At 36.3% G+C, this 576,716-nt stretch overlaps 10 protein-coding genes across 26 annotated transcripts; 6 read left to right on the plus strand and 4 right to left on the minus strand.

The window, feature by feature from the left end:
• The first annotated feature begins 338 nt into the window (after window positions 1-338).
• LOC141911138 (carnosine N-methyltransferase-like) lies at window positions 339-65,013 on the plus strand. 6 transcript variants are annotated; one of them, XR_012619981.1, is made up of 8 exons: window positions 339-497; window positions 6,317-6,515; window positions 14,338-14,501; window positions 22,989-23,129; window positions 35,062-35,240; window positions 46,646-46,759; window positions 62,350-62,480; window positions 64,497-64,535. XR_012619981.1 is itself a non-coding variant. In XM_074802105.1 (8 exons), the coding sequence occupies exons 1-8, from the start codon at window positions 367-369 to the stop codon at window positions 64,599-64,601; spliced, it is 1,137 nt and encodes a 378-aa protein (XP_074658206.1). In that variant the 5' UTR covers window positions 339-366; the 3' UTR covers window positions 64,602-65,013. The 6 variants fall into 6 exon arrangements, 5 of the variants coding, with proteins under 5 accessions (XP_074658206.1, XP_074658207.1, XP_074658208.1 ...); XM_074802105.1 differs by having other exon boundaries at window positions 62,377-62,480; window positions 64,497-65,013; XM_074802106.1 differs by having other exon boundaries at window positions 46,682-46,759; window positions 62,377-62,480; window positions 64,497-65,013.
• A 42,272-nt stretch (window positions 65,014-107,285) lies between these two features.
• Window positions 107,286-155,152, plus strand: LOC141910523 (sodium/potassium/calcium exchanger 2-like). The gene is made up of 11 exons (XM_074801216.1): window positions 107,286-107,439; window positions 110,060-110,243; window positions 111,201-111,258; window positions 112,293-112,492; window positions 117,198-117,303; window positions 129,757-129,882; window positions 150,675-150,782; window positions 152,230-152,477; window positions 152,646-152,799; window positions 153,505-153,675; window positions 155,105-155,152. The coding sequence occupies exons 1-11, from the start codon at window positions 107,286-107,288 to the stop codon at window positions 155,150-155,152; spliced, it is 1,557 nt and encodes a 518-aa protein (XP_074657317.1).
• Window positions 155,153-166,989: 11,837 nt separating this feature from the next.
• LOC141910734 (uncharacterized) lies at window positions 166,990-218,476 on the minus strand. 3 transcript variants are annotated; one of them, XM_074801481.1, is made up of 8 exons: window positions 218,226-218,476; window positions 216,534-216,626; window positions 197,947-198,062; window positions 187,823-187,968; window positions 187,439-187,550; window positions 177,328-177,402; window positions 175,160-175,234; window positions 174,685-174,885 (listed from the first exon to the last, which is right to left on the minus strand). In XM_074801481.1, exons 1-8 carry the CDS (start codon window positions 218,280-218,282, stop codon window positions 174,879-174,881), a joined length of 681 nt encoding a protein of 226 aa, XP_074657582.1. In that variant the 5' UTR covers window positions 218,283-218,476; the 3' UTR covers window positions 174,685-174,878. The 3 variants fall into 3 exon arrangements, with proteins under 3 accessions (XP_074657581.1, XP_074657583.1, XP_074657582.1); XM_074801480.1 differs by lacking the exons at window positions 174,685-174,885; window positions 175,160-175,234 and adding an exon at window positions 166,990-169,852; XM_074801482.1 differs by lacking the exons at window positions 174,685-174,885; window positions 175,160-175,234; window positions 216,534-216,626; window positions 218,226-218,476 and adding exons at window positions 166,990-169,852; window positions 206,009-206,149.
• LOC141910735 (uncharacterized) lies at window positions 201,308-485,694 on the plus strand. 3 transcript variants are annotated; one of them, XM_074801484.1, is made up of 6 exons: window positions 201,308-201,311; window positions 482,371-482,433; window positions 482,517-482,559; window positions 483,304-483,427; window positions 484,709-484,878; window positions 484,955-485,694. In XM_074801484.1, the coding sequence occupies exons 2-6, from the start codon at window positions 482,389-482,391 to the stop codon at window positions 485,002-485,004; spliced, it is 432 nt and encodes a 143-aa protein (XP_074657585.1). In that variant the 5' UTR covers window positions 201,308-201,311; window positions 482,371-482,388; the 3' UTR covers window positions 485,005-485,694. The 3 variants fall into 3 exon arrangements, with proteins under 3 accessions (XP_074657585.1, XP_074657584.1, XP_074657586.1); XM_074801483.1 differs by lacking the exon at window positions 201,308-201,311 and adding an exon at window positions 479,518-479,595; XM_074801485.1 differs by lacking the exon at window positions 201,308-201,311 and adding an exon at window positions 481,528-481,551.
• Window positions 209,691-273,091, plus strand: LOC141910731 (MYCBP-associated protein-like). Of its 8 annotated transcripts, XM_074801471.1 has the most exons (22): window positions 209,691-209,718; window positions 214,919-214,970; window positions 237,856-238,016; window positions 239,597-239,706; window positions 239,910-240,075; window positions 240,546-240,726; window positions 243,405-243,524; window positions 244,825-244,888; window positions 245,066-245,148; window positions 246,537-246,789; window positions 249,520-249,742; window positions 250,450-250,522; window positions 251,000-251,187; window positions 252,104-252,250; window positions 258,714-258,827; window positions 259,152-259,276; window positions 259,867-259,973; window positions 261,072-261,149; window positions 262,715-262,744; window positions 266,546-266,631; window positions 267,491-267,676; window positions 271,111-273,091. In XM_074801471.1, the coding sequence occupies exons 2-22, from the start codon at window positions 214,919-214,921 to the stop codon at window positions 271,192-271,194; spliced, it is 2,631 nt and encodes an 876-aa protein (XP_074657572.1). In that variant the 5' UTR covers window positions 209,691-209,718; the 3' UTR covers window positions 271,195-273,091. The 8 variants fall into 8 exon arrangements, with proteins under 8 accessions (XP_074657572.1, XP_074657576.1, XP_074657571.1 ...); XM_074801475.1 differs by lacking the exons at window positions 209,691-209,718; window positions 214,919-214,970 and adding an exon at window positions 218,490-218,508; XM_074801470.1 differs by lacking the exons at window positions 209,691-209,718; window positions 214,919-214,970 and adding an exon at window positions 218,703-218,934.
• Window positions 276,598-318,287, minus strand: LOC141910733 (kidney mitochondrial carrier protein 1-like). The gene is made up of 12 exons (XM_074801478.1): window positions 318,141-318,287; window positions 312,975-313,108; window positions 311,404-311,548; window positions 308,846-308,940; window positions 304,614-304,646; window positions 302,778-302,863; window positions 289,496-289,594; window positions 287,502-287,626; window positions 286,260-286,320; window positions 283,085-283,192; window positions 282,885-282,965; window positions 276,598-278,857 (listed from the first exon to the last, which is right to left on the minus strand). Exons 2-12 carry the CDS (start codon window positions 313,054-313,056, stop codon window positions 278,819-278,821), a joined length of 954 nt encoding a protein of 317 aa, XP_074657579.1. The 5' UTR covers window positions 313,057-313,108; window positions 318,141-318,287; the 3' UTR covers window positions 276,598-278,818.
• LOC141910524 (uncharacterized) lies at window positions 358,503-359,306 on the minus strand. The gene has a single exon (XM_074801217.1). It carries the CDS (start codon window positions 359,304-359,306, stop codon window positions 358,503-358,505), a length of 804 nt encoding a protein of 267 aa, XP_074657318.1.
• On the plus strand, window positions 370,587-388,647 carry LOC141911261 (translationally-controlled tumor protein homolog). Its single transcript, XM_074802250.1, has 6 exons — window positions 370,587-370,718; window positions 376,320-376,390; window positions 376,956-377,135; window positions 379,681-379,822; window positions 382,131-382,240; window positions 388,215-388,647. The coding sequence occupies exons 1-6, from the start codon at window positions 370,691-370,693 to the stop codon at window positions 388,215-388,217; spliced, it is 534 nt and encodes a 177-aa protein (XP_074658351.1). The 5' UTR covers window positions 370,587-370,690; the 3' UTR covers window positions 388,218-388,647.
• LOC141910525 (uncharacterized) lies at window positions 473,295-474,537 on the plus strand. The gene is made up of 2 exons (XM_074801219.1): window positions 473,295-474,118; window positions 474,420-474,537. Exons 1-2 carry the CDS (start codon window positions 473,295-473,297, stop codon window positions 474,535-474,537), a joined length of 942 nt encoding a protein of 313 aa, XP_074657320.1.
• A 53,521-nt stretch (window positions 485,695-539,215) lies between the features above and the next one.
• Window positions 539,216-549,686, minus strand: LOC141910526 (ionotropic receptor 25a-like). Its single transcript, XM_074801220.1, has 10 exons — window positions 549,659-549,686; window positions 546,293-546,471; window positions 546,024-546,197; window positions 545,406-545,576; window positions 545,192-545,311; window positions 544,113-544,250; window positions 541,096-541,429; window positions 540,007-540,580; window positions 539,487-539,706; window positions 539,216-539,407 (listed from the first exon to the last, which is right to left on the minus strand). The coding sequence occupies exons 1-10, from the start codon at window positions 549,684-549,686 to the stop codon at window positions 539,216-539,218; spliced, it is 2,130 nt and encodes a 709-aa protein (XP_074657321.1).
• Between the last annotated feature and the right edge of the window lie 27,030 nt (window positions 549,687-576,716).

Below are 576,716 nucleotides of genomic sequence, written 5' to 3' on the forward strand. Positions count from 1 at the left end.
GCGCCCTCATTTACATACCAGGAATTTTACGCAATGGCCCTAATCAGCCACCATAGTGTAGGGCTAGTCTCTAAGTATCATAAATAGATACCGGTATTTTCTTATGTTGCAAATAGATAAACTTTGCTATCAATTAAAACAAAAAATTATTAAAAAGTATAGAAGTGCGAAAGCAGTAACACTAATGTAATCTCAGATTTTTAATCATATGTAAGATTACATTTGATCTTACACACCCGAATGTTCGTCGGACAATTCTTTACGTGGCGGCCTGAAGTCTAGAGCCACTACGGTTTTTGGCGGTAATTAAGACAGCCGGTAGGCGGTGAAGTGGTCGATTCTTGGAGGATTAGAAAAAAGGGGAACATGGAATCGAAATCGGACGAATGTCTAGGTAGCAACTGTGAGACGACGTTACCCAAAGAGATGGATGAAGATGTAGAAAAGTTAGAAAGAGAACATTTCCAGAGAATCGTTAATGCGTTCAGATGTTACAGGTTTCGATCTTAAATCCTATCTTTATCACAGGGGCTCATCAGAGTTGTAGGTAATGTAAAAACGATAATCTGTTAATCCAATGTATATAGTATAGGCCACAGGGGCTCGTATCAGAGTTGTAGGTAATCAATGTAAAAACGATAATCTGTTAATCTAATGAATAAAATAACAAGGGCTTCAAATGCGCAGAACACTATATTTTCTAAATGTTGCGGTTGTTTCGTTAATCCATACGATCTTCCAGCTTTGAAAACGCGAATTTTCCGATTTTACGTCAATTCACGAACTCCATGCGCGATCTAAACATGGCGATTGTCATCTCCCACAATGCTTAGCGCAATGCAGAACCGAAATGAATTTTATTTCCAATTTATTTTCTGTGTATATTTACGTGAAATTCAGAATCTATTATAACCTGATCGTGTTTATTCTAGCTTAAATAAGATAAAACATTATTTGATTGAATTGTTACGAAATAAAATTCACTGCGGACCTGTTGCTAGTTCAAGTTCAAGGTCGCCATCTTGAGATCGCGTGTCGAGTGCGTGAATTGACGTAAAATCGGAAAATTCGCGTTTGCAAAGCTGGAAGATCGTATGGATTAACGAAACAACCGCAATATCCAGAAAGTATAGAATGTTTTGCGCATTTGAAGCTATCGACCATCAAAATCGGTGAAGGATTTCGTGTCGAACTCAACGTTTTAAATTTCGAAATCAGCAAAAACCGGCGTCATAGCATTTTCGGTCCAGGCGATTTCGGCCCTAATTTCGCGTTCAAAGACATATAATTCACGAACTATTCATCGGAAATTAACGGGAATAGTTTCGTTAGAAGCAGGAAGGTATTAGCTTTCATATCATGCCTGGATTATCAAAATCGGATGAAAAATAACGAAAAAGTAAGCGACTGAAGTTGAGTAGTTTGTGAGCGTCGTTAGCCCCCTTGTTATTTTATATATACTATATACATTGGATTAACAGATTATCGTTTTTACATTACCTACAATTCTGATACGAGCCCCTGTGGTATAGGCCTATATAAAATAAAAAGGGGGCTAACGACGCTCACAAACTACTCAACTTCAGTCGCTTACTATTTCGTTAGGCCTATCTCTCATCCGATTTTGATAATCCAGGCATGCTATGAGAAAAGCTAAAAAAGCTTCCGGCGCTATTGCACTTTTGTACCCCCCTCCCAAAACTTTTATTTCAGCATATTTATTATCAGGGATGTCTAGGGATTCAAAATCAGTGACTTTAGACCCAAAAAACCTACTTTTTCTAGGTTAAAATTTTGTTATTTTGGGCCCTAAATCACGTGTAAATTCGCCGATTCGCGACGTCAACAACGCCATATTGGATGTCAATCAAAGTTTCTAACCCTCCACTGAAATGTCATGACATAGGCCTAAAAACTTTGCAAAAACCATGTTTTCAAACATAACCATCTCTGAAAATGACGCGTATGTTTGCATTATTTTCATACTGAGCTATTGATTTAAAGATGTTCTGATGAAGAAAAGTTATATGCCCAAAAACGAAACTTTGTCAATTCAATTAAATTTATTGGCATATGTTTATTCGGATGATTTTAGGTGGTAATTAGTGCGGAAACTTGGCCGACCCGTCAGTTTGAATCGAGGAAATCGGCCCCAAATTATCAGAAAATATAGAATGTTTTGCGCATTTGAAGCCCTGGATCATCAAAATCGGTGAAGGATTTCGTGTCAAACTCAACGTTTTCAATTTTGAAATCGGCAAAAACCGGCGTCATAGCATTTTCGGTCCTAATTTCACGTTCAAAGACATATAATTCACAAACTACTCGTTGGAAGTTAGGCCTAATGGGATAATTTTCGTTAGAAGCAGGAAGCTATTAGCTTTCATAGCATGCCTGGATTATCAAAATCGGATGAGAAATAACGAAATAGTAAGCGATTGAAGTTGAGTAGTTTGTGAGCGTCATTAGCCCCCTTGTTTTTTTAATATATACTATAAACATTGGATTAACAGATTATCGTTTTTAGCCCACTTGGGACTTTAGTCACAGCGGGCTATTGCATTCACTTTTCGTCCGTCCGTCCCTAGACGGAATCCAGTTATTTTGGGAAGTTTTGAAGACGTTTCAAGGTAATGTCTTGATATTTGGTTTATACATGTATCTACCCTAGACACGCCTTCAGCCCAAAAACTGGCATTGTCAGATTCAAGATGGCCGACTGGCAGCCATTGTTGTTCATCAAAATCAGCACTTTTTAGGACGTTCGTTAGACGAACGTCCTTATGTGACAGGTTTGCCGGTTGATGACGCACTTCCGATTGGGTTGACAGACGTTTAAGGTTGTTTTAAAGCCAGTTAGTTAGAGATTTCCTCAAATTCCGCATCAGAAATGGTGTCTTCAAGTTGGGATTGAATTTGGTTAAAAATAGTTGGTTAGTTTTTGCTGTGCCCTCTTGAAAAAATGCTCTTCACGCCGTTTATGTGACATCACACATCACGTGTTGCTTATGACGTAGAGGGTATAGTGATCGACAGAAGTGCCATTTTTAAAATCGTTGTATCGTGGATGTTAACTTTACAGGACCGTACGAAGTCTCTTTAAAGGTGAGTAGGCATATAGGCCCTATGGTGACTTAACTTAATTCCTTGTGAGCGCACAGAGGCCCTGTGAGAATCTAGAGACGTTCGCAGCATTGAAAATTACGCAATGGTCCGCTCGACACGCACACACATGCTGTCAGTTTGACCCACGTGACTAAATACAGCCGCCATGAATCAGAAGCAATCCACTTCAAATTTTATGAAGTGAAAATCATAATTATTATTTATCCGATATACACCAAAAACCTTCAAGAGAAAGGTATTTGGCGTCGGATTCTGTACCGAAAATCCCGGATTGTTACACTGCATAGTTTTTTTAGTAGGGTTCTTTTAACATTTTGCCTATAAGCCATTTGATTGACACGTGGGGCGGGGCTTGCGATCTGCCGATGACGTCAGATGTAAACAATAATATAACCACGTGCATCGCGCACATGTGTAAACAAACCTGGCAACAAATTAGATTTTTTGGCGCCAAAACTTTTTTGATTTTTTCTTTTGTCCAATGATTTTTCAACTGGAGCCAACTGCTATGCCATTAGATTGTACAATCAAGTATTCACGTTTATAGACTCTCTCTGAAATAATTCTTGTCCAGGGGACATGTATTGAAATATCTATTGTCGTTCTTTTTGTTTTTTTTTATTTTTAGGATATAAAAAGCCTAGAAGAAACATCATCTGGCAGACGCACATTTGACTACAGATTATATCCTGTTATAAAATGTGTTTTTCTTGTCATTAATACTTCCTGACTACTTTTATTTTATGGTTATCTAAGTGCAAGGCAAACATTGGTGGGGTTCCTTTCGCCCTCCGAATATATAGGACCAAAAGGGGTATTTTATGCCATTTGGATTTATTTTTGCTTAGAAAATTTATTCAAATACTTTTTGGCGGGCGCATTCAAATTCTGAAGGGTACGACTAGTCCAACCCCTAAATCCACTTGCATTAAGTCTCAACGTTAAAACCTTCACCGGCCTCCTACTCAATTTTTTGAATAAATGTAAAACTTATGGCAGAATTTATGGTTGATTCCTCAATTTTTGAATCCCAAAGAATAATTTTTGAATTACGCAGTAGGTTGACACTTGAATAGCCGGTATTCAAATTTTCCAATCAATGTGGGAGGTGTCTGGGTCTATATGCGTTTCACAAACGAACGTCCTCTTTTAAAGTTTCTTTCTAGTTACACTTTTTGAGGGAAATTTTGCAGACGCTTTGATCAATTACCTTGATCTTTCGTGTATATTTGAATCCCCCAAGGGCCCACCACCATAAGAAAATTGGGTCGATCAGACTCAAGATGGCCGTCCTATGACCTTTTTAGTGCCCAAAAATGTCAATTTTGGCCCAAATTCTGAGTCCTGTAGTTTCCTACTGGTTTGCCATTTCTCATTGCAATTTGTGATGGGTATTCTTTGGAAAGGATTGTTTTATACCTGAGACAGGTATTTTTGATCAGCCAATTATGACGCAATTGGCGGCCATCTTGGTGTCATCAGTACTCATCCGTAAGTGGGAAAAAGTTTTTCCACATTAGGCTATATTGATACCTAAGCGTATTTTGTTACCACAATCAATTGGAAACTTGTAGCTCATAACGTGTTCTATGATTGTGGTGAGTTTCAAGGTCATTGATTTTTGTATATGGCCACCAGGGGGCATTGAATAATACAATATCTTAGTATTTTTATATTATATTCGTAACCACAATCAATTGCAAAGTTGTAGCTCATGACATCATCTATGATTGTGGCAAGTTTTAAGGCCATTAGTTATTCTATATGGTCACCAGGGGGCAAATTACAAAGTTATAGTTCGTGACATGTTCTATGATAGTGGTGAGTTTCAAGGTCATTGGGTTTTGAATATGGTCACTAGGGGGCGTTGAATAATAGAATAACTTAGTATTTCCATATTAAATTGGTGACGAGGCATATTTTGTTATCGCAATCAATTACGATCAATTACAAAATCGTAGCTGCTGACATGTTCTATGATTGTGGTGGGTTGCAACGTCATTGGTTTTTGTATATGGTCACCAGGGGGTGTTGAATATTGAAATTGTTAGATTGTTGAGCATTTGAAACCACTTCCCAAGTGGGCATGGTGTCCCTGGACCTCTAGTTTCTTTCAGCTGTAAATTTTTCTATGCAAAATCATTTCCACACAATCTGATAAGTAATCTAGCAATTATCAACATGATGATAGATTCCATTAAGACACTATAATATTCAAATAACAACTATCCAAAAGCTTGCACTAACTTGGTCCACGTCTACAATAAAACCATTCCGATTCCCAGTCCCCGTGTGTAACATTTCATGTAACGATGCACGACAACACCGATCTCTTAGCTCTTTAACAAGTAATCAGTTCAAAGTTCAATTAATTCTACTACAGAAATACAAAACCACCAAGCAAGCTTTCAGTACAACCATGTCAGCAAGCCCATTTTTAGAATTTCTTCCTTGTTTTATATTGTGAAAAAATATTTTTTGAAAATATAAAATAGTTTCTGCGCCTACCTGTACCCTGCGAAATTTTGGATGTAGACCATAAACAAATGTTTATCTTTGGTCTTATTTGACTACAAACTAAGGCTTTAAGAAAGACAAAATACAATATAAACTTCTAGAACTTTGAAGTCACGAATTAGTAAGATTTTTCAAGCAAAACCCTTACTCCAAACAACCTCTAGCTTTCAAGGTGAACCACACTTTGCCCATGGGCTATTTATTTTCTTGTTTAATTTTCAATGAAATGAATTTTTGCACACCGGCAGCCTTAGTGACAGATTTTTTACTTTTCACCAGTGTGGTGAGCCACTGGATCATTGGTCCTTTATTTAGCGATGTTAGCATAGCCGGTAATAGTCAGTAACCTGTCTGTGGTTTAGTTCCATGATTCAGAATTTTCACAAACTACAGTTAGGAATGGTACGGTATTTCTGAATAGTGCTGGTATGTTTCCGGTATAAAGACACTTTGCCAAGTGTCAAACACTATATCCTGCCGATTTAAAACTACAGCAAATGCAACCAATTTACAATGTCGCAGTGCTTAGATAATTTCTGGTGGTTCTTGGACCAAATCTGGTAGATCTATGTGGTGAATGTAGGCCTACAGCTTGTAAGCTAGTTTGATCAGAACCACTAGCGGACAGCCACTCCTCTTTGTGCATGCACACTACTTTTATTTTCTTTTTCAGGGCACATTCACTGAAACGGATTGCGATTTCGGAAAGAAATTACCATGAGCTGTCGGACATGCACAAAAAACTGATACCAAATTTTCAGGAGCAAATGAACAATTTACGCCATTGTGTTGATCATAATTACGAAATCGTTAAACAGATTATTCACAATACCGATCAGATGTTTGAAAATTCTGATCATGGACCAATTAATGTAAGTACAGCCAACAAGCGGTAGTCTATGGTGACAATAAACTTTATCGGATGATCGCAGTTGATCGTCATTTGAAGGAAATGCAACTTATTGCTAAATGTCTTTATTATTTTAAAAAGAAAAATTGTGGCTCCTATCTATTTTCTTGTTCGCTTCCCATCACCTGAAGTCACTGGAGTTACTCATGTTTTTTCTTTCAGCTATAAATGTTTCTATACACAGACCTGCCAACTGTTATGATTTTCCCGTAATCGTTACGGATTGACAGCACAAATTACGGTGTTACGAGTGGGTGTTCAAAAGTACAATTTTAGTCTTTTTTCATTATGTTTTACGAAAAACTAGAGCAATGTTACATTTCTTTAAAAATATGTCGCAAAAGAAGTTTAAACATGTTGATTTTATTATCGAAAACTAAAATAGGAGTCCTTAAGCGCATAGGCCTATATGTGCCAAGCATCCAATCAACATCACACAGACCGCTTGCATACACGTGTCTTCCTGCACGCACTCAATACAGTACATCTATCAGCTGGCTGTCACCGGGGCAGCCTACCTATTGATCTATTGTATATACTCTCTTGCATGCCTTATAAAGATACAGCACACACTGCTGTGAAAATAACAGCGACTGCTTGCAGGCGTTGAATCATTTTTGGTTTACCTTTGTCAGCGATATGAGGTTGGCATTGAGCCAATTCATGTAAAATCGCGGTACGTTTTTTATGTGAGCATTTGTTTCATTGGTTCTCGGCTTAAACGACGTATAATCGATGCGATTGAAGACATGGCGAACCTCCGTCGAGGTACATGGTCAACTGAGTTAAAATTCTACGAAAACTGTTTTTGGCGGGAAAATTCTTAGCTCTCGCGTATAAAATTGCAATGACCTCGATTGAGGGGGGCGTCGTCTCTACGAGCGAATGGGATTGGCTGTTTTTGGGATATACGGGGAATTCCGGCGCTTCTAAAATAATTATGGGAAAGCCATTGAATGGCGTACGTTTTATTGGACTAGGTGCCGTATACGTGCGAATTTTAAATGCTCATTGTTGGTGAGGATGTAATTATTTCACACATCCGCCATAGGTATTTTTTCATTTTAATACCCTGTGATTGTTTTGATTGACATTGAAGTGTAAGCAAACATTCACTTACACGAGGCCGCCACCTGTGCGCGCAGAGTGCTACACGACACACACACAAGCTCGTACAGTACACAACTCAAGAGGCGTTTTTATTTAAGCAACTCGTCAAACTCGTGTTTAGCAGCCGCGTAACGTCATGTGGTACAAATCGAATCGCCTTAAATAAACGGGTCGGTGTTCGTCAAAATAGCGTCGATGGATGCGGAAGTTCTGAAAAAAATTGTGTCATGTTTCGTTATAGGAGAATGCATGACTCCATTTAACTCGGATTCTGTGCCGATACAAAACTTCCTCGGCCATTTAAGTGGTAGTGATGTTTTTGACGAATGTAAGATTATAGAAGAACTTAAATACTTAAAGGATAAGAAAATTCCCCGGTTTCAAAATGTTATGTCCACTGTTTCATTGTACACGCCGGATGATTTCAAGGCCAGGTTTAGAATAAGCAGAGAAACTTTCGATGTCATCAGGGAACACATTATGCCCTTACTTGCTGCTGATAGAGCAAGGAACTCGAAGATTTCATATGATAAGCAGATATTGACTTACATTCACTACTGTAGTACACAGGATCCTCTACTGAGAATAGCTGATGTGTTTGGAATTTGTGATACATCAGTTTTCAAATATCAGTTTTCAACATAATGGGTAAGCTTAATCATGTTGTTTAAACTCCCTTTGTTTTGGAACACTTTGATAGGCTATCACACTGACATGATCAATGCAGGGGCGTTATATATTGTGATAAATTGGATTATATAAAATAAAACAATTATGAATACTCCTGCAGAAAACATATACCACATTCTTCTTTTTCTATTTCAGCTACAATGAGTGAATTGATCAATCGACATCTTCTAAAAAAGTTCATTAAGTGGCCGAAGGGTGATAATATACAGACAGTATTCCGTGGATTTGAAGAAATCAACCATTTCCCCAAAGTGATCGGTGCGCTTGACGGAACTCACATTCCTATTAATTCCCCAGTGAAAGATCCAGAGGTTTACATTAACAGAAAAAAATTCCACTCCATAAACGTAGCCGCTGTTTGTGATCATCAAATGATGTTCACTTATATATACGTAGGTTGGCCTGGTTCAACACATGATTCTAGAGTCTTTAAGAACTGTAAACTTTTCATTGCTTGTGAAAATCCGGATAAACGGAAAGAACTATTTCCCAACAATTGTCACTTGATCGGGGATTCAGCCTATGAGCTGAGTGAAATCCTGCTTACCCCATTTAGAGACAACGGTGCAGTCGAACAAATTGAGAAAGACTACAATTTCCTCCACAGTTCAACAAGGATGAAAATAGAAAACACATTTGGCCTTCTGAAAGGCCGATTTCATCGTTTGAAGTATGGGACCGTGCATAAAGTACGTACGCTTGACTTCCGGGTATTTTTAACCCCCCCTCCCCCTTGTACGCTCATTGTACGTTTTTTTATAACCCCCTTTGCGTGCATACTTTTAGGGGTAACCCCCCAGTAAAACAGAATTTTCAGGAATAATGGTTTAAAGAAGGCAAAATCCACCCTGATTCAACAGAGTTCCTGCTGACATTGATCAACGATCTTCCATGGCGACGAAATGAAAGACTGAAAGTGGGGAATTCCCGAGATCCAAATATAATATATTGAATGCAACAAACCCAGGGAGACCAGTTTCGCAATTAAGGCAGTGTTTGCTCTCCCCTTGGAAAGTATGTATGTTTTTAGCTGACCCCTCCCCTCCCCTATACGCTTTTGTACGGATTTTAAGAACCCCCCACCCCCCCCCCCCCCCTACGGACGTAGGTACATTATGCACGGCCCCTATGTTGATATGCATGATATGCCCAGGTTAAATGATTTCATTACTAGTTGTTTTGTTTTGCATAACATTTGCGTACTATCCAGTGATTCTGTTGACGAGTATTTGCATGAATTAGATGATGAAGCTGTGAACAATGAAATTTTGCCTGGTAGAGAAAATAATCTATCTGCTGTAGCTAAACGTAGAGCGATATCTGTTATTTTGTCAGCAATGGTGTAACAAATTCACAATACATGTACTTAGGCTAAAAAAATGATACCTTGTTTCCCTGCTATGCTTAAAAGTTGCCGGCTGCCTAACTTTCCTGTACATAACTTTTTAAATCACGATCAGGCTAACCATAACAGACCCGGCAGCAATAGAAATGAAGTGATAAAATTACCCGGCCGCTGTGGAGAAACAAGGTATCATTTTTTCCCTTATGAAGAATTCATTATACATATATTGCCTGTATACTACAGGGGCCAAAAATAAAACTTGGTCAAATGTTACATTGGAGACCTCAAATTATTTTATCATAATAAAATGCTCCGAATATCTAACCAAGTTGTTGAAACTGTCTTACAGGAACAGTCACTTCATTTGGAGCTTTAGTCCCGGCGGGCTATCGTGTTCAGTTTTTCCATCCGTTTGTTCAAACCCCAGACCCCTCTTGGTGCTTTACTATAAAGCACATTCTTCAAGGAAATTCACCAAGACAAATGAAAAAGACAAAAGAATGCATAAAGGAGAATAAAGATTTATTCGAAAAATAAAATCAACTAACTCATATTAAATGCTAAGCTTCAGCAATGGCAGAACTGAATAAGCACCAAAGGTAATCCATCAACATTGTACACGGTACGGTGTTCACAGAAAACTTATGCATCACAAGAATCTCCCCATTACTTTTTTTCTGTTAAAAAATTGAACAGCTGTTGGACTTCAACAGATAAACATCATTATAAAATGTAACAAAAAAACTTTTATACAACAAAACTTTCGGCCAGAATACTTAAGTCACAATGGAGCTATTTAGAATTAGAATTTGTCGATCAATCTTTTAAGTAAATAAATTTTTTTAGTCTCCATTTCTTGCAAAACATCAATTTTTTTTGTTCCATGCCCATTATTTCCTGGTGGTGCTTTTTTATCTCTTCTTGATATTTGTCATTTTCTGCAGACCTAACTTTATGGAAATCTTCCAATGATCTAAGTAATTTCGACTTCTTAGGTGACTGAAGTTTTCTCTTCTTGGCAATATTATGCGCGGGAATAAACTGATCGGCTTCATCAGCAGTACTATCAGTTTGGTCATCACTATACGAGTCTGAGGTATACACTGGCTGGGTATTTGGTTTTGTTCCTAGGAACTCATCGAGTTGATCATAATATGGGCAGGTTTTGGGGTTACGCCCTGTTTTATTGTTATGATCTCTTATCTGTCTATAGTTTCTCAATAGATTGAAAAATTTATTCTTAAGCTGGGTCCAATCATAGTCAAATCCGTTTTTCTTCATTTCACTTGAAATTTGTATCCATATCTTCTTTTTCACAGTTTTTTTATCCGCCATTCTTTCGGCATTCTGTCTGTATTGATCAATCAACATCACAGCTTCATGTGACATATCACCAGCTAAAAATATAAAAGAAATTGTAGTATAAAACTAAATGGAATACACGTGGGAGATATTTTCTTTGTCCAGCTGGAAAAATTGACATCAGTAATTGAAAAAGATAGGATGTCGTAGAGAAATATGTATACCGTAAGAATGATGCCCTATTTCCTAATCTAACCCGGTACAAACACAGGATGATGATTAAATGTCTGCAGCACAAGTGGTCTTAAGTGGAGAGTGTTTTCATAAAGTGATGGGACCAAATAAACCTTACTTTTACTACTTTTACTGTTGATGTTGCGACTGCTGGTTCCATTGTCTGCGTTTTCAGCTGTAGTTGGATTTGCTATAGGCCTACCTCCATTGTCTGCGTTATCAGCTGTTGTTATACCTGAGATACCTAGAAACCAATAAATGTACATATAGAATTCTTCAAAATTTCAAGGAGTTTTAAGTTAACTTTGTTGTTCGAGCCTACTTGAAGTATTATCAGCAACGCGTTTATTAATCTCCTTGTACGCATTCCGGAGTTTGGTGATTACTCCTTCATCTGAAACCCAATTGAAATACATACTGTGAATTGGTACCGGTACATTGTTAAATAGGTTCTTCATATTTAAAGAACATAATAGGCCTAATGAATGTTTGAACTTACACCTATGCCTACCTTTATGTAGTACTACAGCATAATATGTCTGACTATCAACAGTGAATGTTGCCATATACCCGTCGTCCATATCACGCGTTAGCTGTTTTACATAACTACTGGTACTTGCACTAGCAGAAAAACAAAACAAAAACCTGCACTGATAAGTCTGTAACTTTCAATAAACCTTTCCCAGCACTCGACAGTAAGTTGTAGTGTGAAGCCCCATACTCTTCTGCAAGTTCTGGCACTGCTGAGTTCTGTTATATGAATAAAGTTAAATCACTTTTGGTTTAATGGCTTTTTCAATGAGGACGAAAGCCTTACGCCGTTAGCACCGGGCGCTGGACTGGTTTTAAACACACACAGTGAGTGACAGAAATACACGCGATTGAATTTGAAATTCCACTCAGTCTGTCCTGTCATTACTCAAAACGTCCATTTCGCCGACAGTGCGTAGCATATAACATATAAGGCATCTGGAATATCACTTGTTCATACCAAACTTCTTGAATTCTTTCCCTCAGTGAAGATATTTTGCGATAAGTTGATGATATTTCAAAAATACTTACCGCGAACATGACGATGCCGCTATTTTGAAACGCGAACCAACTCGCCTGAAGGACGAGTTGGCTGTGTATGGTACTCGCGTTGGATACTCGTCTAAATAAATGCGCCGAGTATGGTACTCGTGTATGACGAGTTGGTTAAATAAATGGAAGATTTGACGGTGACGTACGCGAGTTGCTTAAATAAAAACGCCTAAGGTGATGCTGTAACGCATGCGCGTTTGACATGAAAATAGGCTGAATAATCGTAGCAGAAGATGAGCGCTGTCTTTTCTGTTTGATAGAATTTGTAATAAATTGTAATTTCTTGTGACCTGAAGATATTAAGCAGCAAACTAAAAGTATAGGTCGAGGTCTGAAAATTGTAGTCGTAAATTCCAGGATTTAAAACGATCTAATAACCAATTTCTTCTGTACTGGTATTTTAACTTCCGCGGCCAACATTGGAAGAGGTTTCCAAGACCCAATATTCAGCCACCCTCTGATATGTGACATCATATGAATTTTAGGCCATCCCATATTAATGGTCTGTTTGCCATGACCCGACTTCAAAGGTTCCGAGTGAAAACTTTTTTCTGGGATTCATTGAAATAAATTTTAATTTTGATAAAAACGGCCTACCGACCCACTGCCTACGTATGAGCTACGTATTATATATGTTTGAATTCAAGTGTGCTTCGTTTGAAAACATGCCTTGTCAATGTGGCCTAATTTAAGTTTTCCAGGAAACTGGCAGTGTTCCAATAAGCTGCCATTAATTCTCATAGTGACTATATCAAAGCTGGTAACGTAAAACCGCGCACATATTCAATGTACTGTTTCATTTTTAACACAGAGATGACGCTCTGGACGAAGTTATAATTTTAGAATAATTCTCGAAATCTACGCTATTAGACAAATTTCCCGTGCACAACGTAGATGATTTTTGCGATATTGTTTCCATGTAAAAAGGTGAAAAATTTTTTTTTTGCCCAAAAATTTAGCAAAAAAAATTTTTTCTTTTCTACCGACTCATCCTGAAAAGTTGAGTCGGTGTTACGGCAAACAGACAATTATTTTGGGATGGCCTTATTTGAATATTTTTTCATATTGTGAAACATATTTTTTTTGAAAATATAAAATGATTTCCCTGCCACGCCTACCTGTACCCTACAAACTTTTGGACGTGGACCGTAACCAAATGTATATCTTTGGTCTTATTTGACTACAAAATAATTCTTTAAGAAAGATAAAATACAATATAAACTTGTGGAACTTTGAAGTCACGAATTAAAAAGATATTTCAGGCAATGCTCTTACTCCAAACAACCTCTAGCTTTCAAGGTAAACCACACTTTGCCCATGGGCAATTTATTAAGAAGTAACCTGACTAAGTTAATCTATTTGCATATCAATCGATGATTCTGCGTTATTTATTTGGTCAAAATGAAAAATAAATTAGAAAAAAAATATTTGTTAACGACGACTTCTCACCCCCAACCAGTGGCATCGGTTCTCTACTGTAATCAGTGTGTCTGTACATGGCGGCTACCGGGACCAGGATTGCAATGATAAATAGATTTCGACATCATTTTATCTGATATAAGTGATGAACCTAATCAAAAACGAACAAAGAGGGGGAAGCCCACCATTTTTAAGATGTTACCCTGTTGAGTTTCCATATTTTTGTACTGACTTTTGACAAGTTAAGTATTAGTAGTGTTAGGAGTTGACAATGGTATAATCTGCACGTCTCATGCCAGTATTACAAACATACAATATCATATTGACAAATGAAATAAAAAACACACAAGTGTAATGCAAAATCAAGTAAAATTTACCGTTTTTTTTTTCAATCCAGTGTCATATTATACATTACACGCTTGTTACTGAAAAACTTCCAATCAATATAAACTGATAGAACTTTGAAGTCACGAATTAAAAAGATTTTTCATAAGCAATGCCCTTGCCCCAAACAACCTCAGGCTGTCAAGGTAAACCACACTATGCCAATGGGCAATTAATTTTTTATTCACAATGTATTTGATATCTAATTGATTTTTAGGGTTTTCATGGATTACAGATGGCATCGGAGTTTGACATGGACAAAGTGCGAACAACAATTAAACAATTTGTAAGAGATTGGAGTGAAGAGGGTGCCACTGAGAGAGAGCTTTGTTATAAACCTGTTGTAGAGGACGTGCTTGAAAATTTTCCCCCAGAAAAGTGGTACGTATGTGGCAGAGCTTTCTGTTTTCTATAAGTGCATTGTCTCCATTTTGAAGCATAAACCTGGTGCAATGTATTTAATTTGGTGCGAGGCTTAAAATGCAGCATTGGTCAAGTTTCTTAATGTGAAAACAAGGGTGCGGTACATAAATCGGTGATGGATTTTGCTATTACACGGCACTGCGGTGTATTGATGTACAGTCAAAGCTCATTATTACACCTGCCCCAGGAGTTTGAAAACTTTGCCGGTATAACGAATATAACAAAATGACCAGGGCTGCCAACCCTCCCGAATTATTCGGAATCCTCCCGATTTGCGTGAAGAAATTCCGACGATACGATCGGGTATACAAAATTCCGATTTTTATTTTCCTTTTTCGGCGATGTCCGATTTTCCACCCGCCAGCGCGTTGTAACACAATATGATGACTTGGTAGAACAGAATTGAATAGGTGGGGAATTTATATGCACGCGCGCGGTGGATGAGTGCGTCGCTATATATACTGTGTACGTGGGTCAGGCGATAAACAGCGCTTACTAGCGTGCGCGTGCGTGCGTGCGTGCGTGTGTGCGTGTGTGTGCATATGAGAGTAGCTGTGTTATTGATTTTATCTACGCATGGCGCACGATTATTTCGTAGTAGGAGAGCAGCTTCTTAATTTGTTACAAGGATCAAAATAAAGTTCATTCGTTTTAAAATACGTTGTTTTAAATCATTCTTGTGAAAATATGACATGTGGCAAAATGTGATTGTTATTGTCAAATTGCTCCGCATCGTTTCGGAGAAGAATCGGTTTACTGCGGTAATTAGCTCGTTTTCGCAGCGCGATGAGCATTCGAAGATCCGGGTTAGATTTCAACGTGTGGACTCGTTATTTGTGGTTGAAATGTTTCGGTAAGCAATTGCTTTGTTAGTTTGAACCTTAATGTTGTCACTCTTGTATTAGTTTGATTTAAAAAGATAATTTAAGATGCTTTTGAGCAGTGCATCTCAAAGTAAACTTTTAGTTCGCATATTTGGCAAATGGCAGCACCATCGAGTTGCATGTAGATTTAGAGACTTTTTACTGTTTGTATCTTTCAGTTCTGTACATGGAGTCTCTCTGGGTCAGTATCGTGGAATTGATGCTGGAAATTGATATATTCGCATGACAGCTGTATAGTGTTATGTAATTCGTTTGACAATTTATGCCAGTTTTATGTTCTTATTTTTTAGTCTATTGTATATTTTTGATAAACACTGTTGATTTTTATCTTTCATAAAATAATAAAGAAAAAATACATTCTGTAGAATTTGCTGATTTTTTATTTTGCTAATAGATAATTCCATATTTTCATATCCAGCTTTCATATATTGCATGTGAAAGGTATTCCTAATTGAAAGCAAAATATTCCTACTTGGAAAAGTCACAATTTCTTCGGTTTCGGTATATTCCTATTGAAACCTTCAATATTCCTAATTAATCTGCCATTCATCCCTAAATGGAATTTTGAAAGGTTGGCAGCCCTGAATGACAATCGCTAGAGTTGACATGCATAACCTGACTATTAACCTAATCCAGAAATAGATATCAGTTGATTTTAGTTTCAGAAGGGCAAAGGTCTTAGCTCATCTCATTTAGATAATAGAAAAAAAAACTAGGGGTCCAGGGACACCATGCCCACTTGGGAAGTGGTTTCAAATGGTCAACAATCTAACAATTTCAATATTCAACACCCTCTGGTGACCATATACAAAAACCAATGACCTTGAAATTTTGAACAATCATAGAACATGTCGGCTACGATTTTCTAATTGATTGTGATAACAAAATATGCCTAGGTACCAATATAATTTGGAAATACGAAGTAAGCAAAACTCGCATGGTAGTTCACCCCGACTTGAAACTCTCCGGTGTCTGGAGACTTGAAAATATGGGGAAATTTCAAAATAACGGCGTTACGTTTTTCCAAAAATGTTACGTATTTCATATAGATTCAAAATCCAGGAAATTTTTTTCCATAATATTCAATGGATATCATTTATTACACGTTTATGGCGTCATATTGTTCATTTACTTGCTTTTGCGGTAAATCACGCCAGAATAAATTTTCAACGATCAGCGAAACACTGACTGCTTTGTGACCCGCTATTATGAAGTTCTGTCAGCTACTGTCATCTATGTTGAATCAAAAATGGCGTCTGGTGAGGATAATTCTGTCATGTCTGATGCCGAGGTTTTCTTCAAATCCATCACCTCAATCTGAGCCTAGTGACGCACACGATTCTAAACTTGAGACAGAACGTACAGAAGAAGGTCCCACCAAAAAAAACAGTTGATTTTGATAGATGAAATTTTGATTTTTGTGTTGAGTAAGGGAAACTACTTATTTTTCATGAAAATTACTGAAATCCTATATATATATATATGTGTTAAGTCCTGTAATAAAGGTTCACTTCATATTGGAAAACCAGTCGAGTTATCTCTGCTTTCGAGTCGTTTTTGGGTCGTCAATGTCGACATTTTAGGATTCTGTCTTTCGTCTGGACAGAAGTTGGTCCCTCGAGCCGAGGGAATCATGGAACAAACGGAAAAATCGAAGTAGTTAAGGAGAGCCCAAAGAGGGCAGGTTACAAAATTATGTGGAAATTGCGAGAAACATTTGGACCAAAAAAAATGTGCCAAAAGGTATGTCAACCTTAAAGACTCTTAATTCTAAAATTGAATTGTTGGAATCACGCGACAATCGAATTCTAGAATACTCAGAATTATCAGGAGACAAATACGCTGATTTGGTCGTGGAATCTCGATGATTATATATGCGAAAAGGAAACAAGAGATCGATTTGCTTGAAATGGACTTCCAGGAATTAGCTTTTCAAGAGAAAAATCGGAGCGATTCGAACCGTGCTCAGAAATCCGCAAGAACTGCAAATCTACCAAAAATTAATATACCGATATTCGATGGTAATTTACTCAATTGGCAAACGTTCATAGATTTGTTTAATACCTCCATCCATAATCAGCCATATCTATCAGATGTTGAGAAATTCACGCATTTAAAATGTTATTTGTCGGGAGAGGCTAAGTCAGCTAACGAAGGGTTATCTCTAACCACAGCAAACTACGGTATCGCTAGACAGCTCATAGAGGAACGTTTTGGGCAGCCTCATAAGATTGCAGACGGGCATTTGCAAGTTTTAGCGAATTTGGAAAATCCGACTCCTGAGTTGAAATCGCTTCGTAAATTTCACGATAATATCGAAATAAATATTAGAGCTCTGAGTTCTTTAGGCCGTCAGCCTGAAACTTATGGCGCCTTACTCGTACCGGTCATCATTTCGAAATTACCACAGATCGTCAAATTGAATATTTCGCGCAACCATGGCAATTGTGAGTGGGTTTTGAATGAATTGCGTGCTGCTATACTTAGTGAAATTCATATTTTAGAATCTTGTGGAAGTTCGTTTTCTTCGTCGCATGTCGGTAGCGGTAATGAGTTCGTGAAAATAACCGAAGATTTTGTTACGCTTCACACTCGACAGTTCGTGTCCGGTGGTCATTCGCGCCCTGCAAGAAAGTGCTTGTTTTGCCAATCCGATAGGCATTACGCAACGGATTGTGATACTATCACATCCAGAGATGCTCGTCTTAGCATTATCGGAAACTTGCGTTTGTGTTTCAATTGTCTTGGAAAACACAAGGCAAGCGACTGCACTTCGAAGTCGCGGTGTAGAGCCTGCAAAAAGAAGCACCATTCTAGTCTTTGTGGTACGACCTTCACACGTCGAAAAGTCAACGTTGTAGTCAACACCGGTCAACATAATGCATGAATTGGGCTCAATTCGGCATGTTTGAGTTCCGTCAGCGACGCCGTCGTCGCTGAATCGACCGAGAATTCAACCGAGAATTCATATTCTACAACAAATGAGATCTGCACTCGTACGCCTGCTGTCAAAAGCCTCTATTCGAGAGTCACAACAGAAAACACTACAGTTCTTCTGAAAACTGCTATGTCTTCTATAGATCATAACAGTAATAGATTGTCGCTATTTTTATTGTTAGACGATGGTTCACCGCGTACTTTTGTAACGAAAAGTTTGATTGACGAATTAGGTATCAAACCTCGTAGAAAGGAGACCATAAACTTAGCCTGTTTTGGTGCCACAACTCCTAGCAGTTGCGAGTTAGACTGTGTTTCTTTAGATATTAATTGTAATAACGGTCAACTTTCCATTGAGGCATTGGTAGTTCCAACCATTACGCAACCATTATCTATTCCATGCAGGACTATAGCCAATATTCCTGAATTCAAAACGTTACAACAAGCTTGTCCGTTGTATGAAGATAACGTTCAGATTGTTAGTGTATCTCTCTTAATTGGATCAGACTACTATTACAATTTTGTTAATTCCAATCTACCAAAGATCAAGTCTAAAAGTGGTCCTATAGCGGTACCTACGTCATTAGGTTACATAATTACAGGTCCCATGTATCAAAGAAATTGTATCAGTAATCAAACAACACCAATCTTGCATGTTCTTGCTGAAGCTGATACCTTGGACTTAAAATACTATTGGTCGTTGGAAAACATTGGTATTGAGTCTCCTATCGCTGATTCAAAATCATCTTTTTTGGAAAAATATTTTGCGAATTCTATTTCCAAGATAGAAGGGATTTATTATGCCAGACTTCCGTAGACTAGAGCACACACCAAATTTACTAGAGAAATATCACGGAATTATGAAATACCAATTGGAAAGCGAATTCATAGAAAAAGTACCCGAACCATACATGATCAGTGGAAAAGAGCATTATATTCCACATCACGTCGTCTTTAGACAGTCGGCTACGACCCCAATTCGTATCGTATTTGACTGTAGCTGCCCGCAGTCTAAAGATTTGCTTAGTTTGAACGATTGTCTGGAGTCGGGTCCAGCACTGTTGAACGATGTAAGTTCTATTCGATGTCTATAGGTTTAAAAGAGTATTATTTGGTGCATCATGCTCCCCTTTTATGCTAAATCATCGTCTATGATTGTGGTGAGCTTCAAGGACATTAGTTATTCTATATGGTTCCTAGGGGGCATTGAATAGTAGAATAACTTAGTATTTCCTTATTATATTGGTACATAGTCATATTTTGTTACCATGACCAATTGCAAAGTTGTAGCTCATAACATGTTCAATGATTGTGGTGAGTTTCAATGTCATTGGGTTTTGCATATGGTCACCAGGGGACGTTGAATAGTAGAATAACTTTGTATTTCCATATTGAATTGGTAACGAGGCATATTTTGTTATCACAATCAATTAGAAAATCGTAGCTGCTGACATGTTCTATGATTGTGGTTAGTTTCAAGGTCATTGGTTTTTGTATATGGTCACCAGGGGGCGTTGAATATTGAAATTGTTAGATTGTTGAGCATTTGAAACCACTTCCCAAGTGGGCATGGTGTCCCTGGACCCCTAGTTTTCTATGTATCGATTCTTAAGCAGAATATTGGAAACGTCATCACTTGACGAAGGATCGTTGGCAGTGTAAGAAATGTTTTCTCTATTGTATAGTTTGAATAGGACTGTTCTAAGATTTAATTGGTGTAAATATGGCGGAGGGTGAGAGGTGGTATAATGAGAGTTATTTACATCCGTATAGATACCAAATGAACTGTCACATGGAAATTCTTGGCAAAAGGTGGATTTAGCGGTATAACAAGCTATGACTGTAATATTAGTAACTAACGATTCACAACGCTGCGGTGTAGACACATTACAGTGGTATTCCCGTTAATCAACACACTAGGATTGAATTTTTCAAAACTTTTCAAAATAAATTCATCACTATAGGGTATTAATTTGTCAGCACTGTAAGGGTTATTTAACCATTGCTCTATCTGTGCTAACTTCACTTGGAAATAGTACTTGTGTAGGCCCTATAAGCTACAGATTATTAGAATCTCAAGAGATTCCATTCATGGGTGTAACTGTCACAAAGAATCTCTAGAAATTCTAGAACTGTTATTAGATCACTTAGGGGGACAAACCTTAATAATTTTAAAGGGTTCCACCTTTCAATATGGCATGGTTATCTTAGTTACTTTCAAAAGCTATTTTAAGTCTAGTCTTTGTCCATTGTGTCTTTTCCAAAAACAGTTAGATGATTTAATAGATTTAGGCGTCATTTTATCTGATATAGGCTAAGTGATGAACCTAATCAATTACGAACCGGCAACAAAGAGAAGGAATCCCACCATTTTGAAGATGTTACACTGTTAAGCTTTCTTGCATGAATGTTTCGTAGAGCCTCACACTAATTTTTTGTACTGACAAGAGACGAGTTAAGTATTAGTAGTGTTAGGAGTTGACAATTATAACCTGCACGTCTCATGCCTGTATTACACACGTACAATATCGTATTGACAATTGAAATGTGTATATTGACAATTGACAAGTGTAACGCAAATTCAAGTAAAAATAGTTTTTCTGCACAGCCTTTTTCGTATTCTTGATCTTGTCTGGATAATATGTCGACCACGAAAGCATGTATGCTGACGCAGCCCCATGATGCTATGAAAATGAAGGGAATTTAGAATCCTATTCAACGGTCAATACTGTTTAATAAAAGGAAGGTCCACAAACAGTCAACTGGGTTCACTTGAAACCATGGATGATTGGACCAGATGGTTTTTTGAGTTTGGAAAATTGATTGTTTGGCCTTAAGTCTTTATAGATTTCGAGAAAGCATTTGATAAGGTACTACATCAGCGATTACTAAACAAGCAATTAGAAGATGGTAATGGTATCAATGAAATGCTTAAATGGCTTAGCAGTTTTCTACAAAAAAATGTTGGAAATAAGATCTAACCAGTGGAGTGACGCAAGGTAGAATCCTAAGTCGCCTCTCTTTACTGTCAAATGATATACTGAATAATCCAAAATGTACAGGACCAAATGTGCAGACAACCTAAACAAGCTGTGTTCTGTACATGGTCAGAATAATGGAAGATGAGCTTCAACCTGAAAAAGGCATGATATGGATATTCGAAGAAAACTCATTATATGCATTCGAGTGACAAAGGTGTTGGTTCGAATGAAGATTACTCCTTACTACAAAAAGACTATTTAGTTCCACGAAAAGATTTTTTCTTTGGAATGAAAACATTTCGATCAACAATATACTTGTTCAAACAAAAATCTTATGTTCCGAAATGAAAGTATTGTTCGAATTAAAACAATTCTGTTCGATAGAGCAATATACTTCATACGAAATCAATTCCGTTCGATGAAACAAAATATTTTTGGTTCGAACGAAAAACGTTTTGATCTGACAAAAACATTTGTTTAATCGAAAAGAAACAAAGAAAGGATCTTTTGCATCTTGGGCTCTGTAAAGTCATCAGGAATTAATGAAATACAAGTTTTATTAATGATGAAAAACTCAAATGAAAACACTTATAAAGCTGCCTGCTCAGACGAATGCTAACAGCTTTAAAAAGAAAATCTTCATATTGGCCTTTTTCATCTTGGGCTCTGTAAAGTCATCAGGAATTAATGAAATACAAGTTTCATTAATGATGAAAAAACTCAAATGAAAACACTTATAAAGCTGCCTGCTCAGACGAATGCTAACAGCTTTAAAAAGAAAATCTTCATATAGGCCTTTTTCATCTTGGGCTCTGTAAAGTCATCAGGAATTAATGAAATACAAGTTTCATTAATGATAAAAAAACTCAAATGAAAACACTTATAAAGCTGACTGCTCAGACGATTAACATCATATTCCTACACTTTATTTAACAGGGGTAGGTCTCTGGTGTATTCGATTCGTAAAATAAATTTGATTTTTCGGATTATGAAGAAACAAATCTTTTGTACTACGTGACGCATGTACTATGTTGCCAAAATGTTTATTGCAAATTTTGTTTGAAGTTCAATCCATGTGTCCGTAAATAATCACAGCTGTTAGACTGTGTTTGTTTGAAACATTAAAGCGCATAGTCTCTAGAAGCGAATCAATTGGCTGTATTTTGGGATATACGGGAAGTTCTTGGAATTCCGGCGCTACTGACGTAATTATGGGAAAGCCACAAAATGGAGGGTGTGAATTCCAAATGCTCAGCTTGTGAGAATATATTTTACATCCGCCTATTATACCCATAGTTTGTTTGATTGACCATAGTGTAAGCGAACGTAACACTTCACGCGTACGAGAGTTCTATAACCAATAGAGACTGTTTCACACACCGCGCGCACTGTAGCCCATACACTATGACATAGTGATACTGTAATTATAAATGCAAGCGCACGTATGAATGTAGTGTTTCAAGTGGCGTTCAAATAAAAAACTTTTTTTAGATAAGGTAATGGTCGGCTAAACGGTCAGTTGCTTGATTGCTCAACAAAAATCATGTGTTAGTCTCTTAACGTAGCATGAGAGACTATTTCCTTTCATAGAATTGGTTTGTTTTGGATAGATATGATGTCCATGTATTTAATTATATTTTCAGTAATACTGCTGCAGTGAAGGTTCTTGTACCTGGCGCTGGTCTCGGGCGACTTGCATATGAGATTGCTAGACGAGGTTATTATTGTCAGGGCAATGAATGGAGTTTGTTCATGCTGTTTGCCTCAAATTACGTGCTAAATAGGTGAGATATGGTTACACAATTTCTAAGATTTAAAATACTGGTCATTGGAAGTGTCCTTTAATCTTAAAGGGGTCATGAAGAGGTTTTTGAGATATGGCTAAAAGTATTTTTTTCATCAATTACACCCTATTTATTGATTTAGTGGTCAAGAAATTAATTTCTTATACTTCAATTAGTGTTAAAATGAGACTTGATCGGCCGCGCTGATTCCTTCCCAACCCGGAAGTGTGACGTCATTCTGAGAACCCAAACCAAAACAACATGGTGTAGTGTATAGAAACGGGTGATACTAACAGCGATTAAAGTGCAAAATAGTGACTCAAGTACATCAGATTCCAATCGAACGTCTGATGTTTACGAAGCCAACAGTTGTTATTAATAGACAGTAAAAATTATTCCATTTTATTTGGACCTGATGCTTCAGAACGAAGGAATTTGTGACTATAGTACAGCATATTTCTACGTCATGGAGCAGCGAGCATTCATCGTCATTAAGTCATCCCTCTGTAATAACAACGCGGAGGGGATGACTGATATAGACATCGCAGATATTTCTGTGGGTAGCGATATTTTTATCCAGTACTGGACCATAAAAGCGTCCTGAAACCGTAAACTTGTTCGTGAGTCCCAGCCGAGCCTGTGCCATCCCTGCCGTGTAATAGTAATGTGTGCTGCATACAGTCAGTATGTTGTACATACTACAGCGATGTGGGTCACTAGGGAAAGCCAGTACTATATGCTGTGGAAAGTGCGCATCTCTTACTACGCATTTAATTCGCTAAAATAGCGTCACTTGGCAGAATAAAAGGCTCTAAGATAATAAAAACATAAGTTTTGTGTATCCAAGTTTATGTGTGCCGTAATATTTGCGAGAATCCTTCTCTGAAGTGTGAAGCTAGTTTACACCATAGGCCGGGTGTTTTCGCTCTTATGGTCCATCATCTTAGGGCCAAATCTTTTGTTTTTGGCCACTAAAATTTGTCGGTGCCTTTGTGGGAACAGTTCATAGCTACACACAGCCAAGGCATTTCGAAAGACTGTAAAATTAGCGCGATATTCAATGAAAATGAGCATTGTATAATAACGCTTCTGAGTGTGCTGCAGGCGATGTGTTCTCAGAATGACGTCATCAACATCACCTCGCAAACGCGAGCGTCCTGTTGCTAGGGCCGTTTGAAATTTTTTTCAAAACCTCTTCATGACCCCTTTAAGACCATGGGCCTGGTGTAAGATTTTTACTCTTAACAAGAAAGACTCAGCACTTTAAACACTCAGCATTGTGTTCTACCCCAGACTTAAATTTAGAAATGCTGCTTCTAATCCCCGTGAAATCAATTAAAAGCAAACTTCAGGAAGGGCATTTACCAGCAATTTTGGTGGAGACAGGGAGACCTATAGAAACAGCCTCCTGAAAAATGTGGCAATTAATTTGGACCCCTTTTTAGCTGCGCCATGACCTAAGGTCCAGTGAAGCTGATGGTCGAGGGGGTCCCTACAAGAGAGTCAGTCTCTTGGCCATCTGGTATCAACTTTTACTTCTAATCACAACTAGTCCTACAGGCTTTATCGAATTAAGAAACTAAGCATTAATGATTTTCAGGCAAACTAAAAAAAAAAATAGGGATTGATATTTTGGGTTTGACCCCAGGGGCACCCTAGGGTGGGAATCATATTTATATGGATCACTTATAGTCCTACAGTTTTTATCCGAACAAAATGAAACTCTCCTACAGTTTTTATCTGTTTATGATAAAACCTTCTAAAATGCTGGCTCTTCGTCACATTACTTTGTAGTGCTTTGGCAGGGAGTGGTGCGGAACATGATTAATGACATAAATTAGTGCTGCACAGACATATGACTATTTCGATGTGCCAATGTCCAATTTAGTTTTTACACAACGCGTTGTGGGGGCATACCGTATTCACTTTGTCGTCCGTTCCTCTGTCCGCAGTGGTTCCGTGGCCTAGCACCTAAACCCTTTGACAGATTTTCTTCAAATCCAAGAGTTGTGCTGTATGAGGTTAGAAACTGATTAGATTTTGGGTCCTGTAGGTCCAAGGTCAAGGTCACAGGAAGCCATTTTGTAAATATCATTTACGGGCTCTAACTCATAAATGGTATAAGATAACTTACTAAAATTCTATGAATTGGTTATCCTTGGGACCGTGGGGACCTGATTACGTACATTTCCTGTAGGTATAATGTCAAGGTCGCAGGAAGCCATTTTGAGAATTTCATTTCCAGGCTCTAACTCATAAACGGTTTAAGATAACTTTATGAAATTCTATGGATGGGTTATCCTAGAGACTGTGGGTAACTGATTAGTTTTTGGGTCCTGTTGGTCAAAGTTCAAGGTTACTAGAAGCTGTTATGTATTTTTCATTTCCCGGCTCTATCTCATAGATGGTTTAAGATAATTTAGTGACATTTTTTGGATGGGTTATCCTAAAGACCGTGAGTAACTGATAACATTTAGGTCCTATAGGTCAAAGGTCAAGGTCACCAGGAGCTGTTTTGTATTTTAATTTCCGGGCTCTTAATTCATAAACAGTATGAGATGAATTTGTGAAATTTAATGGATGGGTTACCCTAGAGACTGAGTGAGTGATTCGATTTTGGGCCCTGTAAGTCAAAGGTCAAGGTCAACAGGAGCTATTTTGTTTTTTAGTGACATTTTTGGATGGGTTATCCTAGGGACCGTGAGTAACTGATTACATTTTTGGTCTTGTAAGTCAAAGGTCAAGGTCACCAGGAGCTGTTTTGTATTTCAATTTCCGGGCTTTTTATTCATAAACAGTACGAGATAAATTTGTAAAAATTTAATGGATGGGTTACCTTAGAGACTGTGAGTGAGTGATTAGATTTCGATGTAGGCCAAAGGTCAAGGTCGTGGGTAGCTGTTTTGTATCAGTTACTCACGGTCTTCAGCGACATTCTAGCTTTAATATGATCATCTTAACTTTCAAAATTCAAAGTAGTTGTGTGGGACCTTTATTTTTCTGACATATTTGGAATTAATGTAAAAGGAAGATAATTGTACTTGATGGTTTTCTATGAATCATGGGGTAGTGGTTTGGAACCCCCATATTGGGTACCATCATATATATCAAACCATTAGGATGTTTTGATCGGATATTGAAGCTGATAAACATGGATACGAGCCGGCTAAAAGTATAAAATTCCGAGATATTGAAAACTTAAGTTTAGAAGTAGGCCGCCGTTACAATTTTGAGGAGAGTCCAAATTCATTGTAATCGTGGAGAGTCAGATTTCTATGGAAGACCTGGAAAACTATGGAAGTGCTGTAGAGACATGCCAGTAGAATTAGCAACTGACTAGCATTTGGCAATGAACAACTGCAATGATCTTCCAGTTCTTCCATAGCTGTCCTAGTAAAAATAATTGAGCAAGTTCATTGTATAGACTTTGTAATCAATATTGCACACTTTCTACTACAATACATGTGTATAGTCATCAAATTAAGCAATTTCATTGTTTAATCTAAAATTAACGGAAATAGTATCAAATTGATACAAATTTTCACCAAAATTCGAAGTGAGCATTAGACTCGCTTATATGCTTTATTCGTTATTATATATTTTTTGACTTTATTTTGTATTTGTGTTTGAGAGCTCATTATAATAACATGTATGTAACAGCAAATTCTGTGAGAAGAGTGGGGCATAGATTAAATGCCTGTTGATTATCTACAGCATCGGGCATTTGCTGGACTCTTTTATTATAAGGAATCAATTAAACCTTCGGAAACTGGAATACCACCTGATACACCCTACCATGACAAGTGTAAAATATTGAAGTATTTTCTTGCTATTGTAACTTTTTATATTTCTATCAAGTTACTTTGGCTATCTATATTCATCCGCATTTTATTTTGCTATTTTTGTAATTTGCTTATTTTATTACTTTATCTAATTACTTGGTGGCGTTGTATAACTGCAATTAGTAAACACACAGCAAATTTCAGAACCATAAAATGACCGTGTATAGGATTTGTGCTATGGCTAATGGTCCCTGGTTCTATGTACATTTTATTTGTGCTAGTCTGTAAAAATGTTATAATCCTCTTGAGCAATGATGTTGAAATAAATCCAGGACCTGACTTAACTCTGAACGTTCTTTATAGGATATAAGAATATATAAGAAGTATAGGCGCTGACCACGGCGCTAGATTTGAATATTTAACTGATTTTCTAAGTACCCAAAATATAAAAATTGCTGCCATATCTAAAGTGGGAGACGTACCTATCAATGAATATATGATGAAGGATTTTGATATTATACACTATTGTAAGTTAAATCGTGGTTTGATTGTTTATGTTCATAATTCAGTATCTTGTATGTCAGGACTTTATGAATGGCAATAGTAATGCCATTTGGGTGACAACAGACATAAACCATAGTAAATTTCACCTTGGTTTCTATTATAGATCTCCCTCACAGAATTTTGAGGACCGCCTACTTTAAATTGTTACAGGATTCTATTCAAATGGCTAAAAACTCAAATGATCTTTCTGAATATTCGGTAATTGTAATGGGTGATTTTAACTAAACATAATTTATGGTGTAAAACTGATGTCACCGATTCATCTGGTAGGGAACTTAAATCTATTATGGATGATTCAAATATGCTTCAACTTGTTTCTGTACCTACTAGGGTTGTTAAAAATAGTTCTTCTTGTATAGATTTAATCTTTTGTGATTCACCAGGACTTGTAAATAGTCACTCTGTGTATGCACTTATTGGTGGAACAGACCACAGTTCGTTGGTACTTAAGCTAAACGATAGTTGTAAAAAAAACTGTATACAAAATATGCGTATGGCACTACGATGCCTGTGATGAGCCAATACTTGGTGCTTATTTTATAAACACAGACTGGAATTAAATTTTTAATGAAGATGATACTGACACACAATGGTCAGTAAGTTTACCAGAGCACTGTCTGAAGTTTTTTCTCAGTCTATACCTAACAAATCTGTTAATATCAAAAGTAATTCTAAGCCATGGTTTAGGGCCAATATCAAGCATGAGATTAAAAGAAGAAATAAATTATACCTTTTTTTTAAATCGGGTAATCCACAAATATCTATTCAATTTAAATGGCAAATGAACGGTTTAATCAATGAAGTATTTTAGCAAACCTCAATAAAACCTCAAGGTCAAGCAAGGACTATTGGACTATCATTTAGAAGCTGATAGGCAATAAATTTGTTTCTAAAATCCCTCCTCTACTGGATGAACGCACTAGTAATCATTGCATTTCAAATATTGATGAAGCAAATCTGTTTCAAAACCTATTCTCAGATAAATGCCATAATGATCATGTAAATGGTATCGTATTTTCCGGCCAATAAGCCGACTTGGCCAATAAGCCGAGGGCAGTTTTTTAGCCTAAAATACATGGATTTCATAAAGCTTCGCCCAATAAGCCGAGGCCCTTCATCAGAGATTATAATTCACTGATTTGTCTATTAGTTCGTCTTAATTGACGATTTAAGAGGCTGACAGTAGCGCCCGCCGATGTGTGAGAGTGCTGTGTATACTATCATCGCCGAGTGACTGTGCTATATATAGACTCACTGAGCTGATTACTATACACACAGCCATACACGCAGTATGCGGCTCACTGCTGATTTGCATATATACTAATGTATGAACTGACACGTGGTAGTACGATGAACTCGCGCGTTATATAAATGTATACCATTGCCGCTGTGCGGTGATAGAACAATCAAAGTAAAAATAAAATAGTTCAAAATAGATTATAATTGGTAGTAAATAATGACCTCAAATAAATATCGACCACTTTTCTTGATTTTGACGATCATTGAGAGCATTAGAGTGGCATAGATCAGGAAGTGATTTTTTATGTCAGATCGTATCCGCCCAATAAGCCGATCACGATATTTTGGGTAAAAATCTGAGGCTATAAAATCGGCTTATTGGCCGGAAAATACGGTAATTTACCATATTTTCCCAATAGATGTCATACTAGTGTACAACTCCAGGAAATAAGTACTGCTTATATTATAAAACGTATGAAGGATTTACCTATTAACAAAGCGTGTGGGTCTGATGTTATCACAAACAAAATGTTAAATTTATCTTTACATAATATTTCACCTCTTATTTCAAGGTTATTTAATATTTTAATTAAGAATGAATTCTTTCCTTCCATTTGGAAAAAGGGGATGATAATCGTCATATACAAAAAAGGGGACACATCAAACCCAAACAACTATCGACCCATTACTTAGTTAAACACGTTATCCAAAATGTTTGAAAGAGTTATATATGAACCTATTATTCAACATTTACACCTAAATGATTTACTATATGATTAGCAATCTGGCTTTATTCAAGGTCACAGCTCTTCAGATCAACTACTTGCAATTACTTCTTGTATATTTGAAAACTTCAGAAGCAATAAGCATGTGCTATCCATATATCTTGATATTTCTGCTGCTTTTGATTCGGTACCACATGATCTTCTCTTACGTAAAACATTATAGCTTCATATTTGAACAATAGAAAGATCCAAGCACGAGTTGATGGAATGACATCAGAATTATCCCCTGATAATTATATAAATTGCTCAGTACCGCAAGGTTCGATTTTGGGCCCACTTTTTTTTTGTTATATATCAATGACCTTCCAGACAAACTTGCTGGTACAGCATTTTTATACGCTGATGATACATCTCTATATACCCATTGATCCAAATAACCCTGATATTGCAAATATGACCCTTCAAAAAATATCAACATGGGCTTTTTTTGGAAATTAGAATTTAAAGCAAGATAAAGCTCTGACCGTCTGTTTACAAAAAGAGGCCAAATTATGTTTAATCAGATGTATTTAGGAAATAATCCAATACCAACTGTAAAAAGTCATAAGCATTTGGGATTTGTACTTGACTCAAACCTGTCTTTTGATTGTCACGTCAACTCCATTTATGAGTAAGTACTTTAATGTATACATCCTCTTAAATCTTGGTCATTAAAACTTAAATCTTTGCATTTAAACTTAATCTACAAATCCTTTATCTATCCACATTATGAGTACTGTGATATATTGTACAATAGTGCTCCAAAAATGTCTTTTGAAAAATTAGAACGTCTACATTATAAAGCAGCACTATTGGTATCGGGTTGTTTACAAGGTTCTAACACCTCAAAGGTTTTAAATATACTTAATTGGCAAATGCTTGCCTCAAGACGTAAGGAACGACTTCAGCTATTTATGTATAAAGTAGAAATAGGACATTGTCTATCCTATGTTCAATCAATTTTTAGGAATTTTAGAGATAACCTTAGAGAAGAAACAAGACAAACGTAACGTCCATTTCGAATTCCCGCCACTATCTCTTCAGAGATTGCTAATTCTCCTTATTTTCGGGTAATGAAATCCTGGAATAATACACACTTTAATATTGGAGCTGCCCTAATTTTTCGCAATTCAAATTCATATCAAAAGATACTACACTGCAAGACCAGTTTATCTGTAATTTCTACTCTGCTGCTTCCAAATTTAAACCGATCAGAAGACATTTACCTGAATAGGATTCGGTTCTTACTTTAAGGTCAGCTCTGCCAGCATAAACACTACGCTCAAAGCTATTTTTAGCACTCTCAAAAGGCAATTTCAGTAGCCTGTAATTTCACTACTAATGGGCGAATTGAACGGATTAAGCAAAAATGTATTTCGTAATTGGTTTTTCTTTATGGTGGGCAAAGTTGAAAGCCATGGGTTTCATATTTTTTGAGAAATTTACCAAAAAGTTTCAAATATTCGATGTATTTGAGCATGTTTTTTTTATGCAACATCTTTAACCGGCCAAAATTACACACGTGAAAATTCAACGCTTATTTGTGTCGGAAGAACTTTATGTCGCCAACATCCGATGCTTTGTTCAGTAGTTAAGGGCGTTCAAAGACGAAACCCCTTGAAATCTTAGTAATATAAAATTTGTGTTGACCCGGTTTTGACTTCTATCATGACGTCATAACATTGAATGAAGTGGAACAATAGGTGCACGTGATTTCATAAACAAAATGGTGGCATGATTGAATACGTTGATATTCATCATTTCTAGCGCGAATACTGATACTGTGTGATACTGATAAGGTGTATGATATAACGATTTAATGTGTGCGATGTGTTTAATGATTCATCTAGGTTGATATCCCGTGCGTAAGGTAACGTTGCATCATGATATCTGACGAAAATGTGGTTTCAAAATGCGGAAATCTACTTCCGTGTTCGCCACACGGCTGATTTACTGATAGCATCGGATTTTTAGGGATGAGTCTGATATATACACGACTGGAATACTTGTTTTATCATCATTAATTGAAGCATTAGTGAACCGTTTTGGAGCCTGATTATTAGTATTAGTTTGTTAACTGCGGCACAGTGGAGCGTTCGCGTTGAAAACAGTCGTGTGCAGTCGCGTAGGCAATATTGTCTGAGCGAAGATGTAAGTTAGCAATCCTATCGTAAAATTATCAAAATTCATGTCAGTGGATAAACTTTGTTTTGTCAGTAACCGGCACTGGCCTCAACTTTGAAGAACTTGGGAGTTTCTGTCCTGATTGGTGCATATATGAGAATAAAAAACCTACGATGAAACCCAGGCTCTCACCAAGTTTGTACCGTTTCTTAACGGGTCACTCATAGTTTTAGTTATACCTCATTCAAGGGATGTATTAAAATCATGAACATTTGTTCGGACAAAAGGCCCATAATCAATTTTTCGAATATATTCTCGTAAAGTCAGTTATCATCTGAAGTTCACACTGACAAGAATTGTGTCCTTTGCATATATTTTTTTCTTGTTTCAATGAAATGAATTTTTGCATACCAGTATGCTACGTGACAGATTTTTTACTTCCCCACACCAGTTTGGCGCGTGCCACTGGACCATTGGTCCTTTATTAGCATTGGGTGAGGTCTATGACGTCATGCCAATGCTAGTAAAATTGATCGAAAATAGTAGTACGAAAAAATAGCGCCGACTCTTCTCATTTTCATAACTTCAAATTGTCACTCCGTTCACGTCATGTTCATTAGAAACAGCTGAAAATGACCAAAAAAAATGTTTCAATTATTCCCCACAACATAGCGTCGCCAGATTTCTGATTTAATGGTCCAAAAAATTATTCGATCGCATTTTCTCGTTCATTATCTGGTAGATGAGAGTGGGTTAAACAATCGCGTAGCGATATGTCCGCGTTGACATTGGCAGTAAAGAATGGGGAACAGCCTCTTCTGAATAGAAAAACATAAAATTATGTAACTCCGGTTTATAAATATCACAGTGTTTGGATATCACTGTTATTCCAACTATTAGTATCCAATGTATTATTTGGGATTCATTCTCAGCGTCAGAATACGTATTTCTAGAGCAGTGGAACGGCAGCCTACTCGTGACTGAAACCCATATGTGATCGTGGGGGAAAGCCTTTTCTAAAGTTAAAACCATTTCTACGGTAAACGGTAGGCTACCAGCATGATACGATATCACCAATTAAGATAGATCATTTATTCAATTTTACCAGAGTAGTTTATTGGAGGAAAATATCATTGATAAGTACGCCGAGAACAACCGTGTTGTATCATCAATCAGTTGACTGACATTGTAAAATTCGATTAAGCTATATTCTAATATAAGTTTTCACTTTAGGACGCCTTACCCGCCTGCTGCGCACTCATAAGGCGGTAGCACCCTCTTACCCACTCGGTAGAGATTCGCTTTGTAATGCACGCCGGGAAAAAATACCTTTTTTTATCTTTTCCATGCATTAAACAACAGTGATTGAATTTACGCGTTGTTTGTCGTAAATTGCAATATTGCGATGGTTATTTGCCGCTGCTGTAGTTTTTTGGAATTGAATCGAGCGGTTTCGGTAGCTCAGTGAGATAAGGCGTGATGCTGTTGCATCCACTATCAATGCTGAGTGACAAGTGGGTTTGAGTCCTGCTGGCTGCGAACAGTGTGCGGGCAACACTTCAAAGGCCGTCCCGTCGTGAGGTTAAATGAACAATCCAATAGGAATAGTCTTGGGAAACCAAGATCCAAACGACGTACGTAAAGCCAAACAAACAAAAAGACAAACAAACAATCATCAGCCGGCCTCAGTGACACCAACGCCGGCATCGCTCTCTGCGACGTTTTGCATGCATACATGCATCAGAGCTTGGAGCTCTAAGATCAGAGGGTCTTGCAATTGCAATTGCATTCAGAAAAATCGTTCTGTTTTTGTTTTCATTATTCAGTGGGGCCTTACAGTTCATGCGTAAAAATGGGTTTTTGTATCCAAATCGTTATTGATATAAATATCTTGGCTGGGACATGATGGAAAACATCAGAATAAACTAGTTTCGTCTTTTTAACAGAATCACATTAATGAGGTTTAACAGTACAATTAGCCTAGGCTAAATCGTTCGGCAGAAAATAAATTCATTTTCAGGAATAAAATCGTACTAGACAAATAGACCTTTAAGTCTGTGGTCCTCCCAATCAACATCGTCATAGAAGAATTGCCGGCAGATGTAATACATTATAACCACTTAATACCACAGTATAATCAACCAATGCTTCAAGGCCCATGGGCCTCTTGTTTTATAGATATATTTCCCGAACTGTAACTATTAAGATTTCTAAATACAAAGCACTTCTTAATTCAATGTCAGCAACCTGCCCAATTAACCAATATAACATCTCTTTTTGCAGAATTGAATCTCATTCAAACAAATCTTGTGGACTACTTTGAGACCCTTTCGCTCTCACAGAAATGCAAATTTTTTTCTTTGGTGACAATCAAACCTTCAACTTTTATAATAATCAGCAAATTATTAAAAATTCAGCTGCATTCATTGTTAAAGCCCATAGAAACTTCTGAGGACTCTACTTTTTGTTACCACTTTTTTGAATTTTTCTTTTCTCTTTCTGTTTTGTGTTTTCTCTTATGTAAGTTGTATACAAAGTTTAATTTAATAGGCCTGTTGATAATATATGTTGCTTTTTTCTTTAATACTAATAATGTCCTTATGGACTTCAGTATTGTGTATAAATGTATTTATGTAAAAAACAAGGCGAAAAAACTTCTTATATAAAAAAAATTTTAAGCAAGGGTGATTTGTAAAGGTTTAATTTGATGTAAATGTTTTGTCGTAATAAATTGCCGATTCACTGTTTTCGGTTCTCCGTTTGACTGGTTCCCGGTGACCCGGCGGCCCACTTCGAAACTTTAGTCATCAATGTTTCGGAATTTAAAGCGATTTTTAAGCGGGCTCTTCTAAAATAGTTGATTAAAAAAGTCCATGCTTTTTGGCGTCAACACCTGATATTGAAAAAACCTCGATTTATGTACCCTATATATGATGTAACGCGAGAATAGGGCCCCGTTTGGGGGCTCGAATCTGCTGCCCCATGTTTCACATAAGCCCTTCTTTGACCCATGTCTGCCACTAGGGCCTCTGTTCATTTTCCAAATTATATTGAACTTTTAATTTTCTCAACGAAGTCTCAAGGTCCATGAACCTTTCTTGAATGTTGGATCTTCTCTTTATATCTAGTGATGTACTACAAAAGTATTGACCCTTTTTTGGGGATTTGATCACCAGGAATTGTCTCACTTTGTGGGTCCCATATATCTATTAATTAAAAATCCTTCTTCGGGTACGTTTAATAATCCCTCGAGAGTACCTTAAGCAGTGGGGCCACTAGATATGTGAAGAATGATGAAGTTGAGTTGGAGGCAATCATCGCTCTGGAAGGGATGAGAAATTTAATATTTTAATGGAGAGACTTATGAGCAAGCCAAATCTTGAACAGGTGTACTTTTCACTAAGCATATCATTTATGGATACACATGTAATTTTATATTTTTTGAAATATACATCTTAGATGTCACAGTGTGAACAGCTTGACATTTTATCCGTGGATACATCAATGGTGCAACAATCGACGTCATGATGACCAAATTAAGGCCATGCGTTTTCCAGATGCGGATCCCTCTGCAATACCACCAGATGCTAATTTCTCAATGGCTGCTGGTGACTTTCTGGAAGTTTATACTGAACCAGGTATGAATTGATTTGACTTTGAATGAATTGATTTTGAGTTCGTTAGGGATTAGTAACTTACAAGACTTGGCCCAAAACTAAACTTAGGCCTAAAGAATAGAAGAAACAGAAACCTAGTTCAACTCAGGCTTTATATTTCCTATGATACAAAAGAAAGCCCTACACTTGAGGATCATCTTCCAATACCCAAGAATCAGTTTTCATCCATTTGGGACTTGGGACCTCAAGGGAGATTGCATTCATATTTCCTTCATTGATCCATTCATGAATGGCATACAGTTATTTTGGGATTATTAGTTATTTTTAGCCCACTTGGGACTTAAGTCCCAGCAGGCTATTGTGTTCACTTTTTGTCAGTCATCGGTCCATCCGTCCGTAGATGGAATCCAGTTATTTTGGAAAGTTTTTAAGATGCTTCAATGTAATGTCTTGATATTTGGGCTACACATGTATCTACCCTAGACACATCTTCAGCCCAAAAACTGGCTCTGTCAGAATCAAGATCGCCGACTGGCAGCCATTGTTGTTCGCCAAAATCAGCACTTTTTACACATTTTTGAACTTTTTGAGGGAAATTTTGAAGACGCATAGATCAATTACCTTGATCTTTCGTTTATATTTGAATCCCCCAAGGGTTCATCAGCGTAAAAATATTGGCCCGATCGGATTCAAGATGGCTGTCCTATGACCTTTTTTGTGAACAAAAATGTCAATTTTGGCTGAATTCTGAGTCCTCTAGCTTCCGACTGGTTTGCCATTTCTCACTGCAATTTGAGATGGGTATTCTTTGGAAAGGGATCTATTATACCTGTGACAGGTATTTTTGATCATCCAATTATGATGCAATTGGTGGCCATCTTGGTGTCATCAGTACTCACTGGTAGGCAGAACAAAGTTTTTCCACATTATATTGATGCCTAAGCATATTTTGTTAGCACAATCAATTGGAAAGTTGTAGCGCATAATGTGTCCTATGATACTGGTGAGTTTCAAGGTCATTGCCTTTTGTATATGGCCACCAGGAGGCGTTGAATGATACAATAACTTAGTATTTCTATATTATATTAGTACCTATGCATATTTTGTAACCACAATCAATTGCAAAGTTGTAGCTCTTGACATGTTCTATGATTGTGGTAGGTTTTAAGGACATTAGTTCTATATGGTAACCAGGGGGCGTTGAGTTGTAGAATAACTTAGTATTTCCATATTAAATTGGTAATGAGGCATATTTTGTTGTCACAATCAATAACAAAATCGTAGCTGCTGACATGTTCTATGATTGTGGTGAGTTTCAAGGTCATCGGCTTTTGTATATTAGCCACCAGGGCGAGTTGAACAATACAATAAGTTAGTATTTTTAGGGTTTCTGCTGCTTTGCAGAAACCCTCTTGTAATACTCTTGATTATTACCTTTTCCACTTTCCAGACAATTTTTTTTTTCATAATATTTATCTCCTCTCAGATTTGACTACTAACAGCTTATAAACATAATTTTCATTTCTGACAGAAATATAACTAAACGTCTGACCATTTTGAATTTGCGTATAGTAATTTATTAGGCCTATGAGTTAATCCCGTGTAATTACCGGTTCTAAACAGCGACAAGAATAACGCAAAGCATTGTCATCTATTGATAAAAGTACATCCCGAAAAGCCTACAAATTACCGGACAACCACTAGTGTCAAACTCAATTATAAATCACGGATTCGGACTAATTATTAGTCCGGATCCGTGATTTACCTTGAACAATAACTACAGCCGGTGTGCAATAAGTGTTTTATTAATAAAATAACATGATGGATGGTTGAAATCATTTTCGGCTTAAATTTATCGCGAGCTTCAGAACTTCAATGAATTTCACGAAACCATGTTCCCTAAAATGAGTCAATTGAATTATTCTATCGTAAATCAATTTACGTTGGCTACATTTCCTGGAGATTTCTGGCTCAAATCAACGTAATATGGGCAGAAATGGTAGGAATTTTGATACAGAATTTTACTTCCGCGTTCACTTGATCACTCAGATCGATGTCAACGAGAGCAGAGTTTATGTAATCTAAGGTGAGAATCCGTTAACCAGCGAATGTTTTACATGATATATATAATATGAGTACTCGGTGAAGGAATGGTCATTGTTGGCTAGCTACTTTCATTAGCACTTTTGGGGGATACGCCTAGATTAGATTTAGGCCCTAAATGTAGTGAGAAGAGCCAGTGGAAAGCCTAATTAGTTAGTAAGGGGCTGGCTTACACTCTATTTATTTTGATTACTTTCTTTCAAGCTATTATTTGTGGAATGATCTGGTCACTACGGTCATCAATTCCTTTGCGGATTCTTGTAGCTGGTGGAAATTGATTTAAACCAGAGTGTGCAAGTGTACGTTTCAAATCAAGTTTTTTGTCATTGTCGTAACTAAGCTCAACTGTCTTAGATGCTGTAAGTACTTGACATTTTGTGTAATTGTTTTTTAGGATCATCTGTGTTGATGGTTATAGAATGGTCCTGAGAGTAGCTTTCTGTTAGCTCTTGGTGGCACAAATTGTAACCTCTGGATATACAAAGCTGATATTTTGTCAATAGGTGGAAAATGGATGGTGGAATTGATATGGCCGGTTTCGTCCATCAGCTCTAAGCCATTTGGAAGTACTGGAAGAAAATGTGCATTTCTATAAATTTTTTGCCATTCTACTAATTGATGCTTGACCCAGTTTTATGACATCACAGGGAAAGCCCTTCAGAAGGGCGAAGGGCTTTCCCAGTGACATCATTATAGAGAACTGTTCTACTACGTACTTGTGACTCAGTTGATATCCATGGTAATGGGTTTTACACGGTGTACCAGGATGATTTCATCTTTATCAGCTGTTGATACGTAATTGCAAATCCTAGAACAAATCAATTTTTCTGCTCAAAATTAAAATGTTCTCAGTTGATCCTACTGGACCCATGGTCTTTTATCTCAATTGCCATGTTTACAATATTTGGATTAGCAATCAGTTGTGATATTAACGTACATGCATAATTGTATTCATTGTTATTATGAGATGATAATTCATGGGCGTCAAGAGTCCTGCGACATACCCTTGATATGAAGCTTTTTAAAGTTTATCAGAGACTTTTTTGGAGTTAACTAAATAGCCCTTGAAATACCAATTCCAGATGGCTTAACAGTGTCTATGCTCTGCGAGACAGTAGTTATAAATTTTTCACGACAAACGCACGATTTAAATTGGCCTCCTACAATTTCTATTATACTTTCTTTCATTCCTGTATGATATTATATAACTGAGTAATTATTTCATTTGATTGCTTAATTACAGGTAGAAAGAGGTCAGATGGCATGAAAATCGACGGTGGCTGACTAATTGGCGCGGGTTGATAAAGCGTTGAGGTTTTAAAAGGTGTTGCCAAAATACTTGTATCATCAGGGGTAGACAAATTATCCGAACTTGTTGATTGTCAGTTGATTTTGCTGTAATCATTTCGTCTGGATAAATCGACACATACTTTATTTCAAAATCTGTGTTCAGTGGATATTTCCGTCGAGTACTGTACCCTTTCCTATGGTTTTTGCCAATATTTTCTGAATTTGGATTTCTTTCAATGAAATAAAAATCTATTTGACTAATTTTTATGTATTCAAGCTTGTATTTGAATCTGAAATTTAGAAAATTATTGACTCATAATCAAACATCCTATTCATTATGAAAATCACAAAACTTGGTATAAGTATAGACATGTGTGTAATATGCCAATCTGCATGATTAGTTCATACAACTGCCACTAGGGGACTGAAAACAACGATTTTTGCTCGTAGCTCCTTAACCATTGGCGATAGAATCGTGGTTGAAATGTGTGGTTAGTAGGCCTTTGTAAAATACTTGTATTGATGTATGGTTTAAGTAGGTAATTTATATGGTTCTCCAGTAGCGCCACCTACAAGTTGCTGGAAAGGTAATAAGCGGATAAAGGGATGTCTATGAAAATTGATACACATGTACCTGGATGTAAAATACAACGAACCCCTCACACAATTAGTTCCTATTCTCACCACTATGCGGCATAATTTTAAAAATTCATTTTAGCATCCGTTCTTCGATTGTAATTCAACCATTTTATTATAGATATCACAAAACCTGGTATGAGTACATTTTGTATAGTATGCTAACCAGCCAAATTAGTTCATACAACTGCCACTAAGGAATGGTAAAAACACTGTATCATCGTTATATTCAAAGTTAATTTCCCTAAGCTTGGTACATTAGTACTTTGCACTTAGTAGTCATGTGAGTCGACAATATGATCAGTGCTGACCCCTAGGTGGGGCTCTCCTTCAAAAAAATGGTACGCAATGAACTGATTTCAGTGAAATGTTTTGCAAGCTTCCTAGTACGACACTTATACGACAGTTATAGATAGGGACTCCTCTAGCGACCCTTTTTTATTGACAAGTTCATTTAAGTATGAACATGTTCTAGTGATTTGGATATCGTCAGAGCCATCCTTTTCGTTTACTAAAGACATAAACAACGAATGATCAACCGCGTGGCAGCAGTCTTATTTTGTCATTGGAAAATTGGTCTCAGATGCGCCAAAAACTCCTTGAAATTTCAAAATTTCCTCGGGGAGGGGGCTCCCAAACCCCCTTTAGGGGCTTCGCACCTTCGGTGCTCGCGGCTGCTAGTTAGCCTCTAATACTTTATTTCAAATTTTTCCGTGTTTTTTAAATGCCTCTGTTTTCATCCCTGATCACTGCTTTGCAGCTATATTTCTATATTATATTCTTACCTATGCATATTTTGTTACCAAAATCAAATGGAACGCTGGTCTATTATTGTGGTGAGATTCAAGGTCATTGGTTTTTGTATATGGCCACCAGGGGGCATCGAACAATACAATACATAGTATTTCCTTAAAATATTGGCACCTAGGCATATTTTGTTACCATGATAAATTGAAATGTTGTAGTTCATAACATGTTCTATGATAATGGTTATTTTCAGTCATTGGGCTTTGCATATGGTCGCTAGGGGGCGTTGTATAGTAGAATAACTTAGTATTTCCATATTATAGTGGTAAATTAGCAAATTATGTTACCACAATCAATTTCAAAATCGAAAAGTCTTTTCACCACGAGTTGACGGGCGGCCTTTCTCCACCTCAAAGAGCAGCTACTGCTGTGAGCTGTAAGATAAATGCTACACAAATGATCCATCACAGCTGACCCACTGCAGCCTAGAATCCACCAAGAGTGAATAAAACTACACACACAATAAACTTGCATCTGAGCCACTCAGTTCTTAAATATTACACAAGTCAGTTTAAAATGCAAATGATTTGGTTGAAAAATTCATTATAATATCAGCAATCATTCTTCCTCTGAATCAGATTCAAACTCGGTATATAACATGGATGCATCAGCAAAAGATAGTGACTGGGTAGAAGATTGGAGCTATCTGTGCCATCTTATGATCTAGATATAATAGTGCCACTTCAATGGGTGAAAACCACGAAAATAACCATATTTCAGTTATGTAAATACATAGCTGTGAAAACACATTACAAAGATATGTGACTTGACATGTGTTAAACTCAGAAATATCTTCCTTCATTCATTTAATGCTTTGTAAAATAAGCAAAATCCTCGAAAATTCTCTGCTTTTAACAACTGCAACTGTTTTATAGGGATCACTGCCAGGCTTTGCCATCCATCAACTCTATGCATCATTCAAGAAGAGTGTATAAAACAACAAGATAAACTTATATTCTATATTCCTAAGACTGCATGTCTTGCGATATCTTGCTAGTTATGCACTCTTGCTGAATCTGAGTACAAAATCATAGCAACAAGCCACTTAACTGGCATGCACTCTGACACAGAGTTCAGTACCGTAAAGTGATACCTCTGTGGTCAAAAAGCCGCCCGTCAACTCGTTGTGAATAGACTTTAGCTGCTGACATGTTCTATGATTGTGGTGAGTTTCAAGGTCATTGAATTTTTTCAAGGTCATTGGATGGGGGCATCGATTATTGAAATTGTTATATTGTTAAGCATTTGAAACCACTTTCTAGTGGGCATGTTGTCCCTGGACCCCTAGTGTTATTTTGTAATCTCTGATGGATTTTTGTGGTTGAGTTGCCTAGCAACGCTGACCTCTATGTTTGAGTGGTTTGACTTGCACTTCATTTTCCCAGTTTTCTCTGTTATTTGACACAAGATAGCTTTGTTACTTGCTCAGTCAGTCGCAAATTTGTTGCGCTTTCTTGAGTTTGTTGAAAGAATGAATTTATTTCTGAAAGAAGAAATTGAAGGAAATCTGTAAAATGATAATTAATTTCCCACCTGATGTCATATCTGGATATCCCTTGACTTTTGCGCACCGATATGGCTTGGTGGTTGGCCTTTCTAAAAAACGGAATTCATACTCGTTGAGGTGTGCCGCTACTTGTTGTATTGTATATCGTAGGCCGAGAAAAATTTTTTGATGTAATTTCAATTAACAACATATGTTTGGTTATGATATGGAGCCCGGGCAAGCACATAAAACCAGCACTTCTCATGCATGTAAGAAGCGAAGATTTGTGTTCAGAAATCTGGTTCATCATGTATCACGTGACTAATACAGTTTTCAAATCCTCACAGAACTAAATGAAATTAATTATTTTCATTCGATTTACTCTAACTAAAATTCAGAGAAAGATGAGAAAGATTAAAAAGCATCTTACACCCTGCTGAAAATTCCATGTTGAGGCGCGACGTAGTTTGCAATATTTACTGCAGAGCTGTGATGATAGCGCCCTCGTTTTAGTGACACGTGTAGCTCACCAAAATCAACGAAGCCATTAATCTTAAGATAAAGAATTATCTATTAATAGAAAAAGATTTGTTTGAAAATATTTGAACTAAGATTATTATGCATATACCCGGGGTTATCTTGACGAGAAAAACGTTAGTATCAATATGCAGATTAATTTCTAACAATACTAAATTGCGTTAAAAAACACCATACAGGCGGAACAATACTTTACTTCCTGGTTTTATTTTTAGATCTAAAATTGTATTTCAAGAGCGATTTCTGTTTTTTTAGTTGATTTGGTTTTGGGGAGGAATATTTTTATTAGCACTACAGAAAATATCATTGACCATTATGCAAAGTCCAGAAAAATAGCTTTTTCTTAAATCGGATGGATGACCTTGATATGCTAATTAGCCATGTGCTCAAACTACAAATTCAATCAAATTTTGTTCTGCAAAAAATATCAAATCCAATTCAATTTTGTTTTATACAATTCAATTCTATTCCGCATTAAAATCAATAAGACCAAGGGAAAAGATTTATCTGAGGTATTTGTTCCTGCTAGATCCAGTCGCTGTCTGTGCTACTTTTGTATTCTACGATTGTATTGTGTAAATTATTGGGTATTGACTCTCAGTGTATTTTGACAAATTTAACCCACAGAATTTGCCATTTTATGAAAAGCTGACAGGCTGGCCATAGTGCCCCTTGGGGCTCTTGTTATCATCCCTTGAAAATGAGAGGATAGTGGTTATAGCCTTCAGGAAAAGTTGAGATTGCTAAATGGTAAAAGCGTCTTACAAAACCTGTGCTATAATCTCTGGCATCGAGAAGAACACAAAGCACTGTATTGGTTTAATATAATGATAATTATGTTATCTGTGTTAGGTGAATATATGAGAGAAATCCCACAATATATTTAGCCAAAGATGAAAAGTTCTTGAATATTTTGAGCAGCGCTTTGGCAGACTATTAGCCATCATCATCTATATTAGCCGACTTGGTCACTTCATTTGACTAACACCATCCAGCCCAGCTTGAATTGCTAGACATTCAACACAAGCAATGCACCCTTACACATCAAATTGATACGCCCTTGCCATTCTGACAAAAGCTTAATGTCGAGAGAACGATGAAGTCAGCGTTGATACAGGCGTGGATACAGACAGCAGATCGATTGTTGCATGAGGAGTATGTTGTGGTTCACTTTTTCGGTAATAATGGGTGTCTTCTTAACCTGGCTAACTAAATAACTTGTAATAATTTGTGGTTATTATGGATACCTGAGATGTCCTTGATGAAAACGAAATCATCAATAGCATTTTCTTGCTAATTAATTGAAAGCTATTTTTTCTTATCTTGAAAAGGATTTTTAGGGTTTTCTGTTTCTTCACAAAAAAAACCCTTATTGAAATTCTGGTAATTATTGTTTTTGTCCCCTTTTTCACACAGTTTTTGTTAAAAGGGCATAGGCTTTCTTAGTTTACCGCTGTTGCCGATACAATCCATATGATATCCTTCAGCTCACTTCAGTTTCCAGACACTTCATCTGGATTTTTATGAATCAACTTAATAAAACTACTGCCGAGCCTTAAATATCGTCAATTTGGTCCCGTTCAATTAGTTGCCATGTTGTTGCCATTTGTTGCCATGTGTTGTCTTGCGACATTTCTTTCTTCTTTTTGAAGAAGAGCTATTCCTTTTCTCCTGCACAATCAATTCAAAGTCAATTTCATGAATTTATTGCTCACCGACGCTAATGGGTCCGAGTCCAAGAGTTTAAGAGTCCGGCATTCGCGAGTCCGACAGGTTTACTTCTTATACCGCTTAATTTTAGTATATTGCTGATCTGTTCATGTAACTAAAGGCGTCAAAAAATAGTAGCTGTTGGCTACTAGAAATACGTTCGACTACATTCTGACAATTCAGCTTCAGAAAGAAAAGAAACGACAGAGAAGTATCGATAGCCTACTATGGACCACACAGAGGCCTGTGCCGGTTAGTGCGCTCTGGAACTAAAATATACTGGTTGGTAAATTGGTTTGGTTGTGAAGTGTAGAAACTAAGAAAGCCTACTGGTATTTAAACGTCTATAGGCCTATTATAGTAGCCAATACCATTTTGAGTACGAAGTTGTTACCTGTACCAGACTTTACGGTGATCTCCACGGGTTAGCCGGACGTGAGTTCCCTACAAACGCTGTTCGTGAGTTCCTATAATCTACGTACGCACATGTGTGAAAGAATGGGGTTTGGGCTTAGGTGAGGCTATATATGTAAATTAACTTTCATCAACCCTGCAGTTACGTTCTGTTGCTCGGTGAGAAAATCACTGGACTACTGCTGGCGTCTGTCCGTCCGTCCGCCCGCATCAGCTTGTGAACGCGATTCTAGACAAACTGTTGATTGCAGGACTATGATATTACACAGTATGATTACCCCTAGGGAGAGGATGTGCCCTATTGGTTTTGGGGTCCAAGAATCAAAGGTCAAGGTCACTACAGGTCATTCATGTGAAACCTTGTGAAAGCGATTCAAGAAGAACCGTTGATCGCATGACTATGATATTACGTATTATGATTACCCCTAAGGAGAGGATGTGCCCTATCGATTTTGGGGGCCAAGGATCAAAGTTCAAGGTCACTTCAGGTCCTTCATTTGAAGCCGTGTAAACACAATTCAAGAAGAACCATTGATAACAGAACAATGCTATATCATAGTATGATTACCCCTGGGGAGAGGATGTGCCTTAGTGATTTTGGAGTTCTAGGGCCAAAGGTCCAGGTTAGTAGGTCTTATCCGTAAAACCCTGTAAACTCAAATCTTCAATAACCATTGATAGCCGGACAATGATATTTCATAGTATGGTTATCCTGGATACACTATCATTTTTCAAAATTAAAGATCAGTGTCTTCAGGGGTCATTCCCTACTGGCTATTTCGGGGGACGTAGATACATAGTATCAAATTGCCTTGTTTTCGTTTGGTTTCGAATCCCAATATTGCAAGTCCGACCGTCAACCTACATACAGCTCACCTGTGGAAATCACCGTACAGTCACGTACGGGTAACAACAGCGTTTTAAGTATTAAGTCCGTACGACACGCATATGTAATACAAACATAACTTTTTCCCGCTCATCGGCCCTACAATGACGTTACTATACTGGTGCCATTATCACATTGATAGGATTTGGGCAGGACTAGCCTAAAGTCCAATTCAGTCTATGCACTATTCACTCAATATTATTAAGACAAAACAGTGAAGTATTCACACGCAGAAAGGCTAATTGATTTGAGCCATGCAATTCAATTTTACTCAGGCCTTTTCAGAGCTGCTGACATTAATAGTTAAACCTAGATCCAAAACATTCATGTGGTCACGGCTTGTATACCAAAAATCATTATAGGCCTGTACAATTTGCTGTACATAGTTTGGTATACTGATTTCTCCAATCTTGACTCATAAGTGTACGGTACAGCTGTACGTATTATACCAATGGGAATAGGGCCTATTGATTATTCCTGCTTTAGAATATTGAAATGAGCCTAACGTTCATTCGCATATCCAACATCGGATCCAACACTTGAATGTACTGTATACAATATAGGTTTTCATGTTCTATGAATATTTTGCAGTTCAAATGGGCATATGCTGATTCCAATGTGAAACACATGAAGTTAAATGGTCAAGGGCAGTCAACACCAAGGTAACTCTCTTCAACCGATGTTCGGATGTTACATCATACCATAAAAGACCTGATTCTTTCAACTCGAGCAAAGTGATTCAACATGATCGACATAACACTGGAATAGGTTTGCGGTGACTAAGAGTTATTTTCAATTAGGCCTATGTACTTATAAGTCAATTTGGATTTGATTGTAATTGAAACTCTGTAACTGTTATCGAGAAACAAGTAAGACAAGTGGAAAGAACTACTTTTATGAATTCAGTATCTGAATCCATACAAGCTATCGGCCCGAAACCCACACAAAATTGATTCATAATGTTATTGATTGAATCTACACTACAATAAATGTATTTATTCAAATATTTCAATAAAAAGATTAATTCCTTAAATCTATTCCAAATCCTAATATGTTGTTATCTGTTAATTTACTCAACCTATCGACTCAGCAGATTAAGATGAGTTAGCACAGATCCATTTTTTAAGTGTGGTGATAATACAGTATCATAATGTTTGAATGCCAAAATAAATGCCTGGTTGAATCAATTCATATTTGTTGATTGTACGTCCGTGTAATTTCGATTTCCAAGCTGAATCACATGGGACGTTTACACAGTGGCTGCATATTAGTTTCGAATCTGTTAATACATTTTATTCTATGTATCGATTTGTAAATTTTCTACAATTCCCATCATCCTGAATGGCTCTGCAGAAAACCCGTTGTGGCTGCTTTGCAGCTATATTTTTCATTGAAATCAAAAATATTCTGATAAATAAAAAACCCTTGCTCCACTATGTATGTATAAGTAAAAGGCCAGTTTTGAATTTGTTGATTGAATTTTGACTAAGTTTTTGTTACTGAACTAACCTAGAAAGAGCATCTCTTTAAGTGTTTTTGAATTTTATTTTTACGCAGAAACCTGGGACTGCATCGCAACTGTATTTTTTATAGACACAGCTCACAATATCATCGAATACATCGAAACGATTATGAGAATACTTAAGCCTGGAGGAATCTGGATCAATCTCGGTAAAAAACAATTATTCAAATCTTGTATGTGTAATCCTATGTTATTTCATATCTATAATTCCCATAAGTATTGTTCATTCTTTGAATATTCTAGACCTTCAAAAACATATTTACTCCAAATTGAATTTTTCAACCCTGGTTGGTCTGAGTGACACTATTATATACACAGCGTGTGTTGTGTACCATGCCTCATTAGCGTTCTTTGTAGTTTAAAATTTAAAATATGTGCAATTTGGTAGGTCAAATGGGAAAACGTTTAGATATGATTTTTGTAGCATGGAACCTAATTGTTGTTGATTTGGCCACTGAATTAAAATGTCTGTCGCGCATGCTCTTTGTGCCGATAATAATCCCTTTTTAGTCCATTTGGAACTTTAGTCCCAGCACGCTATTGCGTCCGTCCGTCCGTCCGTCATAGCGTCCGTCTGTAGACGGAATCCAATTATTTTTGGAAGTTTTGAAGACGCTTCAAGGTAATGTCTTGATATTTGGTTTATACATGTATCTACCGTAGACACATCTTCCGTCCAAAAACTGGCCCTGCCAGATTCAAGATGGCTGACTGGCAGCCATTTTTGTTCGTCAAAATCAGCACGTTTTATACATTTTTTGTCAATGGTCTGGCTAATCATAATCATTCTTATGCTTTATACACTACGCTCAAAGCTATTTTTAGCACACTCAATTTCAGTTGCCTGTAATTTCACTACTAATGGGTGAATTGAACAGATTAAGCAAAAATATATTTTGTAATTTGTTTTTCTTATGATGCGCAAAGTTGAAAGCTGTGGCTTTCATATTTTTTGAGAAATTAACCAAAAAGTGTCAAAAATTCGATTTATTTGAGCACGTTTTTTATGCAGCATCTTTATCTGTCCAAAATTACACATGAGAAAATGCAATGCTATTTACGTTGGAAGAACTTTATCTCGTCAAGATTCGATGCTTTGTTCGGTAGTTTCGGCGAAGCCCGAGATGTTGTAATGGGTCCAAAAATCGAATTTTTGCTAACAAATGAGGTTATAACTATGACACGAATTCATGCAATCTACTATGTTTATGTGCAAAATGTAGCTTCATCATGCGGCTAAAATCTGTTGGAAATTGAATTTTTGACGATATCGATTTGAGATATCGACGAATTTGTGGCGATTTTTAAAGAAATTTCAAGGAGCATTTTGTTTCATCAAACGGCTAGTAGGCCGATGTACAACGTTACATTGAAGTAAAATAACTGCTCCCTGCGGTTGGCTGAGCTCCTGCTGTCAATCAATGTAAGGGCATATTCGATTGACGCAGAAAAACTGGTCTTTTAATCTTCTCATCTATTAATCTGCTCGGTTCTAGTTTCTCATTTCCCAGTCATGGGAGAGTCTTATATGTTCATTTTTAATTTGATAGCCGTAGTATCGATTCCGTCTCCCCATATCTATTTCATTATGCAAATAACCAAAGATTCAATCGATATGCTACTTCACGGAAGATTATGCGCGCGCACAGTCGAATAGGCCCAAACCTCGTGTATACGGGATATCGACAAATTCAAGTTCTTGAATTACTCGTTTGATGGCGCTAGTCAGAACTGGAAATTGGAACCTAAATCCGCCATGCTCTAGTTCATTTGCAATGAAAATCTCTCGCTTCAAGTTTTCAATGAGCGATATTTTACTTATCATTTATCGTCACGCATAATCCTTGAAATATGTTATCCTACCGCTACGTTGGATATGATAAACCCTCACTGCAAAGGCTAGAAATCACTATAAATGTCCTAAAATTATCAAAAAACATTTTGCAATGGCTGACGATGTAAAGACTGGTTGCCTGGTGGCAGCACTTGACGGCCCAATTAAGATTGTTGGTTCGAGTCCTGGTATTTTTCATATTTTTATTATGAATCTACAAGTTTAGTCCTTCTAAAATCAATTTTATTTCATAAGATTATTTCATATTTATCAGTGTTGCCTGCAATATATTTACCTTAGAGTCTTGAACTCAACAACAAAGTGATGACACCTTGCACCAGTCATTACTTCCATTATCTGCTTCGAGCGTCATCGCTAAATTAGTTATTTTTGGTAGTTTTTTGACATTTCTAGTAATCTTTAGCGTTTGAAGTGAGGTTTTATCGAATTCAACACATTGTCAGGATATCATACTCAATGGATTATGCGTGCCGGTGTATAGTAAGTAAAATATCGCTACCTAAAAACTTGAAGCAAGAGATTTTTATTGCAAATGAACTAGAACATGGCGGATTTAGGTTCCAATTTCCGGTTCTGACTAGCGCCATCAAACGAGTAATTCAAGAACTTGAATTTGTCGATATCCCGTATTGCCGCGATGATTGCTGATTAGATGCCATGATGTTGTTCACCGAAATCAGCCGATTTTACACATCCATGAAGTGTTCAAGGAAAACCTTACAGATGCATCAATCAGGTGGCGCCTAGACATTTCAAAGATAACATTCTGTGCCCGAGATATTAAGATCCGTGGATCACTTGTATACAATTTGTGTTGACCCGGTTTGACTTCCATCATGACGTCATAGCATTAGTTGAATATGCAAATGAGGTGGATCAGCAGTTGCACGTTATTTCGCAAAAAAAATGGTGGCACAATTGAAGAGGTTGATATTCATCATTTCTAGCGCGAATACTGATACTCAAGGCGTATGATATAATGATTTATTGTGCGATGTGTTAAATGATTCATCCAGTTCTGAAATCCCGTGCACAAGGTAACGTTGCATCAAGATATCTGACGAAATTCTGGTTTCAAATTGCAGAAATTTACTTCCGTGTTCGCCCCACGCACGGCTGATTCACTGATGATACTGATCAGCTAATAGCATCGAATATTTTAAGATGAGTCATATATTTATGCGACTGGAATAATTGTTTTACCATCATTAATTGTAGTCATTGTAGTCATTTTATTGACGTTCGCATTAACGATCCTTTTTGGAGCCTGATTATTTGTATTAGTTTGTAAATCACGGCACAGTGATGAGCGTTTGCGTTGAAAACAGTCGCGTAACGACGATTTGTCTGAGTGAAGATGTAAGCTACTTAAAGCAATCCTATCGTGAAATCATTAAAAATCATGTCAGTCGATAAACTTTATTTCATCAGTAACTGGCACGGGCCTCAAATTTGCATACACTTGGGAGCTTCTGTCCTAATTGGGCCGTATGATCATGAAAAACCGCCCAGGCTCTCCCTTTGTACCGTTTTTTAATAAAACGTCGCTCATAGTTTTAATTGGTTTATATGTCATTCCCTGGATGTATTAAAATTATGAAAATTTATTTGTTGAGACAAAAATTCCCATGATCAATTTTTCGAAGGTTCCATTCTCGTTTAAAAGTCAGTCATCACTGACAAAAGTCCTTTTTGATATATTTTTTCTTATTAATTTTCAATGAAATGAATTTTTTCGGACTACATTTTTACTTCACACCAGTTTAGCGAGCCACTAAACCATTGGTCCTTTATTCAAGTTTCACGGGAAATTTAGAAGACGCTTTGATCGATTTTCTTGATCTTTCAGATGTATTTGTACCGAGGGCCGATCAGCATGAGAAAAATTGGGTCGGTTGGACTCAAGATGGCAGTCCTGTGACCTTTTTTGTGCCCAAAAATGTCAGTTTTGGCCTGAATTCTGAGTCCTGTAGCTTCCTAATGTCTTGCCATATTCACTGAAATATGTGATGAGTATTCTATGGAAGGGGATTTTTAAGACCTGAGACAGGAAATTGTGATCAGGCAATTGGCGGTCATCTAATGGTTTGCCTTTTTTCATTGCAATTGCTGATGGGTATTCTTTGGTCAGGCAATTATGACGCAATTTGCGGCCATCTTGGTGTCATCACTACTCATTCGTAGGTGGAAAAAAGTTTTTCCACATTGTAATGATACTTTAGCATATTTTGTCACAACAATCTATTGGAAAGTTGTAGCTCATGACGTGTTCTGTTATTGTGGTGAGTTTCAAGGTCATTGGTTTTTGTATATGGGCACCAATGGTGTTGAATAATACAATATTTTAGTATTTCTATATCATATTTGTACCTATGCATTTACCACATTCAATTGAAAAGTTGTAGCTCATAACATGGTCTATAATTGTGGTGAGTTTCAAGGTCATTAGTTATTCTATATGGTCACCAGGGGGTGTTGAATAATAGAATAACTTAGTATTTCCTTACTATATTGTTACCTAGTCATATTTTGTTGCCATAATCGAAAGTAAAATTGTGGCTCATGACATGTTCTATGATAATGGTGACTTTCAAGGTCATTGAGTTTTGCATATGGTCACCTGGGGGCATTGAATACTAGAATAACTTAGTGTTTCCATATTATATTGGTACCGAGGCATATTTTGTTATCATGATCAATTGCAAAACTGTAGCTGCTGATATTTTCTATGATTGTGCCGAGGTTCAAGATCATTGGTTCTTGTATATGGTCACCAGGGGGCATTGAATATTGAATATTATTGAATATTGTTAGATTGTTTAGAATTTAAAACCACTTCCCAAGTGGGCATGGTGTCCCTGCATCCCTAGTTGTGCCCAAATTCGGGGTCCTGTAGCTTCCTACTGGTTTGCCGTTTTAGCATTGGTTGATGTCTATGACATCATGCCAATGCTAGTAAATGAATCGAAAAATCGTTGTAAAAAAAAGCATAGCGACTTCATAGTAACTTCAAATTTTAACTCCGTTCTCGTAAAACAGTAGACACAGCTGAAAATGACTGAAAATAGTGTTTCAATTATTCCCTACAAGATAGCGTCGCCAGATTTCTGATTTAATGGCCCAAAAAGTACACTTTACCAAACAGTACACTTTTAGTGCTGGAGATAATTTGAAGATTTTGAATAATACCGCGCTAGTGTATTTACGGGAATACCACTACAGTGCGTCTACAGCGTTGAGCAGTGTATCGATAGTTACTAATATTTCATAATGTTTGGCAGGTGCTGCCATCTTTCAATAGAGATAAAAACAAATTACTAATTACACCAATACACCGCAGTGCGGTGTACTAGCAAACTCCATATCCGAATTATACACTGCACTGCGGTGTAGACGCACTGAAAGGGTTAACCACTTGATACATTACCACAGTATAATCTACCAATGCTTCAAGGCCCATGGGACTCTCGTTCATTGAAATTTGTAGCGGCTATTTTATGGATTGGGATCTTTAATACCTGAGACAGGTATTTTCGGACAGCCAATTATCGGACAGCCAATTATCATGCAATTGGCGGCCATCTTGGTGTCATCAATAATCGTTCGTTGGTGGAAAAAAGTTTCTCGACATTATATTGATACCTACACACGTTTTGTTACTACAATCAATTGGAATGTTCTAGCTCATAACGTGTTCTATTTATTGCTTTTGGCTAGGCAGATAACGCCCGAATCGACTTATGGTAGCGGCGCCGTAACATACCACCATCTTTGCTAAGCTCTCCAGAAAACGTAATTCGGCAGCGCTCGTAAATTATTGAAATATATCGTGGTTAATCGGGCATACGATCCAGTTGATATCAGAAACAGACGCAAGACGTTTGGGCCAGTGCTCTGATAAAAAACAACGTTGTTCATCGTCCGACCCCAGCTCTTGGTCAAGGTCTTGTTGTAGGTCATGATCTAGATTAAGATGAACCTATTCTCTGTCGCCTACCAGGCGTAGGTGCAAGGGTTCTCAGAAGAAACAGTGTCGATTAGTTCTAGATTACCAGTTGATAAACCGCCTGACTCAAGTGACATCAAAAATATGTAAGAATTCCCTTAAAGAACGGCTAAAAGGTATGGAACCCCCGGCTCCTAAACCTTCACCCGTACCGCCGGGGCTGTTGGGCAACCCACTAGATGGGGTAGTGTTTGATGATGTCAACAAATTTTCTGATGAGGAAAAATCTCGTGATCCAGAATATCCTTATCTTACAAGGGACAGGGATCGTGCTCCCCATCACCATCAACACTGGAAGAGACAGGGAACATTCCATTCATGGATGGTCAAAGAAGTTCTTTCTAGATACGGAGGAACCAAGGCCAAACCAAAACAAACCCAGCCTAGAGGCTCGGCTGCCAAAATCTTCAGTCAACCCGATGACACCGAAGAGTTAGTTCTGGCACCACATTCTGCATACAAAGAAGAATGGCGTGCTACTTAGGACACGACACTGTGGGGTTGAAAGCCTGGCAGTACAAGACTTATTAACGCCACTCCAGGTGCTGAGGACCCCGGATTCAAACCACAATGAGTTAGACTGATCGGTCAACTACAATAGGACTACCCAAAAAACCACAGCCCACCTTCACTATACCATAACGAGCAATGGGGGCGCTGCACCAATTAGCTCGAAGTATCTGTCAAATCGCTTCTTTTCCAAGATATTTCACTGGTTTCCATGGCCCAGGATAATCCAAATCCGGAGACAATGTCCGAAACTGTGGCAACTATAGAAAGAATTCTACAGTCTATGGCCAAGCCGTTGTGTCACCAAGTCCCTTTGGTTCTAAGAATCCAGGCAAAACCTAGCCTTGATCACAGATATAGCTTGTTAACGGACTCCTAACTTCCGGAACCGGTGAAAGTGGCGCTATACAGAGCACCGTTGGGCAATTCTTCAGAGGTTTTCTCCGGATGCTGCGCATTGGCTGAAGCGGAGGATGAGCAAATCAAACAAAAAAGCTCCAAGGGGGCTCAATACAACATTAACAATTATAACAGTTATTCTGAAAGCTTAATTGAATCTACACGCCTGGCCATTGCCAAGCGACAGCTTTCAAACCAAGGAATTTTTGGGGGCAGCCAGATATATCGTGATATACCACCAACTCCAGTACAACCCTGAAACCATCGACCAACAAATCACTCGCGCTGCTCACATACCCACAGAAAGAACACTCCAATACAACCCGCCCACGTCTGAAGAAACCGAAAGAATCCCCATCGCAGTCACCTACAGTGCGCGCCTACGCATCCAACGAATCATATCAGATCTCCAACCCATAATCGAAGAGGATGATCATCTACGCGACATACTACCACTAAGATCAGTCATCGCGTACCGCCAACCAGCAAACCTAAGAAAACTCCTCATCAGCAGCAAACTATCCACCAAAGAAGACTCAGATAGCAAATACACGCGCCCCTGCAACAAATCTAGATGTCAACTCTGGCCTCTCATCAACTCATCACCGACCGTCATCGCAGCCAACAACTCAAAGTCACTGGACCCTACACATGCGACTCCACCAACGTTGTTTATGCCATCACATGTGATATCTGCCCTGGAACCATCTACATCGGAGAAACTGGACAAACATTACGTCAAACGCTTGAACGGTCACAAATTTGATATCATACACAAGAAAATGGATAAACCTATCGGCGAACATTTCAATCTTCCGAACCACACCATCAGAAACTTGTACATAAATATACTCAATTTGTATTTGTATATTTCTCCATTGTACTTTTCAATTTTTACATTCCTCCAGAAGGTTCACCTTGGAGTAGAAACATTACCGATGCTTTAAGTCATATAGTTTCACACATATATATATGTTAAGCGAATATGATCTTACAATTTTATGTGGAGATCTAGGTAGGTAACCTCCAGGATATATTGATTGATGATGGATTACCAAAAAGAGTAGTTATTGATGAGATTTAAAATTTATAGGGAAAAACGTTTTGTGAGTTTCTGAACGATGTCGATTTCTTTGTATTAAATGGGCGTTTGAACAGCGAAAATGATAATTTTACTTGTATGTCATCGAGGGGAAAATCCGTAGTAGTATATATAGCCGTTCCAAGGACAACTATATATATTGTAAAGACTTCGGTTCTTCCAAGCATTGAATTGGCGAATAGAGCTTATTCTGGAAAAAACATAGGTATAAGAAGTAAGCTCCCTGACCATTATATGCTTATGGTAAGTGTTGATATATCACGGTTTATTGAGTTTCTAGACTATTCAAATGACAACAATAACACAGATCCAGCAGTGTGTAGACGTTACTATTTTGACAAAATCATAGAAAACTTTATGCAAAATGAAATTTTCACTGCGACAATAAACCAAATTAGTGAGCATCTGGAAACTTTAGAGGTTCGACAAAATGAACTGAATACAGTTTATAAACAATTGATTAAAGTATTAACTGCGGAAATGGAAAACTCTCTTAACTTCAAAAGCGTTTCTTACAAATCATTGGGCAAATAACTGAAGCTCAGTAAACTGTATTGGTGTCATGAACTAACCGACACATGGCAGAATGCGACTAGTAAACTGAAAATATGTAAATCCTACAGAGGTGATAGAAGGGCAAAAGATAATCTTTATTTTGAATTTGTCAACGCAAGAAAGTACTTTGATAAATTGCCACGACAATAAAAGGCAATACTATAACAAACAAGTCCGTGATTTAGATTTTATTACAGCAAAAGATCCTAAGGAATTCTAGAATAAGATAAACTCACTGGGCCCTAGAAACAAAAGGTCCATTCCTGCGAGTGTAAGAATAGGGCAATGGTGTAACTAACAATAGAGAGATTGTTGCTGACGAGTGGAAAACACAGTTTTCACGGCTCTACAAAAAACAACTGAATCAAAACAAAATTAATTAATTACGCCCCATGTTGAATGAGAAAATTACTAGAGAAAATTGCATGCTTCAAGATGAAAATACCTATTTTTCTGAATTGAACCAAAGATTTACATTAAATGAACTCTGAAAATTTACCAGATATTTAAAAAAGAAAAAATCTCCAGGAGTTGATAATATTCCAAATGAAATCCTTATACAACCTTCACTCTGGCCATGTCTCGTAAAATTGTTCAATTACTGTTTTTCAAATCATGTGATTCCTGAAGAATGGTCAAACTGTATTATAGCTCCAATACCAAAAAGCACATTAAAAGATCCATACATTCCTATCAACTATAGAGGTATTGCCCTTTCGTCTTGAGTTGGCAAACTTTACACTAGTGCATTAATTTGCCGGCTTTCAGCATCTTTAGAAGTGCACGATATTTTGTCTGATTGTCAAAACGGTTTTCGTAAGAATAGATCATGTCAGGACCATGTATTCACGCTGACAAGTAAGCTTATTATAAATCAAAATACAATTGAAGGGAAAGATACCTACTGCTGTTTTGTGGATTTTGAAAAATACTTCGATTTTGTAGATAGAAATTTACAACTTTTTAAGATGTTGAAGATTGGTATAGGAGGGAAAATGTTTTGGGCTATCCATGGTTTATACCAAAACACAAGATGTAATATAAAAATATCGCCAGATTTTGATAGCGGTAAGTTCAATATTGAAAGTGGAGTCAGACAAGGTGACCCAATTTCTCCAACCTTAGCGAGTTTATGTTTAAACGATCTTCTTCTTAACTTATATGCTCAGAATCAAAACTTAACTACTAATGTTTTAGCCTACGCTGAGGACATTGTGCTGATTGTCAACTTGGAAGAGGAGTAACAAAATTTGAATGATAAAACTTCCCAGTGGTGAAGGAAATGGCTTCTCTCAATTAACACAGGAAAAACTAACACTGTTCATTTTAGGCAAAATCGGAAGAAACTAACAAACTTTGTTTTTTACTGGAATAACCAAGAAATAAACAAGGTTGAATCTTAAAAATATTTAGTTGTATATTTAGATTCACATTTAAATTTCAAATTGCACTGTGAACGACTAGCGTCTGCTGGTGGAAAAGCTCTTGGCAGAATTATATGTAAATTTAAACTGATCAAAAACATTGGTTATAAAACTTTTACTAAATTATTTGAAACAAGTGTTGATTTAGTCATTAGTTATGGAGCTGAGATTTGGCGATCGAAGGAGTCCGATATGGTTGAGCGCGTTCAGTATAGAGCCTGTAGATTTTTGGTTTACCTTTGTCAGCGATATGATGTTAGCATTGAGCCAATTCATGTAAAATCGTAGTTCATTTTTTTTGCGAGCATTTTCATTGGTTCTCGGGTTAAACAACGTATAATCGATGCGATTGAAGACATTGCAAACCTCCGTCGATGACATTGTCTCAACTGAGTTAAAATTCTATGAAAAACTGTTTTTGGCGGGAAAATTCTTAGCTCTCGTGTATAAAATTGCAATGACCTCGATTGGGGGCGTCGTCTCTACGAGCGAATGGGATTGGCTGTTTTTGGGATATACAGGGAATTCCGGCGCTACCATACTAAAATAATTATGGGAAAGCCATAGAATGGTGAACGTTTCATTGGACTAGGTGCCATATACGTGCGAATTTCAAATGCTCATTGCTGGTGAGAATGTAATTATTATCCGCCATAGGTATTGTTTCTTTTTAATACCCAGTGATTGTTTTGATTGAGGTGTAAGCGAATATTCACTTACACGTGGCCTCCACGTGCGCGCGGAGTGCTACATGACATACACACAAGCTCGTACAGTACACTACTAAGGGTGATGCTGTAACGCGTGCACGTTTGACACGAAAATAGGCTGAATAATCATAGCAGAAGATGAGCGCTGTGTTTTCTGTTCGATAGAATTTGTAATAAATTGTAATTTCTTGTGACCTGAAAATACTAAGCAGCAAACTAAAAGGTCTGTCGAGGTCTGAATATTGTAGTGGTAAATTCCAGGATTTAAACGATCTAATAGCTGATTTCTTCTGTAACGGTATTTTAGCTTCCGCGGCCAACATTGGAAGAGGTATCCAAGACCCAATATTCAGCCACCCTCTGATATGTGACATGAATTTTAGGCCATCCCAAAATAATGGTCTGTTTGCCGAACCCGACCGACCCGACTTCAAAGGTACCGAGTGAAAACTTTTTTCTGGGATTCATTGAAATAAATTTCATTTTTGATAAAAAGGGCCGACCGACCGACCCACTGCCGACGTATGAGCTACATATGTTTGAATTCAAGTGTGCATTGTCGGAAAACATGCCTTGACATGTGGCCTGGTTTAGGTTTTCCAGGAAACTGGCAGTGTTCCAATAAGCTGCCATTCATTCTAATAGTGACTATATTAAAGCTGGTAACGTAAAAGCGCGCACATATTCAATGTACTGTTTATTTTTTAACACAGAGATGACGCTCTGGACGAAGTTATAATTGTAGAATAATTCTTGAAATCTACGCTATTAGACAAATTTTTCCCGTGCACAACGTAGATGATTTGTTGCGATATTGTTTCCATGTAAAAAAGCCCAATGGTGAAAAATTTGTTTTTGTTGCCCAAAAGTTTTGCCAAAAAAATTGCTACCTACCTACCTACCAAATCATGCTGAAAAGTTGAGTCCGTTTTACGGCAAACAGACAATTATTTTGGGATGGCCTTATTTGAATATTTTTTCATATTGTGAAACATATTTTTTTGAAAATGTAAGTTTCCCTGCCGCGCCTACCTCTACCCTACAAAATATTGGGCGTGGACCGTAAACAAATGTATATGTTTGGTCTTATTTGACTACAAAATAATTCTTTAAGACAGATAAAAAACAATATTAACTTGTGGAACTTTGAAGTCACGAATTAAAAAGATTTTTCAAGCAATGCCCTTATTCCAAACAACCTCTAGCTTTCAAGGTAAACCACACTTTGCCCATGGGCAATTTATTTTTAGGAGTTAATCCGTTAACGCCGTTACCTTTTCTCTATGGGGATATGGGGTGGTTACCATGTAAATATAAACGTATCAAACATCAGATACGATTTTGGAAGCGAATGATATCTATGCCAAATACGAGAATAACTAAGCAAATGTTCTTCTAACCTATGAAAATAGCAATGTTGATACATGGTGTAGAAGATTTTTCAATAGAATATGTACCCCTCTTAATTGTGTAATTAACTTCACAGATCAGTTGCATATAACAATAGATGACATTTTTACCGTATATAAGGATGCTTGGAAAATATCACTAAACACCAAACCACCAAAGTTCAGAACTTATAGGACAGTTAAGGAGAATCTTTCCCCCAAAGTTCAGAAACCACCAAAGTTCAGAACTTATAGGACAGTTAAGGAGAATCTTTCCCCCGAACCTTATATTACATCAAACCTATCTAGATATAAGAGATCGCTATTGGCTCAAATCAGAAGCTGCACCCTGGGTCTACAGATCGAAATTGGACGATACCGTAATATAAGGCTCGAGGATAAGATCTGGCCTTTTTGTGAAAACAAGGTAGAAAGCGAATTTCATTTTGTCATGGAATGCCCTAAATTTTAAACCCAGAGATCTGTTTTATTGAATGAAGTTAAAGATATTGACCCTCATGATGGTTTCATTCGTAACTATGGTTAATTGTATACTGATTGAACTTGTTGCTAACCCGACCACATAGATAGATTTTTTCTAGTTAAGGCTCTTTTGATAAAGGCAAATGTTTCTCCGATCACTCACAAAATGACTTGCCCGTGACTAGGCTTTTTGATGAAAATATCCACAGCGCTGTACCTATAACCCAACTTGAGAATTACCGAGTGAAATCTTTTTTCTGAGATTCTTTGAAATGAATTTTCATTTTTTACAGAAAAAAAAGCAGCTGACCAACCCACTGCCCATTTATGTGGCACAAATGTTTCTATAGGATTTACTTAAATCAGTACGCATCATATGAAAACCTGCCTTGAGGCATGGCCTAGTTTAAGTTATCCAGGGAACTAGCAGTGGTACAACTCAACTACCATTCATTCTAGATCTTACAGAGCACATATGTGCCGTCTTTCATTTTGAAAGCATAGATGACGTTCTGGATGATGAACTAACATTATTCTTGAAATCTAGGCAGGTAAATTCATCAGCATGACTTCAAAGTTTCTTTTCTCTTTGAATTTCTCATAAAAGTCCATATGAAATTATACGTAAAACTCAGAAAAATAGTCCTCGAAACTAACTAAGATGAGACTTCAATTATAAAACTGCTTCAAATCTGTAGATTTTCCAGCTTTTCCAGTTTTCTCTCTTAATTGACACAAGATAGCTTTGTCACTTGCTCAGTCTGTCTGAAATCTGTTGCGCTTTCCTTAGTTTGTTAAAAGAACAAATGAATTTATTTCTGCAAGAAGAAATTGAAAGAATTCTGTCAAATGATAATTGTTTTCCCACTTGATGTCGTATCGGGATATCCCTTGACTTCTCGCACCGATATGGCTGTTGTGATCGATCCTTCAAAAAAAGTAATTCATACTCGCCGAGGGGTGTTCATTACGGTTTTATCGTAGGCCCAGAAACATTTTTTCATTAAAGATACAGCAACGTATATTTGGTTGTGATATGAGGCCTTGGTAAGGGACATAAAACCAGTTCTTCTCATGTGTATAAGCAGCTAGGATTTTTGTTCAGGAAGCCGGTTCATCCCGTATCACGTGACTAATACAGTGTTACGATCCTCATTTCAAAAGTTATCAACTTGTTCAGATTAATCGTTGTCATCAGATTTACTCTTACAAAAGTTTCAAAGATAAAAAGATGATGCAAAAGTATAGGGGGTGATGATGATCTCGCTCTGCTGGTCTGGCGCGATTGGTAACCGGGTGAACGGTAAAAGCGTTCAGCGCCTGTTTTACTTATCGTTGCATATTGCATTTCAATGCGTATTTAGGTGACACTGATTTTGTATCTACTACGATGTGTATGTATTTTATCGATCGGTTGCATACACCAGACACGCCCGCGCGCGTGGCAACAATAGTAATGTATATAGGCCTACTGTTGCCATGCGTGTACGTGGCGAACACTTTCAGATATCATACACTGTGATGAATTTTAGTGAACATTCATCAGTGCATTTTGACTGCAATAATTCAGGGCTCGACATGTAATGCATGAGATGCTGTAATTGTCATTGAATGAGGACGTGCCATATTGGAAATAGCCATTACCTTCCAAAATATAATAGTCATTTGTGGGTTCAAGATTGCCCCAAGTGCTAGGAAAACGCCTTTAATTTCAAAAATTTTCTGCTATTCATTCTCCAATTGATACAAAGCTGAATTTGGAATGGGGCCTCCTCACCAAAACTTACTGGAGACAGGAGGTTTTTCGTGAAAATCTGAATGCAAACATCAGTTTTAAAAGGCTAATCAGGAAGCAAAGTCTCCTCTATGATTGGTTTAGCCGCAAAAGTCAGCAGGTGTTCACATGAACCTGGGGTATCTTGTCTTACTTCTAGATTTTATTTTAAGATTTAGAATTGTATTTTAAAGGGGTCATGAAGAGGTTTTTGAGATATGGCTGAAAATATCTTTTACCATCAATTATAACCTATTTATTGATTAAGTGGTCAAGAAATTAATTTTGCATTCTTCAATTTCTGTTAAAACAAGATTTTTGGTCTGCCGTGCTGATTTATTCTCAACCCTGAAGTGTGATGTCATTCTGAGTACCCAGACCAAAACAACATGGTGTAGTGTATAGAAACGGGTGATACTAACAGAGATTTAAGTGCAAAATAGTGCCTTTTGCATGAGGGAATTTTCATACATTTTGCGAAAGGTTCGGGGGAAAATGGCTTTTTCAGATGGTTGACCTCAACATGTTAATTAGTGCTTGAATTGCAAATTCAATCAAATTTCATTCAGCAAAATATCAAATCCAATTGAATTTTATTTCATTGAACAAGAACGACACAAAAATTTATCAAATGAAAATGAGAATCATGATATATGTTTATTGCTATATGCAATTGCAATTGTTATTTTGAAACATCAACATTGTTGACTTACTGCACATCAACTCAGCCTCTTTTATAATTCATAGTAGTTATCAATGTATATAAATGTTACAGATTTTAGAGCATAAAAATCAGCTTGATTTTGTCTCTCTCATTGAATCTTAATATCCAGTAAATGGGTTGGCACAATCACGTAAAAATACACTATTTTTGAAGTTAAGTGATTCAGGAAAACAAGGACACATTGCATTTGTCAACAATTGGTTCATTATTGTTCAAATCATTTAACAGACTTGACTACCTCCACTATGTAAGAGTAGCTACTACTCTTTTTAAGAGCTCAATTACTACCAAAATTATCATGATACTCTCGAGAGCAAAATAAAAAGCAATTTGATTTCACTTTGAAAAAAAATAACTATTTTAGACATCAAATTATGGTGAAAACTACTACAAATGTAGATACCAAGGTAGTCAGGTCTGCTTTAGATTAATTTATTAATATCTCTGTTACAGCCACTGTGTTTTGTTCTCATCATCCCTTAAGTATTTTGATTTTCCTATCTCTTGTTGTACTTTTCCAAAGTTAGCTAGCCCGTCATATGAATTGACAATATTACTAAACATTAAGGTTCATGTCATCACTATCGATAACGTTTTGTGGCTGTATTGTCAGTTTCACTAATGACACAAATTGATTAAGCTAAGATGACTGTTATTAAGGTTATTAGCTGTAAGATTATCACATGTACGTACAAATTACAATCAGAATTGGTAAACAGTCACCATTGTAGTCTTGATCCAGATGTACACGAGTTGGACTATTTGATTAGTAATGTTTTGGTTTAAGCCTCTGTGATTTTATTTTATAGATTCATCTATTGATTGATTTTAAACAGGGCCTCTGCTGTACCATTTCGCCGACATGCCGAAAGAAAAGAGCCTTGAGCTGTCATACGAAGATGTAAGATCCATCATCCTGAAAACCGGATTCATTTTCAAGGTACATGAAGCTTACCAACCTTTAGAGAGCCCTCTTGCTTTTCTGGCATCGTGTGATTAAATCGTTACCAGTCCTAAATTACTTATTGGATCATTTCCAAAAATAGTATGAATATTCTATGGAGTTAGATCTATCACAATTAAGGGCCATTTTTTGGCTTTGAGGTCCATATTTTTATGAATAGCTACTCGTCCTACAGTTTTGATCGGATCGATCTATGACTTTGTACCAATGATCTGATGGGCTCAGGCTTAAAACAATATAGAGCTGTTTTTTTGGATTTGACCCCCAGGGGGTGCCCTAGGGCCTCCGACCCATATTTTTGGCTCGCATTAGCGAGCCTATGTCAACGGTCTGGCTGATCGATAATCATTCGTTTGCTTAATACGCTATACTCAAAGCTATTTTCAGCACACTCAAACACAATTTTAGTAGCCTGTAATTTCACTACTAATGGGGGAATTGAACGGATTAAGCAAAAATATATTTCATAATTGGTTTTTCTTTATGGTGCGCAAAGTTGAAAGCCGTGGCTTTCATATTTATTTAGAAATTTACCAAAAAGTGTCAAAAATTTGATTTATTTGAGCATGTCTTTTTATGCAGCATCTTTGACTGTCCAAAATTACACATGTGAAAATTCAATGCTATTTGCATCGGAAGAACTTTATCTTGCCAAGATCTGATGCTTTGTTCGGTAGTTATGGGCTTTCAAAGACAAAACCCCTCGAAATCTTGGTTGTATAAAATTTGTGTTGACCTGGTTTTGATTTCCATCATGACGTCATAACATTGAACGAGGTAGGTCAGCTGGGCCGCGTTATTTCACAACAAAATGGCACGATTGAATAGGTTGATATTAATCATTTCTAGCGTGAATACTGATACTCAAGGTGTATGATATAACGATTTAATGTGTGCGATGTGTTTAATGATTCATCTAGTTTGATATCCCGTGCGTAAGGTAACTTTGCGTCATGATATCTGACGAAAATCTGGTTTCAAAATGCAGAATTCATTAATTGAAGCATTAGCGAACCGTTTTGGAGCCTGATTATTTGTATTAGTTTGTTAATTGCGGCACAGTAATGAGCGTTCGCGTTGAAAACAGTTGTGTTCAGTCGCGTAGGCAATATTGCATTATACTCTCGTGTTCACTGTGTGTATGTATCAGGTATAGAGTACGCGTGCCACGGTGTAGATGGCGCGTAACAACAATTTATCCGATTGAAGATGTAAGCTACTTAAAGCGATCCTATCGTGTAATTGTTAAAAACCATTTCAGTTGATAAACTTTGTTTCGTCAGTAATCTGGCCTCAAATTTGAAGAACTTGGGAGCTTCTGTTTTTGACCCTTTTTGCGTACCAGTAGGCTACGTGACATGTTTTTTGTTTTTGACATGTTTTTGTTACGTGTCCCACAGTTTTAGTTGGATCAAGATAAAACTTAATACCAATGATCTATGGGCCAAGGCCTAAAACAATTTAGAGCTGTTTTTTGATTCGATTCTCAGGGGGTGCCCAAGGGCCTGGGGCCCATATTTCTATGAATCGCTATTAGTTTTAGTTAGATCAAGATGAAACTTAATACCAAAATATATATATATATATATATATATATATATATATATATATATATATATATATATATATATATATATATATATATATATATATGATAATGATGATAATAATCATAATGATAATTAACACATAGTTAACAGATAAAGATTAATAGGAATAATGATAATGATAACAATATTAATACTGATGATAATAGTAGTAATGATAGAAATAATAATAATAGTAAATATACTATTATATTAGTATTAGTCAAGGAGATTCACAGTACAATATTTATGGATTGGCTCATTAACAACTATTCAGCTTCTTGACTTTTTTTCACCGTTAACTAAATCAGAAAAATTATCCGGTTCTATATATGGACACCTAAAATTATAGATTCCAGATCCTTCATCATCTGCATGTTGAATTTTGTAAGTTATTTTCTTTCAGAAAGAAAATCTACACGTAAAATCAGGATATACGCAAAATATAAACTCAATGTTATCATATGAGTATGACAGTGTTTTTTTTGTTGTTGAGAAGACACTCTCTTAACGCCCTCACATGGATAGAGAAAGTGTATCTGACAAAGAAATGAGCTTGGACTGTGAATCCACTGCTCCGGAAAAGATGGCTGCTTCCATGCCATTATGTGTGATATCATGAAAAATCTATAATTGTTGATAGTGGTGAATGAAAGGTGTATGCTATTTGGAGAATTTTGAGATCGGGTAAATAAATGTAAATGCTATTAGTGGTATTTGACCATGGGTGTGAGCTGGGGATGCATACATCTTTTCTGGAATTTTTCATTCTTTGTAAGTTCTGTAATCCTATGCATTAGAGGAAATATGGCATACATGTTACGTTCATGGAAACCCTTGATATAAGATTGTCTGGTATTCAGACAAATTCTTCACTTATGTACAAGAAAATGTATGTTGTAATGACATGATAATGATTAAAGAAGCATTGTTTGAATTTTCAACATAATAAAAGATTTATACTTATACTACAGTTGTTTATTATGTCCTTCTGGTGCTAGTTAAAATTGTCCTGTTAATATAGTAAGACAACAATTAACTATAGACATTTTAGCATTCTCACAAGGAGGATAGACATGAAGGATTGAATTATACAAATTAATCTTAGGTAACAATTGTCAAGACAACAATAAACAGACACTTTAGCATCCTGATGAGGAAGATAGACATGAAGGATTGAATTCTGCACCTGACGAGGAGGATAGACATTAAGGATTGAATTAAGCATCCTGACGTGGAGGATAGACATGTAGGATTGAATTATACTAGTTAATCTTATGTAACAAAATCGTCACCTGGAAGTATTACCACTGTAAAATCAGAGTGAATTGCCGCTACTGTAAGGGAAAATAAAGGTCTTGAACCGGGACAAGAGGATACACAACAGCTCACTAGAATAAAGGATTCCTTCCAAGAGAGCGATAGATACGCCACCTATCTTTAACATTAATTAACAAGTTTCAAGGTCATTGGTTTTTAGCCCGCTTGGGAGGCGTTGAATAGTAGAATAACTTAGTATTTCCTTATTATATTGGTACCTAGGGATATTTTGTTACCAAGATCGATTGCAAAGTTGTAGCTCTTGACATGTTCTATGATTGTGGTGAGTTTAAAGGTCATTGGTTTTTGTGAATGGTCACCAGGGAGTGTCCCGACCGTGAAAAATAAGATAGATTTTAAATTCAATTTTACTTCTATTCTGAGCAGCCATGTGCTTACTATTGTTACATCAATTTCCTGTATTTAGTACATAATTCTGATACTGGCGGCACCACTGCATAGTCTATAGTTATTTTCACCTAGGTTTGGTGACACTCCCGGCGGAGAAGACGATACACGCATGAAGTAATAAAGAACCTCCAAACGCTGGGTTCTTAATAATATATAATTAGAACCTCTGAACACTGGGTTCTTAATATAGAAATAGAACCTGTGAACACTGGGTTCTTAATAATAAACTCAAAAATCATTCAATCACTTCGATTTTAAAGTACAGCACAGTTGATGTGCGCGAAACGCAAAATCGACACTGGGTTCTTAATAATTAACTCAAAAATCATTCAATCACTTCGATTTTAAAGTACAGCACAGTTGATGTGCGCGAAACGCAAAATCGTTTTAACATAAATTATATCCTATTTAATGTCAGTTCAATTCGATACTTCATAGACGATTGTCACTGATGAAGTCCTGTAAAAGTTCTCTGGCTTTCACGGCAGCTTTCCTAACCGGTCGTTTTAGGATAATGTTTTCGGTGGGTGGTTCGATTTCTCCATCCGATTGTGATGACTCGCTACTTTCCACTTTTCCGGGACACTCTAATGGATATAGTGTATTGATTGCGTCTGTTAGTATTTCCTGATGGAAGTTTTACCACTACAGAACGACATTCTCCATCTGAGCTTGACAATTTTTCTTCAATTTTCCCAAATTTCCAGGAACCTCAGGGCAAATTGTCTTTTATCAAAACAATATCCCCAACCTCAGGCACAAATGGTGACTGAATGAGGCGCTTTTAATGCAAACTTTTTTCTTTCTCGCAGACTGAGAAGATAGTCTTTATAGAATTTATTCATAGATAGAATTTATTCAGGTGTATTTGACCCTTTTCCACAGACTAGCCATTTTTTCTCCAGAACTCATTCCAGGCTGCTCATAATCTGGGTCATCAATTTCATCATCGATATAAACATTATCAGCTGGAATTCCTGTCTTAGTCTTAATAGACAAGAAATCCCCAGGTGTTAAGGCAACACCAGAGTTTATATCTTCACCAACATACACGATAGGTCTCGAATTGTATTGCCTTAACTGTAAGGCAGGTAAACAGACAAACCCAGATTTTCATTACTTCATTTGCTTCTCGAATGTACAGAGGACCAAAATAGTCCAAGCCAGTATAAGTAAATGGAAGAGATCTACAGACTCTTTCTTTCGGCAGTGGTGGCATGTCAGGTGCTTTAAACGGTCCACCTTCATAAAACCGGCAAGTTCTGCAGCTTTTTATGACTGTTGACTTCAACTCTACCGCTTGGACCCAGTACTCACTGCGAACATCAGCTAATGTCTGGGATGATTGTAGATTCTCACTGTGTAGATTCTTTTGATGATAATGGGTTATTATCAGATTAGTATATTCATTTTTCTTTGGTAGTAATTTTGGCTGTCTACTACCTTCTGACATGTCGCTATTCACCAGCCTACCAGCACATCTGATGACAGAATTTTCATCTAGGAACAAACCTAACTTCTGTTTCAGTGTGTTTTTCTGGTTATGTTTTACAGCATAAAGTACATCAGCATATGTCGATTTCTGAGTGGCTTTATCCCACATCAGTTAAGCTGTCTCCAATAATTCAGCTGACAGTTCAGAATCAACTTTTTTCTTCAACAAAATGTCGAGGAATTTTATGATCCATGCCGTCACTCTCAAGAGTTTTAACCAAGTTGAATAATTTTTTGCTTCAAGACCAAAGGGACCTAGGTTTCTTCCTGTTAGGCCCTCCCCAGCCACGAGTTTTAACTCGCTTGAAACGACTTCCTTGAAACTGACAATGATCTCTGAACCTACTGTTTTCTGGATATCTTCTGAGTTTAAGTACATCAGTATTCCAGGATGGCCATTTATCATGAGATACCAGTAACCACTCTGGGCCACGCAACCAACTCATGTTGTTTTTAATTTCTTCACAGGTTTTCGGTTTTGTGGCGAGATCAGCTGGGTTTATTTCTGATGCTATATATCGGAATTGTATATCTTCAGACTTCAAAATTTCAGTTATCCTGTTTTTGACAAATACAGATAACCTTTTCTTTGTTTTCAGCCATTTGAGGACACGTTGTGAGTCGGTCCACAAAACTCTACTTTCAATTGGCAAAGAAAGCCCATTTTCAATTAATTTCAAACTCCTAACTCCTATCAAGACAGCTAAGAGTTCCATACGAGGAATACACATGTAGTTATCTTATTCCCTTTAGGAGCTAAACGAGCTTTAGCAAATACCAGGTTAACACGACAGACGTCACCGATAGTTACTCTTAAGTATACAACAGCAGAGTATACACGATTTGAAGCATCACAGAAGCACAACAGGTGATAAATTTCTTTATCACCACTACCAATATAGCGTGGTATTTCTATGTACTGTAAGTTCTTCACCTCTCGAGAAATTTTCTGCCATTCTTTCATTTTGGCTGAATCCAGTTCATCATCCCATTTCATCTCTTCACTCCATAATTTGTGGAGAAATAGTTTGCCATCAATAACAATAGGCGCCATATACCCCATAGGGTCATACACCGATGCAATTTCACTAAGTACTGTCCGCTTAGTTACGGTCTCATATGTAGAATCGTGAGGCGAAGGAATTTTTAAGGTATAATCAACAGTAGACCACCAATTACCCATCACCTTCAATAATTTTCTTTCATCAGGATCACTCTCTGGTATACTGTTTAAAAATTTGCTTGAGTTCGAGGCGAATTCTCTTAAATTCATACCTGCACTGTGAAACAATTGTTTTGCTTCATGGTAGAAATTAAGGGATTTTTCATCATTCTGACAACCAGTGACTACGTTGTCCACATAGATGTTTTTTCTTATTTTCTTAGCCACTTCAGTGTCAGCTTCTCGCATGATATTCATCATTTAGTTTGTGAATATATCTACGATTTTTCAAGCTATTTTTCAATTTTTATACTTTTTATTGCATATTTCACAACATTTAATATTATCAATTCTGTCTGAAATATAATTGGTATTATCTTTTAATTCAGCCTATCTAATTTTGCAATTATCATAAAATTCTAATAATTTTCGTAATGAGTAAATTGAAACTGAAAACATTCCCGAAATCATAATAATTAAATTGATAATCTCTTGATTGCTATAAATAACATGTTATAAATTTAATATATTTTCACTCATTTAATTAGGAAAAAATATATATTTAATTAATTCATCAGTTAATCTGATTCATTAACTTTTTTATTATTATTATTTCTATTATTATTTCCATTCAACTTCTTTAATATTTTAGTTAACTTCATATTTTCATTAAACAATTCTTTAGGGGTCGTCCATTTATTACGTATGCATTTTTTTCGGTAAAATCAGACCCCCTCCCCTTGTACACACTTGTACGCAAATCATTTACCCCCTCCCCTTTGCGCACGTGCTGACCTTCGAAGTTACCCCCCCCCCCCCATAGTGTGTCTAACAGAAAAAGAAAGACTCGAGAAAAGACTATTGTTTTTATTGATTAGACCAGGGAAGTGTGATTAGACCTACTTTCATTACGTTTGTACTAAGAGTCGCGAGTTCTTGAACTGGGATGAGTCCACTGTGTACAATAGACAATGTATGAGGTATACAGGGAATGCTCACGATTTGTTTATGGTGCGTACCGAACTCATCAGAATTATACCCCCTCTGTACGCACATGCAAGCAATTTAATAAGACCCCCCCCCCTACGATGCATACGTAATAAATGGACGACCCCTTACTAAAATTCTCATAGTGATAATATAATGCCGCTAATATTAAACCTCCTGCTACTAAATAATGTTTCAAGTCACTACTTTCGGTAGATATGAAATCATTTATTTTTTTAAAGAGAAAAATTAAAAGATTTGAAAATATTTGAAATATATAATTAGATATTCACTAGATTTGATATTAAATATTTCATTGATTAATTTAAAAACATTGAACTATCAAATATTTGAGATGGAATATATTTAACGGTATTTCAAGAATATTCATTATTTTTTCATCTAAATTACCTTAATAATTTAAAACTATTAAATATTTTAGGCTTTTTAACACCATTATCTAAAGTATCTTTTAGTTCAGTAATAAAATATGCATCATTTGATAATATTTGATTAATCATTTTAATGATGTCTTCCACTAAGTTTGTTGCTGAGATAAAATTTTTAACATTAAATAGTGAAAATAATTTATTAATTTCCTTGATTTCAATTATATATTCGGGTTCTTTCATTTTTAAAACAAAACTTTTATTAAGATGAATTTTCTAGATTATTTATATTTAAAAATCTAACATGTATAAATATATAATTGATGTTATAGATATGAATTATTTTACTAACACTTTACTCACACTTTTATAATTGAATATATATAATTATTTCTCTATTTATAATATCATAATCTAAATTATTTTCATAACACTTTACTCACACTTTTATAATTAATATATATATATATTTAATTATTTCTCTATATTTGATAATATTTGATGTTATAAATCTAAATCAAACACTTTTGCTAACACTTTACTCACACTTTTTAGCGAACCTATGGTTCGCTACTTATGCCAACGGTCTAGTTGGCCTTGTGCCAATATTGCTAGAAAGTGATGTTAACAAGCCACATTTTGAAACGGTGATAGACCCGGTCGTATTTCTTGTTGCAGATGATTCAAATAGCCTAACACTCGCTATTGTGCGAATTTCGTTGCGATGTGATTGATCTAAGCTGTAAAATTTTAGATAATTAGAAAATTTCCTTTGCTTTAATATAGTTTGACATGACCTGGAATGACCTAAGTCATGAATAATAATTAACATATGCACATGCGCTTAACACTGCGTAGAATGACAGGTGGATCCTCGCTAGAATAGATCCATTTTGTAAAATATCGAGCTGTGTATTGACGATTACTGTTAAGAAAACAAATGGCGGAAAAGCACGTTACATTTTTATACTTTGGTCACTGATCGACTCTTGAAATAAGAGTACCGTCGACGTCAAGATACTCGAAGAAACCGTAGCGTATTAACTTCCACCAGTCGTCGGGTATGGTACATGTACGAGGGAGGGAGGTAAGTCTTCAGTTTCTCCTGATGAATTAACGAATCACAATGTATATCCAATAAAAAGACCTTCATTTTTTCATGACTGGACCTCGTTTGTAAAAAAAATGCCTGCTGAATCGGAATACAAACTTCTTTCAGCTATATCGTTTGCGACTATAGGTTATTAGGAGAAAAAAAAATGATCTTCCACCCCTCCACTTTTTACTCAATGGATTTGCTGGCCTTGCGATTGCGCAATACCGATTAATGATGGCAGCACCAGCTTGCCAATTGAGAGCTCTCCACATTTTCGGCTGTCCCTGAAGCTATTTTAATAGCGAATGTGCGATTACTGAATTATTTCCGAAAAAAGTTATAGCAACATAATTAAAGACCTGATTTAGCGATATGAACGGAGGGTTTGAATTGCTTTGTCTTCTTATCTGTCGCTACAATGCGTGTTTGTGCATGAAAACAGTTTCTTCAATGATTTTGATAGAACATTGCACAGGCGTTTAAAACATTTCTTGAGGGTGGTCAGGCTGAAATTTCGAGATGATACGAACGAACTTAATATTAAGCGTAATTTAGCAATTCGCGATATTTGTTCATTAATTAGTTTGCTAGGGCAATGGAATACAGAAGCATCAGTAAAACATATATTTTCTCTTTTTTACCTTCAGGGCCTCTTGTTTAGGTAATGATCTGGCGAGTAGCAGTCAGTAAACTTATAAACAAAAATTACGACGTTCACGGGAAACCATAACCTAGGTACATGTACGACGGAACATCTGAACTATTCAAGATTCAAGTTATTGTAAAAAAATTAGCTTGTTATTTTGCAAAGAAATAAAACATTTTATTTTATATGAAGTGTTACCTCTCCATCTCACAGTTCTTTGTCAACTAAGCTTTGATTATTACCCCCCCCCCCCTTCACCCCAATTTCAAATGCAAAGTTCAATGTTACCCAGGATTGACTGGTAAGATTAACAATGCCAGACTTAATCTCTCGATGAGATCTTCCTGACCAATTACTTATTGGGACCAGGTCAGCAGCCACTTCTTTGAAAGCATATTTCGCTTTCTTCCTTTTACTTCTCAAATTATCATGTCGGTGAGCTTCTGGGCCATTGGTCCTTCATATCATTTAAAATTGATTTTATTTCATTCGAAATCTATATATATATCATGGTATCCTTTTCATTCTTACCATTATATATGAAATATAAATCACCAGAATATAATTCTTCAATATCTTCACTAGATAATCTATGAAATCTTTCTGGTAAATACGTTCTGAATTTATTTACATATTTCCTTTTAATCCTTCATATTCTAAATGAATTACTAATTTATCTCCATATCTATTAGTAATTGTTTCAATATTTGTAATTAAATATTTCTTATGAATTGTTAATTCCGTTAACTTCTTGAATTAATAATCTATAGATTGTAGTATCTTTAATTCTAGCTAGGAATGATTTGTAATTCTTGTATGGTGCTTGTTTGCTCTCCATTTATTTTATAGATTTTTTATCAAAATTGATTTTAGAAATATCAAATTTCATAAATATGAATTTCATAAATATGATATTCATATATATGAAATTCATATATATATGTATAAGATTATTAGAGTAAATGTGTATATGTTGTTTGATATCAAAGGTTGAAGGGTTGAGCGAATAAAATGAAAATAAATTCGAACGTGCGAGAATTTACTTTTATTTCATGAACTCGACCCTTCGACTCTTGTAAATCTTACTTACATATACGCACCCCTTTTGACCTTTTAAAAAGACCTTTCGTGTTGAGATGACACAGATTCAGTTCAGTTTGATTTAATCCTGGATTTATGCGAGTCAGGGCGTCATCCTATTCCAAATTCTGAGAAGGATCCATCGTTATGCGAGTCTGACGCAATCCGCTTGGTTGGATCATTGCGATACTGCCCGCGCTTGACAGGGGTCGTCACGTCCTGTTTTGCTTTTGATGCGGTCATATCCGTGCTCTTGCTTCGCTGATATATTGTTTACGAATAGGTGCCCCTGCACAAAGTGAAATTTAACTTCTTTTTCGATAAGCTCCTTAACATTGTCGTCGTAACTTCGCCTTTGATCCCTGATCTGCTTGGGAATTTGCTGCGCTATTCGGATACCGTGCTAATTCATCACGTCTAGCTCTTACTTCTTCGCGATCCAGATATAATTGGAACTTTACGACCTTATTGTGCCATTTTTCGGTTTTCTAAGACGATGCACTCTCGCAAATTTTATTCTTTTCTGTGCATCAGGTATTTAAGCTTCATTTTTAGAATATCAAACATCTTGGCGCTCATGTCCTCGCTAGCTTCCAAAAAAAGTAAATTGTCTCTCATCAACCTCATCTGAAGGTCATATGGATTTCGTCGGTGTCTTTTTCTGGTCAGCTCTTTTCCCGAGGATATATCAGGAACTTCTGTTTCCGAGCCGTTACGATTTCTTTTACCATCCATTATGTAGCTGCTCTTGGTGAGTAGGTTTTCTTAAGTATAGCTTAGTATCAGCATATCTTCTAAAAAATGTACTTAGTACGGACAACAAATTTTACGTGTCATGACATTCCGCCGTCTTGAATATATGCATATATAGTTAAAGGAAACTACTTCACCCAAAATTCCGTCCATAAGTGGACCAAACTATTAGGCAAACTTTCACCTGTATAAACACCACTTTAGCTTTGTTTCTTTCCACCATTCAATCGGTTTGCCTGGTCCAAGAAGGTGGAGCCAAAACCAAGAAGGTCCAGCAGCGACCGTTTCGGATCATTCTGGTTTTGGACTCACAATAATAAAGAACAACCATTATATATCATCGTGTTTTTTGGTCTTCTTGGACATTACAGATAAGCAAACCGTATAATTTGAGTTAAATAATATTTGCATGAAACTAGTAATACAGTGCATATCTTTTAGGCAGATAAGTATTTGTATTGAAACCTAGATCATATATATGTAGGGTTTATCTTATTAAGAATATTTGTAATCAACGTAATAAGACTATAATATTCATTCTGGTTTTGGACTCACAATAATAAAGAACAACTATTATATATCATCGTGTTTTTGGTCTTCTTGGATATTACAGGACGTTGCAGGGCAATATAGGACAAAACCAGGGTCCCAGGCTACCTTCTGACTAGATTCCCCGTCTTAGTCAAACAACGCAAGAATATAACGCAACAAATAAAAGAAACGCTTTAACACGATGCAATATTTGAAACAATTATGATTACATCCTGCTAGAAACATATATCAGTATTGAAAAAATATTTACACCCAGTGCAATTTATCAAAATCAAACATGTTTTGTATAGATTTAGATAAAACGAATAGAGTTTAACTTGGACCTGAAGCTGAAAACATTGCAAGATCTATTTTTTTATATGAAAAACAATACTTTAATTTGTCTGTTTTCAGCAAGAGTGAAAATGAAGTTCCATTTTTGAGCTCCAGGTTACAGGAAATAGCACACATATGGCCAGGAAATTCTAAAGATTTTAATTATTTCTCAGGGACCAGTACCGCAGTTCGAGATTACGTTTAATAATGATGTCATTTTGGTTATTGAAACTGAATTTTCACGACGTCATAAAAAATATTGACGTCATTATTTTTATTTCGTTGTAGAAATTATATTCTTCAAAATATACGTACGACGCCATTCGTTCACTTTTTTCATTCACCGACCCAAATGGAAAAAATAGAAGATAGAATATGACCTTTGTAGCGCTAAAAAGAATCGTTACAAAAGAAAGTAGCTCACTTTCAATTACACGATCATTCGAAACTTTCCCACAATCAATCAAGTTGTCCGTGATTTCGATGACGTCACAGTACACTATATGACAATTAGGGCTATTTAGTCAGCGATTCAAAAATGTTACCACTTCCAATACCACATTTTTCTTGTAGCCTGATTTTTTCTACAATAACCACCGAGTTATCAGTGCTCAATACGACTTTTTCTTTAGGCCCCTATAAACGATTTTTCAAGTTGGAAACATTGAACTGAATGATTGGATATTTTAGGACGGTGCCTACCAGAATGTGGCATAATTCTTCTAAGATAGGCCTACGTACCCGTGCCAGTCGTTTAAACATTGATAAAATGAAGATGTTCGTGAGGTCTAATACAATCTGCTGGATTAACATACAGAATTTTTTGTGAATCAGATAAAGAAATTAGGTAAATTTTGCATGATGTCAACCGGGAATAATCATATTTTATTGGCTTCCTTTGCCACAATAAAGTACCCGAGTCCTCATTGTTCTATAGCTATATCGCGTTATTTCATTTCGGAAATTTGAAGTGGGTAAATCTAAGTATATATAGAGCCTATAGTTTAATAACGCGTGACTACATTCTTAGAGGATTAACAGAACTTAACTGGGATCTCCGTCTGTATATGTGTGTGACGGGGTATATATCGGGTTCTATAACTAATTCATTCAATTTCATTGAAGTTGGTCTCGAAGGAGCGTTGCTTCGTATTTCCCACGTATTCCACAGGCTTCCCACGAATCTAACGGCTTTTAACATTATTGTGAATCAGTGAAAAGTGAATCTTGTCGGTGAATAATCCAACTAGACTATGCGTCCTCTATATAATTGTAGATCATATTTACTCTAGGATTAGCAACAGTGTGGATTAACGTGCCATATTGAGTGGTCGCATATTGAAAAATCGGTTTTAAGTCAGAGAATGATCAGATTCGGCATAAAAGTTAATGGTTGATGAAGTTCTGAAGACTCATCTGTGACATTTAATGAATCGGATGCCATAGGACATTAACCTGATTGTATATTAAAATACAAATAATGATCGCCAGGTACATGTCACAAAGCTACTGAGAGACGCTTCAAGAATATAACAAGAGGTAAGTAACTACATGATCACTTCAAGCCAGTAGGCCACTGTCTCTAAATTGATTCAAAGTTTCCTCAGTTGTTCTGCAAACCGCGCAACTGAAAATTAAAATCCGCCCGCCGCACATCACACGAATCCTGTTCATAATACCTCCACCCAAATGTCCCAAATGTCCCGCACCAAGAAAACCCTAATATGTGTCCAAAATATTTCCAAGCCCTAAAACAAGTGGGTTAATGCCTCTAGGATAAAAATCAGGAATGTATGAGCAAAAGATATAATTTTTCTATTCTAGAAAGAATATTATGTCTCCCGAAGTTAAAATTTGCAGGCCAGACTCATTGTTGAGACAAACCAAAGTTCTATAGTGAATTAATTAAAAGCAGTTAATTGAGCAAAACGAAGTAAACTGTTCATTTCAGTGTATATTGTGAGAAGACCATCGTTGCAGTTAAATGGAAATGAACTGAATTCGATGTGAAAACCGCAATTTAGTACATTGTTTTCTTAGATTAGGACTCATAAATATCCTATAATAAACAGATAATGAGCAAATGATGAACGCATATGGACGCACCTAAACTTACAAATACATATACAAAATGACTTTGGAAGCGGCTTTGAAAAATTGTTTAAGCTGTTTAAGCTTTTCCCATAGTTTTCATTATGCCCCGGCTCAACTTCTGAATACGCGCCGTCACGGCCGTAAGTGATGTTTTAATCTGACTTATAAAATAGGGATTGATCCTGTTATTTATTTGATTGGTAGATTTCGTTTGATTTTAGGCAAGTCGTAAGCTGAGCCTATTACTATACAAATTGAGCGAATTCAAATGACACGGTTTCCAGAGTAAAGGCTCTTTGACTGCGCAACTAAGCACATATTCATACAAATAATTCATTTTAGCATTATCCATTCTCCAAACCCTATGAAGCTGAATTTTGAAAAAGGGCTTCGTTAAAATTCATACGAGCTTTTTCGCGAAAATCTGAAAGCAAAGATATCTCTTTTAAAAAGCCAATCAGAAAGCAAAGACTCCTCTATGATTGGCTTAGCCGCAGAGAACAGCAGTGTTCACGTGAACCCGTGGTATCGTCTACTGTTTTACTTCCGGGTTTTATTCTAGGATCTAAAATTGTATTTCAAGATCGATTTCTGTGAAATCTTTACATTTGATTTGATTCGTTTATTTGGTTTTTGGGAGGAATATTTTTATTTGCATTATGGAAAATATCATTGATAATTTTGCTAAGTCCGAGATTTATTTTTCTGAGAAAAATAGCTATTTCTCAAATCGGATGGATGACCTGATATGCCATTTTGGCATGTGTTCAAACTGGGAATTGAATCAAATTTCATTCTGCAAAATAATATCAAATCCAATTCAATTTTACATTATTGAACAAATAAAACATCAAATCCATTTCAATTTTTTATTATTAAGCAAATTTCAGAAAATGTGTTTGTATTCCGCATTCAAACAGTAAGACCAAGGGAAAAGATTTATCTGAGGTATTTTTTCTTGCCAGCTCCATTCGCTGTCTGTGCTGCTTATAAAAACACAATATTGTATAGCGTAAATTATAGAGTATTATCTCAGCTGGGAGTGTATGTTGATAAATATAACCCACATAGTGCGTCATTTGCGATTTTATGAAACGCTGACAGGCTGGCCATCGCGCCCCTTGGGCTCTTGTTTGATTTGGTATCTTACAAACCCACCACACCTTGCTGCGAGCGAAACAGGGGGTTTGATTTTGAATTCGGTAATCGAAGTACAGATATAGTTGTGTGGTCGGCGGTCGAGTTAACAGAAATATTTGTTTAAATCGAAGTACGTGATCGGTTCTGGTTCATTAAAAAACAGCCTAGAGGCAGCAATTGTCGACCGATTTTTTTCAAAATTGTGACACAAGTAGGGCATCACTTGAGGCAGAAACCCATCTAAAATTCGGTTGAAGCAATTCCAATCATGGCAGCCAGGGGGCGACATGAAATGCAAACACGTGACAGTCTAGAGGCTGTAATTATAGGCCGATTTTTCATTCAAACTGGGTACACAAGTATGACATTACTTAGGGCAGAACCCTATTTGAAATTGAGTCGACGCAATTCAAATAATGGCTTCCAGGGGAAAACAGGCTGCTACTGTTGACCAATTCTTTAAACTTCAGTAAGAATATTATTGTTATTGAAATGATTGCGATATTTCCAATGCATTCACCAAAAACCCTGTAACTTCTTATTTGGCGGGGTATTCGAGGCTTTGCCTCATTCTTGTTAGTTAGGTTAACTTGTGCACGCTTGGCCTAGTTCGGTTAAATGGTTAAATTCAGTACGGATGTCTCGGAAAAAAACTTTCCGTGGAATTTCTCCCCAACATCTTCAGTATCACCGAGACTTAAAATAATTTCCTCCCGGGATTCGATTTTATATCTTCCGGTTGTATATTGAGCTACTGATGCGGCAAAAATGATTCTTAGGTCCGATAGCAATGTGGTTAGATATTCTTCGTAGCCCCTTTCCCTTTTGACATGTTTATAATACGTATGTAGCTGTGTTAGAATTGTTTAGGGATTCAAAAGTTTTAGTGCCAAAAACTGATCTGTTAAGCGTTGCTGCACGGTGGAAGCAAAACTATTTGAGTCTGAGATTTTCTGAGTATACCAGACTCCGTCTAATCTATTGGGTTCCAGGCCATTTTTTGGTGAAGTCAAGCCATTTACTAGCTTTTCTGTCAATCAAAAGATGACAATGCAGAGTTTTATACATGGACGATGATAACTTGTTAGTATTTAACAGGTTTCTCCAAATATTTAGCATTGTAGAGCAGTCGAAAAAGGGAATTTTCTTAGTTCACTGTGAAAAAAAAAACTCTTGTGCGATCTATTTCATTATATTTTAGCAGGTACCTAAAGAGTAAGTTGGACTCTCTCACAAAAACAGAATTTTAATCGTATGCTTTCATCGATAATTTGTATGCGGTTTATCGTTTTAAAAAAAACTAGTGTTAAATCTCCATGAATTGTTCATTTTATTGTTGATTTAATTTCAAAGATTGCAACAAACTTACTCGTCACAATCTTCTGATGAACTTTTCATTTGATTGTTGATGTTATACTATAAATAGCAACATGAAATACATTGATTTAGAAAATGTGTTATATCTTAACTGTGCATTCATCTTCTAATTTCCAATAATCTAGAAATATGTTGCATTTAAATGTCATCTATACTATAAATGTCTATTGTTTATTAGCCCACTTGGGACTTAACTCCCAGCTGGCTATTGCGTTCACTTTTCGTCCGTCCGTGCGTTCGTCCGTCCGTCCGTAGACCGAATCCATTTATTTTGGGAAAATTTCTTCAATGTCATGTCTTGATATTTGGGTTACACATGTATCTACCCCTTGGCACATCTTTAGCTCAAAAACTGGCCCTTTCAGAATCAAGATGGCCGACTAGCGGCCATTGTTGTTCGCCAAAATCAGCAGTTTTTACACATTTTTGATGTTATTGAGGGAAATCTTGAAGACGCTTTAATCGATAAATAACCTTGATCTTTCGTATGTATTTGAAGCGCCCATCAGCATAGAAAAAATTAAGTCGATCGGACTTAATATGGCCGTCATATTATTTTTTGGGCCCAAAAATGTCAATTTTGGCCCGAATTCTGAGCCCTGTAGCTTCCTTTTTTCATTGCAATTTCTGATGCTTTTGAAAGTAATCTCTAATACCTGAGACATGTTTTTTTTATCAGCAGTTATCACGCAATTGGCGGCCATCTTGGTGTCATCAGTACTCATTCGTAGGTGGAAAAAAGTTTTTCCACATTATATTGATACCTAAGCATGTTTGTTACCATAATCGATTTGAAAGTTGTAGCTCATAAGATGTTCTATGATGTGGTGGTTTCAAGGCAAATGGTTTTTGTAAGTGAAAGTGGCCACCAGGGGGCGTTGAATAATACAATAACTTAGTATTTCTATGTATACGTACCTGTGCATATGTTGTTACCACAATCAATTGCAAAGTTGTAGCTGCTGACGTGGTCTCTGGTTGTGGTGAGTTTCAAGGTCATTGGGTTTTGCATATGGTCACCGGGGGTCACGATCAATTGCAAAATCGTAGCTGCTGACATGTTCTATGATTTTGGTTAGTTTTAAGATCATTTGTTTGTGTAGATGGTCACCTGCATTTGAAACCACTTCCCGAGTAGGCATGGTGTCCCAGGACCTCTAGTTTATTTTCATATTCTAATTGCTTGACTACTGTATAAATAATAACAAGAATGATGCCCGTATAGGGTTTATGGATTTGTCCAAAGCCTTCGATATATCAAACCATGATATTCCATGGGAAAAATTACTAGAAGCTGGCATTACTCGTAAAGTGTGTAATATCATCAAGTCTATCTAGGCTAACAACGAGTCATATGTGAAAACTGATGGGTTTATAGCTAGCTTTTCAGCGAGCCTATGTCAACGGTCTGGCCGATCCGTAATCATTCGTATGCTTAATACACTACGCTCAAAGCTATTTTTAGCGCACTCAAACGCAATTTCAGTAGCCTGTAATTTCAGTACTAATAAGTGAATTCAACGCATTAAAGCAAAAATATATTTCGTAATTGGTTTTGCTTTATGGTGCGCTAAGTTGAAAGCCGAGGGTTTCATATTTTTTGAGAAATTTACCAAAAAGGTTCAAAAATTCGATTTATTTGAGCACGTCTTTTATGCAGCTTCTTTAACTGTCCAAAATTACACAGTGAAAATTCAATGCTATTTGCGTCGGAAGAACTTTATATCATCAAGACCCGATGCTTTGTTCGCTAGTTATGGGCTTTCAAAGACGAAACCCCTCAAAATCTTGGTTATATAAAATTTGTGTTGACCCGGTTTTGACTTCCATCATGACGTCATAACATTGAATGAGGTGGGTCAGCTGGTGCGCGTTACTTCACAAACAAAATGGCGGCACAATTGAATAGGTTGATATCATCATTTCTAGCGTGAATACTGATACTCAAGGCGTATGACATAACGATTTATTGTGTGCGATGTGTTCAACGATTCATCTAGTTTTGGTATTGCGTGCAAAAGGTCACGTTGCACCAAGATGTGTGACGAAAATGTGGTTTCAAAATGCGGAAATTTACTTCCGTGTTCGCCATACACGGCTGATTTACTGATGATACAATCGAATTTTCAGAGAATGACGAGTCTGTTATTTACACGACTGTAATACTTTTTTATCATCATCAACTGAAGTCATTTTATTGACGTTCGCATTAGCGATACGTTTTTGGAGCCTGATTTTTGTGTGCATGTATTAGTTTGTAAATCGCGGCATATTGATGAGCGTTCGCGTTGAAAACAGTCGTGTACCGTCGCGTATACAATATCGCCTTATACTATCGTGTTCACTGCGTCTATGTATCAGTTAAAGATTACGCGCGCTACGGTGTGTATCGCACGTAATGACGATTTGTCTGAGTTAAGATGTAAGCTAGTTAAAGCAATCCTATCGTGAAATTATTAAAACCATGCCAGTCGCTAAACTTTGTTTCGTTAGTAACCGGCACTGGCCTCAAATTTGTTGAAGAACTTGGGAGATTGTGTCCTGATGAGTCCGTATGAAAATGAAAAACCTCCGATGAAACCCAGGCTCTCACCGTTTGTACCGTATCTTAACGGGTCACTCAGTTTTAGTTGTTTTACGTCATTCAATGGATGTATCAAATTATGAACATTTGTTCGGACAAAAGTCCCATAATCAATTTTTCGAAGATTTCATTCTCGTTAAAAGTCAGTCATCATTTAAAGTTCACACTGACCAAATTTGAGTCATTTTTAGCCCACTTGGGACTTTAGTACCAGCGGGCTATTGCGTTCACTTTTCGTCCGTCGTCCGTCCGTTCGTCCGTCCGTCCGTAGACGGAATCCAGTTATTTTGGGAAGTTTTGAAGACGCTTCAAGGTAATGTCTTGATATTTGGGTTACACATGTATCTACCCTAGACACATCTTCAGCCCAAAAACTGGCCCTGTCAGAATCAAGATGGCCGACTAGCAGCCATTGTTGTTCGCCAAAATCAGCACTTTTTACACATTTTTGAACTTTTTGAGGGAAATTTTGAAGACGCTTTGATCAATTACCTTGGTCTTTCGTATATATGTGAATCCCCCCAGGGCCCATCAACATAACAAAAATTGGGTCGGTCGAACTCAAGATGGCCGTCCTATGACCTTTTTAGTGCCCAAAAATGTTAATTTTGGCCCGAATTCTGAGTCCTGTAGCTTCCTACTGGTTTGCCATTTCTCATTGCAATTTGTGATGGGTATTCTATGGAAAGGGATGTTTTATACCTGAGACAGGTATTTTTCATCAGCCAATTATGACGCAATTGGCGGCCATCTTTGTATCACCAGTACTCATTCGTAAGTGGGAAAAAGTTTTTCCACATTATATTGATACCTAAGCGTATTTTGGTACCACAATCAATAAGAAAGTTGTAGCTCATAACGTGTTCTATGATTGTGGTCATTTTCAAGGTAATTGGATTTCGTATATGGCCACCAGGGGGCGTTGAATAATACAATATCTTTTTTTTATTTTTTATTATACTTTATTCACGAATTAAATTACACTAGAAAATTACAACAAGATAATATAATAAAATAATGTAATTCAAGTCGATGGACACCAGGAGAAGTTACAAACTTATATCCATAAAACATGGCCCTGGCGCCCATAGAAATCAAACACACGCACGCACACACACACATGTACACAACCCTGCACCACAACACTCACGCATACGCGCACGCACGCACGCACGCACGCACGCACACACATCCATAATGACAAGTTAAGTTCAGATCGACCTATAAACGCATATTAAACAAATGTTAAATTACTATTGACCCGTTAACAGATACTGCTTGAAATTCTTTTTAAATACATAAACATTCTTCGACTGCTTTAAAGTTGAATCGAGTGAATTCCAAAGTTTTGGACCAGAAACCTTTACCGAAAATTTATTTCTTCGAGTTTGAAATCGAGGGATTTCCATATTGTTTTGGCTACGAGTTTGATAATTGTGGATTTCATGTCGAAATTGAAAATAGTTATTAAAAGAATCAGGTAGCATGGATTTGTTATAATTAAACATGAAGCATCCTAACTGTAATTTGTTCATTTCTTTAATTCTCAGTATTTTCAGTCTTTTAAAGAGTGGATCAGTATGTTCTAAATAATATGAATTTGTTATTATTCGAACCGCACGTTTTTGAAGTAGTAATAATGAATCTAAATAGACATTAAAATTTTGAGCCCAAACTATGTTACAATAACTTAAATACGGTTCCACTAAACTAAAATACAATTGAATAAGAGTTTTCTCAGGTAAAAATCGTTTTAATCTATTTAACATACTGATACTCTTCGATACCTTGCGTTGAACATTATTGATATGATCAATCCATGAAAGTTTATCGTCAATATTTATACCCAAAAAATTTGTGCTATGAACTTGATCAATATTAATTCCGCTGATTTGAATCGAAATGTTAAGTGGTAGTTGTGAGCCAAATACCATGCAATGAGTTTTTGGCAAGTTTAAAGATAATTTATTAGCGTAAAACCACGTGGCTAGTTTATCAAGTTCACTAGACACGGTCAATGCAAGGTGATGAATATCGGAACCGCTCGCAAAGACATTAGTGTCATCTGCAAAAAGCGTAAATTTCAAAATGTTGCTGACATTAACGCAGTCATTTATGTATATTAAAAAAAGTAACGGTCCCAAAATGGAACCTTGAGGCACACCAGTAGATATATTCAAAAGTTGAGACTTACAATTTTCAATTTGAACAGTTTGTTGTCGGTTTTCCAAATAATTTCTAAACCAGCAAAGTGCGCGACCTTTAATTCCATAAAAATCTAATTTTGACAATAATATTTCATGGTTGACTGTATCAAAGGCTTTAGATAAGTCCAAATAAACACCGATAGTGGGATTTTTATTTTCAAGATTATATGAAATTTCATCAATAATTTTGATGACTGCCATGGCAGAGGAGTGATTCTTTCTAAAACCGAATTGATTTGAATTTATGATAGAAAATTTATCACAATAAGACATTAGTCTGTTGTACACGACTTTTTCAAGAATCTTTGAAAAGCAAGGCAAAATTGAGATAGGCCGGTAATTATTAAAGTTATCTTTGTCACCACTTTTGTATAAAGGTCGAATTCTAGCGATTTTTAATTTGTCCGGAACAATTCCAGTCTGTAGACTCATGTTAAAAACATGGCAGAGAGGATCTTTAATTAAGTCAAAAATTTTTTTAGTTACTTTCATGCTAATCTCATCGGTACCCAAACCTTTATTGGAGTCAAAATTTTTTATTATATTCATCAGTTCGACTGGTGTTGTTGGGAATAAAAAGAAGTTTTCATTTGGGCTGTTATGCAGGAAATCCTTAAAATTTATATTTGTGCTAGGGATCTTTTCGGCAAGCTTATTACCGATGTTTACAAAGTACTCATTAAATTTATTAGCAATGTTAGCTTTTCCATTTATAGGTGTCCCATTAAGTTTGAATACGTCAGGTAATTCTTCCGAGTTTGATGACTTACCAAGAATATTGTTAATAATTTTCCATGTTTGTTTCATATCATTAGAAGCCGAAAATAATTGCACACCGTAATAGGATTTTTCTGCACATTTTAACAAATTACCAAGAATATTTTTATATCTTGAATATTTATGCTTACGCGCTTCCGTAGGATTTCTTATGAATTTTTTGTATAAACAATTTTTACGTCTAATTGATTTTAAAAGACCAAGTGACACCCAGGGTTTATTACTATTTACTTTATTAGTTTTAGAATTTATTAATGGGAAAGATTCGTCATAAAGTGATTTAAACATAGCAAGAAAAAGATCATAGGACTCATTGGCATCTAAACTATTTGATACTGTCGACCAGTCTACTGACTGCAGTTTCCGAATGAAAAAATCGATATTGCGCTCACAAAAATTCCTTGTCTTGATATTGTTCACTGGAGTAGTGGGTTCTTTATCACCACATACAACAAAAATTGGGAAATGATCCGAGATATCGGTACATAAAATACCGGACTTAAAACTCCCGTCAAGGTTATTACAAAAAATATTATCTATTAATGTGGCTGACTCAGTAGTTACTCTAGTCGGTTTATCAATCAAAGGACAAAAGGAATTTGCAATCAAAGTATTTATATCAGTTGGATGATGCACATCAGACATGAGTAAGTTGATATTGAAATCTCCAAAAAGATAGCAATTTTTGTTTTCACGATTTAATTTGTCCAGAAGTGTATTAAATTCATCTTGAAAACCTTGAATTTTTAATCCAGGTGGTCTGTATATAATTCCAACTATAGTGTTTTTATGCTTCTTAGAGTTAATTTCTACAAATAAAGACTCAAACGTCGACTCATCTTTACTTAAATCAGAACGTAGATTAAAAACTAAATTATGTTTGAGATACAAAGACACCCCACCCCCTCTTATCCCATTTTCCCTACATCTAAAAATACTTTTGTAACCGTTCAGGTGGTACATGTTGTTGTTGTTGTTAATTTGGCTAGCCCAAGTTTCAGAAAGACCAATGACCGAAAATTCAAGTTTTAAAATATCCAGATAATGAGCTAGAGCGTCAAAATTTTTGTTGATACTTCGTATGTTAACGGATAAGATAGAAAACTTCTCCTTACGAAAAGGAAAATCGTTATCACTATAATATTTACAATCTAAACAGTTTTGCGAAATATTATCAAAGTTTGTAGAAAAATCCATTATATATTGTAAGATAAACAGAGAAATTATACAACAGTTACCGGTGAGTCACCCGTAACAAGAATTTTACACGCCTGTACACTGTTCGGACTACCCGAGGACGACGACTGACTGCGTAGTCTCTTTTTACTCGCTTCAGCGTTGACGCCTAAGACGTCCAAAAACGTGCGCGTCAGTTCCTTTGCTCCATCAATACCGATATGTACACCCTTGGTGTCAGTAGAATCAAATAGCATTCGTACCACTGATCCATCTGGGCGGAATTTTTTATCATTATCAATATAATGGAGTCTGCTCTCGTTATCACAAAGTTTCTTTATGAATCTGTTTACGAGGGATGTGACGTCATTCAATGTCATTATGTTTTTACTTTTTCCCTTCCGAGGCAGGATGCTAGATATGTTTATATTAGCAGATGGGAAATGGCCGAGAAGGATATTCACAGCTTTTGTCATATCAAGTATAACTTGATCATGATCCTCTTTCTGGAGAGATATGTCATTTGTCCCCAAATGACAAATTACTGATTTTATTTCCTCACGAACTAATGACTTGTCAAGGTTCAACAGTTGTTGACTAATTTCGCGAGCAGTCGCACCCGATAACCCATTCACACGGACTTTATTTGGGATATCAGTGAATATAAGGCGGTGGCAGTTCGAATCGCCGATTATCAGGCATTCAGACGATTTGACAGCTGAGCACACCTCAGCTACGGGTGGTTGAGTTTGGTCAGGCGCTGGATGGACGTTAGTTGGCGTGGATTCAACTATATCGGAGTTGAGATCACTAGTTGAGTTCGAATCCGGCTCAGTAAATAATTTCGTCTGTACTTCCCGCAGTTTAGGGCAATCAGTTTTTTTATGTCCTTCAGTCCGGCAATAAAAACATACAATGCCTAATGTGCAATCCGCTGCCATATGATCTGCAGCTTTGCACTTGAAGCACAATTTCCGCGATCGCAAAAGACAACGGAAATATGGGTGATCGGTACCTCCGCAATATCGGCACTGTGTCTTGTTATTGTCGCAATAAATTCTAACATCAAATTTACCAAATTTCGTCTCAACTGGAACTATATCTTTTACATCAATCATTTTTGCATATATCGTCCCATTCAAAATCTCAGTATTTTTTTATCTTTCCACGACGAATGCTGCCATTAACTACTTTACCAAATCTGGACAGTTGAGCGGCGATGAACGCATCAGATAATTCAACCGGTGCGTCTTTTATGGTTACATTTGTAGTATTAGGCAATTCATCAACCATAAAAGTTTTAATTTGCCGATTATTTATCTTCGGATTACTCCTAACAAATGCTGTCATGGACTCTACATTGGTGAATGTTATTCTACATTCACCCATTTTCATTATTTGGATAGCTCGAACATTAGAAATGCTATTTCCGAGCGAAATAATCACATCATCTTCAGAAAATTTACCTCCCATACACATGACAGTTAACGGTCGCTTTAAATCCATCATGAAGTTGGTAGACTACGTTGTTATCGAAGATGAACGTATAAATTATCCAAGAATTATGAGACCGATAACAAATCACAACATAACACTGCCGCCATTTTGGATTATCTTAGCATTTCTTTATTGTATTCGTACCTATGCATATTTTGTAACCACAATCAATTGGAAAGTTGTAGCTCATGACCTCATCTATGATTGTTGCGAGTTTTAAGGACATTAGTTTTTCTATATGGTCACCACGAGGCATATTTTGTTATCACAATCAATTACAAAATCGTAGCTGCCGACATGTTTTTATGATTGTGGTGAGTTTCAAGGTCGTTGGTTTTTGTAAATGGTCACCAGGGGGCGTTGAATATTGAAATTGTTAGATTGTTGAGCATTTGAAACCTCTTCCCAAGTGGGCATGGTGTCCCTGGACCCCTAGTTATATATTTTTTCTTGTTTAATTTTCAATGATAGTTAGATTTAACACTGGGATAGTCTTATCGTAGGGATAACTTAACACCGCTTTGAAAAACGCAGGCCAGGTGATTGTTATCACAGGGATAAATTCTCGATGTTAAGTTATCCCTATGATAAGAAATTTGGGTCAATTTTCATGTTTTTTTTTTGGAAAATGAAAAGCATTTCTTTCTCAAATGATCTAATCAGGTACCCAGGTACTTAATATTCAAGATCTGTCCTTTATTCTATAGGGAATGTGCCCCTTTTCTTTGTTGCAATAGAACTGTTCATCACAACAGCTTGACCCTGGACACTAGGCAATTTACCAATGATTTCGTTTAATCGCCTAGAACAATTTCCCTTGACACACGAGCACCAGTCTCAATTCTAAGGGCTTAAAAAAACCATATGGTTCATGGGTTTTTTTGCTAGTATCAAGTACCCTTTCTTCAATTATGTAAATATTGGTATTCGAGGGGTTATTCGGTCGGTTGCCAGATGGACGATTATCAGTTTTATAATTATATTGCCATTGAGCTGATATTCGCACTTGGTGTTTCCAATTGGTTATTTCATCGGAATGGTGACTGCTGTCACCTGTCTAATACAATACTTGACGGTTTACGTAGACATTGACTTACTTCGTGAATCAATCAATCACTTTCGATTTAACGCTCGTGCTGTATTGCTGCGTTGCTGGCAAGAACGCACGGACTGACGTAATTTTGCCAACGTAGCGAGATGTTACGCTTACAACTGTTGTTACCAGTAGCAACGACAGGGATACTACGTTTGCGTTTGACGGGGTCACGTTTATCAATGCAATGTCGTTACATGTGTGTGGATACATAATGTGATTTAAGTTAATCCGATCATAGGTAAGATCATTTATGTTAATCCGATCAAAGGTAGGATCATTTCCCCATGGAGTGTTTAGTTCATTTAATTCATGTTTTCATTATATCTAAAATCAAAATGTAATTTTTCTAAACTGGGCTGTGGATCACAGAGTGAAAAAGTAAAAGTCTGAAAACATCTTGTAGCCATGTTTCCCTTAGTCGCTTAGTTATCGCAGTCTCGAGCTCGGATTCGGCGATAAGGGTATCGCACATGGAGTAGATCGGGATGTATATCCAGTCTGCATTCCAATTCAAGTGAATTTCATTGGAGCGTTGGCATTTCGGCTATAATTGTGACCTACATCAGTGTGGACGTGAACGCGCGCAAAAAGAGGACAGCCTTTCGAGGCAACTGCAGACTCGAAATGCAATCAGAAAAAAAAGAATCCATATTTTACGCTATTTGCGACCACGAAACTTATCTTTTAGTGCTACAAAACTTCCGTTTCGATTGTCCTACCTGGACCGAATTAGTGTGTTCTTAGAATGCCTGAGAACCGGGGTGCAATAAAGGGTCAATGTATATAGAATTCAATTAGCGACAAGTACTGCCGACGGCCGCACGATTTTCATCACAGATCCTAGCAGACCTAGCGTGAGAAATATGCGGGTGGCAGTGTTTTTAATTTTGTGCTCAGATACATGGCGTCTGAGCAATTTCTGCAGGTATAACGAAGGTCTAAGAACTAGTATGACGTAGTTACTTTAGTAAATGTTACGGCTCTGTTCAATATCAACTAACATACAACTATATTTTGAATCTGCCTATTCGATGAAGTCTTACTACGAATTTTGTGCGACTCAGTCGCCAGAATTGAACACGTTCTCCTTCTATACTCCGCGGTGAAACCCGTCGACGATCCGTCGTTAGTCGATTATTGCGTTTTTCAACGACAGAGTCGCCGACTGCCTCGTTTATGTCAGCCAATTCCAGCAGCGAATTAAAAGTTAGCATGGCTTCCATGTGGACAAGCGATGAAGTGATTCGAAATTGTAATTTTCTTGAAATGATAGCCTTAATCGGATACGTATTTCCTCATTAACAATTTGAAACGATTCCGATCGATGTAAACAAATTCTTATCGTTTTCTGTTAAATTGAATTTATTTGAATTTATTTAATGTTTTCGGGAAATATATGAAAGTGGAAATGGCATGTTGTATATTTGGGGCAAAAATTGAACGCGTAACCTGCATTTCTCCGTGGCTCCGTGTAGGTGTATCGGTAAAGATGTGAGTGTATCTCAGTCGTACGACGGATGGTCTTCCGTTATCGTTGAATTTGGTCCGAGTTCAGTGCTACGTTATCGATCTGAGCCCGGTTTAAAATTACGTTAATTCAGGCGCATTGGGAAGGCACTTAGACCCCGAGTCGGTGTGGATTGCGTGGCATGTAAAATCATTAAGAGAAACGAAATATTTGCTTTCAAGAAAGGTTTTCCACGCATGTAAAATCTGCGTAAATGTTGCATGCAACCTGCGGCTCAAGTGCATTTTTCAGCATTTAAGTAGTTCCAGCCGAAACCAATTTATACATGGAACTATTCGAAATAAATCCTCCAATATTAGGTGGATTAGATATTACCTACAATATTAGGCCATATGGAAAAACAGACACACAGACATACCGGCTAAAGATTGAATTATAGTTTGATCATGGACTTCGTTTTAGAGTCCATGGTTTGATGCTGCATAAGATCCAATTTGGTTTGTAACTACCTACATGTTATGTATTATTAAAGGTGTTTTGGGCTCGAGGGACTGAGCTTGCAGGGATAACCCTTACATAGAATGGCTGGAATAAAAACACCCATACGGAAACATAGACTACGGATGCAACCTTGAACAGAATGTGAAAAGAGGTAGATTTCATTTGGTATGTTGCCAGTTGGTAGTCTTTGAGTTCGTTACCTACTAAATCGCCAGTCTTCTGTAAAAAGAACCAGTGCTGTTTCGTAACAAAATCGTTGTGTTAATAGTCAGTTTGCGTGTGATGGACAACCGTTTAAAGTTCGAAAAAACATTCCCAGAATGTAGACTGCTTTCTGAGCTAGAGATACAATATATAAATCGTAGCGTTTATTCTCTCCATATTATACTCCCTGTACAATAAAAACCATTAAAGTCGTAACTTCCGTAAAATTTCCGCAGAAACTTACAATTCACGTTTCTTGAAATCCATTTTCTGCGCTGGCGAACGGCAAATTAACCTGGAATGGATCGGGTTTATTCGTTAACATTATTTCGTTAATAGACTTCGTAGTTTCTATAATTAGGGTACACGTGCGACATCTTGGTGTGCTGCATCTCGCGGTGCCTCAAGGTTGAGTTCTATGAGTGGAAATAGAATAGTCTGAAACCACGGAAGTATTATAGTGTGCAGGGAGACGGCTTTACTGAGATAGAGGGTTTGAGCTGCGACGTCGATAGGAGATCTTTGAGACCCGTGACGTGCGTTCTGTAGGCGGTGACCGTCATCCGCGAGTCTACTTGCAGTCTCCGTAAATTTAGTTCGTGTCTCATCTGGTTGGCTCCGGAGTTCTGCAAGATGAGCGGCGGACGTTTTTTTTCCGACGGGTCACCGGCACAGGTTCGAGTCCAATGAGATATTCCTTTTTACCGCTCCTTTTTTGCTTTGACCTGATGATAAAACGAACAAGTTCGTTTAATCGCGCTAAAAACGAAAAAAATCTTTTGTCGCATAAATTTTTCGTTCTACCGTGATACCGGTAATTTTGGAATTATTAGCGTGTTAAACGACTTATAGGCGTTTTGTAAAAGAATGCTAAACCATATGTTTTTCTTGTCTAAATATTCATGGGACTATATATGTCCATGTTATGAAGTGGAGCCCAGAGGCAAATCTAGAGCTATAATAACCTCCACCGAAACGAACCATCGTATGTGAAAGACTACAATAACCGTGTAACTAAGTCTCGTAGGTGAGCAATCCCTATACATGTACCATGGTTTCACCATCTCTACCTTGATTTATATGACTACATTTTATCGGTTAGATATCATCTGGTTTACAAAAACTCGACAAATAAACAGACGATGCGCGAGAAAAGTATAGACGTACATGTATTAAATAAGTCTAGTGCTCGATGTATGCAAAAGGCGTTAGATTAGTGAAGCCATTGATGTAAGATGCGATTTCCGTTACTGAATATCATAGAATAGGAAAAGCGAAGAAATGGTTCCAAAATTGAGTGAAAGGTGGTCTATATGCCGTTGGTATGGGTCTCTACTAACAAACATGCAGGTTGTCCGTTGGAAGGAGTTATAGAAATTAAAATGGATAGATGCGGAAATCCACGGTAGATCACTCGAGAGGCCCAACGAGCGAAGTATAAAAATAATGAGACCAAAAAACTACGCCTCGTATATATACATACCTAACAATAAATGATATAACATTAAGAATCAATATAGTTATTTTGGATTTGAATATATCGATTATTGAATTGACCGACAGCCAGTCTAACCCCGAGATCTCGATGACACAGTGAACATACTATCAAATAATTATCAAAAGTAGGAGTTATGAAATATATTCAATCACAAAATATACACCAAAATTCACAATTGTATATATTCAGAAATATCTAGCACTGAGGGTTTGGTCCCGATTGCATAATACGATTTGGCTGTTTTATTCGAGGAATGCTCTTTCAATTTCATTGGGTCCTCAACGGGGCCGTACCTAGAATTTGAATTGGGTGGGAGGGGGTCAGAGAAACCCGAAAGAGGGTAGTTCTGTAGGATATAACAACAATATTCGCAAAAGGCAATGTTTCAAAAATTTCTGTGTGGGGCTGCCCCGACCCCCCTGCCTCCATGCCAAATACGGTCGTGTTCACCCCTCACTCAGCGCCTAATTCCATACGAGAAGAAATATGACTTCGCGATTGTGACGGAGGAATCGAAGACTCCGTAGAGACGTAAAATGAAGGCCATTGGTTCCGATAGGGCCTGGCCAAGGTCGGATGTAGAGCTGGGTCACCTTGACAATCGAAGTCTTGTTTTCTGGGACATCTGTCGCCGCTGAAACGAGCGAATTCTATTTCTTTGAAATTGATTTTTTGTTTTGTATAACAATGTGTACACATACATGAGGCCCGTTGTACATGCCAGACATCAGAGGGATAGAGATCACACACGTGCCACATCGTACTTAGAAGACTTCTTCGATTTGTATTCATTCGTATCGGTAGTACGATTGATTTTATCAATTGCTTTGTCGAATGCGGAATATGTTTTAGAATCAAAGACCCCGCCTGATTTACTGCATGGTGATTGATATTTGTTTTACGTAGTTGCTTTGAAGATATTTCGAATAATTTTCATCTTCACGTAGATTTCCTTTTTGGTTCATTCAATATAAGATATCAAGTTGAATTTCACGATCATTTCATTATAACTACATTGATGGTCGCGCAACATGGCAGTAATTACGAAGTATTCCTTAAACGCGTAATGCCATAAGGAATCAATGGTCATTGAATACAAAAGCAACGATTGGTTTTAGAAATGGAAATCGTATAAGTTCAGCCTGTTTGTTATTTACGATAACCAGTTTCGATTTCTGGCAAAGATGTCATCATTTTTGCCCCCAAATCAAGGCACAAAATAGCAATTGACATCGTTGACATTTGTATCGTGCTCACATTCGATTTCATACAGCGTGCACCGGCGCTCACGCTATACACCTCACATTACATGTGATTTTCAAAACGTGTTGACTATCATGATTACACCTATATATATATATATTTATATATAATGACTATCAAATTTCTCACTTTTCCCAAAGTGTTAATTCCAATCTCTTGTTATAACCAAAATCGAGTGTTACCGGGATCCAGTTCCACAGAGGTTGTAGAGGTCCATAAAGGTGGGCTCGGCGACTGGACTTATCCAAAATAGCAACTGCACAGCATCCACTCGAGTGCACACTATCCGGGTCAACAACCCGAAAATCAATAAACAACACGAGCATACATGTAGGTTATTATTGAATCAACTGACTCTAGACAATGACCAGGCGAAACTGATCTGTTATATACACTGACATGAATAATTGATTTAAATCAATTTGATCAATATTTAATTTCTACTACAAGTAGATAAAACACTTTAAATCTTATATCATAATCTGTTACTTATTTGTTTAGACTTAGATTGCATGGACAACGATAATGATATCATTGAAATAGAAATGCATAAATCATTCAATATGAATAATTCCCGGAAATCTTAAAACTATCCCAGGAACCTACAGCTCACATATCATCATATCATATCATTATTTACCATGGGCCTATGTACGTACAGACAGCCTCACTAGTTTAGGTACTTTATGTCCTTTGTGATATAAGTACATAAAATACCTCTCTTAAACTATTCATTGAGGGTGCCGCTATATGAAATAAGTACCGGTACTACAATATGACAGACATGGTTTGAATGTAAAATCTCATGGTCTAAAGAGTTTTTATCACAACTCCTTTAAGCCCGAAGGAAAAGACCTTGAACAACGGCTACTTTAAGATAAGTGGGAGTGAACGAAAAGAAATGTAGGTAGGATTCACAGTAAGTAGGTTTGCGAAAAACTAGAAAACCTAATATCGAATAAAGTTATGTAAGAGAACATCCAGAAAAGGTATTTTCCCATCATTTTCCATTTAAAGGTTCAAGAAAGGATAAGGGAATTTAGAAAAGTCATAAAAGAGTCAAGGTTGAAATCAGCAGACATCACCCAGCTGTTATGTAGGGTGTCTACTGCCAACCGCCGTATACAGTCACCACCCTTGTATGTAGGGTGTCGCTCGTCATAAGCTATATAAGTAGAATATGGATCCCCAAAGAAGGATCGATTTTCATGGAACTTCTTTTAGTTCCATGTTACTACGCCTTTATGTATCAGCTTGCGCATAATTCCCCTCATTTACACAAAAAGTAAAGGCTGGCTTTATGTCGTCAAGCAATGCGTCGCCTACCGACGCAGCTGGGTTTATCTCCGATTAGCGGCAACTAGCGGCCTACGAGAGGCCGACAGTTGCTGCGCTATCCGTTCGACATAAGCCGGCTAGTCGCCGATGTTCTACTCCGGCCTACGGTAGGCGGACAGTTGCTTTCGATCGCAACCGACATAAGCTCATCTGCGACGCGACGGAACTGAGCGCAGGGGTTCCAGCCAATAAGAGACCGAATATACATAGTACAAATTATGACCGCTAGTTAGCGTCATTCGTAATTAGTCATAAACTTTAAATTCAAGTAGTTCAAAACGTAAACCAAACCACGGCAGATGACTGGACCGAAGATCTAGCAACGAAATTGGTAGAATTATGGTGTGAGCGGCCATCTTTATGATGTCGCTTGCACATTGTATTCAAAACAGAATCAGAAAGATAAAGATTTTCAATAGCTTTTTTAATAGAAATATATTTCCCTATAATTCAAAATGATTCAAATTTATTCTTTTAAAAAATTTTTTTTATGCAGTATAAATGATATATAGATTATAAACAATTTACATACATACGAGGCTGGATGCTTGGAAAGCCAATGGAGCTGTGTCCCGTAGGGATCCAAGCACCCAGAAATAAGATCAAAATCTAATGAAATTAGGTAGAATGAGGGTGAAATGGAAACGTGAAATGGGAGTAATCTGTCCGCTGTAGAAGTTTTAGATACATCAGTTTGATTCATTAACTTAAAAAAATTGTGCTTTAAATGACTTAAGACCAGAATTGGATTTGGGTTCAATAGCCATTATAAGTGATTACCTTAAATCTGTTTATTAGAGTGTGGACTGTTGGAGCATTTTTGATTGAGGAATTTTGAGTTTGCCAGATGATTGGTATTTTTCCAAGAAAAGATCTATTATATAAACTTGATGAATAGGCAGCAACTCTCGGATAGTCTCTTTGTCTAGTATTATAGTTGTGGTTGAATGAGTTTTTTTGAAAGATAGCAAGAATGGGCCGAGGAAGGCTATTTCTAGTATATCTATAGCCAGTTGTAACCAAACCAGTTTGATCAAGTCGTCAAGCTTCAAGATTTTCATTGATTTGAATAATGGATTAGATGGTGCTCGGGAAGTGGAGTTGGAAATCGTTCTGCTGTAACCCTCCCACTCACAGTAAATGAATCGGAAGTAATACTGGTTTCATCATTTTGTTTCCCAATGATTATTTTTAAGAAGCTCCAAAGTTGTTTGGCATTATCTTTATATGTTAGAATTCTTTTGGCGTAATATGCCTTTTTAGCTCGACGTTTGATGTAGTTCAGATTATTACGATAATTTAAATACGCGATGTAACGAGGATCGGCTTTATTTAAGCCAAATAATTTCTATAGATTCTATCTTTCTTTCTGGTAGCTTTACATAGGCCTGTTGTCATCCATGGCTCAATGATAACAGTTTTTTTATAGGTGTTTGATATACAGGGGGAAATGTCATCTAATACAGTTTTAATGTTTTCAATGATATGATTGTATCCCTCTTCGCTACTTAGATTATTAATTTGGTTCCAGTCCTTTCTCAAAAGGGAATTTCTGATATGAAAAATGTTTTTTAAAGATAGATCTCTATAAGTATATTGATGAGTAATTGTTTTAGGGGTATGACTTTTAAGTTTAATAGAGACAAGGCACGGTAGGTAATCAGATAAGTGTGATGTCAAGATGAAACTTTCATAATCCAATAACTCATGAGATAGATAAATATTGTCAATTAGAGTAGCTGTTGAATGAGTTATGCAAGTTGGCTTAGTTATTGTTGGCAGAAGATTATGATCAAAATTTGAATGGAGCAATTCCGCTGTATTTCTGTGACAGTTGGTTTTTATTAGGTCTAGATTTTGATCCATTGCTAAAATTTTCAATTTATTTTCTAATTCAATTTTATCCAATAATGAATTATAGTCATCTATGAATTCAAGCTCACTTGTACCTGGAACTCTATAAATTTCACTAATTATGAAGTTTTTGTTATTCGGTCTAGAAATTTCAATGATACAGGATTAAAAAAAAATTGAAAATTGTTAAGTCGTCTCTGATTTTGGAGTTATATTTATTACTAACAAAAATTGCAACACCACCTCTCTTTCCTGACTTTCTATGTTTCTCGTTGAGTTTATAACCGGGAATGGTAAATAGATCTGAATTTTGGTCATCCATGAAGGTTTCACACAGGAGTAATATGTCGATTTCGCAATTTGATTTTTTACAGGTTTCTAATAAGAGTTTAAGGTCGTTTATTTTTGCTGGAATACTGTGTATATTTAAATGAATTATGTTAAGATTTCCATGGGTTTCATAGTGAAATATATCATGCGCTTCAATGTATGGACAGCTATTGGTGAAAATATTTAAGTCTTTGTCAATTACGTGGGAAAGATCGAAATTTTCATCAGTTGAAATGATTTCCAGTCTTGTCATGAAATTTGTATTGCCTAAACACATAATCGGACAGATGAGGTTACAGCGGACAGATAAACGATGGTAGTGTTATGACGAAGTATGACTACGTGAAATGACAGGAGTAAATGCACACACATAATAAACTATAGACACTTATGGGTAATCGCCAACTTGTATATGGCTGTTATTGTGAGTGTTTCTTCAAAATACGGGAAAATATGTAATGATTTACTAGTTGATACTACAATGATGTCCAATGGAGTGAAACCTTTTCATGCCACCAGAGTGAATGGGAAATACTCAATACTTTAATACGAGATAGGCTCAATGAGGAATACTCACTACTCAGAGTAAATAAATAATCTTGCATGGCATGTGTCCAACCGAAGATTTGTTTACAAGTCATCTAGTGCTTATTTAAATCATTTTAGAACATATAAATGAATGGTGGATAGATAGTGGATCCAACTTATTTACTCACTTGTTTATAGCAGACTCATGACGATAAATAGCGATTTGGAAAATTTGGTATTAAAATTTATAAGTGTTCGCGCACTGCGAATTGAATAAATAATTTCTATCCGATTATATTTCCACAAGCCAGGAGTAAGTTCGATTTTTAATTCCAAACGCGAAAAAACACCATTTACATGTGATGCAACGATTTCGGCAACAACTGAATATGCTAGGTTGATTGGTGGCAGAATGAAGTTTTTGCACGGACAAGATGATTGCGATTTCGATATTTCTAATATAGCTGCAAAGCAGCGATAACGGGTTTTCTGCCGAGTTGGTTGGAATGTCATGCTCAGATCTGCTCGAAATTAGGTAGATATAAACGTTTTTGCATCCTCTATCGGCAGGGCTAGATTCGAACCTGATGGCATCGCTACACATAGCCACGACCTAACTCCTGCCACACTAGACAAAATCGGCTTGCCGTTGTTTTACACGAGGCAAATTTCACCGAAGAATTACGGAAAAACCCCGGCTGAAATTAAACAGGATTTCTGATTGGCTTAAAATGACATCATCCAAGCTGCACACCCAGGGCAATCCCCCTATCAGGCTCAGCCCCTAGGGCTTGGGGTTGTCCTTCTTATATATGTCTATTTATCTATGCAATCATATCCAAAGAAACTATGTTTATAATCTTGTACATATTATAAGTAAATAAATCGTTCATTCAATCCAGTCTGGCCGGGTTTCGTATCGTGGCAATACAATATCGATGCCATCAGGTTCGAATCCCTTTCGGTAGGATGGATCCAACGAGACATATTAATATATATATATATATATATATATATATATATATATATATATATATATATATATATATATATATATATATATATATATATATATATATATATATATATATATATATATATATATATATATATATATATATATATATATATATGCAAAATATATACAAAACTCTATACCTATGTCAATCATGCCGACCTGTAAACTAAGTGAAATCTGTTTAAAATGCATCCAAATGATGATAATTCCCATTTTTCCAACTACGTTTTTCGCTGTTACGTTGGTGAGTTTAAATGACGTATCTAGATCGGCAGTCCGGATCGGTTACGTTTTTTCATTTTCATGTCGGGTAGAGTTTTCTTCGATAGATTCAAAGAATTCTAATCGTGGTTTTCAGAATGCCATAACATAGCATTGTTCAATGCGTTAAGCAGCCATTAGTTAACCGAGCTGATTTCACTTTTAGTCCTCGGAGCAATCCTCTCTTTGACTAAAGCAGACACGAATCTCAAGGTCGTCGCGTAATATTGTGTTTTAGGGGGTGAAAATTAACCAACGGCGAATCCTTCATCTAGTTCGGTCTCTGTATTTTCGTCGCGAGATTAATTCGACGAATACATCTAAAAAGTTCTAGAACACGTATTCAGAGCGCTATAACGCTCATCACATTTATCAGAGTGTAAATTACTGATTGGTAGTCGAATCTGAGTGAAGATACATTTTTTGTTAAGAATAAATAATAATCCCGGCGACTACAAGAGGGTTTTCTGTGAAACAACAGAAAACCCTTATTAGCAGGCTTTATACAACTTCCAAAGAGATGGCCTACATCATTATCGTTAGAAACAATCGGCTAGTCACTACAAGTGATTCGATACTTATCTTGTCAAACGAAGTGAAAGTTAAAACAAGAGGAATAATATTGCTGTTTCTAACTGAAAGGATAAGACTTGCTTCGCGAGGAATGCATTGATATTACATGCATCGATAATGCTTGCACGAAAGAATGTAGCCAATTTGTTAGCTTCGACATCAAAGTTAATTTGGATCGGTGCACATTCTTATCCAGCGTATGAAACTGGATGTCTGTATAGAATGTTTGCACTTTACTGGATGATTTGATTTGTAATCCAGATATTTATGCGAATCAGTAAATGAATATTGGTCACTATATCGGGGACTCGGCGCTAGTCCAGTATACGACATTGTAGTGCGTATGTAGAGTTACATTGCGTTATTTGGCCAGTCAGTGTTCACAGTAGTTGACCGTTGACAGTCGACACCTAACTACGAGAACGGGTGGCAACTTGTCAACCCGTCAACCAGAACTGAAGTATGACAGTTTTCCACCCCATTAACTGCTATTTTGATTCATTATTTGTTTCTCGTAAATCCATTACGAACCTGTGGATGATTCGGATGATATTGGCATTTCGAAACACAAAAAGGCACTCGTGTATATATTACATTCAAATATGATAAAATTGGTTGAAGGTTTTTTGGAGGACACATCACACAGTTATTGGGTGCATTGTTTGATTTTGATGTGACAAATGATTGGTCCTAAATAACCTTGGGAAGGTTTGTAGCATAGTTTGAAATGTGAATGATTAGGATGAGGGTTAGGTTTAGAGATAGAGGTTAGGGGACCAAACCGAAGGTTTGGAGACCCCACTAGTGCACGGGCAGCGGGTTATCCCTGTAAAGAGAAAAATGAATTAATTGTTGTAGTAAGGCGGTTTACGGGACGATGATGCCTCGGGGCGTGTTCGTGTCGAGTCGTCGTATCCAATCTTGTTCGGCTGCTTCGCGGATCGGTCTCGTAGGTGTTGGAGACCGTGCACCCGAAAGTGTTGTCGGGTGCGGTCGATCTGGTTGAAGTGGCCCGAGGCTGGAGTCGAATTCTGCGTTCTGATGCTTGAGACTTGATCTGTGACGCGTTCTCGTAGAGACATTCCGGTTTGGCCGACGGACAGCATGTTGCACTTGGTGCATTCGATGCAGTATATGATTTCACGGGTCGCGCAGTTGATAATGTGCTGCGGATCGAGTGCATTTTGTAGTGGCTGCGACAAACTGTTGTTTCTCGGATGAGAGGACACGTGCGGCATCTTAGTGTTTCGCATCTCTTGGTGCCTCGACGTCGGGTTGACGGAGTTGTATGTACTTCGACTGAAACAAAAAAGAATTCTGTTAACTCGACCGCCGATCACACAACTATATCTGTACTTCGATTTCCGATTTCAAAATCAAACCCCCTGTTTCACTCCCGGCAGGTGTGGTGGGTCTGTAAGGGACACTCAATCGAAAAATCAAACGAAATTTACCAGCCAAATTAATAACAGGGACAATTCCTATTTTATGATATAAAGAGTAATATCGAGGGGCTGTGTATTTGCTTCAACAGTTATCTTCGACTGTCTAAAATCGTCGGAATTGTCTACAAGTTAAACAGATCGACTACCTTGATAATTGAAATTTATTACTCACAGAGGAATATGCCCGCTATGTACGCAACCTACGTACTGTCATCTACTTATGATTCTGGAGTTAAACCGAAACGACGTTCATTTTCGGAGATCAACTTCCACGCGGCCAAGCCATCACGAGTTAATAGTTAACCAACCACACCTATTTTGGCAGCTAACTGCCACAACACATATAGCCACGATATGGTGATGGTTGCATTTCCAGGAGCTCAAACAATAGTCTATTTGAAACAGGGGGATTTTGTGTAATGGTGGTTAATTTTGTATACGCATATGTCAATGCTGTGAGTTATTTTTGGGCTTTGGCTTCTCGATAAATCTTTAACAGATACCATCTCTTACATATAAAGGCTAAGGGCGTGGCTCTGCGCGTCTTTATTAGAGCGTACCATGATACTGTAAGAAGATAGACCAATCAAGGGTTTCATACCTGTAAATGTGTTTGGAGAAGGACGGCGCAAATGAGGTTGACACGAACCTAGACGTATGCTGAAAATTAGCGGTCGATAGCATATAACGTTCATCGTTACTCTGATTTTCTCGTATGACAATTAACATAGCACATCCATCATGTGGTACCAGTACCTTGACAATTAATAGTAGTTGTCTTATTTCGATTTCCCCAAGATATCATTAACAGTACATTTCATTGGTATCCCTTCATTTGGAAAACGTTTATAAAATTGTATCTGAGTAATCAAGTTGCAAGAATTACGAATGTAGCAGGTCACCTCTGAAAGTAACAACTGCGACAATCTGGTACCTGGTACTGATATGCTGAAGCGAGTGCGAATGGGAATTTGTTAATCGTAATGGTGGACCGGTAGAGGGTTTAGAAAACTTCTCAGAACTTCCCAAAAGTCAAATTTCCTAAAGAGGTAAATAACAAGACTGTCGTTCGTACAGTCAATCTTGCATAGGTCGTACAAGTCAAGCCCAATCAAATTTTTTTTTGTTCTACTTACACGACGTAGGACTGTGTGAATAAGTCGAATATTTAGGAATTTTACGAGTTGTATGACATTTAGTTAATATCCTTCAATATTGGCATCGGCTGTTGCATAGCCGACAGGCTACGCATGGAAAATCAATACACAGACAAAAGTGACCTTCGGGTGTTCATTTCGTCTATATTCAAACCGTAGAATATCGGTATGACTCATTCCATCATTATAAATTGATCTAAAGCAAAATAGAAAAACGGAACCACATTATTTTTGTGCGACTTGTGCGTTTATACGACTTACGATGTACGACTTATATACAGAAAAATGTTTTGGCATATTTGGTGAAGAAATAAAATTTTTAAATAAAATTTGAGTGACTTAAGCCACGTTCACACGACACCTAGTTACACCGGACCAAATTTTGGTGAGCGTTCACATGGCGTTTATACACGCATTGATAAATTCTCTTGTGGGCCCAAAAGAGGTTGCCATCTGTTGAATGATTAACTGGGCCTGGATTAAGTCTTACTTCCAGATTCCAAGTACAGCAAGACATTCTTCATACGATCCTCTGTCAGGTTTAGACATTTTTGCGAATTCGATTTTATTGTATCACACTGAAGATCTGAGTGTCGTTTTAACACTATTCAAATCACGGAAGTAAAACGGATGATGATTGCGACATACGAATGTGAATATTTGTTTCGCTCAAAATATTTCCTTGGTAGGGAGGAAAAACAGTACTTAAAGATAATTACATAAAGTTTACGGCAATTAAAGCATTTAAAACTTAAATATAGCTGCAAATTAGCGATGACGGGTTTTCTGCAAAGCCATTCAGGATGATGGGAATTGTAGTTAATTGAAATACCGATACATAGAATAAAATGCATTGACAGATTCGAACCTATTATGCCACCACTGTGTAAACGTCAAATGTGATTCAGCTTTGAAACCGAACATACGCGGACATACAATCAACAAATATGAATTGATTCGACCGGGCATTTATTTTGGCATTCAAACATCACGATATCACCACGCTTAAAAATGGATCTGTCCTGTTAAGAACTCATCTTAAGCACCTGCTGAGTTGATAGATTGAGTAAATTTACACATAAGAACATTTTATGATTTGGAATAGATTTTAGAAGTTAATCTTTTAATTAAAATATTTGAATAAATACATATATTGTAGTGTAGATCCAATCAATATGTTTTACAAATTCTATAGTGATAAACAATTTATACCTGCAACATGTGTGTTAATATCAAACCTATTCCACTAGTTGCGTGTGTTTCCTAATAAACGGGAGAGTCACTCTTGATCTTAGTTATTAGAAAAATAATGCTCATTTAGTTATAGAAATTCAGTACCTTTTTGAAAATTCTATAATAATATTTGTTCTGTCCTACTTTTTATTACTGCATGAACCAATGATATGCTTTGTAAATATGATGAAATATAAAATAAATTTGATTTTGAATTAAATTTGAATATGAGAATTAAGCATAACATGTGTTTTTTCCACTTGTCTTACTTGTCTCTCGTTAACAGTTCCAGAGTTTCAATAACAATCTAATCCAAATTGGCTAAAAAGTACATAGGACTAAATGAAATGAACTGTTAGTCACTGCAAACCTCTTCCAGTGTTATGTCGATCGTGTTGAATCACTTTGCTTGAGTTGAAAGAATCAGATCTTTTATGGTGCAACATCGGACGGAGAGATATCTTGGTGTTGATTGTCCTTGACCATTTAACTTCATGTGTTTATTGTACATTGGAATCAGCATCATACCCATTTGAACTGCAAAATATCCATACAACATGAAAATCAACAGTACAAGTATACAGTAATCAAACTTTCGCCGATGTTGGATATTTGAATGAACGTTAGGCTTATTTCAGTATTCTAAAGCAGGAAATTACATGTTTTACTTGCCGACATTGCAGACATTGGGAAAGAGATTTTTAATGTAGGTCAGTTTTAATTGCCAACATCGCCGACATCGTCGACATTGGGATCGACGGACTATATATAAAGTAGCTGGGATCGAGGGTTTTGTGTGTGTGCGTGGATTACCCTCATATAAAGTGGCTGGGATCGAGGGGCTGGGAGTGTGCGTGGATTACCCTTATATAAAGTGGCTGGTTTTCACGAGCGGTTTCCAGCTAGCTTTTTCCTGCGGCTTTTTCCAGCTAGGGTTAGGGTAAGGGTTAGGGTTAGCGACTTCAGCGGCACGCATTTTCACGTAGCTGATTCCAGCTAGCTTTTTCCTGCAGCTTTTTCCAGCCACTGGACAAAAAAAAGCTATTGCACGCAATAGCTGGAAATTGCCGCTGGTAGCTGGAAACCGCTGCCGCATTTTGACCGTTTTCACGAGCTTTTTTAGTGGTAGAGTCGGAAACCGCTGCGGCAAGCATTTTTACGAGCGGTTTCACGAGCGCTTTCCAGCCAGCAATTTCAAGCTGAGAAATTTTGTAGTAGCTTTTTCCAGCTGCCGCGTTTCCAGCTCGGGGCCAATTTTTCGGTGTTTTTACGAGTGGTTTCCTGCGGCAGCTGGAAAAAGCTAGCTGGAAACCGCTCGTGAAAACCAGCGCGACGATCGCGTCGCATCGCAAGGCCCACCTACGACTTTAGGCGCTGTCTATGATAGGCCCTAATTTTACTTTGGTGGATGACTTTGCTAACATTTCAGTGGTTACCTTGGTGATCGTTCGTATTTCACCGATTGAAATTGTTGCTGATTTGATGTAAGTCAATGTCTCTGCGTCTTTTTGTAGTTGAAAGATATCGACATCGAAATGTTGTGATTCCTAGGGCTCATTGAAAAATCAATCATCTCACAAATCATCTGACTGCGAGGGCCAAAGCAGGGCGCCGAGAAGATCAGGTAGCAAATTCTAATCAGGTTTCACCAAGAATCTTAGTGTCTGATGTACCACAGTTGGTTACACTACTGTCTGTCACACCTACTCTCCGTGCGACGTTTTGTTCCGTAATTTCGTTAATAATCGGTTTATCTACCTTTATTACGCATCAGTTTGTTCAGTGTGGAATTTGCATTCAGAAATAAACAACAATTTTTACTAAAGTTGTTTTTGTTTTCATTTATGAGCGATAGTTTACGCAGCATACGCTCGCGTAATGCTGAAAAATCCGCTCTGCGGACGCTCGGAAACGTTACAGTGACGTCATCACCTGCTCATTAGCATATCAAAATACAGTAGGTGGCGCCACGTGACGGGCCATAAACGCCGTTTTTCAGCATTACGCGAGCGTATGCTAGGTAAACTATCGCTGATAGAAGATCAATTTGTTCAGTAAGGAATTTGCATTCAGAAATAAATCATGAACTGGCATAAATTTGTTTGTGTTTTCTTCTATCAGCGATAGTTTACCTAGCATACGCTCGCGTAATGCTGAAAAACGGCTTTTATGGCCCGTCACGTGGCGCCACCTACTGTATTTTGATATGCTAATGAGCAGGTGATGACGTCACTGTAACGTTTCCGAGCGTCCTCGGAGCGGATTTTTCAGAATTTCGCGAGCGTATGCTGAGTAAACTATCGCTCATAGGCCTAAATGAAAACAAAAACAACTTTAGTGAAAATTGTCGTTTATTTCTGAATGCAAATTTCTCACTGAACAAATTGATGCGTAATAAAGGTAGATAAACCGATTTTTAACGAAATTACGGACCAAAACGTCGCACGGAGAGTAGGTGTGACAGAGAGTAATGTCTATTTCTACCTGACTTGAGAGCATTCCGGGTGGCCTAGCTCGCTCATTTTTGGTAGTACATACCTGATAAAGGTCCTTATAGGACCAGAAAGGACAAGCAGTCGACCTAAATCATCATTATTTAATCAATTTAAGATGTTTAAGGTCGACTGCCAGTCCTTTCTGGTCCTAATAAGACCTTTATCAGGTATGTACCACCAAAAATGAGCGAGCTAGGCCACCCGGAATGCTCTCAAGTAAGGTTGAAATAGACGTTAGTGTACCTACACATGGTACATCTGACAATATGGTTCTTGTTGAATTGATTTCTTGATATCTCAATCGCCTGACAAATCTGATAGGCCTAAGTATTGTCCAATTTTAGCCTACTTGACTTGAGAGCACATCAGATTCGATTAAGACCTATTTGAGGTATCACCAAAAAATTAAGCGAAACATCCCAAAAAGATCGACGTCAATAGAAATAAATAGACATAAGCTCAGTCAGTTTTGGTGGTACATAGGCCTACCTGATATAAGTCTTATTAGGATCAGAAAGGACTGGCAGTTGAAGGAAAAGATCGTTTTTAATCCCTGCTACGCTGTATTGAAAGATTGCAATAAGTCTGCATTGTATGGGGTTATTAGAGAAAAATTCCACGATTTGAAAGTTTAACAATATGGCTCCATGCCTACCAACTGAAGTTTGCTATGTAAGCTATGTAGGCTACACCATCACCAATAGGCCTAACCTTAGTGTCTGGTGTTCAACTCCAAAATAGGTCAATATAGTTCAAAGCATGGTGGGTTTTCTTTAATGAAGTGAGTGGGTCCGGCAATTTAAAATCGACAATCCTGATGTCGACCGATTGGCTCAAGTCCATTATAGCATTAAGTAGTTCCGACAGAGACTAATCACATCGGACTGGTATTTGGAATTAATCCCCCCGACATCGGACTGATCTTACGACATTACGCTATAGGGACGTACGGACATACCGGCATACCGAAACAACCGACATGCCGACTAACCGACATACCGACAAATCCGTGCTAGGTATAAAGTGGCCGGGATCGATGGGGCTGTGTGACGCATGGATTACCCTTACATAGTGGCTGGGATCGAGGGGCTGTGTGGTGCGTGGATTACCCGTACTAAAGTGATTAAAACGTGGGGACAAGCTAAGGGGTAATCAGATGAAAACAAAGAGAAGGAACATGAAAGGCGATAATCAGAGAGGGAGTGGAAACCAGCTAGCGATATTCAAGGCAACCAATAGAGGGAATTGATATAACGGGGGTACAAGAGAAGCGAGAAATTTGGAGATCATAAAGTTGTGGGGGGAGAAACCGTTATTCAAATTAAGACAATTTCCAGAGTTTTTGATAATCAGTCCCGATTCCATAAGTTTTCAAAATTGTGGCTGGTTTCGTATAGGCCTACGTGATTGGCATCTCCCCTGTCCGGAAAAATCCAATGACACATCCATTTTAAACTGTATTGAAGGATATCCAAAAATTCTACTTTTGCCAGATTATGCACCACCAAAAATGTGCGAGCTAGGCCACCTGATGTGCTCTCAAGTCAAGTTGAATTAGACATTAGGTTATATATGTGTGACTTCCGCGTTTGCCTTAACGCTATTACAACTTGTGATAAAGCTCTATATCTGCCTTTAACAACAGCATCCTGGCAACGGATGTACGTATGCGCGAGACGAGCGAGTAAGGATAGGAATTCACGCCTAAACCACGGTTAAAATCAAGCTATTTTAACGCGTAGACGCATTTTGAGGGTCCCCGATTCATGTCTTCAAAATGAAAATGGATTTTTAAACAAATTTGTTGCTCAAACATGGATATATTTTGTAAGGAAAATGGTGCTTAACTTTAGTTCTAGGAAAGTGCTCTGTGAATATGTTTTGGAAAAAGCGTCGGGGTTGGATGAAAACATGTGGACACAGAAAAGAACAAATAGAACGATATCGATCGCACGGTTGGATATTCTTGTGTTCGATGTGTCTTCTAATAGGATTTTTACACCAGAACTATTTGAAGGAAAATTCAAACGGTAAGTGTAGGCCTAAGTTAGGCCCTTGATTCGAAATTAGAGATCTTGAACTTTAGAGCTGGTGTTAAAACCAATATATGGATTGTTGTAAGATTGACTATGGAATCAACATATGCTTGATCTAAGGCTTGGGAGATCTCAGTTGGAAATATTTATCTTAAAAGATTTAATATCCATACCTTAAAAGATATCGTTAAGTTTCTCGAAAGACATTGCTCTTGAATTATTGGACGAAGGCTCAGTGGTGGTAGGTCAATAGGGCCAACTGCCTTAATCGCGGTTTTAGCGAACCCAATAGATCGCTTACTGCTATCCACAAGCTGATGTATTTAAACCAGCGAGACAGCAGTAAACCCGTTATTGCTGCCTCGTAGATTTTTAGTATATAAATTTTTTCAGAATTGCCTCAATCAGTGAACCATGCTTCCAGACATCTGTTATCTTCTACTTCAAATGACACAACCTCTTCTAGGAGCCATTTACCTGAATGGGAAAAGTGTGATTTCGAGAACGACCACATACCCGGTGCCTGGGTATTCAACCACGTTATCTGTATATTAATTCTTTTCATAGGTAAATTGCCGAAACCCACATAAAGGATTTTGCCTAAACTAATGCCATGCATTTTTATGAGATTTTTTTTCACATCTCACTTTACACCTACATTTCTCAACATGAATTTCCAATTCAATCTAGGCCCTACAGTTTAGAAAAAATCTTGTTTCGTGAGATTATCGTTAGCTACCGTTTGATGTTTTTGAAATGTGATGATTGAAATGTTTTGTTGAAAATCAAAAAGAAATTCTCAACATAAGCTTTATGGGTGCAAGTCCAGTATACGACATTATAGTGCGTGTGTAGAGTTACACTGCGTTATTCGGTCAGTGTTCACGCCAGTTGACCGTAGACAGCCGACACCTAAAGTAAACTACGAGAACAGGTGGAAACCTGTAAACCCGTCAACCAGAACTGACGTATGACAGTTATTCCACCCCTCCAACTGCCATTTGTCTTCATGATTTTCATTGTCTCTCATAAATTCATTGCTTATTATGAAGTCGCGGATGATTTGGATGATAATGGCATTTCGAAACACAAAAAGGCACTTATATATATGTAACATTCAAATATAATATATCTAGATAGCTTAATAATTATTGGTTGAAGGGTTTTTTGGAGGTCAAATCACAGTTAATGGGTGGATTTTTTATGTTGATGTAACAAATCTCTGGTCCTAAATAACCTTATGGGGAGGTTTCTAGCATCGTTTAAAATGTGAATGATTAGGGTTAGGGTTAGGTTTAGGTTTACAAGGAGACATCAAAACTTAATGAAATAAAAACATTGCGTCCATATTGCTACCATTTGGAAGATGTATGTCCGTGGAAATTAGTGAACTACATTGTGTGACAAATGACAAATTCAGAAAGTCGTCCGTTGACATTCTAAGTAAAGCTTGTTCTAGAAAAGTTTCTTGTTTTCGATGAATAGCTGGCGTGTATACTATTGGCAGTTCGGAGAGTATTTCTCTGTTAAGGAACATGAATATATCATGATAGCTTAATGATTATTGGTTGAAGGGTTTTCGGAGGTCAATTCACAGTTAATGGGTGGATTTTTTTATGTTGATGTAACAAATCTCTAGTCCTAAATAACCTTATGGGAAGGTTTCTAGCATAGTCTAAAATGTGAATGATTTGGGTTAGGGTTAGGTTTACGTTTACAAGGAGACATCAAAACTTAATGAAATAAAAACATTTCGTCCATATTGCTACCATTTGGAAGATGTATGTGCGTGGAAATTAGTGAACTATAGACATGTGACGCTGCTGTGTATGTCTCCACTGATGTGTTGCCCTATAATGTCGTATATCGGACTTGGGCCAATGGTGTGTAGGGTGTCATCTGTCAACCGTCCTGTGGAGTCGTCACCTTACTGGTGTGTAGGGTGTCATCCGTCAACCGTCCTGTGGAGTCGTCACATAACTGGTGTGTAGGGTGTCACCTGTCAACCGTCCTGTGGAGTCGTCACCTAACTGGTGTGTAGGGTGTCATCTGTCAACCGTCCTGTGGAGTCGTCACCCTTGTATGTAAGGTATCGAGTGTCATCAGCTGTTGAATATGGATCCCCAATCGAGGATCTATTTTCATGGAACTTCTTTTGGTTCCATATTACTACGCTTTTATATTTCAGCTTGGGCATTAATTCCCCGATTTACTCCAAAAGTATCTCTACACGTTGCACTATAATGTCGTGTATCGGACTTGGGTCGCTTTATGTTTATTGTGCAGTTAATCCAACTAGCACGTTGTCCTTTTCAGATGATTTGGGACTCGTGAAATGAATTTTTATGATTGAATATCATTTAGCCTAAGGTGACCCATAAATCATGTCTGCTTTAAATGCAAGTCTGGAGGAAATTGATCCAGATTAAGCATGTTTGAAAGCACGTGTATTTTTAGGCCTATATCTGTGTATGCAATAGGAGAAATTTAACGATCTAGATACGTTTTTACAATAAATAAAATTCCAAAGATTACAACATTGAAATTTCTGAAGAGTTTAGGCCTATTTTCAAAGGTGAAGTAATAGGCATGTGTAATCTTTTGTTTGTTCTAGCTATAGCGATTGTCTGTGATGATTTTTTCGTGCCATCTTTGGAAGTGATCTCCGAGAAACTAAATTTATCCGAGGATGTTGCCGGGGCAACGTTCATGGCAGCTGGCTCATCGGCTCCAGAATTATTTGCTTCTGTTGCTGGAGTTGCTGTGGAAACGGATGTTGGTGTTGGTACAATAGTGGGGTCAGTATTTTTTGCATTTACAATGTACTTTTAGGCCAAATCAACAATATCATTCCGTTCTATCGATTTTCAGACATGAATGATGTAGCGATGCTACGAGGGAATGTTTACGGATTATCGGCATAAAATTGCTGTCATGTTAAATATCGTCAATAGCATCTAATTGAAGAGGCACTATTTTTCCTTCAACGCCACCACTAGTATCGTGACGCTAGATTGGCTATAAATTTACTTCGGTGTGTTAAGCATCGTATCTGCTGGCCACGCTGGCATTAGTCCGCTACTGCGCGAATCTACGGTGGTGAATAAATTGATGGCAGCACCGATTGAATCTAAAAGTTCTGGATTTAATAGAATCAGTAGTGGCAATCCAGAAAACCCGTTATCGCTTCTGTGCAGCTATATTTTTCCGGTGAAATCTTGTAATTACCTTAAGGGACAACTAAACGACGAGGCAGCTCGAACTATCGAAGGCTTACGCTTTCTAATACTCATTGCGACTCAGCTGCAGATATACTGAGAAGGACTAAGGTCACCCGCACAAGATAATATCTGAATATCTGCGAAAATTATGGGAGCTGGAAAACCATAAATGATCTAACAAGTATCAAACATTTCTACAATACGATCAAGACATGTGTTCGTTGACTGAAGAGAATGGACAAAACAGAACTCATGAAGACTTCATTGTACCTCTACTATTCGACAAACTACCAACAGAAATACCTAGACACTTGGTCGCTAATTGTACTCGAATCTCGATCCGATCGAATTTCAAACCTAATGCAACTCCTTGTTGCCAAACGCGAGTTCATTCGCTTTATATCCGCCCTATTGACCTACCTCGGTTAATCGAACATTAGTATAGTGGGGAAGTGATGTCGCTGGCATCCTTGCGTGACATAATGACTTATACAAGGCCTACTAGGCCTAATGTAATTTCTAATTTCTTTGCAGATCTGCAGTCTTTAACATTCTCATTATCATAGCACTGACGGCTGCATTAGCTGGCCAGGTAATCATTACTTTTTCTTATATACATATAAAATTTACCCTCAATATCTCTCCATCCAAATCGATATTCATGATAGGCCTATATTATTGTGATATATACTATTGTTACCTGTCTTTTATTGTTTTATTTAGCCAGCTTTATTAAAGGGGAACTGCAGCGAAAAATGTTTTGTATCTATATGTGTTAGAAACCTTTATAAATACATTTTCAAAACAGCAGAAAAACATTTCATCTAATACTTTATCCAAAAAGAGGGTTTTGTAGATTCCCTGGCCGCCGCCATTTTCTCCACGTAGCAGACGCTTTTCTCTTGGCCGTGACGTAGGCCTAGTTCGGCCCACTTCGGTACGTGTTACTGCTATTCATAGTGTTTTCGTCACTTAAAGTCCAATAACAGTTCTATACTGCAGCATAATGCCACATCAGCAATTTTTTGGATATGTTTCAATCTTCAACTGAGATCTTCAATGAGTGTATCTTTTTGTGTACACACTGGAGTGTGTGATGGGCCCGGATACGTCATCAATGTTTACATGTCTCACTTTGGAACTTAAATATGGTGGCTCTCATCCGCCGTAAATTCTGCTGATAACAGAATTAAAATCGTTGTATACAAGTTAATTATGAAGAATTGGGAATTCAAATAGCATTATGCTAAACAACAACAAGAGTAGAAATGAATGGCCAATTATAATTATTTGACTGCAGTTCCCCTTTAATTGTGTAAAGCCATACCTCGACTTAACGCCACCCTTGAAGATTCCTGATCTTGTCTCATTACGTACGGAAAAAAATGGCCAAATTTTAAATCGAGGTATGACTGTATATAGATTTTCTAATCGTTGCTATTCTATTGTGGCTCCACAAAGCAGATAACGATTTGGTAGGGGAGATATTGAGGTTTTCTCCAAGGACGATTCGGAATATTTCATTGTAGCAGGCTGTATATAAGACGGGGTCTACTTGATTTATCGCAATTTTTATTTCCTGATCCCGTTCACACCCTCACAGCAATCAACGTTTTCTCTTCATAGGTGCTGCTATTGGATTGGCGACCTATGACACGGGATGCAGTGTTCTATGGCTTATCGATTGCGTGTTTCATAGGATTTTCCTGGGATAACAAATTCGAATGGTATGAATCAACAATTCTATTGGTTCTGTATGCTTTATATATCGTTATCATGGTAATTAATCGAAGAGTGATGGAATGGATGAACAAATGGAAAAACTGGTAAGATAGTTATTGACATTCCGGCTTTGAGTCCATTTTGCTAACGCGTTTCTTGCTTCACTGCTTGTTAACACGTCATTTTGGTAACATATACGTTTCTGAACTTAATTACGAGGTAACCTCGTAATTAAGTTCAGAAACGTAAATGAAGTTACAAATCTTGGCTTCTTTCATTCATGTTAAAATATGAGGCCTAGAAATGTATTTTGGGCACCGAATATTAGGCTTGCACTCATTCATGTGCGTAGGCAGCTACCGTCTTCGGTTTTGCACACCGGTTCATCGACGTTTTCCCACTTCAAAAAGTTATGAACAAGATAAAATTAGTAGGCTAATTGTCATCCGATTTTATCAACTAAACTTTAAAAGAAAAATGAAAAGGATCTTTTATAGTGTTTAGAAATTCAGTGTCAGTAATTGGGGAATAGTTGTTCTAGATCAAAGGTCGAGAGGTTGAGCTCATAAAAATAATGTTCTAATTGAATCTATATGAAATATTATTTAAATAGATTCAATTAGAAAAACAATACAATTGAATAAGCTAGTGTTGTTAAAGTAACTTAATGTTTTTTTAATGTTTTTTTATTCAATTCTTATTAATACTAAATTTCTTTACCTTCGACTAAAATGATATTAGAAAAACTTTACCTTGAATAACTTAGGATCATCTTGTATTATGTTAGTCAAATGTAAAGAATGAAAATATTTATCTGATAGATTCATAGAATTACTATAAAAATAAGATATATATTTGAATATAATTTGTACCTTTCCCAGTGTTGAAATATAAAAAATATTAGCTGAAAATATAAAATATGATAAATCTGTGAAGACACGGGGGTTTATTTGAATATAAGACCCCCTGTGTCTAGAATCCAAGAAAGTAAGAAAGTAAGACAGGTACGAGACGTACGAGTAAGAATCCAAGAATTCTTACTTTCTTACTCGTATGTCTAGTACTTAGGCCTATATAAATTAGTTTTTATAAAAATTGAAAATGTAAATTATTAATCTAAGTATAGAAATAGTTATAATATAATCTATCTTTATTTTAATTTAAGTGAAAACATATAATTTATTCATTTTTATAATACTTAGTACGAGAGGTACGAGTAAGAATCCAAGATTTCTTACTTTCTTACTTTCTTGGCAAGAATCTTGGTTTCTTACTCGTACCTCTCGTACGTAGATATATAAATAGTTTTGTAAAAATTATAAATATAAATTATTAAACTAAGTATAGAAATTTAAGCGACAACATATAATTTATTCATTTTTATATATTTCAGCCAATTTAACAGTCTATTGCTTAATTTGAATTATGTAATTTCTCATCTAATTCATGAATATATCTATGAGTTTTTAAACTCTTTAAATTTTCATATCTTTTATTACATACTTCACAACACTTAATATTATTAATTCTATCTGATAGATAATTATGTTATCTTTTAATTCAGCGTATCTAATTTTGCAATTATCATAGAATTCTAACAACTGTTTTAATGAGTAAACTGAAAATGAAACTAATCCTGTAAGCATAATAATTGATTTAATATTCTGTTGATTATTATATATAAGGTGTAATATTTCTGATACCTTACTTTCACTCATTTTATTGTTAAAATATATAAAATAAATTAAATTAAAAGATGCTGTTTTAATCCTCTAATTCTTTAAAATCATTAACTTTTTTATTGTTATTTTTTCTGTGATTGTTTCCATTTAACTTCTTTAACTTTTTACTCAATTTAATGTTTTCATTCATTAGATCCTACTGACATTTTCATAGTAAAAGTAAAGCGCAGCCAATATTAACCCTCCAGCAACCAAACTATTTTTCAAATCACTTTTCCCAATAGGAATGCTGAAACCATCCATTTGTTTAAGAAAAAAAAAAATCAAAAGTAATTTAAAATATCTTATTTTGAATATTCAGAGTTGAATTATTATTTTTGAGTTATGATATTTGAAACATACAGCGTAATCTTATTTCAATATATATTTATTATTCTTTTCATATTCGATATGTTTAACTGTTTTCATAAGGATTGAATTCTCTAAATTCTTCATCTAAGTTACATTGAACTGCAATATCTTTGAATAATTTTTCATTATCTAAATCACATTGAATACCAATTTTTGATGAATTTTCATTATAGATAATTTGTTTATTATCAAAATTAAAATAATATAATTGTCTTTTTTCTTTTTTCAATTCTTAAGTTAATCAAATCATTATAATCTTTTGGAAGTATTATATCATCATTTCTTTCATTGAAAGGGGTTTGAAGTATATTTATTATGTTTTCATCTAAAGTTCCTTTAGAATTTAAAACTGTATTAGATATTTTAGGATTTTTGATTCCATTATCAAAAGTATCTACTAGTTCAGTAATTAAATATGTTTCATTTGGTAATATTTGATTTATCATAGTAATGTTACCGATTTTATAATGTCTTGCGGACACTAAATTTGTTGCTGAAATATAATTTCTAATGTTAAACTGTGAAAATAAGTTATAGGTTTCATTTATTTCGATTTTGAAGTTGGGTTCTTCTCTTCTTTCTTCATTTTTATAACAAAATTTTTATTAAAACTCATTCAAATATAAATATTCACTGTTTTAGATATGAATTATTTCACTCACACTTTACTCACACTTTTTATGTTAAAAATTGATTTTTTATTGCTGAAATCTATATTTGATCTTTTTTATCTAGATTATTATGCTAAAATTTTACTCTCACTTTTAAAACATGAAATTTTAAGAGTAATTGGGGAATAGTTGTTCTAGACTTATCGGCCCCACTCCGTGCGGTTGCGCCACCGCGCGGGATTTACGCGAAGCAGCAAACACAAACATGGCCATTCTCTCAATTTTCAATGTTAGAAATCGTGTGTGCATTTCAATTATTTCGGCTGTTAGGGTTTTAAGGCACAATATAAGTTGATGATGTGATATGGCGATGTTAATCAATGATAATTCCGCAGTGAAGCTAGTCACGAACGGTGCCGATTGAGTCTACAGCTGCCGAAAAACACTGAAATGTGCGTAGTTGCGTAACTATTTGCAGTGAATTGCAGACGAAACACGAAGCCTTAACGGCCGTTTAAAAAAAAAATTGTACCAATCGCAATTGTAATATAAAAATGGGATAGAACCTATGTTAAAATTCTGGCCATTTCTAAAATGTTATTACTAATTTCTAGTCAGTGCGGAACGTTTAGTTTTCCAACAATAATGAGGGGTGGTAGGTAGTCATGCAATTCAAGTCATCATTTATTACACGTTACTTCCGTGTTGTTGAAAATCTCGCGAGTCCTGGACCAAACCCCATTGAACAATGTGATCTGTGTGCTGGCCACAAATGCACACAGATCACACTACACTACCCATTACTCACTCCAGTACCCACAGCTTTCATAAATCCATCCAAATATTTAGAGTGTCTTTCTTCCTGGATTAAAGGTTGAGAGGGCGAGTGAGTAGAAAATGAAAATAAATTCGAGCGTGCGAGAATTTATTTTCTGTGGAGATTCAGCTAATAGTTCAGACCGCTGTCTGCCTAATAACGCTTTCGACATCATTATGAGAAAGCTGCGCTCTGATTGGTTGCCTAGGGAATATCCTCAGCAGCAGGGGGTATTCATTCTATTCAACATAATTTGTGTAACAAAGCGATCTGAAGAAATTGAAGATTACATTTAGCAGGTATTGTTTCAAACTACATTTGCATATTTGCAGACAGGACGGAGACAGGATTTCAACTATTTCATTGTGGCAACTACGTATGAATTAAATGCGCTCCCCTTTTAATTTCGTTAGATACTTCGTCGTTGAATATTACCTTACCTGAAAAAATTCAAGGTCTGGTAAAATCGTTTTCAATCTACGGCTGTTTTTTGACAACGTAAAAACCGTTACAATAATATTTATTCATGTACGGTATCCGAGGTGTAGGCAAAGTAATATGGTGTCCACTTTTTAATTTAGGGCCTTTTTGATTTATTAGCTCAACATACACAAATGGTTTAGGCCTTATATCTTCTAGAGTGGTAAATTTCCATTTTAAAAACAGTGAATTGCCAAAACAAAGTTTTGATATTTTCCGTTTCTTAAACTAAATTATAGCCTAATCTATTTTCAGAAAATGTTCAGTCTGGAATATTTGAGCTTGAAATTTTTAAGGGACGCCCATGATGAATATTCAACATTTATTTGTTATAAAAAGATTTTATGAGGCAATTTTAAAAAGTTATTTAATAAATCATTTTTGTCACCTTCTGATGAGTGTATTTGCTGTCTCGTCATCCATCTGTTTCAAGAAGCCGTTTGAAACGGGAATGAATGGATATAGCGTTGAACATAATCTTAACATGTAGGAAAATATTGCCACAAACGCTAGCTTGTAGGCCTAAAATAAAAATTTTGGGACTGTTTAATTTGCTGCCTGGATTTTTATCATGCGATATACAAAGAATTGCAAAAACAGCCGATATCAAATTTTGTGCCATGCAAGAGTTTTCTGGTCATATTTAAACGCAAACTAACAGCGTGCAAGTGATACCAAGCTATCAAAAAAGAATACATGTACTGCATGGTACGTTCTTCTGGATACTGGAAAGGTAAACCACTTTGCCTGCCATGGCAAATTATTTGCTAACTCATGCACCTTAACCACATTTCTGTCCTTTTGGTAGTTGTCGGCCACGTATTGCCCCCGAAGAGGCAGCTGTTGAGAACGTCGAAGAACCGGCTTCGTTGGCCACTGAAGAAATTGCTGAAAAGGAACGTCAAACAAAAATGGTGAGTAAGTAGTCTCATCAATCAATCAGTAATGAGGTTTAAGCCATTTGACCGACTGAGAAATGCCCATCCAATTCGGAAAAATGGAAATAAGCCTTAACGATAATCTTGTATTCTAATGAAAAGAATAAAAAGAGAAAAGATTCGGATTACCAATTTGAATCCATCTTTCACCTTCATGGGGTAGTATAATCCGTGAGAACAAAAATAAAAATATAGTCTATGTAGACGTTATAACGCCAACGAGTAATGTGACTTGACACTAATAAAAATCCGTTTTCCCTTGGCTAGGGAAAATAACAGCTAGTCGATACGGCAGCAAAATTTAGAATAATTTCATACTGGTAAACCGTGTTGGTAAAAACCAAAAAGTGAACATAAGTCGTGCAGACTTTTCCTGTGCTGCGACTAACCAGCTCGGTCAACACCCCAAAAACTGAACCCTGCTAATTTGTTTCCCAAGACTTCTGTAGAAAATAGTTCCAGGTCATGAAGTAGATCCAGAAACATTGTTAAAAGAAAGGTCGAATTAAACCCTGAATACCCTGTAAAGAATCCCCGCATTGTTATCGACACAAATTTGAGCCATCTCAAGATATAAGAGCTCTGTCCTCAGAGGTATGGTTTCTTATGGTAACGATAACAATTTCATTTGAAGCCCGGTCTACTTTCGACCGAATTTAAATCCCCAAAATCCCAGTAGATTCCAGAAGTTGGCAGTAGATGGCGTGTACGTGCGCGTGTGCTATATTTTACAACACTTAATATTATTTATTCGATCTGAAATAAAATTTATGTTATCTTTTAATTCAGCGTATCTAATTTTACAGCTATCATAGAATTCTAACAACTGTTTCAAACTGTAAACTGAGAAAGAAAATAAACCTGAAATCATAATAATTGATTTAATATTCTGTTGATTTTTATATATTAGATGTAATAAATTTAATACCTTACGTTCACTCATTTTTATAGTTGAAATATATAAAATAAATTAAATTAAAAGATGCTGTTTTAATCCTCTAATTCTTTTAAATCATTAGTTTTTTTATGATTATTTCGATGATTGTTTCCATTTAACTTCTTTAACTTTTTACTCAATTTTATATTTTCATTCATCAAATCTTTTGAAATATTTTCGTAGTAAAAGAAAAGCGCGGCCAATATTAACCCTCCTACTATAAGATAATGCTTCAAATCATTTTTCCCAATTGGAATGCTGAAATCTTCCATTTATTTAAGAGAAAAATTAAAAGTAATTTGAAATATATTATTTTGAATATTTAGAGTTGAATTATTATTTTTGAGTTATGATATTTTGATTTAAGATGGTGTGATTTATTGCTTCGAGTATAATATTTTCCACAATTACATAACACTTTTTAATTAGGTTCATATTTAGGTGTTTCGATTTTATTGCCTAAATTACATTGAATTCCAACATCTTTGAATGATTTTTTATTTGGAATGTCAGGGGTAAATCTTTTCTCTTCTACTCTGAGAACATTACATTGCATTCTCTGAAAGGGCAATATCGTAAGTGTAGAAATAATGATTTATCTGAATTTTCATTATCAAAAAGTGATTGCATTTCATCTGTAATTATTAAATGTTTAACTATTTCATGAAATGTTGTGAATTTTGGAATTATTGTATTGAATAAGAATTTATCTTTATCATTCGATAACTCTATTATCAGATAATGATTTTTAAATATTAATTCAGTAATATTTTTCACTTGAAAACGGAAGCGTGCAGTTTTAATCAAATCTTTAATAGGAATAAGACTTCTAATTGTAAAATATTTTTCTAATTCATTTAAATCGATATCTTTGAACTGTAGTATCTGTTCATTCATTTATTAGTCATTTTTTTATTAAAATTGATATTTTCTTCAGTACTCGTTATATTTTATATCATTTAACTCATCATTCATATTTCTAATATGAGTTTTAGACTTTAAATGTTCTTTATGATATCTTTTTTTACTGAATGATTGATTACATGTATCACATTTATATATTTCTTTTTCATTCTTTAATTCTTCTAATTTATTTTCTAATATTTCATCTTTATATTCTAACTTTAATTTATTCTCTAAGTGAGATTTAGTTTTATTGTGTCTTGATTTTTTAGATTTATCTATATTGATTTTCCATGTCGGACAGTAGTACTTATTTGCTTCCATTTTAATATTAATTTTTTTTAATTGAAATTGATATTTTCTTCAACTCGTTAATTACTGGTTATTTTATGTTAAAATACGAATTTAACACATATAAATATAAATATTCACTGATTTCTCGACGCAATTTTTCACTTGTTAATTACTCGTTACTTTTTATGTTAAAATCAAGAAATTTAACACATTTAAATTTAAAGTAATAGGGATAATAGGGGTTCAGGTCAAAGGTTGAATGGTCGAACAATAAATTCGAGTGTGCGAGAATTTATTTTTCGACCGTTCGACCTTTGGCCTGAACCCCTATTATCCCTACTACTGACATGCAAAAACACCTGATACGAGAATCCAGATACGTATGGGTGAGTTTAGGGATCATTTTATTCTAAAAAAACGGAACTAAATTAGGAAAAATGAGTTATTTTAATTGTGTGTGACTTCAGAACGACATACCTGCATATCGTCAACCAACTTGTAAAATGTCGACGAAGTGGGTTTAACATGTTGCGTGAAGTTTTAAAAACGCGTTTTCAAGATTGGTGGAATTCTTTAAAAATGCTTCTCATCCAGAAACATTGTCTGTCTGTCTGTCTGTCTGTCTGTCTGTCTGTCTGTCTGTCTGTCTGTCTGTCTGTCTGTCTGTCTGTCTGTCTGTCTGTCTGTCTGTCTGTCTGTCTGTCTGTCTGTCTGTCTGTCTGTCTTCCTGTCTGTCTGTCTGTTGTTAAATTGACGAGTACAGTTAGATCCATTTTTGGGCGTTTTATAAAGAAGATATGATGTCAATAGAATAGGTTAAGAATATAGGCCTAAAATTGAATACAAATCATGTACTAGTATATTTGCTTTTTCCAGAGATACGTATCACTTTTTTCGTACCAGGTATTTTTAGTCGCATGTTGCTGCTTAAAGTCGTACTCATTATAGCCGTATGATGCGACAGAACCAGAAGCAAACATTATTTTGTTCAACTGGCGGGAGACAGTTTAGTCACCACTCGCGGCGGTGAGCAGGCACCGACTGCCAGCGAAACAAAATCTTGAGCACTTCTGCGATCAATCGCAGCCACAGCCCTGCAATGCAATCACGTGATGGCTTTGTGATAAAAGGCCTATTTTCATGGCATACGTACGTAGCATCTATGTTTAGATCCGATAAATATATCTGGGTTGTCGGTAAGAATCGTTTTAGTTTTTTTACACTGTATGCTTCAAGTCGACTGACTATGTATCTGAACTTGACTTTCAACAATTTTTATCTCTCCCTGTAAACAATTTTCTTGTTCAGTTTTCAACTATTTCCCTAGCTCATCTATTTTAAAGGTTCTACCAGCAATCATACAGAAGCTCGTCGGTATTTCCCATTGCATAGCTCTGAAAATAGTTTATTCACTATGGAAGCTTACATCCAGTGAGTCAAGACTAAGCACACCAATTATGAATTAGATTTGGCTCTCAACTGGAACTAGCCAATATTAATTTTCTTTTTAATTGTATCTTCAGCACTGCAAAATCTTTGTCTAATTTCCCTTGGTGCCACGGACCGGACCCTCAATACAGGGCCCAGTTCCACAGTTGTGAGTTAAGATTTGACCCTGGGTTAAAACATTGAAAATGAACTAACTTTAACTCAGAGTTAACTCTAACTCACAAACTGCGGAACTGGGTCCTGATCTTTTAATCACGAGTTGCACAACCTCTGACGGTTAATAAGATAAAAACCCACTATTTACAAATTAAAAAATTTTAAAATCAAGAAATTATTTTTTCGAACAATCAAAATATATAAAATGCATGTACACGACGTTTCGATCTCACCCTAGAGATCATCGCCAGGTGTGAGATATAGACTAAAAACCGGGGTATATATACAGAGGAGAACAGGTTAATTGAGTAAAGTAGTAGTAATAGGGATAATAGGCTTTCAAGCCAAAGGTCGAACGGTCGAGCTCATAAAAAATGAAAAACATGAAAATAATAACGATTTCTACTTGAATTAGTCGCGAAACTCATAAAAAATGAAAAATAATTCTCACACACTCGAATTTATTTTTCATTTTTATTCGCTAGAAAAAAGTGTGAGTAAAGTGTGAGTGAAATAAATTCGAGTGTGTGAGAATTATTTTTCATTAACTTTTAAATGTTTCAAATCAAATAACAATTAAATTTACAACCAAACAATTTAACATTTCAACAGTCAAACAATTTATCATTTCAACTGTCCAATCATTTCAACTGTCGAACAATTTATCATTTCAACTGTCAAACAATTTATCATTTCAACTGTCAAACAATTTATCATTTCAACTGTCTCATCATTTCAACAGTCGAACAATTTATCATTTCAACTGTCAAACAATTTATCATTTCAACTGTCAAACAATTTATCATTTCAACTGTCAAAAAATTTATCATTTCAACTGTCAAACAATTTATCATTTCAACTGTCTTATCATTTCAATAGTCGAACTATTTATCATTTCAACTGTCAAACAATTTATCATTTCAACTGTCAAACAATTTATCATTTCAACTGTCAAACAATTTATCATTTCAACTGTCAAACAATTTATCATTTCAACTGTCAAACAATTTATCATTTCAACTGTCAAACAATTTATCATTTCAGCTGTCAAACAATTTATCATTTCAACTGTCAAACAATTTATCATTTCAACTGTCTTATCATTTAAATAGTCGAACAATTTATCATTTCAACTGTCGAACAACTTATCATTTCAACTGTCAAACAATTTATCATTTCAGCTGTCAAACAATTTATCATTTCAGCTGTCAAACAATTTATCATTTCAACTGTCAAACAATTTATCATTTCAGCTGTCAAACAATTTATCATTTCAACTGTCAAACAATTTATCATTTCAACTGTCAAACAATTTATCATTTCAACTGTCAAACAATTTATCATTTCAACTGTCAAACAATTTATCATTTCAACTGTCTTATCATTTCAACTGTCAAACAATTTATCATTTCAACTGTCAAACAATTTATCATTTTAACTGTCAAACAATTTATCATTTCAACTGTCAAACAATTTATCATTTCAGCTGTCAAACAATTTATCATTTCAGCTGTCAAACAATTTATCATTTCAACTGTCAAACAATTTATCATTTCAACTGTCTTATCATTTCAATAGTCGAACAATTTATCATTTCAACTGTCAAACAATTTATCATTTCAACTGTCAAACAATTTATCATTTCAGCTGTCAAACAATTTATCATTTCAACTGTCACACAATTTATCATTTCAACTGTCAAACAATTTATCATTTCAACTGTCACACAATTTATCATTTCAACTGTCAAACAATTTATCATTTTAACTGTCTTATCATTTCAATAGTCGAACAATTTATCATTTCAACTGTCAAACAAATTATCATTTCAACTGTCAAACAATTTATCATTTCAACTGTCAAACAATTTATCATTTCAACTGTCAAACAATTTATCATTTCAATTGTCAAACAATTTATCATTTCAACTGTCAAACAATTTATCATTTCAACTGTCAAACAATTTATCATTTTAACAGTCAGATATTTAAACTGTTAGATATTTAAATCATTTAACTCGATTCAATAATTATAATGTTGAATTGTTACTCTTTACGCCAGTTTTTATGTTTAATTGTTTCATAATGCTTTGATTTATGTGATTTTAAGTATTTACCTCCGCAATAACAATGCACTTTTTCATTAGGATTGAATTTTCAAAATTCATCATCTAAATTACATTGAACTGCAATATCTTTATATGATTTTTCATTATCTAATTCACATTGAATTCCAATATTTGATGAATTTTCATTATAGATAATTTGTTTATTATCAAAATTGAAATAATATAATTGTCTTTTTTCAATTCTTAAGTTAATCAAATCATTGTAATCTTTTGAAAGTATTATATCATCATTTCTTTCATTGAAAGGAGTTTTAAGAATATTAATTATGTTTTCATCTAAAGTTCCTTTAAAATTTAAAACTGTATTGAATACTTTAGCATTTTTAACACCATTATCAAAAGTATCTACTAGTTCAGTAATTAAATATGTTTCATTTGATAATATTTGATTAATTACAGTAATATTTTCAATTTTATAATACCTTGCGTGCACTAAATTTGTTGCTGAAATATAATTTTTAATGTAAAACTGTGAAAATGATTTATTGGTTTCATTGATTTCGATTTTAAAGTTGGGTTCTTCTTCTTCTGTCTTCATTTTAATAACAAAATTTTTATTAAAACTCATTCAAATATAAATATTCACTGTTTTAAATATGAATTATTTCACTCACACTTTTATATTGAATAATCTATCAATTTATATGTTATTCATATATATTTTATTCATGTATATGAATATTTTAAGAGTAATAGGGATAATAGGCTTTCAAGTTAAAGGTTGAACGGTCGAGTTCATTAAAAATGAAAAACATGAAAATAATAACGATTTCTACTTGAATTAGGAGTGAAACTCATAAAAAATGAAAAATAATTCTCACACACTCGAATTCATTTCACTCACACTTTACTCACACTTTTTTCTAGCGAGTAAAAATGAAAAATAAATTCGAGTGTGTGAGAATTATTTTTCATTTTTTATGAGTTTCGCGACTAATTCAAGTAGAAATCGTTATTATTTTCATGTTTTTCATTTTTTATGAGCTCGACCGTTCGACCTTTGGCTTGAAAGCCTATTATCCCTATTACTAGTAGTGAGTGAGTAAGTAATTAGTGTTTGGCAAGGCATGAAGTAATATATATAGAAAGAAGGGCATTGTGCGGAGAAAAGCGATAATTTAAATCAGCACCAATATCTGAGGGACGAGTAATTAGGGCAGACTCAACTATGTGGGATAGTTTTACTTGCCGACATCGCCGACATTGGGATCGAAGGACTGGGTGTGTGCGTCGATTACCCTAAAGTGGCTGTGGTCGAGGGCTGTGTGTGTGCGTGGATTACCCTTATATAAAGTGGCTGGGTGTGTGCCTGGATTACCCTTACATAAAGTGACTGGGATCGAGGGGCTGGGTGTGGCGGGGATTAACCTTATATAAAGTGCCTGGGATCGAGGGGCTGGGTGTGTGCGTGTAATAGCCTCACATAAAGTGGCTGGGATCAAAGGGCTGGATGTTTGCGTGATTTACCCTTATATAAAGTGGCTGGGATCCATCGAACCCAATGTCGGCACGTAGAACTAACCTACATTAGATATCTCTTCCAATGTCGGCGATGTCGGCAAGTAAAACTAACCTACATTCAATTGCCGGCCCTTCTCACTGTATGATTTCTTAACATTGCGTCTGAGGATCCAAATCACAACTTCCGTTTCTATGTAATCATACACCGAAGGAACTACAATCCCATACTTTCCTATAGGCCTTTTTGATCCATTTGTTCAAAATGGAAGAGAAATGAGAATTTTTCTTAAGACGATGTACCGCACAATTCGGATCAAGTATGAAATATGGTCATGTAGTCCCTCAGTGCGGAAGCTTAAGATAAAATGAATGAGTGATTAGGTTCATAATTCTGTATTTGAATTATAACATCGGCAATCCCGACATTCCGACACTCCCGACATACCAGCAATCCGACATACCGGCAATCCGACATACCCGACAATTCGACATACCACGATCCAAGCACCTCTCTACAGGGGATTATTAGGAACCGAACGCCCCACGATCCCGGTACCTCTGTACAAGGGAATATTAAAAACCAAACTCCCACGATCGCGGTATTTCTCTACAGGGGATTATTAGGAACCGAACGCCCAATGATCCCAACATCTCTCTACAGGGGATTATTAGGAACCGAACGCCCCAGCCTTACAAATATATATTCTCAAAACAACTGGCCTGGTTACATAATGACTGGAATGTCTGTATGTAGGTTTGCAGCATTGCCGGCGTGCCGGTTTGTCGGGAGTGTCGGTATGTCGGATTGCCGGTATGTCGGGAGTGCCAGTACGTCGGTATGCCGGGAGTGCCGGTATGTCGGGAGTGCCAGTATGTCGGTAGGTCGGGAGTGCCGGTATGTCGGTAGGTCGGGAGTGCCGGTATGTCGGATTGCCGGGAGTGCCGGTATGTCGGAAGTGCCGGTATGTAGGATGTGCCGGTATCTCGGATTGTCGTTATGTCGGGAATGTTAAGATTGGCAGATCTTTGGTCAGCATTGTGCGTATTGGTACGTCAGGTAAAAAGGCCATTGGACTAGTTTTCCATATTTTATACTTGAGCCAAAGATTCTTGATGCCTGAATGAAGAGAGTCCTAAAGGACAAGGGGTGCTCTGAAGATTTTCTCGGGAAAATCCCTCTAATTGCCACAAGATTTCACAGCACAATAATCTTTTTTACCCATTTTCATTGAATTGATAGCATGAACTCTTTTTGAACATGTATCAACAATTGAAGCCATTTTCCGAAGCAACAGATATGAAATGAAAAATGTACGGCCATAAACTCGAATTCCCGCATCGAAAACAGCGCTGAAACTCGGAATGACATGAGACGCGCTGCGGTTAAATAGCTGTAGAATAAATATTAGGTAAGATATCTGAAGATTTTAAACTTCATTTGAAAGGGAGCGTTCATGCGCACAAATCCTGAAATGTTCAAATTTTTTAGAAACTTATTTCTGAAAATACAAAACTTCAAAGTTGAGTACCCTGAATTTTTACACGAGCGGCAAAAACTGAACTCCTATTTTCATATCGCTCTCATGTCGCATTATTGGAAGTTTGAGGAATTAATTTTACATAACTGGAACTAGAGATTCATACGGTTTGAACGTTGCTAAAACTGTGAAAATCCATCTAGGGACCGATGAAATATGATAAAAGACGCATCAAAAATTGTCTTGAAAAGGGGAAAAAAATGACTAAAGTACCCTTACAAAATGGCGGCTAGCAACTGTAAAATGGTTTATTGCTCCAAGGTGTATATTTTATTCAGGTTGTTTAGAAGATCATCATTAGGGTAGTTTAGGGTGATGGGATGATATTTTGTTTATTCTATCTTTTCGATTGTGTTTCTGGAGTTATTTCGTTACCAAGAACAAATTTTTACTGGAGGATCTTGGGATGAAATTACGAGGAGTCTTTGGGGTGTTGGCCGAGCTAGTTAGTAGCAGCAGAAAAAAGGTCTATCTGTATCTGAATTTGGTTTTTAGAACACGGTAAACCATAATGTAATATTTAATTATGCTGCTCGTTATTGGACTAACTACGTATCGTATTTTTCTTACCAAGGATGCAGTAAAAGATTTAATAAGCGGCACGTTACTCGTTTTACGTAGACAATATTTTTCACGGATTATTATTTACCCCCGAGCTGGATTTTATGCTCAGCATATAATCTTTTTACATTTATAGTATACTATTAGTACTAGTAAGGACAGTGACAGGTTTATCATATCGCTTCAAACGACCTACGGCACACGGTGGTCATTTAACATTCCCCGGCAATGCGTCCTACAGTTGTTATCGGATCTAGATGATGCAACTTACCAATAATCTGCGTATGTGATATGGGTCATAGGCTACAAGAATATAGAGCCGCTAGGGCCGTGGGGCGGGACACAGGTAACCAGAAAAAGGGCAGTTCTATAGGATAGCAGTAATATTTGCAAAAGAAAACTTTTATAAAATTTCTGGGGGCAACTGCCCTCCCCCGCCAATTCCTGCCCTGGCCGCATATTAACTTTACCCTCGGAGATGTACTAGGGGTGGGATCGATGGTTTCATAAACATTACTACAATTTTAATTTGGATCTCTTCTAAATTTTCTATTGATGTTCCATGGGTGAAAGAATACAACGATTTTAAGACCGCCTTGTTTGGGGATTCGACCAAAGGGGTCGCCCTACTAGGTAGAGCCATGTTTCTGTGAACTGTTACTAATCCTTCTGATTAGACTGTCACCTTATTCTTAACTATGCTTAGCATCTCGTGTATTACTTATCTATTGGTCTGGGTATCTTTAGTATTTGGATCATGGGATCGTTTGGACGTTTCCTACAATGAACAATGATGAAGTTTACAAAACTGTACCAGCCGACATGCTGTTTGTATCATTCGAAACTTGCAGAGATGTTAAGATTCACAAGGAAATTATTCAAAATAGACCATTCAGCAAATCTAACGGCATACTCAAACGATATATAAACTGCCGATCCTTAGTCTTTTCATGGCTATTTAAAAGACACTAAATTGTCTGATCAGTGACCGCCACTGGGCCAACATAGTAGCATGGATTTGAAGAGAAAAACCAGGGAGCAGTCGCTCAAAAGTTGGTAAGAGTTAACCAGTGGATAGGCCCTAGTTGACAAATTGGCAATTAAAGGTTTATTGTTACTTCGGTATCTATACACAATAGCCCCTGGTAACTTTCGTCGGGCGCCCCTACTATTTGAGTTACCAGGGGCCAGTGTGGGGGTGATATTCATTTCCGAAGTGCCAAGGCCCTTGGCTTCTAGTTTGTACACAGGGTTAGTAACGTAGATACGAAGGATTAATAAATATATGATCTATGACTGCCAACTGGCTCTCATCTCTTTAGTAATCTGTTCAGCCATCCCCAAGACTTCGTAGCGTCGGAGGTTCGCAGGAACGAAATGCATATCATTAAAAAGGTTTCGAATAGACTTATTTCGTTCCACGAAAAAAAATTTACCACGTCACGTCAGGTAATTTCAACTAATCAACCTATTGAGCATATTGAGTACGAATTTCAAATCAGCAATTTCCAAAAGGTGCCCGCTGCAAGTAGTTGCGCTTATCGGTGTAAAATCTGGCGTCACTTTTCCGAAAAAAAACTATTCATAGTACACTTTTACGTGCTTTGTTCGACGTAAGATTATTAATCTCGTTGATGGGCATTATGGGTGTTAATAGACGTCGAGGAATAGATTACATAGAGACCCATCACAATCAATGAAGTTAGGTAGGCTATACTTAGATCAATCTTAAAGGAGCTGTTTGAAAATGAGCACTGCAGTTGAGTCTACACAGGTTCCTGCCTTTCACTAAGCACTTTGTGGTATTTTATATTTAATTTTTGAAGTTTTATAAAATGTCTACTTTCGCACTTGTATGTATGTTGCTACTATTTTATATGACACAATGAACACGTGGTTTAACGGCTGTCCTTTATACTTAATAGCAGATAATCTTGCAACAACGGCTAGATACTAGACGGTAGTTCCTCTTTCTGCGTTTCTGTTTCTAACTGTCTTCTTCGGTGGTTATCAAGCACTAAGCCATGAAATATGTCTTTCATAATCTATATATCATTTATACGGCATATGTACATGGCGAAATAAATATTATTATTATTATTATTTCATTTCCACATGAGCGTGGCTCTACCTAAAGAAACAAGCACTGTCTCTCAACCTGCATCCAGTTTCACGGTTATGGGTTGGAATTTGGTTCCTATCTAACTATGGAACTGACCCCGGGTCCAGTTCAAGAAAATGTTTACTCTTGAAATCTCTTGTAATTATATGAGCATATGGTGTTATGGTATATGGAATGGTGATAACCCTTGGCCCAATTACACAGCTGTGGATCAAACATTTATTTTTTATTCAAACAATTAATACATATATGTACGGGATATGTACTGAAAACAACTCAAGAGTTGAATCTTTGGAAAAACTCGTTTTGTCCCCCAACGTGAAATTTCTCAATGGTATACGCGGTAAAAACCTCCGAGAACTTTGTCGTCGAACATGAGCCTTCTTCGTCGACAAGATTTTGACAAAAAAGTCAGCTACGTAGTGCACGCCGGCCGTATTGGCCAATTCTAGAGGGTCATCTTTTTATAGTCAAATTAAAAACATGCTATTCAAGATTTTTATCCTCCATTTATACTTTCCATGCCTGGAAATGTTTTTCTTTTCATGTATATGAGTGCAAATTTCATACTTAGCTCTTGGTAGGCCTACACTTAGGTCTGTCTACATCAAATCTTTATGGGTTTCGCACATTTAATCCTGTGTCCAACATTCAGGGGTAAGCTTAACAGCGTGGTAATTGCTGTGGATATTGAAAACTAACTAGCTAAACCAGAAAGTTCAGGCCAACATTTTGCGAAGTTTAATGAAACATGGAACCCGACCTTGAATATACAAATCATAAATGCTTCACAATTTGTTACAATTTTTTACGTTTAACCTGTATGTCCAGCTGTCTCTAACATCACACTTACTTACACACTGTTTAATACCGTACGCAGATGAGTATGGCAGGTGGTCACGCACGAAGACTTTCTATAATCTCTCATCGCGCTTCGCTCAGTGATTCCAGCCAGGACAAGCACATTTTTCATCACAATAAACGTGGATCGATCGGTGCAAGTATTGTAAGTATAAGTCAAATGTTTTCCTTAATTTTTAACTTTTTGCACTTACATTTCACCTTAAAATATTCAACCCTATCTCTCTTGTACCTTGAACTCTTCTCTTACTTAACTCCAGCATTTCGATCACGAAAGAGGCATTGTCTTTGTCTACAACAAACACTTATGTTTGACCATGTTGAATAGTACAATAACAAGTATTTCCTTATTGTATTGGCACATAGGCATGTTTTGTTACCATGATCAATTAGAAAAAATGTAGCTCATGACATGTTCTATGATTATGGTTAGTTTCAAAGTCATTGGGCTTTGCATATGGTCACCAGGGGGGCGTTGTATAGTAGAATAACTTTGTATTTCCATATTATAGTGGTAACTTGGCATATTTTGTTAGCACAAACAATTTCAAAATCGTAGCTGCTGACATGTTCTACAATTGTGGTGAGTTTCAAGGTCATTGTATTTTTTCATAGTCATTGGATAGGGGCGTTGAATATTGAAATTGCTAGATTGTTGAGCGTTTGAAAACCATTTCCAAGTGGGCATAGTGTCCCTGGCCCCCTAGTTTTAAAGCATGTTGGCCTAGAACTTAGGTTTTTTAGGTGAAATGTACGAAATGTTATGAAACTGTACATAAAGAATGAAGTCTTATGAAGTCTTATTTCCTATATGCTCTTTCACATTCAAAATCAGAAAATTATCTCAAAATCAGCATATTTTTGAAGGCCATCATTGGTTTTGTATTTGGTTGCCATTATTTTAGAAAAATCCTTGTTAAGAATTATTGACATTTCCATAGCATTAAGCATGTTGTCAATGCAACCACCAGTCGTCTATATAAATCCAATATAAAAAGGTAACGCTACAAGTTTTACTTGAGCAATGCGTAAAATCTGAACTTGGATATATCGTCAAAACCAAGTTCGTGCCTTAGATATTCTATCAAAACTAAATGTCATTTGACTCGTCAAAATCGCTGTCGTGGATACTGTCAAAATTAAATACTTCATATTCAACGCGTCAAATACTATCATAGAGAGATACCGATAGTGTTTGACGAGTTAAATATGTTTTTATTTTGACAGTGTATGTATCACATTATCGCCCACCATGTGCGGATCAAAATAGTGACGTATCCGGCCTTGCATTCCAGATTTCAGTCCAAATACGTTATTTTTAATGAGTAAATGCCAAGTCTAAATATTGTATTTCGACGAGTAAAAGACGATGTTACAAGCGTATTTGATATGAAACTTCGAATAAGTGAACTGTATGAAACTATGATAGTTTTACTGGAAAAATATGACTGATTGACGAGTAAATTCGCTATTTCTGATGGATGAAATCGGAGATATCCATGATAGTATCGGAAGCGCGTAAAATATGATATTTTGACGAGCGTTTTCAACTGAAGACTTATAAATTGCTCGTCACGCCATCTTTACTTGTGAAATAGCTGGCGATTGACGAGTAGATTTGATTTTTCATTTCGACGGGTAAAAATGAAAGTTTAACGAGTAAATTGTGAAAGTTTGACGGGTGATGTTTCATTGTGACATTATATCTATGCCATACCATATTTACTCGTCAAAAACAAACAGACTTTTCAGCCTTCTCTACCTCAATCGCTTTTTCTCGATGAATACAAATTAACTGCCGCAATTTGGCAACTTTTCGTTTTTTCCAGTGTAATGACATAGTTGTCTGTGTCTCATCTGCGCCGTGTAATCAGGTAAACGGATTATTTAAAGTTCATATAGGAATGTTGATTGTGTTTTGCGGATTGTTAATTAGTTACTGTATACACAGACCGGGTACCGGCATTCGAGCAGATAGTATTCACGAGGCATGAACTCCTGCCATAGTAGACGTTACGTTTCTCAGTGACATCAGCGAACCTAGTGTAAAAATCTACACTACACAGTTTGCCTGAAGACTTCATTCCGATTGGTCGACTTCTATCTGGTGAACGTTCCGTTTGATTGTATGATTTCTTTGCCAACTAGTGAGGTTGGAGATGGAATATTTTGTGCAAATTAGTGAAGTTGTACATTAAAGATTGAGCATCAACTACACTAACTGTACTGAGGTTGGGCAGCAAGGATTTTGCGCCAACTAGTAAGGCTGGGCAGTGAAGATGTTGCGCCAACTATTGAAGTTGGGTAGTGAAGATGTAACGCCAACTATTGAGGTTGGACAGAAATGCTTTAAAGGAGATTATGTGCCAAGTAATGGCTAATGGCTCGTGCCGGCCAATTACTTGACCAATATGGCCGCAAAATTGATGTATATATCCTGTGGCGAATCATTTTTCGCTAGAGGCCGGCACAGACCATATCTTTCGCTAGACGTAAAAAACGATGATAAACGCACGCCGTCTTGCATGGAATGAGAAGAGAACCTCTACTCGAGAGAAAGAATCGCATTACTTCGTATAACAACTGTCAACGTTCTTTAGAATTAGTGGTAGATTTCAATTCACTGCATGATGCAAGCAGAGTAATTGACTGAACTCGAAAATCGATCAATGACTTACCCGTCATCACCTTAAGAAAATAAAAAAACAAAGTTAGGAAGGCCTAGGCCTACCAATGCCTTTCACCTTTAATAGGTCAACCAAAATGATAATTTCAAAAAGGCCTTGTTCTGTGACAGTAAAAACTATTTTTTTCGTATTATACACCGCAATGCACTTCAAGTTAGAAATCAGAATATATGAATATCCGTCAAAAACTCAGCATTAAACGTCTTTATGGAGGAGTTAAATGATTTTGAACCGAATTGCAAACAGTTTCACTTTTCAGCAGTGAGATCTCACCATGATTATGTTCATTAGTTTCTCAGTATGTTTAGGCGTCTTAGAAAATTCGAATTCTATATTTGAAAAATGGGATTTGAACATGCACACAAGCTCGATTGTCGGCTAAGCAACTTTTTACTATATTTACATTTATTAAATTTACATTTGTACCTATTATTTTCCCAATAAAACCCTAATCCTAAAGCTAGGCATACTCTAACCTTCACCTGACCCTTTGTACCCTGTAAACCCATACAATACCTATGTAATACCCTTACGCTCTGGACTATCTGTAGATACAGTACTATTTAAAAGCCGCCATTTTCTATCGGCAATCAAGATTGGGATCATCCAATAGCCGTTGTCCTCTTGTGAACAAAAAATCGCTTCACCACGACGTTTACTCTAAAAATACCACGCATCAGATTGGCTAGATTTATAGACTGGTGGGCGCTGAGCGGGAACTTATCTCCACCCTGTCTGCATGCCAATATGCAAGTAGTTTACAATAATACCTGCTAAATGTAATCTTCAAGTACTTCAGATCGCTTTGTTTTCAATACGAATTATGTTGAATAGAATTCGATATCTATCTGAGTAAAATGAATTTCATTAGCTGAATAAATATTGATTGAATTTGCTAATCTGCTGCTTCAAGATTCAATTTAACCCATTTGACACTTTGTAAGAGTTTCTGAAACTCAAACTGTATCAAATTGAGTGTGCATCTTGACTACGACTAAAATTTCAATGAGGTATGGCTCAATCGAGCTACAAAGATTGCTTAGAAGTCGTCACGCTTGAGGAAGATGGGATATCGACAAGTGCAAGTTCTGGAATTACTCGTTTGATGGCGCTAGTCAGAACCGGAAATTTGAACCTAAATCCGCCATGTTTTAGTTCATTGGCAATAAAGATCTCTCGCTTCAAGTTTTCAGTGAGCGTTTTTTCAGTTACTATGTATCGTCACGATTAATCCTTTAAATAGGATATCCTACCGTTACGTTGGATACGATGAAACCTCACTGCAAAGGCTAGAAATCACTATAAATGTCCGAGAGTTATCAAAAAACATTTTGCAACAGCTGACGTAGTTAGTCACCTAATCGTTGGTGGTAAGCTTTTTATATCGGATGGGCTTATACCAACGTTAGGGATGACAAGGGCCACAAACACGGTTGAAAAAAATAACACTTCAAAAATATACTTTCTATTCACTTCAGTTCTCAATTAATGGCTTAAATCACGGACTAACACAGGTACCTTTTGAAATAATCCAATTCTATGTATGTTTCGAGCGATTAATCAACATTATTTTGAGAAATCAATTAATTTCACCACAAATTTTGCCATTGGCCGCGATTTCTCTGTATTGCATACATATGGCATGATAGACTAGGTGACCGACAAGGATTTACATAAAACTTTCAAAACGAAACGACAATTTTCATCTTTGATAGTTTTCCAACTTATATTTCAAATCTTCAGGTGCCAGCCCTCTCCACATGTTTTCAAAATGGCCGCCGTTGAATCGACGGAAATTTACTCTCACTTTATGGCCGATTTGCACATAGATTAAGATCGTCAGGTTAGGTTTTATAGGTATCAGACAAACTACGAATCTGTTGTGCGTCGATTACAACAAAAATTAGACGGATATCTTAAGAGACAATGTTATGCCAGGCAAATTACTCGTCAGTCAAATTGGCTGACGAAGATTTCATTGAAAAATGACGTTCCCATTCCTGACTGTGGGGTTTGTGAAAATATCCGATCGTGAAAATAAACCACAGTCAGGTTACTGACTACAGCTGACGATGTTAAGACTGGTTGCCAGGTATCACATGGTGGCAGCACTTGACGGCTCTATTTTGATTGCAGGTTCGAGTCCTGGTACTTTTCATATTTTTTATGGCTCTACGATAATAGTCCTTCTAAACTCAATTTTATATCATAATTTAATTTCCTTTTTATCAGTGTAGCCTGCAATAAATTCACCTTAAGAGCCTTGCAGTTAACAACAAAGTGATGACGCCCGGCACCAGTCCTTACTTCCGTTAGCTGCTTCGAGCGTCATCGCTAAATTTGTGATTTTTGGTAATTTTATGACATTTTCAGTGATCTCTAGCGTTGGAAGTGAGGTTTTATCGAATCCAACACATTGACAGGATATCATACTTAAAAGATTACGCGTGACGATGTATAGTAAGTTAAATATCGCTAACTAAAAACTTGAAGCGCGAGATTTTTATTGCAAATAAAATGGAACATGGCGGATTTAGGTTCAAATTTCCGGTTTTGACTAGCGCCATCAAACGAGAAATTCGAGAACTTGAACTTCCCGTATACAAGGAACCCCCGTTAACACCAAGTCATATAGGGCCTGTCTAAAGAACATACCTCTAACCGCCCTTTGGTTTTTTCGATGCGATGCAACTTGAATGATACATTTCAGGACTTCACCCAGTCCTGAGCGTGGCGCTCCGTTAACTGCTTGTACTAAAGAGCTCGCGTGTGTCTGATAGCGATATAGCACTGACACTCCCAGGTTTTCACTCAGCGCATTCGTTATCGACTCATGGAACATGTAATTTACAAAAAAAAAACGTCATCATCATTTAGGCTATGCACATGTTAGACTATATTGATGGAAGTGCTTTTCTCTGCTGTGATGTATCTTAACCACTTCATATAAAGATACATTGTATTTTCAAACATGTACAAGGTATGGAATGATCAACTGTCTAAATCTGTTTTGGAATAAAGAGAATATGTGACTAAAATTTAGTTTTCCAATGTTTTTCAGTGTGTAAACTCCATCGTACTCGGCATTGCAGGGACATTGAGGATTTGAATTTTAGGCGCCTGAGCCCTCAACTTGATTCGAGCCAAACACCTTAATTGACTTAACAGAATTTGATTATGAGTCTAGGATTTTCTAAATTACTGAATGCTTTCTGCTCTGGTTTTAAGATCAAATTCAATCTTGAATACATAGAACTTATTCAAATGAATTTTCATTTTATTGAAAGAAATTCTATTTAACGCAGATTTTCAAATGTATGATGTGTTTGTTGATTTATCGAGGCGAAATGTAACGAGGTCCTATTCTGCCTGTTGTACAGTAGAAGATCCCTCCAAATATCGACTCCGAGAGCCCAAAAACCAGTAAAAAGGCGGACAAAAGATATAACCACAATCACCCATTGTTCTGTATTTTTCAAGAGAGAGAGAGGGAAGCACCCTCCAGTTACAACATAGAAAACGACTGATGAACATATTCCATCACACCACCCCCCCCCCCCCTTCAACTTGTTCAAACTCCTATTTGAACCGGAATATATAGTCAAAATATCTACACAAATTTATTTATAGTCCTTATAGTATATTAAGCTCCAAACTTCTCGGCTCTGGATACAGTTGACATCCAACACTAGTAGTCGTTGTTTCGCATTCGGGTTGCATCTCAGTGATTATGATACATGCAGCTTTCGATCTCCACTAATGGTTTGTGGTTCGTTTTCGGGGCGCACCTAAGTGTAGTGTCTAACCAAAAATGTCTATACCATCAAAAGGTAGATACGGCCAATGGACGCTGCACTTGGCTTGCCCCTCTGCCACTGTTCCTCATCGTGGGAAGCTGAAAAATATAATCGAAAGAAAACGGAAAGAAACTGTTCGCAATGGGGTGTGCTACATCTGGGGGTCATGTGTGGTAGAATTTGGACTGAATGGCTTTTTGTCACTATCATTACAAAGAATAAGCGACAGGTGAACCATCGTTAGGTACCGAAGGAAACACATTCAGACCCGATCTACCACACGGATTATTTCCCGACAGACAAAGTGCATGGCTGACGTCTTGTAGTGGATCCCCACAAAATCAGAATCCGGGATATCTGGATGGTCGGCCTGTTGGAACCCGGCACGGAGGGCGAAGACGTTAACCCGGTTGATGTTGTTTACCCGATTGTGGTCACCACGCCAGCAAGGAGGGACAGGGGTCTGTAGGTGGAAAAGGGGGACAGAAGGGTGCTTGCCCTTGAGTAGCGCCATAACGTCCGTAAACTCCTCTGTCGTCCTGCCATAATCACTGGCATGGTTCATACCATGCGTGACCACAATCGCTCTTGCCCTAAAGGATACATGTGGGAGGTACTCCAACAAATCACCGAGTCGTTCACCAGGGTGGCAAATCGGAATCAGACTGCCGCTGGCCTTTAGCCCCGTAAACATTGAGTCTCCCAGCAACACGATTGGTAAGTCCTCAACTGCCCTCTGTTTCAAGTCTTCAAGCTTTGGCCAGATGTGTGATGAGTCACCACCACATTCGGCCAGGGCGTTCACTAGTTCCTGGCTGATGTAGTCAAATGCTGCTGTGCTCATCTTTGGCCGAAAACGTCGGGTTTTTGTCGTCTTGAGACCGGTTACTACCGCACCGGTTACTATGCGACCAGGATCCTCCACAAAGGACTGTTCTACGGCAGAGTTATAAGTCTGCCCATCTTGGCTCTCAATTCGTTGAGGGTCTTGTCCTGTCTGTGAAGGGTGGAACAAACTTCATTCGATACCTGCCGTTTAAGGGTCTGTGTCACCTCGTGGAGGCTAGATAACGGGTCTAACTCGATACAGTCCATACAAGAAATGATAGTTCAAAACATGAGTTGGCTGCAACGACAAGACATATATACATACATGTATATATATATATATATATATATATATATATATATATATATATATATATATATATATATATATATATATATATATATATATATATATATATATATATATATATATATATATATATATATATATATATATATATATATATATATATTTGCACTCGGTTTTTTGGTACAGAGATGTTACCCCACAAATCAGTCAGTGAAATGGGTAGTACCACTCGATGTCTCAGGTTCAGGCCAAAGGTCGAAGGGTCGAGCTCATAAAAAATGAAAAATAAATTCTCGCACGCTCGAATTTATTTTTCATTTTTTACTCACCCCTTCAACCTTTAACCTGAACCCCTATTATCCCTATTATTCTTAAAATATTCATATTTAAATAGTGTGAGTAAAGTGTTAGCATAACAATCTAGATAAATAAGATCAATTATAGATTTCGAATAATAAAAAATCAATTTTAAACATAAAAAGTGTGAGTAAAGTGTGAGTAAAGTGCAAACATAAAATGTGTGAGAAAAAGTAACGAGTAATTAACGAGTTGTTAGAATTAAAATTAATTTTAAACATAAAAAGTGTGAGTAAAGTGTGATTGAAATAATTCATATTTAAATCATTGAAAATTTATATTTGAATGAGTTTTAATGAAAGTTTTGTTATAAAAATGAAGACAGAAGAAGAAGAACCCAAATTAAAAATCGAAATAAAAGAAACCATTAAATTATTTTCATAGTTTAACATTAAAAATTATATCTCAGCAACAAATTTAGTGTCCGCAAGGTATTATAAAATTGATAACATTACTATGATTAATCAAATATCATCAAATGAAACATGTTTAATTACTGAACTAATTGATACTTTTGATAATGGCGTTAAAAACCCTAAAATATTCAATACAGTTTTAAATTTTAAAGGAACTTTAGATGAAAACATAATAAATATTCTTAAAACTCCTTTCAATGAAAGAAAAAGTTATATAATACTTGCTAAAGATTACAATGATTTGATTAACTTAAGAATTGAAAAAAAGACAATTATATTATTTCAATTTTGATAATAAACAAATCATCTATAATGAAAATTCATCAAATATTGATATTCAATGTGAATGAAATAAAATATTAATTTTAAATATATAGTAGTTAAAGCATTGAGAAATTAGTTAATGAATAACTGTTAGGTAGTAAGTTTAATTGTTATTTGATTTGAAACATATAAAAGTTAAATATTTCTAAAATATTAAATATTTGTCAATTTATTAATTTTTTTCTTAAATAAATGGAAGATTTCAGCATGAAAAAAGTGATTTGAAGCATTATTTAGTAGCAGGAGGATTAATTTTGGCTGCGCTTTTCTTTTACTATGAAAATATCAGTAAGGATTTGATTAATGAAAATATAAAACTGAGTAAAAAGTTAAAGAAGTTAAATGGAAACAATCACAGAAATAATAACAATAAACAAGAAAATTAATTTTAGAAAATTATTTGACGCCTGGGAAAAAAATGTAGAATTTCTGGGCTAAGCTTATGTGGAATTGCAAATTTGAAATCGAAGTTTTAAGTAATTTGGGGAATGATGAGATTTGGCGATTTGGTAGATGATACAGGTCTTCGACTCTAGTAGTGGTTTAAATTTTTTCATTGAAAATTCTCAATAATTGATCGCGAACTTGCGACCGACTTCATTTACTTATGCCTCTAAGCTGGTCTGCAACTTCATTGCCTCCATGGATGAAGAAAGAGCTCTTCTGATGTCTGCTTCATCATGACTTCGAGCATATCGTGTGGCCTAGCCAGCCGGCCCGGTCTCCGGGCCCGGGCCACGGGTTTGGCTCATTCGATATCCTAGAGTCTTGAGTCTGGGTAGGTTGAAGTAGACATTGTCATTTAAAATAACATGCTTATGTTGTTCTGTATGAATTACCCGAGTGTCATGTATGTTGTATTAATTTATTTTAAAATTTGTATTTATTGAATTTGGGAATTTTATCCCGGAATTTCAATGTAATAAGGATCAATAAAGAATTGAATTAAATTGTCACCCAATACACATGCCATCAGAGGACACGGAGCTGTATATGACAGCTATGCTATTATAAATTGCTATTCTCACGAAACTTGCATACTCCTAATATCAAACATATTTTCACAAACGATTGAATATTGAAATTATATGTTTACACATTTTCATATTGACCGCTTGTAGCCGCTGATGAAATTCACGCCGGCCCTACACACATCGTTGATAGCTTCGTCATTCCACCGGCATGCCCACGTCAGGGTCTGACTTTTATATCAGACTTCCGCATCGTGTATACATCCGCCATTTAACCGAATAATCCGATTTACTTATCATTTCTATTTATGCCTGCCGCTTCTGATATAATCATACATCCTTTACTATTACAATACGTCTTCTAATGATATTCAATGCAATATAACATTTCGACGTTCAAATATAGGTCATTATATAATCACAGGAAGCCATTCTACATCTATGTCAATAATATTTTGCCAGATAGCTTGTTTGTGTACACATAAACCTGTGACGTTTTGCACATCGATTTACGGCTGTCGTTTGTAAAATGACGCTGAATGGTTAGCATTGTTTAGGTTTCATAATGGTAACGTTTTATAAGGCGTCAAAAAAGTTAATGATTTTAAAGAATTATAGGATTAAAACAGCATCTTTTAATTTAATTTATTTTATATATTTTAACTATAAAAATGAGTGAAAGTAAGGTATTAGAAATATTACACCTTATATATAAAAATCAACAGAATATCAAATCAATCATAATGATTTCAGGTTTATTTTCTTTTTCAATTTATAGTATAAAACAGTTGTTAGAATTCTATGATAGCTGTTAAATTAGATACGCTGAATTAAAATATAATATAAATTATCTATCAGATCGAATTGATAATATCAAATGCTGTGAAATATGCAATAAAAAATATAAAAATTTAAAGACTTTGAGGAATCATAAATATATTCATGAACTTGATGAAAAATTACATAACTCAAATTAAGCAATAGACTGTTAAATTGGCTGAAATATATAAAAATAGATTATATTATAACTATTTCTATATTTAGATTAATTTATTTATATTTATAATTTTTATTAAAAACTTATTTATATAATTATGTACTAGACGTACGAGTAAGAAAGTCAGATTCTTGCCAAGAAAGTAAGATTTCTTGGATTCTTACTCGTACCTGTCTTACTTAGTTTTATAAAAATGAATAAATTATATGTTTTCACTTAATAAAAATAAAAAATAGATTATATTTTAACTATTTCTATACTTAGATTGATAATTTATTCATTTTTATATAATCTAAACTAATTTATATATATAGGTACTAGACGTACGAGTAAGAAAGTAAGAAAGTAAGATTTCTTGGATTCTTGGATTCTTACTTGTACGTCTAGTACATAAATATCATTAATACTTTTGTCATATATATTTCTGTTTCAATATTTATTTATCTCACAGATTTATTATAAATATTTGGAAAAGTATAAATCATATTCAATTATATATTTACATTTATCATTAATAAAAGAGGATTACAATGAAACCATTAGATTGTTAAATTGTTTAAGTATTAAATTGCGTAGATTGTATATTCATAAACTAAATGATAAATCACGAATAAGACTGTTAAATTAGCTGAAATGTATGAAATATTGTATGAAATATTAGTTAATCAAAAAAGGGGGTTGAGGTATCAATGTATTAAATACGTATTCAATACGTATCAAAAAGATTTAAATAAAAAAACAAAAAAATAAAAAATACTCGCTACTTTTTCTCACACATTTTATGTTTGCACTTTACTCACACTTTTTATGTTTAAAATTGATTTTTTATTATTCGAAATCTATATTTGATCTTATTTATCTAGATTATTATGCTAACACTTTATTCACACTTTTTAAATATGAATATCTTAAGAGTAATAGGGATAATAGGGGTTCAGGTTAAAGGTTGAGGGGTGAGTGAGTAAAAAATGAAAAATAAATTCGAGCGTGCGAGAATTTATTTTTCATTTTTTATGAGCTCGACCCTTCGACCTTTGGCCTGAACCCCTATTATCCCTATTACTAGTGCGCTGTCAAATCGCCTTGATATTTTGCAGTCACCTGGTGTATAGATGGACCAGTGTCACCACAAGTTGGGCAGTCCCTATGTTTCCTCTGTCTCTTAGGGATGCGAGACAGGGCGTCTGCATTCAAATGTTTGCTTCCCGCTCGATGTTCGATCACGAAAGCATATTCCTACAGGCGTTCAAGCCACCGAGCCACTTGGCCCTCGGGGTTTTTGAAGGTTTGTAGCCCCTTGAGTGCTGCGTGGTCTGTGCGAACTTTGAATTCCTGTCTAGTAAATGGTGGCAGAAGTGATCAATCATGTCAACCAAGGCCAACATTTCGCGTCTGATGGCACAATAGTTCTCCTCTCCACCTTCGATCACTCTCTCAGAACCATCCCGTTGTAGCTGTGACAGCATCCCTCCGATGGCCCAGTTAGAGGCGTCACAGTCCAAAATGAACTCTCCAGCGCTCACCGAGAAATCTGGGCATGCCAGGATAGGGGAGCTGGTCAGCTTTTCTTTCAGTCCGTCAAACTCTAGTTGTTGCTTGGATGTCCAGACGAATGGTTCATTTTTCCTCGTAAGACGGTGTAGCGGGGCTGTCAAGTCGGCGAAATCCTTGATGAATTGCGAGTAATATGTCACAAGACCAAGGAAACTACGCAGTTCGGTAACTGACGTTGGGGTCGGCCAATCCCTGACTCTATCGCATTTGGAACCGTCGGTTTCGACACCGGCCTCGCTTACTACATGCCCCAATAACTTGAGGCACCGCTGGACAAGCGAGCATTTCCTCGGTTTAAGCTTGAGACCGGCTTTCTGGAAGCAACGAAATACCTCTTGTAATCGCGTCAGATGGGTTGGTAGATCATGACAAAACACCACTACATCATCCAGGTAGATAAGGCATGTTTTCCATGCAACATCATCCAGTACCATCGCCATCAGTGTGCTGAATGACGCCAGGGCATTACAGACTCCAAACGGCATGCTATTCCACTCAAATAGATGGTTTTCAGTCGTGAATGCTGTCTTATGTTTGTCTGATTCCTGTATCGGGACCTGCCAGTATCCGCTGGTCAAATCGAGGGACGAGAACCAGGTTGCGCCCGATAAAGCCTCTAGGGTGCTGTCTATTCTACCTAACGGGTGTGCGTCTTTGAATGTCGCGTCATTGAGTCGGCGGTAATCGCAGCATAGACGCAGGAACCATCGGCCTTTTTCGCTAGAACTATTGGGCTTGACCACGGGCTGGTGGATGGCCGGATCAAGTCGTGTTCTAAAAGCTCCTTGGTCGTCCCCTCAACAAAAGCTCTCCTACCAGGGGGTTGCCGACGAGGATGTTGTTTTATCGGTGGGTGGTCACCGGTGTCAATCTCGAATTCAAGCGAATCTGTTCGACCGATGTCAAAGTCTCCCATCGAGAATACTGACTTGTGCTCCCGTATGATGTCAACAAGCTGTGTTTTCATGTCAGTGGGGATTTCAAGCTGGTCGATTTTCAATTCTTTCAAGTGGTCCATGAATTCAGTATTGTCACCACCCTGCAGCTGGATTTTTGGAGTTGACGGGTTTTGAGCATAGTCGTCAACAGTCATGATGTCAACTGACTGTAGGGGGCAGAATCGACCAATAGTCTGGCCCCTGTCGACTCTAAAAGCCTCATCCGAGAAGTTAGCTAGCCGACCCGGTATCTGGTTTGCCTCCGGTACCACCAGCGTTTTCCCAGTGCAAAAATTATTCCGTCCACAGCTGCTGATCATCCCTGAGGTTGAATTATTATGAGCATAACTCCGTTTCATGTATCCATTTACCTCGGATCCAGCTGGAATGATTTGGCTCTTACCGATGAACACCCTGCAAGCAGTCGCGCGTTTGGGGCTCTGGCGGACAGGCACCTCGCTGAGGCTTCCGAAGCGGAGCACTTTGTTACGGTAATCTATGTTGCAGCCATATTTCTCGAAGAAATCACTTCCGAGTAAGCAGTCTTGGGCAAAATCCTCGCTGACGATCATAGGACATGAAATTCTTCAGTTCCAACTCTCAGACATACCTCAGCTAATTCATGTAACTCCATTGGCTGACCGGTAGCTGTTGTCACGATTCCTTCGATTGGCCTCAGTGCAGCGGCTTCACCCTTCGGGCTACTAGAGTCCCATACTGAATCTCTAATGATGGTGCAGGAGGCACCAGTGTCCAGGAGGCACCAGTGTCCAGGAGTACCACCGCTTTCGAACGGTCATTTACTACGACATCACAGAAAAGCCCCGAGGCGTGGAGCCTCACTGTTCCGATGTTTGTAACTAAGCTCGTCTGGGCTGGTTCTGTTCCTGTTGGTTGAACCTTGGTGTCGCGCAACTTGTGACAAGTGTTTTCCGTAGCCGGACCGGGAGCCTCACTGTTCTCCGAAGGGTCACGTCGATTTTCTTCTATACTTTGGGTATGTTGTGGTGGCCTAACAGTGATGGTTCTAGTAGGATGCAGACCATCAGTAGGTGTATCTCCACTAGAATCACATGCCGGGCCAGCAACCACATATCCAACTTGAGGTGTCGTTGGCATATGGTTTGATGGTCTCGATATCATTTGAATATGGTTTGATGGTCTCACGCTGGGGGGGGGGGGCTAGTATGATGGGAACCATCAATAGGTGCATCTCTACTTGCATCACGCGTTTGGCCATTTGCCATATTCATCCGATTTTTCCTACGTCTTGCGGGGGTATATACAGCGGTACAGGGGGGACTATTTCCTGATGGGGTTTCCATTGCCCCCCTGAAAACCCCGCTTCTCGTTTCCCTGGTTTCCTATAGGTAGGTGGCAGTTACTTGAATAGTGACCACTCCCCCGCCATTATAGCATTCAACTTGTGGGCACAAGTTTTTGGGGTGGTCTGCATCCCAGCAACGCCAACATTTATCATCAGCAAGCGGTCGACGATTGCCATTACCAGAGACAACTGCTTCCAAATGGCCTACTCGATACATCAGCGTTCCCATCATCGATTTCAATTCGTCGAGTTGTTTGGCTATGGCTGAGCTAGTCGAGTCGAGCTGGGTCTGGTTAACGGATACTTTTTGTTTATGAGTCGTGCCCTCAGTCGAGCGTCTCGCTGTTTCCAAAGTCCGTGCTTGAGCGACTGCTGCAGCCAGCGAACTTGGCTGGGCCGCATACATTGACTGCTTCACTGAGACGGGTAGGCTATTACCTTAAAGAAATTGGTCTTTGGCCAATGCGTCCTGTAGCTCGAAAGCAATGCCAGGGTACGCGTTCCTTGCCAGTTCTGCAGTTCTGTCTTTTGGTCCCTCCATTTCAACAACTTAAAGTCATCCACAGTCTTTGTTTGTTGGAAACGGGATGATAGCCGCCGATAGAAATCATCATACGACAGGCTCGAGTCGAGACGTAGGTTCGAGACAGCCTGGTATGCCTCATGGTCAAGTCGCATCATCAGGTGTGATTTACGCTGTTCGCCTCCGTTGATGCGAGAACTAATCTGAGCCAGGTCAGCGAACGCGTCAAACCTTTCGAGCCAAACGCAAAAATTGTGTCCCATGGTATAGGGCTCTGGCGCCGGAATGTTGTGCATTTTTGGGTGGGTGCATCTCTCGTCACGACCCTCTCCATCACTTCAGTCAGGCGCTGAAGGATGGAATCCTCAGATGTTTTTAGATTTTCAGCTTTCGTCTTCGTTGGACGGCCACGTTTTGGTTTTGACGAGAGGTTACCCTCCCCACTAACCAGGAGGTCATGATGTGCAGCTCCGGCCGTTGGTGACATAGGCCTAGATAAGGCCAAGGGCTCACACACATCTTTCTCAACATCCGAAATAATTACTATTCTATTATATAAATGACACAGAAAATACAGGACCGAAAATAAAATTGGGGGAAACAGGCACTAAAATAATACTAAATATGAACTAGGAATTACGAAGTAGGTAAAAAGTACGTAAAGTACACACAAAAAGTAACCGTAATTTACACAGACTAAACGGAGAAAACGTGTTCACCGCTTCAACTCAATTTCAACTGGTTTTTTCACAATCCCACTACGCTGCCACCAGATGTAACGAGGTCCTATTCTACAGTAGAACATCCCTCCAAATATCGACTCCAAGAGCCCAAAAACCAGTAAAAAGGCGGACAAAAGATATAACCACAATCCCCTATTTTTCTGTATTTTTCAAGAGAGAGAGGGTAGCACCCTCCAGTTACGACATAGAAAACGACTGATGGACATATTCCATCACAGAAATGATTACAGCAAAATCGAATGACGATCAACAAGGTATAGTTTTCATTTATCTTCGGATAATTTGTCTACCCCTGATGATAGAAGCATTTTGGCTACACCTTCTGAAACCTCGACGCTTTATGTACTCGCGCCAATTAGTTAGCCACAGTCGATTTTCGTGCCACGTGACCTCCTTCCAACTGATATTAAGCAATCAAATGTAAGAATTACCGGTACTCAGTTATGTAATATAATAGAGGAGTGAAAGAAAGTATAATAGATATCTTAGGAGACCAATTTAAATCTGCGTTTGTCGTGAAACATCTATTACTACTGTCTTGCAGAGCATAGACACCGACCGTTTATCCATGTAGAATTGGTATTTTAAGGCTATTCGCTTTACTTCAAAACAAGTATCTGATAAACTTTAAAAAGCTACATATCCAGGGTATGTCGTAGGACTCTTGATGCCCATGAATTATCATCCCATAATAACAATGAATCCAATTCTGCATGTACGTTAGCACGACTGATTACTAATCCAAATATTTTAAACATGGCATTAGAAAAAAAACAATTACACAAAACGCCAAGTACTTACAACATCTGAGACAGTTGCGCATAAGTTACGGCTTTGACGCGGAAGTAAAATTCCATTTGAAAATTCCTACCACTTCTGTCCATATTACGTTGATTTGAGCCAGAAATCTTCAGGAAATGTAGCCAACGTAAATTGAATTAATCATTTGACTCATTTGAGGGATCATAGTTCATTAAAGTCTTAAAGCTCGCCATAAACTTTCGGTAAATTTAAGCCGAAAATGATTTCAACCATCCGCCACGTTGTTTCATTAATAAGACACTTGTTGCGCACCGGCTGTATATTGATGCGGTAAATGACGGATCCGGACAGGTTGTAAGTCTGAATCCCTGATTTACGGGTGAGTTTGCCGCTCGAGGTCGTCCGGTAATTTGGGGATGTACTTTTATCAATGCTTTGTGTTATTATTGTCGCTGTTTAGACCCGGTAATTACACGGCATTAATTCATAATAAATTACTACACGCAAATTCGAAATGGTCAGAAGCTGAGTTATATTTCTCTGAGAATTGACAATTACGTTTATAAGCTGTTAGTGGTCGAATCTGAGAGGAGATACATTTTATGAAAAACATTTGTCTGGAAAGTGGAAAAGGTAATAATCACGAGAATTACAAGACGGTTTCTGCAAAGCAGCAGAAACCCTAAGAATTAAAACTAAAGTTCAAAATTGATTATCCATTATTACAATTATACCTTTCTCCTCTGTTGCAGAATTGAAATTTTTTTGAAACTTTTGACATGATATAGCAGAGGTTTAAATGGAGGGGGTAATATGGTAATTATGGTTTGATGCCTGGCCTAGGCCCGCTATCCATCTGTCCTGGCTTAGAATAATGTAGCTGTCAATTGTACATTTTTGGGGTTAAACCCACTTTAAAGTCATCTTCGATGTCAATTAAACCCCGGACTGGATTCTATATTTCACCCGAAACGAAAAAAATCAATCGGCGGTTAGAGGTATATTCTTTAGACAGACCCAAGTGATTTAGTCATCCACATATCAACTTCCACGGTACATTCGAATAATCTGAACAAATTGTTGATTACCTTTTATTCGAAAATAGCTTTCGAATCGTGATCAACTATTATCTCCTTTCAAGTTGATATAGGCCTAATGTAAAATAATTATGAATACAAAGTAACTAGAAATATTATTTAAACGTAATCATATTTTACTTGAATGTATTAACTTGGTAGGCTTTGTTTTGCGGCAAATGATATTATTAGTAATAGCTCATTTGTTCCTCGAGAGCTGATAAGGTCCTAATGTTGTTAAAATGACCCGAATAATCTGCCTTTGAAAGGTCTTTGATATCATCATTGGTCATTCGGAGATCGTATTTAGTTCAGGTTTTAATCTTATTTTCCGAGGAGTAGTTTCATACCATCAAAATCAGTTGATGCCATCAGGTAACGAGTCTTGCGATGCCATCAGGTTGGGGCCATGTGAGGGAGATTAGTGGTAGTATCGTCTGTCTATCACCAGGTTTAAATCGCTGCCATTAGAGGATAGATTACCTAGTCCAGGAGCCAGTCTTAGCCATTACTACACAATCGGCCCCAGGGATTTTGGACTGGGAGAGTCACTAGTGCCGGATTGATGTAGAGCATTGCTGTAAAATGCTTTTGATTGAGGCGGTATGGTTTCTTTTAACATAAATAGACGGGATAGATATGGGTGATTTTGTTTGCGATACAGTCTATTGAAAAACTGATGACATGATTCTACTACTTAGTTAGGTCTATGGTGTTCAGAGTTTTCGATCTTTTTTGGATCAAACCATCTTTAATGAAGCTATATTATCTCTCTGACACTTATACTGATTTTTCTGTAATAGCATTTTTTAGAGTGATCGTGTCTAGATATCTGATGTTCCTGTTATCCGATTTACAATATGTTGCATTATAATTGTTTGGGAACCATCAAACTGCACTAGACCGCAAATATGATGTTTCAACTTATTTTCTGTGTGTCATTTTCAAAAGAGATCATAGTCAACATAACTACGCCCTATTCAACAACACCCAAACTTATAAAGATCATTTAAGTTTTATTTTGTATGCTTATGTTCGTAGCATATTTTCTACTCATATCGTGAGAACATCATTCATTGCTGTACCTATGGAGGCTTTTAAGGTTATATCATTTATATTATTCATCACATTGTTCTCTTTCTTTATTTTTTGTTATTATGATTTTTTATTGATTCATTCAGAATATTATCGTTGAGAACGACAAAAGGACAGAAAACTGTGAAATGCTTGTGACGAAGGTAAAAATCTGATATTGAAATAAGGTTTATTGATTCTAATAACCATAGGCTTAGATCCGCAGTTAAAGCTAAACAAAAGTAGCCCTGCCCATGCCACTGTGTCTGAATGTATTTTAGAGCAACTAAAAACGATGTTAGCTCGATGGATCTACATTGGTGATAGAACTCGTTTGACCAGTGGAATGGTTAGGAATAGTCTCTCTGTGTGCAGTTAATAATTATGATTTAGAAGAAATCGCTAGGTTTCCATCAGCATCAGTATGTCACTAACTTGTTAATCCTGTTGCTTCTAGTTGCAGCTCTTGAGCACTGACCTCTGAATTTTAGATACTGCTTGAACAGATCAAGGTTTTCTAAAAATGAACTGATTTTAGGTGCTAGGCCTCTAACCCACAACTGCGCATTCATAAAATGATCTGAGTGAAATTGTAGAAACCTAGCATCCCAATTGCTCTAAAGTTATTTGAAGTTAACGATTGGGATGAATATTATAGTATAGGTTAATTTTTCATCAGCATTACCCTGTTTGGATGGTGTATATCTCTAGAACCTTTTAGTTTCAAACCTTCCCTTCAAAAATGCTTTCAAGTCTAACTACAATAATCAAACTATCCGGAAAATCTGACCAACTGTCGTAAAATAAGCACTTCTTTAATAGAACCAAATTTACCGAACAGCCAGCATCAAATAATATATCAGTTTAAGAGAATCCCACGATCATAAACACAAGTATGAAGTTTGATTAACTCACGCCGCATCATTTAGTCATCATGTATTATTCCAAAATTTCACACAGCATTCGCTAGCTTTTTCGTATTCTAAAACGATTTTGGAAATTAAATCTGCTTTGAAAATGGCTCATAGGATAAGAGTCGAAACGTCAAAACACTAATGGTAGCTGTTTTTCAGCAGAAACTATGTTCATTTTTTCTTTTAAGGTTTCTACTACTTTCTGCTTTCGATTTTTATGATTAAAATCGATTTAATGAATCTTTTAATTTTTGTGAAACTGTGTACTGTAGTTGAATTAACGAAATTGTATAAAAAAAGTGTCAATTATGTATTGTTCAACCAATTAATAATGAATACATATTTCTTTTTCCAACTTTTCTTTTTCCACTGTTCACGCTTTTCTATCATATTCACACTTCATCACCTGCTTGTGTTTTCCTTTGTCAAACCTAACCCACCACCATAACTATGTTGTACTATATATTTGTGATTCTTACAATTTCCTTAAAATCTTTCATTAAAAAAATCTTACAATGCCTTTGTTATTGGAAACTGTGTCCGATAATGAAATTTTCTCGTATCGTGATCGGCGTTTCATTTGGGATTCGCTGTTTACTCGTGTAATAAAATAATCAAACAATTTGTATAAAATCTGTATATACAAAAAAGCGTAGCAATTCGCCCGGTACGTCCTCATTACCGCACAGTCCTCGCGCTACGCGGATCGACTGTCATCGTGACAGCGGATTTCAAAGTACGGAACCGAGTTATATTCTGAGTAACGCGACTAGCCAAACTGATTTATCACATCCGGGAACCCAGCACCATCAGCCGGATTTTAGCTATATCAATGAGGATACACTCCGACCACCTGATTCGGTGACCGGTTGTTTAAATCCCAGACGCGTCAGAAATCATGCACCAAGCGCTGGCGCCAATGGAAGTGGTATATTTATGTTCGAAAATAACCAAATGAATAGCAATAATGATCGCGAATATGATCGCATTAACACCAACGATCAATCATCGACCGATCAGCAACAATCATTCCACATTCAAATTCTGCCAGTTGCCCAGGGCAACGGGCAGAGCGATATGATTGATGAAGAGGTAAAACCAAAGTACCTAAAACAAATTTTATCAGTTACTGTTTGCCATTTGCCGTACGTTTTGGTATCGGTTTCATTGCTCGACTGCTGGTTTTTGTATTGGTATAAGTTGTGATTTTCTAAAAGCCCATTTCTTCTATGGATGAATCTTCTCACGCCAACTGCTCTACTACTACTACTACTCCAAATATCACAATCTCTGTCAATCCTCCTTATGCACTAGCCTCACTTGTGTTTCCTCCTCTCAGGGCGTACGGTCATCGACGCAAGTGCACCACCCTCACTTCACACCAGGGAATGAAGCGATTACCGAGGATGAACTAGAAAGCGAAGAGAGCTCGCCACCTAACCACAAGGTGCGGAACTAGATGACAAAATCAGGGATGAGCATGCTTAACGTGTTGAAACCCTTCAATCCAGTTACTGGGTACCACAAATATATTTTGGTCTGGTTTGGTCTGTTGGTTTTACAATCAATGCTTAACCTAAGCCAAAATGGTCAAAAGATCAGACTTGCGTAAGGCATTGTATGATGTAAGATCAAATGGTTGTTATCGGGTATCTGATATGTCGGCCAGAACGGCCATCTTTAGTTTATTGTTTGCATCGTACAGCTTAAATGTTCTTGATGGATTTCCATTGAACTTGTTATGAGAATTTGGGCAGTTGAGATGTCCTTCCCTATTGAACATTTTGGTCATTGGCCATCAAAATGATGAGATGTCCAATCATATCTAAAATAGATGTTAGGGGTCACAACAAATGAATTTGGTCTGAGGGCTCATTAACGAGTTAATGACCAATAAAGTAAACTCTGCTGTTTTCTATGAAGTATGCAATCTCCGTGCCCATTTCCAAACTGCTTATTGGAGATTTACATGGTATTTCCATATTCTAGTTCTTAAGCGTACTCAGCCTTTGATTTTGTTTTTTGTTTTAAAGCTATTAAGAGTTAAGCACGTTTTGCTGATATTTATTTTTCTCTAAGAAAAACATTTCCGGTGTATAAAACAAACGACTACTGTACCATGACTGTTTAATGTTCAAAAGTGTTTGTTCCTCCCGTGCATGGAATTGAATGTTTAAATTGTAACATTTCAAGTGATCGAATATGCATTCATACTATGGCAATAAATATGAATAAAAAAGTTAGTCGCGTGGCTCTGTCGATAGTTATTACCACCTTAGTCTCCTTGATGTTGGAACAGACGGTACAGATTTTTAAGAAAATGGGTACATATTCGATATCTGGTGTGAAACCGAAGAAGCAATGTTGTTTTTGTCACCCATGTTTGTTTAGGTGCGTTGGCCTGCGTTGATTAATACCAGTCAGCACCATAGTCTCAACTAACCTAAAACTTGATGCCTTGCGCAGTTCACTGTATTTCAGGAGGAGAATACCAGAACAGTTGAGCTTTTTAAAAAAATGATTTGTTCAATTAATTAAACAGATTGTAATATCAGACCTGGTCTCCTCCACGAACGCAGTCATTATGTGTATCATATGCCTGGACCGATTGGTTGATAATGTAATGCACGTGACAGCACGAAATGATCGAAAAGCTGAGGCTTTTTCGGAAAAGGCATTCGAAATGATTGATTAGGGACTCTATTGGAAAAATGGCTTTTATGCAATATGGTCTTGATCGCATAAGAAATGTTCAAGCTCAAGTAACTATGAGACAATCAAAAAACAACTTGATTCTTCCTCTCGCATAAAGATTGAACTTTTGAATCGTTGTCACGTTTAGGTTACGATGACGGCCCTGATATACAATATGATTTGTGTAAAATAAATTTCAGGATGCAAAAGACGACATAGAAAATGATAACCATGACAGTGGTGGCGAAGAGGAAGAGGAGGTTGAAGGGATGAAATGCGGTTGCCTCGTCATCAAAGCTTCATCTCCAAAACTCGATGACGCAAAGAAAGAAGGCGGATGTTGGGCGTGGACGAAATTCGTTCTCCGATGGATCGTTTTCGTGGTGTCTTTCCCATTCGTTTTATTGTTCTCAATTACTATTCCTGATTGTTCTAGTGAGAAAAATAGGTATGATTCCTATTTTAAATTATAGTACGAGATGGCTGTCGTCATATCTTCAAATGTGTGGTTGCGGCTCATTTTCGAATGTGGCATATTTCCACAGTTTGTTGTCTGTTTGGACTTTTGATATACGGTAGTACATTGAAACTGTTACGGAATATCTTTTTATTTCAGGAAGTTTTTTGCGTTAAGTTTTATCATGGCAGTATTGTGGATTGCAGTGATTAGTTTTGGTCTGGTGACACTAGTTGGTCGTACAGGCTGTATTCTGGGCGTTGGGCAGTACACAATGGGTGTCTTAGTTATAGCCGTTGGAACCAGTATACCTGTGAGTATCATAGTTTAACGAAGCAACAGTGACTACGAATCAACAGTGATCGATTTGTCATTTTGGTGTTTGTTAGCAAAATGAAGAATTATTCAAAAATGCAGGATAAAAGTACCTGGCAAAATGACCGCTGTCTAAAAATGGTTTATTGAATAAAACATATTCGTTGTTGTTTTTATTTCTCACTTCATTTCTTCCCATAGAATAAAGTTGGTGAATAATTTTCAGCGTTTGCTTTCAAACGTTTCCAAAATTCATATTATGGAATTTTCAATAAAACGACTTTTCGATATTCTAATCTGGATTGGAAGTGGATCTACTTGGCGCTGTACCTGAGTTTTATAAAAGATTTTGAAAGAAATTATTCAATCTAGGCATAAATGGTACCTCTAGCAATGATCAGTAAACATCCACAATGCCTAATATTTCGCTTCGACTGAAAAGCCTGTATATGTTTTACTACTAGAGGAATTTATGCGTTCCCTGACTAAATTTAAAAGCCATTGATTTTTTTGCTGGCCGCTTAAAAGGGAACACACTTTAATGATCCGTCAAAGTTGTTATACCATCGCTGTTGGCAAGCCACTGGACCAATGGTCCTTTATCTATAATTTCGAATACACCTAACTCAAGAATACTTCGATATAGAAAATCGTAAACCGTGCATTGTAGGTATATTCATTTTCATTATAATTTCGCTTGTAGGATGCGCTTAGTTCGGTTTTAGTTGCTCGAGATGGTTATGGAGATATGGCTGTATCGAATGCTATTGGATCGAATGTATTTGACATTAATCTAGGACTCGGTTTACCCTTTATCATCCGTACAATAATTAATCGGGGTAAACCTATTTATCTGCTCAACGATGAACTCACGGTAAGTTCACACTGAATAAAGTAATAACCTGTAAAGTATTACTCGTCCCGTGGTATTCATTCTACCACAGGTTAACACAGCTCCCTTGCGAATCTTTTCAATACAAAAAAAGTTGAAACAGGCAAAAGTAAACAAAAAACCACCAAGGCGAACATTTTAGACCCTTTTACCCCTCGGCCGTAGGACGCGAGGTAGATGTTGTTCCCGCTTTACAGGTTTAGGTTTGTGGTTGATTTTCTTGTGACATGGCATGTTTGGTTTAGGTGTGAGGAGGACGAGTCATTGTTTTTGTTATAAAAAAGATGGCCGCCGTAGTAATTTTGATGTGTGAAATAGCCATATTGGAGCTTGTTTCCGCATCATAGTCTAGTTTTATACAGATTTTCTTATCACTTGGTATTTGGATTAAAGGCATAAGAACGAACTCCTACTGTCTTTAATGTGCGTAGGCCATCCTAGATGGCCGCCACAGTTATGTCGGTGTCTTAAATAGCCAAATAGCTTGTTACTGCCTCAAGGTGAATAGTTTTGACTGATTTCATTCATACTTGAACTGTGGTTTTATGATGGGAGGAGGATGAGCCCTGAAATATAAGTCCCACAATCACAAGTTCGAAAGAGATTTTAAAACATCAAAACTATAAAAATTTATTAAAACCTCGAATTTTCGGTTTTTTTTGAAATGGTTTTTAGCATGAAACCGAAAATTCGAGGTTTTGATAGATTTTTATAGTTCCGATGTTTTAAAATCTTTTTCGAACTTTTGATTGTGGTACTACTTATATTTCATTCGTCTCTCGCGATATATTGCGTAGTTTTATCACGTTAGGATGAGCATGTTTGGCATACATCGAAAGCAACCGAATTTCTGCGTGAAATAGGCGTTATGGACCACGTTCTTACTCTACAATTCTATTGCTGCTTTAAAATGCTTTGAAAGCATTTTCTACGGCAGATATCCGCGGTGTTGTCATATCGCAGAATCACGGAATCGCGGAATTTTCCAAAAACACGGAATTTCTTCACTTTCACTTTAAGTGGTGACCGGTTTCCCACGGGGATACCCGGTGTCGGACAAAGCACTGGATAAATCGATGCACATAGTTAGCTTCGAGACCCACTTTTTCGCGCAATTTTGTCTGAAATTTAGTAGAACCGAACATCATCAGCTCGAAAATGAGCACGGTCGCTCTAGGTCGGGCCGTAGTTTCAGAATGGCTGCAAACGTGAAATGTGCTACGACCAATCATGCACCGGTTCCTTGAAAATTATTTTGATAGAAACCGCCGTCTATAGTACCGATAATATGTTTTTTTAAACCCGAGGAATCAACATAGATGGAACAGCGTTTTCTTCACAAATAACAGAGTTAAGAAAAGAAACCATATTATAATGTTTATTATCATTCAACCTTTATTAACTTTTGTAGATACACCACACTCACATAAATCACAATATAGATGCAGGATACGCATAAAAAATCCAAAGCCAGAATATGCATAGTGTTTATTTATTTTCGTCCGACATCGATCATTTGGGATATTTCTCTGGGGTCAGCAGTCAATGTTGATGGATTGGTTGCCTACGTATGTTCCCATTTTCTCGTTGGGAAGTATCGTAAATTTGTTAACTGACGATGGAATTAGATTATCACATAGGCCTCCGGGTATCGGCAAGGAAAACATGCGTCTGGTACCTTGTCCGACAAATGGTATCCCGTGGGAAAACCCGGTTACTATTTATAGTGGAAATGAAGAAATTCCCTGTTTTTGGAAATTTCCGCGATCCCGTGATTCCGCGATATGACAACACCGAGATATCCGTATACCGTATTTTGGATATAACGCATATATTTTCCGGTCCCGAATGCTGTGTTTACCGCCGTAAAAACTACCCGAAATTTTATTCCATTTAAAATATATGTTCTTTTTGTTTTTAGGCAATATATAACGCCGGCGGTATGGTAATGGTGCCACACGCGAAGTTTGGATTTCTACTGTTTCTCATTTTGCTTATGACGATCGCAATATTCGGCTGCGCGCGGTTCCGTCTGAACAAATTCATCGGAATATCATTCGTTTGCTTGTATGTTGTGTTCATCGCCTATGCATTACTACAAGACCTTCACTGCAAACAGTACCTGTGTTAGGCAGAGAATACCAGTTAAGCTGTGAGTGAAATTAATGAAAAGAATTATCGTCATATGGGGTGAACGTTTTACTACACATGTAGTTGAAATTAGCGAATTTCATTTCAACGAGTTAACATCACAGAGCAGCGAGCAGCGCCTGATTGAACACTAATCCCATGGTGGCCACATTCACCCCATATATGCGACGGTACGGAAACTTTTTGTGCCAAATGTATAGGCATTGTATATAAATATACACGCAAACTCTATTGCGATCAGTTCCTCCACAATTCTCAATTCTGTTTTTTTAGTTCTTGAGCTCAAAAAGAACTGTGGACGGAACCGGTCCTGATGATCATCCTCTCAACGCAAGTTCGTCTCAGATAACTCATACCTCATGTTCTGTACAGACAGAATCTATAATTTATCCTAACCTTCAACGGCACGGCTATTCCTCGATCTAAAACAATAATCCACTTAACTGTTGTCCATCGCATAATTGTCAATTGTGAAGAAGTGCATATGAACATTGCCAATTTACATAACGTCGATTGTCACCTGTCTGCTGGAGTGTCACTGGCTGCTTCTAATTCTGCAATGTGATCGCTGGGAGCGCAAGTATAATGCGATGACAAAGAGTTGATCATCGAACTAAGTAAAATAGTATAACAGCTATAGGTTGGAAGGAATAACGGGTGAAATCAAGTTGCACACAATTTTGTCGTTCATGGAGATCGATGAGTGGGCAACGCTTAACCCGGTACCGGTACCTCGACAGTTGTGAATTAGACGTAACTCGTTACGTTGTTTTTCCATAGATTGGTTTAGATTTTAATACCCAGCATTAGAGTTACGATAGACTCCACAGCATCGGATCTTTTGTGGACCATGATTTATATATGTAAAAACATATTACCGACGTATTATCGTGTGAAATAGTTTGCTTTTTCTCTCGAGATTTGCCGATATATCAGAAATTCGACTCCAGAAAAAGCGACACCAATCGATAATGATCAAGGATACAATGAAATTGACTCGTGTCTTTCATATGATAATATGATTAACCACAAAAAGTTTTTCTGTGATGTTTCTGTTCTTTTAGTCTAGGGTCAAATTATTTATATTTGTGCAGAAGCTGGTTTCTGTTGACCTCGATGTTTTTTTCAACCTAAAAAAACCTCGCAAGTCATTGTTACATTATTCATTTTCAAGATGTTTTCCAAATTCATGTACGGCCTACATATTTAAATAATATTTCCCTTTTCTTGAGAAACATTTTTTTCGTATTTTCGTCTGGTATTCATTAGGCAGCCATCAATGTAAGTCATATAACTGATTGTACATCCAAGGCAGACGGTGAAATCCCATTCTTTATGAAGGGTAGTCAAACATTTCTTCCGAAGTTTATCTTTTATACAATGTTTTAAGTGATTACAGTTTGAAAGTTACATGTACATGTATATTGTAAAACAATGTTGAGGAATATTGATGTCCACGAGGATTGGGGTACCGGCACGGTGAATATACCGGTATGCATAGTTAAATATATCCGCACGGGAAGGTTATCGTTATAAATCTGTAAATATAATGCCCCTTTGTACCGTTGTATAAATATACGAATTGAATATTTTAAAATCCATATTTGAAAATTTACTTTCGGTGGTTGTCTTTTAGTCGAGAAAGGATAGTGCGATTGATATGCATCTTTAATGGAGATACCTGGAGACGAGGCAGACCTCAAAAGTAGACATGCAGTGATATCTTGATACAATGGTTGACCGTTGACCAAGGAGCAATGAAGTTACATAAAACCAAGATCAACCGGAGGTCGCATGACCACACATTCTGAGGTCCAAAATATACCCAGGCCACGCATTTTTGTCAATTTTTTATAGCTTTCGGGGGGGGGGGGGGCAGGAATGTACATGTGAACGAACAAACCTGTTAGGGCACCTATATCGTACAACACTGATCTCAAATTTATTACACGACTCAAAATATACAATATAATGCCTTGTCGGGCATGAAGGAGGCTTACAGAATAAAGGCCAATTCCCCATATAATACTTTATACCCCATTAACCAAACATAATTCAGGACACTCTCGGGCCCAAAGGTCAATTTATGATAAACGACGATAAATCACGTCTATTTCATATCATATCCCTAATTTTCTCATAAGCAACTACCGCGGTTTTCCTTAACGTCTTAGAACGTAATGGCGTATTGACCTCGCGATTTCAAAATTTCCGCCACGCACATCATGAACCCTGTGACAGTCAACTTCTAACAGGAAAAGTTTACTTATCGGTCTTCTATTCGTTACTCCAGAAGTATGAACGAACCAAATTATCGGAAATGCGAATAACATCGGTAATCACACGATACTTCCAAGATGTGGTAAGTCATCGTGTTTAAGAACGACTGCACCCACGCGAATATGTTCAGAGTTATTCTTACTTAAGCGTATATATCCATTCGCATAACCTGGTAAAATGTACGGCGTCTAAATGAAAATAATAATCCCGAACGATATTCTTATTCTTTTATCGATATCAGAACTCTGGGTCGTCAAGTTCTGACTCTTTTACACGGATCTGCGGTAACGAAGTAAGTTTACGACCAGGGTTAGGGTCAGGTCTACAAATGTATCCACGTGATGCCCAAGGAAGCTCTATGGCCGAAAGAAGTTTGGCTATTTCAGTATATCTGACAAAAGTTGAAGCATTGTCGGAATTAAGTTCTTTAGGTAGCGATCGACGGCTAACGAATCCGCGGAAAGCTTAATGAATAAAACTGTCCTTGCTTAAGTCTCTTTACGGGTGCCTGGTTGCGGCACCCGTAAAAGACAGACGTAAGTCTTTTGTTTCCCGGCTAACAACGGTCCAAGGTAATATATTCTGTTGAAGAAAAGCGATGGCGCATCTGCGACACTGCTCTGTGGTAAAGGCAGCGAATTTGGTATGAGTATAGCGAGCCTGCTATTTTGCGACACGGCATACATTTAAGTAGTATGCGTTTCACAAACGGATGAATTAGACGGGCGGCAGAATCGAAAAAGTAGCTTTTTTAACGAGTTTCTGAGAGACAACCAAAATGTTTATCGTTTATATGATAGTCTATTTGTTGCCAATGATTTTAGCAACAATGCTTCCTTGATTTGTGGTATCAGTCACCATGGAAACTGCGTCTGAACATAGCTACTGTTGGAATAACTAATATCAATACAATATTTCTAATGCGTTTGTTTTCCATAAGCATGTATGACGAAAGAAATAGCAAACAAAATATCGATTCCAAATGATATTGAGCCGCTCTTTTCGATGGAGGTAAAATCATTCAGCTATATTAACTGGAAGTTATCCAGGAAGAAATACACTAAATATTTGGATGGATATATAAAAGCTGTGGGTACTGGAGTTTGTAATGGGTAGTGTAGTGTGATCTGTGTGCATTAATGAGGCCAGCACACAGATCACATTGTTCAATGGGGTTTGGTCCAGGACTCGCGAGATTTTCAACAACACGGAAGTAACGTGTAATAAATGATGACTTGAATTGCATGACTACCTACCACCCCTCATTATTGTTGGAAAACTAAACGTTCGGCACTGACTAAAAATTGGTAATAACATTTTAGAAATGGCCAGAATTTTAACTTAGGTTCTATCTAATTTTTATTTTATAATTGCGATTGGTATAATCTTTTTTTAAACGGCCGTTAAGGCTTCATGTTTCGTCTGCAATTCACTGCAAATAGTTACGCAACTACGCACATTTCAGTGTTTTTGGCAGCTGTACACTAAATCGGCACCGTTCGTGACTAGCTTCACTGCGGAATTATGATTAATTAACATCGCCATATCACATCATCAACTTATATTGTGCCTTAAAACCCTAACAGCCGAAATAATTGAAATGCACACACGATTTCTATCATTGAAAATTGAGAGAGTGGCCATGTTTGTGATTGCTGCTTCGCGTAAATCCTGCACGGTGGCGGAACCGCGCGGAGTGGGGCCGATACGTCCAGTATCGCTCACGAACTATGCTATAGGATTGGTTGTCCCCAGATGAAAACACGCTCTATGCGATTCCTTGACGATGAGAGCGGCGAACTCACATTTAGGAATCAATACTGGGTATTTCGCTTCGGTATCCAACGGCGAATTATGAATACGACAGCCACACTTCTGATGACCTCTTATTCATTAATATACAGTCTCAAATGGGAAACAGTTTGATTCTAGTAATAGGGGTTTAGATGTTCTAGGCCAAAGGTCGAAGGGTCGAGCTCGTAAAAAAATGAAAATAATAATAATTTACAGTTGAATTAGTCGCGCACACTCCTAATTCAACTGTAAATTATTATTATTTTCATTTTTTACTCACTCGCCCCTTCAACCTTTAACCTAGAACAACTAAACCTCTATTACTCTTAAAATATTCATATATATATAAACATAATTTACATGAATAACATTTAAATTGACAGATTATTCAATATAAAAGTGTTAGCTCTTATAGAATAGAGATATAGATATATTTTAAACATTATTTCAATATTCATATTTGTATGAGTTAGATTTTTAAACATTAAAAGTGTTAGTAAAGTGTGATTGAAATAATACATAATATAAATCATTGAATATTTATATTTATATGCGTTAAATTCTTATTTTCAATATAAAAAGTAACTAGTAATTAACGAGTGAAATAATTCATATTTAAAACAGTGAATATTTATATTTATATGCGTTAAATTCTTATTTTATGTTTAAAAGTAACGAGTAATTAACGAGTTGATGAAAATATCAATTTTAATAACAAAATTACTTATAAATATGAATGAACAGATACTACATTTCAAAGATATCGATTTAAATGAATTAGAAAAATATTTTACAATTAAAAATTTCATTCCTATTAAAGATTTGATTAAAACTGCGCGTCTTCGTTTTCAAGTGAAAAATATTACTGAATTAGTGTTTAAAAATCACTATCTGATAATAGAGTTATCGAATGATAAAGATAAATTCTTATTCAATACAATAATTCCAAAATTCACAACATTTGATGGAATAGATAAACATTTAATAATTACAGATGAAATGCAATCACTTTTTAATAATGAAAATTCACATAAAACATTATTTTTACACTTACGTTATTGCCCATTCAGAGAATGCTATGTTATTTTTTACAGTCGAACAATTTATCATTTCAACTGTCAAACAATTTATCATTTCAACTGTCAAACAATTTATCATTTCAACTGTCAAACAATTTATCATTTCAACAGTCGAACAATTTATCATTTCAACTGTCAAACAATTTATCATTTCAACTGTCGAACAATTCTTTTATTTCAACTGTCGAACAATTTATCATTTCAACTGTCGAACAATTTATCATTTCAACTGTCAAACAATTTATCATTTCAACTGTTAAACAATTTATCATTTCATGCTAAACAATTCATGATCTTTAGGATAGTTACTGAAATCAAAATGATGTTTTAATGTTTTTAAATCATCAGTTATGTTATTAGTTTTTATCTTTAATATGTGTTATGATATTTTGATTTAAGATGGTGTGATTTATTGTTTCGAGTATAATATTTTCCACAATTACATAAAACGCTTTCATTAGGATTATATTTGGGCGCAACAATTTCATTATCTAAATTACATTGAATTCCAACATCTTTATATGATTTTTCATTTGGAATGTCAGGGATAAATCTCTTTTCTTGTAATCTGAAAAACATAACATAGCATTCTCTGAATGGGCAATAACGTAAGTGTAAAAATAATGTTTTATGTGAATTTTCATTATTAAAAAGTGATTGCATTTCATCTGTAATTATTAAATGTTTATCTATTCCATCAAATGTTGTGAATTTTGGAATTATTGTATTGAATAAGAATTTATCTTTATCATTCGATAACTCTATTATCAGATAGTGATTTTTAAACACTAATTCAGTAATATTTTTCACTTGAAAACGAAGACGCGCAGTTTTAATCAAATCTTTAATAGGAATGAAATTTTTAATTGTAAAATATTTTTCTAATTCATTTAAATCGATATCTTTGAAATGTAGTATCTGTTCATTCATATTTATAAGTAATTTTGTTATTAAAATTGATATTTTCATCAACTCGTTAATTACTCGTTACTTTTGAACATAAAATAAGAATTTAACGCATATAAATATTCACTGTTTTAAATATGAATTATTTCACTCGTTAATTACTAGTTACTTTTTATATTGAAAATAAGAATTTAACGCATATAAATATAAATATTCAATGATTTATATTATGTATTATTTCAATCACACTTTACTAACACTTTTAATGTTTAAAAATCTAACTCATACAAATATGAATATTGAAATAATGTTTAAAATATATCTATATCTCTATTCTATAAGAGCTCACACTTTTATATTGAATAATCTGTCAATTTAAATGTTATTCATGTAAATTATGTTTATATATATATGAATATTTTAAGAGTAATAGGGGTTTAGTTGTTCTAGGTTAAAGGTTGAAGGGGCGAGTGAGTAAAAAATGAAAATAATAATAATTTACAGTTGAATTAGGAGTGTGCGCGACTAATTCAACTGTAAATTATTATTTTCATTTTTTTACGAGCTCGACCCTTCGACCTTTGGCCTAGAACAACTAAACCCCTATTACTGATTCTTCTTGTCGGTTCGAATATTCAATATAAGTTCATTGTAATGCCGTCTCGGAACCGACTTAATCCAATATAATTCCGCAGTCTTAAACTCACATGAATCAAGATCATCCAATTTTCGACTTTTGGCGTTGACTCTGCAATTGTAGACAAATCTTAATACTATAACACGCGTTAGCCATTCCCGCTACAAATCTGTGCTGCCCAAAACCAAGTTGATTAAGACACTCCCATCAAGAAAATAGTGACCAAAACCTTGGTTCATCCAAATCTTAATGACATAGTTAGACACCAATTACCCGATGAGAGCCAAACTAGTTGAGAGGGCCGGTGAGTTGAGAGTTGTTTATATAGCTATTACATCACTTATTCAAAAATAGTGCCAGTTTGCTGGACATACGAAATACTCAATAAACAAGACAACCTACTTGGGCTGCCAAAACTGTATCCGGGTAAAAGTGACAAAGACTAAGTTTAGGTCCATTAATGGACATAGGAAAAATCTACAGATATGTTTTCTTAGCTACAAATGACCCGGCAAAACATTGATTACAATATTGAAACATAAAACCACAATCCACTGTCACAGATATAAATACTCCTTGCTTAACTCAATCAAAAAATTCAAATGAAATTTACCAACCAAATAAATAACAGGGTCAATCCCTATTTTAAGATGAAAAAAAAAACACATCCGGTTAATGATATTCAACTTCAAGTAGTTCTGCTGTTGAAGTGCTGACTAAACACGTTTCGCTCAAATTCGCGATTTTGTTATTCATTTCATTTCACCGCGTGTTAGTTTGTTCTCGCTAATCGATCAAAATTTTTAAAACTTACACAGAAAATAATTGTTGGAGTCTAACGAATAGAAATTTGCTCCACAGAGGTCAATTTTTAGCGATACTAAGTGCGTAAAAAATCATGTTTATTCCAATATCCACATTATCCAACGCAGCCTTTGAACGAGAATCGGTTGATTTAGATTTCGATCTTATTTTCCATTTCAACTAGAGGACCAAAGGTCCTGAGGCTCGAAAAATATCAGAAATTCAAAGGTGTCCCCCTTTCGAGTTTAGAACATTTATATTCCGTGGTATTATACTGGTACCTTCTGAAACATGGCCATGGCCGCGACTGCACATCAATACCTGGCGTTGGGTTTTTCGGTGTTACACTTATATATACATGTACAACTAAAGTAAACGGAGATTGGGAAAACACAAACAATGAACGCTTTTACGGTTCTCTTCACATTTCCACTGCTCTCTGGAATGATGAGATGAAGAATAAAAATCGACATCAGTAGCACCAAAGCTAACCGTACCATTTTTTCTCACTACTTGAAATAACCTTTGCGCAAAGCCAGAGAAAAATTCGCGATTTTGGAGAGAGATAAATATAATGCAACACTCATCATCGATTCGACACAGCAGTTTTACTTGAATACTTGTAGTAAAGCGCGGTCGATTGATGCGCGCGGGCAGTATCTTATCTTCAAGCACATAACTATCGAATTGTTTCCAATAAATTTGTTTACACTCTTCGGGTAAAAGTAACGCGACACATCTGAATTTCTTCCGGACAGCAAAGTAAAATTAGGTGACAATTGGAACTATTTAATTTCGCGCATTGAAAGATGCATACGCTTTAAGCGGCGTGATCAGTACGCACAATAGGGAGCATTTATTGATTGCTAGAAAAGCGATAAAGCGACTCAACTTGTCGAACTGAACGGTTGATTGTGCGAATAATACTAGTCGCTCCCTACTCTACGGCACATACGATCTGTTAATGCTCTTTTCGAGCCTAAAAAAGCACGCATGTGCGAGAAAGCTTAACGACTATTTCCTCCAGAAGTTTATGAGTTGAAATATGAATGAAAGGGCGGTGGCAAGATATCAATTTCAAATTTTTTATTGTGTAAAATCGTAATAAAGGTGCGGCCCGGGTTGGCGGATATAATTTAACGCGGTTTTATTTGTAGGTTATGTATATAGCCGCGAACGCTGATACAGCGAGTGTAGTCCACACACGTTTGGATTGTGTTTACAAACAGCATGGGGAGCATGCGCACTGCAAACAAGGCGGAAACTCTCTCGTGAAAAAAATCGGGGCTTATACAACGTTACTGTCACACCATAAACGAACTTTTAGATCAGGAATTCTTAATTCAGCTAGTACCACGTGACGACTGAGATGACCAGCAACAAGTGTCGCCAACAATTCTAGCTGTGGAATTGGAAGTGTTTCGCTACAGGTGCCACGCGAGGTTTTGCTTTCGCAAACACTGAACTATTTTCATTGACCAAATACGCCACTGCCCCATAGCATAGAAGTAGAATAGAGACATTCATTGAAATTTTGCACATTTTCTCCCAGGACTTCAAACAGTTTAGAGCTGATGGACAAAAATTGTATCAATACCAACAGCTTTTGAGTTTGACTTAGTCATTTTGACGGTTTCGTCAATTCGTCGATCGTCAATCAGAGTGACGAAGTGACGATCGAAATGACGAATCGACCAAAAGTGACGAACGACTAATTTTGACAAATCTATCATATGGTAAGATGCAGATAACTTTATCACAGCTTATTTCGAGCAAAAAAGTTAAAGTTTACCAGGTCATATCACCCTAGGACCGGGCCGAGCAGGAAACACATTTTGGACTGCCAGACCGCGGGAGATGATATTTCAATAAAGAGGATTGATGTTTGTCCTTTATCTAGTCTACAGACGTTTTTTTGGTCATATCACATGGAGGACCGGGCCCATGACTGGCTATGATCGAGGCAAGAAACCTGGTACCGGACTCGATAATTGTACCGCGGTTATCATTAGTGCGATGTAGATATTACTTTTGAGTTTGACTTAGTCATTTTGTCGGTTTCGTCAATTCGTCGATCGTCAATCAGATTTATGAAGTGACGAATCGCCCCAGGACCGGGCCAGGTAGTAAACACATTTTGGACTGCCGGACCGCGGGAGATAATATTTCTTCAAAAGTGGATCTTTGGGTCATATCACATCGAGGACCGGGCCCATGACTGGCTATGACCGATACAAGTCACCTGGTACCGGACTCGATAATTTTACCGCGGTTATCATTAGTGCGATGTGGTTATTGCTTTTGAGTTTGACTTTTTGTCATTTTGTCATTTTCGTCATTTTGACGGTTTCGTCGATCGTCAATTCGTCAAACTAATTTCACGGCTAATACGATCGAACGTTCGTCGATCGTCAATTCGTCGATCGTCAAACTAACTTTACACACCTTTTTCCCTCGTAACGACAAAACATCATTTGTGTATATCCATTGGTTACCCGTAATTCAAAATATGTCTCGCGGTCGTTCGGTGAGTGAAGCGTAGCGAACGCGAGTTCGTTAACGGTCTCTGTGGTCCTTTTTAGGTTCACACGATCGAACGAATGGCGTTATTATGTTGCGATATTTGCGTTATATCTCAATACCGGTACCGGTGCTACGAGTGTTTTTGTGTTTGATACTCGTTTAAAAGTGAAATTTCACAACGTGGAATTCATTCATTCGATTACATTATCATCTAATGTTTTCCATTGTTTGGACGGGTGTACGCCGGGAATTCCCCCTCCCCATCACGTCGTTTTTCGCTTCATTTTTTGACGCCTCATAAAACTTAACCATTATGGAACCTAAACGATGTTAATCATTCTGCGTCATTTTACAAATCACAACCGTAAATCGATGTGCTAAACGTCACAGGTCTATGTGTACACATACAAGCTGTTGGAAAAATATTATTGACAAAGATGTAGAATGTCTTCCAGTGATTATATAGTAACTAGCATTTTCAGTGCACTCGGGTACCAGCTCGTCAAAATAAATCCAAAGTCATCAATGTTCCATCTTGATAAAATATCTTTTATTCAAATGCTTGATCGGCTTCCGAGCGAAACAACTTCTCAGTACTAAATCTCGTGTGTGTGTCGCGTGTCTTATTCTATCTCAAATGTATCTTACGATCTTACTTCCCGCATAGTAACAAAAACTAAGGTTTGAAAAACAAAGGTTATAGGTAGTGAGTAGACAATTTGAGCAACAACATGCCATAAATGAAGACAGTGTGGACGTATGACTAATTACTTCACAAACAAGACTGACAAATACATTTCTACACAAAGCAACATTCTACATCTTTGTCAATAATATTTTGCCAAATAGCTTGTATGTGTACACATAGACCTGTGACGTTTTGCGCATCGATTTACGGTTGTCGTTTGTAAAATGACGCCGAATGGTTAACATTGTTTAGGTTTCATAATAGTAACGTTTTATAAGGCGTCAAAAATGGCCGATTTTGCGTACAGAGAGGGAGGGGGGTTGAAAAATTCAAATTTTATTGAACAGAACGGTTGAAGATACTACTGATTTACTTTGGAATTACCACACATAAAAAGCTTCATGTATTTGAACTAAATGAATTTACAAAAAATAGAACAACCAAAATGCACATGGCATTTCAAAAACTATTTAACACATTAAATTAACATTTTTAACATTCCTGACCCGATCTCCTTTGCTTTTTTAAAGCTGACGCCCAAGCAAGAGATATCATAGTTGCCCCAGTTGAACTATCAAACAGTGAACTAGAGAAATCAGCCTTAAAGGGTAAATTACACTTTTTAAAAGATTTTCTACTTTTTACACTAAACGATGGATAATAGTATACAATAAGGCTAGGTGATTTCATAATTGGAAAATTCTATTCAATCTAGTCAGAATTGATGATTTAGATGTTCGCGCACCTGTTCAGTGTAAACATTGTTTCTGCTGAACGCGTGGTACGGGTCTATTAATAGAACTACTTCACTAAAGGGACGACTCGGAAATGATGTCTATAGAAATGAAAAGGAAATAAGCTACAAAAGCAATTTAACTAAATTTCATACCTATTTGGCAATCGAATTCAGACAAAACGCTTCTTGATTTTGAAAGTCTAGATATCAATGATTATAATTAGCTGTTGAACAGACCACATCCGCTCAACATCCAGTTAAACTAAGCGCAAAAATAGAATTTGAATAGCAATCCATGGCATTTTCTAGAAGACAGCAAGGAACACGGATGTATTAATCATCATTTTGGATTATCATTTAGTGATAGTAAGTAAGATCATGGTTAGATCTAATACCGAGGATATTTTGAACTTATGAACTGATGAATCTTAAGACAGAATAAGCCGCAGGAATGATTAAAATTCTTTGCTTGAAATACACCTCGCATTGGTAGCAGCTTTGGTCACGAAAAAATATTTCCTCATCCATCCTATTCTGAATTTTAAAAATAATGTTTGCGTAAGATTTGTGATGTAATCTCTCAAAACTATTCTGCAGTATGAAACTTGAATCGAAAAACATTTTTCCTTAGAATATTTGTTGTAAAGGCTGTAGAAATTTATTGACCGTTTTTGTAACGTTAGAATTTTGAAGTTAGTTTTCAAACTACTTAAATGACAATGAAAAATAGTAAATAGTAAACGAATATCAATTTATTTATTCTTTAGTGAGATCGAAATCTGTGAATGCTTATAAGACACTGTACAGTATGCTTGTGGTGATGAACTATAGGTGAACTAAGGAACTGCAGTAAATGGTGAGAGCTTAGCATAGTGTACTTTAATAGCTTCATAGCAGCGGATTGAAATCAGCAACTTCAATTTGATCGATTTAGCGTGTTAAAATTACTCATCGATTCTTTGAAATAGGTTTATGCAATAGACAATAGATCCTTCCACCTCCCTGGTCAGTTTCAAAGCTGTAAAACCATCTGGCATCTTGAGATATAACAGAAAATACACGCAGTTTCCTCAAAATTCAACACATTTCTATAGACACTATTTTTCAGCTGTCCCTTAAATGACGTTGCAGCGCGCACCTGCTGATTTAGCCGATGCTAAATGCCGCAGTAAGCGATGTAAACGAAATGCGGTCAGAAATCGTGTAACAAAATCACAAATTGCGCGTAAACTAAACAGTTTTGAACAGAACGGTTGAAGATAAGTGTACAGATCAATAGAATACATCAGTTTTTGAAATTTAAAAAAGTGTCAGTTACCCTTTAAGGTGAGATTTTTTATAGTGGCATTAAGTGCTGGCGTAAATCATCTCATAGTTGCAAAAATGGCAGATATCTAATTGAGGTACTGGTTCTGAAAGTTGAAATAAGTGAAGTTTTAGCGTTTTCACTATGGAAGGAGATAATTTTTGCGAATGGATAAAACCAGTAGGCCAATTAACGGCAACGTATCATCAATAGGCCTATTGCCCTTTGAATTGACCTCTCAACTTCGATCGATAGTACTGGTGGCTAGTTTTCTTTGACATGCATTTCCTTGATATACACATTCTTTTCCCTCACCCGATCTGCAAAGGATCTGCAACGAATCTGATTAATTAACACAACCAAATTTCGATTTAACGCGCCATCTAGCTGTCTCAACGTACAACTTTCTCTGACTTTTCCCCTAATTTCTAGCTTTTTTTTTTACAAAATTTCCTGACTTCCAGGTAAAATTTTACCGTGTAGTTGCTTTGTTAATTCTCAACCGATTAACTTCAAATCAACATTAATACAAACTGCAAGAGACTACTGTAGAGGAACTGTGCTGGCCTGGTGTAGAATAAGTTTCATATGATACAGCGATATGGGACTTCATGGCATTAGAGACACTATGAGTGTTGTTCGGTCAACGGCAGGATTACTTGCTACGATGCCTATATGGTCTCCGACGATAAAAATATGCTTGTGTTTAGATTGTTTGAGTTTTAGATTTTACACGCATTCAATAAATGAATGATCCACAGTTAACTAAGGTTCAGAATGGTACATGACAGCTTCTGGGACTATGATATTACATAGTTGTAAATTACATAATACACTAGTAGCGAAAGCTTGCGCATCAAATAAACTAGTTAATTCTTTAAGTACTATTCATCTTGTATGTATTCTACACCAGGTTGACATGGGTCCTCTACCAATCTTCTGATAGTGAATACCGTAATACGTAACAAATACTTATTTGTAATACTATAATACTGTAATACTTTAACGTCCATGAACACAGTCTTTCGTAGTCTACCAGTGAAGGCGTTTACTATAGTAGCAATTTGTTAAAAAAAGGTGGATGAATGAAGCCACCAACCCTGGACCTATCAGAATAAAGATCAATACGGACAGGTGGAAGTTTTAACTACATAAGGTCCGCAGATGAAGCAACTATTTTTCATTTTTTAATTCAAGTTCCTTTTCCGATTGATTTGAAGAAACATTCATCTCTTTGACTTTCTTCATCAGCGACCTAGGTAAAAAGGAGAAATAGTTTAGATTAATAAATTGCCCATGGGCAAAGTGTGGTTTACCTTGAAAAAGCTAGAGGTTGTTTGGAGCAAGGGCATTATTTATGGAAAATCTTTTTAATTCGTGACTTGAAAGTTCTATAAGTTTATATTGTATTTTATCTTTCTCAAAGAATTATTTTGTAGTTAAATCAGACCAAAGGTATACATTGTTTACGGTCAACGTACAACATTTCGTAGGGTACATATAAGCATGGCAGGGAAACTATTTTATATTTTGAAAAAATATTTTTCACAATATGAAAAAATATTAGAAAAAAATTCATGTCACCAATCAGAGGGTGGCTGATTATCGAGTCTTGGAAATCTCTTTCAATGTATGGCTGCGGAAGCTAAAATACCAGGTCTAGGTCTGGATATAATATTCAGACCTAGACCTACTTTACTGCTTAGTATTTTTCAGGTCACAAGAAATTACTATTTATTACAAATTCTATCACACAGGAAACACAGCGCTCATCTTCTGCTATAAAAGGTTAAATGATTATTCATAAGGCCATCCCAAAATAATGGTCTGTTTGCCGACTCGAACGACCCGACTGCAAAGGTGCACAGTGAAAACTTTTTTCTGGGACTCATTGAAATAGATTTTTGTATAAAACAGCGGACCCACTGCCGATGTATGAGCTACGTATGTTTGAAGTATGAAAACATGCCTTGCCGTGTGGCCTAGTTTAAGTTTTTCAGGAAACTGGCAGTGTTCCAATAAGCTGAGACTCATTCTTAGTGACTACATTTAAGCTGGTAACGTAAAAGCGCGTATAAATTCAATGTACTATTTCATTTTGAACACAGAGATGACGCTCTGGATGAAGTTATGATTTTAGAAGTATTCTTGAAATCTAGGCTAAATACAAATCTCCCGTGCACAACGCAGATTTTTTCCAAGTAAGAAAAGGTGATAAATTTGTTTTTTACCAGAAATTTTGCAAAAAAATTTCTACCTACCTACCGACTCATCCTGAAAACTTGAGTCGGTGTTACGGCAAACAGACAATTATTTGGGATGGCCTAAAGTGTATTTTCATGTCAAACGTGCACGTGGCCAGCAAGCAGCGTCGCATTATCACTAGCTATATAGTAGAGTATACTGTACAAGTGTTGGTTTAACAATCTAATGCACTTCGTGCGCACGTGGAGGCCTTACCTAAAGTGAATGTTCTCTTACACTTCACTGACAATCAAAACAATCACCGGGGATTAAAATGAAACAATAACTATGGCGGATATGTGAAATAATTATATTTTCACCAGCAATGAGCATTTGGAATTCGCAAGTTTACGGCACCTAGTCCAATCAAATGTTCGCCATTTATAGCTTTCCCGTGGTTATTTTAGTAGCGCCGGAATTCCCCGTATATCCCAGAAACAGCCAATCACATTCGCTCATAGAGACATCGCCCCCCCCCAATCGAGGTCATTGCAATTTTATATGCAAGAGCTAAGAATTTTCCCGCCAAAAACAGTTTTTCGTAGAGATGTCATCGATGGAGGTTCGCCATGTCTTCAATCGCATCGATTATACGTCGTTTAGGCTGAGAACCAATACAACATATGCTCACATAAAAAACGTACCGCGATTTTACATGCATTGGTTCAATGCCAACTTCATATCGCTGACAAAGGTAAACCAAAAACCGAGGGATCAACTACCATTTCTGCCATAGTTTTAAACCAATTAAAAAATTGAGTAGGAGGGTCAAGGTAAATCGTCTTAGGAGTTACGGTAGTTCTAATGAGACTGAGTGCAAAGGCGGATTTAGGGAGTGGATTAGTCCTACCCTTCAGAATTTGAATGTGCACACCAAAAAGTCTGGAAAATATTTTTTGCATAGATTTTTGAAGGAGAAAAATGAATCCAAATGTTGAGGGCCATAAAATACAGAATCTGCCCGTTTCATATTGGGCGTCCATTTCAATTTGCAGGTCCCACCATTCAAAGAATCCTAGATGTGCCCATGGAATAATCATAAGTTGAGGTAAGGCAACCATGAAATGTAAATTGCCCATGGGCAAAATGGTTTACCTTAAAAACAGGGGCACATGTTTTCCAAAACAAAACATGTTTTCCAAGGGCATTGCCTCTTTCAGAGTTTTTAACATTCAAAGTGCATGTTTATATTACATTTTATCTTTTCCACAAATCATTCCATAGACAAAAAGGCCAAAAATACACGCATCACACCACAATCATAGAACATCTCATGAGTTACAAATTTGGGATCAATTGTGGTAAAAAAATAAGTACTAATATGCTATGGAAATACCAAGTTATTGTACTACTCATTGCTTCCTGGTAACCTTATCAATGAACAAATGACCTTGAAACTCAATGATCATAGAACATGTCAAGAGCTACAACTTTGTAATTGAATGTCGTCACAAAATATGCATAGGTACCATTTGGTGCCATCATAAACCACGTTATGAGCTATATGTGCTAACATTGTGCTTTTTTTGTTCTCTGGTTTTTAAAAACTACTGAACCAATGGCTGTTAACGAACCTAACTGGCCCGAAACATCTCGTAAATAAATGGATAAGAACATGGAAGGAGCCCCAAAAAGTTCCTTTGCAGATCTAATCAAAAGAAGCGCCTTTGAAGGCAGATCAAGATGAAGCCAGTGATTTGACCAGATGTGAAAACTGCTTCCTTGGACTCTGGAGCTCCTTCCCTATTCAGAGCCTCTTTAATCAAGGTCACAATCCACCTTGCCACGGTATCCCTAGAGATATCATCCTCTGAATTCTACTTCTGAGATAAAAACAACCTTTCTCTACCCTTCCTAAAAGGTCATGTGTGAGCTAAATAAGCTTTGAGAGCCCTGACTGGGCAGAGAGCGCCATCTGGTAATCATCCAAAACCCCGTAATTTGAAACCGGTATCGTCCATGACCTTCCTGCGAAAGTGGATTTTTGGTTCTTGGCCAACAACTGAAGCCCAGGCCTCAAGGTGAGCGAACGACCATGTGGACCAAAAACTACATGGCAGCCTCACTGACAAGGCATCGATCTCAGACCTCTGAGCTACCAAAGCCAAGCATAAAAAAATTACCGCAGCGCGGTCTTCCTTGTCAGTCTTGCCAATGAAAGACTGTCCAAAGGCCCCGAAGGGTGCTCCATCAAGTATTTCAGAACCGCAAATCTCACGGGGAACCTCCCTCAATGCATGGCCCCTGAATCGAAAAACCCACAACTAACTGAGCTATTCTAGGACCATGTGACTGATGGGTGACACCGGGCACATAGCCGACACCGGACACCTGGCATTGAACCTGGTCGCAAATAGTTCCACAACAGGATGACCCATCAGAGCCTTAGCCCTGTCTGCCACGGATTGGTGAAGTACCCATTCCGCCAGGAAAGCCTTGTCCCGAATAAAGAGGACGTCTGCTACAATGTTCTGCGGCCGGCCAGGTGAGACACCGACAATAGAATGATGTGGGCGTGAGACCACAACAAGACTGTCGTCGTCAGAGATGTCAGCAGGGACGACCGGGTGCCTCCCTGATTTTTCAGATAGTCTCTGACTGTTGTGTTGTCTGTTACTACCCAAACATGATGGCCGTCAAACCTTTGCAAAATATTTCAGGGCCTTCATAACTGCCAGAAGTTCGAGGTAGTTTACATGACATGTTGTCTCTTTCTGGTCGAGCAGGCCCCCCGCCTTTCATGACTCCTCGACGTTAGCCACCAGCCATAATGGCTTGCTCGGCCCTGTATACAGGTAAACTTGCGCCCCGAGCTGGGCACAGTAATGATATCACAAGCCAGAGGAAAAATGGGCTCTATAGCTCCATAGCCAATGAAGTCAATGCAGTTGATGGGAATAACCGAACCATCGACCAGCTAAAAGAGAAATGGCACGGTTTGAAGAAATGTGTAAAAAAAGCATGCATCCTACGAAGCTGCCGTGTGCTGAGAACAGGGCAAGACCAGCGCCAATTGTATTACGTTCAGAAATCCTACTACGAGGAGAAATTGGAACTTCACAGGATACAAATACACCAACAACCGGTATCGCAGTCCAAGACAGATATCCACAATGACATAAATAATGGAAATACGTATAAACAACTGTGAAGACTGAATAAATCTCGTGATATGAGTCGTATTATTTCGTCCTTTATTTTCACAAAGTGTTTCAATGAATATAATCGTTTTATACAATTATACATCAATTCATTGTGTTCAGCTTATGACTCATATGATTTTTGCAAAAGACTAATTTCCAAGTGTGTGAAGGATACATATAAGGTTTTAAAAGGCTGACCGTAAATGTATCAAACACAAAATCTGGGTTTTTTTTCAAAAGCTACCGTAAAACTTAAATACCAACTATATGCATTAATCACGTTGCATAAATAGTCGGCGAACGATATTGTCTCTGGCTGGAAAAGCATGACCTGGTTCACAGTGTATGTCCTCATCATTTACGGCAGGCTCAAAGTTTAGGCCCTCCCAATGCCCATCGGCTAATGTAAAGTTATGCAGTGTGGCACATGCTGCTATCACCTTTGATGCACGATCCGGTTGAAACATTATCTTCTTCATTAGGCAACGCTATCGCATTTTCGATATGCTGTTGCATCTCTCAACATTTGATCTTATATGCATATGCGTATTATCATAAGCTATTTGTGGCATGAAAACCTTTCCGATTCACATATGCAAACTCATTTGCTGGAGGAGCTGGTGATAAAACCAGTATTTGCGTACCATTAATTAATCCCACAATTCTCGGGGAATCATACTTTTAATGAAACTTTTGAATTGATAGTCGCATTCCTTGTTCATCAGGCGAAATTACTAAGTCATCAATCCTGTTGGCCAATGCACCCTACACTGAGTGTACTGCGTTACTAGCAGAATGCTCGGACACTCCGTGCATGTCACCGATCATTGACATATATCCACCTTGAGGTAAATAACGCAATGCCACACACAGTTGTAGGTCTGCGTCTAAAGCTTAGTTTCTGAAAAAAAGAGAAATTTTAGAAAGAATGAATTTGAACTCTCTTGAATCTTTTTTATTAGTGGTAAATCTTTTCCGAGTCTACATAGGTATAATATTTCACCAACACTAACGTCGTTTAATCCTCAGAAATGGGGAGTTCAAACATTAGGAAAGCGTCGATTTCAAAATGATAACTTATTCTTTTTGAGGCTGAGGAACTCGGAATTTTGAATTTTTTGAATGGTTGGTGTGACAGACAATAGTTAACAATATTTAGGATTTTAAACACTCACCCGTGTGTAGCACATTCTATATCGGGCGTTATGATGTCTAGTAAATCGTAGAATTTACATTTTCCCATCCGGTATCTATCAAACAAGAGACCTCCATGACGCAGTAGAAGAATGATCCAGTATTCAAAGTTTTATAGAAAGATTTACATTGTTACAATTTAACAAGTTTCAAAATAGTTCAGATGGTACAGACTGTGTGGCGATAATGTTCTTTTACTGTTAATATATCGTAATACGAAAAGACAAGCCCATTTTAGCTGCCCCAAAGATTACACTACATGAAACTAGGGGTCCAGGGACACCATGCCCACTTGGGAAGTGGTTCCAAATGCTCAACAATCTAACAATTTCAATATTTGACGCCCCCTGATGACCATATACGAAAACCAATGACCTTGAAACTCACAACAATCATAGATAATGTCAGCAGCTACAAATTTGTAATTGATTGTGATAACAAAATATGCCTCGTTACCAATTTAATATGGAAATACTAAGTTATTCTACTACTAGGTGACCATATTTGAAAAACCCAATAACCTTGTTACCCACCACAATCATAGAACATGTCATGAACTACAACTTTGCAATTGATCATGGTAACAAAATATGCCTAGGTACCAATATAATAAGGAAATACTAAGTTATTCTACTATTCAACGCCCCTGGTGACCATATAGAATAGCTAATTTCCTTAAAACTCACCACAATCATAGACAATGTCATGAGCTACAACTTTGCAATCGATTGTGGTAACAAAATATGTGTTGGTACAAATATAATATAGAAATACTATGAGATATTGTATCATTCAACGCCCCCTGGTGGCCATATACAAAAACCAATGAACTTGAAAATCACCACAATCATAGAACACGTTATAAGCTACAACTTTCTAATTCATTGTTGTAACAAAATATTCTTAGGTATCAATATAATGTGGAAAAACTTTTCCCACCTACGAATGAGTACTGATGACACCAAGATGGCCGTCAATTGCGCCATTATTGGCTGATCAAAAATACCTGTCTCAGGTATGAAACATGCCTTTCCAAAGAATACCCATCAGCAATTGCAATGAGAAATGGCAAACCAGTAGGAAGCTACAGGACTCGGGCCAATATTAACATTTTTGGGCACTTAAAAGGTCATAGGACGACCATCTTGAGTCCGATCGACCCAATTTTTCTAATGCTGATGGGCCCTGGAGGGGTTCAAATATATACAAAAGATCAAGGTAGTTGAACAAGGCATCTTCAAAATTTCCCTAAAAAAGTTCAAAAACGAGTATAAAGTGCTGATTTTGGCGAACAACAATGGCTGCCAGTCGGCCATCTTGATTCTGACAGGGCCAGTTTTTTGGCTGAAGATGTGTCTAGGGTAGATACATGCATAAACCAAATATAAAGACATTACCTTGAAGCGTCTTCAAAACTTCCCAAAATAACTGGATTCCGTCTGCGGATGGACGGACGGACGGACGGACGGACGATGGACGAAAAGTGAACGCAATAGCCCGCAGGGACTTAAGTCCCAAGTGGGCTAAAAATGCATTAAGAATTCGTGTAGGCATCGTGCTGAAAAGAAATCCAAGATGGATAGCACCCCTGGCGGCCATACTTGAATTCAATTTTCAATAAGGGGTAGACATTTCGCCTACCAAAATTCTTACACCTAGTATCATGAAAATGCATCAATAATTGAAGGCCGTTTCGTGCGTGAAATTCAAGATGGCTGACCTGGCGCCCATTTCAGAAAGCTGGTGATCCCCATATATAATAGGCATGGACAGCTTACCTACCCTGATCCTCACAACAAATTGTGCGGAAAACCATCAAGAATTGCGGGCTGCATCGTGCAAACAAGAAATTCAAGATGGCCACCCCAATGGCAGCCATATTTGATCACCAATGACCTTTTTTACAATAGGGGTGGACATCTCGCCAGACCCAATCTTCAAGCTAATTTCAGAAAGATTAGGCTAACAGGTCTTACAAGTGGGCTTTAAAGGTGCGGTTGACTTCTAATTCATTGCAAAAATCAATTCATATCTTCTAGGGTCCTGTCCTTCTGGTGCTATGACCTATTTCATCGAACCAATTCATTGAAAATTGCGAGTGAACACAACATGCCGCTGGTCCCTAGGGTGCTAAAAATTAGGCACTTACTTTTCGTGGTGAATGGATAAATGATAGACCGATCCCACCAACAAAGACGTCAGGAGACCAGCTGGACTCGCTTTTCTAAAAAGTATAATACATGAAAGTGTTAACGATAGATTGATCACGAATCAATTAAATGTTGTTGAGAATCCCCTTATGATTCAAACACTATAGGACCAAAGGTCCTGTCCTCTTGAGTTTCTATTTTCATAATCTTAATGTAAATACGTATATCACTTCTCTTTTAATGATACAGATTTGTTTATTTTTACAAGTGCCCTGGAGCACTTCAGCCAGTCTGTAGTATCATCTATTGTTTTCATAAAATAGCAATATCTTCTAAAACTGTGTAATTGTTTTTTTCAACACAGAAAATGCTTGGCAGGAACAAATACTTCCTACAGATTTGTTTTCTCCGACAAATTATGCTGATTTTTTGGCTGAATAAAATTCAACTAAATTGGGTACCCAGCCGCTTCATATTTTGATTTGATTTAATCACTATGACTATCAAATCCTCATATGAAATTTGAAACTCATACTGCACCAATCAGAGCGTGTTACTCCACTACGCCTGAGATATCAGAGTAAAATATGGTTAGAAAGATCGACAGCTATGAGGATTGCAAGGTGCTGTTCACACTGTGTAATGTAGTCATCTGCATATTTATTGACTAGGTAAAATGAATTAATCTGAACAAATTCTTGATAACTTATTACAGTATTTGAAAATCCTTAACAAGCTGGCCCTAGGCGACAACAGTTCTCGAGCTCAGGCTCATACCAAAGTTCAAAATCACCCTGTGTAAGTTCCCATAGCATTTTGGATATGTTGTAACCTGGTACAGATGTAACCTGGTACTAAATTTTTTCAAGACGTTTGAATTTCGACCCCATTCCTCAGTTATGAGGTCATATTGTACTGGACCCATTTTTGCACTGCAGAACTAGACCCCGTACTAACATATTACCAAGATTATCAAAATTGACATCTTCAGTTTTCGGAATATTTTTTGAATCATCACTTTATGTATATGTTAATGGACATATTTCCAAAAAGAGCTATCATATACATGAATTCAATACTGTGAGTGTTGAATTCCAAACAAACTTGGCAAAACAATTTTTTTGGCAAAAGTACATGGGAAAGTTGTCCAGACAATTTTAAACATGATTCTGTTGTAGGCATACTAAAAAGTGATGTACAAATAGCAAATGCTTTTAATAATTATTTTGTTTCCATAGGGCCGAATTTAGCAAAAAATACAGCGAAAACTTCAGCAGTCAATTTTGATAATCTTTTAATTGACTCGAATGATAAAAATATATTCTTCAACCCTACCTCAGCGATTGAAATTTGCTAAGGCAAGGAAACTTAAAAATACTACTAGTTCAGATGGTATTAGCCAGAAAATATTAAATAAATTGCATATGGGCAAAGTGTGGCTTACCTTGAAAGCTAGAGGTTGTTTGGAGCAAGGGCATTGCTTATAAAAAATCTTTTTAAGTCGTGACTTCAAAGTTCTTTAAGTTTATATTGTATTCTATCTTTCTCAGAGGATTATTTTGTAGTCAAATAAGACCAAAAATATACTTTTGTTTACGGTCAACCAGTGTTTTCATTAATAGCCGGGTGTCGGGTCCCTGACCCGTCTGTCAATCTTTAAAGACCCTGCTGATTTTTCAAAGCGACATCGTTCCCAAACGGCCATATCATAAGTATTTGTGAATATATGCTTCACACACGTATCACTCAGACTACTGCCGCGTGGTTTGACTCTACTGACTATTGCTAGTTATGAGAAAAAAGGCGCCTCGATACGTGTGGCCCAGTTTAAGTTTTCCAAGAAATTGGCAATGTTCCAATCAGCTGTCGAAGCTGGAAGTGCCGCGCATGTTGCCTGTTGCTACGGGATTTTGTTCGTAGCAGGCCTTGCAATCATTGAATTATTAAAAGGGAAATTCAAGGTCTTAAATTCAACAATGGTTTTCAAAATCGATTTAGGGCCTTAAATTTAAAAAATGTTGCAAATCTATAGATCTATGATTGTTTTTGTAATGATGGAAATCGTGGAAACAGTGTGACGATGTTTAATACAGATATATAAATTGTATTGATTTCTTTTTCAATGTTGTACGGAAGGTGTCTATTTTGAGTTATTGGGGAAAACTTACTACCACAAATATCCATGATAAATCATCATGCAGTTGTGTGTGATTTCAGGGAGATCTTGTCCTTTGACGGATTTTCATACAAATTTCTTGGTTCAAGGGGACACATGTTAGGCTTTAATCACTGGAGCCCGGATCCCCTTTGAATTCATCATATCTAACTTTAAAACCAACTTTTCCCTGATAATTCCGTCTTGATTTATGATCTAATCATTTGAAAAAAGTAAGATTTCTCATCATTTGAATTCAATGCAATCCAGTTTTCATTCTTTATTTTTCTGCAGTCCTTCCAAGATTTTACACAGAAAATACTCAAAGAAGGAAGCTATGATCCCTTACACTTTGATAGATCTGTAATCTTAAAAAATAACATTTTATATGAGATTGTAAATCAGTACAATCAGTCATAAATCAGTGATACTGTGCGTGTGTGCGTGCGTAAGTGAATGTTCGCTTACACTTCAATTTCAATCAAAACAATCACCGGGTATTAAAATGAAACAATACCTATGGCGGATATGTGAAATAATTATATTCTCACCAGCAATGAGCATTTGGAATTTGCAAGTTTGTGGCATCAAGTCCAATCAAACGTTTCCTTTTATGGCTTTCCCATAATTATTTTAGTAGCACCGGAATTCCCTGTACATCCCAAAAACAGCCAATCACATTTGCTCGTAAAGACGACACCCCAAAATGTGGTCATCGCAATTTTATACCCAAGAGCTTAGAATTTTCCCGCCAAAAACAGTTTTTCGGTGAATCATAACAAAGTTGACCATGTCATCGAGAAAGGTTTGCTGTGTCTGCAATCGCAACGATTATACAGCGTTTAGGCCAAGAACCAATGAAACATATGCTTAAAAAAAAACGTACCGCGATTTTACATAATTGGCTCAACGTATATTTCAAGATGACTGATGACGCTGGTCGTCAGACACCCGACGCATATCGTCTTAGAAAGTGATCATGGAGAGAATTTTATGATGTGCCGTACTACATGTATTTCATAATGTACATCTACTACCCATGTTATATAGTGGAAACTCGATGACAGGTGATATTTTTTATCATTGTTCATCGAAGCATGAACCCTTTACGGCTGGCTGGTTACCGATTTGATTCCTTATTTTTGTCACCAAGGCTACGCGATTTACTGTGAATTATCGTGGATTATCGAGAATATTCTAACCACTGGTGTATAATATCTAATAAGGAGGAAGAGGAGATGACTGATAACCTGTCCAATCTCTCAAAGTCCCAGAGAAAACGATGTCGGAGAATGACAGGGACTAGTGAGGACGAAAGCCAAGTTGATTCAAAACAGAGATAATAGATCTCACCAACGAGGAACTATCTAAACAGTGGTCAGAAATTACGAAACTATTAAAGAGCAAATATTCTTTGTGGTCTTTTCTTCGTTCTATTACAGTAATACTTAATTATTATTATTATCATTATTATTATTGTTATTATTATTATCATTATTAATTGTAGTTTGTATTCTGGAATTGTACCTAATCTATTCAAAGATGCACTTATTACTCCTTTGTACAAAAATGGTGACAGTAATTCAAATTATCTACCAATTTCGTATTATCTCGAAAAAATTGTTTTTAATCGTGTTATCAAGTTTTTGGAAAAAATATCATGTAATTACAGATTCACAGGATTTTCTACAGAAATGGCTCTTGCCTTAATCACTAATGAAATTTTAAGAAATTCATTAGAAAATGGTGATACCAAAATTGGCACATACTTTGATCTATCCAAAGCATTTGATATGTTGGATCATCAAATATTCAACAAAAAAACATTTTCAGTATGGTATACATGGAGTTTCTCTTTTATGGTTTAAAGATTTTTTTACAAAATTGCTTGCAAACCATTAAATTCAAATCTCCTCGCTCATCACCTAGCAAATGAGTATGCGCTGTACCGCAGGGTTCGATTCTTGCCCCGTTATTATCTATTATACATGTAGAAAAAAAAAAACATGGCCGACGTAGCCAGTTCACGTTCTAACGAGCTCTGGGAATAATATAGCTTTCTACCTTCATGGCTGCGTAAAATCTTGGATATACGCTATACTGATCATCAAAATTTCAGTTCGTCGGCTTGATAGATCACCGTGATCAATTAGGGTATGTCGAATTAACTGATTAAGTTGAAGTAGACAGCACAGTGATTATAAATGGATGAGTAATCAGCAGTTACAAAGTTGTCTTTTTTGCTGAAATTGAGTTTCTCTTAGTAACTCCGGATATTGAAATGCTATAAGAGAAATAAAGAAAAATCTGGGATGAGATTAAGAGGAATCGTATCGAATTTCTGCCTGCAATTCCAAGGTCACTATAATGTTTCTATGCGTAAACGGTGGTGTCAAATCTATCTGAATAAAACTGTACTCACGCGTGTCACTCTACAATCTCTACAGCGTAATCAGACAATAATCTGTGATCTTAACAACCATGGCTGATCAAAGTACAACAGAGCAAGATAAACCACAGGGTAGTGACCTTGCAAATAAATCAACTGAAAGCGAGGATTTTATGAATTCTGGAAATATTGATGCTACGGACAAAACTTATGAACCTGCCCCTTCTGCTTCCCTATCTGCTGATAAATCTGATAAACGCCCGCAAAAGAAAAAAACGCAAACAGGTCCTGTATCATCCTCTGATGGCGATACCTCAATTAACAATACGAATGTCGATGCTATTGTAAACACGGATAATGAACACCGATTATCCAAATAGTGCCTCTTCCTCTGCTATTTGTGAAACTCTAGTTATGATTCAAAAGTCCATGGTAACACACGAAAGTCTTGAAAAGTTTAAGCTCTCTCTGGAGGATACTATGGACCGAAAATTAGAATCGCATTACCAACGCGTAGAAAAAAACACTAGAATATGAATGCCGCCTTTACGATCTCGAACGAGAAAATGATAATCTAAAGAAAGAACTAAAAGATCTTAATTTCAAAGATGACGAGCAAAAACTTGAGTTAAAATGTCTGAAACAGGACCTAATATCTATCAAAAAGGGTTGAAAATGAACAATATTCCCGCTGTAATAATATTCGTGTTTTTGGAATAAAGTAACAGGCCGGAGAAGACTGTGGGCTTACGCTGAAGGATATCGATGTTTGTCACAGGAAAAAGCCAAAAATACCCAGCGTTGACGAGGATGGAGAGTACCTCCCGAATCCAATAATTGTTCGCTTCAAAGACCACCATGTTCATAACAGGATATTTTTCAATAAAAAACACTTGAAAGGGAAAAAAATATTCGTGAAAGAAGATTTGTCGCCTGAAATTGTCACTTTTATGGCTACTGTTAGAAAAAATAGGGATTTCCTCAAAATGTGGGCGATCAATGGCAAAATTCATGCTCTTAACAAAGACGGTAAAAAACTGCCAATTAAACTTTATGAATTCAAATATAAAAACAATTAAGTAATTTTCAAATTTACTGTACTGTGCTTATTTCTGCTTTTGTTTACTTATTAATGTGAAGTCATGTCTGTAATTCTATAATTCTCTCTGCTCCAGTGACGATGACTATCATTGCGCGCGGATTACAGAATTTATTATAGGTTTCCCTCAGCATGCTCACTTTTCTTCTTACTTTCATATATACTTGTCACACGTCGCGGACTTTGTCAATATTTATACACTGTGTTCATGTAACGTTATATCAATGGGACATTATAATTCCTTCTGCTTGCTAATATGATGGAATTTAACAGCATACAGCGTGACTGTTTGTATTATAACAGTAACGACTTAGTAAAGGAATTCTCTGACTCCAGTTTTGGCCTTATTCATGTAAATGTCAGGAGTCTGGACAAGAATTTTGATAATCTCCTTTTAACTTTAGATTCTACTGCATGTAAATTTGACGTCATAGGCGTCACAGAGACTTGGGCGAGAACAAGCATGGATAATAGATCTTTATATCCAATTCCAGGATATAATTCAATTTTCAAATGCAGAGATCACTCTAGAGGTGGTGGAATAGCCTTTTATGTAAAAAATTCTATAAATTACAAAATTAGGACTGACCTCGATATACTCATTATTAATTCAGTTGAATATATGTTCATTGGAATTAATCTTAGGAGCTTTCCGGAAAAAATTCTTACTGGTCTATTTTACAGACCTCCTCAACTCAAGGTCAGTGACGTTATTAGTGATTTCTCGAAAATATTTGATAAGATATCTTGTAATTCTAGAGTTTTTCTTATGGGAGATTTCAATATCAACATACTTAATGAGGATCGCGACCTTCACACGGCAAATTTTGTTGATACCTTGAGTTGCAATTCCTTTGCCCCTTTCATTAACAAACCTACACGCATTATTGATAAATCGGAATCTCTTCTAGATATAATTTTCACAAATTGTAATGAAGAGTATTACATCAAATCAGGCATAGTAATGACTGATATCTCGGATCATCTACCTTTTCATCTACCTTCAATTCTAAATAGGGGTCTAATCTAAAACTAGGGGTCCAGGGACACCATGCCCACTTGGGAAGTGGTTTCAAATGCTCAATAATCTAACAATTTCCATATTCAACGCCCCATATAGAAAAACCAATGACCTTGAAACCCACCACAATCATAGAAAATGACATGAATAACAACTTTGCAATTTATCATGGTAACAAAATATGCCTAGGTACCAATCTAATAAGGAAATGCTAAGTTATCCAACTATTCAACGCCCCCTGGTGACCATATAGAAAAACTTATGTCCTTAAAACTCACCACAATCATAGATGATGTCATGAGCTACAACTTTGCAATCGATTGTGGTTAGAAAAATATACATAGGTACAAATATAATATAGAAATACTAAGTTATTGTATTATTCAACGCCCCCAATGACCTGGAAACTCACCAAAATCATAGAACACGTTATGGGCTACAACTTTCCAACTGATTGTAGTAACACAATATGCTTAGGTATAAATATAATGTGGAAAAACTTTTTCCCACCTACGAATGAGTACTGATGACACCAAGATGGCCGCCAATTGCGTTATAATCGGCTGATCAAGAATACCTGTCTCAGGTATAAAACAACCCTTTCCAAAGAATACCCATCACAAATTGCAATGAGAAATGGCAAACCAGTACGAAGCTTCAGGACCCAGAATTTCGGCCAAAATTGACGGCCATCTTGAGCCCGATTGACCCAATTTTTCTTAAGCTGATGGCTTCCTTGGGGGTTCAAATATATACAAAAGATCAAGGTAATTGATCACAGCGTCTTCAAAATTTCCGTCAAAAACTTCAAAAATGTCTAAAAAGTGCTGATTTTGGCGAACAACAATGGCTGCCAGTCGGCCATCTTGATTCTGACAGGGCCAGTTTTTAGGCTGAAGATGTGTCTAGGGTAGATACATGTGTAACCCAAATATCAAGACATTACATTGGAGCGTCTTCAAAATAACTGGATTCCGTCTATGGACGGACGAGAACGCAATAGCCCGCTGGGACTAAAGTCCCAAGTGGGCTAAAAACTGCACATCATGTAAATTATAGACAAGTTAATGAACGCAACATGCGGATTTTCAAAAGGTATCTAATTGCCGAAAAATGGAATGATGTATATAATAGCACCAATGCCGAACTGGCGTACAATACATTTATTACCTTATTTACTAAATACTATGACAACTCATTCCCAATTACCAAAAGGAAATGGAATCGATTAGAAGATAAGCTAAACCCTTGGATGACAAGAGGTCTATTAATTTCACTGAAACATAAGGAGAAGCTCTATACAGAATATCTTAAGAAGAGATCAGCTGAATCAAAATCAGTGTTTAGTAAATACAGAAACTGTTTTCACAAATGTATACGTGTGGCTAAAAAAGATTTTTAAATGCAAAAGTTTGAAACTATAGGGACTGATTCCAAGCAGACCTAGGGATTATCAATACTACATTACATAAAAGAAAGGCGTCTGATTTTCCTGAAAAGTTCAGTCATAATGATCAATTCATTACCGACCCCCTCGATATAGCTAATAATTTCAAAGACTTTTTTATAAATATCGGTCCAAAACTAGCTGATAAAATTCCAGATACAAACAAAGATTTCAAGAGTTATCTAAAAAACAGAGTTGAAGACACAATTTTTCTTGCTCCAGTGACTAAATTAGAAATAGAAAATATTGTTAAACTTTTTAAATCAATGAATAGTTCTGGAGTCGATAATGTTAGTCAGAAAATATCAAAGGAGGTCATCCATCTTACCTCTGATCCCTTAGTATACATCTTCAATCTTAGTTTGGTATCTGGCGTTTTTCCTAGTACTCTCAAAATTGCTCAGGTTTGTCCAATTTATAAAACCGGGGATAAGGCAAGTTTAAAAAATTATCGCCCCATCTCAAACCTACCATGCCTCTCTAAAATTTTAGAAAAAATTATGTATTCCTGTGTCGTTGAGTTTTTTGAATCTCATAATGTAATTTCAGACTCCCAGTTTGGGTTTAGGAAAAAACATTCCACGTCCTATGCCCAAACGAAAATAATCGATAACTTAATTGATAAATTGGATTGTGGAGAGACTATTTTAGGTATTTTTTTAGATTTATCTTAAGCTTTTGATACCATAGATCATGCAATACTATTTAGCAAACTTGAACACTATGGTAAAAATTATCTTTGTAACCGACTTCAGTGTGTAAAATATGGAGATAAAACATCCAATAGAATGAAAATAATACGTGGAGTCCCACAAGGATCGATCTTGGGTCCTCTACTCTTTATATTGTACATTAATGACTGCCCCAATGCGTCAGCCATTTTTCAGACTATAATGTTCGCGGATGATACTAATATCTTTGCTTCCCATAAAGAGTACAGAATTTTGGAGAGAACTGTCAATTTTGAACTTGCAAATTTGGATGTCTGGTTTAAGTAAAAAAAACTTTCATTAAATCTGGACGAAACACATTTCATGGTATTTAGTAGAGCTAAGAAAAAAAAAAGACTTCCGTATATATCGGAGATTTACCTTTACAAAAAGTAAGAAACACTAAATTTGTAGGAGTCCAAATTGATGATGATTTAAATTGGAAAGCCCATAAACAATATATTGCGAAGAAAGCGGCACAAGGTATTGGTATCATCCGACTATTATCATATTTTGTTCCACGATCTGTTCTTCTAAAATGTACTATTCTCTTATTCATCCATACATTCATTATTGTAACATGACTTGGGCAAATAATACCACTACTAATCTTAACAGTCTTGTGGTATTACAAAAGAAAGCGATTAGAGCGATTACTGGAAGCGGCTCCTTAGCGCACATGTCACCTTTATTCAAAAAGTACAAACTATTGAAATTGGAGGATATCAACAAACTACAAATTTGCCAGTTCATGTACTTATATAATAAAAATGATGTCCCTAAAGCCTTCGATGATTTCTTTTTACATAATTCACAAATTCACAACCACAACACTAGAAATAGTACTGGTATCAATTTTGTAATCCCATATTCAAGAACCAACCTTCGTTACAATTCATTAAGATCGAAAGGTCCAAGACTTTGGAACACTTTGGATCCTAAGTTAAAACTATCTAAAAATCTCAGTTCTTTCAAAAGAAATTTAAAGAAGTCCATCATGGACAATTACTAACTCATGTGAACATTGTTTAAAATCTAGTATTGCGCCCGTCTGAAAGTATGTATGTGTGTGTATGCATGAACCATGTGTGAATATGCGTGTTTTTTTTTCTCTTTTCCTTATTTTATTTTCCCTTTTTGCAAAACAACTCTCTTAAAGTACTTTTGTAATTGTAAGTCTCATATATCTTTAATACATTGATGTAAATTATTCAGAAAATAAATATGATATGATATAGAAATGTTTGCTTGTAATACAAGTAAACGCTTTGTGTGCAAGAAATACTTACAGTAAGGCCAAAGAAATGAAGTTCAAAGTTGCACCAACATAAATAGGATGTGATAGAATGAAGAATGGAGAATCTTGACTAAAACTTGGAGTACAGACATCAAAACATTCACCTAAAAACATAAACAATACAAAATTTCAAAGATTTCAAAACTAGCTCAATATTACCAAATTCTTACTAATTATGAAAAAAAAAAATCCAATGTCTCTATTTAGTATGGTAGTTCTAAATTTAGCTCTCCTATTTAACGTTGGACTCTGTGTGGTTTTATTTTATCACTGGATCTATTTCTACAGTTATGGATTTACATGTTCCACAGTTATAATAAATTAAACCCATAGATGGCGACTGATTTGGAAGATGGTATTCAGGCAGATAACATACCGCAGTAAAGTCGCTTCAGACCTTGACATGTAGATCCAACAAGTACAAGAATCAAACCGAACAGCAACAATAGATACGCCGCACACAATAGATAATTATTATGGAAACAGTGCCAATGGGGTTGACTCGACAATAAAAGCCAATATCTAAAAGACAAAAAAATATAGTTACAAAATAGCAGGGATAATGGGTTTTCTGCATCGTGCCAATGAGGTGTCAGAGGACCGAGTGAGACATAATTCAAATTTGAATTGAATTCGACTCTTAGAAATAATCAATAGTTTCAAACAATTGTTGCATATCTCTCAGTAACATTTCAAATGTTTCAATTAAAATCAAATCCAAATAGGTCAACAACTACACAAATGAACTCTCTGATACTCATTGCAAACCTATTCCAGTGTTATGTCAGTCATGTTGAATCAAATCGTGTGAATCGAAAGAATCATATATCGGGATACCAGCAACGGATACCAAAAATCCGGAAATGGATATGTATTATCGTTAATAATTACAATAGTCTACAATCCATGTAAGCTGCCGGCATAGCTGGCAGTAGTTGCAAGCACCAAGGGTGCATACCTTTTGTGAAGGGTTTGAAAATTTATTTTTAAAGCGTTTTTAAAACATCTGGGATGGTCTGATGGAACAAAGAGTAACAAGAAAATTAATTCTAATAAATCATTTGACGCCTGAAAAAAATGTAGAATTTTTGGGATAAGGTAATGTGGGATTGCAGATTTGAAATCGAAGTTTTAATAAATTTGGGGAATTATAAAATTTGGTGATTGGGTAGGTGATAGAGGTCTTTGACTGTAAATAGTGGTTTGATTTTTTCATTGAAAATTGTCAATAATGATAAATTTACCAAGCATATTTCAACACAGTATGGTTGCGCCATCTGCAAAATGAAAACCTACCTGACGGAATCAATTCTCTCAGCGGTCTCTATTCATATTCACGTGATTTATTCTTTTTTTTCCCTTTTCCACACTATTTTCATCGTAAGTACATAGGCATTTTTACCTTACCGCTGTTTCCGATACAATCCGGTAAATTTCATTGCGCTCACCTCGATCTACAGAACACTTCGTGCAAATTTTGATGAATCAACGTTACAAAAGCACTGTCGGGCAGTAAACATAAAAAAATGAGCCCCATTCAATGAGGTGACATGTTTTTCTGAGTCGTCATCCCAAAATCCATCACAGGCTCGTCACTTCAATTATCAATTCAAGTATAAATAAACAAATTTATAGCCGCAAGACCTAACATTCAGGCGCGGTCTTCAAACAGCAATTTTAACAATTACCCATTTTCTTGTTCAGTACACTTAACCGATCCACAGGATATTTACTGCTCTAAATATTATAAACACTGTTGAGCTGTAATCGATGAATCGATGTGTGTCTTTACATCGTCGTTCTGTGGATCTGTTGCAAGTTCTCCTCGCAATGAGAATCAAATAAAGTAAAAATACATTCATTATTCCCAGTGATTTGGCCGCGGACTTCAATCAGTTAGTTAAACAAAATTTACCGGATATTTAGTACGTTTAGATCAAGATTGGAGTCCGGGAGTTTTCTTCTTAAGAAATTGAGAGTTGGTTCCAATGGTATATTAGTGAACAAGGAAACAGCGTCGAAAGATATAAATTTTTGTCCATTAGGTTTGAGATTTTTGAGTTTGTCTAAAAGATCCATATTGTGCCGAATGTGAGAATCAGAAAAAGTACCCAAAGCCGGGGATAGTACTTTAGCCAGATATTTGGAGAGCCGATATGATGGAGAATTGATATTAGAAATGATCGGTCTTAACGGTGAATTGGGTTTATGAATTTTTGGAAGACCATAAGCATAAGGAAGATTTGGAAGCCGAGAGTTAAATTTGGAGAGGAAGTCCGAATTGTCAGGAAATTTCTTAGAGATGTTTTTTAAACCTAAATTAAAAGCTGATTGCATCTTTTTCAAAGGGTTGTTTTTGATGGATTTGTAGAAATTGGAATCACCGAGAATAGCAAACATTTTAGAATTGTAATTGATCAAATCTTGAATAACAATTTTGCCGCCTTTATCAGCCTTGGAGATGCAGATGGTTTTGATGGATTTAAGTTCCTGGAGAGCAATCGAAAATCTCCGAGGAAAGAGCTGATTAGATTGACCTTGAAGGGTATTCCAAATGGTGTCCAAATTCATGAATATAAAATTGTATTGAAAACTAGCCGGAGGAGATCTTTCCATACGTTCAACGAAATCCAAAATGTGTTGTTTTCTATGCGGGAGAGAGAAATTTAATCCTAAACCGAGAACTTGAATTTGTGTTTTGGTTAATTTAGCCGAAGATAGATTGACAACATTATCAGTAGCGCAAAATTTGGTCCAAGGGCTGTTGTCGATTAATTTATTCAGAATGGAAGAGAAATGCGAATTTTTCTTTTTTTTTATTTAGACGATGTACCGCGCAAAGATTCTTGATGCCCGAATGAAGAGAGTGCCAAAGGAAAGCATCAGGTATATGGTGTCTGAGAAAACGTTCTGCTTGTCGCATTTTATAGAAATTAGAGTTGGTAGTTTCTTTTGCTTCCAAAATGCAATGTCTTAGATGAGATGCTGCTTCATTGGAAAATGGTTGATCTGATTTGAATTTATTCAACCAATTCAGAGATTTAGGAATAACCTGTTCTTGGAGACTTTTTTGAAGAAATATGACGTTTTCTTTGGATTTGTGAGCTTTATAAGCAGCAGATTCATATTTTCGAAAAGCAAAGATCAAATGAGGAAAGGTTATGAATAAGAATTTCAAAGCCAAATTAAAATCCGTGGGTAACATAATAGAACGATGACCACACTCAAACGTGGTGAACGGATAATAAGATAAGATCCCACTATTTACAGATTAAAAGAATTTAAAAACCAGAATTTATTTATTAAATCTAAAATATTTAAAAGACACGACGTTTCGATCTCACCCTAGAGATCATCGTCAGGTGTGAGAAATAGACTAAAAACAGGGGTATATATACAGAGGAGGACAGGTTAATTGAGTAAATTGGTGAGTGAGTAAATAATTAGTGTTTGGCAAGGCATGAAGTAATATACTTAGAAAGAAGGGAATTATGCGGAGAAAAGCCATTATTTAAATTGGTACTAATATCTGAGTGACGAGTAATTAGGGCAGACTCAACTATGTGGCGTTTAGTGTAATTGCTGGAAGTATAAATAATTTCGGCTTTATCAAAATTAAAACGATGTCCTTGAACACTTTGAATCCGAAATTCTTCCTAAGTACGCTGGCTCTAAACCTAACTTTTGGATTAGATATGTTGATGATATTCTGAGCTTAGTTTCTGATAATTTTGATCTTACCTCTTTTATCGACTTCATCAACTCCCAATATCCATCTTTGAAATTCACTTTTGAATGGGAACAAAATGACCAAATTCCGTTTTTAGATGTTCTAATTCACAATAAATTTTCTCATTTGATTTTCTCAGTCTACCGTAAACCTATCAACGCTGAGGCATACCTTCACTTCTTTTCGTTTACTGCCAAATCAATCAAAATCGGTCTCGCTCAAGGCCTCTTTCTCCGTGCACTGCTGATCTGCGATGAAACCTTCCTTTCGGCTGAATTTGACCATATATCCAACTCTCTTAGAAAATTGGCTTACCCTGATCACATTTTGAAAATCGCTATTTCTAAGGCTAAACGTACTTTCTTCAATTCTAAACCTCCAGAAAATAAAAAACACATTTCAGAGTTCATTGTAGTTCCGTATGTACCTGTTTTGGAAAAGTTTCGTCACTCTCTCCCTTTATTGGATAAACAAATCATTTTCACGTATGAAAACAAAATTAGTAAGACTTTGGTTAAAAACAATCAATCTAAACCTTTGGACTGCGGAGTTTACAAAATTCCTTGTCTTGGCTGTGATAAAATTTACTTTGGAGAAACTGGTCGTGATTTAAAAACTCGAATTTCGGAACACAAAGAGGATATAATAAGTCAAAAACCGGCTAGTGGCGTAGCCAATCACGTTTGGAACACTGGTCATCGTTTTAATTTTGATAAAGCCGAAATTATTTATACTTCCAGCAATTACACTAAACGCCACATAGTTGAGTCTGCCCTAATTACTCGTCACTCAGATATTAGTACCAATTTAAATAATGGCTTTTCTCCGCATAATTCCCTTCTTTCTAAGTATATTACTTCATGCCTTGCCAAACACTAATTATTTACTCACTCACCAATTTACTCAATTAACCTGTCCTCCTCTGTATATATACCCATGTTTTTAGTCTATTTCTCACACCTGACGATGATCTCTAGGGTGAGGTCGAAACGTCGTGTCTTTTAAATATTTTAGATTGAATAAATAAATTCTGGTTTTTAAATTCTTTTAATCTGTAAATAGTGGGATTTTATCTTATCATCCGTTCACCACGTTTGAGTGTGGTCATCGTTCTACCAAGCATATTGATCCATCGAAGCGTTTTTCATTCCAAAGAAAAAGATTTTAGTGGTACTATATAGTCTTTTCTTCACGGTATAATGAGTAATCTTCATTCAAACAAAATGTTCTTCACACCCGAACACAATAGGTAATACATGAACCAGGGTTTTCTTAGTATCCAATATTCATATTATGCCTTTTCAGGTTAAAGCTTATGATACATATTTCTGACCATGTACGGGACACAACTTGATTAGGTCGTTTTGGAAATTTACTCGGTCCTGCACATTTGGGATTACTCTGTCTCTCTTAGGATACTACCTTGCGTGACTCCACTAGTTAGATCTACTTATTTCCAAGATGAGACAGTTCCATTGATTTCGGCCACCTGTTTTCGATTGGAGAAAACTGCTGAGCCATTTAAGCAACCCATGATTGATACCGTTTCCTAATAGCTTGTTTAGTAATTGCTGATGTAGTATCTTATCAAATGCTCTGTCGAAATCCATAAAGACTATAAGGCCTAACAGTCGATTTTCCAGAGTCAAATAACTATCTGGTCCAGTTACCCGTGGTTTCAAGTAAGCCTAATTGACTGTTTGTAGACCTTTGTTTTATCAAACCGTGTTGACTGTTGAACAGGATTCTATTAAATTCCCTTAATTTTCAACAGCATGGTGATCAAGAATACTAACAGGACTATGCAGAAAACCCGTTATTGCTGCTTTGCAGCTATATTTTCACTTATTAAACAAAGAAATGTCAAACATACAAACGGATTTGAATTAGCTGATCGTCATTTTGACAAAAAACAATATGAACAACACAACGACACTAAAACATGTACTTGTACACTAAAATTACAATTTTTGGCACTAAAATTTGTATTTCCGAGTAGTACTTACCCTTTCCTATGGTTTTTGCCAATATTTTCTAAATTTGGATTGATCGCCAATGGTTTTTCTATACGACCCGGCCCAGCGGTATTGCATTTAGCCACCGGCGAAATCCGCCATCTTTTTACGTCATAGCAGACCCAAAAAATGCAGCTATGCGGGGCAGGTGGGCGGGATTCCCACCATAGGAAAGGGTAAGTACTACTCGGGAAATACAAATTTTAGTTCCAAAAATAATATTTCCGTCGAGTACTGTACCCTTTCCTATGGTTTTTGCTAGACTAGCCTAGCACAAGGATGGTGAGAAAGGTAGATAGAAAAACCACCGCTCAAACGCAAGGTAAGAGGGAAAAAGAGAGCACTTACCCAAGCACGGAATGGAGCACTGTAGCACAGGGAAGACCGGTTGGCCACAGTGAGTCCGTCCAGCTCAGGGGCCCCCCCCCCGGAATTTTGCGAAATTAATACTTGCAGATATGAGCCCAAACTATGTACAAGGATACACCTCCTGTGATCCTGATGATGCAACATAAATATTCTACACTAAAGGGTCCGATCGGAAAGAACGGACACCTTGAGCCATGACAACAGGACCAAGTGAAGTTAATGAGCCTTACTGGCCTGAAACATCCCGTAAATAAAATGACGTGAATGTCGATGGAGAATTCCAAAAGGCGGCCCGACAGACTTCCTCCAACGGAGCACCCGAAAAGGCTACGCAGGAAGTAGCCATAGACCTCACTTGATGAGAAACCACTCCCTCCGAGGAAAGATTCTCCTTCAATAAAATGTCCTTGATCAGTGAAAAGACCCATCGGGCCACTGTGTCCTGTGAAATATCACCCTTTAGGTGATCCAGCAGCGGAATAAATAAACGCTCCCGTGAACCCCTCCGTGGAGCAGAGCGATCTAAATAGAAACACAACGCCCGCACAGGACATAAAGTCCTGTCCAGAGTCCTGTCGCTCGTTGGTTCTTTGCCAAAAATTCCAAAGCAGGCCGCAGCGAAACAAATTCTTTCGCTGGCCCAAAGACAATATGACCTTGTCGGACTAAAAGCGCATGAATCTCAGAGCGACGGGCCGAGCAAGCCAAGAACAGCAAAAATACAGTCTTCTTCGACAAATTTGCAAATGACGCTGCCGAAAGAGGTTCAAATGGAGCCTCCATTAACTTCTTCAAAATTACAGACAGATCCCATGGTGGAACTGTCCTTGGTACCCGAGGCCAGGAAATAGAAAACCCTGCAACAAGCTGGGATATCCGATGATCCCCTGCTACATTTGGCCATCCAGAAGCACGCAATGTATGAGAAATCGTGGAGCGGTAACCTTTAATAGTTATGACCTGCAACCCTTTTACTACAAATAGGTGCAGTAAAAAATCTGCCAATTGAGCTACAGAGGGTGAGCATGGATCAATTTCCCCTGCAGCACACCAATCCGCAAAATGACTCCATTTGGCATCGGAAATGGATCCTGCGATAGAGGAGGCAGCCTGTTCTGAAAAGCCTGAAGCTGACAAGGATCGCTGGACAATGGCCAGGCGAGCAAATTTAACCACTGGCTGTTTGGATGATGCCGAAAGTTCCCCGGAGACAGAAGCGATGGGAAATTCGGAAGAATCCTGGGGTTGTCGCACAGTAGGTTGAGAAGTGGTAGGAGCCATTTCTGAGCCGGCCAACATGGTGCTACCAGAACTATGTTGCAATTGACTGATCTCTCCAGTAAGCGCGGCAGGACTGGTGTGGGCGGGAACGCATACGCATGCATCCCCGACCAGTCCAGAGAGAAGGCATAGACCCCCCACGCTTCCGCGTCTGGAAACGGGGACACAAACAGAGGACACTTCCGATTGAACCGGGTGGCAAACAGATCCAGCAGCGGATTAGGGGACTGGGGATCGGAATGGTTTTATTGTAGACGTGGACCAAGTTAGTGCAAGCTTTTGGGTAGTTGTTATTTGAATATTGTAGTGGTTTAACGGAATCTATCATCATGTTGATAATTGCTAGATTACTTATCGGATTGTGTTGAAATGATTTTGCATAGAGACATTTACAATTGAAAGAAAAAACGTGACTAACTCGAGTGACTTCAGGTGAAGAGAAGCAAACACGGAAATAGATAGGAGCCATGATTTTTCTTTTTAAAATAATAAAAACGTTAAGCAAGAATAAGTTGCATTTCCTTCAAATGACAATCCACTACGATCATCCGATAAAGTTTATTGCCACCATAGACTACCACCCCCTGGCTGTTTGGAGACAGGGAACCAGTCTTCAATTCAATTCAGAATTTATTTTAAAGAAAAGCGGTTTTTAAGTTTTAGATATTCAAACTGAAAAATATAAATGTTCGTACAGAGATTTTACAAATGGCAGCTAACGCAAGCACCTAATGAAAGTAAAAGAAGGTACCAATATAATAAGGCAATACTAGGTTATTCTACTATTCAAACGCCCCTTGGTGACCATATAGAATAACTGATTTCCTTAAAACTCACCACAATCATAGACGATGTCATGAGCTACAACTTTGCAATTGATTGTGGTAACAAAATATGTATTGGTACAAATATATTATAGAAATACTAAGATATTGTATTATCAAACGCCCCTTGGTGGCCATATACAGAAACCAATGAACTTGAAACTCACCACAATCATAGAACACGTTATAAGCTACAACTTTCGTATTCATTGTTGTAACAAAGTATGCTTAGGTATCAATATGATGTGGAAAAACTTTTTCCCACCTACGAATGAGTACTAATGACACCAAGATGGCCGCCAATTGCGTCATAATTGGTTGATCCAAAAAAATCTGTCTCAGGTATAAAACATCCTTGTCCAAAGAATACCCATCACAAATTGCAATGAGAAATGGCAAACCAGTAGAAAGCTACAGGACTCAGAATTCGGGCCAAAATTAACATTTTTGGGCACTTAAAAGGTCATGGGATGACCATCTTGAGTCCGATCGACCCAATTTTTGTTATGCTGATGGGCCCTGAAGGGGTTCAAATATATACAAAAGATCAAGGTAATTGATCAAGGTGTCTTCAAAATTTCCCTCAAAAAGTTCAAAAACGTGTCCAAAGTGCTGATTTTGGCGAACAACAATGGCTGCCAGTCGGCCATCTCGATTCTGACAGGGCCAGTTTTTGGGCTGAAGATGTGTCTAGGGTAGATACATGTATAAACCAAATATCAAGACATTACCTTGAAGCGTCTTCAAAACTTCCCAAAATAACTGGATTCTGTCTACGGACGGACGAACGGAAGGACGACGGACGAAAAGTGAACGCAATAGCCCGCTGGGACTTAAGTCCCAAGTGGGCTAAAAACCAATGAACTTGAAACTCAACACAATCATAGAACACGTTATATAATATAAGCTACAACTATCCAATTCATTGTCGTGACAAAATATGCTTAGGTATCAAAATAATGTGGAAAAACTTTTTCCCATCTACGAATGAGTACTGATGACACCAAGATGGCTGCCAATTGCACCATAATTGGCTGATCAAAAATACCTCAGGTTTTAAAACATCCTTTTCCAAAGAATACCCATCACAAATTGCAATGAGAAATGGCAAACCAGTAGGAAGCTACAGGACTCTGCATTCAGGCCAAAATTTAGATTTTTGGGCACTTAAAAGGTCATAGGACAGCCACCTTTAGTCCGATCGACCCAATTTTTTCTTATGCTGATGAGCCCTTGGGGAATTCAAATATATAGGAAAGATCAAGGTAATTGACTCAAAAAGTTCAAAAATGTGTAAAAAGTGCTGATTTTGGCGAACAACTGATATTAGGCTGACGATGTGTCTAGGGTAGAAACATGTGTAACCCAAATATAAATACATTACATTGAAGCGTCTTCAAAACTTCCAAAATAACTGGATTCCGTCTACGGACAATAGCCCGCTGGACTAAAGTCCCAAGTGGGCTTAAAAGGCCTAATGAATGGCGACTCTTCGTAGTCACGTATGTCAAACTGACCGCCTGTGTGCGTGTGAAGCGGACCATTGCCATAATTTCTAATGCTGTGAACGTCCCTAGATTCTCAGAGGGCCTCTCTCCTCTGCACTCACATGGAATTAAGTTAATTCACCATATGTTGACACTCACCTTTAGACTGCGTACAGTCTTCTTAAGTTAACATCTATGATACAACGATTTTAAGAATGGCGCTTCTGTCAATCACTATACCCTATGTCATAGGCAACATGTGATGTGTGGTGTCACGTAACCGGTATGAAGAGCATTTTTTCAGGAGGGCACAGCAAAAACTACCCAACTATTCTTAACCAACTTGAATCCCAACTTAAAGGGACCATTTCTGATGCGGAATTTGAGGACATTTCTAACTTACTGGCTTTAAAATGACCTTAAACGTCTTTAAACCAAATCGGAAGTGTGTCATCAACCGGCAAAACCATCACATAAGGACGTTCGTCTAATGAACGTCCTAAAAAATCTAGAGGTCCAGCGACACCATGCCCACTAGGTGAAATGCTTGACAAAATGACTATTTTCAATACATCAGTGTACAGAGTCGAAACTTTTAGCAAACTTTAACATGAAACACATCATCTTGTAATGGAACAAAACTCAAATGAAGGAAAAAATACCTACATTTTTATAGCAGTTCAAACATAGGATAATAATAAAATGCTTAAGTTTAATCATAATGTTAATGCAGTTCACAATTTTCGCTTCCTGCAACAACCTTGGACAAATTTCTAGTATCTTTCTTTTCTTACTTTTGAATCTTGATCCCAGTTAAACAACTGCTCACAACGATGAAGAAACCGAATGCCCTCAAATTTGAATCAAATACACTTCTCAACAGATGGTACTTGACCTCCAGACATAACACCTGTAACAAGATAAGATAATCATTAATTTAGGACCTTGTACATCACAGCAATCCTGTGACACATTTTCCCAAAGCTTTATTCACATGATTTAGATACTACAGTAAACTCCGCCTAAGTCGGATCAATTTGTACGAGATAATTTCGTCCGACAAAGCCGGAATCCGACTTGAAAGACCGATCTTTTTAAATATTTTGGAACTCATCTATGGTTACTAATATAAGGTTGATTCGCTGCAAAAGCTTGTTATATGCAGAAAAAAACGTAAATAAATAATCAAATGTGTACTATTTGAATAAGTTACCTCAGCTTTTGGCACAGGGGCTCGTATTTGAAGTTTGGGGGTGATCTTTTTATATATTCAGTACCTTGGACCGCTGGTTATTGGATGTTTGCGGCTTGTATCATCTGTCTGACATTAGATCAATTGGCCCAATCTAAATCTGTGGCTGGGGAATCCCCTCGTCAGCATTCACATGCCGGGTGCGACCTCACATGCTAGCAGTCGTTCATATGCTGCTGTCAGCTTTATTTATCATTCACTCGCAGAATTCATTTACTGTTTGTATTATATGCCTTTCGCGAGATAGGTGATTATCCGACTTGACCGGCTACGGCTTAGGGGAATACGAAAGCATTACTTTATGTAGGAAACTGGAATTTTATCTATATTGCACAGAGTTGAGCGGTTATACGACTCGGCCGGATCCGACTCAGGCAGAGTTTACTGTATTACTCTACCGTTAAAGCTACTATTTAAAGACGCTCTTACTGTACGGACGTACTTTTGGCGTGCTCTTCAATTGACTCAGTACGGCTCTATACCAGGCGAAGACATTCAAATACAACAACACAATTGCTAAGGACTTCGGAAACTTTTTACTGATCCCTAAAGTTAGGGCCAAGGAAGATTAAATCAAAAATTAACTATCATTTCAGTAACTACCACAAAATTTAATGCATCGATCTTTTGACATGTCGCTTTTTGAGATTATTAGACCAATTCCTGAATTAGTTGAGGTAAATTTACATTGATCATATCTCACTTTGATGTTCTCAGACACTGCACCAGTTTGCTATATAAATTACCACACAATTTCAATGCATTTATCTTTGATGATTTAGTGTATGCCCTAATAGCTTACTTTGATGTTTTGAAATATTAATCTAGTTAATCATTTACCACTATTAAAATTATCCATTGACCACTTGCATGTCACTTCTTGAGAAAATCATACCCTAATCGCTTACTTTGATGTTTTGAAAAATTAGGTACCACTAAGTTTATTAATTACCACTTGCATGTCACTTCTTGAGATAGTTAGGACTTAGCTAAACAGTATATATATCTGGAATTCTAGTGTAAGGTACACTTGAAATTTATCCACGATGGAAGTAATACAAACCAATAAAAGAGGGTGAAAACTGATTTATGAAGGATTCATGTATACCAAACATTCTGAAACTGCGTCATCTGTACACTGGAGATGCACAAAAAGGAGCAGTCAGGCCCAGTCAGGCCTGTACCGCTCGACTACGAACACCAATTAACTTAGAGAAGAATTAGTTTTGGTGACAGATCACAACCATGCTCCAAGTATTGGTGAAATCAAAGTTTCTAAAGCCAAACAGTCAATGAAAGCAAGAGCAACTACTACTGCTGCTAAACCAAGTACTGTATATGCAGAAGAAGTTTTACACGATGATCATGAACGATTACGAAATCTGTGCACTGACTATGATGCTGGCAATCGTAATATGGATGATTTCCTCCGCGGTGTTGCACACAACATTCACTTTTGAACTTGAGTTATCAATAATATGTATTTTAAATAATGAATATTAAATCTGAACTCTGAACTATTGTAATTGTTTAAACTGTGTTTCAAAAAAGTAAGTGTTTAAACTGTGCCTCAAAAAAGTAAGTAATTTTAATCGTTTAAACTGTGCCTCATTAAAAGTAAGTAATGTCATGAAATTGTCTGAACTCATTATATGTATTTAAATGTTTAAATTCTATAGCATGCTTCATGAAAAATAAGTAAAAAAATTAGTAAAAAATGAATGAAAAGTAAACTTGAATGAAATGTATGTCATCAGATATCTGAACTCATTATATGTATTTTAATTGTTTAAAGCCTCATGAAAATAAATGATGTCATTAAAATTGAAAGCTTAATGTTTTTATTAACATTGTCAGTAGTTAGTTTCATCTCTAATTCTCATAAATTCATCTCTAATTCTCATAAATCTTCCTTGGCCTTTTTTTCCGTGGCCATTTTTCCTAGGCAAATACCTTGGCCATTTTTTCCTGGCCATTTTTTCCTTGGCCATTTTATCCGTTCACCCCTTACGGAATCCTATCGCCCGACGATAGGAAAAACAACATTTCAGAACGGTGAGAAACGTGTACTGGAGGTAGCTATTACATGACCTATCCCACGGAATATAACTCTAGATTCAAAACGTTATGGCTTACTTCTTGTAAGGGTCTGTTATAACGGTCAGCCTGAACATTGTGTGATATGTGGACAATTTAATCACACCTGGGTTGAGTGCAACGTTGTATGTACTCATCCAACCCATACACCCGATCGATGCCGTCAAATCCATTTCTGACAGACTGTTTCTTTAACGTTGATGAAATAAATTGCCCATGGGCAAAGTGTGGTTTACCTTGAAAGCTAGAGGTTGTTTGGGGTAAGGGCATTGCTTGAAAAATCTTTTTAATTGATGACTTAAAAGTTCTACAAGTTTAAATATTGTATTTTATCTTTCTTAAAGGATTATTTTGTAGTCAAATAAGACTAAAGATACACATTTGTTTAGGTCCACATCCAAAATTTCATAGGGTACAGGTAGGCGCGGCATGGAAACTATCTTATATTTTTGAAGAAATATTTTTCATAATATGAAAAAAATATTCAAATAAAATTCATTTGATGTCACATATCAGAGGGTGGCTGAATGTATGGCCACGGAAGCTAAAATACCGGTGCAGTAAGAAATCAGCGTATTAGATCGTTTTAAATCCTGGAATTTACCACTACAATATTCAGACCTCGACCTATACCTATAGTTTGCTGCTTAGTATTTTCAGGTAACAAGAAATTACAATTTAGTACAAATTCTATCAATCAGAAAACACGGCGCTCTTCTGCTGATGAAATGCCAAACGCTCCAGCAAGCAGCGTTACAGTATCACTATAGTAGTGTATACTGTACGAGCGTGTGTTTGTGTGTGCAACATTCTATAGCACTCTGCGCGCACATGGAGGCGTCATGTAGTGAACGTTCGCTTACACTTCAATGTCAATCAAAACAATCACCGGGTATTAAAATGAAACAATACCTATGGCGGATAATAATAACATTCTCACCAGCAATGAGCATTTGAAATTCGCACGTATACGGCACCTAGTCCAATGAAACATTCGCCATTCTATGGCTTTCCCATAATTATTTTAGTACGGTAGCGCCGGAATTCCCTGTATATCCCAAAAACAGCCAATCACATTCGCTCGTAGAGACAACGCCTCCCAATCGAGGTCATTGCAATTTTATACGCGAGAGCTAAGAATTTTCCAGCCAAAAACAGTTTTTGATAGAATTGTAACTCAGTTGACCATGTCATCGACGGAGGTTCGCCATGTCTTCAATCGCATTGATTATACGTCGTTTAAGCCAAGAACCAATGAAACAAATGCTCACATAAAAAAACGTATCGTGATTTTACATGAATTGGCTCAATGCTAACTTCATATAGCTGACAAAGGTAAACCAAAAAAGAAACCCAACACCGGCTGAAGCATTTGAGCACAAAGATGAGGTGTCGACAGAAATGGCCGTTGTCACTGATGAGTCGAGGAAGAGGCCATCATTTCTAACTGAATTTGCTCAAACATCGAAGAAGCGAAGAAGTCGCATAAATCAAAGATGCCTTCGGAGGATGGGAAGTCCGCGATAATCGACCAAGAGAAGCCAGCCCAAACGAAAGACGAAGAATCTGACACGGTCGATGCGAGAGAAACTGCTGCACAGCCAACAAATTCAAGCACTGCACCACCCGCACCAGTCCGACCACAGAAAACAAGTCAACCAAAAAGTCAACCAAAACCAAAGACTAAAAGATCAAATTGAGGTGCTGTAGTATTTTCACTAATATCTTATGTAGGTAAATAACACATACAATGGCAGATGTGTTAGAATGTATTAGATTACCATCATTAAATTGCAACGGCTTAGTTTACTCGAATGCTCAAATTTTTGGCATTTTTGAAAGACTTGAAAACTATGATATAATTTTACTTCAAGAAACCCACATATCGAATGATTATGAAATTCAAAAGATATTTAAGCCCTTGAGGAATGATTTTGAGATTATATCTAATATTACAAACAAAAGGAAATGTGAGGTAACCATAGGTATTCGAAAATCTTTAGAATATACAATTTTAGATGAGGAAGATTGATATCCTTGAAAATATCCTTGTTCAACCAAATTTACAATATCGTTAACGTATATGCCCCAAATGAATGTAGGTAAAAATCCCCCCGGTAAATATCCCCCCGGTAAATATCCCCCTGGTAAAAATCCCCCCAGGTAAAAATCCCCCCCGGTAAAAATCCCCCTAGGTAAAAATCCCCCCTGGTAAAAATCCCCCCCATATCCACTTTTCTATAAAACTAGAGTAGAAAAAATTAACTTTTTACAACATTATTTAGGAATACATAAGTACATTAGATATTTTATTTTTACTTTTAAACCATAGTTTTTATAGAAAATTTCAAAATAAGTATTTTGTAATTACAGTACAGTACAGTACAGTAATTATTCTTAAATTATCTTAGGGGTAATCACTCCAGTGCCCAAAAAATCAAAGAAGTTAATAAATGTAAATCAAATGGGTTGGCTCCGTGACTAAATAACTGTTAAGTAATAATTATTCATTTTCAACAGTGGCCAATCTTTAATCAGCAAGTAGGCTAATTTAAATGACTGAATTCAATCAACTGACTCGTACCCCTAGAATAAGTATTTTGTCTCTACACATTTTATTCTTTATTAAACTTTGGTAACCGTATTTAATGGATGGAATTACTATACTAGAGTTAAATAAAGCAATAAAGTGCAATAAAATTTCGAATCTATATTTTTTTAAACATAATAGCTGTTGAAAATTTTAGTGAAATCGATTATGGGGGGATTTTTACCAGGGGGGATTTTTACCTAGGGGGGATTTTTACCGGGGGGGATTATTACCTAGGGGGGATATTTACCGGGGGGATTTTTACCGGGGGGATATTAAACGGGGGTATTTTTACTGGGGGGAATTTTTACCTGTTACTCGTATTCGTATATTGCGATCATCATCCGTTTTATTGCCATGCTTTGAACCGTGTTTAAACGGCACTTAGAGTTTCAGCATGATAGAATAAAATCGAATTCGCAAAAATGTATAAACCTGACAGAGGATCGAATTGGTCAAATGAAGAATGTCTTGCTCTACTTGGAATCTGGAAGCAAGACTTCATCCAGGCGCAATTAATTATTTAGCAGATGGCGACATCTAGTGGGCCCGGTGACAAGCGATTTTATAACCGCGTGTCAAAACGCCGTGTGAACGCTCACCAAAATTTGGTCCGGTTTAAATTTGGACCGGACCAGGTATGGACCCATTTAGACCGGACCAACTAGTTGTCGTGTGAACGCGGCTTTAGACTTAAATTGGAAGAAATCCATGAAAATTTATTGGATTCATTTCGGAATGAGAATAGTGATGATTTAAACTGGAATCCGAAAAAAAATAAAATTCAAAATATCATAAATCTTTGGCGCCAAACTAAATTATCTTTACATGGCAAAATGGTCGTCATAAACTCTTTCATATTACCTATGTTAAGGTACACTTCCGAAATTTTTCCAATCCCAGATAAATATATCAAAATCTTTGAACCAAAAATCATCAATTTCCTATGGGACAATGGGAAACGCCTTGTCGTTAAGTCATAATACACAAAAAAATCGAACACCGAGGTCTCGACTTACGCAGCATCAAATACAGACAACAAACACAGGCAAGACGATAATTAACCACGCGTTAAAACCTACACACTGGAAACCACTTATCAACTACAATCTGCAAAAATACCTAGGCCCAGGCTGGAATATTTCAAACATCATTCACAATGAAATATAAACAAGAAAATTAATTTTAGTAAATTATTTGATGCCTGCGAAAAAAATGTAGAATTTCTGGGCTAAGCTAATGTGGAATTGCAAATTTGAAATCGAAGTTTTAAGAAATTTGGGGAATGATGAGATTTGGCGATTGGGTAGATGATACAGGTCTTCGACTCTAGTAGTGGTTTAAATTTTTTTATTGAAAATTCTCAATAATTGATCGCGAACTTGCGACCGACTTTATTTACTTATGCCTCTAAGCTGGTCTGCAACTTCATTGCCTCCATGGTTGAAGAAAGAGCTCTTCTGATGTCTGCTTCATCATGACTTCGAGCATATCGTGTGGCCTAGCCAGCCGGCCCGGTCCCCGGGCCACGGGTTTGGCTGTCACTCGATATCCTAGAGTCTTGAGTCTGGGTGGGTTGAAGTAGACATTGTCATTTAAAATAACATGCTTACGTTGTTCTGTATGAATTACCCGTGTGTCATGTATGTTGTATTAATTTATTTTAAAATTTGTATTTTTGGGAAATTTATCCCGGAATTTCAATGTAATAAGGATCAATAAAGAATTGAATTGAATTGTCACCTAATACACATGCCATCAGAGGACGCGGAGCCGTATATGACAGCTATGCTATTATAAATTGCTAATCTCACGAAACCTGCATACTCCTAATATCAAACATATTTTCTAAAACGTTTGAATATTGAAATTATATGTTTACACATTTTTATATAGACCGCTTGTAGCCGCCGATGAAATTCACGCCGGCCCTACTCAGACCGTAGATAGCTTCGTCATTCCACTAGCATCGCCATGACAGGGTCTGACTTTTATATCAGACTTCCAAATCGTGTATACATCTGCCATTTAACCGAATAATCTGATTTACTTATCATTTCTATTTATGCCTGCCGCTCCTGATATAATCATACATCCTTTACTATTACAATACGTCTTCTCATGATATTCAATGCAATATAACATTCCGACGTTCAAATAGAGGTCATTATATAATCACAGGGAGCCATTCTACATCTTTATCAATAATATTTTGCCAAACAGCTTGTATGTGTACACATAAACCTGTGACGTTTTGCACATCGATTTACGGTTGTCGTTTGTAAAATGACGCTGAATGGTTAGCATTGTTTAGGTTTCATAATGGTAACGTTTTATAAGGCGTCAAAAAATCTCCATCAAATCACACTGATTGGGCAAACCAAAATTACTGAAATTTTAAATACTGATCTGAATTGGCTGGAAATTTGGAATGAAGTTTATAATAAACATATTGATGGATGATTTAGTGATATTCATTGGAAATTACTACATAATACTCTTGCTACAGCTTCAAAATTAGTACTTTGGAAAATTAAACTGATCCAAATTGTAAAGTTTGTGGACGCGCGGCTACAAATGACCACGTAGTATATTCATGGACAGTAGCACAGCAATTATATTCACGTATACAGCCAATCTTTCAACGCATACTAAATGCACCTATAAATATCACTCAAGACATCGTCTAACAGGAATTACTAACACAATAGAAAAATATTTTTTCAAACGCACACTCCCAAACTATCATTTATTTCTCACACAATCCATTTTGTACTAAAATCATTACAATCTAGAACAAGGCTCTGGACATATCAACACTATAATTTATTTCAAAAACTCACTAATAGATCGGCCTAAACCAAGAAATCATGCTTCAACAAAACCTTCATATTTGGAGTCTTAACAATGTACTTACACATCTGGATGCAAGCGGACTGAGTGCAGTAAACAGAACCACAATCGATACCATTAGCGTAGTCTATTAATTAATCCCAACGCCATCTTCTTTTATTAGTTACACCTACATACCCTGACTTTGACACTTGAGGTATGTTCTGATTTCTATCGAATCAGAATGACGGTCTATCAATACGCATAGAACTGTCAGACCACTTTTGTTTTATATCACCACATACGCATTAGTTTACTGTTTCTGATGTTTTGAATGTAAACTCAGTCTCATTGCCGCGATAGCTGGAAAGCTGCCTCCGTTTTTGGCTTCAGGATAGCAAGCTCAGTCTATCTGCGCGCAATGGTGAGTGGAAAGTTGCCTCTTAACATCAGTCTCATTAAAAACTACCAAAAACCTAATCGTGACATTGTAAATAAAACTCGATGAAGACTGTATATACGTTAGTGTACAAATATGCATTCAATATTCACGTGCCTGTGCCACTTTCGTACTGACGGTCTATCAATGCACAAAAAACTGTCCGTTTGATTGCGACGCATCCACGGACCTAACTATGCACTGCATATTAGAAACACAAAACTGCTCCCCATGTAAAAACCTTTACTTAGGCAAACTCAGCACCAGATGTGAAGTACCGATTGCGCACCCCTTGACGGAGAAACCCATCCTCATCGGAGCTGCACCGTCGATGTCATAAGCTACACTTCGGATACCACGGACCATACTCTCATCTGGAAAATTTGTGTTTCGAAATGTGCTTCCTTTCTATCTAGTCAACACGCGGGACAATCAACTTAGAGGACTTTCTACATCAACATCTACCCGAGAAAAAAACTACAATAAACTATCGGACTATTTACACGTGGAAAACGACCAAAAAATATAAAATGGACCGAATGATCTTCAACCTTCAACCTGTAATATAGCTATTTCCAAAATTTCGATGTTTTAAATAAGCCAGCCAGAAAAATTCACCCCAATCAGTTGCTTGCAAGTTCAGACCATGGTTGGAAGATTTTTTGAATGAACCGGAACCGAATTTCCCAATTATGTGCTTCGATTTAAACAAAAAAAATGGAAACTCGACCGCCCATCACACAACTATATCTCTACGATTTCCGATTTCAAAATCAAACCCCCTATTTCGCTCCCGGCAGGTGTGGTGGGTCTGTAAGGGACACTTAATAAAAAAATCAAACGAAATTTACCAACCAAATAAATAACAGGGACAATCCCTATTTTAAGATTTTAAAAAAGCTACAGTCAAACCAGCATAACCCTTTTGGTGTATGATGAGATGGGCTCGTCATATAACTGACATCTGATGTGCATACGATAAGCTCAACTTGTCGACCGACTAATCGTCACCAGCGATAAGATCGCTCAGTATCTAGAATGCTAGATATTCGGCGAAAACATCGCCGATAATCGGCAGCAAATTGTCTAGTGGGCGGCTACTAGCGACGCATTGCTTCGAATCCAATTAAAAACAGTCAATCCAATTAAAAACAGCAAATCAGCGCCAAAAAAGAAATCATGTACATTCACGGCCTATCCTAGCTTGCCAGGGTTAGATTGCCACCCGTCGGGGCGCTCACGTCAACACAAACCCGGGCCACAACTCTTCATAACAATATTACATAGCCCAAGATTTCTTGGGCAGACAGGTTAACGCTCAATGCCCACCAGTCTATATATCTAGCCAAACAGATGCATTGTTTTTTCCGGCAGGTTTGTTCTATATGAGTACCACGCATCTGATTGGTCGACTGAAATATAGACTCTGGTAGATGCTGTCCGGCCAAGAAATTGGCAATGTAACAGACCATATGGAGGGTTTGCAGCCAGGGTTTGTGTTTGCATGATTACGCGATTACAATTTGTGCCACCAAGAGCTAACAGGTAGTTACTCTCAGGATCATTCTATAAGGATCAACACAGTTGACTCTAAAATGCAGAAGCTTTTGCGGAAAAATTTATGTTAAAGATCGAATGCAGCCTAAATCAATGTCAGATGTTAGTTTTCATAGATTGTTTCGCTAATACTTATGCTAACTTGTTTGCACCGAAAAATTTGGCATAGCATTTTTAGACTCAATTGAAAGTTATTACTTTCTCTGAGCGCAGCAAGCTTTATCCTATGAGAGTAGCTTGTACTCAACATAGGTAGATGGCATTGCACTGATATCATTGGGAGGGCTACTTTTGGTGGATGGAAAATTAACCATCACCGCATTTACTTGCGCATATTAATTTTTATCCCCTGGAAGCTTCATCTCAATGCAGTAAATTTTCTATAAAGCAACATCATTCATTGCTTGGAAATTGCACAAAAAAGCAGTAGATTTTCAAAATGTTCTTGGGGATTTTCTGTCATGAAATATGCCCATTTTTATAAGTTGTACTACCCTAAACAGGGGTCCCTGTCCCCACTTATGGTCCACATTGCAAGAAATTGGTCTGTAAAACAGACAAATTAGCAAAATTTCCTGAGCCCCTTATTTTTGCTTCACGCCCGCGGCGATCGTAATGTCTGGCCCACCACTAACACCCCCTGAAAAATCCTGTGTCCGGGCCTTCTACTTGTGCACCAAGTTTGAAAAAAATTTCTCGAGTAATTAAGAGCTATCGCACCAACGCTCTTTTCCAATGCGGCCCCCTGATGGCCAAAATTTAAACTTAAGCAACCTGAATTTAAAAAGGAATGTACATTGACCTCGGACCATTTCCTACCTGTGTACCAAGTTTGAGAAAAAATATCTCAAGAAATAAAAGGTCTATTGCGCTAACATCATTTTCAAATGCGGCCTCCTGTTCAAACTTCAGCAACCTTATTTCATGTTCAACAAAATTTGGCAAATTTTGAAAGTAGGTGAATGACTTCAGTAGTTATAGATGTTTATAATCATGTGGCAGCGGCAGACGGACATGTCAAAATCTATATGCCCAGACTAACATCCAGTGGGGGCATAAAAATCAATGGAAAGTATGCCACAGTCAACTGCAGATTTCTCAATTGCCTACGCATTTCAAATTTGATTTGGAGATTTGTTTTTACACAAGGATTCACTTAAACATATCAACATAATTAGAAAAGACCGAACGCTTCCTTGATAAACACAGCACTTTTCCCCTTAACAAAGATTACAGCTAAAATCGATATCAAAGTATCATTAGTCATTGGATGATTTGAAAATCAACCTAGACAATTTGAGAACAAAGCCTAAAAGTTCTCAATCACACAAACAAATTTTTCCTTTCGTTCTTCCAGTGAAAATTACAGCAGTATTTACAGGGCACTTAGTAAATACATTTAAGAACCTAATCATTATTCCATGAGACGAAGAAACCATAAATTTCACATGCACATAATAATGAAAAAGTTCCATAAGCCGATGTCGGAGATTGTGGGTTTTATTACAAAGTATGTCATCAATGAAATAATGAAGGCTGTCAAAAAAAGAACAGCACAAAACTATTTACCTAAATACCGAACAAGCCTTTGTCAGTGTGAATTGAAATTTATATACCACCACTGAAACATTCAAACAAGTTTTTGTTTACGATACAGCACCCGGCGTTACCCATGAATTGAATAAAAAAGCTTTCTACTCAGAACCCAGTAAAAAGTCTCTTACCGAAAAAATCCCTGTGAGCAGTATTCAGAAACACCAGTCTAGTTGAAAACTGAAGAGTTTAGTTGTACATAAGTTGTAAGTAGAAGATTTGTTAAGAATTTTCACATGCAGGTTTAATCTTAATGTGGGAAAATGTGTGTTCATAAATTTACAGAGATTGGGTTCAGTAGTACAAATAGTAGTACAAAGTAGTACAAACCAGGCTAAATCCATTTTGGTGTTTTAACTGATTCAACGAAATTAAGACTAGCCTTAAACATAGGTAACGATCGATAACGCAGGCGTCCTAACGAATAAAAGGATGAACAAATTTGTTGGGCAGGGTTCGAATTTCACGATAGCAATTGACAGCTTTTGGAAAAGATGAATTAGTTGTATAATATGATAACAATTTAATTACAATAGCTGTTGATTTGTTTGTACAGACGGCTACCAAATACTGTCCATTAAATTTCATTGACATTGACAATTTCAATCACCGACACCAGATTTTTTCGGATCAAAATTCTGTAACTAAAAGTTCGTCACTAAATAGAAAGTTCCAGTGGCTGATGCTAGCACAAAACTCTATTTCCTATGGAACGCGATAAATGAAAAAAATATGAGCGCTGCAGAGACTTATGTTTTTTGCAACGTTATAGCGTCCCGACATAAGAATCTATATTTCGACAGTGACGTAATACTTATATGCATAGGCGACGATGTAAGTTTTTGCATAAGCAGCGCTCATATTTTTTCATTTATCGCGTTTCACAATTTCTGTACAGTGCTGCCACCTAACAAAGAGAACTTTATCTGCTATGAACCTGAAATTTGATCTGAATTATAAAACTTCCAATACATGAAGGCCCTATATTCATTCCTTAAGTAGTTTCTAACTTAATTGTTACACGTATTCATCAATTGAATTAATTTCAATCACATGTGATTATGAATTATGACCCAACTCTAATAATTCGATTTTTAATGTTTAACTTTGACAAATTTTATTGACAATATTATGATTGATATGAAGTCATGTAACCAAATAACATTGAATCTCATATATGATTAGTTTTCAATGTTCATAGAACACATCACCAGGTATTGTTTTCAAAATGGGCACTTTTGACTAGACTTGCTGTGGATCACTTCCGCCATCCATAACAAGTCTAAAAGTAACTTATAAGGTTTTGGGATATAGGCACTTTGGAAGCAATGTTTTATTGCTGCGGCCAAAAGCCGATTTTGGACAGATTCTTAATATTGTAATGGCGAATTGACTTAATTTCTTCAAAAACGTGGTATTCAAAGAAAAAAAAAACGTCATTCAGTACATTATTGCCGCGGCTTTACTAAATAGTATAAATTAGTCCTAAAAAGTAGTAGTGAATAAGGTATAAAAATGGTTCAAGTTAAGTGTCTGTAAGCAGCCACATTATCTAACATCTTCCAACATTAAATTGCAGAGTATGATTCATTAAAGTTGATTTAAAAGCCTTATTATATCATGTGTTGTACAGGACAAGTGTTGTACAGGACAAAATTATTTAGCAGTTAGCGGATACCCCATGGTAACCATGATGATTTTGACTATCAGAATTGTAAGATATACTCATATACTAAGAAGAAATTAGATTCATTAAGCAAATGGGTCACTTTTATCTCTGGAAATTTAAATAAATTGCCCATGGGCAAAGTGTGGTTTACCATGAAAGCTAGAGGTTGTTTGGAGTAAGGGGCATTGCTTGAAAAATCTTTTTAATTCGAGACTTCAAAGTTCTAGAAGTTTATAGTGTATCTTATCTTTCTTAAAGAATTATTTTGTAGTCAAATAAGACCAAAGATAAACATTTGTTTATGATCTACGTCCAAAATTTCGTAGGGTAAAGGTAGGAGCGGCATTGGAAACTATTTTATATTTTCAAAAAAACATTTTTCACAATATGAAAAAATATTCAAATAAAATTCATATGTCACATATCAGAGGGTGGCTGAATATTGAGTCTTGGAAACGAAACCTCTTCCAATGTGTGGCCGCGGAACACCGGGGCTTAGTATTAGATCGTTTTAAATCCTGGAATTTACCACTAAAACACCGGGGCGTAGCATTAGATCGTTTTAAATCCTGGAATTTACCACTACAATCAGACCTCGACCTATACCTATAGGTTGCTGCTTAGTATTTTCAGGTCACAAGAAATTACAATTTATTACAAATTCTATCAAACAAAACACAGCGCTCATCTGCTACGACGATTATTCAGCCTGTTATCATACCAAAAGTGCACGCGCCAAGCAGTGTTACAGCATCACCATATAGTAGTCTGTATGAGTGTGTGTTTGCGTGTGCTACGAGCAATAATGCTTGTAGGTGTGTGCATCAGTCTAATGTTAGCGCTCCCGGGCACGTGGAGGCTTTGTGTAGTGAACGTTCGCTTCACTTCAATCTCAATCAACACAATCACCGGGTATTAAAATGAAACAATACCTATGGCGATATGTGAAATAATCATATTCTCACCAGCAATGAGCATTTAAATTCTCACATACATGGCACCCAGGAAGAAAGACACTCAATATTTGGATGGATATATAAAAGCTGTGGGTACTGGAGTGTGTAATGGGTAGTGTAGTGTGATCTGTGTGCATTTGTGGCCAGCACACAGATCACATTGTTCAATGGGGTTTGGTCCAGGACTCGCGAGATTTTCAACAACACGGAAGTAACGTGTAATAAATGAAATTGCATGACTACCTACCACCCCTCGTTATATTTGGAAAACTAAACGTTGGCACTGACTAAAAATTAGTAATTACATTTTAGAAATGGCCAGAATTTTAACTTAGGTTCTATCTCATTTTTATTTTACAATTGCGATTCGTATAATTTTTCTATAAACGGCCGTTAAGGCTTCATGTTTCGTCTGCAATTCACTGCAAATAGTTACGCAACTATGCACATTTCAGTGTTTTTGGCAGCTGAACACTCAATCGCACTCGAAAATTGAGAGAGTGGCCATGTTTGTGCTTGCCGCTTCGCGTAAATCCCGCGCGGTGGCGCAACCGCGCGGAGTGGGGCCGATACGTCTAGTCCATTATGAAACGTTCGCCATTAATGGCTTTCCCATAATTATTTTAGTAGCCCAGGAATTCCCCGTATATCCCAAAAACAGCCAATCACATTTGCTCGTAGAGACGCCCCCAATTGAGGTCATTGCATTTTATACGCAAGAGCTTAGAATTTTCCCGCCAAAAACAGTTTTTCGTCGAATCTAAACAAAGTTGACCATGTCATCGATGGAGGTTCGTCATGTCTTCAATCGCATTGATTATAAATTGTTTAACCCGAGAACCAATGAAAAAAATGCTCACATAAAAAACGTACCGCGATTTTACATGAATTGGCTCGATGCCAACCTCATACTGCTGAGAAAGGTAAACCAAAAAGGTAGTTCTTGATATATTTAGTCATTAGACACATATAGATATTATATAAAATAACATTGAAACTTCATTCAATTCCAATCATAAAGGCCCTAACCCTATAGTGCCCAGTGACGCATTTCACAAGTATTTTTCAGGATATGACTTTGGTAGGAGAAATTTCACATTTCTGATTGCATAGAGAACTTAACATGTTTAGAATCCTGACATATAGGGCATTTGTTAATATTTGACACCTTAATTGGCTGTCTATAGCAAATTTAATTTTTCACAAATCTAGGGTACTTTCAGGAGAATCGCCCCTGTCAGCTTTTCATAAAATGGCAAATGATGCATTCTGTGGGTTGAATTTTTCCAAATACACTCCCAGCTCGATAGACTAGTCAATCCCAGGCTAATAATTTACAGAATTCAATCATGCTTTCATAAGTAGCACAGACAGCGACTGGAGCTGGCAGGAACAAATACCTCAGATAAATCTTTTCCCTTGGTCTTATTGATTTGAATGCGGAATAGAATTGAATTTTCTGAAATTTGCTCAATAAAACAAAATTGAATTGGATTTGCTGTTTAACCTTGTTCAATAAAGTAAAATTGAATTGGATTTGGTTTTTTTTTCAGAATAAAATTTGATTGAATTTGCAGTTTGAGCACATGGCTAATTAGCATATAAAGGTCATCCATCCAATTGAGAAAAAGCTATTTTTCCGGACTTTGCACAATTGCCAATGATATTTTCTGTAGTGCAAATAAAAATATTCCTCTCAAAAACCAAATCAACTAAAGATTTCACAGAAATTGATATTGAAATACCATTTTAGATCTTAAAATAAAACCCGGAAGTAAAACAGTAGACGATGCCGCGAGTTCACGTGAACACCTGCTGATCTCTGCGGCTAAGCCAATCATAGAGGAGTCTTTGCTTTCCGATTGGCTTTTTAAAACAGATATTTTTCCGATCAGATTTTCGCGAAACAAAGCTCATATAAATTTTAACGAGGCCCCTCTTCAAAATTCCGCTTCATAGGGGTTGGAGAATGGATAATGCTCTAATGAATGATTTGTATGAATATATGCTCAGTTGCACAGTCAAAGAGCCTTTACTCTGGAAACCATGTCATTTAAATTCGCTCCATTTGTATAGTAATAGGCTCAGCCTACAGCTCGCCTAAAAATTCTCTCTGAAAATGTGAGTCACCAGTGATCTTGTACCATGTAGCGAAGCTGTGGTATGAAAGTCACTGGTGACTGTGTACCATGTAACGAAAGGGTTTATGTAAAACGATTATTGTTTTATCCTATCTAAAATCATTCTTTTGAGCGTGCTGATCACACAGAGTACATCTGTTTTAATTGATTTGAAAATTCTTAGAATTTAAAATAGATTTCTGTGTCCAGACTATGATAAACTAGTGATCAAAAATTACCTTAACAAATAACAGGGATTCTTAGTATAAATTTCCGAGTAAAATACTCAAAGCTACATCTTAGAGGCCAAGTGATAACTATCCGTTTCAAACAGGTGTGTGAATGAGCACTGACTTTATCCGCTCTAAATTTGGCTTGTTTCAGGTACAGACCGATTTATAAGTCTAACTAGCAGTACTACGAACGTGGCTAGTATCAGCATACATAACCAAAACAGGCTTACTGAGCACCAAATCATGTGTGAACCCAACTAGATCTGTAAACGCTATATTAAACGCAAACAGTAAATGTACTTCCCAAGCCCAGAATCTCATTTGAATGCTTATGTCTCTATGGTGTATTCATGTCTGATGCTTTCAAGCATCTATTTTGTTGACCAAGATGTTTAAGTGAGGATAAGAATATCTTCTTATCTTTACAGATGGCTGGAAGGTTGAATTTGACTAAATTGGCAACAAAGGTCAGCTTTGCGAGTAAGTTTCATTATAAGGTTTAAGTAGAGATAGGACTTTGATGTTGTGGCTTAGAGGCTAGCCAGCTGTGACACGATGGATACTGACAAAACTAAGCAGAAATGCGATCATAGCCCAGTACGGAAGCGTCCTGGGGACATATCTAAGTTAAATAAGAGTTAAATATGATTTTTGGAGGTTTATTCCGAGTTACAAACTCGTTTTCTCAGTTGAATGTGATTTTTGAGGTTAATTCCGAGATTGTAACTCGGAATAAACTAGATTTCTCTGATGCGATTTTTGGAGGTTTATTCCGAGTTTGTTACTCATTGGAATAAACCTCCAAAAATCGCATTTAATTGAGAAAACAAGTTTATTCCGAGTAAAAAACTATGTTTAGAGAGAAACTTTACAATAGATTGTGGTAACAAAATATGCATACGTAGGTACCGATATAAATAGATAAATTATATATTATTCAATATTTAACTCCCCCTGGTGGCAAGAACTAAGAATTAGGTGATTCCAATTCCAAGTGAGATGTATCTTACCACAGTGCTCATGACCATCAAATATCATGACTATAAGTTAAAACCTCATGATATTTTCCTCAAAAAACTTTTTTTCCACCTAGGAATGAATACTGATGACACTAAGATGGCCGCCAATTGCGTGGTAATAAGCTGATCAAAAAATTGTTTGCATGTTTTAAAATGCCCTTTCCACAGAATACCCATCACAAATTTCAATGACAAAAATCAGTAGGAAGCTACAGGAGTCCGAAGTCAGGCCAAAATTGACATTTTTTGGTGCAAAAAAGGACACAGGGCGGCCATCTGGAGTCCGATCACCCCAATTTTTCTCATGCCCATGAGCCCATGGGGCATACTAATATATACGAAAGATCAAGATAATTGATCAAAGTGTCTTGAAAATTTCTCTCGAAAACTTGAAAAATCTGTAAAAAGTGCTGATTTTGGCAAACAACAATGGCTGCCCATTGGCCATCTTGATTCTGACTGGACAAGTTTTTGGGCTGAAAATGTGTCTAGGGTAGATACATGTGTAAACCAAATACGAAGGCATTACATTCAAGCCTCTTTAAAACTTCCCAAAATAACTGGATTGCGTCTACGCATGGACGAAAAGTGAACGCAATAGGCTGCTGGGACTTAAGTCCCAAGTGGGCTAAAAATTAAGGCTGCTGGTCCATTTATTCAGTGCGCAGCAGTGTTTAGCTCATGCGCAATTGATTTTTTCAACTGCTGGGAAATCCCTTGATATCTATACTATTGGGGCGTGCACCGTAAACTGTTTATAAATAATAATTATTCTATTAAGGTATCAGTACTCTAGTTTGAGTGACATGAAGTTTAGTCTGACTGACTGTTTATGTAATTATTGATATGCGGTTAATCAATTGTTCATAGGGGTGCTTGACTTTTACAAGGGCACTTTTCTTTTCTAGGGGCGACCGGCCCCTCAAAAACCCCACATGGAGAACATTGCTACTTTGGGGATACTTAGGGTAACCAAGTATGTCTATCATGGACCTGGAAAGTATTTTCTGATTAAGATACTTACTGTATATCTGATGATAGGGGTAAATATGATCCACAGCAATGCATACCACAAATTGACATCGGACCATTCAACATAAATATATGGAATCCAAACCTGTAACAAGAACCAAAATTCTTAACAAAAACATGGATTTCCCTAAATTAACATGATGGTGGATGTTTAATCCAGTAGGCCTATCAAAATTAAACATCAGGACCCAGTTCCACAGTCGTGAGTTAGGGTTAACCCTGAGTTAAAGTTAGTTCATTTTCAATGAGTTAACCCAGAGTCAAATCTTAACTCAGAATTGTGGAACTGGGCCCTGTACATGTACACTAGAGTTTAAGCATTTAAAATTCATAAAGATTTCATTATAGGCCTACTCCTTATTCTTAAGATTTAGAATATGCGCGCTTGTCATTAATGTTTACCACGGCGGTGAGCAGTTGCCATATAGAATCATTTGCAGTTTCCTGGAAAACAGCAGGCCCTAGGCCTATCGATCAGAGTCATTCTTAAAGTTTGTCTAAGACTCATTTGAAATCAAGTAAGGTAGACTATGAATTGTCACAGAGTGAAAATCACCACGGCACTGTACTACTTTGCTTAATCTAAAATTTTGATCATATTTCCTATATGTCGCATCCCAGGGACCTGCCACATACTGGTACTTGCCAATGAGGCCAAGACAACGTAGGGGCGGGGATAGTTCAATTGATTTGAGTGAATTCTGAATGGCAGAGTGAACAGCATTTTTAGGAGCATAAATACCATTGAAAAATTTGATTATATATGGCAGATAATAGGTGTAGCAGCACATAATGTGAAATCTATTTCCAACAAACCGGGTTAAGACAATAGATTTATTGGAGTCCTGTTCAAGAACAAGAAAATTAAATATTTCGTTACAAAATTGTCAAGTTAAGACCTAGCCAGTTACAATACTAGGTTTTTGCTAAACTTATTTACCCAGTAGCCAGTTATTGAAACAATATGATTTTGTAGTTGAAACTTTTTTTCTGAGGATTGACTTTCCATCATACATGGTACATACCTACATGTACATGTACACACATGGCTTGGGCTTTTTCAGTATGATTTCCTGATGTTTGCTTTCCGAGTGATGCTAGTTCATAGCCTATTTGAGGCTCTTAGGTTCTTTGTCTTTTTTTCAAATAGATTAGATGGCCAACTTGCTCATAGATGAAAGGCAAAGGGTGTTTGATGACGTTGATGTAGTGCCTTGAGTAGTTGTACTCGTAGTGCATATACGATGCCTCATACGCCATCTATACATTAAAGGTCATATATTTAACTTATAGTTATAACTCGGATTTCACAGTAATAATCAACCTATAGTATAGGCTATGCATTATTGAGTGAGGACGTTTTGACTGACGAAAGTGAGGACGTTTTGATCCGACACCGTAAAAACGCCTCAAGCCTATCGCCAAACCCCGGCCTGTGTGTGGTTTACAGCACCCAGACGGGTAAAAGTGCAGATCCGCACCTCTCCGCGTAAACGGTTCAATCAATTACGTTAAAATCATTGTTTGAGATTCAAAATGTCGTCAGCAATTCAGTACATTTCCATTGGTTAATTTTGTTCAGTAGAAAGATTTTAGCCTGGATTCTGTCACTCTGCAGATTATCAATCACGAGAGGTGCGGATCTGCACTTTCGCCCCCAGACGACCATCATTGCATGGCTTACCTTGCTAAAGTCCATTCTTTCATAAACCTCGCAGCAGCCTTTTTTTGGGCTGTCCATTCAATGGGTCTAATTTGAATTTTTGTAGCATGAAAATGAAGAGGACAGATACAGATATAGTAGGCTAGTACCTAGCCGTCGTTCTATCTACTAACAAACGGTTGTAGGGAACCGGTAACAACGACTGGTATTGAGACTACAGATATAGATTTTCCAGATCAATGGACTGACATGGACCGCCGTGTACGCGTGGTTTGGCGCCATGCATGTTGTTTACCAATGTTGCGTCAGTTTTCAATCCCTTACACTCATTTTCGATTAACGTTCTTATTTATAGCCTTGTACCTTAACACTATGATTCCTAATTTATTTCTATACTTATAATGCTACCATTTCATAAGTAAAGATGTCTAAACTGGACATTTAGCGGCAGTGTGGAAGGCCCATTTCGATAGTACATATATTCGTTGCCAAGAAACAACATGGCGCCCGCGTCGCTAAATCAGTGAATATTCGAATCGAAACATCAAAATAAAAGAAAATCTAAGGCCGAGATTTGAAATTGAAAATTCCTGAAGACTTGTAGAGAAATTGATGCAAAATCTCACCCATCATACCGATTTAGATAGATAGGTCTAGAGAGATTCGTTCGTAACAATGAGTAGCAAATTGACCGTGAAACAGTCGAAAAAAGATCGACCAAAATCTTCAGGTAGGCCACGTACCCACAGCACACACGCACACAACATAGGGGCTTGTAAACTGGCTTGGATTTTATTTCCGTGTTGTTGATTATTTCGCAAGAATGCTGCTAAATTTGAACTGCAAATGAATTCAAAATACCTTGGCGTTGACATTGTTTTTTAGGTCCTAACATCTACTAAAAATAAATAAAGTTCTGGTAAAAAATTGGACCTTAAACTTAAAGGTCTTCAGGCAGTCGCAACGCCTTACTATATGAAAATAGCAAGGTATGAAACAGCTTTGCTTTTGCCAATGACCGTATTGATGCAGTGAAACCGGTGTGCATGAGCAGCAATTTTCCGAGCCATGAGCTGTCAACCAAAGAACATAGGGGGCGGATCTAGAGAGTGAATTGGGTGGCTAACCACCCGTCTAGTCTGAATACCGGTTGTTGTTACCGGTTCCCTACAACGTCTGACGCTAAAGTATCATATAGAGGTTAACTCTATTCAGATGATTTTAAAGTTTTCCGCCCCGCTATTAGTCTGAATACCAGTCGTTGTTACGGTTCCGTACAACGTCTGACGCTAAAGTATCATATAGAGGTTAACTCCTGTTAATTGCAATGCAACAACTGATTTTAGTGTCAAATCAAACCTTTGTACCTCCAACTTTAATCTCCAACTTTAATCCTGGATCGCGCGAGAACAAATATGTTCGTATAAGATCCGTACTATGAACGTTTAACATGAGACTGCGCATATAGTAGAATTTAAAAAAAAACATATACAGGTTAATGAACACTCGCGATAATATAAAATGTTACAGTCCATACTGATCAGCACTATTTACACGCGTATCGGATATCGAAATCCTAGTTACCGTATGATGGCTCATATTTGAGGGGATGGTTTTCCCAGAGCCGGCTAAGTTCTCTTTTGAAACAGTTACTGTCGGATGAAAGTACAATACGTGCGGGCAGCCTGTTCCACTCGTCAATAGGCCTATATCTAATTGTGAACGAGTTAATCCTGATGTTAAGTCTATTGCAGCGAGGTTTAGTTAATTTGAGGGGATGTCCGCGGGTGTTATAGCGATTATTGTTGAGTTTGAATAACGGTTTCTTAGTTCGACTTTCACGAGCAAGCGTGTCTAAGTGCAAGATGAGAAATCTTTTCACATTGACTTTTGTAGCGTTTCTGATCGGCCTAACTCCTACTGTTTGTTAGATTAAGAAGATTAAATAAGATTGTTGCTTCGCTGTCATTCGGAATCAGTCCAGTAGCGCTGCGACTCTGTATTAGCTTATATGCCTATGACGCCGTATATACGTATTTCCAGCCATTCCGCTTAGCCGTTTATGTCCGGTAAACAGTCGTTTTCTCGATCAAAATTAACTGAATCTGTGTCGACAAATTCCTAAAACCTGTAGGCCTACCATGACAAATTGTAAATTATGATGACAAATGTGTGAGAAATGACCTGCTCAGCTTCCCCAAGTCATTTCATTGAAATTATCAACACCTCATCCTGGCCGTTAGTCAGTAACCTGACTGGTTTAGTTTCACGATCGGATATTTTCACAAACCACATGGTATAAGCCCATCCGATTATAAAAAGCTTACCACCAACGATTAGGTAACTAACTACCTGGCAGTGGCACTATGACTGATGATGGCTAATGAAATAGTCTTTAGCCGAAACGTTCCGCGGAAATAATATCAACACAAGGTATTTCTGTGACATTTTGAATTTTACTTGCAGTCAAATTTAGCGCCATAAATAATTTTGATCTTGTGTAATTTTAGTGCCATTCTCGCAAGATTATCAACAACAAGGAAATAAAATCCAAGTTAGTTAACAAGCCTCTGTGGGTCTGCTTTTTCTAGGGCCTTGTTGGCTTGTCTTCGTTATTTTTAGCCTACCTGGGACTTTGGTCTCGGTGGCTTATTGTGTTCAATTTTTGTCCGTCCGTAGGTCGGAATCCAGTTATTTTGGGAAGTTTTGAAGACGCTCCAATGTAATGTCTTGATATTTGGTTCATGTATCGCTGGACACATCTACAGCCCAAACTGGCCCGGTCAGAATCAAGATGGCCGAGTGGTGGCCATAGTTCGTTTGTCGAAATCAGCACTTTTTCTGGTCGGTTCATGTAGTGAACGACCACTTTGTTATCCTGTTCAAATGACGTCACGAGTCTCCTAGGTCAGTCAAACTCGTACAGTTCAGTTTTCTCCATAACAACATAGCCTAATGTCTACACTTTTGGCAGTATACACCTTATTTGTACTATTGAATGATAGATCAAGTTTATTGCGCTGTCCAATACTTCCGTCATTTGATGTAAAAAATTGACAGAATTCCTTGAAAGATTATGGCTAGACTATGGCACATATATTGATGGCACGGCACTGCTATGTCGAGTGCGCTGACGTGATTATGGAAAACCCACGCTCTGATTGGTGGTTTAGGGAATGCCCACGCTTTTGACGTAATTATGAGAAACCACGCTATGTTTGGTTGTTACTAGTCAAAGTGCTGAAATGATCAGTTCGACAAGTGTAGTCGCTTATATTAGCTAATCGCTTTCAAGAAGGCAGTTTTTCTATCCTGACATGGATTTCATTAAACTTTGCCGATTAGTTTGTCTGATATGTAAGAGGCTAACATGCGCACCACCGATGTCATGAGGAAGCTGTTCTTACTATCATCACTGAATGCTGACTGCGTGCATACAAACGGCGCACTGTACATAGTAGACACAAGGTGCTTGCGCTGATGTGCGCCACTACCTATACGAATGTATTATCTTGCTGCTGTGAGTTGATGAAATAAACAAAATAATGTAAGAATATCATCGGGAAGTGATTTTGATTTTAGGCCATCCGTACACTGAGCCTATATATTACTATACAAATGGAGCGAATTTAATTTACCATGGTTTCCAGATAAAAGGTTTTTTCACTGTGTAACCTGGGCATATATATTCATGATACAAATTGTGCATTCAAGCGTGCTGAATTTTGAGAAAGGGTTTCGTTAAAATTTACATCAGGTTTTTCTCGCAAAATCTGAAAAGTGGTCAGGTTTTAAAATTCAATCAGAAAGCATTGTCTCCTCTATGATTGGCTTAGCCGCAGAAGTCATCAGGTGTTAACGTGATTCCGTGGCATCGACAACTGTTTTATTTGCGAGTTTAATTTTAAGATTCAAAATTGTATTTCACGATCGATTCCTGTGATACACCATTAGTCAATTTGGTTTTTGAGAGGAAGTTTAATTTGAACGGCTGAATCCTTGACAATTGTTCGGGAAAAATAGCTTTTTCTCAAATCGGATATATGACCTTGATATGCAAATTAGCCATGTGCACGAATTGCAAATTCAATAAAATTTTATTCTGCAAAAAAATGCTAAATCCAAATCAATTTTGCTTTATTGAGCAAAAAATTCAAATTCTTCGAATTCCATTTTATTTTATTCTACATTCAAATGTATTCACTAGACAATTGGTTAAGATTGATCTGAGGTATTCGTTCGTGCCAGCCCCAGTGTCTCTGTTAGTACTGTTATACTTGTTAGGCTAAAACACAGCCAGTCTAATGAAAACTTTGTCATTCAAACCTACCAGGGCAGGAGAACCGACCACATGTTTGAAGTTTTCTAGTAACACATTTTTGAAGTTTTCGAAGAAAATTTTGAAGATGCTTTAATCAATTATCTTGATCTTTCTGTATAACCCAAGGGCCCATCAGCAAAAGAAAGATTTGCCTAGGACAACAAATTAAACTTACATATTGCTTTTACGAATTAAAGGACTATGTTTACCACGCACGCAACTTCCATAATCTTCAAAGCGATGAAGGCAGTCAGTAGGCCTATAGAGAGAAGAAGCGTGGCAGCCAGAGTGCCTCATTCTTGAATTGTTGGGCCTGCTTAGAGGTCGGGCACAACCCAGTTCATGTTTGAAAAACCATAGGTCTAAACATGGAAACCCGATTTCGGGTAGGCCTCACGTATGCAGTGATGTTGCACGCTTTTCAAGACCACATTAACACATTTTGTATACTGTTTTTAAGTCTATTTTTAAGACTTAATTAAAATTGGTTCAAAATTTAAGAGTAACGTTTGAACATCTCTGCGATAAGTGTTGCAAATCGAAAGCACGAAAATCAGCGGTTGGGCGAGCAGAGAGTTATCATGGCAGATTTTTGATGAATGCCCTCATTTTTGTGGGCTGGGGCGTGAGAAAATTTGTTTAGTATTGCTGGGCTCAATGAATGAGCTACTAGCACGTGCCCATTTATTGTACTATACGTGTTGTCTTAAACTAAAGAGGAAATTATATTTGTCTCAATTTTACGGGCAAATCTGTTGAAGTAGGCCTATAGATTTATTTCAATATAATAGCCCTCTAGACAAATAGGCTATAGGTGTGGGTGGATCATGTTTCATTTGCTGAATAGAGAAATGTGAGTTTTGGGCTTTGATCTCATTAATTAGACAGGCTTGTTGGAAGCAATTTTTGATTGCCGCCAATTGCTAATTTTTTAGATATTCTAATATATTGCTGCTGTGAATTTACTTCAATTTCTTCAAAAACTTGGTATTATACTGCTAGATGTAATGATATTGCCATAGGCCTATCAATCGCAATTCTTCTGAAAAAAGTATTGCGCAATAATTTCTGCTGCCCTTGTGTTCAGAAACTGTAAATAACTGAGAAAATGTTCATTTCAGCAGGTCGCAGAGAATCACGGGAAATTTCTCAAATATTCGGTAGTGCAATGCAAAGCATTCATTTATTTCTTTTGTTTAAATGAATTTATGCTCTAATCCTTTATTAGAGGCACATTTGTGGAGAACTAACTGACTAACTGATTAAACTGATTGCATTGTTTAGACTGATTTTTAAACAAGTTGCTCAATCCCAAATGTTTTTGTCAAATCTAAGCAGCTACTATAAATGTAATTAGATGTCACAGAGCTGCTGTCATCTTCAATCTTACTGCATCAATTTTTTGGGGATATTTCTCTTAAACTTTTGAGCATACAGTGGTCATACCTCAACTTGGTCCTCAATGATGATCAGTAAAACTGTGCAGTAGTCCTATGAATAACCATCGCTATTTTAAAATGTATTGAAGGATTACCAATAAATCTTCTATAACTCATTTGAATCAGAGAAGAGTTCATTTTATAAACTAAATCAATTTTAAAAATATGTTTCCATGCCTACCATTAAGAATTACGGTCATCCCTCGATTTAGCTGCCAACCTTCCCGATTTTGGCGGTAAATCTGGGTTTAGGTCAAGTCAATCAAATACCGACTATATCTGCTTAGGAAGATGTATCTGTTGTGATGATTTATGGCTGAGTAATTATTATTTAATTAAATGAAATCTATATTAAAAACAACCTTTCAAAAACCTTTTACTCAACAAATATTTGGGCACATCACGAAAACAGGGCTAGATGTAGGAATCGTGTCACATGCAACATTTATGGTACATACTGCGATTTTAATCACAAATCGATTTGTAAATACATATTGCTATTGCACGCTTGCTCCTTGATATATCGCCAGAAATCATCGTCTTATTCCATCACACGAAAAAAAAATGGTCAGCTGCGTTAATCCTTAGGCCTAAAGAATGGTTCTGAAAAAGAATTTGTAAATTTGCTCTTGTTTTGCACAAATTGTAACCACTGGATATACAGAGCTGATGATTTGTCATTAGGAGGGAGATAGATGTTGGAATTGATATGGAAAGTTCCGTCCATCAGTCTTAGCCGTTTAAAAGTACTGGGAGAAAATGAGCAAAATTTCAATGAATTTTTCCCCATTCTATTAATTGGTGCTTGACCTTGTTTCTCAATGATGACATCCTAGTGACAACTCTTCAGGAGGGCATCACCAGTGTCATCCTTATCAAGAATTGTTCTGCTATGTGCTAGTGAGTCATAGGGAAAACCCATGTATATCATCAAATAAAGATGCTTACTACACACACAGTGCACCATGATTTCATTGTTATCAGCTGTTAACACGTTATTTCAAATCCTAGAACAAATCGATTTTTGTGCTCAAAAGTAAAATGTACTCAATTGATCCTACTGGACCCATGGTCCTTTATTTCTTTTGCGATAGATCATCATTTTTCCTAGAATGGTCACATGCCTCCTATTTGTCTTTCCTTTCAGAGCTATCGGTGCCATTTAAAAAAATATGTTTAATTACCTTACTGGAGGACCATTTGTATAGGATTGTACTAGGAGATAATGTTGGCCGTGGCGGTACGCTTGGGGCGGTTAATCAGGGTTTTTCCTGTACATTTGGATATGAATGTTCTGTTTTTCATGGAATCCTTGCAGTAGGTGAGGTTGGTGGTGAATCAGGGGCATAAAATCGAGATATGGCTGTTTTTTCAAATCATCAAAATCATGGTTCGTCGGCATGGAAACACAATTGTTAGAATTTCAAAAATGGCTGATCGATCTTTTCTGCATGAGAAAATGAAGACTTTTAGGCAATGCTTCAATACAGTGTAAAATGGAGAAAAAAAAGTTAGTTTATTCAGACTGTACAGTTTCGCTGGTCGTATTAATACCAATTTAGGTAGGCCTATATGTGAAAAGAAAAAAATCGATATCACACGAACATACCGGGTAGATAGACATTAACCTTGAAGTGGTAATCAAAATCTTGCATTAAACTTCATTTAATAAAGCAGTTTCACCTTATTGTCTAAACAAAATGTGCCTCAAGTAAAGTTCTGAATGGTTCTTTTATATATTAACACTGGGTTGCCCAATATCTACGGAGCATAGATCTATGGTTGCGTGCATTTGAATTATCAACCATTAGTAGTATAAGCTTGAGCCATGGATTTGGGGAGCTCCATGGGTTTTGGGTGCCCTAGATTTTGACGTTACCGCATATTCAAATCTATTCTCTTTTTTATCGTATTGTTGGTTAAAACTTGACTATGGAGTTACAATATCTTGTAGGCTTGCGTTTCAGGAAATTGACTAATGTCAGGTCGTATTTGACACAAGCTTTCTTGTCTGTTTATGACCATATCATCAGAGAGTCGAGTCTCAATCAAGTGATCGACTGTGATGATTTTTTGATAAGGAAACTGATATCGGTGGCCATTGATGGGGTGACATTAATTTTAGCCCCAAAAAGGCTAATGCGTTCACTTTTTGAAAAGTTTTGGAAATGCCTTTGATTTGTATATTTTATGAATGTATCATACCATGCATCTGGAGCCCAAAGATTGGCCCGATCAGAATCAAGATGACTGACAGGTAGCCATAATTTTCAGCCAAATCAGGACTTAAAGCTCATTTTTAACCCACTCAGGTGCAAATACCTAGTGCAATTTGGTAAACTGTTTATCTACTGTATATAGATCTATGGGATCTAGTTTCATTGGGAAGTTTGAGAAAAATGCATGGCCAAAATTTCCCTTAATAAGATCGTTCATTGGAAATGTGCGGTCCCCAAAATAAGAAAAATGATTTTGATAATTTATTTTCTTTTATAGCGCAGTACTATAGAATAATTACTTCAGGTTTACAATGTTAACACAATATTATCAAGTCAATGAATGACACAGAAATATTGGAATAGTTAAAAAAGCACAATGATAATAAGGAAATGGGAAAAAGTTTATATCAATAACAAGATTTGTTTTAAGATTTGATCCGTGTAAGATTAGATTTAATCTTATCTGGAATTGCATTCCAAAGACTTGGACCAGCAATCTTAATACCTTTCACCAAAATTGCGGTTTGATGTTGGCTTTACTAGAGGTAAGACATTATCCCATTCGCTGCGCATAACGTTTATCAGTGACACCTGTTTGTGAGACCTCATTCACCTATCAACTATTAGCAGTGAATACATGCATGTAAGACTATCTAGAGCTATTTTATTTCACTTATTAACTACAGATGGCGCCTGTGGCTGGTAACTGGCGCTGTTAGCCGGCTAGGCACATTGTCAGACAAAGACAAAATTTGATGAAATTGCTTCTGGAAAGCATGTGATTATTGCAAAAACTATCTTCTTATATAATAATACCGAATTGTCGTACTGACTGCTCCGTCATTACTGGACGTATCGCCTTTTCCTGGTGGTAGATCTCAACATGTTTTATCGCTTGGGCGTGGTTTCTGATGGAAATGTAGTCTGGAATTTATGTTGTGGGCCATTTACCAAATTTTTCGTAGTCTCTCCTACTGTTCACAGAGGGCGTATGGGTCTGCTGGCATACCCACTGACCTGAGTTGTCAGTTGATACAATACGAGTTACTGTTGCCTTTATGTACGGGCTGCCGGGTCACTAAGCAGTTTTTCAAATGTAACGGATGATAGTAAATAAAAAAGCAATTAACCCACTTACTTTAACCTATGAGGCACTGCTGCCGGTTCAAAGCAACAAACTCAACAACCACAGATCTTACACAGAGTGATTGTATTAGGCTGAGGCGTTAGCGTGTGTGACTAGCCAGGGTTCCTACAAATCAGTCATTCCAGAATTCAAGGACTTTTCAAGGAGAAAATTTCAAATTTTACGGAGTGTTTGCATCACTTTCATATATCAATTACTGTCAACTACTAAAATCAGGACTGTTTTTCTCAGTAAACCATTTAATTCGGTGGAATCTGTGTAAATACTCGGCCTAGAGCCAAAAAAATTGCCAATTTCTCAAAATTCAAGGAGTTTTCAAGGACTTTTGGGCGCTTTGCTCAAATTCAAGGATATTCAAGGACCTTGAAAAATATTGTTCCTTTAGAAGGAGTTTTCAAGGAATCAAGGAGTTGTAGGACCCCAGTAAACGTTTTTGTGGTTTATCTGGTACCAGCTGTACCCACAGGTTGAGATCTTCAGTACCGTGTATAATTCATACATTATGAAATGATCATATCGGTACTTTACATATTTCTTTGCTATCTATAGTTCTGTTATAACAGGCTTCCATGGGAAGATGAAATTTTCAGTAAGTGATTAAGGGACCGAGTACTCGGCTACAGGTCAAGTCGGTCCGAGATCCCATTGTCTCAACGAGCATGGGTGATTACAAAATACTCCTACTCAATTCACAAAAAAGTTGAAAGTGGTATGTTTAAAAATCACCCGTGGTTTCCACGGGCTATTCATACATCATGAAATGATCATACCAGTACTTAACATGTTTGTTTGGTATCTTTAGTTCTGTTTCGAGTGGGTTCAAATCTTCAGTACTGCGTACAATTCATACATTATGAAATGATCATATGGGTACTTTACATAGGCCTATTTGTTTCTATCTATAGTTCTATTACCTTGGGCCTCCATGGTACAAGAAATTTTCAGTATGTGATTAGGGGCCCCAGTATCCTAGGGCACAGGTCAAGTCGGTCCCGAGATCCCATATGGTCTCTATAGCCTCAGACACACTGGGCGATTTCTTCGGCCGACGAATTCAGTGGAGGTCGCCATTTTGCTATCACGTGAACCGTCGAAGAGCCGTGATTGGCTGGTTAATACTCTCGAGGTGACTGAGGTGACTGATCGGCGTACCCGGACACACTGGGTGATTCTCTCAGAATACAACACGTTGGATTCGGGCGATTTTGTCGGCCGGCTAAATCGTCGAAGGCGATTGCCCGGACACACTGGGCGATTTTAATGGCGATTTCATCGGGCGACGAGATCAGCCGACGAAATCGCCCAGTGTCGCCCGCTTATGGGCACGGGTGATCACACCACATAATAGGCCACTTTAAAATGCTCCTACTCAATTCGTATGCAATGAACTAGTAAGAAGTTCTGTATGTTTAAAAATCACCCGTGGTTTCCACAGGCTTTCCACTAGTTATAATGAATAGTTCTTTGTGGTCTTAGTTATGACATTATTGTGATAATCATGTTATGAAGAAACTCATTCATCCAAACTGAAATTTATTGTAAATGAATTGAATAAGCATTTCAACTAAAGAAGAGAAAATTGAATTAACTGAAGACACTTTTCGAGATGACGAGTACTGTAAGAGCCAACAAGTAAGGAGTTTGCGTAATCCAGACCAGAACTGACTGAAGAGTAACTGTTTTATAGTGTGAATACGGTAATTTGTGAGTGTATGTAATAATCCACCTGGTAGGGTCTTAGCTAGGAATAAATTTAGCTTGTCAAAAAATTATAGGCCTATCACCTTAGAATTGCTGGTCGTGGGACATAAATGTGCTGGAGCGGGGAAATTTGCTTTTTTAGCCATTTACATGCATTCTTAACAATTTTGGCTATGATTTTTTCATTGATTTCCAGTACAATATTATCAATAGATTGTATCCAACAATTTACTAATGATTCCACTCAAACAATATTGGGAGGGGCCGAGAGTATTGATGTAGACATCCAGTTGTAAATATTTTGGCTGGCGATTTATCATTTGGCAGGTGACGACGATTGTGCCTGCTATTGATCAAAATACCAAAAGGCTGTAAGGAAATAAATTATTTCCAGTTATTTTCAGCACATATAACATCCCTCTAGGGTTTATCACCTCAAGGAAAATTTGGTTGATCAGAAACAAGATCTGAGTTCTTAGGCCTCTAGCTTGAGACACTGGAAGATGAGTTTAATCACTATCCGGTGCGACATTACTTAACACCAGTGAAATGCCACGGATTAATGGTGATGATGGTAAAAAGAATGTTAGCTATATGTTCATGAGATCTCAAAATTTCACTGAGAAGAAGTAACTCAGAGCTGCCAACGCATTTTTTATTGTTCTATAATTTCTATAGTTTTCCCGTTATCCCAGGAAACATTATCACTGGTTTTTAAACTATTGGCTTAAAACAGTCGGCAATTTTTTGGTAGCGTTAAGGAATAAGTAATCGATATATATTTTGCATGAACGATATAATAAGGCAAGTGAACATTGTGGCGCTAGCAGTCAGTACTTAATTTTCCCACACATTAAGTAAGTTAGATTTCCTGAATATTTTCTGTGAATTTAACGAAACTTTCATTCAAGATGCATCTCTCTCCTCCTCGGCGCAAGATAAGTGCTTGATTTGATTAAGGTTAAAAATCTTAGATCTTTGCCTAGCCTGGAAAATGGGAACCTCTGTCCCTAGAAATTAATACTTGATATTTTAGGTCTTGGCAGCTCTGCAAACTCATCATCGAAATATATTGGTACTTTCAGCCACTTCAAACCATTCCAAAGCACTCTTTGTTTTCTAGGCCCCCTACATGTTCTTCAAATTATAATATCAGCTTCATGGCACATGGGCCTCTTGTATTTATTTGACATTAAATACACATGTATCATAGAAATCAGATGCTACTTTGCATGGCAAAACTCTTATTTCTGATTATGAAGCATTTATCTTTGTCCTTTGGACCTGTGCCTACATATATTCACAATCAAACGTCAGTGATTTAGGATTTTTGTTGCATGCCGTAGCAGGGTTCGTAGCGGGCCTTGAAATCCTTGAATAGCCTTAGATTGTCAAAAAGGAAATTGAAGGCCTTAAATAGCCTTGAATTCAGCATTTTGGTCTTGAAAATTGATTTTAGGACCTTGAATTTCGATAAAGTTGCAGATCTGTAGATTTATGATTTATCTTTTTTGTATTGATGGAAATTTTGATAAGAGCGTGACGATGTCTACTGCATGGTATATAAATCGTATTGATTTCTTTTTTTATCCTTGGAGACCTATGTTGTACAGTAGGTGTCTATTTGAGTTATTGGAGAAAGCCCACTACTTTGTATGATCTACGAGCAATTATCTAAACGTGCTGGAGCGGGGAAATAATAGATAATAATTTAGATACTTGCTCCTAGGTATGATGAATCATTCAGTTGTGTGTGATTATTGCATGTATAGCGCTTTTCACAGAGATGATGTCAATCGACTTGGACCACGGATCTCCTCTGAAATCCCGCCAAAAACATCTGGTTGAAAAAAGTTGTGTTTTCATCATATTTAATAAAGAATTAAGAAATTAAGAAAATTTTCTTTGACATTTCCATCTTAATAGTTTGAAAAATGTAAGTTTTCTCCCATCATTTGAATTCAACCCAATACAGGTTTCACCTTATTTTTTCTGTTATATTTCCAAGATTTTATGTGGAAAATCTGTACTTCAACTAATTAAAAAGTCACTTGTGTAGGCATTCGTTCATTCGCTCAAAATTAAAATAATCAAATTTCGTAAAGTTGCTGTAGTTGGCTGTGTCGGTAAATATCAGTGAATTCGGGTCAGCAATGGTATAATGAACCCTGTTAAAGCTGTTTTGATTGTTTTTGAATGGATGAAGCAAGGAAATATTGTGGTAAAAATGTTTTTCATGGGGGCAAAAAGCCTTGAATGTGCTTCTCAAATAGCCTTGAGTTTTGGTTGGTCTTTAGGCTATGAACCCTGAGTAGGCCACAGTTATCTAATATGTTGCAGATCGGTTATCCTGTGATGTATGTATTCTTTGAAATCGGTTTTCTTTTTGAACTGAATTTTGGATTGTCTAAGATAGGTTTTTGTAGAATTTCGGTGATGATTTAGTTGGGATCAGATTTAGTTGAAAAACTTGCCATGATTTTGGTCTTAGATGTTTGTAGTAGTTGGTTGTTATTATGGTTTTTTGGTAGTTTGTTATGACCAATGCTTCAAATACCTATTCCAGCCTGGGCAAAGGTACTTTTTGCAGAGTGTAATTGATTAGTGTTTTCCAGTGCGTTGGTTTCAGAGTATGGTAAATAATTATCTTAAATGCTGTGTTTGTCCAACATACATCAATAAGTCAGATGTGGGGCAGGCCCTAAGCCTCTGGAATCTATTTCCTAGTATTTCTGTTATCATTATAGTTACTGAAAGAGAAAATACCTGAATTTTAAGCAAGCTCAAATGAATACCTTCGATCTTTCTGCGTATTTTCTTCTTTCCATGATTTCAATGCAAGACATATTTTTCAATCTGGCATGAAATGACTTGTGATCTATAATAATGTCCTAATTTAGTCTACCATTTAGAGTTTTTTTGTCAGTATTGTTTTGTAGTTATTTTTACCCACGTACTTTTCAATAACCATGTATGATTTACATGAGAAAATTCTGCACTGTAATACTATGTATCATAAACAGGATTTAGTCTTGCCTTATGTTGGAAATTTTGAGAAATGCTTTTAAGGGAACACACATACTGTTTTTAGTGAAATCGAGTTGAATATTGCAGTTGGGATTAGAATTATCTTCATTTTAGAATAACCTGGGATTTCACTTTTATAAAAAGGATTGTTGTTTAGCAATGTCAAAAAAACAGGACAAATCATCTGAATCAACTCAAAACCATTCAGCTCGGCGGTCTTTAACTTTAATGCGTGGTGCTGTGGCTTTTTTAATGTCTCGTAAGTATGAGTAAAAATTCACAGAAAAAATAAGCATGTTCTCTCCCTATTTTAAAACCTGTCATAGTAGAAATTCATACTTTAATAGAAATGGCATTTGCCACTTGGCTTATTTATCTTGTAGCTAATTGCAGTTATGTACCAGTAGCGAGGTATCTCATAATTGCGACATATTTTCCTGTAGGCCTATTGTGCTTAGCTATCTTGATATTGTGTAATTTCAGTACTAAGCAATCTGCCAAAGCTCAAGGTTAAACCCATCCCACCCAAACTTTGCTTTATTTCCTCATTTCAAAGGGATAATACTGATATAGGTCTAGTTTGTGATAAGCATGCATTTTGCCTTTGGACTAGACTTATCACTTTCATCTTATCACTAATAAAACATGTCCACCCTATACTTGAGTGCTGAAGATCAAGTGGGGTTATACACCAATGTACTTGCTACTTGTATTGTCAGATTCAACTGAATTTGACGCCAATTCTTTATGTCTTATAAACATTTTAGAGAAATAACTTAAATGATATAGTGAATATTTGAATTTTCTGACTTAAGGAATAGAGTTTTCTTGAAAGCAACATCCACTTCGTACGTCAGTAAGTTTTTACTGTCATCTTTATCATCAGGGATAACTAAGAACTCTTGTAGTCCCTGTACTATACCCGTCAGAGACGTCGTTTTGGAATACATTGAAAAAGTCTTCTGAGTCGCTAGGTGGAATTGTGGTTAGGAGCCACTCTACATTGTTAAATGATTTTAGTCAGCATGTATCATTGAATCGGCAGTAGAATTAAAATCATAGCGTCAATCATTGGAGAAATAGCTCACTTGTGAAAATCTAAGGGAATGGAAAAATCGAGAGGTGGAAATGAAATCAATAATAATCCAGCATTAAACAAGTTTTCAGCTGGTATTTCCGCAAAAGGCAAGAGAAACCAGGTTGATGATACTTCTGAGAAATGCAAAAATGAGGTGGTTGCCGCGCGTCAGCGTGACTCTGAGCGATTCATCAGTCAAGGGGATGAGGAAGATGAAACTGGTCCGATACATCGTCGCGGTCCATCGCGCAGCATCACTAGTTTACATATCAGTCATAACAGTGGGGAGACTGGCACATTTCCACAGCACTATCACCGGCATCGGCGCGTTTCTTCAGCTGGGTTTTTACCACTTTGGCGTGCGCCACATAGTACTCGCCAACAACGCCGTCGGTCTTCAGGTCATGCTCATCATCTACGTAAGGTTATCTTTTTAATCTATTCACACACTCATTACCATCCTATTTGTCTTCTACTCAGGAGTCTGCAACTTTTGACAATATTTAAAACGTTCATCGTTGGACATCACTTAATGTAGAATCCGATTGAAAATGAGGATGATTGGATTCATATTTCTACCTCCAAGGGCTCACATGAAAAATATTATTAACAGTCTAGAGGCCGCGATTGTCCTCCATTTTTTTTTTCAAACTTGCAGGTATGCCAATAGCTCATTGTTCGTCGGAGTTGGCTACAGAAACACCTTTTAAAATTGTTGCTACTGGGGTGCACAATGGAATATGGCCTGCTTCTATTTGATCTCAGTAATTATGGGGAGACACCAATTGAATATGCTCAGTCGCCTAGTTATAGCCTAGTTCGTTCCTATTATCGAATGGCAAATCCAATTCATTATTCATTCAGAGAATGTACATTTTGTCCTACAACTCTCATATTCCATATGAGAATTTTAGGTAACATCATATATGAACATATTTTCCCATGAAAATGTCAAGATGGCTGACTGGTGGCCACCTTTGATTCCAAAAATGTAAAAAAACATAATCTATTCTAATACCTGACAATATGCCAAATAGGCTAACTGCATAAAATATAACAATATATATGTTGGACTTTGTTTTGGGAGGTTGATGTTGGTGTCTTGTTTTAGTGCGTTAATCAGAGATGCTAGTTTTCCGAAAAAATATCCAGAATTCCGGAAATTTAGGATCGCCGATGTCAATTCCGGAAATTGGGTGAGAATTCCTCGTGGCGACCAGTAATGGCACGGACCGTAAAAGCGTTCGTTTGCTTGTACTCGTCGTGGCTTCTGTGTTATTTTATCTTGGTCTCTGTTTCCGAGGACGTTCTGCTACAATGTATATATGTGTGCTTGTTGTGGTATTTGTGCGTGCGTAGGTGGCGGAGCGCCACTGTTGTGACGCCATTTCCAATTAAAAGTCAATTATCTTTACGCGTCGTTGTACATCGTCCCGCTGACGGCCAACAATGTGAAGATGCACGTGGTAATAATTAAGATGATATCTTATAAATATCATCTTAATTATTACCACGTGCGTGCTATGTCCTGAGGCACGCAGCTTTGTAACTTTCTAACAGCCTGCAGCTGTCAAGCGGGACGGTCTGCAAAATGAGCCCGCACGGAAAGATTGTCAGTCGGGAGTCGGCCGATATAAAGGCAATTGACAGCGGTATGAAAAATAAATTTAACTGGCACTGGCTAGAGTGTAAGTAACAGGGACTACTTATCGAACTACATTTGTAAGTTAGACTTAGGTGGTGTGGCGTACTGCGTCGTTTGTAAAGACCAGGTCAAATACGGTAGTGGCGGGAAAAAAGATATTCTTGGTCACCCGGATAGCGCGCGGCATAAGCAGCGAGGGATGTGAAGCACAACGAATGCCTGCCGTCGTATTTTCAGATACCCAGATCGCTCTAGAACGCATTTCCGGCGATGCAAAAACGCAAAAAGACCCCCGTTCTAAATTCCGGAATTTTGGTACTTTGGCCCTAGCATCTCTGGTTAATATGCTTCATGTATTTTTATACGAACCTTCTGTACCAAATATCAAGCCCATCCGAATATTGTTGCATTACAATTTCCCTTCCTGTTTCAAGTTTTGTTGTCATATTCTATGGCATCATAGGACACTTAACCAAAATATGTTTATTTTTGTGGTACACATTGAGAAAAAAAAATTCTCTTATTCAAACTAGTCACATTGGGACAATAAAGGTGTGTTTTATTTGGACACGTTGGATCAAAAATATTAACTTTTTTTTATCACTTTGGGATCGTCGGACAATTTCGGCCAAAAATGTCTGTTTTTGATGGACTGTATTGAATGTCAGATGCATTGGACCTGTAGGATGAAATGATCCACATGTACCAAAAAGAATGTTTTACAGCAATGTAAGAATTATTTACCAGAAATTTTGCGGTAATAGATGAGCAAGGTCTTGCCTTGCTTACTCTTTAAATTCCTCTTTCAAAATTTCTGATTTGAAACAACAAGCACCATTTACAACCACTCACTTTATTACCATTTAGACGCTGACTGAATTGTATAGGGAATGAAATCCAACGTAGACAGTAAATGGAGTAGAATTTGAGGCACACTGAGCCTCAATGCCATTGTAACTCTCATTTATGGGGTGCCTTGTGGGACATTATCTCAAGATTTAATCCATGTTGACTTTTCTTAAATTATATGTTGATAATACAAAGCCTTATAAATGTTGAATTTATCTCAATGCTGATTTCATTTCTAAACCACTGTTGAGATCTTTCTAAATTCACTGTTGAGAATTTTTCAAAACCACTGCTGAGAATTTTGTAAATTCACTGTCAAGATTTATTTTTATATATGTCGAGATTTTTCTATTTCTATGTCGAGATTTTTCTATTGCTATGTCAATATTTTGTTATGTCGAGATTATTTTTTCCACACGGTGCCCCATACTTATTGTACTATAATTTAACCACCATGTATCAAATAATTTCGTATTAAGCTTCACAACTAAGAACTGTACAATAGTTACTTATGATTATGATTAGTTAACAGGTATCTGTGAAAAGACGTTGGCTTAGGCCTATAACTTTTTTTTAGAAAGGTGCCTCTCGATCCTCAAATTCGACCCAGGTCTCACCTTTCCTAGCTGCAATTAGCGACTAAACAAAGAATATACATTCGCATAATATATTTGTGAAAATTGTAGGCCTATACATTTTATGAACAATATATGTGGTTACAATGTTTGAAATTGATATTCAGAAGTAAATATCATTAAGGTAGAGAGCAAATATCATGCATCCATTTGGGTTGTTTGCTTTATGAGTAATTAAACACATTGGCCCTAGTAAACTATATTTAACACTGTAAAGCATTCTAGAACTTGCCTGGGCTAGATCTTGCTTTGATTATCCAAATGTTTCCCTTAAAATGGTTCCAAAACACATTAGCTACTTTTGAATATTCAACCGATATTGTGCCTCTTTTCACTTCTCATGCTTGCACATCTGATAATGTGTAGTTGTAAGAAATCTCAGCATTCTATACTCATCTTTTAAGAATATTGTGAGAAAATTATGATCTAGATTATGAGATGTGAGGATCCAGTTACAGAATCATGAGTTAACATTGACTCAGTCAAGATTGTTGTTTCTAGTTATTTAAACCTAAACTCTGTGATAGGGTTCTTAATTAAAAGTTGTGTAAATACTAGTAACCCATGATATGCATGATTGTCAATTTCTACATTATTCATTTAAATTAAATGTACGTGTACTGTGACTAAAACCCTGAGTGAACCTCAATGCCGTCCTGGACAAGCTCACATTTTATTCACATTCACTTAATGTGAATTCAAATGTCATGACACTCTGCTATACCTGTTTGTCCATCTACCCACACACATGTGTTTAGAGCTTAATATTACAAATACTAGATAGAGAATTCACATTCATAAAGGATTGAGGCCCGGGATATTGTTATATTCATTTTCATTTCCGTAATATGTATGGCAAAGTAAGGGCATCGATCCCTTACTGATATTTTTTCATCTTGAAATATTTTGCTCGTGTGTTGTGGTTATTTGCATTTTGGACAAATGTCGGCTAGACGTCAAAGTAGGATAACTGGGTCAAATGTACCCCAGAACCAGCTATTAACTGTTATCCCTGTAGTTTCTCAACGCAGGGGCTCCATCCGTAAGTTAGTTTTTTTCTAGTCAAATTGCAATGGTCTTAATTCATCTTAAAACTCGTTTGAGTTGTTCCTTTGGATATAGTGTTGGTTACCTGTGATTCTTGAGGATATTTTATCCGCTGGCGATGGGTTAAAACTCATTTTTAAACTTCATATCAATTTAAGATTTAATCTTTTTTGTGAAACTGGTTTGAAACGTAAACAAGTTAAATCGATTTAATTGATTTAATTTTAATCAATTTAAGGAATTTAATCTATTTTGTGAAACTTGGTCTTGAATGTATTTCATATAGATTAAATCTACAGATAGGTACAATAAATCTAATGTATCTTACATTTCTAATATTATATTTGTCAACTTGAGTAAGTAAATGCTTGCAAATGGCTTAAAATGGTGGCCATATTGCGCTTAAAAAACTTTCATAATCGACTTGTTTTGAAAAATATATTGTTGCTATACAATTTGCACATTACTGTGAGTAGGTAGTTCTTATAGCGGATATGAGTCCTCTTAGGGCTATAGAATATTGATTTATTCAATTTTTTTCAGATAAGCTGAAGGGTAAGAAGCGCGATGGTACTCCAGATAAAACTACTACAACTCCAAACCCATCACAAGATTTACTTGAGGAACATTCTTTACCAATGAAAAATGTCATTTACAATGAAGAAATTGCCAGCTTACAAATCAAAGAAGAAGATTTAGCGAAGGTTGTTTTATCGAATCTTTATTTTTGGCCGCTCTTAAAGCATACTGTTCAGAGTTTAAATCCAGCATGATAATTAGTAAATACTGGTAATCACAATTTTAATGAATCGTTGTTGTCATTGAAGTCATTGAGAATGGAAAGCTGTTATTGCTAGTAAGTATGTTACTGTTAGTAACTATGTATACAATGATTATTTCATTGAATTGAATTGAATTTAAATGAATCATGGAAAATGTTATCATTGATATACTGCCGATCCAAGGGGTGTCCCCGCTCGTGCCTCTTATGGTAGGTCTATGCCAATTGCCATATCAATCCATATAACCACTGAGAAGCATTTGTCTTGTTTGTACAAGGCCCAAGTTCAATCCTTGTTAGGGGCCGTGCATAAAGTACGTACGTCCGTAGGGGGGGTTCTTAAAACCGTACAAAAGTGTACAGGGGGAGGGGAGGGGTCAGCTAAAAACGTACATACTTTCCAAGGGGGAGGGTTAATATTAATAGTACGTACTTTGTGCACGAAACATATGTCTGTGGGTAAACCTGTCTTCCTTTAATGTATAGCAAACACTGCCTTAATTGCGAAACAGGTCTCCCTGGGTTTGTTGCATTCAATATATTACATTTGGATCTCGGGAATTCCCCACTTTCAGTCTTTCATTTCGTCGCCATGGAAGATCGTTGATCAACGTCAGCAGGAACTCTGTTGAATCAGGGTGGATTTTGCCTTCTTTAAACCATTATTCCTGAAAATTCTGTTTTACTGGGGGGGGGGGGTTACCCCTAAAAGTATGTACGCAAGGGGGGGTTATAAAAAAACCTACAATGAGCGTACAAGGGGGGAGGGGGGGTTAAAAATACCCGGAAGTCAAGCGTACGTACTTTATGCACGGCCCCCTTATCCTACAAAGTTTAGAAAACCAAATCGAAGATGACCTACTGGCAGCCATATTATGGTCTAATGCCATCTAAGATGGCTGCTGACAATCAGCCTTATTGGGTCCTGGTAAAGGACAGTTTGGCAAGTTAATCCATGCAGTTAACTTCAAATAAACTTCAGATAAATGACCTACGTAGCTCCATCAACTCTTTGCCTGCCAAACATCGCACAGCACTAGTTAATTTAATACCTTTGTCAGTCATTCTATGCAGTCTGCTAGTGACGTCATCTATTGAAATGGTGGCTCAAAGGGCATATTTCCGTCAAATGCACCCTCTGCACTGGTGATTGCTACATTCTGTATTACTCTCAGAAGAAAAACTTCTAATTTGACCTGAAAAAGCAAGACCACATGAACAAAATAAAATCAATTTGATGAAGATATCTCTTCTAGGATGGATGACATCCAAGCTGTCTGTCCAGCAGCCAATTTGGATTCTGAAATGGACATTATAGATTGTGACGACCAAGTTATTCCATACAGTGACTTCAAATTTGATATGAATGATCAATATGACTAGTATATTAGCTGATTAAATTATGTTCTTATGTCATCTAAGATGGTCACTCAGTGGCCATATTTGATTCTGCTAAAGGTCATATTGGGCTTTGATGACTAATTGTCTATATTATATGTACAGATTCGGGAGCCACGTCCACCATCTACAGACAGGAAATGTCCAGCCCCACAGCAGTATACTGTGCGTAAACTTAAACCAGTTTCAGAATGGGATCTACCCAAACCTAAAACGTGAGTTATAATGATGAAAGTTTCAATATTTTTCCCAGTCTTCATTCTGTGTTTGACCCCAACTCTGGTAAACTTTGATCAGTCCCAATTTTGCTGCATAAGTCAGAGTGGACTTTAGTATCAAACTCCTATTATTTTTTGATGCATATAGTGGAGTTTTACCTGTCTTGATTTCCATAGTATTTTTAATTTGATGCTGATAGTATTCACGTTTTGAAACAAGCACCACCTGATGCCCCTGTTAAACCAATTGACCTGTCGAATATCGGAGGTCCAAGACTCGATGCTGAGGGTGAGGTTGTTAGTCACAGTATTCTTGGAAACGTTGATGAATTCATGCATGAAGCTGTGAAACGTGGACATGTTGAGGTAAAATTAAAATGGTTCATGAAGATTTTTTTCTTATGTAATCACCTATAAATCAACCCCTTTTCTTTGGGCAATCACCTATAATATATGCTATGAAAATACCAGATAATCCTTGAAATGAATTTAGATTTGTAATTTGAAGCTCATGACAGAATCTACACAAACATGTAGAAATTTCAAAAATGGTGAAAGATTCTACCATTAATCTTGCCAATCCCAAGTGGACTATCATTCGCGGCCATTCATCCCAAAACTGATCTTATAATCATGTATGAATCCTCGCTCCCTGGATGGGTCGGCTAGGGTTGGGCTTTATCAGGACGCCATCTGGTTAGAATCTGCTGAGGAAGGGTGTGTCTACTCGACAGTGGTTTGCAGCATGGGAGACTGTTAGTGATGTCATCAGATTGACTCTGTAAGGAATGATGTACAATTGGAAAATAATCATACTAACTTTCATTTTATCATAGAACATACCTCTGCCCCAGTCTCAGGCCAGCTCCGAGAGTCAGCTTACTGTGAAATATGAGAAGAAAAAGAAGGTTCAGCTGAGAGCAGCACCACCTATGTTAAACATGAACGAAAGCAATGCTTTGAAAAACTGGCGAGCGAAAATGTTAGAACGTAAACGTCAACAGGGCTACATTTCTAGTATGTTGCACCAGAAATTCAATTCTAAATTCTTAAGATATTTAAAAATCATGCTTAAAACTGCGTGCAACTTAGCTGCCCTTTACTCAAAACCTGAATTTGACTAAAATAGATTGAGCGCATGGTTTGTGATGCCACAAACTGAACGTGTGCTGAATGTGAACTCCACATAGGGTTGGTTTGTGGTTTTGAGAAAATGCCACTACACTGGATGTTTGCTTTTTATGCCCCGGTCTCAACTTTAGCTGATTTAACTACGTCGGTGACATTAACAGCGTAGCGGCAGCAATTTTGTGTACTGGTTTTTTCAAAATTTGTTACACAACTAGGGCATCACTTTGGGCAGAACCCTATTGTAAAATTGGGTCCATTCGATTCAATTTATGGTCACCAGGGCGCGACATGAAAAACAACTTAGTCTAGAGGCCGCAATTGTTCACCACTTTTTCTTTTTTAACTTGGTACACGAGTAGGGCATCACTTGGGGCAGAACCCTATTTTAATTGATTTGATGCGATTCAAATTATGGCCACCAGGGGAAAACAGCCTGGAGGCTGCAACTGTTGATCAATTTTGTTAACGTCGTAAAGATGTTGTCTAATATCATTCTTATAGAAATAATTGTGGCCACGATATTTCCAATGCATTTACCAACACAAAAATAAATCTCAACTGTGTAAATGTGTGTATACAAGCAATGAATTTTTAACTCAGTAAACTTAAAAAGAATTGAAATTTTATGCAGCGTGAGCCTTGCACCCTGCGCTGTGTCTGGAGCGCTTTTCCATCATTAACACTCCACTCACTTTTAATTGCCTGCCATTTTTAGCCTCTTTGACTTAAGTTCCATCGGGCTTGGATGGCATTCACTTTTCACTTGTTCATTCATCAACGAAATCAATCATTTTGGAAGGGTTGAGGGGTTTAATCTTGATTTTTGGTTTATACATGTATTAACCTTAAAATCTGCAGCCAAAAACCTGGCTTGGAATCAAGATGGCTGACTGGTGCCCATTATTGTCAGCCAAAATCAGCGCATTTTAGACATCATTTAGGTTTTTGAGGGAAATTTTGAATATCAGGCCACACCAAGAAATCCTTGTTTCTCGGGCGGGGCAATCACCAAAATGAGTAGGTAGGTACACGTTGTTTGAGCACCTCTCTACCATTTCCAGAGTCAAATGTTGAATCTGATGTAATGAAATATTTTCATGTTGATCTCAGTGCCGACATCACGATTTGATTAATAATAAAAAAAATTTTTACGAGAATGGAAAGCTTTGCAGTCAAGTTGGCCACATACACATTTTTTGAAAGACGTTATTTCATCTATAATTTGAAATAGGGCCGGTAAGCACTTTGTATTTATTTCACAAATAATATTTAAAAAGACGAAATATCGGGTTGGTCGGGCCAGAGAAACAGGGTTTTCTTGCATGTTTTTCAACTGAAATCATTTGCAAAATTATAGCTCATAACGTATTCTGTGATCGTGGTGAGTTTCAAGGTCATTCGTTTCTGTAAATGTTCACCAGGGACATTTGAATATTGAAATTGTCAGATTGATGAGCATTGTGGCGTCCCTGGACCCTTAATTCTTAAACTTGGAAGGTGTTATGGGGAAGGTCGGGTGAATACATTCATTGAAAATTAAGTTTCTCGATCTTCCAATATGGCTGCAATAGCAAACATTTTGAGCTTCTTGTTGGTGCTGTATTCTCTAAAATTTACATGCAATTTCCTTGAACACTGTAGTTATGATTCGATCCATGGATTACAGCTATCAAAATGCCGATTTCTCTTTTTTCAAATGGTCACCAAGGCGGACATCTTGGAATTTCTCGTTAGTGCTGTACATACTTCAAATAAAGTGCAACTTCTTTTCAACTTGGTAGATGTAATGGGGTCGGTCAACTAATAACACCTTAATTGGAAATAAAGTTTCTGGATCTGATTTTGAATTACTGGAATTTTCTTGAAAGTTGGTAGCTATCAATAGCTATGAAGTCCATGGATTACATCAACGAATATTTAGCTTTCTCACTATCCCAAAATAGCAACCTAGGCAGAGACCTTGAATTTCTCATTAGCGCTCTGTAAAATAGAATTTAGACTTGATAGATTTAATGGGGTAAGTTGCTCTTCCAATATGGCCACCACAGTTAACATTTTGAATCTCTTAACAGTGCTCTAGACACTACAAATAATTGGCGATTTTCTTGAAAGTTGGTAGGTATAATGTGCTAAGTGCATGGATTGCACCTATTGAAAATCAGCTATTTTGCTGTCCCAAAATGACCGCCAAGATGGACAACTTAAACTTCTTGTTAGTACTAAACACATAAAGTAACTTGCAATTCTCTTGAAACTTAGAATTTACGATTGGCTATGTCCATGGTTTATACCTGCTGAAAATACAGTTGCTCGCCCTTTTAAAATACCACAATATTTTGATCATACCAGTGCGACACAAATAGTGTTCCACATCTTTCTAGTTTGCTAGTGTTCTGAAGTCAACTAGGCCTATTATCAAAAAATAATTTTGTAATAATAGAAGTGATTGGATAAGGTTGCATGCCAGGCGTCTTTGATTGTGTATAGCTTGTTTTCGTATACTTTAACACATGGTTTCATGTATGTTAGGTGCATGTTTTGTTGCATGTTGCATGTTATTACAGGATTGTTACAGAAACCAGCTGAATCACTGGTGATGAATCGAGGTGATTCTTATCGAAAAGTCGAAGAAGAGCGATACCTTATTGATCGTACTATACCAGCCATAGATTATGGGAAGGGATGTAAGTTTTGAATCAGCGTAAAAATTAACATCTTAACCCTTTCAGTGCTGACTAATCAATACCCTATAGTGCTGGGGAGATAATTTGAAAATTTTGAAAAATTCCACCGTAGTATGTTGAATAACCAGAATACCACTATAGTGCGTATACACCGCTGTGTGGTATATCGTTAGTTAGTAATATTGCACTATGTTTGACAGGTGCTGCCATCTTTCAATAGAGATAAAAACTAATTACTAATTTCATCAATACACCGCAATGCGGTGTACTAGCAAAATCCATCACCGATTCATACACCGCACTGCAGTGTAGATGCACTGAAAGGGTTAACTCTGAACCTTTCTATGCCACACTTTTCTGGGATGAGTTATAAACAAAGGCCTACTTCGATTACTAAAGAGCACAACTTCAGATAGAACACTAATGAGCACAACATAAGATAGAAGAACCTTCTTTATGTTTCATTCTTGGAGAATCAATCACATGTGGAACATGTTTAATCTAAACACTATCACAGGCACCTTCGATGAATACGTAGATCTGTTTCACCAATAAACAATCATGAGTAGAATTGAAATTGAATTTGATTGGTTTTTGTGAATTAATGAATCGCTGGTTACCTTGATACACTTGAAAGGGGCTGATAGCGAAATCTTGTGTATCTAATCACGATAGAACTAGCTACCAAATGTGGATTACAACTCAAAGTTGTATCTTAGCCCACTTCAGGCTTTAGTCCCAGTAGTACTCATTGAGATTATCAAACCAGGACCTTTTGTCCTCTAGTTTGATCCATCAATTATAATACAATTGGTGGTCAACTTTCTCTCATAAGTCATCATTCATTATTGTGGAAAAAGGATTTTTAGAAAGTATCAATAGGTTTTAACTATAGTCTTGATCATAGTTTGTAGCATTATAATACAATTCATCTTCTCACGTGGAATTGGAGTTACCTAGTTATTCGTTCGCTCCCAAGAGGGGTAGCCAAATATTTGACTGTGTACAATTTTTCCTGTTATCTGATACATGTACATATTTTCTAACCACAATCAATTACAAATTTGTACCTCATGACATGCTCTATGATTGTGATAAGGTTCAAGACGATTGAAACCTTTTAAAGGCACATGTAGAAGAGGATTCCAGGCTATCTGAAATTCTTTTCTGGGAAAAGTTCTTGTGCGATTACTGAAAGAATCAGTCAAAAACTTGAGCATGAGATGTCGATCCTACCTCCTTTGTCTTCTTGTCGATCCATTTAAATTGAAATATTTAAGTATCTGTGATTTTTTTGCAGACCGCGTTGGTAGTGAATTTTGGAACCAACAGGAATGTATTGGTGATGATTTGACTGGGATACAGTGAGTGATACTTTGGAAATCAATCTATGATAATTTTGTATCTAAATAATTTTCAGTAATTTCTTCAATCAAACTGAGTCTAGACCTTAGAACTGGATCTAATATCTTGAATATTAGAGAAAACTCAATTAGCTATAATTTTCATGGCAATTCAATATAGCTTTCTCTTTCTGACAGTATGACTTTGAGGCAGACAGACAAAGGTTACCCACCCCCTATTGAACATGTTGGAGTACCAATAACTGTGAAGGAAGAAAAAGGTTTGTTTTCTTGTAGTAAACTACAGTTAATCCCATATTGTATTCAGTAACCAGTTCTGGGTTGAGTTTTGATTTTAAATGAATGAACTAATTCTAACACCAGTCAAACTTGACATGTTCACTGCCACTATATCTGGTTCCACAGTAGCCTCCTGGATCCTGCTGGTTCCACAGTAGCCTCCCGGGACCCGCAAGTTCCACAGAAGTAACATAACTCAATGCGTCGGGCGTTCGTCGGAGATCGTTGCATTTTCGTTTTTGATGAAATGAAATAGAAACGCGAATCAAACTAGTTACTACCGCGGTTCAAATTCAACGCGTCTGGCGCACGCACATCGAATGCACATACGTATTAACAGTAGCTCCCTTCTTTTCAAGTGCAACTTCTTGTGTTTGGATGACTACATGGTAAAATACATGCAGTAACATTATAAATGCCTAATAGGAGCGTTTGAAGTTTCGTCGCACCCACCCATAAGTGTTCAGCGAAACGTGTAATCCTGAAATGGATATTCGTCCCTAAAGGTGTTAGGTTTCTTCTAGGCTGTACCATAGCTGATAATCTTAAAAAAAGACTTTAGGCTTGATTTCTAAATATTTTAACTGACAGAATTGCTGAAAACTCAGGGAGTAAAAAGAGTGTGTTTGTGTACTTTATTTTTTAAAAGAGTCAAATGGAACACTCATTCAACCTAAAATTATATTACAAGTATTGTTCATGAAAGATGTATATAAAGCTGATGCTAAAGGATTAAAGAAAGATGTATTTGAGATGTTTGACATAGATAAAACAGAGTTGTATAAACAAAGCTGTTGTGTAAACAGAGCTGGTAGGTATTGGCGTTGATGGGCATCAGTAAATAGCAGAATCGTGAGTTGCGTGATTTGATCAGTAAATACCAGAATCGCAAGTTGCATGATTTGGTTCGGTATACGTCAAGATACCTTAAGCACATAGGTGAAACATATCTAGAAACATGGGTTTACATCTTTAATAACTCAAATTCAGACAAATGGCAGCATGTGCTTACTTTGATAGAACTGATATTCTCATAACCTGTCTTACATGCAAAGATGGAAGTTTAGTAAATCAAAATGGGTAAAGTCGGTCAAAAGACGCTGCCTAAGTGAAGCCCACACTACATATTTTGACCATGACGGAAGAAGGATGTGAATGTAACCTTAGTTATCTGGATTCTGGTCCTGTTGTCTTATAATGGAAAGGTAGAAATATAAGGAGACCTAAAAACTGATAAGTTACTTTGAATGTCGAATAATCAACTGTGTCGAGATGAATATCACCCGATCCCGGGTGAAGTATGGTGTCCCTGGACCTCTAAGGTAATTACGAAGAAATTATAATGAACTATGGTGTTTAAATATTTCAGGTATTGATTGGGAAAGTCGTTGTTCAACGCCAATAAATCATCCGTGGAATAAATCACGTTCATGGAGTAAATCAGTCTATCGTGATGTTCGCCTCGATCAATTAAAACCTATCATCAATGAGATGGATCCTCATAAACCGGTGATGAAAAGGCTAGAAATCGTCGGAAATCAGAATACGTCTGAGTCTTCGTCGATATGGCATCAATCAACGAGCAGACAAACTGCAGATGTGCCGGAGGTCAATAATATTTGGTAATGAATTAATAATTTATCACTATTTATTATTATGATAATTTTATTTTTGTAAAAGTTGGTTCTGGATACAATTTCAAGAAAATGTCTTCAATTTAGAAGTTTGAAATGCACTTTATTAAAATTTTTAACCATGTCAACAGTCTGGCCAATCGATAATCATTCGTATGCTTAATACACTACACTCAAAGCTATTTTTAGCACTCTCAAACGCAATTTCAGTAGCCTGCAATTTCACTACTAATGGGCAAATTGAATGGATTAAGCTAAAATATATTTTGTAATTATTTTTTCTTTGTGGTGCACAAAGTTGAAAGCCGTGGGTTTCATAGTTTTTGAGAAATTTACCAAAAAGTTTCAAAAATTCGATTTATTTGAGCATATTTTTTATGCAGCATCTTTATCTGTCCAAAATAACACATGTGAAAATTCAATGCTATTTGCGACGGAAGAACTTTATCTCGCCAAGATCCGACGCTTTGTTCGGCAGTTATGGGCTTTCAAAGACGGAACCCCCCAAAATCTCGGTTATGTATAATTTTTGTTGTTCCATAATGACGTCATAACATTGAACGAGGTGGATCAGATATCACAAACAAAATGGCAGCACAAATAGGTTGAATAGGTTGATATTCATCATTTCTAGCGCGAATACTGATATTCTAGGCGTATGATATAACGATGTATTGTGCGCGATGTGTTCAATGGTTCATCTAGTTTTGATATCCCATGCGTAAGGTAACGTTGCATCAAGATATCTGACGAAAATGTGGTTTCAAAATGACGAAATTTACTTCTTTGTTCACCACATGGCTGATTTACTGATAGCAGCGAATTTTTAGAGATGAGTCTGATATTTACACTACTGGAATACTTGTTTTATCACCATTTATTGAAGTTATTTCATTAACGTTCGCATTAGCGATTCGTTTTTGAGCCTGATTATTAGTATTAGTTTGTTAACGGCGGCACAGCGATGAGCGTTCGCGTTGAAAACAGTCATGGACAGTGGCGTAGGCAATGTCGCCTTATACTCTCATGTTCACTGCGTGTTTGTTTCAGTTATAGAGTACGCGCGCCACGGTGTAGGTCGCGCATAACAACGATTTGTCTGAGTGAAGATGTAAGCTAGCAATCGTATCGTGAAATTATTAAAAATCATGTCAGTTTATAAACTTTGTTTTGTCAGTAACCGGCACTGGCCTCAAATTTGAAGAACTTCGGAGCTTCTGTTCTGATTGGTCCGTATGATAATGAAAAACCTCTGATGAAACCCAGGCTCTCACCAAGTTTGTACTGTATCTTATCGGGTCACTCATAGTTTTAGTTGTTTTAATTTAATCATTCAAGGGATGTATTTAGATTATGAACATTTGTTCAGACAAAAGGCCCATATCAATTTTTAGAAGATTTCATTCTCGTTAAAATTCAGTTATCATTAGAAGTTCACACTGACCGAAATTTTGTCCTTTTTTATATATTTTTTTTCTTGTTTAATTTTCAATGAAATGAATTTTTGCATACCAGTAGCACTTCGCACCTATTGTCGAGCCACTGGACCATTGGTCTTTTATAAAAATTTAAAATGAGACTTATTACCCAGGAATTGAAACAAAAGACAACATATTCAATTCTTGTTCTAAGTTCATTCAGAATATTTCTGATTCAATCAACCCCTGCCATTCTATTTTACTTGGCGTATGCATGCCCCTTATCCCTCTTTAGCGCTCTACACACTTCAAATTGCATGCAATTTCTTTTAAACTTGGTATGTGTAATGGGGTAGGTCCATGGATGAAATCTATCAAAAATCAGCTTTCACATCTTCCAATATGGCCATCATGACGCACATCTTGAATTTCTTGTTCTATACACGTCAAATAACACATCAAATTCTGCACAATTTCTTGTAAAAGTTTGGTTTGGCCCAAAGACTATCATTATGAAAAATAGCATTTCTTGCTCCTTTATATAACTGCCATAGCAGCCATCTTGATTTTCCAGATATGGAACTTTGCGATATTGCAATTGGAAAAATTCTATGAGACTTTGTTGGTATATTGTACCTTTCTTATTTTCAGTAGGTATGAAAAAATTTACTTTTAAACATACCACGGTGATATACGTGGCGTTGCGACAATTGTTAACTGCTACAATTTGATGTATTGATTCTTTATTAAGTCACTTGTGGGAAAGTCAACAGTCACCAGAACAGGCCAAGTTTCTCCCTCTTCCAATATTGCTACAGCGGACATCTTGAATTTCTTGTTAGCACTCTACACACATCAAATAACCTGTAATTTCTTTAAACTTGGTATGTGTAATGGGGTTGGTCCATGGATGATACCTATCGAAAATCAGCTTTCTCACTCTTCCAATATGGCTGCTAAGGCGGACATCTTGAATTTCTCGTAAGTGCTCTTCACACATCAAATAACGTGCAATTTCTTTTAAACTTGGTATGTGGTATGGGGTAGGCCCATGGATGGACAAATTAACTCCCTTGCAAATTTCCCATATTTTGTACGGGCCTGGGAAATATAAATATAGGTTCATTCTGGCGCATTCAATATAAAGTGCACGTAAAAATCTGTTCACCAAAAATAGGGCTGGATCTGAATCTTAATTTATATCGATATTGAATTAAATTGAAACTTGATTTATGTTTAATTTGCTTCCAGGTTGAATATATCTGTAATTAACCAGATATCTGTAATTTGATTTTTGTAGTGATCCATTAAGCGACCACCCAGATGTACATCCCTTCCCTTTCATTGGGCCGTCTTTGCTGTTCGATAATCAGGAAGCGCAGTGGATCGGTGACGGATTCTCTAATAAAGATCAACTCGGCATCGAGGCTCGGGTTATGTTTGAAGCTTACTCCGGTGAGCGAGCTCACTCATATCTAGACATCGTTAACAATGGAACGACTACCATCTACTATGATTGGAAGGTAATCTTATACATATACATAATTTACAAAATATTTGAAGTGAATTTATCAACCCGCCTATTCTCGACTATGGCCGAACAAGATAAGGTGTCTTCTGAATTTACAAAAGTCAATATCCTTTATATCATCCATAAACCATCCGGTATTAGGCCTACGTGAGAGATAGCTGTATGCTGTACAGTACGTATTATAACACTCCCTACTGCTAGACTAGAATCTTCCCTAGCAATCAGGGTGATTATTTGGTATTAGAAAAAATATATCAATTCATTCAAGTTTCATAAAAATCTGAGATCAAGTCGGGATCTAAAGCAAGTTCATACAGAGTCATACTCTATGAGAGACGATAACACCTCAATCCAGTATCCTAGAAAAACAAATAGTGGTCTTTTAGAATCTAATTTAAGTCCCATTCATCATAGTAAAATTAATGATGGCTATAGATTTAGAACCACAGCTGGTACATTTTAATCTGATGGAAAAGTCTTTGTCTCTTTAAATAATGAATAAAAAAATCAATGTTAAAATTAAATTACATAAAACATTGATTCAGAAAATTATCAGTGAAATTTATTCCAACAAGTTAAACTGATGTTTCAAAGATTCTGAAGTATCTGGAGATCACCGATGCAATAGCTTCTCTCAGAAGGTGACACATGGAACTTAAAGCATTCTGCTATATTTCATTTGTTGAATGTTTATTTCAGAGTATAGAAAAAACAAATCCATTCGACATTGTGAATGCAAAAGTTCAAAGATTTTATTTTGATACTAGTCCCGGTAAGTTATGCGGTAGTATGGTTTTCTTTTATAATCTAAAGGCAAGCTTATGTTTGGCTGCGACACCATGGATAATGACATAGCTGAGAAGAAACACACCGTAGCCCAGCTTACGTTGGCTGCGCTTGATTTCCAACAAGTGAACGCAAGTAAAGCTGAATATGATCTGCCATTGCTTCTCCACTTGGCATCCATGATCACTGTTCATGATCACTTGTATTTGAATTGAATGTACCGGTTGTGTGTTCAATGAAAATTGGCTTAGGTTGGGAAGAAATAACGGCATATCGCATGCCACTAGTTTTCTTTGTCAGTTGCTGATAATCCCAATTGTGTCAGTATCGAATGGGTTGCAACCCGACATGCGTTGACCTGAAATCCTTTTCCAGCAAAAGGCAAGTAATATTGGCAAAAAATGTGTTGTGTCCAAAAAAAATTTTGGGGGGAAAATTTTGAATCACCCATTTTCAATTTCAGGTGTCATTCTGCCTGGAGATTCGTTAAAGTTTCCATTTATTTTTAAATCTCCGAATGCTGGTGTGTTCACTGAGCAGTGGCAGTTTCAAACGAAGCCAGTTGTTTGCGGTGGAGCCTCACTAATCGTAACACTACGTGGCATTGCTTTGCAAGAGGATAAATACAAAGAAAAACGTATTGAATTAGAGGTTAGAGACTTTTTTGTATGCTTTACACAGTAGAGATTTAAGATATTGCAGCACGTCTAGGTTCCAGTCTCTAAAAATCATTTGACTCTGAAATTGAATTAATTTCTCGTCAAATATATTTTACTGTTGGACCTTCATGGAAATGAGCTCATGGCAACGTTCAATAATTTGATAGTGTATAGAATGTAATTCTTTCATACATTGTATTTGACATAGACATTATTAAATTGAGATTACCGCAGCTTAGCCTAGCCTTATCTTAACCCTTTCAATGCAACTTTTAACTAGAGTTGAATCTACTCTGTTCTATGAGCGGGATTCAACCCAAATCAAAATAGAGATATCTCTAGTTTCGGTGACAGCTACCCCTTTTGAAGCACATTATATCAAAAGTTGTGTTTCCTCCGAAAAAATATACTTCACAGATTTCTGTTTAGAAAAAACTTGAATCTGTAAACTGTCTTAGTCTTAAGTATGATGAAAACTACATTGTGTGCTGAAATTGCTAATTTAAAAGTCATATTTCTCACGAATGACTGAACTAAAATTCAAACCAGAAGCATATTTGATATTTATGAATACATCACATTTGAAAATGACTTTTACACAATACTCTATTTTGATAGCATTTGCTCTTTAAAGGTGGGAACATGATGTGTCAATTATGTTGAATTACTGCAAAAACAGCCAGCCACTTAATTTACAGTAAAATGTGGCAGCACTGAAATGGTTAAGTCTAATGTTAAATCAATACTTGCGTGTATTGTCTGTTCAATTGTTTGAATCTTAGTTAAAGTTTTATCTTTTCAGGTAAAATCTAAATCTATTATTTGATAAGCGTAGAAAAACTAGGTATTTTAAGACTATACATGTATGAGTGCCGTGAATTAATGTTTGATGTTTTTATGAATTTCAGACAGAACTTGCTGGTAAACAAGCCACACAGGTTGTTAGTCATATTCTCGATGAATTACTTGATGGAATTAAAACTCCAGAGCGATCTCGATCTCCAGTCGATGCTTACATAACTGATGCTGAAATATTTGAAAGACAAAATCCAGGCGTAAGTGAATAGTTATACTAGTTATACTTAGTTATACTAGTTGCTGTATCGTAGCTTCTTAATCCTCCCTCATCCGTAAGAGTGTTTCATATTTATTTGAGGTCATTATACACTAGGCCTACCAATAATCTATTTAGAACAAGTTTGTTACTTTGTTTCTTTCATCACCTCACTGTGGCAATCTAATACGGCAGCGCTGCCGAACATTTGTATATATGCGTGTCAGCAGTCAGCCCCATGTGTGCAAATGTAGGTTACAATAAATAGCTCTGTGTGTTAGAAATCATCTGAGGGAGTCTATAGCAGTGACTCAGTGTGCACAGCACTCTCAGACATCGGCAGGCACGAATTGTCAGCCTCATACATTGTCAATTAAGACAAACTAATTGACGAATCAGTGAATTAAAATCTGATGAAGGGCCTTGGCTTATTGGGCGAAGCATAAAAAAATCCATGTATTTTAGGCTAAAGAAAACTCCCCTCGGCTTATTGGCAGAGTCGGCTTAATTGCGAGAAAATATGGTATGTTAAAACATACAGTATTAACATTTTTAGGCCAGCCGTAGGCTGAGCCTATTACTATACAAATGGAGCGAATTTAAATGACATGGTTTCCACACAAAAGGCTCTTTTGCTTGCCAAGTGAGGGCATATTCGAACAAATCACGTATTTAAGCGTAATCCATTCTCGGAATCGTAGCGAGCAGAATTTTGAAATAGGCTTTCATAAAAATGTTTTCTGCATTTTTCACGAAAATAAAATCGGGAAAATTTCAATTTTTATCAGCCAATCAGGAAGTTGTGTCTTCCCTGTGATTGGTTTATCTAAAAATATCAGCAGCTGTTCACGTGAATTATCGTGATTTCATTACTGGCGCTTTTGCGCATGACGTCATGTATCAACACGCGACAATACTTCCGCGTTCGCTACGTGTTCGCTGATTGGCCCATTTACTGGGAAATTCCACAGAAGCCTAATGTGGTTTGTTACAAGCGCTGTGATTGGCCCGACCCGATTCTGGCACGGCTTTAGCTTAGTGGGTTCGAATCCCTTGACGGGAGAAGACGATGGATCCTATCGATGCTATCAACAAATAAGTTTCCCGGTTGGGCAGCTGCGGATATCTACCGAAAGTGTTGCGGTTCGATATTTCGAGGTTTCTTTGAATTTTGGAGTCATATTTAAATCCGGTAAACACCGGCGGTAGATTGTGAAAACCCATTGCTTGATATTTGTACTACTTAATCAACGAAAAGCGTCGGGGCCGTGCCAGGAGTTTTCGCGATTCAAGTAGCTCAATAGCCTACTTCTTCGTGTTCGTCCACCTCCGCAATTTTCACTCCGCCGATCTCTGACACGGCTCTGTCAAGGTTCGCGCTGTGATTGCACTATTCGTACCACCAAAATTTTTTATTTCTTTATCAGGGAGGTCTGGAGAATAAAAAAGTCAAAATTTGGATATCACATAGGCCTGATTTCATCGAATAAGTCGACCATGGTCGTTACGTTTCCGTACTTATTACCACCTAAAACCGTCTGAACAATTTTGTCACAACCAACATTTCGTTTACAGAAATCAGGTGTTCACGTGAACCCGCGGTATCGTCTATTGTTTTACTTCCGGGTTTTATTTTAAGATTTAAAATCGTATTTCAAGATCGATTTCTATGAAATCTTTAGTTGATTTGGTGTTTGGGAGGAATTTTTATTTGCTCTACAGAAAATTCATCCTTGACAATTGCGCAAGGTTCGCAAAAAATTTCTTTTCCCAAATCGAGTGTATGAACTTGATATGCTAATTAGCCATGTGCTCGAATTGCAAATTCAATCAAATTTTATTCTGCCAAAAAAAATGTTAAATCCAATTCGCTTTCCGAGAGTTAATGGTATGCTGCATGGAACAAAGTTGTTTTGAGATGGGTCTTGAAGCTATTGAGTCGAGAGATAACCATCTAGATAGTTCGTGAGAGTTCCAAAGTTTTGAAGACGCTTCAAGGTAATGTCTTGATATTTGGTTTATACGTGTATCTACCCTAGACACATCTTCAGGCCAAAAACTGGCCCTGTCAGATTCAAGATGGCCGACTGGAAGCCATTGTTGTTCGCCAAAATCAGCACTTTTTACACATTTTAGAAGTTTTCGAGGGAAATTTTGAAGACACTTTTATCAATAACCTTGATCATTCGTATATATTTGTATCCCCCAAGGGCCCATCCGCATGAGAAAAATTGGGTCGATCGGACTCAAGATGGCCGTCCTGTGACCTTTTTTGTTCCCAAAAATGTTAATTTTGGCCTGAATTCTGAGTCCTGTAGCTTTCTAATGGTGTGCCATTTTTCATTGCAATTTGTAATGGGTATTCTTTGGAAAAGGATCTTTTATATCCGAGAGGGTATTTTTGACCAGGCAATTATGACGCAATTGGCGGCCATCTTGGGGTCATCAGTACTCATTCATAGGTGGAAAAAAAGTTTTGCCACATCATTTTGATACTTAAGCATATTTTGCTACCATAATTAATTGGAAAGTTGTAGCTCATGACATGTTCTATGATTGAGGTGAGTTTCAAGCTCATTGGTTTTTGTTTATGGCCACCAGGGGGCGTTGAACAATACAATAACTTAGTATTTCTATATTACATTCGTACCTATGCATATTTTGCTACCACAATCAATTGGAAAGTTGTAGCTCATGACATGGTCTATGATCTTGGTGAGTTTCAAGCTCATTGGTTTTTGTATATGGCCACCAGGGGCGTTGAACAATACAATAACTTAGTATTTCTATATTACATTCGCTCCTGCTGTCTGTGTTAACACACGATTGTACTATGTTAATGACATTGAGCAGGGAGTGTATATTGATAAATATAACCCACAGATTACATCATTTATAAAAAGCAAATCTGACAGGCTGGCCATTGTGCCCCTTGGGGCTCTTGTTGCCAATATTTTTCTTGATTCATATATATTTGAAAAGGTCTTTACCGGTATTCCTAGATTTTAAACCAGGAAATAATTTAAATTGAATTTGACGGGGCCTATTCACATTGAATGGCAATGCATACAGCTCTACACTCATCCAAGTAGAGTTTGGAGATATCAGTTAATGCACGTGCAGCAAAATATGTAGGCCTACATACTAAATTTAAATCTATAAGCTACAATTACACAAGCATTGTGGCCCGACCAAAAACGTGGGCCCAAGCCAGGGCTTTCAAAATGATTTGAAATACCAGCCGCAGACAAAGAAATAGCTGTTGCAAAATTTTCACACAGTGCTTGCTTCATTGGAAAAATTTAGATATCGTGAGGTTACAAAAGCCTATTTATTCAAAATTTCTTGCACATGCTTAAATCTGATTCTTTATACAAAAAAAGCACAACAGTACAGGTAATAAGTTTAAAACCCGGTATTGTCATATCCCGGAATCGCAGAATCCAAAAACACAGAATTTCTTCATTTTCACTATACATAGTAGGCTAACCGGGTTTTTCCACGGGGATACCGCTTGTCGGATAAGGCACCGGTAGCTCTAGATGTGATAATTTATTACAATCATCACTCAACAAATTAATGATACTTCCCAACGAGAAAGTGGAAACCTAAGTCGGCGGTATATCTTTCAACATTGACTGCTGACCCCACAGTATCTGCGCATGATACCACTAATAAGCCTTTAATCAATTTAATGCTGCGTTATAAAATCGATATAAAAACGATGGTTGATTTAGATTGCAGTGTTTCATCTGGTCGTATTAAGACCAAACTGAGGTATGTGTTCAAAACGATCATGAGAAATAACTCAAATAATCGGATGAAAATAAATAGACATTACGCATTCTGGCTTTGGATTTTTTCATGCGTGGCGTGCTTCTAAATTGTGATTTATGCGAGTGTGGGGTATCACGGAAAGGCTGAATGATACGAAAATTATAAAATGGTTTCAACTCCGTTATTTGTGAAGAGAAAAAACCTGGTTACTATTTATAGTGAAAGTGAAAAAATTCCATGTTTTTTAAAATTCTGCGATTCCGTCATTCCGCGATATTCCGCGTCATTCCACCGTTTAACCCTTAACCTGCCGGCAGCTTTTTTCTTTAAGGTCAATTTTTATCATTCTTGAGATTGATGAAGATCGGAAAATGATAGGGGTGCTAGCTTCTTGGGGAAAAGTTTAGAGTTTAGATCGTAGCACACTTAAAGAACAGATTGTAAAAGCATCTGATAAAACTGGTGCCACGATCTCTTTGACAACATCGATGTGAAACATTGCTGTTGTCTAGACCCACTGTCCGCACGCGTTCAACATATTAATAATATATATATACATGTAATAGCGCTGCGTGGGAAATCTATATCTAGAATCTGCGGTCGCGCTTCAGTTCATTCAACAAAGCAGAGCCTACGTGCAAAATAAAATTAGTCATTGTTTTAATTCAGGCACTGTGTGCTTGTCTTGAGTGACAGATAGGAAATTACAGATCGGGGCTCCTCTTGGGACTCTCAACTATTTATTGACAAGTGCATTTAAGTATGAACATGTTCTATTGATTTGGATATTGTCTGAGCCATCCTTTTCATTGACTCAAGATGTAAACAACGAACGATGAACTACGTGGCAGCAAAGGTCTTATTTTGTCATTAGTCAAGGCTGTAAAATGGGCCTCAAATTCCAAAATTACTACTGCAGGTAGCAGTAGTTACCCTTATAATATATAATATTTATAATATTTCCGTGTTTTTCAAATGCCTCTGTTTTCATCCCTGAAGTACATTACTGAACAGGGATTCAACAAGTTCAGAGGGATTGTTATATTTCTGTCAGCATTTGCAATGTTTATTTTATTGCAATTTTTTAAAGACATTAGTAGCCAAATTTGATGAATGGATTTTATGGATGAAAAAATTGGAAAATGAATAATAAAAATAGCTGCAAAGCATCAATAACAGGTTTAGCAGTGGAAAAGTTCCACAGAAAGCCCTTGACAAGAACACCAAAATTTGTACCGAAATTAACATTATCAGATATCAGATGAATCTACAAATTTAAGAAATCAAAATAGATAAGAGCCGTTTATAAAGAGAAACAGCATTTATATTTGGCGCAAAACGTAAAATGGTCAATGCAATTCAGTTTTCTTGCTAAAGGATTTATGCCTACATCATCAAACATAAATATTGCATCACAGGGCAGCACAAGTTTTCTGGAGGTAGCACAGGTCGCGTTGGCCTATTGATAATTTTCCAGCATGAAAAATTCATGTTCCTATCCATTCCTGCTTTTATCAATTCCCCTATATAGGAGTTGATCCAGGAACGGAATGGAAAAAGAATTTTCAAAATATAAACGGTGAATGCAAATCAGTTTTCATGCTAAAGGATGAACGCCTACACCATCTAGAATAAATATCTTATCTCGGGGTGGCACAAGTTTGTTCTGTAGGTTTAAACTGTGACTTCGAAAAAATGAACATACCAGCCAAGGCGGTAATTACACCACTTGGAATGTCTGATATGACTTGAAAAGATAATATTTCTCATAATTTTCTGCACATGTCGCTTGTAAATGATTTTGCCAACAAGAACAATTTCTGTTCCTTTCCATTTTGGCTTTTATCAATTCCCTACATAGGAGTTGATGAAACTAGGAATGGAATGGCTCTGAAGAACTTTGTTGAGGATTTGAACCAAAGATTGAGAAAATGAAATGGGCGCAACTTTTGGTGATCTGAATATTTTCAGAGCAATCCTCTTTTTGACCTAACAGAGACTTGGATAAACAACATATCGCAAAATAACTTAGTTCGTACTTTATGGCATGAGGATATGAGCATATTTGAAGCATGGCAGCACAATCTAGTTGGTGTCAATATATGTGGCGGCACTGGCTAGGGCTTCTCAGACTTGAGCTATGTAGTGCGATCACTTACCTCCAGGCCTAAATGTAAATGTGTAATACAAATCTTTTTCATTATGGTTGACTCAGATTAGTAAGTAGTCTCCATTTCCTCCACACGAATTCGATTGCCTCAGGTCATGATATGCCCCAGACTCTGTTTACATGGCGGAGATGATTGCCTCGGATATTCATGTGCCCCCAACTTGGTTTACCATGGACTGCGTCGATTGCCTCAGATTATCGTGAACTTGCCCTGACAATACTTCAAATTGTATCCAATCCATTTTGATCAAAACCCATCCCTGCTCTGACTGCATCGGAGCTCTCATAGGGTTCACATAAGGGTATCTGCAAATTAGCGGAAAACCCTAATATAATTCAAGTGAATAACAATCATTTTAAGTTGTTTTTAATTAAGTTGTTTTCACAATTCAGAATTATTGAGGAGTATTAAATGATGCAGCATGATATTTGTTTAACCTGGTTATTTCATCGCAACCATCTACATGTATTTCTAAATTCATGTACTAATGTTTTATTATTTGTTTGATTTCCTCAGAGATATTTCTCCCATGAAACAATCGAATCACTGCATGTGTTGTATCATGAACTCATCCCAGAAGAGGAACACGAATCCCAACAATGGAATTTAGATTTGAATACTTTAGAAGATGTAAGTCATACGTACATGTATGTTCATTATCAGTTTCTAAATTTCATAAATTTTTACCAAGACCTTTTTGAAGGTGTTATTCTAAACTGCCTGATGAATCATGACAGGGTCTGTTATAAGATTGATAGTATTGTGAGTATGCCACTGCAAAAACCTTGTAAATTTGTACTTACATTGGATACTCATCCCTGCCTTTGTAGACCTAATATATGCATGCAATCATGTACGGATTACTTGAATAAATAATGGATTAATTGCTCTTTTTGTCAATCATTGTATTATTGAGGAGCCTCAATTACACCTGTAGTGTTTTTGATATTTCAGATGATCGTGGATTTGGATGAAGAAGATGAGAGAAAAGAGGATTTATTACAAAGGCTAAACATGTCCATACTGACTGTTTCATTCCCTCCTTTTAATCCTGTTCAACAGCAAATGTACAATGTAGGGTAAGTATACTTACCAAAGAGGAACTTATATTCTAACTATCGGATATCGACTTGAACTGATGTTATTGTGAGACTACTTAGGTGCATGTACAAAACACTGACCCATAACAGACCTGCTAAAATAGATAATTTTTGTTGATTTTAGCCCACTTGCCAGCGGGCTATTTATTGCATTCCCTTTTCAACCGTCTGAAGATGGAATGCATTTATTCTGGAATTTTGAAGTTGCTTAAATCAATTGTTTTGATGTTTGGTTTATTTGGTGATGTTCATCACCTATTCATTTGCATCACAAAATACAGTTGTTGGCGCCACATTACGGTCAGCTAAAGCAATATTTCAACATTACGAAGCTTAGTCTAGGTAAAGAATTTAGAATTCCATCTCAAAACCAGTGAGTCATTTATTTGGAGAAAAAATTTGTTCTCAGTTTCAATTCTTAACAATTCATAAAACACGCCAGCCATAAGGATACTTGGTTTCAAGAATCTTATCACATTCTCGGTGGGATACTTGTTTCTAGGAGTTAACACTTATTAGTGAATAAAGTTGAAATTTTTACCTCGCTATTTTCTGTAATTTTTTCTTAGATATCGGTATTTATCTGATGCTATTGATACAATGGTTGGACAATCAATGCGCCTGCGAAAAACAATGGGTTTACCAGATCATGAAGATATTATCACTGAGGAACCAAGTAAGTTATATCAAAAAGAACTTTTTCAAAAATCCATGTTTATGATAATGTTGTGTTGAGTGTTGGCTGCATATTTATACTGACTATGTTGTACTAATTTAACCTATACTCTTGGCTTAGTTACTCAAAATTGATCATTTTAACATGATCACTGCCATGATCAGTATTATTACATGTATTCCCAACAGTTGTAGCAACTCTACTATCGTAGTTGACAGTTGAAGCAATTAAGTATAGAAGTAGTCCGTCAACTATGGTGCGAAATTTTCAAATGAGTGAAGATAAATGAGAGTTTGAACTAATAATGTCTAATGTACCGGCACCATCATGTGACAAGCAAGGATTTGCCACCAGTTTTGCTATAGTGGTTATTCAGTTACCACGCTCCAATTTCTTCTACATTTCCAATAAATTTGAATTAACTTTTCTTATAATAGGTAAATCAATTGTCTGTGAAATCTATACTGTAACACTGAGAGGAAAAGATGGTCTTATATCTATTTGAAAACTCATTTCATAACACTTGCATTCAAGAGCCTAAAAATGCAGTTGCATTAATTTCTACATCAGATAACTGAATGTATTGTTGCACCGTCTGGTGTGTGCATTGCCAGAGGAACAGGAACTGTCCTCCCACTGATGTACATGTATGTGAATAGGCTCTGTCATTTTCACGAAAGTAACTCACCATCGCATTCGTGCTATCAAACGACATGTATACGCATCCTACACAGTGCACAAAACCCTCCTGCTGTATTATTGAAGAAAATATATTCTTGAATACTTTTGAAAAATCATTCATAATATCTGTGGTTAACTTATTCTCCATACGGTATATGTTTATTAGCTGTTAAGATGTTTAGATGTTAAGAAAACGCATTACTTTGATGTTACAGCAAATAGATGTGTTGTGTATACTATATCAACTCTCAGGATCATCATTTCATTATACCGTCATATTCGTTATACCGCCAAAATTTTGTCTCATGGCTGGCATTATAACGAACTTTGACTGTACGTACATGTAAAGATATTTGTTTAAATGTACTGGTATTTCAATATTAACTAACTAACCCATTAAGTACTAACAATTGGTAGTTTGTTTATTTGGTGTAGGCCGTGCAGGATCTGAAAGCCCGGCTGAAAGTGTTCTGTCCCAAGAAAGTCATTTATCTGGTAAAATACACCATGGACAGTGTTTAGGTTACCTGCTGAGCTGGTCTTTTATTCAATTTTCCTGTTTTGATTAATAGTTACCTTTTAGATTTTTAGTACCCTTTAATCCAGATACCAAATTTCTGAGTTTGATTTAACTGGAAAGTTGACATTAGTTTCTAAATGACTGTCCTGAAATGATTGACAATACTTTTTTCGGTGCATACACAAAAAAATTTCCAATCTTATACATGATATTCTTAATTCAAAACTAATTGACTGAAAAAACTTCTGAACAAGGTATCATTAATTGATTGGCAAATTTTCAATCAGAACCAAACCTTCAATATCTGGATTTAGTATTTTTGTTCCAAGAAAAATTTTTTGACGCCTTATAGAATGCCAAAAACGATTGAGCGTCATGTTAAACTAGGCGATGAAGAAATCGATGCATAGAAGGTGTGTGCACCTACTACATGGGTCGATGATTAATATATAAAACTAAAGAGGCAATTAATGTAGTGCAGTGATTAGAGGCTCCACATTCTCTCATTATTGAGAACTACCCATTAAATCACCTTGATGAAATTTTGGATGATTTCTCTGAACAACGCTTCGCTCAATCTATTGCCACATGAATTTGCCCTAAAACATTCTACATTTTTCCAAGGCGTCAAATAATTTATTCAAATTTAATTTCTTTGTTTTAAATTTTTGTTGGTTTCTAATGCCTGAATTTTCTCGTAATCATTTCAATGACATAGTTCTTACCTCCTAATGAATTAATGTGAAACATATCCATACGATGTTACTAAAGAAATACTCAAAAACAGACTGACAATCAACAAATGAGTAATATGTTGATGAGAATGCCAAAGCTAAATATCACAAAAGCACCCGATCATTTTGGCTTTTACTAATTTAAAAATATTTTTCACCTATTTTAGAAACATCACAAGGTAAATGCTCATATAGTATTAGCCTACTAGTACTTCAGTAGAAAATCACTAGTAATTAGATGAGTAAGATGCAGCAGAAATTGTTTATACATATATTTTGACAATTTTATATGCATCTATTTGTAGTTATTTTAAAGAATTAGAAATGCTTAAATTGTGGGTTTAATTTCACTCTGGAACAGGTTCAAAGCTGTGGGTTGAACTCTTGGACTCAGATATGCCATTATGATATGGTCTAAAATTAACCTTTCCATTAACCTTTCGTAAAGTACCGTACGTAAGTTGTAAGTATTTTGAGAGGCTTTAGGTACTACCCAAATGTGGTTTTCATGTGATGATATGAACAATTGATCTGATTTGGTCCATACATACTTCAAATTGATGAAAATAGCAAATCTTTGAAGATAGCAGATCTCTTGTTCTTTTATAAAGCATCATAGATTCATGAAGTCATCATTATTTCATATCTGTGTCATGCATACGGAATGTATGACCTCTAAATAATGGGCTTTGTGTGCATACATATTCTCAAATCCCCACATTGTAATGTGATAATAACCTCTCTTACTCACCACGCTCCCCACAAAGCTTTTTGTATTATAGTCTGATCCCATTCACGTTTTGCAGCAAGTAAACAACCTGAGCAACCAGCGAAGAGTAAGTTCCTAAAAATCTGAACACTGACACTTGACTCTCATGAATTGCAGGTATCAATCTGCAGCATCCCCTTCAGACATTTTGTCAATTTGAGGTCCGGACAATCACATTTTGAGAGGGTGTGCTGTAGTTGTCTGGCATTGTAGACAACTGGTTATATGCCAGAATTTCATTCTGTATTGAAGTCCTTGCGCACTTTTTAGAGATCATTTATGACTTAAGCATGGGGCTTAACTCAATTTATTTTTGATTGATTTATCCCCTAGGTAAAAGTAAAAAATGTTCAATGACGCCTGATGGCATGTTTACTGGGAACAAAAAAAAAGTTTAAAGAATTGGCCGAGTGGATGGGTCCAGACTGCAGATTGATACTTGCAAGAGTACTTCCTGGTGATCAATTTTAGAAATCAGGGTCCAGCTTCTCAATGAATGGGTTTCAGGAATCAATTTTGAAATGTGAATTTTCAAGGATTCTTCTTCTCAAAACTTTATGACTGTTTTCGTTCATGGAATCAGTGATTTCGACATTCGTTGAATGACATAAAGGGTGAAATGAATTAAATGGAATTTGAAAACTTTCTTTGAGAAATGGACAATTTGATTTTTTTTTCTGGAAATCATGAATATGGTTTTCAGGTTCATAGCCAAAGGATTTGTTCATTTGTGCAAACTCCTTAAAAAGATCTGTTCATACAGTAAAAGATCTGTTCATGCAGTAAAAAATTATCGCCTTTTTGGAACTGCCTTAGAAAATCCTTGGCTATGGATCTACCGGGCTCTTCTTGATAATCTTTCCTTGGTTATGGCTTGCAATTCTACTTGATCTTTTAAGGGAGTTGCAATGACATCTGATAGGCTAACCATTTAACATTTACCGGTTTAAGCGCGTAAAAAAAAACTCTGAACTCTGTTTATTTATTTCAACACCGGAAATGCTTATCTTAACTAGTCATTATCACACGCTTGCGTGTGAGGCACACCTGGATATTATTAACAGTCTAACAAAAATACTTGCTTTACTTGGGTCTTCACTTTTTACGCTTATGGAAGGGACTTATATATAAGATTCACCAACAAAACTTTCAGTAAAACGTATGGAAAAGAAAAAAAATGATAATGATATAATTTATTTACAAGATTAACAATGTTTTTGTGCGTTTTAGCAAAAAATGCATAGACCTAATTGCAGTATCTAACTTAAGAAGAACCAATACAATTGTGGGTAAAACTGGGAGAGAACGACTGAATGACTACATCGTTTGAGATATACTCTACTTATACTGCTTTCTTTTGGTTACAAGCTTGATTGTCTCTTGACATAGATGTTAGAATTTTTACAGTGATTGTCTCTTATCATAGATCAGCCAGCTAGGTGATGTGTTAAGTCAGCTGAGAATGTCATAAACTGTATTGTGAAATAAATTTGTATTATGAATAATGGCAAAATGGTTTAATTAGCTCACTTGGGACTTGAGTCCCAGTGGACTATTGTGTTTACTTCATGTACTTTCATTCATTCATCTAAAGGCTGGCTTATATCGACAAGCAACGCGACGCCTACCGACGCAACTGGGTTTATTGCCGATTAGCGGCCTACGAGAGGCCGCCAGATGCTGCTCTATCGGTTCGACATAAGCCAGCTTGCAACGGCAACCCGATGCCTACCGACTCTTCGCAAGCCGTATCCGGCTAGTTGCCCATGTTCTACTCCGGCCTACGGTAGGTGGACAGTTGCTTTCCATTGCAACCGACATAAGCTCATCTGCGATGCGACGGAACAGAGCACAAGGGTTCCAGCCAATAAGAGACCGCATATACAGAGTACAAATTATGACCGCTAGTTAGCGTCATTCGTAATTAGTCATAAACTTTCAAATTCAAGTATTTCGAAACGTTAACCAAACTTTCAGCACGGCAGATGACTGGACCGAAAGCGAAATTGGTAGAATTATGGTGTGAGCGGCCATCTTTATATGATGTCGCTAGCACATTGTATTCAAAACAGAATCAGAAAGATAAAGATCTTAAAGAAATAGCTTTTCTAATAGAAATATATTTCCCAATAATTCAAAATAAATCAAATTTATTCTCAAAATGCTTATCACATGACCATCTGAGCCGTTGCAGTTGCCAGTAATCGTAAACGACATAAGCAGGGAAGCAATTGGGAGGATCTCGTATCCCGATACTCGGCCTCAGTTGCTGCGAATCAGAGCGCAGTCGACGTAAGCTGGGCTGCGAACGCGGTTGCTCTCAGTTGCGTCGGTAGGCGTCGCGTTGCTTGTCGACATAAGCCAGCCTTAACAGACAGATCTTCCTGGAGATTCTGAAATCACTTGGATTATATTGATATCTAATTTATGTATCAACCCTATTGCAGCTGTCAAACTGCTGTTTATCCACCCCGCAGAAAATCGACAGGCTATCGCGATCCTTAAAAAAACTAATCGTCATAACTTCGCCAGAAAAAGCAACAAGGTTTGCCAGGATATCACCTATATGTGGAGGATTTCAGGCACAGACCATAGATAGCCTATCACCAACACCAATATCCAAGACAGACATCGCCACCATTCAGACTATTCAAGTTTGAAAAGCAACCCTCAGATTATTTTGGGTTGAACAAATTATAAAATTACTGTGAAATGTTCATAAGAGATGGACTTCTAAAACTTGATATTTTATTGTATACAAAAAGGATGAGGCCTTCATGAAAGGCAAGCTGACATTGAAACATATGTTGTCAATTTGGCCAATAAAGATTTAATCGTTTGGCCTGACTAAGTAATGATATTGTATTCCGTCCATCGCAATGAAGTTTCCAAACAAAGGCTCTCTTAGCTTTCTCACTTAGACTGAGGTTTATTTTGTTCGCAGTGAGAAGATGATGAAAATATAACTTATTTTTCTTGTATTTATGAGATGTAGGGCAGGTGGTAAAATGCCCAATTTGATACAATTACTAACTTTTCAGTTTTCAGAACTCACCGTAGTTATGATGTATATGTATGGTTTGAATCGTGTTAATAACTAAATTCAAAAATATTGACATTTCATGTATTATGAAATTTCAACATCACACTGATGGTCATTTCAATGGAAATATATTTAATAGACATTCGCCATCCCGCCCTATTTTGCAATTCTAGACATTTGACATCCAAATGACGGACCCTCACGCATGTTATCGACATCCTTACAAGAACTGATCGTCAGTCAAAAAGGTTGCCAACGATTGTCTGAGGGGGATGGGTACAGACAGCAGATTGACAGCTGCATGTACACATCTGCTGCCCAAAAAACTTGCCTGCTCAGAATCAAGGCCATTGTTCTTTGCCGGAGTAAGCACTTAGTCATTATATTTGGTAATTGTTAGCATTGTCATAGGATACATCTTCTTACATGGAATTGAAGTTATCCAGTTTGTTTCCCACCGTAGGAGTTGATTATTGAATTATTTATGATTTGTCTATTCAATGATGCCACCTTTATTAGTATAGAGCAAAAGAATATGGAGCCAAGTTAGTTACCATATGGCTGAATATTTGTTTTATCTCTGGTTTTATGGTTTGATGGGTACTATTGCTTTCTGTATATGTTTACCAGGGAGCGTTGAACCGCGATCCTGGTGTTGTACCGAGATCCATTACAGGGAAATCATAGTTAATTAATAATCGTTTTAACCAATGATTAATCATTTCTGTACACACTTGTAATTACCATTTATATATGGTCACTTGTAAAGTTGACGGTAATCTAATTAGTTAACATAGATTGATAAGGATTGGTTCATTCTTACAGCTGATAGTAAGAAAGGTGGCAAGAAAGACGTGAAATCTACCACTAAAACGGCCCCTAAAGATGCCAAACCAGCAAAAGGAAAGGAGGTACGTACCACTATAAATTGCACATAGTAATTTTACCTACCAAATGTATATTGCTACTATAGATTGCTGATGGTGAATCAGCGTATTTTCCAGTGTACAAGTCGACCCAGTGTATAAGTCGAGGTCAAATTTTCATTTTGAAAAGTTTTACTAAGGCTATCGTTGGTGTATAAGTTGAATCACTTCTTCATGTGTTTACACTTTGAAAAATAAATCACTTTGAAAACTGTGCTTCATAGGTTTTATGAAAGCATTTAAGTATTTTATTGAATTTATTTTGCTGTGAAACCATATTGGGGGGACTTTTTACATATAGGTGGGAATTTTACCTGTCACCGTTTAGAACGATTTCAAAAGTGTAGCCGGTATATAAGTCAACCTACGTTTTTTTTACATGATTTTCGGTCTCAAAGACTCAAATTACACACCGGAAAATACAGTATACATTTTTAGCAAAGATTGCTGCTTCCATACGAAATCCCCTGATAACCGCGCGATGTGTATTGAAATTGTAGACGATTCCAAAAATTTACGTACAGTTAGTCGTCAAGTGTGCCCACTCCAGATCTACTAAAATCGTGCCAGCCACACCCAATATTTTTACATAGCGAATTTGAATCATTTTTTCATGTAACCATTGGTAGTGTCTGAGCATGTATGCTGTATCTTGTATCCTTCTCTTCAACACTTGTGCACCAGAGTTCATTAGTTATTTTCCTAGCGATTACCTAGATACAAAATTGTCCAGAGCTTTAATTGTTGTCCCTGGACTTACCCTAAAGATTCAACTTGATTTTGCCAATTGATTATGGGAATTGAAAAACAGAGGGCTCCTAATAGATTAGTTACTGTGTTACAGACTTCTGTGAAAGATGCTCAAAAAGGTGCAAAAACACCAACAAAACCAACATCACGAGCAGGCACATCTGCCGGACTACGCAATGTCGACCCTGAACGTCCAGGAAGTCAGTCAAGTCATATCGGAAGTCCAATACCTGAGGAAAATCAACAAGAAGTCAAATACAGAGAGAAACTTTACTTGCAGGTAAAAATTTGGTTAACTCCTAACATGCCATTAAATCAATTACGCATTGAATACCAGACTGAAAGACATAAGACAAACCTGCTTACTAAGCTAAAATAGCTATTCCGCGCACATTTTTGTGATTTATTTTTTCATACTGTTCACGCACCACCAGATATATGACAAAGCAATTACTTATCTAACGTTACACACTCAAGGGCGGATTTAGGAGGTGGACGAGTCCAAAATTCCAATGTGCCCTCCAAAAGATTTGGAATTTTTTAAGAAAACTTTTATGATACAAAATATAAATCCAAATGGGCTGTGATAAGGCAGGGATCCTAATCATCTGTCTTTAATCAACGTTGCGGCGAGTCCTGTAATACTAGCATAATACCTGTGCCTAAAATTAATATGGACTGCTCTTCTTGATTTTGACGATCTTTGGGGACAATATGTGTAAGCAGTAGAAAATAATTGCTTTACTGACTGTACGATTAGCGTTTAGTTCATAAATATACGTACCGGTACGTATTTTGCGTTCAGAAAATGAAATTATAAAATCTGTAAACTATTCAAAAATGAATCGCTGTGCCCCCATAGGATGCTGCTTTATGAGTAAAAGAAAATAGCTGCTGCAAGGATTCGAACCCGTGCTATCTATTGTTTTAAGATTTCAACCACCAATCAGAATCGTTAATACATTTGTTATAAATCAATCATCCCTTCCACAATATCAAACCGATGTTCATTTTTGCTAGAATCCTGTCCCGAAGATATCCCAGAAACCGGGAAATGCCCCTAACTTTCTTGGGGGAGGACCCCTCACTGCCCGATTTGAATTCATACCATGGTGTTCCCATTGCTTCGCCTCTTACAATACAAATGGAGCGAATTTAAATGACATGGTTTCCAGAGAAATGGCCATAATATTCAAGATCAATTTCTGTGAAATCTTAAGTTGATTTGGTTTTTGGCAGAAATATTTTTATTTGCACTACAGAACATAACATTGACAATTATGCAAGATTCGGGTAAAATAGCTTTTTCTCTAATGATAATAAGTCATGTGCTCGAATTGTAAAATCAATAAAATTTCATCTACAAAAAAATATAAAATTCAATTTGTGAGTTTTGTTTTATTGAACAAATTTCAGTAAATCCATTTCGATTCTTTTCCGCATTCAAATCAATAAGACCAAGGGAAAAGATTGATCTGAGGTATTTGTCTCTGCCAGCTACGTACTTATGAAAACATGATTGTACTGTGTAAATTATATCGACGCCGAGAGGGGAGTGTATGTTGACAAATATAACCCACTGAATGCATCATTTGCCATTCATGAAAAGCCACCAGGTTGACAATAGTGCCGTTGGGGCTCTTGTTCATCAACTGCTGTTGCGATCTGTGTAAGGGCCAGAATAAATGACCCTCACGTCCTAGATTTTCTGTGGGAGGGTCACCAGAATGCCCACCAATGTTCACACATGCAGCCTGCACATTGCCAAATCTGCCCTTTTCAGAGTAGGTGCCCATTCCAATTTTAGGTCAAACTTCAAATAATTCTAGATCTACATTAGAAATCCCACTTTCAACCAAAAGATGGAAAGTTCTTGAATAAATGATTTGGAGCAACTGGATTCATCCCAGAAATTTTGGGTGTTCGAACGTAATTATGGTAAAACCATAAAACATCGAAATTATGGGAAAGTCTCAATCGAAAAACAAAATCATAGGCATTTCATTTGACTAGGTACCATACGTACGTGGTTCGCTTGTAATTTTGATGTTGGATATAATGGAGTAGGCTATTTAATTATGTATCCAAACTAATACGTAAATTTCACATATATATCCACCATCGGAATTGTTTCATTGAATAGTTTGCCATGCCTTCTATATTCATGCGCACCCATGCTGAACATCACACCCTTGCATAGTATATACACTACTGTATAGTGACGGAGTGTGATACACGCTATTGCCTAATGCTCTAGCTTTAGTGTGAATGCATTATTTCAGTGTGTTCAAATGAATTTATTATAGCAGAAGATGAGCAGTGTGTGTTTTCTGTTTCATAGAGTTTGTAATAAAACATCATTGACTAATATTTCTTGTGACCGGAAATACTAAGCAGCAAACTATTAGGCCCTATATAAACTTGCCATTCAACGTATAAGACGAGGTCATTATTTTGTGGTAAAATCCGCCGGTTTAAAATGATCCACTTATACGCCGGTGTTACAGTACATATGTCAATGTTCACGTGATTTTTTATCTACCTACCCTCCCTCGTTCCCAGGGTTGACAAAATACACTTTTGAACCAACTTTCTCCCAACTTGGTATGGATGAAAGTAGGGTGAGCCCTATTGTTTGACCTATTTGTCACGAGGGTCCGTGGAAAACCCCAATAGGATATCCGATAGCAGAGAATCAACAACGGACGACAAGAATTCTTAAATTAAAACAAAACGAATTACAAATTTATTCCAACGTAACCTCTACAGTTAATTAGAATGGAGTTAGAGTTAGAGTTTGATCACACTTCTCCAGTGGTGAGCCGTGGTGGTATCCGAGTGAGACGTGACCTTGATGGGTGCACACTGATCAACGTATGACGAGTCTCCCAGGATATTGCGAATGTTGACGACCGTCCGTTAGTAACTGAAATATCAGGCGCTCAGACGTTAACCGCACTAACTGACGTAGCTTGAGTACGGGAGGTTTCGAGACACGCACTCACTTGACGTATCTGAGTGGATATAATTCACAAACTAAAAGACAACAACAATTATTGTTACGACATTTATAAGGGTCATAAACCCTGCAAACCAAACGTGCGTCTCAATTGTAATGTTATTTGATTATAATACAAAGATTTATCCGAAGATAGAACAATACAATGGTTTATCTATTAAGCAATTTGCTTGGAATGATTATTTAGAATGAATATTAGAATAGTTTAACTTACCCCGTGAACAGCATACATGTGTTACTATACTACACCCAATACGGTGTCCTAACAGCTGGACGGGTTTGTCGTGTCTAGTGAAACGACGCTTAAACCAAATCTTATATAGAATTGACCGCTAGGGTTGAATGGTCACATTGAGAAAGGTGCGCCGATCCCAACAAACACACAGCTAGCTATAAGCTATGCATGCATGCAGAATGCATGAATATATGCAGAATGCATGAATATATGAAGTTATGAATGCAAGGTCGTGACACTATTCACATCATCTATGATGGCTGCCTTTGTCATATTTGTAGAGCCTTCATATTTCGGTCGAGGGGTTTTGTTTAGTGTAGCTGTAAGAATTCTTATTCAAAAATGACAAAGAATTTTGCTTGCCTGCCTGGTTATTTTCAGGGTTTCACAAATGAGAAACAAGGTATCATTGGCCTTATATTCTACATGATTTCTACCCTACAATTTTTCTTCATTTCAGACTTATGCACTGATTTGTGATTCAGTCAAACAGATGAACAATGTTTTCGATGAGATCAAATCCCGAGATGATGTTTCAAACTAGTAGCATAGAGGATATTTATCACAAAGGATAATATTTTAAGATTTTGTTGTACAACTTAAAGACGATTCGTGCTATCCATGATGAGAAATGCAGGTCACTTCATCCTGACATGCACATGTTTCGACAAAGCTGATTATTCCGTCCTATTCTTTTCGGAGTTTAGATTTTTACATTTTTGTGAATTTTGTTTGTATCTCTTATTTTTGTGACTCGAAATGTATCTTCTTGATTTTTCTCAAAAGAATTGTGATCACTTTTTTAGCCCAACAGGCTTTTGCACTCACTTTCAGGCTGTCGGTATAATCAGCTATTTTGAGAGGTTTTCAACACATTTTGATCCATTGTCGTGATATTTGGTTTACACATCCTATAATGGTTTTGACCGATATTGCGTGGTTACTATAGCCCCTTGTTCTAGTTAGCCTATGCCATCTGTGCACCAGGAACCATATCCATATAGCTTGGAATTTGAAGTCCGGTTGTGACAAAAACATCTACATGTATAACCATATTTATCTAAGCTCAGATTCCACAAATTTCATGGTCTCAAAATATCTCTGATATCATAGGAAATCTGATATTATAGGAAATTGCAACTTGGAGTGTCTAACTTTCAAAATATTCTGGGGAGAACCCTCACTTAGACCTCAAATTCCATCAGGACAGTTCTATGAGTGAGCTTCATAGTCAGTAGTTTCTTTTTATGTTCACCAGTAGGCATTGAATATTGTTGAGCATTTCAAACCACTTCCCAAGTGGATGTAGTTTCCCATGGACCCCTGCTTTAATTTGAAAATGAATATAAGCTACTACACTAGAATTTTGTACGCGGGTGGTTTATGTATCTCCTCTACGCTTGAAACACAGATTCAATGCAGAGTTTTTCCGCAAAACCTGGGTTTTAGAAACCCTTCTTGAAAAAGAAGGGTACACTCCGCATTGAGCCCGCATTCGCATTGAACTTAGCATTTTTATGCCCCCGGCTCAACTTTAGTTGAGAGGGGGCATATAGATTTACCCCTGTCTGTATACGCCGCCGTCTCCGTCGCCGCAAGTGACGTTAACAGTCTAGAGGCCGTAATTGTTGACCGATTGATTTCAAATTTGGTACATAAGTAGGATATCACTTGGGCCAGAACTTTATTTAAAATTGCGTCGATTTGATTTAAATTATGGCCACCAGGTGGCCGACATGAAAAACGACGTTAACAGCCTAGAGGCCGCAATTGTTGACCAATTGTTTTAAAACTTGGTACACAAGTAGGATATCTATTCGATTTAAATTTCAGCCACCAGGGGGCCAACATGAAAAACCACGTTAACATCCTTTTCTTATTGACACATGCTTTTGTATAATACATTTGTATATGCTGCAATGGAACCAATTTGTCCTCTCTATCTGGGTATCTGTCCTCTATAGGCTACAGTTGACAATAGGGGCTAGGAAGCCCGTTATGAAATAATTCCAGGGACAAACCCTGTAAATTCACATATGCCTGTAAATTTCAGGCCGGGGGCATTCGAGGCTTTGCCTCATTCTAGTTTGATAGTGTAAACAGTGAACCTGTGTTCAATGCAGCATTAGGGCGCCACAATTGACCTTGAACTTGCACTACATATGTTGATTCTTACTACCGAAACTGCGTTAAGTGTAGACGCTACTCACTGCAAACGCGGGCTTTCGTTGAACCCGGGTACAACGCGCTAGTGTAGACGTGGTTATAAGTGGTAAAATCTCGTGTGCCCAGAGGCAAAGGGCAGTCTACTGTATTGTAAAGAACAAGAATGAATGGTTAATGTAATCAAAGATAGATGAAGCAAGCTGACCTGCAAAAGCTTTTTAGTAATTTATTATTTCAGCGCATTAAAAATATTGAGTTTTCTCAGTTTGGCTTAACACACTCTTTTCAATGGATTTTTCCGGTTACATTTTTACTTAATGGATTTCAAACTGACATTTTTTAGTATGGGAGATGAAGCTGGTAGAAATTCGATTCATACAATTGGCGAGCCATATGGACTTTCTTGGTACCGGCACTGTTGGAAAGACAGCATCTTGGGGTTTCAAACACTGGGTGTTATCAGCCTGATAACAGGCGCAGATTTACAATAATCGGTGGTCAAGGTGAAGGTGGTCAGTGCTTCTCTCCTTTCAGTTTACCTTACTTTTGAGCATCAACTAAATCAGCAATAACTCGTAAAATTTGATTTTCAAAATTTCTACTATCTATATCGGGCATTTTCACCTACATCGCAATTGTATTGATGGAGTCTCAGCTATATGCAACAATGTCAGTTTTGCCATGGGAAAATCGGCCAAATTTAGACCTACAGATTTTCCCATAGACAGAGCAAAGGGAAACTGCACCATCTGTTAGAGGGGCAGAAGCACTGAGCTTCCTAACTGCCTTCAAGTCCAGAAACTCTGCTTAACTGAAAATTCTGGCACCATTCTTACGTAGATGATGCCAGGTAGTCTGGTCTTTGGCATGGACATACTACCTTGTGAATCAAATCCGATTTTGCTTGAGCAGTGTCAGATATCAATACATCAACCATTACTTAAGCGGTCTTTTTGTTTTATTCAACAGGTGACGGCACTAGACAGAGTTTACAATATAGTATGCAAACATACATGGCACTCAATTTTTAGATCATGAAAATTACTATATGACCTTTACTCAAATTTTTACAGTTTACAATTACCACAAAAATGCCAATCAATACCATGAGACCTTATTATATAAACTCTTTCAAGATAATTCAACTGTTGAACCATACATCCACTTGTTATGTTAAACACAACTAACTCATAAAACTTATCCAGCCAATGAAAGCCAGTATGAAAACACCAAAATGTAAATACAATTGAGTGATCAACAACTTTATGACCACAAAAACAATTAAAAATTGATATAAACTACAAAAATAACTCAACTGCAAACAATACAACACAAATAAGTTCTAAACTAATGAAGTTTTATTGTATGTGATATTTCACTTAATATACTCCTTTAAGTAAGGGTTTTCGATACTCTGCCTGACCTAGTTATCCATTCAGGCTGAACAGAACGCTCCACGGGCTTACCTACAGGTTGGGAATTTCCAAGGTTATATATCGACAGGGGATTTCTTAGCTACCGATTATTTCACCGATACCTGAATGTAATACAACTTCACAATCGGGAAATTTTCGCGCCACCTTTTCTCCAGTTTTCCGAAGATGCGCACAGTTACATCAATATTTACCTCCCTCGGTTATATTGATCCGCGATATCGGTCATAGGTATATTGTTAACGGCACTGACCTTTGCCGGATCGGTTTTTAAACCATCACGATGAAAAGTCCACAATACTTGATCTCTGGTTTTGTAAGATCAATTCTTCAGATTTAACGTTGTACCATTAGGCCTCTTGACGTTATAAGCATCTGCCTATTAAGACGCATCGTCTCCCCAAACTATTATATCGTCCACGATACATTCGATGGAAGATAAATCACCATATATTGTATTCATACGTTTGGAGAATTACTTCAGGAGCTAAGCTGAGCGGTAATCTGAGAAATTTATAGCGGCTGAATGGAGTATTGAAGGTAGTCAATTTGAGCTAGCTTCGTCCAATTTGATCTGCCAAAAACCGAATATGGCATTCCCACACTTTGCAGCTCCAGTCAACCCGATATACTGCGCCCACATCAGTGCAGAACGATTTTGGCCCACTCTGTATGCTCGTCAACCTTCACGATTTCCTCTCCTCGCTCCATTTCATCAAGTTCAGCCGAGAATGACCATTCGTCCATTGTGATGCCACAGCAGCAAATGGATGAGACCTATGACTTCTCGTGCTGTAAGATGGATGACATTATCAAGGTTTGTCTAATATTCTGGATTGATTAGAAACAGCTAGTTGCAAATTATAAGATAATGCTAGGTGGCAGCTATGTCCTATGCATAGCTTGCGTAAAGGCACAAAGTGACAGGTTAATTATAACTCTGTTCTATACCACGATAACAGGGGCACAAGTGAAATGATTAACTGTACGATTTGGAATGAAACGCTATCGTTCTCTATATGTGTTCCATTCCGCGGTTCCTTTCTCTCGTGATGTTTCCTCTCGAAATTATCCTCGCTTGCTTGGGTCAAATTGCCGCCCACTGGAGCTCATGCCAATACAAAGCATGGCCACTAACCCTTTTCATTGGTCTCTTACATCGCCCACGATTTCTTGGGCGTACAGCTGGTTCCCGCCTAGCGTTTGAAATTTTGTAGTTAATAATATCTTATGGGTCTTGCTTAAGTACGAAGCGACGAAATTACGACATGCATAACGAAATTACGAATCGTTAATTTTTTGCGAGTAGTGCTAAAGTACGAAACGAAATGGTCATATTTCAAACACGACCATGCTATGGTCAAAGCTCGTTAACGCCACAGGACCGTCAAAATTTTGGCGGTAAGCTACATGTAAATGATATTGATCAAAGTATTCAAGAATTTATGTTCTTAAACTGGAAGGTTTGCCTATTGGCATTTTGAAGACGGTCCCAAAGTTGATATGATTAATATACATCGGAATCTGTAGTGTGTGGTCATTTCATTTCCTCCATCGTGGATCTGATCCATATGGTGGCTGATTCGGGCCATACTAAAAAAATTTTCTGTACGGCTAAAGCACCGATAAAAAATTTTTCACATTGGCCCGTTTTTTGGTTTTCTAGCGCGAGAATTCAAAACAACTTCTGGTTTTCTCTGCAGTCCAATAACATTTTTTGATCTAGTGGTCATTTCTATGGCTGCCAGGTCTGTCATTGTATGCCTGATAAGGGTTTTAAAGATGTAATGTACAGGGCAGATAGGCGGCCAGGGGATTTGAACCTGATGATATCGCTTAACTAGGCCACGGTACGGAACCCTGCCACACTAGACTGGGTGCCTATGTTAAAGCCAGAGTCCACTGCTGTAGCGAAAAAAAATAATTTTGTTTCGTATTTCACTCCAGCAGGACACGCGAAAGAATGGCCATTTCGTAGTTGAGCATTTCGTTTCGTACTTTTAACATTTCGTAATTTCGTTCCATATTTCGTAACTTCGTACTTTAGAAGTATGGTACCCATATCTTACCGTCTCTCAAAACCTCTCGACCTCGTCTTATACACAGTGAATAAATTTTGGTTTAAAAGAAAAACCTTCCGACCTAGTTTCCATGAAAATGCGAGTTTATTTCCACTTTTTTATTTTTAAAAAAGCTCGTAAACAAAAAATTTTCCCGCGTCTGCAAAAGAGGTTTGGATAAGAAACATGTTATCAACATTGAAGGGCCTCAACCCTTCTATCTTGAAGAATTCTTCGAGGATGATAAACACCTTGTCAAGAAAACATCAAAACATTTGGCAATGCGTTTTAATTGGTTTTTTTTATTTCATTTCTAACAAAAAGCACTATTGAGTCTTTCAATCGAAGGTAATTTCAATTTACAGTTCATACAGTTTCCTTGTAATACTTCAAATTCCATTTCTTTTATCTAGGAACGATTTTTTTGGATAGTTCTCTTAATTTTTTGAATACACACCTCAATTTGGTCTCAATATTACCGATGTAACTGTGCAGTTTGAATAAACCATAGTTGTTTTTATATCTATTTTACATTGTATTGCAGGAATGCTATAAAGTCTTCTTTTTCTCACACTTCACACCTGATTCGAGTCTTTTCTCTTATTCAAATGAGTTACTGAATCCTTTTCCATTGATTCTTTATGACTTAAATAAAGCAAAAAGTCACTGATGTCATCTAGATTGTGCTAAATTAATGAGACCTTGGAAAGTTAAAGTTTGATTAAGATTCTAGGCACATAGGAATAGCCTACATGCTGCCCTATCATCATTATCAGTTTCTGAAATCTTAGCCCGTTTATTGAGCTAAAAAGGTGTTCAAGTGTGACCTGGAGTTATGGAGTGCTATCTCATGGTATTCCTTATTATGGATTGATAAGATTCTCAATCAATCTTTAACTTCCCAAGGCAATTATTACATGAGTACTGTCATTAATCCCTTATCAGAAGATTAGTTTACATTTTAATTAAACAGGTGAACTAATTTTGAAAAACTTTTAAAAACAGACTTTCAACATCGATGGAAAATAGCACTAGCATTCAGAGATTATAAAGAACTGGGCTTGTCCAAAATTGAGTGGACAGGTCCAGTTCATGTTTTTCGTCCATGCATCATGTATCAGGCCACGCAAAAAAATTGCTTGTTTCTCATCAGTTTCATTTTCCAAGCGTGTTAAAATAAAGTGTCAGTAAAAAATAAAAATGCGCATCCCGCATGCAGAAATCTGTCTTGTTTCCAATATAAAAATAGTAAGACACTCCCGCACGCGTCCCGATTAACAACCTAATCACACTTTAATGTTGTTCGTCACGGTCACTACCCAATAATAAGGTATAGAACACATGCAATGGTTACTGTGGCAGGTGAGTATTTTGGTTTTTACAGTGCTTTCCATCCCGATTCAAGGTCTTTAACACGTAAATTTCCCCATTAAGAAAAATCAAAAATTGTCGCACTCATCACTTTTGGAATTTTGAATAAGGCTTTTTATTTCTACCTTGTCCTTTTTCCAAAAAAGGGTTGATGAGAAACAAGGACATTTCTTTGCCGGGACATACATATTTTATAAATTATTTTGCAGTCAATCTGCAGGGATTCGAACCTGATGGAATCACTTGATTCAACCAACGACAGGAAATCCTGCAACCCTAGCCCAAATGCACAAGTAGACGTGCAGGTTTGGCACATGAAAATTTGTGGTGCCAATCACGTCGCCTGTTGTATAATCGTCGAAGCCAAAATTACATGGATAAATTATGAATAATAATACCTAGGCTAAAATAAAACAGGATTTCTGATTAGCTTACAATGACATCATATGAGCTGCGCACTCAGGTTAATCACGAAGGGGTGTGGCAGTTTCAATGCCAAAAGGTTCGAATCATTGTCGCGGAGAATGTCAATCTTCAGCATGGATTAAAATATGATTTGCTCTCTATTGTTCAGACATTACATATTCACATACAGGGTTTCAGAGATATGTTTGATTCTTCTGATTGAGTACAAACTAATAACAAATGGTAAATATCAGCGGGATGATTCCCAGGAACCAAAATAATATGGTACATGTATAGTATCTCATCACAAACACTGCTTCAAATCCGTATCAATGTGAGTATCAGTATCAATATCAGCAACAGTTGTGTTCAAAACTTAAACGAAACAATAAGGCAATGTATTTTAGCAATATGAAACTAAATGGAAACGAGGACTTAAGGTTTAGTTCTTTGAAGCTGCGCCATACATATATTTTGGGTCCTGTTTATGTTTTTTCCCAACATTTTGTCTTGAGATTTGAGTCCAAATTTGGTTTCAATCAAGACTGTGAGCAATAACGTCAAATGTTCCAGACACCAAAGAAACAACTGATGGTCAACATTCTCCCTTTTACTGGCTAGTCTGTCAGTAAATTCTGCATCATTGTCATAAAAATATCACATAATTGCTCAATAGGGGGCAGTAGTTGTAGCATTCACACATCCTCATCTTTTAAAATCACGGCCTGTTGTTTCATATTATGTTTTTTATCTGTTCGTAAGTCATAAAAAACTGATAAAATAATTAAGGATAAATAAAAGAATTAAGAAAATGACTTTATATTTTGAGGTTGACTGTAAGAGCATAGACAATGTTCATGGTGAGCAGCCAAAAGTCGAAATTGATGCGGGCATATCAGTTAGTGAAACTGTTATGCAAAGAGCAGTCCGAAACGCAGTTAAAGTAGCTCATGAAAAATGGCTAGCAGCCGACTTATAGCTATCCATGTTTCGTGATTTCATTTTTTCTAAATATAGAATCGCTAGATTAGACGGGATCAATAAAGATTTCTGTTCATACTTAGATAATATTAGTATCTAATATTGGATTTTGAATAATCTCTGTAAATACCGTACCTAAGTTACAGGCATGCAAACAGCCAACTTGCACATTTCAGGGTGAAAATTAGGATTTTAATTTTTCAAAATAAGGAATGTTTTGGGATCATTGGGCTAATATTTAAGACATTTTAGGACAATTTGAAGGTCCAAATTCATAAATTTTGAGAAGTTGCCATACTAACTATTAGGTACATTGATGATTTGATCATGCCCGTATCAAGGGGGCTTTGAACCCTGGCCCAAGTTCCGCCCTGATGCCAGTCTTAAGAAAATTTGAGCATCAATTTCAAAAGATTCGCTCATTGGTAACACTTTCGTTCTTTTTCATTTGCAAAAACTTTTTTGCAAGTACTTCCTGGACCCAACATTAGCGTGGGTACCTTACAAAAAGTTCCATATTGCAGAAAAAAGATCTATTTTCATGAAAATCCAACCCCTTAAAGACATGGATCTTGTTCACCGCACTAAGAGGCTTACCTCTTGAGAAATAATATACAGGGTGTCTCCGAAAATGTGTTAGTACGAAAAAGCTAGGTAAAAGCTCAATGACTGATTATTCATCATCTATAATTTTAATTTATCTTTTTGGGGATGTTTGCTCGAGGATGAAATGTTGAAATGCAATCATAAGTTCAGGGATGAGAACGCCGACCTGTAAAGTCCGCGGGTTTTTTTTCTAGAGTTACACACGCGAACAAGTTGATGGCATAGCCGTCAGCACTAGCGAGCGCCGTAGGCGCGAAGCTATTTCGGGAGGTTTGGCGGCCCTCCCCCAAGAAAATTTTAGAAATTAAATGCGTTTTCCGAGCACTTAGAGCGATCTTGAACCCATGAACGACTGTTATATTTTGGAAGGTAATGGCTAGTTCCAATGTGGTACATCCTCATTCGATGACATTCAACATCTCATGCAATATGGGTCGAGCCCTGAATTATTGCAGTAAATATGCGCCGATGAATGCTCACTAAAAATCATCACCCAGTAGTGTATAATATCCGAAGACGTTCGCCACACACGCGCGGCAACAGTAAGTAGGCCTATATACATTACTACTGTTGCCGCACGCGCGGTTCGGCAACCGATCGATAAAATACATACACACTCATCAAGATCGTAGTACAAATGTAGATACAAAATCACCGTGTTGCAATGAATATGCATTGAAATACGATACTTTTACGTGACGATGAGTAAAACAGGCACTGAATGCTTTTACGGTTCACCTGATTACCGATCGCGCCGGACCAATTGAGTGAGATCATCCCCCCGCCATACTTTTACATCATTTTTGGACTATTTGGAAAATTGATATTTTTCAATACCGAAATCCGCGGGGAATTCTCAATTTGTTTTTCCGAGCACTTAGAGCGATCTTGAACACATGAACGACTATTATATTTTGGAAGGTCTTGACGAGTGTGTATGTATTTTATCGATCGGTTGCCGACACGCGCGTGCGGCAACAGTAGTAATGTATATAGGCCTACTTACTGTTGCCGACCCGTAATGCACGAGATGCTGAATGTCATCGAATGAGGATGTACCACATTGGAACTAGCCATTACCTTGCAAAATATAATAGTCGTTCATGGGTTCAAGATTGCTTTAAGTGCCCGGAAAACGCATTTAATTTCTAAAATTTTCTGGGGGAGGGCCCCCAAACCCCCCGAAATAGCTTCGCGCCTTCAGCGCTCGCTAGTGCAAAAAACCCGTTGCTTATTGGCAACGACAATCAGATTCGGTCATAGAAATAGAACTTGTAACATCCATGTTTTCTGTTTACAATGGGTCTGCAATCAATATGTCGCAGTTGTAAGTAAATTCATGTCGAAAAGGTCCCCGATGAAATAAATCGCACACCGCTCTGATGAGGTGACCGGGTCATAAGTCGACATGAGGTTAGCTTTACTCATTTTATTGACTGACACTCGCCATCCTGACAAACACTGATCTCAAAGACATTGACGAATTGAATGTCAATTGTCTGAGGGGCATGGGTAAGGACAGCAGACTGATAGCTGATTGATTTAGTACACTGGGTAGGGCACAATTGATTCGTACTATCATAATTATGATTAAGTGCGGCGACAAGTCCCATCACTATGTATACTGCATGCATGTCATTCATACACTAGGCAGTGACTGCTGATACGGTTGACAGTTCATTGGTCCCAAAACTAGCAAAGTGCTCGATGGCATTCAGGTGGTTAACAGTAATGCTAATTTTGTACACACTTTATGTTCACTACTGATCCGCTCTCAGAAGTGGAGGGATAATGTAGATTCACTTTAGAACCATAATAAGCTTAAAACAGTCATCAATTTCAGTCATGACGATGTAATTGGACCCTTACTATACAGTAGGAAGTTCCTCCTAAGAACTAAGTCCAAATACACTAAGAAACTGCTTGTCTTAGAGGGCAAATGCCATCAAAATTGTATTTTCCGTGATTTCTTAATCAGAATAAACTTAAGTACCGTATTTTCCGGCCAATAAGCCGAGGGCAGTTTTTTTAGCCTAAAATACATGGATTTCATAAAGCTTCGCCCAATAAGCCGAGGCCCTTCATCAGAGATTTTAATTCACTGATTTGTCAATTAGTTTGTCTTAATTGACGATTTAAGAGGCTGACAGTAGCGCCCGCCGATGTGTGAGAGTGCTGTGTATACTATCATCGCCGAGTGACTGTGCTATATATAGACTCACTCAGCTGATTACTATACACACAGCCATACACGCAGTACGCGGCTCACTGCTGATTTGCATATATACTAATGTATGAACTGACACGTGGTAGTACGATGAACTCGCGCGTTATATAAATGTATACCATTGCCGCTGTGCGGTGATGGAACAATCAAAGTAAAAATAAAATAGTTCAAAATAGATTATAATTGGTAGTAAATAATGACCTCAAATAAATATCGACCACTTTTCTTGATTTTGACGATCATTGAGAGCATTAGAGTGGCATAGATCGGGAAGTGATTTTTTATGTCAGATCGTATCCGCCCAATAAGCCGATCACGATATTTTGGGTAAAAATCTGAGGCTAGAAAATCGGCTTATTGGCCGGAAAATACGGTATACATATAACGACCTGAGATGTGAGCATGAATTAGCCATAATAGTTAGCGGTATAGTTATCTATTTATCCTTCACTCCGTGCGCATAGTTCATATTCAACTCCCGGGTGGCGCTATTTATGATGTTAACTATGACAATCAATACAAGCACGTGTGCGGGCCAGTACGCGAAGCCTATGTATAATCGATAAAATGAGCACCATTTGTTCACCGTATTCACTGCCTTACAGCGCTACTCACTTATATATGATTATCATGTCATATACAACGATAGCAACACTATACAATGGTAATAGTTTTTTAATTCAAATCACTCCCAAAACGATAAAATATCGCATGAAATGTCTAGTCAAATGACTGGAAGCCGCGAGCGTATGTCAGAAACACGCACCTGCTAAGATAAACAATAACAGTGAGCCCGCGCTGAAATTGCAGATTTAACAGTCATACTTCTCAGTAATGGCTGAACTAAAATTCAAACCAATTCCATTTTTGATATTTGTGAATACATCACATTTGAAAATGAATTTTACACAATATTCCATTTTGATGGCATATGCTCTTTAATGTGACATGAATCGCAAAATGTTTAGTTATTTGAAAAGGATACTACTATATTCCAAGGCCCTAGCCTTACCCAAGTTGGTATGAACCCTTTATACAGTGACATAAAACCTTCACGTTTAATCATCTGTAATTATGAATACATATGTGTCCTCAACATTCAAATAAGAAATCAAACATGAACAATGTTTTGAATCACAATTGAAATTATAGCAGGTAGGGCAGGGATGTACCCATATTACGAACCTGTGCAAAACAGTTTATAGTTCCTGTATAATAAACATTACCAGCTGCTGTACCAGTAGCTGTCTGCTGCGGTGCCATGGTTACTCTCTGTTGATTCATCATACGACTCTAAATATTTGGAAACACATTCAAATCTGACAGTATGATCTTTGGTATGAAATCTATCAAGTAACTAGAGGTCAAGGGTCACCATGCCCACATGGTGAAATTCTTGACAATCTGAAAAGTTCAATATTCAAAGCTCCCTGGCAAATACAGAATCAATCATAGAAAAATGTAAAAAGTAAAAGAATATGCATAGGTACCAATATAAAGACAAATTGTTTATAGCCAATTTCGCTTTATTTGGATTTAATGGACTGGCAATTTCTGGCTGACTGATCTGAAATTCTAAAATTAAAATTTGAATGTCTTCAACCAGGACCAGTTCCTAGCATACTTTTTGCCCTTGACAATAGTTGAGGGGTCCAAAAAGGAGCCCCTATTTATAACATTGCAATTCATTGTTCATAAAAAACCCTGTGCTTGAATTAAAACAATGACTAATTTAATGGATCATGTATGCCTTGTTGAATGAATTGGAGATACTAAATATAGATTTTCAGCACAGCACTATCATATATATACACATATGCACATGTATTAAAATAAATTTTTTGAACTCACACAGGCAGTGGATCAAGACAGAAAATGCTGGCATTTCGCAACGATGTTGTTAAAAATTATTTCAGCGATCGAAGTACTGGTTTTATAAGATGCTTTTACAGTCTCTATACCAGTGAGTGTGCCACAATCTTAACTCTGAACTATAACCAAATACTATCAAATGATTACCCTCACCCCCTAGTTTTCTCAAGGGAGCTACATCAATCTCAAGAATGGCAAGAGGCCCATTGGTCTTGAAGCATTGGTAGATTATACTGTGGTGAGGTATTAAGCAGTTGCCGGCAAATGTTCAATGAGGATGTTGGTTGGCTTAATGTACGATTTTACGGTTGTCAGGCATTGGTCAAAATCAAGACTTATCATCACCTTTGAAAAGTGAGAATCAATACTTTTTTAATCAAATGCGCAAACCATCAACAACTGTCACGCTAAAACTTAGTCTATACAGGCCTGTACCCAGGGGAACGCACCCCCTCACTAAAAAATTTTGAGTTTCACTATTTTTTGTCAAAGAAAATTTCTTGCTCACATACATATAACTATGATATAGATAAAGACACTGTTATCAAATAATGTGCAAGTCTCCATAAACGATGAGACACCAGTGTATGTTGTTGGATTATTAGACCTAATGAAAACTTAATAATATTTGCGCAATGTTTCAGCTAAAGACTTTTAGCCATCATCGGGCGTACTTAGCCATTATCAGTACGCCTGATGATGGCTAATAGTCTTTAGTCGAAACGTTGCGCAAATATATATACTGTACTCTTCTATTCAGGTTTCCCACTGTAACCGTTTATGTCAAGCATACGAAAACATTGCCAGGGCGGATACAGGCGGCTTGAGTGCTAATGGGTTAATAGAACAATTTTGTCACTTTTGCCTCCAAGATTCGTATGAACGACGTACAACTGTCATCTCCACCTACTGTGGTATTTCTTGCATGAATTCATACTATTAGGCCCTATTGCTGATTAATGAAAACAAAAACAGAACGATTTTTCTGAATGCAAAATCCTTACAGATGTATCAAAGGTAGATCAAACGATCATTAACAAACCTACGCATCAAAAAATTGCAAAATGCCGACAGGGCGGCAAATAACCATCGCCATATTGCACATAGGGCCAATTTACGACCAACATATTGTGGTGATCAACCTATGGAAAAGTTTTTGTATAGTATTCTTTCCCACAGTATTTAAAAAGCAAATCTATCTGTCGAGTGCATATGGAGCCGCTACCGCCTATCGAGCGGGCAGGAGGCTTAAACGGCATTTTAAATTGAAAATTTATCTTAGAATATAGCCGAACCGATGAAATTTTGCTTACCAATCAATCCTAGCTTTCAACGGTCACTACCCATAGTGCGATGAGAAAAAGGGCTAATAATAATCTACTACTACAGCCTCTGAGTGACATGGATTTTAATCATAAATCTATTTAAACAGTTCTTAACATTGATTTTCTTCCAATAAACTGTCATTGTCAGTCAACTGATTGATGATACAACATGGTTGTTCTCGGCGTACTTAACAATGATATTTTCCTCTAATAAAGAACTCTGAATAAAATTATCTCCGTGATATTGAATCATGGCTGGTTGGTACTGTTTACCAGTTGACGTTTAGTGTCATCATGAAATGGTTCTAACTTTATCAAGGCGTTCTTGTATGTTCACATTACTTATCTAGATGCAGGTTTCAGTCATGAGTAGGGCTACCGTTCCACTGCTATACCAATATGTATTCTGTCGGTGAGAATTAATCCCAAATAATCTCATTGCTTCTGATAAGAGGCATAACAGTCATATTTAAACATATTGATATTCATATAGCGGGGTACATAATGTTTTTTTCGACTACGACTTATGATCAATTTTACTAGCATTGGCATGATGTCATAGACATCAACCAATGCTGATAAACATTGAAGTCTAACTCCATCTTTTCAACCCTGAATAGTTTCAATATGAAAATGAACCAAATGTGATTGGGACTTTGACATATGTAAATGTGTCGTATGACAGTGCTTAAAATTATCAAATTTGACGAAAAGTTAAAACCTGCTGATATTTTTCTCAATAACAGTTGATACTAAGATGGCCACAGATAAATACTGACAGAATAAAAAAGCTGTTCAATATGTTAAACATGTATACCTAAAATATACCGATCAAATTTCAATTAAGAAGCTACATGCTTCAGATTTCAGGCTCACAACAATTGACGCCAGTGCTCATCTTGATTCTGGTAGGGCCCCTTTTAGAGCTGCAGGTGATCTAGGGTAGATTTATGTAAGAAATAAATATTGTAGCATTTTCAAAATTTCCCAAAATAACAGGATTCCACCCAATGACAGACGTACAGATGACAGATTAAAAGTGATGTCAATCTTTCAATGAAAATTCGAACTAAGAAATTTAGATATTAAAACACTACTGCAGTTTAGATGCAGTCAATTAGAAGTCTTGAAAAGAAAAGTGTTTTGAGATAAATGATAATTACCTTGACAACATCAATAGGATTTGACATAATAGCACCAGCCAAACCAGCAATAAAACTAGCTCTGAAAAATAATTCACCCATCAGTCAACACCACGTATGTAGCCTGTATAGGATGGATTTCTTTGAATTGTATTTCTTGTTGCGATTATGGTTACTTAAACCAGGCAGTGGGAAACTTGCTGAAAGGCTTAAAGAGCACATCTACTGACAAAATTATTGCGTAAGTAGCGCTCAAATATGGTACAGCTTAAAATTAACTTGACAAAAATTGGGCATCGTTTGCGTGTTGAGCACCTCTCGTTCTCATATATCATTCTAATTGAAATGCTTCGTACCAACAATTTGAACACGTTTTATGCCGATGCAACGATGTACATTTAATTTCCTTTCAAAACGCCTATCATTTCCCATTTTAAACGTAAACCAAAAGGGAAAATCAACGTTAACGGTGTTAATGTGCTATGCTGTACTGTAGTTATTGATTTCAGCGATAGATAATGTTACATAAATACATAATAATCATTCTTAAGAAATTTTAGCTGTAATGAGTGATGGATTACTGAAATATAGACAACTGAAAAGTTTAAATTTGAAGGAATTTTTACTTCGCGTAGTTCATCTGATACCCGTGTAGATGGTGCTGATGATGATGCAATATGGTCTATACGCTGTATTCCCATCAGTGTGAACTCCTAGCTACATATAAATATTCATGCTACCTAAAGTTTTAGTTATCCTTGTTTATCTATATGACCTGCTTTTTGCGTATAGTCCATCAGTATGCAATATTATGTCTCTTAGAGGCATATTTCTTTAAGTTTATTTTACAAAAACAAGACAATTAACAGAATGAGAGACCACTCAAAATATATCATATCTCACTGGTAAACTCAACTGACACTGTTAAAAGCTCATTTTCACACTTAGCTGTTGGATATCTCGTAATCAATAAAGGTAAAAATTTATATCATACCATGATTATATTTAAATGATCCCCAATATGATGAAATTAGTGATAATGGTGGGCATCAAGAAAATTATTCAAAGTAAAACAAAATCTGTTGTGTTGATGGGCAAACCTCATTCAGCAATATGATTCGTCTAGGAAAATTTCCCACGACGTGATTGGCTGATGAAAATTTTCATATATAAAAATATCCAACCAATCCAATTAACAGGAATAGAGAAGCCTTTAAACGAGAAACAGACAGTTGAGATGATATTTCTAAAAGATGTACATACGTGAAATGACAGATTTCATTATCAATCATACATAAATCGTTAATCAGATGACGTTTCGTGACATCGTATGCAGGTAATTCAACCCCAACTACAATAGCAGCTCGCTGAGAGGTAGGTCCTACTCCCTAGAAACACTCAAACAAGTACATACATTAAAATAGGGTTTAGTGGCTTAAATCAGTCTCATAAGATGAATAGCATTTAATTCTAATTATATGTAGTTAACTTTGAAGTTACTTTCAACTACTGGTAGTTTATTCTCACTCAATAGTTTATTTCTACGTCGTTTCGAATCCCAGTTAAGAGATCCAATGAGATATGCACTGCGCCTGCGCCAATCAGTTGCATGCCGCTTTTAGCGCAGTACACATCGGTATAATATTTTACGTCTAATAATCGTAAGTTTTTGCAGACTGTCTTTGTTTCATGATGAATAATCATGGTAAAGATGTAGCAGATCCTCCGAAGGAGGTTTCTCTCGTATCAAGAGCTTCTCTGTTGGAGAATCTTTGTGAAACAGAGCAGCCGCCGCAGGCGGTTGTAACACAGACTAGTGTGTCTAGTGGAACGATCGATAGTGCAGGTGCGAAAGCCCGCGACTCGAAGTTGATGGCTAAAAGATTGAATAAAAAGACAAGAAGCAGTAGTGCTAGTACTGCAAGTACTAGTAAGACTTCTGATAAACATGACACTAAGGGCAAGGCTAAAGGCAAAAGGCCCTACAGTAAAAATATCACTGACGTAAATAACAACTCGGCGTTGTCAAGTTCAAAATCAAAAAATAAAAACAAAAAATCTACCAATGCCTACAACATCGGCAGAGGATAGAAGTACCAACGAAATTTTGATGAAAATTCTCAAGGATCAAAAATCTAAGAAAAGGTGGACTTAATGTGGAATGGGGGTGAAATAGAGCCGGCTCAGCAGTACACTGATCAGCGTGAATGTGATCAATTTCAATGTCATGACATGTCCAATGAAGAATATGAGGACGAAAAAGATTGTGTTCCCCCACCTTTTAAAATACCAAGAATCGGTTCGGTTAGCGCAGCTGGAAGCTGCAATGAAATAGTTCACAGCTCCACTCTTTCTGGGGCTCATGAGGACGAAACCACAGTTGCGTCTCCACTAACATTCGTTTAATTCTATAATGTGGGATATTATTAATCCGAAAACATAACAGATGGATGTTGGTCTGCAGATAACACATGCTAGCCTTGCCAGGGCAGGTGTTAGTCTCACTAACCTAGTTAATAGAGTTGAAAAAGACGACAGGTACGGGAAAGAAGAAATTAAAGATGAGGTATCTAATGCGCTCATTCTTATGGGGCATGGATTTCACAATTTAGCGCTGAGGAGAAGAGAACTTATCCGTCCTGAGAGTATCTTCACCTTATACCAGTTGGTTGTTTGGTGATGACCTTGAAAAACAGGTCGAGGACATTCAGGACGTTAACCACGTTGGCACAAAGATTAAAATGGCACCCTCATACAGAATGAGGGGACATGGTATGATCACCATGCGAGGAATACCATTTAATAGAACAAGAGGACATGGCCGCAGCCAGTACCAGTATTTAAATGATCAGCAGACCCGTACCACGTGGAACGGGCAGTACAGGCATCTGAACAGAACCCAGTACCAAAACAAGATAAACAAAAAGAAGGAATAGAGGTGAGGAGCGGGACCTATTATTCTCATTTAATATCAAAATATCCCGTTCCAGAGGTGAGTACCGGGACCCATTATTCTCATTTCATATCAAAATATCCCGTTCCAGAAAAGAAAGAAGGGAGTTTGAGTAGATTTTATGCCAACTGGATCTCTTAACTGGTTCACCTCCACTCCGCAGAATTCAAGTCAAACTTCACCTTCCAGGTAAGGCTCGTTTTAACTTTCAAATCAAACTCAAAGTATGTGAGCACATTGTGGGTCTGATACATCTAGATCCAAACATAGAAGAGTGGGTTTAATTTGACGATTACGTACTTACTGTCCATAAACCACGGATGCCTTCGTTCTCATAAACCATTTTGAAGGCTTTGAACATTTTGACATTTCTAAACTTCTCATTTTTTGCTTGCATGCGTACCTTAAAAGAAAGAAACAAGAGGCCATGGACCTTGAAGCATTGGTAAATTATACTGTGGTAAGGTATTAAGTGGTTAATGCTACCTCTGCCGGATAATGTTCTATGACAATGTTGATTGGGAGGACCAGAGACTTAAGAATTGAATGAATTTCATTTTTCTGTCGAACGATTTAGCCTACCCTATTTGTATTGTTAAACCTCATTAATGCGATTCTGTTAAAGACAATACTAGTTTATTCTGATGTTTTCCATCATGTCCCAGCCAAGAGATTTGTATCAATCAGGATTTGTATACAAAAACCCATTCGGCACTTTCGCCTTCACAGGATTCGTATTCAACATACAACTGTAAGGGTGGACTGACTGACTGTGGTTTTTCTTGCATGAACTGTTAAGCTCTATTGCTGAATAATGAAAACAAAAACAGAATGATTTTTTTGAATGCAAAATACTCTGTTGCATAATAGGTAGATCCCGGACAAACATACGCATCAAAACGTTGCACAGAGAGAGATGCCGGCATTGGTGTTACGGATGCAGGCTGATGATGACTTGCTTGTCTTTTTGTTTGTTTACGTCGTAGGACCTTGGTTTTTAACCATATTAGATTGTTCAATCAACCGCACTACTTTGCCCGCACACTGTAAGCAGACAGCAGGACTCGAACCCACTTGTCACTCAGCACTGATAGTGGATGCAACAGCATCACGCCTTATGTCACATAGCTTCCAAGGCCACTCGATTCAATTCCAAAAAACTACAGTAGCGGCAAGTTACCATCATGTTATTAAACTTTACGACAAACAACGTATAAATTTAATCACTGTTGTGGTGTTCAACGCATGAAAAAGATAAAAATTACAATTTTTGGAACTAAAATTTGTATTTCCGAGTAGTACTTACCCTTTCCTATGGTTTTTGCCAATATTTTCTAAATTTGGATTGATCGCCAATGGTTTTTCTATACGACCCAGCCCTGCGGTATTGCATTTAGCCATCGGCGAAATCCGCCATCTTTTTACGTCATAGCAGACCCAAAAAATGCAGCTATGCGGGGCAGGTGGGCGGGATTCCCACCATAGGAAAGGGTAAGTACTACTCGGAAATACAAATTTTAGTTCAAAAAATTGTAATATTTCCGTCGAGTACTGTACCCTTTCCTATGGTTTTTGCTAGACTAGCCTAGCACAAGGATGGTGGGAAGGGAAGATAGAAAAACTACCGCTCAAACGCAAGGTAAGAGGGAAAAAAGAGAGCACTTACCCAAGCACGGAATGGAGCACTGTAGCACAGGTAAGACCGGTTGGCCACAGTGAGTCCGTCCAGCTCAGGGCCCCCCCGAATTTTGCGAAATTAATACTTGCGGATACGAGCCCAAACTATGAACATGGATACAACCCCTGTGATCCTGATAATGCAACATAAATATTCTACGCCAAAGGGTCCGATCGGAAAGAACGGACACCTTGAGCCATAACAACAGGACCGAGTGAAGCTAATGAGCCTAACTGGCCTGAAACATCCCGTAAATAAAATGACGTGAATGTCGATGGAGAATTCCAAAAGGCGGCCCCACAGACTTCCTCCAACGGAGCACCTGAAAAGGCTGCGCAGGAAGTAGCCATAGACCTCACTTGATGAGAAACCACTCCCTCCGAGGAAAGATTCTCCTTCAATAAAATGTCCTTGATCAGTGAAGAGAACCATTGGGCCACTGTGTCCCGAGAAATATCACCCTTCAGGTGATCCAGCAGCGGAAGAAATAACCGCTCCCGCGAACCCCTCCGTGGAGCAGAGCGATCTAAATAGAAACACAACGCCTGCACAGGACATGATGTCCTGTCCGGAAGACCCGGTTCCACTCGATGTTTTAGGGCTTCAATTCGCCATTGACGCCCAACCGAGCCTGGTCGTTCGTTCTTTGCCAAAAACTCCAAAGCAGGCCGCAGCAAAACAAATTCCTTCGCTGGCCCGATGACAATATGACCTTGTCGGACTGAAAGCGCATGAATCTCAGAGCGACGGGCCAAGCAGGCCAAGCACAGCAAAAATACAGTCTTTTTTGACAAATTCGCAAATGACGCTGCCGAAAGAGGATCAAATGGAGCCTCCATTAACTTCTTCAAAATTACAGACAGATCCCATGCTAGAACTATCCTTGGTACCCGAGTCCGGGAAATAGAAAACCCTGCAACAAGCTGGGATATCCGATGATCCCCTGTTACATTTGGCCATCCAGAAGCACGCAATGTATGAGAAATCGCGGGGCGGTAACCTTTAATAGTTATAACCTGCAAACCTTTTACTACAAATAGGTGCAGTAAAAAATTTGAAATTCTGAAAAGCCTGAAGCTGACAAGGATCGCTGGACAATGGCCAGGCGAGCAGATTTAACCACTGGCTGTTTGGATGATGCCGAAAGTTCCCCTGAGACAGAAGCGATGGGAAATTCGGAAGAATCCTGGGGTTGTCGCACAGTAGGTTGAGAAGTGGTAGGAACCATTTCTGAGCCGGCCAACATGGTGCTACAAGAACTATGTTGCAATTGACTGATCTCTCTATTTGATCCAGTAAGGATCAAATAGAGAGATTCGTGGACAGTGAGCCTAACTGTCCAGAAACGTCCTTCAAATAAAATGACGAGAAGGTAGATGGAGATGTCCAGAAGGCTGAACGACAAACCTGTTCCAAGGAAGCCCCCGTGAATAATGACCAGGATGTGGCTAATACCCTCACCTGATGAGAATGTATCCCGAGCGGAGCCTGGGCCCCCTGAGAATGCAGAGTTTCTTTAATTAAAGATACAATCCATCTAGCGATTGTGTCCCTTGAGATATCTCTCTTATCCCCTTATCGGAGAGGAATAAAGAGCCTCTCCCTATCTTGTCTGTGGGGAAGTGTCCTCTCTAGGTACTCCTTTAAAGCTCTTACTGGACAGAGCGACGTATCAGGAAGATCGTGAGATACCCTATGCGTCAAAGCCTCGATCTTCCAAGATCTGGCTGCTACGGAAGCCTTTTGATTCTTGGCAATGAAACTAAGACCAGGCCTTAAAATGACAAACCTATCTTGTGGACCAAAGGAAATATGACCCGGACGCATCGATAAAGCATGAACCTCCGAACGCCTCGCGGCCATCGCTAAGAACAGTAAGAACACCGTTTTCTTAGATAAGTCTGACAGGGTAGTATTGCGGATAGGCTCGAAGGGAGTGATCATAAGTGCTCTAAGAACCACTGTTAAGTCCCATGGCGGGATATCTGAAACCTGTTTGGGTCTCTTAACCCCAAAACCTGATATCAATTGAGCTATTTTCACATCCTCCTTCACTACAGGGAGCTCGCTGAACGAAAAGTATGCCCTATTGCTGATCTGTAGCCTTTAATGGTTACAACCTGTCTATTCTTCTCTTCGAACAGGAAAAAGAAAAAATCTATTAACTCTGACACAGAGGGGTGGAGAGAATCCACCGCTCTCCTATTACACCAATCGGAGTAACATTCCCATTTGGAATCGTACAATGCTCCGGTAGAGGGACGTTTGGATTCCACGATAAATCTGGCTGCCCCCGAAGAAATTCCTTGGTTTGAAAGCTGTCGCTTGACAATGGCCAGGCGTGTAGATTCAATTGGAATTGATTTGGGTGTAACTTGAACCGTCCCTGGGACAGTAACCCGGGGTAATTGGGCAGAGTGCGAGGGAAGTCCACCAGTAGATGCAGGAGTCTGACGAACCATGTCTGAGTCGGCCAACAGGGAGCCACTAAGACCACTTGACAGTTGACTGCCCCCTCTATCTTCTCCAACACTCGATTGAGTAGGGGAGTGGGGGGAAAGGTATAAGCCAGCAGGTTGTCCCAACTCAGAGATAGAGCGTCCACCCCCCACGCCAAGTCGTCTTGAAATGGGGACACAAACACCGGACACCTCGTGTTGAAGCGAGTGGCAAACAGGTCCACGTTCGGACTTCTCATCAGGGCCCGGACTTGATTGGCTACCCTGACTGCCAATGTCCACTCAGTGGCTACTGGCTTGTCTTGGCGAGACAGAGCGTTGGCCACCACATTCAGGCTGCCCGCCAGGTGGGAAACCGAAAGAATCATCCCTTGAGCCTGGACCCAGGTCAGAATCTGAGCTGCTAAGTTGGATAATGTTGGGGACCTGGTCCCCCCCTGGTTGAGCAAATAAGCCTTTACTGTGGAGTTGTCCGTTGACAGCCACACATGATGACCCCCTAACCTCCTTTTGAAGTGTTTGAAGGCCTTTTGAACCGCTAACAGTTCCAGGTGATTTATGTGGAGATGAGCCTCTGCTCAAGACCAGTTCCCGGCTTTCTGAAAACCTTCTACATGTGCTCCCCAGCCCTGATGGCTGGCATCCGTGAATAGATGAATCGGGGCCTTCAAAGGTCCTAGGGAGGTGCCTCTTGTCAAGTTCTCCGCGAGAGTCCACTACTCGAGGTCGGGGATTAGGTTCACCGGTGGTACCGGCAATAAGGTATCCCACTCTTCCCCTACTGATCTCCAAGCTTGCTTCCAGAATCTTTGAAGAGAACAGCTGTGTAAACGACCGAGCAGAACTACGAGTGCAACGGAACTCATCTGGCCCAAAACCTGGGACCAGGACTGAGCCGATCTGGGCGCCCCCGTCAGGAGACCGAGAACTGCCTCCCAGCTTCTGAACTCTGGCCTGTGCTGGTCTGACTAAGGCCTGCGTCAGGTCGAAGTGCATACCTAGGTACGTGAACCTTTGAGAGGGGGTCAACTGGGACTTCTCTAAATTTACTATGAAACCTAATTGACGGATCAAGGCCAGTGTCTTGTGTAAGGCTTCCTTGCACTCTGCTTTCGAATTTGCCACAACCAGCCAATCATCCAGGTAACAGAAAATGCGAACTCCCTTCGACTGAAGGTGTTTCTGAACCCTTTTGACAAGTTTGGTGTAGACCCAAGGGGCTGAACTCAGGCCGAAGGGCAGAGACCGAAATTGGTATGTTCTTCCCCTCCAATGAACTCTTAAATACTTTCTTGAGTTCCTGTGTATTGGTACTTGTAGGTATGCATCCCTCAGATCTATGGATGCTGCCCATTGGCCTGGCTCCAGCCCCTGAATCACCTCCTTGGGTGTTGTTAGCTTGAATTTTGGAGCTATGATATAACGATTTAGAGCTGACGGATCTATTACCGTCCTTAAGCCCCCAGATGATTTTGGGACGGTGAAAATTCTTGAATACCATCCCGGGGATCCTAGAGGGATTTCTTCCAGCGATCTTTTTAAAATCATCTCGTTGATCGCTGACATAACGTGTGACTCCTGCCCCCACTTCGGCCTCATTTCCACCGGCTGATGAGATAGATGCGGTTTGTGAACGAATTTCAGTCGGTATCCTTTGGAAACGATCTTTGTAGCCCAAGTGTCGCCAAATTTTTCTAGCCAGTGGGAAGAGGCGTCTTGAAGGCAAAAGCCCACTGGCCTGACATCTTCAACGGGTACCTGTGTTGGCGCGGCCACGAAAGGGTCGATTGAAGCCCCTACGTAATCTAGCCCTACCCCTTTGGGGATTGTCACTGTAAGAACTTTGAAAATAACTGACATAGTTCAAATTGTTATTGTTGTCCCTTTGAGCTCCCTTGGAGCTTGTCCAACCCGCTTTTTTGTAGCTTAATTTGCTGTTGACTTGAGATTGATTGTATCCGGGCTGATTTGCCGGTGAGTTTCTGTAGTTAGAGTTGCCAGCGTAATAACTAGGCTTTTTTGATGTCTTCCATGACTGCCTACCGGCCTTAGCCTGAGATTCTCTGATCTTGGTGGCCTCTGCATAGGCAGATGCGCAGCATCCAGAGAAAACCCGTGAGGAATTGCCCAGCGGTGCTCTGTATAGAGCTACTTTCACCGGGTCTGGAAGTTTGGAGTCGGCCAACAAGCTATATCTATTGATCAAGGCTAGGTTAGCCTGGATCCTTATACCCAAAGGTACTTGGTGACACAAACGCCTTGGCCATAGACTGTAGAATTCTCTCTATGGTCGCCACGTGTTCGGACATTGTCTCTGGATCCGGATTATCCTGGACTAGTTGAGACTTTACTTTTTCTAACTCGCCGTGCATGGCAACCAGTGAAATGTCTTGGAAAGACGCGATTTGACAAATGCTACGAGCTAATTGGTTCAACGCTCCCATTGCTTGTTTTGGTAAAGTGTAGGAGGGCGGTGGTTTTTTGGGTAGTCCTATCGTGGTTGACCCATCAGAGTCAAAGTGTGGTTTGAATCCGGGATCATCAGCACCTGGTGTGGCGTAATAATAAGTCTTGTACCCCGTTATGGGAGGATACAACGGAGAGAAAAATTTTGAATCCTTCATGCCTGCCTCTAATGGAGGATAAGACCAAGTATTGTCTGTACGCTTACCACCCCACAGTGTCGTGTCCAAAGTCTCACGCCATTCTTCTCTATATACAGAATGTGGTGCTAAAACTAACTCTTCGGTGTCATCGGATGGACTGAAGATTTTGGCGGCCGACCCTCTAGGCTGGGTTGTTTTAGGTTTGGCCTTGGTACCTCCGTACCGGGAGAAAACTTCTTTTACTAAGTCCTTGAATGGAATGTCTCCCGTCTCTTCCATTGTGGATGGTGACGGAGAGCACGATCTGTGCATGTCTCCGTCCCTGGATAGACCAGAATCTTCTGGATCATGAGATTTTTCCTCATCAGAAAAATCGTTGACATCATCCAACACCAACCCATCTGTTGGGTTGCAGGACAGCCCTGTTGGCACTGATGGAGGCTTGGGGACCGGGGTTTCCTTACCTTTTAGTTGTTCCTTAAGGGAAGCGATCTCCTGCGAGAATATCGCTAGCATATTCTTGATGTCACTAGAGTCAGACGGCTTATCAGCCGGTGATCTAGAACGTGAGCGACGACGTTGTTGCTTATGAGCACGCTTGTGCCTACGCCAGGTAGGTGACGGAGAATAGGTTCGACTTACTCTAGAACGGGATCTAGAACGAGACCTTGACCCAGAGCTGGGGTCAGACGGTGAACGACGTCGTTTTTTATTAGAGCGCTGGTGCCTACGTCTTATTGTATGGGGACCTATGCTAACAGTCAAACAATCTAACTCTATTTTCAAAATTCAAAAGAAAGCGGTTAGACTAATTAATAATTCAGCCTATAATGCACCAACAGGGCCAATATTTAAGAAATATAGTATATTGAAATTCCAAGACCTTATAGAATTAGATCTACTGAAATTTGGATTCTGTCATCTTCATAAATTGCTTCCACAGCGAGTACTAAACCTTTTCAACATAAATGCTGAATTCCACAATTACAATACCCGTAGTCGCAATTTTACAAGAGTTCACTGTCACACGTCAAAACTTTTCCACTCCTCCTTTCTTGCGCAAGTCCCAATTGTCTGGCAAACCGCAAATAATAACCTACATAATGCACCTAATTTATCTTGTCTTGTATCCCGATTTAAGAAATTGACTTTCAATAGTTATTCCTGATTATATAAATTATGTGTGGCACGATACACTCTGTCATTATTTCTTGGTTTCATACCCCAAGTATTAATTATGTGTATGCTTAAACTACATGGTAAATCACCATTACTGCACTCAAATTAAATTATTCGTATGAATATTTACCGTTTTACTATTATGTTAATATTACTTGGTGAGTACCATTATAAGCATCTTCATGTGTTACCAATTTAATACTTTGTTAAACAATTGTCAAAATATTATCATGATTGTCAATATATCATTATATTGACATTACCATGTGTTACTATTTTGTATAACATCTATTACTACTTATCATTCGCATTACGATGTTACTATTATCATTCTCATTATGATTGTTATTTTCAATTTATTTATATTATTATGGATGAGTCCCATCATTATCATATGTTATATTATTGTAACTAATTCCATGATTTGTTAAATAATTACAATCATTTGTTAAACAATTATAATCAGCATAATATTATGTATTATTATTTATTTTGTATTTTTATTATTTTGTATTTTTATTATTATTATTACTGTTATTATTATTATTATTATTATTATTATTATTATTATTACTAATATTATTATTATTATTACTATTATTATTATTATTATTATTATTATTATTACTTCTATAATTATTATAATGTTTTTCAGGTGCAGTGACTTGTACAGCCTCCAGGCTTTCACTGCTTCCTTCATTTAACTGTTATTTTTCTTCACTATTGTCGTTATACTATCTTGTAATTTAAGTTAAATGAAAAATAAATTATTATTACGTCTAGTAGAAGACGAAGAGTCGGACCGACTAAATCTCGATCGGGACCTGGACCTAGACACGGATCGTCCCGGATCATTGCCCTGTTTCCGAGTATCCGGGCATTCAGGTGTATCAACCTTGCCCGATGAGGACGCTGGGGTCTTAGAAGGTGTATCAACCTTGCCCAAACGTTTAAATCTCGGTCTCCTAGGGGAACTGGAGACGTCGTGATCCGACATGTTAAACCCTAAAATAAGCTGAAATAAAAGGTTAATTATTGATACGATTTTTAGTACAGATTATTAATTTTCGTGAATGATGAGACGGAAATCAATTACGTTGAATGATAATTATTGAATATATAAGGCGGGAGGAGCCGCTAAGAAAACAGCACGGCGCTCCCGCGAAACCGGAAGTAGAAAACTGGTGGCAAAATGTTGAAATGCGCATAAATTAAAAACGATTTCACCCGAAGTTCGACTTCTATTCCGAGATCAATCACTGTTATGTCTGTTTCTTATATCAATTAGAACGGATGTCCGATCCAACACGAAGAATTTTAACCGATTTACGAGCACTGCCGAAACACGTTCTCTAGAGAACAAGCGCCAAGCAAAAAGATGATGGCGTCTCGCCAGATGGCGCTATGTTACGGCGCCCCTACCAAAAGTCGATTCGGGCGTTATCTGCCTAGCCAAAAGCAATATGGCTATAGTGTATTTTCCGAGGGAATGTATTCGAAGTAAATACAGAGGACACTTCCGATTGAACCGGGTGGCAAACAGATCCAGCAGCGGATTGCCAAACATGCCCCGAACCCGATCGGCTACTTCTTGGTGGAGAACCCATTCTGTCGCAATAGCCTGACCTCGACGAGACAGAGCATCGGCTATCACGTTCCTTTTCCCTGCTAAATGTGCCACAGTCAGGGACACGCCCTTTGTCTGGCACCAAAGAAGAATTTTGGCCGACAGACCTGTGAGGGTTTCTGAGTGAGTGCCCCCTTGGTTCTGAAGGTAAGCCCTCACTGTTGAATTGTCTGTGGCTAACCAAACGTGGTGGCCCTCCACTCTCCTGTGAAAGAACTTCAGGGCCTTCCACACGGCCAGCATTTCCAGGAAATTTATGTGGTTGGTGGCCTCCTAGCGAGACCATCTTCCGGCTCTGACTCGGTTCTCCAGATGTGCCCCCCATCCTTGGTGACTGGCATCCATGAATACACGAACTGGAGCCCCCAACGGGCTAATGACACCCCGCGTCCAATATTCGTAGTTGCCACACACCAATGAAGATCCGGACTTAGATCAATTGGAGGTACGGGAATCAAGGTCTCCCAGTCGCCCTTCGACCGAGACCAGAAGACCTTCCAATATTGTTGCAAGCGCCTGCTTCTGAGGCGGCCTAAGGGCACCACCAGATCCATGGAGCTGATGGAGCCTAGAAGCCGTGACCAGTAACGAGCTGTTCTCGGGGTTATGGACACTCCCACTACAGCTTTTTGAAGTTTGGCTACTCGAGCCATGGACGGAAAGACTTTGCCGATTCGGAGATGGAAGTCCATGCCGAGATAAGTGAACTCTTGGGCCGGCGTCAACTGAGATTTTTCCCTGTTTATGCGGAACCCTAGCTGATGGACTAAGTCCAAGACTGAGGTCATTGCCTCCCGACATTCTTGAGCCGAGTTCGCGACTATTTATCAGTCGTCGAGGTAAACGAACAGTCGAACATCCCTTGACTGAAGTACATTCTAAACTGACTTGACCAACTTGGTGAAAACCCACGGGGCCGTACTGAGAAGAGACCTGAATTGGAACTGGCTGCCTTTCCAATTTATCCTGAGAAATCGCCGAGATTTTGTGTGAATTGGAACCTGAAAGTATCTTTCAGGTCCAACGAAGCCGCCCATTGACCCGGACGGAGCCCTTGAATCACGTCCTTGGGTTTGGTCATCCGGAACCTTGGAATGTCTAGGTGCCGATTGAGGGATGACAGACCTATCACCGTCCGTTGACCCCCTGTGGCCTTTGGTACCATGAAAACCAGCCGGGAGAAGTTTCGTTGCAAACTGGTTCTATCGCTCCCTTCTCGGCCGATTCCTTGAGAGCTGGAGAGATTAAGGCCTCCTGACCTGGTTTTGGCCGCATGTCGGGAGGTGACCTTGTCAGGCGCGGTTGCCTTAGGAAACGGAGACGGTAGCCATGAGAGACGACCCGGGAGGGCCAACCGTCTCCGAAAAGGTCGGACCAGTTGGTTGCTGCCTGCTGCAGACAACCTCCCACTGGACCCGAGAATTCATTTCGAGTTTTTCCGAAAGGAAGAGCCCCTTTTTGGAGCCTTCCCCTTGCCTCGATACGAACCGGAACTGTTACGACTGGACGAGGCTTGACACGATAGTTGAAGTTGCGCGCTAGCGCCCGAGAAAGCGCTGAAGTTTGAGTTGGTTCTGTATGCGTCCGTGCCGAACCTTGCGCCACCGGCGTCAGACCAGAACGCTTTTTCCACGGAGTCCGAACGGTGGACTTGGTCTGGACCTCAGCTCGGCGGAAACAGGAGCATACCAACCGGAGAAGAGACGTGAAGACGTCCCCAATGGAGCTCTCAGCAAAGCATTGGACACCATATCCGGCAGACGAGCTTTGGAACTGGAGTCCATAACTGACTGACGGGAGGCTTACACAAGATTAGCCTGACCCCGAACCGACAACGGAATTACATGTGAAACAGACTGAGCCAAAGATTGGATAATCCGGTCCATTCCCTCCAGTTTTAGGGCAACTGATTCTGGGTCGGAGCCCGCTTGAACGGCTGCGTGAGTCTCGCAAAGCTGACCCGTCATCACCTTAAGTGCCATTGAAACCAACAAACCCTGGTAAGATTGTCCAGGATTGACGTCATGGCCACCAAACCAGACTTAGGCAAACGAATACCCGACTGTGCTGAAACAGTATCCGGGCTGATCAAAGTATAATCAGAATCCAGGCAGCTATAACTGTGATCCACAGCACCTGGAGTTGCGTAATATGCCGAGCGAAATGCGCCTATAGGTGGATCGGTTGAACTAAAATATTTCCCAGATTTCATACCCCGTTCTGAAGGGGGAAACGAAAACGTTCCAGGGCGACATTCACCCCATAATTGCGTATCCAATCGAGCCCATTCTCTTGAAACCGCTGACGATTCCCGTTAAACGTTAAGATCGCAATCCGGAGGGCGATAAGCTTCCATTGACACACCGATCCAGAGAAGCTGCTGTGGGCTTAGCACGAGTTGCCCCGTGTTTGACAAAAAACTCACTAATCATTGCTCTAAATGGCATGTCCCCTGCTGGTTCGGATAAAACTGAACGGGACGGAATATACATTGCGAGCCAGGGAAGTCCCCATCGTATGGGGCAACCCAAAATTGCTCGCGACAGGAACGACCCCAGACGGAATTGCCACTTCCGGGACCGGATCCTCATTGAAATCAGACCCTACCGCAGCATCCAGGAATTCAGAGTCAGAATTCCGAAGAACTGAGCTGGCGAACTTCTAACCGGACAATCAGGAATAGGCTTACCTGTTGTAGAGGTTGCAGCGACTTGTTGCGACGATGATAACAAGTTTAAAATTTTCTCTTCAAATACATGGAAATCCTTCTGAGTCAGGAATTTTCCAGTATTTCCGAGGATCATGCCGACTTCGGTGACGGTCCCTCGAACGGGATCGAGACCTACTAGGAGAATCGCCTTCATCGCTAACCGACGTCGACGAACGATGAGAAGACCGACGATCAAACCTTGATCCGCGATAAGGAGACCTTGCGCGTTTATTACGCTCACGTCGTCTGGATCTAGTGGGAGAGCGAGCTCTATCCCCGGAGCGACGATCAGAATCAGATGATGAACGAACCAGAAGTTTTGAACTGGATGACTTCTGGACCGGACCGGTGCCCGAACCGGACTGGTACCGACCAAACCGGTGCCGGCCGATCCCGACTACCGCGGCGAGCGCTCGGTTCAGAACATATAGTCTGAACCGGCCGAACCAGTGAACGACCAACGACCGGTGATTGACCGGAGACCGGTGGCGGTGAACCAGCGTTCCTTCCCAGTGAACAGAGTTGGGAAGCTGATCGTACCAGAACGATCGGCAACCGCTCCGCTATACGATTAGAAATAGAATTAGAGACGTCGGTTGGCACGTATGGCCGAAACCGACGAATCCCTGCTATTAACTCGACGACGATCTCTTAGCTTCAGAGCCTTGCAAGGATCTTCTTAGATTCGGAGCCAAACTCCGAACCACGCGCCAACAAAAAATGGCGTTAGCAGGAAATTGGATGGGACAGTCTATTGAGAGGGTGGATAGGTGCTGGTTAAGTTAAAAATTGGGTGACGGATGGTTTTCCATAATTGTAGGAAAAGGCACATGTCAGGCAGGGAAGTATACGAAAGAAATAGCATATACCTATCTTCGGCATGATGTTTTAGGAGAATCTCAGAGAATCCGTGCTCCAAGTAATCAATAAAGGCTAAGATGTCCCTGTTGATTGAATCCAGGAGTTTGCATGAAAATCTGTCTATTGATACGATCTCCATCACACACAACTGCATGATGCTTCATTCATCATGAGTATACGTGGTAGTGGGTTCCCCACTGACTCAAATAGACATGCTCCACCTGTGATGATTTCTTTACACGGAGTGTGCGAAGTTTAAAATAGACAATTTATTTTCTCAAATTGAACAATTTCCAAGATTCACTTCCCTCTTTCCCAATTTTACAGCCCTTCTATAAAATTCATTGCTTTGAAGGACACTATTCAACACTAAGTTTTAAAACAAAACTTTCTTTTGGCTCATCTGACTGCAGATCATATCCTTTTACAGTAAACATCTCCCGAAAAATATAACAGTAACACTTACTTTGAGAACATCTGTTGGATTTGCTAGAGCACTGGATACTGAACCAGCTATGATTCCGCATAAAACATCTGTTGCCAGGGTCTCCTCTGTAATAAAAAAGTAACATCTAGGTATGCAGGAATACATTATTACATAATTCATTTTATCTTATTTATTACATCCTCTAGATTTGACAGTTAATAAACCCAAAATCTATTTGGGAAGTCAAAGTTCAATGTTTCAATTTGAATATATATATTTTTTTTAAACTTGTAAATTGGCTCAGTGGGTTAAGCACTCTACTATATTTTCATTTGGTTTCGAATCCCAATATTGCAAGTCAGAATTTTACTACTTTGAACCCAGGTATCGCACTCCGCTGACGGACTCCGTAACCAGAGCAACATAGAATGATAAAGATGGGTCTCCAACTGTGGAAATCTGCGTTTCCGCAGAAGATTTTCATCCCTGTACGCATTTATTTTGTGACACGATTCCTGATTGGTCAGATTGTTACTAGGTTCCAACCATTTGTAAACAACGGCACTACTCAATCAAACTACTGACTGGTGGTACTCATGTTTCAATGAAATATTTGTTGAATTTCGAAAGTTATTTTACAACTGTCGACAAAATGGTCTTCACTGGCGTGAAAGTATGTAGTGAAGTTTCTGCAGAAACTCTATTGGATTAATGTTTATTTTTTCTTAAGTTTTTATTTATGAGATTTGAGCGGGAAATTTTTGTACATGGCACCTTCGAGTCATCAGTGTCACTGACCTCAGGAGTGCATTTCACACAATACCATTGTAATCTAAGTCACAATCCAACACTGGAATATGCCCTTATCCTGGAGCTACAATGCATACATATCATTGATTGCCGATGGGATCAAACGCGTCCCCAGCTCTGTGGCAACAAAAGATAAGCAAGATTATGTCAGAAATACTAGATTATGAAACATTTAGTACTGCAATTTATGATGATGATACGTTTAGTACTGCAATTTATGATGATATTATCGTACAGTCCAAATCTGCTTCAGATCATATGAGACATTGGTCAAGCGTCCTTTATATTACAGAAAATATGGATTGAGGAGAAATGTAGATTGTTTAGAAATACTGTAACTTTTATCAGTCACATTATCTCTTGTTTCAGAAGAAGGCATAGTCCATGTACAAGCAATGGGAGATATATGTAGCGCTATAAGAAATATGAAGATTCCTACCAACATAACAAGATTTGTTTGAGCTGTGAATTACAGTCAAGCCCCGATATACCGCCCTCCCATATACAGCCTACCCCGCGGTATATCAGGGGTTGACTGTATTTATCTAGCGTATTTCCTATGTACCTTCATAGTTTGCAAGAAACATTTTACGCATTAATGAAGAAGAACAAGCCTATCATTTTGACTGAACATGAAGAAAATTTTGAAGTCATTGAGAACATGTTAACTAATCCAACAGTCGTGTGTGCTCCTCAAGGTAATGGTGATTTTTCACTTTTTTCAAATATTTGCACTCAGAAGATTAAAGTCAAAGACAGATTGGTTGCATACCACTCTAAAGTTCTTCCTAAAGCAGCTAAATCCTATTGTGTCAGTGAATTGGAATTACAAGGATTATTGTTAAATATTTTGCATTTAAACATATTTTGAGATCGATTTCATTTCAATATTGTCGATCTCTTGCCATTGATATATATTAACAGTTTGAAGAACCAACCAACTACACTTAGGATGCATAAGTTAAAAAGTTACTCAAACGTCTTTCGCTATACTCATTTGATCTTTCTGACACTTACGAGTCCATAAGAAGGCTTACAATGCAACTAATCATTAATTAGGCTTACCACGAATATAGTATTGATGAGGTGGAGTTGGACCTGCAAAAAGAAACAAGTCACATGGAAAATATACAGTGAACAATTAGCAGACATGCCAGATTTAAAAAATCTACGTCAGGGCCATATTCAAATTTTGTCAGGGACGTCAGGGATATCTTGTAAAAGTCATTTCTTCAGGGACATATTAGAACTGTCAGGGATAAAAATATCCAGCCACTTTTTCAGGAACATTAACAAGAATCTCAGGGAAAAACCTACTGAATTTTACAGTGAAACATTGTCATGACGAGCCTATTAGAATATAGGCCCTATCATTCTTTCTATCAACTCGATTTCCATTTCATAATTAGCTGGTTTGCTTTGATTGACATGATGCCAGATTGCCCCCAGCTGCTCAACAAGCAATTATCCCAAAAAAGCTTTATAAGCTCAAAATTACTTATATTGGGCCATGAAAATGCTTTCATTTTGTAATTTGTATCAATTAAAAAATGAGTTGTTGATACTATTTTATGGGCTTCTTGCTTAATCTATGTCTGTAGAATGTTGCACAGAGAACTCCGAACACCAGGCTGAAATAGCCGATCAGCAATTAGCGTGCGGCAAGTTTGATTGACAGCGCTACTGATTGTGTCTATGGGAGGCTGAGCTCTCCTCTAGTATCGCGCGCGAATGGATTTTGTTGCATTTTGTTGAATGAATGGCAGCTTATTGGAACACAGCCAGTTTCCTGGAAAACTTAAACTAGGCAACACTCGAGGCATGTTTTCACACGGTGCACACTTGATTTCAAATGTACATAGCTCATACACTATTAAAGTCTACACACGAGTCTCTCGCGTGGGGTGCGGCATTGCCGTGGCAAATCAGTTGGATCGATTATAGTAGCTCGAGCGAGCAATTGCCGGAACTATTTGAAATTAAACGCCACAATGCAGAATTATAACGTTAATGAGGCAATTCTCTCCGGGATTTTTATGGGCTCTTCATAAAATGTTAACTCTCGCCGGGATTTTAGGACTAAATGAAATTTTCGTGACAAATTGCAGCTCTCCGGGAAGGGGGACAAAATTTCAAGAACTGGGACTCACGTCTGGCATGTCTGAATTAGTATGACATGAAATATATTTGAACTCAGTTAAGCCGTCAAATGCAAATTGAGACCCAAGAAGTTGCAATAACTTTACACAGTTCGACTGTAAATGAATACTAGAGGACCAAAGGTCCTGTACTCTCGAGGTCCATTTTTCATGATAATAATGAAAATGCAGTACATGTACTACTCTTTTAGTTATACATATTTGTTCTCTTTAACAAGTGCCCTGGGGCACTACGGCGAGACTGTGGTGTTTCACACCTATCACTAAAATTTTACAAATTTTGCAGACATGCAATGTTTTTGCCCATTCACATCAAGTGATGTAGTCATCCGCATATTAATTCATGAATTATCGATGAAATATTATTCAAAAATCTTTTTCTTATTATTGTGATCAACTTTTATCACCATGCAACCCAATAGGCCTATAATGCGATATAATCTTCAATACAAAGTCGCCGGAACTATTTTAACAGCGTATTTAAAGGGGTCATGAAGAGGTTTTTGAGATATGGCTTAATGTATTTTTTGTCATCAATTATACCTTATTTATTGATTAAGTGGTCAAGAAATAAGTTTTTAATTCTTCACTTAGTGTTAAAATGAGACTTTTGATCAGACGCGCTGATTCCTTCCCAACTGGAAGTGTGACGTCATTCTGAGAACCCAAACCAAAACAACATGGTGTAGTGTATAGAAACGGGTGATACTAACAGCGATAAATGTGCAAAATAGTGACTCAAATACATTAGATTCCAATCAAACGTCTGATGTTTAGGAAGCCAACAGTTGTCATTAATAGACAGTCGAAATTATTCCATTTAATTTAGACCTGATGCCTTAGAACGAAGGAATTTGTGACTATAGAGTACAGCATATTTCTACGTCGGGAGCAGCGAGCATTCATCGTCATTAAGTCATTCCCTCTGTAAAAACCACGCGGAGGGGATGACTGATATAGGCTAGACATCGAAGATATTTCTGTGGGTAGAGATATTTTTATCCAGTACTGAACCATAAAAGCGTCCTGAAACCATAAACTTGTTTGTGAATCCCAGCCCAGCCTGCGCCATCCCGGCCATTGAATAGTAATGTGTGCTGCATACATACTACAGCGATGTGGGTCACTGGGGAAAGCCAGTACTAAATGCAGTGGAAAGCGCGCATCTCTTACTACGTATTTAATTCACGAAAATAGCTTCACTTGGCAGGATAAAAGGCTCTTAGATGATGATAATAATAATAATAATAATAAATTGTCATTTATATAGCGCAAGGCTCCTTGAGAATATAAGTTCAAATGCGCTCCTCTAGAAACTATAAGTAGCTGGCACGGAATAGAACGGTTTTGAGTGTTCGCTTGAATGATTCACAAGACAAAGACTTGTCAGGTATGTCCGCAAGAAGGTTATTCCACAGTCTGGGAGCATATGTGGAGAATGTTCTGCCATCATATGAAGACAAGCGGAAAATAGGAACAACCAGTCTCTCCTGATTGGCAGAACATAGAAGTCTGACAGGTACATAGACTTGTAATAATCCGGATAAGTATACGGAAGTCAGGTTATTCAATGCCTTGAACGTTAACAGAACGACTTTATACTGGATTCTTGCAGAAACAGGTAGCCAGTGTAGGTCCTGAAGAACTGGCGTGATATGGTCGAATTTGTGTGACCTAGATACCAAACGTGAAGCTGAATTCTGGAGAACTTGGAGTTTATGCGTTAAGTCTGCAGATAATCCAATTAACAAACTGTTGCAATAGTCGATGCGAGATAGGACTAGTGCCTGCTCAAGAGATTTAGTTGCTTCAGTACTAAGCTGGCTGCGCACTCTGGCAATGTTGCGTAAATGGAAGTATCCTGTTTTGAGAACATAATTAACATGATGTTTCATGCTAAGTTGTGGGTCGACCAGCACACCGAGATTACGCACTGGGTGAGCAGAGACTGGCACATTCAAAGATTTAATGCTAATAGCACGTATCCTGTCTGCTGTACCTATGAGGAGAATCTCTGTTTTTGTTGGGTTGGCCTTCAGGAAATTCTCACTGTACCACAAATTTATGGCCACTAGGCATGATTCAACTTTGGAGAACTGCAGCTGAACCGACACTGAATCACGAACAGAGGTAATAAGTCTGTACACCTGATTATCGTCAGCAAATCCAAGGCGGCGCATATCATGTGAATTTATAAGCTCACCAAGAGGCAGAATATACAATAGAAATAACAGAGGCCCTAACACAGACCCCTGAGGCAAGCCATACTTCAACTTCACTGATGACGAGTGAACACCATTTACAACAACAATCTGACACCGCTCAGTCAGTTATGATCTAAACCACTCAAGTACAAGACCGCTTACACCAAGGTAATTCCTCAAGCGCGATAAGAGTACCTCATGATCGACCGTATCGAATGCAGCGCTCAAGTTAAGTAAGACGAGTATTGCAACACCACCACTATCAACCATACAATGAATATCATTCTGAAGATGATAAAAACATAAGTTTTGTGTATCCAAGTTTATGTGTGCCGTAATATTTGCGAGAATCTTTCTCTAAAGTGTGAAGCTAGTTAACACATAGGCTGGGTGTTCTCGCTCTTACGATCCATCATCTTGGGGCCAAATCTTTGGTTTCGGCCCTAAAATTTGTCGCTGCCTTTGTACAGTTCATAGCTACACACAGCCAAGGTATTCGAAAGATGGTAAAATTAGCGCGATATTCAACGAAAATGAGTGTTGTATAATAACGCTTCTGAGTGTGCTGCAGGCGATGTGTTCTCAGAATGACGTCATCAACATCACTGCGCAAATGCGAGCGTCCTGTTGCTAGGGCATTTGCTATGGGCTTTTGCGAGTTTGGATAAAGATATTTTAATAAATTTTTCACGAGACTACCATAGATGCATACGGTGAATGTTTTATACAAAAAAAATTAGATTTAAAATTTTTTTCAAAACCTCTTCATGACCCCTTTAACCTCATTTTTTGGAACTTTCATTAAATCAATGACTGTAAAAACAATGTGCTTTGGTTGGCGGTACACATACATGACACGATGCCAACACGCTAGTAACACTAGCTCTCTTTTTCCTCTGGAGCTAAAAATCAATTACTATCTTATTTTTCATACCATCAGGATCATGAATCAAGCAGCGCTTCAACATATGATATATCCCGATCTTCACTGTTCCATATGTGGCCTGTCGAAGAATTGCAGGAGGTAACCTAAATAACAAAAAACATAAGTTTTAGAGAACAAATCAACCAGGAATTCATCTGTACCGATTTTGATGTGTCATCTTGGATAAACCACCACCCCGCATTACTGCCTAATGGAATCTATCGATATATTGACTTGGAACTAGTCAAAAAAAGGAGTCTATCAGCTTATATAGCTCTGCTGTGTGATTTGAAAAAATGGAAGCTGCATACCTAGGGTGCCCCCTTTTGGCCAAATCCAAAAAGGGCTCTGTACTTTGTAGGTATTGGTCCATAGAACATTCATACCAAATTTCGACTTGAGCAATTTGAAGAAATAGAAACTCCACCCCCAGGGGTGCCCCCTGGTGGACGAATCAAAAAAATGGCTCTGTAACTTCATAGTCCGTGGTCCATAGCACATTCACACCAAATTTGGAATTGATCTGATTAAAACTGTAGGACAAGTAGCGCTTTGAAGAAACAGAAACTCCACCCCAAGGGGGAAGAATCCAAAAAATGCTCTGTATCTTTATAGGCCTTGGTCCATAGAACATTGATACCAAATTTATCTGATTAAAACTGTAGGACTAGTAGCAATTACATTATGAACTCAAACCCCAGGGGCGCCCCCTGGGGGACGAATTCAAAAAATGGCTGGCTCTAACTTTATAGGCCTAGGTCCATAGAACATTCATACCAAATTTGGAATTGTTCCGATTAAAACTGTAGGACTAGTAGCGGAGCTAATAAAAACCTCTATATACTGCCAAAATTCCAAAACACCAATGTGTGTGGCTTTGTGGGAGTTGACTGTATATGTATTAGGTCACAGGCACTCGCTGATGGTCTTGGGATACAGTTGCTGGGGTTTTTGATAGTGTATCTGTGTTTTGAGTGGTTATTCTGCAATAAATCCGAGAAAAAATGTCTTGGTACTGGTGATACGTTAAAAAAGATAATGGCCGCTGGCTCCACACACGGCGACCTCACAAAACACTAAAAAACTTTATTTTTCAATCTAAAATTAAAACTTTTATTTCATATAATACTTACTAGTGATATGACAGTTATATATCCTATTATTCCATCCAATTGTGAGACACAATCAATTTGTGAAACGTCTTTAGTAATATATAAGAAAAGGTAGTAGACGAAGTGTGAGCGTATAGGAAAAACTTTACAGGCGTTGAGACGGCAACACTAGGTTAATGTTTTGTAATGCTGTAATGTTTTTCCTATACGCTCACGCTTCGTCAACTACCTTTTCTTTTATATCACTAAAGACGTTTCATAAATCAATAGTGTCTCACAAACGGATGGAATAATAGGATATATAACTGTCATATCACTAGTAAGTGTCAAATAAAATAAAAGTTTTGATTTTAGATTGAAAAATGAGTTTTTTTCAGTATTTCAGGAGCCAGCGGCCATTATCTTTTTAAACGTATCAGTACCAAGACGGATTTTTCTCGGATTTATTGCAGAATAACGAGTGAAAACACAAATTCACTATCAAAAACCCCAGCAACTGTATCCCAAGCCCATCGGCGAGTGCCTGTGATTAGGTTCACACATTTGCGGCCAATTGTTATTCTAAAACGCAAATTGATCATAAGTTCTCATACAGGGTAGCCACTTTCCTCCCATTTTACAAATCAAAAATGAGTTTTCCGGATTTTATCACTTGAACAAACAAAATGAATCAGAGAAATACCGAATGAATTCCGAGTGAATCAGAGAAATTTCTAGATCTAAAATGTTACAATTCATTCATATTGATTGAACCATGGACTGATATAGAAACACATCAATAGCATCATCCAAATTCCCTTGCAATATGTAGCATCTTATTCTATTCTGCAGTATGTTTTGGGCCCAGTTTCGCAAAGTATAATAAACTTTGATTATAATTAAAACTTAAATCATAATTAAATATTTTCTAAATAATGATTAGTTAATAACGATTAAAATTTAGTTGCACGAAAGGGTTTAATTACAAAATTTTACCAGTGACTGTACCACGTAGTGTAGCTGTGGTATGAAAGTCACCAGTGACCCTGTATGACGTAAAGAACTGCTGGTTAATCTTTGTGAAGGTGAGTGATAAACACCACCAACTGAAATAGCTTGGAACATATTGACAATATATTAAAGAATATTTTAAGAGCCTTTTATGAAGTTTCCCAGACATTCCTAAACAAACTAAAAAAATTCATAAAACTAAGGACTTATCTTGTTCTGGATAATTAGTGTTCTAATTTCCAGGAATTTAAGGACACTTGTAAACTCTGCGATCACCATTCAACCCAATATGATACTAAGTGATGTGAACTATTCCTTTAGCGCAGATAACCTAATTTATTGGATCTTTCATGAACTCAGTAACTGCTAAATTGTTGTGCTTTGGTTCACAGTAAACCCTACGAAATGATACTTAAAACTCCTACAGAGCTAATGAAATGTGACCCTGGTGAAGTGGCTACATACCCTGAATATAAAGATCGAACTCCTTCATCACATGAGATTCGTAGTAAAGCATGGAACATTCCACGATAACGAACCACAGATGTTACCCCAGTAGTCTGCCCTTGGAGCTGTAAACGTGTTTTCGTCAGATCAATCGGAAAAGTTGCTGTAAAAAATGCGATATGAACCTAAACTTAGAACCATAGAACTGACAATTAATACGAAGCCGACAGCTACTTCAACATTGTTTGAAAAACTTCATGTTGCAATATTGAAATATTCCAAGATAATTAACAACTAGGGACACCATGGACACCATGCCCACTTGTAACTGGTTTCAAATGCTCAACAATTGATTGTGATAACAAACTAGGCCTATGCCTAGGTACCAATATAATATGGAAATACTAAGTTATTCGACAATTGAACGCCCCCTGGTGACCATATGCAAAACCAAATGACATCGAAACTCACCACAATCATAGAACATGTCATGAGCTACAACTTTGCAACTGATTGTGGTAACAAAATGTGCGTAGGTATCAAATGTTGGAAAACATTTTTCCACCTACGAATGAATACTAATGACACCAAGATGGCCGCCAATTGCGTGATAAATGGCAGATCAAAAATACCTGTCTCAGGTATTAAATATACCATTCCAAAGGATACCCATCACTAATTACAATGAAAAATGGCAACCTAGTAGGGAGCTACAGGACTCGGAATTTTGGGTACAAAAAAGATCATAGGACAGCTATCATAAGTCCAATCGACCAAATTTTTCTTATGCTGATGGGCCCTTGGGGGATTCAAATATATATGATAGATCAAGGTAATTGATCAAAGCATCTTCAGAATTTCCATCAAAAACTTCAAAAATGTGCAAAATGTGCTGATTTTGAGAAACGACAATGGCTGCCACTCAGCCATCTTGATTCTGACAGGGCCAGTTTTTGACGTGTCTAGGGTAGATACATGTGTAACCCAAATATCAAGACATTACACTGAAGCGTCTTTAAAACTTCCCAAAATAACTGGATTCCGTCCACGGATGGACGGACGGACGACGGACGAAGTGAACGCAATAGCCTGCTGGGACTCAAGTCCCAAGTGGGCTAAAAAGTATTCATTGAGTGACCATGAGAATTATAGGCCTAGAATTTTGGCATTAAATAATTTTGCCTATTCAGAACATGTGAATTCATTACATGATACGTCAAATCTAAGAAGATTTCACTAATGAATTAAATGCGCAGTTGCTAAATTACATATCTAAAAAAAATTATGAAAAGTTATTAAGTAAATGCACGTCAGTTACTTCAGTTGATAAGACAAATTTAAGAAGATTTCAAATTTATAATACAAATAATTAAATCAAAGTAGAACCATTATTTGTTATCAAATGTTAAAATTGTAATTAAATGTTTTACCAAGTTTGTTTTCTGGTGTTATCATGATATGAAATTAACTACATTACCAAGTTAGTAATCATAGACTGGGAAATCTTTTCCCTGGGATATTTTTTCGGGGACATATTTTCCAGGACATTATGGCTATGCCTAATATCCAATTTTTTTTCCTTAACTTACCGAATTCAGCAACGCATGAGGCAAAACCTCCAAATACAAATGGCCTCCAATCTTTCCAATTTTTGGGACCTTTTTTTTTCATCACACTCAAGAAGGATAATTCACAGAGGAGGCAATGAAATGGGTAGGCGTATCTGCAAAATAATTCAGAAGCGATGAATCCAAGGAATATACAAACTTCATGCCAGAGCCACAGGAACTCCTACTCTGAACAGATTCCTATCGTTCATTAAAATCAGAAATTTGAAGTTGAATTTTATTTTGCCGTATTTCTGTTAAATTTCCTTTCCAAAACTGAAATACATTCATTTCGAGATTAAACTGGGATTGGAACTAAATACAATTTGTTGTGACATACTGGATTTTTGGGGTCCCTTTGATGTGTTTCAATGCCTTTTAGGGTTGAAACGTTACCAATGGCTGCATTTTTGTATCTCAGTAATCCTGAAGATGACCTTTAGGTTATAGTCAAAATGTTGAATCAATACACTACTAGCTCAGAGAAAATTGAGAAAAGGTATTCAAATTCAAATAGTTTTTGCAGTTCATCAAGTAAGGTACAGTCAAACAGAAAATGGGATTCGTCCTCTAAAGTATTACAAGCAGTGCATATTCATAAGGTTAGAAAATGTGTTCACAGGTAAAATATAGGACATGACCCTAAATTCAAATCAACTAGTGACAAGTCATCATCAAGTTTTATAATTATTCTCATACTGGCTAAAATTGGTCAGACCCTATAGGCCTATAACACATTTTGTATTTATGGCGGACACGAAAGTGAAGGTGCTGGTCACGGAATATATGTTGTGTTCATTATGAAAAAGATTTGCTGTTTGTCATAAATTGCTGCGTCCAAATGCAGGATAAACCACAATCATCAAAAGTTTTCTTTATATAGGCCTATGATAGCCAAGGGCTCTTAAATTTATCCCTTAAATTTAAACAAATTGAAAGACATTTTATATAGTATTGCATTAAGTTTGGTTTGCTTAAATCCAGATACTGATTTTACCCAAAAGTTAATCATCCTGCGTCTAACATCTATATATAGGCATAAAGGATAACGTCCTCTGATAATACTGTTAAATTGCGAGAATATTTCGTCACTTTCATTAAAATTTTACAGAAGAAACAATGAATATTTTCTAATAAATCAATATGTTCATATCCCCAGATCTCACTACATGCCTATAGGAGCAACACACATATCAAATAAATTAAACATAATAGGCCTATCTATCGGGAGTTTGAAACGTCTGCCTTTTTGGACAATTGAAAAGATAGCTCTCATTGCTTTATCGTAAAAGTACTTTCTTGCCTCAGCAAAGTTACCATTCCAATTAAATTTTACTCCGTAATAAACATAATCTTCAACTAGGCCTACCTCTAACTTTTGATCGTCAAACATAAATTTCGAAATCGGTTTATCCGGGCTTCACTTCATGCAAAAACTAGTAGGCCTATCTCATATGCTCTCCTCTATATATAGGCCTACTAAAATATACCACTTGTACTCAAATGAATTCAATAATTTCCATGTTTGACTTTGAAAATGTGTTCTATATTAATATTCTTGCAGCGCGTTCGATAACCTTCTCCGAGTAAGTCTGGATATACCCAGGGATCACCCGAGTGCGTACGATTTATCCGTCATGTGTCAGTGATAGTTTGGGCTTCCCCGGGGAAGTAACCTGCTCCGGGAGTCGCTCACTTTAAACATCCCTGGGGAAGCCCAAACTATCAAGTGACGGATAAATCAAATGGGTCCGGGTGATCACCGGGTAGCGGGTAGACCCTGGCTTACTCGGAAAAGATAATCGAGTAGGCCTACACTATTGATGATTTACATGGGAACCGGAGAATTAATTGATTTAATTTGAATTTAATTTATTGCCACAATCAGGATTTTCAATGAGCTTACGGACTCAATTGATAAAATGTAGAAATTCAATATGTCAATAGATATATCAAATTTTTTTGATAGATCTTAAGACAACAGCTTGGTACTATACTAGGTTAGGGTAAGTAGGCCCCATTTCAGGACTTGGGATAGGTTATATATTATAGGTTATATATTGATTAGGCCCTATAAAAAGCTTACCACCAACGATTAGGTAACTAACTAAATTGGAATTAGAGCTACTGTCTGTCACACCTGCTCTCCGTGCGACGTTTTGGTCCGTAATTTTGTTAATAATCAATTGATCTGTGAATACTATCTATCAATTTGGGCGCTATTGCACTTTCATATCCCCCTCCCAAAAATTCTTATTTCTGTATAGGCCTATTATTAATCAGGGAGGTCTGTAGAGTCAAAATAAATTACTTTTGACCAAAAAAAAATTTTTTCCCACGTCAAAATTCTGATAATTGGGGGCCGATTTCCTCGAATCAAACCGTCGAGTCAGCCATCGTTTTTGGGCATATAACTTTCCTTCATCAGAACATCTTTAAATCAATAGCTACACATGAAAATGATGCAAATGTACGTCATTTTCAGAGATGGTTATGTTTGAAAACATGGTTTTGGAAACTTTTAATATCATGACATTTCAGTGGAGGGTTAGAAACTTTGATTGACATCCAATATAGAGCCGTTGACGTCGCGAATCGGCAAATTTACCCAAAATATCAAAATTTTAATATAGAACTAGGGGTCCAGGGACACCATGCCCAATGCTCAACAATCCAACAATTTCAATATTCAACGCCCCCTGGTGACCATACAAAAACCAATGACCTTGAACCTCACCAGAATCATAGAACATGTCAGCAGCTACAATTTTGTAATTGATTGTGATAACAAAATATGTCTCGTTTTTACAATTTAACATGGAAATACTAAGTATTCTACTATTCAACGCCCCCTGGTGACCATATTCAAAACCCAATGACCTTAAAACTCACCATTATCATAGAACATGTCATAAACTACAACTTTGCAATTGATCATGGTAACAGAATATGCCTAGATACCAATCTAATAAGGAAATACTAAGTTATTCTACTATTCACCGCCCCCAGGTGACCATATAGAATAACTAATGTCCTTAAAACTCACCACAATCATAGATGATGTCATGAGCTACAACTTTGCAATCAATTGTGGTAACAAAATATGCTTAGGTATCAATATAATGTGGAAAAACTTTGTCCCATCCACCAATGAGTTCTGATGATACCAAGATGGCTGCCAATTGCGTCACAATTGACCGATCAAAAATACCTGGCTCAGGTATAAAACAACCCTTTCGAAAGAATACCCTTCACAAATTGCAATGAGAAATGGCAAACTAGTAGGAAGCTACAGGACTCAGAATTTGGGCCAAAATTGACATTTTTGGGCATTAAAAAGGTCATAGGACGGCCATCTTGAGTCCGACTTACCCAATTTTTCTTATGGTGATGGGCCCTTGGGGGATTCAAATAGCCTACATATGAAAGATCAAGGTAAGTGATTTAAGCGTCTTCAAAATTTCCCTCAAAAAGTTCAAAAAGTGTAAAAAGTGCTGATTTTGACGAACAACAATGGCTGCCAGTCGGCCATCTTGATTCTGACAGGGCCAGTTTTTGGGTTGAAGTTGTGTCTAGGGTAGATACATGTAATAAACCAAATATCAAGACATTACCTTGAAGCATCGTCAAGCTTCCCAAAATAACTGGATTCCGTCTACGGACGGACGAACGCTCGAACGGACGAAAAGTGAAGGCAATAGCCCGCTGGGACTATAGTCCCAAGTGGGGTAAAAAGTAAGTTTTTTGGTCAAAAGTTACTCATTCAGAATCCCTAAACCTCCCTGTTAGCCTAATAAATATGTAGAAATTAAAATTTTTGGGAGGGGGATACGAAAGTGCAATAGCGCCTCAATTTGTTCGGTAAGATATTTGCATTCAGAAATGAATTATGAATTGGCATAAATTAGTGTGTGTTTTCATCTATCGGCGATTGTTTACCTAGCACACGCTCGCTTAATGCTGAAAAACAGCTTATGCGGCCCGTCATATGGCGCCACCCACTGATTTGTTACGCTAATGAGGTGATGACGTGAGTGTAACGTTTCCGAGTGTCCGCGGATCGGATTTTTAAGCATTACGCGAGCGTATGCCAAGTGAACTATCGCTCATAAATGAAAACAACAACTTCAGCAAAAATTGATGTTTATTTCTGCACAGGCACTCGCCGATGGGCTTGGGATAGGTACAGTTGCTGGGGTTTTTGATAGTGTATCTATGTTTTGAGTGGTTATTCTGGAATAAATCCGAGAAAAAATGTCTTGGTACTGATGATACGTTTAAAAAGATAATGGCTGCTGGCTCCACGCACGGCGACCTCACAAAACACTAACAAACTTCGTTTTTCAATCTAAAATTAAAACTTTTATTTTATATGATACTTACTAGTGATAGGACAGTTAGGCCCTAGGTCTATAGCCTATATCATTTATATTACTAAAGACGTTTCATAAATCAATAGTGTCTCACAAATGGATGGAATAATAGGATATATAACTGTCATATCACTAGTAAGTGTCATATAAAATAAAAGTTTTGACTTTAGATTGAAAAACGAAGTTTGTTCAGTAGGCCTATTTTGTGAGGTCGCCGTGTGTGGAGCCAGCGGCCATTATCTTTTTAAACGTATCAGTACCAAGACGGATTTTTCTCGGATTTATTGCAGAATAACGAGTGAAAACATAAATACACTATCAAAAACCCCAGCAACTGTATCCCAAGCCCATCTGCGGGTGCCTGTGATTTCTGAATGCAAATTCCTCACTGAACCAATTTTGATGCATAATAAAAGGTAGATTAACTGATTATTAACGAAATTACGGACCAAAACGTCGCACAGAGAGCAGGTGTGACAGACAGTAGGCCCGCCACTAGGCTTCAAAAGAAAAGGTGGTTGTGAGTGATACAATATATAGTCACCAAGTCGCACTCCTCCAAAAATAAGCAACAGCAACTTGCAAGGGACAATAAAAATATATTGAATTGAATCACTCAGTCAGACTTGGGCTTAGTTAGTTACCTAATCGTTGGTGGTAAGCTAATTTTTATTATCGAATGGGCTTATACCAATTCAATTGTGGTTTGTGTAAATATCCGATCGTGAAACTAAACCAAAAGACAGGTTACTGACTAATTCTGGGCTCTTCTTACCTATTTTTCGGTCTTTGAGTTTCTAATAAATGATCTGATCGTTGACTCCGCAGACAGTTCGATCACGAGTAAAATCGTGGGTTGGTGTACACTTGACCAACGAGGGCCTGATAAAAGCTCCTTACCAAGAAGGGCCCAAAAAGGAGATGGACGTCGGTAAGGGATATTTCGGAATGGCATAGGAGTATGTTGTTTCGTCAGACAGGATTTTAGAAATTTTCATTTTCAACGTTGTTAAAAAATGGCGGAAAGTTCAACTGTAGACTGGGGTCTGATTATTTCTTCTTCTTCTTCCGATATCTGTCAACATCAACTGGTTGATGAAACACAGTGTATGGGTGTGCGCAAATAAATATATACAGACATTACTAATAAATTTAGTATTAATATTAGTATTATTTCACATGGCTTAGGATAGACTGGTTGCCGGTCTCTACCTTCAGTTAGACCGCGAATGCAGGTGGCGCAGAATTGGACAGGCGACCAGTCTAGGCTCAGGAGGGACCTGAGCATGAGAACCCGATATTTTTCGAGAAAAAAAAAATGTTCGAAATTAAGTTCGCAAAATCTAGCGATTTGAAATTAATTAAGTTAGCATGCAAAGAAATTAAATCAAACTTAGGAAATTCCAAAGAAGCATGTGCTTCGTTGCAACGAAAATTGGGACCTCAAAAACATCGGAGAGTGCGAGTCAGTGAAGGGTCATTCTTCAATAAATGAACGAGCGATATCCTGTCTCCGGTGTGTTGTGGCCATAGGATCCGCAAAAATAAATATTTTTAATTTTTTCCTTTAGATCAATGTTCTAGGAGATATTCTATTTTACCCAATATCAAAAGAAAATGTTTATATTTAGCAACCACAGAAAAAATATTTTGTCAAAAGTTCAACAACCCCCATTTTCTTCATGTACATGTCGAATGCTGTATTTAGGCCTGTAGGCCTACTGTACGTGTATTACCACGAACCGTTGGGAATGGTATTTCAAATTGGTTTGCATTGTAAATGCGTGTATTTCACAAAAATACTTTATCAGCGTCACGTTTGTCATCATGAGTCATGCTGTAATGACTTTGATGTATGTCTCTTAGAGTAATCATAAATAGATATATTTCTATGTTGCAAATAGAGAAACAGTATTGCTATCAATTGAAACAAAAATTATTGAAAAGTATCAAAGATCGAATGCAGTAAAACTAATGTACCGTAATTTCAGATTTCCCGGGATAAAAATCATAAGTTTTATCTTACGTAGAATCAGTTGAAATCATAAACGTCTTTGATTTTGTCATGATAATTCCTGAAAAGTCTAAAGATATTGTAGTAGTGAGAGTTTTAAGATGTGTTTGATACATTTCATATTAATAGCTTGTGAATCCAAAAGTAAGTGCGTGACGCTGACGAAATTTCAATGACGTCATACATTCGAGACGTCGTATCTACGTATAAACTATAGGTAATGATTGTGTCACTGCCAATACTGTTTTTCTGATAGGTATTTATTGGAAATATCTATGCATCACAAAATCCAGAAACAGGAATCATTTTTTTCAAAGCTTTTTCATGTCTGAAATCGTTCAATTACCGAAGAATGACCCTAACGCTACCAACTGAAACACGAAGCCGAAATTGCTTTGCTTCTGTTAAACTACTTATAGCCTTACCCTAACCTACCCTACTATAATACCTAATCCTAACCCTACACCTTACCCTAACCCCGCCCCTACCTTACTCTAACCCTAAACCTCTGGGCCATCTAGACCCTAAATCCGATTGAAAAAGCCGCCATTTTTAAAGATCGCATATCTGATACAGGCCCGAACGCAGCCTCTCTTTTTTGAGTGGACGAAGGGTTGAACTTAATTCAGCGTCGGTGGCCATTGTGAGCGCCGTAGGTGTGAAGCCTTTTAGGGGGGTTTGGGGGCCTTCCCAAGAAAATTTTGAAAATAGAAACGTTCTGATAGATACATTTTTTGCCAAATTTTATTGAATGTTTCATATAAAAATGTCACTGAAAAAATGTACCGTTATTAATCCTGGAAAAATAGTCAGCAGTTTTTATTAGGTCTATTCCGGTAATCCAACAACATGCGGAATCCTTATCGTTTCTGGCAAATTGCTAGTCTATATTTATAGTTTTATGAATGTGAGCAAGTGCAAGAGAAGAGAGACGAGAAATCAAGTCTAAGAAATTTTCTTTGACAAAAAGTGGTGGAACTCGAGATTTTTTTTTTGGGGGGGGGTAGCATTTGCACCCAACGGCATCCCCCCTGGGAAGGGATAAAAGGGTCATCCTGAGCCATGCATGCGAAGACTAATTGCCGGTCTCTACCTTCAGTTTGAGAAGTTCGGTCGTCGTTGTCCAGGTGTTGCCCATACCGTACGGTCTAAAAATTAAAGTCCCGTTCGAAATTCATCGGCAATATTTTTTGACGACCCGCTACTGAGTACAGATGTCCAGATCCAGATCGAATTTTTATATGCATAGACGCAGTCCTGAACAAACCTTGCCCTTCGAAGGGACACTCACGGTTTGGAAGAGGGCAATTAACACGCAGAGAAGGGGACGAAAGGGGCAGCCGAAATTTTAACTGAAACGGCACATTGATATTGTTCGGCCTTTTTTTCGAGTACCGGTCGTTATAGGCGGCACTTTTGGTTTGGAATAGGACACATGACGGCGATGGTGAAGACAGAAATTGCAGATGTCTAACACTGAAGGAGCACTAGCATAACTATTCTGCTTAATTTCCAAGGGACGCTTTTTAAGATCATTGTAGCACTTGAATTTCCAAGGTAAAAGAATAAACAAGCACTTTTTCAGCTCCAATTTTTATCTGCATCTCTATTCTGCTGGTTTTGGTTTATTTTCAATGATTGTTCGTCTCTAAATCATAAAATGGTTACCCGGTACCGGTACCAAATTTTCTGAAATTTCTGCCATCACTTTGGAAGTGCCCTTCTTAGATAGATCATACAGCCTTCAATACTGTCTTAACCTAAACCCGGATCCCGGCGACGTCAATCGACAAAATTGGACCGAAACAATATAATAACCACCATCCTGACTAACAGACATTACTGAACTGAACCAGCTATGCAGCAAGGAGGCAATTTGTTTGTTCACTTGATAAGGATTGATTGATCATTTTGTATACCCGCTAGTTGAGGGTGGGCCGTAAACGGGCCTAAAACAACAAAAGAACGGGAATATATGAATAAAACACAATCACCTTTTCTGTAGCTTAAAGGTTGTTCTGTGATAGGAAGATGTCTCACAACCGTTTCTAAAAGATACCGCACAATTGATAATTCCATCACACCACCACCCACAACCTTTGGCTTGACTGGGCTCAATAAAGCTACCATAAAAGGTCTTTTATGATCAGGTGTACATAGGGGATGATGTGCGATTCTGAAATCTGACCCTAACATTTAAACAAACTGTTCAACAACTCTTTGTTGAAGAGTTTGAAAAACTACTTGTAAATATCAATCGCGAAAACAAACGGTGTTACCTTATCGGTGACTATAATATAGATTTATCCAAATTTGATGAGCACAGAAATACTGAGGTGTTAACAGATACTCTGGTTTCATCATCTTTTTTACCATTGATTGATAAGCCTACCAGAGTAACCACGAACACATCCACTGTTATTGATAATATCTCTACTACTGATCTAAATGTCAATCATACCTCCGGGATTATTTGTAACTGATTTATCGTATCATTATCCTGTTTTTACAATGTGCAAGAAGATTTTAAATTGTTCAAATAACAGACAAAATATGAAGCGTTCTTACTGTGCTAAAAATAGATCCAAGTATCGTAGACTCCTATTAAGCACTGATTGGAATGATATTTATTCATGCTCAGAAGTTCTCAAATAAAATTAATCTTGCGTTTAATGAAGCTTTTCCCCTTCTCCCGACCCAACTAAATGATAGACAATGCCTTGAGAAGCCGTGGATTACTCCAGCGATATTCAGCTCCATTAAGCACAAAAACCGACTTTATAAGAAATCAATTCGTTCTACATCCGTGGATGTCAAGAATAGTTACAATTCTTATAAAGACATTCTTACTAAAATCTTAAGAAAAGCTGAATCTGATTATTATTCTCAAAAGTTTACGCATATAGGTACTGATATGAAACTTAAATGGAAACTTATTAACCAGATACTTCGTAAATCATCTTCTCCTATTTTACCTAGTGTTCTTAAACAAAATAACCAGGAATTCAAAGGCGACTATCGCATAGCGTGTGGGTTTAACGACTACTTTTCTAAAATAGGCTCGCAAATATCTGAGACTATACCCGATGTCCCTGGTCATTACTACACATATTACCTGAAAGATCGTACTAACGAAAATTTCTTTATGTTTCCTACTAATCCTTGTGAAATTGAATCTATAGTTAGAAATTTTTATCCGAAAAAAAGTGCAGGGTTGGATGGTATTAGTACATCTTTACTTAAAGACACAATAGATCTAATAAATGCTCCTTTATCGCATATATTTAATTGTAGCTTCTATACTGGTATTGTTCCGTTTGGCATGAAACAAGCCAAAGTTTACCCGTTATTTAAATCAGGAGATTCGGAAAATTTCAATAATTATCGTCCAATCTCTATTCTTCCGGTATTTTCAAAGATTTTAGAAAAGCTGGTCTTTAACAGATTATCCTCCTTCTCAATAAACATAACGTTATTTCTTCAAATCAGTTCGGTTTTCGATCGAATCATTCCACAGCACTTGCGCTTGCCAAAGTAACAGACACCCTGACATCATACCTTGACAAAGAATATTCAGCCATAGGCATTTTCTTAGACCTAAAGAAGGCATTCGACACGGTCAACCACACAATTCTGCTCGGTAAATTGGATCACTATGGTATTCGGGGTTTACCTCTCAAATGGTTCGAAAGTTACCTGTCTGATCGTGGTCAAATTGTTTGTTTTAATGGTATTAACTCGTCAAGAAGGGGTATTACTATCGGAGTTCCCCAAGGTTCTATTCTCGGTCCTCTTTTATATCTATTATTCATAAATGATTGTGTCAATGCTTCAAAAATTCTTGACTTGACCCTTTTTGCAGGTGACACAACATGCTTCGCTTATTCAAAAGATCATAAGATGATATTCCAACTGATAAACAATGAACTCATCAAACTTCGAATGTGGTTTCAAGTTAACAAATTGTCTCTTAACCTTGAAAAATGTTATTTTATGATTTTCGGAAATTTCAAGGGTACCCCTTGTGCTATAAAAATTGGAAATGTCCAAATAAAGCAAGTTCATTCCACAAAATTTCTTGGTTTATATATCGATAGTAAACTGACGTGGTCTGACCACATATCATTTGTCTGTAAAAAGATCTCTCGTAGTATTGGTGTTTTAAATAGAGTTAAAAGACGATTGCCAGTTTCAGTGATGAAAAACTTATACTATAGTTTTGTCTACCCGTATCTCCAATACTGCAATTTTATATGGGGCAATAACTACGAATCGAGAATCAGGCCAATAATCCTACTTCAAAAGCGGGCGATCAGGGTTATATCGAAGGTTACCTTCTTTGATCATACAGCCCCCATCTTCAAAAACTTAGGTATCCTCACTTTTCGAGCAATGACGAAATTTCAATTGTGCTTTTTCATATTTAAATATAAGAATTCACTACTGCCTAACTCATTTTCAGATTATTTTCATTAAATTCCGACTTTCACCATCATCATACTCGAACCCTAGAACCAATCGAAAGAAATTTTCATTAAAAGTATCAGCCCCTTTAACTTGGAATAACTTACCTTACTCACTGAAGATCATTGGATCAGTATCCTCTCCAGTTTTTAAACGTGCTCTCAAACAGTATCTCCTCAATTAATGTTTCGATTACTTTGCCAGTCTCTGCCATCTGGCACTTAAATATTTTCTGTGTGAATGTGGTGTGAAAGAGAGTGTGATTGATTGGGTGTACGAGGGTGGCATGAATACCATATAAACCCTAAAAGGTTTCTTCATGTTTCCCTCCATCTTGAATTTTAGTATTTGTATTACTTTGAACGATTATTATAATTCAAAATGGAAAAATAAAATTATTATTATTATTATTATTATTATCTCTTTCGTTACCGAACTACGGTATCGTAGTGAATGGAACTACATGTACCGGTACAAAGAAAAGAGAACTACTCGATTCAGTGTAAAAGTCTAGAGTAAAATGTATTTTTTTTTAAGATAAAAAATAAGATATAATACGCATGCGCAGGCACCGGGTGATGAGAGGACGTCACTGATATGATCTAGATGTAAAAAGATCGTTAGGTTATAAGAGACGGGTTCCACTTTTACCACAAAAAGCCATAAAATAGTAATGTCAAATGAGAGCAGTTTTGGAGAATTAATGCGTCGTCCTCGACAATCTAATCTCGCACAAGTGACAGGCCTAGTACCGATATAATTGATTCCAGTATAATGGGAGGGCATCGTAATTGGTCGGTCGAGTTGCTTGAAACCAGCTCGGAGGGCAAAACAGTATCCTCATAAGGTTATTTACAGCTTGGTTTACAAGTAGTTTTAAGAGGAATACAAAATTAAGTTGTAAAAACCATGGGATACTTTAGTGCCAAGCAGGATGTCAACTGGGAGGACCATTTTTTCACCAAAGGCCAGGAAATATGGCGTTTCCTTAGTGGACATCTGAATGATCGAACGGAAGGCCATTGGACATGCTGGTAGTCGTTCATCCCAATTTGTTCCAAGTTCTTTTACAGAGACAGTCAACATTGATTTAAGCGACTTATTGAAGTTCGCTACTTGTCCATTTCCGTGTGGATGGAAGGCCGTAGGTTCGAGTTTTCTCAATGCCCATAGTCGAACACATCTATTTGAAAACGGCAGACTCGGAGCTCAAATTTCTTGCACTGCAATCGCATCAAAAACATGATTAAGTCAGAATGTTTAGTAAGTTTTGAAGTTCGTTTAATTAAAATACCATTGCAGTTCCAGTGAAGGATTTTCAAGTCAGTGTTTTCATAAGGACATTGTTGGCTTAATGTTTCCAGATCATGGAAAGGGGAGCTATTCGCTTTTAAGGATTTTTCCGGTGGCATACTATAGTCACAGTTTCTTATAACGTCAGCCACGGGCCGGAATCTCGAAATTTTGTGGTGGTACAATGTAGATGATCTTTTGAAAGTTTTCAAGACTTTATTTTCTTAAACTCTGGATGGTTCTAAAAGTATCCTTCAATGGCGTGTACCCGCAACGCTACTGTGGCTATCGAGGATTCCACTTATGGCAGGGGACCGCCAGGTTCGCTAGTGGTTAGGCCCTACTCAGTTACCGCGGTTCATATTTTTGGAAAATAAAGATTATTTCGTTCGAACGAAATGAGTGACCTCAACAACTTATACTGAATGGGAATTGTCTATCGGATGGCCCAGGATCACGTTTACAAATTTCGTTTTGGCTATCTCAGTTGTCACTTTATATTGAACCGCAGTCCTGACATTAACAACGCGCTGAGATTTAACCTATTCAAGCAGTGCGTTGAGGGTCTTCCAGAGTGTTCTGATCATAGGGGCCTATGTTTACACTTGAATAATCTAGCGTAGTATAAAAAAGATAACTCTTAACAACCTCATTACAGACCTTTTAGCAAATGCCATGGTCTACAACACTCCCACCGTTGAATTTACTATGCCTTCGTTTTGACAGATATTAGATTTACTTATCTATTTACCGTTCATTACAACTGTTATTATTTGCTAGTTCACAGTGACTATTTCGTTTGAAATACATATTTCGTATCGTGTCAAGGCAATCCAATTTTTATTTGATTTTATTATTGTGGTTATTTGGGATTTTCATTGAGAAATAAATTGTAAATTTTCGACAATTTAATTTCTTTCTCGATCATGAATCGCAGTTTTGGCGTCGAATTTTGTTGTGACAAGGCGAGAAACATAAATATCACTTTCTACTTTTTGAGAGATTGTTTATTTCCACTGGTTTATGACGTCTTTTTTCACGAATTTTCGAAGAAAACAACATTCGAGCAAAGTAAGAGAACTAAATTTAAAGATTCTTAAAAAATCCTGTCGCGTAATCGGATTCGAACGAAAGGCGGCTTGCAGTTTGATATGAGAACTAAGGCCATACCAAAATAATGGTCTGTTTGCGGCTTGCAGTTTGATATGAGAACTAAGGCCATACCAAAATAATGGTCTGTTTGCCGTAACCCGACCGACCCGACTTCAAAGGTACCGGGTAACGAGTGAAGACTTTTTTCAGGGATTCTTTGAAACAAATTTTATTTTTGACAAAAACGGCCGACCGACCGACCGACAGCCAATTTATGAGATACATATGCTTTAAGTCAAGTGTGCATCGTGTGAAAACATAAAGAACGCGATAAATTAAAAAATATGAGCGCTGCACCGACGTATGTTTTTTGCTAGGTAAGCGTTCCGACATAAGAATATATATTTCTAGAGCTGACATAATACGTTGATGCATTTGCGGCGACGTAAGTTTTTGTGACGACGTAGGTTTTTTTAACTACGTAAGTTATTTCCGAAAATCACCACCAGGTGGCACTGCAGATGTTCATTGAATTGAATTGAATTATATTTTCTTCTCGGAATCAGTCAACCTGGTATGGAAGTCTGAGACCTACGAGCAATTTGTTCACATAATTGCTCGAAGCTGAGACTAACCAGAATATCTTCATCTCCATGCTTTATACAGACGCGCCAAATACACATACACAGCCCAGATTTTCCAGTAATAATGTTTCGTCGAAAATTGCAATTCAATTCGATTGAATGAACATCAGTGCCACCTGGTGGTGATTTTCGGATATAACGTATGCCGTCGCAAAAACTAACGTTGTCACAAAAACTTACGTCGTCAAAAAAACTTACGTCGTCACGAAAACTTACGTCAGTCGTTTGATGTTGCAAACCGCTCGCAAAGTGGTTTAGTCGGTTCACGCAAGATTCATATTTAAGGTGGTTTTTACTGATCACCATTCAAAAAATTTGAGAAATTATTGATAGACTTTAATTAAATATGAGATGATTTGTTGTTTGTGCACACTAGCGAACCTGAGGCGTTTTTACGAGCATCCGATTTTTGCGATCGATCGTAGGAACGCAATTACGAGCACCGATTTTTGCGATCGATTTCACGATCGGCGTTTTACGAACACGATTTTCCGATCGATTTTTGAAATCAACCAACTCGCTCGGCGAGCGATTTGGCGATTTGATTTCCAAGATGGCGGTACCGGGTAGTTCATAACGATACAACTTGTTTTCAACATCGCCATATTTATGTTATGTGATTAGCCAAATCCATCGTCATTTTACGAACGTTCGATTCAATCGCACGATCGGAGCAAATCGTTCACGAAATCGATCGCAAAAATCGGATGCTCGTAAAAACGCCTCTGGTGAATCCTCGCTTGCCACATTCGAACGTAGGGTCCTCTTTGAAGATAGAGACCCGTAACCAGTCTATTCGCAGCTTTGCTGCACGAAAACTTGCACACCAATCAGTCTCGTTGTATTATCGCTGAGGTCAATTACGGGTCATTCTCCAAATTAAGCTGTAATTATTTGTTGCAAAAGGTGATTTTGAGATTTATCTGAACATAGCAAAAACTTCTTAGGTTATTGTTCATATCCTTTTACATTGTTTTTAAAGATCGAAATACATTTACTTTTTGCAAAGAATCATGCGGAATAAGCCGGTTTGATAAACATGTTAATCTATGGTTTGTCAATTCTGTGACGCTAGGTAAAAATGACTCTCACATTATAAATCATGATAAATCAGCTAAACAAACGCGCCCCAATGAATCTTTCTGGTATAAATGATAATGTGCACAGCCCGAACTATCAGTTTTGGCTATGGATCGTAATATCAATTCCGTGACGGTTGCATTGAGGTTGTCACGGAATTGACCGTCACGGAATTGACATTTTCATGAACAAAGGCAGATTATAGGCCTATTAAAGCTTATAGAAATAACTTGATGACTGTTGTGTGGTGAGAGGTAGCAGGCGCACATATCCCCTGAAAATGATACAATACGGCGATCATCAATCTGTTTAGTAGTCGTCACGGAATTGACAGGTAGAAAAAATATGTATAAAGTGTGCACTTAAATTACATTTTTTCACTTAATACATTTTTGAGGTCATGTCATGTAGTGGATAATCCATAGAAGTATGTTTGGTGCATCTGTGGTACAAAAAAATCTGAAATAAATCAATATTTGTAATCATAACACTCGTTTTCAGTACAACTGAATTGAAAAATATTTTTGGGACATCAATAAATCTGAATTTCTTCCATAAATAATGGTAAACTAATCATGAAAACTGGAAATTACGGTAGGCCTATATAGATATGGGTTATAGTCACTTCATATAAGCCACAAAAATTTTTACTGTATTTTAATGGAATTCTGATTGTGTATTCAAAAGTCTTGTCTGGGACATTGAAATTTGTGTGGTGCGATGATAGAAACAATACATAAATCTATCTATGCATTTATTCGAAATTGAACATTTAATTATCATTCATATAATCTATTGGATATACTGATCATGCACAGGTAAAAATTTAACTGAATATGTGTTTTTCTGGTGCCGATATATGATTTCCATTTTGTGGGACGTAAAAAGACAGCTTTTTTTGGAGCGGACCCGCGGGTTAAATGAAACGATCTGATTGGCTAATAATGATATCATCTAAGCTGCGCATGCAGCTGCGCACTCGGTCTAGTGGGGCACACACGGTATCACTCCCCGAACTCGCTTCCACCAGCCCCCTGGGCCAACTTCGGTTTTCGTAGCTAGTCTACTAGTGGTCGGAACTTATAACCGAACACACTCTAGTTCGGTCGTAACGTATTTCACAGTGTCTCGGCCATCTTGAACCTAGGTCCGAACTGTAGCGACCGTGCTCAATTGCGTGTTCGACCATTTCCGGACTATAGTTCCGACTAACGGACATTCGGTTTCATTTAGTTCGACTATAGTTACCTTCAGTTAGAGACCGGTTGATCCCATCCTCCATTTTACATTTTCGATGCATGTCAGTATCGAGTTTTTTTCCGGGTTAAAATGGCGTCTCATCGAATAAGCGAAACTAAGAGTAATATCAAAATCGCACTGGAATGATTGACTACAGTAAATCAGCTGATAATCTATGAATCGTAAATGTAATCAGCAAAAAAAAACGGAAATTTAAGGACCGAAGAAAAGGCATTAATTGCTGTGAGTATCGAATTAATCCACTGATATTACTCGGAATTCAAATAGCCACTACTGAATTGATACTTATTAATTTTGTAGGTAAGAAAGAGGGATCAGCTGTGATAGTCATTCTGAGGGAACTTGGCTGAAGGGCGACATGGTTTCTTTGTCAACCTTATATAAAATATATTCACTTAATTGTTGTTTCTTGTGATGTGAGAATGACTAAAGTCTGAATAAAGTTTACAATAGTTGAACTCCTTGTCAGTTTTTTGATATCAGATATTTGGATCCAACGCGGCATCTCTACATATTTTCCTGATGATACAGACAGCAAGTTGGGATGGACCAGTAATTCAGATCAACTGGGTATTTGCAATTTTTTCCTCTCCCCATGGACCATGAACGATTTTTGCTAGAAATTGAGTATAAAATCCATCACGACAAACTCTTTTTACTGGCAATTCTATATTTATTGTCCACTTTCTAGTACAAAATCTTATTCAATATACAGACTGCCTGACAAGACGGTGACATACGTATTTTGTGACATGGCAAATTGTGTGACAACAAAATGACGCTGATATCTCTAACTTAACTCGAATCACAAAGACCAAGACCTGACCAGAAAGTAAATACAATCTCAATTCCAATTGCATGCTCGCTCGTGTAGTTATTAATAAATTCCAGGGGCCGGTTGCTCAAAGGTTGTTTAAGTCTTAAACAGTCGTTAAATTGCTAAACGAGTCGTTAAAAATTAAACAGTCGTTATTTCCGGTTGCTCAAAGATTTAACGGTCGGTTAAATCACTTAAACGACCGTTATAGTTAAACGGTCCAAGGTAGGTTGTTTATCTCACCTAACGACTCGTTAAATCAACAAAAATGGCCGACGACATAGGTTGCTTTCTTCCAAATTTTCAAAATGAAAGACATTTTAGACATAATTTCGAGCAATATGGGGAATTCACTGATGATCAATTGCGGCAAAGATTCAGATTTGGTCGGCATGGTCTGGAATTCATCAAAAACCTAGTCGGAGACGATATGAACAGGGCAACTCACCGTAATCATTCAATTAGTGTTTCAAACCAGATTCTGATAGGACTCCGATTTCTCGCCTGCGGTTCATTCTTGGAAGTGGTTGGTGATGGTTTTGGTGTGCATAAGAGTACAGTTTCACGTATTGTACAGCGGTTCGTAAATAGTATTTGCGAACATGCCGATGAATTCATTAAATGGCCGGGAGTCGACGATTTGAATGACCTGAAAAGAGGCTTTTTTGATCTGGCCGGATTTCCGAACGTTGTTGGTGCCGTCGACTGTACGCACATTCGCATTCAGGCTCCAACAGAAAATGAGCCAGCTTTCGTCAACAGAAAGAGCTTTCATAGCATCAATGTTCAGGCAATATGTGATCACAAAGGTAAAATATCATTCCCAGTTAATGTTTTGTTTCTCCCGTAATTTATATAATTCCGGGTACTTGCGACTAGATGCAGCAAGCGACAGTTTTATCTCAGTCTTAGCATAACAGTAGAAGGCGCTACTATACAGTCCCTAATCTTCCCCGCTCCAATGCTGGTTCGAATCCCAAGATAGGTCTACCATTATGAAGCATACCCTACTTATGTTTGTGTCAAACTTAACCCTCAGTCATTATACGTAAAAAATGTCTATTAGTAGGCCTATTGATCACGCTGTTTTTCTTCTTTCCAGCAAGATTTACCAACATCATTGCAAAATGGCCTGGATCGACTCATGATAGTCATATATTCCGATCATCTCCAATCAGCAGGTATGAATGTCTCCGTCTCACTTGAACTATGTGTTCGCCCTCCCTTGTCTCTGTAATTTATGAACTATAAAAATAACCTTTTCACAGAAATCAATTCTTGCATATTCTAAAGTGTTACGCTATTGGAAAAACCAGAAGGAAAATAATTTTCCCATGGCAGTCACTATAGGAAAGAAGAAGACAGGCCAGACTCACACTATTGTATAAACTCGCCAACGAACAAACTTTGGTTGATACGAGCACACGCCTGGTTCCACCTGTCCGTAAAACTAGAGAATCGCACTCGAAAGCTTTCCAAGTCAAGTTCTCCCGTACTGAAATCAAACGACAATCCTTCTATACCAGAACAGTTAGGGATTGGAACGCTCTACCTGCAGATACTGTGTCAGCGGAGAGTATCGAAGCCTTTAAGACTCTTCTCTCCCACACCGCTTAGCTTAAAAACTCTTTTCTTATTGAAGCTTAGAACCATTCACCATCTATAACTCACAACTTGATTTAGGGATGGCTGATTTTTTCTTTCCTAGATATTTGGAAGCACATCCAGAATATGATGGCATCATTTTAGAGTCAAACTCGGTTAAGTCGTCGTCCGGGGGACCGATACTGAAACGACGACTTATCCAAGTGATGAGTTAGGCCTATGTGATAATTTTTCAATGTTCCCCAAAACGATCAATGCAAGATCTACACCAGCATACGTCGGTTTTCTGTCCCGCTTGATTTGTCCTTTTCTCGCGTCAGGATTCTCAACTTTCCGGAAAATATTGTCCTGGCCTGCGTTTTTCAAAGCAGTGTTAAGTTATCCCTGTGATAAGACTATCCCAGTGTTAAATTTAACTATCCCGGTGATTGTTATCACAGGGATAACTTCTTGTTTTTCAAAAGCATTTTACCCCAGTGATAACTATCACCGGGATAAGAGCATTTATCCCAGTGATAACATAAAGAAAATGGCTGACATTTCAGCCTAATCTCTCACTTCAAGAACTAACATAACTTGTTCTTAATATAATCGTTTCGAGTCTGCCGCTTGATATTAAACTTCGTCGCTATATCGATCTTTTTCATACCCGGATTTTTTTCCACAAACTTTAAAATGTCATATTTCTCCTATTATGTTTTAGTCTGCAACTTTCTAGGAGCCATCTTTGTCGCGAATATATCATTCGGCGTATATGGTTGTATTTATGTTGTAGTTTTCATTCATGGTTGTTGTATCATATCAATCCATATAATTCATGTGATAATCCCTTTTCAGTACTGTACAGGTTGTTTACTAGATTCTATCCAATAGTTGTACAGATTTGACACAATGTAATCTCAATATCATTTATATGAACGTATGGGCAGAATAAATCAGTGCTGTTATAGATCTTTCAACGATAAGGAAGTCTCGTCGTTCGTAGTCGTTTTCTATCGGATCTAGGGAATTCTTTGGAGTCCTCGATAGTATGGACATTTTGGTCCCTCGAGCAGCGGGATTTGTTTTCGGTTGCAAACAAAGTATTATTGGTTGTTTTGCGGTGATTTCGACGACGATAATTCGACGAGAAACTTCAACTCGACGGTGAAAACTCGAAACTCCAACAAGCCGGTTGGGTGATATCTACTTGCGGTACAGCATTAATCACGACGTCTGGAGTCCTGAAGTCAACTAAATCATGGCCACCGAGGAGAAAGAGATGAGACGGATTCAGCTCGGACAGTTCACAAAACTAAGAATCCAGTGCGAGAACCACATCAAAGATAACCAGGCTGTTCAGGGTACGTGTGTTTTAGCTACTCTTAAAAAGAAATTATCTCAATTGGAGCAACTTGACCTTGAAATATATGCAAAGTGTGGTCTCGCGGGTTCAGCCTACGAGAATTTAATCGTCCAGTCAGATGACATTATAAATAGTCATCATATGAAACTTACGGAGATGGAGCTCGCATTAAATGAACTATCAATTCAATCTCGATTCGTTCCTTCCGAAACCGCTTCAGCGTCATTTACTTCTACTAGCAGTTTATCGTTACCGAAACTTCAAATACCAAAATTTGATGGCGATATATTGCATTGGCAATCCTTTTGGGATTTGTTTATTTCGGCTGTGGACAAACAAACAAAACTAAGTGAAATCGAAAAATTTAATCACCTTAAATGTTTGTTGATTAAAGATGCGTCGACAGTTATTGAAGGTCTTTCGTTGACATCAGAGAATTATAATTCCGATAAGTCGATGCTTGTAGCTAGATTCGGTCGACCACATAGGATCAGTGAGGCCTACTTAGATGCGTTGATTAACCTCGAAGCACCGTATTACGATTTACGTTCGCTTCGCACGTTTTATGAGACGATTGAGCAGAAGATACGGAGCCTTGAAGCTCTGGGTATCGAAACTAATTCTTACGGAACATTGTTAGTGCAAATAATTCGAAATAAACTTCCGAAAGAAATAATTTACAACATCAGCCGGGATCACGGTAATGGTAAATGGAATCTCTTTGAGTTAAGAGCTGCTTTATTACGTGAAGTAGAAATCCTCGAAACCTGCCAAGATTCATCAGATTTGAATTCAAATTTCACTACTACTCTACAGGTACAAGCGAGGAAGTTAGAGTGTCTTTTCTGCAAAGGGGAATATCGGAACAACGACTGCACTGTCGTCAAGCAGCCTGATGCTAGATTAGGAATTGTGTTTAAATCACGTTTGTGTTTTAACTGCCTGGGGAAGCACCGTTCTAACAGTTGTAGGTCTAGTTTTCGTTGTAGAATTTGCCAATGTCGACACCATACTAGTTTATGTGGTGCGTCCATGTTTCAGTACCGTCAGAGTCAGAATCAAAATAACACTGACAGAAGTAAAACAACTTTTTCTAACGATGCTTCTTCCAAGAGTGACAATGTCAACGATAATCCTTCCGCAATGCCTGTCAACGATTTTCCTGCGTTGAATTCCAAGGCTGATAAACCAAAATTCAAACAACGCTCTCTTATGACAAACAGCGGCGGTGGGGCTAACGTTCTGTTAAAAACAGCGGTAGCGCGGGTGTGCTCGTCGTACAATGGATCGATCCGCTCAAATTTATTGTTTGACGATGGCTCGCAACGATCTTTTATTACAAAAGAATTGGTTGAGAAATTATGTTTGAAGCCTCATAAGCAGGAATATTTAGATTTGTCGGGTTTCGGTGCTGCCACTGGGTTTAACAAGACAGTAGATATAGTTAGGGTTGACGTGATATGCAACGATAACACTCAGGTTCAGGTAGAAGCAGTCGTGGTTGGTGGTATGTACCCTTTATTACGAGACCTATGTCTGTTCATGGAATTGATCAAATTGATGAGTTTAAATCTTTAGAGCTAGCTCATTCTCGTGAATTCTATTCAAATGCATTCAGCATTTCTATTTTGATAGGCGTTGATTTTTATTACCAGTTTGTACTAGGGAACGACTTCGTGGTTTCGTCAATTGGTCCTATAGCTGTGCCTACAAAGTTGGGTTACCTAGTTTCCGGTCCACAAGCGGCTTACTGTTTGCAGGTGAACGCAGATTCAGTGGATGAAATTGGGCAAAACTCTATTAAGAAATTCTGGGATCTAGAATTAATTGGGATTAGACCACCAGAAACTGATCCGTATTTGGACTGGTATTGTGATAATTGTATCTCTTTTGATAACGGTATATATAATGCGCGATTACCATGGAAGTCTGAACACGGGCCTTTGCCTACCAATTACAATGTCGCTAAAGCGCGCACTAGGTCCACAGCCAGGAAGTTATCTAAAACTCCAGGATTGTTAAAACAATACAATGATATCATAACCGAACAGTTATCACGCGATTTCATCGAGTTAGTTGATGATCCTGGAGTTTTAGTGTCTTCTGGTTGCGTTTCTAGGGAACATTACATTCCTCACCACGGCATTTTCAAACAATCTGCTACAACACCCTTGCGGATTGTGTTTGATTGTAGTTGCAGAGCGTCAAGGAATTCAAATTCTTTGAACGATTGTTTAGAGGCAGGAACACCTCTATTAAATGATATAACCAGTATACTATTGCGATTCCGACTATTCAAGTATGGTATCATTACTGATATTGAGAAGGCATTTCTCCACGTAGGGCTTCATGTAGATGATAGGGATGTTACACGTTTTTTCTGGCTCCGCGACCCATTAGATCCTGAGGGTGAATTCAATATTTATAGGTTTAAGCGGGTACTTTTTGGAGCAACTTGTAGTCCGTTCATGCTTAACAGCACCCTATTCTATCATCTACGATGTAATGATACTCCTCTCTCACAGCAGCTTCTACGCGATCTTTATGTAGATAATATCGTCACTAGCGTCGACAGCATTTCTGGTTGTGTTGATTTGTATTCGGCTTCTCGCACTCTTTTTGCGGGTGCGAACTTTAATCTACGCTGTTGGTCGTCGACTTGCTCAGATCTGCGTGAAGCTGCTGGGAGGTAGGCTGTTTTGGAACGGTCAAACAGTGTCAAAGTTTTGGGTATAAAGTGGGATGTCAACCATGACAGTCTTACACTGCTTTATGACAACCTTTCCAGTGTAGCACCTATTACTAAACGTTTGATTCTCAGTAATATTTCCAGTGTCTATGATCCGTTCGGTTTTCTTACACCAAGTACAGTTCAATCGAAAATTCTAATGCAAGACATTTGGAAACTTTCTGTGGATTGGGACGATAGTCTGTCCAGCGAACTTTGTAGTAGATGGAGTTCTGTAGTAAAAGATATGCGAGAAGCGTCTACATTTGAATTTCCGCGTCAACTAATTGATTCTGCCATGTTGGTTTCCGGCCAACCAGAACTTCACGTATTTTGTGACAGTGGTTCACGGGCTTTCGGGGCAGTAACATATATCCGTTGCGTTGATCAATCCGCATTTTTGATGTCCAAATCTCGTGTGGCACCTATTAAGAAATTATCAATTCCTCAATTAGAATTGTGCGCTGCAGTGATAGGAGCACGTCTTGTATCTCACGTTGCAAAGTCACTTGAACCTGCGTTATGTCGGCCATTGAATATTTTCGCCTGGTCCGATAGTCAGATTGTTTTAGGGTGGTTAGCAGGACGGTCGGGTAAAAAGGTATCCCAATTCGTAGAAAATCGAAGGTCAGAAATAAATCGTTTAATTGATATTGGTTGTTGGGGTTTTTGTCCATCTGAAGAAAACCATGCAGATCTTATTACACGTGGTGTGACTTGTGAAACACTTAATCAATGTAGCACCTTCTGGTTTAAGGGACCGTCATGGCTGGTCGATGAAAACAATCGTCCTGTAGTAAGTAAGTGTGACGGAAATATCATGCACGTAAACACCAACCATGTCGAATCTAATGCTGTATCCTTTGATGTTTCAGAAGTTATTTCTGACTATGATGTTGGGAAGGTAGTAGATATAGAGACATACTCTTCCCTCACAGGACTTCTGCGGGTTACAGCATACGTATTACGGTTTGTACATAACCTCAAAACAAAATCGAGTTCACGGCATTTTGATGAATTATCATCATGCGAGATAGACCGCGCAAAGATCCTGTGGGTTAAGAGCTGTCAGAATTTATATTGTAAAGATATAATTCGGGTGTTATCTGGTACGTCTAAGAAACGATTTTCGGTAGTGAATCAACTACAATTATATTTGGACAAGGATGGAATAATCAGATGTAGAGGGCGTTTGAAAAATGCACCTTTTAGTTACGATTGTAAATATCCTATGTTAATTCCGAAGTTAAGCAGATTCGCATATTTGGTAACACGAGACGCTCACTTTAACGTGGCTCATTTGGGTACAGATGCCACTATTGCCAAAATTAGAGAGACTTATTGGATACCTCAGTGTAGACAATATGTTAAATCTGCTATGCGTCGTTGTATCGTCTGTAGGAAATATCAGGGTAAACCATACCGTCTACCCGACCCCCCTCATTTACCTCATTGCCGAGTGGAGGAAGTGCCATCCTTTTATTATACTGGGGTCGATTATTTAGGGCCTATGATTTTGAAAGGTGGCGGGAAAGTGTGTATAGCCCTATTTACGTGCGCGGTTAGTCGTGCAATTCACCTTGAAGTTGTTTCGGATAACAGAAGTGAAACTTTTCTTTCTGCTTTCAGGAGGTTTGTTTCCAGACGCTCCCTGCCAAAGTTTATGTTGAGCGACAACGCCACTACGTTCGTTGGTGCCAATACACATTTACGGCAGATTTTCAAAAATGAGATAGTTCGGCGTTATCTGTCCTCGCACAATGTGGACTGGAAATTCATTTCTCAGAGAGCTCCTTGGCAGGGAGGGTCCTGGGAGCGACTCGTAGGTATTACAAAGGGTTGCATTAAAAAGATCCTAGGGCGTTCTTTTTTGACCTATGTTGAATTCGTAACTGTAGTTACAGAAATAGAGGCGATCTTGAATGATCGTCCACTGATGTATATATCGAGCGATATAAACGATTTGGGTCCTTTGACTCCATCTCATTTAATGTGCGGGAGGCGCATCACCTCTCTACCGATAGGTGATGCTGATATTAATGACCCGGAATTTGTTGTCAATAGCCGTTCACTAAGTAACAGATACAATTTTATTGTGTCGTTAGTACGTCAGTTTTGGGAACGTTGGCGTACAGAATATCTAACTGGTCTTAGGGAATTTCATAGGAATGTCGGTGATAACAGAGAAATAGTTAAAACGGGATCGGTAGTTTTGATACACGATGAGGGTCCTCGTACCAGCTGGCGTTTAGGTGTAATTGTTGAATTGTTCAGGGGACAGGATGGTCGTGTCCGGTCCTGCTCGTTGAGGACTGCTAGCGGAGTAACAAACCGCCCTTTGTCAAAACTTTATCCTTTAGAATTACAGACAACTGAAAATGACGAAGATGCCCCTCCTTCTGTAACTGTAAGGGCAAGAGTAATAGGGATAATAGGCTTTCAAGCCAAAGGTCGAACGGTCGAGCAAATTAAAAAACAAAACAAAGTAATTTAAAACTATAATATATTTTCATAACCGTGTGTATTTTATATTATAACTAAATATTTATTCTAAGATATCAATAATTTAAAAAGCATATTGTATTAAATCAATTGGTCGCTCCACTTCGCTACCGCTCCGCTCCGCGACCAATTGATTTATTTCATATAATCCAAATTACACAAATTCATATAATCAAATATATTTTAATAATAATAATAATTCTATTATTCAACTGAAATACACACGGTTATGAAAATATATTATAGTTTTAAATTACTTTTAATATTTTTTATTAATGAACTCGACCATTCAACCTTTAACCTGAAAGCCTATTATCCCTATTACTCTTAAAATATTCATGTAAATGAATAACATTTAAAAGTGTAAGCTCTTATAGAATAGATATATAGATATATTTACAACATTATTTCAATATTTATATTTGTGTGAGTTAGATTTTTAAACATTAAAAGTGTTAGTAAAGTGTAATTGAAATAATGCATGATATAAATCATTGAACTTCTAAAATCAATTTTAATAAAAAATATAGTATTAAAATGGAAGCAAATAAGTACTACTGCCCAACATGTAATATCGATATATATAAATCCCTAAGCAAGACACAATCAAACTAAAACACATTTAGAGAATAAATTGAAACTAGAATATAAAGATGATATATTAGAAACTAAATTAGATGAATTAAAGAATGAAAAAGAAACATACAAATGTGATACATGTAATCAATCATTCAGTGATAAAAGATATTATAAAGAACATTTAAAATCTAAAAGTCATATTAGAAATAAGAATAATGATATTTTAGGTGAAGATTATTTTGATAAAGATAATGATAAGAAACAGAAGACAATTAAAAGCATAAAAAATAAATTAAACAATAAAATACCATACATGGAAGATGTAAGAAAATATATTAATTCATTGGATAATAAAAAAGATATAGAGATAACCGAAGCATTCAAAAGTGATATTGGTCCAGCAGCTATCGAGTTTAAATTTCATGAAGGAAAAACATTAGAAGAAAATAAAAAACATTTAGAAAATATGAAAGAAATAATAAAAATAATAACTGATGTTGAATATCCTAAAATAAGTATTTCATCAAAAGTTAAATTCATAAAATCTGAAGATAAACCAATATATAATATAAATTCTCATTCACAACATATTATTTCAAAACAACATATAGATGATAAATTAGATAAATGTTATAATGAAGTAAAAACTAAAATAGAAGAGAAATATTTTGAAGGATCTGGTTTAATATTTGACGAAATAATATTTATGACTTTACATGTTTATAACACAAAATATAATAAGTTAACTAAATCAAAACCAATTGATGAAAATAATGTATCATATCATAAAGAACCAGATATTGAAGCATCGAGTTATATTAAACTACCATTTAAAACTAATGCTGTAATAAATGTACAAAATGAAGATGATAAATGTTTTCTATGGGCTATAATAAGTTGTTTACATCCAGTTGAAGATTATAAACAACATAGTTTTAGATTAACTCATTATAAACAATTTGAAAATAATTATAAGATAGATAAGTATCCTGTTATAATTAAAAACATCCCAAAAATAGAAAGAGATAATAATTTAAGAATAAATGTATTTGATTTAATCAAATTACCAAATACAAAAGGTAACAATATAAAACATTATACATTAGAACCTTTATACCTATCAAAAGATTATGATTCAAACGATGTTATAGATATATTATATTATGAGAATCATTATATGTGGATCAAACAAATAGATTTATTCTTTAGAACAGAAAGTGATCACCATAATAAAATATATCTATGTAGAAAATGTTTACATAGATTCAGTAATGAAAGTACATTATTAAATCATAAACAATTATGTGAAAATCATGATTATTGTAAATTAGTTTTACCAAATGAAAAGGATAAAATATTAGAATTCAAAAAATATGATTACAAAAATAAAGTACCATTTGTAATATATGGAGATTTTGAATCATTAAATAAAGAACTAACTGATCAAGATAGAAAAGAAATATATTATAAAAGAAAGAAATTAAATTCTAATGAAAGTGATTATTCAGATGAACCACCAATAACAAATACAATTAAAAAGATTCATCAATCAGCTGCAGCTTTCGGGTTATATATTAAATCTGATTATCCAGAACTAATTGAAAGTGAATATTATAATTACAGAAATGAAAATGTTATCAATCATTTTTGTGACTTATTAATTGAATATGAAATAAGATTTAGTAAATTATTGAATACAAATATAGAAATTATAATGACAGAAGAAGATAAAGAAGAATTTGCGTTTGCAGATAAATGTTATTATTGTGAAAAGATATTTAATTATAAAGATAAAAAAGTAAGAGACCATGATCATTTGAATGGAAAGTTTAGAGGCGCTGCACATGAGAATTGTAACTTACAAGCTAAGAAAATTAACTTTATACCAGTTATATTTCATAATCTATCAGGATATGATGCACATTTATTTATCAAACAGCTATGTTATAAAATAGAAGAAATCAATAATGAAATAGAAATATTAAATTCAAATAGATCAAAAGATAAAATACCAACTTATAAATTTAGAATGTTAGCTAAAACATCTGAGAATTATATATCATTCCAATTTGGTTGTCTAAGATTTATAGATTCATATAGATTTTTAAGTAGTTCATTAGATAACTTATCAAAATCATTGGTTGATGATGAATTAAAAATATTAAAGCAACACTACCCAAATAATGATGATTTTCAATTAATGAGATATAAAGGAGCAATTCCATATTCTTTCTATAAAAATCATAATGATTTTAAAATAACTGAATTATTAAAAGAACAATTCTATGATGAATTAAAAAATGAATATGTTAAAGATGAAGTATATAATAGAACATTGAATATTTGGAATCATTTCAAAATAGAAAATCATGGACAATTAGTAGATATATATTTAAAATCAGATGTATTATTATTAACCGATATATTCGAAAGGTTTAGAGATGTAAACCTAAAATATTTCAATATTGATCCTTGTCATTGTTATTCATCACCAGGATTAACATGGGATTGTGGATTAAAATTTACAGATATAAAAATGGATTTGTTAACAAATATAGATCAATTACTATTATTTGAAAAATCTATAAGAGGAGGTGTTTCAGGTGTATTGGGTGATAGATATTTCAATGTAAATGATAATCCTGGATATAAATTATTATACATAGATGCAAATAATCTTTATGGTTGGGCAATGATGGAACCACAACCTTATGGGATGTTTGAAATAACTGAAGTTTTACAAATTGATAAATTTGATTGGAAGAAAAGAATCCTAGATATTGCAGATGATTCAGATATTGGTTACTTCTTCGTTGTAGATTTAGAATACCCTGAAAATATTAAATTCAAATCTAGAAATCTAGCATATTGTCCCGAACATAAAACTGTTAAACATGAAGAATTATCAAATTATCAAAAAAGAATTAAACCTGATAATCATATTCATACTGAAAAGTTAATGGTAACTCAAGAAGATAAATATAATTACGTTGTGCATTATAGAATGTTGAAGTTTTATTTGAGACAAGGAATGATATTAAAAAAAGTACATAGATATATTTCATTCAGTCAATCTAAATGGTTAGAAAAATATATAGATTTTAATACTACACAGAGAACTAAATCTAAAACTGATTTTGAGAAGGATTTTTTTAAGTTAATGAACAATGCGTTCTATGGTAAGACTTGTGAAAATATTAGAAATAGAAATGATATTGAGTTAGTTAGTAATGGTAAAAGGATAAGGCATTTACAATCATATCCTAAGTTTATAGGTAACAGAATATTTGATGAAAATTTAGCAGCAGTTAAGATGAGAAGAACTTCAATGAAATTTAATAAACCAATTTATGTTGGAGCTGCAGTTTTAGAAATTTCAAAGCTATTGATGTATGAATTCTATTATAATGTATTACAACCACTTTTTGGAGAAAAACATATAGAAATATTATATTTTGATACAGATTCTTACATATTAAAGATAAAAACTGATAACATAACTGATGATTTAAAAACATTAAAACATCATTTTGATTTCAGTAACTATCCTAAAGATCATGAATTGTTTAGCAATGATAATAAAAACGTTCCTGGGAAGTTTAAGGATGAATTAGGTGGTGAAGAAATGATAGAGTTCATTGGTATTAGATCTAAAATGTATAGTTATAAAACTAAAACTCATGAAGCTAAAAAGTTAAAAGGAATTACCAAAAGCGTTGTTGAAAAGAATATTCATTTCAAAGATTACATCAATTGTATATTTAATGAAGAAGTTAGAAAACATAAGATGAAATGTTTAAGATCTGAAGATCATGAAATGTTTATTGAAGAAATTGAAAAGATAAGTCTAAACCCATTTGATGATAAAAGATATATTTTAGATGATGGAATTCATACAGTTGCTTATGGTTGCAATTTAGATGAATACTTAAAATTTAAAAGAGAAGAAACAAAAGAAAATGAGATTATGAAAAGGATTCTAGCGTGTTAATCAATTTCAATAAAAATTTGTATAATAAATGGAGAGTAAACAAGTACACAGTGAATTCTTAGATAGAATTAAAGATACTTCAAGCGTCAAATCTGTAGATTATAAATTTAAAAAACTAACTGAGTTAACAATTCACAAGAAATATTTAATTACTAACATTGAAACAATTACTAATAAATATGGAGATAAATTAGTAATTCATTTAGAATATGAAGGATTAAAAGGAAATAAATATAAATTCAGAACTTATTTACCAGATAGATTTCATAGATTATCAAGTGAAGATCTAGAAGAATTATATTCTGGTGATTTCTATTTCATATATAAAGGTAAGAATGAAAAAGGGCACCATGAAATAGATTTCGAATAAGAAAATATGTAAAATAAATGGTGGAATTAAAAGAATATAGAATATTTGTTGATTCTAGAAAACTTACAAATTATAAATCTCATAATTTATTAGTACAATTAGATAGAGAATTTAAGAATTGTGTTGATTTAAAATTAGTAAATATAAGTTTATGTAATTCTTTTTACAATGTATCGGATAAGTCTATTGAACATAGAGTCTTTTTAATTCATGATAGAAATAAAAGTAAATGGTTTCATCTTTATCTTAAACCAGGATTATATAATTTAGAAACATTAGCTCAAGAAATTAATAGAAGTGCTCGGTTGAAAATGGGTGCATCTGCTGGATTTGGATTAAGACTGATTAAAAGTGATAGTTCTGATAAAATAAGAATAAAATTAGGTAATGAAGATCAACATCAATTTCTAGTTAAAAAACCCTTAGCTAAAATTTTAGGAATAACCCCAGATGTAAGGATACGCAATGCTGATGCTACACCAAATATAATGCCTTTTACACATTTTTATATTTATTGCAATTTAATCGATCCTACAAAAACATTCGAAGCAACTAAAGATATAACTTGTAATTCTGGTTTACTAAACATTTTACCATTGAAGAATGTTAAAGAATTTGGAACGCAAATAAATTATAATTTAACAGAATGTGATTTCAAACCATGCACTCCTCGTTTTAATAATTTTAGATTAGAAATTAGAAATCATAATGGATACTTAATTGATTTAAATAATTTCCCTGTAATTTATGAATTAGTTATAAGATGTAGAGAGTAATTTTTTTCACTATATAAATGAATATAACTGTTGGACCGAGTATATGTTTTGGGTTTGATTTTAAACATGGTAAAGAAATGAGAATTAAACTAAATGATGTAATTACTGATATAAAAAGTAAATCATTTAACAATGCGTCAATGATTAATAAAGAAAAGTATAATATAGAAAAAGTAATTGATTTAATTAAATCACCTTTAGAATATTATGAATTAAATGAAGATGGAATTATTGATGATATTAAAAACATATTATCCAAAATATATGATAATCATAAAACTAGTAATGAAATAAATGTTGAAATAATCATCACTAAGTTAACTAAATATTTTGATGATAGTAATTTTTTTGATAAATAAATGAGTGATAATAAGTGGATAATAACTGGATTATATAATGGCGCATTACTATCAGTTGGAACTGTTGGTTATTCAATGGTATTAAAAAAAGTATTCAAAATGGGAAGTGTTAATGTTGATAGATTTGATATCAATGATATTTTGAAATTAACGTTAGCAGTTACTTTATCTAATTTAACTATTGATTATTTGGAAAAACAAAAATATATTCCTCCCATATAAATGCATAATTTTTTTGCTAAATAAATGGCTTCTGCAATTATAACTATTATAGGATCGGCAATTGTTAACGCTTTAGCATTTACTGGTGGTGGTTATTTATTTAAACATATTGATAAAAATAGTTCATTAGGAGAACAAAGAAGACATAATTTAGCGTTAGAGAAATACAATAAAGCTGCAGAAGAATATAGAGAAAAGAGACAAAACTATATGGATTACATCAATAAAGAATTATATGATCAGAAGATTTCACATAGAGATTTTCAATCAGTTGATGATGCAATGAGTTTATATAACGCAGTAACAAATAAAGAAAAATTACATCTATACAAACCTAAATTATCAGATTATTATATCCCAAGTAAAGAACAACAGAAATATGAAATAATTTGGATTTTAGGTGGAACTGTTATTGTTATATTTGTTGCTTATAAATTTACTAATTAGTAATTTTTTTTCTAAATAAATGGAAGATAAAGTTGATAGTATTGATATTATTCCTCATGATATAAATAAAACTAAATTAAAAACATATTTAGAAAAACAAATATTAGAATTTGAAAGTGACTTAAAGATAAAAAAGAAAAAATATTTAAAAAGTAAAATTATATATTATTTGATTATAAGTGGTTCGGTTACAATTAGTTCTGTAATAACATTTCTAGCAATATTCAGCCCATTAACACCTTTAGCTATATCAATTGGTGTGTAAAGATTAAGTTCAAGTGTTTTAACTGGTATAAGTTCAAAATTAAATATAAAAAGTAATAAAGAAAAAATAAAATCTAATATAAAAGAAATTAATAAATTAAAGAATACACTAGATTATATAATAAGTTTAAATGGTCATATAACAGTTGAAGAACAAGATAAATTATTAAAAGAATTAATAAATTATTAATTTTTTAATTATATAAATGGGGTTTCCAAAAGCTTTCCGATATAATAAATCAATTAAATATAATATTCCAGCAATAGATTTCAATAAAGATATTACATATAGAAATGAAGTTTTAGATTCATTAACTAATTTAGAAATTTATGTCACTGAAACTAATAATTTTAATGCAAAGATGGAAAATATATTTCATGTATATTTAATTAATTTTAAAAAATTGAAAGATGAAAAACAATGGTTATTAAAATCTAATATGAAGTATTGGCAGAACCAATTAAATTTTGCTGTTTATTGTGCAACAACAGGATGTGGAATTAGTTGGAATGATCATTTGAATAATTCTAAATATAAACTAATTCAAAGTTTATTTAGATTTCATACATACTTTCAAATCAGAATAATATTAAATGAATTAGAGTGTGCTTTACCAGGATCTAGATATTTTAAAGAATTAGATAATAATATTAATTTATCAAAGTTTTATAAAATTTGTAATGAATTTAATATAGATATAAATAATTCTGATTTTAGAACAAAAATTGGAACAATAAGATCACTTCCATGCCCTAGAAAGATTGCAGAATATTGTGCACTTCCCATACCATCTAATAGTTTTTATAATATCTATAATAATAAATTAGGTTATGGTAAAATAGAAACAAAGGATTTAGAAACATTAAATTTCAATAAATTACCAAAATTTTATGATAATTTAAAACAAGAAAACAATAATGGTTGGGTTTATTTTATTTTAGAAAATAGTGAAGGTTTTACTAAATCAGGTATAGAAAGAATAAATCAATCTATTAGAACTTATTTGATTTGTATTCTAGGATCACAAGTTGAAACAAGATCACCGATAATTGGAAATTTGAATACATCATTCGATACACAAAAACAATTTAAAGTTTTATTTGAAGATTCAATTCATAATGATAAAAATAGATCGATTCCAGAAAACATTATAAGATATCAAAATTATTTAGATAAATCACATATTAGATTAAATTATTGAATAGGCCCTAATCTATTAATTATTTCTAATGATTTAGTATTGAAGATGGGAAATATAATTGGTTATAATAATCTAATTAAAACTGCAACAATAAATAATTCATTTGGATTGAATGATATAAATAAAAAGATTATTACTGCTCCAAAATTAATGGAAGGTGAAAAAAATAAAAAACATATTCAATCAACAGAAACTAAAACTAAGAATATTAAATTGGATAATGATTCTAAAATAAAAGATTACAATACATCAGAAAATAATAGAACTGATAAAATTCAACATGATATAATTAAACTAAATGATGATAATAAATCCCATGAAAATACTAAATTAGCTATAACTTGTATAGGAATTGTAATCGGAGGAATATTATATTTTAAATTTTAATTTTTTTATTATGTAAATGGATGTAGAAGGTTGAGAAGATATTCCATTGGGTGACATGGGAAATAATAATGAAGGATATATTGATGATGATTGTAATGATGCAGAAACTAATATTGATAATGATGATGAATCAACATATAATTCTAATTTAGCAGATAGTGGTTCTAAAGCCCCATCAACAGATGAATTTGATAGAAGAACTAGATCGAGAATACCTACTGAAAATTTAGACCCAGGTTTAAAAAAGGAAGATATATTGGATTTATATATAAGTTTCAAGATGTATTTAAAAAATCTGGATATAATATAAATGGTAGAGGCGCCAGACTTTTAGTACAAGAATTAAAATCTTTAGATGGTGAATATTATTATCATTTGAAAGATGATTATTATATTGATATCACTAATAAAAGGACAAGACGAAGTAAAATATTAGCGGAATCAACTTTGGAAAATTTAGAAACATTTAGAATTAAGAAGAATAAGTATTAGTAATGAAATAACTGATGTTACACAAAAAGAAAGAGATGATAATATAAGAGTATTTAGTCAAAAAATTGATGACTTATTTAAAATAATCGATGATAATCCAGAAACGGAAATGGAAGAGAATAGAGATCGATTAGATAAATTAAGATCTTCAACACCCGAAACATCTAGAAGAGATATTCAACAAATTGATAATGATTCAAATCAATTACAATTAGGAAAACATTTTGATAGCATGTTAGATGCAATTCATTCATTTGACGAAGAGATGAATAGTATTTTAGATACACCCGGTACTGAAACTGGAATAAATCGAATACAATCTTTACTAGAAAAAGGATTATTTGATTTAACTGATGATGAATTAGAAGCATTTCCTGAACAAGCACGTAGAGAAATTAAAGGTATGCAAGAATCAGCTGATAAAATTGCGCATGAAAAAAGTAAAAGAGATATTAAAATTAGATTTTTAGAAAAAGATAGAACTGATAAAAATAAAGAAATAGAACAATTAAAATTAGATAGAGATAATAAAGTTATTGAAGAAATTGAATTTAAAAAAAGAAATGCATATTTAGAAAAAGAAATTGATGATTTAGAATATAACATAGAATTACAAAAAGAAGAAATTAAATTATTATTAAAATCATATGATTATAATATTAATAGATTAAAAGTTATTTTCAAAGATTTGTTGATTAAACCAAATTCTGAAATATCATTAAAAGACAGAATAAAGTTATTATTTAAATTAGAAGGAATAACAATTCTTTCAATTCTAACAGCTGTAACTATGGTATTTACAACAATTGGTTTAGCAATATCAAATGCTTTGAAATCTACTCCCACTCCCAATAAACCAGATAAACCCCCAGGTAATAATTCTATACAAGATAAAGTTAAAGATGGTTTAAAGAAATTAGCAAAATATTTATGGGAACTATCTAAAAAATCTGCTGCAGCTTTACCAGGAGTTATTGCTTCAATTGTTGGTTTTATATTGAAATCTGCAGGTAATATTCTTAACTTTGCTGCTAAACATATTATTTTATTTTTAATTACAGTTGTAAGTGCTATTATTTTTGGTTTAGTAAATATGATATCAAAAAATATCAAGTAAACCATGATATCAAAAAATAAATAATTAATTTTTTGTTAAATAAATGAGTGGGAGTTATATCAATCCTTCTAAGAATCATAGAATATCTAATGCTATTAAAGCAGAAAGATCACATCATATAATTACTCATAACCCTTCAAATATTAATCCCGATGAAACTTTATACGTTAGAATCCCTCGATTAACACAAAATACTTTTTATGTTCCAAATAGTATTTATTTATCAGCCGATATTAAAGTAATCGGTAATAATAATAATTATGTCGTTGATAATGTTGGAAGATATTTGATTAAAAAGTTAACAATAAAGATTGGTCCAGAAACAGTTTTCTCATTAGATGATTATAATTTATTTATGCATTATAAAGATTTATGGTAAACTAAAGAAAATAGAAATAATATGATATTTCAAGGAATTCAATCAGAAAACCAAAATAAATTAAGATCAGAAGCGCATAATGCAATATTAACTAATGATGTAGATAAATTGATAAAAAGTATATATGGAAGTAAATATAAAATTCCATTAGACTTTGAATTGATAAATAATAATGCGCCTTTATATAAATACGCAATTCAAGAAGATATTATATTTGAGATAACATTTGCTCCTGTAAATGAAATTGTATTATCTAGCGTTGTTAAAGATATGAGTTATAAATTATCGAATATATGTTTAGAATATGATACAGTAACTGATGAAAATATTTCAAGTATAATTCAAACTCAATACAATCAAGGATTTTCATTATTATATGATTATATTGATAAATTTAAAACTGTAACTATTAATGCAAATGATGAAATAATTAATGAGAATATTAACTTTCCTAGAAGATCTATTAAAGGTATATTAATATTTTTTACTATTGGAACGTATACTAATGGCGCAATAAATGTTGATAATTATTATAATCCTGAAATAACAAAAGTAGAAATAACTATCGAAGGAATAGCAAATAAAATATTTTGTCAAGGAATGAGAATGATTGATCAATGGCCAGAAATTAGAAAACATTTTATGAATGAAAAAGTAAAATCATTTGAAAATTGTAACATTAATCAAATTGATTATTATACCGGTAATAAATATGCATTATGGTTAGATTTTAGAACAACAGAGGATAACTTATTACATGGTTCTGGAAAAAAACTACAGAACACTAAAGATGGAATACAATTATTCATGACAAAGAAAAATGGAATCAAAAATTTTAAAATGCACATTTATATTATATCTGACGCACAATTAAATATTATAAATTCACAATTAGATAGTGTTATGTATTAAAATTTTAACTTTAATAAAAATATATATAATAAATGGAAGGAGGTAAAGTATATAAACATATTCCATACATTGATACACATGAAAATAATGATGGTTTATATTATGTAATACCTTGTAATATAGCATTGATATTTGATCCTATTTTTAAAAATTATAAAACTAAACTGATAGAAATCGATAATAATAAAAGTGGTGTTGTTAATAATAGTGTAATTGATAATAATGTAATACCTACTACATCTGTAATACCTACTACTACATCTGTAATACCTACTACACCTGTAATACCTACTACATCTGTAATACCCTCTACATCAAATAATATAATACCTTCTACATATAATAATGCAATAATATTAAATGTTAGTGAAAATAGAAATTATTGTGGTTATTGTAATGGTGAATTTTCAAACGCTCCATCAAATTGGAATAAACATATGAATACAAATTCACATATTACTAATGTTATAGAACGTGTTGGTTTAAGAGAATTTATAGAACACCCATTTAGATATGTTACAAAGTTTGTTTCAAATAAAAAAGTAAATGGTAAAGAATTATATGAAGATTTTTTATTAGCAACACCTAATAAAGATGAATTAGATTTAACCGATGCTAATGAAATATTAGGATCAAACACTGTAAATGAAATATTAGGAGCAAACACTAATAAAGATAATAATGAAAATGGTACCATACAGCACCCACATGGTGATATAGTTACAGGAAAGCGCATTGATAATAAAGATTCTATAAAACTTAAAGTAGAAAATAATGATAAATTTGATTGGATGAATAAGTTTAAAAATGAAACAACTATTGATGATTCGGTAAAAAAGGTGAAAAAGGTGAAAAAAAATTATAAAGATGTTGAAGAAGATTCGGTAGAGCATTTAAATATGTTGTTAGGGCCGTCTGATAGTGAAAGTGATTCAGAAATTAATTATCTAACACTCGAATAATAAAGGTTGAAAATTGTATAAAATAATAGTAAATAAAAAAAGGGTTTTAATTATTTAAGGTACCTTATAGGGTATCAGGTATTAGGGTATCAGGTATTAGGGTATCAGGTATTAGGGTATCAGGTATTAGGGTATCTAATACATAGGTATACAAATAGTTATTTTATAAATTTATATTCATAGGGAAATTGTAATCTCAGTAATAATTTTGAACCTTTATTATTCTTTAATTTATTCATATATTCATCATGTAATTCAGGAGGTATAATTTGATTTTCTTCCAATGATTGTTGCATAGATTTTCTATCTTTGTTGTAGAATAAAACTAGAAATCTTATATTCTCTCTAAAAGCTTTCACAATTGAATTATATTTCTGATTTAAAACCCAAGTTGTTATCCCAAAATGTCTTCCAGAGAAAGCTAAATAGCATAACTCACTTTCTCTAACTTTTGAATCATGTAAATCAGCGCAATCATCTATAATGAATAATGTATTTGATCCTTTATAAGTATCAATTGCTATTTTTATACAATTATCTAAATTTTCTTTTACTGTTTTAGGATCTAATATAATAAACTTTTTTATCTTAACTATATCTCTATTATATGTTTTATTCATTTCATATGTAGGACAGAATAATATTATATTATCAAAATGATTCTTATAAATAGTTTCTAACAAGTCTAATATGAAATGTGTTTTACCACAATTGGTTACTCCAGTTATTAACATATTATGTGGTTCAAATATAAATAAATCTTTATTCATTTATTCTTTTAATTTTACTAGATAAAATCCATTCATTAAATTTATCATCATATCCTTTATATTTCACCAAAGAATACTTTTTTCCTTTAAGAGTTTTTGTTTTCAATACCTTTTCTATTTTGTATTCTATTTCATCTGGATTTGGTACTAATGATAATTCTTGTTCATAAAAATAACCTAATATTTCTTCATCTTTTAAATCAAACAATTTATAAACAAATGGTTTAGTTAATATTATCTTTTTAATTTTAAATATTTCTTCAGTAAAATTAGGGGTATAACCTTTATAAAATGTTTTTCGATATTTAGAAATTCTAACATGTTGTCCTATTTTAAATTTAGGTTCTCCGAAATCATGTGTAACAAATGCTCCATATAAATTATTCCAAACTATTTCTGAATTTTCTTCTTTTCTAGCTTGTATAGGTTTCATATTTATAGAACTATGTTTAGAATTATTATAACCTTTAACTAAATCATCTAACACATCGATATATTTATATGTTTCATTAGCGGTGAAATATTTCCACATTCTAGTTTTCAATGTTTTATTAAATCTTTCTATAACAGATGCTTTTTTATCTGAATGTGTTGAAAAATATTCTACATCGTTATCAGATAATAGTTTTTTAAAATGTTTGTTATAAAATTCCTTACCTTCATCAAATTGTATCTTATCTGGAATAGCTTCTTTAAATATAGATTTAAAAGCATTTGTTACTTCTATACCAGTTTTATTTTTAATCGGGATACTCCATGCGTATCTACTGAATATATCTATAACATTTAGTATCCAAAAATATCCTTTGTTATATTCTTCTAAGTTTTTCATGTCAATTAAATCAGCTTGCCATTGTTGGTCAATATATGAAACCATTACTTTTCTTGTTAAATATTTTTTATCCATCTTTTTATGAATTTGATATGTGGGTTGATTTTGTAACCATGATTTTAATTCACTATATTTTATATTGCTATTATCAGATTTAATTTTATTCCATAATTCTGAAACGTTAGAATATGATACTTCACTTTCTGGGTTATAATATAAATCTCTTAAATATTGTTCTTTTTTCATCATATTTTAATCCATTAATAATATTTTAGATTTATTTTCATTTGATTTATTTTCTGGTGGTTTATTGTCTGTACACGGATAACAAAGTTTCCGATCATCTTTATCGTCAGATTTGAATTTTGATTTATATATTACACCGGATAATATAATAACTGTTACTAATCCAATTGTAATATATAATTTATAATTACTTCCAGCATTAGAAGAATTAGATGGATTATTATTTGAATCAATATCAGGTGATTCATTTATATCAGTTAATTTCTTTTTCTTAGCTTTTTTTAATTCTGAAGATCTTTTACCTAATTCTCTTGCCCATTTAATTTGTTTCTCGGATCTAGCCTTTTTATTAACTCCATCACTCATTTATTTTAGTTAATTTTTGTTCTGATTCATTTTCTGTTTCGATGTTTTGTTGTAGTACATCTGTTTCGTTCTTACCTGATTTATATTCCATAGGTTTGATATTCGAAAATGTTATAACTCCAGTAGAAATCAATGTCATAACCGATCCTAATTGAAATGAAGCATATCCAACCCATTTTTGTAATTCAGTCATAACTAAATAGTCATTTTTCAAATCATTATATAATTTATTTTCATCATCAATTGGTATTAACTGGTTACATAACTTAGAATAACATTTGACAATACCATTAGAAATAGAATCATTTATTCTAGCTAATCGAGCTTCTTCATAAATCTTAAAATATTTTATTACTTTATCGGGTTTCATAGCATCTAATTCTTGAAAAGTAATAGTCTTAGTTAAAAACTCTTTAGTTTTTCCACCGGCAATCAATAGTTCTAGATGATGCTTACAATATAAATAGTATTCATAATCTATATTGTTATTAACTTGAATAGAATTAGTTACAACTGTATCTTTATTATCACTTATACCCAAATCATCTAATGTTTTTTCAATATCAATACTATTCTTATTAGATTTCTTTGACATTTATATTAGAGGAAAAAAGCAAAAAAAAATATTATAAGTATTCTTCAAATGATACTAGTATCTCTTTAGGTTAATACTAAATTGACTAGGGACTAGGTTAGTTAAAGTTAAAGAATTTCTATTCAAATCTATTCAAAATCTATTCAATCTAATGTCAATTAGAATTACCAAAAGAAAATATTGAAAATATAATAGAATTGACTAGCTAGTTGAAGTTATTGTTTTTTAATTATATTTTATTTAAATTAGGATTTAATATCTCACTACTATTGTCTATCTATAGGAGCGGTAACTATAACTGTCCAGATAAGTCATTTCGGATTCTCGATAATAAATCCTAAAACTGAAAATAAATTCAAAGAAACGACTGGTGGAAATCTTATTTCATAAACACATATATTTATTATGTAAATTTTAGCGATCGATAATAGAACAATGGAGAACAATAGAAATGCGGTCCAATCGGACCGGTTATTGCGCAATACTTAGTTAACAGTAAACAATCAATACAGAACAACCGCCGCCATTAACAACGATCAATAGTAGAACAATGGAGAACAATAGAAATGCGGTCCAATCGGACCGGTTATTGCGCAATACTTAGTTAACAGTAAACAATACAATATTAAAACAGATATATACAATCGAGATTACATTTTTGATATCTAAGACCTTCAGTATTATAACTTATAATTTTGTCCAGAATTCTTTAATTACTGGATTGTTTCCAATCATTTCTTCAATTTCTGGTAAATGTCTTACTACTTCACTAAATGCTAATCCTAATATTTTGAATTTTTCATATTTTATTAATCTACCTACTCTTCTCAGTTTTCTTTCAAAACCGGCACTGATATCTATGTTCTTTTTAACCCACAGTCCCCAAGAAATCCCCTCAGTTTCTTTATCAAACATTGAAAACCCTATATTTAGATAACCCCCGAAAATGATGTGGTCCCATAGGTGATTTGCTTTTCTATTTAATACGGTTTTATAACTTTTTTTTAAGATATCAGTAATTTCAGCAAATGAAATAACTTCTACACTTTGTATTTCCGGAAAGTTTAAATGTCCTGTGTCAATGATTAATTTAAATTTTAAAAACTCGTTCAACTCTTCTCCACTCATTTTCTTAGTTTTCGATTCTTTGAGCCCCAACAGCAATTTGAGTCGCGTTGCTGGTAATTTTGGTAATTGTAGTTCGCGCGGTAATTGTTTATTATGTATTACATCACTCAGAATTTTCACCATTTCTTGATGATAGTCCAAATGTTCTTGTAATGTTTGTGAAGTTTGTTCGTCAATTACGAGAGTTTCATCCTCCATTTCTATTGATTCCTGAGTTTCACTATCCAGTAGCAATCGTTCCTCATCCGTTGGTTGGCTTAGAATTTCTGGTTGATCTTTGTGTTCCATTTTAATCTAAAAGATATCGTGAAAATGAATTACTATACTTAAATATGTTTAAAGGTTTCCCTACTTCATAATAACTACAAAAAACGGTACTTACATTTAGATTTAGAACTGTAAACTGTGTTTTGAGAGAGAATATCCAATACGTACCATGTATGTGAAAGTTGATTTCTAACTGCCGACGTGGCGCACGTTCGACCAAACTAATTACTTCTGCACAGATGTTCTTTATGATGAAGTTAATTAATTCTTTAGAATTGAAAACAAGATATATTTGGCAACATATGTTTTAGTAGTAAGCAAAAGCTATGTATTATATACATACAAAGCTCAAATAGAATTGCCAGCTTTCTAACCACTGATCAAAACCTCAGAATGCGGTTGATTCTGTGAAATACTATTCCATAATTCAACAAATGTCTTTGCTTTATCCAGTTGATCTAAATATAACTGTAAATCTAGTTTATTGGATTTAATAATGTTTTCCTTCTTTTCTAAAGGTCTTAGATTCTTCCAATTCCAAATAAGTTTTTTATTGTATTCATCATTCATGTCAAATTTAGAAATCGGCAACACATGATCAATATGAAAGTATTCACCATAATTATCTATATTCATTTTATCGTCGAATTGATATATTATCCATGATTTGAGAAATTCATCTGAACAACCCAATAGATTAGATAGTGTTTCTGAATGTGTTTCTTTGTTGAATAATTGTGTTAATCTAGATCTTAAGCATTGTTTCAATCTAAAATTAAGATCTGTTTGATATCTTTCTCTCATATATTCTGTCATATAATCATTATAAGCTTCTCTATTATCTTCTCGGTATTGTTTGGTATATAGTTTAAAACAAGTTTTACAGCAATATTGAAAACCATCTTTGCTAATCTTACGCTTACTAAATTCTGTTAAAGCTAATTTATCTAATTCACATTTAAAACACTTCTTGTAGTATATGTTTATAACGCCAGTGTTATTTGTAATATTGATAATGGTTGTTCTAATGGTAATGTGGTTGTTCTGGTTCCATTTATTATACGTATTTTTTTACTAAATTGGTTAATAATTTTAGAATCCTCTTCCATTTCTTCGACCAACGTCATCCTTTTTCATTCCTCGCTGCTTTTGATAAGTTCTTTCGATTCCTTGATAATAAATTCCTCAACGTATTGTTCATTATTTGGATCATTATTCCATAATTCAATAAATTTCTTTCCCTTTGTTAACTGTTCTGAATATAACTGTAAATATTCTAGTTTCAATTTATTCTCTAAATGTGTTCTAGTTTTATTGTGTCTTGCTTTTTGGGATTTATCTATATCGATATTACATGTTGGGCAGTAGTACTTATTTGCTTCCATTTTAATACTATATTTTTTATTAAAATTGATTTTAGAAGTTCAATGATTTATATCATGCATTATTTCAATCACACTTTACTAACACTTTTAATGTTTAAAAATCTAACTCACACAAATATAAATATTGAAATAATGTTGTAAATATATCTATATATCTATTCTATAAGAGCTTACACTTTTAAATGTTATTCATTTACATGAATATTTTAAGAGTAATAGGGATAATAGGCTTTCAGGTTAAAGGTTGAATGGTCGAGTTCATTAATAAAAAATATTAAAAGTAATTTAAAACTATAATATATTTTCATAACCGTGTGTATTTCAGTTGAATAATAGAATTATTATTATTATTAAAATATATTTGATTATATGAATTTGTGTAATTTGGATTATATGAAATAAATCAATTGGTCGCGGAGCGGAGCGGTAGCGAAGTGGAGCGACCAATTGATTTAATACAATATGCTTTTTAAATTATTGATATCTTAGAATAAATATTTAGTTATAATATAAAATACACACGGTTATGAAAATATATTATAGTTTTAAATTACTTTGTTTTGTTTTTTAATTTGCTCGACCGTTCGACCTTTGGCTTGAAAGCCTATTATCCCTATTACTGGCAAGTATTCCTCGTAATCTGAGTACTCGTCAAGCAGCAGATTTAGCCCGGCAAAGAATCAGAAATGTATATAAAGACGTTGCCGATGACGTCTGTTAATGGTACTTATCGGTATTTCTGTAAATAGTTAATTTGTGAACAACTTTATAATTTCAGATAGAGAAAGTAATAGTACATAGTTATTTTGTTGTGGCCGGAGTGTCGCGAATATATCATTCGGCGTATATGGTTGTATTTATGTTGTAGTTTTCATTCATGGTTGTTGTATCATATCAATCCATATAATTCATGTGATAATCCCTTTTCAGTACTGTACAGGTTGTTTACTAGATTCTATCCAATAGTTGTACAGATTTGACACAATGTAATCTCAATATCATTTATATGAACGTATGGGCAGAATAAATCAGTGCTGTTATAGATCTTTCAACGATAAGGAAGTCTCGTCGTTCGTAGTCGTTTTCTCTCGGACCTAGGGAATTCTTTGGAGTCCTCGATAGTATGGACAATCTTACCTCGTGAGAAACTAACTCAGACTGTACGCTGAACAGTATTATCTACGACTCTATATCGATTGTTGTGTTTTATACTGCTTACTGATCAGTACTTAGCCCTTAGCACACCATAGAGGGTGAAGATATCATCGGTGGCTGTTCCGTAGTTCCTTGTATGGTTCAAACTATGGTTGAACACCACCGCTCTACAGTTCACCGATATGTTTGATGAGTACCCAAGGAGCATTGAAATGGTCTCACCGGGATGGCATATTGGGAGCAAGTCCCCACTTGGCTTGACGTCCTTAAACATTGAGTCTCCGAGCAAGAGTATCGGCCGGCCCATCGTCCTCTTCTGCATGACTTCCTGCAGTTTCGCCAGCTACCCATCGAGGTCTTCTGGCCTCCCGCCACTCTCAGCTACCATACCCCTCAACTGTTCCGATAACTCTCTGAAGCGCTTTCGCCCAAGTGGGTGCAGTTTCCTCTTCATTGATGTCTTCAAACCCAAGATAATTGCACCTACGACCAAGTGGCCTGGCTCGAACACATTCCGCTCGGCCGATGCCACAAGCTCCTTCATGGATGGACTGTCATTGTTTGTGTCTGGCCGGAACGTACGGATAAACCGGGCTACTTCTTGTGTTAGCTTCCGCTTCATATCTTGCGTCATCCTATCGAGACTATCTAACTGTAGTACATCCATCATGAAACTAAAGGAAAAAGAGAAATTAAAGAACGATTAAGGCAACCCGTATGGGATAGGAAAGACAGCACATATGACCATAGATAGGTAATGGCGTCTCCACTGCCAAACATCTGATTTTGGCTAAGCCGATTCCCTTTGTCGCAGTTCCAAACCTCTACGCAGCCAGGTGTCCTTTTTGAGGGCGATGCGCCTCCAAGTTGCCTCGAAGCAATGACAAGGCCGCGCCTTATGGCAATGTGTCATCTCATAGGCGTATCACTTTGGAAGCTTCAGAGTGCCCCGCGGTCGAGGCTGGCGTTGAGGTTCAACGGCATCCAATGGCGCACGGTCATCAACAGGCGGTCTTTGAACAGTACCATTCGGCGTGCGGTCATCAACAGGCGGTCTTTGAACAGTACCATTGGCCACGGTTGCATCGGGCTAATTAGGCTCATGTGCCACCGGGGGCGGGATTCTCACTGGAGCAGGTGTTGCTTTTGGCCAAACCCACACAGTGTCCTCAAGTATCGGGTTTTCTGATGATGCATCCGAGTCAGTTGACCCATCCTCTTCAGCAACGGGGAGTGATGAAGTTTTTTTCCGTTTTAACCTCCCAGTGGGTTTTATTTCCTTAGGGCAATCCTTTCTGATATCACCGTAACACAACTTCATATCATTAAAGTGTACTACCCTGGTCTTTTTCTGTCCGCTCACTGGGGATACTCTTACCTCGGACACGCGCTCAATAACAGTATACGGCCCCTTCCACTTGTGGTGGAATTTTGACGCCTCCCCCTGTTTCAGGAAATGGCTTAGCAACCAGACACGGTGACCCTCCTGGTAACCACCACGCTTGGCAAACCTGTCATATGCCAATTTCTGGCGCCTCTGAGCAGCCTGCAGACGGTCTCTCACATGGTGATGGGCATAGTCTAGGCGGTCAGTCAGGTCATGGCCGTATTTGGTCGCACCTGAAGGGTTCGGGTTCCCAACCATGATGTCGATGGGTAATACCATTTCCTCCCCGAAGGTTAGATAAAATGGTGTTTCCTGGGTTGACATCTGGATGCTGGAACGAAAAGCCATCAGGCATGCGGGCAAATGGTCATCCCAATTGGTACCCTTATCATTGACGGCGACTGTCAGTGTTGACTTCAGTGTCTTGTTGAGGTTCTCAACCTGACCATTGCCCATTGGATGGTATGCTGTCGTTCGTGTCTTATCGATGCCTAATATGGTACACATCTCAGCAAATACCCTGGATTCAAAGTTGGAACCACGATCGGAATGAATGCTTTCTGGGCAGCCGAATCTGCATACCCATTCGTTCACCAGGATTCGGGCAACAACGTGCGCCTTCTCACTACGAATGGCCCATGCTTCTGGCCATTTAGTAAATGCGTCCTGGGCGGCGAGGATGTAAACATTTCCATGGCGAGTACGGGGTAATGGGCCCACAATGTCGACATGAAGGCGCTGACCACGCCTCCCAATAGGAGTAGGGATAAGTGGGGCCTTTGGACGTTTCGGTGGGGATTTACATTCCTGGCAGATTGCGCACTCTTTAACAAAAGTTCTTACTCTTGTGGTCAACCCCGGGCACCAAAACCTTTGGCGGGCTTTGTGTTCTGTTTTTGCCCTTCCAAGGTGCTTTCCAGCAAACCCCTGATGCAATTCCTTAATTGCTTTTGGTGCAAGGCATGCAGGCAGGACAGTGCGGTACTGCTATTTCGTGGAGTCTGTGGGTGGCTTGAAGAGCAGTAGACTATCATGAAGTACTAGCCTCTCAATCAGACCATAAAGACTCCGAGCCAACTTCCCACACTGCTGCAGTTCTGCAACAGATGGTTTTGCCTTACTCGTCTCCAGCGTTCTTATTACAGAGTAAATATCAGGGTCGCTTCGCTGTGCCAATTTAATTTCGGCTCGGTGTAAGCAATCACGATCAACTTTGACATTTGCTACGAGTGGTGACTTAGGGAGGCCTGTTGGCCCACAACTTGGGCAGATTCCGTGCTTACTCAATGATCCTCTCGCTCCCGTCTGGTTGGGCCTGAGACAATTTCCCACCAATTGCCCGTTTACTAGCGTCGAAGTCCAGTATAAAAGTGCCACCTGAGACGGTGAAAACTGGGAATGCTAGAATCGGTGGATTGATAAGTCTGTCTTTCAAGGTCTGGAATGAGTCTTCCTGTTCTTTACGCCAAACGAACGGGTTATTCTTCCTCGTAAGGCGATGCAATGGTGCGGCTAGAGAGGAGAAGTCTGGGATATATCGAGAGTAGTATGTGACGAGTCCCATGAAGCTACGTAATTCCGCCACATTCTTTGGGACCGGCCAGTCTCTTACCACCTCTTACTTTGAACTGTCTGCCTCGATTCCAGCTGAACTTACAATCCTGCCCAGGAACTTTATTTTCCGCCTCATAAGTTTGCATTTTCTTGGTTTCAGCTTCAAGTTGGCATTCCGTAGGTATGTGAAAACACCATCCAGCCTTTCCACATGAGTTTCCAGGTCTGAAGAGAACACGACAACATCGTCGAGGTAGATGAGGCACGTTTTCCACGCAACCTCATCGAGGACCATAGACATGAGTCGTGAGAATGCAGCTGGGGCATTAGTCACCCCAAACGACATCACATTCCACTCGTACAAGTGCCTATCAGTGGTGAACGCCGTCTTTTGCTTGTGTTGTTCCTTGATTGGCACTTGCCAGTATGAGCTGGTCATGTCGAGGCTAGAAAACCAGACTGAACCAGCCAGGGCTTCGAGTGTACTATCAATCCGCCCGAGGGGGTGGCTGTCCTTGACCGTGCACTCGTTCAACTTTCGGTAGTCGCAGCACAAACGAAGAGTGCCGTCGGCCTTCTTGGCTAGGACAATTGGGCTTGCCCATGCACTATGCGATTCCCGTATCAAGCCCCTATCAAGCAACTCTTTTGTGGTAGTATCTACAAAGTCTCGACGTGCCGGTGGCATACGCCGCGGTTGTTGTTTAATTGGCTTCGCCTCACCAGTGTCAATCTCAAAGTCCATGATTTTGGTCTTACCGATATCAAAATCGTTCCGTGAAAAGACGTTTCGGTTTTTGTGTATGACAGCAACCAACTGTTCCTTTATTTTGGTCGGAATGTCCAGGTCTGGGACTCCTAGTTCCCCCAGGAGGTTCTGTAGATCAGAGTCATGTGGTGTCTTGTCGAACTCTTGTACTACTTGCTGTTTGGTACCTTCGTTAAGAGACATTACTTCAAGCGATTGCAGAGGGCAAAAACACCCAATAGGTTGGCCGCGTTTGACTCTATAGGTGCAATCTGAGAAGTTGGCCAGTCTTACAGGTACCTTGTCGTCCTTTGGTACCACAAGTGACTTTCCCGTACAGAACTCAGACCGTTTGCTACCCTCGATGATCCCCGGCATATAGTTTCCCATGGAGTTGCGTTTGATGTAACCTTCAACTACCACCTCTTGAGCCAGCTGGAATATACTGGGTCCGGCTTACGTAGACCCTGCACGCCTTTGGCCGAGACTGTCCTTGCTGGAGCGGGACTTCCGTCGGTCCAATCCTGAGGGAACGGTTTTCAAAGTTGACCGCACACCCATGTTTGTCGAGGAAATCACTACCCAACAGCAGGTCCTGGGAGAGGTCATCCGCAATTATCATTGGGTGCTCGATCTTCATACCCCCAATTTCGAGCGCAACGTTAGCAATACCCCAGAGACATCTCCTGTCCAGTTGCCGTCACGAGAGATCCATTAACCGGGGACAGGGAATCGCTACACTTAGAGCTCTCCCATACTGAAGCCTGCAGCACGGTACACGCTGCTCCAGTGTCAATTAGAAGTACTTTATTCTTCTCCCCATTCACCCGTCCACTACAGTAAAGCCCAGTATCGTGTAGTGTTAACTGGCCTATGTTCAGGCTATCTGTCGAAACCTTTGCCAACTCATTCGTAAGACAAGGACCATCTGCAGGTATGTCATTAGAATGAGAGATATCGGCATTGAATGAGGCGCGCCTACTCATATCCTTAGTCAGTTCAGTATGGCGGTAGTTCTCATTAGTACCCCTGGTCGAAGATTCTTGTTCCGGGAAATGTCACGAGGGGGTGATAATTTCCCTGACTCGTTTACTGTCCGTTGTCCAGGGTGTATATATATATATATATATATATATATATATATATATATATATATATATATATATATATATATATATATATATATATATATATATATATATATATATATATATATATATATATATATATATATATATATATATATATATATATATATATATATATATATATATATATATATATATATATATATATATATATATATATATATATATATATATATATTAGCTGTTTCGGGGCATTTCAATGACGCCTTGGGATCCCTCTGCCCCTGGGGTCCCGTGGAGGCGTTTCCCTGAGGAGAGTCCCGCGAGTAGTGCCCAGCCGGACCACACGCATGGCAAGATACCTGAGGACATCGGTTTGCCGGGTGCTGGGCACCACGACAGCGCCAGCAAATGTCGGACCCCCGGGGTCGTTGGGTGTCCTGGCCGCCGCCACTAGTCTCGAGACGTTCAATCCTCGTCGACATGTCCTTCATCATTTCCATCATTTTGGACAGTTGTGTCTGGACATCCGGGGAATCGTGCTTAACTGAAGCGATACCCCGCGACGACTTCGGTAGAGCCTCCGTCAGCTTCCTAGCTGTTTCCAGGGTCCTTGCCGTGCCCACTGCTGCAGCCAGAGTCGCAGGTGATGAGACGTACAGCTGTTGTTTGGCTGCTGCACTCATGGAGTTGTTCCTTAGAAATTGGTCCTTAGCCAGCTCATCCTGCATCTCGAAGGAGACTTTCGGGAAAGCGTTTCGCGCTAATTTTGCCAAAGCATCGGAAGATTGTTCGAAGGATTCGTCATGGCGCTGTTCCCTCCCCTTAAATTGCATTTTGTAATCATCGGGCGTCTTTGTGCGTTTAAACCGATTTCTTTACTGGACCCAGAATTCTGCATAGCTGATAGTCCCGAGGAGCCTGAGGTTAGAAACCGCTTGGTAGGCTTCGTGGTCTAACCTCATCAACAGGTGGGCTTTTCGGGCCTCGCCATCGGGCGAAACAGCGCTTATCCCAACCATGTTGGCGTATGCGTCAAATCGCTCTAACCACACCCGAAAATTATGACCCATGGAGTAGGTTTTCGGTACAGGGACGTTTGTCCGGGGTGATGGGCTATCGCGCGATAAAGCCTTCTCCGTGTATAGGGCAAATTTTCTGACGAAATCGCTTTGCAGGTCGTCATTCTCGATTTCATTGCCGGCTACGGGAGGGATGTTGGGGTCTGTAGGGGATGACACTCTTATCGGCTCAATTTAGGATAGGAATTATGATAAAATGAAATGAAGTAAGTCAAGCCTATGTCCCAAAAACACAAAATTATAAATTTCGTTCGCAAAACGGTTATAAAATATAGGTCACAGCATGTATCGGGCGAAATACTACTGCTGGATTCCTTCAATATACCAGATAGATCTAATTATAGCCCTACTTCTGTTCATTTAGGGCCGGCCGGGACACTAAAATATACAATTTAGCGACGCTTCACAAAAATAGCTTCAACACCACAAATAGGTTCAATTTCAATCCCACAATCGCTGCCACCAATGTAATAGTATTGCCTCTATTGTGTGTGTGACAATAGAGCACAAATAAATCCTTTAAAGAAACAGATCACGATCGATTGAACACTAACAAAAGATAGTAACCACTTGCCTCCGTTTTATTCACGCAAAAGGTAGAAAGTTTCTTTTGTCCAATGTCGTATAGCGCCAGGAGTTTTTTTATGTCATAATTTTTTTACCTCATGCGTAACTCAATTATAGCAGAGTTGATAGTTTAATTATCAATTATTAATTTATAAATAAATTAGCATTATTAATCTAATTATTGGATTGATTATTATTAAGAGATATGACATAATAAACATATATATAATGCACAGATATGGATGTTATATATAACGCAAAGATATGGATGTTATAATGATAATGTATTTCTACTCGCATAGAAATGAGACTAAAGTTTTCCTGTTTGGATATTCTAAAAGCTTATAAGTCCTTTGCCAAGGATATGAATGGTTTGTGATGATATTATGTTAACTAAATTCATTTGTTGGTTGAACGATTTCAATTAATATCGCAATATTTAGCATTCGTGATATGATCAATATGATAGAGGTATGGCCATTTTTCTATTGTTTATGTTAGCAAAAGATTGCATTTGATATAGAAGGCTTTAAAATGTTTTGATGTATGGTTGAGATTTTCAAAATAAATGTTATGCTTACATGAGATAATTGGAACTAGATGTTTTATTTCATTTTTATCAAGTATCGATGGATGTCTTTCGATGATGTGCAGTTAGCCCATTAGAGTTTGCCTTAAAATACTTTTCTCTCAGTCTAAGCTGAATTTAATTCATACCGCCGTTACAGTACCATAAAATTAACACAAAATCTTTAGCGTCATTGGAATAGGACGTCCCCTGTTTCACATCCGGCAGGTGTGTTGACGGTGGGTAAGTTTAATAAGGTACACCAAATCTATTAAAACGATCGCTATTTTAAAATCAAATCATTCCGAAGAAATTGGGGATTCGAACCTATCGGATATATACTGGTACTCGGCGTCTTTCCACTTAACAAAACATCGTCAATTACATTAGTTCTTATTATTGCTAAGTAGCGGCGCTACCGGTACTGTCGATCGGACATTAGAAACTTTCTACCTTTTGCTTTATTCACACCGGAGAGAGAGCTTCTTCCGGTCTCCACAGTTACACTATTTTGAGGCGCATGGACTCGAACACTAAACGACGGAACCGGACTATGATAAAACCGGCCCATCACATCAACAGAATATTTGTAAAGAAGCATTCATTTACTGTTCACAAGTTTTAAAAGACATTGAAGTGAAGTAAGTGAAGTTAACTGTCGTATAGGCTAATATTTTCACCACACTGAATTGACTGCTAATATCTAGTGTCACATTCAGCATAATCAATCAGTCATCTTAAGTGGAACAAACAAATTGCCGGTGTCGTGGCATTTGCTGCATGGCTGGTTCAGTTCAGTAAGTCAGTCAGTAGAAATTGGTTTTTCCATCTCAAGTTCGTCGGTATTGTTGTCGATTGACGACCGTTCCTTTGAGCAGGGTAGATTTTGATGGTGCTGTAACGGAGACATACTGCCTTGTATGTCGATATCTTCCAGGCCACACGCAGTACAGGTTCTCGCAGAAGCGTTACCTGATAGTTTTGGTCGAGTTTCTTCCTTCCATTGATGTAAAATTCGACTTTTAAGAGGTCCATGGAACGTAAATCGAGACACTATGGAGGCGGCCATGTTACATTGTTCACGTGATAAAATACTGAAATCTGATTGGATCCATATATTCCGCGGATGATGGCGGACGGGTTAAACCTGTCCTATACGGGCCAAATTCGGTTTTCGTATCTAGTCGACTAGTGGTTCGGAACTAATAACCGAATGCGCTTGATTTTCGAACTATTTCCGGGATATAGTTCCGACTAACGGACATTCGGTTTCCTTTAGTTCGACTATAGTCGACTAACTCATATAACCGAATTTCTTAAAACATCCTACGAGTTGTGACTTACAAAATCATCACTAAAACGCTCACAATAGTCTACAATAGACAATCAATATAGTGTTTGTGGAATAGCACTCGTATTCAATGTTCACATTTTTACGAAGTAAGTAGGTGAAGTTACCTTGTTGATATCATTATTTTCACTGGATCAACTACTGATGTCCAATGTCACATTTAGAACAATCAATCAATCGCCTCGAGTGAACAAACAAGTAGCCTCTGCTGCATGGTTCAGTTTGTCAGTAGTGGTATAGTAGTATTGTATGTATTTGTCAAGTTCAAGTTCAAGTTCAAGTTCAAATTTATTTCACAGAAAGCATGACAGGCTAAGTACACAGGTTGAGAGAAAACAAACAATAAAATTTACATTTTTTTTAAAGCACAATTATAAAAAGAGAGAGAGAACAGTAGCTTTCAGTGTGGGCCAAGCAAAGCCTTTAGGCCGCTGTCGCAAACACCCAGGGAAAAAAACGAAAGGGAAATGAAGAAACAAAGGGGAAGGAAATGAGAGTTCATGATTTTTGATAATTTCAGAGGAGTTTATATGAGTAAGCTAGAGGGTTCAGGAGAGTGAGCAATTATAACAATTAGGGTTATTACATTGATGGATATCATTGTAGGCGGAGGTGAGATATGGTCTGAGTTTACGTTTTAAATTTTGTTTGCTTGTTTGTAGGATGTCATTGGAAAAAGGTAGTTTTCGCCAGATGTTTGAAAGAATGTTTTGAGGTGAATTTTGATGCGGGGTTGGCGGTGTTTGTTTTGAAAATAAAGAATATGCGTGGTCTAAATATGTGCTTTTTCTGATGTTGACTAAAGGAGATAAGTTTTCCGCGGTGAAGTAATTAGAAAAGCAATGGGGTGAAGATTTGATGGTGTTTTGAATGAAAAGTGCGCTTTTAAGGATGAGGACATCATTGATTTTGAGGATTTCAAGATTTTAAAAAAGTGGGTGTGTGTGTGCAGTGTACTTAGAGTTGGTGATTATTCGAACAATCATCTTTTGGATTAGGAGGCATTTTTATTATAAGGCGAGTGACCCCAAGCCAACAAGCCATAGTTCAAATGAGGATAGACTAAGGTGTAGTAAAGAGAAAGCAAATTTTGTGTGTCTAGGATGTTTTTAGTTTTGTTTATGATACCAGTAACTTGGGAAATTTTCTTGTGTATTTTGTCGATATGTGGTTTCCAGTTCAGATTTTCATGTATTGTCAAACCGAGGAAATCTATTTGTTTTACTCTTTCAAGTTCAAAGTTGCCTATTTTGATTTGTTGTACGTGGTTTATGAATGTTCTTCTCTGATAATTATGAAATATGATATATTTAGTTTTGTTCAGATTAGGGGTTAGTTTATTAGCGATAAGCCAGTCATTCAATATGTTTAGGTTATAATTAATATACTGTGTGAGTGTGTTGAGGTGTGTATGAGAAGCAATGCAATTTGTATCGTCAGCGAATAATATGCCTTCATGTTTACCAACGAGGCATAGATATCATTGATGTAAATTAGAAAAAGAAGTGGACCTAGGATGGAACCCTGGGGTACACCGATGTTTGAGGACAGTGTAGTGGAGTTGTAGGATTTGTACGAAACGTATTGTTGACGATTAGAATATGAGGATAACCAATCTCTTGCTATTCCTCGGATGCCGTAATGTTCAAGTTTATCTAGTAGTATATCGTGGTTAAGAGTGTCAAAAGCCTTCGAAAGGTCCAGGAAAATGCCTATTGTCCATGCATGGTTATTTATAGAGTTAGAAATTCTGTCTATGAGTTCGAGTATTGCATGTTCGGTTGAATCGCTGTGTCGGAAACCATATTGGTTAGGAAAAAGGTGTTTGTCAATGAATTTAGAAAGTCGTTTATGTACAAGTTTTTCGTAGATTTTGGAAAGTGAATTTAGTAGTGAAATGGGTCGATAATTTTCGATCAGTTTTATGTCACCTTTTTTTATGTAAAGGTGTTATTTTAGCTATTTTAAGTAAATCGGGGAATTTGCCTGTTGAGAAGGATTGATTTAAAAGGCAAGTTAGTGGGTATGATATGTGGTTAATGATTCTCTGTAGGGTGTATGTGGAAATGTTGTCATGACCACTTGAGTGTTTTGTTTTGAGATTATTTATAGTTTCTATGACTTATCTTTCGCACACTGGCATGAGGAAGAAGTTAGAGTCGGATCTAGGTAAATTGTTCAGGTAGTGTTGAGATGGCATTTGAGCCAAGGGAAGTTCATTCGCTAGATGTTCACCAATTTTATTGAAGTGATTGTTAAAGGAGTTGGCAATTTTGAATGGGTCGATAGTCTTAATGTTGTTAATTTTGAATGAGTGTGTAATGAATGTCTTGTTTATTATTAGTTTTCCCGATATCTTCCCTCAGGATTTTATGTTGTCTTTTATGTTGCCGTTTGCTATTTTTAAGGATTTTTAGTAGTGAAGTTTTTTGGAAAGTCTAATGATTGAGTTAAGTTTGTTTCTGTATGTTTTGAAGTTGTGTAGTTCGATAGCACGTAGGATTTAATTTTTTTATAGACATTAGGTGTATGTATTTTTTATCTTTGTTGTAGATTGATTGAAGTATGCCTTTAAATATCCATGGGCATTTTGGTGTGTTGTAGTTGTTTTGTTTCAGTTTTTTTGATGTGGTTTCTGAATTAATTATAGTGCTTAACGTCGCTGAAAATGATTCGAATGTTTCGTTTATTGAAACGTTGTTGTTAAGGAGTGTTGGGAAGTCAATATTGCTGAGTTTATCACATATATTGTTAAATCCTTGTTCACTGATAAAAGTTTTTGTGTATGTTTGTTTACTATTGGGTTTTTGTTTTGTTCTGTGACTACACGCAAAAGTGATAAAATGGTCCGAGAGTGGTGTTGTAAGGATGCCCGAGTAATAGTTATGTCAGTTAGTAAATATGTTGTCAATTAGAGTGGTGTAGTGTATTTGAGATTAATGGGTTAATACAATGTTATATACGGCAGTGTGCCCTATCGGTTGTAATTGATGATGTAATTAGAGATGCCTGTCAGCAGCCGCTGTTCACATTTAAATAAAACGTGATCTGTTCTGAAGCAGTCGTTGGTGTTTGTGCTTAGTTGAGATACCACATTTGGCGACGAGGATCGAGCCGGATTCGCGCAGATTCTTCTGATATTAGGTACGCACGATGGCACTCGTAGGGGTTGAAATTCAAGCGGTTGAAAGGTTTGACGTTTCTGGAAATGCTGCAACGTTGGGTCCACGCTGGTTGAAATGGTGGAAAGCATTTCAGTATTTTCTGGCCGCAAAAGGCGTAGAACGGGCCTCTCAGAAGCAGGCATTACTTCTCCACTGTGCTGGGGTGGAGGTTCAAGAACTTTTTGAAACGTTAATTGATCCTGGGCCGGTGGTTATCGAGCGAGACGCTGGTGGAAATGCTGTCCAAGATACTGCGGATGAATATGAGCGTGCATTACGAACATTGAACAACCATTTCGTTGGGTAGGTGAATGAGCCGTATGAGAAGCATGTTTTTCGTTCAATGGCCCAAAAAGAGGGCGACACGGTTGACAAATTTGTAGCCCAACTCAAAAAGCAGGCTCAATTTTGTAATTTTCCGCATCCAGAGGTAGATATCCGGGATCTTCCAATCGTTGATTCATAGCATCAATTTCCTGATCGGTTTTGTCCTTTCGGGGAAGGAGCGACGCAATTTTCACTTAGGCGTTTGGCCACATTTTTTTAACGGTCTCGATGGATTTCTTCATCTCCTGGAGAACTTTTGCATCTGTTTTTGTGTACCAATCGTTTGTACCGCAGTTGATGAGTACGGAATCATGTCGTTTCCATCCAGTCCAAATTGCTGATTGACGACCGGTAGGTTTTGACGGCGCTGTAACGCAGCCATCCTGAATTGAATACCGATATTTTCGATATCACACGCTAAACAAGTGCCTGCAGAAGCGTTACCTGGCAGGGTTAATGGAATTTCTTTCTTCATTGATATAAAAAATGACTTTAAAAGAGGTCCATGGAACGTAAATCGAGACACTGTGTAGGCGACCATGTTACATTGTTCACGTGATGAAATACTGAAATCTGATTGGATCCGTAAATTCAGCGGAAGATGCCGGACGGGCAAAACACATCCTCGCTTGCCAGGGGTCCGGTATCACTCCCGAACTCGCTTCCACCAGCCCCCTGGCGTCACGAAGCGTGATTTCATTACTGGCGCTGTTGCGCGTGACGTCATATATCGATTTGCGAAATACTTCCTTGTTCGGTAAAACGTTCGCTGATTGGTCAATTTAACGGGAAAACCAACAGAAGTCTACTGACGCGTTTGTTACAAGCGCTGTGATTGGTACGACCGGATTCTGGTCGGCTAGTAACGACTCCAACGACTCGTGAGGTCAAGGGGTTCGGGGAACAGCTTTAGCGTAGTGGGTTCGAATCCCTTGACGGGTGAAGATGGGCAAAACATAGAAGATAGAGACCGGTAACCGGTCTATGTCCCATATTGAATGGGAGAGGCAACCAGTCTAACCGAAATCAGTGATTGATTGACCGAAACGTAAAAAATCGAAGGGTTAAAAAAGTAATACGCGTTAACTAACTTGAATCTACGAGGATATCGATATGTTACATATAGCCACATATTTCAAAGATGGAGCCAGATGACGATAGCAACAATTAACGCTGGTTTTTCAAATCAGGCATCGAAAACTGCTTTTAAAACTTAGGCCTGAGAAAAGCATATAGAATTACAAATTAATCTTTTTTCTTAAGTAGCCAAACTGTTTACTTTATCATTAAGTCACATTTTCTTGGAAACTGAAAAGTGCTTCGTTCCGGGTGAGAGTTTCTTATTTTCGAAACCGCAATCGGTCCTTTTAAACCCGGAAGTGAAAATCGCTCCTCCGTCGTTGATAATTCATCGTCGTTAAATCCTTAAACATCACTTCAAAATGATCGTCTTCAACGATTTACTCACAGGTATTTGGTTAAATGCCGATCAATGTTTCATCGGTGAAAATCCCGTGACGAATCGTGTTCGACCTGTTAGCGTTTAGCCCGCTTTAAATCTGTTCTTCGTAAGGCCGCCATACCTTGTTTTTCCACAGGGGCTCGTATCCGAGTTGTAGGTAGTGTAAAAACGATAATCTGTCAATCCATTGTCTAGAACGTACAGGTATGTAAACTAAGAAGGGGATGCAGGGGGCCTATGTCTAGGGATTTCAGGTTGAAAGTTTCTATGTGTCCTACGTACGTGTCGTTCTAATGGTTTAAAATGAAGAAGGGGATAGTATGGGTCATCCTTATTACCGAGATGACATCACAGGGGTTTGGCGATGGGCTTGGATTTTATTTCCGGGTTGTTGATAATCTCGCGAGAATGGCGCTAAATATGAACTGCGAATAAATTCAAAATATCACGGAAATACCTTGTGTTTATATTGTTTATTTATCCGCTATAAAGTTCTGATAAACAATTGGTCTTTAAGAATCATTATCAGACGGTCGTCATGCTTTACTATATAAAATCACAAGGGATGAAACGCCAGGCCTCCGCTGTACTTAAATTTTCAGCCAGAAAGTTGGGACAGTCACGTGACATTCTGATGACGTCATCGCATTTAAAACTTCAACACGAAAAGTTAACATATTCACAGACCGATATCAATTGTCAGATTATGATTCATATGAAATAAATAACTTATAAGGAATAAATTATGACGAAATATATAATTCATAGTAAAAAAATGCATTCGAATGTAAGTTATTCTCAAATATTTTTCGTATCATAGTTTCCATCTTATATGCTTCAGGTTCGCGTTCAGTCAAATAAGAAGCGTTAAGTCACGTGACTGTCCCAACTTTCTGGCTGGCACAACTCTGAAGGCGTTTCATCCCTTGTTCTTTTATATAGTAGCGTGACGACCGTCTGATAATGATTCTTAACGACCAATTGTTTATCGAAACTTTATAGCGGATAAATAAACAATATAAACACAAGGTATTTCCGTGATATTTTGAATTTATTCGCAATTCATATTTAGCGCCATTCTCGCGAGATTATCAACAACCCGGAAATAAAATCCAAGCCCATCGCCAAACCCCTGTGGATGACATACTTTACCGAGATGAACCGAGATGAAATTAAATATGACATATTTATTTATTTCTTATCGATTTTAACACTTGAAATCATGTTATATCAGTAATAAATACCTTCTAGAGTCATATTTTACATATTTTTTTTCATTTAAAAAAATTTTGACTTCAAATACGTAAACTCGGTTAGCAATAAAATTTCATTGAATTTGATTGATCGACGATCTTATCTCGGTAAAGTTAAGTTATTTCTCTACATAATATATGACAAAATATGTAAAATATGACTCCAGCAGGCATTTATTACTGATATAATATGATTTCAATGGTAAAAATCGATAAGGAATAAATAAATATGTCATATTTAATTTCATCTCGGTTCATCTCGGTAAAATACGTCATCTCGGTAATAAGGATGACCGGATAGTATAAGCCACAGGGGCTTGTAAACTGGCTTGGATTTTACTTCCGGGTTGTTGATAATCTCGCGAGAATGGCGCTAAATTTAAACTGCAAATAAATTCAAAATATCACAGAAATACCTCTTGTTGATGTTGTTTATTTATCCACTATAGAGTTTCGATAAACAATTGGCTGTTAAGGATCAGTATCAGCGGGCGCGACGCCTTACTATATTAAAATAACAAGGGATGAAACGGCTTCGCTTTTGCCTGTGACCGTATTGATGCGGCGGAAACCGCTGCGCATGCGCGGCATTCTCGCGAGATTATCAACAACTCGGAAGTAAAATCCAAGCCAGTTTACAAGCCCCTGTGTATAAGCATACAGCACTTTACAGAATCAAAATTGGTCAAGCGGTTCAAAAGTAATAAGCAATCAAAGGGTGGAAATTTGGGGTATCTTAGTCATTCGAATGCACAATACACTTAAGTTCATTTCCAATGAAAGTATCAGACAGGAAGTGTCTAGGTTTTGCTGCTTTTTAGCCAGATAATGGAATTAACTTCAATATTAAAACCAATATAACTCCCAGAATTTTTATCCGTTTAAAACCTAGCGAAATATCCCAAAAAGATCGTGGACAATCGAAAATAAATAGACTTTAGTCGCCTCAAAAAACAAGTGAAGCAACATAACAAATATGGCGGCTTTTCGTGGCGCATGATGGGAGTGTAAATTACCGATTCGAACTTAAACTTGGACTGACATTGATGCCAATGCAGATATTATTCTTGTTTCAAATTGTTAAGGTTAAAATTGACCAAAATTTATGCGTTTTATCAACAAAAGATAACATTTAGAGATAATTTTCAGTCCCAGAGGGCTATTGCGTTCACTTTTCGTCGGTCAGTGCGTCCATCCGTCCATAGACGGAATCTAGTTATTTTGGGAAGTTTTGAAGACGCTTCTATGTAATATCCTGATATTTGGGTTACACATGTATTTCCCTAGACACACCTTCAGCCTGAAGCCTGGCCCTGTCAGAATCAAGATGACCGAACGGCAGCCATTGTTGTTCGCCAAAATCAACACTTTTTACACATTTTTGAACTTTTTGAGGAAAATTTTGAAGACGCTTTAATCAATTAGGCCCTACCTTGATCTTTCGTATATATTTGAATCCCCCAAGGGTCCATCACCATAAAAAAAATTGGGTCGATCGGACAAGACTAACCCCTTTTTAGTACCCAAAAATGTCAAGTTGGCCCAAATTCTGAGTCCTGTAGCTTCCTACTGGTTTGCCATTTCTCATTCTAATTTGTGATGGGTATTATTTGGAAAGGGATGTTTTATATCTGAGACAGGTATTTTTGATCAGCCAATTATGACGCAATTGGCGGCCATCTTTGTGTCATCAGTACTCAGTCATAGGTGGAAAATGTTTTTCCACATTATATTGATAACCTTAGCATATTTTTTTACCACAATCAATTGCAAAGTTGTAGCTCATGACATAGTCTATAATTGTGGCGAGTTTGAAGGACATTAGTTATTCTACATGATCACAAGGGGGCATTGGATAACTTAGTATTTCCTTATTAGATAGGTACCTAGGCATATTTTGTTACCATGATCAATAATTGCAAGGTTGTAGTTCATGACATGTACTATGATTGTGGTGAGTTTCAAGGTCATTGGGTCTTGCATATGATCACCAGGGGGCGTCGAATAGTAGAGTAACTTAGTATTTCCATATTAAATTGGTAAGGAGGCATATTTTGTTATCACATTCGATTACAAAATCGTAGCTGCTGATATGTTCTATGATTGTGGTGGGTTTCAAGGTCATTGGTTTTTTGTATATGCAGTGTTTTCAATAAGAAATTAACAAGCCAGGTCCCTTTGAAAAACAGGAGGGTCCCATAATACGTCACAGTCCCGGAAATGAAAGTTGGTATGAAAAAAACAGGCTGGTCCTTTACAAACGACAGGTGTACGGGTCTGGGACCTGGCTCTTATTGAAAACACTGATATGGTCACCAGGGGGCGTTGAATATTGAAATTGTTAGATTGTTGAGCATTTGGAATCACTTTCCAAGTGGGTATGGTGTCCCTGAACCCCTAGTTACATCAGTAAGAAAACAACATGCGAATAATTTCCAATGAACAAACTCGAGGTAAACGCTTTTTGACTGTAATAAAATGCATGCTTCCCTTTTCATTGAATCATTGGTTTTTGTATATGGCAGGGATGAGAATTATCCGCAGATTTCGGTATTGAAAAATATCAATGTTCCAAATAGTCCAAAAATGATGTAAAAGTATGGGGAGGGGGTGATGATCTCATTCAATTGGTCTGGCGAGATCGATAATCAGGTGAACTGTAAAAGCGTTCAGTGCCTGTTTTATTTATCGTTGCGTAAAAGTATCGCATTTCAATGCATATTCATTGCAACACTGATTTTGTATCTACATTTGTACTACGATGAGTGTGGATGTATTTTATCGATCGGTTGCAGAAATGCGCGCGGCAACAGAAGTTATGTATGTAGGCCTGCTTACTGTTGCTGCACATGTGTGGCGAACGCCTTCAGATATTATACACTACTGGGTGATGTTTTTAGTGAGCATTCATTGGCGCGTTTTAACTGCAATAATTCAGGGCTCGACCCATAATGCATTAGATGCCCCCGAGCCCCGCGTAATGGCTTTGGCGCTCGCAAGGTCAGAATGAGGTCAAATTGATTTCCGATTTTTAGCCCACTTGGGACGTTGGGCCCAGCAGGCTATTGCGTTCACTTTTCGTCCGTCTGTAGACGGAATCCAGTTATCTTGAGAAGTTTTGAAGACGCTTCAAGGTTATGTCTTGATATTTGGGTTACACATGTATCTACCCTAGACACATCTTCAGCCCAAAAACTGGCCCTGTCAGATTCAAGATGGCCGACTGGCAGCCATTGTTGTTCGCCAAAATCAGCACTTTTTACACATTTTTGAACTTTTTGAGGGAAATTTTGAAGACGCTTTGATCAATTACCTTGATCTTTCGGATATATGTGAATTCCCCCAGGGCCCATTGGCATAACAAAAATTGGGTCGACCAGACTCAAGATGGCCGTCCTATGACCTTTTTAGTGCCCAAAAATGTTAATTTTGGCCCAAATCCTGTAGCTTCCTACTGGTTTATTATTTCTCATTGCAATTTGTGATGGGTATTCTTTGGAAAGGGATGTTTCATACCTGAGACCGGTATTTTTCATCAGCAAATTATGACGCAATTGGCGGCCATCTTGGTGTCAGCAGTACTCATTCGTAAGTGGGAAAAAGTTTTTCCACATTATATTGATACCTTAGCGTATTTTGTTACCACATTCATTTAGAAAGTTGTAGCTCATAACGTGTTCTATGACTGTGGTGATTTTCAAGGTCATTGGTTTTTGTTTATGGCCACCAGGGGCGTTGAATAATGCAATATCTTAGTATTTCTATAATATATTCGTATCAATGCATATTTTGTAACAACAATCAATTGCAAAGTTGTAGCTCATGACATCATCTATGATTGTGGCAAGTTTTAAGGCCATTAGTTATTCTATATGGTCACCAGGGGGTGTTGAATAGTAGAATAACTTAGTATTTCCTTATTATATTGGTACCTAGGCATATTTTGTTACCATGATCAATTACAAAATTATAGTTCGTGACATGTTCTATGATTGTGGTGAGTTTCAAGGTCATTGGGTTTTGAATATGGTCTCCAGGGGGCGTTGAATAGTAGAATAACTTAGTATTTCCATATTAAAGTGGTAACGAGGCATATTTTGTTATCACAATCAATTACAAAATCGTAGCTGGTGACATGTTCTATGATTGTGGTGAGTTTCAAGGTCATTGGATTCTGTATATGGTCACCAGGGGGCGTTGTATATTGAAATTGTTAGATTGTTGAGCATTTGAAACCACTTCCCAAGTGGGCATGGTGTCCCTGGACCCCTATTTTTTTTTGTAACTACTGTTGGGATCCCTGAATTTTCATTCTGGTCAGTTCATAGTAAAATTAATTTCTTTTCTTTTCTACAGGTGTCGAGATATTTTCCGATTCATTCAGGCACAAACTTGTTGATGGCCTATACTATGAAGTTGAAGGCAAGGTATGAAATGAATTTAATCACATTTGCGCACATTTGTGAATTTCCGAAAATTTCATTATTAGTGAAACTTTGCTATTACCATGTCTGCATGGGGTCTCAATGTTCGACCAAAACCCACGTTCGCAGTTTCGGCAATAAAATAGCGCTATCGTGGGTTGTATATGAACTATAAGCGTGAAGGATAAATAAATTAAAATTTATGGCCAATGGAGCTACTTTCGTCGATAAGTCCTATCTCGGGTCTTTATACATATATACTAAAGTTTAGAAAAGTTTAGAGTTCTGGTTTAGAAATCGCGGAAAGTTCAATTTTGACAGCACTTGCCCTTTAAATCTGGGTTCAGCGTCCATCGAACCTGTGCATCGAGCATAGTGGAGACGCATAGCCCTGGTACAAAATGCTAGTGTAGATGTAATGAGTGATCTTAAACTTAATTACGAGGTGGACAAATCAATTCAATAGATATCTATGACTATTACTTCCAAGTACATGTTACAGAGTATAGGCCTAATGCAGAAAACCTGTTATCACTGCTGTGTCTGTATTTATTGAATTGAATTTCAGCTGGTTTACCGATCAGATGAGGGTGTAGATGCTTACATTGGAGCTAATGCATCAGCAGAAGGTGGTGATGAAGCTGAAAATGCTGATGTATCCGGCAAGCAAGTCATTGATGTTGTCGATAATCACAATTTAGAATTGATTGACCGACCCAAAAAATCAGACTACAAAGCATATTTGAAGGTTTGTTAATCGATACGATATCATATGACAAAAACATGTAGAGATATAAGCCATTGAGTGTACAGTCCAGTGCTTCATCTAGCCAAAAATAGAAGGGCGGTCAGCCCCGCCCCCGAAAATAGTCGCCCTTGTGCCCTCATCACTTGCCGTAGGTCCGCCATCCTGCCCTTGTCAGTCACGAGTAATGAGTCAGGGCTTTCAAAATAAGCCGACGCATCCGACTGTTAGTAAGTTTCCTGCGACGGCTATGAAATATCTCGTATGATATCAACGATAGTAGCTCATGTGATCAGTGGTTATATTAAAATGTACTGCAGTCAGTGTGCATCGTGTGAAGACGTGCCTCAGACGCGTGGCCTAGTTAAAGTTTCCAGGAAATTGGCTGACTTCCAAACTACTGCCAATCATTCTAGCGACTGCCGTTGTAAAGCTGGTAGTGTATATTCGATGGATTGTTTCGTTTTGAACACATCGTGATGCTCTGGATCTTTTTATCTAGACTATTCGACAAATTTTATATATACAAGGTGAAAAACTTTGTTCGGTGAACTCGCAGAGAGACTCGCACAGACAATTAGTTTGAGTAGCCTAATAGCAATAATGTGTTCTTAAGCTGGCTGCTTACCAATTATCAACAGTTACTTGCCAATCACTAACACTATCAATTTAAACCAATTAATTTGATGTTTCTAAGATTAAAAATATGCAATTTCATGTAGGCCTATACACTATTGCTGGCTCTTTTTCGCTGTATTTGCTACTTGAGATTGCTTTTTTCTGCAATCTTTTTGTCTGCAACTGGTTTTCCAAATCATGTTGAAAGCCCTATCTAGATAAACTTTTGTTCATTGACAGGCATAGGTGTAAGGATGTACTGAGGTCAAGTGTGTCATTCATGGCAAAATCAGAGTTAAACATAGTTTCTAGTCCTCAATCGTAGTAGGGGTACCTCGATTCTATGCAATAGGGAACATTGCAGGTTGCCCCTAAAACGGACGTGAGTGCGTTATTATGTGCCCTTGCTCCGATGGAATCACACACAAAAATGCCCTTATTTGAAATCAGCACCCAGCCCTTTTTCAATGCTAGATGAAGCACTGACAGTCAAAGCTCATTATAACGCCAGCTCCGGGAACTGTCAAAATTTTGGCGGCTCAAAGAATGGCGGTATAACAAAATGGCAATCGTGAGAGTTGACATAGTATACAATACATGACTATTAACCAAATCCAGAATTCGTCATTAGGAAAGGGTAAAGGTCTTAGCTCATTTCATTTAGGTAATAGGAAAAATGATACAGATGTGTGATACTATTTTACTCATGTAAAAGTTATTTTCAAATGTGATATACATTGTATTCACAAGTATCAAATATGCAACTGGTTTGAATTTTAGTTCAGCCATTACTGAGAAGTACAACTTCTAAATCAGCAATTTCAGCACATACTCACTGTTATTGTTTATGTTAGCAGGTGCGCATCTCTGACAAACGCTCACAGCTTCAGGGATGTGATTTTTTTGGCTTAAACCGGATTTCCGGCCTTTGGGACCAAAATATTGACCCTCTGGGATTTGCACAGATCCGTTGAGAGAGTGGGGAGGGGGGGTGAGGTACTCTGCTGACTGACGATTGGTACCGGTGAGCAATAAAAGCGTTCAAGACCGGACAATCAGAAGTCTTTTTTAGCGCTGGATGGTTGCGTTGCTGTCAGAATTCGACAACGATTGACTACCCTCGAGCTATTAATAGACAGTTCACTCGCGTAATGCTGAAAAACGGCTTTTATGGCCCGTCACGTGGCGCCACCTACTGTATTTAGATATGCTAATGAGCAGGTGATGACGTCACTGTAACATTTCCGAGCGTCCGCGGAGCGGATTTTTCAGCATTACGCGAGCGTATGCCGAGTAAACTATCGCTCATAAATGAAAACAAAAACAACTTTAGTGAAAATTGTTGTTTCTTTCTGAATGCGAATTCCTCACTGAACAAATTGATGCGTAATTAAGGTAGATAAACCGATTATTAACGAAATTACGGACCAAAACGAGAGTAGGTGTGACAGACAGTAGTTGTCTATTTCCTGGTTAGAATTAGGAACATCGTTTTTATCCGAAATGCTCTAAAATCGCTCTCAGGGCAATGAAAATTCAAAATTGAATTCTATTCCGCATTAGAATCAATAAGACCAAGGGAAACGACTCATGTGAGGTATTTGTTCCTGCCAGATCCAGTCGCTGTCTGTGCTCCTTTTGTATTCTATGGTTGTATTGTGTAAATTATTAGGTATTGACTCTGAGCTGGGAGAGTATTTTGACAAATTTATACAGAATGCATCATCATGCCATTTTTGAAAAGCTGACAGGCTAGAACTTTATGATTTGTTTCTGGGCAAGTTTATTTCCATGATATTCTCGGGCAAGGCTCCGGAACCTCGCAAGTGCTATGCGGCGCTTTTGGCGCTCGCACGTCGTGTATTGGAATGTTCAATATTTGCTGTCGGTATCCCTGTCTAATTTATGTTTCTGGTCTGTTTATTCTCAGCAATACATGAAGTTGAGTAAGGAAAAAATTATGGCTAATAAAGACTTGAATGAAGAAAGTTACCAAAAATATTGCGCTGATTTGACGAAGGTAGTAATAAAAAAGATTTTACCAAACTGGAGTAACTTCGATGTTTACATTGGTAAGTATCAACATCTATTCTAAGATCTAGAACCCCCGGCCTTCCTTTCAATTATTCATTGTGGCCAGCTCATAGGTATGGAACTCGATTCCCCAACCATCAAAGTAAATTAGCTAGTGTCTAGTCTAGTGTATAACTGAAGGGTAACTGACACATTTGACCAGTGGCCATGAAGTTCAAATGCTGATAAGATGATAAATAGATGTGGTTTTACATAGAAATCAAGATTTTTATTGTCAGACATTTTAACTCATAAGTACTAAAGCCGCCTGGCCTATTACTTTTTAAGCTGTCTGACACCGCCCTGACACTTTTTAGCCTATTTGGGACTTAAATCCCAGTGGGCTTGTGTTCACTTTTTGTCTATCCGTCTGGAGACCACCCTCCCTCGGCAGAGATTCGAATCGCTGAGGTAAATTTTATGGAAGAACTATGAATGGGAAAACCCGAGCTAAAATGAAACAGGATATCTCATTGGCTGATGATGACATTATCTAAGTTGCGCGTGTAGCTGTGAACTGGGTCTAGTGTGGTAGGGTTTCGTATCGTAGCAATTTCGATGCCATCAGGTTTGAAACCCTGCCGGGGAGGGTGTCGGAATGCAGTTATTTTGGGATGTTTTGAAGGCGTATCTATGGATTGTCTTCATATTTGGTTTATACATCCGGCTTATCTACCCAACTATTCATCTTCAACCCAAAATTGGCCTGATCAGAATCATAGTGGCCGACTGATAGCCAAAATTAGCACTTTTTATATATTTTTGAAGTTTTGGATGGAAATTTTTAAGACTCTTAGATCAATTATCTTGGTCTTTTACAATATTTGTATGAGATAAATCATAAGAAAAATTGGTGTCGATCAGCCTCAAGATGACCGTCCTGTGACCTATTTTGTGGCCAAAAATGTTGATTTTGGCCTGAATTCTGGGGCCTGTTGCTTCCTAATGGTTTGCTAATTTTCATTGATATTTGATGGGCATTTTATGAAAACAGATCTTTAATACATCAGACAGGTATTTTCGATCAGCCAATTATCACTCAATTGGCGTCCATCATGGCATGAATTCCAAAGATCCCTGAAACGGGGTGAAATCTGGGAATTCCTAAAATCTTTAGCTGATATGTTTTACAATCATCGTTTTTGCATAAATGAATTATTATGGTCGAAGACCATATAGGCATCGCAGCTAGTAAAAATCCTGCCGTTCACTGAACAACATCTGTAGTATCTCTACTGCCATGGATATAGTCCCATAATGCTGTACCGATATAGAACAGATAATCCCATAAAAGACTGTCTGTAACGCGTCGTTTGCCTATATCCATGATCCTAGATATGACTATTATAGCCTGTTTTATTTAGGTTCCCAAAGTTGTGATGCATTACGGAAAGTTTTGAGGCGCATAAAGGGCTTACCTGTCAGTGAATTGTTAAGATCGGTTTTACCCGATAATGAAATGTAATCCCCATCACTTTCCTCACACGTGCTCGCGCACTGATCCATTCCAAAGTAGTTCATAGAAACTGCGCAGTTCATGGTTCACACTGACTGGAAGAGGATTGGTTGATTATTGTCTCTGCAGGGCGGGTTCGTCGCTAGCCCGGATTTTATTGAAAGCACTACAAGTCTGGGATATATCTACGCAAACTGCGCCATTCCAAGATGCTGTACTCGCAGGGAGTTAGTAGTAGTAGGCTATAAAGCAATGCTGTATACACACAGCGAGACAAGTGGCCGCGTCCCGCAAGGCAGACAGGCCGACTCAGATTGGCTGACGAAAAGTAACTTGTTCGGCGCGTGCCGTAGTAGAAAAAAAAAGATGTATATGAGAAACGTAGGGTTTCCGTGAGCTCGTTCAAAATGTCCGTTATTGGGGAAACAATTGTTCAAGTGTGCATCGTTGCAAATACGAACACATCAGGTGTAAAGTCCAAGGGGAAGTGATGGGGATTTTTGGAGCCATTTCAATTTCATTCTAATGTTATCATGTACTCTTTGCCGTAATTAAAACTACTACGGTTCGCACGAACTTCATTCAAACACTGCCTATACACAGTTTCATTGGCTAACTGTTTTTTCTATAGCAAACTTTATTCTTGTCAACTTACCTTACTATATAAACCCATGTAATTTTGTTAATGTTGTTCAGTTAAAATATAGACTTCAGCTTGACATCCAACTCTTCGCTCTCACTTCTTTGCCGTTAGTTGGTTTGGCCAACAACTCTGAAGATGGGATTTAGGTACAGTTAGGTTAATTCTTATATTAAAGAATTGTTCGTTAACCTTCTTTCTTACTCGGCAGGTCAAGGATATGAAATGACTAAATGTACATATGTATTGTGCGATTATCGCGAAGACGGAGTCACCCCATATTTCATTGTGTTCAAGGATCAAGTAGTCGAAACAAAGCATGTAAGTTGAAGCTTAAATGAAGTTATATTTCCAAAGGAAGAGCCACGATTACACAAAGACAATTTGACCTTGCCCAGTTGGGCCAAATAGGCATGGATCAGGCCGGGTCAAATATGGCTTGGTATATGGGTTAGTTAACTATTGAATGAGATCATGATTAGCATTTTGACTAAGCGCGACTTGGTCTTAACCCTTACAATACCACTACCGTATAGCATGCGGTACAAATTGACAATTGTATGTGATATGGTATCACTTAACCCTTCTTCTAGAAGGGCATATCTATCAGTATCAGCCGGTGCTGCCATCTGCATAAAATCCAAGTTGGCAACAGCCAGGAAAAAACAATTAGGCTGGATGAAACGGTTCAGCAGCTCGTATGTGATGCTGACAGATATGCTGGTGACTTGGAATTTGGTAGTGACAACGAATATGACAGCAGCAGTTCAGATGATGAGACTTAGTCAGAAAATAGGTTTATAGTGCCGGCTATGATTATGATGATGAAAATGAAATCAGTGACAATTTTTTTAGACCCTGTTGATACAGTTGTCATGACAACGGACACCAATAACAAAAATGAAGAACCAGAAACTCTCCATCCTCAAGGTCACATATATCCAAATAATTTGTCTTATTTGTAAGCCCAATGGTTATCAACACCATGGTATACAATGTATCAGTGTCAAATACATAGGTAACAATTTTCTGAGGCCTGAAATTATACCCCAATGAAACCCCTTACATCCGGCCTTCCGACATATCATGGTAAATGAGTGGAAAAATAAATTTTTTAGTTCTATTGCTTTGAAATTTTTACTACATAAAGTAAGGATATATGGCATACAATTTCAGGTGGAATTGAATAGATCAGTGCATTTTGCTGAGAGACAGAGCAGTTTATCTGAAACTTTATCGTGAATTTTTTTCATGGCGGCCATCTTGGAGTACGTGACCTTGACCTCAAGTTGACTTATATCCAAATTATTTATGTCTACATTGTTGGCCACAAAGTTATCAACAACATGCTATATAAATTTTCTGTGTCAGATACCTTGGTAACTATTCTATGAAGATTTAAATATACCCCTATAAACCCCTAAATTCCCTCCGGTACAGCAGTGGAGACACTATGTGGTATTGAAAGGGTTAAACTAAACCTATATACTAGTAAAAATGTTATATTTTTGGTTAACACTGAACCTGAATTAACCTGCCCCTATTATGTCATCATCTGCAGCACCATCTACATTGGTATCAGATGAACTACGCAATGTGAAAATGCCTTCAAATTGAACATTTGCAATCGTTAATATTTCAGTAATCCATCGCTAATTAGTTAATTTTAGGCTACACATGATCTTTAAGACAATTAATAGGAAAAAGCCTGTCAAGCATGAATTTCTTAGCTCCGCTGTGACCAAAGGTCAGCAAAGCTGATGGGTTAGGGATGAGTCGTCATCTTCTGTCCGTCAATTTCCATTTTAAATTACTACTAGTCCTAAGTTAAATTGGGTCATTACCAAAATTGGAATTCCATGGGTGCATTTAAATATGTTCCATGACATCCCTCACTTGCAACACGCTTCATTTTGGTTTACCTTTGTCAGCAGTATGAAGTTGGCATTGAGCCAATTCATGCAAAATCGCGGTACGTTTTTTTATGTGAGCACTTTTTTTATTGGTTCTCGGGTGAAACGACGTATAATCGATGCGATTGAAGACATGGCAAACCTCCATCGATGAAAAACTGTTTTTGGCAGGAAAATTCTTTCCTCTTGCGTATAAAATTACAATGACCTCGATTGGGGGCATCGTCTCTACGAGCAATATGATTGGCTGTTTTTGGGATATACGGGGAATTCTGGCGTTACTAAAATAATTATAGGAAAGCCATGAATAGCGAACGTTTCATCATTGGACTAGGTGCCGTAGGCTATATCCGAATATTAAATGCTCATTGCTGGTGAGAATACGATTATTTCACATATTGCCATAGGTATTGTTTCATTTTAAATACGCGGTGATTGTGTTGATTGAGATAGGAGTGAAGCGAATGTTCACTACACAAGGCCTCCACGTGCGAAGGAGTGCTAAACACACAAACATACGCTCATACATATGGAAGACCTCAGACGACATACGAGATATGAGATATAACATACGAGATATGAGATGCAACATACGAGATACGACATATGACATACGAGATACGACTTATTTACAGTACGGGTGTCCGTCCGCTAGCGCCACCGCAGTGTATATATTTCACGTGCGCAGGCAGTGGCGTATACATTAACTATGAATCTCAATATGCGAAAAACGTTTCATTTGAAAATAAAAATATTTAAAAATATTCGATCAACCACTCCCGGGGACCGGTTTCTCGCTGTGACGTCAGTGGGCCACTCTTAGTGTGAGACACCGATGGTCCGGTGATTCGAGTTGGCTCCAAATACGGGGCTAACAGCCCCTAAATCCACCAAAAAACGCCTCAAATTCCATTTTTGAGTGTACAAAAATCCCTCAAAAAGAGTTTGCCATGGCCCTTCAAATTGGTGGTCATTAAGAATTGCGCCTAGTCAAGGGTTTAAACTTCGCGTTCGATCGAGGGTTTTCGATGAAGAATGAAAGATGTATGTATATTACGAATGCCGATGACCAAAGAGTCTTAAAAAAGTCCGACACACGCGGAATCTGTTTAGTGTACCGGTACTATGATTTCAACAAATGAATTGAAACATGGACATGAATTAAAAATACTAAAGATATCATAAATTTATTGAATGAATTATTCATTAAATATCAGAATGGAGTTCCATTGTATCACTCTCAGCTCCTGGCCCTAGTCCAGCTGATTTCGTTTATCACGACGTTTTTTGCGACGGGTGCAAACACACCATATGAGCAACATTCCGGTGTTCCGCTAATTCCCTGTCTAAAGAAATGTTACTTGATATTTCCATGGATCTCTTATCTTTACAAATGTAAGAGCTGTTGTGTTTTGCTGAAGACTTATTTATGTGGTTCCTGTACTTTTGTCAATAAACAGTTTTAAAACTGGCCATGATAATTGATAAGAATGATCTTAAATTGGATTCTCCGATTATGAAAGTTATTCAGATTCAGCCATTGGCCCTTTTCATGAAAGATGTCAGAAAAGAAAGATAGCCAAAAAGCCCTCAGAATACACAAGTACCTAAATTGAACAAATTTTCAGGGGAGGACCCCAAACTATGGCTTCAGAAAGACAGTGCCGCATACTGCCCTGACAGTTAGCGAAAACTGGCCAGTCTCGACTCTCAACGGCTGGTCTAGTGGACTCACCAGTCTTCCCCGGTAGCCCGATAGGGATGGAATTTAGCTGGGGATTTCAAACCTTGAGAGAGAGCACGGGAGTTCTTAATCTGGATACCAGGGCGATGTACGGGTTCCCGGGTTGTTTGGGATTCAAGAACTCAGGCAGGGGTGTCAAACAGCGGAGGAGGGGTACAAGGGGGCGGGATTTCCGGCTGCGGGTTTTTTTTTTAGAATTTTGATTTCTGATGCAGAAAAGCCGGCGGTTACAGCGGGCGGTGAACAGTAGTTATTTTTTCTGCAGGCATCGAGTAACCGGAACCCCGGCTCCTGAACACCAGGCCGTTTTCAGACCAAAGGAAGACAAGAAATAGCATAATATTATGAACTTGAACAGTTTGATATCTTTTTTGACGCCTTATAAAACGTTACCATTATGAAACCTAAACAATGTTAACCATTCAGCGTCATTTTACAAACGACAGCCGTAAATCGATGTGCAAAACGTCACAGGTCTATGTGTACACAAACAAGCTATCTGGCAAAATATTATTGACTTAGATGTAGAATGGCTTCCTGTGATTATATAATGACCTATATTTGACATGGAAATGTTATATTGCATTGAATATCATTAGAAGACGTATCGTAATAGTAAAGGATGTATGATTATATCAGAAGCGGCAGGCATAAATAGAAATGATAAGTAAATCGGATTATTCGGTTAAATGGCGGATGTATACACGATGCGGAAGTCTGATATAAAAGTCAGACCCTGACGTGGGCATGCCGGTGGAATGACGAAGCTATCTACGATGTGTGTAGGGCCGGCGTGAATTTCATCAGCGGCTACAAGCGGTTGATATGAAAATGTGTAAACATATAATTTCAATATTCAAACGTTTTAGAAAATATGTTTGATATTAGGAGTATGCAGGTTTCGTGAGATTAGCAATTTATAATAGCATAGCTGTCATATACGGCTCCGCGTCCTCTGATGGCATGTGTATTAGGTGACAATTCAATTCAATTCTTTATTGATCCTTATTACATTGAAATTCCAGGATAAAATTCCCAAATTCAATAAATACAAATTTTAAAATAAATTAATACAACATACATGACACACGGGTAATTCATACAGAACAACATAAGCATGTTATTTTAAATGACAATGTCTACTTCAACCCACCCAGACTCAAGACTCTAGGATATCGAGTGACAGCCGAACCCGTGGCCCGAGGACTGGGCCGGCTGGCTAGGCCACACGATATGCTCGAAGTCATGATGAAGCAGACATCAGAAGAGCTCTTTCTACAACCATGGAGGCAATGAAGTTGCAGACCAGCTTAGAGGCATAAGTAAATGAAGTCGGTCGCAAGTTCGCGATCAATTATTGAGAATTTTCAATAAAAAAATTACTAGTAGAGTCGAAGACCTTTATCATCTACCCAATCGCCAAATCTCATCATTCCCCAAATTTCTTAAAACTTCGATTTCAAATTTGCAATTCCACATTAGCTTAGCCCAGAAATTCTACTTTTTTTTCGCAGGCGTCAAATAATTTTCTTGTTAGTTTTGTGATTCGAAAAACTTTTCGTTGCCCGCGGGAGAGGAACGGCCGGCGCGCCTAGTCCAGGGTGTTCACAGTATGGCCTAATATCGTTGTGTCCGGTCCAGGTGTCCATTATCCAAAGGAAATCTATTTCTGGTTTGAATAAAATGTTGACTATGTTGGTTTTCATATAATTGACGGTGACTGTACGCGTCAACATGTTAAACGATTTATATGCAGTAAATATTGAAAAAACATACACTGCGGTGGCGCTAGCGGAGGGACACCCGTACTGTAAATAAGTCGTATGTCATATGTCGTATCTCGTATGTTGCATCTCATATCTCGTATGTTATATCTCGTATGTCGTCTGAGGTCTTCCATACATACAGACTACTATATGGTGATGCTGTAACGCTGATTGGCGCGTGCGCATTTGGTCCGTGCGCAACAGGCTAAATAATCATCATAGCAGAAAATGAGTGCTATGTTTTTCTGTTAGATAGAATTGTAGTAATTCTAAGCAGCAAACTATAGGTATAGATCAACTCTGAATATTGTAGTGGTGAATTCCAGGATTTAAAACGATCGAATACTACGCCCGGTGTTTTAGCTTCCGCGGCCATACATTGGAAGAGGTTTCGTTTCCAAGACTCAATATTCAGCCACCCTCTGATATGTCACATCATATGAATTTTATTTGAATATTTTTTCATATTGTGAAAAATAATTTTTTGAAAATATAAAATAGTTTCCCTGCCGCGCCTACCTGTACCCTACGAAATTTTGGAGGTAGACCATAAACAAATGTTTATCTTTGGTCTTATTTGACTACAAAATAATTCTTTAAGAAAAATGAAATACAATATAGACTTCTAGAACTTTGAAGAATTAAAAGATTTTTCAAGCAATGCCCTTACTCCAAACAACCTCTAGCTTTCAAGGTAAACCACACTTTGCCCATGGGCAATTTATTTTAAACAAGTACTGACTTTATTAGTTATTGGTGGAAAGAGAAAAAATAGCCTACCCATCGAGCCATAGCTTTCATTAAGAGTCTAGAACCAGATATCTTAAAGCATAACTGATTCTAATGATATTCTACAATTTGTATCATTTCAGTGAACAGAACTATCATCTACAGCCGTAGCAAACACGCTTATGATTTGAAAATTGCCATCTTACAGCATCCTGTCAACTGGCAGTCAAATTTTCATGGAACTGTTTGCATCAAATTTTGTGAAGCGCCAATATGCAATTTTATTAGTTTGCTTTTTTCATTAAGAATCTTCCAAGGTTTTGAAAAAGAAATTTTATTTCACTCAGGATCAGTCAGGCAAACATGGGATTGTCTACCACACACAATACATACAAAATCAATTGAAAATGTTGGCTTCTTAACATGGTGAAGTGTAGTGCAACCAATGAAATGATAAGCGTCTCTTCTTCCTCATTTAAATTATTGTTATTACAAAGTACTATGGTGCGTAAAAATTCCTCATTATTAAATAAATTAATGAATACTTGAATGTATGATCATTCAATGTACTTTAAATGTTGTGTTTTGTGGTCATCATTTTTGTGGGGTTATTCTTTCGTTCAGGCACATAACCTCAGGGATTCTATACTACTGAATCACATTGTCTGATTTTGTAAGCTAGTCTTTATTGTAGTTCAGAAAAAAACCGGTGTTACCACTAGCCACAACCTTTTTTAGCAAAGCTATTTTCAGTCCTATTCTCGAAGAATGGTCGACGTCGGAAATCCGGAACAGAGCGAAAGAGTAAAGAGCAAACTATCAGTTTGGAATACCAAAACTGGACTGACTTTATTTTTACACATAGCTATTTATATAACACAGATTCAGACAGGTTGAGACATGGAAAATGATGCAAAAACAAAGGTAGTAGTGACATGACAGTGAGACAAACAACAATTAACACATTCTGACACAGACAAACAGTCTCAGAGGACAATGAGTAATAAGATGGAGAAATAAAACAATAAAGAAATACGAAATATAGATGAAATATGTATAACAATTATCAGTGATATTTAGTGTTGTTAAACTTTCACATGAATTACATTAATGGGAGAAACTTATTACATGTACATAGCATGAAAAAGTTTTTGTTGACGTCTATGACACCAATGCCAGTAAAATGGATCGATGGTCCGTAATCAAGAAAAGATCCAATGCTTTACTACGCGAATGGAGAGAATTTTAAATGACTTGGTTTCCAGATGAAAGGCCTTAAGGCTGGCTTATGTCGACAAGCAATGCGACGCCTACCGACGCAACTGGGTTTATCGCCGATTAGCGGTCTACGAGAGGCCGCCAGTTGCTGCTCTATCGGTTCGACATAAGTCGGCTAGTAATTGGAAGATGTGGGTTTCATACCAGAGTACTAGAGTACTAAACACCACTCATCACCACAAGTAATTTTTTTTCCTAATAAATGGGAGAGAGTGAGTACCAGACAGAAAACAATGATGTTAATAAAAATCAATATTATTGCCAATATTGTAAAAAATACATCGATAAATCTAATAAATCTAAACATGAAAAATCTTCAAATCATATAAAAAATGTTATAGATTTTGAAACCCCAGAAAATTCCAATGAAAGAAAAGAACGATTAGAAAATATGAATGTGGATGTGGATGAAATAAAATTTGAAGTTTGTAATGAATTTATAGTAAAAAGGAATTATAATAGACATCTCGAATCACAAAAACACCATCAAAATTTGAGTAATAATGTTTTAGGAAAAGATTATTTTGATGATAAACCTCAAAAAGTAAAAAAACCAACTTCAAAAACTAAATCCATTTCAAATAAACCTTACATGGAAAATGTTAGAAATTATATTGATTCACTAGAAATAAAAGATACAATTGAAATATTAGAAACATTACGTAGTAAAATTGGTCCTGCAGCTATTATATTTAGATTTTTTAAAGGTACAACAATAGAAGATTATAGTAAATTTAATGAAAAAATAGAAAAAATACTAGATTTGATAACAGATGATGAATATCCAAAAATTAGTATCTCTGGGAAAGTACGTTTTTTAAAGTCAGAAGAGAAAATGGATTATAATATTCAAACACTCTTTGAAGAAATAATTTCAAAAACGCAATAAAATAGAAGTTAGAAAAAATATTTAATGAATTTAAACGTCATATTGAAGAAAGATATTTTGAGGGTTCTGGCTTAACATTGAATGAAATTATATATTTAGATTTAAATGTTTATAATACAAAAAGAAATAAAACATCAAAAAGTAATAAAATGTTTAAAAATGATTCAAACTTTACAACAGAAAAGGATATTAAAGCATCATCTTATATTAAATTACCATTTACAACAAAAGCAGTAATAAATGTTAAAAATGAAGATAATAAATGTTTTCTATGGTCAGTTATTAGTTGTTTACACCCAACAGAAGATATGACGCATAGTTTTAGAATAACAAATTACCGGAAATATGAAACATTATGTAAAATTGATCAATATCCAGTAACTATAAAAATGATTCCTAAAATAGAAAAAGTTAATAATTTAAAAATAAATGTATTCGAATTAATGCAATTACCAAAGACAAAAGGTGAAAATGTTAAAGAAGCTTTATATTTAACAGAATATTATGATGATGAAAATGCTATAGATTTGTTATATTACAAAAAAAGATGAAAATGAACATTATATGTGGTTAAAACAAATTGATTTATTCTTTAGAACAGAAAGTGATCATCATCGTAAAATTTATCTATGTAGAAAATGTTTATCTAAATTTATGACTGAGAATACATTATTAAAACATAAAAAATTATGTGATAATAAAGATTTTTGTAAATTAATAATGCCAACAGAAAAAGATTATAAATTGAAATTTACTAATCATAAATTTAAGAATATTGTTCCATTTGTAATTTATGGGGATTTTGAATCGTTGAATAAAGAATTAACTGATCAAGATAGAAAAGAAATATATAACAAAAAGCAATTATTAAAATCAATGGATAAAGGAAATGAATTAAATGAAGACACAATACAAGACCCACCAATTATAAATACAATTAAAAAAGTTCATCAAAGAGCTGCTGCTTATGGAATTTACATCAAATCAAATTATCCCGAATTATATGAAAGTCAAGATATTTCTTTTAGAGGTGAAAATGTAGTTAATGATTTTTGTGATAAAATGATTGAATTAGAAAGTGATTTTGCAAAATTATTAAACAAAAATAAAAGAATAGTTATGACAAAAGAAGATGAAATTGATTTTAATTATGCAACTCATTGTTGTTATTGTGAAAAAAGTTTTTATTCATTTAATAAAAAAAGTTAGAGATCATGATCATTTAAATTCAAAATATCGTGGAGCTGCTCATGAAGATTGCAATTTACAAGCTAAGAAAGTTAATTTCGTACTAATATTATTTCATAATTTATCAGGCTATGATACCCATTTATTTGTAAAACAATTATCAGGAAAATTAGGTGCAATTAATCAAGAAATAGAAGAATATAATGCTATGAATGGTGTAAATGTAAGAAAATATGATTTTAAACTATTAGCTAAAACATCTGAAAATTATATTTCATTTCAGTTTGGTTGCATTAGATTTTTAGATTCTTATAGATTTCTAGCAAGTTCATTAGATAATTTATCAAAAAGTTTAGTTGATAATGATTTTGTTATAACTCGATATTATTATCCAAATGACCAAGATTTTAAATTATTGAGATATAAAGGCGCAATTCCTTATTCATTTTATAAAACACACAATGATTTTAATGTAACAGAATTATTAAAAGATCAATTTTATGATTAATTAAAAGAGGAGTATGTGAAAGATGAAGTGTTTAATAGAACATTAAATATTTGGAACCATTTTAAGATGAAAAATCATGGTGAATTAGTTGATTTATATTTAAAATCAGATGTTATGATATTAGCTGACATATTTGAAAAATTTAGAGAAGTTAATTTGAATCATTTTAATGTTGATCCTTGTTATTGCTACTCTAGTCCTGGTTTAACCTGGCAATGTGGTTTAAAATATACAAATGTAGAATTAGATTTATTAAAAGAACCAGATATGGTTTTATTATTTGAAAAATCAATTAGAGGTGGAATTAGTGGTGTTATGGGAGATAGATATTTTAAAGCAAATGATGAATATAAATTATTATATATTGACGCCAATAATTTATATGGTTGGGCAATGATGCAACCTCAACCATACAAAAATTTCATATTAACAGAAGTTGAAAATGATGACAAAACTGATTGGGAAAGCGCAATTGCGAGTTTAGAAGATGAAGCACCAATTGGTTATTTCTTTGTAGTTGATTTAGAATATCCTGAAAATATAAAGTTTAAAATATAAAAATATAAACTTACCTTATTGCCCAGAACATTTAACCGTAGATGATAGTTATTTAAGTGAATACCAGAAAAAAATAAAACCGAAAGATCATGTTTTTACAGAAAAATTAATACTCAAAATAATAAATACAATTATATTGTTCATTATAGAATGTTAAAATTTTATCTGAAACAAGGAATGGAATTAAAGAAAGTACATAGATATATTGAATTTAATCAATCGAAGTGGTTAGAAAAATATATAGATTTCAATACTCAACAGAGAACCATATCTAAAACAGATTTTGAAAAAGATTTCTTCAAATTAATGATTAATAGTTTTTATGGTAAAACATGTTAAAATATTAGAAATAGAAATGATATTGAATTAGTAAATAATTCTGAAAGATTAAGACATTTACAATCAAGTCCTAGACATTTAGGAAATAAAAGATTTGAAGATTATTTAACAGCAGTTAAATTAAAAAGAACATCAATGAAATTTAATAAACCTAAATTCATTGGTTCAACTGTTTTAGAAGTATCAAAATTATTAATGTATGATTTTTATTATAATGTTTTACAACCACTTTTTGGGGAAAAACATATAGAAATCTTATATTTTGATTCTGTAACAGCTGACACCCCAATATTATTAAAATGTAATAATGAAATATTAATTAGAAGAATTTCAGAAATAATTCCAAAACAAAATGAATTATATTTCGTATGATGAAAAAGAATTAATACAAATAAATGAATTGATAGATGTTTGGACAAGAAATGGATGGAAAAAATTAAAGAATATTATTAGGCATAAAACAAATAAGAAAATCTATAGAGTTAGAACTAAATTAGGGTTTTTAGATGTTACAGAAGATCATAGTTTAATTAAACGAAATGGCGATGAAATAAAACCAACTGATATAAAAATTGGAGACGAATTATTACATAAAAGATTTTTCCAAAGAATGAATCATATGTCATTTGATGAAATAATTGATAATATTTATAACATAGAACCCGAAACATTAGAAGAAAAAGAATATTTTATCAAAGGATTTTTCATGGGAGATGGTTCAGCAGGTGTGTATAAATATGTTTGGGGTAATAAATATTGTTGGTATTTATGCAATCAAGATTTGATATTATTAGAAAGAATAAAGAAATATTGTGAAGAAGTTTATCCAAATAAAACATTTCAAATCATGGATGTTATGGAATCATCAGCAGTTTATAGAATACTTGTAAATAATCGAAAAGATTTTGCTATAAAATATAATGATGAATTCTATATTCATGCAATAGTGAAAAGTAATACTTCAACAAAAGAAAAGATAGTTCCAGATTATGTATTAAATGCAAAAAATTATTTAAGAAAATGGTTCTTCATTGGATTCTATGCAGCAGATGGTGCTAAAAAATTTACAAAGGATAAAAAGATAACCTTTGCACAGAAAGGAAAAGTTGCTATATCAGGGTTAAATATATTATGTAATTCATTAGGCTTCAATATGAATATTGGATTGATTAAATCTAAACAAATTGCTTTAATCTAAGCCACACAGAAAAAGATCAACTGAAGATGGTACATTTAACAGTGGATTTCCATTAATTTGCTTCAATACTGACAGTTACATACTAAAAATCAAGACAAATGACATAACAAAAGACTTAAAAACATTAAAACATCATTTTGATTTTAGCAATTATCCCAAAGATCATGAACTATTTAGCAATGATAATAAAAAGATTCCTGGTAAGTTTAAAGATGAATTAGGGGGTGATGAAATGATTGAATTTGTTGGGATAAGAAGTAAAATGTATAGTTATAGAACAAAAGACCATGAAGCTAAAAAATTAAAAGGAATAACAAAACATGTGGTTGATAAACATATAGAATTTCAAGATTATATAAAGTGTTTATATAACTCAATTGTAATGAAACACAAAATGAATTGTTTAAGATCAGAAGATCACGAGATGTACATGAAGTTGAAAAAACTAGTTTGAATCCATTTGATGATAAAAGGCATATTTTAGATGATGGTATAAAAACATTACCTTATGGTCATTAAAACATAAAATCAATATCATCATACTCGAAATCACTATTGGCTTCTTCATTTTCATTTAATTGTTTAGGTTCTTCTTCCATTTCATTTTTCTCATTTAAATAAAGTTCTATCTTGTTCCACATTTCATCTCGCTCTCTTTGTTTCTTTTTGTTTGTTAATTCATCAAATGGAATTATAATATCTATGTTTAAATAATTTACAATCTTATTTAAAAAGAATTCATAATTTATTGAATCTGTTATTCTATTTTCCAAATGATACATTAATATTTGTTTGAATATTTTTTTTGACGCCTTATAAAACGTTACCATTATGAAACTTAAACAATGTTAACCATTCAGCGTCATTTTACAAACGACAACCGTAAATCGATGTGCAAAACGTCACAGGTTTATGTGTACACATACAAGCTATTTGGCAAAATATTATTGATAAAGATGTAGAATGGCTCCCTGTGATTATATAATGACCTCTATTTGAACGTCGAAATGTTATATTGCATTGAATATCATGATAAGAGGTATTGTAATAGTAAAGGATGTATGATTATATCAGGAGCGGCAGGCATAAATAGAAATGATAAGTAAATCGGATTATTCGGTTAAATGGCGGATGTATACACGATTTGGAAGTCTGATATAAAAGTCAGACCCTGACATGGGGATGCTAGTGGAATGACGAAGCTATCTACGATCTGAGTAGGGCCGGCGTGAATTTCATCGGCGGCTACAAGCGGTCTATATAAAAATGTGTAAACAAATAATTTCAATATTCAAATGTTTTAGAAAATATGTTCGATATTAGGGGTATGCAGGTTTCATGAGATTAGCAATCTATAATAGCATAGCTGTCATATACGTCTCCGCGTCCACTGATGGCATGTGTATAAGGTGACAATTCAATTCAATACTTTATTGATCCTTATTACATTGAAATTCTGGGATGAAATTCCCAAATTCAATAAAGTTACAAATTTTAGAATAAGAAAATACAAAATACAAGATACATGGGTAATTCATACAGAATAACATGAATAAGTTATTTAAATGACGATGTCAACCCAGACTCAAGTCTAGGATATCGAGTGACAGCCAAACCGGGACCGGGCCGGCTGGCTACACGATATGCTCGAAGTCATGATGAAGCAGACATCAGAAGAGCTCTTTCTTCAACCATGGAGGCAATGAAGTTGCAGACCAGCTTAGAGCAAAAGTGAATCGAAGTCGGTCACAAGTTGACAATTTTTTTTAAATTAGACCAGTCGAAGACTGTATCATCGCCAAATCTCATAATTCCCCAAATTTCTTAAAACTTCGATTTCAAATTTGCAATTCCACATTAGCTTATCCCAGAAATTCTACATTTTTTCGCAGGCGTCAAATAATTTATTAAAGTTAATTTTCTTGTTTATATTTTTCATATCTTCTTCTGTTAATTTAGGTTTTTCATAATAATCGTTAAATAATAAATATAAATACATTTTCTTTTATTTTGTGTTAAATGTTGACGGAATAATTGTTTTTATAATATCTTTTTTAGTTATTTCACCATTTTTATTTTCTATTATTTTCATTTTTTCAAGCCATTGCATATATTATAACACAGTACCTTCTTGCCTTAAGGTCGCGTAACTACATTGTGGACATTTTCGTTTATAATTTATTGGTAATAGATCTTCATTAAGCTCTTGGTATTTTCTTACGTTTTCTTTATGTTTTATTGTTCTATTATGTAGATTTGAATTACTTGTTGTAATAATCAATTTACAATATTTACAATAATATGTTTTTCTTGTTAATTCATTATATTGTTTTTCTAACTTTTCAACTGTTTCTTTATTATCTGGTAACGTTTTCTCATATTTTATTTTTTCTAATAAATTATTTTTTCTTTCATTGAATTCAGTTTCAAATTTATTAGAAATTTTATCTATATGTGGTTTACGAAATTGATGATTCTCCCAATCTTCTATATTTTCAGGGCTATATTTTATTCGACAAGGCTCACAGAAATGATCTTTTATATTATCCTTATCATAGAATAAGAAAGGTCTTTTCCAAATAATTTCAGGTTCAACTTCAACAGAATTACTATTAATTTCGTTACTATCAACATTAATCGTTGAGTCATTAATTTTACACTTCTCTGAATGTTTTTTAACATAATTTCTTGAGAATAATTTATTACATTTTGGGCAGTTTAGTTTAGGGGGTTTATAATTTTCTTCATGTTTTTTCATATGTCGAGCCATATTACTTTTTCTTAGAAGTTCACCACAAATTTCGCATGCTATCTTCTCATCCATTTATTAAGGAAAAATTTTATTAAAATTAATTTTTAGTGATGAGCGGTAATTTTTTTATATTATAAATAATGGTAGAATTAAAAGAATACAGAATATTTGTTGATTCTAGAAAACTTACAAATTATAAATCACATAATTTACTAGTACAATTAGATAGAGAATTTAAGAATTGTGTTGATTTAAAATTAGTTAATATAAGTTTATGTAATTCTTTTTATAATGTATCAGATAAAACTGATGAACGTAGAACCTTTTTTATTTATGATGAAATTAAACTTGAATGGACTCAACTTATGCTTACACCAGGATTATATAATTTAGAAACATTAGCGCAAGAAATTAATAGAAAAGCTCGAGCTAAATTAGGAAGTGATTCTAAATCTATTATTAAATTCATAAAAAGTGAGAGCTCTAATAAAATTAAAATAAAGTTTAATAATGAAAAACCTATTGGTATTGTTTTACCTGCTTACTATGTAAAAAAACCTTTTACTAAACTGTTAGGAATTCCTCCAGATAAAAGTATTGTTGAAAACATATACGGTATATCAAATTTAATACCTTTTACGCATTTTTATATTTATTGCAATTTGATTGACCCAACAAAAACATTTGAAGCAACTAAAGATACAATTTGTAATTCTAGCATATTAAATATTTTACCATTAAAAAATGTTAAACAATTTGGAACGCAAATAAATTATAATTTAGCTGAATGTGATTTTAAACCTTGTATTCCACATTTCAATAATTTTAAATTAGAAATAAGAAATCATAATGGATATTTAATTGATTTGAATAACTTTCCTGTGATATATGAATTAGTTATAAGATGTAGAGAGTAATTTTTTCATTATATAAATGAATATAACTGTTGGACCGAGTATATGTTTTGGATTTGATTTTAAACGTGAGAAAGAAATGAAATTTAACATCAATGATGTAATTACACAAATCAAAAATATTGCATTTTCTAATGAAACAACATTTAAGTATGAAAAAACAATAGATAAAGAAACTTTTAATGTAGAAAAGATTACTAATTTAATTAGAGAATCTTTAAGATTTTATGAATTAGATGAAGATTTTATCATCGATGATATTAGAAAAATAATAATTGCAATATATACAAATGAAACTAGTAATGAAATAAATGTTGAATTAATCGTAAATAAGTTAACTAAATATTTTGATGATAAATATTTTGATATGAGTGATAATAAGTGGATAATAACTGGATTATATAATGGAGCATTACTATCAGTTGGAACTGTTGGTTATTCAATGGTATTAAAAAAAGTATTCAAAATGGGAAGTGTTAATGTTGATAGATTTGATATAAATGATATCTTAAAATTAACATTAGCAGTTACTTTATCTAATTTAACTATTGATTATTTGGAAAAACAAAAATATATTCCTACCATATAAATGCGTAATTATTTTACTAAATAAATGGCTTCTGCAATTATAACTATTATAGGATCGGCAATTGTTAACGCTTTAGCATTTACTGGTGGTGGATATTTATTTAAGCATATTGATAAAAATAGTTCATTAGGAGAACAAAGAAGACATAACTTAGCATTAGAGAAATACAATAAAGCAGCAGAAGAATATAGAGAAAAGAGGCAAAACTATATGGATTATATTAATAAGGAATTATATGATCAGAAGATTTCACATAGAGATTTTCAATCAGTTGATGATGCAATGAATTTATATAATGCGGTAACCAAGAAAGTAAAATTACATCTATACAAACCTAAATTATCAGATTATTATACCCCAAGTAAAGAACAACAGAAATATGAAATAATTTGGATTTTAGGTGGAACAGTTATTGTTATATTTGTAGCATATAAATTTACTAATTAGTAATTTTTTTTCTAAATAAATGGATGATAAAGTTGATAATATTGATATTATTCCTCATGATATAAATAAAACTAAATTAAAAATATATTTAGAAAAACAAATATTAGAATTTGAAAGTGACTTAAAGATAAAAAAGAAAAAATATTTAAAAAGTAAAATTATATATTATTTGATTATAAGTGGTTCGGTTACAATTAGTTCTGTAATAACATTTCTAGCAATATTCAGTCCATTAACACCATTAGCTATATCAATTGGTGTATTAGGATTAAGTTCAAGTGTATTAACTGGTATAAGTTCAAAATTAAATATAAAAAGTAATAAAGAAAAAATTAAAACTAATATAAAAGAAATTAATAAATTAAAGAATACACTAGATTATATAATAAGTTTAAATGGTCATATAACAGTTGAAGAACAAGATAAATTATTAAAAGAATTAATAAATTATTAGTATTTTTATTATATAAATGGTAGATTGTTTTCCAAAAGCTTTCCAATATAATAAATCAATTAAATATGATATTCCAGCAATAGATTTTAATAAAGATATTACATATAGAAATGAAGTTTTAGATTCATTAACTAATTTAGAAATTTATGTTACTGAAACTAATAATTTTAATGCAAAGATGGAAAATATATTTCATGTATATTTAATTAATTTTAAAAAATTGAAAGATGAAAAACAATGGTTATTAAAATCTAATATGAAGTATTGGCAGAACCAATTAAATTTTGCTGTTTATTGTGCAACAACAGGTTGTGGAATTAGTTGGAATGATCATTTGAATAATTCTAAATATAAATTAATTCAAAGTTTATTTAGATTTCATACATACTTTCAAATCAGAATAACATTAAATGAATTAGAGTGCGCTTTACCAGGATCTAGGTATTTTAAAGAATTAGATAATAATATTAATTTATCAAAGTTTTATAAAATTTGTAATGAATTTAATATAGATATAAATAATTCTGATTTTAGAACAAAAATTGGAACAATAAGATCACTTCCTCTGCCTAAAAAGATTGCAGAATATTGTGCACTTCCCATACCATCTAATAGTTTTTATAATATCTATAGTAATAAATTAAGTTATGGTAAAATAGAAACAAAGGATTTAGAAACATCAAATTTCAATAAATTACCGACATTTTATGATAATTTAAAACAAGAAAACAATAATGGTTGGGTTTATTTCATTTTAGAAAATAATGAAGGTTTTACAAAATCAGGTATACAAAGAATAAATCAATCTATTAGAACTTATTTGATATGTATTTTATGTGCGCAAGTTGAAACAAGATCCCCAATAATTGGAAATTTAAATACATCATTTGATACGCAGAAACAATTTAAAGTATTATTTGAAGATTCCATTCATAATGATAAAAATAGATCGATTCCAGAAAACATTGTACGATATCAAAATTATTTAGATAAATCACATATTAGATTAAATTATTGTATAGGCCCTAATCTATTAATTATTTCTAATGATTTAGTATTAAAGATGGGAAACATAATTGGTTATAATAATCTAATCAAAACTGCAACAATAAATAATTCATTTGGGTTAAATGATATAAATAAAAAGATTATCACTGCTCCAAAATTAATGGAAGGTGAAAAAAATAAAATGCACATTCAATCAACAGAAACTAAAACTAAGAATATTAAATTGGATAATGATTCCAGAATAAAAGATTACAATACTACAGAAAATATTAAAACTGATAATATTCAACATGATATAATTAAAACTGATAATGATAATAAATTACATGAAAATACTAAATTAGCTTTAACTTGTATAGGAATTGTTATAGGAGGAATATTATATTTTAAATTTTAATTTTTTTTTTATATAAATGGATGTAGAAGGTGGAGAAGATATTGGAATGGATCCTTTTGATGAACCTGGTATAACTGATGAACAACAACCTGATTTTAGTGAAACAAGTTTTAATGATGGTAATGAGCCAGAATATAATAATAATAATTTAAATATGCCTGATTATATTAAAAATGCAGAATCACAATTAAATCCTGAAAATTTAGACCCAGATTTAGTAAAACAAGATTTAGATAATTTAAACAAAATACCTAAATTAGAAGATTTAATTGAAAAATCTAAACTTAACATAAATGATGAAGACGTTGGACTTTTAGCAGATCAATTAAAATTTTTAGATAATGGTAAATGTTATCGTTTGAAAGGTGATTATTATATTGATATCACTTATAAAAATGATAAAAATAAAATATTAGCAGAATCAACTTTAAAAAAATTAGAACCAGAAAAAATTAAAATAATAAGTAATAGTAATGAAATAACTGATGTTACGCAAAAAGAAATAGATGATAATATAGACGTATTTAAACAAAGAATTAATAAATTATTTGAAATAATCAAAAAGAAATCAAAAACAGAAACAACTTCTGAACAGAATATAACTTCCAAAACTAGTAAACTTAAATCAAATAAAGTTCTAATTGAAAAATTTTTACCGAATGGATTACTTGATGCAACAGATCAACAATTAGAAGATTTAAATATATTTTCTGATGAAGCAATTAGAGAAATATTAGTATAAGAAATGAAGCTGATAAAATTGCACATAATAAAAGTATAAGAGATCAAAAAATTATGTATTTGGAAAAAGAATTTAACTAATGCAAATAAAGAAATAGAACAAATAAAGTCTGATTTAGATCATCAAGTAATTGATGAAATAGAATATAGGCAAAAAGAATTACGTTTAGAAAAAGAAATTAATAATTTAAAAGATAATTTAGCAGTACAGAAAGAAGAAATTAAATTATTATTAAAATCATATGATTATAATATTAATAGATTAAAAGTTATTTTTAAAGATTTGTTGATAAAACCAAATTCTGAAATATCATTAAAAGATAGAATAAAGTTATTATTTAAATTAGAAGGAATAACAATTCTTTCAATTCTAACAGCTGTAACTATGTTATTTACAACAATTGGTTTAGCTATATCAAATTCTTTGAAATCTACTCCTACTCCCAATAAACCGGATAAACCCCCGAATGATAATAATTCTATACAAGATAAAGTTAAGGATGGTTTAAAGAAATAAGCAAAATATTTATGGGAACTATCTAAAAAATCTGCTGCAGCATTACCAGGAATTATTGCATCAATTGTTGGTTTTATATTGAAATCTGCTGGGAATATTCTTAACTTTGCTGCTGAACATATTATTTTATTTTTAATTACAGTTGTAAGTGCTATTATTTTTGGGTTAGTGAATATGATATCAAAAAGATATCAAGAAAAAATAATAAAAAATAAATAATTAATTTTTTTGTTAAATAAATGAGTGGGAGTTATATAAGTCCTTCTAAGATATCTAGAATATCTAATGCTATTAAAGCAGGAAGATCGCATCATATAGTTACTCATAACCCTTCTAATATTAATCCCGATGAAACTTTATATGTTAGAATTCCTAGATTAACACAAAATACTTTTTATGTTCCAAATAGTATTTATTTATCAGCTGATATAAAAGTAATTGGTCATGATAATAATTATGTTGTTGATAATGTTGGGAGATATTTGATTAAAAAATTAACTATAAAGATTGGTCCAGAAACAGTTTTCTCATTAGATGATTATAATTTATTTATGCATTATAAAGATTTATGGTTAACTAAAGAAAATAGAAATAATATGATATTTCAGGGTATTCAATCGGAAAACCATAATAAATTAAGATCTGAAGCCAATAATGCAGTAGCAACTAATGCTGTAGATAATTTGATAAAAAAGATTTATGGAAGCAAATATAAAATTCCATTAGACTTTGAATTGATAAATAATAATGCACCTTTATATAAATATGTTATTCAAGAAGATATTATATTTGAGATAACATTTGCGCCTGTAAATGAAATTGTATTATCTAGCGTTGTTAAAGATATGGGTTATAAATTATCAAATATATGTTTAGAATATGACACAGTAACTAATGAAAATATTGCTAGCACAATTCAAACTCAATACAATCAAGGATTTTCATTATTATATGATTATATTGATAAATTTAAAACTGTAACTATTAATGCAAATGATGAAATAATTAATGAGAATATTAACTTCCCAAGAAGATCTATTAAAGGTATATTAATATTTTTTACCATTGCAACATATTCTAATGGTGCAATAAAGGTAGATAATTATTATAATCCTGAAATAACAAAAGTAGAAATAACTATCGAAGGAATAGCAAATAAAATATTTTGTCAAGGAATGAGAATGATAGATCAATGGCCAGAAATTAGAAAACATTTTATGAATGAAAAAGTAAAATCATTTGAAAATTGTAATATTAATCAAATTGATTATTATACCGGCAATAAATATGCATTATGGTTAGATTTTAGAACAACAGAGGATAATTCATTACATGGTTCTGGGAAAAAACTACAGAACACTAAAGATGGAATATAATTATTTATGAAAAAGAAAAAAGGAAGCTTAAATTTTAAAATGCACATTTATATTATATCTGACGCACAATTAAATATTGTAAATTCACAATTAGATAGTATTCAATATTAGAAATATAAAGTTAAAATTAAGGATATATAAATGGGTGGTAAAAAAAACTCCTAATACTAAGGAACAATATTTAAGAAATTTATATTACAACCCTGAGAGTTCGGTTGCTTATTCTTCTACCAAAAATATATGGCGTCAAGTAAAACAAGATAAATTAGATAAGATAATCCCACAAAATTTAGTTAAATATAAAGATATAAATGAATTTATGTTAGGACAACCAACATACACAACACATAAAAAAATTGTTAGAAAATATAAAACTCGTAAAACTATGGTAAGTTGTGTAGATCAACAGTGGCAAGGAGATTTAATTGATATGAAAAATGTTAAGAAAGATAATGATGATTATTGGTGGTTATTGAATATAATTGATATTATTAGTCGTTATGTATGGAGCTTCCCACTTTATAGAAAAGATACTGTACAAACATCAAATGTTTTAAGAAAATTTCTTTCGGATGATAAACTAAAACCAGAAAAAATACAATGGAAAAGAGTTTGATAATTCACTTGTTCATGAACTCTTAGAAAATCATAATATTAAATATTTTTCAACAAAATCGGATAAAAAAGCGGCAGTTGTTGAACGATTTAACAGAACATTAAGAACAAGAATGTGGAAATATTTTACAGCAAATAATACTTTTAAATGGATTGATGTTTTACCAAAATTGATAGAAGGATATAACAATTCTTATCATTCTCCTATTGGAATAAAACCTATTGATGCTAGAAAACCTGAAAATGCTGAAATTGTTTGGAATAATTTATATGGAGCATTTCTTGTAGATGATTTTGGTGAACCTAAATTAAAAGTTGGTCAAAATGTTTGAATTTCTAAGTATAAAAAGATATTTGACAAAGGATACGATCGAAATTTTACTAGGGAAATATATAAAATAAAAAAGGTAATAACAACAAAACCATATGTCTATAGATTAGAAGATTTAAATGGTGAAGAAGTTGATGGGTATTTTTATGAAGAAGAATTGAGTTTAACTACTGAAAATCTAGAACAAGAATATAAAATTGAAAAAGTATTAAAAACAAAAACTGTTAAAAGAAAAAAATATTCTTTAGTAAAATGGGTTGGATGGCCAGATAAATTTAATGAATGGATATTATCAAGTAAAATTAAAAATATATAAATGAATAAGGAATTATTTATATTTGAACCTCATAATAGGTTAATTTCTGGTGTAACAAATTGTGGAAAAACTTATTTTATATTAAATTTATTAGAAACTGTTTATGAAAACTATTTTGATAATATAGTATTATTTTGTCCAACATGTGAATTTAATCAAACTTATGATAGAAATATTACTAGAAATAATAAATTTATTATATTAGATCCTAAAACAGTAAAAGAAAATTTAGATAATTGTATAAAAATAGCAATTGATATTTATAAAGGATCAAATACATTATTTATCATAGATGATTGCGCAAATTTACATGATTCAAAAGTTAGAGAAAGTGAGTTATGCTATTTAGCTTTTTCTGGCAGACATTTTGGGATAACAACATGGGTTTTAAATCAAAAATATAATTCAATTGTTAAAGACTTTAGAGAAAACATTAGATTTCTAGTTTTATTCTACAATATGGATAGAAAATCGATGAAAAATGCACTTGAGGAAAATGATATTATTCCACATGATTTACATAATGAATATATGGATAAGTTGAAAAATATTAAAAGATCAAAATTACTATTTAGATTACAACACCCATTTAAATATGAATTTATTTAAATTCAACTAGCTTGTTAATCTAGTTGAATTCTAGTTACATTCTAGTTGAATTCTAGTTATTGGTAGTTGTAACAAAAATCAACTAGATTTAAAAATATTTTAACTAGCTTGTTAATCTAGTTGAATTCTAGTTGAATTCTAGTTGCAACATCACAACTAATTTTTTTGTTATATAAAAGGTAGGTGAAAAGAAAATAAAATCTAAAAATGGTGATGCTCCAATTGAAAAAACTTTAGATGATTTAGGAATAACAGAAAACAAATTAATTCCAGATGGTTGTGCTTTAAATAATGTTACAACAAATAATAATTATGAATATTATCTTTACTGTAAACATTTTTTTCGGTAAAAATTTAACTTATAATGAATTAGACACAATGAAATCAGATGAAATTATTAGATTATTTAAGATTTATGAAGCCGCGAGAACAGCTAGAATTAATGACGCGATATCAGAAAATGTAGTAAAAGGTTATAGTAAATTATGTAATTATATACTACCAATTGAAGATGAAAATAGATTATATTCCGATTTAAAAAATGATTATTTAGTTATGACTGAATTAAATAAATGGATTGGATATTTATCATTTCAATTAGTGGATTTATGACATTATTATCAACTGGGGTTATAACATTTTCAAATATTGAAAGTAAAAATATTTCTATAATAAATGAGCGAGGTGGAAGAAGTGAAGGAATTAACTGTGAAGAAAAAACCGAGATCACAGAAACAAATTGAATGGTCTCGGCAATAAGGAATTAAATCACAAGAATATAAAAAAGCTGTAAAAGAAAAAATAAGTAATAAAAATGTTAATAAAAATAGTGAAAATATTGTTATTTCTACTCCTTCTAATGATAGAATATTTGATAAATATCTATATTTTACAGTTGGATTTGTAATTGTATTCATTTTGATTGGGTGTAATTGGTATAAGAAATCAAATAAAATTCATGATATTAATAATTCTGAAACAACTGCTATTAAAAACGAAAATACTTCTGAAATTCCAAAATTGACAATAAAAAAATGGATTAATATTTTAGAAAAAAAGCAAAAAAATAATTGAATATCTCTCGTTTCTTATTATTAGTTTTTTCTTAAATTGAAAGATGGCAGCACTGGGTGGGGTGTGATGCTAAAATGAATATTTGAATTTGAATTTGAATTTGTTAATCAGTTAACATGGTAATCGATTACTAATTTGATTGAAAATTATATCATAATTAAGTTAAAAATCCATAATTCATTTATCAGTTTTCATTCTTATATTCTATTCATTCGGAATAATTTATAATTTCAAATTTCATATATTTTTTTAGCACCAACAACAATTACTTAGGTGTTTTAGCTAAGTATATAAGGCAATTCATTCCAACACTGGAGTAGCTCTGGCCAGCAGAGGCATTTTGAAAATGCACCTTCGTCCACTCTCCGGGTTTCTCCTTCGGTTTCGAATTTCGAGATTGGTAGAAATTACATTAGGCGCCTTTAATATAATGTGATTTCTGCCAATCATTGAAGGAGATCCCGGTTGACGTGGGTCGCGGGGGTGTAAGTAGAAATGACGGGGGATAAGCGTCCGGTGGCGCCTTTCAATAATGGGATGCTTATCCCCTGAAAACTCTGTAGGTCGAGGATAGGGCAATTTTGCTAAAACTTACCTTAAAACCACCGAAATATTCCTTTAAATCACGAGAGAGAATGTATCCTGTGTGTGTTGTATGTACTGCGTGCTTATTATATAACTGCTAGCTATCCAATATAACAACAACGTTGAATTGCAACACCTGTTTGATCGATCAATATTCAAATGAAGCACTCTCTTATAATAACATGTAACAGATGTTTGACTGTATGATTGTAGTTGTTCGTAAAACGACTAAGGTCATTTTGGATTCTAGATATTCATTATTTTTATTTTTTATTTAATCAACAATTTCTAAATCACGATGACCGTCTTCATTTTTCCCATGATAGATTATTTTAAATCCTTATAAATCTTTTAATTCCTCTGTACTCAAGGAAACCCATTTATCGGGTAAAAATACTTTAAATTCTCGCGATGTACTAACATTACAGTAGCTTAAATTCGCTGATACTTTCTCTCCATATTTAGTTTTTATCTTTTCTAATTTCAATATTTTATGTTCAATTTCTTTTGTAACATCAACTAACTTTTTTATTTCAAATTGTTTTTTGCTGGTTTAATTCTGTTATTTATTGTTGCTAAGAATGCTTTTCTATCTCCCATTTATTAGGAAAAAAAATTACTTGTGGTGATGAGTGGTGTTTAGTACTCTAGTACTCTGGTATGAAACCCACATCTTCCAATTACTTCGGCTTGCGACGGCAACCCGACGCCTACCGACTCGTCGCAAGCCGTATCCGGCTAGTTACCCATGTTCTACGGTAGGCGGACAGTTGCTTTCGATCGCAACCAACATACGCTCATCTGCGACGCGACGGAACTGAGTGCAAGGGTTCCGGCCAATAAGAGACCACATATACACAGTACAAATTATGACCGCTAGTTAGAGCACACCAAAAGAAAACCCTGTTTCTCGGGCCCGACCGACCCGATATTTCCCCATTTCAAATAATCATTCTCAGAATAAAATAAACCCGGTTACCGACCCTCTTTCAATCAAAATTTTGGGTGAAATAACTTTTTTCAAAAATATATATGTGGCCGACCGACTACCAAACACTCCTTTCTTGTAAATATTTTTTTTTATCAAATCGTGACGTCGGCACTGGGATCAACATCATAAAAACATTCTAATATATCTGATTTAAAATTTGATCCTGGAAATGACGTAGCCATGCTCCGAGAACTTTGCTAATCGGACTTTGATGACCTTGGATTGTAAAATTCCAGGAATTCCGTGAAATATGTTTAAAATAAAGTTTTTTTTATAGTTAATTGTACAAACACCTCAATTTCCTTTTATTATTGTGGTTTACTAGCTGTTAATCATATTCCTGACTAAAAATTTAGTCCAATAAAAATTATTTACGGCAACCTACCCACTGATAGAAGAGTAAACGATATTTTTTTTCTACAAAAAATTAAAAAAAGTACCACCTACCCATATTGGTGATTGCCCCGCCCGAGAAACAGGATTTTTTTTGGTGTGAACTTTCAAATTCAAGTAGTTCAAAACGTAAACCAAACCTTCAGAACGGCAGTTGACTGGACCGAAGATCTAGAAGCGAAATTGTTAGAATTATGGTGTGAGCGGCCACCTTTATATGATGTCGCTAGCACATTATATTCAAGACAGAATCAGAAAGATAAAGATCTTAAAGAAATAGTTTTCTAATAGAAATATTATATTTCCCAATTATTCAAAATAAATCAAATTTATTCTCAAAATGCTTATCACGTGACCATCTGAGCCGTTGCATGATCAAAAAGATAAAGATCTTTAAGAAATAGCTCTTGTAATAGAATTATATTTCCCAATAATTCAAAATAAATCGAACTTATTCTCAAAATGCTTATCACGTGACCATCTGAGCCGTTGCAGTTGCCAGTTATCGTAACCGACATAAGCAGGGAAGCAACTGGGAGGATCTCGTATCCCGTAAGTCGGCCTCAGTTGCTGCGAATCAGAGCGTAGTCGACATAGGCTGGGCTGCGATCGCGGTTGCTCTCAGTTGCGTCGGTAGGCGTCGCGTTGCTTGGCGACATAAGCCAGCCTTGGTGACCGTGCAACTGAACATGTGTAGAGGTCCTGGGAGCTAAATTTGTGATGTCCCAGGGGATTTAAACCTCACATTATGAAGAGGTTTTTGAGATATGGCTAAAAGTATATTTTATCATCAATTATAAATTATTTATTGATTTAGCGGTCAAGAAATTAATTTTTAATTTTTTTCCCTCTTTGTAAAAACCACGAGGAGGAGATGACTGATATAGGCATCGCAGATCTGTGGGTAGAGATATTTTTATCCAGTACTGGACCTTTAAAGCGTCTTGAAAACGTAAACTTGTTCGTGAATCCCAGCCCAGCCTGCGCCATCCCGGCCGTGTAATGGTAATGTGTGCTGCATACACACAGTCAGTATGTTGTACATACTACAACGATGAGGGTCACTGGGGAAAGCCAGTACTATATGCAGTGGAAAGCGAGTATCTCTTTGGTCTTACTAGGTATTAAATTCATAGAAATAGCGTCACTTGGGAGAATAAAAGGCTCTCAGATAATAAAAATATAAGTTTTGTGTATCTAAGTTCATGTGTGCCGTAATATTTGCGAGAATCCTGCTCTTAAAGTGTGAAGCTAGTATACATGGTGTTTTCGCTCTTACGGTCCTTCATCTTGGGGCCAAATCTTTGGTTTCGGCCACCAAAATTTGTCGCTGCCTTTGTAGGAACAGTTCAAAGCTACACATAGCTAAGGCATTTCAAAAGACGGTAAAATTAGCACGATATTCAACGAAAATGAGCATTGTATTATAACGCTTCTGAGTGTGCTGCAGGCGATGTGTTTTCAGAATGACGTCATCAACATCACCGCCAAAACGCGCGCGTCATGTTGCTAGGGCCGTTGCTACGGGCTTTTCTCGAGTTTGGATAAAGGTATTTAAAAGATTTTTTCACGAGACTAATATAGATGCATACGGTGCATGTTTTATACGAAAAAAATTAGATTTAAACATTTTTTCTCTTCAAGACTCCTTTAAAGTAGGTGTTAATACTTGATTTTTGGTTTACCTTTGTCAGCGATATGATGTTGGCATTGAGCCAATTCATGTAAAATCGCGGTACGTTTTTTTATGTGAGCATTTGTTTCATTGGTTCTCGGCTTAAAAGACGTATAATCGATGCGATTGAAGACATGGCGAACCTCCGTCGATGACATGGTCAACTGAGTTAAAATTCTACGAAAAACTGTTTTTGGCGGGAAAATTCTTAGCTCTCGCGTATAAAATTGCAATGACCTCGATTGGGGGGGGGGGGGGGGCGTTGTCTCTACGAACAAATGGGATTGTTTTTTCGATATACGGGGAATTCCGGCGCTACTAAAATTATGGGAAAGCCATAGAATGGTGTACGTTTCATTGGACTAGGTGCCGTATACGTGCCGATTTCAAATGCTCATTGCTGGTGAGGATGTAATTATTTCACTCATCTGCCATAGGTATTGTTTCATTTTAATACCCGGTGATTGTTTTGATTGACATTGAGGTGTAAGCGAATATTCACTTACACGAGGCCTCCACATGCACGCGGAGTGCTACACCACACACACACACACACACACACACACAAGCTCGTACAGTACACTACGGTGATGCTGTAACGCGTGAACGTTTGATATGAAAATAGGCTGAATAATCATAGCAGAAGATGAGCGCTGTGTTTTCTGTTCGATAGAATTTGTAATAAATTGTAATTTCTTGTGACCTGAAAATACTAAGCAGCAAACTAAAAGGTCTGTCGAGGTCTGAATATTGTAGTGGTAAATTCCAGGACTTAAACGATCTAATAGCCGATTTCTTCTGTACCACCGATATTTTAGCTTCCGTGGCCAACATTGGAAGAGGTTTCCAAGACCCAATATTCAGCCACCCTCTGATATGTGATGAATTTTAGGCCATCCCAAAATAATGGTCTGTTTGCCGTAACCCGACCAACCTGACTTCAGAGGTACCGAGTGAAAACTTTTTTCTAGGATTCATTGAAATAAATTTTATTTTTGATAAAAACAGCCGACCGACTATGAGCTACGTATGTTTGAATTCTAGTGTGCATGGTGTGAAAACATGCCTTGACATGTGGCCTAGTTTAAGTTTCCAGGAAACTGGCAGTGTTCCAATAAGCTGCCATTCATTCTAATAGTGACTAAAGTGACTGAATAGCTGGTAACGTGAAAGCGCGCACATATTCAATGTACCGTTTCATTTTTAAGACAGAGATGACGCTCTGGACGAAGTTATAATTTTAGAATAATTCTTGAAATCTACGCTATTAGACAAATTTCCTGTGCGCAACGTAGATGATTTTTTGCGATATTGTTTCCATGTAAAAAAGCCCAAAGGTGAAAAATTTGTTTTTTTTTTGCCCAAAAATTTTGCAAAAAAAAAATTCTACCTACCTACCGACTCATCCTGAAAAGTTGAGTCGGTGTTGCAGCAAACAGACAATTATTTTGGGATGGCCTTATTTGAATATTTTTTCATATTATATTAAACATATTTTTTTGAAAATATAAAATAGTTTCCCTGCCGTGCCTACCTGTACCCTACAAACTTTTAGACGTGGACCGCAAACAAATGTATATCTTTGGTCTTATTTGACTACAAAATAATTCTTTAGGAAAGATAAAATACAATATAAACTGTGGATCTTTGAAGTCACGAATTAAAAAGATTTTTCAAGCAATGCCCTTACTCCAAACAACCTCTAGCTTTCAAGGTAAACCACACTTTGCCCATGGGCAATTTATTACCACTTACAACTGAGATAAACTAATAATGTTAATAGATAAACTGCCCACTCCGTGTTGGTGTTAACTACTGTTAGTGTGATCAACGGTGTTAGTGTAAGTGTCACCCGAACACCGGTGCCGGTGTTACTAAAACTATGCACTCATGATAAATGATCACTAGGGGCGATATCTGTGTATTCAATCACATGTCGATGAGTGTAGGCAATAACTAGAAAATAATGTATATGGAACATATAGAAACGCATATGGAACGTAAAATGGTCTGTTTTCTCGGGTGCATATGTCTTCGTTTTAGTAGTGCTTTGTTTTAGTACCAGTAACACCCACACTTTTGCAAAGTGTTCCTTTTCAAGTTGTTGCTGGTACATGCATTTTGAATCTTAGAGGGCCAAATCTTGTTCGTTGAGCTGCCAGCACAGAGTGACCAGAGATAAACTTAAGATTGTTAGAACTTCACTGTTGAGTTTCACAACCACAGGGTCATGAATGGATTACAAGGTGCCTCCTTTCTATCCTCACAGAGATGAGTGGACATTTTTTACAACAGTGTTAACACGAACACCAGTTTTCGTGTTGGCACAACCCCCGTTGCGAAGAAAGGCTTGATTCTAACACTAACACCAACACCGACTTTAAAATCGCCCAATGCTTTCTTTTATTCACAAGATAAGGAACGTGTACACTAATTGACGGATTCCAGATTCGGACCCACTTAGCAGGGGAGGCTCGTCACACGTATATTCCTACAAATAATGTTATGCTTTCAAGTGTACGTGCTCTTTAAAATTGATACCTTGTTTCTCATCCAAACCTCTTCTAGAGATGACGAGGGCAGGGGGATTGTTTGTTTATGGGCTCGATAAAAGGCGAAATGGATAACATCGAGCGCACGTGGGATGTTTTTATCTTAAAAAGAAAGAGACGACCGTAGCAATCTTTTACGGACATCATTTTCTTTATTTTGGCTATCATGAGTGGCGTACGCGATCTGATGAGAAACAAAGTATCAACTTTGAAGGGCCTAATCATAATTTTAATTGGAAATGTTGTCCTGTATTTAGTCAAACATTTTTGTCGACCTACTCGCTGAGGAGAACCCAAAAATGTTTTTTTTTTCTATAAAAAGAAAAAAAAACCTACCTACCTACCCGGTGATTGTTCTGCCCGAGAAACTGGGTTCTTTTTGGTGTGACCTGAAATAAATGTATTTTTCGAAGTAGTTATACACGTAAGAACTGATGGCGGCACTGCAGCTTGAGTTATGAATACGACGATAGAATTCTTATTAGGGACATACTATCGCAATGGGACATATCAGGGACCTTTATGGACATATTATGGCGCAAAAACGAAATACTATAGAGCAAAAACGAAAATATTTGTTTTTGCTCTATGATTTTTCGGTACATATGAAAATGACTCAATGGTCATATGAAAGTAACTCAATAGAGCAAACACAAAATTTCGTTTTTGCTAGGGCGCAAAAACCAATATTATGGAGCAAAAACGAAACATCATAGAGCATAAACGAATATTTTCGTTTTGCTCTATAATATTTCGGTTTTGCGCGTTGAAATTCGATTTTGCGGGGTAGCAAAAACGAAAGTTCGTTTTTGCTACCCCGCAAAAACGAATTTTATGGTGCAAAAAAAAGAAAAATCATAGAACAAAAACGAATATTTTCATTTTTGCTCTATAGTATTTCGTTTTTGCGCCCTAGCAAAAACGAAAAGTTGGTTTTTGTGCTGTAGCAAAAACGAAGTTTTCGTTATTGCTCTATAGGTTTCGTTTTGCGTTTTTCTATAATCGAGGTCGTGTAAAAATTAATGCATTTGGCCCTTATCAGCCACCATACTTTAACGGGTGAATATGCTTCTGAATTTTTATTTCTTTGGATAATTTTTCCTGTGAATCAAATTTTTAGTAATTGGCATTTTGAATGCAATGAATATGCTCATAGAGGCGCAAAGTGGGTTCGCGTGTGTTTCTAATCCTGAAAAAGGGCACTGAAATGTGGTATACATGCGGCTTTAACGAGAAGACACGAGTTAGTTTCAGAGTTTTGCATACAGCTTAAGATTTTCTGCGTGTATGACTACTGTTGATTCCTGATAAACGAGGAATATGCAGAAAATAGGAAAATCCATCCGTACTAATTTCATCTGAATGTATTTTTTACAGTAATTTTGACCCATTTAAGGAAATTTTTCGCGAAAATGAACATCGCTTTAGAATGGCGCCTATATGGTTCTACATGTATTACACTGACGTGACAAAGTATGAAGTTGCTATGAATTGTATCGAATGTGCCTTTTTTCTGAATGGTGCCCCTCAAGACACTGGGAACCCAGCCCTTTCAACCACTGCATCCGCCTTAATTTTCTAAAAGCGAGGCGCGGAACAGCGTGTCTCGAGTATTTGCGGAGCAGGCGCCTACTATTTATATATTAAGGCTATGAATTTGAAATTACAACTCGAGAGACAAACACAAGAACGACTGAGTATATTACTGTTAATGCGGTTAACCTAGGATACATAGATGCCAATATATATATACCTACGCTATAAATACAGCACACTTATTGATTCAAACGAGGAAATCAATAGCAATTTAGGATTTACATGTAGGTCTTTATCCGCTGGCTATGTTACGGGTGTTAAAAGAGTTAAAAGTTCCGGCTGACGTGCGAAGCGGGTTGATCGGCTTGTCTTCAACAAAACGCAATAACGAGAGTAGAATTGAGCGAGAAATTCATCTGCCGCTTTAGTTAGATCTGTGGCCCTGGCACCGGTGTCAAATTCTTTGGTCCGCTTAGATTCGTAAACTGTCGCTAATTTCTAACTGTCTTGCAATTTATTCTGAGCTGATTTAGGCTTACAGGGGTGAAAATCTTCCGTCCAAAGACGGATTTCCGACCTTTCAGTTTCACTTCCATCATTCTTGAAAACAGTGTAAATCCGGGTCACAAAGAGATATCGGTAGATCACAGCGGCCGTAAAAGCGCTGCGGTATAGGCGTTCATTGCGTGTTTTCCCGATTTCCATTCAAGAAGACAGTACAAATTGAATCAATAATTGTATCTATTTGAATTGTTAACATTGTTGATTATACGCACAGCACAGAAAAAGCCGATCGCGGATGCAGAACCGGCCCATGTATCTGCTATCTGGCCGGGGTCGGGTTTTAGACTTGTGGCTGCGTCTGGGACTGTGACCGTGTTTCAGATGCTACCGGCGCAATTCAATTCAATAGTTGATTTTTTGGCTCAATTTCGCAGAAATTGTGTCAATTAATGGTAAATTTTCTAAACACGTGGGGACAACCCCTCAAGCTCCCCGCTTGGGACCTCCGGTCGCTCGGGCAACAGCGCTGCGCGTCATTGCTGGTCGTTGCGAGCTCTAGTTTCTTTTTCCGACCTTTTGGAATTGCCCGTTTTCCTGAGGCTAGTATCTGTGCAAGTCTAACTTCTCCGTTTGGTGGCAGTGGTGAGTAGAATTAGAAACAGACTTCAACTACCAGGTAACTGTTGACGTCATTACGAGGTTCCATGAGATATTCAAAGTTTTGACAAATGAGTAAACCATACTAGAAAAAACAAATAAAACAGATCTAAAAATTACCAAAACATAACTTCCTAGATTACAATCATTAATAAAAACTCGACAAACAAAAGATTCTTCAGAATTCAGCAACCCGACCTCAGGGTTCATGACGAAACATATTTACAACTCAGGGGCCAGTTGCACAGTCGTGACCTAAGTCCAAAAGTGGTCTTAAATCTTAATACTGGTCTTAAGTTGTTAGATTAGCTATAGAACTGAGTTGGTCTTAAGCTGGTCTTAAGTCTTAGCCATGACTATGCAACTGGCCCCTGTAACGAAAAATACCACCTAAAACCACGAACAAACTAATACAAACTTGCTAATTTTCAATACCATCAAATTCTATCTGCCAAACTCAAGTAGTACCAAGTTTTCTTAAAATAATTACCAGGCCTTTTAACACTTTTTTCACCACAGAGTTTTCACACTCTAATCCATATAATAGGCCTAACAGTATTTGTATATATACAGTAATATTCAAATTCAAATTACATTGCGTTCACTTTTCGTCCGTCCGTTCGTCCGTAGACGGAATCCAGTTATTTTTGGAAGTTTGAAGACGCTTCAATGTTATGTCTTCATATTTAAGTTACACGTGTATCTACCCTAGACACTTCTCCAGCCGAAAACCTGGCCCTGTCCGATTCATGGCTGACTGGCAACCATTGTTGTTCGCCAAAATCAGCACATTTTATACATATTCAAGTTTTCGAGGGAAATTTTGAAGATGTTATGATCAATTATCTTGATCTTTCGTATGTATTTGTATCCCCGAGGGCCCATCGGTAAGGAAATTGGGTCAATCGGACTCAAGATGGCCGTCTTGTTTTTTGTGCCCAAATTCTGAGTCCTGTACCTGTATCGTCCTACTGGTTTACATTTTTCATGAAAATTTGTGGTGGCTATTCTATGGAAAGGGATCTTCAATAACTGGTCACCAGGGGGCGTTGGGTAGTATAATAACTTAGTATTTCCTTATTATATTGGTACTTAGGCATTTTTTGTTACCATTGTTAATCAATTGCTAAATTGTAGCTCATGGCATGTTATATGATTGTGGTGAGTTTCAAGGTCATTGCGTTTTGTATATGGTCACCAGGGGACGTTGAATATTAGAATAACTTAGTATTCCCATATTATATTGGTACTGAGGCATATATTGTTAACACAACCATTTGCAAATTGTTGCTGTGGCATGCTCTTTCAAGGTCATTGGTTTTTGTATATGGTCACCAAGGGCGTTGAATATTGAAATTGTTAGATTGTTGAGTATTTGAAACCATTTTCCAAGTAGGCACAGTGTCCCTGGACCCCTAGTTCAGGTTCTATCTCATTTTTATTTTACAATTGCGATTGGTATAAAATTCTTTTTTTAAACGGCCGTTAAGGCTTCATGTTTCGTCTTCAATTCACTGCAAATAGTTACGCAACTACGCACATTTCAGTGTTTTTGGCAGCTGTACATTCAATCGGCACCGTTCGTGACAAGCTTCACTGCGGAATTATCATTAATTAACATCGCCATATCACATCATCAACTTATATTGTGCCTTAAAACCCTAACAGCCGAAATAATTGAAATGCACACACGATTTCTATCATTGAAAATTGAGAGAGTGGCCGTGTTTGTGTTCTGCTGCTTCGCGTAAATCCCGCACGGTGGCGCAACCGCGCGGAGTGGGGCCGATACGTCTAGTCCCCAAAAAGAATGTTTAACTTGTTTGCAGTGAGCGTTAAATTTCTCAAGTCAATCAGATATAGAGAATGCTCTCGCTGACCAGTTAACAGTGCCAAGAAAAGCTTTGATATCAGATATTTTAACGACAAACTGCCGGAGACAAACCTTTAAGGAAATTTAACACTTGTTCTAAAGTTGAATATAACATTCATGAATCGACGAACTATGGGTACCTGACCAGATAGAAGAAAGTTCTGACCTCGCTGATGGCGCTGTAACTTAACTCTTAGATAAGAAGTCTAAATATAGCTGCATAGCAGCGATAACGGGTTTCTGCCTAATTGGTTCATATTTCGAACTCGGAAGCGTATGAAGATTTCATCGAAATAATTCTAGCCCATAAAATATGACTATTGCCAAGAAGCGCAACCTGGGTCAACATTATGCTGGATATGTGGATATTAGGAGTCCATTTTGTCAAAGCATCGAAGCAATACAGTCCAACTTGTTTATGTCTCAGATGGGGCGCGCGGGGCAGGGCCGTCATTATATTGCTGACTTATCCAAATTACACTTACACAGCGCAACGTTTTTCAGTGTGTAAACTCCGACGTACTCGGCATTATAGGGCAGTGAGGAATTGAATTTTAGACACCTGAGCCCTTGGCTTGATTCGAGCAAAAGACCTTAAATGACTTCACAGAATATGATTATGAGTCTAGGGTTTTCTAATTTTTTGAAGAATGCTTTCTCTGGTTTTGAGATCAATTAAAATTCACTCGAATTATCGAATTATGTGTCGATTGATCCAGACGAAATAATTACAGCTAAATCAACTGACGATCAACAAGGTGGAGTTTTCATTTATCTTCTGATAATTTGTCTACCCCTGATGATACAAGCATTTTGAAACCTCAACGCTTTATCTGCGCGCGTCAATTAGTCAGTCACAGTCGATTTTCATGCCATCTGACCTCTTACCACCTGTAATTAAGCAATCTAATGTAAGAATTACTCAGTTATGTAATATAATAGAGGAGTGAAAGAAAGTATAATAAATATTTAAATCGTGCGTTTGTTGTGAAACATCTATTACTACTGTCTCGCAGAGCATAGACACCGACCGTTAAGCCATGTGGATTCGGTATTTTAAGGGCTATTCAGTTTGCTCGAAAACAAGTCTCTGGTAAACTTCTAAAAGCTTCATATCAAGGGTATATCGTAGGACTCTTGTTGCCCGTGAATTATCATCCCATAATAACAATGAATCCAAATCGCATGTACACTAGCACGACTGATTACTGATCCAAATATTTAAACATGACATTAGAAAAAAACAATTACACAAAACGTCAAGTACTTACAGCATCTGAGACGCTTAATTTGAAACGTACACTTGCACACTGTGGTTTAAATATATTCCCACCAGCTGCAAGAATCGGCAAAGGAATTGAAAACCGTAGTGACCAGTTCATTCCACGATTAATAGCTGGAAAGAAAGTAATCGAAATAAATAGTTGTATAAATAAGTGTAAACCAGTCCCTTCTAACTACTAAGGCTTACCAATGGCTCTACACACTAAATTAAGGGCCTAAATCTATTCTAGGCGTATCCCCCAAAAAGCTAGGCATTAGGCAAGTAGGTAGCCAACAATGATCATTGCTTTGCCGAGTACTCATTTGCTATCATTATACTCATATCATAGCACCACCCAGTGGAAAGGTAACCTTAACTGCAGTTAGACCAAGAAATCTTGTCTAACATTCCCTGGATAGTGGATTCTCACCTAAAATTGCATAAACTCTGCTGTCGTTGTCATCGATCCGAGTCGTCAAGTGAATGCAGAAGTAAAATTCCATAGGAAAATCCCTACCATTCCTGTCCATATTACGTTGATTTGAGCCAGAAATCTTCAGGAAATGTAGCCAACGTAAATTGATTTACTAATAGAATTAATCAATTGGCTCATTTTAGGGATCTTAGTTCATTAAAGTCCTAAAACTCGCCATAAATTTGCGATGAATTTAAGCTGAAAATGATTTCAACCATCCACCATGTTGGCTGCATATTGTCCGCAGTAAATGACGGATCCGGACTAATTGTAAGTCTGAATTCGCGATTTACGGTTGAGTTTGACGCTCGAGGTCGTCCGGTAATTTGTAGGCTTTTCGGGATGTACTTTAATCAATGGATGACAATGCTGTGCGTTATTCTTGTCGCTGTTTAGACCCGGTAATTACACGGGATTAATTCATAATAAATAACTATACGCAAATTCGAAATGGTCAGGCACTGAGTTATATTTCTGACAGAAATGAAAATTACGTTTATAAGCTGTTAGTGGTCGAATCTGAGAGGAGTTACATTTTATGAAAACATTTTGGCTGGAAAGTGGAAAATTTATAATAATAATAATCAACAGAATTACAAGAGGGTTTCTGCGAAAGCAGCAGAAACCCTAATAAAAGCAATTTGTATCATTATTATCAGTCATATTACCGGCAATTCTAGTTTTTACTTGGGTTTGTGCACGGACACGTTCTTTCGCCAGGGGCCGATCTTTACATTTTACAATTAACGATTAAGGAGAGGAATGTGACCGGTGTATCAATGCGAAAGCAGAATGCCGTAATCTCAGGATGATAGAAGAATAGGATTATCAATTAGCATGTTTACAAATTTAGAAAACAAATATTGTGTCGCACAGACAGGTGGTACAAATAGACCGGGAGCCACGAGACTTTATTCAAACGAACTATGGCAGAAGGTTTGATGATGTCATTTGGTCACTATTAATCAGTATGAAATGAAAATGAAAGGCTGCCGAAATACAGTTTGTCCATTTGGGGTTCAGGGTCCTCAAAAAGGGGGTCAAAATATCATATCATTCAAACATTCATAACATTCGAGGCATGCCATTGGACATTTGAATAAAATCGAAATTCAGGGGTCTGGCCCCCTTTAACGAGTCTGCCCAAAGCCCTGGACTATCCAAAATGTCTGTCTTTAAGGGAAAATGAAGTGTTATGGTTTATGTTCAAATTGCAATCAATTCCAGCCATTCTACTCATAGTTTGAATAAGTGAAACTCGCTGACCCCCCTTGACCCTTCTGTCTAAGGCCCTGGACAACAAAAAATTTCTGTCAACAGCAGATATGGGTTTGCGCACACAGTCCACATTAATTGGGCTCAACGGCAGTCATTCTATCGAAAGTTTGAATGATATGATATTTTGACCCCCTTTTTGAGGATTCTGAACCCCAAATGGACAAAACTGTATTTCGGCAGCCTTTCATTTTCATTTCATACTGATTAATAGTGACCAAATGACATCATCAAACCTTCTGCCATAGTTCGTTTGAATAAAGTCTCTTGGCTCCCGGTCTAAAATGCCTGAGCTCTTTCTGCCTGGAATTGTTTGCAACGTTGTGCCCACCAAACAAAAGGCTAGAAATGCATAGAATAACTTTTTATTCCACGGCACTGAGAATGCATCAACTACTTCCACCTGTGAATCCGGTTTATGGGATAAAAACTTTGCAACCTTGTGATTATTCCGGGAGGCAAAAAGATCAATAGATGGCTCACCCTAAATTGACACAGCTTTCTCAAAAACACAGGCTCCATTCAGCGTTATTATGGTAAGTATACGACTCATAGTATCTGCCTCCGTGTTTCTTTGGGCTCTGGCAGATACGCAGCTGTTAGCTACACGTGACCCTGAGTAGAATTTCTAGCTATTTTGATCTTGAAATATGGATTGACCCTGTTACTTATTTGATTGGTGAATTTCGTTTCTTTTTTGCTTTGATTTAGAGTCCCTTACAATCCCGCCCGCCGGATCGAAACGTGTTTGATTCGGAAATTGGAAATCGAAGAACAGATATAGTTGACGTGTGATCGGTGGTCGAATTTAAAGATTTTTTTGTTTGGATCGAAGTTCATATTTTGGAACCAAGAGGTATATTTAATTCAAGTAGTTTAGGTAATCATTACAGTCAACCTCGGTTAATCCGTAACACTAGCTTTTTAGTACGGATTAAGTGATATACGGATAACAGATCATTCGTAATTGATACAAATTAACTATTACCCGTATAAACTATGATTTAAGTGCACAATCCGTATAATAGCTGGTTATCTCTCAAACCGTGGCCGTCTACTACAGTAGAATCACGTTCTAACGATCCGTTGGGGGAATAAAAAGTTCATAGTATCCGATGGTTCATTAGATCCATTGGATATCATTTATACTTGAAAGAAAACACCCCCTGGTGTGACGAAACACAAACCAACTGTTTTCATAGGACTATTTGAAGCCATAGTGTGTGTAAAAGTACAGATAACCCGCAGGCCACATCCTTGAGGGCGCTTCATCAAAGGTCTTTTGCTGATTGACAGATAATAGCATCTGTACTGAATATTTTAACGACAAAACTCTTCGGCGTAGTTGTCGCTAGGGGAACTAGCTCCTATAAAACGATGATGAAAATCCGATAAAATATAATCATAAATATCCATATAATATATAATGTTTTTCTTTTAATGTTTGTCTCAGAGAGATCCAAAATCGAGAATGTTGGATTTGGGTCTCCCTGAGACTTAAGTAGCCCTTGGCTCCACCCCAAAAAACTTGGTGACAGGTAACCTGTGATTGGTCCACAGCCCAAGTTTTCGACAGCTTCTAGTCCTAGTTAAGATGGCAGTTTGTTGATTACACGTTACTCAATACTATTGTTCCAATAGTGCTGGTAGAGCAGTTTTTATGAAAACCGAGTAGTACGTACTGAGACAGTTTGTCTGGGTGTGTAAACAAAGAAACTGCCATCTTAACTTTACAAAATGTGGAAATATACAAAATTATGAAAAATATTATTTCATATCATTAAGAAATGCAATACATAATATTCTCCTATTTGAGCTATCAAAAATGATGCCCAATATATGGTGTTAAATAACTCATTAAATTGATACTTAATAGACATAATAAAAATAGTATTGTTAAATCCTCCCCTGCCATGTAGCAGGCTTTTGTCCCCAAAAGCAAAAGGAACCATACCAAACAGGTAGTGTATGTCAGGGAGGTCAATGATGTATTAAAGCGAAGCGCTCATGATGGACTAAAGCAAAATGGACGGCGAAGGAAAGTGGGCAGTTAACTGCACATCTAGCCTTTTGGGCAGAAGACACGCTAAGAGGAATCTCCGTCGAACATTCCAAGATTGACCATTTATAGAACTCGTTACTGTGAAGTCCCGCCACGTGGCTATGAGTTTAGGAAAACAACAAGTACCTTCAACGGAAATATTTGCAACTTCTGATGGAGCATGCACCTGTAATAAGGCAGGGCACAATTGAAAATTCATGAGTGGGACTTGTACGCAAGTGTAAGTATTAGAAAGTTCGGCCACCAAAATTGTATGCGGGGTGTATCGCAATGTTACGGCCAGAAAAAGCCAAACTACAAACAAATCTCGGAAGACTGCCATCTACATAACACCAACTGCTTTATTAAACAGAACTCAACTGAACTGCTGAATATCAACAGTACGAACATATATATACAGGAAACAACAATAGAAGAATACAGACAGAGAGTAAAGCTTACAATATTCACAATGAACACTGACATGCGACGAAATAGGAACTTGAAAACCAGTGATGCTAGACAAACATCGAATACGTAACACCCCCCTTCTTAAAGAAGAACCATAAAGTAGTTATTTACAATTACCATTACTAATTTACGCTCTAGACAACGCATCCGCCACAACATTATTACAACCACGTACATGTAATATATGAAGATCATACTCCTGTAAGGTTAAACACCATCTCATCAACCTCTTGTTCTTATTCTTCATACTATTTACAAAAGTTAACGGATTATGATCAGTATAGACAATCACCGGAAAGAGACACATAGTAGTATATACGTTAAAATGTTCTAAAGCAAGTATCAAGGCTAAACATTCTTTCTCAATAGTTGAGTAATTTTGTTGCGAAACATCAAATTTTTTGAGAAGTAACAAATTGGATGGTCTATAACACAATCGTCAGCTTGAATTAATACAGCACCTGCACCAATGTCACAGGCGTCGATCATTAATTTGAATTGCCTACCAAAGTCCGGCGCAATAAGCACTGGTTTATTACTCAACAATCTTTTTACGTTCAAGAACGCCTCATCACGATGATTAGTCCACTCAAATTTAACATTCTTCTTCTACAAATCAGTCAATACCGATGTAACCTGGGCAAAGTTCACACAGAATTTTCTATAATAACCCGCCATACCCAGAAATCGCATTAAAGATCGACGATCCTGGGAGGCGGGATAATTAACAATAGCTTCAATTTTTGCATTTACGGGTTTAACTTGCCCATGGCCGACAACGTGACCCAAATATATACATTTAGCTTGACCAAAATCACTTTTAATTAGATTTACCGTCAAGTTAGCCTCAGTTAATCTCTCAAATAGGCATCGTAATTGATACAAGTGTTCATTCCACGTATCAGAAAATACAATTATGTCATCAATATATACAACAACACATATAAGACCTTTAATGACTTGATTCATCAGCCGTTGAAACGTGGCTGCCGAATTTTTCATCCCAAATGGCATTCTACAGTATTGGAATAAACCATGAGGGGTACAAAAGGCGGATATTTCCCGAGCACGCTGAGAAAGAGGAACCTGCCAATAACCTTTTGTAAGGTCAAATTTACTGATGTATTTGGCTCTACCGATTCTATCTATCAAATCGTCAATTCTTGGAATTGGGTAAGAATCAGATTTGGTAACCGAATTAACCTTACGATAGTCCGTACAGAACCGCCACTTACCATTCTGTTTCGGAACTGAAATACAGGGTGAACTCCAATCACTCGTGCTAGGCTCGGCAATACCCGTCTTTAACATAGCGATAACCTCCTCTTTCATAATTTCAGATTTAACAGGATTCACACGATATGGATGCTGCTTCATTGGTTTAGCCTCACCAACATCCACATCGTGACAAGCGAGCGTAGTCAAGCCCGGAGTATCTGTAAAGAGATGTTGAAATTCATTTAACAATTGTTTTAAATCAGATTTCTCACGAGGCTCCAAGTGATCTAATTTGGCATTAATATTATCCATCACTTTCGAATTTTCAAATAGAAAATCTACATAATTACTCTGACTGTCACCACCATTAGAAACTGATCTGCTACAAAACGGTAACGTTTTATCAACTGCACTACCGACATCATCCGCATCCAGTAAATTAGAAGAATGAACAGTATCTATACACATATTTATACTACTAGCAGAGTCTTGGTTTCTTTCTAAATAACGTTTCATCATGTTAACATGACAAACCTGACTATCTTTCCTACGGTCAGGAGTCGCTATCAAATAATTTACATCATTTAATTTTTCGAGTACAATGTAAGGACCTCGAAATTTCGCCTGAAGGCTCGCCCCCTTAAAAGGAAACAATACAAGAACTTTGTCCCCCGGACTAAATATTCGTTTCCGAGCCTTTTTATCATACCATGTTTTCATAGTCATTTGAGAGTCCTTCAAATATCTACGGGCACTCTCCCACGCCTTGAATAATCTATTTCTAAAACTAGAAACATACTTCAATAAGTTACAGTCATTCCGTTTTTCATCATTATCAAGTAGAAATCTTTCTTTAAGCAATTTAAGCGGACCGCGCACTTCATGCCCAAAAACTAATTCGAAGGGACTAAATCCTAATGACTCTTGGACCGCATCTCTAACGGCAAACAAAAGAAACGGAACCCCTTCATCCCAATCTTTTTGATTTTCTTCACAGTAAACTGTAAGCATTGTCTTCAACGTTTGATGAAACCTCTCAAGCGCCCCCTGAGATTCAGGATGATACGCACTCGAAGTACTTTGTTTAACACCCAGTTGATACATGACCTGTTGAAACACTCCAGAAACAAAATTTGATCCCTGATCAGACTGTATAGTTTTTGGAAACCCGTATGACGTAAAGAATTTTGTGAGTGCTTTTAATATTGTAGGAGCATTAATTGTACGCAGAGGAATTGCCTCTGGATAGCGAGTTGACTTGCACATGATCGTCAACAAATACTCATTACCAGATCGAGTTTTTGGTAACTTACCAACACAGTCACAGATAACGTCCGAAAATGGTTCATTAAATGCAGGTACAGGTATCAACGGATGTTTGGGTATAGCCTGATTAGGCTTACCACATATTTGGCAATAATGGCATGAGGCACAAAAATTACTCACATCTTTTTTTATGCCCGGCCAAAAGAAATGTTGCAATACTTTGTTATACGTTTTTGTCACCCCAAGGTGACCTCCTAATGGTTTTTCGTGAGCCAAACGCAAAATATCTTCACGATAAACTGATGGAATGACAATCTGATAATTAACTTTCCATTCAGTAGATGCAGGGACATCAGGTGGGCGAAATTTGCGCATTAGCACACCTGAATCCAAAAAATAACCACAATGGCTATCAGCAAGATCCTCTTTTGAGGCATAAGCAATAGAAATTAGTTTCTCCAAATCCCTATCACTTTTTTGAAACCTAATTAAGTTAGAACGTGACACAACATCAAAATCAGAAACAAGAAGAGAATCATCAAATATCTTCGATAAAAACGTGTCACGTAAATGAAAAGAATTCTCTGAATTTTCATCATCAATAGATCTTAAGTCATTCTTAGATTCTAAATTTTCAAATCCGCCGCTAGTCTTTTTAGACATAGACCTAGTTACCACACATGACGGAAATAACCCAGGAATTTCCTGGTCTAATAACTCAATCTCAAAACTAAGAACAGGGTTCTTAGAAACAAAAGGATTTACCCCAACATTACCACCGGCCAAATCATTTCCAAGTAACAGAGAGATACCCTGAACTGGCAACGACGGACACACACCCATCTCAAACCAGCCAGACATTAAATCATAATCCAAATATAGTTTATGAATTGGTACATCGAGAATCTCGGACCCAACACCCCTAAGAAGTACGTTTTTACCGGTATAAGTGTGCTTAGACAATGGTATGGTTCCTTCTAAAATTATGGTTTGTGACGCGCCAGTATCGCGTAATATCTTGACACTCACCATTGAATTATTTTCACTGAACGATACTTTGCCATCACTTATAAACGGTTCAAACGACCTCTTGTAGGTAGTTGATGACGAAATTGTTGATTCATCTGACAGTACTGGAGGATGGGGTGTAAGTAAGGCGATCGACCCAGTAGATTCCCGTTTTCTCTTTGCCTGTAATTTGAAGCACGAAGACATTAAATGTCCAAATTTTTTACAATAATTGCAAATAATGGGTGAATTTTGCCCTTTTAGCTGATAACTAGAAGCTTGACTACGAACAGTATCATAAGATTTAACCTTTTTAAAGACCTTATGGGTTAAGGAATAGTCATCAGCAGCTGTAGCTGCCTCATTTAAATCATAAACCTTTTGTTCATCCAAATAGGTTTTAATTTCCACTGGTACACACTGTTTAAATTCTTCCAAAAGCATTAACTGTCGCAATTTGTCAAAATCGCTTTTAACTAATTTAGAATCACACCAGCGAGTGAACAAGGTTTCTTTTTCCCTAGCAAATTCTAAATATGTTTCATTTTCAACCTTTTTACGATCTCTGAACCGTTGCCGATAGGCTTCTGGAACTAATTCATACGCTTTAAGAATACAAGATTTTACAATTTCATAATCATATGACTGTTCGGATGTAAGCGACGAATACACTTCTTGAGCCTTCCCAGTTAGAACACTCTGGAGTAGCAAAGTCCAGTTTTCCTGCGGCCAATTTAGATTAAGCGCGACTTTTTCAAAATGCGAAAAATACTTATCTATATTGGAATCTTGGAACTTCGGAACCAATCGGATGTGACGTGTAACATCGAAGTGTAGATGATTCGACTATAGACGATTCGTCTGACGACTGGTCTCAACTTCACGAAGACGAATTTCCATCTCTCTAAGTTGTAGCTCATGTTGCTCCCGCTCACGATCCCTTTCACGATCCCGTTCGCGTTGTCCGGCTTCAAATTCCAGCTCCATCTTTCGAATTTCGTAGGCATGGTCAGAAATTGGTTCTACTTCACACTGTTGAAATGAACCCTTCAAAACGAGATAACTGCCTATGACTTCCTTAATGTTCGATTTTAGCATAGACGATTTAACACCGAGTTCATAAAATGTGGCAACATCCAACAACTCTTTTTTAGTAAAGAGTCCTAAAGCCTCCCTCGTAGGAGAACTAATAAAAGTCTCTATCGCAGCCATTTGACTCGTAGAAATGCTATCGGGATCAGGAAAACGGAAAAAATCTCTGCAATACCTCAAACTGAGGAAATCCTGATTCCGGAGTTCAGTTGAAAAGTTGACAATCGTCGACGACAAAAAGCAGTTCAAAATGTACGAATCTTCCAATTGCAGAACGAAACGGCAAGGTCTCCCGGACGAGCCCCCAATTTCTGTTACGGCCAGAAAAAGCCAAACTACAAACACAACTCGGAAGACTGCCATCTACATAACACCAACTGCTTTATTAAACAGAACTCAACTGAACTGCTGAATATCAACAGTACGAACATATATATATACAGGAAACAACAATAGAAGAATACAGACAGAGATTAAAGCTTACAATATTCACAATGAACACTGACATGCGACGAAATAGGAACTTGAAAACCAGTGATGCTAGACAAACATCGAATACGTAACACGCAACCGTCGGTACAGAAGATAGATTATCACACAAAGCCCTATTATCGTTAGCGTAGTAATGAGAGATGACGTTACGAAGTCAATGATAGTAAAGACGTCATATGAATGTGCACCATAGTTAGGTATCGGAGTAGTGTAGCGGAATTCTATAGGAAGCACTGCAGCTGATGACGGTTGTAAATTTTGCATCATCGTCAATAAGGCTGCCATTTTGGAAAAACGATGACACATAATGATCATGGAAATTGACAGAATGCCACTCACTGCTAGAGCTGACAATGCCAGTAAATCCTTATTATTTGGCCACGTCTCATCAATTGCAACGTCTCATCAATTGCAATAGTACCAGCTACCACCGACTCTGAAAGGGATCTAAATATTTTGCTATTGTTTTTGATAGCGGCTGTGACCCGTTTCAAACTAAGACTATGTTTTTGGTCATTGGCTATCAAGCTATTCATGGAATTGTTGTAGAAGTTAAAGGAGGGCGGATTTACTTTCAGCGGCTGCGCTGAAGTGAAACTGCTTGATATCGCTGCGTGCATAGCAGAATCGAAAAATGACTGTATAATAGCTAAATTGGTAGGATGCACTGTAGAAACATTGGAACTTTGGCCACACGAATTTAAGCGCGCGTTAAATTGAAGTCCAGGTGCGCTGACTTGACTAAGACATGGTATCTTTTTAATACAAAAGTTGCATCCATCAATATGAGTCTGTTAGAGGCCGCATCTCAAAGTTAGCTGAAGGACCTTATAAATGACATAAGTAGAAGGTTCCAATTCTCTAATTTCTGGTCCAATAGAATTGAGCAGAATGCGAAAATCAAATAATCTGATCACAGAATGTTTGTCGCCCAGGAATAAAGCGAATAGACAGGATTTCTTAGAGGCAGTGCTGAAAGAAATATATTTTGATGCCTACGCTTGTATTGGTTAAATTCAACGTCTGAGAGAGAGGTGTAGAATTGACCGTCACTGGCTACAGCGAAGTAGGGTGGTAGGTCATCTAAGTGTGTTGCATGATTTGATGAATCGTGAACCGGTAGCGGGAGTGTATTAACTTGATATAGGTGTATAGATTCCGTAGAAGAGGTAATCTTGAATTTAAGGGCGATGAATATCTCGTCTCCCTTTCTAGAAACTATGAAGTTGTCATAATTGTAATAAAAAGTCGGTCGAACCTTCACCAGTGTGAAAGAATTGTATTTCGTCAATAAGATGGCACCTATTTGATTCATTGCATCTTTGATCACTTTTAAGGGAATCAGCGTGGGTGACAAGTTACCACGTAGCGACTGTGCTGAGGCGGTTTTGAATTCTGACAATTGTAATTCAGCTTCTAGGTTTGCTTCAGCGTACTCCGCATAGAAGCGGTCAATAAGAGTGGAAGCTTCAAGAATATCATTAGCTGATGCTTGAAATTGACTATAGAGGTCCGATATGGCCTGGTGATTCGCTTTAATACCCTTAAAGGCATCATTCGTTCTCTGTAGCATGCTTCTAGCATACGAAGTCGTATCTGCTCCATGTTGACGGAGAGCTACAGTGAGTTGGATGACTGCCGCTGTAAGCCGTTTATATGTTTTGCTAGGAGTTCAACATCGCCAGTCGTGGCTGTACCAAATAGTGTCTTAGATAGGCTACCAATGAATCCTAGTGGCGCAAAACGACGACTTCTTGAGTTATTTCTGACGACATGCTCAGGTATGAGCTTGCTGGCGTAATCCCTGACGTGCTCAACATGTGTGTTGAGGCGTGTTTGAAGTTCATTAAGATGTATAGCGGTTTTTCGACGCAAAATGCAAGTAGGGGTATTCCCATGGCAATCTCCGAATTGAGCCATGTTTAATACTTGCGGCAGCTTGAAAGAAAATGTGTGTAGCCAGAATTCATTTGACTGGCTAACAGTCCCGAATTTTGTGAAGGTGACACCATAGTTGATTGGCTGGGTAAAAGCGTTGCTTGGTGGTAATACACAAATGACCGTTAACAATGCCAACATCAAATAGTGTGGACGCAATCCTTGTTTTCCACCTACATAAAAAGAAGAAGAATATCTATATACATGATACGAAAGATAGGTTCCGACCGGAAACCAATAGCACACGAATAACTATCACGTGTAAAACATCTTCTCCATAATATAGACTGGTCGTCGAGTACGATGTGGCTAGTTTGAACGGGTCATTATGCAAAGCTAATGTGGTTTGAAGCAAGACGGTCTTTTGCGCTTTCTACCCAGTTTCGTGTGTGTTTCGAAATATTTGTCTATGGCAAATTGCGTCACATTTTCAGCTGGTACCCATGAATTGTCTGACTTTTCTGCCCATTTTACGAAGAATTGCTGATGACCATTTTTGAATCGCGTCCGCAGTATTTTATCTATTTTGTATAACTAATCATCCTGCAATGTACTTGGGTTTGGCACCCCCTCTTGTGTGAGAAATCAGCGTCATTGGCAATCAGGTCACTACATTTGTTGTCTGTTTTACCATTTTCCTCGGGAATGGGAATAAGGTGAGGGTAGTGTTCACGATCGACGAAGTGTTTAAGACGAGCTGCGTTGACTGGCGACTTAATTGGCGTATCATCTTCACATGATCGCAAGATATAGGTGTAGTTTTTCCCAAGTCTCGATATGTAGTAAGGACCAGTGAACTTCTTAGTGAGTTTCTTAGACTTTCCTACTGCTACTTTATGATGTGTAAGCATCACCCTATCATGCAATTTAAAGGTAGGTGTTAATGCCTGTTTGTCAAGTCTAGCTTTGTTACGAGTTTGCATTTGTCTGTTCTGTTCTCCAGCGATAGATTTGACAATCGACAGTTGATCCTTTAACTGAGTTATATGATCAGAGACGGATTTGGGTAAGTTATCCTTCGGAATGAGACTTGTATCAATTGGCAGGTTCATGGGCTTCCCAAAAAGCATATGAAATGGTGAATAGCTGGTTGCTTGGTTCGTTGTAGAACGCAGTGCCATGAGAACACTTGAGAGTATTTCTGGCCAGTTGGATTGATCTGGTTTTATCTGAGTCCTAAATATTTGAGCTATCGTACGATTCGTTCTTTCACATGTAGAATTTGACTGAGGGTGATAAGCTGACGTACGGGTTCGAGTCACTTGGAATAGCTCACACACTGCGGTTACTAATTTTGACAAGAAGTTTGCTCCTCTGTCAGAAACAAGAGCTTGGGGAGCCCCATACCTAGCGAAAATCTGATCATATAAAACTTTCGCTACCTCCGAGGCTTCTTGTGATTTGAGAGCAAAAGCTTCCGGCCATCTTGAGAAGCTATCGACTAGTAACAATATATACTTCTCACCATTTGGCCCTTCTGTTAAGGGTCCCAGGAAGTCCATATGCCACCTGTTCAGGGTATCCACAATGGGAAGATTAGTTAATGGAGGTTTCTGAAGACGCACACCCGATTTCGACTCTTGACAAGTTCTACATGACGATATATATTGGTTGATATCTCTGTACATATTCTTCCAGTAATACTTTTGCCTAATGATGTCATATGTTTTCTGAGTCCCCCCGTGGCCGCCACCGGCTTTGCAATCATGGTACGCTAAGAGTATATCGAGCCTTAGACTTTTCGGTACCACTAATTGAGTGATAGATGGTGCCTTGTTGCGGCAGTAACTACGGTAAAGCGTCTTGTCATACATATGAAAACTATCGGCAGACCACATAACCTTTTTGGCGTGATGAGGGTCATCAGGTAAGATATTCTCTTCCAGATAACGAATCATGGGAGCACAATCTGAACAAGACCGCTGGATGGTAGCGGTATCAGATTCATCTACTACGCAAACTGGTACATTGTTTTTATTACATGTATAATCAAATTCAGCCTGTAACCATACATCGTCGCCGTCTATGTGCTCAATTTTTTGATCGAGCGTGTTAAGTACATTAATTGGTGCTGGAAATTCATCATGCTCGCTATTATCAACTATATCTGGGTAAGGACGTCGAGACATTCCGTCTGCATTATCGTTCTTCCTACCAGCCCGGTGCTTTATCTCAAAATCATAGTTTTGAAGTTTAGTAGCCCAACGTGCGACTTTGGTATTGAAATCTTTAGCCTCATTGAGATAGGTAAGTGACATATGGTCAGTGTATATAGTGAAATTCTTAGGAGCTAAGTATTCTCTGTATGCGTCGACCCCTAGTACTATGGCAAGCCCTTCCTTTTCCCTAGTTGGCCAGTTACGTTGCTGTGCAGACAGTGCGCGTCCGCCATAGCATACCGCTCGTTCACGACCTTGGTCATCACATTGAGCTAAGATGTAACCAACAGCCGTATCAGATGCATCAGTACAAAGTATGTATTCTCTATCATTATCGGGGTATGCTAAGATTGGTGGATAGACTAGACACTGTTTAAGCTTATCAAATGCTTCTTGGTGCTCTGACGTCCAAATGAATTTGACGTCTTTCTGAAGTAGTTGAGTTAATTTAGTAGCTGTATGTGAATAGTTCCAAACAAAACGGCGGTAGAAGTTGCAAAGTCCTTAAAATGATCGGAGTTCTTTGGAGTTTTTAGGAATTGGAAATGATTGAACTGCTTGACATTTCTCAGGGTCTGCTTTAACGCCATCTTTAGTGAAAATGTATCCTAAATAGGATGCACTGTGCATTGCAAATTTGCACTTAGAAGGTTTCAATGTCATATTTGCTATTCGCAAGCGGTCAAACACCTGTTGCAAGTGTTGTAAATGTTCCTCAAAATTGCGACTAAATATCAAAATGTCATCAACATACACTAGACAGAATTTCCAATTAAAACCCCGAAGCACTTCATTCATGGTCATTTGAAATGCCATAGGTGAATTTTTCAATCCAAATGGTAATCTCTTAAACATATAGGCGCCGTTTTGAGTTACAAAAGTAGACTTATGCATAGTATTTGGATCAAGTTTCATTTGCCAGAACCCAGAAGTCATGTCTAACGTTGTAAAAAGTTGAGCCTTGGCCTCAGCTACGGAGTCGACTACGTCCTCTATTCGTGGTAGTGGTTAAGAAACGGATTTAGTTATCTCATTCAACTTCCTATAGTCAACCGCGAAACGATATTCGCCTGACTTTTTCTTAACCATTACTACAGGTGAATTAAATGGAGAGTTGGAAGGGGCTATAATGTCAGCCTTGAGCATTTCTTCTACCTGCCGGTCCTGTTCGGCTTTCACAGTGCCATTGTGGCGGTAGGCTCTCTGGCACACTGGGGCATTATCGCCTGTGTCTATTGTATGTTGGTATATAGACGTAAATCCTAACTCGTTTAAATTGCTAGAGAATCGATCTCGGTTTTTCTGAAGAAAGGCCAGTAGGAGTGACTTTTGGCCCTCATTCAAATCTGACTTGCTTAAATCAAAATCAAGATCTTCCTGTTGATCGTTCTGTTGGTCTTCCTGACCAGTTGGAGGGAATTTTAATGCCTCACTAGTATCGTATGCAGGTACATCTACGTTATTTACTGTTGCTTGTGTTTCAAGATTATCATCGAGCGGTACAATATGTGAATCATCGATTTCAGATATACTAGCTATGGTTTGCCTCTTTTTGATTTTTATAGTATGATTAGTTGTATTAATGAGCCTCATTACTGCCGAACCCTTCATTACTTTGACCAAGCAGCGGGCACCAGTAAAATTTTGTGCGACTAGTTCTGGTAGAGGAGATAAAAGTATGACCTGTTTGTCAAGACTCCGCGAAACTTTAACCGGAATTTCAGTTTCAGCATAAGCGGGTAATTTAATTGGAGTAGTGGTACGTGCAAATTTAGTATGTACTTGTATAGGGAGTACAGCATTACTTGCTGTAGACAATTTGAAACATTTGTTTGGTATGTCAATGACAACTTGCTTTTCCTCTAAGAAATCTAAACCTAATATCAAGGGTTGGTGTAGTGAACTAAATACATGAAAGGTTTGAGTGATCGGATCAGGGATACCTGGAAAAATCATTGGTAGGTCTATGGTACCCAAGACAGGTAACTGGTCCCCACCAACACCCACTACGTGTTTAATTACTGACTCAGTTTATTTAACATTAGCAAACTTTGTTCTATTCAAACATGACACTGAGACGCAAGAAATACTGGCTCCAGTATCTAGCAAAGCATTGATACGCTGTCTAGAAATATATACCGTAGTCACATTCTTCTCCAATGTGGCCGCTAGACAGATTTCCGCAAATGGTTGCCCGCCCATGTCGTTTTGGACAGGCGCGCACCCCTAGGTACGATAAGGTTGGTTCCGCTGAGGGCAATTTCTAGCTATGTGACCTGGTTCTTGACATTCGTAACATACTTTGCTATTTACAGGGCGACCATTATCATACTGATTGTACCTAGGATAAAAAGGTTGCCTATAGTTACCTCTCCCATGACTGTGCTGGTTGTGTGGTCGATTTTGCGGCTGGTACGATTTTGGCGTGGAGTTGCATCATGGTGTTGCCTGCTATGCGTATAGTGTTGGTTTCGTTGCTGCTGCTGGTGTGGATGTTGCTTACACATATAGCAAACGGACGGTTCAGATTTCGGTTCTGCTGGTGTATATACGCACTGTTGATTTCCTAATTGATTATCTCTAATGGCACATTTTAAGTCGGATAGTGCCCTTGTTATTGTCTTGATACAGTCTTGTAACGATACTGCGGCAACATTAGCTGCCTCTGCTACTCCGCCCGTTTCAGTATTTATCGCAACTTGTCTCAGTTGAGTGAGAGTCTGCGGCGCTTGACTCGACACAAACGGACGAATTGAGTCCCTCAGTCCTTTCACAGCAATGTCAATCACAAAAGAAGTCTGTAAGTCGGATTGACCAGCCGCATATTCTACCCTGTCCAAATATTTAGCGACTGACTCTCCCGTATTTTGAGGCATTAAACTCATCATTAAATCTTTAACGGGTTTAAACCTGGTTTTTTAAATGGTTTTTCATGGTTTCAAGATTCGTCTGCTCACCTGGAGTCAAAGACTCAATCGTCGCACGTGCTGTCCCTTTTAGCTTAAGGATCAGCATATCCGGTTTGTCTTCCTCCGGGATTTGTGCTCGCTTTGCCCATCTATCGAAATCAGATAACCAGGTGGCTATCGATGTATTATACTCGGGATCGAAATTTGATATCTCCATTTTTACTGGCATTTTTCTGCGTTCTCTTGGTTCCTCGAGTAACTGGTTGTCAGGTTCTTCCGGTGTCGGTGCTCTTGGTTCGGCAAGTTGATTCTTGTGAGGTATGCGAAGCGTTGGTGCAGCTAGCTTTGGTACAAGAACTGCCGTATCACTATCCAGTTGAATAGCAGTAGATTCTGTTGATCTTGTGACTATTTGTTTGAAGGTTGTTGGTTGCGGCATTACATTCCAACGGTAGAGCGTTTTTCTCCTGTAAGGTACCGAGTCGTGCCCGGTTCAACCACCAATTTAACGACAAAACTCTTCGGCGTAGTTGTCGCTAGGGGAACTAGCTCCTATAAAACTATGATGAAAATCCGATAAAATATAATCATAAATTTCCATATAAAATATAATGTTTTTCTTTTAATGTTTGTCTCAGAGAGATCCAAAATCCAGAATCTAATCATTGTATTACAGTACAATAATAAAGTGATAAAGTATTGATAGTATGAAAAAGAACATAGCTAATCAGGCCTATGTATATCTATATATATATATAAATCTAAATCGTCCGTTAAAATGTTATTTTCTCCTATCTCAAATTATACGTGTATCTCTATTAAATTCGACCGTTCAGTATATACGTAAACATATCTGTATCTGCCATACTGGCTAGTCTATACTTTTGCATTTGTTAAAAAGTATTTTCTCAGAGATATCCATTAAAACAAAACACAACTTAATTCCTTATCACTTGCTACATAATACAAGTACTTAAAATAATAGCATCATTAAATGCAGGCCTTTTCTACAACATTATTACTTGCTAATAATTAAAGCTAAATGTAAATACACCCACCTATAAAACGATGATGAAAATCCGATAAAATATAATCATAAATATCCATATAATATATAATGTTTTTCTTTTAATGTTTGTCTCAGAGAGATCCAAAATCGAGAATGTTGGATTTGGGTCTCCCTGAGACTTAAGTAGCCCTTGGCTCCACCCCCAAAAACTTGGTGACAGGTAGCCTGTGATTGGTCCACAGCCCAAGTTTTCGACAGCTTCTAGTCCTAGTTAAGATGGCAGTTTGTTGATTACACGTTACTCAATACTATTGTTCCAATAGTGCTGGATGAGCAGTTTTTATGAAAACCGAGTCGTACGTACTGAGACAGTTTGTCTGGGTGTGTAAACAAAGAAACTGCCATCTTAACTTTACAAAATGTGGAAATATACAATGTTATGAAAAATATTATTTCATATCATTAAGAAATGCAATACATAATATTCTCCTATTTGAGCTATTAAAAATGATGCCCAATATATGGTGTTAAATAACTCATTAAATTGATACTAAATAGACATAATAAAAATAGTATTGTTAAAATATTTAGTGAAGCTTGAGACTAATATGATAGTGATGGATTAACTTGACTTTTCTTTAGTTTCTCTATTTCCTACTGACCACACTCAGTCGAGGAGTTGAGAGAAATCTAACCAATCAACATGCAGTATATTCGCGCGCATTTTAATAGTCTTCCTTACTGGTAAGAGAGGGCAATATATTGCTACGATTTCTGCAATAAAAGAATAAACCTTTTATAAAATCTCACCAATCTCATGTCTATCAGATAATTGATATATGAGACTCAATTCTCTTTAAAATTTCTGGAGTCAGGCGGTTCTAGGATCCCCTAACACCGGGCATAATATATCCATGGTTGCTGGAAAGGCCAAAGTCGTTTTATCACAATTATCTTTTTGATTTCTACTTAAATTGCGATTTCTTGTTCATCCTTCTCTGGGTAAATGCACTGCTGCATCTACGCCCAGCTGGAGTTGTGTGAATTATGCTGTGTGTGTGTGAACACACATTTTGACACAACTTTGTTTATTTTTCTAACCGGGTCAGAAGTTGAGAAATTGAGAAGTTGAGACAACTTCTCAATTTTTCTTCAAAAAGTCGTGTGTGTGAACCTAGCATTAGATTACAGATGTTTATACTTTTTTCACTTCAAGTGTATGTCCCCAACAGCTGATACGGATTACACATTACATATAAATTGGACGACGGGACCGCGCATTTGTCTACGGAATAAGTGAAAATACGGATTATGGAGTACGACAATTAAGACACAGAATTTTAAAGGGAATAACTTACTGAAAAATGGGACCAATTTATTTCTACGGAATAAGCACTTATACGGTTTAACCGGAGACGGATTAACCGAGGTTGACTGTATTATGATTGTTAAGGGTGATGGGATGGCATATTGTGTAAATTGATTTATTTTTTTTTTAATTGTTCGTTTTACTGCATTTTAGTTCAGCCTGTGTGCACTCGCTGTCACCTTTTATCCTTTTGACCCGGCTTTACCATACAAGTAGTGTCGGGAATATTTCAGATATTTCTGGTGTCGGTTTTCATTTTATTAGTTTTCCCGACAGGCTTTGGCTTTACACATGCGTATTTTGTATCTTGTATATTTTTCACGTTTCCGGTCAGCCATTAAACAAGTTTGAGTCGACAGAAATCTAGTCGTTGTCGTTTTTGCTCTTTTCTGTTTTAATTGTCCGTGAGCGACAGGTAGATGAAGTTAGTTTTTTTCTGCCCTCTCCAACATAGTCACACCATCTCCAAATTTCATTTAAGTCTTAATGTAAGATCATCATTATCATTATCCATTTCATCATCCAAATTCAGTGTTGCATGATACTTTACCTAATATTTATAAAAAAGCATTGATGACAGGAACCTGTCCAGAGCCATAAAGGCTGTACATCCACATGGGCCATAGGCACAGAGATGATAATAGTAGTTAGAATGTAGTTAGATTAATGAGTTCATTGATGAGATTTACACATAGATACGGTTCGAATTTATTCCAACAACAATATGGGGAATTTATATACTTTGGGCAGGGGTGAGCTGTATATCCCTCTACTAGCCCGCGTTGCTCACGAGCAACACCATATTTTCGGCCCACTTCAGGGCTGTTTGCAGCCATTTTTATCGTTGCGAATTTGTGGCAAAGCGGAACTGAATTCACAGCATGCCGCGAGCGCCGCAGGCGCGAAGCCATTGAGGGGTCCTCCCCAAGATAATTTTTTAATTTAAGGTACTCTAAGTTGAATTCTGAGGGCTTTCTGCTATCTTTCTTGTCTGACATTTTCCACCATGAATCTAAATAATGTTATTTAATCCAAAAATTCGATTTAATGATCATCACCTCATAGCAATGTAATCATTAATGCTTCCAACCCACAGAAAACTTATCTATGCAATTAAAAAACTTAAGATCGACTCATGTAGAAAATCTGCGACTAATGTAACGTTTATTTTTTTCAAATCATTTGCATTTGAGGAATAACATCCCATGATGAAACATTGCATACAATCATTCTATTCAATAAGTTCCGTGTTATCTTGATCCTTTAACTGATACCTATGCAAATCCTGGGATAACAAACCTGTTTTAAAATTATTTATTGACAAAACCACAGAATGCCAACCACATAAAGTGTAAGACATATAAACATCACATAACGCATGGAAAATATGAAGTAAAATCTTTCGAGGACAGGAAATTAAGCAGAACTCTTGCGGGTAGGTGCGTTCGCACCTGTCGCACCCCCTCCCCCTAAATACGGTCCTGCCAGCCTGATTTTATAACATTAAGATTTGACCTTTTAAGGCCAATGTTGCTCACAAGCAACTGCTTTAGTACCTATATCAACTGGTAGATGGCAACACTATGCGGTTTCGTTTTTCTCACTGGTGAATCAAACTTGAGCTGAATTCATGACATACAAATTAAGTAAAACAAAGGTAAGTTCCATTGTGTTTTAACTAGTGCAAATCGGACTAAAGCCATATAAATGAATTAGGAATATAGGAGCACCTGAGGGATGTAACCATGGCATAAAATCAATAAATTCTGCAAATTGCTGCTGACACAGAAGAGCTCAGTGTTGCTCATGAGCAACATTGGTTGAATTAGTTTTTACCTAATTCAATTCAATTCCGTTTATTGTTATTGCTAGTTTAGGTCATTTTTTCATACATTTCCGATGGCCAGTAGTAGAAAATTAATGCAAATACTTGTAATTTAGGATGAAATAGCTTAAAATGAACGGCATATGGTGAAAATATATTCAAATAGGAGACATTGTGATGTAATAAGAGAACATTTAAGCAGCAAATTGGATAGCAATAACCTGGGTCACCCCAAGCCCAAAACGATGGACTGTCACCGTTCTAGTACTATCGCATGGAGTAAGTTGTTATGTTAGTTGTTATATTTTACTGTTTTATACTCTCAGATAATAAAGTACGAAGTAAAAGTTCGTAAATATTAGGTCATTAGGGTTTCTGCTGCTTTCGCGGAAACCCTCTTGTAATTCTGTTGATTATTATTAGGGTTTCTGCTACTTTCGCAGAAACCCTCTTGTATTCTTGATTATTATTATCATTTATGGTCCACTTTCCAGCCAAAGATTTTTCATAAAATGTAACTCCTCTCAGATTCGACTACCAACAGCTTATAAACGTAAGTTTAAATTCTGTCAGAAATATAACTCAGCGCCTGACCATTTCGAATTTGCGTATAGTAATATATTATGAATTAATCCCGCATTAATAAATTACCGGGTCTAAACAGCGACAAAAATAACGCAAAGAATCGTCATCCATTGATAAAAGTGCACCCCGAAAAACCTAAAATTTACCGCACGACCTTGAGTCAACCGTAAATCACGGAATCGGACTTACAATTAGTCCGGATCCGTCATTTCCCACAAACGATAACTACAGCCGGTGCGTAATAAGTGTCTAATGAATGAAACATGGCGGATGGTTGAAATCATTTTCGGCTTAAATTTATCGCGAGTTTAAGGACCTTAATGGATTTCACGAAACCATGATCCTTAAAATGAGTCAATTGGTTAATTCTATTCGTAAATCAATTTACGTTTGCTACATTTCCTGAAGATTTCTGGCTCGATTCAACGTAATATGGACAGGAATGGTAGGAATTTTCATACGGAAATTTACTTCCGCGTTCACTCGACGACTCGGATCGATGACAACGACAGCAGTTTTTACGTAATATAAGGTGAGAATCCGTTAACCAGGGAATGCTTTACATGATTTCTTTATAATATTAGTACATATGGTAGCAAATGAGTACTCGGTGAAGCAATGATCATTGTTGGCTAGCTATTTTACCTAGCTTTTTGGGGGGATACACCTAGAATAAGCCCTAAATGTAGTGAATAGAGACAGTGGAAAGCCTAAGTTGTTAGTAAGGGGCTGGTTTACACTTATGTGTATGACTATTTATTTCGATTACTTTCTTTCCAGCTATTATTCGTGGAATGAACTGGTCACTACGGTCTTCAATTCCTTTGCCTATTCTTGCAGCTGGTGGAAATAAATTTAAACCACAGTGTGCAAGTGTACGTTCCAAATCAAGATTTTCGTCATTGTCGTAACTTAAGCGCAACTGTCTCAGATGCTGTAAGTACTTGACGTTTTATGTAATTGTTATTTTTTTCAGTTGCCATGTTTACAATATTTGGATTAGTAATCAGTTATTATACTTTCTTTCACTCCTCTATGATATTATATAACCGAGTAATTATTACATTTCATTGCTTAATTGCAGGTGGAAAGAGGTCAGATGGCATGAAAATCGACTGTGGCTGACTAATTGGTGCGATTAGATCAGGCGTTGATGTTTCAAAAGGTAGAGCCAAAAAGCTTGTATCATCAGGTAGACAAATATCCGAAGATAAATTTAAACTTCACCTCGTTGATCATCAGTAGATTTTGCTGTAATTTTTTCGCCTGGATAAATCAAGCCGTCATTCAGTTCAAAATCTGTGTTCAGTAGTATTTCTTTCAATAAAATGAAAATTTAATTGACTAATTTTTATGTATTCATGATTGAAATTGAATGGATCTTAAAACCAGAGAAAGCAATCTTCAGAAATTTAGAAAATCCAAGACTCATAATCAAATTCTGTGAAGTCAGTTAAGGTCTTTTGCTCGAATCAAACCGAGGGCTCAGATGGCTAAAATTCACTTCCTCAATGTCCTATAATGCAGAGTATGATAAAGTTTACACACTGAAAAACGTTGGGCTGTGTAAGTGTAATTTGGATAAGTTAGCAATATAATGACCGCCCTGGCCCGCTGCATCATGTGTGATGTATGTAGCTTTCGGTATTTAGTTTGACTGAATAAATTCACTTCCGTTTTGAGTACAATGAATGGCATTGTAGTTTATTGATAATCGGTCAGGAAACGTCACATTGGCGACGAGGAAAACTTAATATCGTTCTCCATCCGAGTGTAGAAGGAATGAGTATGGCTTCTGCTTATATCGGTTCGATAAATGAGTATTCTCCGCAAAAGGAAGAATGGAAAAACTACCAATGTAGACTCGAGGCGTGGATGAGGGTAAATAAAATTGCAAATGAAAGCAAAACGGACGTCCTTCTATCAATGATTGGACCTGAAACTTTCGAACTTTTAGTAAATCTAACCATGCCAAAGGCTCCTTCGGATAAAAAATACGATGATCTCACAGCCTTGTTAGAAGCCCACCACAAACCTCCATCCACAACAATGGGTGAACGGTACAAATTTAATATGAGGCGCCAGTCCTCGACAGAGACTTTGTCAGAATACATTGTAGCGCTGAAGAAACTTGCTTTGCCGTGTGAGTTTGGAGGGTCCCTGGAGAATCAACTCCGAGATCGGTTTGTCGCTCGAATTAGAAGCGAACCAATCCGCAAAAAAACTACTTGGTTCGTCAAATTAGTTTGGGAAGACGCATGTAAGGATGCCCTTGCTATGGAAACGGCATCCCTGGTGTCAATGGAGATGTCAGTCGGGTCGACTTCAAATCCCAGTGAAGGCGATGTTAATATGGTCAAATCGCGTACCGGTAATAATAATAATAACTTTGGTAGAAAGCCGCAGATTAATCAACAGTGTTATCGTTGTCACGGAAACGGACATTTAGCGGACAGTTGCAGATTTCGTGGATCTGAATGTCACAAATGTCATAAAACTGGACACATTGCGAAAGCGTGTCGTACAAATTTGAGAAACACTGATAGGAGAAAAACCGCCGGTCGTGTTAACAATCGTACAAGCAGATCGTTTCATGGTGGTGCTACTTCGTATCTTCAAGAAAATTCGGTTGCCGATACAGATTATGATTACAACACTAGTTTTGACGACTTGTACACCGTGAATGGTCCAACTGGGAATTGTAATAGTGTAAATGTTGATATTCTTGTCAATGAGGTTAGAGTTAATCTTTTGGTAGATACAGGTGCATCAGCCACAATTTTTCCTGAGAGTTTATATAAAGAGAAATTTTCTGACATAAAATTGTCAAAGTCAAATGTAAAACTTGCTAGTTACTCAGGTGAAAATATCGATGTGTTAGGTTCTTTTCAGGCTTTGGTTGAGTATAAAGGTCAGAAATACTATCTGCCTGTTATTGTTGTAAAGGCGATGAACAAGCCTCCTCTTTTATTCAGAAATTGGCTTAGCATTATTAAACTAAACTGGTCTGAATTATTCTCTGTAACTTCATTTAATGTCAATGATTATAAAGGTCAAGTGTCAAGGTTGGTCGATGACTACAGAGATATTTTTCAAGCTCATAAAGAGCCAATCAAGGGTTACACTGCAGAGATAGAACTTAAACAGGAAACCGATGGTATATTTTTCACAGCTAGACCTATATCGTATGCATTATTAGACAAGGTAGAAAACAATCTTAAAAGATCTGTTGAAATGAATGTTATGAGTAGAGTTGAGACTAGCAAATACTCAAGTACAATTGTAGTTGTCCCAAAAAAGGATGACAATGTGAGAATTTGTGGTGATTTCAAGGTGTCTATCAACAATTTGATAGATAGCGATCCTTATCCCCTGCCAACACCAGAGGACATTTTCTCAAAACTAAATGGTTGTAAATACTTTTCAAAGATCGATCTTTCAAACGCGTATCTTCAATTGGAATTATTTGGTAAGTCCAGAGAATTATGCACTGTTAATACACCATTTGGTCTTTTTAGGTACAACCGTTTACCATTTGGAGTCAAAACATCTCCAGCTATTTTTCAGAGATTTATGGACAAACTGCTCGTAGGTATTCCGCAGGCAGCAGCAAGCCAAGACGATATATCGCTTGCTACTGTTACTGCAGAAGAACATGTGAGATTGTTGAGAGAAATTTTTAGTAGATTACGTAAACATAATGTTACTGCAAGTTCTAGAAAGTCTCGGTTCTTTGTACCTGAGGTAGAGTATTTAGGTCACAATGTAGATAGTGAAGGTATTCATCCAACATCCAAGAATGTTGAAGCTATACATGCAGTACCTAGTCCTAGTAGTGTTTCTGAGTTGCGTACTTACCTTGGCATGTTGAATCATTATGGTAAATTTTTACCAAACCTGTCTACGTTATTGTATCCTTTACATCAACTTCTCAAAAAGGATGTTAAATATGTGTGGAGTTCAGAATGTGAAAAGGCATTTTTAGAGTCAAAAAGGTTGTTGACAAGTAACCAGTTATTAGTACATTTTGACCCCAAGACAGAGCTAGTTCTAGGCTGTGATGCGAGTCCATATGGTATAGGTGCGATTCTTTCTAAAAGGTTTCCAGATGGATCAGGGAAACCCATAGCATATGGTAATCGTAGTTTGACTCCTGCAGAACGCAATTACTCCCAAATTGAACGTGAAGCTCTTTCAATCATTTATGGAGTCAAGCACTTCCACAAATATCTATACGGTAGGAAGTTTCTGTTGGTCACCGACCACAAACCTCTTGTAGGCCTAACAATTTTTGGTTAAAAAACAGGAGTTCCGGCCCTGGCAGCTCTACGTCTGCAAAGGTGGTCACTTATTTTAATGGCATACGATTACGAAATTGTACATAGAAGTGGTAAAGATAATGAAAACTGTGTTATGTTGTCTAGATTCCCTAATCCTAATGCTAAGATGGAAGCAGTGGAACTGGATATTAATTATTTTACGTATGTGAATATGTTACCTATTAATGCTGCAGACATTGAGTCTGAGACTAGAAAAGATCCAACAATGTCAAAAGTTTATCAATATATACTTAATGGTTGGCCTAATCACTGCAACGATCCTGATATTTTGCCTTATTTTAGGCGCAGAAATGAATTATCTGTGGATCAGGGTTGCATACTTTGGGGAATAAGAGTTGTTATACCACCAAAGTTCAAACAGATCATGTTGGATGAGTTGCACTCGGAACATTTTGGTATTGTTGGTATCAAGTCTTTAGCTAGAAATTATTTGTGGTATCCTGGCATTGATCAAGATATTGAAAATTTAGTACAAAACTGTCAATTGTGTCTTAGTATGAGAAATGCTCCGGTAAAGGTACCTTTGTTGCCATGGCGACCAACAAATGGTCCATGGGATAGGATTCATATAGATTTTGGTGAACTTGAAGGCAAACATTACCTCATTATTGTTGATAGTTTCTCTAAATGGTTGGAATGTTTTATGATGTCATCAACAGCTGCACCAAAAGTAATTGATACCTTGAGAAGTGTTTTTGCTCGTGAGGGATTACCTAAGGAGTTGGTCAGTGACAATGGGCCCCCATTCAATTCGGAGGAATTCCATGACTTATGTAATAATGGTTTTAAATATACACCAGTACCTGTTTATAGCCTAAGCTAAATTGGGGCGACCGAAAGGTCAGTACAAATAGTTAAACGAGCGCTCAAGAAACACATTTTGATGCAGCGAGTTGATAAGGTTGATCCATCGAAAAGACTGGATAACTTTTTGTTCATGTATCGAACAACACCACACTCGATAATAGGTAGATCTCCAGCTGAACTTTTCAGGAAACGACAGTTAAGATCTAGGCTGTCACTTATTAAACCTGATATGTATCCCAAAATTTGTGCAAAGCAGGATATTCAGAGGAGATATCATGATTCTGTATTATCAAAACCTAGAGAGTTTGTAGAGAAACAAAATGTTATGGTTAAATCTAATGTGAGAGGTCTTGAAAAATACTTTCCAGGTGTAATTATTCACAGGAAAGGTCTTCTTACCTACCTAGTTAGGGTTGGTGGCAGATATCGTTATTGTCACATTGATCACTTATTTCCCTGTAGTGAAAATGTTCATGTAAATAGTACTCGTGTGGATGATGTAGATAATCGACAATATGATATGCCTAGTGTTACTGTACCAGCGGTACCTCCAGTCAGTACTGATTTGGGTACTCAACAAGGTTCAAACCCAGATGTCGAAGGTGGAGTTAGAAACTCAGGTGATTTGGTTGAAGTTTCTGATCAATCCCAAGCCCATAGTATTCCTATAAGTGTCAGGAAATCCTGTCGTGTTTCTGTACCACCTAAGAGGCTGATCGAAGAAACCTAAATGTGGTTTTATTATGTCAGTTTTTCTTTTGAATGAAATCTTTTTAACGCTTCCCATTGCAACATATGAACCAGTTAGGCAGAAACCCGTTATCGCTGCTATGCAGCTATATTTATTATTATAAATTTTCCACTTTCCTGCCAAAATTTTTTCATAAAATGTAACTCCTCTCGATCACTAACAGCTTATAAACGTAATTTCCATTTCTGTCAGAAATATAACTCAGTGCCTGACCATTTCGAATTTGCGTATAGTAATCTATTATGAATTAATCCCGTGTAATTACCGGGTCTAAACAGCGACAAGAATAACGCAAAGCATTGTCATCCATTGATAAAAGTACATCCCGAAAAGCCTACAAATTACCGGACGACCTCGAGCGTCAAACTCGACCGTAAATCGCGAATTCAGACTTACAATTAGTCCGGATCCGTCATTCACTGCGGACAATATGCAGCCAACATGGCGTATGATTAAAATCATTTTCAGCTAAAATTTATCGCAAGTCTATGGCGAGTTTTAGGACTTTAATGAACGATGATCCCTAAAATGAGTCAATTGATTTATTCTATTAGTAAATCGATTTAAGTTGGCTACATTTCCTGAAGATTTCTGGCTCAAATCAACGTAATATGGACAGGAATGGTAGGGATTTTCCTATGGAATTTTACTTCTGCATTCACTTGACGACTCTGATCGATGACAACGACAGCAGAGTTTATGCAATTTTAGGTGAGAATCCACTATCCAGGGAATGTTAGACTAGATTTCTTGGTCTAACTGCAGTTAAGGTTACCTTTTTACTGGGTGGTGCCATGATATGAGTACACATGATAGCAAATGAGTACTCGGAAAAGCAATGATCATTGTTGGCTACCTACTTGCCTAATGCCTAGCTTTTTGGGGGATACGCCTAGAATAGATTTAGGCCCTTAATGTAATGCGTAGAGCCAATTGAAAGCCTTAGTAGTTAGTAAGGGACTGGTTTACACTTATGTATACGACTATTTATTTCGATTACTTTCTTTCCAGCTATTAATCGTGGAATGAACTTGTCACTACCGTCTTCAATTCCTTTTCCGATTCTTGCAGCTGGTGGGAATATATTTAAACCACAGTGTGCAAGTGTACGTTTCAAATTAAGCGTCTCGGATGCTGTTAGTACTTGACGTTTTGTGTAATTTTTTTTCTAATGTCATGTTTAAAATATTTGGATCAGTAATCAGTCGTGCTAGTGTACATGCAGAATTGGATTCATTGTTATTATGGGATTCTAATTCATGTGCATCAAGAGTCCTACGATATACCCTTGATATGAAGCTTTTAAGATTTTATTAGACTTGTTTTGGAGTAAACCCAATAGCCCTTAAAATAACAATTAATGGCTTAATGGTCGGTGTCTATGCTCTGCGAGACAGTAGTAATAGATGTTTCACGACAAAGCACGATTTGAATATTTATTATACTATCTTTCACTCCTCTATTATATTACATAACTGAGTAATTCTTACATTAGATTGCTTAATTACAGGTGGAAAGAGGTCAGATGGCATGAAAATCGACTGTGGCTGACTAATTGACGCGCGCAGATAAAGCGTTGAGGTTTCAAAAAATGTCGCCAAAATGCTTGTATCATCAGGGGTAGACAAATTATCCGAAGATAAATGAAAACTCCACCTTGTTGATCGTCAGTTCATTTAGCTGTAATTATTCCGTCTTGATTAATCGACACATAATTCATTTCAAAATCTGTGTTCAGTAGAATTTCTTTCAATATAATAAGAATCTATTTGACTAATTTTTTACTAATGTATTCAGGAGTGGATTTTAATTGATCTCAAAACCAGAGAAAGCATTCTTCAAAAATTTAGAAAATCCTAGACTCATAATCAAATTTTGTGAAGTCATGTAAGGTTTTTTGCTCGAATTAAGCCAAGGGCTCAGGGGCCAGTTGCACAGTCGTGACTTAAGTCTAAACGTGGTATTAAGACTGGTCTTACGTCGTTAGATTGGCTATAGAACTAAGTTGGTCTTATATTGGTCTTAAGTCTAAGTCATGACTATGCAACCGGCCCCTGGTGGCTAAAATTCAATTCCTCACTGTGCTATAATGCCGAGTACGACGGAGTTTACACACTGAAAAACGTTGCGCTGTGTAAGCGTTATTTGGATAAGTCAGCAATATAATGACGGCCCTACCCCGCGCGCTCCATCTGAGACATAAACGAGTTGGACCGTATTGCTTCGATGCTTTGCAAATGGACTCCTGATATCCAACATAATGTTGTCCCAGGTTGCGCTTCTTGGCAATAGTCATATGCTATGGGCTAGAATTATTTCGATGAAATCTTCGTACGCATCCCAGTTCGACATATTAACCAATTAGGCAGAAACCCGTTATCGCTGCTATGCAGCTATATTTTATCTTTATATCTTAGGTTGAGAGCCGAATAATCGTTATAATTTGTAAATATCGGTAGGAAAAATCTGTGCGTATGGATGAATTTTAACTTTCTAGTCATCAGTCTAGGCCAAGGTATCAGAATATGGAATTCTGAGCTGACAAGCAGAATGAAAGTTTTTGTGACAGGTCTGCAACTGTCTACCAATGTTGCTCATGAGCAACATTACCAATAAAAGACCAATGGTCTTGTAGCCCACCTGACCATTAACTAATAGGCAGTTTAAAGACTTGTTATATCCCATGTCTAAAATGGATTAGATGCTGGTCTTAGTGCAAGGGCCAGTGGCAAGATGGGAAAAGGAAAATATCGATATACACATTGCCTTTCAACCTTCAAAGGAGCGATCATAATCAAACGGCAACTCTTGCTTTAATAACCATATTTATTTTCAGATAATAATATTCATATCAAAAGATAGGATATAGGAGCTAGGCCTAATCATATCAGAAATTTTGTCTTAGAATATTGGTTGAAACGTGTTTTTTTGAAAAAATCTATAATTCCTGCTTCAATGCGTCGAGGTGGTGATTCATTCTTGGGGTACCGGTGTAGCGGAAAACGGGGGCAAGGCGGTGCTGCCCTCTCTCTTCGAATATGGCGGTCGTTCTTCTGCTCGTCTCGTAAATTCGTCGATATAATCGGCAACCATCTAATTTGTCAGGATGTCTAAACAGGTAAAAATCTTATCTTCTTAGCCCGCTGCGGAGTTTGCTCACGTCGAATGATTTCTGGTAGTGAAATCAAAAAGGGAAATAACTAATATCTCGCCGCAAGGGATGATCCTCATTATGAGAAACCGAGAGAGATAAATATATAAAAATAGCCACGATATGAAAATTCTAATCTAGTGTATACAGATCGTGCACACCGAGCACGAATAACCTATTTTCCGGTATACGCTTATTCTCTGCAACATGTCTCTTACATGCCCGTAAGGCCCACAGCATATAATTGGGTTAGCCACCCCGAATTATACCTGGATCTACCCTACATTCGACCGGTCTTTAGAATAATCTCGTAACCCTCACTTCATACTAATGGCAGTCCAAAATTCCACCATAGATTCTCCCTCCTCATGGGCTGTAGGCTCTAAGTCCCTACTAAATAGTCCTCTGCTATTCGGCTCCACCGTGGCATTTTACCACCGATGAATATAAATCTACCTTAAAACGGCCTGATACGAAAAGAATTGTTCCTCAGTCCTTGTTAAGATTCTGACAATCACCAATAGACTAGTCGGCTCAACTCCACAACAGGTAAAAGTAGATATGCGGGTTGGTTCCAACATTTTCACTGAGAAAAGTGTTAATACGCGCAGATCGATAGAAAGAGGCACGTGAAGTAATTTTCAGAAGTCGACAGTCGGCAATCGGCAATCAGAAACCTGATAGTCGACCATTCCTCGGGTCGGCAATCGGCAATCAGAAACCTGATAGTCGACCATTTCTCGGGTCGGCAATCGGCAATCAGAAACCTGATTGTCGACCATTTCTCGGGTCGACAGTCGGCAATCAGAAACCCGATAGTCGATAGTCGGTGATATATTCTGGTCATTCTCGTCAACATTTCAGAAAAAGTAAATCTTTTGCAGAGTTATTTATTCTATGTTTATAAAATTCAGAGAACTATCAATATTGAACAACCATTCAACTGCGATATAATAAGAGTTGAAATTGGTGTTGAAACCGAGTTATTGCGTAGCTGGAAGTTGTGTGTCCGGTTGTGTTAGCAAATCCTGTGAGATTTCTGAATGGTGATTGCGAGGCGATATAGATGCTGTGATTGTGAGGGTGATATAGACGCTGCGATTGTGATGGCGATATAGATGCTGTGATTGTGAAGGTGATATAGATGCCGTGATTGTGAGGGCGATATAGATGCCGTGATTGTGAGGGCGATATAGATGCTGCGATTGTGAGGGCGATATAGATGCTGCGATTGTGATGGCGATATAGATGCTGCGATTGTGAGGGTGAAATAGATGTAATTGTGATTATGAGGGCGATATAGATGCTGTGATTGTGAGGGCGATATAGATATTGTGATTGTGAGGGTGATATAGATGCTGTGATTGTGAGGGCGATATAGATGCTGTGATTGTGAGGGTGGTATAGATGCTGCGATTGTGATTGCGATATTGATGCTGCGATTGTGAGGGTGAAATAGATGCTGTGGGTGATTGGTTTCTGATTGCCGATTGCCGATTGCCGGCCCAAAAATGGTCGACAATCAAGTTTCCGATTGCCGATTGCCGACCCGAGAAATGGTCGACAATCAGGTTTCTGATTGCCGATTGCCGATTGCCGACCCGAGAAATGGTCAGTAATAGGGATAATAGGCTTTCAAGCCAAAGGTCGAACGGTCGAGCTCGTAAAAAATGAAAAACAAAAAAATAATAACAATTTCTACTTGAATTACTCGCGAAACTCGTAAAAATGAAAAATAAATTCTCACACGCTCGAATTTATTTTTCATTTTTATGAGTTTCACTCCTAATTCAAGTAGAAATTGTAATTATTTTTATGTTTTTCATTTTTTACTCACCCGCCCGTTCAACCTTTAGCTTGAAAGCCTATTATCCCTATTACTCTTAAAATATTCATATATATGAATAACATTTAAATCATTGAACTTCTAAAATCAATTTTAATAAAAAATATAGTATTAAAATGGAAGCAAATAATTACTACTGCCCAACATGTAATATCGATATAGATAAATCCCAAAAAGCAAGACACAATAAAACTAGAACACATTTAGAGAATAAATTGAAACTAGAGTATAAAGATGATATATTAGAAACTAAATTAGATGAATTAAAGAATGAAAAAGAAACATACAAATGTGATATATGTAATCAATCATTCAGTGATAAAAGATATTATAAAGAACATTTAAAATCTATAAGTCATATTAGAAATAAGAATAATGATATTATAGGTGAAGATTATTTTGATAATGATAACGATAAGAAACAGAAGACAATTAAAAGAATAAAAAATAAATTAAACAATAAAAGACCATACATGGAAGATGTAAGAAATTATATTAATTCATTAGATAATAAAAAAGATATAGAGATAACCGAAGCATTTAAAAGTGATATTGGTCCAGCAGCTATCGAGTTTAAATTTCATAAAGGAAAAACAATAGAAGAAAATAAAAAACATTTAGAAAATATGAAAGAAATAATAAAAATAATTACAGACGTAGAATACCCTAAAATAAGTATTTCATCAAAAGTTAAATTTATAAAATCTGAAGATAAACCAATATATAATATAAATTCTCATTCACAACATATTATATCTAAACAACATATAGATGATAAATTAAATAAATGTTATAATGAAATAAAAACTAAAATAGAAGAGAAATATTTTGAAGGATCTGGTTTAATATTTGATGAGATAATATTTATAACTTTACATGTTTATAACACAAAATATAATAAGTTAACTAAATCAAAACCAATTGATGAAAATAATTTATCATATTATAAAGATGATAGTATAAATGGAACAAGTTATATTAAACTACCATTTAAAACTAATGGTGTAATAAATATACAAAATTTTGATAATAAATGTTTTATATGGGCTATAATAAGTTGTTTACACCCAGTTGAAGATTATAAACAACATAGTTTTAGATTAACTCATTATAAACAATTTGAAAATAATTATAAGATAGATAAGTATCCTGTTAGAATTAAAAATATTCCAAAAATAGAAAGAGATAATAATATAAAGATAAATGTATTTGATTTAATCAAATTACCAAATACAAAAGGAAATAATATTAAACATTATACATTAGAACCTTTATACCTATCAAAAGATTATGATTCAAATGATGTTATAGATATACTATATTATGAGAATCATTATATGTGGATTAAACAAATAGATTTATTTTTTAGAACAGAAAGTGATCACCATAATAAAATATATCTATGTAGAAAATGTTTACATAAATTTAGTAATGAAAGTACATTATTAAATCATAAACAACTATGTGATAATCATGATTATTGTAAATTAGTTTTACCAAATGAAAAGGATAAAATATTAGAATTCAAAAAATATGATTACAAAAATAAAGTACCATTTGTAATATATGGAGATTTTGAATCGTTAAATAAAGAATTAACAGATAAAGATAGAAAAGATATATATTATAAAAGAAAGAAATTAAATTCTAATGAAAGTGATTATTCAGATGAACCACCAATAACAAATACTATTAAAAAGATTCATCAATCAGCTGCAGCTTTCGGGTTATATATTAAATCTGATTATCCAGAACTAATCGAAAGTGAATATTATGATTATAGAAATGAAAATGTTATCAATCATTTTTGTGACTTATTAATTGAATATGAAATAAGATTTAGTAAATTATTGAATACAAATATAGAAATTATAATGACAGAAGAAGATAAAGAAGTATTTGCGTTTGCAGATAAATGTTATTATTGTGAAAAGATATTTAATTATAAAGATAAAAAAGTAAGAGACCATGATCATTTGAATGGAAAGTTTAGAGGCGCTGCGCATGAGAATTGTAACTTACAAGCTAAGAAAATTAACTTTATACCAGTTATATTTCATAACCTATCAGGATATGATGCACATTTATTTATCAAACAGCTATGTTATAAAATAGAAGAAATCAATAATGAAATAGAAAGATTAAATTCAAATAGATCAAAAGATAAAATACCAACTTATAAATTTAGAATGTTAGCTAAAACATCTGAGAATTATATATCATTCCAATTTGGTTGCCTAAGATTTATAGATTCATATAGATTTTTAAATAGTTCATTAGATAACTTATCAAAATCATTAGTTGATGATGAATTAAAGATATTAAAAGAATATTACCCAAATAATGATGATTTTCAATTAATGAGATATAAAGGAGCAATTCCATATTCTTTCTATAAAAATCATAATGATTCTATGATGAATTAAGATCTGAATATGTAAAAGATGAAGTTTATAATAGAACATTGAATATTTGGAATCATTTCGAAATTAAAAATCATGGACAATTAGTAGATTTATATTTAAAATCAGATGTATTATTATTAACCGATATATTCGAAAGGTTTAGAGATGTAAACCTAAAATATTTCAATATTGATCCTTGTCATTGTTATTCATCACCAGGATTAACATGGGATTGTGGATTAAAATTTACAGATATAAAAATGGATTTGTTAACAAATATAGATCAATTACTATTATTTGAAAAATCTATAAGAGGAGGTGTTTCAGGTGTATTGGGTGATAGATATTTCAATGTAAATGATAATCCTGGATATAAATTATTATACATAGATGCAAATAATCTTTATGGTTGGGCAATGATGGAACCACAACCTTATGGGATGTTTGAAATAACTGAAGTTTTGAAAATTGATAAATTTGATTGGAAGAAAAGAATCCTAGATATTGCAGATGATTCAGATATTGGTTACTTCTTCGTTGTAGATTTAGAATACCCTGAAAATATTAAATTCAAATCTAGAAATCTAGCATATTGTCCCGAACATAAAACTGTTAAACATGAAGAATTATCAAATTATCAAAAAAGAATTAAACCTGATAATCATATTCATACTGAAAAGTTAATGGTAACTCAAGAAAATAAATATAATTACGTTGTGCATTATAGAATGTTGAAGTTTTATTTGAGACAAGGAATGATATTTAAAAAAGTACATAGATATATTTCATTCAGTCAATCTAAATGGTTAGAAAAATATATAGATTTTAATACTACACAGAGAACTAAATCTAAAACTGATTTTGAGAAGGATTTTTTTAAGTTAATGAATAATGCATTCTATGGTAAGACTTGTGAAAATATTAGAAATAGAAATGATATTGAGTTAGTTAGTAATGGTAAAAGGATAAGGCATTTACAATCATATCCTAAGTTTATAGGTAACAGAATATTTGATGAAAATTTAGCTGCAGTTAAGATGAGAAGAACATCAATGAAATTTAATAAACCAATTTATGTTGGAGCTGCAGTTTTAGAATTATCAAAGTTATTAATGTATAAATTTTACTATAACGTATTACAACCTCATTTTGGAGAAAAACATATAGAAATCTTATATTTTGATACAGATTCTTACATATTAAAGATAAAAACTGATAATATAACAGATGATTTAAAAACATTAAAACACCATTTTGATTTCAGTAACTATCCTAAAGATCATGAATTGTTTAGCAATGATAATAAAAAAGTTCCCGGTAAATTCAAAGATGAATTAGGTGGTGAAGAAATGATAGAGTTCATTGGTATTAGATCTAAAATGTATTCATATAAAACCAAAACTCATGAAGCTAAAAAGTTAAAAGGAATTACCAAAAGCGTTGTTGAAAAGAATATTCATTTCAAAGATTACATCAATTGTATATTTAATGAAGAAGTTAGAAAACATAAAATGAAATGTTTAAGATCTGAAGATCATGAAATGTATATTGAAGAGATAGAGAAGATAAGTCTAAACCCATTTGATGATAAAAGATATATTTTAGATGATGGAATCCACACAGTCGCCTATGGTTGCAATTTAGATGAATATATAAAATTCAAAAGAGAAGAAACAAAAGAAAATGAGATTATGAAAAGGATTCTAGCGTGTTAATCAATTTCAATAAAAATTTGTATAATAAATGGAGAGTAAACAAGTACACAGTGAATTCTTAGATAGAATTAAAGATACTTCAAGCGTCAAATCTGTAGATTATAAATTTAAAAAACTAACTGAGTTAACAATTCACAAGAAATATTTAATTACTAACATTGAAACAATTACTAATAAATATGGAGATAAATTAGTAATTCATTTAGAATATGAAGGATTAAAAGGAAATAAATATAAATTCAGAACTTATTTACCAGATAGATTTCATAGATTATCAAGTGAAGATTTAGAAGAATTATGTTCTGGAGATTTCTATTTCGTATACAAAGGTAAGAATGAAAAAGGGCACCATGAAATAGATTTCGAATAAGAAAATATGTAAAATAAATGGTAGAATTAAAAGAATACAGAATATTTGTTGATTCTAGAAAACTTACAAATTATAAATCTCATAATTTATTAGTACAATTAGATAGAGAATTCAAGAATTGTGTAGATTTAAAATTAGTAAATATAAGTTTATGTAATTCTTTTTATAATATATCGAATAAAACTATTGAACATAATACTTTTTTAATTCATATTAGAAATATAAATAAATGGTTTCATCTATTTCTAAGACCAGGATTATATAATTTAGAAACATTATCTCAAGAAATTAATCGTAGAGCACGGTTGAAAATTAGAAAAGATGATAAATTTTTAATAAGATTTATAAAAAGTGATAGCTCAAATAGAATTAAAATAAAGGTATTTGATGAAAGTCAACATGCATTTATGGTAAAAAAACCTATAGCTAAATTGCTAGGAATTGAACCAGATGTTGTTACAGTAAACGTAGAAGGTATTTCAAATATAATACCTTTTACACATTTTTATATTTATTGCAATTTAATTGACCCAACAAAAACATTTGAAGCAACTAAAGATACAACATGTAATTCTAGTATATTAAATATTTTACCATTAAAAAATGTTAAAGAATTTGGAACGCAAATAAATTATAATTTAACAGAATGTGATTTCAAACCATGCATTCCTCGTTTTAATAATTTTAGATTAGAAATTAGAAATCATAATGGATACTTAATTGATTTAAATAATTTCCCTGTAATTTATGAATTAGTTATAAGATGTAGGGAGTAATTTTTTCACTATATAAATGAATATAACTGTTGGACCGAGTATATGTTTTGGGTTTGATTTTAAACATGGTAAAGAAATGAGAATTAAACTAAATGATGTAATTACTGATATAAAAAGTAAATCATTTAACAATGCATCAATGATTGATAAAGAAAATTATAATATAGAAAAAGTAATTGATTTAATTAGATCACCTTTAGAATATTATGAATTAAATGAAGATGGAATTATTGATGATATTAAAAACATATTAACCAAAATATATGATAATCATAAAACTAGTAATAAAATAAATGTTGAATTAATCATAAATAAGTTAACTAAATATTTTGAAGATAGTAATTTTTTTGATAAATAAATGAGTGATAATAAGTGGATAATAACTGGATTATATAATGGTGCCTTACTATCAGTTGGAACGGTTGGTTATTCAATGGTATTAAAAAAAGTATTCAAAATGGGAAGTGTTAATGTTGATAGATTTGATATAAATGATATTTTAAAGTTAACATTAGCAGTTACTTTATCTAATTTAACTATTGATTATTTGGAAAAACAAAAATATATTCCTCCCATATAAATACATAATTTTTTTGTTAAATAAATGGCTTCTGCAATTATAACTATTATAGGATCGGCAATTGTTAACGCTTTAGCATTTACTGGTGGTGGTTATTTATTTAAACATATTGATAAAAATAGTTCATTAGGAGAACAAAGAAGACATAACTTAGCGTTAGAGAAATACAATAAAGCTGCAGAAGAATATAGAGAAAAGAGACAAAACTATATGGATTACATCAATAAAGAATTATATGATCAAAAGATTTCACACAGAGATTTTCAATCAGTTGATGATGCAATGAGTTTATATAACGCGGTAACAAATAAAGAAAAATTACATCTATACAAACCTAAATTATCAGATTATTATACCCCAAGTAAAGAACAACAGAAATATGAAATAATTTGGATTTTAGGTGGAACAGTTATTGTTATATTTGTTGCTTATAAGTTTACTAATTAATAATTTTTTTTCTAAATAAATGGAAGATAAAGTTGATAGTATTGATATTATTCCTCATGATATAAATAAAACTAAATTAAAAACATATTTAGAAAAACAAATATTAGAATTTGAAAGTGACTTAAAGATAAAAAAGAAAAAATATTTAAAAAGTAAAATTATATATTATTTGATTATAAGTGGTTCGGTTACAATTAGTTCTGTAATAACATTTCTAGCAATATTCAGCCCACTAACACCTTTAGCTATATCAATTGGTGTATTAGGATTAAGTTCAAGTGTTTTAACTGGTATAAGTTCAAAATTAAATATAAACTGTAATAAACAAAAAATAAAATCTAATATAAAAGAAATTAATAAATTAAAGAACACACTAGATTATATAATAAGTTTAAATGGTCATATAACAGCTGAAGAACAAGATAAATTATTAAAAGAATTAATAAATTATTAATTTTTTTAATTATATAAATGGTAGATAGTTTTCCAAAAGCTTTCCGATATAATAAATCAATTAAATATAATATTCCAGCAATAGATTTTAATAAAGATATTACATATAGAAATGAAGTTTTAGATTCATTAACTAATTTAGAAATTTATGTTACTGAAACTAATAATTTTAATGCAAAGATGGAAAATATATTTCATGTATATTTAATTAATTTTAAAAAATTGAAAGATGAAAAACAATGGTTATTAAAATCTAATATGAAGTATTGGCAGAATCAATTAAATTTTGCTGTTTATTGTGCAACAACAGGATGTGGAATTAGTTGGAATGATCATTTGAATAATTCTAAATATAAATTAATTCAAAGTTTATTTAGATTTCATACATACTTTCAAATCAGAATAATATTAAATGAATTAGAGTGCGCTTTACCAGGATCTAGGTATTTCAAAGAATTAGATAATAATATTAATTTATCAAAGTTTTATAAGATTTGCAATGAATTTAATATAGATATAAATAATTCTGATTTTAGAACAAAAATTGGAACAATAAGATCACTTCCATGCCCTAAAAAGATTGCAGAATATTGTGCACTTCCCATACCATCTAATAGTTTTTATAATATCTATAATAATAAATTAGGTTATGGTAAAATAGAAACAAAGGATTTAGAAACATTAAATTTCAATAAATTACCAAAATTTTATGATAATTTAAAACAAGAAAACAATAATGGTTGGGTATATTTTATTTTAGAAAATAGTGAAGGTTTTACTAAATCAGGTATAGAAAGAATAAATCAATCTATTAGAACTTATTTGATTTGTATTTTAGGCGCCCAAGTTGAAACAAGATCACCGATAATTGGAAATTTGAATACATCATTCGATACACAAAAACAATTTAAAGTTTTATTTGAAGATTCCATACATAATGATAAAAATAGATCGATTCCAGAAAACATAATAAGATATCAAAATTATTTAGATAAATCTCATGTGAGACTTAATTATTGTATAGGCCCTAATCTATTAATTATTTCTAATGATTTAGTATTAAAGATGGGAAATATAATTGGTTATAATAATCTAATTAAAACTGCAACAATAAATAATTCATTTGGATTAAATGATATAAATAAAAAGATTATTACTGCTCCAAAATTAATGGAAGGTGAAAAAAATAAAGAACATATTCAATCAACTGAAACTAAAACTAAGAATATTAAATTAAATAATGATTCTAAAATAAAAGATTACAATACATCAGAAAATAATAGAACTGATATTATTCAACATGATATAATTAAAACTGATGATGATAATAAATCCCATGAAAATACTAAATTAGCTATAACTTGTATAGGAATTGTAATCGGAGGAATATTATATTTTAAATTTTAATTTTTTTATTATGTAAATGGATGTAGAAGGTGGAGAAGATTATGAAATGGATGACATGGGAAATGATAATGAAGGATATATTGATGATGATTATAATGATGCAGGCGCTAATATTGATAATGATGATGAATCAGCATATAATACTAATTTAGGTGAAGATGATGATTATGATGATGATGATCCCGAATTACGTGAAAAATTAAATAAATATTTAAAAGCTCCTGAAATTGGTAGAATTTCAACTAGAAGAGAAAGAAAAGAATTTATGGAACTATTAGAAAAACAACAAGAAAAATATCCTGGCGAACCTATGGAATTATATAAAATGAAATCTAGAGTAACAGATACAATTGTTAACGAATTACTACCAATAGCTGTAATACATGAAATTGATACAGAAGGTGTTGTAGAACAAATTTTTAAAGATGACCCATATTTCACAAATAATTTAGAATTTAAAAATGATGCATGGTATTATAATATTGATTTAAATAGGAATATTGTAACAATTCAATTATCTAAAATGGGTCAAGAAAATATTTATGAACCTGAAATGCGAGCAACATCTACAATTGAAGGTTCAAAAGGTGGTAGAGAATTTCTTAGAATTATATGGAATGCAATCGATAGAATAAATAAAGAAAAACCAATTCCTAAAATTGATATAAACAAATATTCACCATTTAAAAATCCATTTAAAAATCCAAATCCTACTGATTTTGATTCAAAAATGGAAGAGAATAGAAATCGATTAGATAGATTGAGATCTTCAACACCCGAAACATCGAGAAGAGACACTCAACAAATTGATAATTATTCAAGTAAATTACAATTAGAAAAACAAATTGATAGATTAAGAGATTCAGAAGAACTGATGAATAGTATATCAGATACATCTGGTTCTGAAACTGGAATAAATCGACTGCAATATTTACTAGAAAAAGGATTTCTTAATTTAACTGATGAAGAATTAGAAGCATTTCCTAAACAAATACGTAGAGAAATTAAAGGTATACAAGTATCAGCTGATGAAATTGCTAATATTAAGATGAGATTTTCTAAAATAACCATATTAGAAAAAGAATTAGTTAATGTAGATGAAGAATTAAAACAATTAGAATTAAATAGAGATTTTAATGTAGTTTATGAAGCTGATTTTGAAAGCAGACAGTTAGTTTTAGTAAAAGAAATAGATGATTTAGAATATAACATAAAATTACAAAAAGAAGAAAGAGATATATTATTAAAATCATATGATCTTAATCATATTAAAAAATTAAAAGTTTTTTTTTAAAGATTTGTTGATTAAACCAGATTCTGAAATATCATTAAAAGACAGAATAAGATTATTATTTAAATTAGAAGGTATAACAATTCTTTCAATTGTAACAGCTGTAACTATGTTATTTACAACAATTGGTTTAGCTATATCAAATGCTTTAAAATCTACTCCTACTCCCACTCCCAATAAACCAGATAAACCTCCACGTAATAATTCTATACAAGATAAAGTAAAAGATGGTTTAAAGAAATTAGCAAAATATTTATGGGAACTATCTAAAAAATCTGCTGCAGCTTTACCAGGAGTTATTGCTTCAATTGTTGGTTTTATATTGAAATCTGCAGGAAACATTATTAACTTTGCTGCTGAACATATTTTTTTATTCTTAATTACAGTTGTAAGTGCTATTATTTTTGGTTTAGTAAATATGATATCAAAAAATATCAAGTAAACCATAATCAAAAATAAATAATTAATTTTTTTGTTCAATAAATGAGTGGGAGTTATATAAGTCCTTCGAAGAATCATAGAATATCTAATGCTATTAAAGCAGAAAGATCACATCATATAATTACTCATAACCCTTCAAATATTAATCCCGATGAAACTTTATACGTTAGAATCCCTCGATTAACACAAAATACTTTTTATGTTCCAAACAGTATTTATTTATCAGCTGATATAAAAGTAATCGGTAATAATAATAATTATGTCGTTGATAATGTTGGAAGATATTTGATTAAAAAGTTAACAATAAAGATTGGTCCAGAAACAGTTTTCTCATTAGATGATTATAATTTATTTTCACATTATAAAGATTTATGGTTAACTAAAGAAAATAGAAATAATATGATATTTCAAGGAATTCAATCAGAAAACCAAAATAAATTAAGATCAGAAGCTAATAGCGCAATATTAACTAATGATGTAGATAAATTGATAAAAAGTATATATGGAAGCAAATATAAAATTCCATTAGACTTTGAATTGATAAATAATAATGCACCTTTATATAAATACGCAATTCAAGAAGATATTATATTTGAGATAACATTTGCTCCTGTAAATGAAATTGTATTATCTTGCGTTAATAAAGATATGAGTTATAAATTATCGAATATATGTTTAGAATATGATACAGTAACTGATGAAAATATTTCAAGTATAATTCAAACTCAATACAATCAAGGGTTTTCATTATTATATGATTATATTGATAAATTTAAAACTGTAACTATTAATGCAAATGATGAAATAATTAATGAGAATATTAACTTTCCTAGAAGATCTATTAAAGGTATATTAATATTTTTTACCATTGGAACGTATACTAATGGCGCAATAAATGTTGATAATTATTATAATCCTGAAATAACAAAAGTAGAAATAACTATCGAAGGAATAGCAAATAAAATATTTTGTCAAGGAATGAGAATGATTGATCAATGGGTAGAAATTAGAAAACATTTTATGAATGAAAAAGTGAAATCATTTGAAAATTGTAACATTAATCAAATTGATTATTATACCGGTAATAAATATGCATTATGGTTAGATTTTAGAACAGAGGATAATTCATTACACGGTTCTGGGAAAAAACTACAGAACACTAAAGATGGAATACAATTATTCATGATAAAGAAAAAGGGAATCAAAAATTTTAAAATGCATATTTATATTATATCTGACGCGCAATTAAATATTGTAAATTCACAATTAGATAGTGTTATGTATTAAAATTTTAACTTTAATAAAAATCTATATAATAAATGGAAGGAGGTAAAGTATATGAAAGAATCAAAGCTGATAAAGAAATCAATGATGATTTGTATTATGTAATACCTTATAAAAGAATAAATGAATATATTGGAACATTTTTATTAAATGAATTAAATCAATACAAAGAATATTTAATTGAACGTAATAATAATATTGATATAAAAATAGAAGATAATATTGAAACAAAAATAGAAGATAATATTGAAACAAAAATAGATAATAATATTGAAACAAAAATAGAAGATAATGTTATACCTTCTACATCGAATGATGATAAGATTGAAACAAAAATAGAACATAATATTGAACCTAAAATAGAAAAATCAAATGTTCAACCAAAAGATAACATTAGATGTATGTATTGTGAAGAAGATTTTGATAATTATAATGATTATTTATTACACATCAAAAAAGATGAACATATTTTACAATTAGTAAAAACATATGCCAATATATATAAAGATAAATGCAAAGAGGATCAGAATTATTGTGCCTTCTGTAATGAATGTATAACAAAGGCTAATTGGGCAAAACATTATAAATTAAAAACAAAAGGTGGAAATGATTCAGCCCATGCAATACAAGTATTTAAATCTTGGTGTGAAAAATGTAAAGAATATGTAATATATGATAAACAATTGAATCATAAATACTCAATTAAACATATTGGTACAGATAATATAATAGAAAATCCAACAGTTATAAATCCAAAATTTAATAAAAAGAATATATCAGATTATCGGTGGTATAGAAAAACATTTATAGATTATTTCTTGAGTAATGATATAGTTACCATATTGAAAAAGTTAGATAACTTTAAACCAAATGTAACTTATGCAATGAACTTATTTGAACTTAAATATGATGATTTTAGAGAATTTTTAAATAAACATCCATCTAAAACTGAAATCGAAAATTATATTCCAAAAATATTTTCAAGAGAAACATTCAGGAAATATAAACTCGGGAATCATTTAGGACCTATACCAATGAAAATGCAAAGGGATATATATTTAGAATACAATAAGCTTAAAGAAAAATATGAAAATGAAAATTAAAAAGATTATAGAATTCACTGTATATTGATGGATGAATGGATGAGTTGGATGAGTTGGATGAATTGGATGAGTGGAAGAGTGGATGAGTGTAATAATATATATATTTTACTTTTTAACACATAAATTGGAAGAATAGTATGAGTATAAATATAATATTTATATTCTTTATTAAATTTAACACAATATATATATTGTGTTAAATAATATTTAAATATAATATAAAATTGATAAAATAACTTCAAATCAAACTCTTACTGTTTTAAAAATAAAAAACATATGTAAATTATATATTATTACACTCATCCATTCATCCACTCTTCCAATTCATCCAATTCATCCAATTCATCCACTCATCCATCAATATACAGTGAATTCTATAATATTTTGAATTAGGATTTTATTTTATAAATTTATATTCATAGGGAAATTGTAATCTCATTAATAATTTTGAACCTTTATTATTCTTTAATTTATTCATATATTCATCATGTAATTCAGTAGGTATAATTTGATTTTCTTCCAATGATTGTTGCATAGATTTTCTATCTTTGTTGTAGAATAAAACTAGAAATCTTATATTCTCTCTAAAATCTTTCACAATTGAATTATATTTCTGATTTAAAACCCATGTTGTTATCCCAAAATGTCTACCAGAGAAAGCTAAATAACATAACTCACTTTCTCTAATTTTAGAATCATGTAAATTTGCGCAATATTCAATAATAAATAATGTATTTGATCCTTTATAAATATCTAATGCAATTTTTATACAATTATTTAAATTATCTTTCACTGTTTTAGGGTCTAATATAATAAACTTTTTTATCTTAACTATATCTCTATTATATGTTTTATTCATTTCATATGTAGGACAGAATAATATTATATTATCAAAATGATTCTTATAAATAGTTTCTAACAAGTCTAATATGAAGTGTGTTTTACCACAATTGGTTACTCCAGTTATTAACATATTATGTGGTTCAAATATAAATAAATCTTTATTCATTTATTCTTTTAATTTTACTAGATAAAATCCATTCATTAAATTTATCATCATATCCTTTATATTTCACCAAAGAATACTTTTTTCCTTTAAGAGTTTTTGTTTTCAATACCTTTTCTATTTTGTATTCTATTTCATCTGGATTTGGTACTAATGATAATTCTTGTTCATAAAAATAACCTAATATTTCTTCATCTTTTAAATCAAACAATTTATAAACAAATGGTTTAGTTAATATTATCTTTTTAATTTTAAATATTTCTTCAGTAAAATTAGGGGTATAACCTTTATAAAATGTTTTTCGATATTTAGAAATTCTAACATGTCGTCCTATTTTAAATTTAGGTTCTCCAAAATCATGTGTAACAAATGCTCCATATAAATTATTCCAAACTATTTCTGAATTTTCTTCTTGTCTAGCTTGTATAGGTTTCATATTTATAGAATTATGTTTAGAATTATTATAACCTTTCACTAAATCATCTAACACATCGATATATTTATATGTTTCATTAGCGGTGAAATATTTCCACATTCTAGTTTTCAATGTTTTATTAAATCTTTCTATAACAGATGCTTTTTTATCTGAATGTGTTGAAAAATATTCTACATCGTTATCAGTTAATAGTTTTTTTAAAATGTTTGTTATAAAATTCTTTACCTTCATCAAATTGTATTTTATCTGGGATAGCTTCTTTAAATATTAATTTGAAAGAATTTGTAACTTCTATTCTAGTTTTATTTTTAATCGGGATACTCCATGCGTATCTACTGAATATATCTATAACATTTAGTATCCAAAAATATCCTTTGTTATATTCTTCTAAGTTTTTCATATCAATTAAATCAGCTTGCCATTGTTGGTCAATATATGAAACCATTACTTTTCTTGTTAAATATTTTTTATCCATCTTTTTATGAATTTGATATGTGGGTTGATTTTGTAACCATGATTTTAATTCACTATATTTTATATTGCTATTATCAGATTTAATTTTATCCCATAATTCCGAAACACTTGAATATGAAACTTCACTTTCTGGGTTATAATATAAATCTCTTAAATATTGTTCTTTTTTCATCATATTTTAATCCATTAATAATATTTTAGATTTATTTTCATTTGATTTATTTTCTGGTGGTTTATTGTCTGTACATGGGTAACGAAGTTTCCGTTCATCATTATCATTATCACTTTCATTATTATTAAATTTATATTTATATATTACACCAGAGAATATAATTACTGTGATTAATCCAATTGTAATATATAATTTATTATTACTTCCAGCATTATAAGAATTAGATGGATTATTATTTGAATTAATACCAGATTCATTTATATCAGTTAATTTCTTTTTCTTAGCTTTTTTTAATTCTGAAGATCTTTTACCTAATTCTCTTGCCCATTTAATTTGTTTCTCGGATCTAGCCTTTTTCTTAACTCCATCACTCATTTATTTTAGTTAATTTTTGTTCTGATTCATTTTCTGTTTCGACGTTTGGTTGTAGTACATCTGTTTCGTTCTTACCTGATTTATATTCCATAGGTTTGATATTCGAAAATGTTATAACTCCAGTAGAAATTAATGTCATAACCGATCCTAATTGAAATGAAGCATATCCAACCCATTTTTGTAATTCAGTCATAACTAAATAGTCATTTTTCAAATCATTATGTAATTTATTTTCATCATCAATTGGTATTAACTGGTTACATAATTTTGAATAACATTTGACAATACCATTAGAAATAGAATCATTTATTCTAGCTAATCTTGACTCTTCATAAATCTTAAAATATTTGATTACTTTATCTGGTTTCATAGCATCTAGTTCTTGAAAAGTAATGATTCTATTTAAAAACTCCTTAGATTTCCCGCCAGCAATTAATAATTCAAGATGATGCTTACAATATAAATAGTATTCATAATCTATATTGTTATTAACTTGAATAGAATTAGAAACAACTGTATCTTTATTATCACTAATACCCAAATCATCTAATGTTTTTTCAATATCAATACTATTCTTATTAGATTTCTTTGACATTTATATTAGAGAAATTTAATAAGAATAGTATTATAAGTATTCTTCAAATGATGCTAGATAGTTAAAGTTAAAGAACTCTAGTATTGACTACTGATACTAGCTATTTGAATTTAAAGAATTTCTATTCGGATCTATTCAAAATATAAAGTATTCTCTTTTTGAAAAAAAATTTTAAAAATATAATAGAATTCACTAGCAGTTGAAGTTATTGTTTTTTTATTATATTTTATTTAAATTAGGATTTAATATCTCACTACTATTGTCTATCTATTAGGAGCAGTAACTATAACTGTCCAGATAAGTCATTTCGGATCCTTGATATCAAATTCCTCAACGTATCGTTCATTATTTGGATTATTGTTCCATTGATCAATAAATTTCTTTGCTTTTGTTAACTGTTCTAAATATAACTGTAAATCTAGTTTATTAGATTTGATTTGATTTTCTTTCTTTTCTAAAGGTCTTAAATTTTTCCAACCCCAAATAAGTTTTTTATTGTATTCATCATTCATGTTAAATTTAGATATTGGTAACACGTGATCAATATGGTAATAATCCCCATAATTATCTATATTCATTTTATCATCGAATTGATATATAATCCATGATTTTAGAAATTCATCTGAACAAGCCAATAAATTAGATAATGTTTCTGAATGTGTTTCTTTGTTGAATAATTGTGTTAATCTAGACCGTAAACATTGTTTCAATCTAAAATTAAGATCTGTTTGATATCTTTCTCTCATATATTCTGTCATATAATCATTGTAATGTTCTATATTATCTTCTCGATATTGTTTGGTATATAGTTTAATGCAAGTTTTACAGTAATATTGAAAACCATCTTTGCTAATCTTACGCTTACTAAATTCTGTTAAAGCTAATTTATCTAATTCACATTTAGAACACTTTTTGTAATATATATTTATAACACCAGTGTTATTTGTAATATTGATAGTTTGTGGTTGTTCTGGTTCCATTTATTATACGTATTTTTTTACTAAATTGGTTAATATTTTATAATCCTCTTCCATTTCTTCGACCAACGTCATCCTTTTTCATTCTTCGTTGCTTTTGATAAGTTGTTTCAATTCCTTGATATCTAAATAATACCACTGGGCAAAAACCCAGTTTTTTGCTTAATGCGCATGCGTTAATCATAATTATATATTCATTCTATAAATTCTGTAAAATAGAAACAACACATGCGTTACATGCGTCACATGCGGCCATTTATGGCCGGTTTTGATCAATGCGCATGCGCTAATCATAATTATAAATTCATTCTATAAATTCTGTAAAATAGAAACAACTGAACATAGAAAATTCAAACGCATTCATGTCCCTCGTCACATGCGTTACATGTGTCAGTCACATGCGGCCATTTATGGCCGGTTTTGCTTAATGCGCATGCGTTAAACATAATAGAAACGACTGAACATAAAAATTCACAAATCAGATTTACACAATACATTATACAAGTTGTTCAGTCATTTCTTCTAATACATCATTTGATTTCTATAAATACAATTTATAATTACAAACATTTTTTCAATTGCTGGTAAATATTTAACTACATCAACAAATGTTAAACTTAATCATTGGAGTCTTAATGTTTTTGAAATTCTTATATAGTTTCTTCGTTGATCTTTTGGTGTTTCTTGTGTTAATTTCTATTGGTTCGATATCCATTGCTGTTGATTCCTCAGGCAGAAAGAGTATCTTGAGTTTCTCTATCGCTTCTTGATGTGTATGACTTTTTATTAATCTAAAAGATATTAGCGGTAACTCTAACTATCTAAAAGATATACTAAATACGCTTAAATATATCTAAAGGTTTCATATTTAATAGCCCTAATAACTACAACAAACAGTACTTACATTTAGATTTATAATTGTATACTATAAACTCCTTATTTCGTTTCGAAAGATAGAATATCCTGAGCACAATATTACAGCGTATATCCATTTCCGGGGTGATTTCTAGAATGAACACGTCGTTGATTATGCCACGTCATCTAGTTCCGGCGCGCCTTTTCTAGAATATTCTACACGTTTCTGATTATGACGTGTCATAATGTCTCGTCGTTATAGTAACAACTGTAACAGCTGTGAATTTATAGATTTATTCTATAGCTCTGTACATTGAATGTATATAGGCTAAAATAGAATCATTTTCTAGTATAAACATCGTATCCTCAACGTATTGTTCATTATTTGGATCAGTGTTCCATAATTCAATAAATTTCTTTCCTTTTGTTAACTGTTCTGAATATAACTGTAAATATTCTAGTTTCAATTTATTCTCTAAATGTGTTTTAGTTTTATTGTGTCTTGCTTTTTGGGATTTATCTATATCGATATTACATGTTGGGCAGTAGTACTTATTTGCTTCCATTTTAATACTATATTTTTTATTAAAATTGATTTTAGAAGTTCAATGATTTAAATGTTATTCATATATATGAATATTTTAAGAGTAATAGGGATAATAGGCTTTCAAGCTAAAGGTTGAACGGGTGGGTGAGTAAAAAATGAAAAACATAAAAATAATTACAATTTCTACTTGAATTAGGAGTGAAACTCATAAAAATGAAAAATAAATTCGAGCGTGTGAGAATTTATTTTTCATTTTTATGAGTTTCGCGAGTAATTCAAGTAGAAATTGTTATTATTTTTATGTTTTTCATTTTTTACGAGCTCGACCGTTCGACCTTTGGCTTGAAAGCCTATTATCCCTATTACTATGGTCGACTATCAGGTTTCTGACTGCCGATTGCCGATTGCCGACCCGAGAAATGGTCGACAATCAGGTTTCGGGCGGCAATTTGAAACCGAACCACTCCCCTCGTTTAAGAAAACCCTGCACGATGAAACTATTTTGACCTATTCTGGAATTGAACTGACTAGTCTAAAGCTGCATATGAAATACTGTATGAAATTGTTATTAACGGTTTAGAATACTCTAATAATAGAATACACAATATTTATATACATTATTTACAAATTTACATTATTCCTAATAAAATATCGCTCTATTCAAAATCTAATTCGTTTCTTTTTAGTAGCGTAGTGTTACACTGTCTAAATATCCTGTCTTTAAAAATAAAGACAAACGTACGACTGAGGTACGACGATACGTCTTTTACTACCGCGTATAACTAAGGGACTAAGATCTTAATAAATATATCAGCAGAGCAAGCTGTCGATCACGATTATCGTAAAAACGATATAAGGAGACGGCTATATCTAACTGAATAAATATTATCGTAGAATTGATTACAGCCAACCAACTACGTGAATGGTCGGTCAGCCCGGCCAAAGACCATCCTCGCTTGCCAGGGGTGTCGGTATCACTCCCGAACCCGCTTCCACCAGCGCCCTGGCCTCACGACGCGTGATTTCATTACTGGCGCTGTTGCGCATGACGTCATATATCGATTTGCGAAATACTTCCTTGTTCGGTAAAACGTTCGCTGATTGGTCCATTTAAAGGCAAAACCAACAGAAGTCTACTGTCGTTTGTTACAAGCGCTGTGATTGGTACGACCGGATTCCGGTCGGCTAGTAACGACTCCAACGACTCGTGAGGTCAAGGAGTTCGGGGAACAGCTTTAGCGTAGTGGGTTCGAATCCCTTGACGGGTGAAGATGGCCAAAGACCGGAGCTGACCGACAAACCAACTAATGCTTACCAGGTCTGGCTGTCAATTGTCAAACTGAGATGATGGGAGTCAACACGACCGGTAAAACAGTTAATATCGTCAAATAATGATAAACGGTTGACCCCAGCATCCCAGCATGACAACGGGCAATTCAGCCAAGCGACCAACCCCGCTAGCCCAACAACTAGCATGACAACAAACCAACACCAGCTGATAGCGCCGCCACTCGCGTGCTACGGACACTACCAGCATGAATGAAATCAACGGATATTTAGCCGGTTAAAATACGAATTTAAGTAAGTGATCCCACCCAGCCCCCCTCCCCCCATCTATCCAACATATCAATACACAATATCTTTATACAGTAAACATCTTAAAAATTAAACAACAGTAAATAGATTTACATTTAACATGCCTAGCCCGCCCCTCTAAATATTATTCAATACAATTCAATACAATACAATATAGTACATTTTAATAATAACAATTGTTCAAACGCTACACTGGTATCTGTAAAGCAATGCGTGAGATCAATAGAAATAAAGTGAAAATTAAATTGCATTGAATTCACAGTGTAATTACTAGACAAGATGATTGATATCCTGTCCGTCGGTCCCGTATTAACATCTTGCTGTAGTAGACATTTTCGGGGCACTTAGGGCCAGACAATCATTATTCATAGAATATCTTACCTTCAATGAGCAGAAGTACCGTGTAAACGCACGTGTGAAAAAACCAGGAAATGCGGTAGACTGGTTGCCTGTCCCATTCAATATGGGACAGGTTTTGCCCGTCCGCCATCTTCCGCGGATTTTACGGATCCAATCAGATTTCAGTATTCCATCACGTGAACAATGTAACATAGCCGCCTACACTGTGTCTCGATTTACGTTCCATGGACCTCTTTAAAGTCATTTTTTATACCAATGAAGAAAGAAATTCCGTTAATACTACCAGGTAACGCTTCTGCATGCACTTGTTTAGCGTGTGGTACCGAAAATATCGGTATTCAATAGAGAATTTCGTTATCTCTAACGCCATTTCCTCGGGGTTGCCAATGGCCACTAGATGGCGCTTAACAATCACCTTGTAAAGACGATTAAATCTTCATCTACGACTAAATGATCATTTGAGGTAAGTATCGAGCAACTGATTTATAATCAGTGTGTTATTATCATTCTTAGGGTGCTATAGACTTACCTAATCGCATCCGTAGGCCTGAGAAATATCCTATTGTTTCGCGAAATGTGCGTATATATTTCGAGTGGCTGCCAACCATTTTAGTTCAAAGTAAAATATGCAGTGGTGCTCCTAGGAGAGTGACTATGGGAAGCCGTAAAGGCCAAAATATATTCAATTCAATTTAATTTCAGTGTTATTAGTGATCTAAGTGCACCGCTGGCCCGAATGTCTATTTCATTTAGCTATTTTAGACATTTTCAAATGGATGTTTTTTGTTTAAATATTCATACATGTACTTAATGTATACGACGACCCCGTGATTTTTTCGTTATCCTTTGTCTTGACACCAGCCAGTCCGCTCACAATCCTCGCCGGTCACTTAATCAGAAAACATCTTAACTCGTATTGGAAATGATACTGACGAATTTAATAATTTATCAAAACATTTACATATGATTAATGAAAGTTGATTGACATTATTACAGATTGAAATATAAAACAAATATATTATCTATTGAAATGCTTTATACAGATTGTAGTTTTTACTAGGCATACCAATTAAAATTATTATTAAAGGTATTTACAGTCGGGAAATATTAGCTACGTACATGTATGTACATAATAAATTAAAAATACACTGTACAACTAAATTGAAAAAAAAGGTTCAAATAATCTTGTTGGGCTGTACAAAATTATATTCTAGCTATATATACATATAATTCCTTCATTTGGAATCGTCGTAGCTAGTGATCGCTTCATCCGTACATGGCTTTTTCACTTCCTTTTGAGATATTGTATGATCTTGTCTTTGAAAAATATTGCCGAATTCGTTTCGATTCTCTCCCATAAATCATTGTCAAATGAAATTTGTTCAATGAACAGGTCATAACCCGTCCACACAACGAAGAAACACGCCGATATACCCGTCACTTTCATTTCGCAGTTGATTTGACTGTAGTAGTTACTGCTGCGATTCAGTTGAATTTGACCGCCGTTCATAACCAGAATTGCCGTCTGTTGATTGTTCTTTAAAATGTTTTTTCCTCTTATCGAATACGGGCATTTAATTTCCACGACAAACTTCCCACAAAATTTGCACTCGAAAATCGCATCTGGGGATGCAGCAATATAGGGCTTCTGTTTGTCGCAAAACAGACCACATGTCGATACAGAACAATCGACATGGCCCCTATCTTTCATCGTCGAAAGGAATTTCGCTTTTGCTTCTTCCTCTTTTTCATTGCCCCAAATTACGGCCGGAACAGAAGCTAATGAAGGGCCAGCCGTACAAACTCGGAAGAGAAGATTTTCGCAGTCGACATCTGCTGCCCTTGATCGTAACATTGTGTTGACCTTGAATGAAAGGATAGTTTTTTCATTATAATCAATGAGCCTATGATTGAGCAATGATGATAATCGTTCAAGTACGTAGCTTGGTGTATACGTTATGGCACACGGAGCCAGTAATTCTGCCTATTCGATGAATTTTCCATATATTCGATGAAGATTGTCCTCTTGTTGCGCCCTCAAGTACTTCAATTTGCGCATTAGATATTGAAATAATCGTTTCAATTATTTTACAATCCTCTTCATGATCGATTATTTCCTGAATAGTTGGTGGAAGTGCAGGTGCTATCTGTGAGTTGTTTCGCAATGACAAAACCGAGATAAGTACTGATCTATTCAGCTGTAGTATGCAGATTTTCATATAGTGACGCTAATCTTGTTTCGTCAATCACTCTATGTTGTGCTGTTCTCGGTTCAAAGTTCTTTCTCGAAATAACTGGCGTAGTATCGTTTTCATCAATCTCATCATCGTCGTTTCCATCATAATTCAAGGCTACCGCATCAGTTCTGAATTTCATATCACTAACTCTCATTGGTTTGATCTGTTTCCTGGCTTGATTGTTCCACGCGCATCCTTCCTCCGTACATGATTTATCATTTAGGTAATTTTCACTAGCATGATTAAGTTTATAAAGTACTGCGATTACATGATTGCACGTCTCTCCATAACCTGCTGTGCAACTGCACCACGCTGTCTTGATATCACTAGTCTGGCGATCACAAGATATCCAACCGTTATGAGGACTATAATCGTTGATTTTCTGCGAAGGTGTTACTGTTGATTTATATACGATGATTGGAATAGATAAATTAATTAATTCATACATGATTGGTCCGACGAATCCGCTTGCAAAGTAGGAATAGGCCTTCATGGTTTTGTACTTTCCGATGTAATCCATATTGTAATCTCTGTGTTCAAGGATGAATTTGAATATCTGTCCTATGTTCAGCATGGTCCAATTTCTCATATCGGTGGACCAATTCGAAGTTGATTTCGGATCGACAGTCCTGCCTTTATTAGCGTAAGTTTGTAATCATCGATTAGTTTTTTCTCGATTTGTACGTCGCTTATTTTAGATGGAGTTTTTTTTCCCATGCACAAAAGCATCTTGCGAACAATTCAGCTTTCGTGCCCGTCGTCCTTAAACCGCGAGCGCATAAATACGATTTTAATTTGTCTACAGTGAATTTGACAAAATCATCGTATCCCTGGATCTCAGCCATTCTGAAATGAAAATAAAATCAATTTTTCAAATTAAGAAGCTTTCATAACTAACATGTGTATTACGTTTATTTACAGATGGGGAAAAATGACAATATTGCTGTTTTTGTGAAAACGCAAGAAATTATCCGTTCTCAGAGATAAAGAAACCTCATGTAGATGGAAAATTGATATATTACGACATTGTCCGACGCAATGATCCAACATTTGAAAAACTGGGTAAGCAGCTAACAGTGACGTCGAAGGTCTGCTCAAATCATTTCATCGATGGGAGGCCGACCGATATCAACCCTTATCCATACGTTACAAACGAGGAACAAAATATGCCAAAGAAGCGAAAAAATAGAGATTGTTCACGTTCAGTGATTAGTAAGAAGACGACAACGCAGCCGATATATACGGATGTTGCGGTAGACGGTTCAGGTGATGGGAACATGATGAGCCTGACATCGTGCGTCGCATTTGATGAGATGACGCGGGATGTTGACGTAAAGTTCTTTACCGGTTTCGATAATCGGGCAACTTTGAAAACTATTTTCAATTTCTTGTCTGAAAAAGCTGCCTGTATGGTTTATTGGAAAGGTGGTCAAACAAGAGAAACTCTGTCGAACAATAAGATGGGTAGAAGGAGAAAACTAATCCTCGAAGATGAATATTTCATGGTTTTGATGCGTTTACGTCTGGGGTTATTGGTTCGTGATTTATCACACCGCTTCAACGTATCAATTTCTGCCGTTAGCTCGATATTTTCAACGTGGATACGTCTAATGAGGCTTGAATTATCATGTATCATTATCTGGCCTTCAAAGAATCAAACCAAAGCTCTTCTACCAGCTGCATTTGTTTACTTTTATCCGCATATAAGGTGTATCGTGGACTGCACTGAAATTTCTATTGAAACACCAACAGCGCTCGACCTACAAGCAGCTACTTGGAGCGACTACAAACATTCTTATACGATAAAGTTTTTGATTGCCATTACTCCAAATGGATTGATATCGTACGTTTCGCCTTGCTACGGAGGTCGTGCTAGTGATAAATATATATTCACTGATTGCGGTATTCTCGACTTCATTGAACCACACGACGAAATAATGGCCGACCGAGGTTTCAAAGTTCAGGAAATTTTAATGTCAAGACACGCAACGTTAGCAATCCCCTCGAGTATGGGCGGCCATTCCCGCCAAAAATCAGCGTTTCGTCTATTTGTCTGTACTTTGACAAAATGTCATAGTACACCGCCAAAATGTGTAAGCGTAACGTCAAATTGTGTAATGCGGCTAAATAACACAGGGGGGCGACACTGTACGGACAGTATTTTGCGGTATTTTTCTCGCTTTGCGATCATCTCAAGGTCGTCTCATTGAAATAATTTTGCGAGTATCAAATCGACAAATCGTATCATATTCCCTAAACCCAATAAAATGAATTTATTATTACTTTATTAGTTATCTCGGAACTCATAAACTCAAGATGTCGTCTCAGGTATGGAGGCCCTATATGGAAGCCCTGAGACGACACCTTGGGTTCATGAGTTCCCAAGTTCATAACTTCCAGAGTTTATGATATTTCTTCACCCAGCACTGGCAGTGGTTGTCTCCACCAGTGATCTCCGTCGCTCTACGATCCTAGTGTAACCAACTGTGGTACAACTGTGGTACATCAGACACTAAGATTCTTGGTGAAGATATTTCGAGTTTATTTGGGCATGTACAACACTATGAAATTATGCGACATAAAGAATCCTATTATAAGGATGTTAAATCCGATTACGTCATGAATTAACTAAAAAAATGATGTCCAGCATCAACCAAGACTGGTTGACTGTCCCCAATTCTGCACTGGCAGTCATATGAAGTCGACCGGCAACCAGTCTATCATCAGCTTTCTTGATGGTTTATAGAAAATAAATAGATGTTTAAAAATTTCTCATAACGAGCGTTTGTTATCTTTTTCATCATTAAAACCCGAGCAGATTCATCGAGAGTCACCGGTTATTCGGAGTCACCCTTCTCTCTAGCCCGCGCACAGAAAATCCGAGCTACCTACCAGAGGAGGAACGGAGGCGCCCTTCAACATACCATTAATCGCTGGTTATTCAGTGTCGTCTGAGCCTGAGACGCGGGTCTTTGATAGAGCATCGTGTTTACATTCGACGTTTCGGTATCGCAGGCTTTTTTCATTAGACGAACTCATGAACTTGAGAACTCAGGAAGTTATGAACTCGGAACTCATGAACTCAAGATGTCGTCTCAGGGCTTCCATAGGTTTACGGCAAAGTATTTACTTCCGCTATTTTACCGTACATTATTACTATATATTATAGTATTAACTAACTAAAGTAACAATAAAATCATTTTATTGGGTTTAGGGAATATGATACGATTTGTCGATTTGATACTCGCAAAATTATTTCAATAAAACGACCTTGAGATGATCGCAATGCGAGAAAAATACCGCAAAATACTGTCCGTACAGTGTCGCCCTCCTGTGTTATTTAGCCGGATTACACAATTTGACGTTACGCTAACACATTTTGGCGGTGTACTATGACATTTTGTCGAAGTACAGAAAAATAGACGAAACGCTGATTTTTGGCGGGAATGGCCGCCCATACCCGAGTGTTTATCATAATGCACAGATGACCAACGATTCAGTGAAAACTACATCCCGAATTGCAACCGTCCGGATATATATTGAGCAAGCTATAGGGCGGATGAAGAATTTCAGAATTTTAAAGAATACGCTGGAGGTCAAAACCGTTCCTTTAATGGATGATGTAGTTATTGTTTGCGCGGCAATATCAAATCTCAAGCGCACACTTCGCTCTTAAATTAAGGATCATGTTGTTATTAATTAATTTTTGAAACAATATCTGTGTGTACTAATTCAATAATTACTATGAATAATGATATGATAAACTGTGTTAATTTAATTCTACCTAAAATAAAGTTATTTAATAATAAATAATAACTTTATTTCGAATAGGCTTATTAATTAGGCCTGGCCTATTAACTGTTAGGCCTTACTGTAAATATTTATTAGCTGTGAATTGTATATCGAATTATAAATGTTAGCGTTGAAATTGGTTTTCAAAGGATTTGGTTTCCTTAACCTTAATTAAATAATAAAGCATTTTTATTTTCAACACATTTGTTTGGTTTTATGGCCATAAAGAATCCCCTGTTTGATACATGTACCGGACACGTATGTCTACCCCGGATCCGGCTCGTATTGCCTTGCTCCAACTGTTCAGATTAATCTAAAATCAGTCATGATTCAAAAGTTCCTAATTCTCTCTCTTGGAAATGGCTGGTTGAATACCCAGTGGCGGCATCGTAAGATAGAACTGTGGTACCGGTACCCGACAGTTAAAACTGACCCCGCTGGGACGTTAGATCAGAGACTTGTGATATCTTTTGTAATCTATTGAGCCATGGCTCTTAGCCTAATGTTTCATTGTTATTTCAGTAATTTATTTGATTTCACTCGGGTCTTGAAAAATAACACTGAAGTTAAATTGAATTGAATATATTTTGGCCTTTACGGCTTCCCATAGCCACTCTCCTAGGAGCGCCACTGCATATGAACTTTGAACTAAAATGGTTGGCAGCCGCTCAAAATATACGCACATTTCGCGAAACAATAGGATATTTCTCAGGCCTACGGATGCGATTAGGTAAGTCTATAGCACCCTAAGAATGATAATAACACACTGATTATAAATCAGTTGCTCGATACTTACCTCAAATGATCATTTAGTCGTTGATGAAGATTTAATCGTCTTTTACAAGGTGAATGTTAAGCGCCATCTAGTGGTCATTGGCAACCCCGAGAAAAATGGCGTTAGAGATAACAAAATTCTCTATTCAGAATGGCAGCGTGACAGCGCCGTCGAAACCCACCGGTCGTCAATCAGCAATTTGGACTGGTGGTGGTTGGAAACAACAATTCATAAAATACTACTATACAACTACTGACATACTGAACCATGCAGCAGAGGCCATTTGTTTGTTCACTCGAGGCGATTGATTGATTGTTCTTAATGTGACATTGGACATCAGCAGTTGATCCAGTGAAAATAATGACATAAAAAAGGTAACTTCACCTACTTACTTACTGCGTAAAAATGTGAACATTGAATATGAGTGCTATTTCACAAACACTATATTGATTATCTACTGTAGATTATTGTGAGCGTGTTAGTGATGATTTTGTGAGTCACAACTCGTAGGATGTTTTAAGAAATTAAAGTAATGCGTATCAAATTAGCTCAACATGAAAAGAATAGATTGCAATGCGTCAAGGTAAGTTTGAAAAATGGATTCTGAACCATTAATTGTAAAGTCAATCCAGGTTTAATTGTAAGTGTGATATGTATCTTAATTTCAGAATGATAACATCATGCAGTAATCAAAGAGAATAAAGAATCAGCATTAGCTGTCATGAAATGAGATTCCAAATAACAGGCGGTGAAACTCCTTGATTTTGATAAACTCATCATCATCAGTTACATCAGCAAGCGCCGCTGCACCAAGATGTTGTGTACTTTATTTCTCCACTGCTCACGATCTGATAAACTGATGAGGTTTAAAGAGCTGGATTCTGTGAATAACTGCACTAGCGAGCCTTCAATTTGAATTGTGATTGGATTATCTGTCTGGTCGAGACATGGTTTTGATGATTCTATAGACACTGTAAAATTGTAAACTTTATTCAGTTACTAAATAAAGTCATTTTACAACACTTTTAAAACATCAATTCACTAAATACATCTCACGAACGGTAGATGTAGAAATGATGTCCCCTGTTCCTTCAGAATGTTCTGTATTCAGTGACGGTCGCGGCAGATCTCACCTCGCATTAGATTTCGATCCTTGTTAGTTTATATTCCGAGTACCAGGTACATTATCAGCGGATTTATCTGATACTTAAGCAATTAATGTCTCCGTCCATTGTAAAGGGCAATTTTGATATCGCTCGAAGCTAAGCAGATTCGAAGAGACGCCATCTTAACCAGGAAGTAACTTGCTACTTTACATGTTTGACCTTATTTGACGTGCATCGAAAATGTAAAATGGAGGATGGGCACAACCGGTCTCTAAATGCGGTAGTGCGCGGTGTCTATTGTACGGAGACGCATCGGGGTCATTCACAAATATAATCAAAGAAGCCGAAACTTTGATCTGTTGAAACAAAATGTCAACATTGCGACTGAAATATTATGAAATAGAATTTAACCTTGATCTCGATTGATTCGAATTTAAAATAGAAATCCACCATTCGGCGAATTCTGTCCACACTTGAATTTTAAAAATGTTCCTAATAGGCTACCATATTTCTTGGATCCAAGAAACGATAGTTCATAGGTCGAGCCACGTTATTCGAGAGTTAGGCGCGAGTCAGACCCCTACGTTTAGACAGGCCTGGAAGTCAATCTAGACGTTTTTCCAGCTAAAATTATGTGAAAATGTTTGAACAACACCCAACACCCTTTATAGTTCTAGCAGTCCGGGTCTATTTTGATTTCACAGAAGCGCATGTATTCAAAAAGAATGGCAATTTGCTTCGATTTTGGTATATTTTCGATTATTTCACAAAAACACGAGTCCAGAATTCTATGAAATTTACAGATTGTAAAATAGATACTATATGACACCTCCGATAAAAAAATCAGATCTCAGGACCATCTAGATAAAAATTGTGCCACCCGTTTTACTGAAAATTTTCGCGATAGGCAAATGCCTCGGAAGCCCAGGGTAGCTACGTAAAAAATCCTTAAGTCGACGATCAGGAACCAACGACGAGAAAACGTTCTTAAAACTTCAAACCGTAAATTTCACTTTATTTTCTTCGATATATCGGAGAGACGAGGCTGGACATCCAACCCGCTCAAAAGCTACAACTCGAATCTCTGTTTTCTTTCAACAAATTTTCCACCAGGATACTATTACATAAGACACCAAGGGTGGCAGAGACCAGAAGGCAGTTATCAAAACAATACAACCTGACTGACACTTCAAGTACATTTCTAAAACAAACAAACAGTCCGACACTCCAAAACTGATTGCCATCCTGCCCCCTTAGTAACATCGATGAAAATAAGACAATATTTGTAAAATAAGAAATAGAATTCATAACTAGACCTAAAAATGCTCTGTTAATTTAGACTAAATTTAGTTAAATATCTACGGTGTTATAGAATAATGAAATGTAGGCTGATAGTAAAACACACGGATATTGGTATTGATATTAGACCTATATGATAACAAATGAATAATCAATCATTACGCCCCGGTTAACAATTTCCGAGACACCCTGTACATATATGTATAGAAAGAATCGGATTGCTTTGGTTTCAATAATCTGCGACAATAACTTCATACAATTTTGGTCTGGTGCGTATGGCATTGAATACACGCAATAAATAACTGTTGTTTTTTTCTGGCGGTGAACTGTTTTTATGACAGATTAACTTCCGTTTTGCAATAGATATCAGTTATGCGATATCTGAGTAAATACCATTTTGTATTTGATTGATAACTATATATGGATATAAGAATGATGATATTTCATTGTTTTACCCTTGTTTCCGCTGCCATTCCATTCCAATTAGTGCAACATGTAAGTACGCACAAAATATTTTAAAATGTTCATAATTTACAATCAGAGTGCCAGATCACGTCGTTAATATAATATCATACCTCTGTTAATATTATTTGGATGAACCTACAATATTTTAAATGAAAACATGAAGGTTTCCACAAGCCAACTGCTCCGTTCAATAGAATTGTGCTGGCTAGGCGCCAAACCCAAATACATATTTTATAAACGTACTGCATCGTTTGGTGAGGGTTTAGAGTTGTAAGCGGTAACAGCAGTAGCGAATAGCCAGTGAACTGTCTACGAGGATACACTGTGGCCAAGGAAAACGGAAAGAAGATTTTTTCCGAATCTTCAGCAATCGGGTGTCCCAGTTTATGTTCATCATACTTCAGTGGTTTAGACCCTCATGGACCGGGCAACAGATATCAAGTTGATGGGCCCAGAACCCGAATTTACGAGATGTTTTGCACAAGTGAAACCTTAGATAATATTTCCTGGCTGAACAGTCTTTTTCTAGATTTTCGAACACTCAGACTGGTTGTGTCACTCGTCAGCAATATTATTTTGACGAAAAGAAATCTAAATGTTTTGTGGGAAAATTGGATTTTACAATGGAAAGGAACATATTAATCAGTTTTTTTGCGCCGATTATTTTACCGAGTGTCATTGCTACGAGTGTAACGCATTTAGAACAAGCTCATGTTTAACTGCTGGTCAAGTGGACTAGTTCGATTGGCCTACTGGTTAGCACGCTTGCTTTCTACGTATGAGACATGGGCTCGATCCCCGGTGAGTGCGCGTTATTTCATTGTCACATCTCATAGACGTTACAAAAAGTAGCCTAAGATATTTAACTGTGTTGGCGTATACTGTGATATACTAATGATCAAAAACTAACATAAGTAAAACCGTAGTTCACAAAGGGTGATATGTCAAAAAAATTTCAACTAATTTCAGTACTTGCTTCATTTTTGAAAATACTTGAGATATTGGTGTATAACACACGTATTTGATTTTCACGCCTGATTAACTTTGGGTATATGTTTGAAAAATAAAGTTTTCCGGCAGTGCTGTTCTGTTCTGTATAGAGAAACTACGCTGTTTATTCGTTCTCTCGTTTTTGCGGGTCTATTTCGTCTGCACACCAGGGAATCTACCACAAAAACTTACAAAATTATAACCGTAGTTCACACATGGTGATATGTCAAAAAATTAATAATCAATTTCAGCACTTGCTTCTTTTTTTTAAAATACTTGGGATATTGGTGTATAACTATCATTACTGCTATTACCACTAACACGTATTTGATTCTGTAACTAGCATTGCATTATCATACTAGTTTGGTTTCTTCAGCAAACACTCAATGTGCCCGTATGATAAAGGTTCCACATGCAATTTGAATAATAGATTAGTTACTTAAGGTGTTCTCCATGGTTTAATATGACATTTGTGACCGTTAGACTTCCAGGATTAGGGAATGCGAGCAACGGTATTACATTTCTTGCGAGTGATTTTATTTCGTCAAACTTTCAGACAAAATTTTCTCAAATCAAACTGCACTGACAAAATGACGCAATCATATTGTGTGGGTTTCTAAGAGTGTAGAATATACGTGATTTACAGTCCCCACCTAATGTGACCTTGTAGAAATTGTTCATCAGTCATTCACAAAACCGTGGGTCAAAGCTAATACAATGTTCGCGAATGATTTATTTTCGTCATATAGTTTGACCAAATTTCGTCATTTTTTTGCGTTGACGAATCAATGAATTAATCATCAGAATCACCTAGAAAAGCTAACGTGACATGCATATTGCATATTGCAGAGTCCTAATTGTTTCGAACAATCTTACTTTATAATTCTTCGAATCGATAACTAAGGCTCAAAGAGACTTTTTCTTTTTTAGATGAATGAAAACAAATTGTTTGAAGTGAACTGGTGGCCCACCCGTTAGCCTTTGATCTTTTTTAAAGTAAATACTATGATAGAAAAAAATGACACTTTAATAAAACATTTTCATTTACCGGGTATATTTTACTTCAATTTATGTATGGAATAGTTGTAATAAGACACTGGCTTGTGGTTAGCGGTGCCATCACACGTCACGTGATGTTGGAACTAGCCGTGGTTCACAGCCCAGAGCTTTGTCAACCAATTGTTTTCAAACTTTTGAACCCTATTGAAAATTTGTACGATTATAAGTTAAGCAGAGACACTAGGGGGCCAACGAAAAAAATCGTAAATAGCCCTGAGGCCGCAGTTATCTACCTATGTTTTTCAAACTTTGTACACAAGTACGGTATCACGTATTCGATTCAAAGTATGACCACCAGGGGCAACATAAAAGACAACGTTAACAGCTAGAAGCTGCAACTGCCATTTCTATCAAACTTAATGGTACCGCTACACTAAAGTAGGAAATCCGTTGGGTCGATCAAATTATGGCCACCAGGCAGCATAATGAGTAAAGTGTGAGGTTCTATAGGATTGTAGGACTATTGATATGTTATGATGTCACCGACATAAGGTGTAAATTGCTCTTAGTTATATTCTCTCAGTAATTTTTAGTGTGAAAAAGAGGATAATAATAATAATAGTAATATTTCATTATGAATATGTTCCTTCATGGTAATCTAAAACTTCACTAGTTCAAGAATGTATCTTATTCAAAAAGGCTGTATTGCTGCTTGTCCTTTGGTGACAGCGGACTGCTTTCTAGCGACCATCCGAAACCAAATCTTCTCTTTTAAGCAACGACGAAATCTAATCGTACAATCAATTCAAATTTCAGATTTCACGACCTATAAACATGAATAAATTCCTGGTCGTTGCTGTTTTGATATACTCAGTACAAGTAAATATATTTTATATTCGCGTTTCAATCAAAATTCCTATGGTCATTTATATTGCAGCGTTTTCTATTTGTTTTTTTTTCAGGCATCTGTCGAGGTACCTTATCGGTTTGATGATTATGACCAAGGTATATGAATAGGTTTTAAAATATTGCTACCGTTCGGGGGAGAGATGATGATACTTCACGTCCAGAGTTATTTCTATTGAGGGTTTAACAATTCGATGTGTCACCTTCCAAAAATAACTCGGTTCGTCACTGATTGTAAAATTGGTAATAGGAAAGATAGTAAATTATGGCATTTTTAATTAATCAAAGAAAAGATGTTGACTATCATTCGGTATTTGTAAAACAGTTTGATAATCGAATTGCTATTACCCAGTGGCATGTGAGATGGGGTGGTGGACTCGATACATCACGCCCGGGCATCATGCAAGTAGACGTTTTGATTAAGCTGAAAAAAATTGTTTGGTAATGGGTTACGTCGGCACGTTGCATCGCACGTTTCTCAAATGTACCCTCCAGGGTAGAAGGCATCTTCATGCGAACATGTCTCGGATGCTAAATGACGAATCCCATTTCTTTTGGAAAAACTTGTTCTCTGACGAATGCCTGGTACCAATATGGAGGATATTAGCACCGTAATTGCGGCAAGCGCGGATTTTATGAGGACCAACTAGGTTTGCTAGTTGTGACTCGTTAACTGCGCTTTTCTTTTATTTCAATGGAATAATTTTTATATAAAATTCAATCAGCTCCAATGATGTTACATAGTACACTCCAAAAGAAACCATAGTATCATCGGCATCTTCATGTAAGTGTGTTTTATCCCGCCGGCTCACGGACCTGTATGCGCTGAATCTTTTTTCCCAGAAATTTTAAGAGAAGCTTATCCCAAATATATGGACTTCATTACGAAAGCAACAGATGGTTGCGTAACCTTCAAAGAAATAGATGACAAAGATGTGTTTCACATTGGAATCGTACATGGCGAGGTGTAAGTAAACTTTTTAACGATGTTATGAAAAACCCAAGCGTGCCAATTTCGCATTGGGTTAAGGATATTGAAAAAAATTCAAGCACTGCGAGATATAGTTCATGTAATATATTTTCGTTGCTTTAAGTGATCGGACTCATGGCCACTGTGTATGGCTTAGCGGTTGGGACGTTCGACATTAAAGGTTGCTGTAGTCGGTAACAAATCTGTGGTTTAGTTTAACGATAGGACATTTCACAAACCAAAGCCAGGAATAGGGAGGTCATTTTTCAATTTGTGGGAGGGTTATATTGTCAAAATACACTCCCCGTTCAATATGATTTACACAGTACAATCGTGTTTTGTAGCACAGACGGCAGGAACGAATACCGATATCAATCGTTTCCCTCGTCGCATTGAGTTGAATGCAGAATAAAATCAAATTGGATTTGATGTTATTATGTTCAAAGAAATAAAATGAATTGGATTTGATTTTTTGCGGAATTTAATTTGACTGAATATGCAATTCGAGCACACGGCTAATTAGCATATCAAGGTCATCCATCCGATATGAGAAAAAAGTTATTTTACCGACCTTAGTTTGTGCATATGTCAAGATCGTGTCACAAGTATGCGATACAGAGAAAATTGCGGCGTCGGAATCTAAGGAGAAATTGCTAAAATTCTCAATTATGATTGATCGCTCAAAGCATTCATGAAATTTGACTATTCATGAAACTGTCCCCCGGCTGTGAACCCTTATTGGCATATACCACCACCCAAGATTCTTATGAACTTCTCGAAATCCTTGACAAATTATGTTGTTGAATCATATCGTAAAATTCAACTTGGGAGATCGTCACCTAGTGAGTTTTTTTACGGATATCCATACAAAAACTCCATCGATGGAATATTTACCGATGGATTTTTACCAGCTTGACCCGTCAAGGGATTCGAACCCACTACGCTAAAGCTGTTCGCCGAACCCCTTGACCTCACGAGTCGTTTGAGTCGCTACTAGCCGACCAGAATCCGGTCGTACCAATCACAGCGCTTGTAACAAACGAATTTGGGCTTCTATTGATGGACCAATCAGCGAACGTTTTACTGAACAAGGAAGTATTTCGCAAATCGATATATGACGTCATGCACAACAGCGCCAGTAATGAAATCACGCTTCGTGAGGCCAGGGGGCTGGTGGAAGCGAGTTCGGGAGTGATACCGGACCCCTGGCAAGCGAGGATGGATTTGTACCTACATACGAGCAAAAGTATCTAATCTAATTGTTGTCTCTATTTGTAGTTGTTTTGGCTTGAATAAAGGACACTACAATACCATTGGTTTCAATACATTTTGCAATGTGGGTCGGAATATTTATGCATTACTTAAGTATGGTGTGAGAGTGGAAGGACTTCCTGATTATTGGAAAGATCGAGATTTACTTATGCAAGGAATTCTTTCTTCTAATGAGTGTAAGTTCTTTTTGGTTGAATATTTTACCTAGCGTATATTCTTAACTTTAACAGCAAACTGAATTTGCATTTTCAGGGTCGATTCCAGCCGAATATATGTCTTTGTTAAAGCAACAGTACTGTTAGTGCTTGATTCTCTAATTGATGGTCGATTAAATTCATAACGTAAACAAGTATTACCACTTCTGATTTATGTAGACGACTTACGGATTTGTCAGTTTATCAACAACATATTAAAGCTAGAACAGCTCGATTTTTGGATCTTAAACTTAGCATAGTTATCAAATTTGACAAAATCAATCGTGAGACACTGATACGAAAATTGATATAAATGAGTTTATTCAGCATTAATTATCAAATTGTTATTGATGAAGGAAACAAAACAAATTGATTATAAGTGGTTTTTTCTGTAAAAGAAGACTATCATCGTTGTTTGAAATACGATTGGGCAGCAGCAGCAGCTTGATTATCATCCTTTGTTAGGTTCTTCAAAGTTGATACCTTGTTTCTCATCGAATCGCGAAGCCGCCCGCGCCACTCCCGAAAGCCAAAATAAAAAGAAAATAATTAAGTCCGAAACCCACATCAGATTGCTTACGGTCGTCTCTTTTTTTGAAATAAAAGACCCCACGCACGCGTTATAAAGCCATCTTTTTTCATGCATTGTCCTTTTTATCGATAATCAGTATTGAGTACCAGTACGGTACTGCACTGATTGAACAAGTAATAGGGGAAATAAAAATAATCGAGTAAAAGATACCTTCAGTAAGTTGTGTTCTTGTGTTCTAATAAAACAGTCGATCTAGAGAAAAATTAGTGCAGTGTTCTTTGGTCTATTCATAGTTTAGGCATGATAAAAAGGATGGCATTCCCAGCCATTCACAACATGATTGGACATGTGATCTTGGAGATTGCCATTTTATACTGTATTTGTTTGAAATTTTTTAGTTTAGATGTTTTACTAACGGATCAATAAGTAGATATCCAAATGGGTCCACGTATCCCTGTACCTCATGGACATCTAGGCGCTCCTACAAATTAACTCCGTAAGTCATGAACTGAAAAGACGGATTTCGATTGAATTTGTGTACGCTTCTTAGTACGACATTCAAATCAGCAAGAAAAGTCAGTCCCTGAAAAAGTCGTCGTGGATATTCGTGTCTTAAAAACCCATAACGGCCTGCTTTACGGTACCTTTTTACACTGGAAAAGTTGGTACCGGTAAAGTTCCAGGTTGATTTTCAAAGAATAAATTGAAGCTCAGCCACGAGTGAAGGAATTAGCGTGATTATTAGGCCAGCCGTAAGGCTGGGTCTTTTACTATACATGTCAAATGGAACGAATTTAAATGACGTGGTTTCCAGAGATGATGGCCCATTGACTGTGCAACCGAGCATACATACATTCATTAAAGCATTATCCATTCTCCAAATCATAGGGAGCTGAATTTTGAAAAAGAGCCTCGTTGAAATTTACATGAACGTTTTCCCAAAAATCTGAACACAAAATATCCGTTTTAAAAGGCCAATCAGAAAGCAAAGACTCCTCTATGATTGGCTTAACCGCAGAAATCAGCAGGGTTCACATGAACCCGCGGTATCGTCAACTGTTTTACTTCCGAGTTTTATTTTATTTATTTAGAATTTTATTTCAAGATCGATTTCTGGGAAATCTTGAGTTGATTTGGCTTTTGAGAGGAATATTTTTATTTGCACTACAGAAAATATCATTGACAATAATGCAAAGTCCGGGAAAAGGAGCTTTCCTCAAATCGGATGGATGACGTTGATATACTAATCCCCCATGTGCTGGAATTGCAAATTCAATCAAATTTCATTCTGCAAAAATATCAAATCAAATTTGATTTTGCTTAGTTAAACAAATGAAACATCAAATCCAATTCAATTTTGTTCTATTGAACAAATTTCAGAAAAAAAATCCAATTCTATTTCGCATTCAAATCAATATGAGCAAGGGAAAAGTTTGATCTGAGGTCGTTCCTAACCAGCTCCCAGTCTGTGATACTTATGAAAACACGATGGTTATACTGTGTAAATAATATTGACTCTGAGCGGGGAGTGTATTTCGACAAATATAACCCACAGAATGCATCATTTGCCATTTATGAAAAGCCGACAGGCTGGCCATAGTGCCCCTTGGGGCCGGCTCTTGTTGTGATATTAGGAAAATGGCCTAGGAAAAAATGTGGCAAGGGGCGCTACATATACTTAATAATCGTCTTCACATTCACTACTGATTCTGCATCAGGTTAACACGGCTCCTTCAAAGCCTTTTATATATGTTTATTTATGTGTACCTATGTATGTGTTCATAAAATAAATGCCTATGTTTACTGTATCCGTCTTGCATAATATATTAACTAATTACTCATGCTCGTCCAACTATTCGATTCCTTTAAAAAAGCTAGATACAGAGATCGCGATTGACAAAAATAGTTTTGTTTCTATCGATTCTAGCCTAAAAACAATTCTAAACGTGTATGTATGTATTACAAGGATATAACTCTATGGAATACAATTAATTAGTTTTTTTATTTAAGTGAAGGATTTCGAGTGGTGGTTATTGAACGGGTACCACCTGTTAAACTCTGAACATACAGGCGCCCTTATATCTCTGTCTACAGGCAGGATTAGAATGAATATTAGATTTTCGAAGAGGATTAAAATCATATAACTAGTGAATGGATTAAATTGCATAATTATGTGAATAGTTTATTAGGTTAGTATACATTAATCACCTTTAATCTTTCGGCAAATAATTCACAAGGCCTAACCTTCGTTTCAATATCAATTCGGCATTTTCCCGGTGCTGGCGGTAAATTAGATTTGGCTTGAAATGAAGCCGTAAAAATACCCTTTTCTTCAAGAAACATATGTAATATCGTAATTTTATAATCATAATTTGATCATTTTGGATGCATGGTATGCTTTATAGGGAGAATCATAGAAGCTATGCAGATCAATACAAAATTCTAAATATGATATTTACTATACAATAATATCATAATATATTCTGAAATATCATCTCAGATTAATTCAGATACTGCGAAAAAGACAGGTTTAAAATTTGTGTCGGGTTATTTCTTACTTCTGTATCAATTCATTACTGAAGAAAATTTATAATTCGATTAATGAAGGGAAGTGACAATTTTCATTATCCTGTTGGATGAAGTTAGTTAATCAAGGGTTTGAAAGCTTCTCTAAGAATTCACAACGTTAAAGGTCGAGGATGAAAATATTTGATTGAATGCTTAAAACATATACCGTGTTTATTATGACCGGTCATTAAAATAAGTGAGAAAAGTGAGGCCAAATCAACTAGCAAAAAAATTAAAAACAAATTGCGGCTGCTGGGTCAGATCTTTGACTTTTTTTTCTTTTTTGAAGAATACAACCGGGTAGGTGTAGAATTTACTGATCAATATTTATTTTTATTTCGGACATTTTTATGATATGTCTGTACCGTATCTGACCGTTTTAGCTGCTTTGACTGCTAGGTCTGACAGCACAACACCGATGCACCACATGCCAGTGCCCTTTTACACGAGCTAAATGGGAGAAGCGTGGATAAAAAATATTATTTTTTATTAGTTTGCATCATTGGTTTTTATTTTTTAAATAGAAAAGAAAGATTAGCTACCGATTTATGTGAACAATTTCACATTTTTGAAGGAGAAACATGATATCTTTATAAGCCTGATCGTCTATCTATTCTAAGCGTAATAGGTGGCACCAACATCACACTTTCATTTGTTACCCCCGGGCTGTTACCAGAATTTCTCTCAGGGGTTTAATGATGGGCTTGTGTTTTTGATGGTTGCTTGGATTGATGACCTGTGTGTTGCTTAGATCTGTAATGAATAAAAATAGAGGTTTCTTCAATGAAAGTAAATCAAACAATCAAATCAAACAAGACCCCCGGTGTACTTAGATTTTATCCCAAAAGTTGGGACAGTCACGTGATTATTGATATGCTTGTCAGGATGCCATTAAGTTTAATGCTTTGCAAGTTGGAAAAATATAGTATGCTCATGTATCCTCAGGTCAACTCAAAGCACGTGCAAGACAGCATAAATCGAATTTAAAATTGATAACTTGTATGTCAGGCAACAGTGTGAAATAAAATGGGCTTGGAAATTTGCTGGGCGACGATTGTTGCAGATATCATCTGACCCTTATGCCTAGCCGTACTGGAGATCATTGCATTTAAAACAACAAGATATGAACTACGGGGGTCCCCTATCAGCGCAAATGACTTCTTCATCCAGAATTCCGACTGGCTACTTTCGTTCAAAATATCCACAACGTAGCCCGCGCGCATTTACGATTAATTCCCACGGAAAAATCGCATACAAAAAGACCAAACATGTTTGATGTGATGCTTATAATTTGATGATTAAATCGAATCAGATGTCACAGCGTACCTTTACGATAATACCATAAACCTAGATTTCGTATGTGATAAACGGGGATCATATGATGAATCGCAAAGGCGCGCGGTGGGCCTTGGATGCAGGAAAATTGTCGGAATCGGAAAAAAAAATTAATGACTGAAAAATTAATGCTGGGCGCAGTACGCAGAGCACCCCTGCTGGATACGCACCTGATTTGGATGACTTAACTCAAAAGGAACAGTTCAGAGAGTTTAATAGGACAAATAATATCGAATTTGAACGACTTTGAAAGAGGGGTGATTTTGCTTGCTCTCGCGCGAAGCTTTTCTCCCTCCCGCTGTCCCAGCTACTGGAGAGGACCCAATTGAGCATCAGCGGCAAAGCCTACGTTACGGCACCTCATATCATGCGGCAGCCATCGACTAGTATATTGTGTCGCATAGATGTCGCATAGATGTCGCAACTAGTAGCACATGCTGTGCAGTCATATTTTTCGTCTCTATCAGTTGCAAATTGCACGTGCGTCATGCTGTACAGTCATATTTTTCGTCTCTATCAGTTGCAAATGGCAAGTGCGTACACGAAAAAAGGAGGGGCGGAGGAGTGCGTTAACTGCATTTTTCAAAAAGTTCCAAATTTTTTATTTAAATTCACGAAAAAATTGTCTCACATGCGTTTCTTTACTGTTTGCTCTCTGCGGTTCTAAGCTCAAAATCAATAGGTTCCAAAGCGCCATACGCAAGACAGGTGTCACTCGCCACTTTTCCGATTAAATCACCAGATAATATCCGTACGATTACTCTGATCTACAAATACTGCCACTGTATAACAAGAGGACTTTAGAGTTCTGAGGTTCGAAGAAGCAGTCTTATTAGGAATAGGTTCATAGATGGCAAACTATGAAAAAAGTGAATGGCTAGGAAATATAGAAAAACATCTCATCGATGTGTGAATAGTACTTTGTAATCAATAAGGTTTAGTCAAGATTATTCCATTTTAGGAGTCAGTTTAAAGACTTATGATTGGTGGTTACACGATGCAAAATAAGTCAACCAAGTTATAACCACTGGAAAACTCGAGTAAAGCGCAAAACGATTTATCAAATAAATCGAATGTAGCCACATGACATGATTGAAAAAACGCTGATCAGTGTTGTGACGATAATATAACGAGATTCCACAATAATGATGAAAAAGTCCGAGATTGGTTCCTTGAGCTGGAGGTTTATTCTAAAGTTTCAACTATAGCCATCTTCAGCAATACTGAGTTACATCAGAAAACTATGAAATATTGACCAAGAAGGTGTGATCAGTCATGAAAGAAATGTATCTGTCAAACGTTTCTGTAAAGCTGTTGATATCCTTAAAAAAATATTCTAATATCATGCGCAGAATACCAAAGGTCGGCAGAAATTATTTGAGACTTTGTGAATTAAAATGTGGAGACTATCGAATTATTCCATCCACTAGCTGGCTTAAGTCATAATAATCGATCAAAAGTCAAAGGAATCTCTGTTACGCCTATTCAAATACATGTATGTATTCAAATATTTTTTTCTTATTTTTCTGTTTGCATTGCGCACGTGGTAATATTATTGTTCATATCTGACGTCATCGACAAATTGAGGCTCGAAGCTCCGCTTGTCAATCAACTTCATTGGTTCATACACCAGACCCAACCAATTCCATGAATGATTTTTTTTTCCAGGAAAATGGACCAGCTTCCCAGAATATTTTCCAAAAAAGAAACGTTTTCTAGGTAATTTTACAACACCGCTTGTATGCCAAACTTTTATGAACCTGATAATCAGATAAATCAAGATGATAATTTAAACCTTTTTTGATTCACAGCCTTTATTTAACTTAGACATTATTGTTATTGACCCATTTGAATATGTTTGCATTTTGTGATGATGCCTTTCGAACCTCTATTGTCTGATGAGCATAACCTCCTAAGGCTCAGTTTATGAAAAAGATCCATGGACCCTTTAAAATGCGGATAATTGGAAGAATTATAATCAGGTGAATGAAAAGCCTTCAATTAGATGTGACAACACTAGATCGGACCAGTTTTTCGCGAAAGTAGAAAGGAGAATAAAAAACATGACACTGGCCTAAATGATTTACTTTTGAACGGATTGCAGGACCTAGGTAGTCAGTCTCTGAACAATGCGGACCAATTTACACCGGTCTAACTACATGTAGTTGTCGTGTGAACGTAGCTATAATGTTTACCGTGAGACGCAGCTGTTTCAATGAAATGAAATTACAAGTTGGGAATAGCGTAGGGCCTGCCATAGGCCTATGGGCCCCTCCATTCAACTCGCTGTAAGTACCTTAGGCCACAAGTCAACTAAAATCAGACTAAAATGCATCAACTTACCCCTATAGCGTCAATTCACAAACATCGCAAATTCCAGTTTCAATTCCCTTGTCTCAAAAATGACTATGGTAGACGGATCTGTTGGTGCTACAACTGTATTTTCAACTCTCATTTTTCATTTTCAAATAACAATAGAATCTGATATCCCATGGTTACAGCATTACCAATATAAAAAGTGTCAGTATTAGTATGATCAGCCATTGCATTTTCAAATTATCAAGTTATTTCATTAACATATGATGGAATGACTTTAAATGAGAAAAGAATGTTTGGTATCATCAACAATTACTTATTGGCTGTTGTTTCTATAGTAACTGGCTCCATAACTAATGATAACTAATTATTCGAAAAATTAATTTAGAGGGTCTTAAATCACTTTTTTCAATTACTGACTGATATTGTAAATTTTATGTAAAAAAAAGTCCTTAGAAAAGAATTCAACCCCCAAATTGCAGTAAAATACAAAAAAGTGCACCGTTGCCATAGTAACATCCTTGTAAAATTGCTTTAACATTGTTGTCCAGATAACATGTCAGCAGGTATGTTGTAAAAATATCCCAATTCCATTTTATAGACGAGGTAATTCCAATTAATTCAATAAAACATTTAACCAGCTATGACTATATGAAAATTCATGGTTTTCCCTAAGCATCCCGTCACCATGGCGACAGTTGGAAGTATCCCAAAATGTTGTTACTACCAGATAGCCATTGACCCGTGCTAACATGACATGTATAGATTTGTAAAATATTTTATCATACTGGGCTGCACTAACAACTTATTTGGGCTTCTTACTGCGAAAATGAAGTTATTTTTAATAAAAAGTAAAATTTCGGCATGATAGCATTGTTGAAACTGTTCATTGTTGCTTTTATCGGATAGGCCATACCCAATAATATATAGGTAGGTCTAAGAATTTTCAATTTATCTACAATACTTTTTGAGTAATCCACCGTTTAAAAAACCTTCCTTACAGCATATATTTTACCAGCACGTTACCTTAGCAACGCAATATCTCGGCCCGGCTTATGTTTCCAGGGTTACATATCTGCCCAAATAAGCTTGAGAATCTTATCTTTCTTCAATGGAAATTTGGGCTTTGAGGTATTCCAGGTAAGCGAAATCATATTTCTAGAGTGTTTTTGAGACTTGGAGCCTGGACTAATATATACGAACCACTGATACATTTGTGTCTTCCTTGTTAAAAGAGGTTGCGAAATCAGTAATCCGGAAAAGTATTGGACAATGCTTAATTCTGCAACTAAGTGCAAAAGACAATGAAGCTAAATGACAACCATATTTTAAACTGCGACAAAACCGCTGATAAAGTAACTAAAGCTATCTATAACAAGTTCTATTTTTTCATTTTTCGGAAACTTTATCAGTTTTGGGGTCAGAGTTTAAAGTTGCTCGATTTACATTCCATCTCTCGAGTGCAAATCTCGGAGTAATTCTCCATATTACGTGTCTTCTCCAATTCTTCTTTCCCTACGTGTTCCATTCACATATGTCGCACGAAGTAGTTAATAAGAGTATCACAACCATCTTGGGCAACATCTCGTAGATACTGCTTTCCCGCCACAACATCCGCAATGGGAAGGAACGCCAAACCATCAAGTTGCCCAGAATAGCTTGAAATCGTCATCATTGTGGTACCTGAATAGATAAGAATAAATGAGTCAACAACAATCTGAAGAAAATGAAAAAAAACATTGTCATTTTCTTACCGGTTTGCCATCCCGAGCTCGAGTATCTTGCGCCAGATTGATTGTCTTAGGTGGTAAAAACAACCCTCGAACTGCAATGCTTGACCGATGAGGTCTCCCCTGCTTCTGCGTATGAAGAGACTGGGCAAATTAAGGTACCGGTACTGCAGACGTTCTATGTAAGACAAGCGTTTAATGTTAGTTATCATTCTTGTTGCACGCCTTAGAATGGATTCTAATTTTTCTATATTTACACCGAAGGAAGGGTTCCAACTAGCTACTGAGAACACCAAACCCTTGTAAAGTTTCAATATTTTTTTTGTATAAGTAAGTTATTGTTTTGCTATGGAATAAAGGACTCTATTAGCAGAGGTCGTAATGTCGTCAATATGCGAGTGCGATTTTAAGTCAGCTTGAACAGTCACTCCTATGTCGCGTTCGTTTGATGTGTACTGGAGAGCCTTTTTTTCGGATTGTGTTTTCATTGAGTAGGAGTACTCTACCTCGGATGTTCCTAACCTCAAAACGTGGCATTTGTCAGGAATGGAATTGCAACAGATTGATTGTCTTAGGTTGTAAAACAACCCTCGATCTGCAGTCCCTGGTCGGCTAGTAACGACTCCAACGACTCGTGAGGTCATGGGTTCTGGGAACGACTTAAGTTTTTTGGGATCGAATCCCTTGACGGTGAAGATGTGGCGTGCTGGCGTGGCACGTTATCTATATGGATGCGGCGCATTGCTGTGGCGCGCTATCGTGAATGCGACAACAGGCCTGTTCTTAAATAGAATTTTTGCTTGGAACGATGTCTGAGCTTACCTTCTTTCCGTCGTTGATAGAATCGTCTCACTGGAAATGCCGGTATGTATTTCTATAACGTTCAACACAGACAAGCAAATAATCCATGGGAAATCATTTTCTGAAGCGATTGTTAAAAAGCGATCTCCAAATTCGCGACCTTGGCATTGTTTTTGTGAACACTGAATTCACAGTCACGGCAGAAAACAATAGAGCGAACATAATACAATAGAACTTTATTGAAATCTTTTGAATAAAACGATGCAACAAATATAGAATTCCGTCCCAAGTAAGACAATTTAATTAATATCATATACTTGATAAAACGAACTATCGGTTATAACGAACTATTTTCTATAAAGTTCGCTGTAACGATGTTCCACTGTACATGGTACCCTTTTATAATAGACCACCTCACTCTTTAAGATTTACATTTTACAAGGTGCAGTAGCGATTTGTATTTATGAATCGATCAGCGTTCGATATCGTAGTACAGGCAAACCTCGTTAGTACTATTCGGCTTAGAACGAAAACCTCAGTAACACGATGAATTTAAGAATTCATGGCTTTCCGTATAGCATTTTCCTATAAAAGTATTAGCTCAGTACGATCACGTACATATATTGTACTTTCTTATTTTAAAATTTGTAACTTAATTGGATTTATGAATCTCATATGTAATAAGTATCAATAAAGAATTGAATAGTCACCTTATACACATGCCATCAGAGGACGCAGAGCCGTATATAACAGCTATGCTATTATAAATTGCTAATCTCATGAAACCTGCATACCCTTAATATCGAACTTATTTTCTAAAACATTTGAATATTGAAAATATAGCTCCAAAGCAGCGATAACGGGTTTTCTGCACATCCTCGTTCGTATTCTTGATCTTCTGAATACTGTGTCGACGATCGCGTGTACGCTGATCCAGCCGCATCATGCCATAAAAATCGAAGGTAAGTTAGAATCCTGTTCAACTGTCAAAACGGTTTTTTCAAAGGACGGTTGACAAACAGTCAATGAGACCTACTTTGAAACCATGGATGACATGGATCCGATGGTTATTTGACTCGAAAATCGACTGTTAGGCCTCAATTAGTCTTTATGGATTTCAAAAGAGCGTTTGATAAGGTCCAACATCAGCGATTACTAAATAAGCTATTCGGAAACGGTATCAATGATCGGTCGCTTAAATGGACCAGCAGATTTCTCTGAAGGAAAACAGGTGGCCGAATTCAACGAAAAAGGGTGTATGCGACAAATAAGGAAAATACAGTTAATTTCCCTTTTTTCGGCTTAATTTTGAAGTAGATGAAAACCTGTTTTCTTTGAATTGAAGCCACGGGAACCACTTAACCTCATTTTCAAGCCGGCTTAGAATAGGCGATGTTGGGTTATTATGTCATTGATTTGCACAAAACGGACACCAGTATAATCAAATTCCCATCCTCGATGGCGAGCGTTTCCAAAAACCCAGCAACAGTGAGTTCCGGGAACTCATTTTGACATGGAATGTCGGAATCCCAGCCTTTGATAATTTCCCATCTCCACCATGACCCAATAGACTCAATTACTGAAATAATTTGCGGACCTCATTTTGACACGACGTTAAGAATTCAAAACCCGCCAAGGAATCGACCACGAAATTGAATTAATAAAACTGTTGATAAATGAATAAAAGTTTACCGGTAGGAAATTATACGGAACAATTATCATCTTACCCACGTACGTGTATATTTATACCCAGCATTATAGATATTATTGAAGTTTTCAGTTAAACAAGCCATAACAGAATTTACGTGACATGAACTACTACCACAAAATAAGCTTTTCATCTTATTCCTAAAGGAACTGGTTCAACACTAATCAGTTATCTATTTTGTTACTAGCATGCAAAGCAAAACATTCAAATGTTTTTGATATATTCTAAATGTATTGTTTGCTTTTATTTCTATTAACGGAATTGATGGAAAAGTTGTTTAGCTGAATCGCAGTATCGTCTCGCAACTGGATCTTTTATGACACAGTGTATTATACTTTTTCCACTGTCGGGTTATTTTCAAAGTGATTCACAATACGCGAGCGGATCTATTGCTATATGATAGTGATGGAGATTGAATACTAATTAAAGATAGAATGTCAGCTCTGTATTAGTGTATTAGTGTATATAAATATATATATTTATTAACGTGTCATCTCGATTAACAAGCCAGCCTATAATAAGGCTTACAAGACACATTAACATTTACAAGTACAACAAACATGTGACATTGGATTAAGAATAAAGAATTTAGAATTTCGAAGTTTCATTGCGGCTGATATGAATCCGCAAACACTTACGATACGACTATTACTTAGTAGAATTTTAGTTTTTACGGCATTAGACAAAAGATTGATATCTAGTTCTAGGATACCATTGATCTTAGAAAAGAGGTCATTACGTAGATTAACGTATTTGTAGCAAGTGCACAAGAAATGTTCCTCTTCTCAACTTCATTCGCTGTACATGCAACACATATTGTTCAATTGGCAAATTGCGGTAGCGACCTAGTTCTATGTTCAAGGGGAAAGTACCATTTCTTAACCTTGCTATTGTGGAGCGGTTTGAACGTGATGTGTGTAATTTGACATAGTCTTCTGTTCCAAATTTTGGCTTAAGTACGGTATAAGTACGGAGTTTTGATTGCAGAGGAACATTTCTTGACCACGTTATTGCATAGTTTCTATATAAAATTATTCTAATATCATTCAAAACCTTTTTGATTTGATGGGTATTTAAAATAGATGTTCTCATAAAAATATTCCATATTACATTCAGTTAGAACTGACTTGACGAATGAACACCAATTAACTTTGCCAATAAAGGCCTGTTCATAATCATAGAGAAACAAATGTTTGGTTAATCTAGTATCTGGCATATTACAAAGACGAAACCATAGGCGCAAAACCTCAATACGATGCCTAATAAATACCGGTAGCCATCCCATATCACCTTCAATCGATAACAAAGATGATTTGTATATGCCCATGTAATAGCTAGAAAGGACATAAGTAGCAAATAATCACGAATCTGAGAATGTTCAATGTATACACTGACTTTTAAGTGTTCTTAATATCCAGCAGTGATGTATAGTGCGTGTATTATTGAAGTTCGTTTAAGTGTCCATGTGCAATAGGTATTATCGGGTAGACGGAATGGCCTGGTCGCTATCGGTCTATATAGCTTTATGCCCTAATGTTACGGAATTATAAATAAAATGCTCTAGTATAGGCCTACAAAGAAAGTCTTTACAGCGGTCAAATGCATGGTCTCGAAGAAAGAGCGAACCATGCGAAAGTTGTTTACAAAATAATGTGAATTATCAGGCCAGTAGTAGGCGGCATTGCAACTGATTCGAAATAGTTGTGTCATCACTAAGAAATATCACTTTTAGATTAATAGTTTTAGCCGGTGCTCGTGGTAATTCTGATGCGAGAATGGTGTGATCAGATTAAACCAAATGATATTTTAATTTTCGTATAGTAATTACAATTGGTCGTTTGATTCAATTGTTCATTTTCTTGAAAATAGAAACCCTTATAGAACTCAGATGGAAAATCCACTATGTTAATCCACTAGTTTAAGCAAGTTTCGTTTTATCTAAATAATAGGCCTATGTTCAGTGAGTTTCGATCACAATGAGTTAAATTAGATATGATTATCATTGTTATGAGTATGAGCCAATTAGATTGGACTTATGATTGAACGTTCCGGTTTCATACAACAAAACAAATAGAATGGATATTCTATATCATGAAAATATATCAAATAATATGTGAAACATTTCACATTGACACGATGCAGTGATATTAGTGAGCTATTTGTTCTATTGACGTTGACCGTGAACATGAATAAATGTACTTGTACCAGCAGAACAATTTTTGTCAGAACAGTCTTTGAACAGTTGAGTTACCTCCAGTTGAAGAATTAACTTTATAGTATTTGAAAAAAATGGATTTTAATGCCTGATTCATAAGTCCTCATTTAATATCTTCTGATATCTGTCTCATAATCGGGCAACGCATATGGTATAGGAACAAACCTCACGGGTTTCAAAGTCCTGAAATAGGCTTTTGAGATCGGAATCGCTGTCGTCATCTTGTTATCATTTTAATACCTTCAACATTATTCAGAGCTTATCTCTTATTTATTTGGTGTGTCCCTACTAACCCACCACTCCTGCCGGGACTGAATTACGGGCTCGGATTTTGAAGTCAAAATTCGGGGTAACGAATATTCTATGTATGGATTATCGCAGATTCACTGAAATTTCAGTTTATATAAAACATCCAGTTAGGAAATTCCAGTTCAGTAAATAATTCCATTCAACCTGCACCAGCAAGCAACGATCTGGGGCTTTTAGTGTCGGCATTATATAATTATATATAGGCCTACTTTGAAATTCTGAAATAACTGAGCCATATTGACTGTGTTTTTTCTGCTCTCGTTTTCAATGAATTAATAGTCCGAAAGTTAATATTAACACATAGACTATATAGGCACGCTACGGTTAAGATAATAGTGAAATCGATCAGTCTAATGCGACACAGATTAAAGGTATCGGTAATGAAAACTAGTCTATGAAAAATAGGGTGTGAGTGCTGACTCCTACACCCTAAATTCTAGTAAAGAAATTATTTTTTCATGTGGTCCAACCAGTATTTGATAAATCTATGCCAATGAACCTACAGAAAGATCGCATAGGAGACAGTTTAGGTGATGGTCTCACTGTATAAACTAATAGGGTTGCTCGTTCAGCCGCTCTCAAGTGCTCTCAAGAATACTTAGTTCTAATCCATCCCAAAATAAATTGTGCCATTTCTATTTGAAGCCTTTTACCTTATACAGAAACAAGAGGATATCGCCATAGTTGCACCATGGGCTCGCTATAACAAAAACAACTGAGGAGGTCAATAGTCAACGGGATCCAATATCCAGTACTCTGCTTTGCAATTAAAATGGACCTACAAAAATCCGAATACATCTCTACATTTTGTTTCATGTCTTTCGATAAAATAGAAAAAACCACACTATCAAAAACGATGATATCTAAAATGTGCAATGAACATCTTTAGGCAAATACTGACCTTCAATTTCAAAGATTGTATTTATGGATTAATAATACACGATATACATTAATAGACATAATTTAGTTATCGAGCCCATTGCAGGTCTATGCAATCTAATATTATTTGAATATGTATTTATCAAGTAAGTTAACGCATTAATACGGTTGTTGATTTATAAGCGTGAGTCTATCCGGGTAACGGGTAATAATCCGCCACATAAAAATCTAGCCCTTCCAAATTGAATTTCATAACATGTTAATCGATGATTCTCATCTTGATTAAGAAAAACATTTATCGATGTTACTTTTTCTACTGAGCACTAGATGATCGACAGTAATCCCTTCAAAGTGTACTGCGAACGCTAGCGAAGCACACGAATCATTTTAAGGAATGATAACTTGAGGATATTTTGATTCTAGGAGTACGAGTTGTTGATTAGATTCGAACCTCAGCCCATAGAATAAGACAATTGGCTAATAAAGGTCACGTGAAAATGAATAATGTCTATTTAACCTAAATTCAATGATTTTACATATATATATTCCTCAACACCGTTGTAAAAAATATTATCCACGGGTTTCTAAAATATTGCATGTTTCCACTGTTTCCCAATCTCTGCAGTATGCAATCCTTACGTCGAATTAAATACTACGATCAGAATTACAATTTCATAACCTTGTTTATCAACTTTAGGTGACAGTGATCAAATGATAATTGAGAATAATAAAGAATATTGTTTCTGAAGTATATTTCAGAAACAATATTGCTTGGGGTATGTTTTTCGATTGAATTCGATTAATTCGCCATATAAAACAAAAGCGATCAGACCATTTAGTACCCCGATAATACGGATTTAGGCACGGGTATTTGTGCAGGCATCATCATCTCCATATACATATGATAAATTATTGCTGGAGATTTATAATATAAGTCAAAGCACTGATGCAGCATTGTAGTAAAGATTGACTGTTTATTTCCTGACGCTCGTTATTGCCTATAGGCCTACACAAGAATAGAGATCAGATGAAATGAAGTCCTGTCATTCAACCAAACGGATATTCAATTAATTTCGTTAATAAAGAAGCAAACCAAACTAAAGAAATAAAATCATTTCTTTGACAGAATTTGAACTTGGACCCTGAATGCTTTGTTTTGCACACACCCAGCTACTAACAAAATACACAACGGTTTGTATTGCCTATTGATTCGTTGCGCATGCAGTGAAGTCATTGTAGTGTATAATACTATTTCTCGTGGATTTTATTGGAGGTTGGAAAATAAATGCGCTTACACTCTGCAAATATGATTTACACTCTATCAAGCATCAGAATTTGATAAAGTAACTTATCTATAATAATTGTGACTTTCATAATTACGGAACTTTGTTCCAGGTTTTGGAACCTAAAACTTCGATTGTTATAATATATTTAAAAAGATGTATAGTGTACAACCTACTGATTAATGAGGTTTCAACTTGTTTATATGTAGTGGACTTAAAAATAGTAATATATAAGATAGAATAGTTTTTTGGGAGTTTTTCTTTATTTTCTACTTGATTTAAATTCGAGTCCCTGGCAGGTTTAAAATGTTTAATGCCGCGTTAACTCCGTAAATCACGGTATTTGACCTTATTGGGCCATTAGGAAGACGGGAAATTATCGAAGGCTGGGATTCCGACATTCCATGTCAAAATGAGTTCCCGGAACTCACTGTTGCTGGGTTTTTGGAAACGCTCGCCATCGAGGATGGGAATTTGATTATACTGGTGTCCGTTCTGTGCAAATCAATGACATAATAACCCAACATCGCCTATTCTAAGCCGGCTTGAAAATGAGGTTAAGTGGTTCCCGTGGCTTCAATTCAAAGAAAACAGGTTTTCATCTACTTCAAATTTAAGCCGAAAACAGGGAAATTAACTGTATTTTCCTTATTTGTCGCATACACCCTTGAAACTGTCTCATCTTGGAATAAATCGGTCTAACTAGTGGAGTCACGCAAGGTAGTATCCTAAGTCGTCTTCTCTTCACTCTCCTGATAGATGATATGTAGAGTAATTCAAAATGACAGAGTATATTTCCAAAACGACCAAATCTAAAATGTACCCGACAGAGTATATTTCCAAAACGACCTAAACAAGCTGTGTTCCGTCCATGGTCAGAAACATGGAAGATGGGCTTCAACCTGAAAGGCATGATATGGATATTGGATACAAAGAAAACCCAGGTTCAGATTATACCTTTGTGTTCGAATGAGAAGATTATTTTGTTCGAATAAAGATTACTCATTGTAACGAATCGAAAAGACTATTTAGTTCCACCAGAATTTTGTTCTGGAAAGAAAAACACTTTGATCGAATAATATGTCTGTTCGAACAAAAATCTTAATGTCCCGAAAAGAAAATCTTGTTCGAATGAAAACAATTCCATTTGATGGAACAATATGCTTTTTGTTCGAACGAAAACTTTTCTTCGTTCTGACAAAAAAATTTGTTCGAATAAAAAGCTATGTTATTGTTGAAGTGAAAAACTTTTTACCGCGACAAGAATTTTGTCGGGTGAAAAAAATTTTGTTTCGACCAAATGTTTGAATGAAAATAATTCGGTTCGATTGAAAAACTTTTTACAATATACTTGTTCAAACAGAAAACTTAACATTCTGACAAGAGAATGAAAACGATTCTGTTCAATCGAACAATTGCTCGAACGAAAAACATTTCGTATGGACAAAAAAAGTTTGTTCGAACGAAAACCACTTTGTCCTTACGATTTTTCAAATTGGTTCAATCGAACGAAATGTTTCTGGTTCGAAAGAAAGTTTTTTGTTTCGACGAAAAATATTCGAGCGAAGGTTTTTTTGAACAAAAAAAAGATCTTTCTGGGGATCCGCAGTAACTTAAGTCATTAGGAATTAATTCTTCATTTTTGCCAATAAAATAACGTTTATAATTGTGATTGATCATTGGAACGATTCTATTCGATCGAACAATTGTTCGAACGAAAAACATTTCGTATGGACAAAAGAAGTTTGTTCGAACGAAAAAAACTTTGTCCTAACGATTTTTTCAAATTGGTTCAATCAAACGAAATATTTTTGGTTCGAACAAAAATTTTTTTTGTTTCGATGAAGAAAATTTCGAGCGAACGGTTTTTTGAACAAAAAAAGATCTTTCTGAGGATCCGCAGTAACTTAAGTCATTAGGAATTAATTCTTCATTTTTGCCAATAAAATATCGTTAATAATTGTGATTGATCATTGGAAGTCAGAACCAGTTAATCACTAATACATGCATTTTAATAAATCTGATTCCTCCTTTATAGTGAACTTAGCTTTAGCCTAGTAGAGGCTACTAGCCTACGTAGGCCTATGTATATGCGTAGGCCTAACATCCGGACGGATTGGTGTTATGCCTATTGAATGTCAACCCTCCTGAACATCGTATTCCTACACCTTATTTAACGGGGATAGGTCTCTGGGATATTCAATTCGTGAAATCGATTTCGTTTTCGGATTATGAAGAAGGATATCCTTTGTACATCGCAGGAATGTTGCTGGATTTTTTTTTGCAAATTTTGTTTTGGAGTTCAATCCATGAGTCCGTTAATTGTCACAACAATTACATGTGTTTGTTTGAGACAGTAAACCTCAGTACTGGTAGACCTAAAGGTCACGTACAACTCGATAAACATTTCAAGCGACCCGAGGAACGATCTCCTATCCCCCGCGGCGAACACTTATTCCGAATATAAGCGTGAGTTCAGCTTACGGATGGGAGTGTGTCATATACTTGTATTCAGTAAATATCTTGCGGATTTGGTAAAGATCGGTATGTACTGTAGGGAAAATTGAATGAAGCTCGCGGCCGAATCAAGTAATACAATCTTTTATTTTGATACCTCGTCGACACTACAGCTTTTCTCTACTAAATCTGTTCGGCCTGTTCAGTTTAGGCCTTAGTCCTACGACTCGCCGGTACTTAAATGATTTATCGTAGTAAATATCCGGTAAATTTGGTAAAGGAAAATAGAATATTGTGAAACTTACTGTTTGAAGCCCGCGGGCAAATCACTGGTAGTAATAAATTTATTTGTACTTGATTTGATTCTCATGGCACGGAAAAATCGCAGCGGATCCGTGGATGGAACGACGACGTAAAGACACACGTTGATTATCGATCTTTACAGCTCAATAGTGCGTATGATATTTATTATATTCAGAGTAGTATATATCATGTGGATCAAGTATACTGATGAAGAAAATGGGTAATTGTTAAAATTACTGTTTGAAGACCGCGACTGAATGTGAAGGCTTGCGGCAATAAATTTGTTTATTTACACTTGAATTGATGATCGAAGTGAGGACCAGCCTGCGGATGATTTCGGGATGACGACTCTTAAAAACATGTCGCCTCATTGGGGCTCAATTTTCGATGTTTACGGCCCGACAGTCCCATGCAGTATCTGTAGATCGAAGTGAGCTAAATGAAATAAAACGGATTGTATCGGAAACCGCGTTAAGGTAAGAAAGCCTTTGCAGTTTTGACGTCAATTGTCAAATAATAATAAACACGTAGTCCAGATGCCGACGTTTTGCTGACTGCCTAATAATATATGTCCGTCGGTTCCCCGACCGTTTGCCAACCTCACCCGACCCTTATCTGACCATACCCCGTCCATATTTGTCGATTCCCCGACCGTTTGCCAATCTCATTCGACCCGTTTCTGACCAAACCCCGTCCATATTTGTTTGAGGAACCTCTTCCATAAGATACCTGAGACAGCTATAGAGAATTACATGTTCAAATTATTTTCCTTTAGTAGCAAAACAAAAATCGATACATAGTTTTAAACAGACATAGATTTTGAGATAAACTATAAAAGTAACAAAATAGAAATCTTACGTCGAAATTTTTCAGATTGATAACCGATCATACAATATTTATATAACACCAAGTCGTTTGAAAAGCATTACTTCGATTGATAACAACGATTTTGAACAATCTTTAAGACATTATAATTAACAAATAAACAAAGCGATATCTGAATGATTAATGCCTGAATAATATGCACACATCATCTAAGCGTTTCTTAAGAATTTTAGAAAAATCCACATTTTCTACTTCTAATAAGTATTACATAATACAAAAATATATCCCTTCATACTACATAGATAATGGCAAGATCGGTATTAAAGCAGGGGACACACATATGAAATGTTATGTATACAGGTTTTAACTGCTGTTTAATTCTTTGCCAAAACTACAGAATTATTAGGATTTTAGGGGTTGACTAATTTTCCTCATCCAATTGCAACACTCCACCTTTCTAATCACCAATTTCGGTCGTCAGCGTGTTAAAGCCAAAGTTTGATGCATCCCCAATTCCCTCATTCACCGCTCAATCATTGTTGGTGTCTTTTATGAGAAGGGATCATCCGTCTAAAATGTCACCAGTAAATAAGTCCAGCAGCCTAGTACTAGCTCAAAATGCCCTAAAACCTGATGATGTATCCATAATATCACCTATTAAACCTGAATCAATCAATTACAACATAATGGTACTAATTACCTAATCATTTTAAGTGTTCTTTTAGCAATAAAATGCATTGAATTTGATGTCGCTTCAAATAGGCCTTTTCAGTTTCATTAATCAAGCAGAAAATTGAAGCAACTCAGGCGCAAATGTCAAATACCATGTAAATACAATAACACTTACCGAATGTAACACTTGTAATTACACTTGATTACTAGAAGACTGATGAAAAACGATTTTGATAACAAAGAATACGAACAACAGAATGGAACCAAAATGGCGGCGGAAGACCTGCGCACAACGCGGCCTCGTTTTAAACAAAACTTTCAATTTTTTATTCAGTTAAACAACCTTTTTTAATAACATATAATCAAACGTATGAGTGTATCATTGATTAATTACAGAAGTTGTGATATCGTTCTTATTTGAATAATTCTCAAATGGGACGAAAGAGGGCACCACCATCTTGGTAGGCATATGGTTAACGGGCCAACGTTGGCCCGACGACGAAAATATGACCGTATCAAGAATTTATAATTTTGAAACAAAACTGCGCTATACATACGCACATACTATAATATATTATGCTGTAATTAGAGCGAATGCATCAGAAATAAGTATTCGCCCCGCCGGGGTCGGCGTGGAAACGTCGGCCCGATGGCGAAGCCGACTCACGTCCAAATGCCGACTAATTCGTCTGACTCAATGCCCACGTCGGGTCGACTAGAAATGTTAACTGGGACAGATCGTAGATAGCTTCGTCATTCCACCAGCATCCTCATGTCAGGGTCTTACTTTTATATCAGAGTTCCAAATCGTGTATACATCCGCCATTTTGACCGAATAATCCGATTTACTTATCATTTCTATTTACGCCTGCCGCTTCTGATATAATCATACATCCATTACTATTACAATACGTCTTCTAAAGGTATCCAATGCAATATAACATTTCGAACGCAGTCTCAAATGTTTTGTGACTTTCTCAAAATGTATCAAAAATTTAACTAATTTTTAGTTCATAAGTCCTCAAATATTCATAAATGAACAGTTAAAAATTGTTGAAACATGTCGACTCTGCTGTAAAATCAACCTATTAACAGTCCGGAATTTGGGATAATATTGGGCTATAGAGAACATAATGCCCCCTAGGTCTTCAAATTTACAGAAAAGATTACGTAAGTGATTCACGCGCAGCGCGCGATAGGCGCACAATAGAAATCTGAGCCGCGCGTTCTTTGAGTGTCACCAATTAAGAGGACCGCTATTGTGAAAATTGACTGCGGGAGGAATATTCTTCCCAATGTCAATCGATGGAAACTTGACCATGGGGTCCGATATTTTAACAATTGACTTTGGGAGGAATATTCCTCCCAAGGTCAAACGAAGAGAATTTGACCTTCAGGTCTGATATTCAAAGTATCGACGTCGGGAGGAATGTTCCTCCCTATGTCAAACCATGGACGTATAATCTAGTTTATACGTCCATGGTCGAACGAAGGAAAATGGACCTGGTCTGATATTCGAAATATTTTCATTTGTCAACTGAAGGAAAATGAACCCGAGTCTTAGATTCAAAGTATATTGATTTAGGGAGGAATTTTTCCTCCCACCACTAAACGATATAACCTGAAATTTTAGAAAGATAGGTGTTTTGGGTGTAATTAGTTTTTTTAAAGCCATAAAGCCGGTAGATTTATGAATTTCGAGTGATACGATACACAGTGTTCGAGGTAATGAGACGGTATGAGACATAGGCCTACATACAATTTTAGAAAACTAAATAGATTTTGTATTTTCTTTGTCTAACAGTAAATTGCTATAACTTTGTTGACAATCAATTGTAATCAGATTGTAATCAGGCCCTTCCCGATAAACATGTAGAGGGGAAATCGTAATTAAAACACGTGCATAACATAGAAATTAAGTTTTGATTATACAGGGAATATATTAGGACTGCTTACAAATTTTCACTAGACTGCGATAAATCTAAATAGCTTAACGGCACGAGTTTAGCTAATTTACGGGTTTAAAGGTTCATTTTCGGAGTCAATGGACGTAATTTGATAAATGCATTCTTTAAATTGAAATTCTATAGTAATCGATACAAATCATTTATATTAATGTGTTTTGTGTTAATTAAGAATGGTCATTCAAGGATTAAAGATCATTATGAAGCTGATACATTTCATTCGTGTGGATTCTTCTCTCATTACTAGCGTTAATAGGAGATTCGCGTGTCACGCATGATAAAAAAAATTATTCGAGTCGTATTTCTTTCATTTACGGTCGCAAATTAGCCATTGTCCTAGTGAGCATTATTCTCATTTATACGTAAAAGTGTATTCGGTATGAGGGTTTGTTTCTTTCTTCACTCCTTTATATACAATTCAGAAATAGGAGTTGATAAGGAGGTTTTTACTCCTAACCGAACTCAGTTCCCATTCAGTTCAAGTTTATATGCATGGAGATCTATGAAATAAGGGAAAATACAATCCAGCCTACTAGCCACTGAACGTTAGCACCCAGAAAACGTCAGGAATTTGCAGAGAGAAAACATTATGTTACAAAAATATTGGATAAAATTCATTCTAAACATGCGTTACTAAGCCCAGAACTCCAGATATCGGGATGTTATGTCTAAGGCAGATTTCTCCCTTTGTGACACAACCATTTAATTACTCATGTGACCATTATGTTAAAACACCTCTCACAATCCAGCTTAAGATTAAGTGGCCTGCGGTATGAATGCTTTAGTATTGATTCATATAGGAAGCATTATAGTCTTTACATTGAAATTAGTTGATAGAATGCATCTTACTTTTTCTCGACTTAATAATTATTATTTGATTGACATACCACGGATTCGGAAACTAGTTGATTAAAAGCACAAACGCATATAGTCGCTATCCTGGTAATTAAATCTACTTAAAAATCGATTGATTGTTATTGAAATGATGAAAGTTGAAAAAGACAATCAACGTTTTTATCAGATATATGTTTCGTTGTTCGTGATATTCAGCATACACCAATGTCCAGTAAAATTTAACAATTCAAAGTTATTACAAAACTTGCAAATTCTAATGTTTATTTAGCGGAAATTTTCCCCTTGCCATTTTTCCAACGTTTATCCAAAGATTGAAATACTTCATTAGTACTAAACTAATACTAAAAGTTATCGCACTGGTAAAATAATATTTCAAATTTCAATAGTATTTCAAAGATATTTCAAATAAAAAGTTTCAATAATTTATCGCATCGCACAGCAAAATCCGTGAAATACATTTTTGATTTACGGGTGCCTCTTAGGCCTGTCATCGCTTGTACATTGTCATAATGAATTCTCTTTAATTGAGCAATATTTACTTAGGACTTAATCACTGACTTCCTATAGATAATGAGCTATACAAAGCCTAAACCGATAAAATTCAGTGGCTTGTAATTGTCAGCTTGCTTGTATACCAAGCTTCGCTAACATAAACGATGATGTTGCCCTTTTTACTGAAATCTTGACGTATCAAACCATAAATAAAAAAAACTGCAAAAATTGCTTCAATCGTTTTTACGCATGAGGAATCGATTTTGATTTGAAAGGCACTTGTTGACGTGTGGGGAAAAATTGAAAATTTTCACAGAAATCCTTTAAAACGATTCCAGTTATTTTGGACTTAATTTTGCAATACAAACGAAAACATACCAGCGGCAGCAAATCATAAGCTCTTTAATTGGTATTCTTAGGGGATTTTTACCGGGGAATTTCGACCATTACCGTGTAGACGAGCTGGTAACAAAAACCTTTGGAAACAACAAATTATTCGCTTGTATGAATTTACGCCACTTTTGATAGGACTGCCTAATCAAATATTTCAATCATGAAGATGGCGAGTTGACTGAGCCCGAGGCGCACAGTCGATAGTAGTTATATAGAAACAACACACATAATGCATTTTCCTTAAAAGTGTTTGATCTATAGAGATTTAATACAACTTGTCAACAGTTCAATTTCTATAATGCGATGACCTATGTATGAAAATATGTTTTCTGTTTGTGTTACGCGTGATCCAGGGGGATAATACCTTCGCCCAAACGTTCTACACACACATGATACGATTTAATGAATCCGAAATATATCCAGGCCTAGAGTTCATGCTGAAGGATGAAGACTAAGAATATCTTAGCAATATAATTTTTAGAAAGAGATTTTTGTCCACTGAAGTTTAGAATAGCACGCCGGACTCTTTGTTAGGATCGACCACAGTTCTATAGCGAATTGATTACAAGTAGTTAATTTAGCAAAACAAAGTTAATTGTTCATTACAGTGCATTGCTAAGGGTTAGTTGTAAAAAACCCAGAATGTTGGAAAAATGGCCAAGGAAAAATGGCCAAGGAAAAATGGCCAGAAAAGAATGGCCAAGGAAAAAATGGCCAAGGTAATTTGTCCAGGAAAAAATGGCCAAGGTTAAAATGGCCACGGAAAAAAAGGCCAAGGAAAATTTATGAGAACTACTGCTAATGTTAATAAAACATTAAGCTTTCAATATAATGACATCACATATTTTTCATGGGGCTTAAAACAATTAAAATCGGTATTAATGAATTCAGAAATGTGATGAACTTACATTTCATTTCATTGCATATAATGAATATATCGAGAACTATCATGCAAGTGGTCAATGAATAAACTTACTAGTGATTAACTTAAACTTGATAAAATAACTAAGTCAATAATTCAAAACATCTAAGTAAGCGAGTAAAAATTCCCTCGGTAAAAATCCCCAATTCTTCAAATTAGGTAATCCCCTCCCTTTGAAGGGATGATAAGTAGATACAATCTTAAGGTCAATTAATTCGTATTATTGATACGTATATCCAATTTATTCATATTTTACTGTCGAACACCGTAAGGATATCAATATGCCTATACAAACTATGCTATTTAAATTAAAACATACTACAAATTAACCTTTCATTGATACTAAATTAGTACATATACATGTAGTTATTGCACAGCTTAGTGAAGGGGTTCATCGCACATTTCAAATATATAACACTAGCTTGAATCTAAAATATTTAATATCAAAAGTACGTTATTTCTAATAATTCATGGCATCGCACAGCTGAAATTCAAAAATATTCCAGTTCGAATCTTAAGATATTACAAATAAAAGTTTATTACTCTTATTAATTCTTACAATTCATTTTATCCGTAAGAATTTATCGCAACGAAAGATTTCATTTAAAAGTTCAAACATATTTCAGTCTCATTGCAAATTCGAGAAACATCGTGCTTTGACATGTTCTTGACAATCACCCAGTATGAATATTTGAGGGATTTTTACCCAGGGTATGTTTACGTAGGGTTTAGATTTTTTAGATTTCTACATAGGAAATCTTTACCAGGTGATCTTTTTTGAACGGATCAAAGTATTTTGAAGAAGATATTCTGGGGGATTTTTAATTGTCATATCTAGCTACAGTAGATACTTTGATTATTCGCTACGATATTTATTACATATCACACAAATCCGCATATACGCTAGAATCCATACTGTTAGCAAAAATCACTAAGAATCGCAATTTGCTCATTTTGTAATATTTTTGAAATCGTCCAATTTTATTGCAGAGATTCCCCGATATATCACGAGTAATGAAACAGATATCACGTTTAAACGTAGATTTTTCTTTTATTTTGAAATCCATAGAGCAAACATTGGAATCTAATGTTATTGAACATAAAGCTCCCAACCCTCCCTGCATTTATACATCGAGAAATCCTACTCGACTATAATAGGCTTTTTATCATGGTGTAATATAGCTTGTGCAACAGGACGTCACTGAGTCATTACGTTAATTGTGAGGTGTTTATACATAATAGTTTCGTGAGCAATTCATATGGTGGGATCATAATCGGGAAAGATCCGCCTTAAACACTTTATCGCCTTAGGGAGTTTGAGCTTCTCGATAAAATTCCCCAAAAATAATTCAAAATCGCCCTATCCAATATCTAAAGGCCATTCAAAGCAATATATTTTGTCAATTCATTTTGAATTTATTCATAATCAATAACATATTCTTAATAGTAATGATTTTATTATTAGGAATCTGATCTAATATATTTCTAGTTGTAAAATGTAGCTGTCGGATTTACGAGCAATTATCACATTAATGAGATGATCGCTCGTAGGTCGGATGGATGGACATATTAGTGTGTACCGGTCTACAGTGTCTTTAATCAAAGATTCCATTTGATATCTGTCGTATTTCTATGAAAGAGTACAAACAGAAATATAGCTGCAAAGCAGCGATAACGGGTTTTCTGCACAGTCTTAGAATCCTGTTCAACGGTGGATTTCGACAATGCATTTGATAAGGCTCAACATCAGCCATTACTGAACAGGCTATTAGGAAACAGTATCAATGATAGGTCGCCCAAATGGCACAGCAGTTATCTCTGAACGGAAACTTGTAACCGAAATCAACGGAACGCCTCATCTCGGAATGAGACGGTCTAACTAGTGGAGTCACGCAAGGTAGTATCCTAAGTCGTCTTCTGTTTAATGTCCTGACAAATGACATACACAGTAATCCAAAATATACCAGACCGAGTAAATTTCCAAAACAACCTTAACACACTGTTCGACCAAAAACTTAATGTTCCGACAAAACCACGGGCGACAAAACCAAAATTATGAATTGTCGCGGGTGACAAAACCAAAATATTGAATTGTCACGGGCGACAAAACAAAAATAATGAATTGTCGCGGGCATTAAAACCAAAATATTGAATTGTTGCGGGCGATAAAACCAAAATAATGAATTGTCGCGGACGACAAAAACAAACTATTGAATTGTTGCGTGCGACAAAACCAAAATAATGAATTGTCGCGGGCGACAAAACCAAACTAGGGGTCAAGGGACACCATGCTCACTTGGGCAGTGGTTTCAAATGCTCAACAATCTAACAATTTCAATACAGAACGCCCTCTAGTGACCATATACATAAACCAATGACCTTGAAACCCACCACAATCATAGAACATGTGAGCAGCTATGATTTTGTAATTGATTGTGATAACAAAATATGCCTCGTTACCAATTTAATATGGAAATACTAAGTTATTCTACTATTCAACGCCCCCTGGTGACCATATGCAAAACCCAATGACCTTAAAACTCACCACAATCGTGGTACATGTCATGAAATACAACTTTGCAATCGATCATAGTAACAAAATATGCCTAGGTACCAATCTAATAAGGAAATACTAAGCCATTCTACTATTCAGCGCCCCCTGGTGACTATATGGAATAACTAATGTCCTTAAAAACTCACCACAATCATAGAGGATGTCATGAACTACAACTTTGCAATGGATCATGGTAACAAACTATGCCTAGGTACCAATCTAATAAGGAAAAACTAAGCTTTTCTACTATTCAACGCCCCCTGGTGACTATATGGAATAACTTATGTCCTTAAAAACTCTCCACAATCATAGACGATGTCATGAACTACAACTTTGCCATTGATCATGGTAACAAAATATGCCTTGGTAAAAATATAATATAGCGATACTAAGTTATTGTATTATTCAACGCCCCCTGATGGCCACATACAAAAACCAATGACCTTGAAACTCACTAAAATCATAGAACACGTTATGGGCTACAACTCTCCAATTGAATATAGGAACACAATATGCTTAGGTATCAATTAATTGTGGAAAAACTTTTTCCCACCTACGAATGAGTACTGATGAAACCAAGATGGCCGCCAATTGCGTCATAATTGGCTGATCAAAAATACCTGTCCCAGGTATAAAACATCCCTCTCTAAAGAATATCCATCAGCAATTGCAATGAGAAATGGCAAACCAGTAGGAAGCTACAGGACCTAGAATTCTGGGCAAAATTGACATTTTTGGGCACTAAAAAGGTCATAGGACGGCCATCTTGAGTCAGATCGACTCAATTTTCTTATGCTGATGGGCCTTTGGTAGATTCAAATATAAACGAAAAATCAAGGTAATTGATCAAAGCGTCTTCAAAATTTTCTTCGGGCCACAAAACCAAAATAATGAATTGTCGCGGGCGATAAAACCAAAATAATGATTTGTCTCGTGCGACAAAATCAAAATAATGAATTGTCGCAGGCAATAAAAACAAAATAATGAATTACCGCTGGCGATAAATCCAAAATATTGAATTGTCGCTGGCGATAAAACCAAAATAATGAATTGTCGCGGGCGACAAAACCAAAATAATGAATAGTCGCGGGCGATAAAACCAAAATGATGAATTGTCTCGCGCGACACAACCAAAATAATGAATTGTCGCGGGCGATACCAAAATAATGAATTATCGCGGGCGACAAAACCAAACTAATGAATTGTGGCGCGAGAACAAAAACCAAAAAAAGAATTGTCAGGGCGACAAAACTAAAATAATGAATTGTCGCGGGCGATAAAACCAAAATAATGAATTGTCGCGGGCGACAAAACCAAAATAATGAATTGTCGCAGGCGATAAAACCGTAATAATGAATTGTCGCCGGCGATAAAACCAAAATAATGAATTGTCTCGGGCGACAAAACCAAAATAATGAATTACCGCGGGCGATAAAACCAAAATATTGAATTGTCGCAGGCGATAAAACTAAAATATTGAATTGTCGCGGGCGACAAAACCAAAAAAAAAATTGTCGCGGGCGACAAAAACCAAATATAAAACCAAAATAATGAATTTTCGCGGGCGACAAAACCAAAAAGAAGAATTGTCGCGGGCGACAAAACCAAAATAATGAATTGTCGCTGGCGATAAAACCAAAGTAGTGAATTGTCGTGGGCGATAAAACCAAAATATTGAATTTTTGCGGGCGACAAAACCAAAATAATGAATTGTCGCAAGCGATAAAACCAAAATATTGAATTGTCGCGTGTGACAAAACCAAAATAATGAATTGTCGCGGGCGACAAAATCAAAATCATTGTTTTCTCGCGTTATTTTAGTTTTGTCGTTTTGTCGTAATGTCGCCCTCATTTGCATATTCGTGTTTTTTTATCTTATCAGCCACCATACTAAAGCCTTAAGGTCGCGTAAAACTCGATAAACACTTCAAGCGACACAGCTAACGATCTCCTTTCCCCCACAGCGAACGCTTACTCCGAATGTCAAGTGTGAGTCCAGCATACGGATAGGAGTGTGTTATATACTTGTATTTAGTAAATACCTTGTGCATTTGACAATGATCGGTATGTACTGTAGGAAATATAGAGTATTGATAAATGGTTGAAGCCCGCGGCCGAATAAAGTAATATATTCTTTTATTTTGATACCTCGTCGACATAACAGCTTTTCTCCGCCATATCTCTTCGGCCTGTTTAGTTTAGGCCTACGATTCCCCGGTACACTAAAGATTTATCTTAGTAAATACACGGTTAATTCGGTAAAGAAACATAGGTATTGTTAAACTAACTCCTTGAAACCCGCAGCCAAATCACTGGTAGTAATAAATTAATTTGTACTCGATTTGATTCTCATGATGAGGAGAAACTCGCAGCTCATCCCCGGAACGTCGATGTAGTAACACACGTCGATTCGTCGATGTTTACGGCTCGACAGTGCTTTTAGAATCTAAAGTAGTAAATTTCCAGTGTATCGGTAATATGATTTGATGAGGAAAATGGGCTATTGTTAAAATCACTGTTTGAAGACCGCGACTGAATGTGAAGTCTGCGGCAATAAAATAGTTCATTTATACTTGAATTGATAATCGAAGTGACAGTCGGCCTGCGGGTTGATTTCGGGATGACGACTCGAAAAACATGTCGCCCCATTGAATGGGGCTAAATTTTCGATGTTTACAGCCCGACAGCGCTTTTGTAACAATGATTCGTGAAAAAACACGCGGGCTATTTGTAGATCTCAGTGAGCTGAACGATATTATATGGATTGTATATGAAACAGCGGTAAGGAAGCAAAGCCTATGTTCTTTTGGTAAAAATAGTGTGGAAGAAAATAATAATAATAATAATCACGCGGATATCAATAGGGTTTTCTGTGAAATAACAGAAAACCCTAAATATAAACCCTCTACAGGGTACAAATCAGAAGTTAAAACTAGGACAATGGCTAATTTGCAAACATAAAGGGAAAGATTTCTCCCAACAATCATGACCCACATAAGCCGCGATCACACGGAGACGATTTGGCCCGGGCCAAATTAGCACCGATCAGGCTCGGGCCAAATTTGGTAATTAGAGAGCGCGTTCACACGCAAACCATTCACTCGATACTAAACAATGCTCAAACAAAGCGAAGTGGATCATTTACGGTGCTAGTTGCAATTCAAACGCAGTCATTTGTCTGGTGCTCGGGCCTGGTCCGACGTTTTTGGTCGGGCCAAATTTGGCCCTGGCCAAAAATACACGTGTGATCGCAGCTATAGAGACGATTTGTCGGGGCTAAATTGGCTCGAATCAGGTCCGACTTAAATTTTACGCATGGCTTACCAAAGAGCGCGCAGATTTTCATGTTCAAATTCATTTCACATTCAAATTCAAACCCATTCATTCGTTACTAAACAATGCTTAAACCATGGAATCTAAAACGAGTCCATACTTAAACCAAGCGAAGTGACTGACTTCCAGAACCAGTTTAAATCAACACGCTTAATTTGACTCAGGTCTGGTCCGTAGTTTTTGGTCGGGCGATTAGGCACGGGTCCATTTTGCGCCCATTACTTTGAATATCAGACCTGAAGGTCAAATTCTCTTCGTTTGACCTTGGGAGGAATATTCCTCCCAAAGTCAATTGTTAAAATATCGGACCCCATGGTCAAGTTTCCATCGATTGACATTGGGAGGAATATTCCTCCCGCAGTCAATTTTCACAATAGCGGTCCGCTTAATTGGTGACACCCAAAGAACGCGCGGCTCAGATTTCTATTAGTGCTCCTATCGCGCGCTGCGCGTGAATCACTTACGTAATATTTTCTGTAAATGTGAAGACCTCGGGGGCATTATGTTCTCTAAAGCCCAATATTATCCCAAATTCCGGACTGTTAATAAGTTGATTTTACGGCAGAGTCGACATGTTTCAACAATTTTTAACTGTTCATTTATGAATATTTGAGGACTTATGAACTAAAAATTAGTTAAATTTTTGATACATTTTGAGAAAGTCACAAAACATTTGAGACTGCGTTTTCGACGTTCAACCAGAGCTCATTATATAATCACAGGAAGACATTCTACATCTTTGTCAATGATATTTTGCCAAATAGCTTGTACGTGTACACATAGACCTGTGACGTTTTGCACATCGATTTACGGTTGTCGTTTGTAAAATGACGCTGAATGGTTAACATTGTTTAGGTTTCATAATGGTAACGTTTTATAAGGCGTCAAAAAGCCGCAGGAAAGAGTTAGCTGGAAACCGCTCGTGAAAACTAGGCTTACTTTCTTACCGTTATGCGCAACGCGCCACTCAGGTTACGCAACATGACACAACAACGTACCGCTGACACGCGGTGCCGACGCACCGAGCCGTTTTGGACTAGTAATTGTCATAACGCGGAATTAAAGAATCACGGAGTTTCTTCATTTTCACTATAAAAAGTAACCGTGTTTTCCCGTGGGGATACCCTTTGTAGGACAAGGCACACTGCTGCATGTTTTCATTATCGCTACCCGGTGCGTCTAATGCAATCATCCATATAGCTTTTTGTATGTAAATTAGATTGTAGATGCAGATGAAACACTGGTTTCCATGGTTACAACAACAAACAGTCTTTCTCTTTCTCATCGGTTGTTTATCGGCGGAAAAACATGTAGCGAAACGTAAGTAAGCAAGGACGAACTACGGGACTATCTTTGGAAACTGTAGTTTAACTTTAACATGTATAACGTAGGTGGAATCCCGACAGATGGCGGTAATGCACGAGGTCGTCCGTGTGTATTCCCGTTTCTCTATAAAAATAAAAATTTCACCTCATGTACGCTCGAGGGCAATAAACAGCCGTGGTGTAGTGTAACTAGTAACTATGACAAAGACCAGCAATGGGGTTACTGTGAAGGTAACTTATATTAATCTTACAATAAAAGATGTACCCTGATTTAGAGGAGAGTTATATAAATGTCACGTATTTCCAATTCAGGACCAGTGAGAGTGCATGGTGGAAACAGTGGAAATGGCTACTGTGTATTCCCGTTCAAATATCAGGGTAACGATTACAAAGAATGCTTACTCCAACCTACGTCATCGATACCGTGGTGCTCTACAACATCGGATTATGACAAAGACAAACTTTGGGGCTACTGTAAACGTAAGATGTGTTTTCACTGAGCTACATCGTTTGTTATCGATTGAAAAATACACCGTACTCGCTTCATTGCGTTGTCCTAAAATAGGTCTATTGCTCTCGGATTAAACGCCAATAAAACGAACGTTAAGTCGTTTTGGCCCGTTACATTGAACATCATTTCATAAAACATGCATTATCTAACTGAGCCTTTCGGTTTTTCTTCTTTTTTGTATCACTTAATAAAACGTAGCTGTGAGATGTGCAACTGGTAAAAATTTGCTTTGGAACCTGTTTGAAAATCGAGCATTTTTGGATCCTCCGAAGAGCACCGAGAAGGCAGTACGCACGGTTCTGGAATGTCAACAGTTTTGTTTGAAACAAAAACAATTCCACTGCAGATCGATAAACTATGATAAAAGCACAGGGACATGTTCGATGAATGATTACACCAAACCATCGCCGGGTGGCAGTAAATTCGTCAAGAAAAGAGGGCATGTTTATACCGAATGGAGTTGCGTAGCAGGTGGGATTTTTATATACAATCTTTATAGAAGTGGTTTTGATAAACTTCGTCTTTGCAAAAAAATTAATGAATTGAACTTCGGTAGTCTATTAGATGACAAGGGGACAGAATCGACTAAATATCTTTTAGAAAGGTTGTTGGCGGAAAAAATAATTTGAGCATTCGTTGAATCAAGAGTGGGCATATATGTTGGTCTAGCGGTTGGCTAAAAAACGAATAAAGAAGATATTTTCAAGCTTTCATAAGACATGGATTGACAAAAATGAAGTATTCGTATGTAAAGCGTAAAGTCGGATATAAAGATCTATATCCGGAATAACATTCATGGATAATTTCATAATTGATTTCATATAGGATAAAACGAAGTATCTGCTTGATTCCATAGTCAGTCCATTGACGGCCGTGCCTTTCCAACAGTGCCCCGAAATTGGGAAACAAGCTCGCTAACAGCTTATGAATTTTTCATTTTTGCCCACTTGGCACTTAAGTTGGAAAATACCCGATATCAAGAATTATGTCAAATCGTAAAGACTAAGGCCGCAGGCCGATGGCTGAAAGTCTCTTATTAAAATTGTGTAACATAGCGCCCCGTTGGAATAAAACGTAATTTAATGTATGGTTCAAATGTATATTGTTACATAGAAAGTATATTGCTCCTTACTAATGTATTACTGTAATTTTGTTCCGTATTGTATGATAATTGTCACCTTGTTGCGATGAATAAGGGTGTTAGATATATGTATTATGGATTGATATTATTCCATATCCATTTACGCAGGTAAAGTAAAAACAGAAGGAGGAACGGCAGATGGCGCTGCATGTCAATTTCCATTCACTGTAAACAATATAACTAAATACTCGTGTATGACGGACAAACAGAGACACAGTCCGTGGTGCGCTACAACTGAATCGTACGACAAGGATAAACAATGGGGGTTCTGTCAGGGTAAGTTCAACAAGATGTTCAAATCACCAAATGCTTTAACAGGATGCACGTATTAAGGAACATCAGCGCGTTTAAACAGACAAGTCAATAATTGTTATTTGCAGCGTCAGTAGGGCTGCGAAGCGAAGCACCCCGATGTAACTGATGAGAAATGCGACCATAGCCCAACTCGATAAACTGCGCTAAATTTCTAGCTACTGACGAGGAAGTGAAAACATTCTGAAATGGCTGAGATCTATTTTTCTATTGCCTAATTTTTCTTTTATCGAAGAGCAAAATAAAATTAACAATACATATTTTAAAACCAATTAAGCTAATAGCCATTACTATGTAGCTATGGGCCGCGAGAATTCGCAGGCACACATAACAATGGCTATTATCGTTATTGGTTCTAACATATGTAATGTTAAAGGGTAACTGACAATCTTTCAAGAATTTTCTACTATTGCAATAAAAATGATTCATTATAGTATACTATTTAGATTGACAATTTGAAAGATCGGAAAAAATTTTCAATTTATAGTATAGTTATCAATTTATAGAAGGTTTGGTTTACATTTCGAAATACTTGAATTTGAAAGTTTATGACTAATTACAAATGACGCTAACTAGCGTTCATAATTTATACTATGTATATGCGGTCTCTTATTGGTTGGAACCCTTGCGCTCAGTTCCGTCGCGTCGCAGATGAGCTTATGTCGGCTGCGATCGAAAGCAACTGTCCGCTGTACCGACCAAATCAATCATCAAGAGAGACGTCAACGAGTATCAAGATAACAGCATTCAATAGGCCAATGCTAAATTCGACTAAGTCGAGTAGATTCTCTAGTTGCCTCTGACATATAGTCCAAATCATTTCCAAAAATGCCACACAAGCAAAGACTACGCAAACACACATATCAACTACTTAAGGAAATCTGCGTAGCAAATTAACATATGTCACTGTCTTAAAGTAATACTGGCAGGTAGTTTGTCGTGCAGTGCGGTGCTTTAAAGTTCACCGCTGCGCTTTCCTGTTGGGAAGTAAAACGGTGTCAAAGTTATACCAATGCATTGAATGATATAAATCCATCATTTTGAAAATATTTAACCTTCCCAGCGTCGAATTCAAAGAAGCTGCATAAAACTGAAACGAGCCTATTACTCCGTTCGTACGCAGCGGTCAAAAATCGAATGCATTGCAACGGTGGCAAAGCAGTTAAATGAATACACCACTCTGTATGAACCGCACTATGCTGGAACCACGCGCATGTGTCAAAATGTGGTTAGAAAGATACACAGTATGCAAACTATTTGTGTACGCAGTGTAGAATCGTTACTTTTAAATTGTTATCAAAAAATCTTGTATCCATCAATAATTGTAATCGTCTCTCCAATTTGGTTTGTCATTTTCTATGAATTCTTCATTGTATACTCCTATAAGCGTTCATCGCTCGTTTTATACTTTTTTTTCTTTTGTAGGAGCGTTTAAAACGGAAGGTGGATCCGCGTCTGAAGCTTCCGGCAACCGGCTATGCATATTTCCATTTAAGTATCAGGATACTTATCACTATAACTGCGTCAAATCCAAAACTGCGAGATCTTGGTGTGCTACTACGGATAACTATGACATCGATCGACTTTGGGGATTATGTATAGGTACCAGAACTCATTTTCACAGTTTCAAGTTATGTTCATAACTACGTATAGTAAATTTCAACCGACAACCGTCGAGCAGGATCCAAGTGCATCATTTTATTTTAAATAGCGATAACTTAGTTTGCAAACACTAATGGCTTGGTTAACAAACAAATATGAAGACCAGTCTGAATACATTTTCTTTCTCCTAGCCTTTGACATAATGAATGTAACCAAGGACCTGTAAAATAAGTCATTGTTACCAGAAACATAAATACTTAAAAAGTTGAATGATCGATCTATGAAGAGGAAAATCTGAATCCCAAACGGTTTAGCCTCTCGTCGGAACCTTCGCTATTCGTTTCAAAGATTTCAAAGATTAGGTTGTGATCCTAGAATAATATCATTTGAAAGTCCGTATATGCTTAGTTTGTGGCAAAGGATCTTTTTAAATTTGCCGGGTTTAGAAACGGTTGTGAGATCAACTCAGATCTCAATGCAGTTTCTGCAGAAACGATCTAACGGCGTAACCATCTGGATCTTATCTTGACTGACAGTATTTAAAAACTAAAGCGTTTAAAGTAGGCCTTAGTCAGATCGGAGGTACGAGACGGGTGATGGGAATCCTCCCACGGCAGGGATTCGAACTTGATGGCATCACTACACTCAGCTACGGCACGAACCCCTACCACAGTAGACCTGGTGCGCAGGTGCATATGCACAGCCTTGCCGCACAAAATGTTTGCGGCACCAATCAGATTGCTCGTTGTATAATCGCTAATGTAAATGTTCACGGAAGGACTATACATCGGAAAACCCAGGCAAAAATAAAATGGGATATCTGATTGGCTAACAATGACGTCATCTAAGCTGTGCGTGTAGCTGCGCACTAGGTCTTATGCGGCAGGGCTTCGTACCGTGGCAATCTCGATGCCATCAGGTTCGAATCTCTGCCGGGGTAGGATGGGCGATGGGATGTTTTTCAAAATTATACGTTTAGAGTCGTCTTTGATACACTGTCGAGTGTTGATCAAATTGACCGCTTGACAAACGTTGTTACATTCTCATTAAGATGAATACGTTCATTCTCAGTCTATAAATTGTAAATGACATGTATACACATAGTTCATGTCAGTAAAAGATAAATGAATAACAGACAGGTCTATTCGGTATCAATTGTGGTTTGCTTTTTTTCTTACAGAGAAAAAGTGCCAACGAACGGAAGTTCTTATGAACGGAACATGCGTCAAAAGTAACCCAAAAGGTATGAACGGCCCATGATTATTAGAATCCAATAATGATTCATTTTTATGGGGCATATTTCAACTGTTTCCTTCCAGCTAATGTCGTATCAACTGAAGGGGGTAATGCTGGTGGTGCCCCATGTGCGTTTCCGTTCATCTACAAACGTGTTTTACATTATACCTGTATAACAGACGACAGTACTAAACCGTGGTGTGCAATCACTAAATACTTCCCACTCGACCGAAAATGGGGGTACTGTAAAGGTAAAGCTAAATTGAGAAATACGATGTAACTAAACAAGGCGCATCCTGTATGCAAAAATCTGTTTTCGTTTCTTTTTTTCAAGTAAAACACTCCCACGCGCATCCCGAGAAACTTGATCATACTTTATCATGTTTTTGTCTCACGGTTGATACAGTCAATCGTTACAGTCGCAGATGAGCTTTTCGGTAACGAAGTGTATTCCATCCTTATTTACGGTCGTTGACGCCTTAATTTCCCCATTAACAGAATGAATAGAATATAGTTGACCTCGTCACTTTTCGAATTTGGAACAAGGCTTTTTATTTCGCTATTTTATTAAAGGGGAGGAAAAAAATAAAAGCCGCCTCCCTCGTCACTTTTCCAAAAACTTTTGATGAGAAACCAGAGTATTTTTTTTTGCGTGGCCGAATATAGAAAACAACTTGATAGGAATTTGGATGAAAATGTTCAAAAATCATCATTTACCTATAGAACTGCATTTAATCATCATATTGAGGCTATAATAAAGGTCATATTTCAGCAATATGATATTGATATTCATGTGTGCATATAAATGATGAATTCGCTTTTTGAGTCTATTTTTCAATCTGTGTTATTTCCTTTAGGGTCATTAAAAGTACATGGTGGAAACTCGGACGGCGCATTCTGTACATTTCCGTTCAAATATCACGGCAAGAATTATTACGCATGTACAAAAAAGGGTTCTATAGCCGCCTGGTGCGCTGTCACACCCTCATATGATGAGGACAAACAATGGGGATTTTGTGAAGGTAACTGTAACATATTTTCAAAATGATGATTTTGTAACTCGATAAGATTGACTCCTGACACTGCAGTCTGCTCAATATATACTCGGTGTTATTGGCGCAAAGCATTTCTTGATGACGTTAGATGTAAGTGATACTAAACCACGTGCATAACACAAAAACGGAAACAAATTTTGAGCTCTATTTTCCTACACAACATGGGCAATAAAGCTTGGTTTACTTGCACAATGCAAATAGCATGGTTACATTTAAAAAATGGAATGCGCACGTTTGCCATTGAAATTGTCAAGTTGTTGAAATTGAGTTTGTAAACATCATCTCAAAAATTTCTTTTCTAAATAACGCGTGATCTTCCTCACAGTGCTTGAGACTTGCCGCATATAAAATAAAAACAAGGAAATCAGGGGATTTCCGAACTTCGAGGGCCTGTCATGTAAATCACTTGTTTTATTTGCCAGCCAATGGCGTAGTCAAGTCGAAAAAGCACATGCCTGGCTGCATAACCTCTAATTACCTCTTCATAGTAACCTGGATATATACTCCGTACCGGTACCCAATTTATATGGAAAACCGCTGAGATAAAACGAAATCCGCTAAAAGATAAAAGGACGTTGGATGTCGACACAGGTCAAATCGAAGCTATCGGTTGAGTGATTTATACTCACTCATGTTGAGTGCATTATAGAGTTATCGTCCAATGTGACTAATCTGTTGGCCGAGCAGTATGTAGGGTTGATTTTGAAACAAATCAATATTCCCAATCTATTCCTGGGAATAGTCCCAAGCTCACATTCGTATTTCGCGTACTGGTCTCGTCAATCTGTTTGCTCGTTCTTGTCACTTTTAATCGGAAAACAAAAACTCCAAATACAATTATGCATAATGTCACCCTCAGGGGTATTGGGGATAAAAAGGCAGCACACATCCTCAAATGTTTAGTGACCTTCTTCATTGGTGTAGAAATGGAAGCAATTTTTGGTCTTCAAGTCCTCAAAATTAACGAAACCCTTAATTAGAGTCTATAAGTAATAGGGATATTTCGGTATCTACCAAGTTCAATATCAATGGGAAACGTTCCATTTCTTATGCGTGCAATGCCAGATCCGTTCTTTCCTGAAAGTGGAGCTTTTACATTAACTATCAGTTTTAAAATCAAATTTCAAAGTGCAATACGTTCAGGAAGTGAGGTAATAATTCTAAGCCATTTAGTTCGATAAAATGATTACCTTAATATAAAATAATTACCTTGTCCGATTCCCTTGTATTTATAAGTGTGATAGCGAGAGATGGCGTTAAATTAAATTTGGGATATACAACCAATCCCCTGGTTACTCTACTCGTATTATTTCCTATATGTTCGTAGTATTGAGCTATATTTAATATATACATGATTGAACTACCGTCTTTACACCAGGTATTTTATGTTAACGATAAATGATAGTCCCGAAGAATTTTTTTTTGAAATCCTATAGGCCCCTAATCTGGCTAGTTGCATAAACGGAATTTCGGTCACAAAGTTTCTAGCTGGTGGCGGATCTCGACGGCGGTCCATACCATATCACCCTCCAGTGTTACGAGTGCTGAATATTTTCAAACACCGAGAAAAGATCTCATCACTCTATATTGAACATTTTCTGCCACTTGCAATGTTTTGCGTCCCCATACACCGGCACTGTAATCCATAAAAGGAACCACTGCTGCATCGTAAAGTTTAGAATATACCTCATACGGTATCCCATTAGTATATGAAATTTTTCGCTAGAATCCCTGCTAGACTTTTACTCGCATCCTTACTCAAGGCGTCCATTGTATGGTCAAATTCAGAGTTTAAATCTAGACCTAAATATCGGTAGTTTTGAACAATTTCTAGCAGTTCTAGTCAATTTAAAGTTAAAATCTGTTTCGGTCGATGTCTTATTTCGGAAGTGTCGCTTTTGTCTTATCGGTGTTTACGGACATACGCCATTTATCGCATCAGCTAAGTAGTACATTTATCATACATTTACCCTGTAACGAATCATCACTATCACTGATTAAGATTGTCATCGGCATATAATAATGTCGACACTTTTATTGGTTGTTTTATATGCACGGTCACAGGTGTTTGGTCACCTTGGTTATACGACATTCTCGCCGTGTTGTGATTGTTCAAGTGGAACGGCTTTGACGGTGTACAGTACATTGTACGGTATATCGCGTGTTGGATTTTCCAATTTCGAAAGAAAATTTCGGTTTTTCGATGTTCCTACGTAGCCTACTACATCTCATGGTTAATCGACAGTCACTGGTATAGATATTGGTATCCAATTCCATTAGGCAACGTTTTTGATAGAGCCAAAGTGCAGCGTGTCCATTTGCGTCCGCCATCTTGTTTCATCTCTAGAAGGTTTTTTTACGGGGATTTCAGAGGGGTTTTCTGTGTATTTAGTGTTTTCATCCTTTTACATCGTTCGAGTGTACTAATCCTTCACTTAAGTATTATGTCGATTCTGTTTGAATGAGAGAAATAGCTTAGAATCAAGATTGAACTTCCCGTCTGAAGAGTGTTGTATCATATGGTCGATGGCTGTCACAACCGAATACATTTTTAAAACTCGCTACAGGGAATACACATTACTGCTTAACTGAAATTGTATTGTAAATTTTTTAAAGAAATTATACATCTTTATTTATATATCAAATTTTACGGACGCGATGCGAATTTTCTAGTTGGCGATTCAATTCGCACGAATCAAACGTGTTTGATATCATCACCGAATTTAAGTTTCCGATTGCTAAGTTAGAATAATGGAACCATTTGATCGGCGAATATATCCGTCGAATCTGTCTTCGCCTTAAACGTGTCAACCTTAATCTCCTAAATTTTATCACAGGCGAAATATATACGTCGATGGTTAGTCGAGGAAACCTAGTCGGTCACGAGCTTAAGAGATTTTGATAGACAGTATTTGGAATTAAGGTTGGCGTGAATGAGTGGATTTAGAATATCAACTAACCGCAAATATTTCAACTTTCGAGATAAAGCATTGCGCTGAAAAACCTATTTTGCAGTCGAAACCGAGTCTATTGACTGAGTGTTAAGCATATACGTACAATGCTGCAGCTAATCCATTGATGAGCTTATTCCAAAAAAAGCTGCGTTTTGAGGACTTTAGTTATTTATTGATACTAAACATTTAAGAAGGGGTTACAGGTGGCCCTTAAAAGCACAGTGTCTCTATCAGGGTAGAGTAGACTCTGTCTCGTCGTCGCGGACATCCGTGAAACTGGTGTAAAGATCAGGAGATTTCTGTCCCTGTAAATGTGAGAAAAATCTGAATGTCTATAGCCGTAAAATAGCGTCGGTTCCGGTGCTTTCGCTATAGGCGGAGTCAACTCTATTATTTTCTAGAAAAACTGTGCATCGAAGGAGAAAACCTAGATTGGATTGACGCCAATAGCAAGGAATTAAGTGGACATGACGATCGAGTGGTGCCATCTGTTGATTGTTTGAAGAAATGTAAGAATTTATGCATCGCTGAAAAATCCTTTCGCTGTAAATCAATCGAATACGACCGAACTGCACATGCATGCTACTTGAGTAAAGAAAACCGGAAGACGAACAATGTTAAGTTGAAAATATCGAAGAAACGAATTTATTCGGAATGGGCGTGCAGTCGAGGTTTGTTTCTTTTTCACTATCGAAAGTTGAAATAAAAGAGAAATTCCAAAACTCATTCTACTTTTCCCGGTGGAACTCATTATAAATTCAGTATCAACCACCAAATGACTTCTGTCACATACACTGACAAGTAGAGCTTTTGTCCAAGCACCTTAGTCATTAATGGCATATAAATTAACGTATTTTATCAAATTGGTTCAATCTCAAATATATAATAATTATTGTGAGGATACATATTGTGATATACATATTCATGTTCGTTGGCGACAGGCTTTATCGACACTGAAGGAGGTAACGGAAATGGTTTGAAATGTAAGTTCCCATTTCGGTATAAATCGGAAGAGTATATCTCGTGTACGACAGCTGATAGTGAACGACCCTGGTGTGCTACATCAGAAGATTATGACTTTACACCTACGTGGGGATACTGTAAAGGTGATAATACACAAAACAAATCATAGCTTCTTAATCCGAATAAGTCAAACGTTTATAAAAAGTGGACCGCTTAATCCGAATCAGTTAACTACGATCTTGATCCAATATTGAATATTCGTCTTCCAGCAATACTAGCCTATTTATTTTGGCACGTATAACTCAAAACGCATTTCAAACTTCTATTGCAGATCCAGTTTTGACTATCGGTGGCAACGGAGATGGTGCCTATTGCACGTTTCCGTATAGATATAAAGGCAGATTTATGTACGATTGTTTGGAAGAAATGCGAGGGCATCCCTGGTGTTCTGTTACATCGAACTATGACCTGGATTTAAAATGGGGATTTTGTCGAGGTATGCTTAAGAGACGGATTAGATCATGTAGCTGCTTTAAAGACACTTGTGGAATTCGTGGGTACCAAGTGTGGATTGTGGCCGTCTTAAGATATCAATTTTTATTCTAGAGGGTGTCTTGGAAAATGTGTTACCGAAGCTATAAGATCAACTATTCATTAACCATGTTGTAACTAATTTAAAATTACAATTTATCATTCAATCTTAAATCTTCGTTAACACATTTTCGAGACACTCCGTATATATATGAATACCCCACGGATGGGCAAAATTTGTCTGTATCTTACTTACTTTGATAGTATAAATAAGGAAGTTCGATTTTTGAACAATATGGGAACCCTCCACCTGTGTTGTTAGATCATTTAACGGATTGTGGCATCCCAAACTACGGTGTCTATTTCCTTGTCATCTAACTATTCTATCCTCCATGAGCCTTGTTCTACTTTTCACACTTTCCAAAATCTTGCAATTTATACAATTGACGCAAACACTCCTTTCTTCTGTGATCTTTACTTTATTATTACTTCATACAGCTATTGATTGCGTGGTCTCATTCAAACCCTCGATTTTACTTTCTTACCATCTTTACTCTTGTTCTCCCTAATTGTTCTTTCTTTTGATATCCCTCCCGAGCCGAAATCTTTGACTTATACAGTCAGGGTTCGATACACTGCCCTCCGATACGTCGCCAGACTTGCTTATCGCCAACAATTTTAAAAATACGGAAGCCTATATCTCTGTTTTACGACAATTCTGATTTACCGCCATCTATCACCTCTGCGTACTGCCACCGCCAATGAATCTCCTTATATGTACATTCCTATACAAACACAAAGTTAGAATGTTCGATATTGCACCAGTGAAAAAGTGATTGCCCGGTAATCTACCAACGGTCTCTCAGTTTACCGTTTTTGCAAGCATTGCGTCATCATCGTATTGCCGAAATCCCATTGTTTTTCAAACTTACTGGCAACTGTAGTTTGTAAATGATATTGTTGACCACACAACCACAGAACTGAAAACATTTAACGTTCGATGCTCATTAGACAACTCTGGCTGTTCCTCTGTTACGATTTCAGCTACATTTGGCACTAGACTCCGGCAAAGTTTTGTGACCGCGATAGTATACGAATCACCCCTTGAGTACATGGTGATCAATTTAGATTATTTACCTAAAACGTATGTTAATAGACTGAGCTCTGGGGTCATCTAAAAAAGTACAGGCTAAAGGTTTACATTAACGTCTGACATGATGATTCGGTAACCCCTGTAATTAATACCCCGATACACCGCCACACTATCTATTACACCGTCAGACTCACGAATCCCAGATGCTGGTATATTGAGATATTACTGTGTTCTAATTTACTCACCTTATCTGGTGTGTTCAGTACCCGCTACTCTCTTTCTACTCCATTCTGACCAAATCTAACATTTCCATATAATAAATATATATGTTTTGATAATAGTTACTAACAGTAACTAACAGCTCGTTACTATTAAAAACTAAGGAATGCAATCTATGTCCTGCAGCAAAAAATTCACCATTATAGATTGTGTCATTGATTTTGTCATTGACATGTCCTACGGTATTCGAGGCCCCACTTTTCACTTTTTTCGGTACTCGTCTCAATTTAGTCAAATCGTATCATTCCAGATAACAGATGTCCGAATTCGGAAAATGTGCACTGGATTATTGCAAAGGACCATGGTATCTTAGGACATAACGACAAAATATTGAACGGTGTAAGCAATGTTGACGAGTGCCAGCAACTATGCTTGACTGAAAAGTCATTTTATTGTCGTTCTCTAGAATACTACGTCCCTGGCCACGCCTGTTATTTGTCCAAAAGTAATAAGAAGTCAGCCAGTAAATACTATGAGAAACAGCCCGATCACATATACAGCGAATGGAAGTGCTCAAGAGGTAAGGGTTTGTTAGTTACACTTATAAGGGCTTTTCACTTTCGGTTGAAAAAATTCGGGTTAAGAGGGGGTTGGTTTTTAAGGACTCTCGCCTTAGCGAAGTCTATTTCGCTATCGTGTATGAGACTTTAAATTATTATCATTATTATTATCATTTTCTTCCTTTGTACAAGATACATTCTTAACGAGACATTAGTTTCTCTTCGGAACTTTCAAAACATTCAACGCAGTAATAAAATCTCTAACCCTATTGAATTCCACCGGAATGCGTTGCTAATTTACCAATTTAGTTATTTATTTGTTGTGTGAAGTACATTTCGTTTTGACTACAAAACTATTCTTTGAAAAAGAAAGAATACAAATCAAATAGATCTTTATATGATTTTTCATAAGCAATACTCTTGCTCCAAACAAGCGCCAGTTTTAAAGGTAAATGAATTGGCCAATGTGCGATTTATTATGAGCTGGTGAGAAAACTTTGCCACAAAACTTTGTATGCTTTGTATACACTGGCATTTAAACCAGCAAGGCAGAAATCCGTAGTCGCTACTTTGCAGCTATATTTCATATTATTGTTTTAATTTTGGGATACTCTTCTCAGACTATATATAATTATACATGCATATAGGGGTCGCATACATGCATATATACATGCAAAATAGCGTTAACTGTTACCGCGTTGGTATAATACAGGGATGACATGCAAGATTCTGAAATTTTCAAATATTAACTTTCTCATCTTCTACTCTTTTCATATTATGACACAAAAACCGGATCTCTCACAATTTTTGTACCGACAAGAGAACCCTAAGATCCAAAGAGATATTTTAAATTGACTAGGATGATTTTTTGCCAGTGAAAACAAATTTAGATTTCTCATTGAATATTTTGTTATACTCCTCACGCCATGTACAGGATTTGTTTTCATTCCATCCGTCAGTCGCCGAGAGTACCATATCGTCGAGTGGCGAAGTTTGTAATTTTCATTAGAAAACACTCACTCGCACTGTGCTTTCAAAAAATAAAATCCGGGCTGGTTTTTATTTCGAACCCTGTTGTCACAATAATCTACCGGTACTCTTCCAACCGGTCTCAACCGCTAACTGCGCAGTGATTGGGTTGAACTATCTACGGTCAAGTAGAGCTCAGAGATAGAAGGAAAAAGGAAAACTACATAGAAATTTTCTGACGACGAGATTTTCTATTCTAATTTCACATATTTTCCAAAATATTCACATATTTTCACATTTTCTCCACACAAATATTTTTCTTCAATTACTTTTCAAAAATGTTCAGGTTTTTTACATTTTTGACATCCCTGCATAATATGAAATGGTGCGTCATGTGGAGAACCTCTATAGCGGTTTTGTCATGTATATTTGCTGTTAAACATTTTAAACATTAAGTTAACCTGTTGAATTTCAATCTAGCAATCTTAAACATAGTGCCTTTGCTTTAATAATGTATTCTTTTCTAGACAAGATTCAAACTTATGGTGGCGAGGGATCGGGAAATATGTGTGTATTTCCATTCATTTACAAAGGTCGGCAACACAACTCATGTATCATGACTGCTACGAGGAAGCAGCCATGGTGCGCGACTTCTCGACACGTTGGGGAAATTTCAAATTGGGGATATTGCTCAGGTAGGAACAATTATTTAATTGAAAATGTACTTTCAGATTGCCAGAAAGTCAGTCTGAGTCCATTTTACATCAAGTACTCACAATATCGACGAACAATAATCAGATTGTGACCAATAAGTTCGTTGAGGGCTGGGATTTTGTTTTACTAATAGCTTCTATAAGAGAATAACTAAAACTACGTTACAGTATTAAATTAACAAATCAAGTGTTAGGTGGTCTGAGGAAGTAAGGGGGGTGGGGGAGGGTCGCAAGCAGACAACAACACCCTCTTCGGAAGGGATAATGATAGAAAGAATTCCGTAGGAACTTCTGCCTGAATTCGTTCTGCTATCCTCAACTGAAAAGAATAACCAGCAATAGGGAAGTTTCCAGTTTTCAGGCGCCATTTTGAGGCGGTCCCAGAGGTCCCGCATTGTTGGACAGATTCTAACATTTTTCTAAAACCTCTAGCGCGATTAATTGTCGTCGATCCCTCTTTTGGCACAAAATTTAAACGTATGAATCGTTAGAAAGGTGACAATTTCTATTTTCTGATGGTGTTCATATCATTTTTCGCGGCTGCAACAATCGAACACAGTTACAGTTGAAAAAAGATACGTCACTTTTAGGAAGGCGCCTAAAAAAAATTGATGATTTTGTGTCATTTGCTGTAACTTTTTCATTTTTTGAGATACAATTTAGAATTTTTCACAGAAGATAAAGTTTTATCTGTGGATTATGTTGATACTGCATTCGCAAAAATATCTTCATAGAAACGCGTGTGGCTACCGATTGAGTCAAGCGCAAAGCGCGCGCGAGTGGTTGACCGTCGATTTTCTGCATACGCAGATTACGCTATTTTCATGGAATTTTTCAGAATTTATAAGATTTTTTTAAATTAAAATCATCGTTTGATTGTTTCCATGTAAAATTGAGGGAGTCTCTTCAGGGTAGAATTCATATAAGCTTAGGGTTCAGTAGAAATTCAAGTTTTTCATTAGCAATAAACATAAAACAAACAAAAAGGTGCATCAGTCAATTTGTTCCGGGTGGTAGCAAAATATGAACAGTGGAATATTTCATATATTTACAATCAATATGATGGACTCTAAATATTCAATATATTTACAATCGAGATGATACCCACTCGAATGGCAATTGCAAAACGGTCTATGTTTATTTTTCCAAAATTTGCCTGAGAGGCAAAATTATATATGGAAGATTAGAGACATTGCATTTACTTATGTAATGTGTAGCATTACATGTATTGCACAACAAACCAACGATCTATTCAAAAGATGTTTGATGTCTGAAAACATACCAAATGCAGTTAATCGGTTACTTAGCATAGGGATTGGATCTAGTCCAGAAAAATTCGTTAAAAAAACTTGTCTTATCTGACCAAGAATGATCAAAATCGTCGAACGCTAAACATCGGACCGAGCGCCGAAAAATGCCATCTGACCTTACAGTTAACAGTTTTTTTTACACTTGATTTACAGTTAATGTTTGAAATCACAACGGCTCCGCAACTCCTTTAAGCTTGGATCATGTGAAATCCAATTGTGGTCCAAGTTTATCAAGTTCACAACACTCGGTGTCAACTCCCGGTGTTAAATTATATCGGAACCACTAGCAAAAACATTATAGCGTTATCTGCAATAAGCGTAAATTTCAAAATGCGCAGTCATATATGTCAATGATAAAAAGTAACGGTTCTCAGACTGAACCTTGAGTCACACAAGTAGATATATTTAAGAGTCGTGATTTACAGTTTTCAATTCGAAAAGTTTTTCGCCTGTTTTCGACTTCAATTCCATTTAAACTGCCTGACCTTTGATTTCATAAATATCTAATTTTGCCAATCATATTTCATGATTAACTTTATTTTTTTTAAATTTCTGGGCTCTACCCATCGACCGCTCTACCCATCGAAATGAAATTAAGGGGATTTGGTTGCTCTAGGGAGTGCGGCTCATCTTTACCGGGCACTCACGCAAAAATGGTTGATACAAGTAGCTAACATAAATTGAATTGATTGGTGCCCTATAGACCGTCGGTAACTGATTAGATTTTTAGTCCTGTTGGTCACACGAAAGCAGATATTTGTTCATTTCCTGTAACTCGTGAACGGGTCGACATATGCCCAGGGTGTATTTTCAGGCCAATGATGCATTTGATGTGGGGATTTGTCATCTTCAACGACATACTATTAGTTCCTTTAAAAGAAGCTCTACAGAAATGAACACCTCACGTCCTCGCCATGGCTATTTTTCCATAAGTTTAAACTTCTATCTGAAGTCATTCTATTTGCTATCAATATTCCTTCGGCAGAGTGTGCCGGTCTTACCTACTTACCTCTCTGAACCGTTCCTAACCGTTCCTAGACCTAAGTGTCTATTCATTTTCGATCAATCTCTGTAGATAGATGGCATCTATCCGAAATTTCAGTGGCGCATGTTCTTGATTATTGTTCGTCAAAATTGTCGATATTTTATAAACCCATAGATCACAACTAGTCTACATTGATTTCGAGCCCATTTTGATTATTTAAGAAACGATCCGCGCATATGGAGGAAACGTACCTCGGGGAAGCTACTGTATATTCCCATGGAAATACCAGGGTGACCTTTATTACAACTGTACTACAAAATATTGGAACGGACGTGCCTGGTGCTCTACTACTGATGACTATGATAAAAATAAACTGTGGGGATATTGTGGAGGTAATTAGACAGCGTATTCTATCTTTATCTATGGTCTTATTTATTTCTCATTTTTTGTATTCAATATTGTTAAATCGATTCCATTCCAGATCGTGTTTGCGCTGTCGGATACAATCTTCAGAAACATAAATGTAAACCAATCACCGAGGGCAGCGTCAAAGTGGACCCGATCTCGAATCTAACCGGAATTCTGACCCCAAGTACAGATAACACAAAGGGAAGAGGTGGCCTAAATAATACCAAATCGAATAATGACCATAACAATGCCACAAAAAAGGGCGGTTCAAGTAATACCAAGGTAAAAGATGAACACGATAAAACAAAAGTTAGTCCAGGTGGAACCAAGATTAATGCTGGTCCAAAAATTACCCCCGTAAATGATAGTCTAGTTAATACCACGGGAAAAGAAGGTCCAAATGACACCACGACAAAATTTTGCCACGGTAACGTCACGAAACAGGTTGGTCCAGATGATACCAAGATAAATGCTGGTCCAAAAACGACCACGGCAAGAGTTGGTACAGTTAAATCCACAGAAAATGGTAATCGGAATGATACAATGGCACAAGTTGGTACAAGTAATAACACAGCAACTATTGGCCCAGCTAACACCACGGTGAATTGTGGTCTGAATGGATCCAAGACGAATGGTGGTCTGAATGATACCACGGCACAAATCGGAACAAGCAATACCACACCAAGGGTTGGTCCAGATAATACTACATTTACTGTAGACGGTAGTGTGCATGATATAACGGCAGAAGTGGGTTCAAATAATACCGGGGCAAAAGGTAGTCTAAAAAATAGCACGGCTAAAGATGGTCCGAATTATACCACTGCCCAAAATGAGCTAGCTATCACCACAGCACAAGGGAAAACAAGTCATTCCCATCCAAAAGATGCTCCAGGTATTACTGGTGATCCAAATATTTCCACGACAAAAGACGGTTCAGATAACACCATGGCACACGAAGGTCCGAATGAAATTGCACCAAAAGGAGGTCCAATTAATACAACAACAGAAGGTGGCCCGAATACAATCACAGCAGATGGTATGCAGAAGGCAAAAGGTAGTCTAAGTAATACTACAGTGAACGGCTGCACTAAGAACACGACTGAAAGAGTTGGTCAAAATAATACAACAGCAAAATTCCGTTATAATAGTACGACTGCGGCAGTTCGTAAAAACAGTATAAGGACGAAAATTGATTCCAAGAATATTACTTCAACGAGTGAGCCAAACACAAGACCTTCAAAGGTTCACCTAAATAACACAACGGCAAAAGTTGAACCAACCGCTGAACAAAATTATACAACGACCACAGCTGGATCAAGTAATGTGTCGGATAAACACCCCAACAATGGCGCAGATACAACACCTGAATCCAACCATATAGCAAATGCAAATTCCGCCACAACCACCAAAGGCAACTTAAACAGTGTAAGTAGTATCATAACCACATCCAATTCAAATAAAACAAATTGTACATCAAATATAAGAATGACAACAAAGAGCGTCCCACGACCGATGGCTATGAATTCCGAACTGCGAACAAATACAACGAAAGGCAATGAAATTCCTGTAAATATACGGTTCACGACGGGTCATAGTCAAACAAAAGGGCATAAACGACGAATCCATGAAAATACATCCACGATTAAAGATAGAAGTTCTATTGAAGGAAAAGTTCACATAATGAAGCATTCGGGTACGTCAGAGGATATGAGTAAAACAAAAAATGCGAAGAATGAATCGACTAAAGCATTGAAAGGAAAAACTACGAATGTTATAAAATACACAACAACGAAGAGCGTGCAAATCAAGAAAAGAACAGTCAATCGTAGACTAGCAGCCGCGTCAAAGAAAACATTTTCTATAAAAGGACTAACGACAACAGTTAAAGCAAGGAAACCTAAAGATAGTGTAAACAGAAAAGTTGCTTTACTAAAATTAGCCGGAACAAATAATGAACAATATCATTATGGGAAACCGATTACCCCGAAGATTATATTAATTGCTGGTAACATAATGATAACGGTAAGAGCAAAGCAGGATAGAGGGCGATTGGGGAAATCCACTGACCACTATAATGGCATCTCCACCCAGTCACCCAACCACTTGAGTTCCGATAGAAGAAGCCCTAACCAGAAAAAGGCGCAAGTTCAGCAGAATAATCCAAACGATGTAATAGATACATCTACAAAGAATATGACGGGCAATCCAACAGAGAAAATGAAGGGTACAACAACAATGAACACAAAAGGCAAAACATTAAAAAATATAAAAGCCAGAACAACTGTGGGCAGGAATAGCACGACGAAAATAACAACACATAGCATAAATAAGCCCGGAGCTAAAAGAAACAAAGTTTTAGGAACAATGAACAAATCAATTATGACAACAAAGCCTAGTCCGACAACGAAGTCTAAGAGAAAACCGTCGACTAGAATATCGACCGATGTAACAAAATATAACCAACCAAAAATTGCAACAGAGATCAAGATGGGCAAAATAACAAAGGTTTTGAAAGGAAATAAATATCTATCAACAAAGAGCAAAACAAAGCGTAGTCAAGTACTGGCATCAAAGTTTAGGAGGCGACTGACAACCAAAAAAGCAAAAATTTTGAAAAAACATAATCAACTAAGGGTGACAACAGAGAACAAGCAGAACATGATTGGCGGACCATCGAATGATAATGAAGGCAACACAAGAGATCAGAAGAAGGGCCTTGAAAAAAAGAACACAGATAGGATAAACACACCAATGAAAGCAAAAGGAAAGACAGCTCTTAAAACCAGGAATAAACCAATCATGATAACAAAGCTAAGTAAAGGACTGACAACAAAGTGTAAGGGAGGACACTTTTCTAGAATAACACACATTGTTACAAAATATGGTCAACCAAAAATAACCACCAAGAACAAGCAAGCTACCACCAAGAAGGCGTCTACTATAAGAGGCTTATCTTCTGCACTCCCTCCAATGCCCACGAGGAAATCCAATACCGTTCCTGGTATTCGTAAATCTGACGGAACTAATAATGACCCATCGCTCATTCGAACATTTGGAGGTGGTGGTTTGCATCATAATGTGAAACCAGTGACTCCAAAAGTCGTTCTGATTAATGGCCATATCATGATCGTGGAAACAGAACAAAAAAGTAAACATCCGAGTTTGCCCAATGGCAAAGAATATGAAACAGCTCAAAAGGCTCATGACAAAGATGACAAACAACGTTTTCCCTATAGACAAGAGGATAAGACACTTGGTAGAAATGAAAATAAGGAAACTACAATGATTTCGATTGCCCGCACAGGTTCGCCCATTACAAAGGGTATCAAAGTACATTCAAGAGAACCAAATGCCCATCAGACTTTGCATGATAGAGGTGGCAAAAAGCAAACACACGGTCTCGCAAGAAATATTCAGAGTACCTCCAATAGAAAAGAAAATGAAAGACTCCGAAGCAGCAGAATGAAAGCGGTGGATTTTTCAAATACCCACCCAACTGATTGGGGAGACAAAAAGGCACCTGCAAATACACCAAAAAAGAACGTGAAGTTACCGGATAAAACGGAGAACAGAGCCCCTATTAAGCGACCAAAATATCATCCGAATCTGCCTGAAAGAAAGTATAAAAAGCCCCCTCTAAGAACACCGAATTCTGCTCTAACTAACACTGACGATAAGACCCCCGTAAAACAATCAGATGAGCGACAGGGCTTTCCTAGAAGAAAATACAATATGGCACTACAGAATACACCCAATGTCCACCCTAGGTTAGCCGACAAAGAACAACTAATAACTTCAACGGCGCCAAATACCAGCCCACGTTTGCCCAAGAAAGGCGACAGTAGGGGACCCGATGAGACCCCGAATGCTCGATCGCGGTTACCAGATCGACAAGTAAATAAAGGATTCAAGAGAAACCTTAACAACCAAGCGAGTTTACATGGTCGGAAGGCTATAAAGATGTCTTCTCATAAAGCAAATACCCGCTTTCGTTTGCCCAATATGAAATACACAAAGGCTACCACAAATAAACCTAATACAAGTCCAGGATCACCTATCAGAAAAAGCAATGTCGGGACTTCTACGGCTCGCCCGAATAAAAGAACCTTTACACCTACGTTTGGGCCACATACTCGCCAAATTTTGCCCAAAAGAAATGGTGGCAATGAAGCAGACGCAAAGGAATCTGATAGACGCCCAGGATTTCGCGATTGGAAAATTAAATGGGGTGCCACAGAGGCTTCAAATACTGCTACTCTTAAGTTACGAAAGCCTGCTTCCGAGAGACCTGTACAAGAACCGGGGCTTAAAAAATCGGCCGCTCACATTCAACATAAGCTAAAACGTAACCAAAAGCCATTAGGCCAAACCACTGGATCAAAAGAAATTGGAACTACCCATGATACACCAAAGTTAGTAACGTCTCTAACAGACCATAAACAAACGAAAATCACCCATAAAAATATCAAACCAAAAATGGATCCCGAGAGCGCGCTACCGAACGTTGCCCGCCCATTCTATTTGCCTGCAAAATCAAAAGTCGTGAAGAAGTACAAACCTTTAGTTCGCCATAAAGTGCCTCTCGTCGGTAACACAGGGAACGGTGAAACACTTGAATTACAAACAGAACTGATCCAATCCATAAAAAAAGTTTTGTCACACGTTAGAAACTTTCATACTGGCCTCGTAAAAGCAGTAACTGGTGGAGATCTCCTGCACCCATCTGAGAAAGGACATCATCTTGATGATAGGTTACATAAACCACATAACGCTGGCTCGGGACAGAGACCGGAAAATGGTAGCCATAAGGGACGATTCCTAGGCACGCATAAGAAGCTCAAGAAAGCGAGTGAAAAACCTAAAACGAAGATTGTACGACCAGACAAAATGAAAAAGATAGATACGGTAGTTGAAAAAGATGTACAACGCAGGTTTACACATTTCCATAAAAAGACATCGAATGAGCGGAAAATCAAAAAACCCAATACGAAACCAAGCATTCTACCAAGCGAAGTACAGCCGATGGCAGATTTGCGAAAGGTGTTACATCCTCGTTTAGCAGGAAATAGTTCGCCTAAACGTATTGGTGGCAATAGGAAAGAATTGCAAATAGTGAAACCTGATGTGAGGTCATCGCCTACAAAATATCCGGTTACCCTTAAACCGATAATAGGAGGGGAGAAAAATATCATTGACAGATTGCAAAAACCTAAAACATACACTATCAAAACATTAGTGAAACCATTAGTCGAACATCCTCCTGCAAAATCTAAGCATGGAATACAGTTGACAACTTTGCCTCCAAAGATACAAGAAAGAATCAGTGAAACGCAGAAGGAAATAAACAGGGATGAATCAAAAGCGCTGTTTGACGTTAAAATGATTCATTCGAAGAAAGCGCACACTGAAACGAACAATGACTACAAAAAAAGGAATACGGGGGTGAAATATTCGGAGTTCATAAAACTGAGCAAGGCTGATCTTATTAAACTACTTGAAGGAATGCACGGAGAATGGAAAAAGAAGAAACGCCACAAATCTGATAAAATACACATAAAAAGACATAAAGACTTTGTTGAAGTAACAGATGCAAACGAAAATGATGGGATAGAAAAAGATAATTAATTGTTTTCCATTCAATAGTATCCTATTTACTATTGAAATGTTTTGCAAACCTTTTCTCAGAACTGTGTTAACAAAAAAAGTACAAAGACTTCTTGAAGCCATAGATACAAAAGTGAATGATGGGATTTTAATGGACAAATATTCCTTATTGATTCAATATCAATAAATTTATCATTGGAATTTTGCGCGAACATTTTGCCTGACCCTTGTAAACATGAGTACATTTGCATGAACAGAAAGTACATGTACATCATTCTCGTGATCGAATGCCAATGTAATTCGGCGTTCTTACACTATCCAACGAAAAATGCAGCATCTAAACGTATAATATTTTGTAATAAATACGGTTATGGTATTCTAACTAGTTGTTAATTTCTATTCTACTCCAGGCAGATATTCGTTCGTTCGGTCGTTCATCGTCCATTGGTCTCTTAACAGCTATTGTAGCGAGGTTTACTCTGGGAGTCGTAGATCTTACAAGGTTTCCTTCTGCACCCACCTGTTCAAGGGGCCCCCGCATTGTCTTGAACTTTGAAAGGACCATTCTAGCCATCTACGGAGGTTAGAAATAGGATGGTAAAATGTGAAAAAAATGTGTTCATAAAGTGGGCAACATTGCACTTTTTACTTACTGTGTCTCGTCTTCTGGTTTTGTATCGGTATATCAATACTTCAATGACTAACGCCAGAACCCCACCAGCTAACCCAATAGCCATGAAAATGAATACACCACCTAAAGATGCCATGGTGACGCCCGTGCTCGTATTCTCAGTAGGACAGCTCACCCTTTCTCGGTTCCACCAATAAGTCTTCGTCGTTTCTAATATTCGCTCTTTTTGTAACGTGAGAATTCTGGTAATAAGAATACATATGATATGGTATTTCCAAAGCAAAACTCGCTGCATGTAAGGTAAAAAATATTTTGATACATATTGAATCAGCAGATGTTCTATTGCCAACAATACACTCATAATAAGGGCGGCATTGCCTTTGTTGCCTTAGCAAGTTAACAAATTTCAATTTTAATTTGATTTAATTTCAAATATATTTTTATCAAATTTGCCATTATGAGGATTTACAGACAGATTTTTATACATTCCCAAAGAAAGTCAAAGCAATGCGTTAATTGTATACATAAATTAGTAAACTTACACTTGATTCACCTGTTTAACAAGTGGTGAATTTTCTTTCATCGCTATTCCATACGGTTTAGAACTGAACGCCTCCCCAATGTGTAACAAATCACAGCTTTTTGATACTGCGTACTTAACTATTGGCGATTCTGTCAGGAATGCGAACTTTCCTTTACTTTCCTTCACTAAACGCATGCCTTCCTCGGACGATTTTACGAATCCAGTTCGATTCATCACCTTCCATATGTCCGTATATTTCTCCCCGAGTGGATATTCCCATACTGCGTACTTAGCTAGCTCACTTGCCGTAGCTTCCTTTCGCAAACTTATCTCCTTCCACATATCGTAGAAATTGCTCTCTATCTCCGCCATTTTTTTGAAGTAGGTCTGCATACTGGTGCCATCTAACGTCGTGTATTTGATGATGCTTTGTTTGGTAAGATCCTCCAATGAATTGACGGTTACGGAGAGACGGGATACGGTATTAAATGCGGCTAAATTGGCCGTGTACATAGACATCATTATAGTTGAGAAGAACCAGAATCCGGCGACAAGTAATCGTGCAGAGCTTGCTCGTGGAGCGTAACATTCACCTAGAAATCAATCATGAAATTTAAACTTCAAATAAGGATTTCACTGTAGAGTCAGTATGGAACATCATTGGCGCCTAATCGTATTCAGGCCACATGAAATCAATACCTTGATCAACGGGAGTAACAACTATTTTAGAACTCACGTGTCAGTGTCACGTATCACTATGATTTTCGTCAAACATGAATTCACCTTCAGATGACAGTCTTAGATCTGTTCACAAAGTATTCATTTCATGTGGTACCAAGGATTGTATGTTAATTTCATCGTAAGCAAACTACTAGTCTGCAGTATGGAATAACAGCGAAACAATTTATGCTGCCAGTGGTCATTTCGATTATCTAGACTATTGATAGACCTGACATTCGAATCGAACTAGAATGGAAGTGAAATATCTAAATCTCTCAATTAGCTCTTCTCCAGTCTATGGTTCTATTTATCCTATTTCGAAACACATCTCGTAAGAATCGTAGGTTTTGAATATCGAACACGTCTAAACCCTTTCCGTTGAACGTACCAGCAGCAGTGTAAGAGCCCATAACAAACCAGAAACTTTCCTTCAGAGTAAAAACCTTTCCCCCTTCCGGGTAATCATCGCGTCGGTTCTGGTAACTGAATGGACTGAACTTGTCGAACGTGTAAACCAAGAAACTAACAGCAGTCAGTACTGCTACGTTGCACAACCAAACCTCCCACGTAAACACTGTCAGAAATTTAAGTAGATTCGAATCTTCTTTTCGCTTCGACATCAGAATCTGTATTCCAGCAAATTCGTAGTATGGAATACTGAAATCAACTACCTCCTCTCGCTCTGACGTAACCGATAAAGAAGTAACAGCCAATTCTGCCGTCTAAAATTAAAAAGGTCGATTAGGAGCTAGAATTCACACAGAAAATGAACGTGGTAAATTGTGACCGTAGCTGAAAGGAAATACTTTTTACATGAAATCCAATCCTCATATCTAGTGATCAACATCTAGAAGGATTTAAATGGCATGTCCTTACTTAACCGATGATACGCAACAAAGGAAATGAAGTGTCCGGGTAAGGTTAGGGAATGAAATCATATTCCTTCACCGATTCTAATTTTCTAAGAACATTTACGTTCATAACGACTGTGTGTTGGATTTTTGTTTGTCTGGCTTTACGTCGCTTGGATCTTGGTTATTCTCCCCTATTGGATTATTCATTTAACCTCACGACGGGACGGCCTTTGAAGTGTTGCCCGCAAACTGTAAGCAGCCAGTAGGACTCGAATCCACTTGTCACTCGGCAATGATAGTGGATGCAACAGCATCACGCCTTATCTCACTGAGCTACTGTGGCATGTGAAAATCCGCTTTGGACGGCCAACCCCGCCAAACAGACGTTAAAGTCATCATGTGAAGGATAAAGCCATAACGTAAAGTATAATGTAGTAATGTGAAGGACGAACTCATAACGTGAAGGATAATATCATGACATGGAGGATCAACTCACGTCATCAAGGATAAATGTCATTTATGTCACCAGATGGCGTACCAGTCGATCGGAAATGAATTCCGTTGTGCACAGGCGTCAAGACCTGTGAACTTTAATAAGTTTCTATCAGGTTCGAATCCCAAAAAAAGATTTACCATAAGGCTTGAAGTGTCGCCGGTTAAAATTTGTTTACCACGTAAAAAGGTTCTTATCTCAAATATGAAATAATAAACTTTGAAAGCCCCAGAATCTTTTTTATGTGCTATTTGGTTTGTATCCAAAATTGTGCAGTAGTAAAATAGATAAGGATATATTCATATAACGAAATATATCTCCAATGTTTTGCTTACTGTGGGATTGCATAACCTGTAATCCCCAAAAATACAAAGGATCCTCTTAAGCAATTATTGACAAAAAAAGAAGAATGCCTGATCAAGGTCCGCAGTTTTCAGCTAAAACGAGTCAAATCAATACTCACATCAACGAATAATTGTTGGGATTAGAACCCCTGCGTCACTTATGAAATGAACCAGCAATACTGGTCATAAGATTTGAAATAAGGATCAATATTTGTGGGATTCAGCCCTAATAGAAACTACAGCGACGCTCCGGCTAGAGTCATCATAGTTCACACGTCAGAGCGCCTGCGCACAACAAAATTAGTTCCGACCGACTGACACGCCATCTGGCGACATAATAGGTTTAATAGGGTTAAAACGAATTAGACAGTTATTCTAATTGACAAAGCTATTGACATTTTGATATGCTCACCATTAACACATTACTAGGCTTTGCTAGGGAGAACAATTTTCGGGTTAACGATGACGGTCATAAAATTTCATACGATACAAATTCTGCAAATCTGATAGCAAAAAAAAATGAGTCTACACATATTTTTTCAGTGGAAAAGAATGAATTTCTATAATAAAAATAGAGAAATACTTTGGGTAAAGTCACCTCAAATCAAAACCCAAAACTACAATCGCGAACCACACGGGTATGAACGTTACGTTTAATGTGTTAACATAGGTCAATAACCATCCGCTTGCCGGTTGAAGCGGGTTGGAAGATTGTTAACACGAATGGGATCCGAAATTTCCAATAGTGATATAGTCCAAAACAAAGCGTTCTGTATATTCGAGTACTGAATAAACTGTACCATGCCTCTATTCGATTTACGATTTCAAAATTAAACCCCCTGATTCGCTCCGAACAGGTGTGGGGAGTATGTCAGGAACACCTAAGACAATTCAAAACCACCAATTGAGTAAATAAAAGAGACAACCCCTAATGTAAAGATAAACAAGGAGCACATCGGCTTATAAAGCTCCGCCTTGTGATTTGAAGAAATAGAAGCTGCATACCTAGGGGTGCCCCCTTGTGGCCAAATCCAAAAAGGGCTCTGTACTTTGTAGGTATTGGTCCATAGAACATTCATACCAAATTTGGACTTGATCTGATTAAAACTGTAGGACTAATAGAAATAGAAACACCATCTCCAGGGGCGGCCCTGGAAGACGAATCAAAAAATTGCTCTGGTACATAGGCTGGTCCATTGAACATTCATACCAAATTTGGAATTGATCGGATTAAAACTGTAGGACTAGTAGCGATTTGAATAAATAGAAACTCCACCCCCAAGGGCACCCCCTGGGGGAAGAATCCAAGAAATGGCCATACAACTTTATAGGCCTTAGTCCATAGAACATTCATACTAAATTTGGAATTGATCTGATGAAAACTGTAGGACAAGTAGCGATTTGAAGAAATAGAAATTCCACCCCAGGGATGGGCCCCTGGGGGACGAATAAAAAATGGCTCTATAACTTTATAGGCCTTTGTCCATAGAACATTCATACTAAATTTGGAATTGATCTGATTAAAACTGTGTAGGACTAGTAGCGAATTGAAGCAAAAGTTGACGGACGGACGGACAGACGGACAGATAGACGACGACGGATAATCCCCCTAACCCTTCGGTCACAACGGAGCTAACAATTGGCATTGAAAATATCCAATCGATACGAACAAGGGAGTATTCCAAATTATGCAAAGCTGAAAGATGAAACTTACTCCGGACACTAGTTCTCCGATGAGACCAGTCCATGATCCATCTGGCCGTCTGGCTCCGAACTGACCATCGTTAGGTTCATAAATATCGTAATCAAACTGTAACCTATTACTGAGCTCTTTCAGTACATCCATACTGTATCCGTCCCACCACACTGTACCATTTGGTTCAACATGCTTGTAAACGAATGGTTCCTCCTAAAAAGTGAGGCGAAGTTAACATCGAATCAAATCATTGTCTGTGTCGTATTCATATCAAAAACCAGTCAATAATTTAAGCCTTTGATTGCATTCTATATGCTAGCGTTGGATTATTCTGTAAACTAGGGATGAATGCCCACTTGGTGAAATACTCGATTATGTGGCGATATACTCTACGCCCCATTGTGAGCCAATTCAGTAATCATTGATATTGAAACTCGGCTCGATCATTGCAATCAGCTATTTTGCAATTGATTGCGGTTATAAAACAAAATTATTAGGCTACTAGGCCAATACTGTTACATTGATGGGTGGAAAATTTTGTCTGGGGGAAAACGACACCAAACATTCATGATTTTACCGGTATCGTGTAAACTCTAAGTCTGGCTTTATTCCTGTACTCAAACAACTGTGATCCTGTCGTAAGCAACGGTCCGGTTTTCATGTTCCAGGTTCCTATCTACAACCGTAAAGATGTCACTTTGAAAGTTATTCAACATACGTATAATACAGACTGGAGGATTTGTTGCGCTTACATATTGAATCATGTCCTCCGATTTTGTTACGATTTAATATAAAACTGTATTTAACATGCAACAACATCGTAGAATCTTTTGTTGGCATTATGAAGATGTGATAATTTTCATTATATCAATTGACGATGCAAGTTTACCGAAGTTATCTAGTTTAGTTTCATTTTAGAGCGTTTCGTATCGTAGGGAACCTCCAATTGTTGTCACAAGCTGGGGAAAACCATAAATATTACAAAATTAATTTATGCACCGGGTTGTTATTAGAGTTGCTATGTATTCACGATCCGTTTGTTCTTAATTTACCTTTTTTGTGGTTTGTTTTTGATCCCGGATCTGTTCTTAATTTACCTTTTTCGTGGTCTTGTTTTTGATCCCGAAGTCAACTCTATCCACCTGAAGCTCAGCAAATTGGTTATTTACTGTTCCCAGGAAATCAACCTTTCCGAGTATTCCGTCAAATGTAGAGGTCTGAAAAGAGGTAAATGTATTGATACCGGGTTCATGATTCGAGAAATCATAACTATCAGCTTAGAGGCGTCAAATACGCATTTCTTCACCCTACCGGATTTTTTATGACGGTTTTAAATGCATTAAATCTTTCAGATGATTGATAATGATTCACGGTTCGACAATTCAAACTGTAAACATTATCGTTCCATTGAGCCAATCCCTTCATTTCATCGATCCCTCTGCTGATCACTCCTATTGCGTGAAATGCGTAGATTATATCTAACTGTAACAGGTAAATTGAATAAAAAAACATACTAGCTGCAAGCAGTGATAATGGGTTTTCTTAGTAGCCATGCTATCCGCAATGAGGGAAATTAAAAAAAAATTACTATTCGGAATTGGAGCATGATGTCGCATCATGTTTCATCGGCGATAACAATAGGCCATAACAATGAAACTCAAGCCGGTTTTGATACGGATTACCAAACTGGCGGCTGTTTGAATCGCCGATATTAGATGCAAGATGGCGGGACCGGAGGAGCAATTTATTTCGGAATATGTTTTCTGCGATTCAGTTGACACTCAAGGTGCTCGAGAAAATATGTAGTTATCTCGGGACAATCGCGACGAATACAATCGGGTTTTAATTATTTCACGTTTTACTCGATCAATACTAATTCAATACATCGCCTGATTGTCTACCTTGCATTATAGACAATGGGATACTTGCCTTAACATCACCATTAGTCAAATTCTGCAAATTGTTGTATATTGGCCAATCAGCGATTACTGGGTGTACATGCACTACGCTGCCGTAATGACAAGATGAACACGTTATCGGTTGGAGATCACGTGACGCCATGAACCAGTGGTACAAGGATGTCATCATATTTAAAGACCATGCCTATCCAAAAGTAAGAAATGCAATGTTTGTTCAGATTCGCGCGCAGACAAGGTCGTAGATATGTGAACGAGCGCAGGTATTCTTCATACATATACCTCGGATAATACTTGGTCAATGACTGGAGCCTCGGCCAGGATTAGAAAGTTGCTCGACGTTGTCTGGTTTACGACAGAGCTCAATAGATCGCGAATTCTAGATCTTTCGGATGGAATACGAAATATGATGCTTTCAATGATTCGTTCATTTGATTCATTCGGGATCAGGATTCCTGTTTCTAGAAAATAAAGGAAAGATATTGCTTCATGCAATAAACATGTATTTCTATAGATTCATCCATCAAAATCAGTTTATTATACAATTTTTAATAGCGAAACTAGGGGTCCAGGGACACCATGCCCACTTGGAAGTAGTTTCCAATGCTCAACTATCTAACAATTTCAATATTCAATGCCCCTATCCAATGACCTTGAAAAAATTCAATGACCTTGAAACTCACCACAATCATAGAACATGTCAGCAGCTACGATTTTGAAATTGATTGTGGTAACAAAATATGCCAAGTTACCACTATAACATGCAAATACTGCAAGTTAATCTACTATACAATGCCCCCAAGTGACCATATGCAAAGCCCAATGACTTTGAAACTAACCATTATCATGAGCTACAACTTTTTAATTGATCATGGTGACAAAATATGCCAAGGCGACAATATGATAAGGGAATACTATGTTATTGTATTGTTCAACGCCCCCTGGTGGTCATATAAAAAACCAATGACCTTGAAACCCACCACAATCATAGAAAATGTCATGAGCTACAACTTTTCAATTGATTGTGGTAACAAAATATGCATTAGGTACAAGTATAGTATAGCAATACTTAGTTATTGCATTGTTTATTGCCGCCTGGTGGCCATATTCAAAAACTAATGACCTTGAAACTCACCACAATCATAGAACACGTTATGAGCTACAACTTTCTAATTGATTGTGGTAACAAAATATGCTGTGTATCAAAATAATGTGGAAATACTTTTTTCCACCTACGAATGAGTACTGATGATACCAAGATGGCCGCCAATTGCGTCATAATTCGCTGACCAAAATTACCTGTCTCAGGTATAAAAAATCCCTTTACAAAGAATACCCATCACAAATTGCAATATAAAATGGCGAACCATTAGGAAGTTACAGGACTCAAAAGTCAGGCCAAAATTGATATTTTTGGGCATAAAATTTTCCTCATACTGATGAGCCTTCAGGGGATACAAATATATCTGAAAGATCAGGGTAAATGCTAAAAACGTCTTCAAAATTTCCCTAGAAAACTAAAATGTGTAAAAAATGCTGAATTTGGCGAACAACAGTGGCTGCCAGTCGGCCATCTTGAATATGAGAGGGCCAATCTTTGGGCTGAGATGCGTCTAGGGTAGATGCATGTATAAACGGACGAACGAAATGTGAACGCAATAGCCCGCTGGGACTAAAGTCCCAAGTAAGTTAAAAACACTAGTGATTGCCTGTAAGTACCAGGGGTATTTTAAAGAGGACCTCTTACAAATGGCAAGTAGATTGGAGATTTTGGCAGATAGGCATACCAGAATGTTTGTGTCGAACGCTTTTATGGAGTTGAGTAATGCCAGAAAAACTGACCCATTAGGATCATGATAGACACTCTCATCAACAGCACAGCTAGACTAACCAACTGAACCAGAGCTAAAGTAATTTCTTCCATCCGTCCGCAGCACCACTTAGTGAGATGGGTATGATATTAGCACCATCTGTGTTCTTAGCTCTCCTATGGTGGATGGATAGATAACAGAGAACAACATTGATGCTGGCCACCAGACCACAGCTCCAACCACCCTACCACTACCACATGAAATAGACAGGCCCTGATAAATCAAACTGAAAAAGTGTGACCGAAGAAAAATCCACACGAACACTTTTCAAAACGAGTATGTTCATTGTTCACTTTGCAGTACCCACTATGACGTTTATATGGGCGTTTATTTAATGGAATGCTGTCTCATATCTACGCCAACCCTCTGTTTCAATGATCCTTAACACTGTTTGCTTTTACAACCGATCACCGAAATGACACTCGACTGTTTCAGAGACAAGTTCTATTAACCCCCGTTTGTAAGAAACCTCATTTGCCCAAATTTACTCTCTCATCCTCCGGGGTATTAGATGGTCATTCAGGGGGTTCCATTTCATCGAAAGAAAATGACACCTTGACGGCTAGACTAAGTAAAATGTCACTGAAGACGACTGATGCCCCAGATCAGGTGAAAAGCCTGAGTGTAAAATACATCCCGAGCGTATGCTGACCTAATTATGAAGGCAGGTAATGAAAAATACAAAACGGCTTCCGGTGACCTTGACCTTTGACCTACAGGACTCGAAATCTAATCACTCACTCACGGTCTCTAGGGTAACCCATCCATAGATTTTCCATCAGTTTTCTTTTACCGTTCATGAATTAAGAGCCCAGAAACTAAAAGTACAAAACAGCTCCGGGTGACCTTGACCTTTGACCTACAGGACCCGAAATGTAATCAGTTTCTCACAGTCACCCATCCAAAAAATGTACCCAAACATTCTCTTAAACCGTCTTTATACAGTTATTTTAAACCGTTTTTGGGTGAGAATCAGGAAATGAAATTCACAAAATGGCTTCCCGTGACCTTGACCTTAGACCTACAGGACTCGAAAGGTAACCAGTTACCCACGGTCCATTGGACAACCTATCCATAGAATTTCAGTAAGTTATCTTATACCGTTTATGAGTTAGAGCCCGGAAATGAAATTTACAAAATGGCTTCCTTGACCTTAACCTTAGACCTACAGGACCCGAAATCTAATCAGTTACTAACCTCATATATTACAACACAACTGCCGAATTTGAAGAACATCTGTTCAATGGTGCTAGGGCACGGAAACCACTACGGAAAGACGGACGGACAGGCGAATATAATAGCTCCAAACTCGCCACTGATTTTACTACCAACGGATGATCTCAAACAACTGGACAATTTCCAAAAAAAAATCATGTTTTCTTTTCTAAAAATAAACACCTGGATGCCCGGTAATTTCAAGGGAATTATCAAATGAGAAACTGTATCATTATTTGTCTCTCTGAAGAATAAGTTACGAATTTGCGTGGAATCGAGACTGTAGACGCCCACGACATACACTTAATGTATCTAACTAACGTGGTCCATAAACGAAATCACATGCCGGTACATAGAACCGAAGAGTAAAACTACCGTTCGGAAATATACCAATCGGAAATGACGTAGATCATGCAAGAAAAGCTATTCTTACGGTGTATACATGGCGGAACCAATGGCAATCAATTTCATGCAGGTAATAGTAGGCCTAGGCAGAAAACAATAACTTGACAAACGGAGGTGTCACTGCATCTGTTTCAGTAACTGATTCTGTAATTCTTACCGAACGATTTATCGTGAAGTACAACCATTGTATCCCTGGTTCCATTCAGAGTGAAGAAAATGTTCGTAGTTGCCTTCATAAGAACGCCATAAGGATGATGAACTGAAACAACTGGCTGAGAGCATTGGTCCGGACCAGTAGATACGAAAGGTAAATCAAAATGATGCGCGAGGTCCGAAAAAATACAGTTTGCATTCGTTCCAGTTACGTCGAGTATAGCAGACCAATTCTGAGTTGCATGGCCACAAGCTAGGAAGAAAAGGATTAAATAATTTAATTTCAAAATTCACCAAATATGAGGGAGAGGACAGAGAAGTTTTAGCTAATATAGTGCTGATCTTCACCCAAAATAGCCTACTATACCAAAATCCGCATAATTTAACCACAGAATACCGTTATCAAGTATAACATACCATAATCAACTACTTGCAAAGAATTCGTAAGGTTTGTTTCAACGATGTCCGCCTCCAATGAAATTTCCGGGAGAATCGCAGTATTACTGTTGATGTCCTGAATGGCCAGGTTTACAGCATTAATAACATCACTTCTATTTATTGGTGCAATGACCACTGTATCCAATAGAAAGTAGAAATTTTACGTGCCTAGTGACCAATGAAAATAATCTCTAAATTATGCATCTCACTTGAAAAGTCTAGACCAGATGCGTCACGACGAAAATGTATCTTTCAACTCGACATTTATAATTTCCTACTCATACAATGTTTTTTCCACAGCCCAATAAGAATACAATGACCTGGAGACTAAGGTCTGCATGACCATGGATGAGTAAAGTATAAAAGGCTTCTCTTTACTCGGTACCGGTAAAGTCAATAAACCTCTCAATTCGGTAGGTTTCGCCAACCTCTATATGATTAATCACCCGGTAATCCTTCGATGATTCAAATACCTGCGTATCATTTATTGCTGAAAGCACGCTGGTCGGTTCTGTTAACATTTTACTTTGTTTTGTTTTTCAGATTTTCGTGTCAAGTCGTCAAACGGATGTACATAACCCGTCGTCTAGACGTAGTTTTTAATCAACTTGATTAAAGCATAGTATATACAGCTATCGTAGGCTACTTGAGCCTCTAATAAAGCCGAACGTCAGATTCTTTATCAAATGATTCGAGACTTACATATTTTCACACATATCATAAGGATACATACTTAATGAGTACAACCGTATTGGAACTGTAAGTCCCTCGTGGTCATGGGATTTACGCGTATCATAAAAACACAGTTCTTGTTCTACACAGGTTGGTATTTGATTAGTTTTGCTTAAACAGACCTTCGTCTCTAGGAGCGACTGTAATTGGTTTTGCCCTTCACACTGTATTTATCTCGCCTTAAAAAGGTTATGTAAACAAATTTTTACAACTATTTGTATAAATCAGTGTTATAATCAAAAAAAATCTGACTTCCACCATATTTGCAAGATATAATATATCCACCAGTGGAATACTTTTTATAATTTTGCGATAAGCTTTTGTATCTTAACCATAGTTTCAGTCTGTTACTTTCAACTTTGAGGCAAACTGAGGTTGTGTTCAATTGTTTGACCTCACAAAATGACCTGCACACGATAGTTTATACTATGGAACCAGCTATCAAAAATAAATCTGACAATAGAAGATTTACTTACAATACGTCGAATTTTTTCCTGCAATCATAGCTTGCGGAAGTAATAAAACAATCAGACAAACCAACAGCCTGGGAACAATCACCATTTCTTAGCAGTTATGATATCTAATCCTGAAATTTCGATGGTTCTTTCAACGTTTCGTCCAATTTTTCCTCACAATACCAATAAACTTTAAAATCCAAGCAGACAATAATGATCGATTACATGATACGCCACTGATTCTTTTTTTCAAATTAATATCGCTGTTTTTATCATGAATATCAAATTCAAACGGACCCGGTTTAAGTTATTTTACCCACAATCTTCTTACCATTGCTTTAAAACCGTATCCACCCTACTCCATTCACGCTGCAGGATTGCTCGCGTAATGTTGTTCACAATCCGGTACATTAACATTTTTGCACAATGAATACATTTTCATATTTTCATCTGGCTACCTGTAGTTAGTCCTCGTTCAATAGCAAATAAAACCCAACATCCATTAAACGGCATACGCCATTCAATAAAACAGGTGAATCGACGATGCAGGAAACAAAGCTCAGTGTAAATAAAGCGTGAATTATTAACGAACGATTTATTCCACAGAGAGGTCGAAACGGTGGGACTGTTTACGTTAAAATGTATCCTAACGTGGAGTTCATAAAAATCAAAGAAAAAACATGTGAAAAGCTTCCACGCATTTTTGCATAAACAATGAAACAAAACGGAACTTTTTGACATTCAAACATCTATTTTACTCCAGAGAATATTCCAGTAAATTAGTACATGTATAAATGATTTATATGAGAGCGAGGTTATTACTTCTGGTGCGCTCTGAATCGATGACAGAAGATGGGTTTGGGCTAATTCCATTTGTTGTTCCTGCCTCGTTTGAAGATATTGTTGTCACAACACCGACTGTTGTCAGACTGCGCCGTTTGTAATATATTTCAAAACAAAGCAGCGCCAATGCAAAACCGGATGCACCAAGAAAAAGAATGAAAGCGCCACCTACACTATCTAAGTCTAACGCCGTCATACCAGAGGTGACTTCATCGACGGTACAAACAGAGTCGGAGACTTCCCACCAAATTCTCTTCCAGCGGTTCATCATCCCACTTTCCTGCATCTGAATTATACTGAAATGAAACAAAAACCGTCTTGATCTTGTTTTAGAAACATCTATATCATGTTCTAAGCAGGTATAGCACTGTTGTCAGGGTAGAGTTCAATTGAAGAGATCTAACGCCACAGGGTATCAAAAGTACTATTATTCGATTATATTTAGTGAAGAAATTTGGGGAGCGTCCCGGGGACATCATTTTGGAATAATGAAAAATGAATTCATGTCGAGATTATAACTCCACAGAAAATCAGGAGAACCTGTGATCAATCGTAAATGAAATTATGTTGAGATAATGACTAGACATAAAATCGGGAAAACTTTTTATCAATCGTAAATGAACTTATCATAAAATCTTTTATTAATATTATTTATGTAATATTTAGGAAATCGTGATTTTCCCTTTTTGGGTTTTTTTTGACAATAGTAAACTTTTTCTGAGTTCATTCAGATTTCTCACGCACAGTATAGCTACGCAAATTACTTTAGCTACGATGAAGCGTCTGAAGCAAGTTTCATACATTACATATAACAGCTTGACTGGTTGCTAACATTTATCGTCGACAATATTGAGCAATATTACAACAGGGTGTACTGATTGGACTGAGACTCACAGTTCGGAAACTGCAACGACATATGGTGCATCCTGAGGCATCACGAATCCTAACCCAGCCGTGTTAAACACCTCAGTTCCAAGCACATATTTCTCACAATTAGTGTTAACTATATATTCTAACTGCGTCATATCTGTGAGGAATGCATATTTCCCGGTGTTGTACACGAGATCTAAAGCATCTTGGACTTCTGTAACTTCAGGCATGTCAGCCATCATTCCCCAAATATTTTGGTAAACGCCAGATTTGGCATCCTGTAGAAATTCAAAATCACATCAGATCATATTCCACTAGCGCCTACAGAAAACATGGCTAAAAATCTTTTATTACTTGTTATGTTATACATATGTTTAATGTTGTTGGTTCAGATACGATACGTAATTTTAAATAAAGGATATAGCTGTAATTCAAAGCATGCGATGGAAAATACAGAACATATGAAGATTACATCAAATAAAGAATTTGTTTTGCAGCCGTCTTTTCTGTAATTCCAAGCGAACACATCTAGCATCTTAAAGATCAAGTAGGTTAACTGAAAACGGTTGATATGCTGCTCAACATGAAATACATATTAAAGGTATAAAATGCAGTAGGGAAAGTTCTTGATGAGGACCTACAACAGTGGCAATCGAGGATTCTACATCTGGTAAGTGAAGGTGCAGAGTAGTTCGGCGATAATTTTTTTCTAATCTTCAAAATGGACCATGGTCTTAGGTAAATCAATTATCAGTGAAAACTGCACCGAGTAGAAATAATAAATCTCTACATGGGCGAAAGTATGTCTTCTATACTTTTTTATTTGAAATTTGTTCCATTTTTCTCACATAGTAAGCTGAAGGGTGTATAGAGGATAGATACTTAGAGAGTACTTAATTACTGATTTAGTGTGAGAGTTTACACACCTAACGATGATCTCTAGCGAAAACCCGAAACGTCGTGTCTTTTGATTTTAATTTTTGATACATAATTCGTTTTAAGTCCTTTTACTTTGTATACTGTGGGTTTTAGCTTATTGCTTATATCCTTGAATTTAGCAATTAATGATATTCATTGTTTGATTGACAAAGCACGGTACTCGAGTTGGATAATCTATCTCCACCTGTATCGATCATATTTATACTTACTGTTCATCTGATTATAATTTGACATCTGGAATCTCTAATCAAAGCGTTACTGACAGCATTTACCCCGTATATGTCCCGACTTAATAAATTGTCATCACCAAAAATTATCAAACATCGCAATTGACTGATTCTGCTTGTATCGTTTAAGTGTAAATTGATAACCCATGACTGGAGGAGCAGTGTGTATTATCAGAATGACAACGACTTAGCATACTCAATACTTAGGAAAGATATAATGATTACTACCGTCAGTCTTCTCATTTGATTGATACTGAGTAGAAAATCCCCATGGGTTTAAAAAAAAGATCACCAGATTATCTACAGAAAAATTGAAGTGCCTTCAAATCTCAAGTTTATAATGATAGCTTTAGTAGTTAAAAAATGTATACGACATATACGTGAAAATGCCAAGGGATTGCATTATAAAACGTTATCAAACAATGCAAAGAACCCTAGCAACAGCAGGCGCTGCGCAATATTGAATCATTTTTTTATCGTAACCAGGCACCGTCATTTCCTCTATAGTGCAAAAGTTTTAAACTTTTTAAGTTCTAAAGGTTTTGTTAGCATTATCATATGTAACTGAAAATCCACGCAGATGAAAATTTATAGCCCTAATTCAGTCATCATCTAAAAACCATCTAAATACATGGCTTTCAGATGAAGTATACGCGATGAAAAATTCCTTCAAGTTTAGACTTTCAAATCCATGATATCTCAGTAAACGATACATCATTATGGCTTAACGTTAATTTACAATGCTGATAATCATACGATGTATCCATGTATTACACTGTCTAAGTTAACGCCAATAATATTCTAACGCTACCTGATCTTTAAGAAGATGTCACCTTGTTGTATACTTACTTCAAACAATGAGTAAAGACTTGTGCCTGCTTTAACAAGTGGGTTTATTTCAGATTGATCAGCTATATCGTTCAGGGTTTGTAATGGAGCTGGGACTACTGGTACAGTAAGATACGCCGCCAAATCAGCCGTGTACATAGCCATTATTATGATAGCAAAAAACCACCAGGATATCACAATTATCTTACCAGACGCAGAAAGAGGAATGAAATCTGCTCCTGGAAAACGAAAACAAATGGGTCGGACCAATAGGAAATAATATCTAATAACAGGGATCGACTCTTCTTGGTCAATTGCGAGGTGGTACTTAAATGCTTGATAATCAGAAAACTAAGATATCAAATGCGCCCAGTGCCCGTAAGGTTACATTGTAAATTGTAAACTGCAAAATGAAACTGCATTCCGTCTACGGTCGGAAAGTGAATACAATGACCCGCTAAAACAACTCCATGTGGGCTAAAATCGCCCGACATCCATCTACTTAACTTTCTTCTGGTGGCGAGCTGTTTATGCCTTTTGATTTAACCTCACATGTTTTAAATTGAATGTAAATTTAAAAACACATCTTAAATGTACGTAAGTACATCATTAATCGCAGACAGATCAGTTTACCTCGTTCAAGCAACTGTGAAAACGACATCCACAAAGATTCGTCTAGTGTAAACTTCACAATCTCCGTATCTCCGACTCCTTGACCATACCCATGAATAGGGGATAGTTTATGCACACCGTACTGGAACAGTCCTAATGTAAATAAGTATGTATCAGTGTGATTCTCTTGGAATTGCTGGATGGATGATGTGTTCCTATCATCCATCTCTAAAACGACATATCGAACGAATACATTACTTTTCATTTCTTAATTATGAATCTAATAAATGACCATCGGTCCTGTGGCTTATACTTCAGATTAAAGGTCAAGTGCCTTCTAATTCCTACTTTTTGAGATTTACTTTCCAAATGATGCCTAAGTATATAAATGACGACCTGGGATCAGCCTTATAGAAATAATCACTTACTTGTCTTAAATCAGTAAAATTAAATGACTGGATCATTGACCTAGCCTATGCATCTCGACTGCAGCCGCGTGTGTGTGAACTCAGTTCTTATAGCCTAATATATAAAATCTATAAAACAACATCATTCTTTCACTATTCACAGCTCTACTGGCTATACATTGTATGTTTGTTGTGTTATGTATTACAGTATCAAGGCTATACATCAGAAAGAATTTAAGAATCTTAAACAACTTCTAAAAGGATTAAATACGCTACGAATGGTGGATGATCATGCGGTGCGGGATTAGAGACTGGAAACTGTTGGATTATTTCAGACGTACACTGCTTATTTCACCGCGGATTTTTTTAAAATCTATCATCTACACTCTTAGAACAAAGGGTTCTACCGTAGAACCTTTAGGGGTTCTTGGGCTTGCCTCCCAGGGAGAACCCCTAAAGGTTCTTCAAAGAACCTTTTTTGTAGGGTTCCTTGAAGAACCCCTGGTAAAAGTTCTTTGAAGAACCATTTCGTATAAAGGGTTCTTGTTAGAACCCTTTCAATATTATCAAATGGTAAAGCTAAGTTCATTGTTTCAAACCAAATCTATTAGTTTGCCATAGCTTTGGTATTCATAAAGCGCACCAAAAGTTTGTTATTCTTCAGTGGTACAACGCGCGTGGAAATGTTTGTCTGACTACTGACGTCTGCGATCGTGGGTTTTTCGCAGCAAACGCGCACCTGCTGTATACGGCAAACTGGTGAAAATAGCCGACTTTAAAGACTTATTTCTCAGCCATAGCTTTAATAAAATCAAAATTAGTAACAAACTTATCATTTATACACATATCACATTTAGAAAATAGGTTTACACAATATTCTATTTAGAGGGCACTTGACCTTTAAATTTAGTCCTTTTTCGATTAACTTTGAGCTGGATTTTTAGACTCCACAATCCATAGATTATCCCAGCACCCACGAAAATACAATATTTTCATTCTTCTACTCGGATATCGGTTTTCACAAATAATCGATTCATTCTTGAGAAAAATTCATTCAGATTTGATTGAAAAGTTTAAAATCGAAATAAGACGACCAACTATCAACTAGCGAACCTGGTGGATCCCCACCTGCCATACGAGGAATCCTCGGTTGCCACTACCCCGTTATAGGCTTTCAAATTTTATCAGTATTTGTAACGCGGGATTTTCACATTTGGAAACCAGATCATTGGACGCAGCGGAGAATCGGCAGTGCCTGGGTGATATCTGTTATGCTAACGGTATTCTCGAATGCAGTGTGTTACATTTTCCGTGCAAGTGAAAAACTCTGGTTTTACATCTTTTGTGAAGCGACAATAACGATAATGACAGCCGACTTGGATAGATGCCGCATGGGTATAGACTGGTGATATCATATATAGCGCAGCAAGAGCTTCAGTGATAATACAAATATACATTGAAATCTGAAACCCAAGGCGGTAAACCCTTGTGGGGGTTAAACACCAGGTCTAGCTCACGACTGGTACTGTTACTTACTATGAATATTAATACGACTGTTACAGTGCAGTAAAACAAGTGTTTTATGAATTCAGATGTATTTTCGTCTATTTAAGCAGTAAATTAAGTAATGGGAAAACATTAGTAAGGCCATGGCTCCCACGTGCCTCGGTATCTGGTATCGTTTCTGCTACTACCGGCTTAATAGGTCAACTCCCTATGTTTTCACCATGAGAAAAATTTTTTCAAAATGTTCTCAGTCTTCAAAAAGTCCTACGCTTCTACTGAGGGCCGGATGGGCAATTTGATCACTAGGGCACCTGCAATTCATTGTGGTGCCCCTATGAAATGTTGTAGCTTCTTAAATGAATCATGATTACCACCAAATCTGTTGGCAATGAAATGATACATCCTGTCACACCAAGAACTATATTTAGCCCGTGAACTTGAGACAGGCCCTTTTACTATTCCCGGTCAGTTACGCATGATAAGTTTGTCTGAAGAAAGTAATGTTCTTCTTAATATTTCAATGTCTGATATTTTTGAAACCCATTGAAAGATACCATTTTTATTCGATTTCCATTAAACATCCGAACTTTTCTTGAACACAAAATCATGAAATCAAATAAGTACCATAAATAAAATTTTCAGCACATTAACGCATTCTTTACTATCAACACTATCGAACGACACATGCCCATGCTTACCAGCTATTAGTAAAGCTAGACCGAGAAAGCCCCAAACATCTGCATGAAACGGCCGAAACATTCTGAACATTTTATTCATTTCTTTCGGTCGTTTTACGATGAAACTGACTCCATCTTGAACTATAGGATGAGGAAAATCTATAACTTCTTCTCTTATCGATGTGACCGTAAAAGGTCCAATAGCCATATCGATTTCCTGTTAGATATTTTAAATAGATATTATATATTGCTGAACGAAGCCTACAATAGGAGATAAACTGGCAGATGACAGTTGTGTGCGATTGCTTACCCCTGCTAACATTTGACCAATCATGCCGTTCCAAGCTGTAGCGTTATTTATAGGTGCACCGTATTGTCTATCAGGGGGTTCGATTATTTTGTAACTGTAAGAAAAAACATTGAAACCTCTTATACACTATTTTTGAGAAAATTGTCCGAATGAACATCCAAATTAACTAGTCTGACCTTATACTCGGATATTAATTTTTAATATCTCATTATGGTTTATCTAGGTGACACAGAAACAAATTATTGTAATCAGACGTGTCCAATTGTACGTGGTTGAAAGTAGCAGCATGAGAATCTACTAACGTCATTCCTTACCTGAAGTTAAGTTGTGTAGCCAATTCATCAAGTATATCAAAACAGAAGCCTTTATACTGAACATAAGGAAAATCTAAATCTTTCACTTTTATGTTAAACGGCCATGCCTGAAGACAAAAAAAGGAAAAGTGTTGAGAACTAAAAAACAGTCAATCAAATGATCAAAAACAATAGAATAGGCGTCCGAAAAAAGTTTACATTGGTTATTCCTACAATGACCAGTTTATAAAAAATGCTTTGGCGGCCATGTGCATCGTCAGAGGAGGACTTGGGGAAATAGACACATGCACAGAGAACCAGCACTGCGTACTTTGATCCACTCCTCTATCGTAGTGTCCATCTCGTTACCTCTTGTAGCATAGCGGGTAATGGAAAATGATTTTGAAATATAATTCATTTACCGCATCTAAATGTTTTGCATAAAACTTGATAAAGGACCCTGGTCCAGTGGCTCGCCAAACTGGTGAGAAGTAAAAAAATGTGTCATGTATAGGCTACTAATACGCAAAAATTAATTTCATCGAAAATGAAAAAAGAAAGAACATATCAAAAAGTACTTTATTTTGGTCAGTGATAACTGAATTTTTAACGAGAATGAAATCTTCGAAAAATTGTTCATGATTTTAATACCTGGAATGACATATATAAAACAACTAACACCATGAGTGGCCAAGTTTATGCAAATTTGAGGCCAGTGCCGGTTACTGTCAAGATAAAGTTTTCGACATGGTTTTTAATAACATGACGGTAGGATCGCTTTTAGTAGGCAGACAAGCTTACATATTCACTCAGACAAATCGTTGTTATGCGCGACCTACACCGTGGCGCGCGTACTCTATAACTGATACATACACGCACTGAACACGATATATTGCATACGCGACCTTACACGACTGCTTTCAACTCATCACTGTGCCGCGATTAACAAACTAATACAAATAATCAGGCCCCAAAACGGATCGTTAATGCGAACGTCAATAATATGACTTCAATTAATGATGATAAAACAATAATTCCAGTCGTGTTGATATCTATGGTGGCTGATTTGGGCCATGTAATAAAAAATCACAGACGTTACGAATTTTTTTCACGGACGCTTAAAGGTCGTTTTATTGGCAATGAAACGAAAATAACCACGTTAAAACGAGACATTACCGCGATAAAACGAACTTTTTCGTTTAATGCCCGCGTTAAAACGAAAAATAGCGCGATAAAACGAATGTTACCACGTTGAAACGAGAAAAAGTTCCTCCTTTTATTAGAACGATAACCACACTCACACGTGGTGAACGGATAATAAGATAACTAGGGGTCCAGGGATACCATGCCCACTTGGGAAATGGTTTCCAATGCTCAACAATCTAACAATTTCAATATTCAACGCCCCCTGGTGACCATATATAAAAACCAATGACCTTGAAACTCGCCACAATCATAGAATCTGTCAGCAGTTATGATTTTGTAATTGATTGTGATAACAAAATATGCCTTGTTACCACTTTAATATGGAAATACTAAGTAACTCTACTATTCAAAGCCCTCTAGTGACCATATGCAAAACCCAATGACCTTGAAACTCACCAAAATCATAGAACATCTTATAAACTACAACTTTCCAATTGATCATGGTAACAAAATATGCCTAGGTACCAATCTAATAAGGAAACATAAATTATTCTACTATTCAACGCCCCCTGATGACCATATAGAATTACTAATGTCCTTAAAACTCACAACAATCATAGACGATGTCATGAGCTACAATTTTGCAATTAATTGTGGTTACAAAATATGCTTAGGTATCAATATAATGTGGAACAACTTTTTCCCACCTATGAATAGGTATACCTATTCATAGTATATATACTATTGATACCAAGATGGCCGCCAATTGCGCCACATTTGGCCGATCAAAAATACCTGGCTCAGGTATAAAACATCCATTTCCAAAGAATACCCACACAAATTGCAATGAGAAATGGAAAACCAGTAGGAAGCTACAGGACTCAGAATTTGGGCCAAAATTTACATTTCTGGGCACTAAAAAGGTCATAGGACAACCATCTTGAGTCCGATTGACCCAATTTTTCTTATGGTGATGGGCCGTTTGGGGGTTCAAATATATCCGAAAGATCAAGGTAATTGGTATAAGCGTCTTTCCCTCAAAAAGTGTAATAAGTGCTTTGACGATTTTGACGAACAACAATGGCTGACAGTCGGCCATCTTGATTCTGACAGGGCCAGTTTTTGGGCTGATGATGTGTCTAGGGTAGATACATGTATAAACCGAAGTCCCAAGTTGGCTAAAAACCCACTATCTACAGATTAAAAGATCGAAAATATATGAAGACACGACGTTTCGACCTCACCCTAGAGATCATCGTCAGTTGTGACGATGACGCACCTGACGATGATCTCTAGGGTAAGATCGAAACGTCGTGTCTTCATATATTTTAGATTGAATAAATAAATTCTTGTTTTTAATTTCTTTTAATCTGTAGACAGTGGGTTTTTATCTTAGTTCCTTTTATTGCGCGATAGAACGACTTTTCTCGTTTTACCGTGTGGTAATTTTCGTTTTATTTTCAGTTTTAACGATGTAATTCCTCGTTTTAACGTGGCAATTTTCGTTTTATTGCCATTGCGCGATAAAATGACTTTAAGGAGTCTGTAAAAAATTTTTTTTCAATATTTGTGATTTTTTTTTTCATGGCCCGAATCAGCCACCATAAATATCATCATCATCATCATCTTAAAATTTCGATGCTATCAGCTGATCAGTATCATAGTGTATCAGCCGTGTGGAGAACACGGAAGTATGAATTTGCGCAATTAGATAGCGTAATTTCGTCAGATATCTTGATGCAACGTTACCTTATGGACGGGATTTCAAAACTTGATGAATCATTGAACACATCGCATACAATAAATCGTTATATCATATGCCTTGAGTATCAGATTTCGCGCTAGAAATGATGAATATGAACCTCTTCAATTGTGCCTACATTTTGATTAGCGAAATAGCGCACCTGCTCATCCACCACATTTACATATTCAACGAATGCTATGACGTCATGAAGGAGTTCAAAGCTGGTCAACACACATAGCGGGTCATGACATAACAATCAGATATAACTATCCTCACTACGTGGCGCTGCGGACAGATGGAAGAAATCAGTTTGGCTTTGGTTTTCCTCGCATTCGGACGTTCTTAATATGCGGTTGTGGTGGTTCACGGCTTGGCTTTGTTCTGTGACCATGTGCCTGTTGAACTGTGTGCGTCTTCCGTTGTGCAGTTTGGAGTCTGTCGTCCGGGATATTCCACTGTGTGTGGAATATGGGGTAGTCCACTGTGTGTGGTCAGATCCAATGCGTTTGGATAGATTTTTGAAGCCCATTGTGTGCGGGCATCCATTGTGTTTGGGTCAAAATTTTTAGCGATCAAATGTGTTTGGATAGATTTTTGCAGCCCACTGTGTGGGGCGTCTTATGTGTATGGACCACAATTTTTAGCGATCCAATGTGTTTTGATAGATTTTGAAGCCAACTGTGTGCGGGCGTCCAATTTGTTTGGACCAAATTTTTAGCGGTCTAATGTATTTGGATAGATTTTGCAGCCCACTGTGTGCGGGCGTCCAATGTGTTTAGACCCAATTTTAGCGATCCAATGTGTTTGGATGGATTTTGAAGCCCATGTGTTTGGAACAAGTTGCTGTAGCCACTGTGTGTGGACAAGAGGCTGTGTGCGTCACAGCACTGTGTGTCATGATGCCTGCTGTTTGCGGGTGGAGGGCTGTGTGCCCCAGAGTCCGCTGTGTGTGAGAAATGAATGGAAGAATCTTTACGTTTAAAAATAGAGAGTAATAATGAATAAATGAATTTTAGGGCAGAGAAAACTCGAAAGGTCATGGTTGTTGGTTCTCCATATTCTAAGTGTGTGTACTACGTTATTCCCACCAGTGAGATTTGTCGGTCAGGGAGTTCGTCTATTATTTCTGTCTTCAGATCCGTTTCGGTGATTTTATTTAAACGCATTTTCGTTTCCGTGGAGAGTTTAATCGCGCTCATCGCTTGATTTTTTTGACTACTATCTTATTCATTGTTCTTGTTCGTGGCTGGTCAGCTTCGTGTTGCGTTTGCCTTTGTATTCATCGGGTTTTACTAGATGATCAATTTGTCTTTTATCGTTTTGGAGGTGAAAATAAAATTGCAAAGGATTTGGGCCTGAAACCTGTTGATTGTTTACGCTGGTAATAAAGTTAGATTGTCGATCAGTTTCAATTTGTTGTTTCATTGCGTCCTGTCATCAATTCTCTAGCCGCGGGCGTATAAGTGTCCGTTGTCATTGCTTCGGTCGGGTTGGCTGGGGGGTTGATTTAGTATACTCCTTCTAGTTGCCTATAGGATACGGTACGATCTGTTTTGACTGGGTGTTGATTCTATTTTCGACGATAGTGGTTACCGTTGGGTAACTATTGCGGGGTTGCTTTTCAGTACCTTTGGTCATGTTACCGCGGCTGATGATGCCTACAAAATATTATATTTTATCTTTGAGCGATTAGGGAAGTTCGGTCCTGGGGCGTAAGGCTTTTACATATGTTCTCGATATTGCTTATTCGCGCTCGCTGTTTAACTCCCCTTGAATGTAAGTTATTCTCAAAAATTTTTCGTATCATATTTTCCATCTTAGATGCTTCAGGTTCGCATTCAGTCAAATAAGAAACGTTAAGTCACGTGAGTGTCCCAACTTTCTGGCTGGCACGACTTGAAGGTGTTTCATCCCTTGTGATTTTATAAAGAGCGTCACGACCGTCTGATAATGATCCTCAACGACCAATTATTTATCGGAACTTTATAGCGGATATAAACACAAGGATCCAGTTCCACAGTGTGAGTTAGAGTTAACTCTGAGTTACAGTCAGTTCATTTTCGATTAGTTAACTCTGAGTTAAATCTTAACTCAGAACTGTGGAACTGGGTCAAGGTATTTCCGTGATATTTTGAATTTATTCGCTGTTCATATTCAGCGCCATTCTCGCGAGATTATCAACAACCCGGAAATAGATGAATTGGGGCTGCATCAGCAAAGAAGAAATTCAAGATGGCCACCCCAATGGCAACCATATTTGATCACCAATGACATTTTTTTACAATAGGGGTGGATATCTCGCCAAATCCAATCTTCAAGCTAATTTTCAAAAAGTTTCACTGCAAATTACAGGCGAATTACTGTGTCGAATTCAGTTCAATTCCTGAGGTCCTGGCTTAGACCTATGCAGAAAGGAGTCAATTAAGATTCGGCTTTTTTGAAAAACCAGCACAGATGCCTATTAAAATCACGTGTAATTAAAAAGTTCAGCGCTTGCTTCTTAGTTTGATGTCCCTGTTTTCACATCCTCCCTCTGCAGGGACTCGAACCAGATGGCATCGCTACACTCAGCCACAGCACGAACCCCTGCATCAGTAGACCGGGTGCGCAGGTACATGCGCAGGTACATGCGCAGCTTTGCGAACGAAAACTGGCGGCACCAATCAGATTGCTCGTTGTATAATCGTTGAGGCAAATTTCAAGGAAGAACTATAAATGGGAAAACCCGGGCTAAAATAAAACGGGATTTCGGATTGGCTAAAAATCACATCATCTGCATGTATCTGCGCACACGGTCATTTATGGCAAGGTTTCGTGCCGTGGCAATCTCGATGCCATTAGGTTCGAATCCCTGCCGGGGAGGATGTGTTTTCGTCGCGCACGTGGTTAAAACTATTGTTACGTCTTCAACAGCTACAACCGCACCCGCGTATGTCAATAATCTTAATTGATTCGATCATATACTAAAATGCTCACTATGAAAAAACTATGCGGTGAATCAATCCGGAATTTTTGAGTAGAATGTCAGACACTAGGTACCTTTCTTTAAAGGTTTATTTGTTGTATGTCATTAACAATCAGTTATATAATACTTTATTCATAACATTGAGGCGGCGCGCCGGCAGCGAATGCTCAAGCAAGGTCAGTCACGTAGGCCAACGATAACACGAAACAGACCACGGTTTTGCCGGTTAAGAGCGTCTCTCCACATACATTAGAGGGACTTAATGGACCATTTGTTGACACTAACCTTTAATAGACTTCGTATGAATTAAATAAAGATAATTCTACCCTGTAATTCCACTATTTAATGATCGACGCGCAGCTCAAACATGGCGCCGCCATTCAATACGCTGGTCACGATGTATCTCTACACACATCAAAATCACACTTGAAAAGTGTTGAAATCTAGTAATTTGATTGGGAAAATAGCAGCACTATAGTTGAAAAAAGTTGATAAACCACCTCCGACTGTCTAATCATTTAAAAGCTTTGCCTTCACATGGAACTATTTCCGCCTTATCACAGGTGCACTCTGCCGATTCAACTATTCGCCCATTCAACGATAAAAACTTTCCCACGGTCTTACTATCGGCATTTTCTAATAATTTACTGAAAGATTTATAAAAAGAGAAATGTCACATTCTGCATTAATAAGATTAGAGTATTTATTCGTTTGACAAATCTTCCTCTGAACTCCCACCAACAAGTTATAAGTGGCGACACGAAAATGACGTCATCGACTCGACACTACCATCTGATAACCTTCATGACTACGTCATGAAGGTAAAAATATTAAACCCACGGCTTTCAACTTTGTGCACTATAAAGAAAAACAAATTACGAAATATTTTTGGCTTAATCCGTTCAATCAATTCGCCCATTGAAATTACAGGCTACTGAAATTGCGTTTGAGTGTGCTAAAAATAGCTTTGAGCGTAGTGTATTAAGCATACGAATGATTTTCGGTCGGCCAGACCGTTGACAAACCTGAGATCAAATGATGACAAATATGTGTTTAATTGGTGCCAAAGGCAACTAAACTAATAATCTAATATTCTAGGTTGGCCTCTGGGTATCGTAAACAGGGGGGGGGGGGGGGGGCCACGAGACAGATGAATTTAAAGGAAATAAATGAAATGTAGTAAATTCAACTTGCCGCTGTTTATTGGGGGCATATGATGTTACTGTTGGTCCAACATTTTAAGATCAAAGAAAAACAAAAAGTAACATAGGATAATATAATACATTTTGCCAGGTATGAACCAAGAAACGATTAGAATTTGATTTGGTGATTGAATACATATAATAAGATGAGCCAATTCTACCTGAAAGATAATCTAAGAGATGCGTACCTCTCTGGCGCCAATAATCAGCGTCTTGTTGTTAAACTGCCTGAATACATTCGGGAAAATGAATCTGCCTTCTACGACCACCAGACGTTTTAAGAAATCCCACCTGGCAACTAGCAATAATGACGTGGAGTTATCCTTATCAGTATTGATACTATGGATAACGAATTCCTGCCGTCCGTCTACATCTCCGATTTCCTATAAAACAAGAAAAAAACATAAAGCACGATGCATAGCAGATGACAAGTTTTCTTACGTCTCAAAGCGCAGGTATTAATATGCTGCCTGTACCCCATTCAGATGTGATTAAGTCTAGACGATCTGAGTTTCCAGGTGATAAAGTACCTATTTCAGCGATGTAAGGTAAAATGTTGTCTAATGAAAATTTAATTTTAATCTAATGAAAATCAAGTCGAAAGTACTGATGAAGGTCAAGGGATCAGATATCTAAGTATTGTCTTGTACAGCCAGCAGTACATTAATCGTATCCATTGGACCTAAGTAGTTTCAGGACGAATCGCATATCCATATTAATCCGCCCTACAGTATACGCAGCTAACTACTGGTTGACTGGTTGGCTGGATAACTGGCTGACTGTGAACGGATGACTGGATGACTTTACAATTGGCCGACTGGATGACTGGGCGACCAGGTGATTGGTCGACTGGATGTCTGGGTGACTGTACGACTGGCCGACTGGTCAACGGGAAATATTCATGTTTAAGAGAAAACAAATACAAATAAAAGCCTACCTGCCAGGTCATTTTCAGAGATTTTGAAAATGAGAAACAAGGTATGATTTCTGTTGGCCTAACTCTAAAATTATTGACTTCGGATGGATTGTCCCGGTTCAAATATATCGAATAAACTTTTTGTTTCTATATAAATCGAAACAACACATCGGAGAAAAGCAATGATTTGTAAAAAGTCCGTTAACTTACCGTTGGATGTATTTCTGTTTGTTTGGTTTGTTGTTTTTTAACTTGTTCCATATCGTTGGAGACAACCATCAATGGTTGAAAAAATTAGCAAAACAATATAGAAAAAGGTTTATTTACCTTAGCAATATCTTTCATCATACGCCGACGAGTAACAGACTTATTGGGCCTATAGCACATTGAACTTTCATCTACTTTATGGCCTGTATCCGTTCTATCGTTTCTACTGTAAGCTGCAATAATCCTAGATACAACGTCTGTGATTGTGCTTGTCTCACTCTAAAATCAATTTGTTTACCAACAATAGGTTAAGTGTGTAATCAAATATCGAAACGGGATTGGTAGAAAATGGCGACGAGAATCTTCATGACATTGTAAAATTAAACCCTGGATCCCAGGTTGAATTAATCCCCCACCTGGAAGAACTGCGCTTAGAATCGGATTTGACCACCTCAGGAACTGGGGCATCAGGTAACACCAAACTCCAAATTGCAGATGGGTTCAAATGAAATAAAAAAAGTGGCTTTAGGGTTATGTTAGACCCGAATTAAAGCCCAAAATATAAATAAACCAACACGTGTGAAACTGGTAAAAATGTAATTGAACTGGATCCATAGCCAACATATACCGAAACCTGCAGATTAGGATCAAGGGTAAAAACTACATCATCTGGAACTGGATCCAGGTTAAAATTAAACCCACAACTTTAAAACTGATATTCAAATATCCGACCTATAACCTATGTCAGATTTCACCCAGTAGTAGAATTGGTTCAGGAATGATTAATACTTACACATGTGATAAACCGGTCAATCTGACAAGTTTTGTCACAAACGTCAATCTTCATCGGTGATCCAATAACGGCCATGTTAGCCCCTGATAAAGTATCTAGGTTTCCAGTTAAAATTCTCTCTAGATCAACATTGAACCCGAAAACCAGCCATTTGTGCACATGTGAAAGATACGTAGCTTGCTTAGCCTGGATAAAATAGTCACAGTTATTACCGACAAAGAAACTTAGTAATCACAAAATTAGTAATCATCATTCTCGCTGATTTCAATCGTCCGGGCATCATCTGTGACTTCAATTCAGACGCGTCAAGAATGAATTCATGAAAAATGAACGTTTGTCAACAAACGAATGAAAGTTTCTAGGCAGCAGACCTACATGTGTTATTAAATTATTTCTAATCATCTAAGCCAGGCGTTTTGATTGCCAGAATGCAAAGAACTCAGATTACGCACATGGAATTTGCAAAACTATGACATTCAGTACGATAAACTCTTTAATTGGTACTCACGGCTTTGATCAGACGTTCCAAACGGTCTTCGTTTAAACAGGTTATGAATAGTTTCGTAGGGTCGACATGGCGGCTGTGTTTATTGACGGATGCGAATGTCGGCTCCTCGCTATCAATTACTTTTATTGTTGAGATTATTGTTGGTTTATGCGACAAATGAGTTACTAACATCTCTATGAAATTCGTATCTAGAATAAAAATAAACAAGATAAACAAACAATTCGAATAGACTGAATCAAACCATTTTTTATCCATTTTACACTTATTGATGCTTTGCCAAAAACCCTTCAGTAATTAGGAAATGGCGTTTTCATACCAGAGGTCGAGAGGTCGAGACACCTCTCATCACCACAAGTAATTTTTTTTCCTTATAAATGGGGGATAGAAAAGCATTCTTAGCAACAATAAATAACAAAATAAAACCGGCAAAAAAACAATTTGAAATAAAAAAGTTAGTTGATGTTACAAAAGAAATTGAACATAAATTATTGAAATTAGAAAAGGTTAAAACTAAATATAGAGATTAAATATCAGCTAATTTAAGCTACTGCAATGTTAGTACATCACGAGAATTTAAAGTATTTTTACCTGATAAATGGGTTTCATTGAGTACAGAGGAATTAAAAGATTTAGAAGGATTTAAAATAATCTATCATGGAAAAAATGAAGATGGTCATCATGATTTAGAAATTGTTGATTAAATTTTTAAAAAATAAATAAATTAAAACAATGAATATCTAGAATCCGAAATGACTTATCTGGACAATTTAATTGCTCCGCATAGATAGACAAAAGTAGTGAGATGGTGCCGTATGACACCCACATGGTGATATTCAATTAATTTTTAATTTTTTTGCTTTTTTTCTAAAATATTAATCCATTTTTTTATTATCAATTTTGGAATTTCAGAAGTATTTTCATTTTTGATAGCAGTTGTTTCAGAATTATCAATATCATAAATTTTATTTGATTTTTCATACCAACTACATCCAATCAAAATGAATATAATTACAAATCCAGTTATAAAATATAAATATTTATCAAATATTCTATTATTAGAAGTAGCAGAAATAACAATATTTTCACCATTTTCATAAACATCTTTATTATCTATTTTTTCTTTTTTAGCTTTTTTATATTCTTGTGATTTAATTCCTAATATCCGAGACTGTTCAATTTGTTTCGGACTTCTCAGGTTTTTCTTCACAGTTAATTCCTTCACTTCTTCCACTTCGCTCATTTATTGTAGAAAAATTTTTACTTTCAATATTCGAAAATGTTATAACTCCAGTTGATAATAATGTCATAAATCCACCTAATTGAAATGATAAATATCCAATCCATTTATTTAATTCAGTCATAACTAAATAATCATTTTTTAAATCAGCATATAATCTATTTTCATCTTGAATTGGCAGCATATAATTACATAATTTACTATAACCTTTAACTACATTTTCTGATATCGCGTCATTAATTCTAGCTGTTCTCGCGGTTTCATGAATCTTAAATAATTTAATAATTTCATCTGATTTCATTGTAATTCATTATAAGTTAAATTTTTACCAATAAAACTTTTACATTTTCCAGATGCTATTAATATTTCTAATTGTTGTTTACAATAAAGATAATATTCATAATTATTATATGTTGTAACATTATTTAAAGCACCATCATCAGGAGTTAATTTTGTTTCTGTTATTCCTAAATCATCTAAAGTTTTTTCAATTGGAACATCACCATTTTTAGATTTTATTTTCTTTTCACCTCCCATTTATATAACAAAAAAATTAGTTGTGATGTTGCAACTAGAATTTAACTGAATGTAACTAAAAATCAACTAGATTAACAAACTAGTTGAATTATTATTGTTTTTATTTATTTCTTGTTAAATCTAGTTGATTTTTATTCCAACTACCAATAACTAGAATTCAACTAGAGTTTTACTTGATAATTATCCATTCATTGAATTTATCTGGCCATCCAACCCATTTTACTAAAGAATATTTTTTCTTCTAACAGTTTTTGCTTTTAATACTTTTTCAATTGTATATTCTTGTTCTAGATTTTCAGTAGTTAAACTCAATTCTTCTTCATAAAAATACCAATCAACTTCTTCACCATCTAAATCTTCTAATTTATAGACATATGGTTTTGTTATTATTACCTTCTTTATTTTATATATTTCTCTCGTAAAATTTCGATCGTATCCCTTGTCAAATATCTTTTTATACTTAGAAATTCTAACATTTTGACCAACTTTAAATTTAGGTTCACCAAAATCATCTACAAGAAATGCTCCATATAAATTATTCCAAACAATTTCAGCATTTTCACGTTTTCTAGCACCAATAGGTTTCATTCCAATAGAAGAATGATAAGAATTATTATATCCTTCTTTCAATTTTGGTTAAACATCAATCCATTTAAAAGTATTATTTGCTGTAAAATATTTCCACATTCTTGTTCTTAATGTTCTATTAAATCGTTCAACAACTGCTGCTTTTTTATCCGATTTTGTTGAAAAATATTTAATATTATGATTACCTAAGAGTTCATGAACTAGTGAATTATCAAATTCTTTTCCATCATCAAATTGTATTTTTTCTGGTTTAAGTTTATCATCCGAAAGAAATTTTCTTAAAACATTTGATGTTTGTACAGCATCTTTTCTATAAAGTGGGAAGCTCCATACATAACGACTAAAAATATCAATTATATTCAATAACCACCAATAATCATCATTATCTTTCTTAACATTTTTCATATCAATTAATTCTCCTTGCCACTGTTGATCTACATAACTTACCATAGTTTTACGAGTTTTATATTTTCTAACAATTTTTTTATGTGTTGTATATGTTGGCTGTTCTAACATAAATTCATTTATATCTTTTTATTTAACTAAATTTTGTGGGATTATCTTATATAATTTATCTTGTTTTACTTGACGCCATATATTTTTGGTAGAAGAATAAGCAACCGAACTCTCAGGGTTGTAATATAAATTTCTTAAATATTGTTCTTTAGTTTTAGGAGTTTTTTTACCACCCATTTATATATCGTTAATTTTAACTTTATATTTCTAATATTGAATACTATCTAATTGTGAATTTACAATATTCAATTGTGCGTCAGATGTAATATAAATGTGCATTTTGAAATTTAAGCTTCCTTTTTTCTTTTTCATGAATAATTGTATTTTACTTTAGTATTTTGTAGTTTTTTCCCAGAACCATGTAGTGAATTATCCTCTGTTGTTCTAAAATCTAACCATAATGCATATTTATTGCCGGTATGATAATCAATTTGATTAATATTACAATTTTCAAATGATTTTACCTTTTCATTCATAAAATGTTTTCTAATGTCTGGCCATTGATCTATCATTCTCATTCCTTGACAAAATATTTTATTTGCTATTCCTTCGATAGTTATTTCTACTTTTGTTATTTCCGGATTATAATAATTATCTACCTTTATTGCGCCATTAGGATATGTTGCAATGGTAAAAAATATTATCTAATTATTTTCATTAGTTACTGTATTATATTCTAAACATATATTCGATAATTTATATCCCATATCTTTAACAACGCTAGATAATACAATTTCATTTACAGGAGCAAATGTTATTTCGAATATAACATCTTCTTGAATTGCATATTTATATAAAGGTGCATTATTATTTATCAATTCAAAGTCTAATGGAATTTTATATTTGCTTCCATAAATCTTTTTTATCTAATTATCTGCGGCACGAGTTACTATTGCGTCATTAGCTCCTGATCTTAATTTATTATGGTTTTCCGATTGAATGCCTTAAAATATCATATTATTTCTATTTTTTTTAGTTAACCATAAATCGTTGTAATGCACAAATAAATTATAATCATCTAATGAGAAAACTGTTTCTGGACCAATCTTTATAGTTAATTTTTTAATCAAATATCTCCCAACATTATCGACAACATAATTATTATCATGACCAGTTACTTTTATATCGGCTGATAGATAAATACTATTTGGAACATAGAAGGTATTTTGTGTTAATCGAGGAATTCTAACATATAAAGGTTTCATCGGGATTAATATTTGAAGGGTTATGAGTAATTATATGATGTGATATTTCTGCTTTAATAGCATTAGATATTCTAGAAATCTTAGAAGGACTTATATAACTCCCACTCATTTATTTAACAAAAAAATTAATTATTTATTTTTGATTATGTTTATTTGATATTTTTTGATATCATATTCAAAAATAATAGCACTTACAACTGTAATTAAAAATAAAATAATATGTTCAGCAGCAAAGTTAAGAATATTCCCAGCAGATTTCAATATAAAACCAACATCTGATGCAATAACTCCGGGTAATGCTGCAGCAGATTTTTTAGATAGTTCCCATAAATATTTTGCTAATTTCTTTAAACCATCCTTAACTTTATCTTGTATAGAACTATTATCATTCGGGGGTTTATCCGGTTTATTGGGAGTAGGAGTAGATTTCAGTGAATTTGATATAACTAAACCAATTGTTGTGAATACCATAGTTACAGCTGTTAGAATTGAAAGAATTTTTATACCTTCTAATTTAAATAATAATTTTATTCTATCTTTTAATGATATTTTAGAATCTGGTTTTATCAACAAATCTTTAAAAACATCTTTTAATCTTTTGAAATTATTACCAAATTCTTTTAATAATATATCTTTTTCACCTTTCTGTACTTCTAAATTATCTTTTAAATTATCAATTTCTTCTTCTAAACGTAATTCTTTTTGCCTATATTCTATTTCATCAATTACTTGATGATCTAAATCAGACTTTAATTGTTCTATTTCTTCATTTGCATTAGTTAATTCTTTTTCCAAATACATAATTTTTTTATCTCTTATACTTTTATCATGCGCAATTTTTTTAGCTGATATTTGTACGCCTTTAATTTCTCTACGCGCTTGTTCAGGAAATGTTTCTAAATCTTCATCAGTTAAATCAAATAATCCTTTTTCTAGTAAAGATTGCATTTGATTCATTCCAGTTTCAGCACCGGGTGTATCTAAAGCACTATTCGCCTCTTCTTCAAGTGAATTAGTTGTATCTAACATGCTATCAATTTGTTTTTCTATTTTTTAATTGTAGTTTACTTGAACCAATATAAATTTTTTGAATATCTCTTCTCGATGTTTCGGGTGTTGAAGATCTTAATTTATCTAATCGACCTGCATACTCTTCCATTTCTGGATCAAAATCAGTAGGATTTGGATTTGGATTTTTAAATGGTGAATATTTGTTTATATCAATATTAGGAATTGGTTCTTTTTCATTTATTCTATCGATTGCATTCCATATAATTCTGAGAAGTTCTCTACCGCCTTTTGAACGTTCAATTGTAGATCTTGCTCGCATTTCTGGACGGAACAGATTTTCTTGTCCCATTTTAGAAAATTGAATTGATACTGTTTCGTTATTTAATTCATCTTTATAAAACCATGAATCATTTTTAAATTCTAAATTATTCATGAAAAATGGATCATCTTTTCTAATTTGTTCTGTAATATCTTCTGGTTCAATGTTATCTGTTATATTTTTTGGTAATAATCCTTCAATAACTGTATTTGTTACAATATGTTTCATGTAAAATAATTCTTTTTTCAATGCAGGGTTTTCTGTTCTTTCTAATTCTTTAAATAATTTTTTTCTTTCTGGTATAGTTTTAATTATTATCTCATCGCGGGTTTTTTAAATAATCTATTAATTTTTCCCTTTTTTCAGTATTATCTTTAAATTTATCATAATCATATAATATAAGCCCACTAGAATCATCTTCACCTAAATTAGTATTATATGCTGATTCATCATCATTATCAATATTAGTTTCTACATCATTATAATCATCATCAATATATCCTTCATTATTATTTTCCATTTCTCCCATTTCATAATCTTCTACACCTTCTAATTCCATTTACATAATAGAAAAATTGAAATTTAAAATATAATATTCCTCCTATAACAATTCCTATACAAGCTAATTTAGCATTTTCATGGGATTTATTATCATCATTTAGTTTGATTATTTCATGTTGAATATTATCAGTTTTAATATTTTCTGTAGTATTGTAACCTTTTATTTTAGAATCATTATCCAATTTAATATTATTAGTTTTAGTTTCTGTTGATTGAATATGTTTTTTATTTTTTTCACCTTCCATTAATTTTGGAGCAGTAATAATCTTTTTATTTATATCATTTAATCCAAATGAATTATTTATTGTTGCAGTTTTAATTAGATTATTATAACCAATTATATTTCCCATCTTTAATACTAAATCATTAGAAATGATTAATAGATAAGGGCCTATACAATAATTTAATCTAATATGTGATTTATCTAAATAATTTTGATATCTTACAAGGTTTTCTGGAATCGATCTATTTTTATCATTATGAATAGAATCTTCAAATAATACTTTGAATTGTTTCTGCGCATCAAATGAAGTACTATCATTTCCAACTATTGGTGATCTTGTTTCAACTTGTGCACCTAAAATACAAATTAAATAAGTTCTAATTGATTGATTTTATTCTTTGTATACCAGGTTTTGTAAAACCTTCACCATTATCTATAATAAAATTATTCCAACCATCATCAATATCGATTTTATAATTATGATAAGCTCCAATTCTATGCATATAATCAATTCATTTTATTTCATACTCTTCACCAATACCTTGCTATTTACCATGCGCTCTAAAATCGGAATTAATATTTATATTAAATTCATTAGATATTTTATAAAACTTAGATAGATTAATATTATTATCCAATTCTTTAAAATATTTCGATCCAGGTAAAGGACATTCTAATTCATTTAATATAATTCTAATTTGAAAGTATGCATGAAATCTAAATATTGTATGAATGAATTTTAAATCTGAATAAGACAAATTGTTATATAAATTGTTCAAGTGATCATTCCAACTTATACCACACCCTGTTGTTGCACAATAAACAGCAAAATTTAATTGATTCTGCCAGTATTTCATATTAGATTTTATTTTATTATATATATTATATTCATCTCGAGTAAAAGTAACTTCATATGTATTAAATATGTTTTCCATTCTAGAAATGAAAAACTTTGTTTCAGTAACATAAATTTCTAAATTAATTAATGAAGGTAAAACTACATTTTGATATGTTATAATACTATTAAAATCTATAGGTGGAATTAAATATCGATATGATTTATTATATTGGAAAGCTTTTGGAAACCCAATTTATATAATTAAAAAATTAATAATTTATTAATTCTTTTAATAATTTATCTTGTTCTTCAACTGTTATATGGCCATTTAAACTTATTATATAATCTAGTGTATTCTTCAATTTATTAATTTCTTTTATATTAGTTTTAATTTTTTCTTTAATACTTTTTATATTCAATTTTGAACTTATACCAGTTAAAACACTTGAACTTCAACCTAGCACACCAATTGATATAGCTAAAGGTGTTAATGGTGAGAATATTGCTAGAAATGTTATTACAGAACTAATTGTAACTGAACCACTAATAATAAGATAATATATAATTTTACTTTTTAAATATTTTTTCTTTTTTATCTTTCACTTTCAAATTCTAATATTTGTTTTTCTAAATATATTTTTAATTTAGTTTTATTTATATCATGAGGAATAATATCAAAATTATCAACGTTATCATCCATTTATTTAACAAAAAAATTACTAATTAGTAAATTTATATAAAACAAATATAACAATAACTGTTCCACCTAAAATCCAAATTATTTCATATTTCTGTTGTTCTTTACTTGGGGTATAATAATCTAATAATTTAGGTTTGTATAACTGTAATTTTTCTTTATTGGTTACCGCGTTATATAAACTCATTGCATCATCAACTGATTGAAAATTAATGTGAAATCTTCTGATCATATAATTCTTTGTTAATATAATCCATATAGTTTTGCCTCTTTTCTCTGTATTCTTCTGCTGCTTTATTGTATTTCTCTAATGCTAAGTTATGTCTTTTTTGTTCTTCTAATGAACTATTTTTATCTATATGCCTAAATAAATAACTACCACCAGTAAATGCTAAAGCGTTAACAATTGCTGTTCCTATAATAGTTAGAATTACAGAAGCCATTTATTTAGCAAAAAAATTATGTAATTATATAGGAGGAATATATTTTTGTTTTATCCAAATAATCAATAGTTAAATTAGATAAAGTTACTGCTAATGTTAATTTTAAGATATCATTTATATCAAATCTATCAACATTAACACTTCCCATTTTAAATACTTTTTTTTAATACCATTGAATAACCAATAGTTCCAACTGATAGTTATGCTCCATTATATAATCCAGTTATTATCCACTTATTATCACTCATTTATTTATCAAAAAAATTACT

The sequence above is a fragment of the Tubulanus polymorphus genome, chromosome 9 (genome assembly GCF_964204645.1).
Source record: "Tubulanus polymorphus chromosome 9, tnTubPoly1.2, whole genome shotgun sequence".
Lineage (NCBI taxonomy): Eukaryota > Metazoa > Nemertea > Palaeonemertea > Tubulaniformes > Tubulanidae > Tubulanus > Tubulanus polymorphus.

What these genes read in the sequence shown, in the direction of transcription:
- LOC141911138 (XM_074802105.1), top strand. Translation starts at nt 367, where the DNA reads ATGGAATCGAAATCGGACGAATGTCTAGGTAGCAACTGTGAGACGACG. An exon ending in AATGCGTTCAGATGTTACAG is followed by an intron (nt 498 to 6,316) that starts GTTTCGATCTTA and finishes TTTCTTTTTCAG; the next exon opens with GGCACATTCACTGAAACGGA. An exon ending in AATTTTCCCCCAGAAAAGTG is followed by an intron (nt 14,502 to 22,988) that starts GTACGTATGTGG and finishes TTATATTTTCAG; the next exon opens with TAATACTGCTGCAGTGAAGG.
- LOC141910523 (XM_074801216.1), top strand. Translation starts at nt 107,286, where the DNA reads ATGTTTTGGAAAAAGCGTCGGGGTTGGATGAAAACATGTGGACACAGA. An exon ending in ATGAACAAATGGAAAAACTG is followed by an intron (nt 112,493 to 117,197) that starts GTAAGATAGTTA and finishes TCCTTTTGGTAG; the next exon opens with TTGTCGGCCACGTATTGCCC. An exon ending in GATCGATCGGTGCAAGTATT is followed by an intron (nt 129,883 to 150,674) that starts GTAAGTATAAGT and finishes TCCTCCTCTCAG; the next exon opens with GGCGTACGGTCATCGACGCA.
- LOC141910734 (XM_074801480.1), bottom strand. Translation starts at nt 218,282, where the DNA reads ATGGACAGCCCAAAAAAAGGCTGCTGCGAGGTTTATGAAAGAATGGAC. An exon ending in ACTGGGATCAAGATTCAAAA is followed by an intron (nt 187,969 to 197,946) that starts GTAAGAAAAGAA and finishes TTTGTCTTTTAG; the next exon opens with ATATTGGCTTTTATTGTCGA. An exon ending in TTCATTTCTTTGGCCTTACT is followed by an intron (nt 177,403 to 187,438) that starts GTAAGTATTTCT and finishes TATACTTTTTAG; the next exon opens with AAAAGCGAGTCCAGCTGGTC.
- LOC141910731 (XM_074801470.1), top strand. Translation starts at nt 218,880, where the DNA reads ATGAGTAGCAAATTGACCGTGAAACAGTCGAAAAAAGATCGACCAAAA. An exon ending in AAGAAGAAGATTTAGCGAAG is followed by an intron (nt 238,017 to 239,596) that starts GTTGTTTTATCG and finishes TTATATGTACAG; the next exon opens with ATTCGGGAGCCACGTCCACC. An exon ending in TTATTTTGATACTAGTCCCG is followed by an intron (nt 250,523 to 250,999) that starts GTAAGTTATGCG and finishes TTTCAATTTCAG; the next exon opens with GTGTCATTCTGCCTGGAGAT.
- LOC141910733 (XM_074801478.1), bottom strand. Translation starts at nt 313,056, where the DNA reads ATGAAAAAAAAAGGTCCCAAAAATTGGAAAGATTGGAGGCCATTTGTA. An exon ending in AATGAAATCTGTCATTTCAC is followed by an intron (nt 286,321 to 287,501) that starts GTATGTACATCT and finishes ATTATTTTTCAG; the next exon opens with AGCTAGTTTTATTGCTGGTT. An exon ending in CTATAAACTGTTTTGCACAG is followed by an intron (nt 282,966 to 283,084) that starts GTTCGTAATATG and finishes TCATAATTACAG; the next exon opens with ATGATTAAACGTGAAGGTTT.
- LOC141910524 (XM_074801217.1), bottom strand. Translation starts at nt 359,306, where the DNA reads ATGTGTACCATATTAGGCATCGATAAGACACGAACGACAGCATACCAT.
- LOC141911261 (XM_074802250.1), top strand. Translation starts at nt 370,691, where the DNA reads ATGATCGTCTTCAACGATTTACTCACAG. An exon ending in ACTATGAAGTTGAAGGCAAG is followed by an intron (nt 376,391 to 376,955) that starts GTATGAAATGAA and finishes ATTGAATTTCAG; the next exon opens with CTGGTTTACCGATCAGATGA. An exon ending in ACTACAAAGCATATTTGAAG is followed by an intron (nt 377,136 to 379,680) that starts GTTTGTTAATCG and finishes GTTTATTCTCAG; the next exon opens with CAATACATGAAGTTGAGTAA.
- LOC141910525 (XM_074801219.1), top strand. Translation starts at nt 473,295, where the DNA reads ATGCCAAAGAAGCGAAAAAATAGAGATTGTTCACGTTCAGTGATTAGT. An exon ending in TTAATGTCAAGACACGCAAC is followed by an intron (nt 474,119 to 474,419) that starts GTTAGCAATCCC and finishes TTACTTTATTAG; the next exon opens with TTATCTCGGAACTCATAAAC.
- LOC141910735 (XM_074801483.1), top strand. Translation starts at nt 479,521, where the DNA reads ATGGATATAAGAATGATGATATTTCATTGTTTTACCCTTGTTTCCGCT. An exon ending in GTTTGATGATTATGACCAAG is followed by an intron (nt 482,560 to 483,303) that starts GTATATGAATAG and finishes CTTTTTTCCCAG; the next exon opens with AAATTTTAAGAGAAGCTTAT. An exon ending in AATTCTTTCTTCTAATGAGT is followed by an intron (nt 484,879 to 484,954) that starts GTAAGTTCTTTT and finishes TTGCATTTTCAG; the next exon opens with GGTCGATTCCAGCCGAATAT.
- LOC141910526 (XM_074801220.1), bottom strand. Translation starts at nt 549,686, where the DNA reads ATGGTTGTACTTCACGATAAATCGTTCG. An exon ending in TTGACCAAGTATTATCCGAG is followed by an intron (nt 546,198 to 546,292) that starts GTATATGTATGA and finishes ACTTTTGGATAG; the next exon opens with GCATGGTCTTTAAATATGAT. An exon ending in AAACCAGAAGACGAGACACA is followed by an intron (nt 539,408 to 539,486) that starts GTAAGTAAAAAG and finishes TAACCTCCGTAG; the next exon opens with ATGGCTAGAATGGTCCTTTC.